The sequence below is a fragment of the Heloderma suspectum genome, chromosome 1 (assembly GCF_057233095.1).
Source record: "Heloderma suspectum isolate Gila_16-S chromosome 1, 16-S_ref, whole genome shotgun sequence".
NCBI lineage: Eukaryota > Metazoa > Chordata > Lepidosauria > Squamata > Helodermatidae > Heloderma > Heloderma suspectum.
The window spans coordinates 278,477,128-279,053,843 of NC_139458.1; the positions used below are offsets into that span (position 1 = coordinate 278,477,128).

The window sequence follows — 576,716 nt, forward strand, 5'->3', positions numbered from 1 at the left end:
AAAGCAGACTGTGGTTCAGAAAGGCTTTTCAGGTGGCTATAGAGAGGAGGAGGGGATCGGAAACTTTCCTCCCATGAACGTCCTCAAGTAAACTTGCCTTCTGCTGTTCTATGGATGCTTCCAGATGGGAGGACCCCTAGTGCCAGCAACCAGGAGGCATTGTGCAGCAATTACATCTGTTTTCCTTAATGGATTTTCTGCAGTAAGGAAAAAGGCGGAAGTGGTGGGAAAAGACGGGAGGGTTATGAGAAGACATCATCTGAACACCCAGGGAAATTCTGTAAATGAACCAGGGCAATGGCAACATAAAAGCCTCATCTGGATGCACCCTGCATCTTAACAGAGAGAGAAAGAGAGAGAGAGAGAGAGAGAGAGAAGATATGCAAAGGCCAGACTCTGTAGAAGAGATAAACTCCTAGGATTCCTCTTGACTTCTCTTAAAAGCCTACTGTTAAACTGCAAGGATTTCACGTTTTGCAGCAAAATGTTACTAGTTTAGGAGCAAGAGAAAAGCTCACAACAGATATCTTAGGATAAAACTGTCTATTTCCTTAAGCATAAAATGATGGAATAATTTCCAGTGGTGTCATACTTTATTTTTGAGAGCAAAGATGCTACAAACAAAACCCCTTGCTAGTTGGGTCACTATAAATTAGTTGTTCATTTGCATTTAATGTACTAGGAAGAAGCTTCTTTGAAATACATGTGTTCACCTTACCTTGTGCACTTTCACTATTTAAAAAGGAGGACTTGTGTAACATTATACTAATCATAGAAAAATCAAAAACACAACAGAATATGCATGTCCTCAAGTCCAACATTTAGGGAACTAAATCAAGGGTCAATTTCAAGTTAGAGATACTCACTCAGTTTTTATCATGGAGTGTTTCAGTATCAGAACACTTACATTATGGCTAATCCTGCACATGCTTATTTAGAAGTCCTGTTAAAATCAATGTAGGCAAGATTAGTGTTACAGCATGATCCAATATATATCTACTCAGAAGTTAAGTCCTACTTTCTTCAGTGGGACTTAGTACCAACTGAGCATGCATAGGACTGCAGCTGCCCGGGTGCATGAATGTATCCCCAGCTTATCATGGGGCACCATTCACTCTTTTGCTCATGCCCCACATTCACTGACTCACCCCAATTATTTCTGATGAACAGAACAGGACAAATCTCTAAGTTTAAAGCCACAAACCCCCATGGGGAAGGGCTTGAATCATAGATCATAGAATCATAGGGTTGGAAGGGGCCTAACAAGACCATTGAGTCCAACCCCCTGCTCAATTCAGGAAGCCTGATTCCCAGGCCGTCTCCCATCCAAGTACTAAGCAGGGCTGACCCTGCTTAGCTTCCGAGATCAGACAAGATCGGGCACATCCATGTGACTTTGTGACAGACAGTCAGCTAATGAATGTTATGTATGTATGTATGTATGTGTATTTCTATACCACCCAATAGCCGAAGCTCTCTGGGCAGTTCACAATAGCTCTGCATTGCACAGAACTTATAATATGCCAATAAGAAGAAACAGGTTTACAAAGATGCACTCTGACAACATTAAAGGGAGCCTAAAATGCTTCCATAATTGGTCATAGCAAATATGCAAATTGTTGATGCTTATTAATAAGTAAATAACATTTATACATAGATAAAATTTGAAACATATTACTTAAGTGAACTGCTGTCCTGTGCTGATCAAAAGGAACTATAAGCCAATGATCACACATCACAGCAACCTGTAAGCAAGCCAACGTGCTAGTGCAGCCAGCTCAATTGCTCCTGTGTGGCTTGGTTAGCATTATGTCTGAGCCAGGAACTCTGGCTTGCTCTCCCCCAACAAACCCTGGGTTAGGGCTCTGGCTTGTTGAGGGAGAGCAAGTGAGAGTTCCCGGTTCAGATGCACACCTAGCCAAGCCAGGAATGGATAGTCCCTGGTTTGTTTAGCCACTCCTGCTGGCAAGAGGAGCCAAGCAGAAGTCATTAAGCTGCATGCACCAGCCCACTGACTTGCTCACAATAACCTGTTATGTGCCAACCCTCCAAGTGTCTCTCTTTGTGGAGAAGAAAAGGATAGGGCTTGTCCCAAAACTCAAGCTGAGAGAGTTAACCAGTTTTAACTCCCGTTCATGTACTGGATACAATCTTGAAATTCACCCATATTAATAAACTTATCTCAGTTTAATTCCAGCACCAACAACCTTGAGAAGCCAGCTAAATTAATACCCAGAGCATAGGGCTGGGATTTTTAAATGACTTCAGGTGGATTTGTTTGTACAGATGAACTGGGAAATAAAATGCAAATTTAATTTCAATTTCAACCATTTCATGTGCACCCTCCTTGATTTGCAACCAGACTAGAAGGATATGCAATTGGATTGATCCTGTCATGGGATTAAGGCTTCAGTAATCATAATTAAAGCAACAGAACTTCACAAAGGGCCAACCTATAGCTGTAACCAGCCTCATTCTCAGGGGAAGTAAATTGATAACATTCATTAAGTTGATAGAGTCAACTTGCTGCCACTGAATACCTGTAGAGAAAATCTTCACTTCCGTTTATCCATATGCCTACATGCACAAACGTAAGGCTGAGATGAGTTTAAAAACATTTCTCAGACTGTGAATAGCAAAGATTTTGTGAATTGCATCAGAACATTTCCAGGCAGGTCTTTGTAAATTCCTTCAAACATCGTAATAACATGCAAACATATAAACAAAATCATGGCAGCTATCCTACACCTAACTGCATGCAAAATATCCTCCTGCTTTCCATGAACCTGATTCATGTGCAATTCAGAGTAGTACTGTGTCCAGTGAGATTGCTTTCAGCCAGAACAGGGCAGCAGCTGGAACCTGATTAACTTGGGTGAATTATTCTGGTCATCAAACCTCAATGCCAAAATCCAATCTAAACCTAAGAATATGCAAGAAAAATAGAATCTAGGTTCATGCTTTCTGTGAATAACCTTGCATTTCATTTCCTACTTCCAATTCTCAAGTTATAATGAATTAAACTCTACCCAAAACAATTGAACTAGATTAGCTCAGTGCAGTATAGCCACATTTGCAAATGGTTTGCTTTTAAAGTATAATGGAAGCCCTAAAGAACTAGTTTCCTGGTACCAAGAAACTGATTAAGACTCTTTGTAGACATTTTAAATATTTTTATTTATTTATTTATTTATTTTTATTTCATTTCTATACCGCCCAATAGCCAAAGCTCTCTGGGCGGTTCACAGAAAATATATGCCAGCCTTCCCCAATGTAGTGCTCTCCAGAACACCCCAGTTATAGCCCAACACATCTGGAGGGCACCAGGTTGGGGAAGGCTGATTGCATGCAATAGCACAAGACTTCATACTTCAAATGCAGGCACTGAATATTAACAATAACAGTTCTTTAAAAAACATAACCATAGCTAGTATATGTCTTCAAAAATAACATACTAAAATCTACATTTATGCTTTCCACTGTAGTTGTACATCTCCATTAATCTCAACACAGGATCCAGTGCATACTAAAGACCCATAGTTCGTAATCTACCACAGAACTAAGCAAGTTGAAGCCCCCTGAATTCAAGTGGTTTATGTATGCCTAGTCTATGTTCGATTATGACCATATTTCTTTACAGTAATGCAAACCATGTCTGTTAACTCTTCCCTTCTGAAGGGTAAATACTGATATTTGAAATACCTAGATTATATTTACAGCTGTACAATGCTAGTATCATATATTTCTTAAAATACCATTATAATACTTTATCAACAAAGAGTAATTCGGGTAGGCCTTAAAATAGATTGACAGACCAGTTACCCTTGTTACAGATCTTAGGTTGTATGAAATGTGTCATTCCACCAGCACAACATTTCTATCACTTCATCTTTGCGCAAGTATCAAATCCAGGACTTCAATTCCGCTTGCGCAAGGTCATTTCATTAGACTAGATGTGGCTCACACTAATTTTGCTAGTTCTGATAGCAGTTATGCAAGTGCTAGTGGAACCATGCTAGCTCTTGTAATCCTTCCACTAGCATAACATTGGATATAATCCTTAAAGTTTAAGTTTGTTCTTCATTGCTCATTAATTCCTCAGTGCTAATCTTAACGTAATTCATTTTCAGATGTGCCAAATCTTATCAATATCTTGGCCTATTCTTTTGGGGTCACAATCCACTGGGAAACTCTCCTGTGCAAGCCCTGTTGAAACAGACAAGAACCTTAATTATAATGGGACTTGCAAAAGAGAACTTCTCAATGGATTGTGCCAAGTCACTTAGCTGCAGATTATGGCTTTCTTCACATGGAGCTTTTAGCCTGTGATTGAGATTGCTCCTTCATGGAAGTTTGCAGGATCTTTACATGATGCCGTGACCCCCCCGGGTGTCTCCTGCACTAAACGCCCTTTGTTCCATTTGTAAATAGATCGCAGATAATGAGCTATCAAATTACCCCGTTGTGTTCCGCTTGAGTTCCCTCCGTGAAAAGAGGAAAAGCGGCAAGAAGAGGAGCGAGATCAATGAAAGAGAATGGAAGACTCAGATACGGGGAGAAGGGGAGGGGGGAAAGGAAGCGGGTGAAAAGGGAGTAATTGTGATCCTGCATTTAAAACGGAAGCAGAAAGCCCTGTTTTAAATGCAGGGTTTTAGGCTCATGTAGAGATGCCCTATAGGTGGTCCTTGGAGAGACTCCTCTTTGCCTGGTGGTGGAGTGGCCATGACAGAGGGGAGCAGAATGCTTCTGCTCCACCATGCAAAGAGGAGCACTGCCAAGATAACAAAAAGAGATGGTGCTTTAATTAAAACAACAACAACAGTAGCGCTGAATATGAGCCACATTATGGGCGCACAAAAGAGTTTGAGACGCGTTGTACCTAGATCTTGTAAGGTGTGTATGCATTTCTCTCTCACACACACTCATGCACACCCTATTCAGGTGTTCTGATTCTGTGCATAGTAAACACAGAATCGGAGGGAGGAGGGGGAGCGGACTAAGCCTGCCATCCTCTGTCACCCTCTACATGTAGAGGAAGACTTTCCGAATGGGAGAACCTGCTGTATCCATGGAGACTCTCTGCATGATTTCGAACCCTGATTTTCCAGGGTCCAAAAAGGTGTGGAGAGCCAAGGAGGCTCTCCCCATCAGAAAGTTGCTCTCCACATGTAGAGGGGGATGGAAACAGTGACAGAGGGGGGCAGCGGTTGCATGCTCCCCCTCCTTGCACATTTACTATACACAGAATCGGAATGCTGGAATAGGGCTACACACATACAGAAATCCAGAAACGGGGCAGGGATCAGGATATTTGGATTTCAGCAATTATTCATGGTAAGTTCATGTATGGAGGGGGATGGGAAAACAGGAATAGTTCTACACATTCTCTTTGTCAAATTCACAAACAAAATTCATTGTAATATGACAGGCAACATCATTCCACCCCCCTGAGGCTATCATTTCTACACAGTCCTCCTCATCATAAGCGTTATTTGGTTCGCCGGTACTCCATTTGTTGAAGGTCTGCATAGGAGACTGGTCAGAGTACACAAAATTGCCCTCCTTTTCTAGGTCGTTAATGCCAATGAAAACTCGGCTGAGGCCAGCTTGATTGATGTAAGAAGCAATTAGGCTATTGGTACTTTCATCCTTGGGCATGCTCAGTGTTCCTCCTCTTCCTTGGCAGTAGAGCTGGGCATCCATATACCTCTTCTCTTCTTTCACCAGCAGGTAGGTCTTATTATCGGTCTCACGCACACCAGCAACAGCTGCGGGGGAGGGCAGTGCTGAAAAGTGAGCACTTGCATTTCTATAAACCAACTTAATGCATACCACATAGGACAGACACAATAAACCGACTATAAAGCAAGCAAAGTTTGTTTAAACGCAATAGTTTATAAAGGAAGGGGGAATGCTTACATGGACATTCTTACCTTTTTTAATGAATTTCAATTCGGTTGTCAGCAGGGTCACTTGATTATCCATTTTGCCAATGGCTGTCCGTAGCGGGACACATTCACAAGGAACACCTGCAGAAATCCATGTATAAATAGACATGGGCATTTGCAAGGTAGTATGATATTGCTTGCTTACCACCCAGAAAGGTGCATGTTTCACAGCTTTGTGCCATAAACCTGCTCTCCTATCACTCCAAACCTCTAGAGAATATTCATGATAAGCTATAGTAACTAGTGAACTCCCAGATCTGAGTGAAGGCATGTATATACACAGGTGATCCAGCTGTTTACATTCTCCACACAGTCCCTCACACATATGGGATCACATGCATAAATCTTTCTGAACCTGGCTGCACTCACATTAAGCCCACATTGTCCAGCAACCATTCCTTGGTTGTGAACCGTGGGTTCTTCGTGGTTAACAAATGATGGTTTGTTAGCACAGCTGGCTTCCGACAACACGATAACCCACATTTCAACAACAAGCCACAAAGTCATCCCACATTCAACCTATACTCAATTCTCGAGTGTGGGTTATCGTGATGTCTGAACCCAGTCAATGTCAACATGTGTGTTAAACCACATACAAAGTTGCATAAAGGTTTATCTTGTGACACCTTCTTAGAGTGCTTATAAGAAACTTACACCATTTACATAATCTCACAGTTATAGCCTTTTAGACATTATTAAAGCCAGTGGTTATATGATTTACCTGGATCTCCATTAGGACCAGGTGGACCTACATCGCCATTATCTCCTTTTACTCCTAAGAAAGGCAAAAATTAATAAGCTTCTCAGTAAATAGACCAAATCTATTGTTTCTATTTGACCTTAACATACTGCCTCCAAAATGCTAGGATGGTACCTTAAGCCCTATGCTCAATGAAATCAATGTATCGTACTCCTGCATAAATGTGTTTTAAGATCAGAGTGCACCACATTTAGCTGTATAGCATGGAAATCCATCAATCACGAAGAAAATCAATATTTGCAAAATGAGGATGACACTTCGTGCATCTGAAGAGTGCTTATGCCAGATTTCCCAAACCTGGTGCCTTCAAGATGCCAGCATGGCCATGCTGGCTTGGGACGATGGGAGTTGTAGTCCAACACATCTGGAAGCTGTCAGGTTGGGGAAGGCTACTTTATGCCATAATGAATATGGTAGTCTTTATAGTACTATAAAATTCTTGGTTGTAATCACTAACATCGTTAACATTCATCTTTAATACTTCCATAAGCATGCCTTTGAGATACAATGGAGCATTTCAAATGCATTATGCAAACAAAGGGCTTTCCACAATATTTAAATATTAAATATTGTGGAATATTTAATATTTGTTGTCCCAGTTCTACCTGCAAGCTGCATAATTTGGATCCAGACCAAAATGCCACAGCTAATCTGTACCATTCCTAGAATAGTAATTGTTCTTGTTCGGAGAATGAATGTGCATGAATGGGTGTATAGCTTCATTTTAATTACTAGCCCAGCATTGACACTAACAGGATCGTCATATTGGGGAAATCAATCTATTCAGCTGCCTCAAAATCAAAGAACTTATTACTGCTTTTCTCTTTTTTCAAATGATCCAAAGTATGCAGTATCAGACAAACATTAGCAGGCCCAGCTCCAGATTTTGGGGGAGGGCCCTGGGCAGGCTGCCCTCAGTGGGCTCCTTCAGCGTTGACCCCCTCCCTCATGGCCACCACTGGCAACAGCACTTCTGTAGCTGCCAGCATCCCCTTCCCGGTCACTCACGAGTAAGAGGGACAGAGGGAGGCAGACAGCAGCCTCTCCCCCACCACCACCCCGCTCCCTTGCAGGCTTACTCAGCCAATCAGTGAGTGCTCTGGGGAGGCATGGGGCAGCCTTGCTCTTGAGCTATTCTCAGGCTTACCCAGCAGCATCACTGTAATGAGCTGGGAGTTGAGCAGCTGCTCAGCTCCCAGGGTTGGATTGGAGCCCATAGAGCCCCAAAGCAGTTCTGATTCTGAGGATTCTGTTCAGAGGTGCCGCCAGGGGGACAGCCCCTCCCTGATCCCATTCCTGAGAGTGGTTGTGACCCTGGCAGGCAGGGGGAGGGACAACTGGAGCTTCGGGATGCTAGGCGCCAGCGTAGGGACAAGCGGGAGATGGAGGGCGCTGAGAGGAGGCGCTCAGCCCACTTGGCACGACGTCAACAGCTGCGCCCCGATGCCCCATGGGAAAGGGGTGGACTTTAAGCTCCTAGCCCTTAAGTTCAGAGGCTTCCCGCCTTTACCTCCAAATGGAGATCAACTGATTCACTAAGGCTAGAAACCCCAAGTAGGCAGCTCTCTTAAGTTTCCCTCATTAGGCTCCTGCAATTAGCATCTGTAAGCATCATTAGCTTGAATGGAAATAAAGCCTTGGAAAAGAGCCCTATTGTCTGTGTGTTGATTCTGGCTACTTGAGGATTTCAGAAGGCAGCAAGGGCACTCCTGACACCAGCCCACTACAGCATGGGTGCTGCTAGGTCAGCTTGTGAGCGGGATGCTGGCTGCTATAGCAGCACTGCTGCTGGGGGACTAAGTGGGGTTGGGGGGGATATCTGGCAAAGCGTCAGCCTTCGTGGGCCCAGCTGGAGCGTGCAAGCCTCAGCAAATGCTCCAGTGTGCCAGGCACAGGAACCACACCTGCACATCAGAAGCTCTTGACAAACTCTTAAGCTTATGATGGCACCTGGACTTACGCCTTTACAACAGACAATCTCTTCCAAGTCCTATTTTAAGAAATAATGATTAAAAGAGTGTGCATGTCTTTTAATTTGTTACAGGCTGTTGCGTTCGCAAGTCTTCCTAACCCTGACATGTGTAAGGGAAACTCATATTCATGTATTTGTCCTTACACCGATGGCATGGGATATCAATAGTCATGTCTTTGCAGAATGAACCTTGCAAAAAACCCCTCCAATCAAATAACTTTTCATTACAAACAAATGAAACTTAACTGATTTAAAACTTAACGTACATTGGAAGAAAATATACCTTTTGAACCAATGGGTCCAATTTTTCCATGGCGTCCCATGCTGCCTTTCTGTCCTTTGTCCCCTGTTTCTCCTACAAAAAACAAAACATCAAAGACAAATTAAAAACATGAAATTATTTTTAATATACCAGCAGCACTTCCCCATCAAATATTTGTTGTTACATGACCCACAAATTCACACAAATTGTTAAAACAAACTAGGAAAGGATAGCTTATTAGGACATCTGAACCCAGAATCCTGCTTTGTTGCTCGCAAACAAGCCAGGACCATAAGACAGAAACAAACCAGATTTTGTTGCTAGCTTACAAATCATGGCTTGTTTGGGAGCAACAAATCAGGATCCTGGGTTTGGACATCACAATAAGATATCCCATCTCAGTTTTACCTGCTCACACAAACAGGAGATGGAATGGACTGCATGTGCTAGCATGCTGCTTGTTCACAGTAAACCAAGACAACCCAGGAATCGTGGCTTACTGTTATAGCTTCCTGCAAAACCTGGTTTGCAAAACCAGGAGCCAGCCTAAGCAATGTATATTCTCCTCCACTCTCTGATATGCATTTCCCCCCTCTCTTATCTTGTCAACTGGAACCATAGCTTAGTATTACATTTGCACCAATGTTAACCATTAAGGTTTAAGTAAGAGTTAATACCAGGTTCCCTCTTAATCCAAGTTAAACTGCATTTGCAAATCCTGGTTAAGATAAAACCTGATTAGCATTCATCATAGTTGGTGCTGGTGCAGATGTAACACTAAATCCACTTTCCTCAATCTGGTATCCGCCAGGTGTTTTAGACTACAATTTCCACCAGCTCCTGGCATCATGGCCAATGGTCAGGAATGATGGAAGTTGTAATGTAGGATTCTGGTTTATTGTTTGCAAACAAGCCAGGACTCATAAGCCAACAAAATCTGGTTTGTTGATGGCTTATGATCCGGGCATGTTTGGTAGCAACAAAGGAGGATCCTGGGTTCAGATGTCTTAATAAGCCATCATTTCCTGGTTTATTTTACCAGTTGTGTGTAGGTAGGAGCAAAGTGTGAGCAAACAGGCTTCATGCGCTGGTATGCCGCTCATTCACCCTAAGGCACCAAGCTGGGGGAAGGCTGTGCTAAACCACAGTTAAAGCTAAAATGGGCAGGGATGGAAGAATTCATACCATGAAGGAGAGGACAGAACAGGAGAGGGGCTGTGTTTTGAGGTGATGACTCCCAATTTGCATGCCAATTTGCAGGGAGGCAGTTTTACATCTGCACTGAATAGTACACATTAAAAATGAGAAAACTTTTAGGAAGGGGAAGAAATGGTAACCTAAGTAAGAAAATACACTATGGACATTTCTAAGAAATAAAAGGGCCCCAAACAAAAATCAAACAGTTTTTATCATAGGCTAACATCAGTTTAAACAAAGCTTAAGTAAGTCATTAAAGTTTGAGAAAGAACAAATTAGAGTAATGATAAGGTGATGTACTGGAAATGTAGTCGAAGAGCACAGTTGCCAAAGGTTAGAATTCACTAAGGCCCTATTGGAATGGATAGGTCATGCCCTCACAAAACATGTCTAGTTTATGGTATGCAGACTGTAAGCAGTACAGCTGAAAGGCTCATCTTTTTTCCTCCTCCCCATACATTTGAAGCCCGTATTAATGAGGAGTGCACAACAGCCTCAGATATGCACTCAGGAAGGTTTCACAGAATAACTATTGGAACCTCACAGCGGGAACCAAGATGTTTTTTCAGTTTTAATGGCAATGCTAGATAGCACTTACACCAGAACTGTGGCAAAATGAGCCACTTTAAAATTGGCTGCCTCAGCAATTTTTAATGAATAAGAGATAAATATGCACATTACAGCACAAATCAGATATAAATATTGTCAGCAACACTTCAGCATCTGGCTGTCTTTTTCATTATTTGCCCAGGCTTCCTATTATGTATGCACCCAAATTTGTTGAAGGAGGTTAGATTCACTCTCTGAACATGACTTTAGGAAATGTTATTCTATACTAAAGAATGTAGCATCTAAAATGAGCTGAAGAATGAAAACCACAAATTGTTATCTCTTATATGTAGGTTCTGTTCTGTGAAAGCACCCACTACTATGCAGGTAGCCAGAGACTAGGACCACTAGATAGCTAGGCCCAGTTTACACAAGAAGCCTAAGAAGAGTTTCCACATGGTCAAAAGCCTCCAGCTGGATGTCGTGATTATTGGTTCCTCTGACAAGTGCTACAGTCAGCTGATGAGCCACATTCCAGGAATTCCAGGTGTCGTGTTTTTCTCTGGTGCTCCGGGGAGAATCCTTGGGGAGGTGACCAAGCAAGTGGACAGTGGAATCAAAGGGCTGAAATGGGGCTTTCTGCTTGACTGTAACACCCAGAACCAATAGAACCAATAGCTGTTATAGCCATCAGGAGTCTTCTGGCCACATGGAAGCTCTTGTGCAGTTTCCAGATGTTTTATAGTACAATCCTATACACATCTACTCAGGAATAAGTCCTAGTAAACCTGGTAAATCTTTGTAAACTGCCCAGAGAGCTTTGACTATGGGAAAGTATAGAAATGTAAATAATAATAAGAACAACAACAACAACAATAGAAGTAATAGTAGTAATAATAATAGTGAGTTCAGTGGGACTCAATCCCAAATAAGTGTATATAGGATTCTGTTCTCAGGTCCAGGTTCAGTCTAGGCAAATAATGAAGAGGACATGAACAAATTTTTAAGTATTGTTGGCAATTTGTACCATGCTGTATGTATATCTTTTATTCCTTAAAAAAAATGACCAAGCTACCCAATTTTTAACTGGCTCACTTAGTCACAATTCTGCTGTAAACTACTGTACAACATTGTAATTAAAACAGAAAAACCTCCTTAGTGCCTGCTGTGAGATTCTAATATCCACTTGCAGTGATTTTTGGAGGACATATCTGAGGCTGTCATATACTCTTCATTAACCAAGGGATGACATACAACAAACGACTCTGACTAGGTAACAGAAGCAACAGACTCATCAGCTGACACCTTGGAACATAGTTTGCAACGCATAGCCATGCACAGTAAATCAGGTAGATGATAATCTACCATACTTGTGCACATATTACAGGATGAGTCACATGTAGGACGATGGGGCCTCTTATAACTAATGCAGTCCTATCATTACTACAGGGTTGCCTCCATACAATATTGGATTGCTGAAAGAGCTCACAGCTGAAAGAGCACACAGAAAGCATTTGGACGCTTTCTGCTATGCCAGTGGCTCAGGCACTTCTATTTTCTCCCTTTAAAAAGAAAAAAAAGGGAACATTTTGCCTGAAGATGTATGCTGTGCAACTTGAAAGTTTGCATCTTGCATTCTGAACTTTGATCAATCCTAATAAAGACATTATTCTGACCCTTGAAGTCTGATGAGTTCTTTGAGTTTCACCACAAGCACTTGAAAACCCTATCACTTTGTGATATATAAATTTAACCCTAGACAATTCTGCTGGCAGGCTGAAATAAGCAATGGAAATTCAAAGATATCTCCCATCCTTATATCTTATGTCTGTCAGAAGGCCCTGCTAACATCCTCTACGTTGGAAGTGCAAGAAAAACAATGTATGCTCCTGGCACCTAGCCAACAGACCCTGCCCCCCCAGCACCAAGACCAAAAGAGTTGAAGATGGTCCACTACAATAGGGTAGCAAACCTCCAGAGTGTCCTGATGGCAGGACATGGAACACTTCATTACAGTTGAACTTTCCTGCTATTCCATTATTGGACAGATCTCGGCAATTTTGTATTCTTCAAGAACCACTAAGGCATCCATCTTGCTGAACCAATAGGCTACACATAACTCTTCTTTCGTATGAAAGATCCCAAAATAAAGACTCAGAATATTCTTGTGTTATAAACATATGATGACTCTATAGCATTTTAACTACCATGGCTTCCCTCAAAGTATCCTGGGAATTGTAGTTTGGGGAAAGTGCTGAGAAATCCATTAGAGATCCCCATCCCACCCTCACAAAACCACAGTCTCCAGGGAGAAAGAATGCCTGAAAAACTACTTTTAGTCTTTAGATCAGACTTCTTCAACCTGGCACCCTCCAGATGTGTTGGACTGCAACTCCCATCAACCCCAACCAATGACTGTGCTGGCCAGACATGATAGGAGTTGTAGTCTAACTAGGGATGTATAGATTTTGTAAAATCCATTCTGTCTGCATTTCACAGATTGTCAGGTGCCTTTCATCCCATCGTCCCCTCATTGGCGGAATAGGATTTTTCCCAATTTCTCAAATTCACATAAATTTGCATTTGTGCAAATTCACACATGTGCAAATGCACAAATCTCCCTCCCCCAATGTGCAAATCCCACCCAAATGCACATTTTCATGCTTTGGCCTATGGGGGAAATGCACATTTTCATCTGGTATTTTTATTTTAAGCATTTTCCTATGACTAAATTTCCATACAATTCCAGAAAATTTTTGAAATGGTCCGAAAGTCCACGCGACTTGAGAAAAGCCAGTCCACTGTGGAATCTGTGGGTTGGATTCATGGCAATCCAAAATAATTGATTCTGTCGTGGATTTCTCCAACATCCCTAAGTCCCACACATCTGGAGATTGGGGAAGGCTGCTGAAGATACACATCTACAACTGCAGAAGGAGGCAAAAGACTAACTTCTAGAACCTCTGCCCAAGAGCCCACAAATTTTGGCTGGGCCTGGGCTTGCTTGTCAACTATTGTTTCTAGTAGCCAGCAAGGCCAGCCCTGGTTTTCTCACTTCCTCCTTCCTGACAAGGCTAGGAAGGGCTAGGAACAGCAGGGCTAGGAAACTCCAGGGACTGGCAGGGGGCCCTCTCAGCATGTGCCTGAGGATGCCAACCCTGACGCCAACCCTGTCTCCAGCCATGAAACTGATGCTGCATGTCCCAGCACAAGACGTAAGGCCATTTTAAAGGAGGTTCTCATTAAGTTGCAATCGAGTTTTAAAAAATTGTTACTTCTGTGGCAGAATATAATGGAAGCTTTCATTGCTGGTTGCCAGAATTAAATTTCTGGGCAACATTAGCAACCTGGAGGCTATATTTAAACACCCCTACTTCTAGCCCACACACTTCGGGAAGTATCTTAACACACACACACACACACACACACACTTAAAACACAACACACACACTTAACACCCACACTTAACACACACTTAATTTTCAAGTAACTTATGGTAGCCAAACTTTTAAAAAAGAAGCAAACTAGAACCCACTAATCTGCCCCCCTCATGTCTGACAAGAAATCAAGAAGATATTTAAAGCACATGAAAAATTCTGATCAGAGTCATATCAAATGGTCTACAATCCTCAATAAATGTAAATTGAGGACTACTTACTAGGCCTAGAAAAGACCATTTTGGGAACCTCGGTATTCCAAAAATAGGACTACCCATTATGAAAACATCTGAAATAGCTTGGTCTCTGCCCACTTTAACCTGGTGTGTTAGCTCTTCCATCACTAAAATATTCCAGACTACTGAATCCTATGAATCTTCTTGCCGGGGTGTGTGGGGGTGGGAGGGGAGTTACAATATATCTGGCTGCATTTTAGTTTGCATACACTTGAGTAGCAAGGGCACACTAATAGTTTTGATTGCGTAGGGGAGGCTTAACTAGTAGAAGAAGAAAACAGAAAAATGTGAAGCCATGTTGATTCAGAAATGTATTTGTTGTGGCATCACGTAGAAGGAATTGGAAGGAGAAGAGAGGAATAGGTTGCTGGATCAAAAACAGTATAAATTAAAGAGCAATTGGATATGGAGGAAAGAAATACATCAGAAGTATGAACCCCTGGACCTCTCCTAGCATTCTTTAATATGTTGTTTCAAGCAGCTGCATCTGAAATTAAACAGGCATATATCCCGACTATAAATACAACATTATATATATAAACACAATTAATTTTCTCCCTGTGACTTAATGCCCTTTTCTGTAAACATCATATGGCACAGAACATTTATAAATACTAGCAAGTACAAGGAAGTCTGTATGCCCTCCTCAAAAGTGGTCATTTCACTTATCTCAGAACCCAGGAAACACAAGTACTCATTGTCCCATGTTTGTTACAAGAACTCTTTAGCTTTGATTTTCTCACACACTAACCCTGACCCGCTCCAGCACACATCCCTATATTCCAGTCCTGACAAAAGCACCGAGTAACTCATGTCAGAGCAAAGAGACGTATTTCATAGGGCTTTCTATGTCTCTGTGTGATTTCATACACTATGAGACTACAGGCTACTTCTTCATCACACATTACAAAATTTCCCGCACAAAGGGCACTTCTGTATATGAAGTCACATGTAGCCCACGTGTAGATGGCCAAAGGAGAGAACTACACATCTGGGTTTCTTGCTGCTGGTACATCATATGGGTGGCCACAGTTGGCTATATCTTCCTAGTAGGTGCACAAGTATGTGAAGGAAAAGTCCATCAAGTGCATTCATCACATGCATCAGTCCACAGGAATGTTTTATTGTGTGAAGTGGCCCTGCTTCTGAACGTGCTCTAAGGTTTACTCCAGAACAACACTATTCCCTTTGATCCTGTTATTAGCAAAGGATATAACCAGTTTAAGGCCACCTAATGTGAAGAGGAAACTCCCTGGAAAAGACCCTGATGCTGGGAAAGATTGAAGGCAAAAGGAGAAGGGGACAGCAGAGGATGAGATGGCTAGATAGCATCACCGATGCAATGAATATGGACTTGAGCACACTCCGGGAGAGAGCGCAGGACAGGAAGGCCTGGCGTGCTATGGTCCACGGGGCCACGAAGAGTCGGACACGACTTAACGACTGAACAAGCAAGATAACCAGTTTAAACTGATCTTACTTTTGTTAGAATTCTTTACTTATTTTCCAAGGACTACAATTATACTCTCATACAAATGTATGGGGAGCACCAATCCCCCAAAAGTCAGATGTTCACAGGAGCAATCCTCACTACTACTAGCCAAAATGAACTAGTAGGGTTAGTAGAAGCAGCAGCACCTCCTGCTGCCAGCCCTCACCCCTGCGTTTCACCATATCCATTATGTGTAGATAAAGCTTTGGTGCCAGGCTGAGCCAGTAAGAGTACAGTGCCTTTTGGCCCCAAAACAACTTGCTATGCAGGCAGTTTGAAAGATCTGTAGGAAACTGAGGAAAACTCAACAAGGGAAGGAACTGAAGAAGCAAGGAAGGGCTCCATAGGTAATGAAATAGTACTTGTGTCCTCAGATTGTATGAACTTGCTCATATTACCTTCAGTGTGTTAATATGCCAGGTGTATGCTAAAGCACCCTATTATTTACACTGATATGACATTGGCTAGTATACATCCTGGGAAGGCACAGAATGCCCTCCTCATTCTTCTGCCTAGTACTGAGATGCGAGGCTCTCTCCCACTCTTCAATATTCTTACATGCCAAGCTAAAGAATGAACCACATCCTTCTAGTTTGGCCTCACTATGCAGTACTACTCATCCAGTGGTCCAGTGGCCAGAAATGGGGTGGCGCAAAGCACTGACTGTTCCAGCCTTCCCACTCTCTGGCCAGACCATACTGCAGCAATGAGCACACATTTTCTCCCCAGCCCTTTCTGCCTGTTCAGTGGACTACGCCAGTCGGTGGGTACTTGGGAAGTGTCATCTGCCTTCCACTCCAATCCTTACAGCAGAAAGCTATCACATGTCCACCAATTTCTTTCCAGTGCAAAGAGCACAGGTGCCCTGAAAGGCATTATAAACATGACATATACCCCCATCTCTAGCCACATCTCATTTTCCCAGATAATTCTTACAGCTAGAACATCCTACCCTTTTCCACATGGTCATGAAGCTGTAAGGTGGAGCTATGTGCATTTTTTTTCCTTCAGGAGGAAAGGAAGAGACATGGCAGGTGGCCTTGTGAATGGTCCAATATTTATTGAGATCAGGATTCACCAACTCATTGGGGGTGGGGGGCTGCACATAAGACCTAGCGAAGGGGCACATGCAAGCCACAGGTTGTGCACTCCTGTTCTAAGGAGATGGACTGAAAAATATAACACCACAGTATAAACCCATTTAACTAGGCAGATGACGGTGAAGTTTTTGTTTGATAAATTAATAAGTATTTGGATAGTGAAGTAAGGCATAACATCTTTAAGGGCTAGCACCTTTTTTGGGTATTGCAGAATCTCAGACTGATTGGAAGCTTTCAGGGCAGGGCAGGCATCAGCACCTGGCAACTGTGGGCAGCTGCCAGGACATGAGTGCCCTGGCACAGTCATCTGCTGGTACCTGTCCTGGGCCACGGCCACCCTTTTTTTTCTAGCCTGGCATGCCAAGCGGCTAGACCTAGCAACCCTTTAAATTCTAGACAATGCCCCCGCCTTGGCATTGTTCTAGGGCACGATGGTAAATTTAGAGGGTGGTTAGAACCAGCCGGCTGGTGCTACTTGGAGTACTGCTGCACCGAGGTAAGTTTGCGAGGGCCCCCTAACAGTGGAGCGGGGCCCAGAGGACACTTTGCCTAAGGCTCCTCAAACCTGGCGCTGGACCTGTTTCAGGGTTTTGTTCAACTGTTTCTCTCTCTCTCTGTTCCTGCAAAAATATTTGCTGTTGCCATGGTGAGCTACTTGTTTGTTAGTCTGTTTTTGGTGTGTGTGTATTTTTAAATCTCTCCTACTTCTCTGAAACCACAAATGCCATATTTAGTATTTCTTTTTTAAATGGCTCCTTCTAGGCCTCTCTCAAATAAGAGCTCCCAGTGCTCAAAGTAAATGAAAATGAGTCAAATAAATAGGTTTCTAGTGTACAATGATTTTCTCATAAGATTTTCTTCTCTTTGTTTACAATGTGAATAGTCTCTCTTATGTCTTAAAAAAAATACTTACAAAGAGTCGAAGTATTTTAGAATTTATACGCCTGGCACAAAAGGAATTACAGAAATGCTTGTAATCCCAAAATGTCTCTGTAAACATAAAACGTTGCCAGAACAGAGGAGGAATTACTTTTTACCTCTCACCTTGTCATACAGTAGTAGGAGACGTCACGTGTTCCAAACATTAGTGCCCCCAAATCCAGAGAATTAATTCTGACTGCTTCATGAATGTGAGAAACACCATTCCTTAGCTCAGCCTTTCCCAACCATTAGCCCCAGCCAGCATGGCCAAGGGCCAGTCATGGTGGGAGTTTAGTCAAAAATCTGGAGAACACCAGGGTGGGGAAGGCTGACTGTGACATGCAAGAAAGAACATATAAACAGGGTCCTGCTGGATCTGAGCAAGGGCCCATCTCATCCAGCATCCTATTGGCAACAGACAAATGTGGGGAACCTGGGGCCCTCCAGATGTTGTTGGGCTCCAACTCCCATCAGCGCCAGCCAGCATGGCCAACAGTCAGAGATGGTGGGAGTTGTCATCAATCATCTGGATGACCACAGGTTTCCCACACCTGGTCTGGGGAATCCACAATTTAAGGGGGGCAAGGAGATAATACATTATTTGGTTTTGAAAACAACACGCAAGCAGTGACCTGGTTCGCACAACATGACAGCTTAATTTACCTGCACGGCTGTTGCATCATGCTGGGTGTCTGCAGGCATCATTGTTGCATGGTGCCTGCAGGTGTGTGTTGCCATGTTGTGTGAACCCAGGTGGCAGGGGCTGTTTGAGGGTTAAACAACCCTGAAATAACCCATGGCTTGTTTTAGGGTTATTTGATGGTGGTCTGGGACGTGCGAACTGACCCAGTGTCTGTTACAGCTTAGAAATCTGAGAGTATCTGGGTAGAGGTTCATACAGTAAAGGGTTGGAACTTTCCCTCTATGCAGCCCATTCCTTTGTATGGTGCTCAGCCCTTCTCCTTCCTGATGCCCTTATGTTGCTATCTTTCTTCATTTCATTGTGGGCTTGGGGGGGTATCATTAGCAGGACACCCACCAAATTGTGCAACTCCAGCTTCCCTTCTCTGTTCTAAACCAAACTGGCTTTGCTCCAGCTTTGCACCTAGTCTCTTCCTTGGCTGATTTATTTTATTGATTTATTTAAAATATTTATTGGTCGCCTTTCAGGACAGGACCCTCCACAAAGTGGCTTGAACTCTTTGCCTCTGTGTGCAGCCTCATACTTCTTCGTACTACTACGTACAGCCTCATTCTTCCCTCATTCCCGAGCAGCCTCTACCTACTTGCTTTGAGTAGTAGTATCCGACATCAATCCTATTTAGAGTAGATCCATTCATTTCAATGGGTCTACTCTATGTAGGTGTAACATTAGATATCACCCTTTGTCTCCTGCTTTCTTCTCATTCTCCCCAAGCTTATTCTGCCCCAGTGTCCTTTCTCACTGTTTCCCCCTTCTTCCATACTTCTTTCACTGCTTATAGGCAGCACGGATTGGCTCCGTGCTCCGCGCTCATAAAAGCAGTGCAGAGTGGTGAAAATGGGGTGTTTCTGGGGGTGGGGCAGGGAGCTCAGAAATGCCACTACGACATTGTCCAGCCGCTGCTTCCTGTGCTCCGAGGTGTCACAGCTAGATAGCAAAAATCAGCTGTCTAGCCATGAAAACCGGGTGGGGGGAACGAGGAAGAGATCCGCTCCTCACCACTCCTCCCGCCCTGCACTGGATAGGCAGTCACCCCCAGGCTTGGAGGCGACCGTTGATCCACATAGGATTGCTCCCTTAATCATTTCAAATGAGTGTTATAAGTGAAGCAGTAGGAGAAAAAGGAAAGAGTAGTGGCAGAACAGATACTATGCTCTGAAGTTGCCTGCCAGAAACTCAAAAGGTAAGGAAAGGAGCATATAAGAGATTCAGGCCTATCTTTCTCTCCCTGAAGAGTTACCCCCTCCATTCCTCTCCTCTGCATATGTTTACAATACAACTTCCTACTCCTAGCCACTAAGAGAGCACTATATCAAAATGCTTCTGTATTCTAATATCCTCCACAGCGAATCTCAGATCGACACAAATAAGCTATACTCAAACTCTACAGCCAAGAACCAAGAACTTGAATTCGGTTGGACTTGATTGGCCTACAAACCGACTTTGGCAGCTATAGCATCAAGACATATGCAGTAAAGTACTACCCCAAAGTTTAAGAGATTAGCCTCCACTCATCACTAGAAAATACACAGCTTGGTAAAAAGTTATCTCCTTAACCTTAAAGAGACTTACCTTTTTCTCCTGGAGGTCCAACTCGCCCTGGGCGGCCTGGGACACCTTTCTCCCCCTTTTCTCCAGCTTCCCCTATATTATATGGCGAAAAAAGAAAAGAAAAAACATGCTGAATTCCAAGTGCAAGCAAGCATCTTGATTTGTAGTGAAAATTACCACAAACACCACCAAACTCATTAGCTGTGTCCTGTCAGAAGATATATGCATGTGTGTATGCATATATCTAAACGTAAGAACAGCCTCGATCACAGGTGTGTCTGTTTAGTTGTGTTTGTTCAGCAACCTCGGCTTTTGAGCTTCACCATCTTTAAAGTTTTCAGAAATAGGAAGAGATTTTCCACAGAAACAGATAAGTTAAAATGAGAAAAAGTAGGTCTCTGTCCTAAGGACCTTACACTAGGAAAATAGGAAGCTGCTTTAAGGCATTTCTACACCAGCGTAAAATCCTGCATTTAAAACTGGGCTTTCTGCTTCCATTTTAAATGCAGGATCACAACGACTCCCTTTTTCATGTGCTTCCTTTTTCCCCACCCCTTCCCCCTTCCTTCTCCCCATATCTGAGTCTTCCATTATGTTTCATTTATCTCACTCCTCTTCTTGCTGCTTCTACTCTTTTCAGGGAGGAAACTGAAGCGGAACACAATGGGGTAATTTGATAGCTCATTATCTGCGATCTATTTAAAAATGGAACCAAGGGCATTTAGTGCCCGCAAACTTCCGTGAAGGAGCAATCTCAATCGCAAGATAAAAGTTCCGTGTGAAGGAGCCCTTATACTGAATTCATCTAGCCTAGTATTGTCGACATTGACTGGCAGCTGCTCTCCAAGATTTCAGGCAGGATTCTTTCCTAACCCTACCTGGAGAAGTCAGAGATTGAACCTGAGACCTTCGGCATGCATAGCAGGGGCTCTGCCACTGAGCTGTTTTCCCTTTGATAGTGGAAAGGAAACAATGGTAACGGAATAACTAGAATGACAAGGCTAAAGGAAGAACAATAAGCATATGCAAAATACAAGTGGTTTGGGTTTGGCTCTCAAGACTTCAATATCATAAGAACTATGAGACCAGTGGTATAAGTGTATCAGCATCTTTAGGGAGATGTGAATGCCCATTTAGATGCATAAAAGTGTCACTTCTGCCTACTTGAATGGTACCTCTGCGCTATTGTCTTCTGTGGAAAATCTCACTCCTATTTCTAAAAATTTATAGATTGTGACGTTCAAAAGATGAGGAGGCTGAGCAAACACAGACAAAATACCTGCAATGCACATTGAAGAAGATAAGCATTGTCCCCCCCACCCCACATTGAGCTCATTGGCAATTAACTTGTAGTGTCTATTGTGCTGTTTACACTTCAGTTAGCAGGTGCAACCCTTACCCTCAAAAAGATCATGATCTGGGCATTCTAAAATGAGGGAGTCAATATATAATAGGAGGAAATGTCCTCCTATTATATAAATTATATATATTTATTTATTTATATATATATATATATATATATATATATATATAATTAAATATATAATTAATTTATATTTAAATTAATAAATTTATATTTAAATATAAATTAATGCCATTGGACACTATTAATATTTTATTTAAAACACATTTGTTGTTCCAGCTCATAACCCACAGCCCTCTGGAATGGCAGATGACCAATGAGAAGGACATGCCTGCCCAAGCAAGCAGCCTGTGTCACAACCTGATGAGCTGTACAGAAGGGCAGGTGACCATAGAAGAAGGGATGTAGAATGGTCAGTTTCAGAAAACAAGCCACTCTGTCCACCAAATGGGTCTTTCTGGAGATCAGCAACACTACTAAACCACATGGCCACAGAACATACTGACACTCAACTCACCCAGGCAAGGAGTCTGTAATTAGTAAAACTCAGATCAGAACTTCTCAATTTACTCTCAGTCTCCATTTTGTCATCATTCTTATTTTTTAAATCCACATGCTGCTAAGACCTCAGAGACACACACCGTAACTCAGCCTTCCTGAACCTGGTGCCCTCCAGATATTTTGGACTAAAACTCCCAGAATTCCTGACCTCTGACCATGCTTGTTGGGTCTGATGGGAGTTGAAGTCCAAATCTGGAGGACGCTAGGTTAGGGAAAGCTGCCTTAACCTAAAGCACTAACTATGAGACAAAGTTAATATGTACAGGGTACCACAGCTCACTAGAAAGCAGAGCAGTGGAGAACTCTGGGATGTCCTCAAATGCATTCATTGATCATAACCTTTTCCTTATGGGGGAAAATGTGAGGAAATGTACTGCTGTACAAAAAAGTGTATACAAACAGCACAGAAGTAAAACATGCCCTTGGCAACAGCCCCAACAGGCGCACCTAACACTGTTTGCCTTTGTGCAAATAAAGCCTCGGTCACAGGGCCATTCCAGATGTAAGGTGGCTCCTTTGTTAAACTTTGCGGTACTGTCAAAGACACCTCACTGACAGCCCCTCAGAAGAAGAAATATGACTGCTCCGAAGTACTAAGACTCAAGTCTGCACAGAAGCTGAGGACACAACCTGGATTCCAGCCAAGAGAGGAAAGGCTCCATATCTCATTAGCGCTCTTCTAAGCTAGCCAACTACCCCCTGACAGTTTAGATCAGGCACTGATGGCTTTTTAGAGATTTTACATTAGCTGCGGCCTTCGCAGGCCATTTTATGCTTCACTGAATTTCTTCATCAATCTCCCTCACCATTATGATTATAGCTTCTAATTAGATAGGATATGCGGAAGCACGAACAGATTTGGGATTTTTTTCCCCCCTTCAGGCTTCCATTTTTTTCTTTTATATCTTTGTGTTCCTGATTACTTGATAAAAAGGAGATTATTGTTGGAACTCATTAAACAGTAAAGGCTTGTACGTGGTAAAAACCATAATCCTTAGCATTTATACAGCATATTCTAATGAAGTTTTTTTCCTTAACAAATATACTCATGTTTTTTAACAAAACATCAGACGGATTGCATGAGGTTGTGTAGTTTATCTAGCTATTATGTTTCAATTTTACAAGCAGGGAAACTAAGGTAGAGAACTTAAGATGCTTCCCCAAGGTCAAAGAAAACATCACCAGAGCAAGATAAATGCCCTCATCTTTCCTTTACATAAGCATGCCCTGTATTAAATCTAGTTATAAAACACCGGCCCCCAATTTAACACTGCTTTTCATTTCTTCTTCCAAAGTGCCATTTTACCTGCTCGTCTAAAAGCATTCTACCATGTTCAGACACTTCTTCTGGAAGGTTTCATCCACAGGGAAGATTACTGCATATGAAATCACTACTTTGGCTTGGTAAGAGGCATTCCAGAATGGAAAGGCTGAATGGCCAAGGTCATATCAAACACACCACACTTTCCATACACAGCAGTGGATCTCAAGCAAAACTCTTAACAACTCAAACTATGATTCCCAAGATACTTTAGGGTGAGTCCATAATGGTGGCATCAAAGAAATATATGCTTAAGGTACAGATATGTCCAATAAAAGAGGTGGGCGGACTTCAGGCTTGTGGGATCTCTTTTATTTCTTTCCTTGAATCCCAAGATTCACCAGCTGGAGACAAGAGCAAAATAGTGGTTTAAAAAAAGGGATGGATGGACATATGCTTTAGAATTAAAGAACAGGGCAGGTCTCAGTGCATCTCAGTTCAAACATTTTTTTCTAGTTCCAGAACTGAGCTCACATTCCTTTCACACACAGATATCCATTCCTTGTTTCTCCCCAAGCTTTTGTTTGTTAGTTTCAGCAACTTAGGGTATAATCCTACACATGTTTAGTCAGAAAAGAGTACTACAACTCCCAGCATTCCCCAGTCAGCCAAGGAGATGTTGCTATCATTAAACAATTGAGAGACATAAATCCTTGGTGATGTACTGCAAATCACCCAGAGATCAACTAGTAGATTCAAAGCTTCCTTCTATCTGCCCAAAGATACATCAGGAACACTGGGGACACATCAGCAACACCATAAAGTTAAGCTGATTTACTGTGGCATGAGCTTATATTGACATTAACCTATTGTATCACATGCATTAGGGTGGATAGGAAAGGCAGTGGCTTTGCACTACAATGGATGACAAACAAACTTAACAAGGTGACAACTATTAAGAACAGTAATGCAAAAATTACATCCTGATAGTTTGAGAACAAAACACGAATACATTAAACAACCAAAATGTAATCTGCATTTGCTGGAATACCAAAGCATGAATATTTAACAATTACTCTAACACCAATTACAGCCAGTGACAAAACGACTCAGCCATAATCCTTATTCAGAGCATAAGACCTGTGTCAAATTTGTAAATTAATCACAGTTTATTACAGTTATCGCTTTAATATTTTTCTCTCTTTTAAATTTAATGCTCTCAAGGTCGGAGACAGAATTTTCAGACATGACAATTCCCATAACATGTTTCCGCATGAGGGGGTAGGGGCAAAGCAACCCATGGATGGTAGACCAGAACTAACCCTAGAAAGAATGAAGCAAAGAGACAGGCCAAGTCGTTTGTGTGTTTTTTAAAAAACATTCTGTGAGCGCACCAGGTCTGTAGATACAAGAAGATGTTTAATTTTTTGCTTTGTACCATCATAAAGTTTGCCAATTTTACAGCTGATTGTAGCTGTGCCTATAACAGCATTTTGATATACAAATATTGTGAACTTCATCTACTGATTTATGCACATCAAGCCACTGTTAAAGGCACAGAAGAGAGCCAGGTAAGGGGTTTCTATTTTTTCCTGGTCAGTGGGCAACTCTAAAACACCAGAGACCTAATCCAGGATCTGGTGAAACCTAAACCAGTGGCGGACAAAATAACAAATCTATTTCAAAGAGATAATTAAGTTCTAAAAAAAAAACCCCTCTAAAATTTTCATAACAAATGATCAGGTAATGCAATCACAAAATGGATTAAGTAGTAGGATTCTAGAACAGGCAGCAAATTAGCTAATATGAATATAAGAAAGAAAGGCCTCTGTGCAAACTGCCTCCAAATTCTGCATTCTGAATTATACAATTTTCAAAATACTTGTTAATTTTCTTGTTACAGTTCTGGGGGGTAGGGGCTTAGACTTTGAAATTTTGGCAGGTTTTAGGATCAGGGGAGCAAGGAACACTGGAGAATTGGGGCCAAGATGAACCAGGTTAGAGGGATAGATCTGAGAGCTAAGGAATGGGTGGGTGACTATGGGAACTGTAATGATGTATCGGCACCCCTCAAAGGCCTCCATGGTCCTGCCAACAGTTCCAGTTGTTTGTTGCCAGTGGTGCAGCTAGGAAATTTTAGCACATAGACTTAGGGCGCAATTCTATGGCTGCTAGTCAGCGGCTAGACGGCCATAGGATACATCGGTTTCTTGGAACCGACTTCAGAACCCGCACTCTGAGGTCGGTTCCCTGAGAACCAACCTCCACACCCTCCCGCGCCGCCTCGTAGGCAGCATGGAATGGCCTCGTGCTCCACGTTCGGAAGAGGAGCTCAGAGCAGCAAAACGGGGTGTTCTTGTGAGAATGCTGGGGAGGCGAAGTCAGAAATGCCAGTACAACACATCCTATGTTGTCCGGCTGCCACTTCCCACGTTCCGAGGTCCTGCGGCTAGACAGCTGAAATCAGCTGTCTAGTGGTGAAAGCCGGGTGGGGGGAACGAGGAGGCGATCCGCTCCTCACCACTCCTCCCACCCTGTACTGGATAGGTGGTCGCCCCTGGGCTCGGAGTAGACCATCGACCCAGATAGGATTGCTCCCTTCACTGTCTTACCGGGGTAGGGGACTGTAGATGGCCATGTGTATCACTTCCGTTATGAAGCGCACACCTAACATTTCTCATCCACCCCCTCCAACTGTCATTCAATGCTTTAAAACTGCTTCTATGTTCCTGCTGTGTTAGAATAACAACAACAAAATGTTTGCCCAATGGGATGATGATGATGATGATGATAAATACACTCAGCATGTGCAGTTTTGCATTTTAAATTCACTTAAATCAAACTGGTATCACTAAAGGAATGAAATGGAGTTTCCTTCTGCACCTGCCTCACCCTCTGGACTGCAGGGCCCTGGATTTTGGCTCCAAGGTCCAGCCACAGCTGTCCCACTGTTCACTGCTTCACCACCATGAGCCTAGAAACCTTTGCATCCTGACCCCCGGTCCCATTTTTAGTAGAAAGGCAGGGTACAAATCAAATAAATAAATAATACAAGCAAAGCTTTAGGGTGCACTCCTATGCATGCTTAGACAGAAAAATGTCTTACAACTCCCAGCATTTCCTAGCCAGCATGCATAGGAATGCGCCCTTAAAAAGACACATTTGCATATGCAATTTAGGGAATACAAAACAGCAGTTGCTAGAGAACCACCACAGTGAACAAGAATATGAATATACGGGTGGAGATGGGAGGACGTCATTGATCATAGGGAGAGATATACCATTACCTTTGAGGCCTGGAACCAGAATCTGAACAGAGCAGGATTCTTCTGCAATATGCTGAGCATATCCAGATCTTGGTAGAGACAGGAAGGCAAGGCTAATTACAGAGACAAAGAAAACCAGATCACTCTTCATAATGAGCTTGTCCCTTACTCCTAAAGGAAAGAATGAATAAACAGTTAAAAGGAATTCCAAAGGCTTTCAACAGTTCCAAAGAGTTTACAGAATTCTATGAATGCAACAGTCAAGTGCTTCCTACCTTTGCAGCATATAAAAATAACGTGTGCATTGTGTATGTGGAAAACATAATAATGAGAGTTCCATAGGATGTTGCTGCCATTTTGCAGGAAACCTAGTCCAGGGGTTCTCAAACTTCATCAGAGTGAGTCTTTGCAAGGCTATATATATATATATATATATTCTTCTAAAGCTGCCAACTGCTGCAACTAAGGAAACCAGGCTTTGCTTAGCAAAGCCCACTTTTGTCCTCAGCCCAGGAACAAGCTCACACTAGCAGATCAAAGGAAATGGAAGGGAAAGGTCAGATAGATGTAAAGGTCCCCAGGGAAGCAAAAAGGAAAAGAGGGGGGTTCACCACCACAAATAATCAACAAAAAACAGGCACACAGCCTTCTCTGCTGCACTGGCTGGGAGGCTGGCAGTCAGTCTCCAAGCCCAATGAATGCATATGGTGGGAGAGGTCAGTTCATGGTACCCCTAGGGAGGCCAAACTCGCATTTTCAAAACCACTGAGAGAGGTCAACTGAGGGGACAGTAAGAAGCTTAGGAAAAGATCCCAAATACAAACGCATGGGAGGGGGGGATATTGAAAAAACTAATAAGGCTACTTTTTCACTACTTTTCTTGTAGTGAAGAGGGAGAACTATCAAGATCTTCCTGATTTAAGACAGTAAAGTAAAAATCCATAATCTAAGGGGGTATGAGAAGGTATGCCAATATGCACGCATGCGTGCACACAAGCACATACACACACACATATATATAGTGTCTGTTTTGGGCTGACTTGATTCTGGGTGGCCTCCACTGAGTTCTATGGCTCAAAGGATTGCTCTGCCTTGATGGCACTGGCCTTCCCAGGAATGGCTGTGAAATATAAATGCAGTAGGAGTGGAGGGGAGAGGATTATAACTCTCCATTCTGCTCCTGTCAAAATCTAGACCATAGAATCATAGGGTTGGATTCTATGATTCTTAAAAGGTAAAGGTAAAGGTGTCCCCAACCAGTCATGTCCGACTCTAGGGTGCGGTGCTCATCCCCGTTTCTAAGCCAAAGAGCCAGCGCTGTCCAAAGATGCTTCCGTGGTCATGTGGCCGGCATGACTGAACACCAAGATGCACGGAACGCTGTTACCTTTCCCGCCGAGGGGGTACCTATTTATCTACTTGCAATTTCTTGCTTTCGAACTGCTAGGTTGGCAGGAGCTGGGACTGAAGACGGGAGCTCACTCCTTCACGCAGCACTCGGGTCTCGAACTGCTGACCTGCCGACCTTCCAGTCTGCAGTTCAGCGTCTTAACCACTAAGCCACCGCAGCCCCGTATGCTATGATTCTTAGTCTATGACTATTGACTCATCAGCATGGGTGCAAGACTCCATGTGCCCATTAACCATTGGTGCCTAAACTATTGGGCCTGGCAACAGACAACTGGGTGGCTGAAAAGGGCAAGAAGCAACTTCCTCCTCCTATGTGTATTACTGTTTATTGGACCCTGCCACTGCCTCCTTTTAGTCCCTACCTTATTCCTTTCCCAAGTCAATTAGTTCCACCAGCCACACTGCACTTGCAGTGCAACTTGGCTTACCATCTTCCCTGCATACTGACGCCGAGATGGCTTGCAGCAGAGATAGGGGCCTTTCCTGTGCAACTGTACAACTGGCCCTCAAGACGGGTTCATTTAAACCCTTCTTCCAACTGCACATGAAGTGCTCATGGATATGACTCCATGTGGCTGGGAAAGTGACCAAAGGGCACCTCAGGCCACCTGGGACAGAGACTGACTCTACTCCTCCAAGAGGGCATCTGATAAGTTGGGCACTGGCTTGAAAGGTTGGCAATGAAAGATAATGGAAGACTCAGATATGCGGAGCAGGAGGGGGAAAGGTGAAGCGGAGAAGGAATGGGTGAAAAAGGGAGTCGTTGTGATCCTGCATTTAAAACTGGAGCAGAAAGCCCTGTTTTACATGCAGGATTTTAGGCTGGTGTAGAGATGCCCTGTGACTTCCATTCTCTTTCATTGATCTCGCTCCTCTTCTTGCCGTTTTTCCTCTTTCCACGGAGGGAACTCAAGCGGAACACAACGGGGTAATTTGATAGCTCATTAACTGCAATCTATTTAAAAACGGAACAAAGGGCATTTAGTGCAGGAGACGCTCTGGAGGGTCATGGCGTCATGTAAATAGCCCATAAACTTCCATAAGGGAGCAATCTCAATCGCAGGATAAAAGCTCTGTGTAAAGAAAGCCCTAATCTACATGGAAACAGGTTTTGTGGTGGTTCCATTTAAATACAAATTTTCATGAAATTGGGTTAGCTCCCCCCAGAGTAAATGGTAGCCAGTATACATTTAAAAATGTGCATGGAGCAAATGAGTAGAACTGAACATCATCAAATGGGGAAGCGAGGAAGCTTGCTTTCAGCACCCCCGCCCCTCAGCGAAGCTTTTAAAATCAGTAAGGCTCTGCACATAACAGCATTATGCTCCCTCCCAACTCCTGCTTGGTGAATATTTAAAGGGACAGGCAGCAATTGAGCGCAGGGTCAGAACAGCATCCTTTCAAAGCAGCAGGGCTGACTCCTATCCCCAAGGCAACGAGTTACTTCTGGGTAGACATTAGCCCCCACCCCACACAACTCTTCCCTTCCGCAAATCAGTGCAGCTTTCACCAGCGTGCGCTGAAGCTAATTGAGGACACATGGACTCCCAAACTGCACTGAAGCTGCTGTGACTGGAAAACCCACTACAATAGAGTAAAAAAATATAGATTTAGGGCAAGAAGTGCCGTATCAGCTAGGGGGAGGCACATGTGTCTTCTGACATGATGGGAGTGGACCAGAACCAGAGTAAAAGCCTGGTGTAGATGAGCCCCAGGGTGGGGTGGGGTCCATTTGTATTTGTATATAATTTAAGGGGAAAACAGCCAATCTCCAAGGCCTGCAAAGACACGTTTTTCAAAATTCACCTTTCCCTTTGTTTTTCTTTCACTGTTCTTCCACCCTTTACCTTTTTAAAAATTTCACAACTTGTTCATTGTTCCCTATCCTTTCCCAATCAGCTTTTCTCTGAATATTTCCATCCTTTCTACATCTGGCATCTTTCTTTTTCCCATAGGTTTCTCCCTGCTCCTCCTCTCCTTCCAGGCTTTACCATTCTCCACAACATTTTGCATTTTTCTTCCTCCCTCTGCCAATAGCCCTCTTTCCACCCCTCAACATTTTCTTCCATCCTCTGTTTTTGCCCTTTTCAACTTGGCCTTTCTCTTCCTTTCTTTCTTTCCACCCCTTTTCTCCTTTTGCTTCAACAGGCTCTCTTAGAAGCAAGGCTTAATTTGAGGCAGGACTTTTCAGAAGGACACAACTCCAGAGCCTCATTCAAGGGTAGGACTCCACTCTGGGTAATGAGTAGGAGCAGTAGTAGTAAGAAACGTGGCTGTAAAAAAAAAAAAAAGGAAAAAAGCAGAGCACTTCTCCCTTGATACTGAATGTTTACAACCTGCAACCACTCATTGAGGGAAGGGTTTCCAAGACAGACTATATTTTCTAGGCAGGCCTGAGCCCTACCATTTCTCAATTAAGTACTACCTGAAATGAAGTGAAAGGAGGGGGACCAGAACACCCACTGGAACATGTTACTCTCGAGTTTCCATCTCTCTCTCCTCCTCCAATCTGGCTCCTAGAAACAGGACTGGGCCTTCCATGAGGCGGGGTGAATCCCCCGCCTCAGGCAGCAGATCCTGAAGAATGGCAGACTGAGCCACCAAGAGAAACGTGCACCAGCCTGGCGCACCAGAAAGCCATGCTAGCTGCTGTCTCGCTGAGGCAAGAGCAGCTGGCACAGCTCTGTGGTGCGCCATCCGCCCGATGCTTCGCTTTGAGGACCACTCCGAGCTGTGCAGACTCTCTGGAAAGCCCCGCTGGCCGCGCAGAAGAGACAGCAGCCAGCGCAGCTCTCCAGAGAGGCTGGCCCAAATGCCTCGCTCTGAAGGGTCCGTTGGTGGGGACATGGGCGACATGGCCCTAGAGATCACCTGTGCTGCTGCAGTACAAGCAGTCTCCAAGGCCACCTTCCTGCCAATGCCTTGCTCTAAGGAAGGACCCCTCAAGTGAGGCATCGAGGGAGGAGAAAGGCCTGCCGCCGCTGCCATCAGGGGGAGGAGGAGGAGGGCAGCAACCAGCAACCAGCACCCAGGAAAGGAGGAGGACTGGAGGAGGAGGGCTGTGCTGTGCTGTCATGGCCAGAGAAGGGAAGAAGGAACAGCAGCAGCAGGGGGAGGAGAACCTGGGCGGCCAGCTGACACCATCATTTCCATCACTGGGGGGAGAGGGGGCAGATGTCACTGCTACCATTATCATCACTGTCATCAAGGTGGGAAGCAGGAGGAGGATGGGCGGTGGCCAATGTAATTGTCATGGGAAGAAGGGAAGAGGAAGGGGGGTGACTGCTGCTGCCCCCGCCATCATGGTGGGAGCTGGGAGAGACGAGAGGGCAGCAATGTGGCCTCCCACCGCAGGCAGAGGGAGGTACTGAGCCAGCCCTGTCTAGAAAGCCTCACTGGCTCCAACGTTTTGCAGCCTTTTGCACCCATGGACATAACATTACTCCATCCCTTCCTCCAAGGCCTTGAACCCAATATCACTTAAATATTGCCAGCCTTTTCTCTTGACAAGACTTCAGTGTCTTTAACCACTGTATGATAAGCAGAAAGCAGCATAAAATAGTAGAATCATAGAATAGTAGGGTTGGAAGGGGCCTATAAGGCATATTTCATATCCTGTATTTCTACACACACACACCCAATCTAAACAATATTTTGTGTGTGTGAAACAGCAGTGTGTGGAACAGTCACCATGCTTGCAGTGCTAGAAGGCAGTTCTACGAGTCTGGAAGAATCCGTTTAGCATGTCTGTGTTATCGTGATATAATCGCTACAAAGAAGGACAGCCCACCTCAGCTCCCTTCCCACCCCTGCCCCACAGTCTGCTCACATTCTCTACAGCAGCTTTCCTCAACTTGGCACCGTCCAGGTATGTTGGACTACAACTCCCAGCATCCCCCAGCCAGCCAGTTTGGGGAAGGCTGCTCCACTGGATGCAGTAAAATATTCATTGGTAAAAACACACTGCGACATTGGTGCTACTTTAAAACCATTAAAACGAAAGCTGGAAAATACAGTCTTATACTGCCCTGGCAGGAGAAAAATAATAGTTTTAAGTCCATTTAATATTTAACTGTAAAGATACGAGTCATTCTTCTGCATTTGCTGACTTCTGATGACCTGAATTGCAACAACTTCAAACAGTATGAACCCCAGGCCTGTTCTGAACATAAAATGCTATTGATCCAACTTGCATTAAAAAAAACCCTCCTGCAGTTGCTACTCAGGGCGAAATGTCATTCAGTTCACACTGAACACACACAAGTGACCCCACCATCTATTTACCCATCTAAGGCTTTTGAAGCATCACCTACCTTACGACTGCTGAGAAAACAGATGCCGTAGCCCAGCCTCTGCTTGGAAGGACACTGCACAGAGGAACTTCATTGCTACTATTTACAAAAGCCCGATAGTTTTTAATTTGAAGCGGACTTGTCTCCTGCTCTCCGATGTTCAGCAAATCAGACCCAACAGTTGCAAGCGTTATCTATAAACAGCTTCCTGTTTGAAACAGCTCAGCTGTCCAGCCGGACAGTAATTAGGAGCAAAATGTGTGGGAACGCTACAGCAACCCATGATGTAAGCTGCTTCTTTTGGCAATGCACTTTTTTGGGAATGCAGAATGCCTCTCTGTTCACAACTCTCCTTCCCATGGAGAGAAACCCTCGGTTAACCGTTTTAGGCCTGGCCCATTGCAGTAATGTAAACAGGCTCCCACTAGAGCAAAGGTTCCACTGTCTTGCTTTAGTTTTCACTTTGAATATTCAGAATAACATTGTCGCCACAGTTCTCCTCAAATTCTAACACATGACTACGAGACATTCTGCACATTGCACAGAAAGAGGTGGTGAATTCTGGCCTGTACCACTTCAGGCTATAGGTCAGGGTCTTATACTCTCCTTAAAAAAAGTCCCAGGAGAAATTAACATAGTAGAGAAATATTTAACGTAGTCTTCTCCTCACTGTGTTAGTTTACTACATGTTTGTGTGGGATGGGGTGTTAATTTATTTCTTTTAAAATATGGCAGCAACACACATACCCTGAAGTGGTACAGTCCTGAATGCTATTACCTCATCTTGCATGAAATGTAGAATGGACTATGGAAAGAAAGAAAGAAAGAAAGAAAGAAAGAAAGAAAGAAAGAAAGAAAGAAAGAGAGATTGTGGGAAAACATGGGAGGAGTTCAAGTAGAAGATAACGTTATCTGGACCCCCTAAAATTCCATGAATGAGGCAGGGCGAGTGCATGATTAAGAGACATGCCTGGAAAGCACCCATACTCTCTTCTGCATGCTGTCTGGCCACCAGGAAAAGGCAGCCCTGATATGCCACGGTGCCCTTAGCACAAAGAGCTAGGGCAGGTAGCAATGGGGACAAATCCTAGCCAAGTGCCAGCACTGATCATCCCAGTTGTGTGGCTTGGCTGCTGGGAGAATAGCAATATCCAACTATGGTAGGAATATCTTCTATTAGTTCTGTGAAGAGCACATGCAAACACAACTGATGTAGAATTACAAGGTCATTCTTAGCCTTCTTCACGTTCCCTAGTCCCATCTGTCACCTCTTTTAACAGAGTGGAGAAGAGTACCACCATGATGGTGCCAGGCATATGTCTGGGGCCCAGGCTTTGTAGCCAATATGGTGCTATACTAATACACCTGCCTCCCAGCACCACCACTACCACCACCATAACCTATTACATTTCTATACCGCCCATTAGCCAAGGCTCTCTGGGCAGTTTAGATGACAAAATGTAAAACCATAAAATACATTGACATAGTAAGTTTAAAACAGAATAAAACCAAACAAGTAATCAAGATAAAAGCCAACAGCAATGCAAAGATTAAAAAATGCACTAACAATTTTTAAAACCAAAGGGCTAAAAACATCATGGAGGTCCTGCCACCACTAGAGGCGGCAGCACCTCCATGAACAGTGAGGAGGAAGCAGTGAAGTCAGGGTCCAGGGATGTAATATTTTGAACAATTATTAAACAAGGAGGGCATAGACAATAGGATAAGTAATATGGCATATTACTATCTTTCCATAACAGGGCCAAAGCAAGAGTTGTATCGTTCATGTTACAGATACAAAAATGAAAAATGCCAGAGATAAAAAGCTAGCATGGTTATCAAAAAGCAATATATGAAGGGGAAAATAATGATCAGTTAGATCCTTCACCCTGTTCTCTAAGCCTTATGCTAAGAGAAAAACTGCCTTTATCAGTTTAATAATCATGATTCTCAATGCAGCTAGCATGGGATGTAGACCCAGTAAGTAATCTAGGATCACCAGGTCTTCATGAGGATCTGAACTTTCTCTGTAGTATGGCTCAGAGCAACTAGAGCCCTTTTTATACTCCCAAGAAGGATGGAATGTCTATGCTACTACAGGGACCACTGTTGGGGGAAAATCCTAAGAAAATGCCCCCTGTGTGGCATTTTCCCTAGTCCCTAGATACACTAGTCTGCACTCCTTATTTTTCAGTTTCTATAATATCCCTTGTGTGAGCTGTAATATTATGTAATAATATTTTCAGTTTCTATAATATCCCTTGTGTGAGCTGTTCTGGGACCGCTAGACTGTAGCCTAAAGGCTTTTGCTGTGGCCATCTAAAAATAAAACATGAAGTATTTGGGGGAAACCATTCTTTGACACCATTATTAGAACCATGGATAAAGTTCAGAGTGTTAGGACAACCACCACCATGCCATTAAATACTGCCACACCTGTTTTGTCTCTCTCCTTATCTTAAACCAGTACAGCAAACTCCAGACACCAAGAAACTCCCTGCAGGAGCTGATTAAAGTATCTCCTAATAATTGTATCTCACTACGATAAACATAGCCACATTATTTATTTATTACATTTCTATACCGCCCAATAGCTGAATCTCTATTACATTAGGATTATTAAGACCTACTGTAGTCATTCAACAGATGCTGTTTGGAGACTCCGGCTGAACTGTGTTTGTTTATTTATTTATTTATTTATTTATTTATTTATTTATTTCTTCAAGTGACCCACACCTGAGAAATACACACGCAGTGAGGGGGTAGGCATGTTGTATATGAACAAGGTTTCTGTTAGCCCATCTGTGCTGAAGGGTAAACCAATTAATAGCAAGGTGTTTCTAAAAGGCTTTGAACTAAGGCTAAACCAGGGTGCCTTTTGTTCCAGGGACACAGCGTCCCCCAACCCCATGGAGCCCAAGGCACGCTCCGCCACATACTCAAGCCTCCCTCTGGTCTGCTGTTTGGGACCTGCACAGAAACAGCAACTTCAGAGAAAGCTGCTATTGGAGATGGGTTATACCTGGGGATGGATGGACTCACCTCTGTCTGGAGACACCAGTCACTTGCTGAGCCACCACCGCTGCCCACGCCTGCTTGTCGTTTTGCATGAGCCCCTAGATGGCTCAGCAAGTGCTGCGGGGCCACCCGCTCCTTCTCCGAGCCACCATTGTTACACAAAATAAATGGACCATTTACGCCTGTAATGTTGTATAGCAAATGGCCCCTGTACTGCCGCAATCTATGCAACGTTAGTTTTCTGGAAAGACCCAAGATGCCATTTTGTGTAACAATGGTGGCTTCAGGAAGAAGCAGGCAGCTGATGCCCATTCACAGACCTCATGCGGCTTAGCGAATGGGTCCGGTAAGTGCCACGTGGTCCATGAATGGGAGTCTGGGGGGCTGAATGGGGGGGGCATCAGACTCCACCCCCATACTGGGTGCTTGCGACATCCCTAGTTACACTAGTCTGTACTCCTTATTTTTCAGTGACCCATCGGAAGTCTTCGATTCAGATAATGGCAGATGCCCTAAGAAACTTCACACCTGCCTGCCCACATCCATCTAGATAGTACTGGTTTCACTGGAGGCACTGTTGAATCACATTTACAAGGCTTATGTGAATTAACAAAATGTCTGCTGTAATAAGCAGAAAGGCATCTGATGTGGCTAGAGCAGGGCTACGGAACCTCTTTCAGCCCAAGGGACGGATTGAATTTCAGAGAAGTTCTTGTGGGCTGCATTCCAGTGATGGGTGGGGCCAAAGTCCAAGAGGGCAGGGCAAAAAATATTTAAGCATATTGTCAATTAAAGCTCTTCCTGTTAGTAACTAAGCCTTAGGAGAGACATTTCAACCTTTTTGAATGGGGAAAAAACTGCACAAAAGCCGATCAAATGATCGGAGGTTGGAGGAAAGGGGGTGGGGCGTGGCATGGCCTTCTAGAGAACTCCAGAGGGCCAGACGGGGACCCGGGCCTGAGGTTCCCTAGCCCTGGGCTAGAGTTTCCTCTGCCTTAACAGAAAACATGTAAAAGCTCTTTCTCATACACTGTTTTGTAGCTGGTAGCCACAGGTTTGGTCAAAAGCATGGCTCTCTATTAGAAATGAAATGGTGTGAATATTTTTGTTAATCATTTGCATCAGAGTAATTAAGGATTAACTGTGAATCCATTGGAGGACACATGGATTTTCTGGAAATTAACAAGTTTCAAATACACAACTGCTCAAGCCAAACTGCAAGGCAAGTGTTTCCCTTTAGTCACATAAAGCAGTTCATACAGAATCATCAGGGGATACTCAGCACTGACCGGGAATGGATTCAGAAAAATGCTGATAGCCAAGAAATCTGTTTGATGTAAAGAAGATGGCAAGATTTCAGTCCTCAGCCTTTGAAGATCATGTAACACAACACCAGTGCACCATCTGCATAGACATCTCTGCCCATAAATGTACAGTGTTAACAGTAGAGGGCCAAAATCTTCAGAGAAAAATGGAGAATAACTCCTCTCCCACCTGGCCCATTGACTTTTTAGTGTAAATGGGAAATTATTAAGGTTTTAAGGAGTGTATTTTCCCAAGATATGTAAGGGGGGATTTAAATAAAACGTATATGGGGCGTGTTTAAGACAATTAAGGCACATCACTACATTTTGAAGAAAGAGATTTCCCTCTACATAACAGATTTATTGTGGATGTTCAAATTAGTGTTGAGACCTTGATGACTAAAGCCCAGCAAGTTGAAATAAAATTTTATCAGTTCAGAGGACCATTCAACACCACCACCTTCCTAAATATCATCAATAGAGGCTAGTAGGCCTACAGGTCAGAAAACTGGGGCAGCTGGGGATTGCATTCAACTTACCCCATCCACTCAGTCCATGGAAATCATCCTGAAATGTAGTTGAAGTATGAGACAGATGTGGCAAACATATACAGGATTGTTAAATACATATGGAAGCCTTAATCAGGTCTATTACAAGTCTCTAGAACATACTCTAATATTTAGTAGGCCAGTTTTAACTTTGCAGCTACAAGAATAGCATGATCTCTGAAGATTTTTGTTTCAGAATGGGCCAAATGAAAGCACAGGATCTCACTATAAAGTTACTCAAAACCTCCCATGTGCCAAAACTCTAATTACTTCCAACAGATTCTTGATTTTGTGCCTAGAGGTTTTAAAAGGGTAGGGTCAAGGGACAACTATGTAATGGACTCTAGGGTTCTGTAGAATAGCTGCATTCCCACTAGACTCATTAAAAACTTGGGCAGATAACAGACTTCCCACAATGCCATCATGAACTTTTCACGTTGGGTTCAAGACAATGAATATTCCAGGCAGGTACCACTAGAACAATCGAATGAAGAGATAACCCTTTGCCCCATTTTATAACCAGGGTGTCACAAAATGATAGGCTTCATGGATAGAGCCACTGCCCACAAGAGATTTGTATAACATTTTTTTTTTAACTGAAAAATGTCTCTTGACAGTTCCCACTGAAGAAACCTAAAAACACCCAGCCAGCTGGGTTTGAAGAGTTTCTTTTGGCAGTGGTTCTGGGAAAGATGACAAGTTCATCTTGCATGCATCTTTCCTTTTCCAGTTCAGAAACCCAAAAACTGAAGACCAACCAGTGTGAAGAGCGGAAGGAAAAAAAGGGACGAATAATCCTGTAACAATTAATAGAATCGAAGCTGAAGTTCAAAGTCCTTTTGTATATTTAGGAGAGAGAACATTCCTGGAAAGTATATAGCAAGGGCACAACAAAATATATGTAGTTGTGTGTTTTAACCAAGACCAATTTAGGAAAGAACTATGGTTGGTCCTGTGTATCCATTCCAAATCCAAAGCTAAGCAGAACTTTTTATAAAGGCCGGAGGAAAGTTTGAAATGATAATTCCAGATCCTGCAGCTTTGCAGTAAGATACTATACATAATAAAGCATTCATTAACTTGTGCATGGGATTTTTTACATACCGGTATGAGTAGTGCATCTAATGTTAGTGAATGCTGATAATCCCTCACAGATTTTGTGAATGGCCAAAGTATTTTCCCAACATGAAGTACACTAATGTATGGGGATGTCTGCACTGCGGGAACTATTAGAATTCACATTCCAGATCAATTTTGCAGAAGTCTGAAAAGCTAGGAGATGCGCTGGGGAGTGCTGACATTTCAGATGTACATCGTAACATCGATGCCAGGATCCAAAGAGCTATATTAGTAGTTCCATGTATCAAAGGGATATTTGTACTTGGGTTCCTTGAATAGTTATCCCCCTCCCCCAATTCCACATAGCCACATGCTTTTGAGCCTGAAGGGACTTTCAAAAGCAGCTTGCTTTTAGAAGCAGGGCCTGATGTTCAAAAAAAGGCAAGATAGATAGGCCTAGAATAGCCCTTTGGAAACTAGCCATTAAAAAAAAGAAAAAGAGCAAGCAGCATTTAAAAAAAAGAAAAAGAGCAAGCAGCATGTAGATTTCCCCTAATTACTTCAGGAACGTGCATATATAACAATAGATGAGCTCTGTGTTATTGTTTCACACATTTGTGAGATGCAGAATGTACTGTGAATTGGCTTTAAGCTTCATATTTTAAAAAAATACACTTTTCATTCTTATCAAAGACAGTCCTCTACAGAGGGGTACATCCATGGAAGCATCATCTTATATCTCTTACAGTGCAACCCAATGCAGGTCTACTCATAAGTAAATCTCATAGAGTTCAATGAGGCTCTCTCTCTCTCAGGTGAATGGACACAGGATCGCAGCCTTAACATTGTTAGGAGAATCAGTTCAGAAGTTACCACTGATTTTTAGAAAGTACTTAACATCCATAGTTATTTCACATCTCCAATAGTAAGAGTGGCACACAGATAAACATTCTCCTGTTTAGATTTCCGTAGCTCAAATGGCTTCTTAAGATACTGTAATTCAACACCTAAGTTTAACAGGAGCAATGTGATGCTTTGAGTAGAGTATGAGAAGGGCTCAAGCCCTCACGCAGTCTTGCAATTCAATAGACAGCCTTGGCAAACCCTCATCTCTTTGTCTAACCTACTTCACAGAGTTCTTCTGAAGGGATGTTGTTAAAACACTTTGTCTACTGAGATATACAAAGATATACAAATATCTGTGCAAACGGATATTCAGTTCACAGTTGGCCACTGTGTGAACAGAATGCTGGACTAGACAGACCCTTGGTCTGATCCAGCATGGCTCTTCTTATGTTCTTCTATAGAAAAGATAAAAATATTTTCTCCATTATCCAGTCCACCAAAGCAGCAGTCTTCTTGCTAGTTTGAAGAATTTATTTCCTGTTACACTGCTGAAACAACTAAATGCCAGTTATTAAAACTACATTGGCACCCTGCTGAATAATTACCAGTGGCTAAACGAAATTCACAACTACTGTTAGGTCATGCCTCATAGCTGCAGACAATGAGCATGCTCAACATGCTAAGTTCTATAGAAACAGTAAACCTAATGCTTTTTTGCTCCCAGGAGTTCCATTTGCAGGACTGCGACCCTTAAAGCATGTGTCAGTACTCTATAAACTCAAAAGTTCTTAATCCCTCTCTCTCATTCACTGAAATTGAAAAACAGGTTTTCAAGTTCCGTTAGCTTCTCCATCAATCAAGGGGAAAGAACCGCTACAAACTCAGAATGTTCTAACTCAGCTTTTCAGAAGATACTTATACCACACTATATTGCTGGTATGTATATGAGTTTTCAGTTTCGTACCTTGGGCAACTATAAACTGATTACCTGCAACCTTTACTTTCTCCAGTTAGCACTCAAATCTCTCAAATTATTTTAATTTAAAAAAGACATTTCTTTAAAGATATACGAACAATTAACTGTTTTATTCAGTCATTTTTTTGCACTTTACAGCTGAAATTCTGGAAACTCAAACACAACATCTTTGCCTGTGAGTTTCTTGTAGACACCAGAAAATGTTTCTACCTGCAAAGAAAAGGAACAGAAGTCAGCAAACTGGTAAATATGGTACTATAATTTTCTACAAGACACTAAGTTCTTCTAGTACAATTATTACACTGACATTTGACACTATGCCCTACATTATTTTGCTCCTCAGAAATTGTTTGCAGACTCTGAAATGATAGGAATGTAACGGGCTTTGGCGCATAAGCTTTTAGAAGTGAAAATGAAGGCTCTCTACAATACTGCAAAATGGAACAGTATGTAACTCCACTTTTATGGGAGCACATTTGACACTTGGGACAAATTTATGAGTGAAACCCGCACAACATCAAAGTTTATAAATGAAACAACCAATATCAATGTATGGAATTCGAGTTCTAGTAGTAATATTAATCATTAGAAACAGCTGTTTTGTTAGCTAGAGTTTACACACCAACACTAACAAAATTCTAGTTCTAATACTTAGGGTAACTGAACAGAGAAAAAAGGGATGGCGTTACCCTTCTCCTACCTTCAATGCATGCTTGTCATTGACCGGAGGTTGTTCTCTATTATCATAAATTAAGAGAGCAATTCTATGGTTCCTGGGCAAGCATCCCAGGAACCATAGGATGGCTTGGAAAACACATTCTGAGGCTAGAGACAGTGCTCTGACCTCAGAGTGGGAGGTGGAGATCCACACCCCCCCCCCCCCCCCCGCCGTGGAGAGAAGGAGCTGCCTCTCCAAGATGAGAAAATCAACATTGGAGAGAAGGGGGTATCCCAGTGGGGAGGGGAGGAACCTGGAGAAGCCAGGATACAATTTATCCCGAGCCTCCACCTCCAAATCACCCTCACTAGATGGGCTGAAAAGACCATCTAGCAAAAACATAGGAGATCGGAGGACGGGGAGGCAAAGATCACCTCCGCCACTCTTCCCACCCTGTCAACTTCAACCCTGCCAGCTTTAGGGATCTTGGAAGTCTCCAAGTTTGGAGGCTTCCAAGCAGTGAAGGTGCAGTCCACAGGCCTACAACCTAAGCAACTAAAAGGATCCAAGTTAGTGCTTTACTCAGTTAAGCACGAATGGACTTTGGCTTCCTACATTAGAAGACAATGGGAGAATAGACTGCTTCAGCCCTAAGATGCGAGCCACCATTCCAGAAAAGTGTACTGCTACTTGAGAACAGTTAGACCAGCAGATACTGATGCAGAGTCAGAAGCAGGCAACCATAAATCCAAGAGGTACTTTAAAAATCTGAAACATAGAGCACTGTGGTCCAGCTGTTCTTATAAGCTGAAATCAGAAGGACACTTGTTCGTCAGCATCAGGACTAGGGCTAACAAAGTATATAAACATGATTGTATTAGTATAATAGAAGGGTGTGAGAAGCCACAAAATGTATCTTTCACACCATTACTAACAGTTGTGGAACAAAATATTTAAGGACATTTCTAGAAATCCATTTTTCTAGGTATCACAGTGCTTTTGTGGGTGATTCGTAGTGCTGATATGCCAGCATGCCAGATACATGTATGCCAGTTGTTACTAGTCCTCATACCACTGGCTGCCAATCCACATGTACAACAGCTGGAATAGGGAATCTCAAGCCTACGAGCTGAATATGGCCTGCGAGGGGGCCAAATTTGGCCTGCAAGCTTCTCCCCGTCTCTGCTCCTATCTTCAGTCAAAACATGTTTTAGTTCTGACCTCTGCAGAGATCAGAGATTTCCCCTGCCCCGCCCACCCCCCATGCTACATTTAAGCTTTTCCTGAATGCAGCACAGGGAGGCATTTTCAGGGGAGGCTGCTGAGGGGGGCAAGGGCTAACCCTCCCCTGCTGCAATGTTTCTAAAAAGCTTCCATCAGTGCCAATGGAGACTTTTCAATAGCCTAACTGCAACAGGGGGTCAGCAGAGGGGAGCGTGAAAGTTGTAAGAGCACAGATAAGAGTATGTGAATGTGGTCTGGGTAAACACCTTGGGGGCCTATGGGTATAGACCCACCCAATGCTGGCACACAGCCCCCAGTATTGCTTGCCTGGAGCAAATTTGGCCCTCAGGCCAAAAAAGGTTCCCCACCTCTGTAGTACAAGATCAGCATGGAGACACTAATAGCAACTCCTATCTATGCAAACAGGTACCTCTGCCCATGTTTTTGATTCTGGTTTGTAGCTACTGTTGCTAGGAAAGCCGACTCCTTTAAGAGCCCAGAGGGCCAACTCTTAACAGTTTCAGCATAGATCAACCACTCTAGCCAGAAGGCACTAGTTCTTGTTAACCGCTCACCAAGATTTGATTGTCAAATTTGCCTGTTTAAGTGATGTATTAAAGCCTTTGCTGTACTGATCTCTAAAGCTTGTCTGAGCAAGAGTAAACTCCCCACCAACAACGAATTTCCTACCTTGTGTTCAACATTGTTCTGTTGCGCTTTGTCTAAGTGGACCTTTATGAGCCGGCTGCCATCCAGTTTTACGCGGATTCTCTTGCCCACAATTTCACTGGGGAAAACCAGGTCTTCGAGAATGGCATCATGCACCGCAGTAAGTGTACGGCTAGACAGAAATCGTGTAGAATTATTTTTATTAATGCCAACTTTCCTCAACTTCAACTGCAGAAAATCATTAGTCTAAAAGACAATGAGACTGGTCACTTTAACGGAACTGGCTTTAGGTTACACACTCTCTTTCCACATTGATAATGTACTATCCATCCCTCCTTTTCTCACTTAAAAATAAAATTTGAACTTGCTAAACCATTTTCATTTTGGAAATGCAACAGAATAATCAGAAGGAACATATTCTGAAGTGATTGGTATATATTTAAAGAGCTATATAATGCATTAGCAAAACAAATAGCTATTATTTTAGAGAATTCAAGACTACAGAAGCAAGACACTATGTGCCAATAAGCTACAGCTGGAAGTCACTCCAGCTATTCTTCCTACTCCTTAACAGGCACAGCACAGTATGTCAGGCTCACTTGAAGAATGGGAGATATGCTGTCCTTTCATCCACTACGAAGGCGCAAGCTAGGCTCTGGGATCATAATCCCATCGTCTGCAGCCAGTAAACTGGAAATCTATTGAATTCTGGCTTACTGTGAATGAGCGGTGTTCTGGTGGATGGTGCCTGTTTGCTCCCACTTGTTTCTTCCCACCAGTAAGAGTGGTTCAACATAACAGAAGTCAGAAGCTTAGGATATCATCTGAACCAGGGCTCCTGATTGTTGCTCCCAAACCACAAGGAACAAGCCAGGAGTCCCAGTTCCAATGACATGCTGCTGTTCTGATTTCTGGTAAGTTCAGATGCCCAAGGTGGGAAGAGCCAAGCAGGAGACACCCAGAGCTCATTAATGGTAAGCCAGGATTCCCCAGAATTCCAGCTTGCCCTTAGGTGCGAACGTGACAAGCACGTCCTCTTATTGTCACAAATAGGAAGTGCACAGGAACATTACTCTTCCAGTAATTCCATCACTTTTACCGCTATGCTAAAGGAGATGGGAGAATGAAACCTTGCACTGCTGTGCAAAACAGGTCAAGGTGGTATGGGTCCTAGGAGCAGGAGCAGGCAACCACGAGAAGCCAGTAGCAAGGTAGCAAGTGAAACCAGAAAGGTGGTATTGCATCTAGTGGTTTTTAGGTATATAATCATCATAGCAGCAGCAACTGATGGGTCAAATAACTTGAGTTATTTAAAACAAACGAACCAGGTTTGATCACATACACAGATTTACATAGAATAGTAGGGTTGGAAGCAAGAATCCAAGTCAGAGCATCCCTGACAGGTGGCTGTCCAGCTTCATCCTGAATGCCTCCAGTGTGGGACAGCCCATTACCTCCCTAGGTAATTGGTTCCATTGTTGCATTGCTCTAACAGTCAGGAAGTTTTTCCTGATATTCAGCCAGAATCTGGCTTCCTGTAACTTGAGCCCATTATTCCGTGTCCTGCACTCTGGGATGATGGAGAAGAGATCCTGGCCTTCCTCTCTGTGACAACCTTTCAAGTACTTGAAGAGCGCTAGCATATCTCCCCTCAATGTTCTCTTCTCAAGGCTAAACATGCCCAGTTCTTTCAGTCTCTCTTCATAGGGCTTTGTTTCCAGTCCCCTGATCATCTTTGTTGCCCTCCTCTGAACCCTCTCCAGCTTGTCTGCATCCTTCTTAAAGTGCAGTGCCCAGAACTGGACACAGTACTCGAGATTAGGCCTACCCAGTGCTGAGTAGAGGGGAACCAGTACTGCACATGATTTGGAAGCTATACTTCTATTAATGCAGCCCAAAACAGCATTTGCCTTTTTTGCAGCCACATCACATTGTTGGCTCATATTCAGCTTGTGATCGACAACAATTCCAAGATCCTTCTCACTTGTAGTATTGTTGAGCTAATTATCCCCCCTCCTTTCCATTCCCACAACCTCTGTTATGGCTCTTTTTAAATAATAATTCCTAATTTTGCAAGTTATTATTGGCTCGACTACATAAATGAGACTAAGTCACTCCTGAATAGTTTTAGGACCACAGGAACACAGGAGCTGCCTTATACTAAGGTAGACTATTGGTCCTCTTGCCCAGTATTGTCGACACGGATTGGCAACAGCTTTTCAAGGTCTCGTACGGATTCCTTTGCCAGCAATACTACCCAAAGATCCTTTCAACAGAAGATTTTGCAGATTAACCCTTGGACTTCTGCATGCAAAGCATGTGTTCTGTCTCCAAGCTGTGAATCCACCCATGATTTCTGCCGGCAAGCAGCCAGATAAAATTAGTACTGTTGCCAGGAATCTTCTCTTGAATCTCCAAGCTTTAAACTCTATATTCACGTCAATGGAATGGACAGATCAGTGTAGGGTTTTAGCATACATGTATTTACGCTCTTTTGTCTCATTTCAACAACAAAGCATATAAATTGAGATTACCTTCTGGGACGCTTTTGCTTGTTTTTTGTGCGGCTTTTTCTTGTTGGCTTTGGTAAAATTCTTCTCTGTTAAAATAAGAGGGTACGGTGCATTATCAGCACATTTAGAAAGGGGGCGCGGTGACACTTTTACAACAGACTGGGTTAGTTTCTTGTGGTCCCAAAACAGAGTTCCAGTGTGATGCTATAAAATGCATATGTCATTGGAAGTAGGACCCAGATCAACAGGACTTGTGAGCAAATAAGCATGTACAGGAGTGCAGCTGTAAGCCAACATCTGTACAGCTTTCATGGGCAAATGATTGCTCTACCTCTAGGAACAGGAAATCCCCTTTGTTTCCTCTATCCAATGCTTTGTAGAAATTTATGACAAGATGACACCTACCTGAGCAATGAACACCACATGCTTTCCACTGAATTTCTTCTCCAATTCACGAACTAGCCGCACCTGAATCTTCTGAAAAGATTTCAGCTGAGGGACTGGCACAAATATGATGATAGCTTTTCTACCGCCACCCACTTCAATTTCCTAAGCAAGAACAGAACTGGGGATGAACATGATTTGTTTTTAAATACAGCCTAGCATTTGCCGTAATATGACTTCCACGTGCAAAGCTTCCTTATCTGAAGTCAGCAGGTCTTCCCCAGTGCCTGCTACCTGACCATTTAGCTGAAGACTGAACCTTGGATTTTCTGCACATGACGCAGCACCTCTGCATCTAGGCTAAACTACAAGCTTCTATTTTCTAAATTAATTCTTCAGCTGCTATGGGAGTACTTAGAAAGAGCCTTTGAATACTACCCTTTAATTCAGGGCAATTTAATTTAATTTAATGCACCCCTACTTTGATTGATCAAATCTAGCTATTCTTAAGCACAGTATAGCAGGACAAACATCACTTAGGGCGCAATCCTATGGCCGCTAGTCAGCGGCTAGACGGCCATAGGATAGGTTGGTTCCCCGAGAACTGACCTCCACCCCCTCCTGTGCTGCCTCATAGGCAGTGCGGATCGGCCCCGTGCTCTTAGAGGAGCATGGAGCAGCGAAAACAGAGCATTCCTGGGGGCAGGCAGGCCTTTCCAATGCTTCCTATGCATCGCCTGGTGTCCAGCACCCCTGCTCTGACTTCCCACGGCTAGACAGCTGAAATAGACTGTCTAGCCGCGAATGCAGGGCGGCTGAAGTGCAGAAGGGAAGATCCCCTCCGCGTTGCTCCTGCCCTGCATTGGATAGGCAGCCACCTCTGAGTTCGGAGGCGGCCGCCTATCCTGATAGCATTGCGCCCTCTATTTATGGGAGAAGATCTCAAATTCATCATTAAGTTATTTATAATTGTATTATATTAAGTAATTAAATTAACAGCGTAATATTATATATATTTACAGCACAACCCTATGCATGTCTACTCAGCAGTAAGTCCCGCTGAACTCTATGTGGCTTACTCCCATGTAAGGGTTACAGGACCATAATCTCAAGTCTTTTAAATTATTTAAGTATGTGCATCAGGAAATGTCAGAGTCTGGCAAGGTGGACATATACAAACATTACTGGTTACCATATAATTAAATTAAAAGGGCATAAATATTTACCCTGAGCACAAAGTCATTTTGATTACATGTGTTCTGCATGGTTTGTCATCTCAGCAACCATAACTACTGAGAAGTTGTAGGAATATGCAAGATGCCTCCCACAACAGCCTTTCCAGCTTGGGGGGGGGGGACACTTTCTGTCCAACATTGTGGAATGGGACTCTACGTCATTGCCCCTAATAGAGCTAGGCTCCCATATGCCACTTGGGCAGAGCCATGCAAGAGCCACCTCACTGGATGCCCATGTTGGGTTCGGTTTCAGATGACAGCAATTTATGCAGCTGTCTGCTAATGTAAGTAATCAACCGAATTCCAGGGGAGGAACCCCCTATAAAATTTACGACACAAGCTATACAATGCTACGCGTTACATATCACATGCTAGAAGGTATCTAGCACTAGGTATCTTGTGAACTCAACTGCAACCCGCATCATTGGGAAGCACATTTTTGAACTACCTTTGCTGCTGTGATGTTCAATTCTCTCAGCTGAGCCTTCAGGTCGGAATTCATCTCCAACTCCAACAGAGCCTTGAGTCAGAAAAGTTAAGGGGAAAAACACGTATTACTTTAACAAACTATACTTGTTCCTGGCCACACAACTGCTTTAAGAGCCAAGTCACTGAATATCCACCTTTGTTAGCCACTATTGCATACTTAGAAGATGCAGTATTGTGGCCCTCCGAATGTTTTGGCCTACCAGTTTGTGGCCCTCCGAATGTTTTGGCCTACAGCTCCCCATCAGCCCCAGCCAACATTCCCAATACTGAAGGATAATGGGAGCCATGAGCCAAAACATCTGGAGGCCAAGTTGCCCACCCCTGGCCTAGAGAATCTGGAGCAATCATCCCAACCACATCTCAAATACACACAGACAGCTAAATGTCCCCATTTCAGTATAAACATTGTTCCAACAGTACAGCGGCTTATGACGCATTCTGGTTGCAGACCCCGAACTACTTGTTTGCACCGCAACTTTTGCCCGTCTATTACAAATGATATGATTATTACACAGAGACCAACTTTAGTGAACGTTAAACAGACAGAAACAACATTAAAATGTTGACCTGTTATTTCAGATCGGAACCTAAAGATTTCATTCCTCACGTTATCTGTATGCAATGCAGCCAATATTACCAGCTGGAAGGGGCACATACCTGAGAGATGCCAGACTCGAATTCATCTGGCTTTTCGCCATTGGGCTTCACAATCTTTGCGCTGGAACTGAACATGGCCTTTCTGCATTGCAAAGGAAACATATCTCAGTGAATTGTTACAAAGAATAATTCGTTCCTACCACAACAGAAACTAATTAGAGGAAGACTTCATAGGTGTGGAAAAAAGAACTTAACAGGCTGCACCAGTTACATTACTTGACAGTCCTACTGACTTTAGCTTTAAATGTACATAACAAATAGCAGGCAAGTCATTAACAGGAGTACCATAAATAGGAATGGGGCAGTTTTTAAGAATATACAATATGAGCTAGATGAAGCCCGTCTCAGCTCAGCCAAGACCTTAATATATGGCCATAGGCAGGCATCTTTGAACTGCAGCCCTTGCGTTTAAAATATGCAGACAGTAACAGTAGTCTACTTTACCAAGTTGCTGCAACAACTACCAAGATAATTGCGTAAAGCACTTTCAACGCCTAGGCAAAGTGCTAGAGTAGTACTGCACATTACTAGGAGTACAAGCTTCACAAGGGTTTATATTAACCCCAAACAACCCATACATACATGTAGGCCAAGCAGTAATTCGCATATTCAACACAGAATCTTTACACTCTAGAGGAAGCCATGAGGATCTCAGCCTGCAGCATCTTATGCAAACTTTCTGAAGACCCACAAGTGATTGGGAAGAAGAACTGTCATCTAAATTATTTTACAACAAAGGGTGCTATGGGCTATATCCAATGTTAGTCTTAACTTAAGTCCCATTCATTCCAATGGCTCTACTCCAAGTAGGCCTAATATTGGATACAACTGTATGACCATTTCAGATATGCTCTAGGCTCCCCTGCAGTACCAGAGTTCTGATCCCCTGTAGGGTGAGAAAGCCGGTACCATCATTCACCTCGAGCTAAACTTAAAGAGACCTGTGGCAAAAACTACCTACTTTGCATGCACATCTCAGCAGAGCACACACACTGAAGCTGGCAACTTTACGGACCATGTGCTACTCTGGGAAGGTTGCTAGGAAGAGACCGGGGGGACGGGCACGGCTGGTCTTCATCTCCTCTTAAAAAACTGATGAGCTACAGCACGCAGCCCTGCCTACTTGTTAATGCTGCGGGTGACCCAATGGGAGGTTTCACAGAACCCCAGCCAGAAAGAGGCGCTTAAGCGCTACTTGGTGCAGACTATGCAAGACCCAGACACGCGTGGGAGCCCCATGCCCAGAGAGGAAGACCAGCAATTGCCTCGCTCTTCTCTCCCTCCTCCCCGCTCCCCGGAGGCCTTTTCACAGCGGCCCCCGAAACCAGGATCCGGCCCCTTTCCCGCCCCGGGAAGCCATCGGGCACTGAGGGGCTGCCAATCGGGCGCATCCCGAGGCATTCGGCCCAGATGGGCAGATCTGCATCAGCTCGCCGCAGTATCACCGAAGCCCCCACGGAAAAACTCCCCGCGCCCTCCACCAGGCTCAGGCCAATCACACCTACCTCTTTCAGCGCCGGCCTAAGGAAGAGAAAGAGTTCTCGCGAGAACACCTCAGATTCCGGCCGGGGGGGGGGAACCCCGCGACTCCGCCCACTTCTCGTCTCGAAGCCACATCAGGAAGCCTGAAATGAGGAACATTTCCGCCCGACTGAAGCTCCCCTGGCGGGCGTGAACTGCTGGCAAAGGGCAGCCTGGCTTGGGATAAGTTTTCGAATGCGAAAGCCCGCTGAGGAAGATGCAGAAGAAAGGGCTTCCTGGTACCGGCACAAAACTGAGAGTGGAAGCCTTTTCGTTTGAAGCCGTATTTGTGTATACAGCTATTATATATTTCAACAAAAGGTTATTTCTTCTAGTTCATAGTGAGGATCTTGTGCCCTGAGCAGCTGCATCAACCCCCGCAAAGGAGGAAAGTGTACCCTCAAAAGGTAGAGACCAAACAAGGAAGCACAAGTAGAAATTGATGTAAAAACTCCTACGTTTATATGTGCAAGATACAACAGTACACACAAATGCAAAATAGGCTCATATCCATGCAAGTACATAATGCAATAACTGCTATAGCTCAGTGGCAGATGCTTGGCATGCACAAGGTCCCAGATTCTAGGGATGGCAGAGAATTCCGCCACGGATCTCGGTGAGGCCGAATGCCAGTGCATTCGGCTCCCCGAACTCCGTGGCGGAACGGCCTGCCACCCCCCCCCCCGTGGATCCCCCCCCAGGACGAGACTTACCTGGGGCGGATCTTCCGGGCCATGGCGGCTGCAGCGGCGGCGGCTGGTCTTCCAACCGTCTGCCACCGCCATTTGCAATCTTGTGTAAAAAAAAACAACGACGTGATAGGCTATGTAAAGATTTACGTAGCCTATCATGGCTGGGTTTAAAAAAACACACCTGCATACGCAAATGGCAGTGGCTACGGCCACTGCCATTTGCGTTCCTTATTTTTGGCCGTCTTAGTCTACGTAAATATTTACGTAGACTATGACGGTGAAATTAAAGGGGAACGCAAATAGTGTAGCGGGCGCTATTTGCGTCCCTTTTTGATTCGCCGTTTTAGCCTACGTAAATATTTACGTAGATGAAGATGGCCAAAAATAAGGAACACAAATGGCGGCGGCCATAGCCACCGCCATTTGCGTATGCGGGTTTTGTGTTTTTTTCCCCAGAGCCCTCCGCGGCCGGAAATCCGGCTGCGGACGGCTCTGGCCTGGCTGGGCCTGGCCGGCTGCTCCGCGGAGCTGCCGCGGAGCACAGCCAGCTGGGTGGGAGAAACGGAGCGCCTCCCCCCCCGTCGAGGATTCTGGGGGGAGGGACGGAACACCTCCCCCCCCCCATCAACATAATCCGTGGAAAGGTAAGTGACTTTCGTACATCCCTACCAGATTCGATCCTCCGCATCTTCACGTAGGGTAGGAAAAACTCCTGCTTAAAACCCTGGAGAGCTGCTGCCAGTCAGTGTTGACAATAGTGGGCAAAATTATATATATGGTAAAGTGTGATTGCTAGCTAGTATTAAAGACAGACACAATAGGCAGGATTCACAGAATACTGTGCTTCAAAATAGATACAATAGCTGCATTGGACATCACAAAATCCATTTTATAGCTTGAATGAGAATTTGTTTTAGCATCCTAGGTATAATATGTGGAACATAACATTAGCCACCTATGGGATAAGATGGCTAGTAAAATACCTATGGCATAAATAATTTCTGTACAGAAATACATGTGTCACATGTAATGATCCAATGTGCATATATTTCAGTCTCTGTACAGATCCTGGCAAGCAAGGGCCAATTATTATTTGAAGTGCACATTCACACAGCAAACTACACTTTTGTTGAAGTGATCTAACATGTTGGACCAGAAATAAAACACAATTGTAAATCAAAGGAAACAAATGCATAAACATAAAATGCTGTTTTTAAACAAATTACCCAGTTATTGTTTAGTCAGAAGTAGCTTACCTCTAACAATGTGCTTTTTGAGCCTTGAAAGTATATTAGTAGAAGCAGTGGTAGATGTACAAACAAAATATGCTAGTCCATGAGAAAAAAATGGAAAAGCAACAGAATACCTTTAATTAGGGTCAACTAAAGCATTACATAATTGTGACTAATCTTTTGTATTCTCCAGCCTAGAGGAAAAAGTGTACATAGTGCTTATAGCTAAATATTTTAAAGACCCAAAATAGGGGTGTGCACTGCTGGGAGAATCGCAGTGACTGAACCCAAGATATAGTCATGGTGAGACATAACTAAATAAATATTTATGGCACTCAAATATTCAGGCATTCAAGCTTCTTCTACAGCTTTTGCTCTCACATTAGTCCAAATGAGTTTGTGCAGCTCTGAAGTGACATTCTTTGACTGAAAAAGGAGTTGCAAAAAAAGTTTATGCAAAAACTTGGTACAAATTAGTTATCTTTTTCAAAGTGGAGAGGAAGAAGATGTGTGCATTAAATTAATTCACTTAAACATTAATTCACATTTTAAATGACTACCATGGCAAATAAATAAAAGATCAAAGTGGATGTGTGTGAGGGGAAGGGAGGAATGGAAAAAGTCCATGGCTTCAACGTCAACCAGCTCCCTCACCCCCTTTTGCTTTTATCATCTAGTCTGATGAAGAGTTCTGGAGAACTCGGAAGCTTGCGCACGATGTTGCGATCTTTGGGTTGCCCTAACAAAAGTATTGCTCTACTATGGATTTTGGAACATTCCATTCTGGTCACTCCTTGCTGTTTCCAAGCCAGTGGAACTAACGCTCGCAGTTTCCCCTTCCTTCTTTCCCTCTGTGGTCCTTCCCAATTGCCCCCGCGGAGAGTAGCGCCATTGTTGCCTTTCTACATAGGAGTCGGTGCGCGCTTATTGTAAGCTCCCGCACGAAGAAGGTGAGTGATCGACAGAGGATGAACTGAAAATGGTGAAGGAAGGTTTGAAATGAAAGGCAGAGATAGAGTGCATAAGCATAACTTGCTAGTAGTTCAGTCCTATGAATATTTGTTCGAAAGAAGAATCCCACCGAAAATAGGATTGTAACATTATTCTCCTTTTGCCATGCACTGGAGTAGGCCGTGATCCCTCCTCCACTTGGAAACGGGTTGCAATGGAGAGCCATGGAGTCGGTATTTCTTCTGGCTCCTTTGTTCTGATCCTGAGCTTGTTCACGTTTGATGTTACGTCGTAACTCGTATACACATTTACCTGGGAGTAAGTCCCACTGAACTTAATAGGATCTGTATCTCAGTAGACATGCGCAAGATCCCTCGCTGTCGGAGGTCTCTTAACCGAGTTCCTGCCCTCCTCTTCTTAAAAATAATAATCTGGAATTGCTATAGCAATACAACCAGCAATTCTTTCCGTGCATCTTAACCCCGTCTCCCAATCAAAGAGACGTCTTTTGAGAGCCCCGCATCGGAAAGTTGTACTTTAAAATATTCCCCGATGGGAGAGCTAAGGTCTCTGATTTTTGTCACTCATCCACACCCGCTCACGTATTACAGTGCAATGCTATACATGTCTACTTGAAAGTAAGCCCCATTGAGTTCAGTGGGACTTACTCCTACCTATGTAGGAGGACTGTATCCTAACTCAGCTTTCAAGGGCGTCGTGGGGGTTGGGATGGTGAGGTGTGGTTGTAACATCGTGTGTTAATTAAAGGGACTTTATTTCAAGCGTGTTCAGAGGTGGGATGAAGAAATAAAGGGTGCAGCCCGGCCTTTGTGCATGTTTATTCAGAAATAAGCCCCGCTAGGTTCGATGGAGCTTATTTTCGAGCAAGTGCGCCTGTAGTTTAAGCCGTGCATTTTGACCCTATACGCAGGTTTACTCAGAACTTAAGGCTGTACACCCTTCCTTGGTAATAAGCCCCACTAAACTCGGTGGGGCTTGCTTTTAAGTAGTCATGGGTAGGATTGCACTGGAAGTCGCGTCAGGACTTGCTCGCAAAGAAGCGTGCTCGGTGCAAGGAATAAATGGCATGAAAACGGCAAGGTGCTTTAGTCGCTGTGCAGTGTCCTGCACGCGTCTACTCGGAAGCCAGTCCCATGGAGCGCAATAAGTAAGCGGGTAGAGGATTGCAACGTGAAGCAAGGATTCGTTATGTTTGGTCCCCGTTTCTTCGTGTCCGCTGCGAAATAACTTTGGGATGAATTATTCACCCCAGGGAATTATTCATCCCCAAACTCCTTGCCCTAGTTTTCCCGCTTTCGAGGCAAACACGGGAGGAGTGCGCATGGGCGAGGCTCTGCAGCCGTCGAACCGCTCCCTTGCATAGGGCGGGAGAGCGAGATTAAGAAGAACGCTGCGTTACTGCGCCTGCGCAGAAGCGAGTTTCGTTCTTGGGCCGTCGTACGTTGTCTTTTCCGGGCCATAGAGATGCCGACTTCAACGCCTCTTTCACTTCCGGTTATCATGTTAACGCCGCCATACGAGGGGCAGGGTGGTCTAGCCCAGTAGGAGGGAATCGCTTAGTGCCTCTGATGCCGATAGCCCTATTCGCGGGGGCCGCCTCAGAACGTTTCGGTTGCGGGCCGGAAGTGTTTGAATTTGGCTCCACAAATCGCAACGCGATGGTACCTGCGCGCTTGCGCAGTGCCTCCATAAACGGCGCCTTATACTTCCGTTGACCGGAAACGGGCGAGGGGAGCGGGCAACCGACTATTATGTTGCGCCGGATCCTGGCTTTGCTCGCTCACCCCTTTTTTCTTCCTAGCAGTGGCCGCGGCACCGGCGTCGTCAAGGGAAGCGATATGTTCTATGCGGTGCGGAAGGGCAGGAGGACCGGAGTCTATCGCACCTGGTAAGTAGCCACACGGGAAGCAGGGGCAGCCTGCCTGCCTTCTCCCCTACCTCCGTTGGGGCATGCTGGGAATTCTAGGGGCATGCTGGGAATTCTAGGGGCATGCTGGGAATTCTAGGGGCATGCTGGGAATTGTAGGCCTTTTTTTCTGGCTAGGCATACATAGGATTGCCCCTTTAGTTACATCCCACCTTTCCTCCAAGGAGCGTAAGGCTGCTGCAGACATGGCTCTCTCCCCACTGGCCCCATGTTACCGTCCCAACAACCCCGTGAAGTAGGTTAGGCTGAAGGATGGTGAGTTTACTGGCTGGCTGGGGTTTGAGCCTCAGTGCTAATCTCAATGATATGAGGTGGGATGCAAGTGTTTTAAATAAAATGAATGAATCATCTGACACTCTTGAAACATCCTGGATCATAGTTTTTGACTCCCTTCACCAAAGTGGCTTACAATGTTCATAAAGTACCACAGCTACCTCCACCCCACCCCCCAAACCTTGGTATTGAAAAGATAAAACAAATGCATCCCTAAGGAAAGATGAAGAGGAGAGGTTATTAAACAGGTTTTGTTTTCCTTCTTCTTTTGGTGCTACAGAGCTTTAAAAAAAAGGAAAATGATATCTCTCTGTTCAAATATTCACTGAGTCATAGGTGACTTTGGGCCAGTCACTATTTATCAGCGAAATCTACCTTTTAAGGTTGTTGTGAACATAAGTTGGGAGGAGAGGACTATGTAACCCATTCTGAGCTCCTTAGAGGAAGGATTATAATTTATCATATAATTTATGATTATAATTGTCATAAATTAATGCAAATAAAGGTTTCCATGGAAGTTAGTTCAACAGCTTTCATGGGGACTTAATTCCAAAAAAGTTTCTTTAGGAGTGTGGCCTTAAAATGTCCTAGGCATGTCTGTTCATAACTCCCTCCCACTAATTAAATAACATTTACTCCCAGTGTGCGTTCATAGGATTGCAGCCTTAAAACTCAGACACACCAATAAGTATTTTTAATAAATGCTTTTAAGGCATTTAAACATGAGGAACAAAAGAGAGTTGTGGATGCCCATGTGCAACTTTAACAGCTGGGAGTTGTTCACCTGAGTTCTAGGTCTCCCCCTGCCACTGTCCCATTCTCTTTCCATTTAAAGAAGCAGGGATTGGGAGGTTGGCTCACACCTCCTTTCTTTTTGTGTTTGTGCCTTGAGGGTTCTGTGTGAAGGCTGTAGTGCTGTCAGGTGCAGGTAGTGGCTTGGCTCATAAGGTAAGTTAACTTAAGCGAGTTCCATGGAAGGAAAGTTTCCTTTCTCCCCTCTCTCCACCCTGCAGCTCTCACACTGTTAAGGAGGGAACCTTTAGTCTCTAGAAAGGCTTTTTGGGGATTGTATTTGGCTCTAGGGGGGAGGAGGGAATGGGGAACATTTGTTCCATAAACTTATTTAAATTAACTTACCTTAGGATCCAGGCTTGTTTTTCACTTGTGTCATGGAAATCTGGGGAGGCCAAGTTATTCCAACTGCATAATAGGCTATAAACAAGATGGTCTCTCATCTTACCACTTAATATTTTTATAGGGAGGAATGTAGAGAACAAGTTGACAGATATCAGTATGCCAGCTTCAAGAAATTTGCAACAGAGGAAGATGCTTGGGCCTTTATAAATGGTGGGTCAACAGAATCATCCTATCGCTCAGCAGGTAAGCACCTGGAAGAAGTGGTGCTTGACAGAAATAAGGAAGTAACTTTCTGGTTAGAAATGTGAGTGGCTGATCATATCTCCAGGAAGGAAAGTCACTTATATTTCCCCTCAAATGTGGTACAAGGTGAGCTATCAGTTCACTTATGTGTGTTGTATGTAAATTGGTTGCTACTCTGAAGGTTTAGTGTCTGACTTCTTAAAAAGTGAAATTGATGGACTCTTTCTAATAGTAAAACGTTACAGCTGAAAGAATAAAGCAAGGCTGGGCCTTTTGAAACTCATGACATACTTTGCTGTTGATAAAGTGGTCTTGTTAAAATATCTCACCCCCACCTCAGCTTTATGAAAATGCTTTAGCTTTTAAGATTCTTAGATACTGAGTAACTACTGAAAGTGATTACATCCAAATGGGCTAATCATATCTCTGGGAAGCTGAGCAACAAGGGCTGCATTATTGTGCACACTTCCCTTTGGGTAGGGCCAACTGAACTTGGTGGGACTTCTTTCTGAGGAAACATGGGATCAGACTGCAGTTCTGATAAACCTACACTTAGAAGCGCTTTGGTTTGGGTCTGTCACTTACTGTGAATGGTTCACTTGGCACAGAAGGATATTTTCCTGCTGAGGACCTCTCTGTTGTATAATACGGCATCTTCCCTTTGTATTAGGCACATTGGCAGGAGATGCAAGACATGCAGAGGCATTGCCACCTGATGACCCGGCGCTTGTTACTGGAGGTGATCCCCGCATTTGTTTTGATTCATAGTGTTGTAGCAGATGCATAATGTGCCAGGCTACACCCCACTGTGCTTTGGAATCTGTCTAGCCCTCAAGTTGTTTTGGTGGGTGAAAGATAACGTTATGGACTAGATGCTTGGAAAACGGGATGAAAGGAGCAAATGAAACTGGTCACTCTTCATTGTAGTATCTTCTCCATAGGTATTTGTATGTTGTGCGTGTGTGTGTGAAAGAAAGACAAATAATATTAAAGCACTTCCATTTTTTTTGCTAGAACTTACATTTATGCATTTTAATCAAATTTTTAATCTCCTAAACTTCTCAGATCAGTGTGGCTAGTGTTTCTGTAGTTGTGTAATATAAATTCCATCCAGCTCACTGAATGCTAAAAGTATTGTAACCATTACATAAGAAATGTTTGGTGTTAAGGAGAAGTGATTTCATCTTTGGGTGTGATTATATTTTTCACATGAGTAAGTTTCATTTACTTCAGTTATGTTACTGTGGGGAGACTATCATAGAAATACAAGGTTCTCAGACATGAATATTATACTTCTGTTTTGATATCTGTGTAACTTTTGTTTTTTCTCAAGGGATCAGTGGTGTGTCTGGTGAAAGACAGAGAAGTAATAGTTACTGGAGTAACAAAGCTACGTCTTGGTTAGATTATAAGTCATATAAGAGACCATATGAACAGCCCTCAGAAAGCCAACATACCAGAAAGCGTGTAAAATACACTGAAGTGCCTTCAGCAGAAAACAAAGATAAATTATCATATATGGGTAAGTGCCTTTATTTGCTGCAGGTGCCTCACCAATGTTGTATAGAATAGCTAAGTATATCTATCTAATGCCAGAATTAGATTTCTGATCTATGGGGGTGGGGTGGTGGTGGTCTGAGTTGTGTATTTGACTCCTTTTGGATATTCAGATGAATTGCTGTCACACTTTAAAAAAAAATACACATTTGCATTTATAGGAGATTATGCAGTTGTTTATACCGATGGATGTTGCTCAAGTAATGGCCGTCGTAAAGCACGTGCTGGAACAGGTGTATACTGGGGACCTGGTCATCCTCTGTAAGTAATGTGGTTCAGTAACATGCTGTCAAAATAATTTGTTCTGTCACCACTCAGTTCTCCAGATACTTGGAGCTCTCCTGTTTTTCTTCTAAGAGGCAGGATCTTTTCAGAAGGAAGACCTAGCTGTGGAATGGACTAGAAGCCACTACCCACTTCTTTAAAGCCAGTCTTTTTGTTGCTGCTGTAGTGAACAGTTGCAGGATTCCAGCCTCATCTGTTTGGTCAGTTCAATCCGGTCCAAACAAGGTTTCACTTGTTTGCAGGCTGGGCTGAAGGAGGGGAAAAAGTGTTGTGCCTGAAATCTGTCCAGCAGTTGTACCCTCTGTTCCTAAGCACCCAAGAGTGCTTGAATCGGCGTCATGCCTATGGCTCAATCCTCTTCTTCTGTATAGAAGAGAGAAGATATGGGAGAGATACCCTTTCCTTCTAGATTGCAAGGAGTCCATAGTTCCTCAGATAGATGAGGTGACTGTCTCCCTGGTCAGGGATGCTTGCTTGGCTACTGAAGGAGATGCTTCGCCCAGGAACCAAACTGGTGGGAGAAGTGAGATCATATTGTGGAGATCCATGGATGCTAACACAATGATGCCCAAGTAGCTGCTGCAGTGTCACTAGTCTCCAGAACTTCTCTTGTCTGGTTGAAGCTGTTACGCTGGGAACAGCAGTTGGAACTGGTTTCTCAGGCACTCAGCAATTGATATGATGCATCTTTCGTTTTGGCTGATGGCTTCCTAGATACGTTGAGATATGTGGAAAGATGCACAGCCCCCGTTGTACTGGCCTGGTAGTTAGTCAGAGTTAGGGAGAGTCTGGTTATTGAGTCAGTCCTTGCCTTGGTCATTATTGATGAAAATTGTCTCTTTGGAGAATAAATGAACCAGACCAGAATAGAGGCTAATGATAAGAACAGTTGTGAGGTCCTATCCTTCTCCATATAACAGGAAGAGCTCCAGTTGTTCTCGTACATCCACTGGCAGCCTTTCGAGCCTTCTGATGCTCCAGGGGAAAACACAGGATATGGTAAATTGCTCAGGTGGCTTCCCCCCTCCCCCCAATTGTACCAATAAGAAGTCTGCCTGACTCTGCCCAAGCAAATGGCCTCCCCATCCAGCCGCAGGTAAGTTACTGTATGCTGAAGGTTTTGGCCTCCATCTTTTCAGTAGTACCAGGAAAGTGAATGCACATGTGAGAAGCATTCTAGCATTTTCTAGAAGGGGACAGTTGAGCCTATGCCTCCACAACAGTGAAGGTAACAGCGTTTACTCTCTTGTCCTAAAGAAAACTGGAGAAGCAAGGGCGATACTGAACATAAGGAGTTAGCAAGTTCCTATATATGCTCTTTGTTTAAAAAAAGCAAAATTCTTCCCTCCATTCTTAGAGCAGTGACATCAGATAAGTTCCTGATGTCTCTAGATCTCAAAGCAGTATACCTTCATATCCTGGACAAGTCTGCTTACCACAGGTTTCTTCACTTTGCCTTCCAGGGCAAGCACTGTCAATATCGTGCTCTGCCCTTTAAACTTGTAACCTCACCCAGAACATTCACCAGGATCCTGGTGATTGTAATTGTGAACTTCAAGCTGGGGCAAGTGTGTCCATGGTCATCTGTATCTGAGCTGGAACACTGGAAGAGGCAGAGACTCATGAAGAGCTAATATTAACTCTGTAGGACCATGGATTCATAGTCAATAGGAACAAAAGTCGCCCTGTTCTTTTCTGCAGGGTGGAACGCCTGGGGGGGGGGGTACCATACTGTCCAGAGTGTTCATACCTGACAAGAGATCCAGAAACTTGATCTCATTCATAAGATACACAATGTCCAGACTTGCTAATTTCTCCTTGTTTAGTTCCCAAGGACAGTAGTCTCTTTCATCTGGATCTAGTGCAGTGGGGAACCACCACCCCAGTCAGCATGTATGAAATAAAGTGCAACTCTGTGCTAATCTCCTCTGTCTGTTGGAATGCATAGCATAGTCAAATCCATTTTTTAAAATAATTAAAATGCTAACAATTCAGGAAGAAGCTTAACATGGCAACTCACTAAATGTGGAAATCCTTAGGTTGAAGGTGGAATATGTTGATCTGATAAAAACTGAGATCCTGTCTTGTCTTTTACATCGTAGCTGGACATTTTATAACAATCTGGAAAGGTGTTTTATACGATCCCAAGGGTAGGCTACATGCAATATATGTTAAACTTACAGATTTCTTTGGTAGGGGATGCAAACTTTAGTGTGCCTAAATAATATCCAGCTCAGATAGGGTACTGATGTAATTTTTTGCCTTGTGATGAGTTTAGCTGTTTGTCATACAGTAGACATTGTTCAGTAGTTAAATTTTTACCAAATGGTGTTTTCAGTCATTTGCCTGTATTTCCTATTCCACAGAAATAGTAGTGAGAGACTTCCTGGACGGCAGACTAATCAAAGGGCTGAAATACATGTAAGTAAAAAAACAGAAGAAAAACCTGAATACAAAATTTGTGAGACTTGGCTGTTTGAGTGCCATAATATTAGTAGGAGTACACTCTTGCCATTGCTCATCTTTAAGGTGTTACACAGTAAAACTAGAAGACTTTAGCCGTCCAATGCTAGGAAAATTGACTATTTCAAGGAGTCCAAAGAGTCATTTTAAATTCATTTCATAAATCCATAGCAAGAGCATTCAAGATTGATAGACTTGTCACACCCAAGTATTAGGTAGCCAGTGACATTCATAATGGAAATTCATAAAATAGCATGTAAATGGTCAAATACTTTTTAACATCCTCTTCAAGGTAACTTGCACATACTTGTGGATTAACAGCACTTTGTGCTGGAACTGATTTATATTTATTTTACATGTTACAATTCTAAAACTAAAATCAGTGTTTGTTTAACTTCCTATCTTCTGAAGAGTGTTCTCTAAATGTTTTCTTCAGGCAGCTTGCAAAGCAATAGAACAAGCAAAGAGTCAAAATATCAAGAAACTGGCAATCTATACTGACAGCAAGTTCACCATTAATGGTAAGCAGTTGGTTGTGGGGAAGTAATAAGGCAAAAGACATGTGAAATTGCTCTCTAAAGGAGAATAAGTTGTGCAGCGCATCACAGTCTATTCTGATCTGTTAGTAAACACTTCTAACATAGCTTAATGGCTTTCTGTAACCTTGAGTGTCTGAAATTGGCTTCTTCCTTTTGGTATTTAAAAAAAAAGGAGTTTACACAAGCCTAGGGAATAGGAGCCGCACTTGATCTGATAGGTGAGAGGAGAGAGCTGGTGCTCTGTGTAAGACAAGCTGGTGACTGGCCAGATGAAACTTCCTGCATAACATCATCTCTTCTTGGTGGGTCTGGCTCACTGCTGGCCATGTGTATCTGGACAGAGATGTTGGTGCACATGTGAGAGATGTATCTGCGATCCATCCTTCCTGCTGCTGGGGGTCAGTTGTGCCTCAGGTGCTCTGATGATCTGCATTTTTTTTCAATGCTTTGAGCAGTTTCTGGTAATTCATGTCACATTTTTAAAACAAATTTATAACCCTTGTTGCTACAGAAAAGAATCTAGAAATGCACTGGCAGATTTTACTAAAATGTTAGGAAATGGAATTTATAGGGTTGTGAGAGTGAACAGTGAATCAGCCATTCCTTGCAGCAACAGCATTCTTGGCTGTTTGCAGTCCCCGCTGTGTTCCCCTGCTGCCAAAATCACGCTGCCAGCAAAACCCACGGCAATTTTGCATGGAAACAAGGCGCACGGGAAACACATGCCTCGTTTGCGAGCAGATTTTCACTTCCAGAAGCATGATTCTGCCTGGAAATAACGTGTGCTCCCTACATGGCTTGTTTCCCTGCAAAATCACAATTTTGGTTGGTGCAGACGCATGTTCCAGCGGTGTGTGTGTGTATGTATGGAGGTCCCCATGGGATCTGGAGAGGGGGGAGCAATGCAGCCCCCTGATCCCCGGAGGTTGCCCACACCTGTGCCTTTACAGATCAGTTCCCTTTCCTTAGCCTTTTCCCCTCCAGTGCCTTAGATCCAATGCAGTCATTCCATTGATGGAACTGGCAGCAGAGCAATTCCTCCTGGTCCCGTGTGCCCTTAAAATCTCTGGATGGCAAGGAAACCCTCTGGAGCAGATGTTTGGGTGGCATAGAGGGTTGCAGGGGGAAGAAAGGGGGGGAAGTCCCATTGTACTAGCAGACATCTGCTAGTGCGATGTCAGATTTAATTCAGTTACCTACATCCTAAAGACACAACCTCAAATGGTGCAGCTCCCTAAATGTGTAAAATGGTAAAAGAAATTTACGCACCTGCCAAATTTGTGTAATACGAACAAAAATAATTATGGACACTATTGTAGGAGTTGGGGATAATACATGCTTTTGATAAGCACAAGATGTGTCAGGAGTTGTTTTGAAACAGCACTTCAGTTGTTTACCTTTAAATTACCTGTATGGTAGGGAGGAATCTTGACAAGGTTTGTAATAAACAAGCTCATGTATACTATGGGTAATTGTTAAACAGGCTCAGTAGTTCACTAGCAGATCCTAGTGGTAAACAAGCATGCAAATATCTGTGTTCTTAGTGTTTCTGGTTAATTAAAACTAACAAATGCTATTTACCAGAGATTATGTTGCAAACAGAATTGGGACCAAGGGTGGATATACTCCAGCTATTGTTTCTCTCGCCCCCTGCCCCCCCCCCCCCACAAGTCACAAGACTTGGTGGCCACCATTGCCTGTCTGGCTTTATCTTTCAACTGGCTTGCTGTCAGTCCTGATCCATGGTCTTGACACTGGGTTGTAAACTCCGAAGCTGCCCAGATTAAAAACCATATTACTAGGGGTCCAGAAAACTGATTCACATCTAGTTATGCCTTAAGCTTTTCAAAAGCAAAGGTTAGAAACGGGTTTATAAGTAACTAAGGAATCTGTATCTGGGTTAATTTTTGCTTTGAGCCAGGACCAAACAACTGCAGAGGATGCCCACTTGCCTGATTGATGTGGGCCCCTGCCCATAAATGGTAATCGTCGGGTTCTTAAGCACAGCATTTGCTATGGCAGGCAAGGCCAGTTGTAAGATGACATGTACTTGTCATGGTAGACTGTAAGTTGAATAGAATATGCATGATTTCTCTGGGTTGCAAATATATACAGCAAAGCTTCAGTGTCTACATAGAGCAGTCTCCTCCAACCTGGTGCCTTCCAGATGTTTTGGATGACATCTCCCAGTATTCCTGACCATTGCCCATGTTGGCTGGCACTGATGGGAGTTGGAGTCCCAAACATCAGAAGGGCATCAGATTGGAGAAGACTGACAAAGATCATACAACCAGGATTACCCTAATTGCCTACACCACAAGTTGCCATTTGATCTGAACCCGGTGCGTGGCACAGGCATAGTGCATTTTCACCCACCCTACAACCCCTACTGCAAGCCTTGCGTTGTTTCCCCCGCTGATCATCCAAACCCCAGACAAAGAGACAGCTTAAGATTTGCCAAACTCTAAGCCTCTTCAAACAGCTCAGCTGGATAGCACTTTGCAGATGTGGACTCTGAGAAGGAGAATTTGAGCAGAATCTTTCAAAAACATTTTATGGCAGCAGTTAAAATTAGTCTTAAACTTACACTTTTTAAAAAAAAAAATAGGTATGACAAGTTGGGTTCCTAACTGGAAAACTAATGGTTGGAGAACCAGCACGGGAAAAGATGTAATAAACAAAGAGGACTTTGAAAGGCTTGCTAATCTCTCAGAAGACATGGACATCCAGTGGGTAAGTACAGTGGCTTGAAAAGGCTGACTAATTAAATAAATAGTATGTATTAAAACACGAATCTTTAAAATATCAATAGTTACGATTAATGGAGATATGCAAGTGGCCAATACTAATCCAAAGGAAGACTGGGTTTGCAGGAAAACCATGTATTTCTGGCACTTCTGTCTTCCTTCCCCTGACTTCTTGGGGATGGAAGGACAGTGTTGGGTTCTAACTGCTTGCAAAACGTATTACTAGCACCTGGTCTTACAATTTTTTGCATGTCAATTCCATAGTGTCTCAAATGTCATAAAATGGAGAAGTGACTAGCTTTTTGGCACTTTATCTGAAAGCCATCTCATAAAATGTAGTGGAGGTAAGGATTTGATACTGTAGGTAGAGCATCATAGAATGCAGCTTGTGTTGTAGAAATTAACTTGGACTTTTGTTACCAACAGATGCACGTTCCAGGTCATGCTGGGTTTACTGGAAATGAAGCAGCTGATCGACTAGCGAGAGAAGGAGCTGGAAAGTCCCCATCTTAGCATGTTATAACTAGAAGTTTCTGTTGAGTTTTGGAGCCATAAAGAGTAAAGGCCTGTCAATTAGGTTAACAATGAGTTTTGTTGAATTGCTACCCAGCTTCTATGGAATTCAGAAGACTCAGATGTGGATATTTATGCCTTTTATAAATAAGCGTTTTCAAAAGAGACTCAGATTTGATGTAAACAATGAAGAGTTCCAATTCTGTCAAGAGTTTGACATCTCACATTTTAATGCAATGTGTTGCTAAAGTCTCACATGTTTCATGGTTCTCTGAGTTGAGTGTGAGTTGTATAAACTTTGTTAAGCTAGCAAATTGAGAAGTACTAGAATGAACAAGGAAATACAATCTGGTTGCTTGGGCAACAGTGTGTTTCCTGTTGAGAGTTCTGAAATAAAGTTTCTTTTTTTGCATTTTAATCCTGATGTCTGTAAAATCAACCACAATAGATAAGGCAAAGAAATCAAATCATTAGGCCACAGCGGGCTTGCCCACTCATGCACCTCAAGAACCTAATATCAGTGTTAGCAACATACTCAAGTCCTCACATTCCCTTGATGTTAGTTTAGTAGCCTGTTCTTGTTCATGTCTTGATCAAAACAGCCAGAGGTGCTGAGAAGTGAGAGCTTTGGCTATTGGGTGGTATAGAAATGGAATGGAAGAAAGGAAAGGGAAAGGGGAGGGGAAGGGAAAGGGAAGGGGAAGGATGGAAAGGGGGGGGAAGGGGGGGGAAGGAAATGGAAAGAAGGGGGGGGAAGGAAATGGAAAGAAGGGGGGGGGAAGGAAATGGAAAGAAGGGGGGGGGAAGGAAATGGAAAGAAGGGGGGGGGAAGGAAATGGAAAGAAGGGGGGGGGGAAGGAAATGGAAAGAAGGGGGGGGGAAGGAAATGGAAAGAAGGGGGGGGGAAGGAAATGGAAAGAAGGGGGGGGGAAGGAAATGGAAAGAAGGGGGGGGGAAGGAAATGGAAAGAAGGGGGGGGGAAGGAAATGGAAAGAAGGGGGGGGGAAGGAAATGGAAAGAAGGGGGGGGGAAGGAAATGGAAAGAAGGGGGGGGGGAAGGAAATGGAAAGAAGGGGGGGGGAAGGAAATGGAAAGAAGGGGGGGGGAAGGAAATGGAAAGAAGGGGGGGGGAGGAAATGGAAAGAAGGGGGGGGGAGGAAATGGAAAGAAAGAAAGAGTGCTGGATGGTCATACTGTTTACCTAACATAGAATGCTCACCTATACAAATTGTCTTGGTAATTCATGTATTTCCTTTATATTCTGCCTTTCAAGGCCTATATAACTTCTCTTCACCAATTTTATTACATATATGACATATATAAGCAGATATAATCTGTGAGCAATGATCAACTAATGCAACCCGCGGAGCATGGATATGCATTTGAACACCACTGTACCTTCAAAGTAGATGTGTGATTGGTATGCTACATCTGGCAGCAAATTATGCCAGCAAGCAACCTTGCACTGCTCTAGAGGCATTTAAGCTGGTCACCCATTTGCAAATCACATTAGGTAGGCATGTTACAAAAAAGCATTGCAGTCATATAAACTCAGCTCTCACTGAGGATCATTGTATACCACCTCCTAGATCCAGGGCAAAAACATACCAGGTTTATACTGGGATGTGTAACCCATCTAATGCTCTGTGTAGCTCTACAAGGTATCCAGCAGTGATCGTTCCCAGCCCTTCTACCTCAGATCCTGTTTTTAAAATGAAGTTCTGGGGACAGACCAACGCATGTGCCCTGCCAGTAAGCTGGTAGAGTGCTTAAGCGCCATGAGATTTACCCTACGAAGTATTTTTAGGGATCCCAGCAAGCAATAGCTCACCCTATTAGGGCAGGAGTGTGACAAATGCATTCTATTATGTAGACCATGAGCTAGGACAACAATTCTTACATGTGAGATAAATAGTGCTGAACGTGATTTTTGGGACAGCCTATGCCTCCAGAGAGGGAAAATAAGTGGCAGGTTTGCATGTAGTTCTATGGCATATCTCAATTTATATTTCTTTTACCCAAGATCAACCTGCCTATACAACAAGGTGAAGCGGTCTGCTTAAGGTAGCACTCGGGGGTGGGGGGGATATAAGACTCAATACTTTATATGATCACCCATATGGCCTCTTCTGAGTTGCCACAGCTTTACATTTGGGCCAATGCTTTCTTTGGACATGTCAAGTGTACTGCCACCATGGCCAAAATACATATTAATGAATAAGGAACTGGAGTGTATACCCCAGCAAAGCTTTGCCCCCCCCCCCCCCCAATCACATACCCAAACCTTCAGGTCTGTACAAGATGGCACAACATTGCAACCAGTGTGGTGCTTTCATGAGGCGCAAGATATTTTCAAGCATGACACCTGCATGTAAATGATACCCAATGTACATAGAAGTGAATATGGAACCAGGGGTGCACACCTCTCAATCTGAGCGCTACCCCAAATCTATGGGGTAAATCAGATCCATAAGAGGACCTTTCCTCTTATTCCATGACTCCTAAATTTGTGCAGGAGTCTTTGGTGAAGGACTTTGTCCAAAACCTTTTGGAAGTCCAAGTAAACCCCGTCTACTGGATCACCCCTGTCTACATGTTTACTGACACTCCCAAACAACTCTAAATGGTTAGTGAGACTGGACTTGCCTTTGCAGAAGCCGTGTTGATTCTTTTTCAGCCCAGCTTGTCCTTCTATATGCTTACTAATTTTATCTTTAATAACGCCTTCAACCAATTTACCCAGAACAGACATTAAGCTAAGTGGCCTGTAATTTCCTGGATCCCCCTGGACCCCTTTTTGAAAATTGGTGTTTGCTTGATATTGTGCAACACTGAGTTCTATGCAGACAGCAAACTGCGTTATGAAAAGGTAAATCTTGACTAATGTGCAAGTTCATCCCAGTTTAAGTAGAGAATTAGCTAATTTAGTTTGTTACATCACACCTTCACTAAAAGGTCTTGTGCTTCATTATAAGACTATTTGTCAAGATTTGATTGAACATGGTGTTGCTTCTACTCCATCACTTTTCAAGCCTCTTTCTCTGTCTTGTTCTGAAAGACGGGATGTGGGGGATGTAAAATGACATGTCTTTACACTGTGGTTGTGATCACTTCCGCTGTATTCTGTGTCTATAATACAACTTGTTTTCTCAGATATTTTACTGGTGCACATTCCAGTTTCTGTCTGTGGCAGTAATTTAGCTACATAAAACAAATGCGGAGTAAATGGTAGGAGCAAAATTTATCTAAAGTTTTGTGTTCCACAAATCTAATTAGGCAATAGACACATCTCATATGGAAGTAACAATCATAGTGATGAGAAGTACTTTCAGATCTTATACTCTTGAATTTCCCTGCCTGGATGTCCCACGATTTAACTTTGACACTGTTCTGGTTCTCTTTATATTATTAATGACGTCTCATGACCAGTCCTCTATTCAGATTCCCCTTCATCCAGAAGAGTGCATGGTACCGGTTGATGGTTCTCACCTTGAACTTGCAAAGCAAAAGTCATTTGCTAATCTCCCTGGGAGATGATGGCTCAGAATACACAACAGATGTTTTCTTTTATGACTCTTCTCCCTCCTAGAGGTTCTCCCCTTATGCTGAGGTTATTGCTTATTTTACCAGAAGAAGACTTTGCCTTGGCATCTGCAAGAAAAAAAATTGGAACCATGAAAAATATTACAATTAATGGAATACTCTTGAGTGGGCTAGTTCTGACCTTCCAGTTGCAGGGTTTATTTTCTTTGGCCAATTCCAAAACAAAGAGTTTGTTTTTCCCTTTTCTTGGTACACTGGGTTTTTAAAACTTATGAAATAGGAAGGGGGTGAGTAGTTACAGTATTAGCCTGTAATTTGTAAGTTTCAGTTAATTTTACACATGGGTAGTATTTCAGAAAGTCAATTTCTTAATAAGAAATCTCTAGCAACCCTTAATTTCTACACTTGAGCCAAGACATCCTGATACTACCTAGGCTAGTGTTCAAGTGGCAGGAAGACAAGCAAGAAGGGGCACCCTTGAAGTTATGGAGGAAAGGCACCTGCACCATGCCACTTTCTCCTTAAGGAAGACTGCTTTTGAGGAGTCACAGGAGGTTAGAGCAGGCACATTTTCTTGCTACTTGTTTCAGCATAGGAGTCTTCCTTGGGCTGCTCCTCTCCCCTAGTGTTTCTCCTGTGCTGAAGGCAAATGTAGCTATAATCAGGGCTGGCCCTAACATTAGGCAGAGTGAGACATCTGCCTCCGGCTGTACATGCAGTGTGGGAGGCAGCAGCAAGGTGTTGGGAAGTCAGGTTTGTATATCCACACACAGCCTGACCAATGCCCCCTAAGCTAGCCTGCTGCCCTAAGGTGTTGATGTAAGATTTAAATGCCTGTGATTGGTTTCAAATGCTAAGATGCAAGATTCAAATGCCTGTAATTGGTTACGTGCAATAGGTGGCAGTGAGGGGCATCTTGTTTCTTCTCTCAGGCACCAAAATGACTGGGATAAAATCCCCCCCCCCCATCTCTTCTAACTTAATCCTATTCAACCACCATTCCTCTGTCCCTCTGGCAGTTTATAGAATCATAGAATAGTAGGGTTGGAAGGGGCCTTCTAGACCATTGAGTCCAACCCCCTGCTCAATGCAGGAATCCAAGTCAGAGCATCCCTGACAGATGGCTATCCAGCCTTGTCTTGAATGCCTCCAGTGTGGGAGAGCCCACCACCTCCCTAGGTCATTGGTTCCATTGTCGTATTGCTCTAACAGTCAGGAAGTTTTTCCTGATGTTCAGCCAGAATCTGGCTTTCTGCAACTTGAGCCCATTATTCCGTGTCCAGCAGTCTGGGATGATCGAGAAGAGATCCTGGCCTTCCTCTCTGTGACAACCTTTCAAGTACTTGAAGAGCACTATCATATCTCCCCTCAGCCTTCTCTTCTCAAGGCTAAACATCCCCAGTTCTTTCCGTCTCTCTTCATAGGGCCTTGTTTCCAATCCCCTGATCATCTTTGTTGCCCTCCTCTGAACCCTCTCCAGCCTGTCTGCATCCTTCTTAAAGTGTGGTGCCCAGAACTGGACACAGTACTCCAGATGAGGCCCAACCGATGCTGAGTAGAGGGGAACTAGTACTTCCTGGAATACGAAAGCTATGCTTTGATTAATGCAGCCCCAAATAGCATTTGCCTTTTTTGCAGCCACATCACATTGTTGGCTCATATTCAGCTTGTGATCTGCAACGATTCCAAGATCCTTCTCGCTTGTAGTGTGGTTGAGCCACGTATCCCCCATCTTGTAACTGTGCATTTGGTTTCTTTTTCCTAGATGCAGAACTTGACATTTATCCCTATTAAATGTAATTCTGTTGTTTTCTGCCCAGCGCTCCAGTCTATCGAGATCACTTTGAATTTTGTTTCTGTCTTCCAAAGTATTAGCTATCCCGCCCAATTTTGTGTCATCTGCAAATTTGATCAGCATTCCCTCTAAGTCATTAATAAAAATGTTGAAGAGCACTGGGCCCAGGACTGAGCCCTGTGGTACCCCTCATTACCTCTCCCCAGTTTGAGAAGATCCCATTGATAAGCACTCTTGAGTCCGATTCTGTAGCCAACTGTGCATCCACCGGGTCATTGTTTCATCTAGCCCACTTTGAGCTAGTTGAAATCCATCAGGATATCATGGGGCACTTTGTCAAAAGCTTTGCTGAAGTCGAGGTATATGATGTCTACAGCATTCCCATGGTCAACAAGGGAGGTGACCTGTTCCAAAAATGTGATCAGATTCGTTTGGCAGGATTTGTTCTTGACAAATCCATGTTGGCTTCGAGTAATCACTGTGTTGTTTTCAAGGTGCTTGCAGATGGCTTGCTTTATCATCTGCTCCAGAATTTTCCCAGGGGTTGATGTCAGACTGACTGGTCTGTAGTTCCCAGGTTCCTCCTTTTTACCCTTTTTGAAGATAGGGACAACATTAGCCTTCCTCCAGTCATCTGCCACTTCCCCCGTCCTCCATGATTTCTCAAAGAGAATAGACAGCGGTTCTGAGAGTTCTTCTGCCAGTTCCTTTATTACTGTAGGATGCAGTTCATCTGGCCCTGGATATTTGAACTCATTCAAAGTAATTAGGTGTTCCTTGACCATATGCCTATCAATCTCAAGCTGCAATCCTGCCCCATCAGCCTGTACTTTGCTTTTGCCAGTGGGCTCATAGACCCTCTTTTGGGAGAAGACTGAGCCAAAGTAGGAATTGAGTACTTCTGCCTTTTCTTTGTCATCTGTTATCATTTTGCCATCCTTATTTAATAGTTGAACCACCATTTATTTCCTCTTTCTTTTACTATGCACGTAGCTGAAGAAAGCCTTTTTGTTGCTTTTAGCATTCCTCACTAACCTCAGCTTGTTCTCAGCTTTAGCCTTCCTGACGCCATCCCTGCAATTCTGTGCTACCTGCCTGTACTCTTCTTTTGTTACTTGGCCTTCTTTCCACTTCCTATATGTGTCCTTTTTTGTTTCCAGGTCATCTCTAAGCTTTTTGTGAAGCCACATTGGCTTCTTCTGTTGTCTTCCACCTTTTTTTCTTGTTGGAATTGTTTGTGATTGTGCCTTGAGAATTTCCTTTTTTAAAAACTCCCACCCATCTTGGACTTTCTCATTAGAGTTGCTTGCCATGGGACCTTACTTGTCATTTTTCTGAGTTTATTAAAATCAGCTTTCCTAAAATCCAGGGTACGTGTTTGGCTACACTCGGCTTTTGCTTCCTTTAGAACCAAGAACTTAAGTATAACATGGTTATACTTAACATGGTTATGTTGTTGTTCAGTCGTTAAGTCATGTCTGACTCTTCGTGACCCCATGGACCATAGCACGCCAGGCCTTCCTGTCCTCCGCTCTGTACTAATATTATAAATCTTACGTTTGTTCCAGGGAAAGGCAAATGGTTCTACTCCCCCTGTTCAAAGGAAAACAGTCAGATCAGAACTATTATAGAACCAACACACTTTCCAGCTACATTGAACATCTCTACACCAGCCTAAAATCCCACATTTAAAATGGGGCTTTCTGCTTCTGTTTTAAATGCAGGATCACAAAGGCCTTCCTTTACACGTGCTTCCTTTCCCCCCTTCTTTTTCCCGAGTCTTCCATATGTGTCTCATTATACAGCTGCTAGATGGCGCTGTGGTCTAGCTCCTCATCGCAGATTTTCCTCTATTCACAGGGAACTCAAGCAGAACTCAAATGCTGTAATTTGATAGCTCATTATCTCCAATCTTTCTGAAAATGCAGTAAAGGCCATTTAGCGTGGGAGATGCCCTGGAGGTTGAGGACATAATCTGAAGGGCCCGCAAACTTCCGTGAGTAACCAATCTCAATAGCAGGATAAAAGCTCTGTGTGAAGAAGCACATTGTCTGCTTGAATTATTTTTTATGTGCTTAATACTTTTAGGGCTCAATCTTAGGCATGTTTAGACAGAAAAAAGTCCTACAACTCCCAGCATACCCCAGCTAGCGTGGCTGGCTGGGGGTACACTGGGGGTTGTAGGACTTTTTTCTGTCTAAACATGCATAGGATTTCACCCTTAATCAAGTTATAACCTGCTCTGGGAAGCCATCAGGAGTAGCCTGATAGTATGTAAGAGAGTCAAAGTGGTTAAAGAATGCTCCTTCTATGGAAGTGGTTAATGGCAACCTCTGCAGCTTGAGAAGATCACTGTTAGCCTTCCCCAACCTCACACCCTCTAGATGTATTGGATTACAGGCCCAATTAGCATGCTGGCTAGGGATGATAGGAGTTGTAGTCCAACACATCTCTAGGGTGCCATGTTAGGGAAGATGGATAATTGTCTTGCTTTTATTGTTTAGGGCCCATTGGTGGACCATTCCCTGGATTAAAGCTCGCCCCCTCCACTCATAGATAGAAGGCTGATTACGCTACATGCTCTACACAACAAAAGGATTTCACACAATCTAGAGATTTAGGGTACAATCCTATGCATGTTTAGACAGGAAAAAAGTCCTACAATTCCCAGCATGCTCCATCCAGCCATGCTGGGAGTTGTAGGACGTTTTTCTGTCTAAACATGTGTAGGATTGTGCTCCTAGTCAAGGCCTGAGGCGGCTCTCCTATCCATATTTACCACAATGAACATATTGGGATTATTTTGGCCACCTAACGCGAAGAGAAAACTCACTGGAAAAGACCTTGATGCTGGGAAAGATCGACGGCAAAAGGAGAAGGGGACGGCAGAGGATGAGATGGCTAGATAGCATCACCGATGCAATGAGTATGAACTTGAGCACACTCCAGGAGAGAGCGGAGGACAGGAAGGCCTGGCGTGCTATGGTCCATGGGGTCATGAAGAGTCGGACACGACTTAACGACTGAACAGCAACAAATGTGCATACCTGGATGCAGGATGCATCAGAAAGTGGGTGGTAAACAACAGCAGCACATAAAGCTTCCCAAAGTGCTTGGATTGTATGCTTGGCCCTAACAATCCATGTACATTTATAGCCTGAATCTTTATATAGGCATGCATCTGTAGAACTAAGCCTGCCAGTGTGTGTATGCATGTGTGTGTGGTAGTTTTTACTTTGCAAACTACAAACCTGGTGGACATGTTCGATCATACAAGATCTTTAGACACAAATGTGTGTGTTTTAAAGGTTGTAATGGGATTCCAAATGGATTTACCAGTGCTTACTGTCGTGTTTTGCTACATGAGGAAAATGCAAGTAATGGTAAAACGCCAAAACAGCATATTTTAATGTCAGCTTACATTTTGATTGTCCCATGATGGAAAGACACTAAACTACGTGATAAGGTAGGGAAGGTTTCATAGTATATGGTACTCAAAAGTTATCACAACAGATTTGAGTTAAATGGGAAAGACAGATGAATGTACCTTTATAGAAGGATGTTTCCAGATGGAGAGCTCCTATCACTAACAATCAAAAGACATTTTGCAGCTATTCTGTCTTTTCTTCCTTAACTAATCTTTTTTTTCTAATAAGAACAAAGTCAGAAGCAGTGGGAAAACATGGGGGACTACAAATTGAAGACAGCAGCTTGACCGCCATAAAATTCTGTGATTAGGCAGGATGATGGCACCATAAGTCTCTTCTGGACACACCCCCGGACTCATGGTCTTTGATAGACTACCTGGACAATGCTCAACCTAATCACATACATCTCTGTATTTAAAATATTATGGCTTGGATTCCAAGTGTGCCTTCTGCAAGTAGAGGGACTCCTTCCATTCACAGAAAGCTTCAGATCCAGTGGAGTATCCTGCTGGGAGGGGCTGGAGACTTTTGCTGATTCCCCATCTATTCCTGCCCACTGTTCCAAAGAATCTCTCAAGCCCCAAGAGCAGATTTTTGGGGGAAACAAGTGGCTGCAGTGGGAAAAGGGAATTAGTGAAAGCTGCTTCTGCTGGGGGGAGCGAACTCAGGATCCTCACCTCTATGCTTAATATATCTAGTTGTTGAAAAGATAATGGGTACACAGTAGATTTAACCAAGGAATGGAGGCAGGTAGGATTTAATACTGCAATGAAGGACTTGATTTATAGAATCATAGAATAGTAGGGTTGGAAGGGGCTTACAAGGCCATTGAGTCCAACCCCCTGCTCAATGCAGGAATCCAAGTCAGAGCATCCTTGACAAATGGCTGTCCAGCCTCGTCTTGAAGGCCTTCAGTGTGGGAGAGCCCACCACCTCCCCAGGTAATTGGTTCCATTGTCGTATTGCTCTAACAGTCAGGAAGTTTTTCCTGATGTTCAGCCGGAATCTGGCTTCCTGTAACTTGAGCCCATTATTCTGTGTCCTGCACTCTGGGATGATCAAGAAGAGATCCTGGCCTTCTTCTCTGTGACAACCTTTCAAGTACTTGAAGAGTGCTATCATATCTCCCCTCAGTCTTCTCTTCTCAAGGCTAAACATGCCCAGTTAATGTTTAATGTTATTTTTATATAACTCTAAAAAATGGTTCATGAAGTAAAACTTTAGAATGTGAAAAGACCTTTTGGAGATGGTTGCATTTTTTCCTGTGCATTCACTTGTGATTGAAAACAAAGTCTCTTTCAAAACTACCCCAACAGAAAGAATGCTGTATTGCAACTAAAGAATGTTGACTTGCTCCAGTTACGAATAAGCCCCTTAAATGAGAGTTGATCTGCAACCCAATGCAAAATTAGTTGGGAGTGAGCTCCATTGACCTCAGTGGGACTTACTTCTGAGTAAACACGTGTCTCTATGTCAGGAGTAGGCAACATGGTGCCTATGGGCACCAGTGTACCCTCAGACACCATTCTTGGCGCCCCCCTCCCCCCCAGCTTTAGGGGAGATGGGGAATCTGTTCTGCCAATAATATCCATTCTGTTGGTCGATGGACACCGTTGGATTTCACCCTATATACCAAGACAATTTAGAATAACACTTCAGGCATCTGATGAGGTAGACTCTAGTCCACAAAAGCTCATGCTATAATAAATGTGTTTGTCTTTAAGGTGCCACAAGACTCTGTCTTGCTTTTGCAAAAGCCAAAACTCCAACAACACTTTTAGGGGGGAAAACTTAGACTGAAAAAGACACTGTTTAACTTTCTGTACCTGACCTACGAGACCTGAAAAATTGGATGGCCTAATGCTGACCATCATTGCTCAGCTACCCCTGACTGGTCTTCTCGCCTGAGCTGAAAGATTTAAGAAAGTCTTCCATTACTCGCACCTTTAGAGCTCCTTTTCTCTCTGCCTATCTGTCTTTTTCAGACAGCCTTCTGGCCTGCTTAGCTTAGAAGAAATTCCTTCAGTTTTGCCTAGAGGGACTAAGGCGGGTTTTGTGAGGAGTATCTGACTCTGAATTGATTTGCCGGAGCGTTTCAGCATTTCGTGAGGTGCGTTTCCAGCAGTCCAGGGAGCTCGAGAAAATGCAGGCCTGGAGGCATCCACGGGAGCAGGCAGTTTAGAAAAATCCTGCTGATCGCTTCTGATCCTGCCCTGTGTCAGTTTTGGATACACCAGCAAAATAAAAATCATTTGATAACGCAGCAAGCTGTGCTCGGCATATGCTTGGAAATCCACAAGCGAGAGGGGAGCTGAATTAAAAATAATTGAGGAAAAGACAACAACCCCAAGATGCAACATTTGGTGTTTCCTTAGGCTCCTGCTGTGAGCAGGGCCTGTCTGGAATTTAATGTTCAAGGAGATATGTGTGCGTATATAGATTGAGCCTTAAGCACAATAAATTCTTGGGGTCCTGCACCAACTGGCAACCTGCCCTATTTCTCTCCTGCTAGATGAAAGGCAGTAACACTAGCTGACTTTCCTCTCTGCAAGCAGGCCCGAGATGATGACAGCTTTCCACTTGATTGCTTATGTGGCAGCAGAATCAAAGGAATAAGCCGCATGCGCGCGCGCACGCACACACATAGATATATACCCCTACACACCCCTGCAGTGAAGCTGTAATACCTGATCTTTGTCCTCTGGCATCAGAAATGCAAGGCCTGTCTCTCTCAGCCTGATTTCCAGTCTCACTTGTGCCTTCTAGCTATGTTCTAGAAGCTTGTAGCAGTACAGATTGAAAGGCTTAGTTCCATCTGTGTGTGTGTTTGTATGTATGTGGAGCAGGGGCGGGATATTTCCTATGTGTGTTTACTTGGAAGTAAACCCCGCGGATCAAAGTAGGGCTTACTTCCTGCTACACATCCACAGAATTGGCCTGCATCAGTGGTGCAGTTAGGACTAGACCTTAGGGCTAAAGTCCAGGGCTCCACAGCCCCCCCTCCACTGCCCCCACACACAAATGACCACCCAGAGAGCAGCAGGTGATGTGGGCATCAGAAGCAAACCCCATTTTAAACCTGTAGTCATGGTGGTGCTATGATTTTAGTGAATATAAAATGTAAAGCTGCACATGCTCGGGGTTTTGGGGTTTTTTTTAATCAGGATTGGCAAACAGTTCTAACATATCAAAAATGTAGAAGCAGCTGTTAAGCATGGAATGGTGGCTGTGGGGGGCGGGGGAAGACAAGAAATGTTGCGTGCTTCACAACGGACATAATACACATGGCTGTCTAAAGCCCCCCCCCCCCCCCCGATCACTAAGCCCAGGGTCTAAAATTACCTAGCTGCACCACTGGACTGCCTACAGAAATATTTAGCCTGGAAATTTGCAAAGTGACAGTGCCATAAGAACATTCAAGAGAAGATACGATAAAACAGAGTCGTAATAACGGCTGTTAGCCGAGCAGCTCCAAATGCATGGATTTTGCGCATTAATGTGCGCGTGCACAGGGCAGAAAGTGGAGCCGTTGCTTCCAGTCAGTGTGGACAATAGTCTGACTCAGTGCAGGGCAGCTTCCGGTGTTCCTGACCTCACAGAGCTTGAAGCGGGGGGTGTCCCTACCCCTCCTCTCAACTAACGTTTTTTATGCCGAGCACCCTAATCCAGGAGCACCATACCAGCTCAGTTTCTTCCAGCTGCAGGAGGTGTAGCCACAAAAAGTGGAGGAGGGCGAGTTGTGCGACTGCACAGAAAGCCACTTGAAGGATATCAGTTACCTGGAACGCCGTTGTCTTCACCCTCCACAGCCCAGTACTTGACCCAGGAGATATTCGGAAACCCTTCTCTATGCATAGTCATAATTCTTACATGTTACACTTCTGTCAGACATGGAGCACCTCCTGGGTTTAAGAGTACCTTCAGGTACAATACACAAATGTCTTGGAAAAAAATACTCGCCATGGTTCTATGGAATCAGGTCTTTAGGTGTATGACCCGACCTCACACTAGCAGTTTCAGTAGAGGGTGCCATGGTTATCTAGGCCGTACTAGGAATACTGGAATGCAATCCTTCACCATTCAGTCTTGGCTATCAACAGACTGGGGAGGAAAGCATCTGGTGGTGACTGTGACCAGTGGATCTGAAAGATGTCCTCCAATTAGTGGCTCCCTTTCTTCCCTGCGGCAAAACTGGATATGTTTTTTTCCGATAGCCTGTGTCCCCCAACGCTGAAGAGTCAACCTGCCACTGGCTGCTTCAGGGTCAATCTGTTCACTGTGGTATTTCCTAAGGGAGCAAATCTTTCTCAACATGTTGCCTGAAGGGGGAAAAAGGTAATTATCTAAAGGTACGCAGGCAGAGGCCATTAAATTAGCCAGCAGCAGATTAACACTGCCAAGCATATGAGAGAACAGTGGCTTCTACAGTTATTCTGTAAAGTCATCCGTGGTTCAGGTTGACCTGCCTTCCAGCCAAGACTAAAGTTAAGAGCAAGGAGCTGCCATTTGAAGATGACTTGTCTAACCAGAAAACAGATTGTTTTACGAGGATAAAACAAACCAAGGCAGCTGGCCACTTGCTGGTGGTGACCTGACCAAGCCAGTCTTCTTACAACAGACATGCCAAAGTAAAACTTACATGCCCTATCAGAAGTTATGGAGAGAGCGAGCGAGCTGTGGGACGGTATGTTCCATTGTCAGCCTTGCTGTGGTGGTGGGAATGGAATAGTCCGAGGCAGCCTTCCCCAACCTGGTGCCTGCAGATGCTTTGGACTGCAACTCCTAGAGTTCCTCCCATGGCTTTCCAGTGCTCAAAATCACATGGAGAGCCTCCACAGATATAGGAGGCTCTGCTCTTCAGAAAACAGAGATAGATGGAAATGCAAGAGGAGGGGGCAGATCTAGCACACCCCCCCTCCTCACACATTTAGGGCACAATCCTATGCATGTTTAGACAGAGAAAAGGCCTACAACTCCCAGCATGCCCCAGCCAGCAAGGCCTTTTATCTGTTTAAACATGCATAGGATTGTGCCCTAAGTCAGGTTTATAATGCCTGAATAGGGCTTGTTTATCCAGTAAAATATTAGCAGCCTTGCTTGGAAGTAAATACCACTGAAATCAGAGAGATATCCTTCCAAGTAAACATGGTTATGATCATGCTGTAACTCATGTGATGTGTCTGCTATAAATGAGCTAATGGTCTGGAAACATACCTCAGGAACTGAATAAGCCCTTATTCTTTCTTTCCTTTTTAAAGCCCGAGGTCATGCACCTAATCAATTTGTCTAGATTAGAATTGATTTTTTTATTTTAAAAATTGCCAGGTGTTTTAAAGCATAAGTCCACTGAAAAGGCCCCTTTCCTCATTCCATCAGTCAGCCCCCGCCCCCAGTTGGGATCAGTGGTGTAGTGGCAAATGTTGAAATGCTGGCACTCATCATGATAGTCACCATAGCCATGCTGCCAAGGAAGGTCCCAAATGCCTGTAGCTGGGTTGATCCATCTCTCTCTATTATATGTCTTATTAATAGGTCTTAATTGCTCATTCAACATCAAGTTACCCCAAAATACTTTGGATTACAACAGGGATAGCTCACAATACATCGTTGCTGGCAAAATCCATTTCCCTCCCAGCTACACTGCAGTTGAGCTCAGAGGGAACCGGGAAGCCGGAGGTGTGCGGTAGATGGTATCACCCCTGCTACTCAAAAAATCCTTGGGCGTTGACTCTGTGAGGCCTGGCTCCACTACACCACAGGGCCTCTCCACCAGATCTTAAGCAGGCTTGTATGAGAGGAGGTGGTCCCTATGGTGCCCTGGACCTAAGCTATGTAGGGTTTAAAGGTAATCAGAAACACTTTGAAATTGTGTCCAGAAACAAACTGGTAACCACCAGTGCATCTCCTGTAAGACAGGTATAATATGATCCTATAGACAAGTGCCCAGCAACATCCTCGCTGTTGTGTTCTGGATTAATGGCAGTTTCCGAAGATTCTTCAGAGACAACTCTGTGACGAGTGTGTTGCAATAACCCAGTCTAGATGTAACGAAGGCATGTGACTCCATCCAGGTGCAAAGGAGAGTTCAGAAGCACCCCAAACTGAACGCCTGATTCTTCAAGGGGGTCTCAGTAGAACTTATTTCGGAATAAACTCTTTTAGTGCGCAACCCTATGCATGTTTAGACGGCGAAAAGGCCTACAACTCCCAGCATTCCCCAGCCAGCAAGGCTGGCTGGGGAATGCTGGGAGTTGTAGGCCTTTTCTCGGCCTAAACATGATAGGATTGTGCCCTTGATGTACTATTTTATTCATTCGGTGGGAATTTTATACCACCGATTTCTAGAGGCGGGAAATCAAATGCGAAAAAACACGCATAGGGTGGAGCTGCCAGTCCCTACACGATCAAACGATGCTAGCTTTCAAATGCGTGGATGTCACACGCTACTGGCTCCTTGCGGTGTAAGAAATCCACAACGCGTGAAGCTGCCCGCACAGGTCGATACGCAAACTTAAGACCCACGGCTGCTTTCCAAGTGCCCCGAGACTTCCCACGGTCTAAACCCGCTTTAACTCGAAGGGCTTAACCGCGTTGTGTGTGGATCGGGTAGGAAATTTGCCCGAGGTGGCGGAGCGCGAAGGCTCCGGGCGTTTACCCAAGCGAAGAACGAACGCCCACAGTCTCACCCCAGATCACGCGCCGACACCTCCTCCGTTTTCTTGCGCGCTGCGCTGCCAAGAGGCGGAGTCGCGCCTCCTCCCGGCCCGGATTGGAGGCGGCGTGGCCACCCGCAGGCTGCTGGGAGAGAGACAGCGCTTTGCCGTAGCTCACGATGGTGGGAGCCTGGTATATGGATGAGTCCCGGGAGGATCAGCGGAAACCGCACCGCCTGCAGCCCAACGAGCCTGTCGGCCTGCAGCAGCTGAGTCAGCTCGGCGTCTTCTACTGGAAAGTAGGCAGGAGGGGAGCGGGGCGCCGCGGGAAAGGCGCCGCCGGTGCACCAGAGGGGCATCTGCGTCTAGCCGATCTCAGATGTAAAAAAAAAATCATTTTTGCTGTGCAGCAGGGCGCGGAGCCCCGACCTGGATCAGGGCCCTAGCGAGGGAGGCTTTCAAGATCCGGATCGGGTCCCCTGCGCCTACTGCAGAGTAAACACGAAGGTGCCCCTCAACCCCCGGTAATCGCTGGACACCGCTTTAAAGAAACGTTTGTTTTGGCGAAGTTGGGATCCGGCTTTTTCTCCAGATCGGGAAGCGCGCCAAGGCAAATCCGGAGCATTAGCCGCTCCCCTCGTAGTGCCCGCTGCTGGCGCTCCTCGCTGCCGCCTCTTCTCGGATGCAGTTTTGTCTCTAGTCATCCGAGCTGAGGAGCCCGCAGCAGCACGGTGCTGGAGGTTAGAGTGTTGGGGTGTGGCCGGGCAGATCCGAGTTCAAATCCCGCACTCAGTCCGGAATCTCATTGGGAGACATCAGTCCGGGGTTGCTTGCTGGGAACATAAAGGGGCCTCGTAGGTATCCAGGCCACCCTGAGCTCCTCATCGGAGGAAGGCTGAGATGCAGGTCTGATGGTCACTAATAAGACTGGTGGTATTTTTGCTAGGGTGATAACACCCGGAGGGATAGCTGTGTTAGTCTACGCGGGAGCCAAAGCAACATAGCACCTTAAAGCCTCACAGATTTATTATGGTATAGCTTTCCCGGACTATGTTGTTGTTCAGTCGTTCAGTCGTGTCCGACTCTTCGTGACCCCATGGACCATAGCACACCAGGCCTTCCTGTCCTGCACTCTCTCCCGGAGCGTGCTCAAGTTCATATTCATTGCATCCGTGATGCTATCTAGCCATCTCATCCTCTGCCGTCCCCTTCTCCTTTTGCCTTCAGTCTTTCCCAGCATCAGGGTCTTTTCCAGGGAGTTTTCTCTTCGCATTAGGTGGCCAAAATATTGGAGCTTCAGCTTCATTATCTGTCCTTCCAATGAGCAGTCAGGGTTGATTTCCTTTAGGATGGACTGATTTGACCTCCTTGCAGTCCAGGGGACTCGTAAGAGTCTTCTCCAGCACCACAGTTCGAAAGCATCAATTCTTCGGCGCTCAGCCTTCCTTACAGTCCAGCTCTCACAGCCATACATTACTACTGGGAAAACCATAGCTTTGATTAGACGGACCTTTGTCGGCAAGGTGATGTCTCTGCTTCTTACTATGCTGTCTAGGTTGGCCATAGCTTTCCTCCCAAGGAGCAAGCGTCTTTTAATTTCATGGCTACAGTCACCGTCTGCGGTGATCTTGGAGCCCAAGAAAGTAAAATCTGTCACTGCTTCCATTTCTTCCCCTTCTATATGCCAGGAAGTGATAGGGCCAGATGACATGATCTTAGTTTTTTTAATGTTGAGTTTCAAACCAGCTTTTGCACTCTCCTCTTTCACCCTCAACAAGAGGCTCTTGAGATCCTCTTCGCTTTCTGCCATTAGGGTGGTATCGTCTGCATATCGGAGGTTGTTGATAATTCTCCCGGCAATCTTAATTCCGACCTCTGATTCATCCAACCCGGCATTTCTCATGATGTACTCTGCATATAAGTTAAATAAGCAGGGTGACAATATGCAGCCTTGTCGTACTCCTTTCCCAATTTTGAACCAATCGGTTGTTCCATGTCTGGTTCTTACTGTTGCTTCTTGACCCTCGTACAGGTTTCTCAGGAGACAGGTAAGGTGGTCTGGTACTCCCATCACTTTAAGAATTTGCCACAGTTTGTTGTGATCCACACAATCAAAGGCTTTAGCGTAGTCAATGAAGCAGAAAGAGACGTTTTTCTGGAATTCTCTTGCTTTCTCCATGATGCAGCGAATGTTGGCGATTTGATCTCTAGTTCCTCTGCCTCTTCGAAACCCAGCTTGTACTTCCGGTAGTTCTCGGTTCGCATACTGCTGAAGCCTAGCTTGTAGGATTTTGAGCATCACCTTGCTGGCATGTGAAATGAGCGCAATTGTGCGGTAGTTTGAACACTCTTTGGCATTGCCCTTCTTTGGAATTGGAATGTAAACTGACCTTTTCCAGTCTTGTGGCCACTGTTGAGTGTTCCAGATTTGTTGGCATATTGAATGCAGCACTTTAACAGCATCATCTTTTAGGATTTTAAATAGCTCGGCTGGAATACTGTCATCTCCGCTAGCTTTGTTGTTAGTAATGCTTCCTAAGGCCCACTTGACTTCACTCTCTAGGATGTCTGGCTCAAGTTCAGTGACCGCACTATCATGGCTATCAGGGACATTCAGATCTTTCCTGTATAGTTCTTCTGTGTATTCTTGCCACCTCTTCTTAATCTCATCTGCTTCTGTTAGGTCCCTGCCTTCTTTGTCCTTTATCATGCCCGTCTTTGCACAAAACGTTCCCTTGAGATCTCCAATTTTCTTGAAGAGATCTCTAGTCTTTCCCATTCTGTTGTTTTCCTCGATTTCTTTGCATTGTTCATTTAAGAAGGCCTTCTTGTCTCTCCTTGCTATTCTCTGAAACTCTGCATTCAGTTGGATATATCTTCCCCTTTCTCCTTTGCTTTTCGCTTCCCTTCTTTCCTCAGCTACTTGTAAAGCCTCATCAGACAGCCACTTGGCTTTCTTGCATTTCTTTTTCTTTGGGATGGATTTCGTTGCTGCCTCCTGAACAATGTTACAGACCTCCGTCCATAGTTCCTCAGGCACTCTGTCTATCAGGTCTAATCCCTGAAATCTATTCCTCACCTCTACTGTATATTCATCAGGGATATGATTTAGGTCATACCTGAACGGTTTAGTGGTTTTCCCTACGTTCTTCAATTTAAGCCGAAATTTTGCAAGAAGCAGCTCATGATCTGAGCCACAGTCAGCTCCAGGTCTTGTTTTTACTGACTGTATGGAGCTTCTCCATCTTTGGCTGCAAAGGACATAATCAATCTGATTTCGATATTGACCATCTGGTGACGTCCATGTGTAGAGTCGCCTCTTGTGCTGTTGGAAAAGAGTGTTTGCTATGATCAGCCTGTTCTCTTGGCAAAACTCTATTAGCTTTTGTCCTGCTTCATTTTGTACACCAAGGCCATGCCTGCCTGTTATCCCGGTGATTTCTTGACTTCCTACTTTAGCATTCCAATCCCCTATGATGAAGAGGACATCTTTTTTTGGTGTTAGTTCTAGAAGGTGTTGTAGGTCTTCATAGAACCGATCAACCTCAGCTTCTTCGGCCTCAGTGGTTGGGGCATAGACTTGAATTACTGTGATGTTGAATGGTTTGCCTTGGATTCGTACTGAGATCATTCTATCATTTTTAAGATTGTACCCCAGTACTGCTTTTCCCACCCTTTTGTTGACTATGAGTGCTACTCCATTTCTTCTAAGGGATTCTTGCCCACAATAGTAGATATGATGGTCACCTGAATTAAATTCACCCATGCCTGTCCATTTTAGTTCGCTGATTCCCAAAATGTCGATGTTCAATCTTGCTATCTCATGTTTGACCACCTCCAGCTTACCTTGATTTTCCCGGACTATAGTCAGGTGCATAAAGTGTCATCCTGAGCTGACAACTGTACACATGAGTTTAGAGGAAAAAAGAGTTGTAAACAGTAGGGCCAAATGACCATGAATGCAAAGAGAAATCTATACATGCTCAGAGACCATTGATCTTCCTGCTAATTTCAGAATCCCCCATATGTCTGTTACGCATGCTCTGAACAGTGCACTTCAGTTACATTGGCCAGTGACTTTGTTTCCATTTCTGCTTAGCTTTAGTCATGTGGCTGCTTCACGTGGCCTTCAGACCTTTTCCAGTACACTGTATTTCATATTTCCAGACAGACACCAGAGAAGGTAGCGTGTATAAAAGTAGCCAGGTTTTTTTTTTCTGAAATACACAGGAATAGGGGCTGGAAATTTCAGCATTTGCTTTAATGGATCACAATTTGGTAAATTTGGTAATGGATCTTTTTAAATTTGCTTTAATGGATCTTTTAAAATTTGCTTTAATGGATCTTTTTAAATTTGCTTTAATGGATCACGATTTGGTAAACTTGGTAAATTGCAGGTGTGGAGGTCCTAAGCTGGGGACTACAGACAGGGAGGGGGGTGTTAATTCCCTGCTCCCCCCCCCCCATACTAGGGTCCTAATCCAGATTAGGGCTCCTGCACTTACTTTAGAGTACAAATAAAGATGTAGCTGTTTGCTATATCTTTTAAAGTCATGTGAGTTTTGGTCCTGAATAGGGGAAATGCACCTTTGCTTACCTGTAACTTCTCAGCTGAGGTGCTAGGAAGTATATTTTGTACTTGCTGTGTGGCACGAATGACTTGTACTGCTGGGTGTAGGCAGGTGGGCTTCTTACTTTTGGGATTTTATTTGCAAACTGGTGATCACTACATATTTTACACTGTGCATGTTCTCTCTGTTCTGCAGTTTACTCTTGGGGGAATTCAGAAGCAACAGTTGAGGTAATACCAATTAGGACAAACTAAAGCAGGGTGCACAACCATTTTGGATCTGAGGGCTGCATCCAGTGTCCGTTAGGTGGGATGGGGGCTGTACATGCATGTGCGTGCACACACACACTTCCCCCATGCACATCCCTCCTCCCTGTTCATCTGAGATATAGAGATTGCTGGGGTTGTGCTGAAAATCCCAGCCTCTACTTCTGTATATTTCAGAAAAAGAAACCTGTCCATTTTAATACACACTACCTTCTCTGATGTCTCTCCCATCCCCCAGCAATCACCATCAGGATTGCCGTTTCTCTGCTGCTACCAGCCAAGAAGCCAGGGAACAGGGAAAGTGGATGGGGCCTGACAGCTTCAGGGGCTACGCAGCAGGGAGCAGTCAAGGACCAGGGAGCAGTCAAGGACCGTATGTTGTGCATCCCTGAACTAAAGTGATGTAAAATAGCGAGTAAGCTTTTGATTCTCCAGAACTTGTCTTGAGACTGGAGATTTGATGTTTCTAAGTGTAGTGGGTGTTTTTGCAGACCAACAGTGCAATCTTAAGCACAGTTACCAGGGAGTAAGCCCTATTGAGCTCAGTGGGACTTTGTAAACATGCTTAGGCAGCGATCCTATACCCACTTACCTGGGAGCAAGCCCCATTGAGTTCAGTGGGGCTTACTCTTGAGTAGAAATGTATAACATTGTGCTGAAAATATTGCATTGTTAATTAAATAAGAACCAGCCTTTCATACCCTCTGTCCTTCCAGATGTTTTGGGCTACAGCTCCGTTATCTCTGACCATTAACTATGCTTGCTGGGGCTAATAGGAGCTGTACTCCAGAACATATGAAAGGCAACACACCAGGTTGAGAAAGGCCGGTTAGACCATGCTAGGTGCAAAACGTTTCAGGTTGCACCAAGCACTAATGAGGCAAAGAGAAACAGTGGCTGTTTCCCTCTTTTTAAAATGGAAATATAAAAACCAGCAGTTACTTGGTTCTGTTCTCAGCACTAAGTGGGACACACTGATACTTGGTGGGGCTGAGAGCAGAAGTTAAAACAAAAACATGATAGCCCTTACATTAGCAAAATAAGATTAATGTTAGGTGCTGTGCTTCTAGGAGGTAAAGAGTCAATAGAAGCCAAATTGGGTAGTATTTCCTAATGGTTGCAGGGCATGCAACGACCCCCCCCCCCTGTTGTTTGGTTGACATGCAGCCTGAAGAAGAGTTCTTGAGAACTCAAAAATCCTGGTCACTACTTGGAAGCTGGTCCCAGTTAAGGTATTATCCTACAGTGGTATTTGATTTGATTTTTTCCTAGTGGACCAACACAACTACCAACTATAGGTGTGTGGTTAGGAGTAATATGTTAGCTCAGCAAGACAGAGTTTTTAAAAACAAACCAACAAATCGTTGAGCCGTATTGGAGGGGGAAAGCACAATCCTTTGGGGTTACCAAAAATTAGCACATATCTGCAAAGGAGCTTCTAGGACTCTGTCTGGCCTGCTGGTGCAGCTTGCACCAGGACAGCCTTCCCCAATGCTGTGCTCTCCAGATGGACTACATCTCCCACCATCCACCTATGCTGGCTGGGGATGATGGGAGTTGTAGTTCAACACATCTGGAGGGCGCCGGGTTGGGGAAAGCTGCAGTAGAAGACCATCAGTACAAACCGCTGTATCCTAGACATGTGTGTATTGTGGGGGGAGGAGCGGATACCTGCGTTTGCAGCCCCTCCGAGCTCTCTGTACTGCTTCCTTGGAGATGGAACCGTTGCAATTATAAAGCAAACACAGTGAATCTGGATCTGGGTAGTGTATTAAATCAGCAAAATATTTGATGATGATCCCTTGATTCTTGTCAGTGTTTAAATTTAATCTCATTTGTTTTGCTGTGTTCCTGCTGCTTTCCCTTTCAAGGCTAATTTTGTTGTTTTGGAAAGCGGCCCTGCCAAGGATGGCAGGCTGCCTGGAGGGAAACCCAGGAAAGGAAACTTGTATCAAAGAGCTTAGAGCTCCTTGTGGACATGGACTGCTTGAGAGGTAGCATCCTCCTCTCTGGAAAACCTGTATTTGCAGTGGAAGACCAGCTTTAGCATAATCCCCTGCTGAAGAATCAAATTGATCCAGTAAATAAGAGTACTACTGCCAATTCCCAGAAGAGGTTTTATCCCCTAAGTGGACAATCCTGACCCCCCTTGAACATGCGCTTGCGTGGATAAATACGTCAACTGGGGATCATGGATATGGTTGGCAGCCATGCCCATGAGTGGGGGTGGGTGGAGGTGCTGCTATAGAGGAGGAAATTGGTGCTCCCCATAGTTGTGATCATCTTGTTCATGTGTTTGTTTTTTCATCATGAATACGTGCCTAGAGAAATCATGAATTGTAATGATTAAGGTGGTTTTATTCTTATTTAATTGGAATACATCTCGAGGTTTCCACAGCAGATGGCAACATCTCGGTTATCCAGGCTTTACTCCAGGGGTGCTGATCTTCTTCTAGACTGAGGCTGAATTTGGTTTCAGAGAAGCTTTCAGGGGCTGCATTCCAGTGGAGGGCAGGGCCAAAGGGGATCAGGACCAAAAATACCAGCGTATTTAAGCGTAAAGCTCTTACAGCCAGTAACTAAGCTTGAGGAGAGGCATCTCAACCTTTTAAAATGGGGGGAAATGTCCCAAGCCAACCATCAAATGATTGGCAGTTGGGGGAAACGGGGCGGGGGGGAGGAGGCATGGCCATTTGCAGAGCCCTAGAGGGCCAGATTTGGACCCCAGGTGGGCTGGATTTGGCCTGTAGGCCCAAGGCTCTGCACTTCTGCTTCACTCCCTCCTTGTTACTGGCCACTCAAATTCTATTTTGAATTAAAAAAAATACCTTGCATCACTTCTGAAAGCTGAGCAGGTGAGTCCCCAGCGGAAGAGAGTTCCACGTGAAACGTTTTGAAAACCAACAAGTGGTATAGAAATGTGAAGTATGATTATTGTGAAAACATGAAGCATTTTTATATAAGTGTATAATTATTACGTGGAAGTTATTATATTGTTATGGAAAGTTATATACATGTAAAGTGTTGTTGTTGCTGCTGCTGCTGTTGTGAGGACTGCCTCTTGGCACTGGGCCTGGGGAGGGTTGAGTCTAAACTGTTGAGCCATGGCTGGACATGAGCAGGTAATAACATCACAGCTGTATGTTCTCACCTCCACAGTGGGAATGCTGGCAACCTGCTTTGTCGAGCCGTTAAGCATTTTGTATGCAAGACATGTTTTAGAAATACCTGGTGACGATGGCCTTGTTTTGAACCTCTTGGTCAGGAAAACCCTTTTCTTCATTCCCTAGTTGGATGCGGACATCTATGAGACTGATCCAGAGCTGGAGAAGATTCGGAAGGAGAAGAACTACTCTTGGATGGATATTGTAACGATAGATAAAGATAAGCTGCCAAATTACGATGAGAAGGTAATAATTCTGTCTTTGTTTAAGCCTCGGAAGGGCTGTAGATGCTGGCATTCGCCACTAGAGTGTGTGCCAGTTTTAAAAGTTTCCGATTTTGTTGTTTGAGTAGTGGGTTCCTTTTCTCTCAGAATTAGTCGTGCAATTCCTGTCTTTTTCAAAGGGTGTTTTTTATCTTCTTTTCAAACAGGAAGGCGTGTGCTTTCCTTGTCATTTTGTTTGCTGCCATTTCTTTTTTTTCCTGACAGGGCTCTTGTACCTTTTAGCAGCTGTTGAATTCAGGAGGTGAATTCTGGCATGCAGGTTGACCAGTGGGATAACCTAAACCTGTTTAATTTCTGCCACTTATGCTGCTGTTTAAGGCAGGGCAATCCTACCAGAAAAAAACAAACATTGGCAAATCTAAGGACCAGTTTGCCCATCACGTAGGGTGCAATTCTATGCATGTTTAGACAGAAGAAAGTCCTACAACTCTAAAAAAAAGTCTAAACATTCATTGGATTGCACCTTTAAGCTCTCATCACGCAGTTAGTGAGTGCTTGAGGACTCTTAGCTGAACGCATAAGCTGTCTTGTTGAGAAGTATGGCGTTTGAGCTGACATTGGCCTAAGTGAAATCTTTTTCCGCGATGGCTCTCACATGCAGTCATCGTTTCATGCTATAGTAGATGAGAAAAGTACACCCAAATGCACATTGGCTCTCAGTTTCACATCCTCTGCTGCTTATGGGTGACCCCTAGACTATAATCCTCAATGGCACAGGCCCAGTGAAGTGAATGGGATTTCTCCCCAGAATGAATGAAGATGAAGCACATAAAATATTATATTTATATCCTACCTTTCTCCTGTGAGCTCAGGTTCACGTATACTTAGCATTACAGCAGTCCTGTGAGATAGATTAGGCTGAGATATGGTGACTGACCAAAGGTCACCTAGACAGCTTCATGGCTGAGTGGGGATAAGAACCTGGGCCTCCCCAGTTCTAGTCTAACCACTACATCACACTACCTGTAGGTTTGACTGTATTACTAACTGGACAAGCCTGGTTTCTTTGACTGTTTCAGGCTTTCAAATCAAACAGGAGTCTTCTACAGGCATAGATGTCCAGATCCAATGTAACATATGCCTGATATATTAATGTAATGTGTAGGAAGTGACATCTAGTGAGTGTGGTTTTGGGAAATGGATTTAGAAGGGGGAGGGCGGGAGGTTAAGACCAAGCATAGATCGATTAATAATATATAACTCTTATTATATACATTTTATTTGTTTTATTGTAACTACAAAATCCCATGTGTTTGGTTTGTCTTACTGCACCACCATTATAAAAACATATTTCCTTCTTAAGTCTCCTGTATTAGGTAGAGGGAACCAATTAGTCATATTGTGTGTCTCTTTGGCGCAGCAGAGGCAGACATCCTGAGGGGGTTTTCTTCTCAGTTTCATCAGGCGGAAGCTGGAGAAGGTAAAACCCAGGATGGGAACATCACACCCACCATAAAGTAAAATAAGTTTAATGCTGTTAAACCACTTGTCTAAAATAAACACTATATTTTCTGCTATTTTGTGTGTCATATTCTATGGTACCAACATGGATAGGCAATGATCAATAGTTCTGCTTTACCTGGCGTAAAGTTAAGCTTCTGAACAGTTAGTCGTTGCTCTTATGGGCTGTGATAAATGAAAATAACAAATAATCTGGTATTTCTAGAAGTCATTATTCAGACTTCTCAGAAAGAGGGAGCTCTTCTTCCTTCCTTTCTTTGGTTGTCAAGGTGATGCATTTTAAGCACTATGAATATTTTAGTTAATTCATTATTGGAGGGAACTAAGAATGCCTACTTAGTTAATTTCTGTAAGGTTTTGAGATTCCCTGGCCAGTAAAACATTTTGAGAGCATTATCACTTGGTAGCATTGACTGACGAACCATTCCAAAAGCTATAGTATCTTTTAGCTATTGTCACCTTGCCATTTTTTACCATTTAATTTAGATTCTCTTCCCTACCTGCCCCACTAAACTAAAGCTCACTAAATACTTGGAAGAATTTGGGAAGTTTTTGTGGCTTCCTCAGTTGAAAAATGTTTTAATTGAGGAAAGAGCTGGGAAAGAAAATAATACTTTGGATGGTTGAAAACTGATCAGAATGAACATGACCAAGTTTGTCTTTTTTTTTTTTTTAATGTATTGGAGGGGTTTTACTGGAATGCTTACTAGGTATGCTTCTTTGAGTAGATGCTATACAGATATGCAGATGATACCACCCTAATGACAGAAAGCAAAGAGGATCTAAAGAGCCTCTTGTTGAGGGTGAAAGTGGAGGGTGCAAAAGCTGGTTTGAAACTCAACATTAAAAAAACTAAGATCATGGCATCTGGCCCCATCACTTCCTGGCATATAGAAGGGGAAGAAATGGAAGTAGTGACAGATTTTATTTTCTTGGGCTCCAAGATCACCGCAGACAGTGACTGTAGCCATGAAATTAAAAGACGCTTGCTCCTTGGGAGGAAAGCTATGGCAAACCTAGACAGCATAGTAAGAAGCAGAGACATCACCTTGCTGACAAAGGCTCGTATAATCAAAGCTATGGTTTTCCCAGTAGCAACGTATGGCTGTGAGAGCTGGACTATAAGGAAGGCTGAGCACCGAAGAATTGATGCTTTCGAACTGTGGTGCTGGAGAAGACTCTTACGAGTCCCCTGGTCTGCAAGGAGGTCAAATCAGTCCATCCTAAAGGAAATCAACCCTGAGTGCTCATTGGAAGGACAGATACTGAAGCTGAAGCTCAAATATTTTGGCCACCTAACGCGAAGAGAAAAGTCACTGGAAAAGACCCTGATGCTGGGAAAGATTGAAGGCAAAAGGAGAAGGGGACGGCAGAGGATGAGATGGCTAGATAGCATCACCGATGCAATGAATATGAACTTGAGCACACTCTGGGAGAGAGCGGAAGACAGGAAGGCCTGGCGTGCTATGGTCCATGGGGTCATGAAGAGTCAGACATGACTTAACGACTGAACAACAACAACAGTACAGTCATGCAGAAACTGTAAACAAATAGCTGAATAGAGGATTTCTCCATACCCTCCATGAAATCTGTCTTACTAATGTCATGCCTTTCTCATGAAGTTTGATTTTTTTACTGTCACCAATCTTTACTACTATTGCGGCTGATGCCAATACTTGATACCAGTTGCGTGTCATGACTCTTACATAATACAGAAATGAGAAAACTCTTACCCTGGGAGCTTACAGTCTGTGTTATACGTATGAAACAAGATAGCAGGGCTGCCATTTCAGGTCTGGGTTGCAGAAGATTCTCTGTAAGGTTAAAGCCCTGCTCTTGGATACGTTTAAGATTAAAGGGCAGAAAAACTATATTTTACGAGTACTTCTTGGTACTCTTGGTAACTTCTTGATACTCTTGGTACTTCTTGATAACCTTACTATATTTGTTATGAGGTACAAAAGCCACTGAAGAAAACTTGTGCCTTTGACGCACATACCTAGAGTTGTATCCAACGTTAGTCCTACTTTGAGGAGACCCACTGAAATGAATGGGACTTAAGTTAGTCATGACTAACTTAAATCCCATTCATTTCAATGGGGTCAAAGTAGGACTGAAATGGGACATAACCCCTAGTACTTTAGCCTGTTTAATTGTTTATAATTATAGGCCTTCTCTGTGAAGAGTCAGAGGCCCCGCCAGCAACCTAGGCTGATCTTGAGGAGTGTCCTGAAACATGGCATTGGGAGTGGGGTCCTGACTCTTCCTAAATGGCGCCTCTGGCAGAAAGAGTAGTTTTGTGTGGTGGGGCTCCATTTTATGTATCTCTCCCTCATGCTATTTAACATCTACCTGAAACTGCAGAATGAGGTGCTCAGGAGATTTGAGGTGAGGTGTTGTCGATATACAGTTGCTACCCAGCTCTACTTCTCCTTTTCGTTAGATTCAGGTGAGGCTGTGGAGGTGCTAGGATGGGGCCTCGAGTCAGTAATGTGGTGGATGAGGGCTGATAAACTGAAGCTCAGTCTGAACAAGACTGAGGTGCTTTGTCTGAGTTGGGAATGGTGTTCAGCTGCCTCTGGATAGGGCTGCATTCCCCAAAAATATTAGGTTTGCAGGTGTTACTGTGGGGGGTTGCTGCTAGATCCAGCCTTGTCCTTAGGGGCCCAAATGGCTTCCAAGGCCTGTAGCGCTCTAATTAGCTACCACTGGTGTACCAAGTACATTCCCTCCTAGACAGAGATAGCCTGGCCATGGTTATTTTTTATTATTTAATCCATTTATATATCGCTTACCATATCTAAAAAATAGGGTTGTCCATGCTCTGGTAACATCCTGTTTGGACTGTTGTAATGTAGCGTACGTGGGGCTGCCCTTGAAGGCTACTTGGAAACTCCAGTTAGTACAAAAACAGCAGCTAGACTGCTAAGAGGAATTTGGTTGAATGGATCACATTACATCAGTCTTGAACAAGTGCACTGGCAAGGGTTACGTGCCTGGTGGAAACAGTTGTTTCAGGTATAGAGGTCCCTGAGGTGGCAGAGCTCCAAAGGGGAGAGGTATCCTGGAAGGGAGGGCTAAACATAAAAAGAGAAAATGCAAAGTGTGGCAGAGTCTGAGCTGCTCAGGAAGAGATGGAAAGGCAAGTGTAAAGGATGGTCTTCTCCTCAGTTGTCTTCTGATAGTTGTGGGGAATCCCTGACTGAGCCAGAAGTCCCCTGAGACCCTTGACAAATACCCAAGAGCAGCTGGGATGAACACGGTAACATCCTTGAGTTCAAGCAGAGTACACAGCTCTGTTCTTGGTGATGTTCTGCCCTATTTGAGTCCTGTGATGCTGATCCCCTAGATCAGGGTGGGCAACATGTAGCCCTCCAGAGTTTTTGGCCTACAAGCCCTATTAACCCTAGCCAGCCTGGTCCATGGTGAGGGATCATGGGAGTTGTAGGCCAAAACTTCTAGCAGCTTGAAACAGAGGAAGTATCGGTAAGATTTTCAAAATATACGCAGAGAAAGGTGAGTGGCTCCCGAGGAAGGAAATTTCTTTCCGAAACATGTTGAGCTTATTAGGCATTTTCAGGCATTTGAGAATATCTTCTCTCCTGTTTTTTGACAAAACCTGTGGAAGGCCACAAGCTGGATGCGCCTGATCTCGGAAGCTAAGCAGGGTCAGCCCTGGTTAGTACTTGGATGGGAGACTGCCGGGGAATCAGGCTTCCTGCATTGAGCAGGGGGTTGGACTCGATGGTCTTGTAGGCCCCTCCCAACCCTATGAGTCTCTGATTCTACCCACCCCTGCCCAAGATGGAGAAGGTGAATTGGCGGATAGGGAAAGCATAGATGAAGCCTGGCGGGACCGCTTGTTCCCAAGAGGAATTTCCCCAGAATTACTCCCTAAGGTTCTGTGGGTGTTCGAGTTGGCCCAGACGGAGGAAGAAGGGGATGCTGCCTCCTCTGAACCCTAGGGGTCCAGAGCAGCCTTCCCCCAGGGAGTTTAGGAATCTGCCACATTGCTTCTGCTGGAAGGCTTCCACAAGGCTGTTAAGGGAATTAAAACAGCCTGCGGTCCTCCATCAAAATGTTGCGCATTAATTTAAACCAGGAGGCAATGGAGAAGTTTGTGCTCACCCTACTGGATGCATCAGTAGCAGCAGTGCTGTCATTCCTTCAGGTGGCGATAGGTTCGCCTAGAGATCCATGCAACTAAACATAAAGTGCTCTCCCTGAGGAAAACGTTGAGGCCTCCTTAGCCGCTCTTGGAAAAGCCATAGCAAATGTCCTGTTTTCTAGGGCAATGTTTCCACACAACTGACAGTTTTGGCAGTGGCAAAGGGCTTGGATCCTAACGTAAGTTCACTTAAGTGGGGTGGGGGAAGAATTTTGTGGGGAGAAGAGTGTTTGCTGCTGTACCATCTAGTTCTTGATTAAGGCTGTTTTTGCTCCTCCCCACCAGGTAAATGAGAGCCAAACTACTCATAACCCTCATTGTGTAGCGTGTAGCTCAAAGTTATCTTTTTATTTATTCTACTGAAAGTGCGCATGGACTCAATTTGGATTAGGACTACGGCACAACAGGAGCGGAAGATTAAACCTCCGCACACCTGTTTTTTGACACCCCCCCCCCATGGGAACAAAGTGTCTATTGGTGTCACTGGAGGCTCCCCCCACCCTTCCGTGCCTGAGCTAAAGCAGTTGGGAAGGAGTTAACTTAAGGAAGCTCACAGAATTAATGTTTTCCATTCCCTGTCTCCACAATAGCTACCTTTCTCCCAAAAAGCCTCTCCAGCGGGCCTTCCTGATCTATGTCAAATGGGATACGGGGGCCGGGGAAGAGATAGGCAACTTTTCTTCTGTGAACTTCCTTAGGTTAACTTACTTTAGGATCCAAGCCTGATTTGGGTTAAGTACCCCTTCTTTCAGTAACTCTTCTACACCCCATCCCACATTGTACATGAGGGGCCCCTGATCGTCCAAAGGTTTTCTGGAGCTTGCAGAGGGAGGAGAAGATGGGAAACGCCTTTGGTTAACTTACTTTAGGATCCAAGCCAAGAGATGTGCCATGGATACTACTGGTTATGTGGAAAACTGTGAAGTTTTGAATTGGGTGCATATGTTTAATTTGCTTGTTGAATCTCTTTGTGCATCCTTAGCATGCTGTAATCCAGCAGTAGTTGGATGCCTCCTAAGTGCAGATATAGTGAAGCTGCTAGAGAAAGAAAGATTTGCCTTAAAGGTCTCAGCAGAAGTGCTGTACCAGGAAGGTGCTTTAACAACCTGAGCCAAAGCACACAAATTCTGCATGACGTTGGATGGGCCTCAGGGTGAAAGGCACAAAGCCAGCCTGGCAGAAACCTGGACAGAGGCCCAAGTACAGGTGTCTGGATTTCAGATATGAAGCAGAGATTAAGAACACAATCCTACACATGTCTCCTCAGAAGTAAGTTGGTCTACACAGGTGAATTGGCATAGGATTGCCGTCTACTTGAAAATTTTGTGTGTCAAAAAGATACAAGGCACTGAAGTACCTAGAGGGCAGCACCTGCTCTCTTTGAATGGGCGTGAGACTGAGAAGTCTCTAAGATCATATGGTGGTCATAATTGTGCTAATATCCGAGTTACAGAAAAATATAGGCTGTACTTGTAAATAAGCCCCTGAAATTACTAGCTTGTTGGGGGTGAAGAGCTATGTTTCTATGCTGTGCATGGTGGATGAGGAAGAGTCTTCCCTCCTCTAGCAGCCCACCTGGCTTCTATGCTGGGTGCAGAAGAGGGACTGAGTGCGCCTTCCCTCTTCCGGCAGCCTTCTCACTCACCTGCATGGAATTCCATGCACTTACTTGCATGCAGTTTCTAGTCGCCTATGGTGACCAGGCCAGTGTTTAAAAACAAGGCTAAAATAGGCCCAGCATGATCAGCATTGGTTTTCAAACTAAAGCTGGTGTTGTGTAAAGACTAAGAATGTGAGCTGGGAAGTTGTGAATTCACTGGAAGCATATTTGCTCCAATAGGAGGATAATAACGCTGGTCTACATTGCAGGGTTGCTGTATAGCTTACTAAGACAGATGCACTTGGAACACGCACAATGCACTATATAAATGCTAGAGGCTTTATTATTAACAGGGGCTTCAGTTTTTTCAATGTAACATCTTGCAGTCTTTGTAGGGAGCTGTGTGCTTACAGCTTGTAATTGACTTGCTAAATCAAAAGCTGCCTTCTGTCCCTCCGCCCTTCTAGTTAAAAATATTTTATGAAGAGCATTTACACATGGACGATGAGATTCGCTACATCTTGGAAGGAAGTGGGTATCTCGACGTCCGTGATAAAGACGACAAATGGATCCGGATTGCCATGGAAAAGGGGGACATGATCATGCTGCCCGCTGGCATCTATCACCGATTTACACTGGATGAATCTGTAAGAAATTACTTCATTCATATATAAAACGTGTCCACATATTGTTGAGACAGGATTGTGTGCAGGTGTAGAGCTGCATATAGAACCACTAAACTGGAAATGTGTGGATGGGATATTGAGGGAGGGAGAGGTAATGTATTCCAAATATCTGAACCTATGACCATGCTTCAGTTTTATATTAAAGCAGCCTCCCGCATCCTGGTGCCCTCCAGATGTGTTGGACTGCAACTCCCATCGTCCCCAGCCTGCACTGGCTGGGGATGATGGGAGTTGCCATCCCATGAATCTGGAGGGCACCAAGTTGGGGAACACTGCTTTAATATCAACTCGAAGCCACTCGTCAGGTTGGAGAAGGCTGTATTAAAGTTTAAGCATTTAGTAGTATACCACAAGACAAACAGCGAGTAGCAATATTTCCCTTTGCTGACCTTTCCACTCCAATGTTTCCAATATTTTCGCTTTATAATATACTGACTGGGAGCTGTCACTTGTATTGTGGTTGGCTGTGCAGCTTCCTTGAAATCCAAGCCCAATATCAACCCAGATTTGGACATAAATCATACCTGTCTTCCATGCTGCCGTTCCCAACTACCTGGCATTAGAAATCCATTCCTCAAGTTTCAGGGAGGGATCGTAATCGAGCGCATGTGCTTTCTCTGCTCTGTGCTGCCACTTCTCTAGATAAATGGGGTACTTGTGCCTCCAGCCTTGTCATAAAAGCCGTCTTTAGCAAGGGATTGGTGTTACCATGGCAACTGTCCAGTGGAGCCTTGGGAGAACCAATATGCCTTGGCTTGTTGTGGTGGGATAGAAAACATTCAGTACAGGAAATTGAGGATGTTCTGTTGCCATGGGCCCATCACACCAAGGCAGACTCCGACTTCTGACCAGCCTGTGGATGAGCTGGGAAATCTGTTGGCTTTCCTATGCATGGAGTAGCATCTGTGCACCCTTGCAGAATGAAAATGTTCCAGGACTCCAAGTCTTGTGGAGATAACTGTCTTGCACTAAATATGTTCTGTTTAACTGAGAAGTTGTTCCGTTTTGTTAAAATTGCTACAAGGATTGTTCTTTAAAACTGTAAGCCCCCACTACAAGAGAAAACGCCAAGTAAAACAAGCAAAATTAACTGCAGAGGTACTTTTGGGGAGCACGAAGTCAAACTGGACATCTTAGAGCTGGGATGTGACCGATAAAGGGTTCCTGTAAATTTTCAGCCCCCAACTCAAATCTGTATAATTGTAGATGCTAATTGTACTTTGGTCATGCAGGCTAGAATTGCAATAACATACATATCTACCCCAAACCTTATTTAGGCATTCAGGATTGGTTGCCAAAATGCTTTTTGTTGAATAGTGCTTAATTTTTAAAAAACATTATCTAGACTTCCTTACTCTCTGTTTTAATTATTTGTGAAATGTACGGGACAGTAGAATGTCTCAGTTTGGTTTAGCACTAGTCTTAATAAAACAGATTAGGCCCTGATTCTGTATGTTCAGCACTTGGGGGGCTGACTTCGTAAAATGAAAGGTGAACACACATGGGATTTAAATGTCTACAATGGAATGAAACGGCATTGTGACTTTCTCAACATCATGTGATATGATCTTAAGTTTTTTTTTAAGAAGACTTCAGTAAAATAATCTGGTATACAAAAAGCATGCATTTTTAAATAAAGAGCACTGTGGTACCTTAAAGACTAACCAACGGTTTTAGCATGAGTTGTCACAGGCAAAAGCTTCTTCCATCTCGTGCGTCTGATGAAGCAGGTTCTTTCCTGCTTGGCTGAAGCTAGAACAGACTTACGCCATGACTCTTCTGGAATTGGAAAAACTTCCATGACTTGGCTGGCTGCAGTTTAGTTGTTGTTAGAGGTTCTCCCATTTTGCAGAAGAGTTGGGGTGGTGGCAGTGGCACTGAAGGCTTGCTCATTCGTGCATACCAAGCTGTTGTTAAAAGGGCAAGAGCAGGCCGGGACAGGGACTTTTTTCTTTCTGACAAGTTGGCAACCCACCTCCAGATTGGTTTGATGATTCATAATCACTAAGATGTGTTGGAAATGCTGTTTAAATGCATTTAAAGTTTACTGCCTCCTATCTTCTCACTTTCAATTTACCCAGATATGAGAAGAACAGCTTTCCACAAGCTGGTGCCCTCCAGATGTTTCAGACTACAAATCCCAGCATTCTTGCCCATTGACCATGCTGGCTGTGGTGATGGGAGTTGAAGTCCAAAACATCTGGAAGGCACCAGGTTCGGGAAGGCTAGGACAGTATTGTGTTTGACGCTACAGCTAATGCAAATAACGTTGCGCTAGCATAAGCAGCCTCTAGTGCAATGGCAATAGCATTTGCCGGAGCAACAGGTTTTCTGGGGAAACCCATCCCACCTGCAAACGCTATTGGTGTTGCGCTAGAGGTCACTTACGCTAGTGCAAAGTAATTTACATTGGCGGTGGTGTGAAATAGGATCCTGCCCCTAGAGCTGCAGGATAGTGGTCTGATTCAAATGTAATAGGGCTGCTCAACAAACCATGGATTGTTTGAGATCTGGCTCTCCTCCAGTTGTGTGCAGGTTACAGAGGACACTTCCTGGTTTTGTTAAGCCAGTTTCCTTTAATATCTGAACCACAAAACTGTGGTTTAGAGGCTGTCTACTTGCAGACCTTTGAGAGGGCAAAGAAACCAGAGGGAGTGCTCAGTCTTGCCGCTCATGCAGGTTGCGTGATACAGATATATGGAATTTAAAAGGTGGAGTTTCTAGAAACCTGACTTCCGCCACCCTCCAAACCTTGAGTAAAATTAACTTTATTCTTAAATACTGTGTTTCAAGCTTACTCCTTTCAGTGCTTTGTACATTTGATCCACCCCTTTTACAAAAGTTAACCATACTGAGTGCAGATTTTTGTGTTTCTACCCTCCCTCCCAGAATTATGTGAAGGCAATGAGGCTGTTTTCCGGAAGCCCTGTGTGGACAGCTTATAACAGACCGGCTGATCACTTTCCTGTTCGAGCACAATACGTACAGTCTTTGACAAAAGCATTACAATAAACCAGTGGGAATGGAACATCCTGCAACTTCTGGAAAACAGAAAGGGTGCAACAGCTTTCTTAACACCAAGTGCTATTAATGAACCTTTGGTTTTCTGTAGTTCTAATATAGGGAAAATGAATAGAGAGTTTTGAGCTATTCTTCCTGAAGTTGTTTTATGTTTCCCTTCGCATTTTGTTGAATATTCAGTTACATCAGCAGGTTGATATAGTGCAGCCTTCCCCAACCTGGTGCCCTCCAACTATTTTGGACTTCAGTGCCAGTCAGCCCCAGCCAGCATGTCTAATGGTCAGGGATGGTGGGAGTTGCAGTCTTAAATATTTGGAGGGAACCAGATTGGAGAAGGCTGATATGGTGCAACAGAAATGTTGGCCACTCTCTGTTCTTGTTTTCAGCACTCTGCTGTCCAAATGAAAATTTCAGGTGATTTTAAATACTTTGGGTTGTATCCATTGCAGAGCTTATAGAAGGGCGGGGGGGAATTCTCCTTGCAAAAACATCCTTTCATGAGTACTGCACTGGATGCAATCCTCTGGGCAGAAACTATTAGTATCAATCTTTTAGTGCTGGGTAAATCAGGTTCTTATTACAACAGTGATTTCTGTAGTTTGCAGATATTGGCTCAGAATATCAACCCTTCCTTGTCCCACTGCAAATAATTGCTACCTAATTCATTGCACATAGGATATATCCTGCCTTAACTAGAATCATGGATATGTTTTGTTATTGCTGCTTTAAATGTTATTAAATTAATAAAGCAATGGTATGTCTTTAAGTTGCTCTCAGCTTTTTCCCAGTATGTTCCCTTCTGAGGGGTTCTTCCATTTAATGCTTTGCCTCTGCAACATGTATGCACTGGTGTTCACACTTACCATGTTTGCTGCAGGGGATGGGACGTAGGTGTCAAAGCCAGCAGCAAACAGTGTGGGAACAGACAAATCAGGCATCCGGCAAAAAAGAAAATAGCTATCCCAGTCCTCTTAGATCAGAAGTGTGAATTCTGCCCCTCCCCCATCACTGGTAGCGGTGCGTGGGGACAGTTATGGAAGCAAGATGTCACTGCGTTTATCGGCTGTGGAGCATGCAGTCCAATCCTGTACGTGTCATTCAGAAGTAAATTCAACAGAGTTCGGTAGGATTTCGTCCGCATAAATGTAGATAGGATTTCAACCTTAGGGCCAAACCGAGATGTGACAGAGGTGATAGGTTATCAGGATAGCCTATGCTATTTTACAAAGGTAATAGCAGCTAAAAAGTGAATAGGGACGCTAGTGCTGGGGAAGAGGAGCTTGAATCTTTTATTCCCACACTGATTTCCTGGTTAGAATTGCACACATCCCAAAGCTCAGAGGAGTTCACACACAGCTGCCCTTGCTTATTCAAAGGAGGCCTTCCAGTTGGGCTGACTGCAGCACCAGTTGGGCCTGTCTGTATAAGGAGGCAGGTTTGCAGGGGAGCCAGCTCTCTGAGCGCGAGGAGCCCCAGTGATGAAGCGTCTCGGTCCCAGTGGCAAAGCATCAGCAAGCAAGCAAGTTTAGCAGCAGGCCGAGGAAGCCAGGGCAGTCGACTCTCCGCTTCCTATGGATAGTAAGTAACTGTAAATAAGTAACTATAAATTCCCCACCTCCCAGTAACAACTTCGTTTTCCAGGTAAACAAACCCAATAATAACAATAACAGTTATGAAGGTAGAAAGCCAGCAGGGCTATGTGGGCTATCCAGTGTATTGCACAGAGTGTAGGGATGTTGGAGAATTTCTCCACGAATCTCCGGGAGGCTGAATGCCAACGCATTCGGCCCCCCGAAATTGGTGGGGAAATTCCCCGCCCCCCCCGGGATGGGACTTAACTCGTGCGAATGTCCCCCTCGGCGGCGGCCGGACTTCCGACCGGCTGCCACCGCCACCATTTCCAAGTAAAGTAAAAAAAAAAAAAACGTGATAGGCTACGTAACGATTTAGGTAGCCTATCACGGCTAGATTTTCAGAGTCAGCCGTGATAGGCTACATAAATCTTTACGTAGCCTATCACGGCTGACTTTGGGGGGGGGGAAAGCGCGTACGCAAATGGTGGCACCCATGGGCGCCGCCATTTGCGTTCCTTATGCTCTTCAAAATGCTTTTTTGCATCTCTTATTGTCTGCTTGCATCACCTTTGTGCAAGCTTGTGCTCCCTTTTCTTTTCCTCATTTGGGCAAGACTTCCATTTTCTGAAGGAAGACTTTTTTTCTCTAATAACATCCTTGACACTGCTCATTAACCATGCTGGTGACCTCTTGGACTTGGTGCTACCTTTCCTAACCTGTGGCATACATTTTAGCAGAGTTTCTATTATTGTGGTTTAAAGTAACCTCCATGTATTTTGAAGGGATTTAACCCTCGTGGCTCCCCCTTCCAACTTCCTTTTCACCAATTCCCTCATTTTAGAGAGGTTTCCTCTTTTGAAATCATATGTGGCTGTGCTGGATTTCCTAGGCAATTCTCCACTTAAATATATATGAAATCTGATAGCACTGTGGTTGCTGTTTCCAATTGGTTCAACAACATTTACATCTTGTACTAGGTCTTGGACAACACCAGTTAGGATTAAATTCAGGGTTGCCTCCCCTCTGGTGGGTTCCATGACCAACTGTTCTGGGGCACAGTCGTTTAGGGCATCAAGAAATTTAACCTCTTTGTTGTGACTAGAGCATGCATTTATCCAGTCAATGAAGTCACCCATTATAACACTTCCTCGTTTGGAGGCTTCCCTCATTTCATTTTCCATCTCAAGGTCACCCTGAGCATTCTGGTCTGGGGGGACAATAGCATATTTCAAGCACTAGTTTTGAAGCCCAGTATTGTCACCCACATAGGGATGGCGGAGAATTCCGCCACAGATTTCAGTGAGGCCGAATGCACTCATTGCTAATGCAATCTTAGTCTGCATTAACAGAAGCATAATGTTCAGATCATGGGAAATAATAGTTCTGCCCTATTCTCTGCTAATCTGGCTCTATTTGGAGTACTGTGTCCAATTTTGGGTGTTGCATTTTCAGAAGGACATTGACAAACTAGAGTGCATCCAGAGAAGGGTGACCATGATGTTGAAGGGTCTGGAAACCAAGTCCTATGAGGAACAGTTGCAAGGGTGGGTATATTTAGCCTGGGGGAGAGGAGATTGACAGGAGACGTGAAAGTAGACATCAGATATCTGAAAGGCTGTCATGCAGAAGAGGGTGCAAAGTGTTCTCTTGCTGCAGAGGGCAGGCTTACATTCTAGTGGAAATTGCAGGGAACAGATTTCAGCTAAACATTAGGAGAAGCATCTTAGGGTGCAATCCTATGCATGTTTAGACAGAAAAATGGCTGGCTGGGGCATGCTGGGAGTTGTAGGATTTTTTCTGCCTAAACATGCATAGGATTGTGCCCTTAATGACAGGAATTGTTGGACAGTGGAAGAGACTTCCTTGGGAGGTGGTGGGTTCTCCACCTGTATAGGTATTTAAGCAGAGGCTGGACAGCCAAGCATTGCGGATCCTGTAACTGCACAGCAGATGGTGATTTCAGCAGGAGATTCGACTAGATCGGGGGGTGTTGAATCTCTTTCAGCCCAAGGGCCAAATTCCACATTGGAGAAGCTGCCAGGAGCCACACACACTGGGCAGGGGAAAGGGCAAAGCAGGTGGTACATTTTTGCGTAAAGCTCTTAACCGGCAGTTACTGAGTGTTAGGAGAAGCAGCTCAACCTTTCAGGGTGGGGAAAAATGGCACCAAAGTTGGGGAACGATTGGAGGCTGGGGAAAATGGGATGGGCCAGGGGAAGGGGCCATCTGGGGAAACCCGGTGGGCAGATTTGGCTCACAGACCTGAGATTCTGCATCCCTGGACAAGTTGATCTCCAAGGTCTTTTTGGAGGTTCCCTCCGAAAGAGTGCAGGGAAAGGGTTAACCATTAGGTCACCTTCAGAGGCCCTCCTCCAGGTGCCCCTGCAAAGGAAGGAAGCTAGATGGGAGGCCACAAGAGACAGAACCTTCTCAGTGGTGGCACCCCACTTATGGAATGAACTCCCCAAAGAGGTTTGCCTGGCGCCTTCATTGTTACCTTTCCTGTGCCAGGCAAAGACCCTTCTTTTCTCTCAGGCATTTTTAGAGACATAGTTCTAGATTTTTATGGCTGTTTTATTGATTCCTGCTCTGTTTGTTGTTTTGCATTATATTGTATTCTGTTCTTTTAAACATTTGCATTTTAAAAATACTTTTGACTGTTCTATGGCATTTTAGGTTTTTGGCTGTTTGTAATCCACCCAGAGAACATTAATTATTGGGCGGATTAGAAATAATAAACAAGCAAGCAAGCAAACTCTCCTCCCCCGTCACAGTCCTGATCCGACCTCCCTTCCCTACTGTTCCTTCAAACAAACAACACCCCAGGAGCTCCTGATCACAGGCCTCCTGTGGTCGCATCCTGTAGCACTTTCAGATGCACTCTGTTCCCCTTGAAAACAGCTGACCTTGCTTCACCTAGCTGGTTGCCAGCTCACTTGCTCTGTGTCCAAGCATGTCAGCTGTACCTGACTTCCTCATCTGTAATATGTGGGCAAACAGAATTCTCCTTGTCCTTCAGTGAAATCCTGCCATTCTTGTTGTACACATCACCCCCTGAATGGAAATGAACTGGGTTACACCAGTAGCAGCCATTGATTTAGAGCAATTTCTGGTCAACAGGTTGTATCCAATGCCACAACAGTGCAAGGGTGCCTTTTCCTCTCCTCAGCCGCCTCCTATATCCACCCTGAGGTCTTTCATGGGGGGTGGAGGACCCCATGGGCAAGGACTGGGATCTGGGGCAGGAGGCTGCAGTGGTAGGGGGAGATCAGGGAAAATCAGATGGAGGCAGCTTAGCTTCCAGAAGCCTCTGCCCAGCAGGGAGGAGTGATCTTGACACGACACGTCTCCTTCCTCATGTCTGTATAGATTAGGTCATAGAAATAAGCAATCTTTGTATCCCAACAGTATTACAGAGGTAACCTCATTTTTTAATGCTTTACATTAAGTGAGGTTATTTCCAGAAAATGGGCATCTTCCACCCTGTTTAAGATTCATGCAGATGATAAAGAATCCCTTATAGCTGAAAACCTTCTCTTCTGGGTTGTAGTCCTCAACAACAAATTTGCTCCAAGATGTTCAGCAGATTGTAGCCCTCCTCCACTCCATGTTTAGCAATGGTTTATTCTGTCAAAAATTGCAGACCAACCAGGGCTCAAGCCTGAGAGCCCAATCCAATGCATGTTTACAGAGACGTAACTGCCGCTGAATTAAACGGGGCTATGCACAAACAAGTGTGCCCATGACTGGATCAATGGTCTCTTAATAGAGCAGTTTACCTGGTTGTGTATTTTCTGCTTATCTACCTTCCAGGTGGGGATCTCACAATGCTGATTCCTGCTATGCCTTCTATCCCCCTCCCATTTCATTCATTTTACTTCTCCTGATATTTCCAGTTACTCATCTGTGACAGGTGTGGGTTGAGGGCAGTGGTGTTGTAGGACCAAGGCTCTGTGGCCAGCCTGTCACGCAGTTTGCTCACTAGAGAAAGGTTTTACCTCTGAACTAATTAGCCATCTAGTTCAAGAGAGGTTAGGCCATCGTTGTGCATTTAGCATGGGACGTTCCCAGCAGAGCCCCGCGGGCCATTATGCTGGCAGAAAAAGCCATGGCCAGAGGCAGCAAGGGCCTGTGCTGGAGTGGAATGTTAACACCTAGACAAGCCTGTGCCGCAGCTAAAGACTGCAAGAAAAAGGGGAAGGATCAGACCATGGGCTTCTCTCAGGGGCAGGCAACCTTTGGGGCCCATGGGCACATTTGGAAATTTGAGAAACTGTCCTGGCTGCAAACATAAAGGCTGCTGTGAGTGGGTGTAACATCTGCCTGTTTTGTTATGTATATTTTTATATTGTTAAATTTAGCCCAGGTAAGGTAGGGTTAATAATAGTATGCCAGAGAGTGAGTGAAACGTGGAAGGGGCCTGAGTGTGTGTGAGGATTCTGAGGTTGTAAAAGGAATGAACTGACAGTTAATCAGATAGGGCCTCAGGGACTGTGGAAGCAACATCTAGTTAGTACAGGATTTTGGAAGGGATAGAATAGGTAGGGAAGTTAGGAACAAGCACTGATTAATAATAATAACTTACAACTTTCCATATTTTAAATACATCTTTGCTTTTAAGAATCCAAATTCCCACGTGTTGTTTGATTTTATGCTACCTTTATTATATCTATTTCCTGATTACTTCTCCTGTAGTGAGTTGAGAGAACCAATTGAGCATATTGAGTTTCTCAGGAACCCAGAGAGAGAGAAAGGGCTGAAGCTTGTGGGACAGTGGGTACAGCTGTCCCGAAGTGAAAGGCGATGCAAGCAGACAATGGGAGAAGCAAAAAAGCATTTTGAAGACCGTATTGCTAACAATATCAAGGCCAACAATAAAGAATTCTTTAAGGGGGTAATCCTATGGGGATAGGTGGCTGACTCCGAACTTGGAGGCCACCTCCTATCCAATGCAGGGCAGGAGAAGCGTGGAGGGGATCGTCCCCTCTGCGCTTCAGCTGCCCTGCATTTGTGGCTAGACAGCTGATTTCAGCTGTCTAGCTGCGGGAGTGTGGGAAGCAGTGGCCGGATGACACATTAGATGTGTCATACCGGATTTCCGACTTCCCTGCCCGGCACGCCCCCTGGAACGCCCTGTTTTTGCCGCTCTGCGCTCTTCTTCCAAGCACGGAGTGCGGGGCTGTTCCACGCTGCCTACAAGGCAGTGCAGGAGGGGGTGAAAGTCGGTTCTCAGGGAACTGACCTATCCTATGGCAGTCTAGCAGCTGACTAGCAGCCATATGATTGTGCCCATAATATATCAGAAGCAGGAAATCAGTTAGGGAGGCAACTGGATCTCTGGATGACAATAGAGCTAAAGGAGGACAAGAACACTGCAGAGAAGTTGAATGAATACTTCTCATCTGTCTTCACTGCAAAAGATATAGGACAGATGTCTGTGCCTGAATTGATGTTTTCAGGAAGGGAATCTGAGGAATTGAGGCAGATAGTGGTGACAAAAGACGTTCTCAACCTTATCGACAAATTGAAAGAAAACAAATCACTTGGTCCAGATGTTATCCATCCTGGAGTTCCTAAAGAACTCAAATATGAAACTGCTGATCTTCCAACCAAAATATGCAACATGTCCCTAAGATCAGCCTCTGTACCAGAGGAATGGAAGATGGCCAACGTAACATCAATTTTTAAAAGAGATCCAGGGAGGATCCAGAAAATTACAGGCCAGTTAGCTTAAAGTCTGTTCTGGGTAAATTCGTTGAAAGCATTATTAAAGATAAAATTAGTAATCATATAGAAGGACAAGCCCTGTTGAAAAAGCATCAACACGGCTTCCATAAAGGTAAGTTCTGTCTCATTAACCTTTTAGAGATCTTTGAGAGTGTCAATAAACATGTAGACAGGGGTGATTCAGTAAACACTGTTTATTTGGACTTCCAAAAGGCTTTTGACAAAGTCCCTCACCAAAGACTCCTGCACAAATTTAGGAGTCATGGAATAAGAGGAAAGGTAACTGGTTAAAGAACTGAAAGCAGAGAGTAGGAATAAATGGTAAATTCTCCCAACGGAGGGATGTAAATAGTGGGGTCCCACAGGAATCTATATTTGGACCAATGCTTTTCAATGTATTCATAAATGATTTGGAATTAGGAGTGAGCAGTGAAGTAGCCAAGTTTGTCAATGACACCAAATTATTTTTGGTGTCAAAACAAAAAGGGATTGTGAGGAGCTCCAAAAGGATCTCTTCAAACTGGGAGAATGGGTAACTGAATGGCAAATGCAGTCCAATGCAAGCAAGTGTAAATGATGCACGTTGGGGCAAAAAATCCCAACTTCAACTATAACTTGATAGGATCTGAGCTAGTGGCGACCAACTGAGAAAGAGATCTTAGGGTTGACGGTGGACAGCTTGATGAAAATGTCAACCCAGTGTGCAGCCACTGTAGAAAAGGCAAAATCCATGTTAGGCATAATTAGTAAGGGAATTGAGAATAAAACTGCCAATATCATACTTACAAATCTACAGTGTCACTACACTTAGGAAGCTGTGCACAGTTCTGGTCACCACACCTAAAACAAGATACTGTAGAGCTGGAAAAAGTGCAGAGGGGCAACTAAAATGATCAAGGGGTAGAGCAACTCCCTTATGAGGGAAGGTTACAACAGCTGAGATTGTTTAGCCTGGAAAAAAAGGTAAGGGGAGACGTGATGGAGGCGTACAAAATTATGCATTGCATGGAGAATGTGGATAAGGAGACATTTTTTCTCCTCGCGTAACACTAGAACCCAGGGTGATCCCATGAAGCTGATTGGTGGGAGCTTCAGGACAGATAAAAGAAAGTACTTCTTCACACAGCACATAGTTGAACTATGGAATTTGCTACCACAGGATGTAGTGATGGCCCCCAATTTAGGTGGCTTTAAAAGGGGGTTACACAAATTCCTGGAGAAGGCTATCAACGGCTACTAGTCCTGATGGCTATACATTACTTCCAGTATCAGAGGCAGTATGCCTATGTGCACCAGTTGCTGGGGAACATGGGAAGGAGGGTGCTGATGCATTCCTGTCCTGCTTTTGGGTTACCAGTGAACAGCTGTTGGCCACTGTGTGAACAGAATGCTGGACTAGATGGCCTCTTGATCTAATCCAGCAAGGCTCTTCTTATGTTCTTATGATAGCCATGCCTTATTTTCCTCTGTTTCTTTCAGACCTAGAAAAGTTTAGGGAAATCCTTGTCTATGGGCAGAGCTACCATCTGTCAACGCAGTGATCATGTTTTCACCTTAACCTCACCCCCCCAAAAAAAAACAAATCAGAAAGGGTGAAAGAAGGTGCAGCTATGACACCTCCCACTCAGGGCTGGTCCTACCATAAGGCAGGTTGAAGTGCCCACCTCAGGTAGCAGATTTGGGGAGTCATGAAAAGGCAGCAAATCGTTAGTTTATTGAATGTGTTGCAACTGTATTTTTACTGCTGGGGATGGAGAGAAGTGTTTTTGGGATTTTGCCTCATGTGCCAAAATAACTTGCCTGGATTTGGGTACTGTGCACCTTGACTTGGTTGGCAAGTGCCATTTGCCAGTCTGCCTCAGGCAGCAAAATGTCTTGGGCTGGTCCTGCTCCCACCACAAAGGGAAGGGTGCCACATTTTCCCTGGCAGGATTAATGTGCTTTTAACAACTCCACAACAGGCAAAAGTTCAACAGGAGGAGCTTACCACTATGCATCTTGAAGCTGTGAGCAAGCCTATTGAATTTGTGTCTGTCACATCAACAAGCTGTCAAAAGCCCATGCATAAGCCTTAGGAAACGAACTAACAAAAAGGCTCTTACTAATCCCAATGGACAAGGTTATCCCCTTCCTTAATCGGCTCTGTTCCCAAATACCTTGAAGAGAAGTCTGACACACTCAGATTACATCTCATTGATGGGGTGCAAATGAACACTGTCTAGACCTATGGGCTAAATTCAGGAGAGAATGGGCCACCTATGTTCTACTTCATCTAGCTCATGGACTATCAGCCTGGAAGATTGGCAACCCTGACAAGAACATTGCCCTTAACTTGGTTGATGCAGCTGGTGAGGTGGAAAAGGAGACAATACTTGCTGGTCACCACTGAGGGGAATCGGGGCCCTTGTCATTACAAGTAGGCGAGGGGAGACTTTGTCAGCCACCCTACACACTAAGCAGCTTGCAGGGAGCTGCTGGCCTGTCAGCAGCCATGCACTTGCAGGGTTCCGACCCCGTCTTGGAGTGCCCTTCCTCTTTTGGGGAAAACAGCAGTTTAAAAGGCTGCCTATACATGTATACAATTAAACATTCATCCAGTAATTCTTTTAAACTGGAAAAATGTCTCTGACGAGGGGGTGGGTAGATGGGTGGCAGGGACTGAGACATCACAGATGACAGCCAATCAGTTCAATTTCCCCCATGACTGCATCTCCACAGCAGGAAAACCTGCACCTGATGAATATCTGCCTGTCACTCACAGCTCTCAAAAGCTTACAGGAGCTCTGAGAGGGATGAGGTAGGCGAGGTGGGGGGGAGGCTGACAGGAAAAGAACAGTGACCGGGCTCCTCACCCCCATCTCACTGCTGATTCCACCACCTCCCTTTTGGAGTGCAGCTAAAGCACACTCCATCTTTTTGCCCTCTCCCTATTTCATTTGCTTCTGGAAAAAATAATAATACATGAACATGATGAATAGCCCTTTAGCAAAACTAAGAGCACTTGAGGACCTTGGGAAATCTAGACTGCTGACTGGCTTGAAGAGGTAATGATTTGTACTCTTAATTAGGAAAGGGGAGAGCACTGTTTACTTTTGTTTGACAGCCACTGTGTCTGCCCGCACTCAATCAAGGAGCAGCTTGAAACCCCTAGGACTTGCTCTTGTTCTTTTAAATTTCAGAATTAAAAATTTAGCATTCATGAAAGGACTGGTGCCTGCTAGGGCATGGAGCGGTGGTCTGGTGCCAGTTGTCTTCGGAGCCCATCTGCTAAGTTCCTGCTGTTCCAGCCCTTGGCACACCTAGCCTAGACCAGCATAAATTCCCCCTTGGATATTGTGCAGAGGCTTCTGCTACTGCTGCAACTCAAAGGCCTTACTCCCTCTCCTGAGACTGAAATCTGGCTACGAGTTCTTTGTGCTGAGGAGAGAATTCAGCCACTGCTCCATTGAGGATTGCCATGTTGTTTTGTTTTCTGTTTTAGTCCTGGGCCTTGCTCCTGTGGCTTGAACAGCTGCCTGCTGCATAGCATTTGAAGGGATGGTGGGGTGGCGGCGGGAGGGGCGGCGCTCCACTGTCTCTGTGTGAGGCAAAAGTCTGAAACCATATTCAATTACTTTTTTTTAACTGCTGCTTGTTTTATTTTTAATGATGTGTTTAAAGCTGCATTTAGAGCTACCTTTTTCCATGTTTTAGCTGCTTTGATACCTCTTATTTAAAATTATTGTTGTTGCTGCTTTTAGATTTTAAATTTTAAAAAAAATCTTTTTTTTTATTATCGGCTTTATCACTGGTTTTATTGGATTTGTTTTTAATAAATATGGTGCCCTGAGAGCTTTGACTATAAGGTGACTCATAAATTGAATGAACAAACAAACAGACCTATTTAGAGAGTGTTTTACATGATAAATCTTTCTCCTCAATCCAATAGCCACACTCACATGCTAAGGCTCCAAAAAGGAAGAACTCAACTGAAAGCAACAGCTCCTGGCTTAAACCCTACCAAATTCTATAAAACCATATGATTCTGAGGTGACTCATGGGGAAAATAGCCAGAGACTTAAGATGGTCAGATGACCTTCTTTTAAGGGCTAAGCCATTCACTGAATAGCTGAGGGGGGGAAATACTAAAGCATCAGTTAACTGGAATATGGGCTGCCTAATGTTAACTCTTTCTTTCTTTCTTTCTTTCTTTCTTTCTTTCTTTCTTTCTTTCTTTCTTTCTTTCTTTCTAGCAGCAAGACACTCTGGCCTAGCCATGCTGATCCTAAAATGCCCTTTTTCATCTGTCAGCTTGGCAAAAAGAAAAAAAAGTCCCTACTTGATGGCAGGAAAATAGATGATGGCTGCGACTGACAGTTTAGCAGGAGTGCTTGAAAATGAGTATTTTTCACTTATTGCTCCTTTTGACTTCATTGTGGGGTCCTGAACTCACTCCATTCAGAAACAGGCAGTCTAGTTTTAGGTCTGGGCACAAACATCCCACAGATGGGTTTGAATAGGCTCTCTTTCTTCTTCGTTAAATGAAGCTCATGTTAGTGTGATTCCTAAGCCTGGCAAGGATCTTACTTATTGTGCTTTCGGCCTATCTCATTAATTAATGGAGATATTGAAATATTAACTGCTATTTTGGCTGACAAACTGCAAGAAGTTATTACAGTGTTGGTTCAAGCAGATCAGGTGGGATTTATTAAACCTACAGACAGGGGGCTGATAATCTTAGATAGAATGGACCGGGCTATTATTGTTTTCTTGGATGCTGAAAAGGCCTTCGATAAAATTCATTGGAAATTTATTTTCACTATGTTGAATAAATTTGGTTTTCCTGTAGAATTTTTGAAATGTGTTAGAACTTTATACTCAACCCTAAGAGCCAGAGTCATGACTAATGGTCTTTTTTCAGCCTTCTTTTCACTTACGAGAGGTACCAGACAAGGATGTCCACTTTCTCCTTTAATATTTATGTTTGGAGCCTTTGGTCTGTGCCTTTAGACAAAATAGTAGTATTCATGGCTTTGTGCCTGATAGCTTAAAATTTAAAATTATTCTTTATGATGATCTTTTATTGTTTATCTTGGAACTCCAGTTGTCTGTTCCAGCTCTGATACAGTTGATTAATACTTTTGGTAATTTGACTGGCTAGTCAATTAATTGGTCAAAATCTGAACTGATGCTAATTGGACATACTATATCTCATTGTGTATTAGCTGATTGACAATTTCAATGGTGTTATTACCTATTTGGGAATACTTATTCCCAGAGACACATGTCAAATGATCAAACTTAATCTGAAAAAAATTATTAATGAGATCTCTAGGGATTGAGATAGATGGGCAGTTTTAAACCTGACTTTGTGGGGCATGGAAAATACACTCAGGATGAATACTATACCTCAGATTCCTTATGTTATATGTGGGATTCCTCTATCTATATACCTTGCAAATATTTTCAAAAAAATCAATGCTTTGATTCATAAATTGGGGGAGGGGGTTCCTCTCCACCACAACTATCATTGAAAAGGGTGCAACTTCCAGTTAAGGAAGGTGGGTTTGGTTTTCTTGATCTTGCTTTATATCACCAGGCTTATTTGTTGGCTTGTACTAAATTTTAGTCTTTTCCTTTTACATCAGATTTTCCACCTTGGTTAGTTTTGGAATCTTCTTGTCTGGACCCTCTCTCTAAATGGATGGCATTAAGTTCTAGGCATACTGGAATTGTCTAGGAAACTGGATTGTCCCATTTTTCCTAATCAATGGATCTCCACCTTGCCATATCTTTATCTGATGAGCCTATAGATCTCAGGTTGCATCTTATTCAGCAAAAACGTTTTGTTTTGTGATGATTGGATGCTACAACATCTTTCTAATAAGGGTTTGTTTAAGACAGCTAATTGTTGGAGGTATAACACAGCTAATGCTTCTTTTAAGGATATGTTTTGGCAATGCCCAGTAGTCGCCCCTTTTTGGGAGGAGCAAATATTTACTGAAGTACATGCTCTTTTAAATTATCTACCTGCATCCTGGAAGTTAATGCATAATCAGCACAAATGGATTCTCTGTGCCCATTTGACAGCTAAAAGATTGATATTACAACATTGGAAGGATAACACTCACCTCCTATAATGCAATGGATTGAAGACCTTATAGCACTTCCAACATTTGAAACGAGTGCTATATAGACACCACCTGTGAATGGATACTTACTTGGATATTTGGCCTGCTTTTGTTGAAGTTTATGTATAGTTCTTAGAAGCCTGTATTTTCATACACACACACACGTATGCATTGAAATTGATATATTCAAATATATGTAGCGACATTTGGGGGGGGGGGTTCTTTTCTTTTGAAGAAATTTTATAATAAAAATTAAAAAAAACCCCAAACATCCCACAGATAGGGTTGCCAACTAACCAGAAGAATCTTCCCAGTCTGCTCTTGGGCCTTTTGCAGCAACATGATATGCAGGAGGAAGCTACTGAAGATTTCCATGGCATGGAGACAAACATTTTCATCTGCTAATTCCTGCAGATCAAACAGCAGTTAAAGGCATAGCCATAGGGGCGAGTTAAAAAGTTGGCAAACTTATCCTTAGCTGAGATTTTGATGTCCGAGCTAATTATTCTTATGTCTGATTTTACACATTACATGAAGCTTTTCCTAAAACAGAGAGCTGATTGATTGAAGATTGATTGATTCACTTGCTATCTTTCTTTGTGTTTTGTTGCTATTTAAACAGCAAAAGCAACATAAAATTTGGTTACATTTCTCCACCCCACCCTGATTATGTGGTGTAAGAAGTGTTTCTGCACATCTGTGATTTTTTTAAACATTGCTTTGTTCCCCAATATGTATGGCTGGATAAACATCAATAAAGACAAAGGTACCTTTCATGATGCAGTTGAATATCCCATAGTAGCCTGTTTTGGATAGAAGTTCTGCCTTCCACCACTAGAGTGTGCCTGAGCTTTGGAAGTAAGCCTTCACAAGTGGCCTCTTTGAATAATTAATTAAAAACACAGCTTAAAAAAATAAAATTCTGCACATTCTGTGAACGTTCTGAAAATAAAAACACATACCTGGGAAAGCCATTTTTTTTACCTGTTCCCCAAATCATGCCTGCACAGTCCCCTCGCTCCTGCTTTCCTTTCTCCATCCCACTTAGCCTTCAAATCATGCTCCACATCTGATGATTTTAGTCCTACTGACAGCTGGTGTCATTTGTGAAACTTGAAGGATTTGCAAACAATCGCACAAAGGCCTGCCCAGATCAAGGGCTGATCCAGACTATCCAGGCTAATGCAGCAATCACACCCCTGTCTTCTTTCTCTCTTAATCCTACCCTAACACTACAGTTGTGCCCATTTCACCCTTTCCTTTTGAGATGTGAATCTCTCAAGCTTGTAATCCTTAAACTGACTTGGAGAGCTGACTAGGAAAGCTGCTTTTGGCCAGAATTACCTGAAAGTTAGCTAGCCTGGGAGCCTCATTTGCATTCACTGCTGTCGAATTGTCAAACATGCTTGAGTAAATGATGTCTTTTGCTACTGCAGCAGCACATGATGACATCCTCCCCCCACCCACTTGAGTGGCAGCTCTCTTGTTTTAATAGAGCTCTTGTTTTAATTTTGCTTTTCAAGCAGCAGGCTTTTAATGTGCAAGGAGAGGCGGTTTCCTCATTGTCACCTATAAAGCAGGTCAATTCTTAGCCTATTCATTCACCCATCACAGTAACCTTTGGAATTATCCTGGGCTCTCTTTAGAGCAGCATGTGAGTAGCATAGCAATAGGACAAGCACACCTGCTGACATGCTCTGCCAGCACTTTATGCATTATAGATACATCCAGCCAGACATATCTGTATAGTATAGCCTCCATCATCTTAAAGCAACAGCAGCCTCTTTTTCATGGAATACCATACTTGGGAATGTGTGCACATTCTCACCTGTGAGTAGTGCCTGGCAAATTGTGTAAATGAAACTTGCAACATGTTGAAGGCAAGTGGAATTCTCAGGTGACCGGAAGCAAAAAAGATCACGTGCCTGTACCTTCTCATGGTTGTTCAGCAGGGGGAATTTCTGCTGCCAAAAATCATTCATCTTTCTTTTTGTTTACAGACCATGGGCTGCCCCACTTCACCCTAACAAGGGATGGGGAACGTGTGGCCCTCCAGTTGTTGTTGGACTGCAGCTCCTGCCATCGCTCACTATTGGGTATACTGGCCAGGGCTGATGGGAGTTGCACTCCAACAACATCTGGAGGGCCACACATTTCCCACCCCTGCCACAAATCCTTGTGTTAGCTCCCTATTTGGTTCCTTATCCAGCAAAACATCCTCGTTTTTACCTTCAAAGCCTTCCAATGTCTTGTCCCATTGCTCATCTCTCTGCCCTCATCATGTCCAGTTTCATTCCTGCCTGTTACTTTTGTTCCTATCAGTCTCAGACAACCAAAGGTTTTCCGTAACCCTATACACCACTGCCCATTCTCCCTTGCTGCCCTTTATGCCTGCAGCCCCCTTGCCAAACACCTCCATGGTGCTGGTTTTTGGTCTTCCTTCAAATCCCTCTTCAAAACCCACCTTTTCCATAATCCCCAGCAGAAAGAGAATACATCCTATGAATTATCCTCTTCTCCTTAAAGGTAAAATGATTTTTTTCCCCTGGAAAGAAAGGGGATGCTCTTCCTTTCACTATCTTGGAGAAATGGGAAATATATTCTTCCCTTGAGCATTCCCAAGAAAACTCAGAAAAAGCAGATGGATTCCAGATTGAGCCAAAGAGAGTTCACTCATCCCTGATCCTAACTCTGACAAAGTTTGAGCAGTTCTGTATTGGGCAATAAATAGGCTCGAGCTTTAAATGGAAGAAACTCAGGTCATTTTAAATATTGCTATCCATAACTATGGGAACTTCCCTGTACGTCATATTTATTGAGGTCTTAGTTGTGCCTTATTTCTACAGAGGAGTAGGGATAGATGAATCTGTCAGTTTTGCTTTTTCCTGTGTTTGAATTTAAAAAAAAAAAAAATTTTACTTTCAAGGCTTTTCTTTTCCAATACGATCTTTGTGAATGTTGGTACATTCTAATAAAAAACAAACAAAAAAAATTCTTATCCCTCTGCACCAGCCAAATCCAACAGGTACAGCTATTCCCAGCATGGAGAGGACCATGAAGTATCTGCCTGCCATAGAGCTGATACTTGATCATACTCAAGATGAGGAGCCTGTCAGAGAAAAAGAGCTGGGAACCCTAAGTGAGGAAAAACATGATTAAGTACACAGAGATTCAAAGCCAGGCTTTTAAGAGCTAAGCAGTGAAAGCCCTGAATTGATGAATGAATCCCAGTTTCGGTTTCTCCTACATCTGATTTTTTTAAAAAAATCTCAAGTTCTCTTTGTCCTGAATATGGAGAACTTCGTGAATTTTGGTAAATTCTTATCAAAACCGAACTGAAACAAAATTCTCACCCATACCTACATAGGAGGAAACTAATGCAGCATTACTTGGTGGTATTTTTTTTACAAATAAACATCAACTAGAAGTGAAACAGGAAAGCTAGGCTACAGGAAAAACAACCCATTTTTGTATTTATAAATTCCACAAGCATATAGAATTGTATCGTACAAATCTAACATTTACAGCAGAAACAAGAATATGCATACATTGTGCAGGAAACCCATAACGAGATCCACTTTCCATATTTTTAAACCAGTTTATTCATTTGTCTAGGATGCCATGAGTTTAATGGCTCACTGAGCTCAATGCTCATGCAGCTGAAGCTTTCATGGCCATAGCATTGTTATGGTAGAAGCAGGACCTAGTATTTATTTATTACTTACTTACTTATTTACTATAGCAGAAGCTCTCTGGGCTGTAGTAAAAAGCCACAGCTGAGGCGTGGCCAGCAGCACAGAAACCACTGCAGTACTACCAGGATAACATGCACGTTGAAACAGATGGGATGTGTTACGGTCATGGGTGAAGCACCTGATGCATGTCCTATCACATATGAACATATCAGTCATATGCTTAAGTCCATTTATGTGCAGTTAGCATACCTGCTATTTGTGGCTTCGGTTGGTGCACCACTAGTGCGCTATCCTTACACACAAATAGATTCTCATGATGAGTGTTGTATAGTTGAAAGGACGGGTTGGAGAAGACCCAGAGCACGTTGACGGAGTGTACAGGGCAGCCCTCCTCCTCAGCAGTGCTAACTATTTCATCCTGTGTGGGCTGGGGCTTTTTGTGTTATCCTGGTGGTGCATGGAATGGTGCTACAGTGGCTCCCACACCACCTGGGGTAATTAAGAACCCAGCCCAAGAGGCCGAAGTAACAGCTGAACATATATGGCGCATCTCTGCTATGAACTGAGTATGAGTGTAAGGGAGTGACTGTGTACATACATTTCCTTGCAATAGTTGCTCATATCATTTTAAAATCTGGTGATAGTTTGCTTTCGAAAACAGATCACTACCACAAACACATAACTGCATTGGATCTCCCATAACCCTTTAAATCAGAGGCTGGAAATGGCTCTTGCTTTTGGTGGAATTGCATTGCTTATTCTTCCAGGACTTCAGATGTCAGAAAAACACTTCCCTTTTCTGCACTGCTGTACACAATGCTGTAATTTCCACTGACCAGACAATGCAGTGAAGACCGGAGGCTAGTTTCTGCAGTGCATCCTAATTTAGCAACACTTACACATTATGTGTCATTACAAAGTAACCGTTTAAGCATGACATGAGAAAACACCTTCATTGGAAGCAATTGTCTCTTTCTTGAGATTTTGGTGAGACAAACAATGAATGGATGCATGTTTTATAACCAAACTCACAACAGTTGCTATTTGAACATATGCTTGCATCAAACTGGAAGACAATGTTTTGCACTGCTCTTTATAGGATTCACAGGTCTCACATTTTTGAATGCCCAGCTAGAGAGATTTTAAAACAGTGTGTTTGGCAGAAACCCTATATCTCATACTGGCTAAAGAACAGACAGAATGAGACTGTATGAAATTACAGCATGCTCTAAAGTTCCAGCAGAAGGGCCTCTAAGCAATCAAACAGCTTGAAGAAAGGCCTTCTGCCTCATGGATGGAGAATCAATGGATAAGCAGGCTCCCCAGGAATGTCAAGAGGTGAGGCCAGCCTTACACTTTTGATATCCACTGGAAAAGAGAAATGAAATATTGCTGCTATTTAAAAATACTTGGGGATTTAATGCTGATTTTGTTAAAGCATGTACATGGTATATGAAAAGTACATGAAAAAAGGGGATAATAGAGGGGAAAACACCCAAAAACCAAAGAAGAAAAGTTATGGCTACTTAATACAGTTATGCAAATAAAAATGAATAGAAATACACTTCAGTATAAACAGTCTGTTACAAAATGCTATTATATATAAAATGCAGACACGAAGTGCCATTAATTTTCATTAATGTGACTGCTGAGGTAGCACTGGGCAGGGGGCGAGGAGTGTGAACTGTGACAAGCACTGTGGGATGACAATAGCCTAACCTTTTGGAGAAAAAAAGCCTACTTTGTAATAAAACATTACCTTCAAGGAATACCATAGGTTTGTGCAGGCTGAGAATGAGAGGTGGCACTGGCAAATGAAATGTGAGCAACTGTTTTCTTTCTTTGGGTTGGCGTATTCTGACCAAGGTTGAGAGTACAACCCGGCCCTTCTATTCTGATAAATCTGGGTACATTCTGATGCATTTTGGTCACACAAGCAAATGAAAGATAAGAGAGCTCATTCTGGGGCCTAGATAGCCCAAGAATTCAAATGCTAGTAACCATACATATTTCTTTTGCCCGAGTTGCCATGGGGAAAGCAGTGATAGCAACTTCATGTTTACACCTTGGACAGGCACTGCTGGTGCAGGGTGAATGTGACCATATCACGTAAGTATATGGATCTTCTTTGAATCACTTGCTGAGATTTTATGGGACATCACTAGTGAGTGCACTGCTTTAGGAAAAATTCAAAAAGGAGCCTGTCTTCATAATTCCCTATTTTATTGTAGTGTTCATTTCTCAACCGCCCACTATCCTCCAATTATACACATACAATGAGTTTAGCTGGTGTCATTTCATCACTAAGCCTCAAATGTGTTTAGAACCAAAGCCATCAAGACAAGTAAGCTCAAATCTGCTGCTATTTGCAGGGAGAAAACCCATCTGAATAATTGTGATTGTTTGTATATACTATAAACTGGCAATAACTGCAGGGATGAAGTTGGCTGTAGATCAACACAAAATCCCTAGGGTGATAGCCAGGATTTGTTGAAACAGACCAGCGTTATAAAGTCTTACATTGTAGCAATTTTACCATATGTTCATAATTAAAAAGCTTTTTATTGCACTTGCTAGAGGAACATTTACAGATTAGCAAGAGTATATACAACTTCTGAAATGAGCTTTTCCAAAATAGTAAAGGATGGGCTTATCCTAACTTGAGACACTGAGTGTTGAAGCTGTCGCCCTCTTTGACAGCCACAGCCTCAAGTAGAGCCTGTTTCTTCTGCATGCTGCGAGAGGACTCAAGTTCATACATAGTTGTCAAATTGAAAAGCACGCTCTCGTGGAGGTAGTGTTTAGGGTCCTGCTGAACCATTCCTTCCAGCTGCCGGAGGGAATCCTTCAGTTTCCCCAGATAAAGCAGACAAACAGCAGCATTGTTGTTAGCCTAGAGAAATGTTACATTCAATTTATCCAGGAAGCCAAAAGTTACACTTCAAGATAATTTGTACCATACTGTAATACACTTCTTTATGCCTTGGCATTATGCAGGGTCTTGGACATTCTCTTCCCTACAGGGCTTGCTAGGGTAACAGTCATTACAAGATTGCCAATGTGCCAAAATCAGGCAGATGGAGGCCAGGGACACTATTACCTAAGCAATACTGCTGTGTAGCCTTCATTCCTTTCAATTGGGTTTACACAGGAAACTACGACCATGCTTTAAGCACTGAATTATGTTACCTCAATGTCTATATCCTTCATTAGATGTAAATCTAATGTCACACTAGCAGTTGTCCACTAGTGCAACAGGACTTTCTCTTTGTCTCCTCCCTCTGCAGTCCTCTGCGCCACCCCAAAATCTGTCCCAGAGAGTTTCCCAGCCCTCCAGAGCAAATTTTGAGGGAGTGCAGGAGGGGGAGGGGGATACCCCCTCCTGGTTCTGCTGCCAGAAGCAGTTTCATCAGCAGAATAACACACAGGATCTAACCCTTGGTGTTTGCTCCTCTCCATGTATTTTTAATTTACTTATCCCCGGGAACAGTGTCTATGTCTTGTTGTTCTGTAAAGCATAGCTACATACTGGGTACTAGACTCTGAGGGATGACACACATTTGGAAACCTATGAGCCTTTGCTTTAACTACAAGATAGATTTCTTACCACAGCATTTGATGGGTCAACCTTCAAAACCTCTGTGAAGAATTTGTGAGCTTCTGCAAAGTTATTCTGACCAAGATGGAGAAATGCTCTGGAATAATAAAGGGGAGAGAGTGCCTTCAGAGGAGAACTACTACTTGACAAAAATTGAAGTCATAATTACGAAAGGGAAGTAGCATCCTTGTTTCCTTAAAGATGTGAGTGCTCTTGGCAACTGATCTTCATGAAGCTGACTTGAATCAACTCTGAGCTATGGCTTTACAAATGACGATTTAGGTTTCAGATTAAACAACGCAAAGTAAAGCTACACTCCGATCTTAAAAGTAGTTGTTGACTACTTGACACATTATGGGAGGTAAATATAGGCTTGCCACCAAGTGCAAATGCAAATAGGGAGCTGCAACGAATTCTAGCTCCTTCTGTAGAATACTTGTATGTGCTTGCAAAGATGTTTGCTGCATTCACAATTTTAAATATATGCTTAAAATATCTTAGGTGTACTGGAAACCTAAAAAAAATTATGGATGTGTGAACTGGCCTTTTCTAAATATTTTTTTCAGCCCAACCCTATACATGGCTGGATCCGGACTTACGCCTCCATGAACAGAAAGGTTCCTCTGCTGAGATAGCTGATTCTTGCTGATTGTTCCTCCACCTCTCCCCAGCATCACCACCATGCTTCCTAATAGTCCCCCAACTATGCGGAACAGCTTTTCCATGAGCACAGGGGGAGGAATGAATTGACTAAAGTCATTGCCCAGCTGCTTTTCTTAAGAATGAATAAACTCTGCTGAACGCAACTCTGGATCCAACTCATTTAGTCAACAATAAGTCCCATTGAACTGAATTCAAACATGGATAGAACTGCAAGAATAATCTGCAAAGTTTGCATTGAAAAGTGATTTGAAGAGACAAGTCTGTAGTGGACAAGAAACTTGTTTTTAAAGTCAGCTCTTGTAACAAAGGAAAGACAACTTCTTCAATCCAAGAGAACATGGCTATACCATGTCATCCAGATCTCATGGGCTGGTAGATGCCAATCAATCTTTTTTTCTGACAGTTGTAGTTACATAAAAGAGAAATGAAGAGAAAGGAATATTCTCTAGGGCCCCTTAATGTTCACAGTGCATTCTTTGCAAAATCATGTTTAAGATGAATTTAGCTTTTACATTTCCCACCTGTTCATTAAAACCATAATTTGGTTCTTCAGTCCATCCAATTTCTGAGTCACTTTCTCAACATCTTGAAAATACTTTTCAGCCATTTTTATGTCTCCAATCTGGGTAGTACAAAAATGTTAAGAAACAGTTACTGCAATTAACAAAACACACAAGAGACCCATCAGAAGGTACGTTTTCATACAAAAATACCTGCCAGCACTAGGAAAAAAGAGAAGAAACATAGTGTACAAGGAATATTAACACAAAAACCCAGTAAAAAATATGCATGGCTAAGATGAGTAATTTTGGAGCAAAGTCCATTCCATTAAAAATAAAATAAAATTCTAGCCCTTATGGTTGTGGTAGAAACAACACAGATAACATTAGCTAAATATCCTGAACCAAAAGAAGGCCATGAAAAACTTATCCTGCCTCTGTTCCAATTAGGTCAACTGATTACTTTCAGAAATGTTTTCTTACTGAAGAGAATTACAGCAGAATAAGTCCAGAAAGGATTAAAAAGGAGATATGCAGGATTCCAGAGGGTCACAATGATCATGAAAAGTAATGATACATACAGATACACCTACTTACAGGAGCAGTGCTTTATTGTCACTGCAGAGCAAGTTCTGCTCCTCTGTCTTTACTTTTGTAATGACACACATCCCTTGCCCCAAATATAGTGCTCATCAGGCAAGCTTTCAGTTTTCTTCCTCTTCCTCCACATCCCTTCCCTGCCCCCCACCCCCTGCAATCTATATCTATCTGGTTAAACATTTATTGGTGTCTTTTTTTATGTAAGCCAATTTGTGTATCTCCCCCGCCCCCCAACACACACACTTGAAACACTGCTCCATAAGTGGCTTTGAGACTGTCACAAGAGCCAGCCAATAAACAATCCTCATAGCCTTCTGCTAGAACAGGAATAATTTGTTGCTCCCCAGCTTAATATTCTGAGGGAGTTTGCAAACCTAACCAAAAGGGGGTGAATGCAGATTCACAGTGGGCTTTCTGCTCAAGCTTTGTACACAGCCTATGTTTCCTGTAGCTTAACTTAGGTAGTAGCATTCACTCCCATAATAGTCTATAAAGCACCTGGAGTTCATGAAATGTTTTTCTAAGATTGGCCAGCTTCTCTGAAGGGGGGAGAGGTAGGGATTTTGTGTGTGACTGAAAGCTCAGTGAACTATATAAATGGCTGGAAAGAAAGAAAAATAAAGCCAGTTTCCTGAACAAGTTATTGTGTGCAGTGAAGAAAGGAAATGAGAGAGGGAGTAGTGTTACTAGAGATATTTTGTGTGTGTAAAATACATGGTACAGTTCTTATTTTATCCTTGCTACAGGACAGGGCTGAAAGTTACAGAGTTGCTGCTCAACAGAATGAGCAGCAAAGGAATAATCAGCCATATATTGTGGGCTGCACGGTGTTTTTGGCAGTCCTAGAAAGGCAGCAAAACCAGGAGACTTTTCAAATCTCAAGCAGGCTGCCATACATGGCTGTTGGGCTGCATTTGGCATGAGAGATCATCCCTTAATAGGTCATACAGTAAGTCATACGCAGATATTTTACTGTTGATCTTCTAAGTCTAACTGCAAGATCTACCCCTCCAGCAGCTCTCAGAGTATTAGAAAACTTGACTGTGCAGTAGGTCGTCTGTCCCAATAAACCTCTGCAGCTGTTTTTTCTGTGTGCCCATGTTGACAGAACTTGTTTTCTCTGTAATTAAATCTTAAGAGCATAGAGGTCTGGGACAATGGCTTTGTTTAAATGTTCAGCAAATTATTTCTTTTTGATTTCCCATGCTACACACTTAATATTCTCCAGTAGGGCTTCACTGCCGCATTGAACTTCATTAAAAATGCTATTCTCTCCCATCTCTCACCTCAGGGCAATGCTGGGATTCCCCCACTCCCGCCCCTGCCCCAAATTTCATAAGACATGACTTGCCAACTCTTCTTTTGGATGTCTAAAAGTACAAGATAGTGGAACACTGACAAGCAGCACAAGGCAGTGTCTCTGGTGCTGCAGCTCCAAACCATTTTGAGAGGCAGCAGCGCCTTCAGCTGTTATTGTTCAAGGTTATGCAAGCAGGCCAATAGGTTTCTTGTGCTTTGTCTTCATTTCTGCTGCACTTGAAGGAAAAGGCCCCTTTCTGACAGTAAAACCACCAATTCAAGAATATCCAATAATCCCTCCTCCCTCAAGGTTCCCTATAACAGCTAACATTGAGGAAGACAAGATTCCCTTCAGAGCCTGTTAACATTGCTCTTTGAATTGCACAGACAGATTGCTCCTCTGAGACACAAGGCACTCTCCTTGCATTCTCCCCAAGGTTGGGAATGTTGCCTTTGCAGCAAACCCAGCCTGTGATGGACCTCAGAGCAAAAGAGCATAGTTAGGAAGTGAACTCTGCTGTATTGTGAACTCCACTGAGATCCAGAACAGTCAGTTAAAGGGACTTCTATTAAATTTATTGATGGTTTACAAGTCCTTTTGGCAACATAGGCAGGTGTACACTATTTTTCCTAGAATGTCTTTAAAATTCAGTATCAATATTTGATAAATTAAAATATTTTATTATTTTGTCAGTTGTTACACAGCCTTCAACATGAGCCACCGAATGATGAAAATAAAATATCTGAATCAAAAGAAGACTGGGTTATTATACTTCCTTAAAAACAACAACAACTACCGGTTAAGGCTTTCAACTGGAGCCAATTCACATTTACTCAGATTGGGTTCAACAGGACTTATTCCCAGGTAAGTATACATAGTATTGAAGAAATAATGTAGTGATAGGATAATTTGTCTCTTTAGCAATTCAGAAACAGCAGTACTAATATTCTAATTTAGTATTTAAAACTATAATAATAATAATAATATAATTCAAAACAGCCTGGAAAATGGTTAGTTCAAAATATAGCTGTGAGGCTGCTAACTGGGACTGGGTGATATGAGCACATTACACCAGGGCTGCACCATCTTCACTGGCTCCCAGGCCATTTCCAGCCCAATTCAAGGTGTTGTTTTTGGCTTTTAATGCCTTTCACGGCTTGGGACCAGGGTACCTGAAGGACAGCTTATCTCCACATGTACCTACCCAGACTTTGAGGGGCGCTTTTCTGAGTATCCCCGTCAAGTGAGGTGGCTAGCTGGTCATGAAAGAGACAGCCTTCTTGGTAGTGGTGCCCCAGCTGTGGAATGCCCTCCCCAGAGAAGCTTGCGTGGCACCTATACTGGAGTCATTCTGACACCAGGCAAAGACCTTTTTATTTCTCCAGGCCTTTTAACTGGTCTTAGTGTTCAGCTGTTTTTCCTCCCTGCAACGGTTTTTATGGTGTTTGATCCCTTTACTGCTTTTATTATTGAATTTTAAATGGTTTAATTTCTTGTTGTGAGCCATCCTACTAACTTTTATACGGCAGCCTAAATACTGTTAGTAAATAAATAAATAAATAAAAATGGTGCACTTTAATAAGACAGAGAGAAGCTCTGAAATAATAGGAAATGGGGAAAAGTATTTTAAAAAGACAAAGTACTCCTCTCTGGAGCTACTAGTGAGGGAAGTGGGTCATCCCATCATTTATGGATTTTATAAAGGGCTCAAACTTCGAACTACTCTGCTAGGAACTGAGGCATACAGTCTGACTCAGTGTCACTCTGTCAATGGCTGATGACTTCACAGAACTGTGGAACAGAAAACTAATCTTGGCTATTGGAAAAAGGGCACGTAGGCGTCCTCTGTCATCACTGTGGTGGCACATATCTCTTCTCTTGGTAGACAAGACACTGAAAGGTGGTGTGGGGGAAGTAAAGAACTAGAGAACAAACAGTGTTGGATTGGCACTGAGGGCCAATGCAGCACTAGTCTTTTGAAAAGGGCTATGCCAGGGCAGTGGCAGGAGGAAATCCAGGCCTGGGAACCAGAGATAAATTCTGCCCACTGAGAAAAGTTTGCAATTTCACATACAAACAACAACAAAATCATGGGGGAACGGGATACCCATACAGTTATATTCATCTTGACTAGAGAATTGCAACTTGCAGACTGGAAAATTAATCTGTCAGCATGTATTCTATAGGGAAGTGTGAATTATTTATTGCACCCCATACCTAAGTGACTGGACTAGGTGCACATTCAATGTATAGGAAAGTGCAAATTGTCAAGTGAGAAACAGCTCATACAAAGTGCAAGAACCGTTCCACTACAAAGCAGACCTCATAAAATATTATATATAATTTTAATGAGGCATAGGCATGGCCACTTAAACTGTAACTTTCTCTTTCAACACTGTTTGGCAGCACAGATCGTGCCTGTTGCCTACAAACTATGGTATTCTGCTTTGTACAGAATAGTAATCTGAATGCTCAAGGAAGGCAAGCAAGGAACAAGCCTGGTATATAAAAACGAGGTCATGTTCTCCACACACTTCCTTATATGTCTTATAGGCAAGTTTGGTACTCCCAAGTGCCACTCTATTCAGTTAACCATCTCCGTTTAAAACTATAAAGTGACAATTTGGTGGGCAATGACTTTGGCTGTTGGTTGCCATTATAAACTGGTACAGTCAATACATCCCAATAGATATGCAAGCAGGCAACTTTAAAATGCACAAATATTTGTTCTATTGTGGTAAGACAGGCTGTCACTTGGCTTTATTCAGTATTGAGTACATACCTGCAGGAAAATTCTCCCAATTCCACTCAACAGCTGTGGCTCTTGCTCTGGGTAATATTTGATGACTGTGTGATACGTCTCTACAGCAAGCACATAGTCCTAAGGGGTAAAAAGCACGTAAAAGAAGATGCAAGGTCAGCATTTATTCTTTATTTGTTGCTCTATGTGCACAGTTTAAAGTATATGAAGCTGCACGCATGCACAATAAACAGATGTGAACAAAAATATTTAAATGGGAAAGAATACAATCTTTGAAAACACAGTGCAAAGGTTTCCCCAGACTAGGACTACATTGTGCTCTGTTGGTCATGCATCTTCTTGTACATCCTCTCCCTCTGCTTAAACCATCTGGGAAGACATTTTCCTCTGTTCTCATTACATGGACATGGAAACAGCTTAAAGTACAAAGCAGCCTCAAAGTCGAATCAAATTGAGGGAGCCCCGAATATATACATGCACACATATAGCTTTCCTCACAACCATCTTGCACAGCAAATGGTGCCAAACGCGTCGGCCAGATTTCCAATATTCTAAAAATTACTCTTTCTGGGAAAATGGCCACTGCTTGTGTGTGTTTTGATGAGGGAACAGTCACAATAGCTAGATGAAGGGAATTTTAAATGAGCTCAGTGTAACTGGATGGGGATTTAGTGAATGAGGAGGGATTCCCCCCTCCCTACTCTTACTGTTAAATGTTCTTGAAGATAGGATTTTTAAAAAATTTATTAGGAATGTTTGTCTCTTGTGTTATGGCTTCCTGATTGATATATCTTGCCCCTGATTTAAATATGGATTTTAGAAAATGCACAATTAAAAAACTAACTTAAAAATTAGCTCACTGTAGAAAGGACAGTGCACAGAAGCATCTTCAGGTAGTTTTACTACCCAAAGAGAGACAATACACTTGGGGCCCTATTTCTTCTCTTTTCTTTAAAAAAACAATAACAAGCTTATTCATTTATGTTTCTAATCTGACACATTCCTAAATCTCAATGCATTACATTAAAACACAACAACAAAACCAATACAATACTCACAGACGAGGTATTAAAAGCATAACCCAGACCAAATAAAAAGTCGTCACCAAGGTTCTGAGCATTTATCACAAGGACTCACCCAGTTCCATACATAGGCTATAATCTAAGGAACCTGTGAGCATGCGCAAGGGATTCTACACATGTGCACGCACAACTTTGTGATTTCCAATAGCTATTCCTGGAGCTGCACCAAAGGTTGCTCCTGAAGGCCTGCATTTCAGAAGTGGCTTTTTGGCTGGCTGTGGTCATAATGGAGGAGTGGGGATGTTTGAAAGCCATCTTCCACACACAGAAGCTCCATATGTACCAATTTGGCTCTTGCCATCTGTTTCTCTCTCCACTTCTTTCCAACAAAGATGCTGCCATATTTTACCGGAGCCCCAGTAAACCCAGATGCGAAGCCCTAACTTTGCTTTCAGGTAGACTCGCCAAATATTCAACGCACGCATTTCATAAATGGGTGCTTCCCTTTTTGTATTGAATAGTATAGTAATTATGTCAAGCCAATGAATGAAAATTTAAAAAACTGAGTCAGAGTGGCAAATAATAACACTTTAATGGCAGGATCAAGTGCAAAATTTAAGCTGCACTTTAGAATTCAGCTACATGTGTTTAAGCCCATCGAAATCAGTGGGTGTTAGCACATAATACAGGGGCACAGGACTGCAGCCTTATGACCTGCTTTGTTTTTCTACTGACTTGGCCATCAGTGGAATGGTTCCAAACGACAAGGAATACTGTGATCCCAGCAGCTTCTTTCTGCTGCTATGTAGCAGTGGCAAGAGACATGCTGTAGCCAAGTGATATTACTGCAGCATAATTCAAGCAAGATTTATGCTGTCTCTCCTTTACATTAGAAGAGAGAATCTAAATCAAACGAGTCCTTAGGCATCAGTCGTATGCCTTACTAGGACAGACAACTATCCTTCTTGCTCTTCTGTTTTAGTTGTTTGAGACCCAGCTGCCCCTGTCCTCTCCAAAAAATTAGTTTCCCTCTTAGGCTCCATTCATAGCTAGTGCTATGAAACGGAAAATATATTTAAGTAAAAACTAAAGGACACACCTTTCCAAAAGAATTTGAACTCAGTTGTGTTTATATGTAAGGCAGTATTTTCCAAATGGGAAATTTGGCAGTGTACATGGGAAGAATAAAACACACGAGAGAGGAGGGAGGAAAACAAAAAGGATGAATGTGTGTTAAGGTGCACTTTTGCCATCGAGATTTCATCTTCCAGCACTTATAGCACACAATATTTGTTCATGCAAAAATGCAGTGATTTTCTAGTTAGACTTCACTGTCGTTATTGCTGTGGTGTGGAATGCGGTCATGCATGGATTATGGGCATGTACTGTTCATATGTGAAGTTAATGATAACCATCCCTTTGTCAGTTTTATCTAACCTTTGTAGAGTTGGGAGTTCCTTTGTAAAAATGAGGCATACATGACCTTCTCCAGATCCCTTTCCCCATTAACTGAGGGGCTGTAATCTGGTTCCCCCCACCCCCAACCCACTGTGAAAGCCACAGACTAGCCTGTGGCCTGCGCTCCTGAAGTGTATTTCAAAGGCTGTGTCCCACGCCCATGCTGGAGCTTACATCTAACGTTTTTTAAAAGGGGCAAACAACGATATAGTAATTCCCAAATGCCCAGTTAATAGCAAATGTTATTTTGATTCAGGAGTGCTGATAGTGCAGGTAGTTGTTCATGAGTCCAGCGTATTTTGTGTTTCCTACCATAATGGAAATGCATCTGTGGAGAATACAGACATAGGACACAATCCAGACAGCACCTTTATAATAATCTCAAGTGTGTTTGGTGTACCTAGCAGTCTGTTACATAAACTTCTCTGAAGTTCAAGAAATGGCTTCTTGTGAGCTATGGGAGGCTGTTTGAGGGCCCTAAATCAAACGCCCCAGTGGGGCACATATAAAGTAATGCAGCTCCCTGGACTGTGGCCACTGCCCTGAATTCCAATTTTCTTCTTTGAATTTAGTATACGAACATTTTCTCAGTGGAAGAATCTTTAACAGAAACTATGCCTGAGTTGGAAAATGTAGACAGCAATATCCAAGGGGAAAGTTGCAAGCACATTTTAACAAGGTCTTAAGACTTGAACACAACACCGCCAAGGCAGAGATCAAGATTATCAAATGGTCTTGGAAATCTGTATTTAGACATGGGTGTTTATTCAAAGCATGACTGCTTTTGGATCCAAGACTAAGTTGCAGTGCTTCAAAAGAATCATTATAAAGAAGGGGAAGAGTAAAACAAACAGATGGCCAGCCGTTACTAAAGAGAGATGCTACAAGATAGATTTAATAAAAAGGAGTCAGGGCTGAATGCAGAAACAAAGAAGACTACAGAAATCTGTGTATTTCAAATTAATCTACTTCAACACCTTAAAAGCCATAATTATCATGAAATTGCTCAACTGAGCCTTTTCTTGCTTTTTAAATGATTTTTTGCTATTATGGCCTTTGGATTACTGCAGTGTACTATTGCTATTTTAAGCATCTTTTCCTCTTTAGCAGTATTAATAATCTACACAGTACTACTGGCAGGGCTGGCCCAAGCCATTTTGCTGCCTGAGGCAATGGACAAGATGGCTCCTTTCCCCATTCCATGCATAAAAGCTGACCAGACTGGCAGTTGAATCTTACTTACTTCAAACTTGGAGACAGAAAAAACGTCCTTCACTGCACCCAAAGGGAACAGGATAGCGTAGAGGGCTCAGGATAGGCCATATAGCACATGTAGTTCTGTCCTCCATCACCTCACCGCTGCCTCAGCATCTGCCATCTGCAGCACCTGCATCATTTTGCCTAATTGTAGGGCCAAACCTTTTGGTCTGCCAAATGTTGTATAAGTTTAAGTTTGTCCTCACCAAAGCAGATCATTTTTATTACGCCCATTTAACAGATGGCATACTATAGATCTTACACAGCCTTCCCCATCCTGGTCCTCTCCAGATGTTTTGGATTACAACTCCCACCATTCCTGGCCATTGACCATACTGAGAATTGATGAGAATTGAAATCCAAGACATCTGGAGAACAACAGGTTGGGGAAAGCTGTGTTACACCCTACTTAAGGATTTGAACCCATGCTTTCAGTGGTCCAGGTTCAGTATTTGGGCTGCTAGAATATAGAAATCAGCACTTCAGACAGCTTCTTGGAGAGTGTTACAAATATAATCCCTTTGGATAAACAAATAAAATAAAAATAAAGTAAAATAAAATAAAAAGCCAAGGTATTGGTGTTTAATAAGGAGGATATATGACGACCTTAGTTTCGTGTAAAATGATAGATGATTTGAAATGCAGCTGCAAGGAGGTAACTCCCATGTGGCAAGCTGTTTGCAGAAAGAAGCTCTTTATGTTGTCCCACTCATTTCAACAATGGCAAGATAAGTCCTCTCTTCTGGAATTTTTAGTGGCATGGTTAGGAGTTGCCAGAACCATATACAGAGCTGCTTCACACAAATGGTTTGCTGCACAGTAGTACCACCAAGTCATAGTCACTTTATTTGTATACCATTTTTCAGTATGCCTTACACGCAAAGTCCAAGGGGCCTCCAAGGGACACACACAACTGGTTGCATGGTGCTAGTTCAAAGTAACTATACTTCATGTTGCAACCATGGCGCTGTTCGTGCATACAAACTGGGCTTAAAGGTTGTCAATTAAATGTATGTAGCAGGCCCCCAAAGTAATACGATTTATAAAAATCATTACATGCAAGACTCTAGACTTCTCTGATCATTGCTAAGCTTGGAATCTGCCTGCAGTGATATGTCAATCATAAAAAATTCTCACCCTCATGACTTTTAAAATGATCTTTCCATCATTTTATGATGTAGGAAATCTGCTAAAGCTGTATAAACAGGCAACCACAAAGTTAGCCACTGAATAAGAAACCAACCAACTTCTTAGGATTGGTTTAAATGCTCCAAAGCCCCCTATTCAGGGATCATGAATGCAGCTGAGAGAAGGAAGTAATATCTGACATGCCATGCTGACCAGCAGCACTTCCTGGAGGCAATTCAGAACAGATCACTTTTTTAAAAACTGAATTTGGCATGTGAATTGCTACTGGGAAGTGGAGCCTGTCAAAATGGTAGTACTGGTCAGGTGCTACGTCTTCCTTCAGCTGCTCCCACAAAAACATTCTGGGTGGAGGGTCTTAGAACCCATTCTTAGACTTGCATTAAAAGGACACTGATCCTACCTAGGCACCTGGACAAATCAAATCTATACACTTGGAGACTAATTTTAGCCCTGAAAAGGGAAACCAGAAAACCTGACTTGGCAAGTAAATTTACTCAGTCTCACTGAGATCTACATTCTGGAATGAGCTGGATTAGCTCAGGCCTGGAAGGGAGAGGTTAAGACGGAAAATAGCAATGCAGGACTTTAGGTGCCAACTGAATCATGAAGCAGCTTTATGTTCAGGGCTGTTGCCATTTGCTGCTCTTGCCATACACTTAGCAAAAGGACACCTCTATTCCCAGGACCACTGGAAAAATCAGAAGGTACTGGCTATTCTTTCCTAACTGTAGCAGGAAAAAATGGACGTACTGAACAAAATAAAGCAGACTGGGGGTAGAATTGCAGGGGGTGGAGGTGCAGAAGAAAAGCTCTTCTCTGGCTCCTCCTTTCTTTGTAGATAGCCATTGTAGCAGAAGGAGCTGAATACCACAGAGTTAGTGTGAACACAGTCAGGTAGTCATAAGGGAAGCAGAAGTATTTAAACACTTCAGACCTATACCATACACATCTGAAAATCAGTGACACTGCTCATGTATGCAACTAAAACAACAACTCTTAAGCTATGGTTTGAACAGGGGAGCAAGACTACATGAAACCAGTTCTAGTTGTCGTACATTGGAAATCCAGTATTAAAAATGCATGTCCTGGATTGTTATTACATGGTCTTTTAAATGATTTAACTGGAGGAATGTCCAGCTATGCTTCACATGCTTGCAAACTGTAATCTAACTCATCCTCAGACTTTCTTGACATTCTACTCGAGTATATATGGTAACGCCGCAGCAACTGCACCCACCTACCTTCATCATTAGCAGACAGTTTGCCGTGGAGTACATCACCCGGCCCAGACGTGACCTCCACAGCTGAACGGAGGCTGTAAAATGAGAGCAGCTTGTGAATGTGCACAAATAAATTAGAAGCTCTTTCCCTAGCCATCAATTATCGGTCATATGCATTCTGATTTAAACGATTTCCCCTCGTTAACATCACTGCATTCAAGCACAGTGTTCCTAACATTCTGCCATGCTGCACTGAAAATCCTGCACCCTTTCAATAGTAAGAGGCTTGATTGGTGAAAGGAACAGACTGCCTGAATAAATGAAGCAATAATACAAAGCTGGGAAATGACCTCTCAGCTTTTAGCTCAGGCAACTCTATAAGGAAGCATCCATTTTCCAATAGCAGAAAGAACAAAGGGTGGGGGGGAGAAAGAGCGAGTGAGCGCTAAGTAATTATTACCATTGGTGTGCAATCATGTAATTTAAATGATTAAATTTACACTATTCAGCCCCCTCAAACTGACCAGCAAAGTTAAAAATCTCATTTCAGAACCAGAGCATGAAGGTATAAGGGCTGCCTTGGTCTGGAGTCCTGCTGAGGTCCTGCACTCTTGCCTCTGGCTTATGAGATGGTAGAAAAACCTGCCAAGGTTGTCTGCCACCCCTATGCTACTGGAGCTCAGGGGGGTTTAAAAGCTGCTGCATATAGTAGCAGCCGATCTCTCACTCCCTTATTTGCAGACAGGCTCCTGATGTGAGAGAATGAATGGCTCATGCGGATCTTTCACTGCTTAAAGGGATCGAGATCGGCACAGCCAACTAAAGGAGTCTCTTGCATTAAATAATGAATGGCAGGGTAAAACTAGTTTGAAATATGTATTAAAATATGTCTAGGGCTGCAGTATTAGGCACACTTATGAGGAAGTAAGTCCCACTGTATTCAGTGAGACTCACGCCTGAATCAGTACATAGGATCGGGCTGTAAATTTAATTGCTTTAAGGTTTGTAGTGATGTCCCTATGCCTGCTGTTATCACTTTGAATGGATATTGCATGAAGAGCAGCCCCCAAAAGATAGGTGTAACAGAACTACTGGAACAGCAGTGAGATATGCATCACTTTTCTTGTCTGATACAACATGCTCTTTTTATGACTGCAGACATTTGCTTTATAATAGTATAAAATAGTATAATAGTCTTTGTAATAGCCCTATCCAGGACTCGCAGAGGATTATTTATTTAGATTGGCTTGTGTCAATATCCAGTATTTTTCAAAATACATTTCTCTGTGTGCATACAGAATTTAAGTTAAAAAAGAATTAATTTTCTTTAATTATCCTTGTCCCTGGCCCAAATAATATCAAGAAAGCAAGAGCAAAAATGAAGCCAAAATGGCTGTTATCAACTGTGCCCATTCCTCTACAGAAGTCTGATTCAAAACTGATTGAAATCAACCCATGTTTTTCTCCACTGCTTGATATTGGTGGGAGTCATGCAAGTGAAGCAGAGATCAGATACAAGATCAGATTCAGCAGAGCAAACCTGTAAGATGCATTATAACTATTTAAGAAGCTTTCACCCCACCAGAAGAAAATCAGTAACCAATACAATAAAAATGAATAAAGGAGTAGAGAATATGTTCATTTCTAATTGTAATCACTGCCACATTACATAACAATAGGTGTTATTTTGCAGCTCTTAATTTAGGCTGCATTTTTAGTGCATTTGTTCCAAGCTACTGTTTTTGTTTCTCTGGGAATTGTGTGTTGTGGAGCAGCTGCAGGACTTCATGCCTCGGGGAAAAAAAAGAAGAGGGGAAAGCGCTGCCAGGAAAATGGTGCAATGCTAAATCTCTTTCCTCCCACTGAACAAATGGAGACTGAAATGCCCTATCCCCTGTTTGGAAGAGAGGCAATGCAACAAGCTGGTTTGTGCAACACCTACTCAGACCAGCAGTAGGGAAATTATGCTGCAGATCTAATCCCATCAAGAACGGAGGCTGTTTCCAGCCACCAGTTCACAAGGCAAAAAACAAAGGTTTACCTCAGCTGGAGTTCACACAAAGACATATACAGAAAGTTCCTTGCAGCTCAAAAGTGTACTAGAGACCCTTGCAGGGAACAGATCTGATTGACCTACTCAGGAAGAGATGCCATCAGTCCCTACAAGTGTCCTTTGGGCAGCATTAGGCAGACAGGCAGCTGTAATGCTGCTGCACTCCAAGCACATAACAACCTCTCACAGATGCTCAAACGCAACCCCCTCCCCCTAAGATTCTGCTGGCTGCCTCTTATTCCTCTGCTGAGCTAAGCTTAGCTCTGAAAAGCAGCTGCGGTGAAGGAGAGAGCAGGCAGACAGAAACAATCATGCTGAAGGGTGAGGAGAGGGGACACAATGGGGTGGGTGGGTGCGGGAGAAGAACCATGGAATGCAACTAGGAGAGAAAAAGTCTTATGACTGTAACCATCAGGAAACAATCAGAAATCCTTGGACCACTTTGACCACAGATGATGAAAACAAAAGTGAACAAGAGAGACACCTATATTTTATGGTCCCCCTGCCCCACCTCAAGTAACTTTGGAAGTCTTGCTGCTATGGTTTGTATGTGTGGAATTTAGGAGTTATTTATCCCCCTAATGCTCCAGAGAGAAATATGCCATATCCATCAGCACTAGCATGCATTACCTGGCTGTCTGCTTCTATTTGACTCGGGGCTCTAGATCCCACAAGACTTCACCCTCTGACCTCGCAGCCCTACCCCCTAATCCCAGATGGGTACTCCATGAAGGAAAGGCAACATTCAGAATCACACTCTCTCTCCCTCGTATGTTCTATGAGTTGGGCACTGTCACTGAAAACAGGGCAATTTCTATATTAAGGCTCTTTAGCACTGCTGTGGCACTGCTGTTTTTGCAACCTGCTGGAAGTGGAAGCAAATGTATGGTTCCATGTAGTTCCCATTATAGAGTAATATTCTGTGTAACAATCCCACCTACCTATCCTCACAGGCAAGGTCGCAAATGTGTTTTCTCACAGGTAAGGCTGCAATACAATACACATTTACCTGGGAGTTCAATGGTAGTTACTTCTGACAAGGCGTGTACAGCATTGTGCTTTAAGTCTCAATCGGGTCAATGGGACCAACTCCCTAGTAAGTGTTTTTAGGATAGCAGTTTTGAATCAAAAAAGGTATCCCTGTTTGACGTTGCTTTCAGAACTCATTCCAAACATTATGTGCTTGTTCATTACTTTAATTTCCCCCCCTATTAGTGCTATTGAACTTTGGCGATAAAACAAAAGAAACGAATTCCCAACTCCTGCAAGTCTCTCCACTCCCCAGCATGATTCAAGGGTACCAGTGTTTAGGGTTGTTGTTCTTTTGCCAGGAGGCAAGGAGAAAGAGGGGAAGGTAGGCTGGCAGAGAGGTGGATGCTGACGGCAGTACAGTCCAACGAGAGTGGACAGCAAAGGCAGCCTGCTGCTAGGCTGGGGCGGGAGAAATGGGTAGCAGCTCTCCTCTTCCCCTCAACCCCTTTCTCCCAGCCTCTGCCATTATTGCTGCTCTGAGGAGGGGAGGGGGAGTTTCACAAAAGGCATGTGTACACATTAGTGCTTTTCTGGGAAATAATACTGAAAAATATGAGAGAATGGACAATTATTACTTATGGGAAAGAGGGAAGAGGGAGTGAAGGAAACGGGGCTTCACCAATCACCTCACACATCACTGCTTCAACCAGGGGAATCCAGCCCAATTACTTGAGGCACCAGGAGGAGGGCTCACCTATACTGGAAATTGCAGTGAGTGTGGCAAATTGCAACTTAGGTTGCCTGAACCCAGGTGGTTCTCTGGCAGCAAGAGGGCACCCAGAGAACTACAATAAACCTTGTTAAGTTCACAACACAACAGAAACTGGTTAAGAAGGCAATATTTTAAAGATTACCAAAAAAAATTAAAAAAATAACACACACCATCTTCTATTCGAGTGATCAGAAGGGTATCTAGCATCTGAATAATTTAGAAGTTCAGACAAATGAGGGCTATTTTCATACAGTTATTCTAGTATAGGACTACATAGGAAGGACACAAAATTAATTTAGATAATTGAAATTTCCATCATGGTGATCAAAAGTATATTCTATACTGTTATGTCCTCAGTTATATTTCTTTCACTCTTGGGGGAAAATGAGCAAAGTAAAAGCCTTGTAAAATATGCAATCAAAATATGGTAACATAGAGTAGACGATTCTTTAAACAAAATATCTAACAGGCTCTGACACCTCAAAGGGGTCTGGGTCTAAACAAGAAGCTCAAACATCAGGAAGAGAGGCATATGGAGACGAGATGAGTTTTAAGATTGAATGCTCCTTGGGTTTCTCTTCTGTGCTTTAGCATCACACTGCTATAATCATAAATCTGTCCTTCTAAAATGGCAGCCATTTTCTTTTTTAAACTGAAGACAAGATCTGATTTAATGCATCAGTATGATCAAAATAAAACGCAAATCTGTGAAATGATTTCCAGCAATCAAAGTACAAGGTGCATCACTTTAAAGGCTGAACAGGCTGTATAAACGACAATACTACTGTTATAACAGCTGCGGAGCAATCTTGTGAGAACTTCTGACAGTACCTGGGCAAGTGATAAAAATACACGGTCTGTGGAAAAAAAGGCTTTAGGGTATACCTACCATGTCTGTTCTCCTGGGTAATGTTAGTCATGCTTCCATCTTCTGTTAAGCCATATTCTAAGTTGTCTAATATCTGCAATGAATATTTTTAAACAACTTTTGTGAGTTTTAATACCATTTTTGAAGTTAGGAAAAATTTTGAATATTAAACACGAATCAGCCACAGTTGTCACATTCTGCATGCACTGAGAATTCAAACAGGAATCTTTCATGAAGGGACATTTCAAAATCACTGATCTGTCAGCATTAGTAGGATTAATTAGGAAGAAAACCTGAGAATGAATTTGGCTGGTAGCTTGGTAGAACTGTTTTATAGTATGACCTGAGAGTTAAAATGCTGAACATATTTGTGATGTACACATTAAGCAAGATATCAATTATTTCTTTAAGGGAAGGCTTAGTAGCTTGTGAAAAACCAGCCCAGTGTGCAATAGCTAAAGCAAACTAAAATAGCCTGTTCTGCTTGTGAGCCACAATGCCAAGCACTGCTCACTAGTGATGACAGCCCAGCAGGGGCTTCCTGTGTTTGCTGCCTGCCTGGCACAATATAACAAGGAGGTTGCAAAATATCTGGCAGGCCACAATATGTGGCTGATAAGCTGCATTCAGCTTGGTGGGTCACATGTTCTGCAGGCTAGAGTTAAAGTGCTGGATGTGGACCCGGGAAAGCTGGGTTCAAATAGCTACTCAGCTATAAAGCTCAATGAATGGTGTTAAGCCAGTCTCGGCCTAACCTACCTCCCGAGTTTTTGAGGATGGAATGGGATAATGCCCATATACACCATCCTGAACTCCTTGGAGGAAGGGAGGGATATATCTACATATGAAGCTCCTTAAGACTAGAGTCAGCTAAATTAGTCCATCCAGCCCACTATTGTGTATGACAGGCAGCAGCACTCTAGGTTGTCAGGCGGAGGGTTTTTTCCCCCCTACACCTGCTACATGAGATACTTTTAACTGCAGATGCCAGGGATTGAGCCCATGATCTTCTGCATGTAAAGTATGTGCTCTAACACTGAGCTCTGGCTCCTTCCTCAATGGGCTGGATACAGAGTTGCCCTTCTGCAAACAGAAGGGCTACTTCCATTCATGGAATTGACTGCAATCCAGTGGAGGTTCTTGCTGGTGGAAGCGGGGGAGGGGAGAGGCAGTTTTCGGCCATTCCCCCTTCCTCCTGAAGCTCTTGAATCAGGTCCCACGCTATTTCAGAAGATCCCCAAGTGCTCTGGAACAGTTTTCTGGGGAGGCACACAAAGAGCTGATGGGACAAAGGTGATCCGATAAAAATCCCCACCCCTCCACTTCCACCAGTGGGACCATCCCGTGAGCAGAGTTCCATTCATTATCCCAGCCAATGTGATTAAATACATGAAATGCTCACATTGATTCCAAAAAACTTTCTAAAAATGTTCTGTTTAGTAGTTCTGTGGCTTACAGCAGAACTTAGAGGAGTTTATTTTTAGTTAAAGAATAATTTTCTTCCTGTATCATGCATGTTTTATTTCAAACTGATTCCTGTGATTAAACTGAAGTCAAGGTAAGATAGAATAAAGATGGCTGTGACAACCTGAAGAACTGTTTGGGCTACTCTCTTTGAGTGGTTTTGTGCCTGAAATTATAACCCAAACCTCCTATCTGCACTAAAGAATACCTTTGGTTCTCTCCGCTCCACTGTGATGCCTCAAATACCCTCACTTCTGAAATCATGACTGTAGCATCCTTTGGCCAAAAACGACTGAATAAGATTAACCTTGAAGTCTGCTAAAACCACTTGTACTTCAATTAGCTATGAGTTTCTGCCGATCAGCACATATCAGGGATTCCCTCTCCTGGGGACCGAGTGCACTGTTTCTGCGTTGTTCACAGCTCCTGCCAGCTGAGAGAGGCTATTTATACTATAGTTTCCAACAAAGAGGTCCATGCAGTTCTTACTTTCTAGGCAAATTAATCCAGATTAAATATATTTATTAACTAATTATATATAGTGTCATCAATGAACATGGTACTTTAAAGTTAGTAACAAGAACACGATGATATGCCTGTGCCCAAAGGAGCGTATCATCTAAAGTTCAATAGTAGGAGGAGAAACAAAGAGTGGGGAGGAAGGAAAGGGAGAGTCAAGGATAATATGGGATGAAAACACGCAAATGAAACTATATGTACTGAGGCTTTATTTTAGATGGGGGTGAAAAGTAAGGGGTTTGAGAAAGGATTTGGAAGAAGAGAGAGAGAGAAGGATGTGGCATCATACAGCTGTTCTGGGAGAGTGTCCCCGAGAGAGGGGATAGGAAGCTGATTGAGGAAGTGGGAGTCTGGGGCAGTTGAGGATGGTAAAGTTGGAAGAGCAAAGGTCACAGGCAGGGACATGTCAGGAGAAAAGGACAGGAAGGGTGGAGCTCTGAAGGTAAGACCAAGGAGCTTGTGCTGCATGCATAAGGCAATGTGAAGCCAGTGAAGGGATTTGAGGAGGGGCACTACATGTCCAAATGGCAAGAGAGCTTAAGAATTTTGACAGCAGAGCTCTAGGCTGTTGCACAGGTGTGAAATATCATTAGCCAAAACCATAGAAGTACCTACACCTCATACTCTGGTCCATAAACTCTAGCCCCTGAAATTATGGAAATTTTCTCAACACTATCCAAAGGGTATACCTGCTTTTCTGTCTAGAAAAGAAAGAGTTCCGTTTCCAAAGGAAAGGGGGAACAGGGTAAAAAGACAAAAATAGCAATGTTCTAGCTTCTGAAAAGCAAGGATGAAACTCTGGTGCACTGGAATGCTGTTTCTTGGCCTGTTTTTTGAGGAGCCATATTTTATAGTGACTGGATTCATGTATTTGAGACCTATATCTACAGGGTTGGTTTTTTCCCCAGAGCTTCCATTCTCCGTTCACGAGCAGCAAGGTGTTTTCCATACTTGTTAGAAAAACAATGGGTGATAAAATGAGAAGAATTGTTCCCGTGCAGTGATACCACTGGGAGTAGTCTTGTTCATTTCCATGATGCAGTTACGTTATGTAACGAGATTAAGTCTTCCTACTAGAAACAGGAGAGCTACAGTGACACAGGCACCTTCTCTGGCTGCATGATGCTATCACATCATGCTGCGCTGTGGGCAGACTTTCCTATCAAAAGTGGGTGAGGCACCCCCTGGCAACACAGTCCTGTCCATTTTGGGCAGAAAGTCTTGCCACAAAACAGCATGGTACAACATGAATCACACAATGCTGGAACGTCTACAGATGCCCACTTTCCACTGCACTGATCGTATACTATTCAAAAAGGAGAAGTGGCCATAAATTCAAGTCATGAATTACACTTAATCTTTCAACAAGAAAGGGGGACAGTATTAAGACACAGAAGAGCAGAACGTGTTCATGCCTAAACTGATCCCAAACATCTTGTATCTATTGAAATGTGACCAATGCAAACAGCAAGTTATCTTTAGTTCAGGAGGGACCCAGGGGTGAAGCCTAAATTCAGCCCCTGGCACCCTCAGTTAAAAGGTTCTCAGGTCAGGTTAAAAGGACCAGGAAAGCTAGGCCTGAGATCATGGAAAGCTGTTCTCAGCTGGAGTATAGCAATCTCGATGGACCAAATATCAGACTCCATATAAACCAGTTCATATTAAATTGGCATGCGATTAAAGAAATCTTAGGCAATGAATCATATGAGATTTGGTGGTTTAATCAATAAATCAAAGCTGATGTAGTTTATTTATGAGAAACAAAAGTTCTAAATGAAAAAAGGATGCAGGTCACAGAAAGCATCATTTCAGAAGACGTATTTCCCTTCTCTCTCACAGAAGGGAATGCCTCTTCTAAGATGGTGCTTGTCAGCTGCAGTTTTTTAAAAAGTACCTTAATCTGTTGTCTGATTAAGCAGGGACACTTCTCAAATGTTTTAACATTAATCCGGGGTGACTCAGGAGTTCATGGCTGCCATGACAACCATGGGGATGTCCCAACATGTCATTGGCCCAACACATGTAAAAGGATACATGCTAGATTTGGTTTTCTCAACTGGGCAGGAGGATGGTGATCTGAAAGTGGGAAATTAACATCTGTCCCCTTGTCATGGTTGGACCACTTCCTACTAAGGTTTAGACTCTCGGCAGCCTTTCCCCTCTGCAAGGGTGGGGGACGTATTAAAATGGCCCACCCCCAGAGGCTAATGGATTCCGATGGATTCCAGAGATCTCTGGGGGATTTTCCTGCTGGTGTGGCTGGTGCTCCTATTGAAGCCCAGGTCGCTCTGTGAAATGCAGAGATGACTCAGATGGTTGACACGATCACACCCAAGTGCCCTCTCCCCTTTGGTGTACACCCGAGCTGAGGGCAATGAAACAAGAGGGCAGACGGCTAGAATGCAGGTGGAGGAAAACTCATGCTGAATCTGACTGAACACAGGTTAGAGCTCATTATCGAGCCTACTTTGTGGTGGTGAAGGTGGCAAAAAGACAGTTCTTTTCCACCAGCATTGCATCTTTTCAGTGTCGTCCAGTGGAGATTTTCCGAGTGGTTCGTGGCCTGTTACATTCTGGGCCAGGGAGAGAAATGATGGAACCTTCAGTAGCATGCTGTGACAAGTTTGCACAGCACTTTGAAGGTAAAGTCACTCACATTCATCATGAATTGGACACCACAATTAATGCAGTTCCATTAGTAGAGGCGTCCAGAGCACTGTCTGGTCCAGTTTTATTGGATGAGCTTCAGTTACTGAGGCCTGAGGAGGCTGACAAGGTGCTTGGCCAAGTCTGGTCGGCCACCTATGTGCTTGACCTTTGCTCTTCATGGCTTATTACATCAAGCAAGGAGGGGATGTCTGCTGGATCCAAGAGGTTGTGAATTCCTCCTTGAGAGAAGGAGTAGTGCTGGACTCTTTACAAGAGGCAGTAATCAGGCCACTCCTAAAAAAGCTTAACCTGGACCCAGAGGATGTTAACCAGTGGCCAACATCCCCTTCCTGGGCAAGGTGCTTGAGTGGGTGGTTGCAGGACAACTCCAGGCACTCTTGAATGAAATGGATTATCTAGATCCATTTCAATCAGGCTTCAGGCCTGGTTTTGGAATAGAAACTACCTTGGTCGCCCTGTGGGATGACCTTTGCCAGGAGAGGGACAGTGGGAGTGTGACCCTGTTGATTCTCCTGGACCTCTCAAAGGCTTTCGATACCATTGACCATGGTATCCTTCTGGATAGGTTGTCTGGGTTAGGAGTTGGAGGCAGTGCACTGCAGTGGTTCTGCTCCTACTTGGATGGCCGATTCCAGAAGGTGGCACTGGGGGATTATTGCTCTGTGCCTTAGCAATTATGCCACAGGGCTCTATTTTATCCTCCATGCTGTTCAACATCTACATGAAACTGCTGGGGGAGGTTATCTGGAGGCGTGGGCTGAGGTGCTATCAATATGAGGATGACACCCAGCTCTACCTCTCTTTTTCATCAAACTCAGGTGAGGCAGTGGCTATTCTGAATCAGTGCCTGGGCACGGTAATGGACTGTATCAGGGCAAGTAAACTGAAACTCAATCCAGACAAGACGGAGGTACTGTTAGTGGGTGGTTCATGTGCCCTGCTAAGTGATGTTCAACTTGTGCTGGAGGAGGTTGCACGCCCCTTGAAGGATCAGGTTCTTAGTTTGGGGGTGCTCTTGGATCCAGAACTGTCTCTTGAGGCACAGGTGAACTCAGTGGCATGGAGCACCTTTTATCAGCTTAGGCTGATATGCCAACTATGCCCTTATCTGGACAGAGATAGCCTAGCTACAGTTATTCATGGTCTGATAACCTCTCATCTGGATTACTGCAATGCGTTATACATGGGGTTGCCTTTGAAAACTCTCCGGAAACTTCAGCTAGTCCAAAATAAGGCAGCAAGACTGTTAACAGGGACAGGCCGATAAGATCACGTTACACCAGTACTTTTCCAGCTGCACTGGCTGCCAGTCCATTTCTGGGCCGATTTCAAAGTGCTGGTATTAACATTCAAAGGCCTAAACGGCTTGGGGCCAGGTTATCTGAAGGATTGTCTCTTCCCATATGTGCCTGCCAGGACCCTAAGATCATCCTCAGGGGTCCTTCTCTGGGACCCCCCGCCAAAGAAAGTGAGGTGGGAGGAGGATCTTTTCTGCTGTAGCCTCCTGGCTGTGGAATGAGCTCCATAGAGAGGTTCACCTGTGCCTACGTTGTTCTCCTTGTGGCTCCAGGTGAAGACCTTTTCATTCTCCCAATATTTTAGCATTTTAGCTTCTTAATCTTTTAGCTCTGGTGTTTTAAATCTTTATTTTAAAATCTCTGCATTACCGCTAAGTTTTATTCTGATTGTATTGTTATACTGTGGTTTTAAGCTTTTATATTTTATATTGTTTTATGTTGCACCCTGTGGTTTTAATCTTTGCGAACTTTCTGCGAAGCAGAAAGCTTCGGCTATTGGGCAATAGAGAAATTAATTAAATAAACAAACAAACAAATAATTCAACCAATTAATTGACTAAACATTGCGGCCCTAATTCAAGATGCATGGGATAAACTTTGCTGTGTGACATGACAGGCCTTACAGTGAGTACCAATTACTATGTAAGTTCAAGTGGTTCAGATTATTGCTTCCCTTCATTGAGGTGAGGAAAAACTAATCTGTTCTCAACAGCAGGAGTGAGCAGCAAAAAGATCAGGATCTATTGATAGATCTCTGGGTGGTTTGCAGTAGATCAGCAAGTCTTTCTAACTCCCAATAGTTTAACAATAGCAAGTAAAAAGAATTCCTTGCCTTGTGTCAGTCCCAGACTCCATATTCCTCAACTGTAAAGTAGCTCTGTTTAACTAGGTCTTTGTGCAGCTCTGCTGGCCAATTTTAGGGATCTTAGAATACCTGATCTACAGTAACTCAAATGTAGATTTGAGAATGCAGGTCATCCCAATCTACTGCTCATGTGTTGCAGGAGACAATTTGTTCTATTCCCTTGACCAGTATTTTGTGTCTAGTTCCTCTGCCCTTCCACTCTCCAGCCATTATTTTGCACTTGGATCTCGTTAGTGGATGCCAGGGTTCTAGTAAAAAACAAAGTAGACCCCACAAATGTGAAGTCTGCCCACCTCTGTTCAACAGCATATTTAAAAACAAGCCAATATCCAGGCTAAATTCTACCCTTTTGTATATTGCAAAAAATTGTGCCACAAATATCACTGGAGGGTTGGGAAGCTTAAATAAATACATACTTACATTGTCTCCTTTTACATTCCTCCCCTCCACCCTCCAACATATCTCCAGGTTAATGCCTGCTAGACTGTTCCTCTTACCAGTACCAGTCTTTAAGTGGTCCCAGCTAGGTTTCCGAAGGAATATTTCACAGAGATGAATGAGGAAAAAAATAAATGAATATCCATGCTGCAGCTTTTGTTTGCCTGAAGACAATCCCCTACTAGGCTGGCTCACCAGGACAAAGTACATTGATTTATGTAAGGAAGGCCAGTGGCCCAAATGAAAAACAAAACTAGAAGCTTAAAACCCTTCAGAAAAAGCAAGGAGCTCCATCGAGGCTCTTGAAGTTCGGAATACACCATTCTGATTTTCCTTTGAGTTTTTTTCTGGTAATGCCTATAGGCTACATATTTACTCAATGGAAAGAATCCACAATCTAACATTCCTCCTGAAAACAGAAACAAAGCTCTACATTTCATGAAATAAAAACTAGGAAAACGTCTAAGAAGCAACACAGAGAATACATTAAATGTCTGTAATAATCTATGCATGACTATAAAATATAAAAGGCTTCCTTCAGAAAATGAGTCTTGCCCAAACAGGAAGAATTCAATGGAGCCCAAATTCTGGCAAAACATTAAGTAGACAAGGCAAATGAAAAAAAAAAAAAAAAGAATTTGAAGGGAATATTGGTAAAAACATCAATTCCAGGTCTCTTAGATGACATTGGTTTTATTATCCATTTCAATCCAATTTTAGGTCGTGCTTTGGGGCAGAAACTGCCTTTGCAATTCTGTGAGATGACCTTTGCTGAGGGAGACACAGGAGTAGCGCAGCCCTCTTGGTTCTCTTGGACCTCTCAGCATCTTTCGATACTATCAACCACGGTATCCTTCTGGATTGGCTGTCTGAGTTGGGAGCACCATTTTACAGTGCTTCCATTCCTACCTGGATGGCCATTTCCAGAAGGTGGTGCTGGGGGATTATTGCTCTCTTCTGTGGCAATTCCAGGTTTAATTCTATCTGCCATACTTTTTAAGACCCACATGAAACCGCTGGGCAAGGTTATCTGGGAATGTAGGTGGAGATGTCACCAATATGCAGAAGACACCCAGCTTTACCTCTCCTTTTCATCTCACCCACGTGAGGCAGTGGATGTCCTGAGCAGGCTAATGGATTGGATGAGGCCCAATAAACTGAAGCTCTTGTCTGAAGATGGAGGTACTGTTAGTGGGTGGTCCATCTGCCCAGTTGAGTGGTGTTCAACATGTACTGGATGGGGTTGTACTGCCCCTGAAGGATCAAGTATACAGTTTGGGGATATTCCTGGATCCATCATTGTCACTTGAGGCACAAGTGGCCTCAGTGGCTAGGAGCATCTTTTATCAGTTTAGGCTGCTATACCAGCTGCAACCCTACCTGGAGAGATAGCTTGGCAATAGTTATCCATTCCTTGGTAACCTCCTGGTTGGATTAGTACAATGCATTGTTCATAGGGCTACCTTTGAAAATGATTTATAAATGTCAGTGAGTCTAAAATAGAGCTGCTTGGTTACTAACTGGGACTGGTCAACATGAACGTGTCATGCCAGTGCTTAGAAGTTGCACTGACTTTTTAGTCTGTTACTGGACAAAACTCAAAATGTTGGTGTTGACCTTTAAAGCCCTTAATGGCTTACGACCAGAGTATCTAAAGCAGGAGTCCCCAACCTTTTTGGATCCGTGGACACATCCGTGGACACATTTGGGAATTTGAGAAACTGCTGTGGGCTCCACCACAAAATGGCTCCCATGGAAGATGTGGCTTGTCACATAATGACTGCAGTGGGGGCCTGGCTAGTCAAGAGATGGTGGTGTGAGAAAAACAGTGAGGCTGGAAGGGAGGGGGAAATGGAAAGAGTTGCTTCCTGGCCCGCCCAGTCTTCTTCCGTCCACACAGACCTTTCCCCTTTGCGCGCTCTCTCTCTCCACTCCCAGCCTGTAGCCTTGATATTTCTCTCTCCCAACCCCTTTCCTTGCTCTTTCCCTTCCCTGTCCCTAGCCTTCATCTTTCTTTCCTTTCCTAGCCTTGCTCTTTCTCTCCCATTCACCCCCTTCATCTTGCTGTTTCTCTCCATTCCCAGCCTCCACCGTTGCTATTTTTCTCCCCCTCACCTCTTTGCCTCACTGTTTCTTCCCTGTCTTAGTCTCTAGCCTCGCTCTTTCTCTCCCCTCTACCCCTCTGCCTTGCTTTCTCTTCCTGCCTGCTGAACAGCTGATCAGCAGCAGGTTCAAGAACAGGAAAGAGACCCTGGTACCCTAACATTTTTCAAAATTTTATTGGATTTTTTTTGGAAGGGGGCCAGGAAACCCCTTTTGGAAGGGGTGCCAATGGGGGTGCCTGCAGGAGCCACATTGGGGACCTCCGATCTAAAGAAATGCCTCCTCCCATAAGTAGCTGCCTGGTCATCTATGGAGGCCTTCCTCCTGCTGAATTAAGTTAGGTGAGTGGCTACAACAAAGACAGCCTTCTCAGCTGTGGTGCCCTGCTTAGTTGCCTAGTACCCACACTGTTAAATGTTTAGCACCAGGCAAAGACATTCCTCTTCTCCCAGGCATTTTAGCTGCTTTTAGATAGTTTATATTGTATTTGTATTTCCTGTGCTGATATTATTTATTGTGTACTATGATTTTCTTTTTTTAGTATTATGTAATCAGCTGAGAGAACTTTTGTTATTGTGAGGACTACAAACATAAGAAATAAATAAATCAACAATAAATATTCCTATAAAGACTTCAGAAGAAGGAAACTGGCCAGGGAGATGGTTGGACCATTACAGACCAAAAAAGTAGAAGCAGTGCTAAAGGAGGATAGAGAAATTGCAGAGAAGTTGAATGAATTGAAATGAATACTTTGCATCTATATTTCTTGTGGAAGATGTAGGACTGATACCTTGCCTTAACTGATTTTTTTCAGGGTGCCTGAAGAATCAGATCAAATAGAAGTGACAAGAGATGAAGTTCTAGAACCTATAGACAAGTTAAAAAAATTAGCAAATCACCAGGTCCCAAAGGCATTCACCCAAGAATACGTCAACAAGAAACTTATTTTCAATTCTTACAATATTATGTCTAATATTGGCCTCTGCTCCAGAGGACTGCAAAGTAGACAATGTAATGTCAAATTTAAAAAAGGGATCCACAGGGAAACCCAGAAATTATAAGCCAGTTAGCTTTATATCTGATAGGGTAAACTGGCAGAAAGCATAATTAAAGCATACAGAAGAACAGGTTTTCTGGAGGAAGGATCAGTATGCCTTTTGCAAAAAAAGTCCTGCCTCACTAACTTTTTGGAGTTCTTTGATAGTGTCAATAACTATGTGGAAAGGGGTGACCTGGTTGATATTGTATGCTTGGACTTCCAATAAGCTTTGGACAAAGACTCTAACCAAAGGTTTCTGAGTTAACATAGCACTCATGGGATAAGAGAATGTAATTCATAATCCTTGTATTAGTGATGTTTTAAAACAGCAAGAAGCAGAGAGTAAATGGGCAGTTCTCACAACAGAGGATGTAAGGCTGGGCCTCCTAAGTATCTGTATTGGGATTAGTGTTATTTAACTTGTTCATTAACTGATGTGTAGTTAGAGGACAGTGAAGTGCACAAATGTTTAGGTAAATAATTATTTAGGATAGTGAATACCCAAGCAGCCTATGAAGAGCTCCAAAAGGATTTCTCTAAACAGGGTAAATGGTTGTCAAAATGGCAAATGAATTAAATGTAAGTAAGAATAAAGTATTGCATATTGCAAAAAAAAGAGAGAAGAAATCTTAACTTTACACAGATGGAATTTGAACTAGTGGTGACTAACCAGAATTGAGATTTGGGAGGTCTGGGGAGCTCAATGAAAACTTCAACTCAGTTTCAGTAATTGTGAAAAAAGGCAAATTCCATGTTAGGGATAGTTAGGAAACGGATAAAAAAAATAAAATGGCTAGAATTGTGATGCCCTTATACAAATCGATGGTGTGGCTACATGTGAAATGTGTGTATAGTTCTGGCTGCCTATTCCATAATAATGCAGAATGAAAGTGTAAGGTCAGGAAACAAGCATTCACATGGCTAACCTCTTTGGGCTGTATGTTACTGTAAAAAATTTAGGAACAAAAAGCACAACACAATCTCAGTTAGGCACGTTTAAATTTCACTGATTTCAGTAAATGAGCATTCCATGTGCTTAACTCTACCCAGCTGAAGTCAATGGAACTTAAAAGTACTTAACTTTGATTGAATTATCAAAATAAACCCTAACACTTTGTTTAGTTAGAGACAGAATGCTTTCAGGAAGCCAATGCAGTAGTCCTACTCCTTTTTCAAGTAACATGACAGCTGGCAATGAAGATGATTGTAAATCAGCATCAATTTGTAACGGGAGGGGGAGGTTTCCTGATTGCCAGTGAATACTGTATAACATACCTGTACATACCTGTGCCAGTAATCACAGCAGACTGCAGAGCTAGGCCTTGGACAGCCACTGAGTGAGAGCTAAGAGCCAGAAACTAGGAGTCTGCAGTCACAAGTCAGGTGTTAGACAAAGAGGATACTGCTGTTGCCTAGGCAACTTATCAATGGCCTGCCTGGACTGGAAGGGTCATTCTGGGTCCTAGTAACACGTCAGAGTTCAATGAGCACTGCAACCTGTAGCCCAGGTAATTCATCACACACAGCAGCAGCACAAAAATCCATAGCTTCCTAGTTCTAAAGCTGGTAGCTTTTGACACTGACTGTTAGTGATGCTGGGACTTGGCATCCGAGGCTGGGATCAAGTCAAGTGAGTTACCGCAGGATGATGTGTGCTCAGACCACAGAACCCTCTTCAAACACAGAAACAAACAGAGGCATGCAGCATCAGCCCCAGCAAGTGACCAGTTAGCATGATGCCTCTGGATTGGCCAAGCCATAAATATGAGGAGCCTGGACTTTCGGCTAACAGAATCTTCCATTCCCTTTAGGCATTCTAGCATTCCTCACTTCCAGTTCAAGCCACTGATTTCAAGGTCCCTGTGCTGGAAATTACACATGATCACTCAAGGTCCAGATTCAGATCCATTTAGTTATCCATGAGCCCAGCCTAGCTCAGACGCTGACGGTGCCTGAGTATCTTGTCATTGTTCTATTCCATCAAAAGTTTAACTAAAAACGAAGACCCTTTTGCCATTTCAAGCGTGATCTTGAAATCAGGAACTCATGTGAAAACAAGGGAGGATTATCCCCAATCATACTTTTGTCTCTGGATTTTAGTAAGTCTGCAGAGAAAGATGGTTAACCCAGCAAGACTGGACAAGAGGAGCTCCTTTTTAGGCCTACCTTCTGTGTTCTGGTATTATTGCATCATACCTGCATGTATTAACTGCTCAATAGATGGCTGAAGCTTGATGTTTGATCTAGCCACTCTGTATAAAGAGAGCAAAGCTACAGATGCTTAAGTGTTGAGTTGGCAGTCTAGAAAAACGTTTACCTTTGTGCAGATTGTTTTCATAGTATGCAGTCTATCAAGTGACTCCTGAGGATTTCCTAGGTACTGTTGAAGTTCAGCATGCAAAATCCGCATGGAAAAAGGAACCATGGATCCTAGAAAGATAATGGACACATATGGATTACTCTTACTGCAAATATGGGATCTGCATTTACCCAAGAGGCTGATCCAGATTTAAGCTGAATCAACAGGGCCGGTGGAAGTGGACTTCCCTGCCACCTCCTCCTTACTGCAAGCCCTCCAGACCCCTGAAAATGTTACATAAAGCCAGGAGACCCTGATGAATTGGGTGAGCTGTGGTGTGGGTGGGAGGGGGCACCCCCAAAAAATCAGGCAGAGGGACCTTCTGTGAGAAAAGCCCTTCCTCTTGTGGAAGACAGATCCTACATCCAACCTAAATTAAAATTTTATGTCTTCAGAGACAAATTAAATACAGGTATGATACACAACTTAGTGAGATCAAACTACAGATTTCTAGACAGCTCTCTCTCTCTCTCTCTCACTAATACACACACCACCACGTCATCGCCCCTGTTTATCACTGCAGTTAATTAATTATTTGCCTAAGATCTGTCCCCCAAATTTCAAAACAGATGATACAAAGAAGTGATGAGCAAGTGAAATCAGGCTAGTATGTAGCCATGATCTCCCTTTTATTGCAGAACTATAAGTGCAATACAAATCCTAATCAGGCTAGTGTTATGCACCTGTATTTCTTTTGTGTTTGAATGCATACCAACAACTGTTTTCAAGTTCTACCTATACGGAACTCTGGTTTCCAGCTCTTTTACTCAAAAACCTCACTTGCACAACATGGTGCAGCTTGTTGTAGGTTATTTACTTTGCATAATCAAGCCCCACTCGGGGGTTGTTGTGTCGAGCGAACATGGTGAGCATGGGCTACATGAGGCTGAAGCAATCCTCACATAACCCATGGTCTCGCAAACACCACAATCCCACTTTGGGTTAAATAACCATGATTCATTAACTGCTTTAAGTCTGCAAGAGTCATCAGAGGTCAGCAAATCTATTCCTTTGTGTGTGTGTGGAAACCATTGTTCCCTGTACTTCAAATACCATTGATAGAGATCTACACTTATTTTTAACGTGTTTTAATTATATTTTGCATAATTGTGTTGAGAAATATGTCAGATGTTAACATGCTGGGGGACTACCATATCCATAAATGCACACCTGAGATTGGCAAGGGAAAAGGTAGACTTGTATGACAGAAGCATATGTGCGACAGGGTCATTTCGTGATGAGACAGAGAAGGGCTGAACACACTCTGCATCATAGAGATAAACGTGATTCAAGACTACTATTTTCTGCAAAGGGTTACAGGTAACCCTTTAAATACACCTTACCATGGAAGATGGGGTGGGGAGCCTAGTTAATAACACAGAATTGCCTGTCAGCCCAGGGTTACTCTGAAATGACTTCTTAACCACTGGAAATTCAGAGTGTGAGGCTCTCTTCTGGATCTTTATAACTGTCCATTTTCCTGCCATTTGTGGCTTTGACTCCCAAACCACACTTTTTTTTGCCTTACTACATTCCTGCTACTCACGATCTCCCTTTCTCAGACAGCTACTGAATAAAAAAGCTTCACTCCACAGAAAGATGGGTATTCACCAAGCCACAGAGAAAAATATGACTTTGCTAGCTCCGAGTCTGGTTATTAAGCAAAGTTAATGATCCTACATGCTGCTGCATGGAAGGCCAACTCATTAGTACAGAGGTTAGCAAGCCATGGAAATCCATAACCTCGTGCAAAGACGTAATACCAGAGCTAACCCCATAGCTTCATTTTAAAATGGTGAATAAAGTTGCCAGCCAACCTGCACTGAAGTAAATTTCTTACAAAGTGGATTATTACGTGGCTCAATTCAGGGTTTTGGGGGGCGGGCGGGAGGGGGAGCTCCGTCTCTATTGCTCTATTACACCAGAACTCCTGGTTGGCAAAGAAATGGTAGAAACATATATTAAGGATAGCAGGCCAACATCTGAGCTCTGCTGGGTTCAGAGCTTGGGAGTTTGAAAGTGTTTTCAGAAGGCTAACAGTCACGGGTGCAACTTATTGGGAGGAAGACATGGCTTTGGAAGAGATGGGACTTCTCTCCCCCATTCCCCAACTGCATTCAAACTAAGCAAAATTACTACCAAGACTCTCAGTAGTTTTACAAAACACAGTTTAAGTTCAGAAAATGTTTCTTTGCCTTGTTTATCATAATTTTGCTCAAATATTTCATTTTGTTAGTTGCACTCTAGGAGAGAAAAAAAAGACTTCCATGTATATGAAAATACAGTACTAACAAGCGAGGACTCACTTAATGCTATGGCAGGGTATTTGAGCACAGATATGTAACTTGAGGTCAATCAGATCAGTAAATTTTCTTTTAGAATGAGAGAAACACACACAAAGATTGACATTAATAATGTATTTCTCCACTGGTGCCCTAGGACAGAAAGAGGCAACATGTATATCCCTGGCTGCATTTGGCCCTCCAATGCCCCCCTCCTCAGTTCTTATTAGCCATCGATGTAGCTTCCCCAAGAGCTCCACTTTCGAGACTGAGGAAGATAAGGAGGAGGAAAGGGCTTGAGTAAGAGTTAAATTGTTCTTATGGTATTTTGCTGCTGATGCTTTTGCCGTTTTTATTGGTTTTACTAATTCTATTCTTGTATGGATTTTAATCAGTTTTATTTCTTGTATGGATTTTAAAATTCTGTTGTAAGCTGCCTTGGGAACCAAGGTTCAGATGTGGGATAAACATACACCTAAAAACAAACAAACAAATGGACTGTGACCCATGGGATATAATGGTGCTTACTCTGAGCACCTAGCATAATCACCTCACTTTTGGCCAAGATTTGATATTCTTCTGACTGCCTTGCCAAATTTATCACTGATAAACAATTCTCTCAGTTGTCTCATTTTAATTAAAGTTATCAAAGCAGATATCATATAGTCACAGCTGTCCCTGTGCAAACACTTGATACTACTCTGCACAAAAGGAGTTATCTTGTAAGCTGAATTTCAATGGAAAGGTACAATATGTTATTTTTAAAAGAACCTATTTTATACTGAAAATCCAACCCTACCCAACATCAAAAACAAAATAAAGCAAACAAGCGCAAGATAAAGTTATTAAAATGTACGTTACAGAATACTGGCTAGTACCCAATTAACCACTTCCACTAACAGAATAGCTTCTGTCAGTTGATCTAGGATGGGACAATTCCCACTCTCCCTGCAGCCTGCTGCGCACCCTTAAATGTGCGCACCCTCCGAGGGGTTGAGGGATCTTCTGGAGCAGACTGGGGGGGGGGGGGTCAAGGGACTGCGGAAATCTCGTTACGTGAGTGGAAGTTGACTCATGCAAGGTCTGATTTCACCCACTAAAATTAAAATCACAAATCCCTGAAAGCATGCACTTAATGTCATACTACTTCTTGTTGAAGAATTGTGTATATTTCAATTTCATATTGAGAGAAGCCTGATATAATCTAATTTATATGCATAATAAAGGAACTAACTAGTCTACTGCACGTAGTTTTGTGATTCTGGAATAATTTTTTAAAACTCAAGAAACATTCTGTCTTTTCAAAAACAAAGTATCTAGCATTCAAAAACTGGCTCTTTCGGACTGAAAGAATCATCATCAACTTTGAACTGCTGCCTCAAAAATATATCAAAGTAGATCTTGGGAGCACAAAAGAGGTAATGACAAGTTGGTGAAAGTCTTTTGAGAAGGGAGATGGTTGTGAATCAAAGTTTGCAAAGTGACCATGTGTGCGCGTGCGCGTGCACGTGCGTATCTATGCACGCGCACACACATCAATCTTGATGGCCGAGAAGGTTTAGGGGTATAAAAGGCTCCTAGAGCTACTCAGTCAAGTTTTACAGAGTGCACTGAGGACTAAAAAGGCAGAAAGACACTTCTGAATTGTCAATGAATGCTCATCAGTTCTGGTGATAAAAAGCAAAAAACAATCAGATGACAGAAGCACAGGAAGTGTTGACTTTGAAGACTTATCAGACTTGAGAGAGTGCTCTATCAGAATTTCAGTTGAAACAATAACATTTGATTTGTTGCTCTATGACACCACCACATTGTTTTTCATCAAAGAATTTTCTTTTAAATTCCTCCTGCTGAGAATTAAGAAGCCAGGCCAAAAGGAGCTAACATGGTCTCCTGCTGAAAGGAAAAATCTACCAAAATGTAGTTTTTCACTGGACCCCAAATAGCAAAGAAATTGAGCCTCTGGACTAAAAAAAAACTGTTTGAGAGTCTTAATCTGAAAATATAAACAAAGGGAGGAAATGAATCCAGGCTACCAATGAGAAAATAAGTACATAAATAAATCATTCAGATAATTCATATGATACCGCCAAAATTTTCCATAAGTACTAGAGAAAGCAGACTAATCCCCCCCTAATAAAAACAAGGGGAAATACTGTATTGTAAACCTAGTTCACAGTCCTTCTATAGATTTCTGAATGTCCTAAGTAATGATAAAACTATGAAAATACAGATTAAAACATATATTTTGGGTTGGAGGCCCAAGTGGCCACAGTGGCTAACCTCTTTGGGCTGTATGTTACTGTAAAAAATTTAGGAACAAAAAGCACAACACAATCTCAGCTTCAGCTGGTTCACCAGCTACAGCCTCTCCTGGACAGGGATAGCTTGACCACTGTGGTATAGGCATTAGTAACCTTAAGACTGGATTACTGCAATGTACTCTATGTGGGGCTGCCCTTAAGGCTGCTTTGGAAGCTGGAGCTAGTGCAGAATATAGCAGCTTGGCTGTTGTTGGGAGCTGCCTCTTTTCAGCATGCAACTCCTTTGCTGAGGGAACTGCATTGGCTGCCTATTTGCTGCCGGGCCAGGTTTAAGGTATCAGTACTAGTGTACAAAGCCCTAAATAACTTTGGACCAGGATATGTGAGAGAGTGCCTCCTTCTTTTCCAAACTGCCTGGTCACTGAAGTCATCAGAGGGCATGTTCCTGGTGGTTCCACATGGACCCATGGCCCAGTTGGAGTCCACCAGGAAAAGAGCCTTCAGTGTGGTGGCCCCCTTCCTGTTGAACTCCCTGCCTTTGGAGGTCAGGCAGGTGCCAATGTTGTGTTCCTTCCGGTGCCTCCTGAAGACATTGTTATTTCGAGAGGCCTTCCTTGCGTGACCAGCCATGGTTTATTACATTCGACCTTACTGGAATTTCTCTTAAAAAAAAATGTTTTAACTGTTTTAACCTGGTGTTTTATTCTTTTACCTTTGTTGTTCATCACTACGAAATCTTCTGATGTGGAGTGGTATATAAATAGTATAAATAAATAAATAAATAAATAAATAAATTCAACCTTATTAAAAAAGCATTACTTTTTAAAAGCAATTAAAAGCTAAGCATGGTACAGAATAGGCAACAAAAGATGTTTGCAATCGTTGATAACTTGCATAAGGACAAATACATAAATATATATCTCTTTCTACAATGAAATATATATAATAAAACGGGCTGAAAATGTGTTCCTTGAGCAACTGCTTAAGTAGGAAGTTGAAACAAACAGGGAAAGAAGCTTGTAACATGAAAGCCTGAATAATGAAGGGTAAAGAGAGGTAAGTTTTACAGCACAGGTATCAAATACTAATAAGGAAAAATTAAAAAACTGGACAGAACCTGACAATTCACGTGAGGCACACCTATGAATCTCCTTCAGTGTGAGAAGCTCTGTCAGATCTAGGTTTATGAGCTATGAAATATCCTTATTGGAAAAAAATCACACTGAGGTTTACATAAACAAGGTGCATTGGTTAGTCACAGCGAACTAGAAAAATTATGCACATCTACCAGTATCTCACAGCAGTAATAACCTATTTTCAAAATAAATTTCTATAGTTCCAGAGGACTAAGCCAAGGAATAGGTTGTTTCTGCATCTTGTATTTAGAACCTTTTAAACACGCTTACTATGAGAAACACTGACAAACAATTGTTTTATGATTATATTATTTTAACTGTTGTAAGCCATCCTGAGTGATGCATATTCGTTGGAAGGGTGTGGCAGAAATTCTTATTTAAAATAAACAAATGCATAGAAGCCTCACTAACACTTCTGAATTGTGTGCTTCTAATGTAATGCTGAAAGGGAAATTTGAATGAGGGAGGTGTGTAGGCTTCAGACATGTAACAGATTATGCATCTTCCTGCACTTTCAGACATTAGAGTGAAAGCACAGAAAGCAGATTTTTTTCTCAAAATGTCTGAAACCAATCTTAATCAGACAGCAAAATATCAGCCATTAAGATGGGTAGGGTGTGTGAGGAAGGTGAGCTGTATACTACAAGGACTTTTAAGCGTTCTATGTAGAGAACCCTTTTGTACTCTCCCTCCCTTCCACTGATCCCTTTCGTGGGAACTGGGCCAACAGTTGATTCACTGCCATTGTATTCCCAAACACAGTACTTTCTTCTTCCTCTTCTCCAGAGGAGTGAGTTACAGAATGATATGAGGGAATGTAAACAAGTCCAAGTGGGGACACCAGTGGCATGGGGGTAAAACCCATTTCCTGCCAGTGATGACCTCAGTCATTAAGAATTATACCTGCTCCTCCCTACAAAGCACCATTCTGAGTGTATCCTCACCATGTTAGAGTGTGATGGAACCTCTTTATATTAGATATCAATTCCATATGTGTGTGTGTGCGCCTGTGCACGCATGTATGTATAGAAAATTCCTCTAATTATGACTGCATTGTTTTTCATCCCTTCCCCCACAACCATCAATTCCTCATTTATCAAAACATGGCAGGAAACTAGTATACTGCAACCCACTACCTTGTGTACCAGTCAGTTCCTCTCTATAGCAGGTAGGGCTCTTTAAGTTCTATCGCGAATAAAAATGTGCATTACTGTAGGTCAGATTTTAACAAAGGGAAAAGTGACAGAGGAGGGGGTTACAGTAAATTTAAAACAGCATCTTGGGAAAGAAATGGGGAAAATACAGCTATTTTTGATTTAAAAAATTGTTTGGCTCAAAAAAAAAAAAAGGATGGCCATCAACATGTATGAAAAACAAAAATGCTACAGTCAAGATGACAATATTTTGTAACTAAAATCCTATGCTTAGAAACAAAGACATGCAAACAAAATGAGATTTCCATGAGCTCAGAAAAAAAAAAGAAAGACTTTCATTTTCCAAATCCTTCTGTTACAGGCCAAGGTCCTACGTAACAGCCCCTGAATGGTCTGGGGAAACAAAACAGGTGCAGACCTGGCCAGTATTCTGGAGGGGACACAACTGGGAGTTCCATGTGTGAGTGTGATATACATATAAAATATTTAGTCTTTAAAAAGGTCCTATGCAAGTCCTACTTCGTATGGAAAATAAAACTCAAGGGACGAAGAGGTGGCAAAGAAACTGAAAATGAGCTGCAGGGAGTGGGGGTAGGGAATCAAGCTGCAAAAGTCCCCCTCTCCCCCTTGCTCCTGCTCTCCTTTGATCCCTATTAAGGGACCAAAGGAGAGCAGGAGCAATAGGGAGAGGGGGACATGAGAAGAAAATAAGAAGTTATCCTACTTAGCACTGATTACCCTGGCAGAGGAAATTGAGAGAAAAATAATCTTAGTAATTCTTTGGACACAGGAGTTTCCTGTGCTATGCCAACTATTGCCAACACTGATGATGCTATGCAGAGAACTAGTTGGGTAACACAAGAAATAGCTGCTGCCTTTTATTTGTTTAACAGAAAGAGAAAGGGGTTGAAAATATAGCCCCACCCCACCCTGGCAAGTCCTCATCATAGAATTCAGGGAGGTTCAACTATAAGGATCTCCAATGTGGAATTCTGAATTCTGAATAGAAGAATAACACTTTCAACAGCAGGTGTGAATGTAGGGTGTTACTGTTTGTGAGGCAGCCACTAGAGGGGGAACACAACACATTCTTCAAGTGTGCCCTGTGTCAACTTGCACACTAAAGGAAGAAGTTTCTGTTCTCTCAACCTTACCTTTCCTCTCCCCCTCATGTCATAATTACTTTACTAAAATACTGTAACACCTACCATTGTTTCAACGTTTTAGAAACATGCAATTTATATATAATAAAAATGGGCAAAAGTAGAAGGCGGTAAAAAAAAAAACTCTTCAAGCAAAAGGGAAACTTTCAAGACCTTGTAACAGATGGAACAGACATAAGACGGGGGATAGCTTTTTCTTTTTCTTTTTTTAAGTCAGGCTTTCTAATGCAACAACACCTGTACAATTTGACAGCTGCCACATCCTAAAAGTTGGCTGGTGCCAATGAGCAACATTTTAAAACAAGGTCCCCAATATATTTTTTTTAAATTGCAGCAAATTCCAACAGAGTAATGGAGGATCTCAGTGACCTGTAAATAGATGACACAATTTTCAGAGAATTTACCCTTTATTTTCTGATTTGCTTCCTAGATCCTGCATACAGGCACTTTCTGAAGCCAAGAAGGACCCCCACACACATCACACACACATTGTTCTCAACTATAGAAGCCCTTTCTTTGGTGAAATGGATTAACTTAACTCTCCTGAGTCAATCTTCTTTTCTTTTTAAGAAAAGAATCAGCCACTAATATATACATGATTTCCAGGTCCTAACCAAGAGATTCTTGCTTGTCAGAGTAACAGCTCAGAAAAAGATAATGCTTTTACCCCTCCCCCCCTTTCTCCCATCTGCTGTGCAACTAAAGCTTGTTTAAATGTGAGGATTCTGAAAAGCAAACTGATCTATGATTTTAAAGGGCCATGCTATATGTCACACCTTTAATGAGTGATCACATGGAAATGTGCCCTCTCTGTGCGTTTAAAATCCGGAAAGCATACTCTTGGCAAGAACAGCTCCTTGACAGAAGCAAAGGGGAACTGCTAGTAGGCTGTTCTCTTTTCCTTCGCTAAACTATTACACCAACTCAATGATGATTAGAGATTCCAAAGAATAAGGGATTACCATAGAACCAAAGAACTATAGGAAACTAAGTTCCTAAAACTTCACTTACTATCCAAACTAACCTTTGTTCTCTGCTGAAATTACCTTTCAATTACCTGCAGAGCATATGTTGGACAGCAGCTTTCTACTAGAACTCAACTTGAGAATTTCAAGCGGAATGAACAAAGCTTATATCTCGAAATAGTCACTTGAGGCAGCCAATAAAGAGGAATCTCGTGGTCTGCTGAGTGGAATGCAAAGCATAAGTAAACAAGACCCAACTGAGGTTTCCCAGCATGCATACCCATAATGAAGTAGACACCCATGCAATCATCACACAAGACAATCTACAACTGCTTGGAGTTTAAGTGAGTCTAAGGCACACTTGTGCTCCCTCCTCCCCATAGCAGGTAGAACAACACATTGAGAGGCGTGATGTATTTGCCACTGGATCTGGTAGGGTTCAAACACATTTGAACTGGAGCCTTGTTTCTGTGAATCTCCACACAGGATGAGAAATGTGACTGGGCACTAAGTTTTTGTATAGACATTGCTTACACATTTTGCAGCTGTAATCTGCAGCCAGGCAAGATTCCAAAGAGGACAGATCTATGGATTATACACATCATAGCATGTATACAGAATAAAGTCAGCTTATCCTAATTAACAAAAGGCGATGCAAGAGAATGAGCATTTCAAAATTCGAACTGAAGAGATAAGGAGAAGTAAAATATATTTGGTATGTCAGTAAAAATTGATAGTTTAAACTGGGCATCTGAGATTCACACAGAGAAGGTGAAAGAGGGGGAAAGTTATTTTGGAGTAGAAGGTACCATTTAATAGGTCTAGCTGCATAGATGCTAAGGATGATATAGTACCAGAAATGTTAGAGCCATCCTTGGAAATTCACAACATCTCTAGACTGAAATTCATAAGCTGTTCGAAAATTAAACACATTGTACTTAACTCAATGAATATTTTGAATTGATCCAAATTACACACATGAATTAAACGAAATGTATTTTACACTACTTTCATAATCATTATTTATTTGTATCTTGACACATTTGATTGCAAAGTGCATTTTAATTGCCAATTCGTTTAACTATTGTGAATCAAAATGAGATAAATTAATCAAAGATTTTACAGTTATGCTTGTTACACCAAAAAACGAAAAGAAATAATTAGCAGCCATCAGCATATTATCATGGATGACAGTTACTGCACAGTAGCTAAAATATATGTATGATTTATGTTTATTTTATCATTAAAATTAGCTGCTTAATGGCACAGATTCAGACTTCCTTTCCAGTATTTATTTCAAGGCAAACACAAGTATGCCCTTTCTTTCTCTTAGGCCATCAGGAATAATAATGTGGCCTTCAAACATGACAAAAATGTGACAATCTTCTCCAAGCTTTGATCTAGTACATCTGTACTCTTCAGCTGCAGAAAGATTAGCAGGATCCATGCATTATCTGACTTTTTGACCACACAAATGTTCAAGTTGGAAACTCATTGCCATTAAGGAATCAGAGTGGTAGGCAGTAAAAAAAAGGCTCTGTTTAAGTATGTTTATTCATTAATTATTCTGCAGATCTAAAGCTCTTAGATCACGCCTCCTGACAACTCTGTGATCTAGTGTAGACATAATGCTTAACCATAAAGGTAAAGGTGTCCCCAACCAGTCATGTCTGACTCTAGGGGGTGGTGCTCATCTCCATTTCTAAGCCGAAGAGCCAGCGCTGTCCAAAGACGCTTCCGTGGTCATGTGGCCGGCATGACTGAACACCAAGGTGCACGGAACGCTGTTACCTTTCCTGCCGAAGCGGTACCTATTTATCTACTTGCAATTTGCTTTCGAACTGCTAGGTTGGCAGGAGCTAGGACTGAAGACGGGAGCTCACTCTGTCACGCAGCACTCGGGTCTCGAACTGCTGTCCTGCTGACCTTCCCATCTGCAGTTCAGTGTCTTAACCACTAAGCCACCGCGGCCCCTTAATGCTTAACCATAGTTAATGCTAAACATTATTGACTTAGCACTGGTTAAGATCCCACACAGTGAAACCATGGTTAGGCTTGTATAAGAGGACATGTATAAGATGAAACCAGTAACATTTACTTGTTACTTTACAAGCGGAAGCTGGGCAACCCAAGAAGCTCCCTTAACCATGGAGAGAAGATGTAACACATAGCTATAGTTAATGCAAAACATGATTTGCAAACTCAATGCAAGCCATGCTTTCCCATCAGCCAATCCTTAACCACAGTTTACTCATTCAGATGCTGAACCATAGTTAAGAAAAGCAGACCATGGTTAATACTTATATCTGTACAGGATACGTAGTTCATCTCAAAACCTGCTTGAACTGTTTGTTGCTGCCAGCCTTTAAAAATCAGACCCAGCATTATTCTAATTATTTTAACAGCTATAATTTTCTAAGCGCTGTATAGAGATTGAAAGACAAGACAGTCCCTGCTCACAGATTCATAATCTGACAGACATAGTACCCAAAAAAATGGAGGGAGAGAAGAGGAAAGAACTGCCATCTTCTTCTCTGGTCAATGGAAGGGGCCAAAATGGTCTCCCCATTGCAAATAAGTTCTTGGGAGACAGTGGGTGTAGCCTCCCAGTGGTGGTCAAGGTCACAGTGTGTTTCCTTTCAGCTCTGCAGTCCTAAATTAAGATGTGCAAAGTATTGAAAACTAACCCTTCCTATAAGGATTCTTTGTCCATATTACTGGGACCATAATACACATAGTTTAAAACTTGGACCACTTATGGTTTACTTATTAAATGCTACTGAGTATTGCATGTTTTACTTAATAAACACCTTCTTTAAGGAGGGACCCAATCTACACTAGCCTTTTCCCACTACTGCAATGTGCCCATTCTCAGGGCACATGATGTCCTTGTCAACATGTGGTACTCCTCTGATTTCTGTTTCCGCAGTCCAGTATTTTGTAGACCTGATTTATGACACGTTTTTTTCTTCACTGCACCATCTCTGGAGTAGTGATTTCGTTGTGGACAAGCTGTGCAGTATAATAACTTGTATCACTGGGAGTGGCTTCATTCTGGAGACCTCAGCTTCACCTTAGGAGGGGGAAATGTCTCTGTAGGGAGGAAATAGGGATCTGTCTTCCATTTGCTGGCCGCTGTCAACAAGGCTGGATTGTCAGCCATTTAATTTTTGTAATGGCACTTTCCAGTGCACACCTACAGAGCTCTAAAGCTATGAATAACTGCACATTTTTCTATTAACTTATCTGAAAAAATGGTCCTGAGGAGCTGCGCACAATGAGATATCCACAAATGAAAGAAAAAATAGCAGTGGTTCTGAGGAGGAGAAGGAGAGGGACTATCAGCAGCAGCTTGTCCTTTTAGGGAGCCTCCAAGACATGTCTGAGGGGTGGAGGGCAGTGCTTGAGCAGACTTCCTTGTCAGCTTTACTGCCTCCGTCTGAAGGGCTTCCCACCTCCACTCTCTTCTTTCAATACTCAATCAAATGGACAGTGAAATCAATGTTATTTCCTCCACCCCCATTCCTCCTTTGAAGGAAATAAAACTTTGCAATGCCCTTTCAAGCCTTCCCAATTACTCCTTTCTTTCATTCCCTTCTCTCTACTAGAATGCTGACAATGTAATCATACACATTTCTACTCAGACGTAAGTCATATTGACTTCAATGGTGGTTATTCCCAGGTAAGTGGGTACAGAGGCTGCCCCTCAAGGGAAGAGAAAAAAGGTGTGCTTGAGACATGACCATTGGGGAAGCACAGGAAGAGGGGGTATTGGCTTTCATGTTGGTTTGGAGTGGGGACTGAATAATGGTTTTTGGTGGAGGGGGAGAGGGGAACTTAAGATGGACTTTGGGAGAAGGGGGAGGGGAAAAAAGCCTTTTGACATTAATAGTTTCTGCTGCTCCCAAACCTCAGCAGAGATGAGCAAGGAGTCTGGAAAGGCAAAATAGCTCTGAAACTCTGCATGGAAGACTGAAGAAAGAAACTGTGGTAGCCACAGCAAAATACAACAACTCCCTAGAGTTGTGGGACAAGGGAAGTATACCTTTGCAATTGGACACAGGACAATGGAAGAGACTGCAGTGGTGCCGCAAAAAAATCTCTTATCAAATAAAGCAATGCACATCAGCGCGCACACATTAAACAATGTTTTGAAAAAGGCTCTAAGGCAGCACAGGTTATCTTTCAACCAACTCCCACTTCTCTCTCTTTTAATATATTTGTATTTATTTTATCTTTATAAATGAAATAAACAATACCAAAATTACTAACAACCTGATCAATACTACAATTTCCCAACAACACAATATTCTGATGAGGACACTACAACAACAAAAAGAAAAGGAAAAAGAAAGAAAAAAAAAGGAAAAGGGAGGAGCAAAGGAAGTGAAGAAAAAAGAAGATTCTTTCCCCTTCCCTCCCGCTCCCCCTCCCCTTTAAAGAATTAAGTTTAAACTCCAATACCCCCTGGCCTCTGATGGCATTCTATTTTAAAAACTGTATCTATAACCTTAACAATCTTACAGTTTAATAAACAACCTTACATTTCAATATCATATCATCAATCTTATATCAAAGAAACAGGTCTACAGTTCATTCCCAGTAGCCTATATTAATAGTAATAATAATGAAAAGAAATACAGTGTTATATAATAAAACTTAAAATAAACCTTCAACAATCAGTATTATATTTTATATATAAATGCATGTGCACAATTACCCTCAAACAATATATTTAAATACAGCATACCATATCTATTTTGAAATAAAAAATATCAAGAAAAGCAAGAAAAAAAGAAAGATGAAAGAGAATAAACCAATATATGTATAATCATTTATCTTCTGACCTAGCCTGGATCATGTAGACTAAACACAAGCAGTTAACAAAGCTTGTTTAAAGATTCCAGTTCATGGAGTTGTAACAGAATTCTCACGCATTTTTAATTTCAGCCATGCCGCCACCATTTCATGATTTAGAAACTGCTTCAATCTGACCTTCAGACACAATACAAGGTGTAGCAGGATATTTTAAGTAATATTGTAAGTTCATTTGTTTTGCCATATTTTTTGCTTTGATAAATTGCCTTCTTTTATTCACCACCTCTTTGATGTAATCTGGAAATAACATAACTTTATCTTGTTTCCAGGAAAGGCTTCCACCCTCTCTTGTCAAACGCAGTATATAATTCTTTGTAGAGACTTTTGCAGATTGGACTATGATCGTGTAATCAGTCCCTTTAGCATTTGGCACACGAAATGCCTGCTCAATATCAAGTAAATAATCAGATGGGATAGGGAGTATCTCATGCAAAAGTTTATCCACAAAAATAGGCAATTTTACATCATTAGGCAGATTTTTAATCCCAATAATATATACATTGGATCTCCTTGTGAAGGCCTCCAGTTGAGAAATTCTATCAGAGGCATTTTTAAAACAAATTTGTGTCGTAGTTTCATTTCCTGCCAGTCTGTCTTCTAGCTCATTAATTTTCGTCTCCATTTTTTGCCATGATGCATTAATTAAATCTATAGCTCCTTGCAAGACGGTGATGGAATTTTGGATTAAATCCAGTCTTTTGGCTTGCTCCATAAATTGCGAAGATAAAGTCTTTATCAGAGTAAATAATTCCCCTATATCTTCTGTTCTCAAAACTTTTGACACAGGGGGTGCGGGGGGAGTTGATGCCAGCTCCTTTCTTTTCCTCGGCGCAGACATGTTTCAAACAGATCTTGCAGGTCCTCAGATGTTCTCAAATATTGTTAACATTTCTTAAATCATCCCTCAGAAGTTGTTGATATTTCTTAAAGCATATATTATGGAACATGTCAGCCCTGTTTTCTCCTATGAAATAGGAGTCTCAGTATAGCTTTTTGTGTTGGTAAAGCTCTGGAGAGATAATCCTGGAATCCAGTCCCCCCACTATCTCGAGTGGGGTACTTTTCTCCAAGATATTATCCAGATGTTGCCTTGCCCCCCCTTTTAATTCCAGGGGGGAATGAAAAGGTTTTTCAACCTTTTAAAAAGCTGTTTGAGAAAGCTCCCATGGAACGCCCATGGGATGCTACCAGAGTGACATTGGTTCCAACCAACTCCCACTTCTCATGCAATGAAAGCACCATACAGCAGCATTTGACATTAAATCACATTACAAACTGATAAAACTCCGCTCGTGTGGTCTTGAAAACATCACCCATTTCTTCCACAATTGCAGCACTACAAATTGGTGTGTGGTACAGAAAGACATCATAACTACAAAGGGTACTGCATTGTACACACATTTATTGATGTGTGCCTACAGAGAAGTGACCACATTGTCAAAAATACTACCATAGCAATGCCTCTAAAAAAAAAAAGGGCCTGCAGTGTAGATCCTAACATCTAAACTCCTTTGCACCTGTCACTATTCTGTAAAGTATAACTACTGTTGATCAACTGGAAGTGACTTTGAATAAAAAGAGAACTTCAAGAAGCTAGGACATTGTCTAGAAAGTTGTCTTACTTAAATGTTGAAAACCTGGGTTTCTTCTAACAGGATCTGTATACAGTTAAGGATCAAGATAATGGACACTACCCAGCCAACGTTCTTGCAAGTTTAATTAATGTCAATGAAAGATTTAAGCACATTCTTAATTCTTCCACTGAAATCAACTGGAGCTAAATGCTCTTAATACTGGCTGCATTATGCCCAACATTATTAATATTAACAGTACTAAAAATGGAATATAAACAGATTTACCTTTGCGTCCTGGGTATACATGGGGGTAATATTCATAATATAGATCAGGCTGGTCTAGGTTTCCAAATGGTTCAAATTCCATTTCAGCATTTTGGAAAAGGCCCAGTTTCACCAGGAGTGCTAGTCTTACAAACCACAGCTTGAAAGTAGAAAAAAAGTTTCAAAAGTGTCAGATCATTTGACAGCTTTAACTGTAAAAAATAAACTACACTATTGGTTTTCTAATCTTTTCAGGCATGACAGGTAAAAAGCTGACAAAGGCACATTCACAGACACCCATAAAACAGGTACCCGCGTAAAAGTTTCTGTGAACTGAGCAAATTGAAAAAGCCAACATTTCTAGAAGTAGTTGTGTCTTCAGGTAATTCTGACTTTATTTTCTGCTCCTTACCTGCAAACAGCAAACTGACTTACCGCACATAGTTGTACAGATCTCTGAACATATAATGAATTGCAAAAAAAAAAAAAAAAAAAGACCATTTGCCCCAATACTGTTAGGTATTATCATAAGAAATATATGTTTTGTTCATGTTTTCAGCTATTCACACTGACAAACACTTGGAAGAAATCCAGAACACAGACTCATTGTTGGGGTTTATGAATATTTAGTTTACTAGCCACACTATCACAAAAGATCTTTATATTCTTTGTATTGGTAATGCTTAAAATCAAAAGATTGCAATTGCTTTTAACGGAATACCTACATAAACATCTTACAGTGCTCCTGAAAAGCTATGTAACACAACTCTCCTTAAATTAAGCATCTAGGCACAAAACGATTTGTGCTGTTATTAATATCATGCTATGCTCTTCTGAGCTAGAACAAGGGCAGGTAATATATGTTCTTCTCCAGCATCATAGTGAAGTCTGCTTGCATTACGAATCTCAGATTTACTTTCGGAAAGATAAAGTTTTCCTTTCCTGCACTAGCATCAGCAGGATTAAACATGTATATACAAAGGTAATGCATCTGAAAAGATTATTAAAAAATGGAGGAGGGATAGAATCAGGACAATTTGGGAATAAGCAATTCGAACTAGTCAGAATGTTAAACTGGTGAGATAGGATCTATTTCTTATTGCTGGACTGTTGTCTACACTGCTGATGCAAGTTATGAGCAAAGTAGAATATGTGTGTGTGTATATATATGCATGCATGCTGCAGGCATCTAACTTCTGTTACATTTCCAACAGGATCCTTGAACTTAAACAAATTACCCATCCTGCTTTAAAGTGCAAGTTTCAGAACTCCAGGCAAACATAAATGTAATCAATGGATATCTGTCCCCAACTGCAAAACTGCACCCAAACTTTTGCCTGACTAAAAGGCAAGCATACCTGCAGAGAGTCTGTTGTATGACTTGTGAGTAGGCCACTTTTGCCATAGCCTTGACCATGGGCAGTCAGAAGTCGTCCACATAAATCAACTGCTGCTCTCCAGTTTTTGCTGCTCTGGTTGAAGAGGGGTGGGGCGAGAAGAAGAACAGGCTAAGAAACAAATATATTCAACTGCCTAAAATTTGGAGCTGCTTATTTTGCTTGAAGCAGCTACAGCTAACCATTAGTAATAATGACAAGGTCAATAAAGTTGGCCAGTAGGAAGTAGGATGTCATTTGTCAAAGCTGCTTGTATAATTAGACAAAAAGCAGAGCCAGGCATCACTCACAATTTACAATTAGAAGATGGCTAGTGTAAAAGGATACACAATTTATTATGAGGGGCCAGGGACGGTTCCATTCTGAAACAGTGATCAGTTCTTAACCCATCTGAAATATGCAACATTTTTGCCATTACAAAGAATCGTATCTATTCTTTCCAAAGAACATTACTATTTTATTCTTTCTGGAATCAAATTATGTTCCTATTAGTTTTGAATCAATGAATTCATGAAGGTCATTCAATACCGTTTACTTGAAAAATACAGCTGGGTCAAAATGAACATTTTAGGGAATATAAACACTTGAGATTTTAAACATCTAGCCATTCACCCGAATCTAGTACCAAATGAAAGAGAGGAATTATCCCCGCAAAGAGAAAGAGAGAGGTCAAACATACGCACAAATGCATTTCATTTTCTGAACCTCAACCTCACTGATGCATTCACTAGACATCTGACAGAAGTACAGAAATAACAGACAAAATTTGGTAACTGCTGCAATGGGTACCCCAAGTTCACAAATGTATCCAACAAAAGAGGAATTTCCTCAGAAAAAAGACAAGTTATGTCCATCCTGGTCTTTTGCTTCCTGTCAAAGTGACAAGAGGAAAGAGGACTGTCTGTGTGCCCAATACAGAGTGGAATCAAGACCAGTAACAGAGTTATCAGAGGGAAGAATGAACTCTATTTAGGTGTTCTAAAAACACTGGATTACATTTATCAATTATTGGAACAGGTTCCAGCCAGGTAATTTAGCAACTATAGATATACTATATATGTGTTAAGTTGACATAAATTGTCTTGAGTAATTGTAATGGGAAACAAAAATAAAAATGATATAATGAAAAAAAGAACAGTACCGGGGTCAGCCTACTAAAACACCACTGACTAATTCTCTGAAAACTGGCAGTAATCAGCAACACAACACATAAATAAAAGGATAATAATGAATGGTAATTTCTCTTTGCCAAACTATTTTCACCTTTGGTGTAGGAAAAGCATATTATCTGTACATTTATGCACTGTGCTATTCTTCCAGTCGCCTCTAGTCCATGAGGCTCCAGTCCAATCCTTTACGAACATCCCATAGTTGCACAGTTCATTCAGATGGGAAGCAGACAGACTCACACCATTCAATTATTGATCCATGATAATGGAAAGATGTATTTGTGGTCAAAGAGAAGAAATAAGCTTGTGCATTGTCCTCCATCATGGAGTACATTTTGCCCTAAGACAAAATGGCAAATTGTTTTTAAAATGTATTTTAAAATGTGTTTTTAATGTATACTGAAAGTCTCTCCATGTCCTTTTTCTCTCCTCTTTAAACAATCCTTATTTCGCCCCCTGTAGTGAACAGTTTCTGGCTCCTACTTTCTGAAGTCAAAGTTTTCTGTTTTTGCAAGCCACAAGTGATCCCTTTTTCCTGACTCCAACTCTTTGCCACTGAGGCGCAAATGACTGGCGATACCTACAGAAAACCATCCACCATTGTACCACTGGGCCTGGGCCCCTGAGTTCACCTTGCACAGCAATTGGAATGTGAGTACCTACTGTTGCAAAGCTCCTAGCTTGTATTAAGCCAGAGTTCCTTGCTTTGTCCAAACTGGGAATTTTGGCTTAATTTTGGTGAATAAACCAGGAAAAAAACCAGAATTACTTTCTGGTTCATTTTCTTAGTTTGTTAATTGACATTAAGCCAGAGTTCCCTGGTTGAGTCATAACAGAGAATTGCGGGTAAATATAAACCAGAATCTTTGTGCCAAAGCTGGTGTACAAGAGGAGGAGGGGAGGAAGGAGAATTTGGCCCAACATTAATTCCCATGGTTTACTATAACAAAGCTAAGAACACTAATCCAAACTGGGCCAGTCTTGTTAACTGCTTTAAAACATCCTTTATATTTCGAACTAGAGAACTGAAGAGTCCCGTGAATTATTGTACTTAGTGATATTAACTATTTCATTTCAGGTACTGTCACACATGAATAATTCTGAGGGAGCTTTTATGGGGACAAAAGTTAACAGTACACTACACCAATCAGAACTTCTCCTACCAAGAAAAAAATAGGAGAATCCGGAAAAAAATAAAATGTGGGAAGCTCTGAAGATGGAGTATTCTTAAATAAGATGAGGTATTCTTAAATAAGGGGTGGTAATTATGTTCTATCCAACTCTGATATTGTTAAATAAAGGTCCATTATTTATGAAAATGTACACCTGGCAACTATATAATAATCAGACCTATCCATAACATAATTCCTTTTGGACAGTTCGGACTGCTCTTTCAACAAGAGACAGAGGGGAAGTTTTAAATCATTATGGGTGAAGCCCCAGTTCTGCTGAGCTCGCTGGCTGAATGTATCTTACTACAGTGGAAGAAGAAAATTGTGCTATTCATTTGTTAAGAAGATAGTGTCGTGACATTTATTAAAGGTTACCAAGGTACTACTGCACTGGCTGTCTAATGAAATTTCTAGAGAAGGTGAAAGATACTTATGGAAAAGCAACTTGGGAAAAGAGGTCCAAAATCTACCTGAAACTTGGAAGAAATTTGGGAATGCAAAATCCAATCTCCTCTGCAGTGATCTGGCTATAACAGCAAGTTCAGAATGCTTGATTACCATAAAGTATATGATATCTTCTCAGACGTTGCTGGTGCCCAATGCGGCTGGTAGGGTGGAGGGCAGGATCAACAGAGGTGGAGGCAGCTACATCTAGTAGTTCCCAACAACACAGTAAAGCACTCCTTTGCACTCATATTTGTCTTGTACAGCAGCAACACATCACATATAAAAACAGCAATCCATTGCAAAATGGGAAATGAGTCACATCCACTGTAGGATAATGCCAGCATGTATGAACGCATGTGGGGTGTGTCAGTGCATGTGGTACGTGGGGAATCTGCACAATATAACACAGAAAAACAGGATTTGAAATTCAGCAGCAATCCATTGCATAAGGGGAAATCGAGATCATGATTGCAAGAGAGAGTTTGAGTCTGACACCAACAACATACTAAAGCATGCCTTTGTACTCCCATTTGTCTGGTACAGCAGCAATATAGAAAAGGGAAAGCCAGGCAAGGAACTTAACAGGCATGTAAAGCAGAGGGTTGATTGATATCTCTGACCCATAGAACACCATCAGAAAGCACTCCTTCAAGCCCACATTGTCCTGTTCCACCAGCAAGCCATTACATAGCATTCAAAATCCACCTCTTTACAGGAGCATTCCCACCACAGCCACCCCTCTCAATGCCTACTCAGAAGTAACAGTGAAAATCAGCATAGTACAAAAATCTGGCTTAGACATGTCTACTCACAAGTAAGAAGGACTGGATTACTCAAGAGTAAAGATGGGCAGCAAGGTCGGAGTAGCCAAAATCCACCTCTTTACATGCCCACAATATCCATCCCCAAAACCAACCCTAAAAGATAGCAAGGGTATCCTAGGGCCCCCACTCCCCCAAAATGAAAACGAAAAAACCATCGTATTGGCTGGCTATTGCTGTTTCTCATCCGGTCTCTGGATTTGTGTGGCATGAAGTCAAACTTCCTACTCTCTTGCTTGCACTTGTTCACATACACTTTCTTTCTTTCATTCTTTCTCACTCTCAAAAAAGAACATTACTAAAGCATAGTACTTCCACACTGCGGTCACTCAGAGTGAAAAAAGCAAAAATAAATTGCTTCATGCAGCTGCAGGAAGAACTGAAACAAAACTGAGAGAGAACAGCTGATTCCTTCTTGGAAATGTTTGTCATCTGTGAGAAACAGTGATTGGCTAATGGGTGCAGTTCTTACTACCCATTCCTTCCCTGTTTTCTTCTCAACCCTGATTGCTATGTGTGTGTGTGGGCTGTTTATGCCCATATAAGGCATCCAAGCAGATCGGTATGTATGGTGTCTTGTGCTGCCTCTAGATGGAGAGAAGGAGCAAGGAGCGTGGGCAAAACATCACTCCTTTTTGTGCACATGCAAAACAAACTTCGTAAAGACAACAGAGGTAGTGGTGTGTGGTGCTGGGAAAGCAATTTTTTTGTTAAGTTTTGGGGTTGGGCTGGGAGACTGCAGAAGGCATTTGGGGGCCAGACAAGCATTGCTCCATCCCCCACCATGAATGAATCACTGCTGTGTCTTCCATTGTTTAAACGTAAATGTGTGTGTGTGTGTGTGTGTGTGTGAAAGAGAGAGAGAGGGGGAGAGATTCCTGGGATTTAGTTAACAAGCTTCTTGTTTGACTGTTTTATTCCAATTGTCCCACAATTTTACCCATAATCTATTAAAGCAGGGATGGGGAACATGTGGCCCTTCAGATGTTGCTGGCCTTCAACTCCCATCATCCCTGACCATTGGCTATGCTAGCTAGGGCTGATGGGAGTTGCAGTCCAACAACATATGGAGGACTACACATTCTCAACTACTGCTTTAGAGGAATCCTGCAAGGTAGGTTAGCATTATTGTCCCCACATTGCAGGTGGGAAGCTGAGGCCGACAGAATAGTGGCTTGCCTACTGCTACTTAGTGACTCCATGACAGAGGTGAGATTTGAACCAGGATCTTCCTGCTTCACAGCTCTTAGCCACTAGACTAAGAAATGTATTATCATCCCATCTTCATAGCCCTTGTTCAGGTACAGACACAAAGCATCCTGCATTCTAATGGGATCACAGCCAGAGGACACAGAATCTCAGGAATGGGCACCATCTGTTCTTTGATGTATGACAGATGTACATATGCAATGAAGGTTAAACAGTTCAGGTGATACAGCAGAATAATGGACCAAGCATAATATATAAATGGATGTCTGATTTCAAATATAAATTCATATTTTTGTATTACTGATATTAAATTTCTGATGACCATCTGTTTACTCTTCTGAAGTGAGCTACTGAAGATTACTCATCTATCCCCCTAAGAGAAACAAAGATTAAGAAACTTATCTTTATGACATAAAAATATTACCATTAAACAGAAGGCTACCGTGAGTCAGTCTCACCATACCTTCTGAGCAACAGACAACTTAATAATCCCAGGGTAACTGACCCTGAAAAAGCAAAGGCATTGTTCAGGATGAAGATACCCACCAGAAGGAAAGATTATTTATCAAACGTGTAGATCATTTTGGTTTGATTTCGAAAAGTATCCAAACCATGGTTTCAAGTTGTTCTGTTTCACATAAACCATAGTTAACATTAACCATAGTTTGCCTATTCTGATGATATGACAAGCTGTAGTTAAGCAAAAACAGAACTCAAAGCTTCCAGAATCTTCCTCATGGCTGCACCAGAGGAGAAGAAGGGTGGGAGGCATGTGAACTTGAGGCTGTTGCTCATTAATGTCATGCTAAACAATGTTTCGTGTGATGTTCAAATGCGGCCAGTGAGAAACCCCAAATAAGATTCCAGCTAACTCCAGGCCTCCCCAGAGCACAGAATGACTACTGTCATAACCCAATTCAAAATTTTCTAGAATCAAGAGTAGAATGATGAGTCATAACTCCTTGACTTTGGTGGTAAAAAAAATACAACGTAAACTGGGAAGATTTTTTTTTAAAAATTGAAGTAAAACTTTGACTATATAAAGTAAATATACACAAGACCTAGAGCTTACTATATTTGACAACATATGGGAATTCAACATTAAATCAGAAGGACAACTAACAGAACATATATGATTTTTTCCAAATGGAGTCTCAAAAGGGAGTCATTAACTCTACATGGTACACCATTAAAATGATTAAAACGTCCTCGTCCATTTGCTATGACATTCTTCTCCAATGTAAATCACTCTGGCAGAACACTTTGGCATTACTTACAAAAACTCCGTTAGTAACCCCTCCCGAGGCTAGAGTTTGTCAAAGGTTATTACTAGCATAAAGCTCAATAATATGAAAATAAATATTGCAAATAAAAAGCCTATTTCTTGTATATTTTAAGTATTGAAGAGTATCAATTACCTTTTGCCTTACTAATGCTGCAACCCTATGCTCACTTACCTGAGAGTAAACCCCAAAGAACTGAATGGGGCTTACTTCTGAGTAGACATATATAGGATTGCACTGTTAAATTAGAAGAATGCTGTGATAGATATTCATTTCAGGAAGAGGTTAAAATGTAAACTCTTGATACAATAGAGGCTAATTATTATATATTTTATGTGTCTAATATAGGCATTTTATGAATATTTTCAACTTTAAAGCACAATATTACTCAGAGGAATTATTTATCTCAAATGCAACTGAATGTGCTACACACCAACATAAACATGAATACTTGTAGGACTTTTTTAAATATCTAAACATGCATAAGATTGTGCCCTTAGTGGTCTTTCCACCTCTGTGTTTAAGACTGAAAACTGAATTTCCAAGGAGCAAGGAAAGCAATCCGCTATATTGGTGAGTGACACTGCACCATTTTTTACAGCTTCCTCCTTAATGTATGGAGTAAATCACTCAAATCATTTGGGGTCATATTTGGGCAGAGACCATAGCTCAGCGGTACAGTACATGCTTTGTGTACAGAGGGTCTCAGGGTCAGATCTTCAGTTAAAAGGATCAGGATATGGGGAAGACCTTGGCAAGAAACCCTGGAGAGCTGCTACCAATCAGAATAGACAAACTAAATGGACAAACAGACTTCCTACATTCCTACTAAACACACTGCCCCAAACACACTTATGCCATTGCATACTCTATTTTTGTACACTTGTGGAAAATGACAAGTGAATAGCAGAGGCTAATCTACAGGTGGTGAATCTTTTGGCTCTCTGGCAACTCTTGAATGTTAGCAAAAAAGGCACTACTGTGCTAGAGAGGTATCTTCCTGCCCACCATCAGTCAGAACCTGGAACTCAGACAGCTCTGGATAAGAAGCATGTAGTGACAGCAGTAGATGACAAAGTACACTAGGAACTAAGTATTGTGCATCAAGCTGGAGGGAGGATCAACAGCACAGAGGCAGAAATGATAAAGAAAAGCTGCCAGTGTTGTTGGGGTGGGACTGAGTCAGAAGTAATGAGATAGGTTTGGGGCTCTGGACCATGTGAAGATTGTTAGGATGTAGCTGTTCAACTTTGGAATTCTGCCAGCTCTAGACTAATCACTGGCATAGCTGAATATGAAATGCAGGGCTTGAACCAGATGACTTTCAAGTCTTCATTTCTAAGACCAATGAATAAGATCATCAGCTCCTGACTATCTAGAGAAGAAGCCTAGTGTTCAATATGTACCAAGGACAGTAACACAGTGTTACTTACAATCAGCTGCTTCAAACCCACAAAGGACTGTTCCACAGAGTTGGCATTTAGAACCTGTCTTTTCACTGCAGCATGCTCACCAAGGAAGCGGATCATTAAGTCTTTTACTGCATCACCCTAATGGGGGGAAAATACCAGAATTTATCACTGAAATTTCCATCACTCAAAGTGCTTTGTAAAAACACAAATGCCTTGCATTAATGGAAAGCTACATACTTGAGATATTTCAACATCCCATCCTGCCACAAGGTGTTTTGTATATTTCTTATGTGCCTAGAACTCTACTGCAGAACAATGGCCTTGAATCTGAGAGTATTTGTACCACTTCCTGTATTCAGAAGGGAAAGCTTTTAATAATCATTATGGTGAAAATAGTTAGAAACTCCTATTATGTGGAAAAGAAAGTACTTACCATCTCCTTTTTCTCAGAAGTTCATCATGCCATATTTACAATCTGTACAGGAAGTCTCTTTAATTTCTATATGTTATTGTTGCTTAGATGAGATTTGGCCAATTTCACTGAAGGATGCAGACAAGGCATTTGGAGAACTCTGGCCCACCTGCTTACCCCTTACTCTTTATGGCTAGTAACAACTAGCCAGCCAGGGGAAGCTGGCTGGTCAGAATGGTGTTCAAAGACCTTTTGGAGCAGGATGCATTCTCTATTCCTTAAGGGAGGCAGTGGTGAGACCCCTGATTAAAAAAAATCTATTGCCCTCAGCAGGTCTTAATTTGCCTTTCATGGGGGTCAAACTGCACATGAACTAAATTGTGTGGTTCTACCATTGAGTGAATGGTTTCCCCTCCTCTACACACAAATTGCCAGTGGGAAAAGACTTGATCTGGATTGGGACCATTATCCTTAGCAAGTACGTGTGGGAATACATATATGTCTCTGAGTGAAATGGAACTAATAGTGACAGCAAAACTGAAGGTGCCCCAACAGCCTCTGTGGAAGAGAGTTGAACTCTACTGAAATAGATACGTAGTTGTCAGCACATCATGCATATTCCTTTGGGTTGTTTTGTCAACAGTTTTCAGTACTCCCCCCCCCCCTTAAATTTAATCAATGTAAGGGAAGTACATGCTATTCTCTTTACTTTTTTACAAGTATTCCAATAACAATGTCTACATAATATAACATTTAAATCACATTAAGTATGGTTTAATTTCCCCCCTCAAAATATTTTAGGTGAAATACATGTGGTATATTGGAACAAAAAAATACCATGGGGTATTTTTGTTTTTAGCTTTGTTTACTAAATAAAAGTACAATAAACATGCTAAATTAGATCACTCTAGGCAGAGGTGGGCAACTTGTGGCCGTTCAGATGTTCGGGCCTACGGCTCCCATCAGCTCTAGCTAGAATAGCCAATGGTGAGGGATGATGGGAGACGTAGCCCAAAACTTCTGGAGGGCCACAAGTTGCCCACCCCTGCTCTAGGGCCTCAGAACATTTTCTGATGTAAACTGATTTTTTTCCATGCAAATTAAACTAATCGCAAATTCAAAATTTTCTGGAAAACCCACATCACTGGATAGGGGTTAATTCTTTACCCCTACTGAGGCTGCAATCCAGACTGGACCGCTACACCTGCATTTTACAATGCAAAAAAAAGGTCTAATTGAAAACAAATTAGTCCTTTTTTGCATGCTGTGATCCTTTTCTGGATCACAGCATTGGGCAAAGGGTTAAAGCCCCCTACTACCCCCACCCTAGAGTGTTGATCTGGCTCACATTTTTGTGGCAATTTGTGTGCACATGTGTGTGTTTGGGGGGGGGGAACCTGCAATCAAGAGAAGAAGTGCATAATTAATGTCACATCTACTTTGGCCCTGAGCAAGGTACTTCAGCAGGTAGTGGCTGCACAATTCATTAGTCTAGTTTTCATCATAATTTTGGGACAGAAAGTGCCTTGGTTTCCTCGTTGACAAGTTATGGTGAGATAAAACCACGAGAAGCATGACTGTGTTGATTCTTCTGACCTTTCCAGTAGTATTTGATATCATTGCTCATCACATCCTAATGGACAGCCTCTGTGGATTGGGAGTTTCCAACTTTGCAGTGTTTCCATTCCTACCTTGGAGGGTGGTTCCAATAGGTGATGCTGGGAGATGCTTGCTCCTCCCTGTGGGATCCCATGAGGTTCAATTTGGTCTCCCAAGATATTTAAGTTCTACATGAAACCCTTGGTGGTGGCGGGGGGTGTCATCCAGAGTTATGGGGTTCAATGATTTCTGTATGCCGATGACACCCAGTCCTATCTCTCCTTTTCATCTAATCCAGTTGTGGTGGGACTGTCAGACAAGCTTCTGGATCAGTGGCAAACTGGCTGAGTATAAGTAACCTTAATCTGGCCAAAACAGAGATTATGACGGTGGAGGTTGACCAGCACTCTATTAAGAGTGCTGGATGGGGCAACAGTCTAGGTGAACTGTTGTCTAAAGGTGTTTCCAGTCATCTTTTTAGTATCATCTGCTGCTAAAGGTTGTGCAAGGAATGGTGAGGTTCCTCACCATTCCTTGCATTCTCACCATGTCTTGTGATTTGTCATTATTTAGTGCTACACTTTACTTCTTTATTTCAATACGAAATATGTGCCACATTAAAGAGCTGCCAACTTTTTTTTTAACTAATGTCTTGGACAGAGTTATCTCATGGTTCTTACTCCCATGTACTGGACCACCCCTATTCATCCATTGTTAATTTTTGTGTGTGCCTAATTCAGCCATTTATCATTTCTTTTAGCAGAAACTAAATCTTGCAACAATCTCAAGATTACTCTCATTTCTCCCCACTTTTTTTATTATTTAGGCATACCGCATTATATTTATTGAGGTATGCTTGGGTGCAACTACACAAAAAATGAAGTGAAATGCAATCCAGAAAGTTGGCCTGGATGTACCCACACGTAGATGGATGCAATCTCCAAACCACTTACAAGGCAGTTTCACCAAGCCCCATTTGAAAGCTCTAGAAATACGACAAGGCAACTGTAAGTTCTGCTAATATAAAAATGGTGATTGTTAACAATAGCTAGCAAATGGAACTAGAGAATGAAAATTAGCTGCCAACACCATATCAAGAGAGGACAATTTTAAAAAGAACTGTGCTAATAGGAAAGAGAAAATACAGGCCGAAGAATGACAATGACCAGGAGGATAACGAGGGTCTCAAATTAACAACAAAATATATATTTTTAAAATCTTAATAGCTAAAAGTAATTAATTTTATTTATTGTTCTTTTATTGTTCTTACTTGCATGCCATCGAAATAGGTCATGTGGCAGAACAGAGGTTAAAATAAAAAATAAATAAATAAAGACAATGGAAGTACAGACATCCAAGGCAACCTGCATGCCTGAAATTGTGTGGTGTTCTGAATTTATTTATTTAAAATGTTTCTTGGCTGCCTTTCAGGGCAGGAGCCCTCCCAAGGTGGCGTACGACAATAAAGCACATAATAAAAAACTGATACAGTATTAAAACAGATAAAAACAGCGAACTGCCCCCAGCAACAACAGCAGACATATTAGGGGAAGGTCAGGGTAAAATAGTATTTTTTCAGGGCCTTCTTAAAAGCCTGCAGTGATGGGACCTGGCAGATGAGGTTTCTAGATTTTTTTTTTTAAATCTCTGCACTCTTTCTAAAATAATAAAATGCAACCATACACCTTCTACCTTACAGAAAGCTCCAGAATATTTTAGCTTTCATAACTGTTGAACCATGAACTCAAAGTTAAAGCAGAAAGTATTTCAGGAGCACACAAGTATGGGTGGAACCGAGTCATGTAAGCTCTAGGGAATTCAGGTTCTGGGCCATTAAAATTTGACATTTCTCCTACTGCCCTTCAAATGACACCAAGGGAAATTCCATGCATACTTAGCAGAGTTTGTTTTCCCACCACAGTTTGTCCCTGAGAAACATTTCCGTGTTTTCCCAAGTTCTACACTCAGTTGTGTGTTTGGAGAGCATCTGAGCTAAGTGTTGACAGGTCTTGACAACATCAACTCTGGATCCATTTCCATATCTGTAACTCATGTCAATTTTCAGGGCTCCTCCAAGAACGGATGAACATTTTCCTCAACCTGATGCCTTACAAATTAGTGATCATTTCTTACTATTACAATCAAATTTTGATGCTATTATTCCCCACCCCTCCCACCAGAAAGTGAACAGTGTAAGGTGCAGCTCCAACTAGCTTCATATGAGGGCCAATCAGTTGCTCAGCAATGTTTTGATTTTGCTGTGTACAATCTACAGCAGCTGCTTTTTAGTGACTGGTTGTTCTAATTGTGCAAACAGGTGTGAGAAGAGGAAGAATGGTGCAAGAGCTACCAATATGACAACATTCCTATAAAAGAGACTACTGAAATTTCTGTGTTCATGTATTTCAGATACAAAATATCTGACAGGAAATTCCAATATATTTTAAAGAGGGATATTCAACTGAGCTGCTGAGCTTCATGGAGCTCTTCATCAGGCAGGAAGAAAAGGTAGCAGCAAATTCAGGTACACCTAGAGTGAGCTGATTATTACGTGAAAAACACCTGTATTGCTGTTAACAGCCTAAGAACAGAGATCTCTAACAAAATCTTGTGGTATATCGCCAAGCCTTAACAGGAATGCTTCTGTTCAGGGTTCTAGCCAGCCTGGAACAGGACCCATGAAGCACTATCTGGAGTTCATGGAGGACACTTTTTTCTTTCTCACTCTCCTGAAACCTTATTCTACTGTGCTATGTAGGCTAAAGGGCTCAGGTCTCAGGCTGTCTGTCCCCTCTGAAACTGAGCCCCTTGTTCTTATATAGCAGACATAGGGGATATTGTGTGTGGAGGAGAGGTATTGCCTGGCCATGGCTTTTGGAATTTTTCTTATGGACCAGTATAGCATCCTTTGTTTTAAAGCAATCAGAACATTGTACATGCCATTGAGTTTATTAGCCATACTATTGGAAGTAGTAAAAAGCAAACAAGTCTCTTACCTGAATGTTGTCAAATTTTAATCCAGGCATTGTAAGATTCTCTTTGTCTATGAAAACATTACTGTACTGCTGTGTGGCTACTGAAATCAACCCATTTCTAGTTCCATCACTAGGAAGCCAAGCATCATTTCTTCTGTCCATCTCACTCACATTCAGCACAGATGCAAAAAGATCGTCACTGCCTTGAAAAACAGCTTGTATCTGGGAAAATGGCTTTGGAGACTGTGATATTTCTGGAGAAGATGCAGATCTCCCAGCTTCAGATCTCCCATTTTTAACAGAGTACTTATGGTCAGCAGAGTTGTGAAACTCCCCAGTTGCTACAAGAGAAGACATTTGTTCTGGTACAGATGAACTTACATTAGGATTACTGACAGAAATAAAAGAGGATGTGGTAAACGAATCAAAAAAATCAGAAGCTAGTGTATTAGTATTAATGGCCTCGCCAAAAAACTTGCTTAGGCTTGGACTAGGTTGAACCACCTGCGGATGAGTTTTCACTGGAGTCTCGCTTATACCACCCAAGCTGGGTGACTTCACCATTTGAGGCTCGAAGCCATCATGCAGAAACTGTTGCTGACCATTCATGCGATTTCCCTGGCTGAAAATGGTACATACAGGAATAGGTTCAGAGTCAACAGGTGATTTGCTGGAAAGTGGTGACGATATAGTCTCTTCAGGTTTGCATTGACTGTTTGATGCAGAGTTAAGCAACTTGTCACTTCCTACTTCCAGTTTATCTTTTGCTGGTTCCTGCATCACCTCTTCTTTTAAAGAGGAGTGATCATCCATTCCAGTATCAGAAATACCTTTAGGGGCACCTTCAGGTTTAGTTTCACTCTCATTTCTAGTAGCTGCTTTTCCCATCTCTCCTTCTGCTACGTGAATATCTTTTGCTTCCATTTGCTTTACAATTTCTTGCAGACAACCAAGATCACCAGTATCATCTTCACTGTTATTTGGGGAATCTGATATAACAACACTCTCCATCATGTGCTCATTAAGTTTATCTATGAAATTATTGGACTCTTCTGTGATTGTCTCATTTTCTTCAGATTCAAACTCATCTCCTCCAAGATCAATAGTTTCTTCATGAAAGATAAGTTCTTCGTGAGCTTGCTTCTGGATAGTATACTCACTTTCTACTACATTTGAACCTCTTATCTTGGCACCTTCAACATTGCCTTCTTTGTTTTCCATAGTTGTTCTAAAGATAAATCCAAGAAAATGAGAATGCTAGTAAGCAATACGGAAACATACAATTATTTAAGCGTAAAGCAAGAACATGGAGTTCTACACAGCCATTTCAATAAATGAAATGCCCAGTAATTCAAAATACAAAACACCTTGAGAAAAACAAAAGTTCATGAACACATCTAATGGAGACCTTCACACTGCGTCTTCACCAATGTTATATATAGGCTGGGGTCAGATGGGACCTATGGTCACATTAGGTACTCCGTGTCCTACTTGAGAAGAGAGTGGTGTTGCCCTGCCTCTTCCTCCCCACCCAATGCAAACAACTGAGCTTCTCCTGACTTGCTCACTCATGGTGGCATAAGGGTTGGCCCAGGTGCTAAGGTCTCCAACCAACAGTGTCGGAGTTGGCCACTCATCCTAAAAGTGCAGCTAACTCCAATGCTGTGCATCGAAGACCCCACCTGGGTCAGCCCTCATTATGCTGTGAGTAATGCCAGAGCTTGTGTTGGGAGGACAGGAATGGCTATGCATAGGCCTGGGTGACCAGAAGGAGGAAAAGCTCTTGGGGAGAAGGAGACAGTGGCAAGAAGCCCAGGTAAGCCAAAGGAAGAAAAAACTGGAGGAAGAGGAGAGAAGCTGAGTAGATCAAGGAGGCAAATGCTGGCTGGCTGAGCTTGCTGTCTCAGCCAGTGTGATAGGTGTTGTGAGATTTCTCTTCCCCCAGGAATGGTCAGTAGGTCAGGGGAGGGTTATAACATTCAGATCCATTGGCTATGAGGTTTCATGAGAAATGGAGGGTATATTATACTTGCCTGTGCAAAACACTTGTAGGCCAGAGCAGCCAAGATAGGAAGGAATGAGGGAGGTGGCAGGAGGGTGAGAAGTGGCATTTGTACCACTAACACTGTTAGTCTCTTATCTTAAAAAGATTTATTTTTCTGTTGAAGATTTGTTGATTTGCTCTATAGGCTGGATGTTGCTTGCTCTCTCAATTTTGTGCAGACCCATACAGTTCTTGGTCACTCTATGCAGGCAGCTTGCGATCACTGGAATATTGTAGAATTCATGTCCCTCTGTCATGGACAGGTTGTTTTTTGTGTTTTTAAATAAAGCTTGGTTCTCAAGTATCTTTCTGCTCTGCTGCACAGTCCAAGGTCAGTGGGGGTGGTGGAGGTTAGTTCCTCCATAGATCAAGTTCATAGAAAAAGTACCCCGAGGACCTATCTACCACACAACCTGCACAAATGCATTTCCTCATCTATCTCAAACCCAAGGGACAGGGAGCAACGTTTTAATGGTAGTTAGTACAATGGGCACTCCTGGTTTTAGTACTCTGTTTCCAGTGATGTAGGTTTCTGCTACAAGGGATCTCTTATCTCTCTCAGTGGCTTTAATAACTGAAGATAGTTCTAGAAAACAAAACAGAATTTTCCATGCATTGCTTAACCAAATCTCACATTATAGTAATATGGGCATGGGAAGAACAGAAGCAGATGTCAGTAATGGGGAGAGATCCACAATCTATTAGTTACTGAGAAAATTCAGAAAAATAGCTATAACGTCATCAAAATAGTGAAATGCATAAAGCTCCTAGCAATATATGAACTGCTGTGGGGGGGAGGGGCGGCTATATTGATGAAGGCTCCATGTCACATCTTTAAGAAGCTGACAGTGGTGGATTGTTCACGGTCCATTTCCTTTATATGCCATAGCAAGATCCAAAAGTGAAAAGCTATAGTTAAAGGTATTCCTGCCAATGTGATGCTTCCCACAGGCAGCTGGTTGGCCACTGTGTGAACAGAATTCTGGATCTGCTCAAAGTTCTCTCTGACCAGAGGGCTTAGTTCTTTCACATTATTGTGCAGAGCTATGACGGTGCCAACATGATGTCAGAAGAATCTGGTGGGGTGCAAAGATAAATGCAAGAAAAAAATAGAGAAAACTATTCCCTACATTCACTGTTTTAGATCATCAGTTGCACCTTGTAATTGTACATGCTTGTTCCAAGGTATGTCTTGTTGGGGATTTCTTTAAGGTGTGCAATTGTTTGGGCATTTTTTCTAGAAAGCACTGTGTTACACAACTTTATTCAGGGAAGGTTACCTACATATTCACCTGAAATGTCTTTGGGAACAATAGTGGGGAAGACACTTAGCTACTGCAAACGCTATCTGTCAGAACATTAAGATAATGGATGTTCTCAATTGCTTTGCCAAACAATTTTGCCAAACCATGGTGCCAGTAGACCTCAACATGGAGGCAGCAGTATTACAAAGCCAAAGTGCCAACATAAAATTCATAGGTTTAACTCTTCTAATGAAAGATGTGTTGTCTATTAACAATGATAAGTAAGGTCCCATGGCAAGTGACTCTAACGAGAAAAGGAGTCCAAGATTGGAGGGGGGGGGGAGTTTTTAAAAAGAAATTCTAAAGGCACAATTACAAACAATTCCAACAAGAAAAAAAGGTGGAAGACAACAGAAGAAGCCAATGTGGCTTCACAAGACACTCAGAGATGACCTGAAGACAAAAAAGGACACATATGGGAAGGCCAAGCTTCAAAGGAAGAGTATAAGCAGGTAGCACAGAACTGCAGGGATGGAGTCAGGAAGGCTAAAGCTGAGAACGAGCTGAAGTTAGCAAGGGATGCTAAAAGCAACAAAAAGGCTTTCTTCAGATACGTGCATAGTAAAAGACAGAGGAAAGAAATGGTGGTTCAGCTATTAAATAAGGATGGCAAAATGATAACAGATGACAAAGAAAAGGCAAAGGTGCTCAATTCCTACTTTGGCTCAGTCTTCTCCCAAAAGAGGGTCTATGAGCCCACTGGCAAAAGCAAAGTACAGGCTGACGGGGCAGGATTGCAGCTTGAGATTGATAGGCATATGGTCAAGGAACACCTAATTACTTTGAATGAGTTCAAATCTCCAGGGCCAGATGAACTGCATCCTACAGTAATAAAGGAATAAATCCTGCCAGACAAATCTGATCTCATTTTTGGATCAAGTAACCCTTCTTGTGGACTGTGGGAATGCTGTAGACATAATATACCTCGCCTTCAGCAAAGCTTTTGACAAAGTGCCCCATGATATCCTGATGAGCAAACTAGCTCAAAGTGAGCTAGATGAAACAACGATCCGGTGGATCCATAGCTGGCTACAGAATCAGACTCAAAGAGTGCGTATTAATGGGATCTTCTCAAATTGGGCAGAGGTAACGAGCGGGGTACTGCAGGGCTCAGTCCTGGGCCCAGGGTTCCTAAACATTTTTATTAATGACTTGGAGGAGGAGGTGCCGGGAATGCTGATCGAATTTGCAGATGACACAAAATTGGGCAGGATAGCTAATACTTTGGAAGACAGAAACAAAATTCAAAGTGATCTTGATAGACTGGAGCGCTGGGCAGAAAACAATAGAATGACATTTAATAGGGATAAATGCCACGTTCTGCACCTAGGAAAAAGAAACCAAATGCACAGTTACAAGATGGGGGATACGTGGCTCAACAACACTACAAGTGAGAAGGATCTTGGAATTGTTGTAGATCACAAGCTGAATATGAGCCAACAATGTGATGTGGCTGCAAAAAAGGCAAAATGCTATTTGGGATGCATTAATAGAAGCATAGCTTCCAAATCCCGGGAAGTACTAGTTTCCCTTTACTCAGCACTGGTTAGGCCTCATCTGGAGTACCGTGTCCAGTTCTGGGCACCACATTTTAAGAAAGATGCAGACAAGCTGGAGAGGGTTCAGAGGAAGCAACAAAGATGATCAGGGGACTGGAAACAAAGCCCTATGAAGAGAGACTGAAGGAACTGGGCATGTTTAGCCTTGGGAAGAGAAGACTGAGGGGAGATATGATAGCGCTCTTGAAGTACTTGAAAGGTGGTCACAGAGAGGAAGGCCAGGATCTCTTCTCGATCATCCCAGAGTGCAGGACATGGCATAATGGGCTCAAGTGACAGGAAGCCAGATTCCGGCTGAACAGGAAAAAATTCCTGACTGTTAGAGCAATATGACAATGGAACATACATGGAAACTGACAAGGTGAGACTGCATATAGGCTAATTTGTGCACAGTTGCCAGGGACCAATTGCAGAGTTGTCAACTGAAAAGCACCAAAAAGGGGGAAAAGCGGCCAAAGTTGGTGCACTAAAAAGGGGGAGGCAATACCTCCCCCTTGGCAATGTGTTTCTTTTACTTTTAAGGGTGGGACTGACGCTTCTCAGTGTCCCCCACCTTTCCAACACTTCCCCGAGTATATTTCGCAGTCCAAAAATTTATGCAAATATTCCTGATAGTTGTTGCTGCTGTTTTTAACCCTTATGGAGATGGAAGAATGGGACAGAGAAAATGCAGCACCAGCATCAGTGGTACTTACACCTGCCTCCCCATGTCACCCTATTCACTCCGTCCCATTGAACCGCCTTCTCAGGTTTTTTTTTTAACTGTCAGGTTTTCTTGGGCTCCAAGATCACCGCAGACGGTGACTGTAGCCATGAAATTAAAAGACGCTTGCTCCTTGGGAGGAAAGCTATGGCAAACCTAGACAGCATAGTAAGAAGCAGAGATATCACCTTGCCGACAAAGGTCCGTCTAATCAAAGCTATGGTTTTCCCAGTAGTAATGTATGGCTGTGAGAGCTGGACTATAAGGAAGGCTGAGCGCCGAAGAATCGATGCTTTCGAACTGTGGTGCTGGAGAAGACTCTTACGAGTCCCCTGGACTGCAAGGAGGTCAAATCAGTCCATCCTAAAGGAAATCAACCCTGAGTGCTCATTGGAAGGACAGATACTGAAGCTGAAGCTCAAATATTTTGGCCACCTAATGCAAAGAGAAAACTCTCTGGAAAAGACCCTGATGCTGGGAAAGACTGAAGGCAAAAGGAGAAGGGGACGGCAGAGGATGAGATGGCTAGATAGCATCACCGATGCAATGAATGTGGACTTGAGTACACTCCGGGAGAGAGCGCAGGACAGGAAGGCCTGGCGTGCTATGGTCCATGAGGTCACGAAGAGTTGGACACGACTGAACAACAACAAACGTTAGTAACCACAGCAGTAAGTGCTCCGAAAAAAAGCTGCGAAAAGGGGGGAGTTACGATCTCCCCTTTCCCGAGTGTTGAAAAGGTGGGAGACACTGAGAAGCATCAGTCCAACACTTAAAAGTGACAGGATCACATTGCCAAGGGGGAGATATTGTCCCCCCACCCCTTTTGGTGCACTCACTTTTGCTGCTTTCCCCTCCTTTTCAGTGCTGTTCAATTGACAACTCGGCAATTGGTCCCTGGCAACGGTGTGTAAATTAGCCTATATGCAATCTCGCCTTGCTAATTTCCATATATGTTACCAACTCCAGTTCACTCTCTTTGACACCTGAAACATACAAGGAAAGTAACTAGGCAAGACTACACATATTGGACAGCCATAAGAGCGCAGTTGTGAAAGTCTGCAGCAATAATAATAATAATGTAAGAACTACAAACACAGTTCAGTAATTTTCTGGGACTGATTTTTTTTTTAAGGGTGGTGAACCAGTGATGAATGCTCCAAAGTGCAGTTTGTGGAAGGCCTATCACTGGAGGTAGCAAGGGTGAGATTGCAAAAAAAAGCAGGGGGTTTTGCTTCTCTTGCCGAACGGCTCTGTAGCTGATCCCCACAACCCATGATGAAATTGCTCTCCCGGGTTCAGACGACATGACAAGTCATTGTGGGATCAAACAACCTCTAAAACAAGCCATGGGTTGTCAGGGTGGCTTGTTGCTGAAAACTAAGTTATCCTGCAGGACGCAGTCTGGCTTCACACGACAGAACAACCCATTGTGACTAGTTACCCACAATGGGTTGCCGTGTCGTGCGAACCCAGTCATTCACAAAAGACATTTGCCCAATGTTACATAGACATCTATTTTATAAAAGGAAATGAGCTTTTCTCTAGAATTTAACACATGAGCTACCCTGTAAATGGAGAAAGATCCTACTCTTCTGTAGCATTACGATGTGAAATAAGAGGCAAATAGACCCACAAAAAGAGGAAATTCACCAACAGTCATACAACATTTCAAAGTATGTGAAGAATTTTATAGTTGTTTTAGCATTATAATAGGGGTATTGCTAGGCCTGGGCCAAGGGCCCCCAAATTTATTTCCCAGGACCCTGGATCTATGTCCACGGAGCACTGAGTGTCCATTGATGTCAATGAAAGTTTTTTTCTCAGCTTAACTGCTACATAGGGTGGAATTTTCAAGGGCAATGGAAAGGAAGGGTTAACTCTCCCCTTCCCACCCACATGCAGCAATCCCCCCCTCGCCCCCATACAAAAACTGCCTTTGCATGACAATTAAGCTTAGAAAAAAAAACCCTTTCCATTATTTTGGGATGACCTGGGATAGGATGCAAATTAAATGAAGAATTTATTTCATTTGAGATGACTTCGATGAGAAATAAATTGGCGTTGCCTCCTGTGAAATTTAAATAAATCCATGTAATTATTCCTATATTTGCCTCTGCTCTGACTAGTTCACCAGCTATGGCTGTTCCTGGGCCGTGATAGGTTGGCCAAGTTGGTTCAAGCATTGGTAACCTCAACACTGGATTATTGTAATGGGCTCTATGTGGGGCTACCCTTATGCCTGGTGTGGAAGCTGCAGCTGGTGCAGAATGCAACTGTAAGGCTACTAACAGGGGCTTCTTTTCATCAGCATGTTACACCTCTGTTAAAAGAACTGAACTGGCTGCCATTAAGCTACCTGGACACATTCAAGGTTCTATTGTTAACATATACAACCTTAAACACCTTGAGACCAAGTTAGCCTAGGGACAAGCTAGCCTTAGTCACCTCACCCTTTATGTCCCTTTATGTCCCTGCCTGGTCCTTGCAGTCCTCAGCTACCAGGAAGCAGCCCCATTGTTGAAGCTAGACACATATACTGGCTATGAGGCAGCTAGAAGAATGGGGAGGATTAATGAGAAATTGAGAGGATCTGCTGAGGGGAGATATGATAGTGCTCTTCAGATACCTGAAAGGCTGTCACAGAGAGAAAGGCCAGGATCTCTTCTCGATCATCCCAGAGTGCAGGACATGGAATAATGGGCTCAAGTGACAGGAAGCCAGATTCCGGCTGAACATCAGGAAAAACTTCCTGACTGTTAGAGCAATACAACAATGGAACCAGTGACCTAGGGAGGTGGTGGGCTCTCCCACACTGGATGCATTCAAGACGAAGCTGGACAGCTTTGTCCAGGGATGCTTTGACTTAGACTCCTGCACTGAGAAGGGGGTTGGACTCGATAGTCCTATAGGACCCTTCCAACCCTACTCTTCTATGATTCTAAGAAGGGCACTAGATGGGGAAAGCTGCCCTAAGGGTTCACTGGCTAAATGTACATGCAACCTGGTAGTGACACTTGCTGATCCCTCAATGATTTGGCTTCACAGGCACAAAATCCAGAGATCTACCACTGGTTACCTCTGCAAGTTGCTTCTATGGTAGTGATTCAAAGAAAGTTCTGCCAGTAGAATAAGTGGGAGGACAAAGGAAGGTTCAACACTTGGAAAGTATCCTTCCTCCCTCAACCACACCACAATTTATCACAAGTCTCTACTTGCTAAACTAGTTGTACAGATATGACAACCAATTACTAGACAAATAATGGAGTTAGGGGTTTGACCCTGGAACTACTATATTATTACTAATCCACAAGACTGTAGGTGGGATGGGGTGGAAGGGAAGGGAAGCTGGCTAGTGGATCTCAAATGAGAAACCTGGGTCTTGGGTCAGTACTAGCATCTCTTTCTTTTTATTTTGTTTGTTCCTTCTTGTCTGAACATTCTTGTCTGAACTAATGCCTGAACATGTCTCTACACACCCATTATTTTAAAACAACACTGAATAAACTCAATTACACCCATGCATCCAGTAATAATTTTGAAATGTTGTGCAAAAAGTGTGCACGTGTGTGTGTGTGTGTGTGTGTTGGGAAGGGAAAGTCTTTGAGGCAGTCTATATGGGATTGTAATTTAACTATAGTTGTGAAAGTTTAGAAACAACCTCTTTCTTTCTTTCTCCTATCCCCCAAGAAAAAACAAAGTTTCTATGCTCTTGTAGTTTAAAAAAATGGACAAAGACTCTGATAATGGAGAAAATCAACAAGGACTACAGTACAGGACATTTGTTCAAATAGGTTATATGAACATGACTGCCTCTTTGATGAGGTACTGATTTTCATATGATGAAACTAGGAGGCAGAGTATTATTCTAGGGCAGTGTCAAATTCCTTCGTCTTCTCTCTTTTCACAGTCAATGCACTCCAAGATACGCTACTTTATTAGTTAATGACCAGGTTCTTTACAGATTCAAATTCTAGGAAACTCTCAGGCTACAAAGGAAACACCTACTCTACACAATTACAAATACCAATAGAGGAGCCGAAGTGGAAGTTAGAGAAATTGCCAGCAGTTTGGACAAGAGCTTCCGGGCCAGACTATCTTAGGGGGGGAACGCCCCTCCCTTACAGTTGCTTCCCCCTACGTAGGCTATCACACATAGCCAACCTGGAGGAGCATCTGAGCTCTGCCTCTAACTTTTCCCGTTTCACTCTCCGAGGGACCCTAACATCCCTCAAGTCACGCCCCTCACTGTCCTCCTCCCCCAAGACCTGGGTTCTCATGGAGGAGGAAGGGGGCAGGGGCCTTCAGGTCAAGCCATCTGTGTGTCAAGGTCTTAAGAAGAACACCTTGCCATATCTGAGCTCACTAGGGAGGGAGCCTCCCCTGGTTCTGGCTGTTCCCATTCTGAGTCTGAGCTGCTAACTATCTCCACATGCTCAGATTCATTCCTGACAGGCAGACTGCCAGGTAACAAGATGAGGAACAGGTTACATCTGGTCTTTGCACTATTTTCAGTTTAATGAAAATGCAGACATACCTTTAATCTCTGCTCTGGCAAGGTCTCAGTATACTTGGGAAAGTCACTTCAGCTCAGCCAGTGTTCCATCTGTAAAATGGGAGCAATGATTACTTTCCTAATTATGGACAGGAGAAGTGAAAAGAAGACTCAAAGTTACTTTGCACCATGAAAATACTGTACATCAGTGGTGGGGAACACGTGGCCCTCCAGATGTTGATGAACTGCAATTCCCATCCACCCTAACCAGCAAAGCCAATGGTGAGGAATGGTGGGGGTTGCAGTCCAACAATATCTGGAGAGCAACACATTCCCCATTGCTGCTCTATTTGATAAACAGATCAGTCCTATGCATGTCCAATCAGAAGCAGGTCCCTTGAGTTACTCCCAGATAAGTGGGTATACAATTGCAGCCTAACAAGCATACCCACATAGAAATATCACAGTACATATTATTGCCTTCCCCAGATTTTTGTACGACCCGATTCCCTGAAACAGCGGATGAGTCAGTAAACCTGCTTCTTGACTGTACCAACTCAGACTGCAGGAGCTGGCATTTCACCTGACTGAATGCTATTTGATAAATCATTATTTTAAAAACCTTACGTACTGACAACTAGTTAGTTAGGCTACTGCCCTAGCTTTCTCCCTTTCATGTTAGCTTTCTACGCGCAGGCATTCGTTTTATTTCTGTTTTTGTGTACGAAGCAGCACACCTCCACTTTGCAGTCTGGCCTAGCACAGCCATCTCGACTGCTACTGGGGGGGACCTGATAAGAGCCACTGACGGAGAGGGGGGACTGTCGCTTGCTCTGGGAAGAACAAGCGGTAACTTCCTATTATCCAGAGTAGGCGCTCCTCGGCTGCAGGCTTCCCTTCCTTTCGAGAGGAAGGGAACCCCACGCGAAGGGCTTCCTCTCCTCCACCCTCACTCACCTGCCCCGCGCCTCACCTGCTTCCACTGACAGCAGCGACACCTCCACGACGCCGCCGCGACCGCGAAGAGGAGGGAACAAGAGCCACCCCGCCTCCACTGCGCCTGCGCATTCACGTTCCCGTCCCCTTCGCCGTCTCCTCCTCTACGTAAACGGACGTCTCACGCTTTCCCCGGAACTGGAAGAAAGACGGAAGCCGAAGTGGGACTTGGAAGGTTTGTTGTGCTTCGCCTCCTTCTACGCGAGTTTGAATGGGCAGGAGAGGAACAGGAACCGGAACCCCGGTAGGGCTTCCCTCCGCGACGGTGTCGGGAGGAGTGGCTGCGCTGAGCCGGCAGGAGGAGGGCCGGGGCAGCCGTTGGTGCCGCTGCAGCTATGGAGGATGATGCTCCCGTGATTTATGGGCTGGAGTTCCAGGTAACGCGGGGGAAGTGGTGGTGGTGGTGGTTTGGGGCTGGGGTTTGTGTGTATGCGAAAGGGATGGAAAACTTAGTCATGGTAATAACGCGAATTTATATGCCACTTTCCCGTAACTATGTTTAAAATGGCTCAGGCAAACAGTAAACAAAAAAACAGTAAAAACATATAGTGTCATAAATATGGCAGAACGATTAGGCACATTTCCTAAATGAACATGCATCTATGTTAGCTAGCTAGTAAAAGGATTCCAGTTACAATGTCCTTTATTTGCCTCATTTGGAAACGTACTGCCTAATTAACAATGGTCTGGTAGTGGTGCTGGGTAGGTGGGTGGAGTCAGTAATAAATGTAAGAACATTTCCTTTCATAGAAATGAAAAGCGTTCTGTGTACTTTTCTGCAGTTCTTTATCTAAAACAGGAGTGAGCAATTTGTTTGCCCCAAGGGCTGCATTTGGGGTGGGCCACACCTGTCAGTGTGCATGCCATGTGTGTGCACACATGCACATTTCTGCACACATACACTCTCACGCACACATGGAAGTGTGCTCGGATGCCCACCGCACATTGCCCCTCTCTGCACACATGCATTCATACATGCACACACACTCTTCTCACCCCACATCTCAGAGCACCCCATCTCAGAGCACAGGGATAGAGAAGTTTAAGCTTCCTCTCGTTGTGCACTGAGATCATGCCGGCTCCCTTCCCAGTTTTGCTGAGCTGTTTGGCAGGCTAGTGGAAGCTGATTCTCCAGGGAAAGAGGGTGCATGGGGATGACTTCTCCTGCGCATCCTCTTTCCCTGCATATTGGGTTGCATGTGGTTCCCTGCAGCAGCACGACAGAGCAGAAATTGGGGGAACAGGACATCCACGGTGGGCTGCACAGGTGGCGCTTGAGGGCCATATGTGGTCTGTGGACTGCATGTTGCCTACCCCTGCTCTAACACCACCTAAAAAAAGATCAGTCTCCTTTATTCTGTGCTAGTTAATTCAGAATAACTACTACTATAGTACTTGCTAGTGCTACTTTGAGTTAGGATGTATGCTTGTGTGTTTCCATTGCTAATCTCTCCTTTGGTTGACTAGGATGCTGCTGTGGTATCATGTTGGCCCCAGTATCCAATAGGCATGAGGTGGAGAAAATACTATCATGTATTGACTTCTCTAAGAGCATGCAAGTTGTTGAGTTGCCCAGTTTTTTGGAATTGTTCTTAGACAGATGAAGTGTTCTGCATGACTTCTGATAGAAGGTAGGCTTGGTGCTTTTGAGAGGGCTGTACATGGACTGCTTTCCATTATTGGCTTTTACTTTTTCTACTTCCTAAAAGAAAACAAAAGCAAATACGAGCTTTATCCTGGGACTCTTGGCAGGGATGGCCAAGTGGCTCTTCAGGGCTACTTGAAATCTGCTATAGTATTCTTCCAATGGGTTGTTAAAGAGATTTAATCTCTAAGAAAATAATGACTGGCAGTTTCTAGCATATTGGTAGGAAGCCTTTTTGAGCTTATTGCCCGGTGGAAGAGAACTATGTGTGCAATGCAAATTGCCTTTAACTGGGGCTAGCACTATCTTGGAGGAGCTTTTTGTTCTTCTGAGGCTGAAACTGTGACCTTGTAGAACTGAACAGGAATCTTGCTGTGATTTTACATCCTGGTTTAACAAAATGCAGAGCTGTAATTCATTCTGAGGTAAAAGTGGGTAGTTTCAATCTTCTCTTGCCCAGAGGGCGGATGAAGGGACAGGTGAGTGCACCCAAGGCTTTTTCCCAATCACCTAAACTGTGATTTAAGTTAACATTTGAACTGGGCATTGAGAGAGAGCTGCAAGCTTCTGCATCATAAGGCATCTAAGTATAGTTTAATTTTTGCCAGTTGGGGAAAAAAGAAAATAAATAAAACCGAAGTTGAAAATGGAAACTATCAACATTTATATTAAACAGAGTTTTATTATCTGGTCTTAAACAATATTTAGTGACATTAACAGAAGAAACTCATATTTTTAGGGTAGACTCAGAAAAGAAACAATCCCATAATGTACCAGTACTGATGTATTGTACCAGTAATGTACCAACACCATTACTGATAGTGTATGAAATTATGCATGGTGTGGAGAAAGCGGGTAGGGGGATATTTCTCTCCATCTGTCATAATACTAGAATCTGGGGTCATCCCGTGAAGCTGATTGGTGGGAACATGCTGGGGAACATGGGTGGAAGGGTGCTGTTGCACTCATGTCCTGATTGTGGGTTTTCCATGGGCAGCTGGCTGGCCACTGTGTGAACAGAATGCTGGACTAGATGGACCCTTGGTCTGATCCAGCATGGCTCTTCTTATGTTCTTAAGATACATTTGAAAATTGATATATCATTTATATGCAGTACGACTGTAGTCCTATGCACACTTAATTAGGAATAAGCCCCATTGAACTTGCATTTGCCTAAACATGTACAGGACTAGGTTGCAAGTGTCACAATAACTGCAGAAAAAAATTACCTCCATTTCAGTAAATAACATATCATTGAAAATAATAGCCCTGCTCAAGTTTAGTCCTCTCATCATTGTTTGAAAGACCCATAGTTCCTGATTCTGAATCTTCACTTCAAGTTCCATGGAATTCAGAAAATGAAAGATTTACATGAATTAAAGTATGCTTCTTAGCTCAAATTTATCAAGTTTGTTCCTTGATTGTGTGTGTTTTCAAGTACTCATCAGATGTTTTTCACTGGATGCAGAAGATAGAAGAGGTGACAACTGAGAAGCAAGAGGAGTCAGCCATGTTGTTCAAAGGCCTTGCCATCATGTTGCAGGAACAATATGCATGGCAGACTAATACTTTAGTCATAAGAATGTTGCTTCTTTAGTAAACCAGGCAAATGCAGTAGCGCTGTAATAGTAACTTTTGAATCTTGGACCTAGGAGTGTTTCCGCAGTGCAGTTCACTGCAACAACGCTTTAAAAAAAAATGCTAGTTTTAACAAAGTGTTTCACTCATTCTGAAATAGAAAATATTTAATAAGAGCTTTTAATCCCCCCCACCCCCCACACACCAAGCTTCACACTCCTAATTATTGTGCATTGTATTCTGGAGGTGAGATTCCTTGGGCTGTTGCTGGGCTCTCCAAGTACCTAGACTATAGGTATAGATATTAATAAGATTGGTTTAAGTTTTATCATGTATATATTGGGATAGAACTCAAATCAGAGGTATTAACGTCTACCTATATTACTGCATAGTTAAATTTTGGCATTTTCTGCTACTACTACTAATTTCCATAGTTTTTTTTTAAAGATCTCCCTTTAGGTAGGCTTTTAGGGGTTGCTGCTTAAATTTAGCCTTGGAGACCTAAAAGGTAAGCAGCAGGCTATATTATTCAGATTATTCCTTTTATTGGCTGTGTTAAAAGTGTTGTTCATAGATTTGTAAGCAGTGGGTTTCATTTTATCTTTCCTAGTTCAATGATACCCACAGCTGATTAACTGCTAGAGCCTGGTCTAGTGTGTGGAGAGGTCACTTCTGTGCAGGCAAGTGGAGCATTACTTCCATGCATGAGCTAGGGCTCTTCTCCCCCACCCCCAGCGAACGAACAGAGAAGCTCTAAAGGTAGAAGCATCCTCTAGAATTCCAGCATTTGCATCAGATTGCTGGATTAAGGCACCTTGAAGAAATCATGGCTTCAGGAGGAAGCACTTGTTACATGTAAGAAAAACTGGTGGAATTTTTTTGCCTGTTGGGTACAAAAACACAGATCTGCGTAAGTGGCCCGTAAGCTGCCATAGGCTACAATAATTGTTGTTGTGGTTGAGTTGACTTGTGAAAGATCATAGTACTTGGAGACCAGCATACTCTATAATCTATGTTTGATAGGCAACTTTGTTTTCTGATGTTGCCATTTCAGTATGCTCCAGCGTTCTTTTCCAATTTTTGTTTTGTTCTCCCATCTCACACACCCCCAGCTCTGACAGCTGATACCTGTGTAGTGGGCAGAGAGTACGAATATCCTGCATATTGATAGTCAATCAGGTATTGTTAACTGTAAACCCTGCCAACTTGACTGCAGACGGACTGGTGATTAGTGATGTAATCGCATCATATATCCTGCTGCTTCTGATTTTCAGAGCAAGAAAAGGCTGAATTAAATGTAAGGTTATTGTTTAACTTAAACCATGTTCAGGTGTTCACCGCACCATCTGCATGATTAGAATTGTGTGAGGGGGAGCGCGCTTTATTCATGTAGGCTCGCTGCACAATTTAGAACACTGATCAGGAAGCCTACATGAGTAGAGCAGGCTCCCCACTGCAGAAGTTTGCCCTCCAGCGGGTGGAGGACATTGGAGCTGAGTGATGGAGAGGCAGGGTCAACGAGCATGCTCCCATTGTTTCCCTTGCGCCTCTCTAATTGCATGGGGGGAGGGAGTGAACATCTGCCCTCATAAAGTGAGATCTTAAGAGGCTCAATTAACTAATTAACTCATTTAAAGGTTTTTAGCCTGCCTTTCAGGGTGCACTGCCCTCACAAGGCAACTTACGATATTACAAAAGCATGAACATGCAATTATAATTTCACTCAATTATATGCTATTGCATACTATTACGATTCTTCTATGGCTAACGGTATTTCACTCTGTGCTGTACACTCGTTGGCTGTTGTGGATTTTGCAGAGCATGTGTTCCATAGTATTTGGGAGTAGTCCTTTTTTATGTGTTTTTACCTTCACAAATTTTTGTGAACCGCCCAGAGAGCTTCAGCTATTGGGCAGTATAGAAATAAACAAATAAATAAATAACCAAAAGTGTGTTTCTTAAACAAAATAATTATTTATTATTTATTTATTTATTATTAAATTTATTAATCGCCCATCTGGCTGGTCACCCAGCCACTCTGGGCGATGTACAACATACAATAAAAACAGTTTAAAACAATAAAATTCTACAATAAAAACATTTTCTAAAATACCCTAACCCACCCCAAATGCCTGCCTGAACAACAAAGTTTTTAATGCACGATGGAAGCTCATTAAAGAGGGAGCATGACGGAGTTCCCTAGGGAGGGAGTTCCACAGAGTGGGGGCCACCACAGAAAAGGCCCTCTCCCTCATCCCCACCAGTCTAGCTGTCCTGGCTGATGGGACAGAGAGAAGGCCATCCAAGGCTGATCTTGTTAAGCGGCCTGTCTGGTGCTGCTGGAGGCGCTCCTTGAGATAGGCTGGGCCGGAACCATATAGGGTTTTAAAGGTCAAAACCAACACCTTGAATTTGGCCCGGAAAACAACTGGTATCCAGTGCAACTCCTTCAGCACTGGAGTGATATGATCTCGCCGGCGGCTGCCTTTAATCAGGCGAGCCGCCGCGTTCTGTACCAGCTGCAGCTTCCGAACCATCTTCAAGAGTAACCCCACATAGAGCGCATTACAGTAGTCTAAACGAGAGGAGACCAGGGCATGTACTACTGATGGGAGCAGATGGTTGGGAAGGAAGGGGCTTAGCCGCCGTATCAGATGGAGTTGATACAGCGCTGTCCAGCTCACAGCTGACACCTGAGCCTCCATGGACAGCTGGGAGTCCAAAATGACCCCCAGGCTGCAGACCTAGTCTTTCAAGGGTAGCCGTACCCCATTCAACACCAGGTCAACATCCCCCAGCCTCCTCTTGTCTCCCACCAAAAGTACCTCGGTCTTGTCAGGGTTCAGCTTCAGCCTATTCCTCCCCATCCAGCCACTCACCATCTCCAGACATTTGGACAGGGATTCTACGGCCAACCTTGGTGAAGATTTGAACGAGAGGTAGAGCTGCTTGTCATCCGCATATTTGAACAATTCCAAATTGTTGTGGAATTTGATTTGGTGGGGGCAGGAGAGAGAAGCTGTCTTGTTTTAGTTAACCATAGTTAAGATTAACCATAGTTTGTCTTGCTTCAGATGTCATGCTAAGCTATGGTTGGTCAAGACCTGAAGCAGAAACTTCCTAACTTGTTTGTGAACCCAAGGCTTGCACAGGTTAATCCTTATAATGCTAAAGAATGCTGCAAATGAGACCATTGGGACTAGGTGCTATGGTCACATCATGCCTGTCCTGTGTCAGACGCATTGGCTTCCATTCTGCTTCCTGGCTCAATTCAAACTGGCAGGTTTTCATGGCTCAGAACCAGAATATTTCTCTCTCTCTTTCTGTCTTGGATTTTAGGAAATAGCTGGCTTTGCTTTATTGCACATGCTGGGAAGACTATTGAAAAAAGTGCTAACCCAGCTCTCTTAAAACAATGTAAGATGTCTTATTATGAAATGCAAATGCTAAAGATTAATGTTAGATTATTAAGAATTTGAAAATGTAAATAAGAAGTATTGTATTAACTTGTGAACCTGTACCTTCTTTTTTATACAAGCAGGTTCATAATGAATTCTGAGTAACTGGCATAAAAATGATGGTCAAGTTGACCTGGATGGTATCCAAAGAGAAAATGCTAATTTAAAGCCCTATCACTTGGACCAAAAGTTTATTTTATTTACTTAGTTCTATACCGCCCAATAGCTGAAGCTCTCTGGGCAGTTCACATTATTTGAGTGATCAGCAGGTACAAGTCTGTATAATTCCAGGTCAAAAGTGTACTTAAGCGAAAACTTTATCAATTAATGAGCAAAAAATACTGTGTAAGGTATACATATCAAAAAGCTTGATGTACAGATGTCTAGAAAAGTTTATGTACTCAGGTTTAATTGGCAAATTTTGGGTAAAGAGTTATCTTCTCAAAGGTATAAGATTGTGCACCCTAATTTATGGGACAGTAGATAATAGTTATGAGGTAACTTCTATACAAAAAATGTATAACTATGTGCTGATTTTAGAATGCGGGAGCTTCTTCTTAGAAGCTCACAAGGCCTGTGTACTTGTGAGCTGAATAGCCTATTTAATATTGAATAGGGGACTTGGTACTTAGAATGAGATCTCTCCTTTTTAAGGTATTTAGACTAGAAGTCTAAGAAGAAGAAATAGTTAAGAAATTCTATTTCTTGTTAAGCTATTAAGATCTAAGGATTTTTAGCAATGCTCTGTTTAATAACAAAGTGTTTTTATAGGCAAGATATTCTTACGTGATGTTATAAGCATATTTGTAATAAAAAATAATAAATGGGTCAAAAAAGATATTTCTGTACAATTCTTGTTAGTACAAAACCTGGATTGCAGCCCATGAAACAATCCTAGGTGTACACTTTGTTTAGAAGTATTTAATCTGCTATTAGGGCATAAACAGGTAGCTAAATGCTTCCAAAGTGCTGAACTATAGACAGGTAGCTCAAACCAAGTTCCAACCATAACATCTCCGTCCCTCCCCTCTCATTCTGCCTCCCTGCACCTTAAAATCTTCCGTGGATGCCCCTGCCACCTGAGTGAGATAGGTAGCAGCCAGGGAACGTGCCTTCTCAGTGGGGCCCTAAGTGTGGAATGTTCTTCCCAGAGAAACTCTCCCGGCATCCACTTTGTTATCATTTGGGCGCCAGGCAAATAACTTTTTATTTTCTCAAGCCTTTTAACATTTTATGGGTTTAGTGACTATTTTATGCTGCTTGTGTTTTACTGCCTTATTGGGTGTTGTGTTTTAAAGTTAGTTTAGCTAAATTGTTTTTTTTTTCTTACTGAACTTTATTGTAAAATGCCCTGAAAATTTGATTAAATACAAATATAATCTGTGAACTATTTAGCATGTTTGGAACATGTGGTTATGAAGAATGTGACCTGGCTTGCATGACACGACAGCCCATCATGGGCTAATTTACCCATGGGGACTGTTGTGTTGTGCTGGGTGCCTGTGGGTGCCATTTTTGCATGGTTCCCAGCTTGCTGTGGCTTGTCATGTGGTGTGAACCCAGGCTGCAGGGTTGTTTAAAGGTCAGACAACCTTCAAATAACCCATAGCTTTTTTTAGGGTCTCTTGTTGGTATATACAACCCTCTCACCATCCATGAGTATGGCTATAGTCCTTAGCAGCCTTGCTGGGAAGGAAGTCCTACTGAAATAAATCTGTGGGGCTTCTGAATAAAGACAATCAGAGTCAGGCTGTTTATCTGTATGCCAAGCATGTCTTCATGTCTGTGTCTTTTGTTTGAAGGGGCAGGCTGATTTAATGAATAATTAGAAAACCGAAGGATCCACCTAGAAATCATCTTAGTTCTTGTTTCAAAGTTGGTGGACTGCACCGCACAGACTCAGACTGTGCCTTCCAAACAAACCTAAATTTTCTTTAAACAAAGCCTTTTCCACAGAGCTCTCTCAGGCTATGGCCTCTCTCTCCTCAGGCCAGAAGCAGTGGGTGTTGCCCTCAACCAGTTCCTGGCTCCTCCCAGGAAGCACACCCCATCCAGCCCAATTCCAGCAGTTCTTTCATACTGTTACGGGTTTGCGCATCCATGTAATACTGAGGAGCTATAAATCACTCTGTTTCCAACTGGAGCTGTTCCTAATATTTAAATTGGTGACCAAACTGTCCAGCAGTCTTAATGTAACTTGTTCACACCCTAGGTGGTGTTAATTATATACACCTATCCTCTGGGGGAAATAATGAGTTAACCTGAACTCTTTTAAACAAATACTTTAATAAATACTTTCTTACCTGCAGGACTGTGTCAGCATTTTATGGTTTGTTCACACTTCATAGTGAATGGTTCATAATGAGTGCAAACAAAGCAACTGAACTACCACGGAAATGGTTTTATTTTTTTATACAGAGTTTTTGATTGTTCATAATTCATGGCTGCCTCATATATTTTAGGATGCTTTCAGTAAAAATATACAGTCTTTATAGTCAGTTGGCTACATTTTTACTCCAGGGTTCACATGTGCACACATGCGCGCTCTCTCTCTCTCTCTCTCTCTCTGCTGGTTGGAGTTCAGTATCCTCCCCCCCCCCACACACACACACACACTTCAAAAAGAAATTGGTTTTATTTATTTCACTCTTATACTGCCCAGTAGCCGAAGCACTTTGGGCAGTTCACAAAATTAAAACCACAAAATACAACAGAAAATACAATATAAAATATAATAGATTAAAACTACAGAATAAAAATACAACCAGAGTAAAACCTAGCAGGAGTGCAGTTATTTAAAATGGAATAGCAGTTTTAAGACAGCAGAGCTGAAAAACTAGAATGCTAAAAATGTCTGGGAAAATAAAAAGCTCTTCACCTGGCCCTGGAAAGAGTACAACATAGGTACCAGGTGAACATCTCTAGGGAGTTTGTTCCATAACTGGGGTGCCACAGCAGAAAATGCCTTTTCCTGGTAGCCGCCTGCCTTACCTCTTCTGGCAGGGGCTCCTGGAGAAGGGCCCCTGAAGATGAACTTAGGGTCTGGGCAGGTGCATATGGGAGGAGGCAACCCTTCATATAACCTGGCCCCAAGCTGTTTAAGGCTTTGGATGTTAATAACCAGTACTTTATGTTGTGACAAATGTTTACCATTGATTTCAGTGGGACGTTAGGGTGAGTAACTTAGTTTGGATCCAAACCTTATATTTTGTTTAAATTTATGAAAATATCAAAAACTCACAAACACAAAACGTGGTGCTGTATGTGAGGATTTTACTTGTGCAAAAAAATTGTTTAAAATGTAGAATACACATTTTCAGTAACCTGTTCTAAGAGTTTCCTCAATTGCTTTTTCTACCAAATGTTCTGCCTTGAACATTTGTGCAGTTGCTCTCACATTCTGTGCATATTTCCCACAGATGATATGATTATCAGAAGTTAATTCTGGAAATGTCCCTTGAATCATGACAATTTTAGTTGTGGACCCACCACACTTTTGCACCAAACATGCTTTAGGAAAGTAGGGAGAAGAATAAAGATGCTGGATAAAGCCATTTAACAAAGAAGTTGCATTTAAAAAAAAGTCAAAATACAGATGGATTAAATGTCAAAAACACTGTTCTTGGTAACTGATGTCCTGTATTTTCCAAGATTCTAGAATGTGTTGGATATGATTGTATTTTTATCCTTCCCCCCCCCCCCTTAGGCACGAGCTTTAACACCCCAGACCGCAGAAACAGATGCAATACGATTTCTGGTTGGAACGCAGTCTCTTAAATATGATAATCAGGTAAACTGGTATAAAAGCTGTATGAAAATAGAATCGGAAATGTTTTTAAAGCCTTCAGTGGGATAATGACTTTTCCTTGCCAAATTGAATTTTTAAGTGTAGTGTCATTTTAAAAGTATTGGGTGTGATCTTGAGCAGTATTTGGCTGTGAAGTTCTTTCTAAGGAATTGGGCTGTGGGGGTGTAAGAGATAAACCTGTAGACATAAAATCTTGTTAATGCTAATGGCAAATAATATATACATGGTAATAGTAATATGACTTATACCTGTGAGAGTGGAAACTCCAGGGTTGAAGTATTTTTTTTTTTTACAGATTTAACAAAGTTATTTACAGTCATGTCTCTTACAATAGTATGACATTTTGAGAAATGTTTCTTAAAAAAATATCTTAGGGCAGTATCCTACGGTGTCATTCTAGTAACACAAATCATGCTGAGTTGGGGTAAATGACCCCTAGCACACTGCCAATTGCATTAACTGGTGCAGTGGGATTCCCCAGAAAACCCACTGTGTAAGCTAATGCTATTGTGCTTGCGATCCCTTATGCTAGCGCAACATAATTTGCATTAGTGGAATGATATCATTGGATATTGCTCTTAGATTGTATTAATGAACATCCTTTCATACCTTTCTCAAACACAATTTTTCTTTCAAAGAAATTAGTTAGAAAAATTACTTCCCTTCATGAAATTGTGTATGGTGCATATTTGAGATCCATATATCATGGTCTGAATACTCACAGCTTACTTTCAGTACTTCACTTCACTGAAACCTTTTGGTAGATGGCCTCAATAACTGTATAATGCACTCATCATGTTTTGTTGTTGTTCAGTTGTTTAGTCGTGTCCGACTCTTCATGACCCCATGGACCATAGCACGCCAGGCCTTCCTGTCCTGCACTCTCTCCCGGAGTGTGCTCAAGTCCATATTCATTGCATCAGTGATGCTATCTAGACATACCATCCTCTGTCGTCCCCTTCTCCTTTTGCCCTCAGTCTTTCCCAGCATCAGGGTCTTTTCCAGAGAGTTTTCTCTTTGCATTAGGTGGCCAAAATATTGGAGCTTCAGTATCTGTCCTTCCAATGAGCACTCAGGGTTGATTTCCTTTAGGATTGACTGATTTGACCTCCTTGCAGTCTAGGGGAGTCGTAAGAGTCTTTTCCAGAACCACAGTTCGAAAGCATCGATTCTTCGGCGCTCAGCCTTCCTTATAGTCCAGCTCTCACAGCCATACGTTGCTATTGGGAAAACCATAGCTTTGATTATACGGACCTTTGTCGGCAAGGTGATGTCTCTGCTTCTTACTATGCTGTCTAGGTTTGCCATAGCATTCCTCTCAAGGAGCAAGCGTCTTTTATTTCATGGCTACAGTCACTGTCTGCGGTGATCTTGGAGCCCAAGAAAGTAAAATCTGTCACTGCTTCCATTTCTTCCCCTTCTATATGCCAGGAAGTGATGGGGCCAGATGCCATGATCTTCGTTTTTTTAATGTTGAGTTTCAAACCAGCTTTTGCACTCTCCTTTTTCACCCTCAACAAGAGGCTCTTTAGATCTTCTTCACTTTCTGCCATTAGGGTGGTATCATCTGTGTATCTGAGGTTGTTGATAATTCTCCCAGCAATCTTAATTCCGACCTGTGATTCATCCAACCCGGCGTTTCTCATGATATACTCTGCATATAAGTTAAAAAAGCATGGCGACAATATGCAGCCTTGTCATACTCCTTTCCCAATTTTGAACCAATCGGTTGTTCCATGTGTGGTTCTTACTGTTGCTTCTTGACCCTCGTACAGGTTTCTCAGGAGACAGGTAAGGTGGTCTGGTACCCCATCTCTTTCAGAATTTGCCAGAGTTTGTTGTGATCCATACAATTAAAGGCTTTAGTGTAGTCAATGAAGCAGAAATAGCGTAGTCAATGAAGCTGGCCTGTGAAATGAGTGCAATTGTACGGTAGTTTGAACACTCTATGGCATTGCCCTTCTTTGGAATTGGAATGTAAACTGACCTTTTCCAGTCTTGTGGCCACTGTTGAGTGTTCCAAACTTGTTGGCATATTGAGTGCAGCACTTTAACAGCATCATCTTTTAGGATCTTAAATAGCTCAGCTGGAATACTGTCATCTCCGCTAGCTTTGTTGTTAGTCATGCTTCCTAAGGCCCACTTGACTTCACTCTCTAGGATGTCCGGCTCAAGTTCAGTGACCGCACTATCATGGCTATCAGGGACATTCAGATCTTTCCTGTATAGTTCTTCTGTGTATTCTTTCCACCTCTTCTTAATCTCATCTGCTTCTGTTAGGTCCCTGCCTTCTTTGCCCTTTATCATGCCCGTCTTTGCACAAAACGTTCCCTTGAGATCTCCAATTTTCTTGAAGAGATCTCTAGTCTTTCCCATTCTGTTTTCTTCGATTTTCTTTGCATTGTTCATTTAAAAAGGCCTTCTGGTCTCTCCTTGCTATTCTCTGGAACTCTGCATTCATTTGGATATATCTTCCCCTTTCTCCCTTGCTTTTCGCTTCCCTTCTTTCCTCAGCTACTTGTAAAGCCTCCTCAGACAGCCACTTTGCTTTCTTGCATTTCTTTTTCTTTGGGATGGATTTCGTTGCTGCCTCCTGAACAATGTTACGGACCTCCGTCCATAGTTCCTCAGGCACTCTGTCTATCAGGTCTAATCTCTGAAATCTATTCCTCACCTCCACTGTATATTCAGAAGGGATATAATTTAGGTCATACCAGAATGGTTTAGTGGTTTTCCCTACATTCTTCAATTTAAGCTGAAATTTTGCAACAAGAAGCTCATGATCTGAGCCACAGTCAGCTCCAGGTCTTGTTTTTACTGACTGTATAGAGCTTCTCCATCTTTGGCTGCAAAGGACATAATCAATCTGATTTCGATATTGACCATCTGGTGATGTCCATGTGTAGAGTTGCCTCTTGTGCTGTTGGAAAAGAGTGTTTGCTACGATCAGCATGTTCTCTTGGCAAAACTCTATTAGCCTTTGTCCTGCTTCAATTTGTACACCAAGGCCATGCTTGCCTGTTATCCCAGTGATTTCTTGACTTCCTACTTTAGCATTCCAATCCCCTATGATAAAGAGGACATCTTTTTTTGGTGTTAGTTCTAGAAGGTGTTGTAGGTCTTCATAGAACCGATCAACCTCAGCTTCTTCGGCCTTAGTGGTTGGGGCATAGACTTGAATTACTGTGATATTGAATGGTTTGCCTTGGATTTGTACTGAGATCATTCTATCGTTTTTGAGATTGTACCCCAGTACTGCTTTTCCCACCCTTTTGTTGACTATGAGTGCTACTCCATTTCTTCTAAGGGATTCTTGCCCACAGTAGTAGATACGATGGTCACCTGTATTAAATTCACCCATGCTTGTCCATTTGAGTTCGCTGATTCCCAAGATGTTGATGTTCAATCTTGCCATCTCATGTTTGACCACCTCCAGCTTACCTTGATTCATTGATCTGACATTCCAGGTTCCTAAACAATATTGTTCTTTACAGCATCGGATTTTCTTTTCACCACCAGACACATCCACAGCTGAGTGTCCTTTCGGGTTTGGCCCAGCCGCTTCACTCTTTCTGGCGCTACTTGGAAATTCCCTCTGCTCTTCCCCAGTAGTATAATGGACACCTTCTGACCTGAGGGTCTCATCTTCCGGCGTCATCTCTTTTAGCCTTGTGATACGTTCCATGGGGTTTTCTTGGCAAGAATACTGGAGTGGGTTGCCATTTCCTTCTCCCGTGGACCACATTTTGTCAGAACTCTCTGCCATGACCTGTCCATCTTGGGTGGCCCTGCACAGCATAGCTTATGGCTTCACTGAGTTATGCAAGCCTCTTCGCCACAACAAGGCAGTGATCCATGAAGGGATCACTCATCATTTTGCTTATACATAAATCACTGAATTTTGTCTAATATGGTTATAACTATTTTAGCCAACTGCAGGCCCTCTTGGAGGATGGATGACCTTTATCGAGAGAGAGACAAGGGGAGTGCAAGCCTGTTAATTCTGCTTGATCTCTCATTGGCCTTTGATACCATCAACCATGGTATCCTCCTGGATTGATACCCATGGGATGGGTATCAGAGGCACTGTGTTACAGTGGTTCTGGTCCTACCTGCGGGGCTGATTTCAGAGAGTAACATTGGGTGACCTTTCCTCAGCCCCTTGGCAATTGAGCTATGGGGTGCCACAGGGTACCATCCTGTCCCCAATGTTATTTAACATCTATATGAAGCCAGTGGCTTCATATAGATGTCATTAGGGGATTTGGAGCTAAGTGCCATCAGTATGCTGATGACACACAGCTCTGTCTCCTTGTGACATCTGAATCAGGAGAGACTGTGGAAGTACTGGACCAGTGCCTGAACTCAGGAATGGGCGAACTCAGTAAAGGGCAGGATGAGGGCCAATAAACTGAAACTGAATCCTGGTAAGATGGAAGCTCTGTAGGTGAGTGGTTCCTGAGTCTGGGAAATAGGCTTATTGCCTGTTCTGGATGGGGTTGCACTCTTTCTGAAAGATCAGGTCCGTAGTTTGGGGGTACTCCTATATCCAACACTGACACTGGAACCCCAAGTGCCCATGGCGGCTTGGAGTGCCTTTTACCAGCTTCGGCTGCTTCGCCAACTACAGCCTCTCCTGGACATGGATAGCTTGGCCACAGTGATACAGGCACTAGTAATCTCAAGACTGGATTACTGCAATGCGCCCTGTGGGGCTGCCCTTAAGGCTGCTCTGGAAGCTGGAGCTAGTGCAGAATGCAGCAGCTCAGCTGTTGTCGTGAGCTGCCCCTTTCCAGGATGTAACTGTTTTGTTGAGGGAACTGCACTGGCTGCCTACTCGTTGCTGGGCCAGGTTTGAGGTTTTAGTACTAGTGTACAAAGCCATAAACAACTTGGGACCAGGATACATGAGAGGGCGCCTTCTCCCTTACCAACCTGCCCGGTCACTGAGGTCATCGGGGGGCTCATTCCTGGTGGTTCCACATGGACCTATGGCCTGATTGGAGTCTACCAGGAGAAGAGCCTTCAGTGTGGCAGCCCCCTTTCTTTGGAATTTCCTGCCCTTGGAGGTCAGGCAGGCACCAACACTGCACTGTTTCTGGCGACTCCTGAAAACAGCATTGTTCCAGGAGGAATTCCATAATTGATGAGTCATGGTTTCCATTGGCACTGTTTTTTTAAAAAGTATAATTTTAATGTGGTGTTTTAATCTTTTATTGTTTTACTGTTTTATCTTTTATGTTCACCACTCTGAAATCTGTTCTAGATGTGGAGTGGTATATAAATATTGCAAATAAATAAATGAACAAGACTGGTGCGTCTACCATATTCTTTAAATCTGAAAAAATGGTGATAAAATAAAAACTAAAGGATTCATGTTAATTTTTAAACATGGCTTTGGTTTTCTTAAGTTATGCTAAAATTGGTGAAGAAAAGCTACCTACAATTAGATTTGGGGAGGAAGCCCACAAATATAATAAAACACACACTTATATAATATTTTAGGAAGAATCAGACATCCTTTGCCCATTGTTAGACATATTGGTATACTTTCCCCATTTATAAAATAAATGTTGCTGGGACCTGGTGCTGATGCTGAAAATAGAATCCCAGTGTTGGCTTCACCCACAACACCCCCTAGCTCGTCATAGCAGTCATTCTGTGAAGTAATATCTTTAAGGGTGCAATCCTATTGGGATAGGTGGCTGCCTCCAAACTTGGAGGCGACTGCCAATCCAATGCAGGGCAGGAGAAGTGCGGAGGAGACTGTGCCCTCTGCGCTTCAGCCGCCCTTCATTCACAGTTAGACAGCCTATTTCGGCTGTCTAGCCACGGGAAGTTGGAGTTTGGGGGGGGGGGCAGCGGACACCAGATGACTACAGTTATCCATGCTCTGATAACTTCTCGTCTGGATTACTGCAATGCGTTATACGTGGGGCTGCCTTTGAAAACGGTCCGGAAACTTCAGCTGGTCCAAAATAGGGCAGCAAGATTGGGACTTGGCCTGCGAGCTCATATTACGCCAGTACTGTTCCAGCTGCACTGGCTGCCAGTCCATTTCCGGGCCCGATTCAAAGTGCTGGTGTTAACATTCAAAGCCCTTAACGGCTTGGGGCCAGGTTACCTGAAGGATCGCCTCCTCCCATATGTGCCTGCCCAGACCTTAAGATCATGGTCAGCGGCCCTTCTCCGTGAGCTCCTGCCAAAGGAAGTGAGGCGGGTGGCTACTAGGAGGAGGGCTTTTTCAGCTGTGGCACCCCGGCTCTGGAATGAGCTCCCTAGTGAGGTTCGCCTGGCACCTACATTGTATTCCTTTCGGTGCCAGGTGAAGACCTTTTTATTTTCCCAGGCATTTTAGCATTTTAGCTTTCTCAATTTTTATCTTTGCTGTTTTAAATCTGTATTTTAAACTCCTGCACTTCTGCTAGGTTTTATTGTGGTTGTATTGTTATATTGTGATTTTAATGTTCTATATATTTTAATTGTTTTATTGTGTGTTGTTTGGTTTTAATTTTTGTGAACCGCCCAGAGAGCTTCGGCTCTTGGGCGGTATAGAAATGAAATAAAAAATAAAATAAAATAAATGACGCATAGGACGCGTCGGAATGGCACTTCCGCCCTCCCCGGGATGTCCCCAGGAATGCCCCGTTTTTGCCACTCCGCAGTCTTCTTCTGGTCACGGTGCCGTTCCACACTGCCTACGAGGGGGTGGAGGTTGGTTCTCAGGGAGCTGACCTATCCTATGGCTGTCTAGCTGCTGAGTAGCGGTCATAGGATTGCACTCTAAGTAGTGCAGGAGTGGGGAATCTGACCCCCCAGATGTTGTTGGACTACAGCTCTCATTATCCATGACCATTGCCTATGCTGGCTGGGGCTGATGGGAATTGGGGTCCAACACTGAGTTGGACCCGAACTCCTTGTTGGGGTCCAAGCCGCCTTGAGTGCCAATTTTTGATAGCCCCATTCCATGTCATTGACTAGCAGGGAAATGCATTGACTTCATGTTATGGGATGAGTGCCATTGCAAGGGAGAACTTGAGATGAGGTGCTGTTGGTTGTTGCTTCTTGGCTTTGGCAATCTGTAGTTCCATTCCAACAGCTGATGAATAAGTATAATAAATATACTTGAACAAACCATTTATCTTTGGTGTATCTGCAGATAGGTATATGCCTTTAAGGATTTTGAAATATGCCAAACTGTTACAGCTTTTAACAGTATGCCATGGTTCAGGCGTATTCTACCAATAACACTTAATGCCAGCTCTCCTTCCCCTCCCCTCCTCTCCCCCACTTCTCCATTATGCATACCAGCATTAATAATTGAGGTGCAGGGCACTTTCTCTGGGTATTAATGAGCAGATAGGGTTATGGCCTTTAGCAGTGCTTGAAGCCATCACCTCCTCAGTTGGTGATTAATCCGTAAGAAGTGTCATGAGCCTCTATTGCTACTGCTTAATTTAGCAGCACTGGTCTCTACGCAGGTCAGGTAATGGTGAAACACTTTCTCATGGTGGATTGACATCCAGGTTGTACTGCCTAACTAGGCTTCAGCTCCCAGGCAGGAAGCTATTGTGGGTGGAATCCCTTAAAGGAATCATAAGTCATAAAGAATGAGGGGGAGAAAATGAATTCATTCAGCTCATTAATATTCAGGTACCATAAGCAAGTCCATAGCCTAAGGCCTCCCATGTGCCCTCAAAGTCTGCTCCAGAGGGTTGGGAAACTCCGTGGAATAGATTTTTGAGAGGTGCAGGGCTCTGGGGAGGGGACGGGAGAGGGAGAATCTAGTCCTGACACGTGAGCCACACCCTGCTGTTCTTCCACCTTAACAGATGATGATGATGGAAAGAATATGACTTGTCCAAGGTCAGATAGAAAGTAGGTTGCCAAAAATCCTTTTATAGTCCATGATTTAATCTTGTTCCCAATCTGTATCAAGGATTTAAGCTAAAAAAAAAAAAGGATTTAGCCAAGGCTGGATGGTGGTGGTGGTGATGATGATAATAAGTATAATTGTGTTTTTCACATCAGAGCTTATATAGCATGAGAGGTGGTCATTATTTGCCTGAGCATCTCCTTCCAAAGCAAGTTTCTCAAAACATTTTTAACTTATCACTATCCTTTAAACATTATCTTTTGGCCTTCTCCAACTCATCTCCAAGATTTTAAATAAGTACAAATGAATACATCTCCAGGAAAGGAAGTCTCAAACCAGGAAGAATAAGAGAAGGGCAGAAATATCCTAGAACGACAGAGAGAAATATTAGAACGCATCCTTCTTCACAAATAAGGGTGGGAAGATAGGACTATGATGCTGTCTTCCACATATGTATTCTCACACCTCTTCTCCAACTCTCATTTTACTTCCTTTAGTTCACTACTTGTATTTTTTTTTCCTGGAAAGCTTGCCGCAGGAAGAGCATCAGGCAGCTCTCTTGTCCAAGCTCAGAGTTTTGCTTCAAGCACTAGAATTCAGTACCAAACAAAATATTAACTGTTTTGAGGGACTTATAAATGTGGTAAGGAAGCAAAACAAAAGGCCAAATATTTGAACACAATCTGTTAACTTTAAAAGCACGTGCCTCAAATAATGCCAATAGTAGCCACCTGGAGAAAGCTTTAGCCCTAGGAAATGGAATATTTGACTTCACTCCCACAGGATGCTGCTGATGAACCTGCGAGAGCTTTGTTGTGATATCCTGTCTTGTTTCACCTTTCATGCATTCCACACCTCCAACATCAAAAAGGTGCAGGAAATCATCATCGTCATCATCAACCTTTGGAAATAATAACATGTTATATTTAATAACACTTGTCCTTAGGGCCTGATGTGGTTCTGAATCATCTCACTACAGAGAAGAAAGAAAGCAGCTATGTCTGACTTTGAGAGACCTAAGATAGGGCAGAAGGCACTTCTAGTTTATGTGCTGAATGACCCTCTTTATATGGTTAGTAGGGGCATATAATACATGTGGGTAGAGCAAATTGAATTTTGATTTGTAGCTCACCTTTAGGGAATCAATTTCACTGCCAAGGAGACTACTTCATAATTTCAACATGAGCCTTCCTGTTTTAGAGGAGGCTGTGATAGCATATAGATGAAGCAGCCAGCCAGCCTGGTACAATCTGCTCTGCACTGTTTCAGCAAAGATTCTGTTAAAATTGAGCTCTGTTCAAGCTAAACGCTGAAAAGGGTTTTTGTATTGTAGACTTCCTGCTTAGGCAGACATTGTACAAAAATCTTGAGAGAACATCTGTCTCTGGATGCTCTTCTGGCTACCAGCTTGCCTCAGTCTCAAACTGGCTTTCTTATTATGTACACAAATTGGAGAGGGAAATGAATTAAGGGGTTTATCTCAGGACAATTGATTGCATGAATGAATCCCATGTGGCCTATCCAGAAAAGCGAGCAATTGTTAAGCATTTCAAGCCTTGTACTTGTTGAAAGGGTATTGGCCTGAAACATACTTCTTTCTGTTTTGTTCTTGGCTGGTACTTCTATAGGTTTTTTTTTCCCCTCAGGAGAAACCATGATAGAACAAACTATTTTTTTTTTCATAACCTGGTAGGTAAAGCCCTGATCTTTGGTATGGTGAAGAAATTGGGCATGCTAAGTACACATGAAAAAATAGTTAATCCTGGGAAATGTTGGGAGAGAGCTGTATAAGTACTCTGCTTCCTGCTCTGGTTCATCATCGCTCTATGCCAGCATTCCTTCCAAGCCTCTTAGGTGGTTCCCAGTAGGCTGAAGGGACTTTGGGGAGGGGCCGTAGTTCAGTGATAGGACACATGTTTTGCATGCAAAAAGCCCCAAGTCCAGTCACTAGAATATCCATTTAAGGGGTCTTTGGTAGCAAAGGTTGGGAAAGACTGCCAGTCATAGCAGACAATACTGGGCTAGATGGACATTATCCATCTAGACATATGATATCCTCTTCCCAGTGGTTATCTTCAATAGTAAAAGACTAGATGGGGATTGTGGTGCTGTGCTGTCTGACTGTGCCCATCATGTATAGAGTAGGATGGCTGCTAGTTGAACCTTTAGAGCCAGGCTCTAAATCAGTCATGAGGAACCACAGGCCAGATTTGTTCCACCAGGTAAGCGGTCCCCCCTCCCCCAAGCCCCATGGTCAGAAGAGGAATCTCCTCTGTTATCTCTGATCAGCGATAACAAGCAGTGCATAGGGGAATTCCCACAGTTTATCTCCAATCACTGATCGGAGATAACAGTGGTCATTCTCCTTAGCTAAAGCTAAGCTGTAGGTTAAATGCTTTGCCCATCCCACATCCTCCCTGCTGGAGGAAGGTACAGGACAGACAAAGCCACCCTGACTGAGGTGCTGGCTGGAGTAGTGCTAATTATATTGGTAGTGCCATTTGCCATTTTATGGAGTCTTTTACATGGAATCTAATTTGGTCTTTGCTACTTTGATAGGAATTGGTATGTTTTAATCGGAGTGGAGATCTTGAATAGAAATTCTCAACATGACATTCATATTTCTTTATAGATGCTTTCTCATTTCTTGTCATCTCCTTTTTTCCTGTTAAAGATAGATATTCAGTATAACAGAACAGGTGTTCTGGATTAGCATTCTGATTTACTGGTTCATTGACTTTTGTGCAGCTGTTATTATTAAATAAAACATTATGTTTCTCACAGTTATATATAATTAAGTCCCTCTAAAAATATATATGAAGCCCTAATGGTTCTTGTCTTGTATTTGCAGATTCACATCATAGATTTTGATGATGAAAATAACATTATAAACAAAAACGTTCTTCTGCATCAAGTTGGTGAAATCTGGCACATCAGTGCCAGTCCAGCAGATAAAGGTGTACTTGCGACCTGCTACAATAAAAGTAAGTGTAATTTGAATAGGTTTGTTTGCTGTTCTTCCCATAAGAAAGTGCTTATCTGACTGCATATATGTGATATCAAAATGCTCCTCCATATATGAATTCTTCAAAAGTTTGGAATTAAATAATCCTATTGAAGCATTAGTTTTGGGGGGAAAAGTTTAATTCAAATAACACTGTCACAAAACCATGGGGTACAATTTATCCCTTCCTGTTTCTGCAGATCACAGATATCTGTGGTGGAGTGTATCTCTGTAGGATTCAGTGTACCTTGAACGTTCTTCCTATGTTGAGCAATGGAGCACCGCCCATATCTGGAATAAGGGCATCCAGTTTCCCCACTCTGCACATGAAGATTGCTTGTGGCTTTCTATATGTGTGCCTGTTCAAAGGCCAGTAGGGCAGAGTAAATTAAAGGGCGCCATTGGTTCTGCCTGTTATATCTTCTCCAAAGCACTTACCCTTAGATACTGGTGCCATATGTTCTGGGTTGAATTGGGTAATAAGCTGCTGAATTTGGGTTTGTTGCAACAATTTGAGCAAACTGAGATTTGTTCTTAGTACCTATGAGTGCTGTAAAAAAAAGGTAAAATTTAATTTACCTGTAAGTGCTGTAGGCTATGTTTATGTGTGCGGTAAAAAAAATGTTAGTTAATAAAAAGTTGTTGCGAGAAGAGAGATAGCATACTATGGAAAAGCGTTTTGTCTCTTTCTCCTTCCTGCTGGGCTAGTTTTCTTCTTACAATGACTTTTATATAGATGAGCATGCAGAAATGTGATTCTTGCAATCTGAAGTGGTGCAGTTATTCTCTCCTCAAATCTACTGCACATTTACACAGGAGTAAATGAGTCCCATTGAACTAACTGGGATTTAATTCCAAGTAAGTATGCATAGGACTGCAGCCGTAGTCTCTATTAGCTGCTACTGCTCTTTAAAAAGTGTGTTCGGGGCTGGGCTGGGGGAATGTATTGTTAAACATAGACAAGGTATCTGCAGTATTTTGAAACCGAGATGGAGTTTGGTGTGTACCCCTTTGTATAACATGCTCTGTTGCCATGAAAAATCATATGTAGCAAATAAAAAACTGCATTTAAATTGTAGTCTCTTCGAAGTCTCATTCTCATGAGTATAGTTAAGTTTCAAAGATCATGTTTACCATAGCCATACCTGCTGGTTCACCCACTTAGCCTAGTTCTTTTGTGCACCTGACTCATTGGCAAAGACAACAGATTTGGATTTCCACCATGTTTATATTGCAGTCAATTCCCTAGAGTGTAATACTCCCCCAAATCCATACTGGTATGAAGGGGTATGTTCTAGCTGCCCACTTTTTAATGTATAAATACGTTTATTGCCTGTCTGAACATTTTACATTTGGTGATGTTGTGTGGGATGGGGATTCAGGGGAGGGGAATAAATTGTTGAGATGGATTAGACAAGATTGTTGTTGTTGTTGTTCAGTCGTTCAGTCGTGTCCGACTCTTCATGACCCCATGGACCATAGCACGCCAGGCCTTCCTGTCCTGCGCTCTCTCCCGGAGCGTGCTCAAGTTCATATTCATTGCATCCGTGATGCTATCTAGCCATCTCATCCTCTGCCGTCCCCTTCTCCTTTTGCCTTCAGTCTTTCCCAGCATCAGGGTCTTTTCCAGGGAGTTTTCTCTTCGCATTAGGTGGCCAAAATATTGGAGCTTCAGCTTCATTATCTGTCCTTCCAATGAGCACTCAGGGTTGATTTCCTTTAGGATGGACTGATTTGACCTCCTTGCAGTCCAGGGGACTCGTAAGAGTCTTCTCCAGCACCACAGTTCGAAAGCATCAATTCTTCGGCGCTCAGCCTTCCTTATAGTCCAGCTCTCACAGCCATACATTACTACTGGGAAAACCATAGCTTTGATTAGACGGACCTTTGTCGGCAAGGTGATGTCTCTGCTTCTTACTATGCTGTCTAGGTTGGCCATAGCTTTCCTCCCAAGGAGCAAGCGTCTTTTAATTTCATGGCTACAGTCACCGTCTGCGGTGATCTTGGAGCCCAAGAAAGTAAAATCTGTCACTGCTTCCATTTCTTCCCCTTCTATATGCCAGGAAGTGATGGGGCCAGATGCCATGATCTTAGTTTTTTTAATGTTGAGTTTCAAACCAGCTTTTGCACTCTCCTCTTTCACCCTCAACAAGAGGCTCTTTAGATCCTCTTCGCTTTCTGCCATTAGGGTGGTATCATCTGCATATCGGAGGTTGTTGATAATTCTCCCAGCAATCTTAATTCCGACCTCTGATTCATCCAACCCGGCATTTCTCATGATGTACTCTGCATATAAGTTAAATAAGCAGGGTGACAATATGCAGCCTTGTCGTACTCCTTTCCCAATTTTGAACCAATCGGTTGTTCCATGTCTGGTTCTTACTGTTGCTTCTTGACCTTCGTACAGGTTTCTCAGGAGACAGGTAAGGTGGTCTGGTACTCCCATCACTTTAAGAATTTGCCACAGTTTGTTGTGATCCACACAATCAAAGGCTTTAGCGTAGTCAATGAAGCATAAATAGACGTTTTTCTGGAATTCTCTTGCTTTCTCCATGATGCAGCGAATGTTGGCGATTTGATCTCTAGTTCCTCTTCCTCTTCGAAACCCAGCTTGTACTTCCGGTAGTTCTCGGTTCGCATACTGCTGAAGCCTAGCTTGTAGGATTTTGAGCATCACCTTGCTGGCATGTGAAATGAGTGCAATGGTGCGGTAGTTTGAACACTCTTTGGCGTTGCCCTTCTTTGGAATTGGAATGTAAACTGACCTTTTCCAGTCTTGTGGCCACTGTTGAGTGTTCCAGATTTGTTGGCATATTGAATGCAGCACTTTAACAGCATCATCTTTTAGGATTTTAAATAGCTCGGCTGGAATACTGTCATCTCCGCTAGCTTTGTTGTTACTAATGCTTCCTAAGGCCCACTTGACTTCACTCTCGAGGATGTCCGGCTCAAGTTCAGTGACCGCACTATCATGGCTATCAGGGCTATCAGGGACATTCAGATCTTTCCTGTATAGTTCTTCTGTGTATTCTTGCCACCTCTTCTTAATCTCATCTGCTTCTGTTAGGTCCCTGCCTTCTTTGTCCTTTATCATGCCCGTCTTTGCACAAAACGTTCCCTTGAGATCTCCAATTTTCTTGAAGAGATCTCTAGTCTTTCCCATTCTGTTGTTTTCCTCGATTTCTTTGCATTGTTCATTTAATAAGGCCTTCTTGTCTCTCCTTGCTATTCTCTGGAACTCTGCATTCAGTTGGGTATATCTTCCCCTTTCTCCCTTGCTTTTCGCTTCCCTTCTTTCGTGAGCTACTTGTAAAGCCTCATCAGACAGCCACTTTGCTTTCTTGCATTTCTTTTTCTTTGGGATGGATTTCGTTGCTGCCTCCTGAACAATGTTACGGACCTCCGTAACGTTCCTCAGGCACTCTGTCTATCAGGTCTAATCTCTGAAATCTATTCCTCACCTCCACTGTATATTCATCAGGGATATGATTTAGGTCATACCTGAACGGTTTAGTGGTTTTCCCGACGTTCTTCAATTTAAGCCGAAATTTTGCAAGAAGCAGCTCATGATCTGAGCCACAGTCAGCTCCAGGTCTTGTTTTTACTGACTGTATGGAGCTTCTCCATCTTTGGTTGCAAAGGACATAATCAATCTGATTTCGATATTGACCATCTGGTGACGTCCATGTGTAGAGTCGCCTCTTGTGCTGTTGGAAAAGAGTGTTTGCTATGATCAGCGTGTTCTCTTGGCAAAACTCTATTAGCTTTTGTCCTGCTTCATTTTGTACACCAAGGCCATGCCTGCCTGTTATCCCAGTGATTTCTTGACTTCCTACTTTAGCATTCCAATCCCCTATGATGAAGAGGACATCTTTTTTTGGTGTTAGTTCTAGAAGGTGTTGTAGGTCTTCATAGAACCGATCAACCTCAGCTTCTTCGGCCTCAGTGGTTGGGGCATAGACTTGAATTACTGTGATGTTGAATGGTTTGCCTTGGATTCGTACTGAGATCATTCTATCATTTTTAAGATTGTACCCCAGTACTGCTTTTCCCACCCTTTTGTTGACTATGAGTGCTACTCCATTTCTTCTAAGGGATTCTTGCCCACAATAGTAGATATGATGGTCACCTGAATTAAATTCGCCCATGCCTGTCCATTTGAGTTCGCTGATTCCCAAGATGTTGATGTTCAATCTTGCCATCTCATGTTTGACCACCTCCAGCTTACCTTGATTCATTGATCTGACATTCCAGGTTCCTAAACAATATTGTTCTTTACAGCATCGGATTTTCTTTTCACCACCAGACACATCCACAGCTGAGTGTCCTTTCGGGTTTGGCCCAGCCGCTTCACTCTTTCTGGCGCTACTTGGAAATACCCTCTGCTCTTCCCCAGTAGCATATTGGACACCTTCCGACCTGAGGGGCTCATCTTCCGGCGTCATCTCTTTTAGCCTTGTGATACGTTCCATGGGGTTTTCTTGGCAAGAATACTGGAGTGGGTTGCCATTTCCTTCTCCAGTGGACCACATTTTGTCAGAACTCTCTGTCATGACCTGTCCGTCTTGGGTGGCCCTGCACGGCATAGCTTATGGCTTCACTGAGTTACGCAAGCCCCTTCGCCACAACAAGGCAGTGATCCATGAAGGGGATTAGACAAGATACTTTTCTTTAATGCCAAAGTGACTAGTAAGGTAGAGAAACATTCTTTCATTTAAAGAATGAAAAATAGCTGAAACACATATTAAATGAGAACCTGAACAACAGTGACACAATCTTTTACAGGTGTGTAACTGAAAATATTCCCCTTCATGGATCACTGCCTTGTTGTGGCGAAGGGGCTTGTGTAATCTTGTGTAATCTTGTGTAATCTATGATCAGCATGTTATGATCAGAACATGCTGATCATAGCAAACACTCTTTTCCAACAGCACAAGAGGCGACTGTACACATGGACATCACCAGATGGTCAATATCGAAATCAGATTGATTCTGTCCTTTGCAGCCAAAGATGGAGAAGCTCTATACAGTCAGTAAAAACAAGACCCGGAGCTGACTGTGGCTCAGATCATGAGCTTCTTGTTGCAAAATTTCAGCTTAAATTGAAGAATGTAGGGAAAACCACTAAACCATTCTGGTATGACCTAAATCATATCCCTTCTGAATATACAGTGGAGGTGAGGAATAGATTTCAGGGATTAGACCTGATAGACAGAGTGCCTGAGGAACTATGGACGGAGGTCCGTAACATTGTTCAGGAGGCAGCAACGAAATCCATCCCAAAGAAAAAGAAATGCAAGAAAGCAAAGTGGCTGTCTGAGGAGGCTTTACAAGTAGCTGAGGAAAGAAGGGAAGCGAAAAGCAAGGGAGAAAGGGGAAGATATATCCAAATGAATGCAGAGTTCAGGAGAGACCAGAAGGCCTTCTTACGAGTGCCCTGGACTGCAAGGAGGTCAAATCAGTCAACCCTAAAGGAAATCAACCCTGAGTGCTCATTGGAAACAAGGCCCTATGAAGAGAGACTGAAAGAACTGGGTATGTTTACCCTTGAGAAGAAAAGACTGAGGGGAGATATGATAGTGCTCTTCAAGTACTTGAAAGGTTGTCACAGAGAGGAAGGCCAGGATCTCTTCTTGATCATCCCAGAGTGCAGGACATGGAATAATGGGCTCAAGTGACAGGAAGCCAGATTCCGGCTGAACATCAGGAAAATCTCCTGACTGTTAGAGCAATACGGCAATGGAACCAATGACCTAGGGAAGTGGTGTGCTCTCCCACACTGGAGGCATTCAAGACGAGGCTGGACAGCCATCTGTCAGGGATGCTCTGACTTGGATTCCTGCATTGAGCAGGGGGTTGGACTCGATGGCCTTGTTAGGCCTCTTCCATCCCTACTATTCTATGATTTTTTGAGAAGCTGAAAAGGCAAGCAGGATAGTAGATCACCCTGGTACCTGAGTAGCAGGCAAAATTAGAACAATGAAGAGCTGACAAAGCGCTGAGCTGAAATACAACCCATGGATTCTCTGCATTACTTAATTTTCACGGATCTCATTAAATTCTTGAGAACTCTTGAGAATGCGATACTTGGGGGTAAACCACAGATCTATAACCTTTACATTCCTCCTTTGTATGAAGAAAATGGAAATATGGAAAGACACAGGTTCTTCTGGATCTTCACGGCTAATGTTACTATATTTGGAGTTTGATAAGATGTAATCCTATGTCAAATCTCAGTGTATATAACCATTATTAAGAATATGGAGTTGTGGAAATGCTAAGAGGCTAGTTTCACTGTGAAGCAGACTGCATAGGCCGGTATCAGGGAAGGGAGTATAACTAATGCTGAATTCTTCTTGCCTTTGTTTGTTACCATCTGCTTGCTTGTCTTTCATCTGTTCTGCTGAACTCTCCATGCCATTGCCAGTATGACTTTGGCCATACAGAAATCCAAGCAGAAAAGGGGCATAGTGGCAGTAAATCAAGTAGGAAGCTTCAATGGTGTTTAAGGGGCTAAAATCTCTTTTCTAGAAAGGCAGAATCTGGTAGCTTCAGAATACTGCACATCTCAGTATTAAAGGCTCTTTAAAGACTCAATGCATGAGTGGAACAGTGAATGACTGGCCCCTGAATCCATTTATAGGCTATAGAGGGAAAGTTTCTCAGATGGCAAAATTCAGATGTATTTGTGAAGCCATTTCCCTCTTTCAGCAGCTTTAAGTAAGATGAACGTTGAGCTTCCCTGTGAGTATATTGGGAATGTGAAAACAAGATGAGAAATTTCATAATTACATCTTACCTATGTAGATTACTGGTCCAGTGAAGTAAGGCCTTTAGTTTAACTTGATGATTGGGTCTTCTGTTTGTAGGTTTTATCAGATCTTTTTTGTAACACAATAACTTGATTGAACTTTATATTGAGATCAGAATGACATTTGGCACACATGTTGAGGGCACAAATCTCAACCCCTGAACTTGTCTTCAGGAGGGAGAGAAAATATGTTAAACACATTTTTTATTATTATTATTTAAAATATTTCTTGGGCTTCTTTCAGAGCAGAAGCCCTCCCAAGGTGGCTTACAACAATAAAATACATAAAAACAATTAAAATATTAAAAGTGATAAAAATGTAAAAACAATAAACAATAAAAGCCAACAATAAGCAATTAAAACCGACAATAAAACCAACAATGATGTTAGCAGCAACAACAGTAGCAGTCATGTCAGTAGAAGGCCAAGGTAAAATAATATGTTTTCAAGGCCTTCTTAAAAGACTGCAATGAGGGAGCATGGTGGACCTGCGATGGCACCTTGTTCCAAAGATGTGGGGCCACTGCAGAGAAGGCCCCCTTATGTGTGTTCACCCACCTGACTGCTCTCACAGGTGGGCAAATGAGAAGGGCCTCTCTTTCTGATCTTAAAGTGTGGGCAGGCTGATATGGATGTAGACAGTCCTTCAAGTAACTTGATCCCAAACCCTTTAAGGCTTTAAAGGAACCAGCACTTTGAATTGGGTTTGGAAACTTGCCGGTAACCAGTGCAGCTGGCGCAGTATAGGCGTTATATGATCGAATCGGCTCGCCCCCACCAATACTTGGGCTGCTGCATTCTGCACAAGCTGGAGTTTCTGAACCATCTTCAAAGGTAGCCCCACATATAGCGCATTACAGTAGTCCAGCCTGGACGTGACTAGTGCATGGATAACTGAGGCAAGGTCTGTCCTCTCCAGATAGGGCCTCAGTTGGTGTATCAGCCTAAGCTGGTAAAAAGCATTCCTGGACACCACAGCCACCTGGGCTTCCCCAGTTAGCTCTGAGTCCAGGAGGACTCCCAAGCTGTGCACTTGGTCTTCCAGGGGGAGTGCAACCCCATCTAAGACCAGTTGTAAACCTCCATCTGAAGTAGTTGGTTTCCCAACCCACAGTACATCCATCTTGTCTGGATTAAATTTGAGCTTATTCACCCTCATCCATCCCAAAACCAAAGCCTCCAGACACTGGTTCAAGAGTTCCACAGCCTCCCTGTGATGTGCAGATGGAAATGAGAGGTTGGGAAGCATACTGATGACATTTCATCCCAAACCTCCTGATGACTTCCCCCAGCCATTTCATGTAGATGTTAAAAAGCATGGGGGACAAGATAGAACCTTGTGGCACCCCCCAGGCTAATGGCCATGGGGTGGAACCAAAGTCCCCCAGCACCACCTTCTGAGACCACTCCTCCAGAAAGGACCAGAACCACTTTAAAACTGTGCCTCCCAGGACCAGTCCAGATAAACGATCCAGAAGGATACCATGGTTGATGGTATCGAAAGCTGCTGAGAGGTCCAGAAGAACTAACAGGGTAGCACTCCCCCCATCCATTCCCCAGCGTAAGTCATCAACCAGGGCAACCAAGGCTGTTTCTGTTCCATAACCGGGCCTGAAACTTGATTGGAATGGATCTAAATCAGTTTCATCCAAAACAGCTTGGAGTTGTGAGCCACCACATGCTCTAGCACCTTGCCCCAAAACTGCAAATTTGACACAGGCAGTAATTATATGGCACCATGGGATCTAACTTTGGTTTCTTCAGCAAGGGCCTCACCACAGCTTCTTTCAAAGCTGCAGGGACCTTGCTGTCCCTCAAGGAGGTATTTACCACCTCCGAGGTCCAGATATCCAGCCCAGCTCTGGCAGATTTCATGAGCCAGGATGGGCAAGAATCTAAAGAACAAGTAGCAGGCCTCAGTCCGCCAAGCAGTTTGTCCACATCCTCAGGTTGCACAATCTGAAAGGTATCCATAACATGACTAGATGGTGCACCAGCCTTGTCCATATCAGACTCTGTCAAAACAATGTCATCCAAATCAGCACGAATGCAAGCGATTTTATCTGCAAAGTGCCTGGCAAATTGTTCACAGCGGGCCTTTGAGGGTTCAAGTTCTTGTATTTCAAGGCCTACACCCGAGAGGCCTTTAACCACATGAAAGAGCTCCGCAGGTTGATACTCAGCAAATGCAATGGTGGCAGAGAAGTAGGATTTCTTCACCGCCATCACCGCCACAGAATAAGATCGCAAGTGGATTCTTACCTGCGTTCGATCGTATTCGTACACAATGGGGTATCTGAAGCCAGGCCTCTATCTGTGCAGTGCTAATTAGTAATAAGAGTTTAAATGAGCATTTCACCTGTACAACTGGTACTATGTAATCTATTATGTTTCTACAGTAAACCTTGCCATGCATTCAGTAGTAGAAGATGGTTTCCAGAGATCTCTATACAGATCATTGGTAGAAAAGAGTCCCACAATACAGTAAAAAAACAGAGGGGTCTGGTAGGGTGGAGTTGCAGTGGAAGTGACATGTCACGTTTTTGGTAGGTGATGAGGGGAGGAGCTGGAAGAAAATCCTGTCAAGTATCAGGCTGCAGATGGCAGAAGTTATGCAAGGAAAACTGAATAGTTGGCAAGCACCTCTTGACAGAAATGTAGTTTCCCCCATTGTCGTCACCAATGTGAGATAAGACATTTGGACCCAATATTCTCAAAAAACTTTTGTCCCTTAACATACAGCAAGTATGGTAGCATACCAGATGAACTAAACTTTCTCTTGGTGGAGAAGGGGCAGGGAGACAGCTGGTAGCTGGTGGCTGTGATAATGGTAAATATTCTTAGGCCTCTGGTGCTGGTCTTTTCCCACCTAATGATTAGGATTCTTACAGTTACTTTGTTCTCGAGTATCCCCAGAATATTTTTTTTCAGTGTATCTCTGGCTAGAGGTGCTGCTATTTCCCTACAGAACAAAATGGAGTGGCTCAAAATACTGAAGAAAATATTCCACAAATAAGGCTGTACAGATCTACTCAACCTGTACTGTGAATGTATTACATGTCACAAAGAATTGCTTCCAGAAATCTGAACTATTGATCTAACTGTTGGAGATGAATGTGAAACAGGGAACATTTTATATACATTCTGGTATTGCATGATTATTTTAACCTTCTGGACAGAGTTGATTAAATATATAAACTCCACTTTAAATTTTGTGTGCTTTCCTTTTAAAAATCTGCTCATAGGATAGCTGCCTTCTATGTGGGATTCTGCATTTGAACTAGATGACTGATCTCTCATACAAGGAAAGAGAACTGCACCAGAAACAAAGCAAAAAAGTGTGTTTTGTTGAAATTTGGCCCCTGTTTTGGAGTTCTTTTATTGATAAAAAGGGTACATCAAGAAGCATCGCCTCCCTATCCCTTTTTCTTCTCTTCCTTTCCATGGCAAGTCTTGTCCCTGTTATTTATTTTTAATATTTTTATGCCACTTTTCCACAGATGTCACCAAGGTAGTGTACAATAAGTAACAATAAAATTAGAATAATACCATAAAAACAAAGATCTGCAATAAAACCATGCTAACTCATAAAGGCAACATTAAAACCACTAAAAACAACTTATAAACATTCAGTTTGACAATATGCTGCTATGTGTTGTCATTGTTATTTCTGTTGTTATTATTACCGTTATTATTACATTTATGCATTGCTTCCAACTGTATAAAGCAGTCCCAAAGCAACTTACACACACACAAACACAGAAAACCTTAATAAAACAGACCCCCATCAATATAAATTGATAATCAGCACAATAATACAAATATAAACATAACTTATATAATACAAAAAGTGTTCATCCACAATACACAACTCTTCCCTCCTTCCTCACAGCCTAGAATGAACACCACAAAGCAGCCCACAACAGTTGGGCCATAACTAATATCTAAATGCCTGGAAAAATAAGTATGTCTGCCTGGCACTGAAAAGATGACAGTGTTGGTGCCAGGCATGGTTCCTTGGAGAGAGCATTCCATAAATACGGGGCCATCACAGTATACCCCTATTCCCAAACTGCCCCCACACACACACACCTGTAAGCTTCTCTTGGCACACACACTAGCTCACCTCAGGGACCTAGTAGGTTCATATGGGCAGAAGTGGTCCTTAAAGAATTGGGGTCCTGAGTCATGTAGGGCTTTATAGGTTAAACCCAGCACTTTGAACTTGGCTCAGAAACAAATAGGCAACCAGTGCAGGCAAGCCAGGACCGGTCTTATATGTTCACATCACCTAGTCCAAGTCAGCAACTGATCACCAAATTCAGCACCAGCTGCAGTTTCCAAAGAGCCTTCACATGCATTGCAGTAATCTAGCCTGGAGGTTACCAGAACATAAAGCACTGGTATCAGGCTATCCCCATCCAGAGGGCTTCTTGAGGAGAGAAGTCATGGCAGCCTCCTTCAGGTGGCATGGAAACACTTCCTCTTGTAAGGAAGCATTTATCACCTCGCTGGCTGTCCCTTCCCTGCTAGATTGCATCAGCCGCGAAGGGCAAGGATTCAGCACACAAGTGGTTGCTTGTGCCTTTCCAAGCATCTTGTCCACGCCCTTGAGCCATACGAACTGAAACTCATCCAGTAATACTGGACAGTACTCTGAACATCTTGTGGACACTGCTAAAACGATGGAGTCAGGGTCCTGATAGATGCAAGTGATTTTATCCTCAAAATGCCAAGCAAATAAATAGATGATAATGGGCTGCTGAGGGTTCAACCACCTTCTTTGGGACACTGTGCAATAAGCCGCAAACTATCCGGAAGAGCTCTGCCTGTCAGCATAGGGAGGATATAATGGAGGTAGTGAAGTAACGCTTCTTTGCTGCCCTCACTGCCAGTAAGTAAGCTCAGTGTTGATCATGTACTAGTGTTTGATTGCATTTGTAGGATGCACTTTCTCCACTTGTGTTTTAGTTTGCTTCATCACCTTACAGTATACAAAAAGATGAACATATGAATTACAGTTAAATGCACAAAGACATACCAGTACCACCACCAGCTAATGGGTTTAAAGCACCAAATGTAGACTGGAATAAATGTGTCTTCAGAGGTTTGTTTGTTTTTAAGCCATCAGTAATGAGGCCATAGTATCTCCATGGGGAGGGAGTTCCAAGGTTACAGAGCTACCACTGAGAAAGCCCTATTCTTAGTGCCTTTCAGCCTAATGACGATGTGGTACATCAAGTCTTGTCAAGAGTAGGCATTGGAGTGCTTTGCAGATAATAAAAAATATATTCAACAATTTAAATAGACAAACGCAAAACCATTTTAAGTTTCACTTTTGAGCAGCCTTAAAAGAAGTAATTTTCCATAAGGCTTGTATGAATAGCAGATAATATAGGTCTTTATCATAGGGACAAGGTAGGTTCACTCATTGCCTCTTGTAGATTCCAACTTCTAATTTCCTACTTGAAACAATCATGATTGTAATGGTCAAATATTTGTGGACTCCTCTGAATATATTGCCTAGGCTTACATAACTTACTCCTAATGGACACCTTTTCTTGTAGCTGTGTGATTAAAAGCTTGACTTAAAATGTTCTATAGTACACCAGTTGATATCATACAAGCTGCTGCTGGGGTGTGGTGGGTTAGAGCAAGAGGAAGGGGCAATCAGGGAAATCGTTTGATTCCAAAGAGGCATAAATAGCACAATAAAGTCACTTTTAAAACAAATCAGGTATATGCCAAGATACTGTCACTTTTAAGACTAGGACAGTTTCATAAGGTCTGACATGGGTAGCTGTAGAGATGCTGATTTATCACATCAGCTTGACAGCTGTAGGAAATTAAATCTGCTCCCCTCCCCCTTTCACCTTCTACTTCTGTGGAAAATCCTTGGAGGGCAGAGAGACTGGCACTGCCACCTGCCCTCTCCTTCAGGGTGAAAGCCTTTGTCCCCGAGAGAGATCATCTGGCACAATAGATATGTAACTTATACCTCTCTGCTCCAGCATCACTGGCTCAATGTGTGATGTAGCAGAATTAATAATACTGTAGGGATCTCACATTTGCATTACCTGGCTTTATTGGAAGAGAGAAGAAGAAGAGATGTGCAGTCTAGCATTTCATTAAGGCTTAAGCGTATGCATTCTGTAACTTTAATATTGCAGAGAGAGAGAGAGAGAGAGAGCGCCTGCTTGCTCAGAGTCTTGTCTTATTTGGATTTAAAAGAGCAGCAGCATTGTTCTAATGGTTTATGGAAATGCAGCGAGAAGAGGGCAGTGTCATTCTTTGGCATTGACTGGGGTGGGTAGGTGGGGGTCATGAGTGAGGGTTCAGTTTGATTAAAGACTGGCTTATCTACAGTGGAGCTGCAGAGCACGCTTGCTCATACAAGTCAGGGTTCATTCTTTCTGAAAACTGGGGCTGTGGGAGGGGGAGAAGATGATTCAAAGGCATCTGTCATAAATATTTCAAATCCATGCCTGCAATAATAGCTCCGTTCACCGTTCTTCCCTTGTAAAAGTGAAGACTTGACTAGAAAGTGCTCTTGCAGTAATGTGCCTTCATGGGGGAGGGGGGAGTGTGTGTGTGTGTGTGTGTGTGTGTGTGAGAGAGAGAGAGAGAGAGAGAGAGAGAGACTGACTCCTTACACAATAGCATATATCGATGTAATGATGGAACGAGCCAGCAGAGGGCAAAGCCCTTTAATTGTTGGTGATGGTCTCTTTGTCTGCTTCCAAGAACAAGATACCTTGTCCTGCCATTCAGAGGATTTTGAAGATTGTGTGGTAAATAACCCTTTTTAAAGGGTTGAGAGTATGCGGCAGTTGTATGTCAAACATAGTCATCCAGTCTTCTCAGGGTTTCAAATTTTCTGGAAGAACGCGTTTTACCGTGTGTGTGTGTGTGTGTGTGTGTGTGTGTATATATATATATATATATATATATATATATATATTCTCGTACACAAAGGCCACTGCACATACAGCAGTTTCTTTTCTTTCTTTTGCAGTTTGCCTGAGGGGTGGAGGCGAGGGACTTCATGTTCTTTCCCATGTGTGTTGATCTTCTTTGCTATGTATATATTATAATGCAGTCCTTGCCAGAGCAACCCAGGTGCAGTCTTCTATTGACAATGACATTCTGAACTGGAAGAGCAGACATTCTTATCTCCTAGGGCGCAATCTTATGCGTGTTTAGAAATAAAAGACCTACAATTCCCAGAATTCTTCAACCAGCAGGGCTGGCTGGGGAATGCTAGGAGTTGTAGGAGTTTTTTATGTCTATGTATAAGATTGTGCTCTTAGCTAAGTACCATTAGAAGGCAGCAGTAGCAGCACAGATGTCCTTGACTTGGCAGAAAAATAGCTAATTCTAAACTGGCCAAGATTTTTTCGCTGCCACTGTCGCTCTTGCTTACAATGCAATAACATCTCAGAATGTTATTAATCCAAAATATTTTTGTGGTGGCATACTTACACTGAGAGATTTTATATTTGAGGGTGGGTTTATACCAGAATATTTATACTGGAATTTTTATCTTAAGCATGTTTATCCTGCTCGTCAGCTGGTAAGGCTCCCGAAGCGGCTTACAGTTCGTTAAAAAGCAAAACAGTGAGATTAGTTGAACCTTCCTTTTTAAGCAAAGTAATCCAATACCAAATAAATTGTTTAACTATCTTTATAAAGCCTTGATTTGATTTATCAGACTGAATTGAGTTTATACCTTAAACATGGAATATGGAGTTTATATCTGGAATGTGGAGTAGTAGTTAGGAATTGATCAGGGGTTCTTTATTTCTTACTACTTTGTAAACCATTTATATTTAAAAAATCATTTTATAGAAGTATTCTGCCCCACAACTCAAAGGTCGCCATATAAATATGTATTTAGCAATTTACTCACACCCTGAACCATGGCCTTACTCTGTATCACCATCGTCACCCTGGACCATCTGCAGCAACATGGAAAAATTATTGCGTTATACATTGATTGGGATCTGATTTGGCATGTTTGTTTGGCTTTTGCATTAGTGAACAAAACTAAAAAGCATCCCAGGTGAATTTTACATGTTGTATAAGTATCTCAAAAAGCTTTCCCAATAACCAGAAATATTTGATTAGGAAAAAAAATTCAATACTGCACCTTTAATTTGTGTTTGATGTTGTATTCAAACGAATTCAAAGCATTACTGATGGCACAGTCCTATGACTTCCGCCTTCGATGCTCGTAAGCCTCCGAACTCAGAGCATCCACTGCAGAGCGGGAGCAACGGTGGAGGCAATCTTCGCCTCTGCCACTCATCCCGGTCTGCATTTTTGCTAGACAGGCTTTTTTGTCTGTCTAGCTGGGGGGTTCTCAAGAGAGAGGGAAGGAGGCTGGAGGGGCCTCAGGATAGCTCGTATCCTAGCCTCTCCAGTCTTGTCCCCACCCTCTGGGATGCCCCCTTTACCTCCTCTCTGAGGTCAAGTTCCCAACCTCAGAGGGGCAACTGGCACTGTTCTTTCCGTGGTGGTTGCGAGGGGGAGGGGGGGAGAGCATGGATTCCTGGATCCGAAGTCGGAGCGCTCTCTCTGACCTTGGATCCAGGAATCTGAAGTATCCTGTGACACCCCGGACACTGACTAGGGGCTGTAGGATTGCTCCCTTCATAATTTAGCTTTATTAGAATATCTATACATAATTTTAAGCACAATGACTCAGTAGCATGCACTCCCCTTACCGGAGGTGCTCCTTGATGAGGCCCTGCCTCATTCACATATTTTTACAGGGGGTTCTATTTGTAACTCTCATGTATTTTCTTTTCGCTGCTGCCATCTTTTTTCTTTCCACAAAAAATGTGTTGAGAGAGAGAGAGAGACAGAGTAAAAGAATAGCTGCACAATGTCTTCTGGTAGCACTAGGAGCTTTCTGTCTGGAAGCACCCCAGCTGCAATGCCACTTGCAGTGATGAATGTGGCACTGGCCTCTGGTAAGCATGTTGAGCCTTCCCACCAGTTCTGAAGGGAGGGAAGTGCGTGCGTGCGTGTGTATCTCCTCTAAACTCTCATGAAATACACATGTTCATTCAAAGCATGGAGTAGGGCAGTACCTGCTGGTCCTTCCTCCAACTTCTGCCTCCAACTGCTGGGAAAGGTGAGAATCGGCTTTATATGCACGCCCTTGTATGTGCAAACAGAAACACTGATTGTACCACGGTTCCCAATCATGAGTACACCCCCACCCCACCCCAGCACACACATACACACCCCGCCCGTTTTCACTTTCCACTGAATGCGTGGTGCTGTGGTGGGGCAGCAAATCCTCAGCGATTTGTGGTGGGGGCCAGTAGTCTCAATCCTGTTCTTCAATACACGTTTACCCTATTCAGTGTTCTTCTTTAGGGTAGAGTGAACAGAAGAGGGGGATTAAGAGAGGACGAGCATGCTGGCTCTGCCTTTCTTCTGTTGTCCTCCACATATTGAGGGTGAACATCTGCAGCAGGGAGCCTTTTGTATGCCTGTAGGCTCCCTGCATGATTTTACTGGGTTCTAATTGTGTGGGGAGCTTACATGGATACAAAAGGCTCCCTGCTGCAGAGGTTTCCTTAACACGTGAAGAGTAGTGACAATGGAGGGGCTGAGCCAGTGTGTTCATCCTTGCTCTCATTCTACCCTAAAAAAGGACACTTAAACAGAGCTATAGAGGGACTATGTGGATGAAACATAGGGAATGAATTATAACTTTGAAACTGGAGAGTTTACTGGTACTAATTCATTTTTCTAATGTTACTAAGCTGGTGGTTGCAATCTGAAAGGAGGGTAGGTCAATCTAACTGAAGAAGCTGTGGTGAAAGTGAAGGTATACTAAAAAGGCAGCCTAAAAAAAGCCCTTTTGAGGACTCCCTCACTTGCAGAGGCCTGCTACTTGGGCACACAGGAAAGGGCTTTCTCCTTTGTTGCTCCCAAACTCTGGAACACAGTCCACTTGCAGTTGTGACTGGTCCCCACTTTCTCTCCATTTAGGAAGACACATCTTTTTAACTTGGCTTTCAAAATAATTGATATGTTTTTTAGTGTGTTTAATATTCTACTATGTTTTTTATTTGGCTATGGTTTTTATGTTCTGAACTTTTTGTAAACCACCTTGGTTGGCTTCAGAAAGGCAGTGTAGAAATACAATAAATAATAAAATGCTATAATGGAATCATGCAGTTTTGGAAAAACAAAGCAGTAGAAAATTTTCTGGAAAATTTTCCATCCCACATTGCTGCTTTTCATTCATCTCTCCCAGACTCTGGAACTCTCTGTTGCTATTTGGCTTTTGGTGTAGTATAAAAAGACATTGCTGTTTGTGGGGGCTGTTAGAACCTGAGTTTACCCTGAATTATGTGTCTTTCTGTGTGTCTAAAGTCTTTCTGCTGGATTTTCTGAACTCATGTTTTTAATAATATAGTGGTCTTATTGTGGTGGCTTCCTGTATATTGTGAGCTGCCTTGGATGTCCAGGTGAGAAAAGGGTAGGATATAAATGTTTTAAAATAATGATATTTCAAGGTTGAAGTGCAATTTTCTGTTATAACCTAGTTTTTTAAAAAAGGGAAATATAAATGCTTTTCCTTCACATCAGCTGCAGAATAGGGATGATGTCTCTACACTGGAATGTAATGATTATTTTAAAAGAATTCTACAGGCTCTGGACTGGCACATTTATTAATCATCAGCAACCTAGGACTGGTCAGAAGCTTTTTGTTTTCGAAGAATGCTTGGTACTTAGCATTTTGCTTTAATTTTATATATATTTTCTTTATTACATATTTATACTGCCCAATAAAGCCAGGCTTAATTTGTGCCTGGGATCTGTCTTGACATCTCTTTTTCACTGCCAGTGCTCAAACCTGAAACATATGAGTGAATAGATGAACATATTCCTGAGTATGTGAAGAGTGCATTTCACACCACTGAGTAACTAGGGAATGAATGCCTATGCCTCAGAAGCTTCCATATAACAAAGTATGTACTGAGCTACTGGGTTATACTGACCTACAAGGACACCTATGAACTACTTCATATTAATTATGAAAAGTGCTAATAAACACTAAGAATTGTTACTGTGCACAAGTTCTGCTTCCTGTCAACCAAGCAATGCCATCTTTTAAAATTTAGCCCTCCAATTCTACACGCCTTATGTAGCAGGATGTGCACGTGGACTTCTAAGTTAATTTTTGGGTTAGAAAAATGATGCATTTTGCACCTTAACGATGGCAAGCCGAACCAAAAGCTACTGAGACTGTAAAACCATACTTAAAATCACCAGTCCTTTTGAGCTGTCTGCTGTTCAAACAGGCGAAGTATGTTTCATCTCCATTAATAAGAGTGATAAATCCTTCTGTTTTGTCAGTGGCAAGAATGAGGCATCTAAGACTAGCTGCTTGCTCCTGTCATACAGGGAACATTAATGGGCACCAGCTGGGCTGTAGCTATAGCTGCTACGCGACTTTAACTTTGCACAGCGAGAGCTGCTGTGGCAATGGTGCAGAAGCACCTCCTGTGCAGATTTAGAAGTACACTTCAATTGTGGTTCCCAGGGCAACAGAGTAATGGCAGCCAGCTGGCTTTGTACCACCTGAGCGCATCAAAGAGCAAGTCCTGTCAGCCACTGAAGCCTCGGCTCAGCTAGCTCCAGCATGGATTTCTGCAGACAGCAGCTTTGGTTGGTGTTAAAACACTTGGGAATGCAATGAAATGATGGGCAGCACTTGTTTTGGTTCATTTTACTCACAGGTACGCAGGCCTCTCTCCAAGAAATAGTAGCAATCTTCCATTCTCACACAGATGTGAGAGATACCTGATGCATTCCCCTTCTGGACTGTGTGTTTTCCTCTTCCTATTAAAAACATTACGGAAGAGCACAATGCATGAAGTCTTTTAACAAAACTTGAAATCTGTAATTTCAAACATAACAAAATACTGTGGTAAAAATTACTTTCAATAAGTTGACCTTCCCATGAATGTAAATTATATGTAACTAATTTCCATTGATAACCAAATGGCCCTATAGAACCATTCCTCAAAAAGGGAGTCCATCTCCTATTTATTGGAAAAAAGAAATCATGTTTTGGGGCTGTAGGAAGTAAATTCATTATCTGCTCTAAATGTTTTTTCTCAACAATATTCAGATAACCTAACAAAACCTAGGAAGGTTCTACTGGCACACAAATATGTGTTGTGTTTTATATTCCAAGGTACCAAACCTGTTCTCTTTATCATAAGTCCAAAAGGTCAGTGTGAAATCTGCATGAGAAGATCTGTATCTGCAGCACTTACGATCTAAACTATAACTATCTGTTCCGTCCTCCATGGAGTTGAGTGCAGTTGCTATAAAACATTTGGACTGTGTTTTATAAATTGTATTATAAACTAAGGGCTAAAAAGAGGCAGCTGTAATACATAAAAACTAAAATTATTTTGAATGCCTTTACATGGGCACATACAGTCTAAGGCAGGGATGGCCAGCTTGTGGCTCTCCAGATGTTTTGGCCTACAGCTCCCATCATCCCTCACTATTGGCTGATGGGAGTTGTAGGCCCAAATATTTGGAGGACCAGAAGTTGCCCAACCCAGTCTAAAGTGTAACTCATCCTTCCCCAACCCGACGCCCTCCAGATGGGGGAGTTGTAATCTAACACTATCCCTGTGCTGGCTGGGGATGATGGGAGTTGTAGTCTCAAGACTTCTGGAGTGCACTAGGTTGGGGAAGGTTGGTATAAATCTATTAAATAATAAATAATAGATGCAGAGACACGCTGCATTTAATTATGGCATGCTTACTGCTAATCATTGCTAAAAGGAAAGTTTCTCTTAACATAATAAGCAATTGCCAGTGTTCTCTTTGTCATGCATAGAACTGTCATGCTTCTTCAGAATTAGCTGTTGGGCTAGAGAAATGTAATCTGCTCATGTTTCTTGGCTTCTTCCTCCACTCCCCCTTCAGAATTCATTGCTAGCTTGAAGGGCCTGAATGATCTCTTCCACCTAGTCCCTACTTTCCTGTTGCCACTGATGTAACCCAAAGCTACCTGTTCTCTACTTTACTGTCCTAGATCTCGATCTATCAACCTTCCTCTGTCTACCTTGCTGGGGCAGAATCATATTGAAGATGGCTCTGGATGCTTAGAGTAGTTATTTAGTTTGCTTTTTCAAAGCGGCTTTACTCTAGATTAAACCAAACTGTCGTTCTAGGCAACTTCTGGGGTTGGGGAGACATATTACTTCCCTGAAACCCAGTGGAGACGACATCTCAACCCACTGAATTTGATGCCACGGTGACAGCAGCAAAGGTCACAGCAATTTTGCACGTATGCGGGGAGCACACACCTTGCTTCCAAGCAAAATCATGCATCCTGGCAGCTTCCAGGAGCACAGTTCTGCTTGCAAACAATGCACATGCTCCCTGCTCACCTTCTTCTCCTGCAAAATCTCCACAGTGTTTTGCAGCAAATTTGGCAGTGGCAGTAGAGGAGCACAAGGGGGACGGTGTGCAAAAACCTGTGGGCTGTGTGTTGCGCACCTCTGTTCTAGGCAATCAGAACCTTTTGCAGTAGTTTTCAGGTGAGAGATTGGCAGTTTTAGCAACAATATGGGCTGTGGCAGAGAAGTGAAGTGTATGGGGAGGGGGGGAGAAGGGAAGGAAACAAAGGAAGGGCTATTTTATGCCTCTGTGGAGACAGACCCTTGTCTTGTGGTTCTACACTTAGACCTTCCTTCCCCAATAAGTCTGCTTGGTGCTTGCATTGTCTGTTTTTAAATGTGGTGCAGCTAGGTAATTTTAGATCCTGGACTGAATGGTCTGATGCTTCCACTCCTTTAAATGGCCATGTTGTGTTTCTTCAGTTGTGAAGCACACAACTAATATTTCGCTTCCCCACCCTTCCACTATCATTCCATGGTTTACAGCTGCTTCTACATTCCTGTCATGTTAGCAAAATACTCTGAGCACGTGCAGTTTCGCATTTTAAACTCACTTATATCATAGCACCATCATGACAACAGGAATAAAATGGAGTTTGCTTCTGCTGCCCTGGTGCTAAACACATTTATTTGGGAATAAGCACCATTTTGCTGAGGAGAAGGATAATATCTTTTAAAGTAAAAATAATAAAATGAGCATCTGTAACCATGTACATGCTCGGCCAGCTGCCTCCGACTATGAAAATTAAAAAAAAATAAGGAGAGAAAGGAGGATGTGGTGAGGAGCATCAGCCCCAGAAGTTCCCAGCATGCCCTTGTCAGCCCAGGTGCTTTCACTGGAACTGTCTGTTGCTGGCTCCTTCCCCTGCCCCCCCCCCCCGGGCTGTGGAGGCCCTGGGTGTGTGCCCTGAAGTCCAGTCCTAGCTGCAGCACTGGATGCCAAATAAATGTCTGTTGGTTTCTGTGTGCCTTTGGCTTTATTTATTATTTATTTAAGCTGTGTTTATCCCCTCCTCTCTTTCTGATAAAAATGTTCCAGGTGGTATGCAACACAAAAAAATCAAAATACAGTAAAAGCAACAGCTAATCAGACATAAGAGGCAGACACAGAAGATAAAACCAGTTTCAAAGCTAACCTGGTAGAGAGATTAAAAGGACAGCTCAACAGGCCCAATGCCTGTTGGAGGACAAAAAGCAGTGGAAGGGCTATCTGAGAGAGGGTGCAGTGGGCTTCCTAGGTAGGGCGTTCCAGAGCTTAGATCAGCCTTGCATTTAAGCTCTAGTCTCCTAGCCATAGGCTTCCATAGGTCACCCATGTGCAGGGCTGGCATAGGAGGGATAGAGCACTCTGTCCCTCTGCTATGTCCAGCACAGAAACCAAGCAAGCTGCTTGAGGAGGGAAGCCCCCACTTCAACACCCAGCATAGAAATACAGCAGGCTGCCTCAAGAGGAACAGAGCTCCCCATAGGGCCAGCTCTGGATTTGAAGGGGCCCTGGGAAAATTGCTGTCTGGGCCGTCTGTTCTGTCAGTGGGCCTCGGTGGGCTTATTTGCTAGCTGTGGAGGAAGGAAATACCATGTGCAAGGCAGCAGCAGAGTTGAGTGGCTGTGGACTGTCATTTTAATTTCCCACAATGCCCCAGAGTGACACTGTGTGATGGTGTCACACACAGGATGGAGCTGGCTGGATCTATCCACTGTTTTGCTGGATTATTTAGAAAATATCCACTCAGCTTTTTTCACATAGGCTGCACTTTGTAGACCCTGGCCCCCAAGATGCTGAGACAATGTTGATCGCATGTTAGAGCAGGGAGAGAGGCATCTGGAGTGTCAAGTGCTTGCCTTCCCTGCCTTTCCTCACAAATGATCAGTGCTGTCAAAGTAGAGCAGGAGTGAGCAACTTGTGTCCCTCCAGTTGGTTTGACCTACAACTCCTGTCATCCCTCACCATTGGCTATGTTGGCTAGGGATTATGGGAATTTTAGGCCAAAACATCCGAGGTCCATAAGTTGCCTGGCCCTGGAGTAGCATTTCTTTCATCTGTTAAGTAACCTGTGTATTGTGCAGGAGCACCTTAAGTTGTGGGCGGCTGTGTGGTTTCCACCAGCAGCAGACTTTTGCACTGGGGTAGGAGCAGATAGTTTCCCCCACCCATTACCTAACTTCTGCAGATCATGAAGGCAAAGTAACTATTGATGCAAGTTGTCTACTGATAATTTTAGCCTGAAAGTCTTGAGCAATTAGATCACTTCCATAATGTCATGAATTCTGGAAAGTTCACCATGAAGGTGATTCTTTTTAAAAGAATTGTATGCTGTTGGCTAAGCAAGTTGCACAGTTTAAAGTAGTTGTAGTTCTGTTGACTTGACCAGATTGGTTGACTGATTGCTGTCCACTTTGCATTAATTGTTACAGTTCTGTCTACTTACCTACAAAGGATTCATTTGGATGAAGGAAGTACCATGTGCAAGGATTTAATAGCCACCTTAAGTTCAGATTTGTAAGTGACAAAGATGAAAGAGTTCATCTCTGTAACCTCTGTTACTGATATGAAAATAAATATGCTAGGAGCTTTTCAGGAGTCACAGTGCTGGCTGGCTTCTATAACTGTAAGAAGTAATAGGCAACTCCTTCAGGGGGTATATTATAGTATGCATGAGAGAGCATTCAGTAATGTATGTTGCCAACAAGATGTCGGTGTGTTTAATCATTTGGTTTGGAGAATATACCAGATGGCACCAAAGTCATGGCTACATCAGAGTTCCATCTTTGTATGTATAAGTAAGAATTAGTTAATGATTTTATAAAACTTGGATTCGTTTCCTACCCTATAGCGAAGGCTCAGGACCAGTTATATTGTACATAAAATACTATAATGTAAGCGGCCAGCAAGAATGAAATCTCTCTCTTGACTTCTCGTTGATTAAAGGCTGCCCAGCTACACTATCAACTCTTCTGGAAGATGCTGTAGAGAGGACTACTTCAAAATAAAATAACTGTAGCCAGTTTTAATTTAAGCATTATTGGCAATGTTTTAAGCATTAATTTAAGAAGAGTGTGGCAAAGCTAACATTCTGGCTTGGGAAATCCATAGGCCTGATCAAGCCAAAGTTAGTTCTTTGAAGTAGCTTCACCAAAAGTATTAGAACAAATTTAGTCTTGACTTACTGAAATTCCATTGTTTTCAGTGGGGATGAGTCTTGATGAATTTTAGTTGAACTCAGACCTATGCTAATGGCATTCTGTCTTGGAGTATGTGTATATGTAAGGAAAAGGTTCTTGTAGAAAGAGTGGTTCCTGAATTTCATCTAACAACAATTGTGGGGCTAAAGGTATATGGGCATGCCCAGGGACTTAGCCGTGCCCACCTCAACTTTTTGGATGGTTTTTCTTTTCAAAAAATAAAGTGGGACCTGCAATATAATGTTGCAGTATGAAGTGCTCCTGTTCAGGGTTGCAGCCAGTCATGCTATTTTCCACAATACTCTATCCCCTGCACCCTAATTTTCCACCAGCATTCTGTGGTGTTGGATTCCAGCTCCCATCAGCCCCAGCTGGCATGATGAATGGCTGGGGATGATGGGGTTGTCATCCAATGACACTTGGTGAGGCAAAGGTTCCCTACCACTGGATTAGACTAGGACTAGATAGACCCAAGTACAAATCCCTGCTCAACTCCGTCATGCCCCCTCTTTAATGAGCTTCCATCGTGAATTAAAAACGTTGTTGTTCAGGCAGGCATTTGGGGTGGGTTAGTTATTTTAGAAAATGTTTTTATTGTAGAATTTTATTGTTTTAAACTGTTTTTATTGTATGTTGTACATCGCCCAGAGTGGCTGGGTGACCAGCCAGATGGGCGATTAATAAATTTAATAATAAATAAATAAAAATAAAACTATGACGCGCACTCGATGACTTTGAGCCAGCTGTGCTCTCCCAGCCTAGCCTAACTCACAGGGTGGTTGTGAGGATAAAAAGTGGGGGGAGACCTATGTATGCCACCCTGATCTTCTTGGAAGAGGGGGACAATATCAGTGTAATAAATACATAAGAATAGATAATAAATAAATTAGTGTGACTCTGAATCGTCTGTACTTGTTTTTTTATTCTGTAAGGAGCACAACGTGCTCGCGCAGGCATTGCCTACCCTGTGCCCTCAGTATTTCCTTTCTCGTCGAAGACAGTGAAAGCCTCTGCATGCACGGGGTTGAGACTCGGTGGCCTTATTGTAACATCTCACAAGACAATTTCTGAGCATCCTTGAAGATGGAAATTCAGGAAAAAGTGAACAATATGCCAAAGAGGTACTGAAGAAAAAAATCCAAAGCAGGTTGGGACCAAAAGATGAACTCTTCATGTATTTTGGGCAAACAGACAGGAAAGAGATACGTCATATCACAGCCTCTCAGTGGAGAAGGAGGACTGTTTGCTAGACTCCAACAAATGTCAGCCAGGTTTGCAAGATGTGAAAACCTAATACCTTCCTACTCAACAGACTGTCTTGTGCTTGCAAATATGCACGATCTTGATATAATTAGCAGTTATTGTACTTTGAAAGTGAGAGATCTGTCTAGCCAGTATCCAATTAGGCTTTTTTTAATGGGCATTCTTCAGTGTTTCCAGACCTTAGGTCGGGCTTTCCAGTGTTGGTAGTGGTTGGCACAGAAACAAAATTGGTCAGTTCTGCTGTGTTGTACTGACTCTTTTATTACCAATACAGTGGCTATTACTGGGCAAAGTACAGTGAGAATTTCTTTGTAGAAGGAACGCACAACAATGTGCTTACAACGTCTACCTGTGAATATTATCAATCAGTGCATAATAGTCAAAAGGATATCTCTTCAAGGCAGGGGTGGAGAACCTCTTTCAGTCCAGCAGCCTAATTCAATTTCAGAGAAGTTCTTGGGCGACGTATTCCAGTGGCAGGTGGGGCCAAAGGCAAAAGGAGCCCAAACCACCAAAAATACCTGCATTTTTTAGCTGGATGTTCGTACTGCCAGTAACAAAACCTTAAGTTCAACCCTTTCGAATGGGTGGGGAAACTCCACAAAAGTCGGAAAACCACCAAAGAAATTGATGGTCAGGGAAAGGGGGCAGAGGCAGGAAAAGGGGGCATGGCCATCTGAGGACTCCTGGAGGGCCAGATTGGGCCCCCCAGGAAGACCATATTTGGCCCATTGGCCTGAGGTTCCCTACCCCTGCTTTACGGTAACATATAAGTTTGGTAGTATGTTTGTACCATATAATAGTTAAATATTCTCAATTCATGTTTTCTCTTGAGCTTGTTAATATGGAAATGTTTGGCCAAAACTTAAGTCATTCATTTTGTATGAGAGGAGCAGGCACACTACTGAATTTTAGTATTGCTTTACTAGGTTTTTAGTTGAATAGCTATATTATGGTTCATGCTCCGCAAAATTAAATGGCAGTTGTCCATCTTCTATGTTCCTCCTCCCCCCATGAGTTTTCCATATATGATATAGTGAGTGCCTTTATTCTCTATCTTATGGAGATCTAGTACAACGGATTATTGTTTGTTGTAATGTGTTTGACTTGATTGGTCTAATTTTATATGACTTAGCTGTATTTAGAGAGCCAGTATGGTGTAGTGGCAAGAGTGTTGGACTGGGAGCTGGGAGATCCGGGTTCTAGTGCCCACTCGGCCATGGAAGCTCACTGGGTGACTTTGGGCCAGTCACACACTCTCAGCCCAACCTACCTCACAGGGTTGTTGTTGTGAGGATAAAATGGAGAGGAGGAGGATAATGTAAGCCGCCTTGGGTTCCTTGCAAGAGGAATAAAGGCGGGATATAAATGCAATAATAATAATAATAATAGTGTAGTTCAGCATTCTCCAACCTTGGTTGCCATCCAGATGTTTTGGATCATCTCCCATCATACGCAGTGAGCCTGGCCAGTGAAGGCTGGTGTAGGTCAACAGGTATGATAGGACTCAAGTTCACATCCTGTGGCAACTATAGCTCATTGCCAACCTTGGGCAAGTCTATAGTCTCTCTGCCACGACCTACCTTGTAGGGTTGTTGAAAGAATGAATGTGATAAAGCACTAGTATATAAGGGCACGATCCTATGTGTGTTTAGACAACCATGCTGCCTGGAGAATGCTGGGAGTTTTAGGACTTCTTTCTGTCTAAACATGCATAGGATTTCACCCTAATACTACTGTTAGTTCAGGTATCTAATACAGTAACTGTATTTAAATAGAGTTCTTACTCAATATCCACACCCCATGCTCATGTTGTAATCTAAAAAGTATGTTCGAAAACACCACACACATAGTTTGCTGGCTTTATCACCAGTTTAAAATCAGTTTTGTATTTGTTTTTTTCCTGCCTTGCAAGTCATTATAAGTAATTGCCAAACTACTGGGTTAAGCCTAATGGATCAGACCATTTATATCTGGAGCGTTTATTTTCTCTCTTCACTAATGACAACGAGCTTTTTACATCATTCACAAAAGGCAGGTTTTTGTTTGTTGACCTGCTCAATACACAAGCTTTCAGGTCTCCCACCTTATACAGCTTTTCTCAGTACTGCAGAGTGAGTGTTTAAAACATGACTAAATCAAGATAGTAATGATTTTTCCAGCCCGAAAGAGCATAAATGTTATGTGAAAGATATATAAGTATTTGGAGACTCAGACCTAGAGATACTTATGTTCATGTCACTGTACTGCTTTTGCAGGTTGTCATTTTTATTTTTTAAATTGTGTATCGAACCTTAAAACCATGCTTGTTTAAATACCCAAATATCTCTGGTAGTTTTTTTGCTCTTTCCTTCCCCTTACCTCCCCAGTATCTCTCATTGTTTCCCAGAATCAATGAACCAGTACCCTTTTGGGGAATTCTCTCTCTCTCTCTCTCTCTCTCTCTCTCACACACACACACACACACACACACTCTCTCTCTCTCTCTCTCTCTCTCTCTCTCTCTCTGTCTGTCTCTCTCTCTCTCACTCACACAGCACCTGCAGTATATTTGGCCTTCTGTTTTATATACATGTAGTTCATGGAAAGTCAGTAGCTAGTAGTGGCCTTGGGTTTGAAAAGTTTGGGAGCCAGAAAAATTAGGGGGCATTATCATGGATCTTCTTTATTTTATGCTGAAAATTCAAACTGGGGTAGGCTCTTAAGGTTCAAGCTTAAAAAATATAATTCTCTACAGAAGAGGTGATTTAGTATCACACCTGCAAATTAAAGATGACCCAGCAAAGCCAGAGATGGAGACCTTAAAATTATGCCTGTGTTATTACTATTAAGGTAAAAAATGGTACCTAAGCAAGAGATCACTGTAATTTCCAATATTAATTGAAATGGACATATGGGAAGTAACATTTGGTAAAGTACTTCCAGTGGAATTGCATTTCCCTCTAAATGTTTGCTTTAGAATTTTAGAAATGTGAATTCAACCTATGCTAATAATGGGCTCTGAATTAAACTGCTTGCTTACTAGTAACCTATAATTCTGCCTGTGTGCTATATTGTCAGGATAAAGCTCAATAGGATTATTTAAATATTTTAAATGGCAGATGTGCTGTGCCTTGCCTATGGTTGCAAAAATATGGATGCACTGTATTCCAGAATGTTTCCCCACCTCCCCATACTGTGATCTGTTGACATTATCCTCTGTTCCATAGCTTCAGACAGTAAAGTCATGACATGTGCGGCTGTTTGGAGGATGCCGAAGGAATTGGAATCAGGCAGTCATGAATCCCCTGATGATTCATCAAGCAACGCTCAAACCCTGGAGCTACTCTGTCACCTTGACAACACAGCCCATGGCAATATGGCCGGGTAGGACTCTGCATATTTTATACTCACCGAGGGGCGGGGGGGAGTGAAGGATAGACCTGTGCTGCTCAGTGCAGCTTTATATTAAAATGTGGACTTTGCAGATTTGAATATATGCATACACATATATGTTTTTAATTATTCCAGATGATTAAAAGCATTACTCCTGCAAACATATACTGGTGTAATTATCTTTCTGTAGTTCTGCTGTGTCTTTGTGTGTGTGTGCATGTGCGCGCGCGCATACATGTGCATTTTGTGTCGCACACAACTCATACTGTACTTAATAGGTCAATCATTGTATAGAATGTAATTTGAAAATCTTGTTTTGATCTTTGTTTTGGCTCCTGAGGGCCCCTCCCCTGCTCCAAACTTTATTGTGCCCACATTGTGGTCTTTTCGGTGCCAGGTGAAGACATTTTTATTCCCCCTAGGCTTTTCAGTCCTTCAGTTTTTAAAAATGGTGTTCATGCTTTTTAGGTCTTAGTGTAGCTGTTGATTTTACTTTGGTTTTATTCTGCAGCTATTTTTTTGTTTCTTAGGTTTTTATGCTATGTTTTGTTTTATATTTTATGGGTTTAGCTCCATTTTGTGAACCGCCCAGTGAGTTTCAGTTATTGGGCAGCATAGAAATGCAATGAATGAATGAATGAATGCTCTACTTGTAACTAAAATTCCTTTAAATGAGGTTTTACTTTATGTTGTTCTTTATAGCCCAAAATAGATGCTTTCCTATCAAGAAATGATAACAATGCAAACCTGAGCCTCATCAAATAAGGCTTTTCATATTTCCATTTAATTGTTGCCAATGAAGCAGGTTTTTTTTATGTACTATTTGTGTACTGCTATAGATAAGCAGCAGTCCTGCAAACCATGGGGTTGAGCTAATTTCAATCTTCCGTAGTCCTCTTACGTTTTATTGAAACAAAGGGCACTCTGTCCCCACCCAGGTACAGCTTGTCTGAACCCAGGTGGCATGGCTTGTTGGAAGGTTAAATACCCCACAAATAACCCATGGGCTGTTGTTGGGTTATTTGAGGGTTGTTTCCCCCTCCACCAAGCCATGCTGCCTGTGTTCGGCTGACATGACAAGATGCGCCTGGGTGAGTGATTAGGCAAATGAACACCCGGCATGTGCCATGGCTTAAACAAGCCACTGTGGCTTGTTCAACCCACTGTGATTGTGTGAATCAGGTCACTGAGTACTTATTGGCTGAGCCCTTTCCCTCTAGATTTAGAAGGGCATATTTAATCTAACATAATACTAATAACTACTCCACTCTGCCTCACTTGACTTTTTAACTAGGCTCAATGTTATGTAAATGATTTCCTACATATTGATTGCTCCCTTTCTATTCCTCATTTTGCTTGATGGATTTTTTTATTAAACTTTTAAAAAACCCTTTCTGTGGAGCTCAGTGATCAAATAAGAGTGTTATCTTATATCCAACTCATATTTATGTTTTATTTTTTGTAGTTGAAAATACATTTCAGTGAAGTTCATAGATTTTTCTTTTAAAAAGAAACAATATCAATAGTACTGTGGCACCTTAAAGATGGGCAAGCATATTGTGACATAAGGTTCATGGTTCACAGCCCACTTTGTCAGATGCCCGCTTCATGGGCCATGAAACTGTATGCTGTAATAAGACCCAAACTACACATTAGTTTGGGTCTTATTACCCATGGGTTATTTGTGGGGTATTTAACCTTCCAACAAGCCATGCCACCTGGGTTCAGACAAGCTGTACCTGGGTGGGGACAGACTGCCCTTTGTTTCAATAAAACGTAAGAGGACTACGGAAGATTGAAATTAGCTCAACCCCATGGTTTGCAGGACTGCTGCTTATCTATAGCAGCACACAAATAGTTTGAAACATTAGCTAGTGGCTATGTCTTTCTTTCTGTCTTTCTCTAAACTAAGCACAGGGACCCCAGACCAAATCAGGATCCAAGCATGGGTGATGGGGGGCTTTAACTCTTTGCCCCCACTGTGGTCCCAATCTGGATCACCCCCCAGCCCCTGCACCTGTAATTTTCATTGGCAAAAAGTGATCCATTTGTTTTAATTCTCTCCTTTTCCTCTATTTCTCATGTGTTGAATTATAGATTGTAAGCTCCTTGGGGCAGGGACCTGTCTTCTTGGTACTCTGTATAGTGCTATGCACACTGATGGCACTATACAAATGAATAATAATAATAATAATAATAACAACCATAATTTTACTAGAATCATCATGGTCCTGCGGTGTGTGTTTAAATTTTCTAATAAAAAGAGTACATAAACTGGATCTTTTAAGGCCTAACTAATTAAACTTAGGTGATCCTGACTATGCGCTGTTCCTGAGGAACATAAGAAGTTTTGCTTGATCTTTCCAAGGTTCACCTAGTCCATCGTCCATTGTAAGAAGCCTAGCTAGGTAGTCTACCAGAAATTTGCAAGCAGTTTGTTTTCTGCTCACCCTCACTGTAAACACCAAAGTGGTGTATAACCCTTTAGTTAATAATCTAAAAGGTAGCATTAACTAGTATTGGAAGGAAGGCACCAACTCATTTTCCAATAGCGTATTAACAGTCATGGGACTGCTGTGTTCCTTGTTCTGTCTGATACGTCTTGGATATATGGGAGGGGACAAACACAAAGAAATCATCTATTGCCAGATCTTTTACAGCACCTTTAGAAAGATCCTTTAGAAAGGATCACTTTGAGAGAGAGAGAGAGAGAGAGAGATACTAATGTAACAATGATAATGGAGATCAGACAATATGATGTTGCATTCTAACAGCAAACTCATTCTCTTGAGTGTGGATCCTTATATAGCCAAACTGGCACTATCCACACAGAAGAGGAAGTATCAGAAGGCTCAGGGAAACCACAAGATCTGCAAAAGTGCATAATATCTTCAGAAAGAAGCTGAAAGTGCTGGGAACCTTCAAAACAGCCCAGTGAGGACTAAAAAATACTTATGGCCATGGAATGCTTACGTACAGTGGTAGTGGTGATAGAATGGGCTGTCCTGGAAGACGGAATGGCTGGCTGGAACGCTGAATGGTTCATGTTCTTTGCATGCAATCTAAAGTACTTTACATGGCCAAGTTTTCTCATTCCCTGATTATTTGATGCAATGTAGAGGAAACTGCTAGATCCTCATGTTGATACCTTTTTTATTTAGGATAATTTGAAACCCTCTCACTTCTGTACTCTGAACAATCAGAAGCTGCCTCCTGACTTGTTCAGACTTGTTAAAACAACAACGAAATTGTGTGTGTGTGTGTGTGTGTGTGTGTGTGTGTTTGCACACATTCTCTCACTCACTCTCACTCAATCTCAGTGTATTTTGAAACATTTTAGTAGTCATGTGACAAAACAGATAATGTAAAGTCTGTCTTACATGCCAAGTGTGAACCTGAAGCCAGCTTAGAACCTGACTGGTTCTAGCCAGGCAGTTCCTGAGTAACTTAAGATACATCCATTAAGCTGTCACTCTTTTCTCCTCCGCCCTCCAACTCTCTCTGTGTGTATTATATATATATATCCTCCCATGCCATATCAAACTGTGACATTTCTCTAAGTTTCAAAAGCAGCTTACCATAGAATAGGGGAAATAGTTATAAACACAACAACAAAAAATAGCCCTCAAAGGCCCAGCTGGCCATGAGCAAGTTATCTGGTTTTCTGAATAGTGGTTCTACCAACTCAGTGCGAAAGAAGACAAGATGTCAGGATATTGGGGATTGGATCTCCTGCGGATTTAGTTTTACATTGGTAAATGCACCTGGGAAGAGCCACAATTTGGATCGAGACTGTGGTGCTGGGCAAGGGTTTAAAAACAACAACAACAAAACACCACCACAACAATGCCCCCCCGGGGGAGAGGCATTTTCCCTGCTCAAAATCCTAACACCGGTGCGCGCGCCCAAAGCTACTACTTGTCCTGTGGGGAAAAACATAGAGGTGTGATGTAACTAGGAGTATAGTGTAACTATGTTCAGGGCTGCCAACGTAGGAACTTACATGAATGCTTTGTTGCTATAGTAGCTACTTCTGTTAACATTCCCAATTCTCAGGCTGAGAGGAATTTCCAGGAAACATTCAGCCTTTGTAGATATTTTAGTCATCTCGGTCAGTAATGTTCCCCGACACCAACCCCACCATCCATCCCCCTGCAAATTCTCAGTTCCTTTCAGTACATGGCATACATTGTGGCTGTTCTTTTCTGGTTATTTAGCCTTTTATCATATTTGCTCTTGCTGCCTTCAAACAGTATGTCCCTGCCAAATTCTTTTGCCAATCTCTTTTCATGTCATGTTTAAAGGTCTGTCACTTTCAGAACTTGGTATAAGCCGTCCGTCTTGGACTTATTTAACTCTGCATTCCCCTTGTACTCTTTCCTTTCCCCCATTCCTCATCTTCAACTTATTCTCTACTAAGCCTTGTGTGGTGTTTTTAAGTAATGCATCACACAGATCCATCCTTCCCTTTTCTCTCTCTCTCTCTTTTTTTTTTTTTTTTTTTTTGAGTTCTGAGTTTTGAAGAAAAATCAAATAGTTTTCTTGGCTAACTGTCTTGCTTCCAAAACATAACACCATAATCCAGTAGAAATCCATTTAATCTCAATAGAGAGAGGGCAGTGAGAACTTCCATCAGAGTCTGTAGCCCATTGCCTTAAGGAGGAACCTTGATACGGTACAAGTTCAAGAGCAATGGAAGGACTTGGTTATATATTTTTGTTTTCTCTATGAATATGTTTTTTCCGCCTCAAAAATAGAAAAAAAATATTATGCTCAAACAGACTGAAAATCCTTCTCGTTCAGGGCTGGTTTATGGTCCTGTTTGGCTGTCACAGTGGTGTCCAGCAGCAAATAATGGGTTAATTAATTTTTGAGTTGTGGGGACATGTGCTGTGTCCAAGCAGCTTCCTTTTTGCATTAACAACCCCCAAATGCTGCCTTCGAGGATTATTTCCATAACATCTGATCAGGGGCACTTGGGGTTGTTCATGGGTTAAACAAACCCAAGTTAACCTAAGAACAAGCAGTGGGTTAACTTGGGGTGGTTTAACCCATGAACAACCCCAAGTGACCCTGTTAATTAACCCACAATTTGCTGCTGGACTCCACCGTGACATCTGAACAGGATCTGTATGTTCATATATAGTATGTGGTAGAGACAGACCCGGAAGAGGAAACAGAACGCCACTTGTTGTCACCTACAATTCTCAGTGAAAACCACTCATAGGTATAGTGAATGATCTACAGTCCATTCTGGATGAGGACACATCCCTCCCACAGTCCTTGTGTGGGAGGTGTGTACTTGCTTACAGATAATCCTGCAACCTAAAATAGCTACTCACTAGCAACAACAGACCACATATCAATTATATAAACACAGGGACCAGATGCCAAATCTGTTCCCATATGTACTCTGGAAACACTGTTAGAGGACCTAATAATGTCACCCACAACATTAGAGGTTTATTCACTTGCTGCTCTTCTAATGTGATACATACCATCTTCTGTCAGCGACGCCCTTCTGCATTCTGTCTAGGGCAAACAGGCCAGTCTCTGCAGAAAAGAATAAATGGATACAAATCTGACATCAAAAATATTCATCAGGCAATTATTCAAAAACTTCAGCCTCCCAGAACACTCTGACCTGATTTGCATGACACGGCCGGGTTCTAGTCCCCACTCAGCCATGGAAGCTCACTGGGTGACTTTGAGCCAGTCACAGACTCTCAGCCCAGCCTACACCACAGGGTTGTTGTTGTGAGGATAAAAATGGAGAGGAGGAAGATTCTGTATGCTGCCTTGGGTTCCTTAAGGAGGAAAAAAGGCGATATATAAATGTAATAAATAAATAAATTGTGGGTTATTTAACCTGCAATGTGCTGTGGTGTGTGCTGAGCGTTTGCAGCTGCCATTTTGAATATGCAACTTGTGATAAGGGTTGCACTGTGTCATGCAAGCCCAGCCAACGTGGGTTATTTGAGGGTTAACCAACCCTTGCCTAACCTTCTATTAGTAGTAGGGTTATGTGAGGGCTGTTTAACCCTCGAATAACCCACAATGGCTGGGTTCGCATGACACAGTGCAGCTCTTGGTCACCCCAGTCAGGGGTTGCGTATTCAAAATGGTGGCTGCACACATCTGGCATGCACTGCGGCTCATCATGGGTTAAATAACCCACAATAAGCCAGCTGTGATCAGCGAACTGGCCCTCTATAACTGACTTTAAAGTGGCCATTGCATAGTAAAGAAACTTCAAAGCAAGGTAAGACTGAGAGACTGCTGAAATAGAATTCATCAGCAGATTCAATTCTATTGCGAGAGGATTGAATCAGGAAGAAGGATTTTTATCACATTTAATAATGTGATTGTCACTTTCTGCATTTAGTTTCCTTCAGAGGTCACCCCACCCCGATAGGTATGGTATAAAAACCTGAAACTCTCCATAATACTCCATGCATCTGATGAAGTGGGCTATAGTCCATGAAAGCGTATGCCAGAATAAATAGGTTAGTTTTTAATGTGGCACAAGTTATTATTTAATTTATTTTATTTATTAAACACCTAAGGGAAAAAAATCTCTAAACATTTTACAGTAATGCTACAAATAAAATCACAATAAAATCAACAATATCAAACTACTGAACATCTCAACACTGCATAAAATACAATATCAGGTATAGGAGGTAAAACTGGGCTAGATCAAGGGTGCTGAACCTTCAGACTGCAGTCCATATCCATTCCTCGAAATCTCAGAATCCAGAGCATGGGGGTTTCCCCAGGCCACTTCCCACAATAATCTTGCAGGGACTAGAATAATAAACACAAATACAGGAAAGGTGCAGTCCTATGTTTGTTTAGATAGGAAAAAATCCTACAATTCCCAGTATTCCCCTGCGTGTTGTGTCCTTTTTAGAATGTAAGCTTGAGGGCAGGAATAATCTTGTTTAACTGATTGTTTGTAAACTGCTCCTGGGAGCCTTTTTGGCTGAAGAACAGGCAAAAATTCTCTCTGTCTCTCTCTCTCTCTCTCTCTCTGTCTGTCTGTCTGTCTGTCTCTCTCTGTCTGTCTCTCTCTCTCTCTCTCTCTCTCTCTCTCTCTATATATATATATATATATATATATATATGATTGTTGATATAATTTATGGCATTGTTGTTCTTGATTGATCAGTTTGTTTCTGAATGTACATATGAAGCTGCTGTTTACTAACTTGGTTCCCCTCCACTGAGCTAGATGGTCCTTCCTCTCCCCCCTGTCCCCGAAGTCTGTGTTTCTTCACAGGACAGTGGTTGAGGTCCTCATAGTAGCAGTGGGCAGGGAAAAGTCCAACGTGAGCAAATACAGACACACTCCTCATTCACACAGACAAAGCACACGCATGTATATATACACCCACACAGATGTTCCCATTTCCTTGCTGCACACTGAGAAAGGAAGCCCCCTTTTCAGCACACAGCTCGCTTTGGTTCCCAAGGAAGATGGCATTTCTGTTTTCTTTCCTGGGCAGTTCACTTTACTTCCCTGCTGCATGCTGAAAGAGAGGCTCCCTTTCTCAATGTGCAGCAAGGAAATGAAGCCTGCCTGTCTGCTTCCTGGTCAGCATCTGTTTCTCACTCATTTTCCCAGTAGAGACAGAGATGCTGAACAGGAGGCAGGCACATGGGTGACTTTAGCAGTGTCTTTAGATGTGTTCCATGGTCTGGGAAAAGAGCGAGACAGTGATGCTGAACAGGATGCAGGCAGGCAAATGTGGGAAAGCCAATCTTGTGGGGATGCGGCGTGGGGAAACCCCATGCTCTGGATTCTTAGATTTCGAGGAATGGATATAGACTGTGGTCTGAAGGTTCATCACCCTTGATCTAGCCCAGTGCTGTCCATTCTGATTACTGGAGGCTCTCCAAGGTCTTGGGTAGAAATCTTTCTCATCCTACCTACCTGGGATACTTTAAACTGGAGGTGCTATGAATTGAACTTCCTTTTTGGCTGCTGGACTTAACTCTTGATTTTGTGAAGTATCAGAACACATCTCACCAACGATGGCACTCGATGGGCATGCAAACTATGTATTTAATAGGTGAGGGGAAGAGATATTTTAATAATCCCTTCTGATAAAAGGTTCATATTGTATACCAAGATGTCATGTAATCATAAGCAACTGGAAGGATGATAAAAAAAAATCGAGTAAGAGTAGGAAGTTGGCATTTCTTTAAACCTGTCAAGGTTAAAATGTTTAACTCAATGCAAGCTCTTATATTTTTGAAACATCCACCTTTTCAAGAAATTTGCTGAACATTAAAATTCTTGCCGAAATAGAAGTTTGCTGAAAATTAAAACAAGAACTGCCCATGATAAGATTTAAAAAATTAGCCAGTTGGGACACTCCCCTTTTAGAATACAATTCTCACTTGCCTAGCACCAAGTTGATGGTTGTATCGCAGGCTTTGGTCTTCTCCATTATGCTACCATAATTTACAAGTACAGGCTACCGTACTGTATAAGGGAATTATTTTATAAGAAAAAAGAACAGTAACCTTCATTTTCACCATAAATCCTGAAGGATTGCTACAATCGCATCTATAAAAGAGTGAACTATGAGATCCAATAAAATAAATTAGTAATGCAATAAAATGTCCATCTTGCAAGGACAGATAGTCTTAGATCTTTTCAAGGTGTATTGGTTGAGTTATACTTCTTTCTAATTAGCACTCCTTCTGTCAGGTTAGTAACACCTTCTCCTTACAGTTCAGTGAAAATTTAAAAATGCAGTAATGTTCACTTTTTGACAACTTTAAGGGTAATACTACTATCCTCTTTGTATAGCCTAATGTAAGTGGAAAGCAGTGGAATTTGTACCCGTACAAATGGCTTTTGAAAATGTATTCCAATATTAATAAATCAAACACTGCAGACTCTTTAGTAGTTTGTTTTATGTTGCTTAACATAGTTTGATGCTGAATTTCAATGTTTTTGTAACTGTGTTGCCAGATTTTGGGGGTATGTTCCCCCCCCCATGTGGTGATTCCAAACAAATCATGTCTTAGGGTGCTTTTAGGCCAGCCTTCCCTCACCTGGTGCCCTCCAGATGTTTTATACTTCCAGCCAGCATAGCCAACTGTCAGGAATGCTGGGAGATATTCAAAACATCTGGAGGACACCAGGTTGGGGAAGGCTGGTGTAGATGAAGGACTCCTGGCACTACCAGTCAAAATACATTGTGCAGCCATTCCACCTTTTCCTCCTTAACAATTTTTTTCTGCTAAGAAAAAAGACGGAAGAAACAGTGGGAAAACATGGAAAGGCTACAAGTGGAAGACTGTCATCTGGACCCCCTGTAAAAGCTCATAAATTAGGCAGAACAATGGCACTATGAAAATCTTGTCTGAAGGCCTCCTTGGACTGGAAACCTAATATATGTAATCTTCTTGAGCAATGCATCTCGCTTCAATAATATCTGTTAAACAGTTATGAATTCCAACATAGCTTTCTAAAGTGCTTACCCTATTACTCAGAGTGAAGGTTGACCATTTCAAGTGCCTAAATTAGTCATTCCTTCCTTCCCTTTTTCTTCTTCATCTTTACTTTTTCTTTCTGGTTTGGGTGCTGCTTATCTCATTGAACTTTGTTTTTCCCATTACCAGTATATGGTAGTGAAGATAATTCAGCATGCCTTAAAACAACAAAACTACCATCACCATAGACCAGGAATCAAATGAGCAATAGTAACCTCTTGAGTGGATTTTGTTACTATGCGTTACTGATGAGTACATAAGTCAGTTTTGTTGACATGAAGCCAAGGCAGTGAGCCCTTAATCAGAGGGTCTTGCCCCTGATTCCAGTTTCCTCCAACTTCTGTTTGCAATTGGTCATAAAGACAAATCAAATGTATAGTAGTTAAGGACTCACTTCAGATAACGCAATAAAGACAAACTGGAGATCAATAGATGGGAGAACGATAGGAGTGGAAAATAACTTTGAAACTAGTGGGTAGGCTTGCTTTACCTTTTTTATATGGCATAGTGGTCCCTAAGCTCATTGAGCCTCTACCCAAAGCCATTTCTTCATAGGATGGAAATAATGTGTTAGTACGTTACAGGTTCCACACATTTTAATAGTGTCTTCTTTTTATTTTATTCTGATGCATATTTGTAAGCTGCTAAGAATTCTTGCTGTAAAGATTTTGCTATATAGATTTGGAAATAAAAGATTTGATCTATTATTACATCATTAGTGTGTATAGGACTGTACAAAAAAACAGCAAAGGCTTGGATCGACTTGAGAACAGTGTCTCCTGAAGATGATAGTTATGCACAGGGGTGTTGCTAGGTTCTTAAAAGATCTGGAGCACAGGCCCATAACACAAATTTGCATATATATCCGAGTCTAAGCACACCTGTAAAAGAGATATAATGTGTGTATGTGTGTAGTGTGCTTGCATGTGTGAATATAGATTACATACATACATAAGAAGTGTGCACTGCTCCCCCCTTCAACTCAGACCCCAATTCAGCATTTTGGAAAACATCCCTCTTCTGCTCAGGCCAATTTGGAGTTGGTCCACTTCAGCTCAGCACCAAACCTGAGTCAAGGTTTGGAAGAATAAGTCTTTATGCTTCCTGTTGACTACCATTGGAAATTCGGAAAAAACTATAACTTTTTTCTCTTGGTTAGAACTGGATGATAATTTCAGGCATAGTAGCCCCCTAGAAGGGGATTACACCTGACCAATGTCGGAAAAATAGGTGCAGGGATTATATTTTGATTTCTTTTAAAGGGAAATGCCAATAACATTTTTATTCCTTGGAAGAATCGGATAAAAATTTCAGGGTTCATTGCCCTATCAGAGGACATCATGTCTGCCAAATTGCGGAATGATTGCCAAAGGGGTTTTGTGCAAGAGTAGCCTTGACTTTTTGAGGTCGCCAAAAGAGGACATACTTATCTCCCTATTTTTATTTTATTTTTTAAAAATCTTGGCTACCTTTCAGGGCAGAAGCCCTCCCAAGGCAGCTCACAGCAATAAAATACATAAAAACAGTTAAAATATTAAAAGTGATAAAACAAACACAATAAAATACTGATAAAAACACCAAAAAAAGCCAACAATAAAACCACCAACAACAGCAATCATATTAAGAGAAGGCCACGGGAAAATAATACTTTTTCAAGGCCTTCTTAAAAGCCTGCAATGACAGAGCATGGTGGACTTCCAATGGCAACTTGTTCCAGAGGTGTGGGGCCACTGCAGAGAAGGTCCCTATGTTCCTTGTGGATCATTCTGAAAATTACGGACAGCCTAGAGGTGTCCCTACGTAAGAAACCAGCAAAGTTTCAGAAGAATAGGTGGAGCAGTTCATGTGGAAGGGGAGTTCTCCAATGTGGGGGAGGGAGTGATTTGCTTTCCCTTCACCACCCCCAATAGTTTTTGGGTAAATTCATATGAAAATGCACAGGTCATTAGAGGTGTCCCCCAGGCAAGAAACCTGCCAAGTTTCTGAAAGATATAAATGCATGCAAATTTAGAATTACTAGAATTTATTTACATTTCACCAATGTTAGCAGCAGGGGAACATGGGTGGGAAAGTGCTATTGCAGTCATGTCCTGCTTGTGGGTCTCCTGCGGGCATCTGGTTAGCCACTGTGTGAACAGAATGCTGGACTAGATGGACCTTGATCTGATGCAGCGTGGCTCTTCTTATGTTCTTAAATATAGAGTGCCTCTGAACATATGCAGAATGCTTTTCTTTCACCACGGAGAACTTACATTCTCCCCCTATCAATTTGGTTCCCCTCCACACAACCATCCCTCCTCATCCTACCATCTTCCAGCAACTCTTTCTTCCCTTTCTTCTTCCTCTTCAAAATTTCATTGCAAGCAAGCTCCCAACAGTAGGCATGTAAGAGCAGAAAAGTAGGCAGAGGGAGAAAAAACAATGAGCAGACTGCAGAAGGAACGGTGGCAGTCTTCCCTCTAGTTTAAAAGGCTGGTGCATTCACACTAGAATCCCTATTGGTCTGCCAAGGGAGCAAGTCCTAAGGCCTCCTAGGAACAGCAAAGCTATTGAGCTCAGAGGGAAGAAGCAGGCTTGTATTAAGTAGGGCTGTGCACTGCTTCGGATCTGAACCGAAGCAGGATGATTTGGACCAAATTGGTCCGGATCCACAGTGGGTCCAGACTGGTCCAAAGTGGGTTGGATCTGTCCGAATTGCTTCAGATTGCGTTGGACAATTCTGAAGCCCAGAAATCTGTTTGGGAAATTTAACAATTTCCTTAAGATTAGGGAGGGGGAGAGGAGCAGTTGGGGGCGGGGGGGGGAAACTTATCCTTGGCAAGTGACATCTAGCTGCCAATAGGGCTGGACTTTTAACCCACCAGTCTCCAATCACAGTGGGGTGATCGAGAGTAGGGTGCAATCACTATAAGGAAAGGCTTCAATGTTTGGGCTATTTAATTTAGAGAAAGGCAAATAAGGTGGGGGAGGTTTATAAAATTATATGGAATAGTGAAAGTGGAGCAGTACAATAAATAAGTTGAGTTCAGTGTAACTTTTTCCCAGGTAAGGAGATGTTTAACTTTCTTCTTCCTTTAATGAGGAATTTAATTTACAACCAAAGAGATGTTTAACTTTCTTCTTCCTTTAATGAGGAGCCTCAGATCATCCAGTGAAGCTGAATAGTGGCAGATTCAGGACAGACCAAAAGTACTACTTGCACTTCAAAAAAAAAACAACCCTACACCAGGGATTCAGGATAGTGCTCGCCTAATGGTCACCTTAAACACCTTCTGATTAGTATCTCTAATCCTCTGTGTGGTGTGACAGTTTATTCTTTTTGTTTTAGTCTTTGAGAAAAGGAAACTTTATGCATAGCTAGCACAAAAGCCACTGGACCTAACTGTCTGAAATTTGGCAGGTTCAGTCAGCTCCATAGGGGCTTCCAGGTCCCCAAATTCCATGGACGTACATATGTGGAAGCACACACACACACACAAAGTATAGCTCTTTCCTTTGACAGATTTTCTTGAAAGAAATATATATATTACCTGTGGCTAGCACAAAAGCCACTGGACCTAACTGTCTGAAATTTGGCAGGTTCAGTCAGCTCCATAGGAGCTGCCATTTCCCCAAATTCCATGCTCTTATGTAGAAGCACAAAAATATAGCTCTTTGGTTTGACAGATTTTCTTGGGAAAAAAGTATATTTTACCTGTGACTAGCACAAAGCTACTGGACCTAACTGTCTGCGATTTGGCAGGTTCAGTCATCTCCGCGGGGGCAAGTAGGTCTCCCAATTTCATGTATTCACCATACAAACTAAAAAGTTACGGCCTTTTCTGTTTTCCAGTGCAGGTCAATGGGAAAATGTAAAAAAAATGGCAATTAGGTCAGCCCCCAAAAGATCCAGGGCCCATGCCCAGGTAGGCGTTGCTTAAACAACGCCCCTGGTTATGCACAAGGTATAAATGAGCCCCAGTCAAAATGACTTGCACATGTTTTTTGGATTTCTCACATTTACATTGTTGCTTTTTGTGTTTACAGTGTTGCATGGGAACCAATGGGAGATGGCAAAAAGCTGATTTCTCTGGCTGATAATCACTTGCTTATGTGGGATTTACAAGAAAGTTCAAGCCAGGCTGTGGTAAGGAGTGCAACAAATTGTAATGAGGCATACTATTGTGGGTAACTACACACTGTTATTGTTTTGATTTAAAATAGATTGTTAACCCTTTTCTGAGCAGCAGCACATGTTGTTTCAACTTCGCTGGGAAATTAACTGTTTTCAAAATGCATAGGGCAAATCTTCTTTTGACAACCATAAAATAGGTTCAAAAACTGTGCGTTATTCATGGCAGCAGTAGAATAGTCCTAGTCCTTCCTGTGTAAAACCTTTGTTCATTCTTCCTGGCCTACTTCTCTCACTCTCCCCTGTGTTGGCCAACCAGCCAGCTCCAAAGAAAGAGGAGCTCTTTCTTTGCTCCTTTCTAGCTATTGCCAATGTTACATGGAATTGTCCAATCTACTACTCCCTCTCTCCCTTGCCAACTGTTGGCCAACTCTTTTTCTAGAGTAAAGTCTGTTTGCATGCTGTGATCAACATTCTTGTCTGATTGAAGTGTCAGGTTTTTACAGACATGCTTAGCATTTCCGCCATTCCTCTCGCTCCCCCTGGGCTGCTCTGCCTTGCCTTGCTTTAAAGTTCTTTTGAATGTTAATTAGGCTTTCACTGTCCTAGGCAGTCTCTTTCACTCATAATCTCAAAGTTACCATATTTCTCCTTAATTCCAATCTGTATCAAATGTAAGCATTTCCTTTGGGATGTTCTCCAGCCTGTCACAAGTCATACTACTTAATAGAAAGAGAATTTTCTGCTGAACGTCAAGTTCTTGGGTTTTCTCATTTACTTTGCTAGAATTTAGTTACAGAAATTCATCAGTGTCGCATGCCTTTCATTAGCTGTGCTATTCCTCCAAAGAAACATTATCCAAATTAACCCTTCACTTAACTGCATTTACACAAGTCTAGGCAATCATTTTCTCTATAAATAAAGTTGTGTGCACTATGTAGTGGGTGGCGGAATTTGCTCCTTAGTAACCCAAGTTCATGATATGGAAAGCTGATTTCTGTGACCTAAACTAATTATGGACATTGAGCTGATTTGAATATTTCAAAGAATATTTATATATTCTTTTATCCTCCCAATAATGACTGTTCTCTGGACGGATTACAAACAGAGTAAAATATAGTACAAAATGACAAACAGCGCAGGAATACATAAATATAAAGATATATAAGAACAGCCATAAAAGTCTAAAAACTAAGTCCCTCAAATGCCTGGAAAAAAAGAAAGGTCTTTGGTGGCTAACAATATAGATAGCAATGTGGGCACCAAGTGAGCCTCCCCGGGAAGGGCATTCCATAAACCAGGTGCCACAACTGAGAAGGCCCCCTCTCTTGTAGTAACCTGCTTAGCTTGCTTCAGTAGGGGCACCAGAGTAGGGCCTCCAAAGATGACCTAAGGGTCTGAGCAAATACATAGGGGAGGAGATGTTCCTTATTTAGATTCTCTGGTCCCAAGCCATTTAGGGGTTTAAAGGTCAGCACCAGCTTTTTGAATTGAGCCCAGAACTGACGGAAGCCAGGGCCAAACAATCCCTGTTTTGCTAATTGTGAAGATGGATGAAAAGCTCTGTAGGGATGCCCTCTAGTTACTGGGAATTCTGTTGAGTCCTCTCAAGTTATGATGTGTCACATCTGGCATTGCCCACACATTTTCAAACCTATCTTCACAATCAAGAGAGAGAAACTTGTTTCTTTGAAGGGGTAGGGGGGAGATCACATTCAGACAACACATCGTGGCTCATCATGGATTATTTCACCCACGATGAACATCAGTGCCCATAGGTGCCAAATTACATACGCAACCCCCATTCAGGGGTTGCTGTGTTGTGTGAATCTGGCGAGTGCAGGTTATGCAAGGGTTAAACAACTGTCACATAACCCTAAAACAGACTGTAGTTTACACAAGGGTTGTTTAACCATCGCATAACCCATGCTCGCCAGGTTTGCATGACACGACAACCACAGAGTGGGGGCTGTATATTCAAAGTGGCAGCTGCACGTGCCCCACATGCACTACATACTCACTGTGGGTTAAGTAACCATGGCAGGCTGTTGTGTCATGCAAGCAGCCCCAGATTCACAGAATGTTGAATATAGATTTGGATGTGAACATCCATGACGAGAGATCAACTCGCACAATGGGGTTTTCCGGACTCCCCGTTGAGCCCCCTGACTAGCCCTTCATGAAGGTTTGAGGAGCCTCCAAAATCCTCTGGGGTGTGGTGTGAGGGCTGCAGTAGAAAGAGGGAATCAACGATAATCAGGGACTTCCCACGTGCATGAGGGAAAGTGCTTTCTGCTCACATAATGGCACCACTGTGTCCAGCACCAAAATCAGTAGTGCTATAGAATCCCAGAGTGTGAATAGCCCTGACTGCATTTTGTGACCTGAAATGTGCTTGCCATTATATTATTGTTTCACAGAAAAACTTAAAGTAAAGCACAACATTTTAAAAGCACTATTTTGATTTTTGAAAATAAGTGTTTGAATTGTTGCTTGTTTATATATTTAAACTGTGTGGACCAGCTGATCTTACAAACCTGAACTTTTCAGGTTCTTCTGGACTAAAATAGATTTCTGAGTCTTGCAGAAGCTGGATATCTCCCCTTTCTAAAAGGGGTAGATTTTTTTATTGCTCTCATTTTAAATAATTAATTTAACTTGTTGGCTGTTCTATCTGATACAAAAGATAACAGTGTTCTTCAAGCATGCATATACTGCGCAGTATCCAAGCGTACTTCTCCACAAGTAGGTCCCACTCCTGATTCAAGTCAACACTGCAGTTGTATTTACTTGCATTGTGTATATGAAATAAAGTAAAGGGATGAACATTTTTTACATAGTGGGGAGAAAAAATAACAAGGGAGGGAGATCAGCTAATTGTTTTTAAAGTACTTCCATAAGTTTGGGGATATTTATGGTGGCATCGTGACCTCTGTAGCTTACGGGCAACTTCGTTTGATAGCTAAGAGTGTTAAAACAAACATGCTGATCTGCAGACAGTTAGTGATTCTGTCCCTAATAGGCGTATCACCGATGGCTCCCTAGATTCTCCTGCATCCCCTTCTATTTCTGCACCAGCTCAACTCGTATTTTTGTTCTGTCCCTAAAACCATTATTCTCTCCCCCAGCCCCCTTAAAACAACAAATATTAAAAAAATAGCAAATGGTTAATGTATTTAAGTATAAGGGCATATACGCAAGGATCTGATGGTAGGCACTGATGACACATTAGCCAAGGCTCAAAGTTCTGTGGCCAGAGGGGTCCCATCCCCCTGCACAACCCATAAAGAAAAATGCTCTGTACATATTCCCTGTTGTGCATCCCCCTCCTTATAGGAGAGAACAATAAATGACCTTCAGATATGGAGTTCTGAATGCTCTACCATGTCACTGTGTTCAATTGTGGTATGTCCTGACCACTGTAGTCCTTGAATACAAAGACATCATAGCCACGATTTCCATTTATTTTTATTGGGTACATATACTTACCTACATACTCATACACACTCTCTTTCCCTCTCTCTTGGAGATAAATTCCGAATTTAACACAATGTTCAGAAGATGTACAGTGAACAATAAAATTTCTTTCCCAGTTTGACGAAAGGCAAGGACAGAATACAGTTCTTACAAAAACTCTTAAGAGAGCAAGAGTGGGGAAAATTTAAAGTCGGTACTAATTAATAGGCTATCTTTAAAGGTACCTGTTGTGAGAGTCTAAAAACACTTGTAACAAAATAAAGTAGACATCTGTTTTATTGTACGGATGTGTAAGGAGATTACCTTGAAGGAAAAATGCCATAGACCAAGTCTATTAGAAGATGTGATTATAGAAGGTCATGAAAGCTACGTGTTGTACAACAGCCTCATATCCTGTAAAGGATCACCAGCATTTCAAATATGGATATGTATTGGAGTGAATGTAGTGCAGTGATCAGCTCACTGCATTTCCCTCCATTTGTAAGTCAGGGATTTTGCTTGAAGCATCTAGCCTAATATGCTTGGGACTTGGTTAATGGCATTCATGTTTCTTGGCCTGTTCAGAGATTCCATAGTCTCTGAAACACTATATGATCGAGGGAGAAGGGGAAGATTGGGAGTAGGCCTTGGGCTTGTGTATTCCCTCAGCTTGTAGAAAGAAGATGCAGAGTGCATTGAGAAATCATCCCATTTATTTCAGGGAACCTGTTTGTTCCCAAAGGCCGCATTCTGTGATGGGCCGCACCGCACTCAGGCACATACACTCAAGCACAGGCACATAGGCACATGCACATCCCTCCCCCACAGATTTATTTATTTATTTATTATTTACTTTATTTATGTCATTTCTATACCGCCCAATAGCCAAAGCTCTCTGGGCGGTTCACAAAAATTAAAACCAAAAAGCACACAGTAAAACAATATAAAATATAAAAGCATTAAAACCACAATATAACAATGCAACCAGAATAAAACCTAGCAGCAAAGCAGAGATTTAAGATACAGATTTAAAACAGCAAAGCTGAAAGACTAGAAAACTAAATGCTAAAATGCCTGGGAAAATAAAAAGGTCTTCAGCTGGCGCCGGAAGGAATACAATGTAGGTGCCAGGCAAATCTCAGCACTCAGGGGTGCGGAGGTTTAAACCTGCACTGAGAGCATGCTGTCTTCCCTGTTTAAATCGCCCTCCTGCCAGCCTGGCAAACAGCTATTTGGTGGACTTTGGGGAGTGAAATTTTGCCAGAGAGGAGGACATGCACAAAGGTTCCTTCTCATTTGCCTTTTTCCCCAGCACAATCACACTCCTGACTGCCTGTTGATCAGGTGTTTGGTGGGCTGTTGGGGGCACGATTGTGCTGAGAAAGAAGGCTTGTAAGGAGAGTCATTTCCACACTGAATTGTGGTGGTGGCAGTGGTATGTGAAAGAAATTGTGGGGGTAGCAGTGGCAACAGACATCCACGGCAGACTGAACAGGAGGCCTCCAAGACCAAATGTGGCCCACAAACCACTGGTTTCCCCATGTTTGATTTATTTGATTGTGGGATCTTCAGAAGCCTACAAGATGGATCCTGCTCAAAAGTGGTGTAAGTGTACCTGTTACCTTCTCCTCATGGTCAGGGGAGCACATGGGCCCAAGGCCTGTCCCAGGCTCACCCCAGCTTGCATGTATTGTCTGAATAGGTTTAAAGTGTTGAGAAATACCACCACAGTCTGATTATAGGTGTGCCTTTCTCTTTTCCCTCTCCCTTTTTAATGTGATGCAATAGTGGACTAATTATTTAAAAAAGAGAGTAATATTTTTTTTTTAGTGTTAAGCCTCAATGGGCAATATCCTAGCATGCTGCTCTGCACTTGAGGCCCACCACTTGCTCTGTTCCGAAAGCAGCGCCCACCACTTGTGCAATGGAGATTTAATGCTTCCTCCAGGAACTGTAAATGAGTGGAAACACTCTTTTCTGGAATGGGGTAGGTGATCCAAGCTCACGTAAAGGAGCTCTGCCGACCAGTCTTGATCCAGAAATGAGTGTTTCCACTCATTTTGGGGCTTCCTAAAGGAACTGCTAAATTCCTGTTGTGCAAGCAGTGGGTACCACTTGCAAAACGGAATCAGGAGTGGGACCTACTTATGGAGAAGTACGCTTGGATACTGCACAGTATATGCACGCTTGAAGAACACTGTTATCTTTTGTATCAGATAGAACAGCCAACAAGTCAGCAATGTATGTTATATAATGATACTGTTATTATCTGACATATTACTAATTCCACGTTTTAAGTTTCAAGCTGTTCTGCTTGTTACTTCTTAAGTAATTTATGCTGTATAGACAGAAAAACATCATTCAGGGTTTCAGCTCACATTGGTTTCCTAACAGAGTCACTCATTGTGGGGTTGTGTTTTAATGTACAGCTGTCGAATTCAGTTGCATTGGAAGGAAAAGGGCAGTTAAAGTTTACCTCTGGACGATGGAGTCCCCACCATAATTGCACTCAGGTCGCCACAGCAAATGACACTGCCGTTCGAGGATGGGATATACGAACTATGAAGTAAGAAGTGTGGTTCTTTCTTTATAAGAAAACAAAACACAAATGAAACTATGTCTCTCTTGGAAGTTACTTTTCTGGCTGGGATTTTTCTCCTTTAAAATGGACAGCAGAAATGGTTACCTCATTAGCTGTTCTGGCTTGCATGTCTGCCATACATTTATTACAAAAGCCCAACAGTTTTTTTTCCCCTCCTAGTCTTCACATCTAACATGATGGGTGCTGTCCTGATCTTACTGACGTTAATGGTAAAACTCCCATTAGTTTAAATGGAGCTAGATTACACTGTGTAAATATTTTTATATTTTGTCATTGAACTCTGCAGTGTAGTCCAGAGTGGAGTGACTCAACTTCCCATCCTGGATTAATATTGTAAATCTGACTGGCCCTGGTGTACTAATGACATCCTTTAACAAAATGTTAAGTTTTTTAGTTAGGGGTGTGTGTGTGTGTGTGTAGAATGGACTCTCCATTTCCATTTGATTTTGATAGTATCTTTAAGATAATACACCAAGAGTTTCCAATTTATTAAGAGCCAGTTAGTTAGCACAAATTTATTTAGTGTTGGGGTTGCAACATATCAACATTTTGAATGCCAACAAACCTAATGCTTCAATATAAGAAATATAGGACTGCTTTCCTGCTCTAGTTGTGATTTTGATAAGCAAAGGAGTGATGTTGTGCACATCTGTTGCCATGACAACAGAAGTCTGTGCAAGCTTTTTTAAGATACAGCTTATCCCCTTAGCACACAGTAATTTATCACTAACCTCGGAAGACGGATGTCTTGTAATAACTTCTGCTGCCTTAAAGGGGGAGATGACTTTAAATTTAGTTTTATGTCTCCTGCGTGCTTATGGGTGCATTATATTTCCGTTGTTTCCAATTATGTTTCTTGATACCAGAAAAACTGATCAATTCAATTAGGAAATTACATATATATAATATATGTGTGTGTGTGTGTGCTTATTGTTCTGTCATGTTCCCCATCTATATTCTATAAGAATATGTGTAAAAACCTACCTCACACCTCTGTACAAGGTCATTATTAATAAATTGGTAGTGGAACCGTGACATCTTACAGAAGAAATCAAGTGAGCAACACACACACAGTTCACACTTAATGCTCAACCATAATTTAGGAGTATGTCCATGAGCAGAAACGAGTCTGTGTGAAGTGCTGAGCTCCTTCCTCCCCTCCCCTCTTCCCACATGACCAGGAGAAGGAATCAACCAGAATTCAATTTTGCTTTAGCAGATTCCTGGTGTGCAAACCAGGAATTGTGGCTTAAAATAAACTTTTTTTTAAACTCAGCAAAACAAGCTAGAGAGTGTAATTGGTTTATTTAGCAACTGACTAAAGTAAGCATACCCAACCTAGTGCCCTCCAGGTGTTTTGGACTGCAACTCCCATCATCCCTCACCATTGGCCATTCTGGCTGAGGCTGATGGGAGTCATAACCTAAGAGTTCTAGAGGGCACCAGGTTGGGGAAAGCTGGATTAAAGTTTCTTTTAAACCATCATTCCTTGTTTGCACATCACCAGGAATATGCTAAAGTGAAATGGAATTCTGATTGATTCTTCTTCTTGGCCATGCAGCAGGAGGGGTGGGAGGCACCTTTCTGCTTATGCATGTACTGCTAAACCATGGTTTAGCATTACATGTGAAGGCTCCCACATGCTCATCTTCTCCATTCCCATGGACTAGAGAGCTAGAATAGTAATTTATTGGGCCGGGTGTGTGTGTGTGGCTTCAGTAAACTGCGCTGCTCTCCATTATGGGTGGTTGCCATGGAAGCTTTGGCTTATGACCAAATAAATAGTATTTCCTCTACCCTCGCCACCAGTTCTTTACTCTGCTAACATAGGATCTAGTCATTCGTTCCTCCCTGAACAAAGGCAGCTCATCCAGTGTTGCTCCCCTCACTGACTGTTGCTTCACATGCCAAATTCTCAGTTCTGTGCTAAACCACTATGGTGGCTTACTGAGGACATCCTGAGTTTGTTTTACCCACCATAGGCATTAAACCACTGTTTGTTTGTTAATTGCTGCTGCCCCAGGGAGAAGGGTACAGCCCTAGGGGGCCTGGGGGGAGGGACCACCTGAGGTTGCCCACCCATGGTGTAGCCCAAACAAAAAGCCAAACTAGACATGATGTGAATTATGTGAATGAAGTTAACTTGCACATTGTGTTGTTACATAAATAGTGGCCAAGCAGAAGCCTTGGTGCCAATGGAGGCTTCCCTTGAAATGCAAATAATCAGCTTCATGAGGAAGTTTTTGTCATGACTGTGGCAGGGGGAGAGTTAAACATCCCCTCCTTCCTCCCACAGTTCCAAAGCTGACCAGGTTTCCCCTTGGCTGCTACTTACAATAACAGTATTTTCTCTATGGAGAAGAAAGCAGATGCTTTTGTAGCGTGGGGCATTAAGTGCTTCCTCAGATTGAAGGTCACTAGAGGCAGGAGGCTCATGAGGAAAGAGGGGATCAATGCCTATGTTCCTACAGTGCTGTTGCAGCCTTACAAACTCCCCTTGGCTTGAATGCAAGCTGCTGTGAACTGGCTTTATGCCCATACCTATATCTGTAATGGGGAAGAAAAGACACGCATCCCTTGAGTTTAATGCCCTGCTTCTGCAATACTGTACAAGCTGTTAGGGGCTCAGTTAAGCCAATCTCCCCTCCGCACAACTGATGTTCAGCTGTCTCAACATTCTGTGGATTCTGGAGGGCAATGAATATGCTCACCCTTGTTTCAGCTGTTTTGTCTGCGAGTGGCCCCACTTCAACCTCTCACTGAGAAGCTTAGGAACACAGAGTTGATGTTTAGTCTCTGCAAGTTGGGGCCCTACAAGGAATCGCAAACAGGGATGTGGATAGGTAATCACCCTAGTGTGATAGCTTGAGGATGTTGAGCTCTGGGACTAGATTCACTTAGCCCTGAACCTGAGTGGTATCGTGTGGGGATGGGGGTATTTTGAACACCCCTCTCTCTATATACTGTATTTCAGCATTTGGAGGGGTCCTATGCATCTCAGTTATACTGTCAGTTCCAGTTACAGGATCATTTAAGCTGTTAGAGCCCCTGTGCTCTTCCCAGCTGAAAAGCCTAGTGGTGGTGATGATGGTGGTGGTGGGATTAATTAGAGTCTGAGAGAGCACTTCTCCACTGTTCCTAGCTAATCTTCCTACTGTTTTAGTGACACAGTGGGGCAAGTCCTTCAAAGATTATAGCATCATGAACTAGTCACAGGGTGGGGGAAGACACTGAGGACAAATTGAGCTTGTGTTAGGGACTGGGTCATGCCTCCCGCACACACTCAAAATTCTGTGTTGCCTAGAGAGCAACGAAGTATGCTCATTGGGTTGGGTTGTGGGGGACTTTCCCAATGTTAATTTGGAAATAAATACAGTCAGAGCCAGAAATATTGGAACAAGGCCAACTGCTGGTGTACAGAAATATTGGAACAAGGCCAGCTGGTGTACACAAGGCATTTTTATGATGTAAGCCACCACAAAGGAATTTCTCCTTTGGGCAGTATATACAGTCAAGGCCAGAAATATTGGAACAAGGATAACTGTTTTGGCAGTTGGCTTCCGTACACCACCACATTGAAGTTGAAAGGAAACACACCCAGATGGGAGCGAAGTCAGGACTTCCAGCTGTAATTCAAGGGGTTTGACAAAAGTGGGGCACTAACCGTTCAGGAAGGGCAGCCAGTGCTGCACACACACACCCCATCATTGGTGGCTCATAAGTAATGGAACAAATGGCTGACAAGCAGCTGCATGGCCAGGTATGGCCTGTTTCCTGGGTACCCCATGACCAATCAAGCACATAAAAGGCCTGGAGGTGGTTCTGAGTGTTACATGTGCATTTGGTAGCTGTTCACTGGAACCCCCAAAATGAGGTCCAAAGAGGTGTCCATGTGAGTGAAGGAGGCCATCATTAGGCTGAGGAAACAAAATAAACCCATCAGAGAGATAGCGAAAACAGTGGGAGTGGCCAACACAACAGTTTGGAACATCCTGAAAAAGAAGGGATTAACTGGCAAGCTCAGCAACAGCAAAAGGCCTGGAAGACCACGGAAGACAACTAAAGTGGATGACCACAGAATTCTGCTCATGGCAAAGAGGAATCCTTTCACAACATCTAGCTGCGTCAAGAACGCTCTTGAGGAGTTAGGCATGTCATTGTCAACATCTGCAGTCAAGAGACAGCTTTATGAATGTAAATACAGAGGCCTAACTCATAACAAAGTGCAAACCACTGGTAATGCTCAAGAACAGACAGGCCAGATTAGCCTTTGCCAGCAAACACCTAAAAAAGCCTGCCCAATTCTGGAATAAGATTGTTTGGACTAATGAAACCAAGATTAACTTGTACCAGAATGATGGGAAGAGAAAAGTATGGAGAAGGAAAGGAACAGCTCCTGATCCAAAGCATACCACATCATCTGTCAAACATGGTGGAGGCAGTGTTATGTCATGGGCATATATGGCTGCCAATGGAACCGGGTCACTGGTGTTTATGGATGACCTGACTGCTGATAAAAGCAGCAGGATGAATTCTGAAGTGTATAGGGCTATACCTTCTGCTCAGATTCAGCCGAATGCTGCCAAACTGATAGGATGCCACTTCATATTGCAGATGGATAATGACCCAAAACATACAGCAAAAGCTACCTAAGAGTTTCTGAAGGTAAAGAAGTGGGATGTTCTTCAATGGCCAAGTCAGTCACCTGATCTCCACCCAATAGAGCATGCTTTTCACTTCCTGAAGACAAGACTGAAGGCAGAAAGACCCACAAACAAGCAGCAGCTGAAGGCAGCTGCAGTAAAGGCCTGGCAGAGCATCTCGAGGGAGGAAACTCAGCATTTGGTCATGTCCATGGGTTCCAGACTTCAGGCAGTCATTGACTGCACAGGATTTTCATCCAGGTATTAAAGGCAATCCTTAAGTTTGAAATGATGTTGGTTTGTTCCATTACTTATGAGCCACCAATGATGGGTATGTGTGCATGCCACTGGCTGGCCTTCCTGAATGTTTAGTGCCCCACTTTTGTCACATCCCTTGAATTACAGCTGAAAGTCCTGACTTCGCTCCCATCTGGGTGTGTTTCCTTTCAACTTCAATGTGGTAGTGTACAGAGGCCAACTGCCAAAACAGTTATCCTTGTTCCATTATTTCTGGCCCTGACTGTATGTTGCATATCTGGGGAGACCTCTGGATATGGAGGAACTATTACCTTGTCTATGGATGGCCCTATTTCTCTGCCCAGCCAATAGCAGAGAACCATCAAATTTGGGAGGCTGTTGCTGCTGATATTGCAGTGAAAAGATGGTGTCCCTCTCTGATCTCACTTCTTGCGGCAAAAAAGTAATTGGAGCAGATGCTAATTAAAGAAATTATTGCACATGTACCTAAGCTGCATAACTGTGATCACAGATTTTTGGCTGTTGTGGTTGCATATTTTGTGTGTTTTCTTGCTGGAGAATACTGAAACTGTGTCTTTGCATAGACTGGAGATGCCAACAGGAGATAAGGGACAATGTTCAAAGAATAGGTCTGCAGATTAATCAACTGTAAATAGACAGCACTTATAAAAAACATAAAAAGTTGACACAGGTAACTAATCTTACATCTCTGAAGGGTATAAAGGCTCTTCCTCAAAAAGCTCAATCTCTTCTTTTTTTCTTACCATAAGAAATGGTAAATCATTCGAATCATCATGGCAATATATATATATATATATATATATATATATATATATATATATATATATATATATATATATATTTAAAGATACGGTTTGTCCAGATGTCTTTGTTCTAGTGCCATTTTAATGGTTCCAGGTGATTCTATTTTAAGCAAATGTTCTCAAGGCCAGGTGATAGCAGTATTGCAGATTGCATTTTTTTCATGTCCACTTGAAATTATGTTACCTGTAAAACTGTAACACAGCAATTGGTTGTGTTTCTGGCCACATGCTGTTTAAAAGTACATATTCCCAAAACTGACAATAGCTTCAGCATGATCCTGAAAAGAATAGTAAGTTGGTAGTAAAGCAAGAATTAAATGGTATGTTCACTTTGAGTCAGTGCCAATTAGAGGTATCTGTAAACCAGAATCTGACTTGCCTCGAATCCACTATAGCACACATCTGCATTTTATCATCTGCACTGTGACAAGTACACATGGTGGTCTGTGAACTTATTAGCTCATCCCTTACATGTTAGGTGGGCTTTAGCATTGATACAACCACTCAGCGATGCTAGCAATATAGTAATAAAGATGCAGGCCTGACTAATGAACAAGGGTAGATATTTCCCATCAGTGGAGGTGTGTGTGTGTGTGTGTGTGTGTGTGAGAGAGAGAGAGAGAGTGAGAGAGAGACTGAAACAGCATTACAGCTCTGCATTCATATATTTTGATGCCCCAGATCCAGTCTATTTGTCCAGAATAATCCAGCTGTACGCACACATTCCATTTGAACACAGAAGTAGTTTTAAAGGAGCCAAGCAAATACGCAAGCACTTGGCACCAAAGCAAAGGCAGCGTTATCATTGCCTTAAATTGAAGCAAAATAATTTGCAGTGTGAACATGCCCCTTCCTTTCTATTAGCGCTGTGGCTAGGTTTCATTATATATGTATTTATTCTTGATGTGTCTGCAGCCAAATATATTGTATAGAAAATGCACACGGACAGCTGGTTCGGGACCTAGATTTTAATCCCAACAAACAGTATTATCTGGCTAGTTGCGGAGACGACTGCAAGGTGAAATTCTGGGACACCAGAAACATCAGTGAGCCAGTGAAGACACTAGAAGAGCATTCCCACTGGTAAAGTGAATTTCTTTGAATGTAGGATTTCTCAGATTGAATCGAATTGTCCTGTTCTCTAAACCACACAAACAAATTCAGCTGGTGCTGCAGATATTTTTTTCTTTTTCTTTTGCAGAATACATATATTTTTATACAGCATGTACATTTTAAAAGGTAGCTAGTGTTTGTTTTCTAGGAAGGTATTGACCATACTGTAAAATAGTTTTTAAATGTTTTTACAGCAGAGATTAACGATTCCCTTTTGTTGAAGATTAATGTAGAAAGCTTGCCGTATAGCCAAGAGATAGAATGTTGTTTAGATTTCATAGATTTTTAGGGCAGCAGCAGGATCTGTGGCGAAATTATTTTAAACCCTGAAGCTACTTCAGCACTAGTATTGAAGATGCAACTTCATAGAAACATCTTTAATTACTGAGAAGATATTAAGCTATTGGAGCAACCAAAAATCTAGAGACATTTTGTATTAACATGATACATAAATTTGAAAACACAGTTAATAGCATTAATCCCCCCTTTGTTTTATGGACTATTTTAACCATTCACAGTAAGAATTTGGGGTAAATTTGGGTTTAATTTCTCAAGTTAATGGAAGTAATTCATGTTTTGCTTTGGGGGTAATGTTTTGTATTCAGAATTTCTGCATGATGTGTAATAAAAAGCAAACACTGCAGGATTAACATCACTTTTTGTCTCCCTTTCCTTCCAACCTATGGGTTGGTCCCGTAAAGAACTGGCCTTACGGAACTAAAAACAAGAGAAAAGTTTAAGGCTGCTGTTAAGGGAGGATGAGTAGGAGAGAGCTTTTTTGTTAATCCCCCACAGACTCAGTCTAGGTTTTGTCTTGAATTAGTTTTGGTGTTTACCTCCAGAGCAAATGTAGTACGTCCATGCAGAAAAAGGTTGATGAGGGCCACTTGTCCTATCCCAGATGGAAAGAATATTGTAACACTATCGTGGTGCTTAGCCAAGCTGTCAGGAAAGGCAGCTGAGGTAAGCCCAGGAAAAGATAATACTCCAGCCCAGAAAAAGGACAATGTAATATTATTTTTCTGGGGTTGGATCCAGATTTAGGGGAATTGACGAAAATCCCCCCTTCTGCCAATGGGGAGCATTCCTTTAGTGGGACCCTGCTCACATATCTGGATCTTACCCATTGAGTTGCATCACTCTTCCCTTTAGGTGGAAAAAATGCAATGGGATTGTGTCTCTTTAATGTTAGTACAGCTGTAATTTTCAGCTTGTTAAAGCTGTGGTACTTTTTTACTCTAGGTAAAAATACTGTGGTGGCAGCAGAAGAGAGAGGGTATTGGAGGGGGACAGCCAGATGTTGTCACTGGTCTGTTTTCCTGAAGAGCACTTGCTGCATGCCCGTAGTGTGCGGGAGAATGGCAAAATGTGCCTCTATCAGACCATTTCCTAAAAATCCACCTACACTTTTCATCCTGTGACAGGAAATTCACATATGCTTTTAATTTGCATTGGGCAGTCTCCAGCCTTTTTATACTGTGAGTGCAACTTGAATTCATGGAGTAAAAATGTTGGATACTGCCTAATGGAGTGGATCCAGACTTGCCTTTCCATGTTCTGAAGGGTTCCTTCCATTTACAGAAGGGACCAAGCTCTGCTGGGATGGGGGAGAAAAATTTGCTGATCTTCCCCTGCAGCCCCCAGTGCCACCTTGCATGGTGTTTCAGAGGTTCCCCAATCCTCTGGAACAGCTGGGGGGGGGGAACCAGGATGGTGGTGGGGAGATGCAGGGGGAAGGAGGACAGTCAAATTGCTTCCTCCAGTGAGTGTCTCATGACTGGAGCTCCACTCACAGATAGTCTGAATCCAACCAATTCTGTGCAGTACCTAGACTTAATTGATCCCAGGCAACTGGTCCATAAGGATTTAGCATTGCACCAATAGAAAGTCACTTGACATTTTGAAATCTCTGTAACATGATCATTTGCAGCCTATAATGGCTCCAGGGCTGATTTTGTGGTTGTGTTGATGTTTTTAGGGTTTGGAATGTCCGTTACAATCATTCCCATGACCAGTTAGTGCTGACTGGCAGCAGTGACAGCAGAGTCATTCTTTCCAATATGGTATCCATTTCTTCTGAACCGTTTGGGCACTTGGTAGATGATGATGAACTTAGTGACCAGGAAGACCATCCTCAAGAGGACAAGTAAGAAACTTGTTTGTTTGTAATTAGCTTCCAAAGTATTTTGTGTGAGTTCCAGTTGTAGCTTAGTTAACCAGGTGCTCTCTATTGACTTTACGGTTTTTGTATATACACCTTATAGGTAAGTAACTCAACTTACTTGAATTTATTATACCTTCTAAGGCTGTGGAACTGGCACTTCTCATAATTTTAATGATTGCTCTTTTACTTCACATATACTGAAGTCACATGGTTTCACTGACTTGGATCCAAATCTCATGGAAGTCAAAAGGAGGCCATTGACTTCCATGGGGTGCACATTGCACCAGAGGTGGAAAGTTTTTCATTTCCCATATAACATAATGGTATGTCCTGGATGGCCTTTGTGGATGGAAATACAAATTAGATTTTTATACCACTGAAATCCTGATGGTCTCTTGAAAAATTGCCACCAAAATATATCAGTTATCATCCAAAGATTCCTGTACTTGCACCAAAATACTTTGTCATGCATACTGGAGCTTCTGATACTTCCTTTTGCACTCCTTTGAGGACTCTCTGAACTATTAGGAACAGCTTTTCATCTGGCCTGGGGGCTAGGATTGGAATTGGAAAAGAGCCTAGTGTGCCTATGGAAGTTCTCTTTGTAGTCCTTTGGACTCCATCCATTAACTCTCTAATACAGAGAGCCTCCAGATGTTGTTGGAGTACAATGACCATAATCCCTGACCATTTGCCATGCTGATGGGAGTTGAAATCAAAAGCATCTGGAGGGCACCAGGTTGGGGAAGGCTGTTCTAAGCTATGTGTTGAGTAGCATTCATGGAATTGGGAGGAGACTATGCCTCTTCTCAAACCAGTTTGATTGTGTGAACTTTTTATAATATGGGAAATTGTTTTTCATCTTTGTGAAATCTAAAATCGGGGGGGGGTGTTGAAATGCATTTCTTCTTTCCTGTTCCCTAGTGGGTATGGCAAAGAAATGTTCTCCTCTTCTTTCCTGTAAGCTTTTAAATAACTATGATCTACTACAACATCCACTCCCATTACTTGTTCTCTCTCTAAACTTGCCCAGTTCCTTTAGCCTTTCCTCATATACCTTGTCTTCCTTAGACCCTTTATAATTCTTATAACTTTTCTCTAAATCCTTTCCAAATTGTCAACAACCTTTTTGAGTTGCCATTCTATTCTGAACTACAGTACTTCAAATGATGTTTTACTAGTGCTGAGTAGGGGAGTATTACCTGTACTTCGGTCTTGGGAAACAATGCTTCTAACATAGAAAGGAAAATAAAATGGCATTGGCTTTTTGTGCTGCAGCATCACAACGCAACATGTTCACTCCATTATCCACTGCAAGCAGTCTTTCTTGGAACTGCCACTGCTTAGGCATCTTTTCCTCTTGTGCTCATGTACATCTTTGCTATTGTGACATTTAACATCTTTTCATATTGAATACCTTATTATATTGCCATTCCAGCTACTTGGCCATTTGAGACAGTTTTGATTTTTTTAAAGACTATCCTCTAGGGCATTTACAGCTCCTCTCCCTCATTTTGGGCTCGCTCCACACCACATATGTAGTACGTAGCATGTGACATGGAGCACACATGCATCTGCCCGCACCATTTCAGTGAATGAGATACAAGAGCACACATGTATGAGCCCTGTCACATGGGCTGTGTGTGAAGAAAGGTCAGGGCAAGCTGAAGTCATGCTTGGGAGCCTCACTGCCAGGGCTGGCCTCAGAATCTGGTATCATTTGCCCAGGGCCCCCATCAAACCTGGAGCCAGCCCTTCGTACAGAACGTAGTATGTCTGTGAACCAATCTATAGAGTCTACATAGTTCTGGTATCCATTGTGCCCATAATGAACCTAGAATGCAGCCAGCAATGTAAGAATCAAGGAATACTTCACTTAAAGCAGTCATGTGAAGACTGCTTAAAAACTACATCCACATAGCAGCTGTTTTTTTTGTGGATCCATTCATGCATCCACAACAAAACATTTTCTTTGATTTGTGGGAATACGGAGAAACAACTTGGTTAGTCCACATGGTAAGTCTCTGTACACAAATGGCTTGATGTATGGAGAGCGATCATATGGATGCAGTTGTAGGTGGGCTTCACAGAGTATGTGTGAGGTGGATCTTAGCCACAGAACTGTATGCTGTAGCTACATGTTTTGACTTAGTGCTCAGTTCAGCCATATCAAAGTTCCCCTGCAGCTGCCCAGCACTGAAACTTTTGTCACATGAATACTCATTTGTTAAACGTAGATCCCACCTTTTTACCAAATGATGCTCAAGGCAGCTAATAACAGTAAAATATAAAGTAAAATACATGGTATTAAAAACATAGAAATAAGGCAGGTAAAAACATACCTGCAAATAAATAAATAAATCAGCTTATGAGGCCAAAGGTCTGGCTTGAATAAAAATGTCTTATTCCCTGGAACTGCCAAATTCTGAACTATCAACAACCCTTCATCTGCGAAAAAAATCATAGCAAGCAAGAAGGAATGTTGTTTCTCATGGAATATAGAACTGTAAACATACCTTTACCTTTTGATTCTAATTTGACATCAGGGTTTGCACAAACTGTATTTTCTTCAATTCAGACAAAATGGGAAAGTATGTCTGTTACAATACATGAATGAAGCTTCACATTTCTTCCCTTTATGCACAAAGGAGGAGGGGAAAGAAAGGGAAGCATGCAATCCCAAGGCTCCCCGGAATTCATTCTCACAACAGCAAATCATGGTTTATGGTTATGTTTGAATGTTACCAGTGCTGACACTGGAGGAAATACATATACACCATTAATCCTCAGCTGGTCTGTCAAAGCCTTAGATATTTTTCTTTTTTCTGGGATAGGAGAGTTCAAAGAGATTTTTGATAATTTGCTTTTCCATCATTACATTGGTCCACTTCCCAGACGTGTTCACCTTTCAAAACTTTAGAATCCTTTAAGAAGGAAGATTATTTGGATCACAAAAGTACTTGTCACAGAGTTATTTATTTATTTATTTATTTCATTTCTATACCGCCCAATAGCCGAAGCTCTCTGGGCGGTTCACAAAAACTAAAACCAAACAACACACAATAAAACAATTTAAAATATATAGAACATTAAAACCACAATATAACAATACAACCACAATAAAACCTAGCAGCAGTACAGGAGTTTAAAATACAGATTTAAAACAGCAAAGATAAAAATTTAGAAAGCTAAAATGCCTGGGAAAATAAAAAGGTCTTCACCTGGCGCCGAAAGGAGTACAATGTAGGCGCCAGGCGAACCTCACTAGGGAGCTCATTCCAGAGCCGGGGTGCCACAGCAGAAAAAGCCCTCCTCCTAGTAGCCACCCACCTCACTTCCTTTGGCAGGGGCTCACAGAGAAGGGCTGCTGCTGATGATCTTAAGGTCCGGGCAGGCACATATGGGAGGAAGCGATCCTTCAGGTAACCTGGCCCCAAGCCGTTAAGGGCTTTGAATGTTAACACCAGCACTTTGAATCGGGCCCGGAAATGGACTGGCAGCCAGTGCAGCTGGAAAAGTACTGGCGTAATATGAGCTCGCAGGCCAGTCCCTGTTAACAATCTTGCTGCCCTATTTTGGACCAGCTGAAGTTTCCGGACCGTTTTCAAAGGCAGCCCCACGTATAACGCATTGCAGTAATCCAGACGAGAAGTTATCAGAGCATGGATAACTGTAGCTAGGCTATCTCTGTCCAGATAAGGGCGTAGTTGGTATACCAGCCTAAGCTGATAAAAAGTGCTCCGTGCCACTGAGTTCACCTGTGCCTCAAGTGACAGTTCTGGATCCAAGAGCACCCCCAAACTACGAACCTGATCCTTTAGGGGGAGTGCAACCCCCTCCAGAACAGGTTGAATATCACCTAGCCGGGCAGACGAACCACCCACTAACAGTACCTCCGTCTTGTCTGGATTGAGTTGCAGTTTATTAGCCCTCATCCAGTCCATTACCATGCCCAGGCACTGGTTCAGAACAGCCACATGTAATGAAATACATGTGAGGACCCAAGTATAGAGATCTAAAATTTCTGGAAATGTTGAAGCCACAGAGAAAAGCCATCCTCTCCTCCCCCCCCCCCCCCCCGGGACAGGGGTGGGGTGGTTTGGAAAAAATGGAAATCTGGAGAGAAAATGAAAAATATACAGTACTCTCTTTTTAGCATTCTTTACAGATCTAAAGTCACTTTGTTACTTTAGGAACATAAATGTATTGTTTAAAACTAGGTTTATAATAAAATTATCATTAAAATCATTTAACAATAAACTCAGTAAATGTGTTGTTTGAATAAATAAATTTTGAACTTAATATACCAAGCATGATGATTTCATGAGCAAACCAAGTTGTACATAATGCATCTTAGATTCCTATTTTATGGCTGACCAGAGGAAACTTCAGCAAGTAATCCCTGAAAGATCTGAGTCATAAGATTTAGAAGCCATAAGAAGCATGAGGAGCTGGAGGCAGAGAAAGACTGGTATATAGCATCTCTTTCTGCTTGTGAGGAATTAGTGGGGAAATCTTATCTAAAGGAAAAGCTACTGAGAGTTTATTTAGCTGGGAAGACTCTCTTCTATATTAGGAATGTTAACCAAATGTATTTAATTTAAATATCTTTAAGAAATCTGAAGATAATTATTTGAAGAATGACATTGACCCTATTCAGATGCACATTGGGACAGGGTGGTTAGTGCTAACCACTGCGAGAGCCCCTGCCATACGTGCAGCTAACCGTGGCTCACAGCATGCTTAGCCTAACCCCTCTCTAACCATCCTCCTTCCTGCAGTCCTCCTCACGCATCCCAGTGGCCTCAGCGGCTCACACAGATATTACAGGGGCGGGGCTGCTGATGGCAGCCATTTTCTTCCTCCTTTATGATTCTGTTGCAAAAATAAGTAAAAAATAAATAAGAAGGTTGAAACATTGTGCAAAAATCGCCATATTGCTAAAATGTGCATTTGTGCATATGCACACTGGTCAAAATCTCCATATATTGCAAAAGCACTCATCCCATATATCGCTCAAATGTGCGTGTGCACAAAATTGCTATATCAATATAGTGATTATGCTCAAAGCACGTTTTAGTGCTATACAGGGATAATGCACATTTTAGCAACACATGGGGATAATGTCAATTTTAGCGCTATACGGAAATAAGGCATGTTTTAGCAATATGTGGCAATTTTGCGGAAATGCGCGTTTTGTCGCAAGGGTGATTTTTGCACAATTTTTCAGTGTTTTTAATTTTTCTGAACTTAGTTTTGTAACGGAATCAGAAGAAGGAAGAAAATGGCCACTATCAGCAGCCCTGCTCCTTTAATGGCCATTTTTGGCTGCTCTTGCCACGGAGCTCTATGGAAGTGCTCTGTTAACCACGGGGCCTGTTCAGGCATCACGCTAAGCCGTGGTTAGTGCCGTTAAGCATCTTGCAGCAAGTGGTTAGTGAGCATGGTTTGTGTGTGGTTAATAAACCACCATGGTTGGGTCTGATCCCCATTCAGACATCATGCTAAGCCACCATGGTTAGCTCAAAAACGCTAACCATCATGGCTTAGCATGATGTCTGAACAGGCTCATTTTATTCCATTTTGTAAATAAGGTTGTCTCTAGTGGTGGTATTAATCCCATCACTATACCACCAGACTACTGAGTTTCTTCTAAGTGTGGAGGGTTCACTTTGGTGGCTGCAGTTACAGGTTTTATAGCTGAAGCAGCATTTCCTAACAGTGAGGTATATTTGGGAACTTTTTAAAAAAACTGGGGCAGTGAGGCAGAGGCTACACATAGGAGTGTTATCATACCGTTATCATAACTATTGGTCCACATGACACCAATGGGCACCAATAATTATGATAACGGTATGATAATGGTGTAACTGCTTTGTGTAGATTCAGCCTGAGTTCCATAGACCCAAAGTGTAAAAAAACAGAACAAAAACCCCAAATGTGGGATAATCCACACATTACTCTGACACATATGGTTATAGTGGTGAGATAACCTACAGAGTTTCCCACACCTGAGTGTTTTAGAACTACATTCATTGACTGCTTCAGCATTTAACCAGAACAACCCCAGAAACACAGGCCTTTATAGAAAAAAACAAACTGTCAAGAATGTAGATGTTCTGAACATATCACAGGTGACTCTAGTCACATGTTGGGAAACTGAACATGACTTGGTATATCCCTAAATGTCTGTCTGTAAAAGATGTATTAGATCAATAACCTTAGTAAGAATGGAAGAAATAACTGTGTTGGGAATCTTACCCAGAGGATTAAAAAACATTTCTTCTCAGGGCTTCAAAATTTCCAGAAATTTTATATCTCTAGAATTACATCATGTAATTTTTAGAAATCATTTTGGGGGAGTAAAGGCCAGGTAGCAATTTTGAACTCATTGTCTTAAACATTTTATTCACCATTCTAAAAGACAGTATTTCATAATCCAAACATTTTCAATTTGTTGGGAAAAAAACAAAATAATTTCCATTTTTTAAAAAACAAAATGGAACACCCCCCCCCCCATTTTCCATTTTTTTCTTCACCTATCTACCCAGGTGACACTCAAGAGTATTTTCTGTTAATCACTCCTAATCGCAAGCTCAGTGGTGAGTTCTGACAGGATTGTAGCCAAAATGGAGCCGCTAAGAAACAAAAGGGAATTATCAGTGTGCTCAGGAGGACTCCAAGGTTTGCAGAAGTCCAAAAAAAAAACTGGTTGCGGGGAACCTGATGGAGGGGGGCACATCCTAAAACAGCTCAATTATGACTGAGCATGTTTACTGCCCACAGAATGCTGAGTGTCTCTTGGGGAGGAGGCAAAGTGGAGGAGAGTATCCCGGAAGAGGCCATAGCTGGCTGGAACCCTTAATGGTAGCACTCTACCGTGCAACATTTCATTGTAGGTCCCCACTTGTGTTGTCTGAAAGAAAAAAAGGTATTTCCAGACTTTAACCCAAGAAAAGATTAAAATGAAAGCATCAGCATATAGTAAAATATATTTTAGTGCCGAGATTAAAAGCTTAGCACCGGAATCTGAATCAGCATGTCTTTAATTTGAATATTTTGATCATATTGTTAGGAATCTTTTAAAATTTCTTTTAATTTCTTCAGAAGTTAGGAGATTATTCTTTGGGTTGATGTCAAAAGACTTTGTTTGTTCTAGCTTTTTGGAGTTACATGGGCATTCTGAATAGGAAGGAAACTCTTGCTAAATTATCCGGTTAAAATAATGGCTCTACAAATGCAAGAGACATATGTGCAATTCTATAGTGTAGCCAAGCTGCCAGATTATAGTCACTTTCTAGGCAACACAAAAAAGTATTTTAGTACCTTTCTAGTACTGATAAGAGCATTTATTGTTTTGCATTTTATCCTTGTAACAATTCTGTGAGGGGAGGTTAGGCAGAGCGAGAATATGGCTGTGACTGACCCAAGATCACCCAGTGAGTTTCATGGCTGAGAAAGGGTTTGAACCAGCTCTTCTCAGTACAGTTCTTAATTCACTCTGCCATAATGGCTCTCCATACCAACACACTAGCATTTTATATATTCACATGACTAATGTTAACTATGGCTAAGTCTCTCTCCCAATTGAAACAATTATCTGGTTTAAACTACTGGCTGTCAAGGGAGGAGTACTGCTGTCCTTACCAGAAACCAGAAGGAGATGGCAGTGAAGGCAGGAGGTGTGTCAGTCAGCATCTTGCCAGTGCATGGTTGCTGCCTGGCTCGTAGAAGTCGTTGACATCAGCAGCCTATATAGGGGGCAGCTACCCAGTTGGCAACTGTACACTTGGACAATACTGACTGAGACGCCTCCCGCATTTGCTGCTATATCTTGTAGGTTTCTGGTAACAACAGGCATTCCCCTTCCTCCACAGTTTCCCACAGTAGCAGCCAGTAGTTCTTAGTAGTGAACTGCTTCATCAACTGCTGCTGTAATCTGGGCTTTGCTCGGGCATAGCTCTTAAACATCATCTGAATTGAGCATGAAATGCAGCTCTTTTTCTGCAGTAAAGATTAAATTGCAATCAAGAGACTGAATTGCAATCAAGGAATCTGAACAGGAACATTTAAAAAACGTTCCTGTTCAGGCTCATGGATATCTTGGAAGGTTTTTTTATAGAAAAATTATATCCTGCCCTTCTCATGATTACAGACTATTCTGAACAGCTAACAGCAAGTAAAAACAACCATACAATTCATTCATTTTCTCTTTCTCTTTCTCTCTCTCTCTCTCTCTCACGGAGGGAGGGAGGCAAGTGCAGCAGATAAAACAGGCAGCAGATAAAAACACATCTATCAGATAAAACAAATGCCTGCCTAAACAGGAAGCTTTTTGCCATCCTGCAAAACACCATAACAAAGGGGGCCAACTGAGCCTCCTGGGACAGAGTGTTTCACAATTTAGGTTCAGTTCAGATTTGATGCCAGGCTTTTTTAATCGTTCATGAACTAGTTCAGCCATTCTTTTTAATATACACTGATGTTACCAGCTCTTTGAGTAGCATTGTAACACCTATAAAATAGATATGATAAATATTTAACTTGAATATTTTAATATGTTATTTGCATGTAGTCATACCACATTCTTCAGGACCCTGTCCATCATTTTTCGTCCATTGAGAGGACAGGATGAATGTCAGTCCTCACATATTCTTTCTACATCGACTTGTATAGCAGGAACAGCAAACACAATTTATTCATTTCAAGATTATTAAAAAAAATCCTCTTCTAGCAGTGAAAATAGCAAGCAAGCATAATAATATTATAGAAATCTCTGGCATGGGCTCATACAGTGCACAGAATACATTGCTGGTCACTCATCTAAAAACAAAATTGAGAAAACTGAAGAACATATAGAAAGACAATGACCCAGATCACGCAGTCACAACAACTTAAAAAAGCCACAGTGGCTTGTTTAAGCTGTGGCGTGTGCTGGGAGCCATTTGCCTGATTACCTGCCCAGCCACAGCATGTCATGTCATCTGAACCCAGGTGGCATGGCTTATTGGAGGTGGAAACAACCCTCAAATAACCCGTGTCCTGTTTAAACTGCGGTGATTGTGCAAACCAGGCCAATTTAAATTATCAAGGGCTCAGTGCGTAGTCTTTTAGAGAAATGCTAAACAGTTTCTTATTTTGAGGGGTGGGATGGAGGAAAAAAAAGTAGGTTGGGATATGACAAGAAAAAAAGCTCACTTTTTGGCTGGTTTTATTAAAACACATAGCAAATTAATAGCAGAATATATATAATCCCACCTGGGTGGTTCTAGACTGATGGCTTGTACCACTACCAATCAAAAGACATTGTACTGCTATTCCATATTTCCCTCATTAATAGACTTTTTGTGGTAAGAAAAAAGATGGAGAAGTAGAGGCAAAACACAGGAGGATTGCAAATGGAAGATGAAAACGTCATCTAGACCTGCCCCCACTCCATAAATGAGGCAGGATGATTGCATAATAAAAGCTTTGTCTGGAAACACTGTCTGAGTTGGTAGTAAATTATCTGGATTATCTGATTATGTTCTGGTTATCGCTGAACACCAAGGGTGGGCAAATTCCAGGGGCTGGGGGCAGCATTGCCCCCCTGGACTCCGCCGGGTACCACCCCGCATTCTTTTGCTTTAAATAGCCCCTTTTTGCCACTGCTGCCAATGGCAAATTGCTGCTTTTGGCTTTTGAAAAGAGGCTATTTTTCTTGGGTGCCACCAGTAAGCCACCAAATTTCAGCAGCAAATTTGGTGGTGAAGCTGGGACAGTGGGGGCCACAAAGCTAGAGGACCCACATCCAGCCTGGGGGCTGCATGTTCTGTAGACACACACACACACACACCAATTGATTGACAGAGATACATAAAATTACAGATGTTTGGATGTGAGTGGATAGAAATATTTCTTCCCCCTGGCCCTATCAATATTAGATCTCAGGGACACCAGTTGAAGTTTCTTGAAAATAAGTTTCAGGTCTGACCAAAGGAAGAAGAACTTCATATAATCTTAATATGTTTCTTATGATTGACTGTTAGTCTTATTGGGAGTCATCATGGATGAAAACTCAAGGTAAAAATACTTTAAATATTTGACCAGTGCCATAAATGGCTTTAATAAAGAAGAAAATAATTAGACAAAGCCTTTGATAATTCCATCCTCCAATGAACATTAGCCATGATGTCTAAAGGGTAGCTTGATTTTCTGAGGAGGTATGTTTACTTAGGGATACACTATCTCTAAATTCAGAGATTCCGTTAACTATCATAGCTAATAGCCTTTGTAAAAGCAGCCCTCCATGATTTTGCCTAATCTTTTTTAATGGGGACACAAGAGCAGAACTGGCTTTTGCTTTCATATGCTGCTTGTGTGCAGAGGTATCTGGATGTCTTCTGATGGTAACAGAATGCCTTACTTAATGGACCTTGGTGTGATTGAACGCAGTTTAACAAGACTATGCTACTTGTCATTAAAATTGGTGTCCTTGGCAGAGGACTGGAAGGTAGTTCATATAGCACCACTTTTTATTGGCGGGGAGGGGGATCTAGTAAATGATAGGCCTGCTAGCTTGCCCTGGATAAATTGGTAGAATTATTAAAATTATTAAACATAATACGAGAAAAACAAGCCTTTCTGAAAGAATCAGCTTAGCTACTAGTCCACCAAGCACTTGCTGGTAGATGTCTGCCCTACATCTTCCACCATGAAAGCAGATACAAAGAATTCATTCAGTTTTCTGCAATCTCCTTGTCTCCATTTAGTATTCCCTTCACTTCCTTCTTATCTAACAGTCTAACCACTTCCCTAGCCAATTTCTTCTGTATTTAAATATTTGTTAAGTGTTCATAGAATCATAGAATAGTAGGGTTGGAAGGGGCCTACAAGGCCATCGAGTCCAACCCCCTGCTCAATGCAGGAATCCAAGTCAGAGCATCCCTGACAGATGGCTGTCCAGCCTCGTCTTGAATGCCTCCACCACCTCCCTCGGTAATTGGTTCCATTGTTGTATTGCTCTAACAGTCAGGACGTTTTTCCTAATGTTCAGCCGGAATCTGGTTTCCTGTCACTTGAGCCCATTATTCCGTGTCCTGCACTCTGTGATGATGGAGAAGAGATCCTGGCCTTCCTCTCTGTGACAACCTTTCAAGTACTTGAAGAGTGCTATCATATCTCCCCTCAGTCTTCTCTTCTCAAGATTAAACATGCCCAGTTCCTTCAGTCTCTCTTCATAGGGCTTTGTTTCCAGTCCCCTGATCATCTTTGTTGCCCTCCTCTGAACCCTCTCCAGTTTGTCTGCATCCTTCTCAAAATGTGGTGCCCGGAACTGGACACAGTACTCCAGATGAGGCCTAACCAGTGCTGAGTAGAGGGGAACTAGTACTTCCCAGGATTTGGAAGCTATGCTTCTATTAATGCAGCCCAAAACAGCATTTGCCTTTTTTGCAGCCTCATTACATTGTTGGCTCATATTCAGCTTGTGACCAACAACAATTCCAAGATCCTTCTCGCTTGTAGTGTTGAGCTACGTATCGCCCATCTTGTAACTGTGCATTTGGTTTCTTTTTCCTAGGTGCAGAACGTGGCATTTATCCCTATTAAATGTCATTCTGTTGTTTTCTGTCCAGTGCTCCAGGCTATCAAGATCACTTTGAATTTTGTTTCTGTCTTCCAGTGTATTAGCTATCCTGCCCAATTTGGTGTCATCTGCAAATTTGATCAGCGTTCCCTGCACCTCCTCCTCCAAGTCATTAATAAAAATGTTGAAGAGCACTGGGCCCAGGACCGAGCCCTGCGGTACCCCACTCGTTACCTCTCTCCAGTTGGAGAAGGTCCCATTGATAAGCACACTTTGAGTCTGATTGTGTAGCCAACTGTGGATCCACCGGGTCATTGTTTCATCTAGCCCACTTTGAGCTAGTTTGCTCATCAGGATATCATGGGGCACTTTGTCGAAAGCTTTGCTGAAGTCAAGGTATATTATGTCTACAGCATTCCCACAGTCCACAAGGGAGGTTACTTGATCCAAAAATGAGATCAGATTCATCTGGCAGGATTTGTTCTTGACAAATCCATGTTGGCTTCGAGTAATCACTGTGTTGTTTTCAAGGTGCTTGCAGATGGCTTGCTTTATCATCTGCTCCAGAATTTTCCCAGGGATTGATGTCAGACTGACTGGTCTGTAGTTCCCAGGTTCCTCCTTTTTACCCTTTTTGAAGATAGGGACAACGTTAGCCCTCCTCCAGTCATCTGGCACTTCCCCCGTCCTCCATGATTTCTCAAAGAGAATAGACAGCGGTTCTGAGAGTTCTTCTGCCAGTTCCTTTATTACTGTAGGATGCAGTTCATCTGGCCCTGGAGATTTGAACTCATTCAAAGTAATTAGGTGTTCCTTGACCATCCATCTCAAGCTGCAATCCTGCCCCTTCAGCCTCTACTTCGCCTCTTAATGTTTTTAGCAATATATTCCTCGAATTCTTCTTTATCTTCTTTTTGCAACCTTTATTGTCTCCTTTCATTTCAAATTCATCTTTATCTTCTTTTTGCAACCCTTACTGTCTGCTTTCATTTCTTTTGCAAAATTTGTGTTCTTTTTTTTGTTCTCATAGGAACATAGGGAGCTGACTTATACGGAGTCAGACCCTTGGTCCATCTAGCCCAGTATTGTTGACACTTACTGGCAGTGACTCTCCAGGGTTTCAGGCAGGAGTTTTTCCTCCCCTACCTGGAGATGCCAGGTATTGAACCTGGGACCTTCTGCATTTGAGGCATGTGCTCTACCACTGAGCTGCCTACCTCACTGGAGCAAGACTTCCACTTCCTGAAGGAAGCCTCCTTGTTTCAGATAGTTTCCTTGACTGTTAATGACGCTGGCATCCTCTTGGACCTGGTTATACCTTCCCTGTGGTATGCATTCTAGCAGAATAATCGCCAAGTGCTCTGGAGAGATTTGACCCTCTTAACTTTCCCTTTAATTTCTTTTTTACCAGTCCCCTCATTTTTGAGACGTTTCCTCTTTTGAAGTCAAATGTGCTAGACTTTCCTGGCATTTGTCTTGTATATATGTTGAATCTGATGGTGCTATGGTCACTATTTCCAGTTGGTTCAACAACATTATGTTCTCACATGATATCCTGGGTGCTAATTAGGATTTAATCCAGGGTTGCTGACCTGCTGGTTGGTTCCATGACAACTGTTCTAGGGCATAGTTGTTTTGGGTATCTGAAATTTTACTTTTTTGTTGTAAGTGGAATGTGTATTTACCCAGTCTATGTGAGGGTGTCAGGGTTCCCCTTATGGACCCCCTGAGCAACTCCTTAAGAATCTCTTGCCTCCTTAAGAGTCCTACCTTCCTTCTTTTTTACTTCCCCTTTCCAATAACATGAGGTTTAGCCTGTAGACGTGTCGTGACTGACACTAGACACAGGGTTTAACCACAACAGTTTACTGGTAAATTAAAGCAAGCCATTTACAACTAAAGGTATTTACACAATAGAGCTGATACAAAAGGCATTTCGAGAAAATAAAAGTTGCAAAATGCAAGTTCCTTTACCCTAGCTGTACTTAAACTTCTCTAGGCTGCTTCTTCCTGCTTCCTCTTCAGGCTCTGGTCTCCCTGGCTGTGCTTTTACTGGCTCTCTCACTCTTTCTATATACCCTCCTTCCTCAAAGCGGAAAGTACTGCTTCAAACCTGAAGAAATGAAACTTAACTGGGGAAATGAAACTACTCTTAGGGATACCCCCTCCCAACAAAACCTCAAGGCCTCTAAGCCTGAACTCTTCCCCCTTTGCCTCTGTAGGCCTCACATCTTCACAGAAGGTAATTAAAGTCACCCAGTAGTATCACACTGTTTCCTTTACATGCCTCCCTCATTTTTCTATCTCAAACCTACTAAATTGCTTTTGGGGCCTCATGAGGCTCTAAGTTAGGGTTACCCAGGTAAGCTAATTGGCAGTGGAGTATGGACGAACAAAAGAGACGTGCATATTCAGTTTAGGGAACACACTGCCAGTGATTGCCACTGCCTACCAATGGCTATTAGCCATGGTAGCTAAACAGGCCTCTCTCCCCACTTCCCCTGACTGCTCATTGGAAGGACAGATACTGAAGCTGAAGCTCAAATATTTTGGCCACCAAATGCAAAGAGAAAAGTCACTGGAAAAGACCCTGATGCTGGGAAGGATTGAAGGCAAAAGGAGAAGGGGACGGCAGAGGATGAGATGGCCAGATAGCATCACTGATGCAATGAATATGAACTTGAGCACAGTCCGGGAGAGAGAGGAGGATAGGAAGGCCTGGCGTGCCATGGTCCATGGGGTCACGAAGAGTCGGACATGACTTAACGACTGAACAACAACAATGCTTTGAATAATCTCTTGGGGAGTGAACAGCAGAGGAGGGCTGTGGCCTTTATACCCTGCTTGGTGGCCAGCATTTGCCTTAAGGAGAATACTTGATTAGGCATTTGTAATGTCACTTGGCCTCATCCAGCAATGCTCTTGAATTCTTCTTGGAAGACAAATGCAAAAATATGCCCAACAAATTCAGGTTTTGAAGACATCTTGGTATGTTGCTCTGAGTGAAATGAATAGTGGAACTGAGATATTAAATAAAGGTAGGAAGGACTGATCCAGCATGCATCAGGATAATTGTTAAGTAACTGCATGGGTGGTGTCAGGAGCGCCCTAGCTGCCTCTTGTAGCCCCCACCAATAGCCAACTCAGGACAGAGACGACGAGGATTCTTTCTGAGACCTTATTCCTTTATTAGTTTATGACTCTTTCAGATACTAATCACTAGCGACTAAGCAAGGAACAGCACTGGAGAAAGATAGCAGAGTAGCCTAAGCTCCAGGTAAGGCAGTTGGTCCCCATTTGAAGGAGAACCACGGGAAGACCCTGAACTTATGGGCTAGGGAGAGATCCTCCCTCTTTCCCTTAGGTCCTCGGGACGCGACCGTTGTTTGAGCGCCAAACGAGCGGTACGCCTCTTTTCTGCCCCCTCCATCTGTCGTCGCTCCCTGTGTCTGCGCCAAGCATCCAGCAAGCCCCCCTCCAGCGCTCTCTCACTGCCAGGGTCGCTGTCTATCCCAGGAATGCTGGCAGGAGGAATCTCTGCCAGCTGCTGTGCTTGTGAGAGATGAGCGAGCTCTTCTCCCACGGACTGCTGTTCCTCCTCAGAATCAGAACTGCTCTGGGGCTCTATTGGCTCAGTTTCCACCCTGACAGGTGGTAGCTTCTCATTGTAAAAGTACATTACATTAGTAATAATTTTTCTGTTGCTTGAGTGAATTAATATGACTTCCTAATTAATAATATTTTGGAAACTATATTCTTATTTATTTATTTATTTATTAAATTTATTAATCGCTCATCTGACTGGTCACCCAGCCACTCTGGGCGATGTACAACCCCCATAAAACAATTTAAAACAATAAAATTTTACCATAATTTTTTTTTTTTTAATACCCTAACCCACCCCAAATGAATTACATTATTCTGTAATGAGAGGTCATTCTTTTTTTCAAGGCTGAAAAAGGAAAGGCTGATACTTGTTGATGAGATCATTTTAAAATAACAAGGAATTAAGCTACATTATTGGATCACATTTGCACGTTTGCAGATGAGAGGGATTCAACTTTGCTGGCTTTATTTAAAAATGCTGGTGTTTATCAATTGTTGCTTGTGGCTACTGGGACAGTGCATCTGCAGGGTGCATTTTATAGCTCTGTTTGTTCCTCAGGCTGCCATCTGAGTACCCCTGTATATGTTGTTGCTACCTCACTGGAACAGTTTATTTTCATTTAACTTTAAGGTTGAATAGTTTGATGGCAGTTAGAAGCTTGGTAATTTCTAGTGGTCTTAAAAATCATACTTTGAAAAGTTGAATTTGATGATAACTGCATGGAGTCAAAGGTGCTATGAAGCCCTAAAGTCTGCTAGCATGAACAATGATTAGACATGGGAGAACTCTACACTGGAGCGATTATTGAGAGTGAAGCCCGCTTCGGTCACCAGGCTACAGTGCCATTTGCCTTCAAGCTATGCATTAGAATTAAACTTTTATTGTGCATGAGAAACTTTTGGTCAAGTTGTTATATATTTAGAAAGTGACTCATGCTGTTAACACAGGAGACAAAGAAAGGAAATACAAACCAGCTGTCTGTCACAGGTCTTAAACCACACAGAACTAATCATGTGATTCCCTCACCCATCCATGTCCAGTAATCTGCTACGCTATTTACTTTTACTTTAAAATTTGTCATAAAAATTCTCAGGGCGGATTGCACAATTAGATATATTAAGTACAAATGATAGCTTGATGTATAGCTCAAGATCTCTCTTTTATTCACGCACGCATGTTTGTGCACACATGCGTGGACACCAGCTTTTTTTGGCCTGGAAATACTATTCTCTATCCAGGTAAATCATTGTTCAATAGACCAAAGACCTAAACATCTAGTCACGCATCTAAACATCTACAGTGTCACAGTAACTCCTCTGTATATTACAAATAAGTTTTTAAAAAGGAATTCATTAACAGTTTATGAAGTAGTTGTTAAGATGGCCAAAATGAATAAAAAATAAGACCACATCAAACATAATTTTGCCTACTGGAGGTATAAAATCTTGGGTCTTTAGTTGTCTCCTTCTTTGCTATAGTTGTGTGTGAGCAAATGGAGAGTGCAGTCCAGATACCATTCCAAACTATGCTAGTGCAGCCTCCCCAGGCTTGTTATTCAAGTAGCACTGTCTTAGACATCTGGATCAGTTTAATGGGCAGCTAAGAAGTTCCATTGCAAGCCAGAAGGGGAAGCCCTTCCTGTACTGGCCCAAATTTGTTTTTAACTTTTGTTAAGGGTATTTGTTTGCCATCAGATTTGCACAGAGAAAATCATAGATTGTTGTACTATTGAACTTGTCCATCATTGGAGAACCTTAGACAACATTTGGTAGGAAAGGAGCCCTTTGTATCTTCCTGAAGTGCAATCATGTACTGTGTAATTTAAAAAAAAAAAAAAATGGGGTGAGGAAAGAGGTTTCTCCATTCTGCTACCAGCTTACTTTAATCCCCAAAGGAAGATTCAGAAAAAGACAAAACAATTTAAGAGGACAAAAAATAGCAGAGGGGAGCAAAAACGCGCAATAGTGGTTTCTGTGTGAATGCAATGTATCTTTCCTTGCATACATCTCCCCTATGACTTAAGTTTAATTGTTACACAAAATATTAGGATATTCTATTGTATATAGCAGCAGGCACAAAGGAAGTGGTGGAAGCTAGCAGTTTGTTCATACTTGTTTATCGAACTCCTTGTTAACCCGGACTCCTGGTAAACTGAAAGTCGGCCAGGTCCCCTGACAGTGGCGTGTGCTATACATTCATTGCTCCCTTGCTTATTCAGAGACATCTGAAATCTTCAGGATAATGGAGGCTCAGATAAGTGGGTGAGCATGGCATGAGGCACACTGCTATCTGGGGACTTGACCAACTTTCACATAAGCTGGGTGTGTCAGTTTAAGAGGAAATTTGAAAAGAGAGTGTGGGAGGCTAAATAGATGCAGACTCCAGAAAAAAGTACAGATAACCATAACTGATTTCTCTCTCGTACTTACACTCACACCACACTTTATTCTGTTGCACAGCTACTATACTAGGATTATTTTAATGGATGGTTCCTGATGTTGAACATAGGCAGCCTCAGCGAGGCATTACTGTTGCAGCTTTAGTGTTCACTAATAGGGATGTAATTTTAATTATAATTTCCAGTTTGCAGCATGCTCTTCTGGAAGGCTGAACAGCCATCGCACCTCATACCTCCCTTCGGAAATGCAAATAGGTTAGGAACCTGTTCGTCTTCAAAAGTGCTTTACTGACAGAAATCCTGTTGTTTTTTAAATGATTGGAGGATACAGGAGTGGCAGGGAGAGAAGCCCCATTTTAGAATCCTGTTTTCTCATTGACATTGTTCACGTGTAATTCTGAACTGTGGCTTAGAGTTACGAGCAGAAATCTCCGAGCTTGTGGATTCACCACTCCTGCTCCAACGGTGCTGCAAGGAGGACAGCTGAAGCTTTCATTTCCATTTTCAACTCCGCACGGCTACTTGTTTTGTCTGAAACCGAACAAACTGTGACCAGGTTAACCATAGTTTAGAGAAACAAGCCAACTTCAAACCTTGATTTATAATCCTGCCTTTCCCCCCTAAACTATAGTTAACATAAACCATAGGTCTTGGTTTGGATGAAACAAGTAACTGTGGTTAGTTGAAAAGAGGTGAAAAAGTCCAACCTCCTCCTCATAGCTTCACTGGACAACGAGAGGGGACAGGGAGTGTTTAAGCCTGAGGTTTTCCCAGGCTGGTCCTCCTACCACCAAACCAGGGGAAGGACAACTTGTGGCACTCCAAATGTTTTGGCCTGCAACTCCTATGATCCCTCACCATTGGTTACACTGACTAGAGCTGATGGGAGCTGTAGGCCAAAACATCTGGAGGGCCATAAGTTGCCCACCCCTATACTAAACTGTGATTTAGTAATATGTCCAAACACAGCCATTGTGTTTGCTCAGAAAGTTAAAGCTTTGCTAACTTCGCATTCCATTTCTCTGAGAACAGAGCCTGTGGAATTACTGACTAGCATTCACTGGATTCTTGAAGGATCTTGCTGGTTATATCTTGCTTGCTGGAAGGTGACTGCTGTAATAACACCTACAAGGATGATAAAATCCGGGGGAGGAAAATGTAGTAGTATGATTCCCAGTAGATTAATGTAAGATGGCCCATTAACAGGCAGGTGGTGGAATGAGCACGCAACAGCTAATCAGCAGTGTATAAGGACATTGATAAGTAGTTTAAACATTTTTTCCCTTTCTTTCCTTATTAATCTGTTCCAACCTTCCAACATTGGAAGCCCATGTAAAGTCTGCTGGTATATTTCTTCTTCTTCCCCTTTCTCATTCCCTTGCATTCCTGTACCCCCATCTTCATGCAAGTGGAGTGAAATCCACACTTTACTTTCTACAGTCTCATACATCTGCAGTGCTGCAAATTATGAATGGCTGGGTTTCACCCCACAGTGTATTGTGATCCTTGCTTTTGTGACGTATTGGGGCACAGGCTTCTGAGTTTATATTGAAGACGCTTGACCATCTAAAAATGCATGTGCCATTCATAGTTCATGTTACTAAGTATATCTTTTCCTATTTAAACTTTGGTGTTTTACTAGCATTCAGTGTAAAGTGTGAAGCGGCTGTACATCTCCAGCAGACATGACACCGAAGCAGCTTCTGAAGGGTTAGAAATTGCCTGCATAGTCCCAATTTCTTTTCGTTTCCCAGCCTACCTGTTGTGTGGACCCAAACGTATCCCATCCATTAACAGCCTTGTTGATTAATATCACCACTGCTTAAACTTCTGGTAAACTCTTATCTAGGGCTCTGTATGTGGAACTTCGTTGGGTCTTGCCAACACCCATCCAGCTGTGCTGTAGCATCCCCAAACACAAGAGCTGGGTTTTTTTTTTTTCATTTATTATATTTTTTATCCCACCCTTCCTCCAAGTAGCTCTGGGTGATGTACATGTGTGAAGGTTTGAGGCCTACAGAGGCAAAGGGAAAAAATGGTCAGGCTCAAAGGCCTGGGTTTTGTTTTTTGTTTTGGTGGGAGGTGCTATCCCTGAGAGGAGTAGTTTCATTTCCCCAGTTAAGTTTCATTTCTTCTGGTTTGGAACAGTACTTCTGGTTTTGAGGAAGGAGGATATATAAAGAGTGAGAGAGCCAGTAGAGGCAGAGCTGGGAAGACCAGAGCCTGAAGAGGGAGCAGGAAGAAGCAGCCTGGAGAAGTCTAAGTACAGCTAGGTTAAAGGAACTTGCATTTTGCAACTTTTATTTTCTCCTAATGCCTTTTGTAACACTCACCTCAATTGTGTAAATACCTTTAGTTGTGATTTGCTTGCTTTAATTTACCAGTAAACTGTTGTGGTTAAACCCTGTGTCTAGAGTGTCAATCACCCCACACCTACAGCCTAAACCCCACGTTATTGGAAAGAGGAAGGTAAAAGAAAGAAGGTGGGACTCCTAAGGAGACAAGAAATCCTTAAGGAGTTGTTCAGGGGGTCCAAGTCAATAGTGGAATCCTGACAACATGTTTCCTCCCTTTTTATCCTCACAACAACCTTGAAGTAGGCTAGGCTGAGAGAAGGTGACTGACCAAAGGAGATTCATGACTGAGTAGGGATCTGATCCTGAGTCTCCGAAGTTGTACTCTGACACTTTAACCACCACACCACACTAGGTGGAGAAGTGAGGCACATTTGGTTCAGGCTTTGGAAATAAACACCCAGTCTGGCTCAAATCAGATTATTTGCAACAGATTGCTACCGTGCAACATGCCATTGGATTCTCTGTGCAAAGGATCCATATATTTAATCTGTTGCCACACGTTTTTGCCTGGGAGGGCATTTCCATAATACTCTGGTAAGTCACGGGTGGGGAACCTGTGGCCACTCAGCTGTTGTTGGATTAAAACTCCCATCATCCCTGAACATTGGCCATGCTGTCTAGGGCTGATGGGAATTGTAGTCCAAGACATCTGGAGGGCTACAAGTTCCAAAATGCCAGTATCTACTTCTTAGAATATGTGACACTGCTGGCTTCCTGAGTCTATCTTTCACTGATACCTTGTTCTTATTTTCTGAATATCATAATGAAAATCCCTATATTCAGTCCTTAGCATATTGTCTATTAGATACAAGGAACTAATGTCATGCTTGTGGGGAAGCCAATGCACATAGGATGCTATTCCCACCTAGTTTATCTCTGGGCTATACATGTAGGACAGATGCACTTTACATCTTCCAGTACTGATCCACCCTCCCTGGTGGCCTCTGCATCTCTCTCTATAAACATCTCCTGTGGAAGGAAGGAGTACTGAGCATGTACCTGGTTTTTTGACCTGTTGAGAGCCACAGCCTCCCTTTAAAAAGAACAAATTTACTTTTCTTTTAAGAAAATTCTGATTGCTACAAGCACTAGTTCTTAGCTATAGTGGGTGCATCCATCATATTGTAGCTTTAAGAGATGCTAGTTGCACTTCTTTGATGCTTGCTTTTGGTGTGTGCTTAGCCCTGTAGAAGTGATCCAGATACCGAAATACCTATTCAGGAAAATGTGCTTGATAATGTCTGTAGGAAACCCCATGAGCCTGTAGGCACAGAACTTAGAGGACCTATCTGATATCTTTTGTAAATACAGTCAGGGCCAGAAATATTGGAACAAGGATAACTGTTTTGACAGTTGGCCTCTGTACACCACCACATTGAAGTTGAAAGGAAACACACCCAGATGGGAGCGAAGTCAGGACTTTCAGCTGTAATTCAAGGGATGTGACAAAAGTGGGGCACTAAACATTCAGGAAGGCCAGCCAGTGGCATGCACACACACCCATCGTTGGTGGCTCATAAGTAATGGAATAAATGGCTGACAAGCAGCTGCATGGCCAGGTGTGGCCTGTTTCCTGGACACCGCATGACCAATCAAGTAGATAAAAGGCCTGGAGGTGGTTCTGAGTGTTATATTTGCATTTGGTAGCTGTTCACTGGAACTCCCAACATGAGGTCCAAAGAGGTGTCCATGCGAGTGAAGGAGGCCATCATTAGGCTGAGGAAACAAAATAAACCCATCAGAGAGATAGCAAAAACATTGGGAGTGGCCAACACAACAGTTTGGAACATCCTGAAAAAGAAGGAATTAACTGGCAAGCTCAGCAACAGCAAAAGGCCTGGCAGACCACGGAAGACAACTAAAGTGGATGACCACAGAATTCTGCTCATGGTGAAGAGGAAGTCTTTCACAACATCTAGCTAGGTCAAGAACGCTCTTGAGGAGTTAGGCATGTCATTGTCAACATCTACAGTCAAGAGACGGCTTTATGAATGTAAATACAGAGGCTTCACAACAAGGTGCAAACCACTGGTGACACTCAAGAACAGACAGGCCAGATTAGCCTTTGCCAGCAAACACCTAAAAAAGCATGCCCAATTCTGGAATAAGATTCTTTGGACTGATGAAACCAAGATTAACTTGTACCTTAATGGTGGGAAGAGAAAAGTATGGAGAAGAAAAGGAAAGGAACAGCTCCTGATCCAAAGCATACCACATCATCTGTCAAACATGGTGGAGGCAGTGTTATGGCATGGGCATGTATGGCTGCCAATGGAACCGGGTCACTGGTGTTTATGGATGACCTGACTGCTGATAAAAGCAGCAGGATGAATTCTGAAGTGTATAGGGCTATACCTTCTGCTCAGATTCAGCCGAATGCTGCCAAACTGATAGGATGCCGCTTCATATTGCATATGGATCATGACCCAAAACATACAGCAAAAGCTACTCCAGAGTTTCTCCAGGTAAAGGAGTGGGATGTTCTTCAATGGCCAAGTCAGTCACCTGATCTCCACCCAATAGGGCATGCTTTTCACTTCCTGAAGACAAGACTGAAGGCAGAAAGACCCACAAACAAGCAGCAGCTGAAGGCAGCTGCAGTAAAGGCCTGGCAGAGCATCTCGAGGGAGGAAACTCAGCATTTGGTCATGTCCATGGGTTCCAGACTTCAGGCAGTCATTGACTGCAAAGGATTTTCATCCAGGTATTAAAGGCGATCCTTCAGTTTCAAATGATGTTGGTTTGTTCCATTACTTAGGAGCCACCAATGATGGGGGGGGCGTGTATGCCACTGGCTGTCCTTCCTGAATGGTTAGTGCCCCGCTTTTGCCAAAGCCCTTGAATTACAGCTGAAAGTCCTGACTTCGCTCCCATCTGGGTGTGTTTCCTTTCAACTTCAATGTGGTGGTGTACAGAGGCCAACTGCCAAAAGAGTTATCCTTGTTCCAATATTTCTGTCCCTGACTGTACCTCATGAATACAGCATTATTTCAGATAAGCATTTTTCTCTGGACTCCCTTGCACACCAATCCAGTGCATTTGAGGAGGAATGATATTTTCAGCGCTTTCTAAATCAGAGCTTCTTCAATCCCTTTCTCCCCCCGCCCTTCTTTTCTTCTTCTTTTAAATTCTAGGATTAAGGAGCCACTTCAGGACAGCATAATAGCTACCTACGAAGAACATGAAGACAGTGTATATGCAGTGGAATGGTCCTCAGCCGACCCATGGCTATTTGCCTCGTTAAGTTATGATGGACGGCTTGTCATTAACAGAGTTCCCAGAGCTCTTAAATACCACATACTGTTATAAATCTGTTCAGATTTCTTGAACATCATTATCTCAATATTGGCTGATAATTGGAAATATTCTGTTTGTCAAATGTGTCATAAATAGAATATCAGCCTTTTTCCCTGTAGCGTAAATACTTGGGAATTAAACAACTTCTACGAAAATTAAATTTTAATGTTTTTTGTTGTTGTGCAGCAGGTATATATTGAGAGAGTTTTAAAATCCACATAATCAAGGAGACTGACGGTCCAGCTTCCTTGTATGATATGTTTTGTGCTAAATGAATTACTTTAATTCTGAGGGTGAAATTGAACATTGCTCAAGCAGTAAGCAGTTTGCACAACTGATCCTTCCCTTCCCATCCTCCTCCTGCAGCTGCTGTGCCCCCATCCCCAAGTCTGTCCACAAGTTTGGGTGGACCTACAGACATTGTGAGCAGTGTCTTTCTGGGCTGCAGTGGTGGGGAATTGCCCCAAAGCACGTAATCTTGCAGTGCTCCTGCAAAGTTCCCCAATTTTTTGGCAATTCCTTTTTCCCACTACAGCCCTGAAAGACACAGTCCACAGTGTTCTATAGGTCCACCCGACCCTTTGGAGAAGTTGTGTGTGGGGGGGGGGGAGGAGAAGGGAAAGAGTGGTTGTGCAGGCTTGCCTTCCATTTGCACAATTGTGTATTTCACCCTGAGATAGCATCCACCTGTAAATGTAAAATATAAGTGGAGATAAAGGACTTCTATTACCAATACACTCTTACACCAGAGTAATGCATGTCAGTTTCACTTAAATGTGTCCATAGTATATACACACTAAGGTGTATGGTTGCACCAAATAGTGTTTTAAAACCTTTAAAATCTTCAAAACAAATAGACATTGTTGCTAACCACAGGGGGGTGTTCTATTACGTATTCTTGCTTTGACATCATGGATTAGGGATTAGATGATGTACGTGGTGTTTTACAAAGCACAAGAGTACAGTTTCATGCTCTGAGGAGCTTACAACCCAAAATCTGCCTTAGGAGATATAAGAGGATGGGAAGGGAGATGGAGGCAGAAGTAAAAAAGAAGGGCATGTATGTATTTCAGTCACACATCCCTGAACATAGATATAGTAGCATATGGAGACGGAATGCAATCCTACATGTCTTTTCAGAAGTAAGCCTCATTGAGCTTAGTGGGACTTTCTCCCAGGTAAGTGGATATAAGATTGCTGCCCAAGGGATTGTGTATGGGAAAGTGTTTCATGCAAAAGGTGGGTAATTTGTCTATTTTAAGCCATTTCTCTACAAATATTAGCATGCATTTTAAGAGTGGAAATAAACTAATTGTCAGAGCTGCTATCTACAGTTATTTGTACAATCCCACCAGAGATGAGAAATGTGTGTGTGTCAAAACAAGGTCTTATAGGAATTAAGTAAAAATCAGAAATCTACTATTGCCTCTCCCTGTTCCTTGGTATACCGGACTATCTCTTTTGCCTATGTTACCCCGTGAAGTGCCATGTACATTTCTTGCTCTGTGTTGTTGTTGTTCAGTCGTTCAGTTGTATCCGACTCTTCGTGACCCCATGGACCATAGCACGCCAGGCCTTCCTGTCCTGCGCTCTCTCCCGGAGCATGCTCAAGTTCATATTCATTGCATCCGTGATGCTATCTAGCCATCTCATCCTCTGCCGTCCCCTTCTCCTTTTGCCTTCAATCTTTCCCAGCATCAGGGTCTTTTCCAGAGAGTTTTCTCTTCGCATTAGGTGGCCAAAATATTGGAGCTTCAGCTTCATTATCTGTCCTTCCAATGAGCACTCAGGGTTGATTTCCTTTAGGATGGACTGATTTGACCTCCTTGCAGTCCAGGGGACTCGTAAGAGTCTTCTCCAGCACCACAGTTCGAAAGCATCAATTCTTTGGCGCTCAGCCTTCCTTATAGTCCAGCTCTCACAGCCATACATTACTACTGGGAAAACCATAGCTTTGATTAGACGGACCTTTGTCGGCAAGGTGATGTCTCTGCTTCTTACTATGCTGTCTAGGTTGGCCATAGCTTTCCTCCCAAGGAGCAAGCGTCTTTGAATTTCATGGCTACAGTCACTGTCTGCGGTGATCTTGGAGCCCAAGAAAGTAAAATCTGTCACTGCTTCCATTTCTTCCCCTTCTATATGCCAGGAAGTGATGGGGCCAGATGCCATGATCTTCATTTTTTTAATGTTGAGTTTCAAACCAGCTTTTGCACTCTCCTCTTTCACCCTCAACAAGAGGCTCTTGAGATCCTCTTCGCTTTCTGCCATTAGGGTGGTATCATCTGTATATCGGAGGTTGTTGATAATTCTCCCAGCAATCTTAATTCTGACCTCTGATTCATCCAACCAGGCATTTCTCATGATGTACTCTGCATATAAGTTAAATAAGCAGGGTGACAATATGTAGCCTTGTCGTACTCCTTTCCCAATTTTGAACCAATCGGTTGTTCCATGTCTGGTTCTTACTGTTGCTTCTTGACCCTCGTACAGGTTTCTCAGGAGACAGGTAAGGTGGTCTGGTACTCCCATCACTTTAAGAATTTGCCACAGTTTGTTGTGATCCACACAATCAAAGGCTTTAGCGTAGTCAATGAAGCAGAAATAGACGTTTTTCTGGAATTCTCTTGCTTTCTCCATGATGCAGCGAATGTTGGCGATCTGATCTCTAGTTCCTCTGCCTCTTCTAAACCCAGCTTGTACTTCTGGTAGTTCTCGGTTCACATACTGCTGAAGCCTAGCTTGTAGGATTTTGAGCATCACCTTGCTGGCATGTGAAATGAGCGCAATTGTGCGGTAGTTTGAACACTCTTTGGCGTTGCCCTTCTTTGGAATTGGAATGTAAACTGACCTTTTCCAGTCTTGTGGCCACTGTTGAGTGTTCCAGATTTGTTGGCATATTGAATGCAGCACTTTAACAGCATCATCTTTTAGGATTTTAAATAGCTCGGCTGGAATACTGTCATCTCCGCTAGCTTTGTTGTTACTAATGCTTCCTAAGGCCCACTTGACTTCACTCTCGAGGATGTCCGGCTCAAGTTCAGTGACCGCACTATCATGGCTATCAGGGACATTCAGATCTTTCCTGTATAGTTCTTCTGTGTATTCTTTCCACCTCTTCTTAATCTCATCTGCTTCTGTTAGGTCCCTGCCTTCTTTGTTCTTTATCATGCCCGTCTTTGCACAAAACGTTCCCTTGAGATCTCCAATTTTCTTGAAGAGATCTCTAGTCTTTCCCATTCTGTTGTTTTCCTCGATTTCTTTGCATTGTTCATTTAAGAAGGCCTTCTTGTCTCTCCTTGCTATTCTCTGGAACTCTGCATTCAGTTGGGTATATCTTCCCCTTTCTCTCTTGCTTTTCGCTTCCCTTCTTTCGTGAGCTACTTGTAAAGCCTCATCAGACAGCCACTTTGCTTTCTTGCATTTCTTTTTCTTTGGGATGGATTTCGTTGCTGCCTCCTGAACAATGTTACGGACCTCCGTCCATAGTTCCTCAGGCACTCTGTCTATCAGGTCTAATCCCTGAAATCTATTCCTCACCTCCACTGTATATTCATCAGGGATATGATTTAGGTCATACCTGAATGGTTTAGTGGTTTTCCCGACGTTCTTCAATTTAAGCCGAAATTTTGCAAGAAGCAGCTCATGATCTGAGCCACAGTCAGCTCCAGGTCTTGTTTTTACTGACTGTATGGAGCTTCTCCATCTTTGGTTGCAAAGGACATAATCAATCTGATTTCGATATTGACCATCTGGTGACGTCCATGTGTAGAGTCGCCTCTTGTGCTGTTGGAAAAGAGTGTTTGCTATGATCAGCATGTTCTCTTGGCAAAACTCTATTAGCTTTTGTCCTGCTTCATTTTGTACACCAAGGCCATGCCTGCCTGTTATCCCGGTGATTTCTTGACTTCCTACTTTAGCATTCCAATTCCCTATGATGAAGAGGACATCTTTTTTTGGTGTTAGTTGTAGAAGGTGTTGTAGGTCTTCATAGAACCGATCAACCTCAGCTTCTTTGGCCTCAGTGGTTGGGGCATAGACTTGAATTAATGTGATGTTGAATGGTTTGCCTTGGATTCGTACTGAGATCATTCTATCGTTTTTAAGATTGTACCCCAGTACTGCTTTTCCCACCCTTTTGTTGACTATGAGTGCTACTCCATTTCTTCTAAGGGATTCTTGCCCACAGTAGTAGATATAATGGTCACCTGAATTAAATTCGCCCATGCCTGTCCATTTTAGTTCGCTGATTCCCAAGATGTCGATGTTCAATCTTGCCATCTCATGTTTGACCACCTCCAGCTTACCTTGATTCATTGATCTGACATTCCAGGTTCCTAAACAATATTGTTCTTTACAGCATTGGACTTCCTTTTCACCACCAGACACATCCACAGCTGAGTGTCCTTTCGACTTTGGCCCAGCCGCTTCACTCTTTCTTGCATTACTTGGAAATTCCCTCTGCTCTTCCCCAGTAGTATATTGGACACCTTCTGACCTGAGGGGCTCATCTTCCGGCGTCATATCTTTTAGCCTTTTGATACGTTCCATGGGGTTTTCTTGGCAAGAGTACTGGAGTGGGTTGCCATTTCCTTCTCCAGTGGACCACATTTTGTCAGAACTCTCTGCCATGACCTGTCCGTCTTGGGTGGCCCTGCACGGCATAGCTTATGGCTTCACTGAGTTACGCAAGCCCCTTCGCCACAATAAGGCAGTGATCCATGAAGGGGTTCTTGCTCTGTATACAGTTATAAATAGCTGCAACTCCAGATTACGTGTATGTATAGTCTAAGTGAATGAATGAATGCATTTCTCAAGCTAGTGATTTCCAGGAGGTGTAGTTTAGGAAAAGTATGATATCAAATTAAATGTATATGATTATGGGATATTAAGGACTCCATACTCCAAACAAGGTCAAAATGCTACCAGGGAGGAACAGAGGATAAGTTCAACTAGTCCCAGTTGTGATAACGCAGCTAGCTCAAAGCCGAAAGGACGGCTAGCGGCCGACGGTGCTGGTGGTGAATGACGAATTCGATGTTTTAAAGATCAACACACCATAGGAACCTGGAGTGTACGATCTATGAGCCAGGGCAAATTGGATATGGTTATTGGGGAGATGTCAAGATTAAATATAGACATTTTGGGTGTCAGTGAACTGAAATGGACTGGAATGGGCCACTTCACATCAGATGACCACCAGATCTACTACTGTGGACAAGAGGAGCACAGAAGAAATGGAGTAGCCTTCATAATAATAAAGTGGCTAAAGCAGTGCTTGGATACTGAATTCGAACTGAATGATGTCAGTTCGAATTCAGGGTAAGTCATTTAACATCACAGTGATCCAAATACATGCCCCAAACACAGATGCTGAAGAAGCAGAAGTAGATCAGTTCTATGAGGATCTGCAGCACCTACTGGATAGTACGCCAAAAAAAGATGTTATTTTCATTACAGGAGACTGGAATGCTAAGGTGGGTAGTCAAACGACACCTGGAATTACAGGCAAGCATGGTCTGGGAGAACAAAATGAAGCGGGACATAGGCTGATAGAATTTTGTCAAGACAACTCACTGTGCATAACAAACACTCTCTTCCAACAACCTAAGATGACTATACATGGATTTCACCAGATGGTCAACACCGAAATCAGATTGACTACATCCTTTGTAGCCAAAGGTGGCGGACATCTATACAGTCGGTAAAAACAATACCTGGAGCTGACTGTAGTTCAGATCATGAACTTCTTATTGCACAATTTAGAATCAGACTAAAGAGAATAGGGAAGACCCAAGAGCAGTTAGATATGAGCTCACTAATATTCCTAATGAATATGCAGTGGAGGTGAAGAATAGATTTAAGGGACTAGATTTAGTAGATAGGGTCCCGGAAGAACTATGGACAGAAGTTCGCAACATTGTTCAGGAGGCGGCAACAAAAAACGTCCCAAAGAAAAAGAAAACCAAGAAGGCAAGATGGCTGTCTGCTGAGACACTGGAAGTAGCCCAAGAAAGAAGGAAAGCAAAAGGCAACAGTGATAGGGGGAGATATGCCCAATTAAATGCAAAATTCCAGAGGTTAGCCAGAAGAGATAAGGAATTATTTGTAAACAAGCAATGCGCAGAAGCGGAAGAAGATTATAGAATAGTAAGGACAAGGGACCTCTTCCAGAAAATTAGAAACATCAGAGGTAAATTCCAGGCAAAAATGGGTATGATCAAAAACAAAGATGGCAAGGACCTACCAGAAGCAGAAGAGATCAAGAAAAGGTGGCAAGAATATATAGAAGGTCTGTATAGGAAGGATAATATCGGTGATAGATTTGATGGTGTGGTCAGTGAGTTAGAGCCAGATGCACTGAAGAGTGAGGTTGAATGGGCCTTAAGAAGCATTGCTAATAACAAGGCAGCAGGAGACGACGGTATCCCAGCTGAACTGTTTAAAATCTTGCAAGATGATGCTGTCAACGTGATGCATGCCATATGCCAGCAAATTTGGAAAACACAAGAATGGCCATCAGATTGGGAAAAAAACGTATATCCCCATACCAAAACGGGAAACACTAAAGAATGTTCAAACTATCGAACAGTGGCACTTATTTCACATGCCAGTAAGGTAATGCTCAAGATCTTGCAAGGTAGACTTCAGCAATTCATGGAACGAGAATTGCCAGATGTACAAGCTGGGTTTAGAAAAGGCAGAGGAACTAGAGACCAAATTGCCAATATCCGCTGGATAATGGAGAAAGCCAGGAAGTTTCAGAAAAACATCTATTTCTGTTTTACTGACTATTCTAAAGCCCTTGACTGTGTGGATCATAACAAACTGTGGCAAGTTCTTGGTGGTATGGGGATACCAAATCATCTTGTCTGCCTCCTGAGGAATCTGTATAACAACCAAGTAGCAACGGTAAAAACAGACCACGGAACAATTGACTGGTTTAAGATTGGGAAAGGAGTACGGCAGGGTTGTATACTCTCACCCCACCTATTCAACCTGTACGCAGAACACATCATGCGACGTGCTGGGCTTGATGAAGCCAAGGCTGGAGTTAAAATCGCTGGAAGAAACATTAAGAATCTCAGATGTGCAGATGATACCACTTTGATGGCTGAAAGCAAGGCGGAGCTGAGGAACCTTATGATGAAGGAGAAAGAAGAAAGTGCAAAAGCTGGGTTGCAGTTAAACCTCAAAAAAAACAAGATTATGGCAACCAGCTTGACTGATAACTGGCAAGTAGAGGGAGAAAACGTGGAGGCAGTGACAGACTTTGTCCTTCTAGGCACAAAGATTACTGCAGACGCTGACTGCAGCCAGGAAATCAGAAGATGTTTACTTCTTGGGAGGAGAGCAATGACAAATCTTGATAAAATAGTGAAGAGCAGAGACATCACACTGACAACAAAGGTCCGCATAGTTAAAGCAATGGTATTCCCCATAGTTACCTATGGCTGTGAGAGCTGGACCATAAGGGAGGCTGAGCGAAGGAAGATAGATGCTTTCGAACTGTGGTGCTGGAGGAAAATTCTGAGAGTGCTTTGGACTGCAAGAAGATCAAACCAGTCCATACTCCAGGAAATAAAGCCAGACTGCTCACTTGAGGGAATGATATGAAAGGCAAAACTGAAGTACTTTGGCCACATAATGAGAAGACAGGACACCCTGGAGAAGATGCTGATGCTAGGGAAAGTGGAAGGCAAAAGGAAGAGGGGCCGACCAAGGGCAAGATGGATGGATGATATTCTGGAGGTGACGGACTCGAGCTGGGGGTGGCGACGATCGACAGGAAGCTCTGGCGTGGGCTGGTCCATGAACTCATGAAGAGTCGGAAGCGACTGAACGAATAAACAACAAACTCCAAACAACAATTAAGTACAATCCACTCTTACTGAAAATTATCTTTCTAATGTTGTAGGAAAATATTACTTCAAAAGAACTAGAAAATAAAACGTTAACAAAGTTCAGCAAATGACATATTTGTTCCTTTAACCCCTCCCCCTAAATTCCATTAATTATTTTCTATAGGAATCAGTGCCTTTGTAGCACAGATGTGAGAATGAATCTTATACTGCAATGCAAACATTTTCTCTTGAAGACATATTAATCTCAGAGAAGCATACTGGATGAAAAGAAAAGAATCTATAGCCTTCTACACTGCTTCTCCTGGATTTTTTAGGTTGAAAAACAGTGACTAGACCAAAGCTGGTTGAGTTTGGAGCTGAGTAGGAGTTTGGACCTTGGTCATTGCATGGTAGACTCCAACCCTTTCCAGTGCACGGTAATGACTTCCCAGGATGCCACGTAGCAAAGTCTGGCCCTGTGATATGTGTGTGCAAAAAACCCCTAATGTTGAATTGGTCAGAAAATGCTATTCTCCCCCATTTATTTTTTAGACTGTGCTGAATTTGTGGGAATCCCATGGGCACAGATTGGCCAGTACTCCATCATCATCATTTATATCCCACCTTTCTTCCACAGTGAAGGCCGCATGCATTGGGGTTTCCAGATTGTCCCCCACCCCCTGAGAGGACTCAGATCTCCTTGGCTTCAGAAAGGTTGTTCCACCAAGTGACTTCACACCATCCCTGGGACCCACTGACAAGCTATGTGCACATAAACATCCCCAATGCTGCTCTGTCATCTCATTTTTATTCTCTCGTTATTGCGCTCTGACTCTGTCCTGAACTGGAGCGTGCAGGTATGCCCTTTCCCCAACCAAATGCTGCCTCAGCCTCTCCTTCCCAACACTTTATGGTTCTTGCCTCCACTGCGCAGAGCAGGAGCTAAAGTTACAGGCAGCAGCAGTGAGGCTTTCCCAGAACAGCTATCCATCCCTACCCCGAGAGAATCACATGCATTTGCAAGGCAACTGGATTTTGTTTTATTAGAACTTTAACAGGGCTAACAGTAAGCAAAATATTTGTGTGTGGGCTGGAAACCTATATTTAGCAGACCTAAACTGGTTGTTTTTATGCACCTTCTTGGTTCATGTGAATGTGCTTCAGTGATTGTACAACAGGCAGCGTTAGGGTCTAAATAACTTGGGGGGAAAATGCTGATAGCCTAAGGAAGGGAAGATCAATACGGTCATTCTCCTATAATTCCTGCTGTTGCTATAGTGACTATTTGTGTTCCTGTTTAAAGGGTCAGACTATTCCTAACCTCTGCTTGTCTTTACCCAGCAGCTGGATCGAAACACATCTAAACGTGATTTTTCATGTGTGTACGGAGCTGCCAGTACGGTATGAAATTGTAATATTGTGACACTCTGTAGGGCTGGGGAAAAGGAGCAGGGGGAGGTGCATTAAAAGAAAAAGCGAGATTTTACTCTTGGCTGACAAATAACCCTGTGCAAACGAACCACAGATTTAAATTTATAATGCCCATTATGCTTTTCCTTTTGCCTGTATTTCAACATTTCCCACGTTTCTTCAATAATTAGCATCACCCTGAGGGCTTTTCCTCCAAGGTTGAGTATCTCATCCATTTCAGACACGCTCAAGTTGACACCCTGCGTGAGCAAACTGTGGGAGGTGCTCTTGGGTTCAGCAATATAGCTTTGCTAATGAATAATATGTTTTGAAATAGCATTGTTGTTCTTTAAAAGTAGGTGAGTTGTATTCTTACTTAAGGACCAAAGCTTTACATAATGTATTAGATTTTCCTTATGGAAGTGATTGGTAGCAGCTTATTTCACTGGACTCTTCACATACTGAAAGTTCTATAGATAGATATGTAAGTAGGATTATGGAACCAATATCAGTTTTCTAGCACTAACATCTTGAGCGCAGGGAAGACGTTGACCCTAGGATACTCCAGTGAACGTAACATCCCATGAAGCCTCGACTCCCAAGCTTTAGATTATCACTAGACTCTCAGCCATCCACTTGGATGATAGGCTGTAGTAGCAGGTGATGTGAATTGCCAATTGAAGTTGACAACAGTGGGCTAGATAGACAAATATACTTGCTTAGTATAACCATGTGACTTGAGTGGAATGGTAGTATGCTGAAATTGATGGCATGGTGCTGGTTCAGATACAATACCAAATCACGGTTTGTGCTAACCATAGTTTAGTCTCTAAACCATAATTTGTGGTCCAGATTTATAGGCAAACCATGTTTTTTTTGGTGGTTTCTCTCTTATCCCAGAATCTGGATACTATTCCACATAATGGCCTCTTGAACAACTGCCATGTTGTTTCAGTTCAGATGTAATACCAAACTGCATTTTGGCCCAGTTGTGATTTTCAAGCCAGCTCCAAATCATGGGCTGCATTCTCACTTCATGGTAAGCGATAGATCCTGCTTAATAGACATGTGCATGAGCAGCATGCTGGTGCACACAGCCCAATTTCCCGTTCACTCAAGTGCCTAAATAAGCCAGGAAGCCACAAAATAAACATAGCTTCCTGTTACATCCAAATCGTTAACTAAGCTTAATTTCTTCCAAATGAGTCAGGATTTGTGAGCCAACTGTAAAGCCAAGTTTAAACCTGGCTTCTTATCCTGGCTTGTTCTTATGCAATCAAGCATAGTCCCTGGTTTGGACATAATAGGAAGCTATGCTTAATTGCAGCCTCCTGGTTTGTGAACCGGCTCACACAGAGGGAGGAATGAAGTGGGAGTGTTTGGATTGTGAGCCTGACCATGCTGCTTATACATATGGTTTATTAAGCCAGAATTGATGGCTTATAATGATGCGCAAATAGGGCCATGGTTTCAAACCCTGGCTTGTTGGCCACTCACAAACCACGGTTTTGCTTTGCAAATCATGGTTTAGGGTTATTTCTGAATATCTCATGCTCTTTTCTATACTTTCTCCTTTATGGCCTAATTATCCAGTTCATTTCTTTTCCCGTCCCATGTGTGTTTGTATTGGTTTACATCATTTATATCCTGTCTTGTGCAGTCTCAGATTAGCAAATACAAGCATATTAAAGCTGAGCTAACCATTTAAAAATAATTTGTGTTGCCTGTGAGTTATGTCCAGTGAGGCAATACTATTCACATTTTAAAATGTCCTTCAGTTTGTTTTAAAGCTTTTCCTTTTTGGCAATTATTTTGGTATTCCTCACAAGCATTTTGATAAGCATTCGAAACCATGTTTTGAATGGCACTATCTATTCTCTACTAGTCTATAGGGAGCTTTCAAATGGTTTCCTAAAGTCCATGCTATAGGCACCACCATTTGGGGTCACGTGCATCTATATACTCAAATTATGAGGGATTTCAGGCACACCTAGCCAGACACTGACCGTTCCCAGACCTGTTTTAGTTACAGCAGTGTTGCTGCATTATGTATCCCTTGGGGGCGTTATCTTTAACATACAAGTTGTGAAAGCAAAGCATTCTTGTAAATATTGGACACTGATGCAGATGTATAAATATCCAAGGAACAGTCCTTTCCTATCAAAGGACGTGATAGGAAAGAATTGTGTTCACATAATCTGTGTGTTTTCTTTCTTTCTTTTTTTCATAAACCACTTCTAATATTTTCATATGGCTTTTGAGATTTAGTTATTTAATAAAAAATTAAAAGCAGAGCATTAGATTGGCACCATTGAGGGAATTCAGCTGTAGCAGTGGTGAGGTGGGTTTTCCACCCCTGCAACATTAACAAGCCTATTACATATAATTACAAAATGCTTGAAAGCATAGTGTGATGTTTGCATTCTGTGCTAACATATAATGAAATAGAAAGGAAAGGAACTGTGATTTTTTTTTTATATTTAGCACTTGATGCAAAGCCTGCTGCAATCAATGGGAATGTTTATGTGATGGTTTTAAAAAGAGAAGAAGAATTTAAAACTGTAATGGTCTTTAAAATGAATGCTAAGTTTGAATGCTGAAGATAAGTACCATGCCCCAGCAAATGTGTTGCATGGAGAGAAATAATTGATACATGCACACAAGCCCAAATTGCCTATTCCTTGTATTCCATTTATTATATTTCTATACCGCCTAAGGGCCAAAGTTCTCTGGGCGGTTTACAAAGATTAAAACCCTAAAAATACAGTAACATAATATAACACCAGTGTACAAGAATAGAACAATTTTTAACAATCAACAGTAAATCCCAGGAGTCATTAAAAACTTATATGCTATCAAATGCCTGGGAATAGAGGACAGTCTTAACTTGGCACCGTAAAGACACTAGGTGCTGCAGAGACACTGGATTTTGCCCTTGAGTCCAAGCCTGAAAATGACCAGCTTTGTAAGGCACTGGGATGTCTTAAATCAGGTCCTCCAGCCACCAGCGCTTTACCTTCTGTCCTGTGCCACTTTACCTTCTGGTCCCTCAGCCAGCCCAGGTGGACCAGGCTGTGTGTCGAGGGAGCAATACTGGCCTGACGGCTGTTGGCTAGCAGCGCAGCCTGAATATGATCAGCTGATGTCGCAAGCCAATGGAAACACACCCGCCCCTATAGAACTTTCCTCCCACCCCCCACCGAAGCCAACTGCTCAGTCTGAGTAGTTTGTTGCACTGAGTAACAGTACTGACTCTATGCACTGCTGATCGTGTCTGATCTCCATCTGTGATCATGTCTCCTGCCTGCAGTCCCTGGTACTTGCTCACCTTTTCTGGTGCCTAACCTGCAGCCCGTCCTGGAACAAAACACCTGCCTCTGGACTGTTAGTCCCTTGCCTACCTGTGTCAGGATTGGACCCCAGCTGCCACCTATCACACTACTAGGCCCTCCAGGCTCAGTTTCCCTTTTGTCTACTCCAGGCAACTACTGGTTCCAGCCAACTGATGGTACAGGAGACCCTGACTGGGTTCAGACAATGGTTGAGTGTGGGTTGTTGTTGAATTGTGGGTTATTGTTAGGGATGTACAAAAGTCACTTACCTTTTCGCAGCTTGGCTTCACGGTGGGGGGGAGGCACTTCGCTTCTCCCCCCGAAGTTCAGGCGAGGGGGGGGAGGTGTCCCGCCTTGCCTGGCCAAAATTCAGGCCGGGGGGGAGGCGCCCTGCCTCGCCCGGCCGAAATTCAGGCCGGGGAGAAGTGCTCCGTCTCCCTGGCCGCAAAACAAAAAGTGAAAAAAAAAAACACCCCGTGATAGGCTACGTAACGATTAACGTAGCCTATCATGGCTAGATTTCCAAAGTCAGCCGTGATAGGCTACGTAAATCGTCACGTAGCCTATCACGGGTGACTTTGGGGGGGGGAAAGCACGTACGCAAATGGCGGCGGCCCATGGGCGCCGCCATTTGCGTTCCTTATTTTGGCACGTCTAGTCTACATAAAGATTTACATAGACTACGGCGAAAATAAGGGCAAGCAAATAGCTGGGCTTGTTTAGCTTGAAAAAAAGGGGGCAAGAGGAGACATGATAGAGGTCTAAAAAATTATGCATGGTATGGAGAATGTGGATAGGAAGACATTTTTCTCCCTCTCTCAAAATGCTAGAACCTGGGGTCATCCCATGAAGCTGATTGGTGGGATATTCAGGACAGATAAAGGAAGTACTTCACACAGCGTGTAGTTAAACTGTGGAACTGGCTACCACAGGATGTAGTGATGGCCACCAATTTGGATGGCTTTAAAAGGGGGTTGGACAAATTCCTGGAGGAAAAGGCTATCGATGGCTACTAGTTTTGATGGCTATGTGCTACCTCCAGTACCAGAGGCAGTGAGCCTATGTACACCAGTTGCTGAGGGTGGAAGGATGCATTGTGGAAGGATCCACAATGCCCTGCTTGTGGGTTCCTGGGCGACAGCTGGTTGGCCACTGTGTGAACAGAATGCTGGACTAGATGGACCTTGGTCTGATCCAGTATGTCTCTTATGTTCTTAACTGAGGGTTGTTTGTGGTTAACAAACCATGGTTTGTTATCGTGGGTGGTTCAGACTACACGACAACCCACATTTCAACAACAACCCATGGTTCGACGACAATCCACATTCAATCCTTGAGTGTGGCTTATCGTGTTGTCTCAACCCAGCCCCTGAGTAATGGGGCTTCTGGTCTTGCTGGAGCAGATTGCTGCCTTGAGCGCTGAGAATCAGCAATAGAGCCCCAGCTGACTGAAGTAGCTTCTGCTCATGATGCATAGCCCTAGATGTCACCACTATAACATTTTGATGGGGTTCAAAGTGGATTTAGAAGCTCCATCACTTAGTACAAGCTCCTGCTTTTGAGGCAGCCACAGAATTATTATTCTAATGACTTTCTCAAGGTAGGCCAGGTCCTCAGCCTCCTGAGTAGGGAAGCCCTGACTTGGGGGATATGTCCCTATTAGGAAAATAAGTTGTCACAGAAACTTAGGGATGCAACAGGTTAAATTTGGCGAAATTACAACCTGTTTCTGAGTGACCCAATCTGCCTGCCTTCCTAAGAGGAAAGGGTACATGTTGCTATAATGGGTTGGACTTCTGTGCTAAAGCAGACTGCCATTCTGTCAGTTTTGCAGGCAAGGTCCTATAAACATAAAACCAAACCTTCAGTTAAGTGTCTTTGATTAGCAGAAGAGACACTCCCTAGATTCTATATTGCATCTTCTGCCAGGAGAGCAGGTTCTTGTAGTGCCACACAAGATGTGATGTGCCTGATACATCAGCTAGGGCAAATATTAAAAGCAAGAACTAGCATCCCTGTTGCTTTTCAAGGACTTCGTGTCAGTGTTCTTTGTGTTTTATTAATAAACCTATTTTTTTGGTTAATTAAAATGAGTGTGTCTTATCTGAGGGAGTGGGGCAGCGGATCTGACTAATCTGATCTCACCCCATGTTATTGCCTTGGCCGTCTTAGAAAATTTCTGGAAAAGAGTATGTTACTCCTCTAGGTGGTTAGGGATTCAAAGGTGGTAGAGTTATAACTGAGGAACCTACTTGATATCTCTTCCCTTAATCCACAACTGTCTTGCTACTCTAACTCAGGTGGTGGGAGTTAGGAGTTTATTTGGGATACTGTAGGGTGGGTTTAATTCCAGTGATAAGCTGGAGCACCTAGTCACCCATCTAATTTGGCTTACCAAGTTGACCCTCTGAGTCCAGAGGAAGGAGAGAAGCAAGCGGACCCGAAAGGACCCTACAGTATTCCAAACTTGTGCATCAGTTTTGCCCAGCCTGGCACCCTCCATATGCCAGGTTGTTTTAGACTACAGCTCCCATCAGCCCCAGCCAGCACTGCCAATGGTGACAGATGTAGTCTAAAATATCTAGAGGGCGTCCGGTTGGGGAATGCAATTGTACACTTTCTGTTGTGTGCGTGCGTGCGTGTAGATGGCAATACAAGCTAAATGGAGTGGGACAAACACTTGAAAGTGCTATACAAACGTTATTTCCAGAATGCATATGAGATAGCAATACAATAGCACGTAATCCATCCTTGGATTTATTGCTCCTTTTTTCCTTACTAGTAACACTTTGAACCTTTTAAAAAAAATGCATATTGATTGAAATTTACTAGGGCCAGGGGTGTGGTGCAGGAGACACAGTTGCTTTGATCTGGATCTGTTCCATCGATGGCCAGCTGGCCAGCCCTGTCCTACCAGAAGAACAGAATGACAGCATTTCTTTTTTGTTTCAGGTGAGCAGTGTTTTCTGTATACCTTACTCTAGGGACTGATAGGCCAGTATAGAAGCTTTGCTGGATGATTTGATGACACTTCCAAGATGGGGTTCAGATCTGTTCCTTTTGTGAAGTGCTCCGATTTATTTATTTTTAAGTGGACGTGAAGGGATGGGCATAGGTATTGATTAGCAGAAAAGCCACGACCCATCACCTGAGGGCAGTGCTGAACGGTAAGCCATGGATACTTTCCATATCAATTTGCACACTGATCCTGCGCATTCCACCTGCCGCTTTAGTCAGGGAGAGAACCACTGAAGTGAGAAGAAAATGACACAGAGGAGTTCTGGAAAATGAGAAAAAGACAAAGGTAAAAGGGAGACTGACAAATACAGAATGAGAAGTGAATTGGAAATGACAAGATCTGGGAAAGCTCAGCTTAGGCAATGGAAACAGGAACCACAAAAAAATAGTCGGAAAATGGAGCTTAAAGAAGCAAAGGGGAAGGCAGGCAGTGGACAAAATCCTGTGAGAAGGGAAGTGTGAAATGTGATCGAGGACTGTCTAGCAGAAGGACTAACCAGATAAAGTTGGGCTTCTAGAAGTGATTTCATTCATGAGATTTAAATTAACAACTATTCTCAAATTGCTATGTTACTTTGTTCACGTCTTGAAACAATTTTCCATATTTATATTTGATTTGAAAATATCAATAATGGATGTTTTCTGAACCTTGGGGGCAGGTTCTAAGTGTGGTGTTTTTATAGTTATCTCTGGTAATTCTGGCTTTTGAGCCACCATTTTGGATTTGACACAGATTTGATTCAGGGGGAAAAGGAGAGTTGTATTATGTACCCTTCATAGCATCCATTTGTGCTTCTGCAGAGCTGAGCAGTCTGCTGGAGGAAGAAACCCGCAGCTCTGCTGGTGTGCTTATTCTGTGCCTAAGAAAGCACCACTAATGTGTGGACTATTAGCAGCTCTGAAACTTTAGTAGAAGTTAGCAAGCCCTTTAACTGGATGTTCTGTTTCAGCAAACAGCCCTCTTTAATATAAACGCCTTCCCTCAATAAAGACGTGAATTGCTCTGATATTAAGAGAAGCATCTAGAGCTGCCCAAGGTATTCAGAGAAGCAGCCTAAGGTATTAAGAGAAGCATCTAGAGCTGCTTGACGTGGGCAGCCTGTTTGCTCCTGAGAGCGGCAATGTGGCAGCGGGTGGTGGCGCATCAAGGGGCACATGCACAGCTCTCCTCCTCCCCTCCCCCTCTCTCAAACACACACCCATACACACTTCCTCAACACACACTTCCCCCACACCCAATTTTGGGATGGGGGGAGATTTGAGGCACCCCTCCCTGCGAGTTGAGTTCCCCTTGAAAGCAGAGATTGCCATGGTGACGGGTGGTGCAATCCTGGCTTTCAAAGGCTGTCCCTGCTGGGGTGGAAGAGGACAACTCCTGGGAGAGCTGGAAGGCGTGATCTACCCGGGGAGAGTGACACTTCCCACACACCCTCCTCCCCATTAGCAGTGCTGGGGCACTTGGGAGTGGCACTGGGAAAGGGTGACATGAGCAACTGCAAGGGCAACCTGGAAAACCTGTGAAGTCTGCATGCAGCCCACAAGCTGCAGGTTGCCCATATGTGATTTGAAGGAACGGGGTGTGTGGGTGTGTGTGTGTGTGTTTCCACCAGCAATTTACTCTGAGCTGACCACGTGTTGAGGTTGTTAGGGATACATGATGTTGTGGCCATCCAGCAGCCACCCTGGAGCTTATCAGGGAAAAAACGGATTTCCTGAGACTGCTTAAAGTCCAGTTCTTTTCCATAAGTCGGGTTCTCTGCAGTATTGTTGCTGTGAGCCCCAACCCCCACATTGACCTCGGGTATGCTAGCCCTGCCCAGGGGTGTGCCTTTCACCGTGACCCAGTCAAGGGTGTTTCCTGTGTGTTCCCCATCCCTGCACAAACCAACTAATGTCTCCTCAGAAGTAACTCCCGTTGTGCTGAATGAGGCGTGCCCTCTGAATGCCCACATCAGAACTTACAAGGATCCCCCTCAATTGACATGGTACAGTTTAAAGCCCAATTCCCTAAGTGCAGTAAGGCACCACCTCAAGGCTTTGATTCTCCTTTGTTTGGTTTATTGCCTTAGGAAGCAACTACTTCAACTCTTCGTTATAAAGATCCTGCGGGTTAAAATGGGGGCTGGTTTCCCATCTTTGTGTCCTTACCCCCCCTTTCCTAGCACAAGCATATGTGTGTCTACTCAGAAGTAACTCCCATTGTGCTCAATGAGGCTTGCTCCTGAAATGCAGATGCATCTGGACTTTCAGGGGAAAGGAGAAGTGGGGAGGGAGAGGGGGAGAAGCCTCTCTTGTGGACTGAGCAGCCCCTGCCAGTCAGATGATGTTCACTCCAACCCCCATCCCCACCAAGAAGTATGTTCTGTGAAGCGATTTTTACTGGTGCAGAGAACCTGCTCGTGGAGCCCTGCATGGACCAAAGCACAGCAAAGCTGATTCCTTTTAAAAAATCTGGTATTCCTCCATTCGCTTCTCCTTCCATTGTTGTGGAAACACCATCCAGGAAGCTGCCTTATACTGAGTCAGACTATTGGTCCATCTATTGTCAACACTGGCTGGCAATGGCTCTCCAGAGAGCCTTTTCCAGCCCTACCTGGAGATGGCGGGGATTTAAACTGGAACCTTCTACCTGTAAAATATGTGCTCTAACCCTATGTTATGCCCTTCCCTAAGGGAAGAATAAGTTATCGTATGGCACATCAAAGGATTCCATTATCAGGGCACTGGATCGAAGGTTCTCCCTCATGGCCTTTGGACCCAGCCTCCATGCATCTAGGACTTGGTGGCAGCAGATTTCGACATGTCATGGGGTAGTGATAGGTGGTTATTTGCTTATGGTCTGAATTGTGTAGGCAACTGTTTGCGGCTGTTGGCGCATTTGGCCATTTGAGAAACTGTCCTGGGCACCACAACAAAATGGCTGCCGTGGGGTGCATAGTAAAGGACAAGTGACCTGGGCAAAAGACTGAGTACAAGGCTGAGGTGATGTCTGAGCCCTGACACACAAAACAACTCATTTGAAGCTATAGTTTTCAGCACCAACAGAAACTTATTTCACAGCATTCATTCATTTATTTATTTGTTTATTTATAACATTTCTATCCCGCCCTATATCATTAAGATCTCAGAGCGGCATACAGATAAAATCAATTTAAACAGTACAAAACAATAAATAATTTAAACACCTAAAACATATTAAACTATTAAACAAACCAATACTAGTTAAAATCTAAAACAATAAAACAGTTAAAACAATGTGCTAGGGAATGCATTTAGCCCTCAAAGCCTTTGGTAAAAAGCCATGTTTTTACTTGGCGTTGAAACGAGACCAATGTCTGCACCAATTGGCCCTCCAAGGGGAGGGCATTCCACAACCAGGGTGCCACAGCAGAGAAGACCCTCTCCTATGTCCCACCATAGTGTATGTTTCGTAGTTGCCAGTAAGTAAATGTGTTAATGTTTTTTTAAAAAAAGTGGGAAGTGTAGGGCACCTTGGTGGGCACCAAGAAAGGTGTCCAGAGGTGCATTGGTCCCCATGGGCACCTCCCTTGCCTACTTCTGATTTGAAGCACTGGACTGCTGACAAAGCACTAGATTTCTTACTTCTGAAAGAGCAAACATGCGGACCAGAGACAAAACATGAGATGTTATAAATAAGTCTTGGTCTGTTTTAGTTACATGACTTCATTTTAGAATAGAAAAGTGAAGTAAATATTGGCCACGTCTTACAAATCCATAACCCACAATATCCTATGGCGCAATTCAGTTTTTTCTTCTTCTTCAAGTTACACAATAGTTTGCTCCATGGGTCATAAAAGGAGGAGCCAGAGGTCTTATTCATTTGGGGCAGGGGCAGGCAAACTGTGGACCTCTGGATGTTGTTGGACTACAACTACCAGCATCCCTGGCCTTGCTGGCTAGGACTGATGGGACTGGGGAGTGCTACAGCATCTGGAGGGCCCCAGATCAGGGGTAACCTTAGAACAGAGCATGCAGACCCAGTGATTCCTACTCCAAATGCTTAAAGGGAGATCTCAACTGTTTACATCTGCTCTAGCAGCTCCAAGCATGTGCATTTGGAGCTGCCAAGTTGAGATTAACTCTTCCTGCATCTGATGAAGTGAACAGTGTCCACGGAAGCTTTTGCCAGAATAAATGTGTTAGTCTTTAAGTTGCCACAAGACTCTTAATTGTTGTTATTGTTGTTGTTTTATTACTGTTTATTTTACGTTCTTGTTATTATAGAGCCATCTTTGTACATGGTGCTTTCCAAAAACCAGATATGATAGGTCTCTACCCTCAAGGGGCTTACAATCTAAAATAGACACAGGGAAACACCAAGCTGGAAGCAATGGAAGAGTATGTGATTACTTCAATCACATGTATTTGGGCTTAGTTACAATCAGGTATAGGGACCAAAGGGATAATCCTATGGTTTCTCAGAAAAGACGCATTTTGAGGAGGGACTTAAAGGAAATAATTAATTTTGAAATTAACATCAACATCTTATCAGAGTGATCTTATTGCAGCTCATTAGCAGGAACACAACGATGCTTTTTCAGAAGACGTTGTTTCCAGAGTGCCCAAAATACTGTGAATGCATGCCTCAAAAGGGCAGTGAACACTACACTCACATGGCGTGATGGGATTTTTGTTAGCTTCAATTGAGTCTCCCTGAACATGGCCTCCTGCCTTTGTGCAAGTGCAGGGCTCTCCTTCCCTCCTCCACAGCTAATCTTAAGCAGGGTCTTGGCCACTGCTGATAATTCTTCAAGCACTGCGTCTGAATGGCATATAGTGCAAATGGCTTTCTTGAAAGGGGGCCCTTTGGAACATATAGGAAAGCTGAACAAAAGCGTTCTCCTTGCGCCATTCTAAAATCTGCATTTTCTCTGGAGCCAAAGCCCTTTCATGTGAACAGCCGTGTGTATGCACGAGTCAGGTCTTGCTGCTGCTGCTGCTTAACATCAGTTTCAAAACATGCCAGATCACATCTTTATCCTGTTTTGATGTTTTTGGACCCGGTGCACTTTGTAAATAGGACGTTTGTCCCTGCAGCACATATTCTCATAAGATGCAGGCCAGCTGAAAAGAGAGATGCACATTTGAACAGACCCACTGCAAAGAGCTCTTTGGGTCCTGCAGCCCTGGTATGACTATGCACAACCTCCGTGGATGCCACATATAATCAAGGTTGAGCATCCATCCATTCATTCATTAAATGTACAGTCAGGGCCAGAAATATTGGAACAAGGATAACTGTTTTGGCAGTTGGCCTCTGTACACCACCACATTGAAGTTGAAAGGAAACACACCCAGATGGGAGCGAAGTCAGGACTTTCAGCTGTAATTCAAGGGGTTTGACAAAAGTGGGGCACTAACCATTTAGGAAGGACAGCCAGTGGCATGCACCCCCCCATCATTGGTGGCTCATAAGTAATGGAACGAATGGCTGACAAGCAGCTGCATGGCCAGGTGTGGCCTGTTTCCTGGGTACCCCATGACCAATCAAGCACATAAAAGGCCTGGAGGTGGTTCTGAGTGTTACATTTGTATTGGGTAGCTGTTCACTGGAACTCCCAACATGAGGTCCAAAGAGGTGTCCATGCGAGTGAAGGAGGAAACAAAATAAACCCATCAGAGAGATAGCAAAAACAGTGGGAGATGCCAATACAATGTTCAGTCTGGAACATCCTGAAAAAGAAGGAATTAACTGGCAAGCTCAGCAACAGCAAAAGGCCTGGCAGACCACAGAAGACAACTAAAGTGGATGACCGCAGAATGCTGCTCATGGTGAAGAGGAACCCTTTCACAACATCTAGCCAGGTCAAGAACGCCCTTGTGGAGGTAGGCATGTCATTGTCAACATCTACAGTCAAGAGACGGCTTTATGAATGTAAATACAGAGGCTTCACAACAAGGTGCAAACCACTGGTAATGCTCAAGAACAGACAGGCCAGATTAGCCTTTGCCAGCAAACACCTAAAAAAGCATGCCCAGTTCTGGAATAAGATTCTTTGGACTGATGAAACCAAGATTAACTTGTACCTTAATGGTGGGAAGAGAAAAGTATGGAGAAGAAAAGGAAAGGAACAGCTCCTGATCCAAAGCATACCACATCATCTGTCAAACATGGTGGAGGCAGTGTTATGGCATGGGCATGTATGGCTGCCAATGGAACCGGGTCACTGGTGTTTATGGATGACCTGACTGCTGATAAAAGCAGCAGGATGAATTCTGAAGTGTATAGGGCTATACTTTCTGCTCAGATTCAGCTCAATCCTGCAAAGCAGGACACTGCTTCATATTGCAGATGGATCATGACCCAAAACATACAGCAAAAGCTACCCCAGAGTTTCTCCAGGCAAAGAAGTGGGATGTTCTTCAATGGCCAAGTCAGTCACCTGATCTCCACCCAATAGAGTATGCTTTTCACTTCCTGAAGACAAGACTGAAGGCAGAAAGACCCACCAACAAGCAGCAGCTGAAGGCAGCTGCAGTAAAGGCCTGGCAAAGCATCTCGAGGGAGGAAACGCAGCATTTGGTCATGTCCATGGGTTCCAGACTTCAGGCAGTCATTGACTGCAAAGGATTTTCATCCAGGTATTAAAGGCGATCCTTAAGTTTCAAATGATGTTGGTTTGTTCCATTACTTACGAGCCACCAACGATGGGTGTGTGTGTATGCCACTGGCTGTCCTTCCTGAATGGTTAGTGTCCCACTTTTGTCAAACCCCTTGAATTACAGCTGAAAGTGCTGACTTCGCTCCCATCTGGTGTGTTTCCTTTCAATTTCGATGTGGTGGTGTACGGAAGCCAACTGCCAAAACAGTTATCCTTGTTCCAATATTTCTGGCCTTGACTGTATATACTGCCCAAAGGAGAAATTCCTTTGTGGTGGCTTACATCATAAAAATGCCAAAACTAAAATCAAACAATAACTGAAACAACAAATGCAACTAATGATTTTTTTTTTAAACATAGTCAAGATAGTAAAGAGCCAACAGTAAAGTTAATAATCAGAGCAACAGATTAATGATTAAGTGGCTGCTGGGAGAAGAAGGTATTAACTTGGCATCTAAATGTATATAGAGTTTGTCCTGCAGGATCATGCTCTCACAGTGTGTAGGGGCATTATCTTGTTTCTGGTAGCCCTGAGGCTACTATCTGGGGGGGGGGGGGTGAAGTATTCTGAAGGACTGGGTATTGTATTCTTTAGAGAGCCTGATATACTGTAGTGTAACCTTCCCTAACCTGGTGCCCTTCAGATGGTTTGGACTACAATACCCGTCAGCCACAACCAGCATGGCCAATGGCCAGGGATGGTGGGAGCTGTGGCCCAAATCATCCCAAGAACACCAGGTTAGGTAAGGCTGGTGTAATGGCTAAGAAACTCAGCTATAAATCAAGAAATAGCTGAATCTTGCATCCACCACATACTCATTAAAAGGCCATAGGCAAATAATGTTCTCCAAACTGCAAAGGATTTTCATCCTTTGCTCACCCGCCCCCCCCCCCGCATCTGCAATATAGAAATGATGATAATGCTCTGCCTTCCAGGGTTGTTGTAAGAATTCAAACAAGATAATATATGTGACATGCTTTGAACACTCTAATAATGTTACTATAGAAATGTGAAGCTGCTGTCATTTTGTTTGGCAAGGCTACACTGGCAGGGTCAAAGGAAGACAGGAAACTGACTTGTACCAAGTCAGACCTTAGTCTGGCCTTCCCCAACCTGGTGCACCCCAGATATTTGGACTACAACTTCCATCAGCCCTATTCAGGATGGCCAGCTGTCAGGGATGATGGTGTTTGTAGTCCAAACACATCTGGAGGGTGCCAAGTTGGGGAACCCTGCCTTAGGGTGCAATCTTATCAGTTGTGCCCTTACCGCTTGGAAGCCCCTGAATTCGGAGGCTTCTGAGTTTCCTATGCCTTGCTGGGCTGAAGCCAGCATGGCAGAAGCAGTGGTGTGGATCTTCACCTCCCCATCCTCCAATCTCCAGTATTTGTGCTAGACAGGCTTTTCAATCCTTCTAGTGATGGAGCTTTAAAGGGGGAGGAGAGGAGGCTGGAGGAGCCTCAGGATAACTCACATCCTGGCCTCTGCAGTCTCTTCCCCTTCCTGTCCACCAGAATGCCCCCTCCCCCCCAACCCCGAGGTTGGGTTTCTGACTTCAGAGAGGCAGCCAGTGTGGTTCTCTCTGCACTGGCTGTGAGGGGGTGGGGTCTGGGGTCAGATCTCCAACCCGCCCTTCTGAGGTCGGAGTGCTGAGGTCGGAGTGCAACCCCTTGGAGGGGTTTACGAGCCACCCTGTGGTTCCTGGGATGCTTGGCCCAGAAACCATAGGATTCCTCCCTTAGTCCATCTAGCTCAGCATCATCTGTGCTGACTGACAGCAGCTCTCTAGAACTTTTCCCACTTGAACCTGGGATCTTTTGCATGCAAACAATGTAGCCTGCTCCTGAACTATCCCCCCCCCCCATGCATTTGTTTTTGTTTTTTTAATGCTAGGGCATTCTTTCTTTATATATGTATTTGTACCCCACCTTTCCACCAAGAAAATGGCACTTACAGTGGCTAACAACCATGGGAACTAAGAAATGTAAAATAAATCTTGGTTAAAACAATAATAAAGCAAATACATTAAAGGCACAGTTAAAGACACACACACACCAATAACAGAATTAAATCAACCAACCCAACAGACCAGCTTCCATGCCACAAGCCTGCTTGAATAAAGCATCTTTGCCTGCTGGCAGAAGGACAGCAGAGAGGGAGCCAACCTAGCTGCCCTTGGCAGGGAGTTCCACAGCCTGGGAGCGGCCACCAAGAAGACCCTTTCTCACGTCACCACCAAACATGCCTCTGAAGGGGCAGTACTGGAGAACAGCCTCACCTGAAGATCTTAAAACCCAATCAGGCCTGTTTTGGAGAAGGCAGTCTTTTAGGTAGCCTGGTCCTGAGCCATATAAAATATAACCATATAAAACTTTATAGGTCATAACTAGCACGTTGAATTCTGCCTGGAAACAGCCAGTAAAGCTGTTGCAACAAAGGAGTCATGTGCTCCCTGTAACACGCCCTGGTCAACAGTCTGGCTGCAGCATTCTGGACCAGCTGAAGTTTCTGAACAGATTTGGAGGCAGCCCCATGTAGAGTGCATTTCAGTAGTCCAAACATTATGCAACTAAGGTATGCGTGATCGTGGTCAGATCAGACATCTGTAGGAAGGGATGCAGTTGGTGCACTAGCCTCAGCTGTGCAAACACACTCCTGACTACTGCCAAACCCTGGGCATCCAGATTTAAGCGTGAATCCCAAACTGTGAGCCTGAGTCTTCTGGGGGAGTGTAACCCCATCCAGCACAGGTTGAGTCCCTGTTCCCTGATCATAATGCTAGAATACACAAAAGTGCCCTTGAGAAGGTGCAGGGTGAATCTCCTTTACCACTAAATAACTAGAGAGGGTCCCATACGCTAGGAATTAAAAGGGATGGGCTTCCAGACAGATGTGAACTTCACATCTCTTTTGCTAGAAACTAAGTTTTAAATAACCCCCCATTTTATATAGGAAGCTTGCTTCTGCATACTGTAGTCAGACCCTTGGTCCATCTAGCCCAGTCTTGTCAACACTGACTGGCAGTGACTCTCCAGGGTTTCAGGAAGGAATTTTCCAGCCCTACCTGAAGATGCTGGGGATCGAACTTGGGACCGTCTGCATGCAAAGCAAGTGCTCTACCACTGAGCCACAATCCAATTCCTGCACACAAGCCTGTTGCATCTGGTTGGCTCCAGATTTCAAGTAAGAAACCTCAGTTACCTTCTAGGCATAATTATGGTCTGAGTGAACAGGCATAGGGTCAGGCTGTCATCCCAAGCGTAATTACCTGACAAGAAGGCTCACTGAAATCAGTGGGGAGCGATCTTTTCAGAGAACATATTTGGCACTGTGGTGTAAAGACACCCAAGCCAGGCGTGCAGTAGGTTTCACAGCCAAGGAGAACAATGCTTTGACCTTATTTGCTGCTGCTCATGCCTCATGCAGAGGAATGCTTGTCACAACTCTAATGATTTAAGATCAGGCCAAGCTAATATATCTTAGTTCTTCCTGCATAGACTCGGCAGTTTCCTTTATAATGCAATATGGAGAAACCGATGGTGTAATTGGAAGAATGGCAGCGCCTGAGAGGTGCCCTTTGCTACAATTCAGAGCTTCTGCAATTCATTTGTCAGAGGTCTGGCTCTGTGACGCTTTTAGCTCTGGGACACACGCGGTGCAGAAGATGATAGGTTTTTATTGGACTAAGCTCTGCGGGTAACAAGACTGCAGACTTTTGACACTCGCAGGACTCTTGGGCAGGCAGCAAAGCTCAGAAGCTGCCCCGTGTGTTGAACTATTATGAAGTTGCATTCTCTCTCATTTGCTCCAAAGGGTCCTTGGATCGAAACGGTAATGGAATGCCTCACAGCAGCATGAGAGATTTTATTCCACAATACTGGGTGAGGAGGAGCTGTAGTATAGCACAGTCTTTCCCAATGTGGTGCCCTCCAGATGTTTTGGATGGCAATTCCTAGCATTCCTCATCATGGGCTATGCTGGCTGGGGCTGATGGGAGTTGAAGTCCACAACATCTGGAGGGCATCAAGTTGGGGAAGGCTGGTTTAGCATCTCCATCCTCATTTTGTGGGCTGAAACCATTTGCACCCTTATAAAAACTGTAGTCAACACTGCATTGTTATGCCCCTATTGATTAGTGCTGCTTTTCACAGAATGAAACCCCTCTGTAGAAGTCACTTTTGCATAGGGAATTTGGGTTAACTTGCTGGTATGTTGTCCCATTGGACAAATGCACATGCATGTATGGGGCTGTATTTTCATGCACTCTACTGTGTGTGCAGATTCGCTACCCTTCAATGTGGCAATATACAAATAGGATCCCAGATTTTCCATGAGGAAGTAACTTCTAATTTAGGAGCTGCATCATGTTCAATGGGACTCTCACAGCACAATCTTATGCATGTTTACTCGAAGTAAATGACACTGAGTTCAATAGGGCTTACTCTCAAGTAAGTGTGTATAGAAAGGATGAGCAACCTGTGGCCCTGAGCCTAATTTCAAAAGCCCTCTACAAGTGATCAATTTACACCTCTGGCAAGAGCAATCTATACCTCCCCCTGCCATCCAGCTGGGTGTAGAGGAAATGAGAGAGAGGAGTGGCAGAGAGAAAGAAAGAAAGAAAGAAAAAAGAAAGGGGAGAAGCAGAATGAGAAAGAAAAGCCCCCCCACACTTTCAGCCCTGTTCACTGCTGGGTTTGGCACTGCCTGCCACTGGTATGTGATCCCCAACAGATGACCCCACAGGGAATATGACCCTCAACAACAACAACAACAAAGTCCCCCACTCCTGGTGTATAGGATTGTACTCAGAGACAGCTACAGTTCTGGGCTGTATGGCTGGTTCCCAATAAGAACATAAGATGAGCCCTGCTGGATCAGACTAAGGGTCCATCTAGTCCAGAATTCTGTTCACACAGTGGCCAACCAGCTGTCGACCAGGAACCCCAAGCAGGACATGAGCACAACAGTGCCCTCCCAGCCCTGTCCCCCAGCAACTGGTGTACATAGGCTCACTGCCTCTGGTACTGGAGGTAGCACATAGCCATCAGGACTATCTCTAGAACATGAATTCATGTCCTAGAGATAGTAATGAATTACTTGATTTTGGCACTAAGCTTGAGGGAATCAGGACATTCCTTTTCTCAAGGCAATAAAGCAGGGGTGTTGAACCTCAGGCATGCAGGCCAAATCTGGCTCTGTGAGTTCCCCAGACAGCCATGCCCCATTTTCCATGACCCACAAATTGTTTGGTGGTTTCCTGGCTTTTATGCAGGCTTTTTCCCATTGGCCATGCCCCTTTCACCTTTGGTCCCACCCACCACTGGAATGCAGCCCCCCCCCCACCAGTGCTATTCTGAAATGGGATTCAGCCCTCGGGCTGAAAGAGTTTCAACACCCTTTCAAGTGTAGCTGAACAAGCTATGACTTTCTCTCAGGTTAGAACAAACTTTTGAAGAAACACCGGGCTGCCGCCAAAAAAGGCAGCCCCATGTCGAGTTCTCGCCCTTTGCTCCCTGTAATATCTAGTACAATGCACACTGAATTGTGACATCACATAGTGTGTGTTTCCTTGCCCTTGCCTTGCATCATTGGCTGACAGAGGTAGCGGAAACCTACAACACAATAACAACAGGATATATTGTATTACATGTTCTGGAGGGGAGGGTTGAAAGAGGACTGCCATATTCAGCAGCAGCTCTATGTTTCTTGTAATGTTTTAGATCAGCCTAAAGAGATGGCAGCATTCTTGTTTTGGTGCTGATAAATATGACTGTGGATTCTTAAGGGTCCTTAATTCAAGGCAGTTTGACATCTCTTTGGGATGGGGACTGCTACTTAAAGAAAGATAGTTTGTATAGAGGTAAAAAAGTGGCAAATTGTGTGAGCATAGATAGTCAGTTTGGCAGTGAACATGCCCCCCGCCCCCCAATAGGCTCTTTGTGAGATCTGCAGATGCAAAGTTGCTTCCATTTGTCAGTGGCCCTCCATGGAAACTGTGGCTTAAATGTTGCTCATTAAGCAGAGCGGTTCAGCAAAGACTCAAAGAAACTACTCCTATATTTTTGACAGTGAAAGGTACAATTTGAGTAGAGCAGTGAAAAGAGTTTGTGCTCCAATATCTCCTGCTAAAAAGTGACTTAAAATCTAGGCGATCCCTGTCATAATGTTATATATTTTCAAACCAGAGAAAAACACTGGAACATCCTTCCTAATAAGTGGAGGTAATGGTCAGACAAAACTTTGTGTGGTGGTGGAGAACCAATGTCTTTTATCCCCACCCCTGTCAGCAGTTAAATCCATTCCATCTGTGTTTTATGGATTGTCAGGTGTCTTTCATTCCGTTGTCCACTCATTGACAGAAATGGATTTTTTTTTTTTAGGAATGTAAAAGAATTTTGTAATGCAACCCCCCCCCAAGTAAAAACAAAAACAAAACAACCCCAAAATGGTCCACAAGCCTGCGATATCCACACAACTCAGAAAATGTCAGTTCACAGTGGAATCCACAGATTGGATTCATAGAAATCTGAACTCATTTGAATGTGTTGCGCATTTCTCAGACATCCCTAGGTGTAGCTCATAGAACCCTTTTCTGTAGCCTGATTAGGATCTCAGTTGTGTCAGTTTGTTTCTTCCACCCTGGCTAAAGAAGATGGGGAAGAGAGGAGCTGCAAAATCTTACAACAATCAATACCCCACTTCCAACCTGTAGTTTTCTGTGCACAATATTTGAAAAGGTGTGGCTGATCTTGTAACACTGTGTGGAATTATCAGCGTCTAACGGTTATATGTCTGTTCCCCCCCAACACAAAAAATAAATGGTTGTTTTTTATTCCCCCCTCAGCAATATTGTGCACCTGGCAGTGTGTGTGTGTGTGTGTGTGTGTGTGTGTGTGAACATTAATTTAATTTAATTTTTAATCAGAGAACCTGAGACAACCACCGAGCACCACTTGACAGCCGGAATGCTAATGACTGGCAGACGGTGATTGCTTTGCCTTGAAAGGGCAGTGAACAATCCGCTCACACAGAGTCGTGGGATTCTAGTTAGCTGCAGTCAAGATTCCCGGCACTTTGCGCTCCTGCCTTCTGAAAACACAGGTGTTGCTTCCTTCCCCAGCAGCTAATTTTAAGCACAGGGCTGGCCACTGCTGATTAACACCCCCCCTCCCCAGTGTTTTACCTCAGCTGTTTGTGGTGCAAATGTTTTTCTGGAAAAACTCCCTTTAAACATTTCAGAAAGCTAAACCATGGCACTTACCTGCGGTGCCTCCAGGTTTGGGAGGTTGTTTGGGCAAGACACCCACAGTGGGCCCCCTCCCTCAGCAAGCCTACCATTTCATCACCATTGCCACCTGCTGCAATTGCTCTTCATCCTCTTTCCCATCATTGCTGCCACTTGCTTGCTTGACAGCCAGAAAGCCAGTGAGCAAGCAGGTAGGGGCATCTCCTGCTCCTCACCACCGCCATTGTCTGGGCCGGAGCGAGAGGCAGGTGGACGAGCAGGTTGCAATGGCGAGGAGGACCAAGTCCAGGAAGGCTTGTCAGTGGGCCCTTGTTGGGGCATGGGCCCTTCTCAGCTGCCCAACCATGCCTACCCTTGACACTGGCCCTGGCATTCACTGTGCCTTACAAAAGTTCTGAATTCTCCCAGGATCATCTTTCATATTGAAAGGTGTGTGTGTGTGCATGTGCGCTACCTGCTGCTTAGCAGTAACTTTAATGCAAGCTGGGCGCTGCTTCTCTTTAAGTACATGAACCTCGTGCATTTTGTAAATGAGATATTTGTCATCCTGGTGCCATAGTATGTATTCTCTTTGGACATTAACCATTGAATCAAGGCCCTCGTTTGCCAATGCCTTGGAAATGTATGTATTTCATAACGATTTATAAGCAGCTGCCTGTTAAAACTGCAGTAGAAATGTCCAAGGAATTCAAATGAGATCTGAAACATAAATTAGGTATCCTAATCACCCACAGTTGCCATACTATCTTGGCTTCCCAGTCAAGTGGGTATTTTATTGTCCTCTTTTTATGTCACATTATCTAACAGAACTGATATAATTATACTCTAGCCAAGGTGAAGGGCTTTCACTGGAATGTAATAGAAGATCTCTTCCAGCTCATGCATAAATCTGGTTCAGTAAAACCTGGGGCCTTGGACAGCAAATAGATTTGGTGATGGATAGGAGGAGAGCAATTTTTAGAAGGCAATGAGGAATGGAGCCACCCCCTCTCCCCACATTCTCCTCCCTACTATATTTCCCCTCACGTTTCCTATATCTTCCTCTCTTCCCCACCACCCCAACTTCTTCCAATCCTGCTGCCTCAAATATTTATAAGAGTTCAAAGGTTGCCAGATGTTCTTGAATGTTTAAAGGGCTATCCTGGAATCCAAAACTAGGACCTAAAGCAGAGGTGGAGAACCTCAGGCCTGGGAGCCAAATCTGGCTCTCCAGGGAACACTCTCCCTTCTCTGGATCTGCCCCCTTCCCTGGCTCCGCCCCCTTTCCCTACTACCAATTGTTTGGTGGTTTCCCAGCTTTTGTACAGTTGTTCTAAAAGGTTGAAATACCTCTCCTAAGGCTTTGTTATTGTTATTAAGAGCTTTAAGCTAAAATATGCTGGGGTTTTGCCCCACCCCTTTTGCCTTTGGCTCCCCCCACCACTGTAATGCAGCCCCTGAGAGCTTCTTGATAATGGGAATCAGCCCTCAGACTAAAAGAGATTCAACAGCCCTAAATGATATTGAAGTTGTTGTTTTTTTTCCAGATCTCCATAGAATGCAATGGATGCCTTGTGTTTTGGATAACACTCCAGGAAAATCTTCCTTATTTGTACAATTCCAGTCTATTGATCCCAGTTCTTCCTTATGAAATGGGGCAGGTGGTGGTGGTTTTAGGAATGTACATTGTGCATTTTGGTGACTGTGATCAGAGACAATCACTAACTTTGGTTTAGAATGTGAAGCTACTGCAATGTTAATGTGTAAAAACACTTTTGCATGTGTATGTTATAAGCTCAGTTTTCTTTTCAACAGGGGGAAAATTTCAAATTAAGAAGGGAGGCATCCAGGGATTATAATATTAAGATAACAACTGACATTCTACTTAAACTGCCACCACCAGTAAATTAAGCCCATTATACTTTTAAAATAATTGAATCATGTTTTTACTTTTGTGACATTCAGGATCACTGAAGGAAAATGACTTCTGCATTAGCTTAATTATTAATATAGCCTCATAACACTGTCAAAGTTTGACTCTTAACAAAACATGAATTAATTGGTTTCACCATATCATTTATTTCTTTGTTAATTGGATGGCTAAAACATTGAAGATCATTTATTGATCTGATAATGTCATGCGTTGTGTGACTATACTGTCTTGTATGTTAAGAAACTACAGAATTATTTCTGTTCATACAAGATCTAGATAAAAATGGCAAGATTGTGCCACTGTCTCTGTAAATACATCTTGAAGAGTTCACAGATGAAATATACTTCATGAGTGGTCCACTTTGTGTACGAATTGAATGAGATGTGATGTGCATGGCTGAATGTGAGGTGTTGTTGTGAGGTGTTCAAATAGCAACACAGATGAGAAGCAATCTGTGGAAAACAAAAGTGTAAAACTAATGTTTTGTGGGGATTCAGCTCTAATAAATACTAAAGCTGAAATGGAAGCCATGGACTACTACTATGTTTTGATTCAGCAGAGCTAACATATACTCATTTCCCTCAGCCATTGATTCCTTCCTTGCATGCATAAGCTGCTTTCAGCTTGTCATTACATGAGCCTACAAAGTGCTAATATTTCATTAATCTCTACTGCTAGTAAAATGTTAAACTCTGAAAAAAGAGAAACAAAGCTAGGTAAGAACCCACGTTTGGAAATAGTTGCAGTAAAGATGGTCTTTGCAATAAATCTTTTATTCATGGGATGGAAAGTAAAAGATCATATTCAACAATAGGAAAGGGGCATATCATAGTTTTGGTTTTTCCCTGTATTTAGAGATGCTTAAGACCTAATGAAAAAGTCATGTTGAGAGGTATCAGCACCACGGACAGTTCACCCTTGGTGAGTCTATTAAACGGTACAGACTGTTATCTAAGCTGGATAAACAAATCTGCTCTATCAAGCAGCACACTTCTAAGCATTAAACTCAGCAATGCTCCTGGAGGTCATGTATATCCAGCAAGGTAATGAAAAGCTAGCAACATCTGTCTGCCAGAGAGCAACAGGACTTCAAGGGTACTTGCTCATGGCAAGAACTAAGAAAAACAACTAAAAATGTTAGCTTTACTTTTTTAGCTGTATTGATACATTTGCTGTACCAGATCATTGTAACAGTTGAATTACCACCCTGATTTGCCCCCAAAGTCAGTCTATAAGTTCCTGGCTTTATAGAAATTATTAACTGTCTTGCTAGAACATAATGGTACTGTTGAGTGAACAATAACAAGATGGACTCTCTTGTTCCATCTTCTGTAGGTAAATTAAGAACATAAGAAGAGTCCTGCTGGATTAGACCAATGGTCTATTGAGTCCAGTATTGTGTTCCCATAGTGGCCAACCAGATGCCCATGGGAAGCCCACAAGCAGGACATAAGAGCAATAGCAACTTCCTGTTCAAGTTCCCTGGCAAGTGAAATTGAGAAGCATACTTTCTCCGATACTGGAGGTAATAAATAGCCACCATGACTAGTAGTCATTGACAGCCTTACCCTCCATGAATCTGTCTAATCCTCTTTTAAAGCCTTCCAAATTTTTGGCCATCACTCCATCTTGTGTAAGCTAATTCTATAGTTTAACTATGTGACATGTGAAAGTACTTCCTTTTGTCCCAAATCTCTCATCATTTAGCTTCATGGCATGACCCTGGGATCTAGCATCATGAGAAAGAGAGAACATCTCCCTACCGACTTTCTCCATATCATGTATAATTGTATATGCCTCTGCCACATCCCACCTTTCTTGCCATTTTTCTAAGCTAAAAAGCCCAAGTGTTGTAAACTTTCCCCACAGAGGAGTTCCTCCTGCCCCATGATCATTTTGGTTGCCCTTTTCTGCATCTTTTCCAGCTCTACTGTGCTAACTAGATTCTTCAGCATCCAGTTAGCAAGTTATTATGAAGCATGGTTTCAGCAAATTAATATAATACATCCCAGAAGGAGGCAGAGAGATCTTGAAAGTTGAGGAGATTAAACAAGTCTACTAATTTGCCTGTTGCATTGTTTTATAAATGCTGTAGTGACTTGGTTTACATCCATTCACCCTGAAAGTCTATGTTGCATTGTATTACGGGGTGGGGATGGGGGTTATTCCTTGTACACTATGGGCATCTTGCAATGGCACATGCATTGATGTGAGAAATGAACCCATTCCATTGGGCATCATTCTAAAAGCTAAGGGATCTGGTGTTCTGGTGTTTAAAATGGCTTTGTTGGAGAGTCAGTGTTGATGTTTCCACAGAGGAAAATATGTGTGAAACTACATTCGAATGAACCATCTACACAGATCTTTCCAAAAAGAATACAGTACCCTGGTTGCAGTTCTGTCCGTATCCCTACTCATACTCATGTGAACAGGGAAACCATGGTGAAAGGGGCAGTGCGTTTAGCCCCACCCCCAGTCATGCCACTCCTCCCGCCCCCACTGACACTGTCACCATGTTGAGCATAATGTCTGAAGCAGGGAGCCTCCTGTACTCACAGAGCTCCTCTTGCAGCATAGAACCCTTATTCTAAATCATCCAAAAGCTTCCACAAATGCAGGAGCTCTCCCCATCCCTTATTTCAGAAGTTATGCAGAACATGGCAATGGTGGGGGTGAGAACAGTGGCGTGACTTTGGGGGCACAGTCCGGCTTTCACTTTATTTCCAGAGACCATCCTTCTATGAGTCCTGTGAGACCTTGGCCCTGTTCCTCTGCCTGGCTCTCTTCCACCTGGCCTGGGAGGAGGGGCCCCCAACTGACTTCAACTGAAGGTGCATCAGGGTAGGGTCTTGTTTAGGCTGGGCAGCTGAGCTAACCTTTAGCTTTAGATGAGATAAATTATTTTTATTCCTGTTGACATTGTTTTGTATTTCACTTTTGCTGTTAGTGGGTTGTTTAAGTCTAGTGTATATTTACTGTGAGATCATAGACTCATAGGGTTGGAAGGGGCCTACAAGATCATCGAGTCCAACCTCCTGCTCAATACAGGAAGCCTGATTCCCAGACGGTCTCCCATCCAAGTACTAACCAGGGCTGACCCTGCTTAGCTTCTGAGATCAGACAAGATCAGGCACATCCAGATCTTTAGCCCATTTGATTATGTTGTTCTGATTTGTAATTGTTAGTTATCTGGAAATGTTGCTGTATATGTATTTTCATGATGTTGCTGTAAGCTGCTTTGAGCATGGTTTTACTGTGGAAAAGCAGCATACAAATGATGATGATCTCTATTCACATGAGTAACACATGAATAGGGCTAAGGTGGGGGTTGGCAACATCTTTGGGCCTGGGCACATTTGGCACTTCCATTCTTAAACCGATGTTTAAAACAAAGAAAGAAAAACTTTAATGGTAGAGAGCAGAATGAAGTCCCTTGTTGGCATGTGTTTATTTTAAACAGGTCCTCATATGTTTGCAAACCCAGTCTGATGTTCATTAACATAGGCTGAGCTAATTTTGCTTTGCCACACTGCTGCAGAGGAATGGAGCATTTGCATAGGCAACTTTGCTACCAGGTTAGAAGCAGCTGTCTAAGAATATCCAGATGTTTCACTTTATTTCAAAATTAATTCTTCAAATATATGTAATTCTTATTCAAATGCAAGTCTGACTGAGGAATCTTTTCATAAGTTGCTCTTTCAGCAATTATAGTCTTGTGTTGTTTGTTGTTGCTTTTAAAATAACAATAATAGCCACAATTAATAATGCATTGGTCAGGCACACATCAGGTGTTCAAAGCACTACCATCCAGTCTCGGTAATTCTGATAACGGTTTGTAAATCCAATATTATAATCCCCACATTGGAGAGGGGGTGAACGAGAAAGAGTAAGAAACAGTTGCTTGTCTAGTTCCACATTCTGAGCTGGTTTGCATGACATGAGAGCCGATCGTGGTTAATCTACCTGCAGGTGCTGTTGCTGGGTGCCTGTGGGCACCATGTTTGCCATGGCTTGTTGTGTCATGTGAGCCCAGGAGGCAGGGGTGGTTGGAAGGTTAGACAACCCTCAAATAACCTTGAGGGTTTGCATGACACTACAACCCATGGCAAGCTGAATGGCCGCAGGCAGCTGGCGTGATGCAACAGTCCCCGCAGATAAATTAAACCATGGTAGACCGTTCTGTCATGTGAACCAGGTCAATGAATTTTTATAGCTTCAGGAACATTTGAACATTTGTACGGAGTCTTCCTGGCTCCATGTTTGCCAAACAATCCCATGCATGCTTACTTGGACGTTAGTTCTACTGCTTTCAATGGGGCTTACTCCCAGTTCAGTGGGCACAGAATTGCATCCTCAAACATTATGCTGCACCAGGGGTAGGTGATGTCTTGGACTACAACGTTCACAATCTCTGACCATTGACCATGCTGGCTGGGGCTTATGGGGGTTGTAGTCCAAAATTGCTGGTGGGGGCACCAGGCTGCCTATCCCTGTGCTGCACCATCTCTTTCTGGTTGTTTGTTTGATGTTTTCTGTGTGTTACATAGCAAGTGAGCGGGGCAATCTGCAAACTGTCCTAAAGAGCATGACTGAGTCTGCAGTAGGTGCCTTTGCCAAAGAGATGACAGCAGAGTGTATGTGTCATAAAATCAGGGGCCACTTCTGCAGCTCCATGCCTTGAATGTGTCTGCAAACTTTTCCCTCTGTCAGAGATAGCAATGCTAATAGGTTTCAGACACAGGGAAGCTTAATCTGCTCCAAGATAGAGAGCAGTAATTGGTAACAATTAAGGAAGTACATCCCAGATACAAATTCTTCTTAGTAACAGGGATCTGGGACTTTTTGGAGAATGGAATTTTGCTCAAGGTAGGGGAACAGGCAGCTGATCTAATTCTCCTCACTTAGATCCTCCTCCTCGCCTGCCCCATTACGAATCTACTCTGCCCATAATGCGGAAGCTCTTAAAGCAGGAGTGGGGAAACTGTGGCCCATGGAGGTTCCCCATCAGGCCTGCAGAGCCTCCTTGGATTCCTCCAATGGGCATGACTTGGACTCCAAGCCCTGCCCCCTGGAGGAATCCCATGGTTATCACTGCTCTGTGGTCCCAACTGGGAGGGCAAGCAGGGAAACCCCTCTGTTATTTCTGATCACAGATCGGAGACAACAAAAGGCACGCTTGTGAGCGTGAGGTTGGGCGCTGGGACAGCACTGGGAGGAGGGGCTGAGGTCTTCCTTCATGCAGCTCTTGCTACTCCCTCACAGACTAATGTGCGGGCTGGAATTTAGCTATGCACCAGCTTTTGCTGTTTTTGGAATACTGTTATGTAGTATCAAAAACACACATTTTAATATCTATTTTGAGAGGATTGAAAAACCTGCAGTTTAAGGTGGTAATGGAAAACAATTATGGGTATATAAACATGTGAATATGACCAGTGGTGTAGTTGTAAATTTTGAAGTGCAGGTGCTCATTAAGTGCAGGTGCTCATCATCAAGTGCAGGTGCTCATCATGACAGTGCCCATAGCCACGCCCCCAAAGAAAAGCCAAAAATACAAGTGGCTGAGTCGATCCACATCAGCAAACCAGTTCTAGAAGTTTTATCTCCATCAGGACCAGTTGTGTTTTTTTGGTAAAGTTAGTGGGTCTTAATTGCCCATTCAAGACTAAACTACCCCAAAGTACTTTTTGTTACAACAGGGATAGCTCACAACGATGTGCTACTGCTGGGAAAACCTCTCCCCCCACCCTCGCCCCAGCCACTGCGAGGATTGCAGCTAAGCTCAGAGGGAATGGAGAAGCTTGAGGGAGGTGGCAATTACATCATCATCTCTGGTAAACAAAAAGTGTTGGTGCTTTGGCCCTGTGAGCCCTGGTGCTGCTACTACCCTGAATGTCGCACCTTCTGGAAATAGGTTTGTCCATCCCTAGGAGGATGGTTTGAAGGCCCACAATGCTGTTCTACTGCTGAAGTGAAATGGCTGTGTACATTGCTGGGGCGGGGGAACCATCTGAGAACCATATGTAACCTTCTCTGAGCTTCTCAGAAGGAAGAGAGAGCTAGAAATACAATAAACAAATGGGAGTATGCTGAAGACAATAGTGGTTAGGCAATGAGCTTTAAGGTTCTGAACTGTAGGGATGTACAGATTTTGTTAAATCCATTCTGTTTGTGTTTCATGGATAGTCAAGCACCTTTCGTTCTGTCATCCACTCGTTGATGGAATTAGATTTTTTAAAACAAATTTTCATTCTACTTGTGCTAATTCACATTGGTGATAATTCACAGTGCAAATGCACATTTGTACTAGTGCACTAATGTGCACTAGCACTTAAGTGAATTAGCACAAATCCCAAAAGTGAAAACTGGTTTGCAAGTCCACAGAATCCACATGACTCATAAAAAGCTGGTCTGCTGCAGAATCTGCAGGTTGGATTCATAGCAATCCAAATTCATTGCAGATTTCTCTGACATTGCTACTGAATTGTGAAATCCAAAACAGAGAAGGAGTAAGGAACTGGTGTCCCTTCAGATGTTGTCCGACTACTAATTCTAATGAGTGCAGAAGTGGTAAACATTTTCCAAGGGATGGACAAAACTACCTGTTATGGATCCTGTGTCATTGATTAAGAAAAAGAGTGCAATTAAATCTTTAAAGAAGTGATTGAATAATTAAGTTGATTAAGGAGGGAAAGACTCTAGGTTTGGCTGACTGTATCATATGTGCGGATGTATCTTGCCATGAAAGACCTGTAATAAAAATGGTGCTTTTGGACTTAGTGGATTACATTCCGCCCACAACTTCTCCATATGGAGATGTACCAACAATCTTTTGTTTCATCTTTGTGGAAACAAATCTCTTGTCATTTTTACAAATGAGGCTTAAAGCTGGCTTTGTTCTTAATCCACTTAAAGCAAACCTGCATTGGTTGAATCATAGAATAGTACGGTTGGAAGGGGCCTACAAGACCATTGAGTCCAATCTCCTGTTCAATGCAGGAATCCAAGTTTGGCTGTCCAGCCTCATGGGGATGTTGGGATGTAGATTCCATTTTTCTTCTGAACTATTTCCTCCCTTAGCAGTGTACATGGCACACAGCACTGGGGTTGGGGTGGGTGGGAGGCTTCTTGGTGTCATGTATGTATGTATGTATTTATGAGATTTTTAGGCTGCCTTTTAGGGCATATCCCTCACAAGGCGGCTTCCACAACATATGTAAGCACAGCACAAACATCAAAATTCAAAAACTGTCATTATGAAGAAGAGTGAAATCCAGTAGTCATAAAATAAGAATAACAGTAAAATATCAAAGCAGTATAAGACTATTAAAAACAACACTGAAACACCAAAACTAAGCTGATAGCCCCACAGTATCTTCTAAGAAAAAGCAACTACACACATTTCTGGGAAGAAGCGGGAGACATGCGCTTTGTTCCTGTCATGTCCAGTTCTGCTAGAGAGGCTCAGAGTGTTTTCATATGCATGGAATGGAAGAATGGCCCAGGCCATAGATGCAATCACTCCCAAATGTACACAGCCCCTTCACTACAGGCCTTCAAGCAGGCCTGCTTGAAGGCCTGTAGTGAAGGGGCTGTGTACATTTGGGAGTGATTGCATCTATGGCCTGGGCCATTCTTCCATTCCATGCATATGAAAACACTCTGAGCCTCTCTAGCAGAACTGGACATGACAGGAACAAAGCGCATGTCTCCCGCTTCTTCCCAGAAATGTGTGTAGTATAACACAACACATGACATAATCTCATCTCTGAACTTCACTGTTCTCACCTCAACATTATTTTGAGGACTGAAACTGGTGTTCAAATCTGCACTCAGTTATGAAATTCATTGGCTAATCTTGGGCCAGTCACACACACACACACACACACACACACACACACACGCACACAGTCCTCTCAGCCTATGATGCTACTTCAGAGAGTCATTCTGATGTTAAAAAGGGTCGGGAAGAACCTCTGGATTTGTCAGCCACACTAAGAGCATGTGTGCTTAAGAGTGGGATAAAACTGTTTAAATAATGGCTACATAAATTAAATATTGGATGCCAGTGTTTATGACAGGGAAATGTGCGGTGCAGTAATGTCATGTCATGCCTTGTGTTTACATTACCAGGAAGAGGGAAGAGACAGTATGAACTGATGCCACCTTTTTCTTGATTATTTCCTCATTAGCCTCTCTTCCAAAATGGCAACAATTCCAAGCAAAGCTGTTTTCAAATCCAGAAGTACTCTGAAGGATACTTTTCATTTCTAAACTGCCCAAAGCACCATGTGTGTAGCGTGATTTTTTTTTTAAGTGTACATTTGCAATTGCCCATTTCCTAGATTCTGGAGAGGCTTGCAGGCCATGCTGGTTCCAGGTTTTGGAAGGCCTTGGGCGAGACACCCTCAATGACCCCTCCCTCAGTGATTCTACCTTCTCACCACCATTGTGACCAGCTGCTATTGCTTCTTATCCTCTTTTTCATCTCAAGTGCTACCACTTAGTTCCTCGACAGGTAGTAGGCTGCTCCACCACCATTGTCTGGGCCACAGTGAGGGGCAGGTGAACAAGCAAGTTGCAATGGTGAAGAGGAGGGGCAAGTCCAGGGGGCTGTTATCAGTGGGCTCCTGCCAGTGTGTGGGCCCTCAGCAGGTGCCCAGTCATGTCTACCCTTGATGCTTGCCCTCCTTGCAAATATACACCTGACAGCTGGCTGGCCATGAACAGAGCTTGGCACTTGCCAAAGAGACCCAAGGGAGGAGTTGCTTCAGCAGTGGCCTTCACTGAATGTGGCACCTGAAGGATAGAATCTTTTCTCAAAAGAAGCTCAACCAAAGGTTCTCCATGGCAAAGGTGAAGACTCATGTCAAGCTGTTATTGGTTAATTGTTATGATTTTGTGTGTGTCCTCAGTAACTGTTGTCATGGTATATAACATTACAGGCATGCCTTTTCTATGAGCTAGCTCTTTCCAACGGTCACCTGGTATTCCAGGTGACTGAAGTTGGAGTTGCACCAAGTCTGTCTGGGTGGTGGCTGAAAAGCAAAGTTTGGAATCTGGACTGGGGGCAGGAAAAGTTTGTGCTAAGAGACCTGAAAAGACAAGTTTGTATTTGGGTTTTGACTGGGAAAGCCAATCCAACTTTTGGAACAAGGTAATAATTTCTTATCCTGCTTGCTGTGTGCTTGCTTCTGTAATATCTTGTAACTATATTACATAAACAGTGTTGAATTCCTAGTGTTGTTATCCTCCTCCAAAGCAAACTGACCTTGTGACAAGCTCCCTGGAATTTCCCACTGTTTGGGGTGGAGGCGGGGAAGATAGCATAAATTATTATCTTGGCTTGATGGAAGTTAGCTATTTTTGCTTTGATTGCCACTTGAATCTATAGAACAGGAAGGGAAAGCAGGACATGCATCATTTGGGATCTACTGTTTGGGGATATTATTTATCAAAAAGAGGAAGTGTATCTATGTGGCTAACTCATGATCTTGAGGAGCACAGCTGGAGAACTATCACTCTGAGACTACCCAAAAAAGGAGAGGGCACCATCTGTCCCTTTGCTTGGCAATCTGAGGTCTTTACCCTTTGGAAAAAGCAAAGCACTATAAAGAGAGCAAAGTCAGTAACTAGCTAGATCTCCCAGACAGGCTTCGGACCAGAGATCTCTGTAGCCTACAGCTGCATGGACTGGAGCTCTTGCTATTCTTTTGCTTCCTCCTGCTGTCCCTTCCTATCTGGCAAGAAAGGGAGACCAGTGGCAGCTGCAGCAGCAGGCCCTCTGTTAGGCTTTGCTATTACAGTCTCATCTGTTAGGCAGATCTTGTTGCTGCCTGATAGCTTTTTCTGTTTTCTGTTGCTCAGCTTCTCCCTTGGCTCCCCTGACTTTGCTGTTACTGTCATTTTGTACAGGGTCATCCCCTATCAGAACCTCTGCCTCATTCTCTTAGTCCCATATCTGTGCATTTTGCCATATCCCTCCCTTTACTTGGAAGAGCCTCAAAGGCAGCCCAACATGTTTTGATAGAAAGCAAATCCAAATGACGTCCCGCCCCCTGGATGATAAGAAGCCTACTACTAGGGAGGCTGGGATGGCTCCACTCCATTGGCTGATTTGGGGATACTATTAAAGGGCAGCCAATTGTTGATTGTTTGGTTATAATCAACAGTTGGCTGCCCTTTCATGGTATTTCCCAATCTGCCAATTGAGGTGAGTCATCCCAGCCTGTCTAATGGTAGGGCTGGTCTTACTCTTCGTTACTGTTGGAAGGGACTTAATGGATAGTAACCCATCAAACCACATGCCCGTTTGCCTTCAACTCCCTCCTCCATTGGTAGCAAGCAGGAGGAACCAGCACTTCTGATTATTTGCCTGCCCTCTCCCTCTGGGTGACGGTGATGCTTCGGCCTCACTGGGCGGGTGGATGACCAAGCAGTGACAGGAGATACCACAGCGATAGGCAGCACTGTGGTGGCACAAAGGAGGGGATCTTGCTGAGGGACCGCAGCTCAATGGTGGAGCGCATGCTTTGCATGCAGAAGGGCCCCAAGTTCAATTCCCGGTAGGGCTCCTGAAGCACTGGACCCCCTGCAACTGCCCGAGAATGATATCTGATGCTGGCCCACCTGCCATCTCTAGTTCTTTTTGTTTAAGATCCCTGTCCTGATCAAACAGATCAACCCACAATATTGGTGCAAGATATATGTTAGTAATGGTAGGCAAAGACAGCCACTAAATCTGGGGCCCCTAACGTTTTGGGTCAGTAGGCACATTTGGAATGTTGGGAGACTGCCATGGGTGCTCTCACAAAATGGCTGTCATGAGAGGGGGGGCTGTATTTTCTTCTCAGTAAGGAGGATCCAGAAACAAGGTTTGGATGTAAACATAACTTCACTTTATTTCTAAACCTTAAATTTCTATCAGTCTTTTCCCCCCTCACATCCTCCCTCCCCCACTTTCTCTCTCTTCCCTCCTCCTTTCTCCCTCCTCCTGGGACCCTCTAGGGACAAACTTCTTAATAACTCAAAACAAGGAAGTGCATACAACTATTACAATACAACAGGGGGCCCTGCTTATTCATAAAATGGCTGCCACAATGAGTGTGGCTGGTTACAAAACACTAAAAGAAAAGTTAGACTAAAAGAAAAGGAACTTGCCCAAGAACATAAGAACAAGGCAGAGGTGGGGCCTGCGTTCCAAACCCCAAAAGCACTCCTTTGAACCTAAATAAAGATGGCACCGGAGGGCGGAACTTCACTTTGCGGCATGCCAGACTCCCAGGTTTCTTTTAAATCTTAAGGAATGAAATAAAGACTGGGAAGGGCAAGGAGGCTGGTGGGCACCAAGACAGATGCCTGCAGGCACATTGGTGCCCATGGGCACCATGTTGGAAACCCCAGATCTCAGACATTCCAGAATGATTTAAATCTCCAGGGCTGTATTTTTGCAAAAACCCAACTCCTATCAGGCTTTGACAACATAGATAATGGGCTGGGATGATGGGAGCTGCAGCCTAACAACATCTGGGGGGGCACAGGTTCCCCACCCCTGCTGTAGTGGTTGCATCTGGAACTGCTCAGGGTAGGGCAGGGGAAAGGTCTTGTGCAATTGTCCCTTCAAAAAAAACATGATCATATTAATCTAATTTAAAAGACTAGTTAATTATTTAATTATCCAGATCCCTTCTGAGACGCTTTCAGTATTCAGTATGACTGTACGGCTATTTTCTTTTATAGTGTGGCTTTTGGAGGGTGGGGTCTTGGTTACTACTGGTTCTAGGTAAATGTCCACAAAAATGAAAACTAAACCATGGAATTTGATTATAGCTACTTTTCTTGTTTCCTCTACAGAATAAATCTTTGATAGACCCTGGGTAAATGGCATTCTGGCTTGAATCATCTTTCAAGAATTTTTCAGGAGCTGGTAAGGGATGCTGGAGGATAATCAGTGAGACTCATAAAATTGAGGATTTTCTGATAGCATTTCGGAGTGTTGTATCTTGGAGCAGGTCTGTGTTTTAAAACCCCTGAATTGCAAGGAATCTAATATCTGCCAGAAGCTGTGAAAGGGAGAATCGTTGGGGGCAGAAGGTCCGTTTTAACAAGCTTAAATTAGGCCAAATGATCATTTTAATGTAATATAGATGTCTGGTATTTTGTAGGTAAGAAACTCTCGCATATTGCTCCTAGACTTTACATATATATGTGCAGGAATTACATTCTTCAGGTGCTGCTTAATTGGCAGGAGATACAGTAATAATGAATTATTTGTAGCACAGCCAGGGGCAAATAGCAACAAAAATAAATCCACAGCTAGTTGGTATGGCAGTTGGCAATAGCTATTTGGGTCAGAAAGTACACTAAGAGGATGATGGTGTCAGGAGCGATGTCGCAGCCATTTGTCTTTTTTTATGTTTTAGGCAGGTCCTCCTTTGTCACTGAGGAATTCTAAGATAAAGACGTTTTATCCTAATCCGTTGCACTTTCAAGTTTAGACTTTAATATTTGGCTAGCCGTCCCTCTTTATGAGATTGGCTACCATGGTTCTGAGCAAACATTTCCACTGATTAAAACCCCGCGTAAAACATTGTGTCTATCTAGTTCCAATTTATCAGCACTAAGAGGTTATGAACTTCTTTTCATTAGTTCTGTATTAATAGTGCAGTACTGCTTCCTAGAGATTTGCTGTAAGTGGTTGACTCCCATAGCAACATGTCATCATCGGGAAACTTCTGGTGGGAAAAACCCATTGATGATTCCATTATGAGGACAGCAGAAATTCTGAACGTTTTGGAAACCTGAGTTTAAAAAGTAGGCAGAGATCAAAACCTGGGGTGGGGTGGGGTGGGGTGGGGGGTGGTGGGGGTGGAAGAGAAGAGTGGAGAATTACTGATCACAGGAAAGGGTTTGCAATTATCAGGTCAGAGTGTGTAGTTCTCATTGTTGTCTAACATTTTGGAATTTGGGTTTTAAAGAGGGAATGTCTAGTTTGGTTGATTCAGCAAGAATGCATAAAATGTGTAGTCTCATTTTGCTGTATGCATTTTTTTTTTTAATGGAAAATGCGAACTTCCTTAGGAAGAAAAGATATTCACATGGATTCATCCAGAAGAAATGGGCATGTAAATAGGTGTTGCATGTGCACATCCCTGAACTGGGAATCAGGATCTTGAAGCCGTGATAGCCAATCCATGGGCAGGCATCCTCCTTGCGGCTGTGGGATGTCCCAGCCTCCTGGTGTCTCATTTCCCCTTTGCTCTGTTAGTCAGGGCTTAGGAGGGGGGCTGTGCTCTCTGGGCAATGATGATGATTCCGGGATTCACCCCATACTTGTCCAGGCTGCATCAGGGAATCCCCATGCATCCTTACTTAATCTGATGGACTCCCCCCTTCCCCAAATCCAGCCTCCTGGACCCCGCTCGCCAAGCTATGGGGCGCTGATGGACCTGGCTGCTGAGCACCCCGGAACCTGGCGAGCAGATGGGAGCAGCGCTGAGGACGCACCCTGCCTCTGCCAGCTGTCAAGAAAGCCCGGTGTGTGTGTGTGTGTGTGTGTGTGTGCCGCACTGAGGACTCTGGCAATCAAGCACTTGACTGCTGGAGTCCTTGGTGCAGAGGGGAGGGGTGGCTTGGCGAGCAGGGAGGCTCGCGGAGTTGGTCTGGGCCATCTGAGCAGGGGGCGCTGGGCAGCTCCTCGAGACCCGCCTCACCACGGACAGAGATGAGTCCATCCATTCTATCCTTACTCCATCCATAACCATGTTAATGTATCAACAGAGAGATGGGAAATTGGGAAGTGATGCTGTGTGGGGACTCGCTGCTCTGAATGGTGAATGGATCCCATGAGGTGGCTTAAATTGGGTCCCTTGACACCCAGATCCCTGAAGGAGCACCTGCTCCTGCATCCAGCTACGTGTGCACTAAGGTCATCTTGTTTGTTTGTTTATTTATTTATTTTCTTAATTGCCCATCTGGCGGGTCACCCGGCCGCTCTGGGCGATGTAGAACAGTACAACAGTTTTAAACAATAAAATTCCACATTAAAACATCGTATTTCTACAAATATCCTAACCCACCCCAAATGCCTGCCTGAACAACCACATTTTCAATGCGTGGCAGAAGCTCATTAAAGAGGGGTCATGGCGGAGTTCCCTAGGGAGGGGCTTCCACAGAGTGGGGGCCACCACAGAGAAGGCCCTCTCCCTTGTCCTCACCAGCCTAGCTGTCCTGGCTGATTGGACAGAGAGAAAGCCATCCGAGGCTGATCTTGTTGAGTGGCCTGTCTGTTGTTGCTGGAGGCGCTCCTCATCTGCCAATGCTCTCCTCGAAATGACCTCACAATCCAAGGTGAGGCAGGTGGCAACTAGGAGAGGGCATTCTTGGTCGAGGTGCTCCGTTTGTAGAACTCTCTCTCCAGGGAGCTTCAGCAGACACTCCCATGCAAAAGACTTTAAAAAAATCTCTCTGCCTTTTAAAACTGTTTTATCCATTTTATGCTGATTTGTATTGCTGTTTTATGATTGTATGTCAGCTTTTGATGTTATCATCTATTTATTGCTGTTTGTTATTTCCTCCTCCTCCTCCTCCTCCAGTACTTCTCCTCTTCATGAACTGCCCAGGAAATATCTGTTGAAGGGCAGTACAAAAATCTATTAAATTGAATATTTTTCTTGCAGCATAGTGGTGTATCCCACCACACAGTTTGGAATCTTTGTGATAATGATTAAGTAGCAGACAGTGTTATCTGTTTCTTGGTCATGCCATGTCTCTTTATATGCTTGGGCTTTTTAAAAGTTGCCTTTGATTTGGTTAATAAACTTAAACTTAAGTAAATTTTTGGCAAAAGTTAGTTTCCAACACAAGATATTGGTGTGTGTGTGTGTGAGAGTTTTTTGTTTTGAAAAAACACACAACTACCTCCTACATGGACTTTTTTCATAATGCTGGGGGGGGGGGGGATCAGAGCTCAGTGGTAGAATACATCCTTTGCATGCAGGAAGCCCCAGGTTCAATCCCTCGCTCTCCATTTAAAAGCGTTGGGTAACGGATGATGGGAAGGACATCTGCCAGAGATCCTGTAGATGAGCTGGTAGACAGAACAGATCACATTGGGCTGGATGGACTTAGTTTAAGGCATCTTCCTATGTTCTTATGGTTGCTCCTGACCATTCAACTGATTTTATAATCAGGCCCTCTAAGGCTGCAGTCTTGTGCACATTTATCTGGGAGTAAGCCCCACTGGATGCAGTGGGACTGGCTTCTGTGTAAAGAGACATAGAATTGTGCTGTAAAAGTATTAGTATTTTATTGATTGATTTATTACTACATTTCTAGCCCACCTTTTTTTCCTCATGCAAGGAACCCAAGGCTGCTCACATGATCCTCCTCCTCTCCATTTTATCCTCACAACAAGCCTGTGAGGTAGGTCAGGCTGAGAGTCAGTGCCTGGCCCAAAGTCACCCAGGGAGCTTCATGGCCGAGTGGGGACTAGAACCCAGATCTCCTGCGTCCCAGTCCAACACTCTAACCACTACACCACACTGGTCCTATTAGTGGTGACTGTCCTCTGCATCAGCTGCATGTCTAGCTCTGAAGTGCAAAAGAAAAATATAGAGCCATAAAACCCACTGTTCAGACTGATGGAATCTGATGGACAACCTAGATGAGGTGGGGCATTACCAGGAATTTTCTTCTGTTTCTGTTCAAGAGTATATATCTTCAGCAAATCTTTTTTCATCTTATGCTAAAAGCCTGGGGGTTTGTTTTCCTGAGCAATTAAGGTGCTTGTTCCCTCTAGGAAACCCTACTGTATATCATGTCCAAAGATGGATGCATTAAAATCTCCCTGGGTGTTCAAGCTTCTGATAACCCTAGTGGGGCCAAAACCCAGATGTCTGAATGAGTGCAAAGTATGGCGTCTGCTGTGTGCACCTGGCTAAATTAATTAATCCCGTAATGTGGTTTTGTTTGTGCTGCAGTTAATAGCAGTGTGGCAGATGTCACACACTGAAGTGGCCATTTTACTATAGTACTTTGTTGTGGTGACAACGAAGCAAAGTGGTCCAACAGCTGTCAGCAGATGCACATTTTAGGATCACAGAAACACATTTGGAAGAACATTGCCTCTTAAAAGCCAGACAAATAACTCAAAGGCATATTTGTTCTCTTTCAGCTCAAGTCTAGAGGTGTTCAAATGTCCAGGTATAATAAAGAGCATGAAACATAACAAAACAGACTGGTGACACAATGCATTTGTTCACAAAGCCTTATCAATCTTTGATCCTGAGGGGGCACAGAAAATCTTTTGTTTTCATTGGGACACCAAAACATCAAGTGGGACAGGGTTAAAGACATTTGTATGGCTGCTACTTGGTAGCAGCCCAGAATGTAAGGTGCAATATTACCTCAGCTATAAACTCACTAGGTTGCCTTAGGTAAGCCATTGTCTGTTAGCCTGAGTTCTTCTGTCCAAGTTATATGGACAAGACAAGTGTGATTTCCTCTACTAGAAAGAGTCCTCAATACTAGCATACCCCTTAGTGTGGCAGGGTGTCCTTCTTTAAAAAGGATAGTCCTCTATTTTGGAGACCTGACAGAGGACAGTCCTCTGTTTGAAGATGCCCTCTATTTGATAGGTAGCCCAGTCCAAGTCTGGTTTGAAGTCCAAGAACCATGACAGGGGAGAGCAGGGTGGGGGCTTGAAGTTGCCATCAACAATTAGTATCTCCTGGACAATAGACTGAGCAGGCCCACGGACCATCTAGTGGTCACAGCCTTCCCCACTATGGTAAGATGTATTCTGATTCTATTTTAATTATAGTTATTATTTCTAAATGTGCAATGACACATATATATTAGCATGTACAAATGTTATACAAGTTGGTGTCCTCTTTTGTCTATTATTATTATTCAATGCATTTCCTCTTTTTTGGCAATGTGAAAGTGGCTACCGTAATGCCCCTTCCTCTACGGCCTAGAATTTAGGCCTTTCCACAGACTGGGATATCAAGCCTCTCCCACTGGGGATTCTCTCCCTTCCTTAGCCTCTCTATGAGAAGGGAGCTTGTCTGGCACTTTGAAAGATAGCCCCCATGCTGCAAAGATTAGTGTACTGGGTACCCTACCCTTCAGATTAGTTTTTAAGGGTACCCTTAAAAACACAGCCACTTGAACCACACTAAATAGCTACAGAAGCAATTGGACCGTTTGGGAATTTTCAACAAAGTCTAAAACTTGTCCCTGACTAAACATGTTTATAGAAAATGATGGAATGTACCCCCTCACCTAAAATCCCCAAGCACACAAACACAAAACTACTTCCCACCATTTTGTACTTTTAAAGAAAGCCCTCTGAAATACTTTAAACTAGGGTGGTCATGTGTCTACTTTACAGAGGACACTCCTCTATTTCAGGGGTAGGCAATCTGGTGCCCCCCAGATATTTTGGACTACAACTCCCATAAACACTTACCATTGGCCATGCTGTTTGGGACTGATAGAGTTGTAGTCCAAAACATGGAGGTTATTTGCCCCTGTTTCATTTGATGGGCTGCCCGGTCCAAGCCTGATTTAAAGAGAAAGACCCATAAGAAGGGAGAGCAGTGAGCCCCTTGAAGTGGGCCCATCCACAGTTATCACCTGAACAGCAGACTGAGCAGGGCCCACAGGTCACCTAGTCAAAGTCTTTCCCACTATGGTGAAATGTATTGTAGTTCTAATTAAATTATACCATTTATTTCAAAATTTGCATCTACACATATAAATTAGAATATGTACATTTATGCAAATTGTGTCCTCTTTTAAATTCTCTTTTCTTGTGATTCATTTCCTCTCTTTTGGAAATGTGTAAATGGCCATCCTACTTAAAAACATAGATCATAGTATCTTCAACACAAAAGCCATGCTAATGTGATGGCAGCTGCAGCATATTTATTCAGACACCAGCATGTTTGAATAACATGGGATCTTCCAGATTCTTTCTGTAATATAGAATCAACTTTTTATCCTGAGCTAGTGACTGTCAGTCATTCAAACCCATCTCTCCTACATTCCTCATAGCATCATTTTCTTTGAATATAAAGATTTTTGTCAGTGTTTGTAAAAGCCAAAATAACAGTGATGATTATGATCTTTCCAAAGCCTGCGTTATTAGCCTATAAACTGCAGAGAATGAAGAAATCATTTTTTGACAAAGTCAAAAAAATGATAGACCTGTTATACACAGAAACCTATGTCTACTTTCATTTTGCTGTAGCCATCATACTTTGGGGATGTCTCCATGAGTAATTTACTCTGAGGTGGCTATATTTGAAGTTCATTAGGGATACATGATATTGTGGCCATCCCGCAGCCACCCTGGAGCTTATTGTGGAAAAAGCAGTTCTTCTGAGACTACTTTTACTCTGATTGTTTTCCTTAATCCGGCTTGTCTGCGCTTCTGTTGTGGTGTGCACCACCCTCTGCATTTACTCCAGCATGATAGCCCTGCCCAGGGGTGTGTCTTTCACCTCACTGACCCCGGTTAAGTGGTGTTTCCCCAATGTTTTCCCCACCTGTGTTTCCCTGATGTTTCCACCATTTCAGGGCTGGCTGTCAGAGTTCTGAGCATATCTCATGGCATTTACTTCTCCTTGCCAACCACTATGGTGGCTATCCCTACAAAGTATAGGTGTGCTCCGAGCAGCCTGTAACTTTTTTTTTTTAAGTAAAGCATTAAAGCAAAATAGCATTTTTGTCTGCAATATGCACATCATAGAATAGTAGGGTTGGAAGGGGCCTACAAGGCCATCGAGTCCAACCCCCTGCTCAACCCCCTATCTCACTCTTGCACATTTGTCCAATAATACCTGTACCCCCTATCTCACTATTGCACAATAGTGAGATGGAGGGTATAGGAATAGCTGGCAAATGTGAGATAGTGACTTAGTGAAATAGGGGGTATAAGTATTGCTGGACAAATGCATAATAGTGACACATTGACATTCAAAACCCCTTTGTAGGTGTGATTTATTTAACAACTTCCTTTCAGGATAGGTGATTTCTTCCATCTCACTATGCCTGTATCATGCAAGTGCTCTATTATGGAATTGCACAATTGCGCAATTGGGTGATAGAGCAATTTCCTGATAGAGTAATTCCATGATAATGACATAGCGAGATAGGGGGTATGGGTGTTGCTGGACAAATGCGTGCTAGTGACAAAGTGAAATATCACTTTTAAAGGGGAAGGGCAAAAAAAAAAGAAATTGGCGGAATCAGGCATAGCTTGGGGATGCAGATGTATCAGAAGTAACTCAGAAGTAACTCCCATTGTGGTCAATGAGGCTTGTTCCAGAAATATCCATGCTACCTGTCTTTATGTGGGTGGGGGGAAGAGAGAGAAATAGATTGATTTTTGGCAAAGGGAGGAAACCTCCCAGGATTTTATCAAGTAATGAAGGATCTGCTACTGTGTTTCTTTACTGTTTGCTTTGTTGGTGCAAGGAAGTAATTAGTGCTAAACTTTGATCCATTGCATTATGGGAGTATCAGTGGAAGGAGAAAGGAGAGCTTGGGGGGGGGAGCCTCTCTTGTTGGTTGAGCAGCACCCACCAGTCTGATGACATTTACTCCAATCCCCCCATTCCACCTGGAACGACGTTCTGTGAAGTGATGTATACTAGTGTGGTGAACTTGCTTGTGGAGCCCTGCATGGACCAAAGCGCACCAAAGCCGATCCCTTGAAAAAATCTGGGTAATCCTCCATTCACTTCTCCTTCTGTTGTTCTTGAGAAACCCCCTTTGACTGCTGAATTAGACAACAGGAGACAAGAAGGTAAGGCCTTATGAATGGAGAGAAGAGTCCAAGAGACCACAAACAGTTGTATGTGAGAAAATGATACAGCATGATCACCCACACCATACATAGGGGTGTATGGATTGTACTCACCCTCGTCTGCCCGTGGGTCCGTGGTGGGGGAGGTAATCTGATCCTCCCCCTGGAATCCTCCCTGGCTGGCTCCGCTCCACGGCAAGTCTGTGGAGCCACCGGCTGGCTCCGGACGCTGCCGGACTTCCAGCCGCGGCCAGACTGCGGACGAAAATGGCGTCTAGTGTAGCGGACGCCATTTGCATCCCAGCCTTTTGCCATGATAGGCTACGTAAATCTTTACGTACCCTATCACAGCAAAGAGCAGGGACGCAAATGGCATAGCGGATGCTATTTGCATCCCCGCTCTTTGCCATGATAGGCTACGTAAATCTTTACTCAGCCTATCATGGCAAAAGGCAGGGATGCAAATGGCGTCCACTATGCCGGACGCCAATTACGTCAGAAAACAGGCAGCAGCAGATGGCAGCAGACGGACAGCTGCAGGTAGGATCTGGCTGGCGTGGATTCCCCCGGGTGGCGGAGATGAGTCTTTCATCCAGCCTCATTGGAGTCTGTGGCGGAATTCTCCGCCATCCCTAACCATACATTGAAAATTACTAAAACTTTTCATGAATGTGGCCACATGCATGTGCATGTCCTTAGCTATGACTTGTGAGCCTCCTGTCGCCATTGGCTGAGTTGTTGTGGTGTCACTGAATGTTTACAGACATTCTAACTTTTTAAGGAAAGCTATTAGGAATTGAATGATTAAAACAGATTCTGTAAGTCAGGTTTAGCTGTGGAAAATGCCCTAAAAGGGGGGGGGGCTAAAAGGGAGGGGCCATTGCGGGCAGGTGGGGTGACATGACGTAGGGGCCTTTGATTGGTGCACCCCAGTGGCAACACCATGCAAGGAGGGACAGACTGAGTTGCCTTAAACTCAGCCCCCTTCTCAAACTCAGCTCTCTGGCTCAACGCAGCTAGAGAGAACTACAGCTCCTCTCCTTTCTCCTCGGTCAGGAGACTTTGGCCTGCTGGAGAACGGCTCCGTCCTCGTTCCAGCCGCCTGGACCCACGTGCTTCTGCGCGCCAAAATCTTCGCTTGGTGATATTGTTTGCCTCCCTCCCTCCTTCGCCGGCTCCTTTCCTCTCGCCCGCCCGTCCGCTCGGTCTCCTCGTGTACTCGCTCTCCTGCCCGCCCGCCCGCTCGCTCGCCCTGCCCGCCCGCGCGCTCGCTCAATCCTCCAGCCCGCCCGCTTGCTCGCTCACCCTGCCCGCACACCCGCCCGCTTGCCTGACGGGCCCGCCGGCCGCTGGGCCGGCTCACGGCCCGCCTGCCAGCCTGTCTACCCGGCCGCCGGCCTTGCCGGCCTCTTCCTCCTCGCCTTGCCAGCCTCCCTGAGGTGTGGCTCCCGGCGGGGGGCGTCGGCGGGTGGGTGAGCGCGGCGCCGGTGTTTGCCAGCGGTAGCGCTCCAAGCGACGGTCTGACTGCCCCCCCCCCCCCCGTCAACCGAGCCTGCCTGTTGAAGGGGCGCCTGGCTGCTGAGCCGAGTCGGGGCGTGTATATCACAGCCCGATTGGTCACCTCCCATGGGCTTGCGACGTCTCCCCCTCCCACCCAATAAATAAATAAATAAATAAATAAATAAATAAATAGGAGGAGCTGCGGCTAAGTGGTAGAGCACATGCTTGGCATGCGGAAGGCCCCAGGTTTAATCCCCAGCGTCTCCAAGTAGGGCTACGAAAGAATCCTGCCTGAAACTTTGGAGATCTGCTGCTGCCAATCAGTGTCAACAATTCTGTGCTAGATGGACCCAGGGTCTGACTCAGTATAAGGCAGCTTCCAATGTTTGTATGAAAAGAAAGCTTTAATTAAATAAATAATAATATTAATATTAATAATAATAAAAATAAAAATAATAAAAAATCATTAAATTACGATTATTAAATATTTAATTAATAAAATTGCGTAACAGCGGCGACTGCCTGTTTGGCGCCTCCCGTGACAGGGTGCCCTCGGCTGTGGGCGCCCACGCTCAAACGCAGCTCCCATCACCTTTGGCCCCTGGCTGCGCCTCTTGAAAATCTGATTTTCTATCTAAACGGTAGTGCAGTGCTCCCATCTTCATCCCCAGGCCTCTCTGTCTCGGTCTGGAACTCATACCAGAGTGGCTGGGTGACCAGTCAGATGGGCGATTAATAAATTTAATAAAATAAATAAATAAATATCCGCAGATCTTAAGACTGTGGGCTGGCTGCCTATTGTCTGGGGTGCCCAGCGGCTTTATTAACTCTTTGATGGTGTCAAGAGCTCCTTAGAGGGCTCTCTTAGTCTAATTCAGTAGACATAGACAAAGGGATTCTTTTCAAAGATTTATTCTTCCTTTGCAACTTAACTCTACAGGTATCAACTAGATCTGAGCAGCAGCATCCCTATGCCCTAAGTTGGAACAGTTGGTCCCCGTTTGAAAAGCAATTACTGGCAGACCCCCGAATATAAGGACTAGGGAGAATCCCTCCCCTTTTCCCTTGGATCCTCGGGGCGCAGCCGTTGAGTGCGCGCCTTCACTAAGTCTGCTATCTGTGCTCGGTCACTCCCTTGACTGCTAACTAAAACTAGGAATGTGGGGGGGAGGAAACTCCGTCAGCTGTTGGTCCTGGGAAAGAGGAGCGCGCTCCTCTCCCAGGAGCGACTGCTCTTCCTCAGCATTAGAACTACTCTGGGATTCTATGGGCTCAGTGTCCACCCTGACAGATAGCTTGCTTAAATCACCTCCTGCATCATGCCTCCTAAGAAGGGCCAGGGTGGTAAGAAAGGGAATGGGAGGGCCCCGCCCCCCCCTCCCCAAAGTCTGCTGCCAAGGCCCGATTCTGACTCTGATGTGGACGCAGACCCGGTACTGGCATCATTTTTTTTTTCTCGTTTGGAAGCTGCTGAGCGTTCCTCGGGGATCCCTCTTCCTCCCCTGGCCAGGCACAAAAAATCCTCAGTGGTCCAGCACAAGCGAACACGACAGCAGACCCAACGCTCGTTGCTCCTTTCTATTTCAGATCGCCTGGACGCTATTGAGGCACCCACCTCCTCTTCATCGGCTCTTCCAGAAGGCTCACCGCCTTCAGCAGAGCTCCTCCCTTCTGCTGCCTCATCTTTCCTGGGTGCACAAGCAACAACCTCGGTTTTTTCCAGCTGGGGATCAGAGTGTGCCCACGATTGGTACAGCTCGTCTCTGGGTTCAGGGCACCCGGACGCCATTGAGGCCTCCATCTCGCCTTCGCAGGTTCACCATGGCAGCACCCCACCACTGTAGGCAGTCCACCTTCCTGCGGCATCTCTGTCAGCAGTGATCCAAGCAACATCCTCCTCCTTGGGGTTTCGCCCAGGCGACACAGCACACCTGAAGGCGGTCCGCCCTCATGAGGCATCTCCATCAGGAGCAATGCAAGTGGTATCGCCTCCCTTGCTCCCGGGGACCCAGACACAGCTGCCCTGGATATAGGTGAGATGACTGCACCTCACCCCAGTTGTTCAGACGGGTGACCCTTAGGGCTGTGGGGTTGCTGCCTTAGCTTACCTACCTGGGGGCGGCTGTCCCTCCCAATGTCATCTCCCTATATGACGCTCAGGCCGCCTGCAGCTCTGTCAGTCACACCCCAGTAACCCCAGCCGCTTAATGCATCATCTTACAGGGTTTTTTCCTGGATTAATTAGGATCCCTCGCCTGCCCCCGCCCGTTTTGGACATCCATGTAAGGGGCATATCAGATCCCTACGCTAATCTGGTGAGTTGTATTGTCACCAGGGCTATTCCTTCTCGTAATGTCTTTCGCCCGAGGAGGTGTGCAAATGGCTTGTTTAGGCCTCTTGCAGGAGGGCCGCCATTGCCCTTCTCTGCGTAAGGACCTGTTTGACCAGGACCTTTCACCCCTATTTGACTCCTTCCCAGCTGGGGTCGGCAACAGATCTGGCAGTGGCCACATTCACCAGGTGGTCTCCCGCACTGGCCCTCGGCCTATGGCAGGTCCGCTGCTTCAGCACTGCTATCTGTGCTGGGAGTAAAGCCCCAATGGGCACATGCTCCCAGGACATGTGCAGTTTTCATCGTGAATGCTCCCTTGTAGCAGCAGTCAGCACTCTTGCACCTTTTGTCCAATGCTTGGGGAGGGGAGGGTCCCCTTGGAAAAGCCGAGGCAGTAGGAATCTCTGGATGGCCAATGCCTAGTAAGGTTGGCGCTGATACTCCAGCTTTAAGACACTACCCAACCGGGGGAACGCATCTTAACTTGGAACACTGTTTATGCTAGGTTCTAGGGCCCCCCTAGCATTTTTTCTTTAGGTCAACATAGACCATCCCTACCTCGTAAGCAACATTTCTCCTCGCTAGGCGTCGACAGGTTCAGGAGAGGTTAACAATGCAGTACTGGCAGAAGGGTTTTAGTCTCCCCCCCTTTTTTCCACACCCCGTTAGCTATTCTAGGGATCTCCCTTCTCGAAATGGTGCCCAGGAAATCCTCTAGGGAGTTTATCCTGATTCGTAACCTCTCTTTCCTGAGGGCCAGTCAATTATCACGAGATCCCTGATCATCTCTGCTCAGTGTGTCACACCTCTTCGATGAAGCAGCTGTCTTTGTCTGGGATCCCGGCCACGGGTCCCTGATGGGCACGTGCTACATGGAGTCCAAAGATGGTGGTCATTGTTCTGACCTAACGCAAGTACTGCTTCCCCTTTTCTGTTACTTCGGTGCCCCTTAGCTCACAAAGGCTGAGGGCCTGTCTCCCACAGCAACATTCGGTGAAGCCAATCCGATACTCTTAGGTGTTATTCTCACCTCCCTCAGGACAATTTTCAGGTCCGTTAGGCACAGCTGCAATTAGTTATACATCAGGCATGGCTTCAACTTAGTAGGGCTTTAATGGCACCTTCTTTCGGAAGCATGAGCCTCTCCTCAAAGCTGGACTGCGGACTCACATGGTTCCGCCCCTACCCCAAGGGGTTTCAGATTCTTAGGGCAGGTCCAATCGTGCAGTGGGTAAAGGCCTGTAGAGTGGAGGCTGCCGCCCCCGCCAAGCACATTGAGGGATAACCTTATAGCCAAGTCAGTAACCCCCCCCCCTTCGCTATGACAACATGACCACATTATTCATTCTCCGTCCTCCCGAAATTGGAAGGTCATGTCATGTGTCAGTGTGTTCGCGCTCCAGAGTCAGTATTACAACATCTGGTTCTGGGTACACCGTGTGCTGGGTTAGGCAAACCCAATTGTCGATGCCTTGTCATCAAATTAGGTCAACATCTTCTGGGCCTTAGCCCCGTGGGTGCTCCATTCCCAGATCCCATCCTTGCAGTACTATGGAGATCGGGATACTGAAGCCAGGCATGCCAGCCTGCATTGCATGGCTCTCCGTACAGGAGCCGCCTGCGACAGAGCAGGGTGTGTGTGCCGCGCATTAGGCAAAACCTCAGCGATAGGATTCATGGACCTTATCTATAGATCATTGGCCACAATTTCACGCCTCCGTAAGGAATAACAGACTATTTGGGACCATAAGTCGCAAGCTGGCCATTTAGCCTTCCAGCCCACAAAGGTGGGTTTCACTGACTCCATGTCAGAATTTAGGTTTCGGCGTGCAAGATAGTGTTGGGCACAGATGTTTGCCTGCATTAGTAAATTAGCCACCCTCTCTCTCCAGATACCCCTTTCGGGCTCTGGGGGTAATGGCCCTCCATTTGAGCTTTCCAATAAGACGTTTCCCTGTTCCACGTAGCAGCCCTAACCGAATGCAGGGTTGGTCTGGGCTCACAAGGCCGACTTGTCCTGGAGGGCCTTGATTTGCTGCAAGTTACAGGTCTGGCCCAAAGTAATCCATTTACATATTTGGTGATCAAATTGATCAGCATGGCAAGGGCACGGCAGTGGCCCACGGCCAAACGCAAGTCAACAGATTATGCTCTGGTGGCACCTTATGGGTTTTATGGCATGCCACGGGTCTGAGGAGGGGCCTCCATTTTTATCACTTCAACGGTTTGCTGTTGACTTAAGGGCAATTGTGTAGTTTCCCTTAATGTGCTTATTCCTGAGACCAGCAGACTCGTTGTACGCCAGTACGGGTGCTCTTACATGGGCACGTTTTGATGTCTGGAGCTTCATGAAGAGCTTGTATGTCTTCAGAATTCAGCTTCTGTCACCCTGTCACATGAAGATCCAGTGGCTCCATAGACATGGCATACGGTGGGAGTCCCCTCCTCACTCTGTCCCACCAAGTTTGTCAGTCTTCCTCCGCAGGTCCAGGTGCTGCACATTGGAGGGAATGACTTTGGCTGTAAGCCAGGCGAAGACCTGATGGAACAGGCCTGGGTTGAGATACAGGTGGTCTGGCATACCTGGCCGGAAGTAGCCTATTGCAGCCCTCACTGCTCCCATGGATCAATGGGAAGGAATGGAATGACGTTGCCAGTGGCAGGGCATGTTGGAAAGTGCACAGAGAAATGGCTTATTGCCAGGTGAGTGAGGTGATGGATGCACCACCCGCCAGGGAATTCTGTGGACATGGAGGGAGCGTTACAGGTAGGACGGTGTCCGCCTGTCTCATTTAGTATAACATGTCTGTCTGATCTGCAAAGGGGCCTGCGGGAAGTTCTTCTGCGCAGGTGGGGGAAGTTTCACAAGCTCTAGGCTTGTGACTCCTGTGGCGGCTAGGACGGGCAAAACAGGAAAGTAGGGATGGTGTGCATGCAGAGGCACCTTATGGTGACAGGTGACGCCTGAGGGCCCCCCGAACGGGTTGTGCGGCTCGGCGGGGGGATAAGGGTTGCCTGGGAGACCAACCCTACTCACTCACCCAGGTGTTTCGCGGCACCGGGTTGGGGGTGACACCGGAAGGTCTACCTCCCCCAGAAGGGGCAGTCCGGAGGGATGGCGAGATCACCGCCACCCCTCAGGCTGGGTATGTTTTCGCCCAAGAAGTGCCAGCTAGCCGCTGACACAGTTAGATGCCCGTCCTAGTTACCCCTTTGCAGCTATTTCAATAAATGTGGCCCAATTTTCAACCCAAGCTTGTTTGCATCTTCTTTAACCCATCTCTGCTCACAAGCCTCACACAAGACCTAGTGTAAGGGGTGAAATGATATAGGAGGAAAGAGAGCTAAGACAGATCCAGTTGTAAAAATTAATTGTCATATCAGAGTAGAGATGGACCAAAAAAAATGGATGTAGGAGTTAAAGAAAGATGGAGCCAAGGAGAAAGTATGGCTGAGAAAAATCTCATGCAAGGCAATAAGTGTTGTGTGCTGTTGGCCCAAAGAAAAATGGTAGGAAATACATCTTCCAGAAGCTCGTGCTGTGACAGGTTGAGAGCTAAGGAAGGCAAGAGAGACACTGGGCAGCTGGTGAATTTCATATTGATTTGAGCTGGCCAGCCAAAGCTTTGCTTGCAGGCTCTATTACTGATTTAGGTTTTGGTATCAAGCTGACTGTTGACATGGTATGCCTTTACAATACAAAGGAAAATAAAAAAAACACCATGACCCAACAGGCAAAATAAAAACCTAACAATTTTACAGATACATAGCATCCTTAAGATCTATCATATTAGCAAAGATTAGTTTTCATTAGCATTAGTTTTCAAATTTTTTTAGTTCTAATATTACTTGCTAAATGTACAAACACAGCTACATTACTCATAATGTCCCTTCCACTAAGCATATATTCTATTTTCCTCCAAATAGCCCAGAATCTTACTTTAGGAAAGAGACCATCCAGTCATTTCAACAGAATTTCTTTGAATTGTGGCCCCTGTCAGCAGAATCTAGCCATCATTAAAGCTCTTGTGAGCTTGGCAGACTTAAGCCCTGTTTGCCACTACACCTCACTGCCTCTCCTTGAAGCTGAAATGGGTAAGCTAGATGACTGAAAAGTTTTGCAATCTTATTCTTTTGAGAAGGCAGCCGTTAGCTTACAGCAAGCCTGGGAAGAGTTCAGGCTTGCGAGATGTACTTTAACTAGAACCCTGAGATTCACCAGCCAGAGCCTGGCACAAAAAATAGACACTTGGGATTGCAGAATTCTGAGCTCAGGAGTTTCTCTTGAGAATTTGTTCTGAGTACGAGAACTGAATCAAGCTCACTGTCATTCCATACAAAAATCTACTGCTGCTTACTCCAAGCTCTCTTCCTTTCAAGGAAACACTAATTTAGGAGGGCAGGGAGGAAGCCATTTTGTTGCTACTGCTGTTAAACAGTTGGGAGCCAGAAATCCTTGCTGATCTACTCCAGTTCACCCAGACATCTACCAGTAGATTCAGATCTACCTTCTGCCCAACCCTGGCTTAGATGGCTTTAAAAGGGGATTAGACAAATTCATGGGGGATGGGTGTATCAGTGGCTATCCATCATGATATCTGTCTGGAACCTACAGATTTAGAGCAGTTTATCACTGAATACTAAGATGATGGGAAGAAACCATGGGAAAGGGCTCTCATGTCCTGTTTGCAGTCTTCCCAGGGTCATCTGGTTGGCCACAGTGAGAAACAGGAAGAGTACATAGACTACTCTTAGGGCAGCTTTCCTCCACTTGGTGCCTTCCAGATGTTTTGGACCACACACATCAGCATTCCTGACCATTGGCCATGCTGACTAGGGCTGATGGGAATGGAAGTCTGAAACAACTGGAGGGCACCAAGTTGGGGAAGGCTGATTTAAGGTAATGTACCATAGGCAGATTGAAAGAGGGATCTGCCTCTGCTTCTGCCATGTTGAGAAGTGTGTGCATTTTGCCTGTTTCTCCATCTGAGCAATCTGTTCTTCCAGGCATGTTTCTTACCCTGTCCAACTTTCCCTTATGTGTGTAGCTTCCTAATGTTGCGGCAGCAGCATCCAGTAACCAAAACTGTGACCTGTGGTTATGTGATCTGTTGGCTTTCTGTATAAAAGGTAATATTCTATATGTCTGCATATAGTCAGTATAAAGAGTGCCATCTGCTGCTGACATACAGGAAAATATATGTTGTTTGAAACATTTTTAAATGTGATCAAGGTTGATTTAAGATTAATCTTTTCCATATGTCTTTTTTCAATAACACTTAAATTGTTTGGAGAGGCATCTTGGGCAGTAAGATTTGGGTTGAATTCAAGGAGTGGATGGCTCAGTTCTGATGCAGGTTTTCGAAGTTCGTGTCAACCCAGGAGGCATGAGAGAGGCTCACGCCTGCTGCTTTTGACAGTTATGGAGGGCTGAATATATCTGACAGATCAGATCAAAGATCCTGATTTAGTGGTAGCAATGATTCCTCCTCCTGACACCTAGGATTACATTGGCAGACCTTAAAACCTTACCATCGTTAGATCCCTGGATAACCCAGTTTGCATGGATATCTTGTGAAACACTGTGGAGTATCTGTGAGGGGAAGAATCTTCAGGTGTATCCCTGGTGCAACCAGCATTCCAAAACAATTATAAATCTGCACTCAGATATACAGTTGGAGTGGGAAATAGGAAAACAGCATATACAATGTTAGATTGGTACTGGAAGTGAATGGCTATTAATGCTTTTGCAGTCAGGCCTGAGCATTTTTGTTTTCATCTCTCTCTTGGGCTCTATTTTGGACTGTAGTTTTTGCTTAAACCAAGAATGGCCAACTTCTTGAGCCTGCAGTAGGGTGGCCTTTTCCTGGCTGTGAACTTGACGTGATCACAAAGTATTTTTGACTGTGTAAATGTCATGAAGGTGGATTGTAATGGTGATTGCATTTACTCAGTGCTGAATGAATTTTGTGTGTGAGTGCATTGTACACTAATGTAAGCCAAACGATGCACAAAGAAAATCAGAATTCTGTTATCCGTAAATCATGCAAGAAAACTGAACTTAATTTGCATGATTCCGCTTCTGCTTGTTGTGAAGATGGTGAAAGAACTGAGCAGGCTTTTATCCCCACTCTGTCCACTAAGAGTTCTGGTCACTCACCACTCTGGCTTCTAATGTTCTGTTCTCCCAAACATTGCCACAGAAATCTCAGGTCAAGATTATACAATCATAAGTTATAGTCATAACCAGTCATTTGATCTGGGTCCTTCCTGAATGGCTTGATATGTGTCACACACACCACCTCAAATTTATCATTGTATGGTAGACACCTTTGCAGAGACAGGCCAAACATTTTGGTGCATCAGAGAGAAAACCCAGTTAGCAGCACTAGATGTAAAAAACATAACAATCTAAATCAGCCACCCCCAAGCTGGTGCTCTCCAGATGTTTTGGACTGCAGTTCCAAGCATTTCTGACCATTGCCCATGTGAGTTGGGGCTGATGGGAGTTGTAGCCCAACACATCTGGAGGGCACCAGGTTGGGGAAGGTTGATCTAGCCCCTTAATAGGAACTCCACATCCTCCACCTGAGGTGGGCCTCTTCACCCTGCATAATGGATGGAAGGCCTGCACTCTAGGGATTGTATCTTTGCTATCTACTTGGACAACACTATTATCATGGCAAGAAATCAATAAAAGTGAATTATGTATTGGGTTAATGGTTGAGCTGATCACTTTAGTGTCAGGCCACAGTTCCATTTTTTTAAAAAAACACACATTACACAAACCCACACCTTGCCACATGCACATGCCAGACCTGCCTGACACACACACAGTTTGTTATTTGCCCCTTTTATCATTGCTGTTCTGTGGAAACATGAACAAGCAGCCTTCCTTCTGAGAGAATGGCATTATGGGCATTTGGGAGGACAGTGTAGTCTTCTAGTACTGCTGCAATGAAACTTGAACTTACCTGTTTTGCCACCATGCCTGACAAGCTCACTGCCTGTGCATTCCTTTGAGTTATAAACACTGTCAGCTTCAATTTACAGCAGCCTGGTTTAATGCAGAGCTTACCAATAATTTGTAGTGATCACTGGATCAATCGAGATTTAGTGCCTGCGGTTGAATGAACGCAACTAAAGGGCCAGCCGGTTTGGGGGAAGGTTTTCCTTTTCCTTCACCTCTATGAACAAGGTCTTTTGAATTTAAGCTGAAATCTACACATCTGATTTTTTTTTAAAATAACCTATATCTATATCTATATATTATTTGTGTGGTTTGTCCACTACTGCCCTAATTTTGAATGTTAACTTTTTGTGAATTCTGGATCCTTCCTTCCTTCCTTCCTTCCTTCCTTCCTTTGCAAATGCCACTGGACCATGGCTAATGGCAACTGGAGTGAACAGCAGTCTGCTCTGATACAGCAGCGTGTGGGTCATCATGAAGGAATTTTCCTTCAGGGTTTTCTCCCCCCAACCATGAGTTGACCTCTATGAGACACTTTAAAGAAATTTCTTTAGATTCTTAATCTGATCAGATGGAGGTGGGCTATACATTGAAGTTGGTTCTTACAGTGGTACACTTTACACAAATGCCACCTTAAGCAGTGCATGCTGTGCTTTACTAAGATTGCTCTGGCATTTGCACAGCCATTGCAGACTGCCTTCCAATCATATTTTCTCAAGATATTTATTTAGAGATGATGCAGTTATAGATGTGCATTAACACATACAACAAAGCAACAAGTACAAACAACTGTGAAAGCTGCATTATCTCACACCCTCTTTCAAATGCACAGATGGTTTCTCAAAAGTTAATGCAAGCATATCCTGGGGCAGGGGAGAGATGGAATCTCTGTGGTGCTAAGAAAGACATCCTCCAAACTGTAAAATGTAGCTATTTACTCAGAAAGAAAATCTAAGGGTTTCTCTCATAAGCTTCAAGAGTTGACTAACCTTGTTTTTGGAGGTGGTGTAACATTGTGCTTCAAAGTGAGCTGAGCAGTGCCAGTTCTAATGTCTTTTCTGCCATGTTAAATATAAGCCATTAGCTCATATGACTCAGTCTATCTTTCCTCTATGATAGGGTAATAATAATATCGGCTTATCCGACAGAGTTATTTGAAGGGTTACTGAGTGAATGTAGGTATAAAATCACAATAGATCTCTGTCTCAGGTGTGGACACTTGTTTTTCCTTCATCTCCAACCTCTTCTATTCAGTGACCCAGTTCCTTCCATAGCCAGAATCCATCAAGAACACGTCTATTATCTGCAGAAAGCCATCCTTGCCTCCATGACACATGCTTTGGTTACGTCTGGCCCATCTTGTGCTCCCTTCCAGCTTGCTGGGGAAACCAGTACCACCTGAAAGCAACCAGAAGACCAGAAACAGAATCTTGGATAGCTCCGAGGGGGTTCAGCTGGCTTGAACTCCCTTCTACTACAACAATAGGAGGATGTCATCTCAGCAGGGAGCTAAAGCCATCTGAAGCCTTATGTCAGCTGAGAAGACTACATTGTAGTGTGGAAGCTATAACACTTGTAGTTAAGAGGTGATCAGACCACATTACACCAATTCTGCCTGAATTACATTAGCTGCATATTCATTTCCTGGCACAAATTAACATGCTGGTTTTGGCCTTTAAAGCCCTAAATCACTGGGCCCAGGCTATCTAAAGGAGCACCTGCATGCATATGAGCCTGCCTGATCTTTAAGTTCTGGATCAGATACCCTACTCTCTGGCCTGCCAATGAGAGCTGTTAGTTTGATGGGTACCAGGGACAGGGCCTTTGGTGGTGGCCCAAACGTTGGAACTCCCTTCCTAGGGAAATATACATGGCCCCACCATTGCCAGTCTTCAAGAAGTCCAGAAAGACATTTTTTATTCCAGTCTGCATTTGGGTAATTCTGATGTGTTGTGCTTTTAAAACATGTAATCAAATCCATAATGTTTCTTTATTTCTGATGGTTACCACTGTGTCCTCACCTACACATGTTTAATCAAGCGCATGTATTGGATGACACAGGTTAAGGATCTTTGGCTGAAAGCAATGATGCACCACGGCAGGAATTCAGACGTCCAGGTGGGGAATGAAGGCAAACATGCTAATGAGTGTTAATGTTTAGTGGTGGTAGCAGTGCCTTGGCATGGAGCTTTCCTCACTAGGGCACTAGGATGGCCAGTTCAAATGGGTGTGCCCTGATTACTTAATTGACATAGGAGGCTTGAAAAGAGTTGCAGATTTGCAGATTTCCAGAGGTCCTAGACCAATTGCACAAAAGGCAGGATCTCTTCCTGTTGTACATGCTAAAAGGGACCACCCTGGTACATCAGGTTTGTTGCCTTGTTTGCCTATGCTTTTGGTTTGCATACTTTTCCTGGACAAAATGGAGATTCTGGGAGGCAAGGGGCAGGGAGATAATAAAAAATGGCAGCGAGGCTGAGCCTCTTGGTAACATGGTCACTCCAGTAATTGGGCTGGCAGTTGTTTTTGTTCCCCAGGCACCAGGAGGTGCACTCATTGGCCAGGGCCCACCAAAGAAAACCAGGCTCCTCCTCCTTTTGGATGTCTCTCTTCTTGCACATTTTAATAACTCATAATTTCATACCCAGCAAGTATGTTCATAATCCCAGTCTCTCATATGTTCTTGTTGGCCTTTGTAGCCAGCCTGATGAAAGGTCCCCTGCCATTCTTGCGCAACCTATATCCTTGAATGCTCTCCCATTATGCACATAATTCTCATTGTTCTCCTCCCCTGCAGCATCCAGGAATGAATGCCTGGAACACTTTTCATTTAGAAAACATCAGACAGCTACCTGAACTCCTCTCAGTCATTTGGTTGTTATTTTGTTTATTGTTTAAAACCTTTTTTAACCCTGTTCTTTAGCCGAAAAGGCTCCCAGAGTGTCTTACATGTAACCCATAAAACAAGACAGACAGCCCTTAACTGCAGGCTTGCAATGTAAAAGACATAGCACAAAAGGAAAAAGGGATAGGGGAGGACAGGGGAGGGGGAGGGGGGAAGCAAACCTAGACACCACTTCTTAAAGTTGAATAGTAGTTCTTACAATGCCAAGCTGGGATGGAAACAATTCAGGGGGAGGAGGAACCCAATGAAGTTGGTCTTCCAAAAGAGCTGATGGAATGGCTCTGCTTACCATCCCCTTCTGCTGATGCTTGATGGAATGGCTGCTGCCTTGTGATAGCTGAGAGAGGAGCCCAATACACATTGCCAAAAAAAGAGCCGGAATGCAGCACCAAAAAAGTGGACAAAGGAGGACACCAACTTGCATAATATTTGCATATGCTAATATATATTATAAATGCAGAATAATCTCACCATAGTGGGGAAGGCTGTGACCACTAGGTGCCTTGTGTGCCTGCTCAGTCTGCTGTCTAGGAGATACTAACTATTGATGGGCATCTTCAAGGCCCCTCTCTGCTCTTCCTTGTTGTGGTTCTTAGACTTTAAACCAGACTTGGACTGGCAGCCCATCAAATAGAGAGTATCTTCAAATAGAGGAGGGTCCTCTGTAAAGTAGGACACCTGGTCACCCTATGAACCTGTCTTTTAACAGAGCAGGTTAAATGGTCCTGCTTCCCATCTCCCTCTATTGCAGCCTGATGTAAATTACACATTGTTCAAAAACACATTCAGTGAATGCACATGGTGGCCGCAGGGGGGGGGGGGGAGTGGCAAGCTATTGCCCTCAGATTGGTCAATCTGGAAAATGGGAGGGGGGAGTTTAATCATCTCCTCCCAGGGTTCAGTGGTCCCAATCCAAATTGGGGCCATGTGAGCTTACACTACAGTAAATATAAAGGTACCTGATCCTTTTAGTTTCCAGCTAGTCCAACTCTATTGTATTGTATGGGACAGATCCATGGACTGCAACCCTTTCTTTGTATTTGCCAAGAATACCCCCCCTTTGTTGTCGTCATGGCCATAGTCAATTTATTTGTATACTGCATTTCCCACAATACACTGTGCTCAGAGCAGTTCACAAAACAAACATGATTTCCATAATCATAATACCTCACAATACAACATTAACTCAATTACAGTTCATTTACAACACATCAAAGGTGAAAGAAGCACAAGATATACCAGTAGCTTGGTTGCTCTCATAAGCCGGTGTTGCTTTCCTCTCTGGTGCAGGAAGGAAGTTCCTACTTTGCATGATAGCTGTCATCTGCCCATTAAGCTTGGTTTCCTTAAAATGCTGCCAAGGAGTGGATGGTCCCTCCACAGGGCCATGGACTTTTATCGATATTCTGAACAGCATGATGTATGGGCATTAATATTTGACGGTGTGCTGCAGTTTTCCTCAAGTTGTTTAATATAAATACCATAAAATAAAATAAAATTAAAATGACTCCAGCTCTGTCTCGCTTTCCCCATGGGAGAGGCAGATGGCATGCTAATTCCTGTGCTTGCTTTTCCAGTTATTTAGATTAATCTGAGTCTGATTTCCATCCATACACATTTTTTGGCCTAAAATAATTATCTACGCAGTTCAGAATCTCCTTTTATTTTCTGTTTCATCCCTTCAGGTGGTAAGGATAATACTACAACATTTCCCTCGCCATGCTGTGTATTTATTTCCAAACTTCATTTCAAAAAGTTGTAGTTAAGATGAGAGATGTAAACTTCACTAGGTTTATCTTCCATGTATTTAAAACACATTGTTAGTCAGCACAGGACTCCTGGGTTTTGTCTTTGTCGCTGCATTTTTCAGGGCTCAAGTGCATAACTGCTCCGGGTAGAACCTAATTGCAAGGTCAGCCTGAGGTGAACCTGGGCCATGTTTACAGCATGACATGAATAGTCTACCTTGGCCATATAGCCGTTCACTTGTCATTTTCTTGGATCCTCAGGATAGCTCGTTTTATATCTAATGAGTGGGGTCTTCAAAGCACACTCTCTGCTTGCTTGGACTATTTCCACCTCAGTATAATTGCTAGCAGGCACAGATCTTCTCTTGTTTGAGTTTTGATTTGTGGCGTGCAAGGCAGTGGGAGGAAATGCTATGACTCTCATGTTGATATGTGAGTGAGATGGTGGCTCCATTTTTCTTTTTTTGCAGCGAGGGAGGGGGGTTGTTTACCACAACCTTAGCTATCTTACAGAACTTTGGTTCAGCTTTACACTGTGGTTTATGTTGTAGAGATAAATTGGCCAGTAGTTGGTACCATGTGCCGGTGTGGTGTAGTGGTTAGAGTGTTGAACTGGGATTCGGGAGATCCGAGTTCTCGTCCCCACTTGGCCATGAAGCTCACTGGGTGGCTTTGGGCCAGTCACTGACTCCCAGCCTAACCCACCTCATAGGATTGTTGTGAGGATAAAATGCAGAGGAGGAGGAACATGTATGGGGCCTTGGGCTTCTTGGAGGAAAAGGTGGGCTATAAACACAACAAACAAACATATGTAAATTAATGAGGAAATGGGCTTTAATCCAGGCATGAGCAACTTATGACCCTTCAGATGTTTTGGCCTACAAGTTCCATCAGCTATAGCCAGTATAGCCAAAACATCTGGAGGACTCAAATTTGCCCACCCCTGGCCTGTTTTCTAGAAAGCCACCCATCCATTTAAAAAAAAAGGCCCAAGTGCCCTTTTCTATAATCGTCCCTTTTTATAAATAGATGATGGGAGTTGTAGGCCAAAACATATGGAGGGCCACGAGTTGCCCTCTCCACTGCTTTAGTCCTTAAGAATTTCTCAGTTTCTAGTGCACGAGGCACATCGAGAAGACTTCTGCTTTTGTGACCTCAAAAGGGGATGGGCAAATCTTTGGTTCCTCTTTCTCCCAGATTTGATTTTGGCCCGGCTAATGCCTGCTCTTTTTTAATATTTTTTTTCTTGGGCCAGCACGCTGTGCCTCACCATGCAGCTGGATCTAGCCATACTTTTAATTTCCCACAATGCCCCTGATCTAGTCATGCTCTGGGGAATTGTGGGAAATGAAAAGGGTGGCTAGACCCTGCCACTGCAGTCAGATAAGGCTACCAGGGTCTGCTGATGGAGGAGGGGGCCCACCAGAAGACACATTGCAGAGGGCCTCCTCAAACCTGGAGCCAGCCCTGGCTGTTGGATTAAGCCAGCCTTCCCCAATCTGATGCTTTCCAGTTGTGCCAGAGCGGTGTAGTGGGGGCAGGTCTTGCAGGGTCAAAATGCCAGAATGTTTTGATTAACAGGGACACTGATGTCATCTGCTATGCCTCACCACTCAGACTTCCGTGCTCCCTCTGAGCTTAGCTGTGATCCTCACAGTAGCAGGGTGGGGTGGGGGATGAATTTTCCTAGCAACAAATATTGTTCCCCATTGTAATGCACAGTATTTTGGAGTGGCCTGGTCTTGAATGGGCAATTCAGACCCATTAGTTTTACAAGATACTTGCTCCAGATTGGTGACTAAAACGGCTAGAACTGGTTTGTTGATATGGATCAACACAGCTGCCTGAACTTTTGGACACTCCCTGGGGGCATGACTATGGGGACATCATGATGAACACTGGCACTTCAGAATTTACTGCTCCACCACTGACTACAGCTCCCATCTTCCCCAGCCAGCATGGCTGATGAAAGGTCTCTAGCAGAGCGTTAAGATGATGCTTTGTCCTGTTGCTTGTTTGTACCCTGGATTTTAACAGCACTGATTGGGAAGATAAGTGTTCCTCACTGTTGCTTCTATATGAACATTAAGCAGTAGTACAAGGAGAGAGAGGGATATCTAAAAGGGCTCATAGCAAACAGAAAGCAATTGCTATAGCAATAAAAATAGTTACATTTGGTGATCTATGGGCCATTTAAAATGAAGTACTCAAATTGCCACTGGGGTCAAGGGAATAGGGAGGAGGTCAAATTATATATATATTTTCCAAGTATGCAAATCAGCTGTTTCTGCAGCTAAGAGTGTTATGAATTAGTTAAAATTGAAGTGACACTTCCATGACCTGAACCATAAAAAAGAAAGAAAGAAAGAAAAAGAGAGCAAGCAAGCAAGCAAGCAAGCATACTCTTGTTTCCCTCACTGATGAGGGTGATGTGGAGTTTTTTTGTGCGCTGTTCTGAGAACATGTTAGCTGCCGATGAAGACACACTCAGACAACAACCTTGAGAGGGCAGAGTCCCTAAAACACTTCTTTGTCATATGAAATAAACATTTGAGCCCACAGTGCTCAATGAGCCCAGAAGTCACTTAGGATGGGGATGCTGGTTGAGAGTGGTGGCATTTGCCTGATTTTCAAAACAAATGTTGATGTCCCTTGCCTCCTGCTGTGGCGGTGCTAAGCCTGACCAGCACATCTAATCCCGGGGAAGAGGAGCCCTGTTGCAGAGTGGGCTTGGTGGGGCAACAGCCTCTTTTACATCTAAAAGCAAGATTGCTGTGGACCAGTGGAAGTTGCCTTCCCCTGTGTCAGACTTCTCCATCTAGCCCAGTCCTGTTTACTCTGACTGGCAGAGGCTCCACAGGGTTTAAGTCAGAGAAGAGACTTTCCTATCACCTGCAACAGGAGATGCTTTTAACTGTAGAAACCAAGAGAACCCTTTAAAAGGACTCTTAACCAGGAGCACCATGTGCTAGGGGGTCCATTCATCCCAGACCATAAGGACCTAACCATAACTCCACAATTAAACCTACCTGTATGTAATTGAATTCATAAAACTAAGGTGGCCAGGACAGTTCTCTATTTGAAGAGAAGTCAGAGGACAGTCCTCTATTTGAAGAAGTCCTCTTGATGGGCTGTCAAGTCCAAGTAAACAATAGAACAGTCAATATAGCAAGCAAATGGTCAAACACAGTTTTCCCAGGCACACAGGTTCCCCCCCCCCATCTGAGGCATAGCCAAGATCAAAAGCCAGGAGTTCTATCAAGAAAAATTGCAGTACAAAAGCAGAGTCAGGTAGAAGTCCAGAGGTCAGTAGCACAGAGGTCCAAGCCTACTAGGTCAGGGAGAAAACAGGATACAGAAACTAGAGCTGAAGATCAGAGGTTGTTTCCAGCAGCTCTCAGATTATTTTATTTATCTATTTTTTATTTGTGATATTTATATACTGCTGGATATGAATATAATAAAACCCCTAAGCTACAAGTGGGAGCTGCTTTAGCTAGAGCTGCTAGAGCCCCACCCAGTGCTCAGCTGCATCATGTTAGAGGCTTGTCAGATGCCCAACTCATGAGTAGTTCTCTTCAGTAAATGAGCACTCTGCCTGGCCACCATCCTATTGTGGATCTTGAGGCCCCAGCATTCTCAGTGGTGGCCCAGCATTCCCTCTGCCTCAGAAGCTGAACTCTCAGCCTCTCTAGAAAGCACATTCAAAGGCTTCACCCCTGAGGGTCCCGGACCATCTTGCTCTAATGCCAGGGACTTCTGAGGGGCCAACTGGCTCTGAAGGTTCTGGCTCCTCCTCTGAAGATGACTCCAGTGGCAATATGACACCTTGGGACCATGACACCCATAATCCGTTAGCACCTGAACAACATACGGGTCACTTGGTCACAGTATTCGCCACATGGTGAGATGTATTGTATTTCTATTTAAATTATGGTTATATTTTTTACCTTTGCATCTGTACTTTAATGTATGGATATGTTGGGCAAATTAGAGTACTCATTCAACCTCTTGTTTGGTGATTTATTTCCCTATATTGAACAGGTACAGGGAGTACAATCAGTGCAGGTGTGAGAGATCAATATATTGATATTTAACAAAGTTTGGCTTAACCAAAGTTGGGGGCCTTTATAAATGAAGTTTATAAAGTTTCAAATAAAAACAGGCTAATTAAAAAGACAATGTAGTGATTCTGAAGACAAGAAGCATAGAAGAGAGGAATCTAGGAGAATACAGTTGCGAACTTCTTTAGAAGGCTATTCATCTTGTAGTCAAGATTGTAGAACAGAAACACAGGGTACAATTCTCCTGGTGTGGAAATTTTGGGTGTTTTTCAGTGAACAAAGGTCCCTAGAAGAAAGTGATAGACAAATGATGTAAAACTGGAGATATGAATAAATGGGAAGAGGCAGGAATAAAAGTACAGTAACCTATCACATTCATATTCATGTGTAAAACACCAAATTATTTAGGGCGGATAAAACAAAAAGGGATTATGAGGAGCTCTAAAAGGATCTCTCCAAGCTGGGAGAATGGGCATCTAAATGGCAAACACAGTTCAATGTAAACAAGTGTAAAGTGATGCACATTGGGGCTAAAAATCCCAACTTGAAGTATAACCTGATGGGATCTGAGCTAGTGGTGACCAATCAAGAAAGAGATCTGGGGTTGTGGTGGACAGCTTGATGAAAATGACAACCCCAAGAGAAATTCCTGGAGGAGAAGGTATCAGAGGCAGTATGTCTATGTACACCATAATAACATAAGAAGAGCCATGCTTGATCAGGTAAAGGGTCCATCTAGTCCAGCAGTCTGTTCACACAGTGGCCAACCAGCTGTTGAGCAGGAAACTACAAGCAGGACACAAGTGCAAAAGCATTCTTCCACCCATGTTCCACAGCAACTGGACATTGCCTCTGGTTCTGGAGGTAGCACATAGCCATCACGCCTAGTAGCCATTGACAGACTTCTCTTCCAAGAATGTGTCTAACCCTCTTTTAAAGCTATCCAAGTTGGTGGCCATCACTACATCTTTTGGTAGCAAATTCCATAGTTTAACTATGTGCTGTGTCAAGAAGTACTTTCTTTTATCTGTCCTGAATCTCTCACCAATCAGCTTCATGGGATGGCCCTGGGTTCTAATATTATGAGAGAGGGAGAAAAATGTTGCCCTATCCACATTCTCCACTCCATGCATAATTTGTACACCTTTATCATGACTCCCTCCTCCTTCACCTAGTCCCTCCCTGTTTCCCAGCTGCCTTTACGCACTGAAGTATTTGCATATAAAGAGGCTTGGTTTTTTAACCACTCTTGCCCACTACCTCTGTAGCCTTGCAAAACAACCCATGTACAACCCATGATTCCGGGTTCGCACATAATGATATAAAAACTGAGGGGTTGCTGTGCATGAGCAGGTGTGCTGCCTTCCACATGCCTGCCTCTTCTGCTTTATCGCATAAACCATGATTGGCTCCTTCGTAGGCCGTGCAGGGTGACATCTGGACCCAGACCGCTGGGTTGTTTAGGGGCTAAATTTCAACTGCAGTAATGATACAAATCACATGTAAAACACGCTATTAAGAACAATTCAAACTACGATAGCAATACAAAACAATACAAAACAAGGAGCAGTAAGATGGATCATAGAAGCATAGAATCATAGAATAGTAGGGTTGGAAGGGGCCTACAAGGCCATCGAGTCCAACCCCCTGCTCAATGCAGGAATCCAAGTCAGAGCATCCCTGACAGGTGGCTGTCCAGCCTCATCTTGAACGCCTCCAGTGTGGGAGAGCCCACCACCTCCCTAGGTCATTCGTTCCATTGTTATATTGCTCTAACAGTCAGGAAGTTTCTCCTGATGTTCAGCCGGAATCTGGCTTCCTGTCACTTGAGCCCATTATTCTGTGTCCTGCACACTGGGATGATCGAGAAGAGATCCTGGCCTTCCTCTCTGTGACAACCTTTCAAGTACTTGAAGAGTGCTATCATATCTCCCCTCAGTCTCCTCTTCTCAAGGCTAAACATGCCCGGTTCTTTCAGTCTCTCTTCATAGGGCTTTGTTTCCAGTCCCCTGATCATCTTTGTTGCCCTCCTCTGAACCCTCTCCAGTTTGTCTGCATCCTTCTCAAAATGTGGTGCCCAGAACCGGACACAGTACTCCAGATGAGGCCTAACCAGTGCTGAGTAGAGGGGAACTAGTACTTCCCGGGATTTGGAAGTTATGCTTCTATTAATGCAGCCCAAAACAGCAGTTGCCTTTTTTGCAGCCACATCAGATTGTTGGCTCATATTCAGCTTGTGATTGACAACAATTCCAAGATCCTTCTCGCTTGTAGTGTTGTTGAGCCACGTATCCCTCATCTTGTAACTGTGCATTTGGTTTCTTTTTCCCAGGTGCAGAACTTGGCATTTATCCCTATTAAATGCCAAGGATCAGCATGATCTCTTGCTCTCCTTCACTCTGTATATCCAGTTTATATCCTTTAGCCTAGAATAAAGGAACATCTCCTCCTGCATGTACCTGCTTGGACCCTTAGGTTATCTTTGGAGGCCTTCCATGGAGTGCCCCTGCCAAAGGAAACTAGGCAGTTGGCTACAAGAGAGGGTCTTCTCAGCTGTGGCTCCCCACTTACGGAATGCCCTTCCCAAGGAGGCTTGCCTGATGCCTACATTGTTATCTTGGGGGGCGGGGCAACAGGCAAAGACCTTTCTTTTCTCCCAGGCATTTTGGAGAATTAATATTTAGATTTTCATAGCTGTTTTTATACATCATTATATTTCTCTACTCCTGTGCTGTTTGCTGTTTTGCATTGTATTTTATTCATTTTAACTGTTTGAAATCCACCCAGAGGATGCTTGTTATTGGGAAGGTTTAAACTAAAATAAATAAATAAATAAATAAATAAATGTGCAGGTGTTGAAATGGGGGCAGGCTGGAACCAACAGGAAGTAGTGCAACATGGAGGACAATTATAGTTACATGTCACTGAAAATGTCTGTACAAATTCTAATTTTCTGGTGCATCTCTCTCTCTCTCTCTCTCTCTCTCTAAATGTGGGTCTGTTAGTTTAGTGCAGATGTATATACCCCTTGTCATATCTACCATGATTGCCATGGGAGAAGCTGAGATGTGACAGAAGCCGGTCTTCAAAGGGGTTCACTTTCTTTTCTTGGGTAGGAAGCCAAACAGAACAAAGGCACACGCCTGTGCTGGATGCAGTTCCGATTGCCTGTCTGAACGTCAAGAGCAACCATGATTTTATAATTGCAGAAAAGCACAAGCTGAGCTGTCTGTTAAAAATGTGGCTCATTTGAATTTCGAGGCACATCGGAGCAAAATGTTTTGCAACAATAAACTTCGGCAAGCTCTTGAAGCCATTCGTCATGCTCAGCAGGAAGGAAAAAAAGCCAAATGGAAGGAAGTGCGTGCACGGGGGTGGGGGCTCTCTGCTTGCTCAGATTTGGATTTGGTTGAACTTTATTCTTCAGTTCACGGACTTCTGTGACACTAAGGAGACAAGAAAAGTCAGTCAAATTACTTTAGAGGGGTAGGGGCACAACCAAGAACCCTTTTCCTATGCTATGGGTAGGCAAGCTGTTGTTTCACTGCTCCTGTTGATTGGAGTCAAGATGGTGCTGGAATTCTCAGCCTTTGCCTGTAAAATGGATTATTACACACACACACGCGTGCACACACACACACACACGGGAGAGAGTGTCAAACAACACTTTTGTAAATTAGGATTTTAAAAAATACATGTTTAGCCCACTTTTCCTCTACCAAGCTCAAGGCTTGATTTTCATCCCCTTTATTTTAATCTCACAAGAACCCTGTGAGGTTGTATAGCATGAAAGAGAGTGACTTGCCCAAGACCACCCAGTGAGCTGCATGGCAGAGTGGGGATTTGAACTGGGGCATTCCCTATTCTAGACCAATACTCTAACCACTACACCACAATGGATATAAATCCCATTCAGCAAAGTGTGGGTTTGGGAGGTCATAAGGCCTGGACACACCTGTTGTTTCCTTTCATTCAATTCATCTACATAACAAATTTCAAACCTGTCTGAAGTGGCTACAGCAAAGGTAGGCAACCCAGTGCTGTCCAAATGTTTTGGACTACAGTTCCCATAATCCCTGACCACTGGCCATGTGGCTTGAGGCTCGTGGGAGTTGTAGTTCAAAACATCTGGAGAGCACCAGGTTGCTTACCCCTCAGCTTCCTCTGAAGGATCGCAGAAACTAGTTTGGAATGGTGTTGAGAATTTTATATTTGAGATCTCCAGGTCTCACTTTTTTGTCTAGCCAACCTGCAGCACACAAGCCTCCCCCCCCCCTGCCCCCAGCATGGCCAAATTTAGACTGGCTCATAACGAACAGGCATCTGAATCCCTCCAAGTCAGTTTTAATGTTAAACCCCAAGCTTGATACCCCACTGCACGAAGGAAAAGAGTCTTTGGAGAGACAACAATTCATTTGCAGTGAATTCCTGAATGACTCTTCTTAAATTGGTTCTTCCTCAGAAGTAGTTTAAATGTAGTTTATTCATTTAAGTAGCTTTTCCATGGGGAAAACAAAGCTCCGCATCATGCAAGATCTCATTTGCAAAGGGGTTCTGGAGATCAGGAGAGGACACATGTATGCCATATGCTCAAGCTTCCATCCTGTGATTTTCCTGCTGTTATGAGAAAATTTGAAAATTGTCTAAAATTAGAATATACGGGTGCATCCAACCATGTGCCATTTGAGCAGTGGAACTGCTGTGGATGTGGAAGCACAGCACACTGGCTGCCTTTTGTTAATATGTACAATCTTTTGCCTTGGATTGAGCTTTGGAAAAAACAGGGTCTGCATATTTTGGTTAGTATCTGCCTGTTCAATGTGCTGGTTTGCAGGTGGGTTCTGACATCATGAACCTTCATCCTCACCTGGAGCAATTTTCAACATTTTTTTTAAGTGAGCATGTGGGTGTTTGTTTAAAAAGGTGCCAAACATTACATTGGATAAACTTGCAGTTGGCACTTTAAAAAAATAAAAAAGGTAGGCAGCCCATCTGAATCAGTGGGAGAGGCCCAAGTCAGTCAGTGTTGGATTCACTGGGAAGAACATCTGTCAAAAACATTCTGAAGGCCAGGGGTAACTAGGCTTTGCTCCACAGGAGGAAACCCCCCCACAGAGATGCATCTTTGTCAAGTTTTCCTGTACATGCTAGACTGTTTACTAGTCTAGACTAGTCTGTTTACACTAGACTAGTCTGTTTACACTAGACTAAACTAGACTAGTCTGTTTACACAGACTCAGAATTGTAGTGTTTGATGATTCTTGGCGCTTTGTGTTTTCTTGGGGTTACTTATTACTTGTGTGTTTACATGATTTATTTTCTGTATCCTTCCTGTGTACTTTCCTAAGGTGACTTGAAAGCAAGAATGGCCAATTATGGCCCTAACCAAGCACTGAATGACCCTTATCAACTACCTGGCTCTTCCAAAGCCTACAGTGATTCCATGTCTTTTATTTTTACAACAGCATGTCTCATGAGTAGGGATGTCCGGATTTGGTGAAATCCATCACGTGTGTTTTGTGGATTGTGCGGTGTCATTCGTTCTGGTGTCCAGTCACAGACAGATTCAATTTTTTTTGTTATGTGGAAAAATACGCAAATAATTCCATAAGAGGGTTTGCAACGATTTACATAATTTATGTTAGTATGTAACATTTAGCATATTGTCTGCTATGGATCACTGCCTTGTTGTGGCGAAGGGGCTTGCGTAACTCAGTGAAGCCATAAGCTATGCCGTGCAGGGCCACCCAAGACGGACAGGTCATGGCAGAGAGTTCTGACAAAATGTGGTCCACTGGAGAAGGAAATGGCAACCCACTCCAGTATTCTTGCCAAGAAAACCCCATGGAACGTATCACAAGGCTAAAAGAGATGACGCCGGAAGATGAGCCCCTCAGGTCGGAAGGTGTCCAATATGCTACTGGGGAAGAGCAGAGGGTATTTCCAAGTAGCGCCAGAAAGAGTGAAGCGGCTGGGCCAAACCCGAAAGGACACTCAGCTGTGGATGTGTCTGGTGGTGAAAAGAAAATCCGATGCTGTAAAGAACAATATTGTTTAGGAACCTGGAATGTCAGATCAATGAATCAAGGTAAGCTGGAGGTGGTCAAACATGAGATGGCAAGATTGAACATCGACATCTTGGGAATCAGCGAACTAAAATGGACAGGCATGGGCGAATTTAATTCAGGTGACCATCATATCTACTATTGTGGGCAAGAATCCCTTAGAAGAAATGGAGTAGCACTCATAGTCAACAAAAGGGTGGGAAAAGCAGTACTGGGGTACAATCTTAAAAATGATAGAATGATCTCAGTACGAATCCAAGGCAAACCATTCAATATCACAGTAATTCAAGTCTATGCCCCAACCACTGAGGCCGAAGAAGCTGAGGTTGATCGGTTCTATGAAGACCTACAACACCTTCTAGAACTAACACCAAAAAAAGACGTCCTCTTCATCATAGGGGATTGGAATGCTAAAGTAGGAAGTCAAGAAATCACTGGGATAACAGGCAGGCATGGCCTTGGTGTACAAAATGAAGCAGGACAAAAGCTAATAGAGTTTTGCCAAGAGAACATGCTGATCATAGCAAACACTCTTTTCCAACAGCACAAGAGGCGACTCTACACATGGACGTCACCAGATGGTCAATATCGAAATCAGATTGATTATGTCCTTTGCAGCCAAAGATGGAGAAGCTCCATACAGTCAGTAAAAACAAGACCTGGAGCTGACTGTGGCTCAGATCATGAGCTGCTTCTTGCAAAATTTCGTCTTAAATTGAAGAACGTCGGGAAAACCACTAAACCATTCAGGTATGACCTAAATCATATCCCTGATGAATATACAGTGGAGGTGAGGAATAGATTTCAGGGATTAGACCTGATAGACAGAGTGCCTGAGGAACTATGGACGGAGGTCGGTAACATTGTTCAGGAGGCAGCAACGAAATCCATCCCAAAGAAAAAGAAATGCAAGAAAGCAAAGTGGCTGTCTGATGAGGCTTTACAAGTAGCTCACGAAAGAAGGGAAGCGAAAAGCAAGGGAGAAAGGGGAAGATATACCCAACTGAATGCAGAGTTCCAGAGAATAGCAAGGAGAGACAAGAAGGCCTTCTTAAGAGAACAATGCAAAGAAATCGAGGAAAACAACAGAATGGGAAAGACTAGAGATCTCTTCAAGAAAATTGGAGATCTCAAGGGAACGTTTTGTGCAAAGATGGGCATGATCAAGGACAAAGAAGGCAGGGACCTAACAGAAGCAGATGAGATTAAGAAGAGGTGGCAAGAATACACAGAAGAACTATACAGGAAAGATCTGAATGTCCCTGATAGCCATGATAGTGCGGTCACTGAACTTGAGCCGGACATCCTAGAGAGTGAAGTCAAGTGGGCCTTAGGAAGCATTAGTAACAATAAAGCTAGCGGAGATGACAGTATTCCAGCTGAGCTATTTAAAATCCTAAAAGATGATGCTGTTAAAGTGCTGCATTCAATATGCCAACAAATCTGGAACACTCAACAGTGGCCACAAGACTGGAAAAGGTCAGTTTACATTCCAGTTCCAAAGAAGGGCAACGCCAAAGAGTGTTCAAACTACCGCACCATTGCGCTCATTTCACATGCCAGCAAGGTGATGCTCAAAATCCTACAAGCTAGGCTTCAGCAGTATGCGAACCGAGAACTACCGGAAGTACAAGCTGGGTTTAGAAGAGGCAGAGGAACTAGAGATCAAATCGCCAACGTTCGCTGGATCATGGAGAAAGCAAGAGAATTCCAGAAAAACGTCTATTTCTGCTTCATTGACTACGCTAAAGCCTTTGATTGTGTGGATCACAACAAACTGTGGCAAATTCTTAAAGTGATGGGAGTACCAGACCACCTTACCTGTCTCCTGAGAAACCTGTACGAGGGTCAAGAAGCAACAGTAAGAACCAGACATGGAACAACCGATTGGTTCAAAATTGGGAAAGGAGTACGACAAGGCTGCATATTGTCACCCTGCTTATTTAACTTCTATGCAGAGTACATCATGAGAAATGCCGGGTTGGATGAATCAGAGGTCGGAATTAAGATTGCTGGGAGAATTATCAACAACCTCCGATATGCAGACGATACCACCCTAATGGCAGAAAGCGAAGAGGATCTCAAGAGCCTCTTGTTGAGGGTGAAAGAGGAGAGTGCAAAAGCTGGTTTGAAACTCAACATTAAAAAAAACTAAGATCATGGCATCTGGCCCCATCACTTCCTGGCATATAGAAGGGGAAGAAATGGAAGCAGTGACAGATTTTACTTTCTTGGGCTCCAAGATCACCGCAGACGGTGACTGTAGCCATGAAATTAAAAGACGCTTGCTCCTTGGGAGGAAAGCTATGGCCAACCTAGACAGCATAGTAAGAAGCAGAGACATCACCTTGCCGACAAAGGTCCGTCTAATCAAAGCTATGGTTTTCCCAGTAGTAATGTATGGCTGTGAGAGCTGGACTGTAAGGAAGGCTGAGCACCGAAGAATTGATGCTTTCGAACTGTGGTGCTGGAGAAGACTCTTACGAGTCCCCTGGACTGCAAGGAGGTCAAATCAGTCCATCCTAAAGGAAATCAACCCTGAGTGCTCATTGGAAGGACAGATACTGAAGCTGAAGCTCCAATATTTTGGCCACCTAATGCGAAGAGAAAACTCCCTGGAAAAGACCCTGATGCTGGGAAAGACTGAAGGCAAAAGGAGAAGGGGATGGGCTAGATAGCATCATGGATGCAATGAATATGAACTTGAGCACGCTCCGGGAGAGAGCGCAGGACAGGAAGGCCTGGCGTGCTATGGTCCATGGGGTCACGAAGAGTCGGACACGACTGAACAACAACAACTGCTATTCCATTCAACTTTCCCCTGCATAAATTTACCAGTCTCAGCAGAAACGTGCGTATTTTCTTATGAATAAATTTGTGTAAATTTCAAGAAAGTTAAAAAAAAAAATACTAATCCCAAAGTCCAGCCCACAGTGGATTCTGCAGGTTGGATTTTTAGAAATCTGAACTCATTTTGGTCCATCTCAAATTTCTCCAGTATCCCTACTCATGACTGGAGATGTTGAAGGCCCTGCTTGCCTTAATCCTGTTGAAGGGTGGCCAGGCATCCTCTTTTACAGAGGACAGTCCAAAGCCTTGAGCTTAGTGGAGGAAAGTGGGCTAAACATGTAATTTAAAAAAAAAATCCTAATTTAGAAAAGGGTTGCTTGTCACTCTCCCCCTTCCATATGTGTGTGTGTAATAATCCAGTTTATAGGCTAAGGCTGAGAACAAAGGACTGTTCTCTACTTGAAAGGCTGTTCCGTCCACTTCTGACTTGAAGATAAAAACCCGCAAGAACTGTTTCCCATCAACATTTAGCACCTGGATGGCAGACTGAGGAGGCAGGCACACAGGTCCCCTGGCCAGAGTCTTCCACGTTATGTACTGTGTTTCTATTTAAATGCTAGCAATTAATTTGATATCTGCATCTATACATAGCATACGCAAAATGTATGCACATCGCAGTCATACTTTGTCCTCCTTGGGGGTAGTGCATTTCCTCTGTTTTGGCGATTTATCAGTGGCCACCCTAACCCAGCGAGTGCCACTGCTGCCTTTCCTGCCCCAGGGGCTCAATGACTTACCTTGGGACACAGGGAGGAGACGTCTGGCTGCAGGTGCTCTTCACATCTCAGTGGAGTGACTTTTCCTCCCAGAGAAAATCCTGATTACCTTCCCCCTTTTCAAGATGTTCTGCATGACCCTAACCCAATCAGAGAGCATATAGAAATCTACTCACATGCAAGTCACAGGCTTTTCTTGTGCACCACCCTGCCTCTTCCACAGAATTTTATGGGAGCTCCAGATGTCGCCATCTTCCACTGGTATCCCTCCTGTGTTTTCCCACTGCTACGTCTGTCTTTTTTTGCACCAGAAAAAAATCTTCTAAGGAAGAAAGAGTAGATGAGGTGCACAATGTCCTTTGATTGGTAATGTTAGGAGCCCACAGTCCGGAAGCACTCACAGTCTTCTATTTAATGAATGGCTGCTCCCAAGGTGATCTTGCTATCTCCATCACAGTGAAGTGTGCACTTGAGTTTACCTTAGTTCAGGGGTGGGAACCTCAGCTTTGGGGGCCAAATCCAGTCCTTCTAGGGTCTCAATCCAGCCCACTAGGGTTCCCCAGATGCCCACACCCCTGATCCTTGGTCCCCCCTTCCCCCCCATCACTAATTGTTTGGTGGTTTTCCTGCTTTTGTGCAGTTTTTCCCTGTTCTAAAAGGTTGAAATGCCTCTCCTAAGGCTTAGTTCCTGGCAGGAAGAGCTTTACGCTGCATTTTTTTGTATTTTGGCCCCACCCTTTTATACCTTTGAACCCACACCCTTTGCCTCTGGCCCCGCCCACCACTGGAATGCGGCCCCCAAGAGCTTTCCTGAAATTGAATTTGGCCCTCCGGTTGAAAGAGGTTCCCCACTCCTGCCTTAGTTTCCTGGCTCGTTTTTGGAGGCATATTAGCTGTTGGACAACTTTGGCTTGTGGAAGAGCTGTGGCTCATGGTCTTGGCCATGCAACACTCCTCAAGAGGCTACTGCCTTTAGAAAGCTCACACACTTGCATGCCCACGCATCCCAAGGTTGTTCATCCAGGCTAATTGTGTTGACCTAAATCATGTTGAACTGCAATACCTCAGTTTAATAGGGGTAGGTATGATAAGGTAAGATATGCAGCCATGACTGCTCATCTAGTGTTGTGCACTTTTGTGACTTGACCTTGTGTTGTCTAGTGCAACAGAAGACTGTTTCTTCCCATGCCACTGAGGGATGCAAAAATGGTGTGTGATATAGGAGGGCATTGTTCAAAGAAAAAAGTAAAACAAGAACAACAAATCAACCTGGGCATGCCAAAGACCTTTGTAGCTCTCTGGAGTTGTTATAGGAAGGTGCACTGATGAACGACTATTTCCCCACCAGCACAGCAGACCAAGGCTGCTTCCTCCGTAGCAAGGCAATCCCTCCCTCAATAGTTTTTGAGTTGAATGGAAAGGTAAGTCCGTGGGTTGTATCCAATGGTGCCCTGCCCCTGCTGGCAGCAATTCCGTCAGGGAAACCAGGGGGAGGGGCAATTCACCCTCCCCCCTGCAGTCCACCATGTGCCCTCAGAATCTGCACCAGAGGGTTGGGAGCCCCTCTGGAGCAGATTTTCAGGCAGTGTGGAGGGCTGCAGCAGGAAGGAGAGAGAGGGAGAGAGTTATCTGATATCTGCTAGCATGACATTGGGTTCAACCCCATATTTCTATTATTTATTTATTTGTTAACAGATTTCTAATCTGCCTTTTGGGACTTAAAAGCCCTTACAAGGCAGTGTACAAACAATAAATACTCTAATACAATTGTATAAAATCACCAAAGCCAGCAATGAAAAGCTGCTAGTTCTTTATTTATTTGGGGTGTATATTCTGTCTTTTTTTTTTTTTTAGGTCACGATCAATGCCACTGGTCATAGTGATGGCCACTAACTTGGATGGCTTTACAAAGGGGGTTAGACAAATTCCTGGAGGAGAAGGCTATCAGTGGATACGAGTCCTGATGGTGGCTATGTGCTACGTCCAGTAGCAGAGGCAGTGAGCCTATGTACACCAGTTGCTGGGGAACATGGGAGGGAGGGCGCTGTTGCACTCATGTCCTGCTTGTGGGTTCCCGGTCGATGGCTGGCTGGCCACTGTGTGAACAGAATGCTGGACTAGGTGGACCCTTGGTCTGATCCAGCAGGGCTCATCTTATGTTCTTATGTTCTTAAGGTGGCTAACAAAATCAAAAGAATGTAAAACCAAACTATAACAAAAGCAGCAACAGCAGATACAGCAGATTAAGTAAAGACAGCAACGGGGAGAATCCAACAGCCCCCGCTGATTCCCTTCTGGAAGTGGTGGGTCCTGCCGACTGCACTGCGCAAGCAGGACCCCCTGTTTATGCAAGGGAGATTTAGCACTTCCTAGGGGAAGCCCCGAAACAAGTGGAAATGCTGATTACTGGAAGGACGCAGGCTGGCAGAGCTCCCTTATGTCGGCTCTTCCAGCCTGCCTTCATCCAGAAACGAGCATTTCTGCTCATTTCAGGTTGATCCGGAAGCACTAAATTGCCGTATTCAGCCACAGACTTCTGACTGAATACATGCAAAACTGACATGAACCAGAAATAGACTGATATGTCCATCCCTATTCTGGAGTCTATTATGAGAGTCATGGGCCCTCTCCGTAAATTATTTAGCAGTTTGATTAGTGGATTTTCAGTTTCCCTTTTATAAAAAGTATATGTGCCTCTCTCTGTCTCTGTCTCTGTCTCTGACTGTCTCTGTCTCTGTCTCTTTCTCTTTCACACACACACACACACACACACACACATGACTATCTGTGTCCCAACTGAGCCACAGCTTTCTGTGTCACCCCGTTTCCTTGGCTTCTACTACCTCATCAATATTTCTCATTATGGGGTGTCAGTTTTTTTGCTCACACGTGCCTGTTGCTGGTGTTGCTTTCTGTGTCCCATCCTCGAGCTGCCCCACCCCCCAGTTGCTACTGAACCTTTTCATGTCGGAATGACCAAGAGAAGAACACAGGATCTGGCATGGGAAGACAGAAGAAGCAAAGGCGGTCGAGGAGGAATCTGTGAAAACACGCTCAAGAAACGAAGCGCAGCGTGGAAGGTGATGATTCACGTCTCTGCAGTGAACCTTCAGTAAAAGGTAGCAGAGCAGAACCAAAAACCATTTTCAGTCTTCCTGGAGTCATTTCACCTGATCTTTACAGAATTTTGTTGCTCCCTGCTGGAGCTTTTGAAATGGGGGACAGACTTCTAAAAGACTTGAATGGAGTGATCCTGTTGAAAAGAAATTAGCTCAGAGAACGGGGTTCAAACAAAGCAACGCAAAATGTGGTCTGGCTGGCTGTAAATTCCTTCAGCCGGCTACTACCATACATCTACCTTAGTGAGATTTATGGTCTCACGTAAACTCTCAGCCAGCCCACCCCATCTGATCAAGCCCGCTGCTCAGTCGCCAATTATTATTTGCATTGTGCCAATAAAGTTGGGTCATTCTTATGACAAGCATTCTCTCCTCTAAAAATAAATGTGCATCATGTAAACCTGAGGGCTTTTCGACTTGGTCTATTTTTGAGGGGTGGGAGATGTTGATAATGTCATTTCAAGTTTAAAAGAGGATATTTTCAGGTCCACAGCGAAGGAATGTATGCATACAAGACAGAAATGATATCACATTGACAAGTGAGTGACAGACAGTATTTATTTATTTGTATCCCATCTTTCCTTCAAGAAGTGCAAGACACTGTTCATCAGGAGCGGGGAGTTTCTTTTGCCCTGAGGGTTGAATTCAGGTTTGGAGCTCTCGAGGGCTGCATTTCAGTGGTGAACAGGCTGAAGGCAAATGGGGTGGGGCCAAAAATAGAAAAAAAATCCCAGCATAATTATAGCTTAAAGTTCTTACTGTCAATAACTAAGCCTTCGGAGAGGCATTTGAACCTTTTAGAATGGGGAAACCTGGAGGGCCAGATTGGGAGGGTCAGATTTGGCCCCTCGGCCTGTGGTTGCCCACCCCGGCATACATGATCCCCCTTCTCTGCCTTTTATCCTCACAACAACCCTGTGAGGTAGGCTAGGCAGAGAGTCAGTGACTGGCCCAACGTCACCCAGAGAGCTTCATGGTCAAGTGGGGACTAGAACCTGGATCTCCCAAGCCCCAGTCCAACACTCTGATCATTATGCCATGGCTATTTATTTATATATATATATTTAAAACATTTCTTGGCCTCCTTTCAGGGCAGAAGCCCTCCCAAGGTGGCTTACAGCAGTAAAATACATAAAAACATAAGTTAAATAGTAAAAGTGATAAAAACATAAAAGCAATAAAATATATACCTTACGGACAGATGGACAGATAGACAGATGTGAATATGTGTGCAAGTGCATGCATGCACGTGCGCACATATGCTCACAGAAAATTCCTGAACCATGGGCCAAGCCCAGCTTCTTCTGGGATTAACAAATGAAATGCCAGACAAGCATACTAACTAACTGAATACTGGCTCAGCTGTCAGTGTTGCCCCTATCCTGGTTCTTTAGGTGGGCTGCTGTCTTTTTTAATTTTAAAGAACACCAGAGAGAGAGAGGAGAGAGATGTATTTATTTTCATTCCTCACCTTATACACATTTACAACTATTTTTTAGAAGTGCGAACCTGCTCCAGGGATTGTGTGTGTGAAGGGAAGGTTTCTTGTTGATGCCATGTTGTGCGCACGTACACACGCTAACCAATTGGCTGCATTTGCAGGTGGCTTCACATTCAAAGGTGTAGAACCAGTTTTTTTCCCAGAGCTCACGCAGGAGGGGAATAAGCATGCTTGAGTATACTGAGGGCACCTTGAGAGCAGCTTCATGAGTCTAAAATGTAGCAGCTGTCTTCCACCTGGTGGCAGGGATAGGAAATCTATGGGCATATGTTCTTAGTGGTATCCACAGTAATGCATTCTATGCTACTATGGAGTCATCTGATGATTCACCTATTTTGGAAAGGCAGAAGATAATATTGCTTTTGTACCACACAGACCTCCCCCTTGAATCAACAGAGCTATTTGGTTGCATGGGCAGCTCCTTCATGTTCCCTCCATCCTGTGGTAACTCTCTCCACACTGTGATGATGAAGTTGTCATTACATTTATATCTCACCTTTTTTCTCTGTCAAGGAACCCAAGATGGCTTATGTGGTCTTTCTCCTCTTCATTTTATCCTCACAACAACCCTGTGAGGTAGGTTAGGTGGAGAGTCAGTGACTGGCCCAAAGCCACCTAGTGAGCTTCATGGCAGAGTGGGGACTAGAACCCAGATCTCCCAAGTCCCAGTCCAATACTCTAGCCACTACGCCACCCTGGCTCTATTATAATTGTAACCTGTATCCCATGAGTCTTGACTGACATTCCATTTTCTTCAATGGAACTACACTGGAAGCTGACAGGACCTCGGGTTCCCCGTCCCCTCCAGGATGACTTGGGGAAGATACGAGTTGTAACTTTCTCCATATGCTGCAGCCAAGCTTGGGGAACCATCAAACTCCTACAGGGCAGGTTTACCAATGTTTGGACAGTTGTCTGGAACTACACTACCAAGAGTTCTTGCCTTCTCCAGCCCACACAACAGAGCATTGGTACAGGCAGTCTATGGACCACCATGAATATCAGCTTCCTCATGGTGAATTTCCCAACCTCTTGGCCTTATATTTATTTACTTATCCCTCCTTTTTATTTAAAATCCCCAAAGGCCACATATTGAGAACAACATACCATGGGACCAACATATCATTGGGACTATCACACGGTAAGTTTCCCTGCTTGCACATGGAGGTTCCAACTTGCATGGTGAGATTTAATAAGAGATAAAGTGGCATTGGGGAATTCTATTTGGGGAAATGGTTTTTGCTTTGATGTATGGAGTTGTATCCAATCGTGTTGTTCTGCTAACACAAAGCTTTTACTGCATGGGGAAACCCCATTTTCATTCTTGAGCAAGTGTCACATCCAATATTTTGATTTTGCTGGAGCAAGTGCTTGTGCAAGCTATTGCACATGTGGTTTCACAACACATCCCAACTTCATCACATTAAGTCAGAGTTAGGTAACTTTTTTGTCCTGGGCACCACCACAAAATGGTTGCCATGGGAGGCATGGCAAAGGAGAAGTAAGCTGCCCAAAAGACTAGGCAGAGCTGGGGTCTGAGCTCCAACACAATAAACAACTCCTTTGAACCCATAGTTTTCAGCACGAGCACAAACCTATTTCACAGCAAAATGTGAGGAGGGGTAAGTAGGGATGGATGGACTCCCCTGCGCACAGCTTTGTCAGGCGCTCGCCAAGCTGCTGCCGCCGCCTGCCCCAGCTTGCAGTGCTGCCTGAGCTTCATCACAGCCTGGAGAGCACCCGAGGAAGCTGCAGGGCTAGCCACCTGACTTCCCTAGTGAGCCGCCATGGTGCACAACAATGGCGTCTCGGGCGCTTCTGGCTAGGTAATGTTGCACTTTTGGTGGCCATAAAGGCCCCTTGTATGCAACATTACAGGCGTCAGTGCTCCATTCACCCCTGTAATGTTGCATAAATGGACCCTGAACCGCTGCCAAGTACGCAACTTTACCTACCTGGAAGCACCTGAGCTGTCGTTTTTGCACACAATGATGGCTGCTAAGGAGAACAGGCAGCTGCCGGGCGCTCGCCAAGCTGTGGGGTGCTCACTGAGCAGATCCGCCAGCGCGGATCCGCCAGAGGGGAGTCCATCGAACTCCACACACCCCTGCGGACTCTTGTGACATCCTTAGGGGTAAGGCACCTTGGTGGGCACCAACACAGATGTCGGGTGGCATATTGGTGACTGAGGGCACCACGTTGTCTAACCCTGCGCTCGGTGTTTATTCATCCTAGTTGTCTCACTAGTGCTTGTGCTAGTGCTAGCAGAGCATGCAACCACTAGTGGAGCAATGCCAGCTCTTGCACTGCTTTGGCTGGAATTATGCTGCAGACGACTCATACATTTTTCCTGCTTTTCTGTCTGTGGACACAAAGTGGCTCACAAAATTAAAAACGGGAAGATGGACCATTAAAACATAGTCCATCCATGTTAAGTAATACGAGATTGTAAATATATTTACAAATTGATATTAGGAGTGACAAATCAAAAAAGGGTAGAAGGGAATAAGGTGTCCAACTTGGGGGGCATGACTATGCCTTGGGAAAGTGAATTCCACAGTTCAACTATGCGCTGTGTGAAGAACTTCTTCCTTTTATCTGTCCTGAATCTTCCACCCTTCAGCTTCATAGGATGACTCCAGGTTCTAGTATTAGAAGACAGGGAGAAGTTTTTCTGCCTATCTACTTCCTCTACACCATACATAACTGTATACATCTCTATCATGCCCACCCTTACTTACCCAGTATGTAAGCTAAAAAGCCCCAAACAATGTAACCTGTCTTCAGAGGGGCCTCTTGATAATTTTGGCTACCCTTCTTTTGTACCTTTTCCAACTCTGCAATATCTTTTTGAGGTGGTACACTGTGTTCCAAGTATGGGTATTGGCAGCTTTATTTTCAGTTTCTTTCCAAATGATCCCCAAGATGAAATCTGCCCTTTTTTCAGCAGCCACACATCAGCTTGATGTTTTCATTGAGCTATCCATTACAACCCCAACAGGTCCTTTTGCTGGTCAGTCACCACCAGCTCTGACCTCATCCGTGTGTGTGGTGTGTGTGTGCGTGTATGATATATATATGATTTTCCCCACAATGTGCATCACTTTACAATTGCTTAGATCAAACTGCATTTTCCATTTTAATACCAGTTCATCCAGTTTGGAGATATCCTTTTGCACTTCTTCACAACGCCTTTTGTTTAACCATCCTAAGTAAATAATATGTGTCGTCAGCAAACATGGCCAACCTCACTGGTCACTCCTAACTCCAGACCATTTATGAACAATTTAAACAGCATTGTTCCAAATACAGATAAATAAGAACTAAAGAATTAGAAATGGCTGTAGATAAAACCAAATCTTAAATAGTAGGTTAGGAGCTGAGAACAGCATGGTGATCCCTGCAGCACAAACAATGTCTAGACCATCCCAGTCTACCTGGTTTCCCCTTAATCTCATCTTTCTGGCCTCTAGAAAGGATAGGAAAGGACAGAGGCTATGGTAAGACTCAGAGGGTTTGGTTGTACTCTATGGGAAACTGATTGCCTACCCTTGTTCTGGGAGAATATGAGACAAATGCTTTTTCTTGGAGCACTTAGGTGTGCCAGGTACTACAGCAGTTGAAAACAGAATGTGCAGCATACTGCTGATCTCGCTCCTGGAAATATGGTGTCGGATTTTATATATCAGGAGATAAATGGGGTGCTGGTGGAAAGAAATGCTAGGTTAATTTGATGCACAGTGATACATCGCATTGCACCATGTAGTGGATGGTTCCGTATAGTGGAGGGCTCAAAGGCACACAGTTTGCCTGCTAAATGTGCCCTGACAGATTTGCAGTCTGCAGAGTCCTGCAGAGAACTGAGGACGTGCATTACAATGCATGGTCTCCTGCAAAAATGTACCATGGTTTCATGCGCTCTTCACTGTGCAGGCATATTCAGTTTTGAAGAGCCAGCTGTAGTGGCAGAGGGATGAATTTACAGGAGGGAAACGATGCCACAGTTGCAGAGAATGTTACACTCTTTAAAGCAAGACTCAGCCTGAATCAGGGAATGTACTGATTTGTGGATTTGAAGCCAGCAGAGATGCCTCAAATCAAAATAATAACACTGGCGATCCAACAGAAAAAGAATCACCAGGTTCCTCTCAGGGTGATTTTCTGATTCTGTTTTTATTGTTAGGTTTCTTCTCATCATTTGAGGGCCAGGGGTCCCTTTGAAGTTTTTCTCCATGAACTGGGAAGAGACTGAAATTTCAGCCTAGCTGCAAAACTCATGATAGTATATTTGAAGACTTTCCAGCCCTCAACAAATCACTATTTGTGCAATAATAATACAAAATGTGGCAATGATAAAAAAAATAATTCCAGGTGTTATGCTCTGTATTCCTCATCACAGCCTTTCCTAACCTAGTGTCCTTCAGATGTACTGGACTATGACTCCCATAATACAGGAATAACACTTTTATACAGGAATAATCATAACACTTTTTCTCTATGATTTGGGCACCAGTTTCTCTGACTGATTGATCAATTTATATTTATTACATTTCTGTACCTCCCAATAACCAAAGATCTCTGAGCGGTTCACAGCAATAGATTTGGACCTATTACAGAATTTGATACATTATTTTAACGTTGTTAATTGTTTCTTAAGATTAATCATGCCAATGCTGGGAAGTGATGATGTTAATGGGTATGGTTAAAGGATGAAGGGTAGGGCTACAAGGCGAACTATACTCCCCCCCCCCCCTAGTTTCTTGTTAATCGTTTTATTAAATGGTCAGAGAACGTGCAATTATACAATATGTACAAAGAGCATCAGCAATGCATTCTCCTTCTATTATGCCTAACACCTCTACCCTTATGGAACAATAATGCTATATTAAATATAAATATAAATGCTAGGAGATAATAAACTGAAAGACAGCCAGATATCTTAATTTGCATGTAACGCCAGAAACAATAGCTGCCAGCTGAATCAAAAGAGCTCTTCCTATTATAAATGATTCTATCCTTGTTAGCCAGATCCTTCAATTATTAAATAAAAACAACAATTAAAAGATCAAAACATGTTAATTGGCACAGTGACATCTTTTGAGAAGGAAGTAAGGAGTGGACAACAAGGATTTTTTCTCCTCTACTTGTATCAATTAATTTTGGGCTATGTGAATGATAAGTGAGTACTGGAAGAGGAGGGCAAAAAGTGTATCTTGTATTATTTATTTTATTTCTTTAAAGGGTATATATACCACCCCTCATTATCAAATCACAGGGCAGTGTACAAAATACATTAAAACAACAATAAAATGTGAAGACTCCCATGATCTTTGCAGATAAAACAAAGTGAGCCTCTATTAACTATACTAATTTTGTAGGGCTTGAGGCAGCGCAATGTCTTTTATTTTTCCTGTACCCTTATAGCTCCTTCAGTCAGAGTAGATTCTGAGAGGAAGCAAATTTTTGGTATGGGAATACCTGTCTCTGTTACCCAACAACTTTACCCATTTATCCATTTGAAAAAAATGGAGGCCGGATTACCACTTAGGCTGCAATCTTATACACACTCACCTGGGAGTAAATCCCTTTTCACTCAATGGGGCTAGAAAGAGGACCTAGTTCTGGGGCAAGGTTTGTTTGTTTGTTTGTTTCTTGAGCAAGTGTTGGGCTGTTGCAATTCTGACAGTGTCTTTGTGACTCATGGCCGGCTTTATCATTAGGCAGAGTGAGGCGGCTGCCTCAGGTGGTGGATGCTGGGGGACGTGACGCAATAGCAGTGTGTTGGAGGACAGAGGTCTGTGCACCATGTTCTGTTCCCCCTTAGCTAGCTTGCTGCCCTCAGGGGCATTGGGAGACTTTGTTCCATTGCCAGTGTACTGGGTAACATGCACATAGCCATTTACTCATTTATTTTTCTGTATTTTTAAGTGGCCTAGTAACCAAAGTTCTCTGGGCAATCTACAATACATTAAAACCATACAGTACAAGCATTCAAACAAAAAAATTAAAACTGTGCAGAATAAAACCAAGATAAAACCAGCAGCAAAGAATAAAACCATTATAACATCATAAAACCAGATTAAAACCAGCAGCAGTATAGAGCACTAAAAGCCATTCTTAAAATGCCTGGGAGAATAAAAATGTTTTGCCCTGGTGCCAAAAAGACCATAACATAGGCACCTGGTGAGCCTCTGTGGGGAGAACATTCTACAAATGGGGTGCCACCACTGAAAAGGCCCTCTCTCTTGTAGCTACCCTTCTCACCTCATTTGATGGGGGCACCTGAAGGAGGGCCTCAGATGATAGGTAGATAAATACAGGAGGTCAGGTTCCACTAAGAGTGCAATCCTATGGGATTGATGCTCTTTAGATGGGATGCATCTTGGCAAGAACATTCGTATATGTAGACTTCCCGAGCAGGAGAGACGACTGGCAGTGCCATCCCATGCACTTTTGCTCAGAATTAAGTCCCACTGTGTTCAATAAGGCTTACTCCCTTGTCAGTACATTTAGAACTGCAATCTAGTTCACTTCAAAATGCCACCTTAACCTGAGCAGCAGTCAAAAGATTGGAGATGCGCAAGAACAGATAACACCTTCCATCTCAGCAGCAGTTCACAAGTCTGACACGGGGCACCGCCATCACACGAGGCTTTTATGGTATACTTGTGGTGGGTCACTCACAGAAGTTTGTGGATCCTTTTCACGACATCATCTGCCTGCAGGGCTCACCCAGTGGTCTTTCCTGGTTATTCCACAATTAAAAGATCTGGAGATAATGAGGTATTTGAATATCCTGGATTTCCCTTGCTGTGTACATTCGTTGTTGCACTGTTAAACAGCCACTAGATGGCACTGTTTCATTGAGATCTATGAAACATTGAAAATTAAGACTTTCCCTCTCAGCAATCACATGGTGGCCATCTGGGAGCCTGTGGTAAACACGAAAAGGCTCCACAACAGTAGGACTGTGGGTTGTTGGGTGTTTTTTTTAACGTAGAGATGCCCATGGTGTGCTTTGATGGACCCCTGTACTCAACATTCTGGAGACCCTGAGTGGAGGACAATAAGAGAGGGCGTGTTTTCACACCCAGCAGGTCTGAGTATTTATTTATTTATTTATTTATTTATTATTGCATTTATATCCCGCCTTTTTTCCTCTTGCAAGGAACCCAAGGCGGCTTACATTATCCTCCTCCTCTCCGTTGTATCCTCACAACAACCCTGTGAGGTAGGTTGGGCTGAGAGTCTGTGACTGGCCCAAAGTCACCCAGTGAGCTTCCATGGCCAAGTGGGGACTAGAACCCGGATCTCCCAGCTCCCAGTCCGTCACGCTCACCACCGTGAGTTAAAGCAATGACTGCAAGATGGATTGATTGCAACCTTCACCACCCAAAATAAGTTCAAGGTGGTTGGGAAAGACTGTGTGTATGTATTGGTATAACTGTGCAATAGCCAAGAACATTACTTTAATCTCAAAGTTTATAACTTTTCCAATAACGGATTGTCACGCTGAATGTGGAGAACAATGAACAATCCTCTTCTCACTTTCTCTTGAATACCAAGTCACCTCATCCTTCATTGCAGAAGGCAAATAATTGCCTCAGTGTATGGTGGGTCCTTTTGTTTAAAGGGTTACTCTAAAATTGATTTATGAAACAATTTCCCCTGTTTATTTCAGAGCAGGCCTTTCTCCAGTAATTAATTAGATATGCCTCTCTTCCCTGTAGTGGCAAATAAATCTGTACCTATCAGATACTAGGTTCTCCTGTCTGAGAAAGCTCAACTTCAACCTACTTATTAAATTATGGTTTAAGTTGAGCATTTGCAAGCTTTACTTTTGACTGGTGTATTAACAATTTGATGATGAAATGGAATCACGACACACTTGAAATAGGCCAGAATGAAACAACTGATATTACCACCATCAACATATGTTTCCTTTCCTTTTCCTTTGAAAAGAAATGCAGGGATAATCCTTGTGGAAGGACAGCATAATGTTTCTTTAAATTTTCTTGCTGCTCGAGGCCTGATATTTCCTACATCAATGCATAGTCCTTATTTTGAATAAAATGTATCAGTCTTAATGGCCAAAGGATTCAAAGGTGTTTAGCCATACTTTTATTTACTTGCTGTGTGGAGTTACTAATTATGTGCCATTTCATGGGTGGCCACCCATTCACATTTACCTGCAAAATTGCTTTTCCATTATCACTTCTAGCGGGTTTAGATAAGGAGAGCAAGTCTAAACATTATACTCACAGTTACATTGGTATTCTTATGATGGGTTTTCTATCATCTGAGTTTCTATGCTCTTTCCAGCACATACTACTGGCATGGATCATGGTGAGAAAACACATGGCACAAGGATGATAACTCACATAGTGCATTGTACTAACGGAAACAGCCAGCTCACTACCAGGATTCCAATTCCCATGCAAATGTAGCAGCTAGAATAGCTTGACTTTGGATTCAAAATGAAAACAATGCAACAGCCTCCTGATGACCCTGGCTACCTTTTCATCACTTTCAACATGCTTCAGCCTCCAACTAATCTCAGGTAAAGAATTCCTATATTGTTTAAGAGTTGTAGATTTGACCTACATTTGTAGATCTGACCTACATAGTAGTGGGGGACTTCAATTTCCCCAATATTTGTTGGGAAACAAATGCTGCAAAACATGGCCCCTCCAGGAAATTCCTGACTTGTGTGGCAGATAACTTCCTCCTACAGAAAGTAGAGGAAGGAACTAGAGGATCAGCTATCCTTGACTTGAGTCTAACCAACGGAGATGACTTAGGGGGTAAAGTAGCAGTTACAGGAACTCTGGGGGAAAGTGACCATGTTGCACTTAAGTTCTTGGTTCTAAAGGAAGCAAAAGTTGAGTGTAGCCAAACACGTACCCTGGATTTTAGGAAAGCTGATTTTAATAAACTCAGAACAATGACAAGTAAGGTCTCATAGTAAGTGACTCTAATGAGAAAAGGAGTCCAAGATGGGTGGGAGTTTTTAAAAATGGAAATTCTCAAGGCACAATTACAAACAATTCCAACAAGAAAAAAAGGTGGAAGACAACAGAAGAAGCCAATGTGGCTTCACAAAAAGCTTAGAGATGACCTGAAAACAAAAAAGGACACATATAGGTAGTGGAGAGAAGGCCAAGCAACAAAAGAGGCGTACAGGCAGGTAGCACAAAATTGCAGGGATGGTATTAGGAAGGCTAAAGCTGAGAACGAGCTGAGGTTAGTGAGGGATGTTAAAAGCAACAAAAAGGCTTTCTTCAGCTATGTGCATAGTAAAAGACAGAGAAAAGAAATGGTGGTTCAGCTATTAAATAAGAATGGCAAAATGATAACAGATGACAAAGAAAAGGCAGAAGTGCTCAATTCCTACTTTGGCTTGGTCTTCTCCCAAAAGAGGGTCTATGAGCCCCCTGGCAAAAGCGAAGTACAGGCTGAAGGGGCAGGATTGCAGCTTGAGATTGATAGGAATATGGTCAAGGAATACCTAATTACTTCAAATGAGTTCAAATCTCCAGGGCCAGATGAACTGCATCCTAGAGTAATAAAGGAACTGGCAGAAGAACTCTCAGAGCCACTGTCTATTCTCTTTGAGAAATCATGGAGGATGGGTAAAGTGCCAGATGACTGGAGGAGGGCTAATTTTGTCCCTATCTTCAAAAAGGGTAAAAAGGAGGAACCTGGGAACTACAGACCACTCAGTCCGACATCAATCCCTGGGAAAATTCTGGAGCAGATGATAAAGCAATCCATCTGGAAGCACCTTGAAAACAATGCAGTGATTACTCGAAGCCAACATGGATTTGTCAAAAACAAGTCCTGCCAGACAAATCTGATCTCATTTTTGGATCAGGTAACCTCCCTTGTGGACTGTTGGAATGCTGTGGACATAATATACCTCAACTTCAGCAAAGCTTTTGACAAAGTGCCCCATGATATCCTGATGAGCAAACTAGCTCAAAGTGGGCTAGATGAAACAACGACCCGGTGGATCCACAGTGGGCTACAGACTCGGACTCAAAGAGTGCTTCTCAATGGGATCTTCTCAAACTGGGGAGAGGTAATGAGCAGGGTACCGCAGGGCTCAGTCCTGGGCCCAGGGTTCTTAAACATTTTTATTAATGACTTGGAGGGGGAGGTTCAGGGAATGCTGATCAGATTTGCAGATGACACAAAATTGGGTGGGATAGCTAATACTTTGGAAGACAGAAACAAAATTCAAAGTGATCTTAATAGACTGGAGCACTGTGCAGAAAACAACAGAATGACATTTAATAGGGATAAATGCCAAGTTCTGCACCTAGGAAAAAGAAACCAAATGTGCAGTTACAAGATGGGGGATACGTGGCTCAACAACACTACAAGCGAGAAGGATCTTGGAATTGTTGTAGATCACAATCTCAACATGAACCAACAATGTGATGTGATGTGACTGCAAAAAAGGCAAATGCTATTTTGGGCTGCATTAATAGAAGCATAACTTCCAGATCCCAGGAAGTACTAGTTCCCCTCTACTCAGCACTGGTTAGGCCTCATCTGGAGTACTGTGTCCAGTTTTGGGCACCACACTTTAAGAAGGATGCAGACAAGCTGGAGAGGGTTCAGAGGAGGGCAACAAAGATGATCAGGGGACTGGAAACAAAGCCCTATGAAGAGAGACTGAAAGAACTGGGCATGTTTATCCTTGAGAAGAGAAGACTGAGGGGAGATACAATACCGCTCTTCAAGTACTTGAAAGGTTGTCACAGAGAGGAAGGCCGGGATCTCTTCTCGATCATCCCAGAATGCAGGACATGAAATAATGGGCTCAAGTGACAGGAAGCCAGATTCTGGCTGAACATCAGGAAAAACTTCCTGTTAGAGCAATATGACAACGGAACCAATGACCTAGGGAGGTATTGGCTCTCCCACGGTGGAGGCATTCAAGATGAGGCTGGACAGCCACCTGTCAGGGATGCTCTGACTTGGATTCCTGCATTGAGCAGGGGGTTGGCCTCGATAGTCTTGTAGGCTCCTTCCAACCCTACTATTCTATGATTCTATGGTCCAAGGTCAGCCACGGAGCTTCATGGCTTGAGTGGGAATTTCAACCCAGGTCTCCCCAGACCTATACTGACAAATTAGTCACTACACTATACTGTGTTTTACATGGTATTTATATAAGAGGCTTAGAGAGCAATCTATGGCCTCTAGACAATGCAGTGGCTAGACAGCCATAGGATATGCAATTTTCTGGGAACTGACCTTGGAGCCTGTGTTCTGAGGTCGGTTCCTGGAAAACTGACCTCCCCCTACTTCCGTGCTGCCTCAGAGGCAGCGCAGAACAGCCCCATCCTCCGCGCTCTCAAGACAAGCGCGGAGTGGCTGAAAAGGGGTGTGGCTGGTGGGGTTCTGGTGCGGGGAGGGAGTAGCTGTGTGTATGACACATCCAATGTGTCGTACAGCAGCTTCCTGGTTTTGTAGGCCCCTTCCAACCCTACTCTTCTATGATTCTATGATTTGCAAGACACTTTGAGGTGAAATTGCCCATATTCACCATGACCTGGGCTCCACAATGGATGCAGTATCATTACTGGAGCTGACTGTAGCACTGTCTGGTACAGTTTTATCATATGATTTTCAGTTATTGGAGCCTGTGGATGTGAGCTTGGTCCATACCGGTGGCTGACCACTGGTATGGTCAAACCTTGTCCTTTGTGGCTTATTACATCTAGCAGGGAGGAGCTATCTGTCTGGGTCCAGGAGATTGCAAATGCTTTACTGAGGGGGGTTGGCAGTTTCAGGTTCTTTAAAAGAAGCCATAATTCAACTAAAAGAATCTATCCTGGACCTGAACTATGGTAACAATTATAGACCATTGGCTAACATTCCTATCTTGAACAAAGTAATTGAGAAAGTGGTGGCAGGACATCTCCAATCAGTCTTGGAGGAAATGGATGATCTAGATTCATGTCAATCAGGTTTCAGGAGTGGTTTTGGGACAGTGGGATTATTTTTGTCAGCAGGAGTGCAACCCTGTAGTTTCTCTTGGACCTCTCAGCAGCTTTCCATACCATCAACCATGATATTCTTCTGGATAAGCTATCCAAGTTGGGTGTGGAAGGCACCATTTGGTAGTTGTTCCACTCCTACTTGGATGGCCATTTCTAAAAGGTGATGCTCAACGCCTTGACTGTCGTGGTTTGTGGTTCCACAGGGTTGTATTTCTCCCATTCACTTTAACGTCTACATGAAACCGCTGGGATAGGTCATTCAGATAGTTGGTCTGAGGTGTCACCAGTACCACTCAGCATTATCTCTCTTTTTAAATTAGACATAGGGGAGGAGCTGTGGATGTCCTGAATCAGTGCTTGGGCACAGTAATGGACTGGATGAGGGTGAATAAACTGAGACTCAATCCTGACAGGACAGAGGTAGTGTTGGTTGGGGCTTCATTCACCCAGGTGAATAGCGTTTGGCCTGTTTTAGACGGGGTTGCATTCCCCATAAATCAGGGGTGGGGAACCTCTTTTAGCCTGAGGGCCAAATATTATGCCTGTGTTTGTTGGGTGCACTGGTTCCTGGTCCATTTCTAGGCCCAATTTAAAGGGCTGTTTTTAACCTTTAAAGCTCTAAGTGGCTTGGGACCAGGCTGCCTGACAGACCACCTTTTCCCCTATGTAGCCACCCAAACCATAGAATTTTCTTTGGAGGCCCTACTCTGACTGTCCCCATAAAGTGAAGTGAGATGGGTAACCACTAGGGAGTTGCACCCTAGTTATGGAACAGCTTCTCCAGACATGTCAGCCTGGTGCTATCCTTGTGGTCTTCTGGGCACCTTTCTGTTCATCCAGACCTTTAAAATAATTCGTTTAGTCTAGGCCTCTCATTTTGGAGTTGCTGTGAGTTTTGTTTTTGTTGCATTGACGCTGTTTTTGAGTTTATGGACTTATGCTTTATTTTGTATTTAAATAGTTTTTATGTTTGTTTATTGTAAGCCACCCAGAGAACTTTATGTTTTGGCGTGGTGTACAAATGTTGTAAATTTTTTTAAAAATAAGCATGCATACTCATTACATGATATCTCATAACTTATTAGTTGCAGCTGAATGTGCAAACTAGGGGTGTCAGAGAATTCAGCCATGGATCCCAGGGAGGCCGAATTCCAGTGAAGTCGCCCCCCCGGAATCTGTGGTGGAACGAAGTAACACCCCCCCCCCCGCAAAATGGGCCCGGAACGGAGCCCAGCTTGTGCCGGCCATCCGGTGCTCTGCGAATGGTGGCCACATCTGTGTCCCTGCGGAGGCCGTGATAGGCTACATAAATATATACATAGCCTATCACGGCAATAGGCAGGAACACAAATGGCAGCCTCCATAGCTGCTGCCATTTGCGCCCCGTCTTTTGCCGTGATAGGCTACGTAAATATATATGTAGCCTATCATGGCAAAAGACAGGGACGCAAATGGCAGCGGCTACAGCGGCCGCCATTTGCGTCCCTGTGCAGCCCAGCTGCCAGATGTCCAGCTGCGGGCAGCCCCAGCCGGCGGCTCTGTGGAGTCGCTGCGGAGCAGAGGCGGCCGGGGAGAATTTCGGGAGGAGGAACGGAGCGCCTCCCCCCCACCGCGAATGACCCCACACGGAATGAGGTAAGGGATTCATACATCCCTAGTACAAACAGCTTCCATTGAAAAGCATTGTGTTTGAGATAATGGGGAAATTCTGCATTTATTAGCTCTGTGACGGCTGTTTTACATGTTATGCACTCACTGAGTAATGAGCACGCATGAATTGGTCCTTTGAATATGAATAAAGCCAGGCATAAGCTGTTGCCAGGAAAAACTTTCTTGCCTCTCAGTATTTATTTTGATAATAATATTGATAAGACCTATTGAAGGACAATATAAATGACATTAAATAGTACTTTTAGACAAAGTGCTTCACATATATTGTCTTGACGTAACCCTTACCTGTAAGATAGATCAATATTATTATCCCCATATTACAGATGAGAGAGGGAGAGAGTGAGGCTGAGAAAGTATATCTCTCAAGGCTATATCCCAAGGCTACCTAGTGAGTTCATGGCAGAGATGAGTTTCAAATCAGAGACTTCCTGATTTGTAGCTCAGTCTCTTAGCTGCTGTGCTACACCATTTCTCATTTTGAAGGAAGGTGTAGAGATATTGCATTAGAGAAGAACAGGAATATGGGAACACAAATTATAACGTTCCTAGGACTGCAGGCACTTTGGAGAGATTTCTAGAATCAGGCAGCAGCAGATCAAGACAAATTAAACATTTCTCTTTTAGGCAACATAAAGCATGTTTAATCGGTGAGGCTGAATTGAAACTGGCATGGCCTTTTCTAACATTCGTTCTAACACAGACAGATTAGAAATAATGCTTAATAAGGGTATTTTAAACATCATCTCTAACCAGATTCAGATCTTTCTGAAAATAAGAGTTTTATTACCTTCTTGGGAGGATCAGTGTTTAAGATTAATAGAGCATTTACTGCATATGCATAAAAGGTGATTTTAAACTTGGGAGGGAGGAATTTATAAACCAGGTGAGCTATGAGAGGTACAGAGAACGGATGGAAAGGCTGTGTCTATAATCTCAGAGGAGGTAATTATAATACACCAGGGATTGGGGAAGAGAATCACCCCCTTGATATGCCTATTGCTAAGAGACCAGCGGATTCCCACAGGCTCTGGAGAGTGGAAGCTAGACAGAAATAGAACCCTAATATTATTGATCTTTGTAATAAAAAATTTAAGGAGTGTGAGAGAGGTCTTCTTTGCAGAAGCAAAGACGAGACAGAGCACTGATTGTAGCACAGTATGGTAGCGTATTGATCACTTGCAGATCAGCTGGAAAGAAATCCTAAAGATAGGAGAGGAAGACTAATGACCTCTGCAGAAAAATACACCAAGGCTTGACTTTACAGACACATTCAAGGAACAAAGTTGGTTTGAAGTTAACATACAGGAGCCTTCTGAAAATTATGTCTCAAGTAATTTGTATTATTTTCTTTTTAATGTCTAAAGGCTCACACATCTATATTTGTGTCGGGGAAAAATATTTATAAAGCTGCAATAACTGATCATAAACCATTGTATTTTACATCATTTACTTTCTTTGCAAGAACTGGGTTTTGTACTTATGGAACGGGGCCCTAGAAGGCAGATGAGCTACAGGAAACTGGCAACGTTCCCCCTTCTCCTAATGAGAAAGCCCTGTTTGGGTGTTTTCCCTCACATGGTTACAACTGTATGAGGGGAGGGACCAGGTCCTTCCCGCCCCTTATTGGGGAATGGTCTCAAGCAGGATATACTGATAATACAAGTTCTAAATTATGTGAGGAGCATATACATGTAGAGCAGGGTGCCTGCTTCTGGCCTTCTCCCTCTAATGCATAGGAGATGGTGATAGAGATGCAATGGGGGCCAGCAGGTGTGGTCCCCCCCCCCACAGAGTTTGTAATCACATGAGGGAGAATCATCTGAGGCCTGTCTCTGCATCCTGTTGTCTTCAGGGGGCTCATCTGGCTGGGATGCAGGTTAGGACCTTCTCAGTTGTGGCACTGAGATCATGAAACTTTCTTTCCCGATTGGCTCATTCTTTAATGGACTTTTGGTGAGCTGTAACGGACATGAACCTTTAGAAAGGCAGGACATACAAAACCAAATAAAAATATGTGTTGTCAGGTCTTTACTATGGGGCAAGCATTTGTTCACCTGCTGTGAAGTCTTTTAGAAGTTTTAGTCTGAGCTTTTTGCTTGTGGTTTTTATTTTATTGTGTTTTTTGTATTTTGTATGTCATTCTTAATGGCACTAAGCTATCTGAGACAAAAGATGGGGTAAAAATATTTAAATAAATACAATAAGAAAGAAAATAATACAGGAGAACTCTGGTCAGGCCCTTTTTGTCTTCTCCGCCATTAGCAAATCTTTCCTCCAAATCTTCCTGTACACTCTAAGGCAAAACGCCCAGTGATTTTGTTGCAAAACAAGGCATCTGGGGAGCTGTTAAGCTTTTAAGAATTCAGTCCTAACCACACTTACTTAGAAGTAAGTCCCACTATGTTCAATGGTTTTTAGTCCCAGTATGCAGGCATTGCTTTTATGAACTATTTTAACATAAAGGTTGAAGTGTTTTGACAATGTTGCTATGATAAAAAAATCATACTATGCATTAAAGCTCCTGTTGCTTGCACAAAATTCACACTGTGAACTAGCACTGCTGGATGTTAGTTTTTCATATAATGTCTGAATGACGCAGGGCAGTTATCCAGATGATGGCCCTTACAGGGCACACAGCTAAGTTACACTCCAGTTAAAATTCCATTGAGTTTTATTTACACGGTGAAAGAAAGTAGTCAGTCTAATCAGGGAAAGCTCTAGTTTTGAGGAGAGCCTGAGCAAAATGCTCTCTGGTGGTCATCCTGGTGGATAAGGATGTGGCCAGCTTACCTGTTAACAGAGGGAAGATAGTAGCAGCCCTACAAGCAGGCCTGGAAGGCTGGCTCTAGCCACTTGTTTAATTTCCCACAGTGCTCCAGAGTGATGGGCAAATCTGTCAGTTTCACTTTCTCCCACATTCAATTTTTGTGTGTGGAAAATCTCAAGTTTTTTCTCTCTTTGAAATGAAGAACTTTGCGAATTTTGGTAATTTTTAAAAATAAAAAATGAACTGGGGAAAAAAATCTCACTCATCTGTACCAGCCAAATTCAATAGATCCAGCTGGTCCCAGCACGGAGAGGAGAAGGATGTACTTGCCTGCCACGCAGCTGTTAAAGATGTCAGGGAAAAAGAGGAGGCAACCCCAAGGAAGCACTATCAACATGGCTGAATGCACAAGGATTCAGATACAGACTTTTAAGACCAAAGCACTCAAAGCCCTGGGCCTGGATGGAAGAATCTGTCCATTTCCATTTTCCCTACATTAGAATGGTTAAAGGTTCTTTGGAGATATGGAGAACTTTGCAAATTTGGAAACTTCTTATCACAATGGAACAGAAACAAAATTCTCACCCATCCCTACATGGAGGGCATTCAAGCTAAAATGGCTGGTTGGTGCTGCTCGGAGCTCTGGGCCAGAAGAAACAAAAAGAAAAGGAAGGGGCCAAGCGTCAGTGTTGGCAGCCGTGAGTGGCGGGCCCTGCTGGAGTTTGGAGCTCCAGATGCTGCCCATGGATGCCAGCTGCTGATGCCAGCTTGGAGTCTAATTTTATTAGCTGGACCTCAGAAAATATCCCGAATTTGTCACCGCTGACCAGTGGAGGCTGGTGGCTCTGATTTCCATGGGGCTGTGCATCCATTCCGGGTTTCAGTCACAACGCTACAGGATCTATCCAACATGCGGAACCTATTTGGGAATAGGGTTCAGCACCTTGGATAGCTCCTTTAGATAGCTCTGGCTGGTTCTGACCTAAACCTGGAATGCATTCACAGCCCAACCAAAATCAGAGCCACCAGCCTCCACTGCCACTGACAGTTGAATAGTCTTTTACACAAATGCAACCATGCAAATCTCTACAGTAAGGAATCACAGGGCACAATTATACTTTACATGCAACCTGAAGTCATGGTGAGCTAAAAGGGAAATGTCCTGAATGGATTTTGTTGAAGGGTATCACTAGTATTAAGGATTGTATATCCAAGCTTGTGTGAAAGTAAGGCAGCTTGCATGACTTTTCTTTCTCTTCTCCTCCTTCTCTGCCCTGCCGCCCCTTGTACCGCCTCCAAAAGCCCATGCCAGAGTGTTGCGGACCCTTCCTGAACAGTGGGAGGGGGCTGTATCATATGAAGCAGCGGCATGAGGGAGGAATTGCCCTGAACTCACGTGGAAATGGGGGGCGGGGTTGCCAGCAAAGCTTCTGCTGGAACATGAGATCTCTGCCTGCTTTCAGATTGGTTCTTTCCTTGTATTGCAGCCCTGAATTACATAGTCACCAGGAGAGCTCTCCCGCCCCAAGTCCCTGGAGAGGTGTTTTTACCACCCAAACCTTTTATTTCTTCATTTAAACCATCTTCTGTAGATGGCTTTCCAGAAAGACATCTTTTATTGCTGAACTATCTGGACTACACAAAACCAATGCACAGAACTGTATCTTAGTTCAATATTTATTTTGCAATACACCAAGGATAAATGTTTGACTATGATCTGTCATTTTTTATAAGTCTATTTTTTATAAGCCTCCTGAAATGTACTGTAATGTTAAATGTACGAAATTACAATGGACATTGCCTGTTTTGTAAATTAAAAAAAGCACACACACTTTAATAAAATCACCCTTCAACTATGCTCCAGGGTGGTTTTCATAAAATCTCCTAGGATATGTGGGATAAATATCTAGATTTAAGGTTGTGATTTCTGTTTAGAAGCATTCCTGAAGGAACTAACTCTGTTTCAGGAAAAGCTCTCCCCTTCCCACTCTGGAAAGAGAAAAAAAGAGAGGAAACATTGGATTAAAGAGAGCCACAACTTGGAACTCCAGAAGGAACATGCTTTAACCTATTAATTGACCTAATAGCCCTGGTTTCACCATGCAATATAACAGCAACATGTGCCAGAATACAGACTGGCATGATGTTTGTTTGAAACATTGACAGTTTTAAGACAGACTCTGGAAATGTTAGCATTTCAACTCTAATTGTGATTATGGTGATTTGAGTGGGTAAGAATCCCTTCTTAAGCATGGTATTCTTGCTATGCTCCTTGTATGTGAACCATTCCAAGAGACAAGCCGTTCTTCCTGGTAGTGCCACTGAAAGATCTTGCGACAATGGGAAGCCCATTTTAGAGTGTGATTAGATTCTGCCTTTTCTGGAAGGATTCAACTAGTGATGTTGGAGAAATCTGCAATGGATTCAAACGAGTCCTGATTTCCATGAAACTGATCTACAGATTCTGCAGTGGACTGGCTTTTTCTGAGTTGTGCAGATTCAGCAGACTTGTGGACTTTAAAAAAAAAACAAAACTTTGGGGGGATTTGCACAAATGCATAATAACTCAACTGTGCATTTGCAAACAGGAACAAAATTCTCGTACATCCCTAAAAATATCAGATTACATCCAAGAGCAGACGCTGTAACAATCCCTGGACACCTGACAATCCGCAAAACACAGATGGAACAAATTTAACGAGATCCGTACATCCCTAGATTCAACCCAGGCTACTTTTCTAGGTAGCATACTACAAATTAGCTGGGCAAATGTTCCCTTGGTTGCTGATTTAGAGATTAGATATAGATGAAGACAGATGGACATTGTTGGTCTCATTTGATATGACAAATGATAGGGCCAGAAATATTGGAACAAGGATAACTGTTTTGGCAGTTGGCCTCTGTACACCACCACATTGAAGTTGAAAGGAAACACACCCAGATAGGAGTGAAGTCAGGACTTTCAGCTGTAATTCAAGGGATGTGACAAAAGTGGGGCACTAACCATTCAGGAAGGACAGCCAGTGGCACACACACACACCCATCGTTGGTGGCTCATAAGTAATGGAACAAATGGCTGACAAGCAGCTGCATGGCCAGGTGTGGCCTGTTTCCTGGGTAACCCATGACCAATCAAGCAGATAAAAGGCCTGCAGGGGGTTCTGAGTGGTACATTTGAATTTGGTAGCTGTTCACTGGAACTCCCAACATGAGGTCCAAAGAAGTGTCCATGTGAGTGAAGGAGGCCATCATTAGGCTGAGGAAACAAAATAAACCCATCAGAGAGATAGCAAAAACAGTGAGAGTGGCCAACACAACAGTATGGAACATCTTGGAAAAGAAGGAATTAACTGGCAAGCTCAACAGCAAAAGGCTTGGAAGACCACGGAAGACAACTAAAGTGAATGACTGCAGAATTCTGCTCATGGCAAAGAGGAATCCTTTCACAACATCTAGCCAGGGCAAGAAAGCTCTTGAGGAGGTAGGCATGTCATTGTCAACATCTACAGTCAAGAGACAGCTTTATGAATGTAAATACAGAGGCTTCACAACAAGGTGCAAACCACCCCTCAAGAACAGACAAGCCAGATTAGCCTTTGCCAGCAAACACCTAAAAAAGCCTTCCCAGTTCTGGAATAAGATTCTTTGGGCTGATGAAACCAAGATTAACTTGTACCAGAATGATGGTAGGAGAAAAGTATGGAGAAGGAAAGGAACAGCTCCTGATCCAAAGCATACCACATCATCTGTCAAACATGGTGGAGGCAGTGTTATGGCATGGGCATGTATGGCTGCCAAAGGAACTGGGTCACTGGTGTTTATTGATGACCTGACTGCTGATAAAAGCAGCAGGATGAATTCTGAAGTGTATTGGGCTATACTTTCTGCTCAGATTCAGTTGAATGCTGCCAAACTGATAGGACGCCGTTTCATATTGCAGATAGATAGTGACCCAAAACATACAGCAAAAGCTACCCCAGAGTTTCTCCAAGCAAAGAAGTGGGATGTTCTTCAATGGCCAAGTCAGTCACCTGATCTCAGCCCAATAGAGCATGCTTTTCACTTCCTGAAGACAAGACTGAAGGCAGAAAGACCCACAAACAAGCAGCAGCTGAAGGCAGCTGCAGTAAAGGCCTGGCAGAGCATCTCGAGGGAGGAAACTCAGCATTTGGTCATGTCCATGGGTTCCAGACTTCAGGCAGTCATTGACTGCAAAGGATTTTCATCCAGGTATTAAAGGCGATCCTTCAGTTTCAAATGATGTTGGTTTGTTCTATTACTTACGAGCCACCAACGATGGGTGTGTGTGTATGCCACTGGCTGTCCTTCCTGAATGGTTAGCACCCCACTTTTGTCAAACCCCTTGAATTACAGCTGAAAGTCCTGACTTCGCTCCCATCTGGTGTGTTTTCTTTCAACTTCAATGTGGTGGTATACAGAGGCCAAGTGCCAAAACAGTTATCCTTGTTCCAGTATTTCTGGCCCTGACTGTACATTCCTTTTACAAATACATTCTTGACAGAGAGAAAAAAAATCCATGATTCCCTTACCAAGCAAGAGCTGTGATCAGCCTGAAATTTGGACACTTGATGTCTGCTTCATTATAGTAGCACAATCCATTTTATATCGGTACCACTGCCCTGGTATAATTGAAGGTGAATCAGGTCTAATTGGTCCATTTTCTATGGAATTCACATTATAGTGAAGTACTTTGTACCTTGAAGATAAAATTTTCTTGATTTGTGATAGTTGTTTTGCTGTTGTTCTGAAATTAGCCTCCCCTTTTTTGTATTCCTTTATTTTCTTTCTATATACTGCCTATGTTTAAGGTTGTTTTTTTTTTAATGGGAGATTGGAATTCTCTTTTAGTAAATGTGTAACTGGGAACTGTGAATAGCCTGTGTATAAGAGTGCAGAAAGCATGGTTGATTGGTGTATGAATGGGCAATGAATATTAGAAACAAAAAATATGGGCTGGACCTAGAAGTAGAAGGCCTTTTCTGCGTGGAAAAAGAATGTTTGCAGACTTAGCCCAAGATCCTTGTGTGAGGAAAGAGAACTGAAATCCATATGTGTGCACACTCTCTTGCAAAACATATCAAGATGCATGCTGGCACAAGGTGTTGTTACTCAAGGTGTTGCACAATCTCTTGCACAACATCATGCAATGTCTTCTGCTGATTGTGCACTACAGTTCACAGAACAGTGCAGGGCCACCCCAAGACATTTTGCTGCCCTGGCTGGGGCTGGGCCCCAAGGCAAGCAACTGGTCACCGCGGTGCTCAAGGAGGCTCTGGCAGAAGGAAGGACAACTGGCAAGGCAAAGAGCACAGCAAGGCAGAGACTCATAGCACCTCGGACAGCACTCTGCAGGAGCTGCTAGGCTGGGGTAATTCCTCATGAAGAGGGTTGTTGTTCCAGCAAGGGACTAGCAGCAACTGAGGACTTAAGTAGGTTGGTCCGCAAAGGTCCCTCAGAAGCTCCACCTCCCACTGGGAACTGACTGCAGCCTTAAAGGGCCCATGCTCATTTCTATAACCTTAAGCTCCTATGTGGTGGAGGGACCTGAAAGATTTTGGAAGAGTTATTCTTGGAGGCTGAGGTTGATGGGAGGGCTGAGTCCTTGGTTCTGGGGGATGCGGAAATGGCAGAGGGTCCTTCCTGGAGTGAGGTGATCAGTGTCTCGCTGGGCTCAGAGTCTTCTTTGGGGTGATGCTGAGCCTCTAGACCTGGGGCCATGACACCTACTACCTGAGGCAAAGGACAAGAGGGAACCTCCATTCCATGTACAAAAGCTGTCTGGACAGGTAGTTGAATCTTACTTCAACATCAGTGATGGCACAGCATCTTCCCCATCCCCCGAATGCAGAAGGGTAGCTTTTGCAGGGCAGAACAAGCCACATGGAACACACCGATCTGTCCTCCAACAGAGACTAATAGCCAAGGGGCAACTACTGCTGTACCCTCCATATCACCCATCATCTGCCATCTGAGGTGATTGCCTCATTCTGCCTAATGGTAGGGCTGGCCCTGGAACAGTGCCACTGCCAGAATTTCTTCTGCTGCAACATCTCCGGATTCAAATCTATGTCTTTAGCCATATTTTCTATGTACCATTTATTTGCATTAGGCCCTGGGAGAATTCACACATTACCACACATTCTCCACTAAGTACAGCATACAGTGGTGACTTTCATGTGTGATGTAACCAGCAGAGGCTATGCATCCTAGACACAGCTTTGCTCACCTCAAACATACTTTTGAGAGCTTGTCAACATTTTACAGATACTACAGGTACAGATACACACACAAAATAACATCCTGCCGCTGTGGTAAGATCTCCTGTGGAGTGCTGAAGAAAGAAGGACTGTTCGGGATGATTGAGAGAAACCGTGAAATGCATGTTGCAAGCCATTACAGGAAATTTGCCTATAAAGGCCTATTGGGGAAATACAGCATCATAGCAAAGGACACAAATTAATCTTGGCAGCCAGATAAGAAGGTTGATGATGCAAGAGGAAGTTCTTGCATCTTGTTTTGCTGAGGTTGTTAATTCAAATCAGTTTCTGAATGAACCATGATCACTTTAAAGCCCTTTAAAGCATCATGGGACCCGGATGTCATGTTTGCCTTCTCCCATACAAGCCTGCCTGCTTATAAATAGGATCATCAACAGTCCCTCTTGTATGTCCCAGCAACACCTGAAATAATCTGGTTGGGATGAAGGAGAGAGCTTTCTCAGTTGCTGTGCCCTGTGTTTGGCTTTTTGCTGCATTTTAAAAGCCTTCCCTTTGGGAGAAGGCTTTTGGATTTCACTGCTTTAGAGTGCAATCCTAAATGGATAGGCGGCCGCCTCTGACCTCAGAGGCGACTGCCTATCCAAAACAAGGCAGGAGAGGCACAGGGGTATCTTTCCCTCCGCACCTATCCTACATTACTGTTTTTCGCTAGACAGCCGTTTTCGGCTGTCTAGCGGCGGGGGGGCCGGCCAGGAGAGGAAGCTGCCGTACGGCACGTACAATATGTTGTATGCGCAGCTCCGCTCTCCCTGCCCCGGAACACCTCCAGCCCCCCTTTCAACTGCTCCGTGCTCCTCTTCCCAGCTTGGAGGATGGGGCTTCTCCATGTTGCCTCTGAGACAGCCCAGACAAGGGGGGAGGTCGGATTTCTGGGAACCGACCTCAGAGCACGGGCTCCGAGGTCGGTTCCTGGAATAGAGCATATCCTATGGCCCTCTAGGAAGTGTCTAGCGGCCATAGGATTGCTCTCTTAAGGCTGCAATCTTATAGACACATTTATGTGGGAGTAAGACCCATTGAACTCAATGGGGCTTACTTTTGAATAGACACATATAGGATTGCACTGATACTCTATTATACAATGTTTTAATTGGGCACTCTAGACGGTTATTTTTACTCTGCTGTTTTTAATTTTTGTAGTTTGATTTTTAGATGGCCTTGTAGTTTTCCAACAATCACTGGCCACCTTTCAGTCTTTGAGTGAAGGTGGGATAAAAATGTTTTAAATAAACAAATGAAGGGTGTTGTCTGGTTTTTAACTTTTGCTTTTTAATGGCATGTTGAGAGTATAGAATGTGCATTTTTGTTTTCTACCAGACTGGGATAACTAGAGTTTAAGGATGAAATAGACATAGTTCAAGATTCAGGAGGTCTATTATTAGAACACAGCGAATATCTTTATATATTTTTGAACAGCATTTTTACTTAAACATTTCCACCCCTCCCCCTTTCCACCCAAATACCTATGACTCCGCTATGTGGGCTGAGCTACTGTTCTGACAACTACACAGGCTTGTTTCTGTGAGTGAAATGCCCTTTGGGCAAAGCAAATTTTACAAACAAGGTATTTTGGTGACCTTGTATGTATGAGCCAGACAGGCGTCATTAGCAAGTGATTTGGCTGGAGAGACTCCTGTAGAGGCAGGGAGATTGTCTGTTGTTCCTATTACAAAAGCTCAGTTGACATTTGTAAAAGATGAAGGTTGGAGCAAATGGCACAAATATTCCCCACAGCTTAAAGGCTCACATTTCACTTAAATATAGAAAGAGGTAGAGGCTTCTGTGGCTTAGCAGATAAAATGTAAGGAGACCAGCCAAGCAAGGCACTTGAGTGTGTTTAACATCAGGGACTCTAATAGTGCTGTTGAACTGGATGGGTTTTCCCTCACATGATTTAGATTTAATAAATAAGCTATTTCAGATGTTCAGGATGGCACATGGTACAGTCCCCTTTTGGGACCGAACCACCTCAGAATACACAGAGACACCACATGTTTGAAACAGAGACCATGCTAAACATTTCTGTACATGTGGAAAGCAAGAGTCCACCTCTGCTCTGATGTGGAGTTCTGCCAATGTACATGGCTAATAAGAATGGGAGGGTGCTTTTAAGCAAGCGATTCTCGGCCCCTACATGTATTCTGAGGTAGTACAGTCCCATGAGAAGGCTGTACTACCTGCCACCCTGAACACTGGGATCTGCTCTGTTAACATGCTTCAGGTGAAGGAGACTTTAGCTACAGCAAAGTTTTTCAAATGCGGACCAGGATTCCAAAACAAAGCTACCACCCTTTGCCAGTCACACACATGCCTGCTTGGAACCTGAGAGTTCATGAAGGAACTGGTGGGGCTGGGGAGACAATTTTCACCAATTCCTCTTTTCCCCAGAGGGCTGGGGGACCCTCTGGAATAGTATGGGAGGTAGTGTGGGGAGGGGGCACTTCAGAGCAAAGGCAGAATCAGTGAAAATGGCCTTCCCTCCTTCTGCCAAGGGAAGCCTCCGAGGGATCCATGGCCTTTCTGTGAATGGAAGGAGCCCTTCCATTTGTGGAAGGGCAACTCAGGATCTAAGCTAGGGTGGCCAGGTGTCCTACTTTACAGAAGACAGTACTCTATTTGAAGACATCCTCTGTTTGAAGGGCTGTCCAGTCCAAGTCCAGTTTAAAGTTGAAGAAGAATAAGGAGGAAGAGCAGGTGCGATGAAGTTGCCCAGTAACGTTTAGCATCTGGATGGTAGACTGAGCAGGCACAGAGGTCAGTTGGTCACAGTCTCCCCACCCCGCCCTGCTCCATCCTACCCCATGGTGAAATGTGTTATATTTCTATTTAAATTACAGCTTTTTTCTTCTTCTTCTAAATTCGCATCTATACATATAAATTAGCATATGGAAATGTTATGCAGATTAGTATCACCTTTGGTCCTCTTTTTTTGGCGATGTGTAAGAGACCACCCTGTTAACCTATGAAGATTTGTCAGAGGACATGTTTTCTGCCTGGAAGCTGTCTTCAGTTCTGGGCACCTTGTAGCTGCTTCAACTCATCACCAGTCCAAGGAAGAGAGACTACCTTCACTTGCAACCTCCCGCTGCCTCCAACTTGCTTCTGCAAGTCTCCATGGCCAGACCCTCTATCCCATGCAGGTTTCGACTGGCTTTCGACTAAGGGCTTCGTCCTGTAGGGAAGTATTGGGCTTCTTCCAAAGTATGTAGCTGGGGCAATTCCCTGGATATCTCATGGAGTCATTGGAGTAGGGATTCTGTGCATTATGGGGTTTGATTTTCAGAATGGACTTCATTCCTCTTGATTGGCTTTTAGACATAACATAAAGGGGGCAATTTACAAATGAAGGTGGTGTGTGTGTGTTTGTCTGTTACAATGTATACATAATGAATGGTTTATTTGCTCCTTGCGTATGCAACGATTTCCTTTCAGTACATCTCAGTGTCATTTTAGGCTGTGTAATTTTTAAAAATTAACTTTCTGCATGTGGAAAAAACTTCAACATAGAATGATTTGTTTGCAATCATTATGAGCCTTAATTACAGTATATGTGCTTATGATGGAATTGGATTGAATACATGCAATTATATAATTAAAACATGTAGTCACATAATTTAATAAATGTGTATTTAACTAAAAGAGCTTTGCTATAGTGGCATAAACAGATGCCTAAAACTGCTTGGCTCTACATCATTCAGGTTTGTATGTGTGTCTGTTTTAAAGTTCAGTGTTTGTGTTGTTTCGAAGTGTAATTTTATTCCTGTCAAATATACAAAAATAGATTAAGCTATTTGTGAAGTCAATTCATTTAGCTCTTTTGTTGTGCTAGGTGCATTACAGAATACTTCTAGATTCTATTCATTTGTTGTTGTTGTTGTTTATCTGAGGTAATTTGCTAAGCCCTTTCATATTTTTGTTAACCTACATTTGAAGGAATCAGTTTATTTCAACACTGACAACCTTCTTGGTATTATATACATTTAAGGATGCAATCCTTTGCATGTTTAGGCAGAAAAAAGTCCTACACCTCCCAGCATGCTGGCTGGGGCATGCTGGGGGCTGTAGGATGTGCCCTAAGTTTAATTTTTTCCAGTGGCAGATTTAAGCATACACTTTGTTCCCACTGTGTTCTCATGAGGCAGAGGAACCATGCAAACCCATCCCTGACCACCCAACAGATAACATAATGTATGGCGTAAACATTTCATGTGCATGCCCAGTTGCATGGTTACCTAAGACTGGGCTGAACTTTGAAATGGGAGAAGGGAAGTTGAACTGTGAATTCTTGTAGTTTAACCTTGAGCACATTTTAAATTGAGCCCAGATCCCTTTGAAGGTTGATCCAGTCTACATATAGGAACATAGGAAGCTGCCCTATACTGAGTCAGAGCATCGGTCCATCTAGCTCAGTATTGTCGACACTGACTGGCAGCAGCTCTCAGGGTTTCAGGCAGATTTTTTTCCAGTCCCCTACCTGGAGATGCTGGGGATTGAACCTGGGACCTCCTGCATGCAAAGCAGGGGCTCTACCACTGAGCCATGGCCCCTCCCTTAATTTCATGTCCTCTTTGCCCCCAGTTCCTCTTTTCCCCAAACTTACCCATGCAAGAAGCAGTGGTAAAGGCTTGTGAGCAGGTGTGGAGGGATCCATTGACACTAGAAAGCAAGGGAACTACATTTCCAGTCCTTAAGCCTGCATGTTTTCTGCCACTGTGAGGTTGCCTGCATGCCTTGCCCATGTGCAGCTGCCCCTTTCCACAAACCTAGCCAGGTATAGAAAGGGGCAGCTGAGGTAATGAAAGCTGGTGGTAGGGATTAAGGACTTGTCATGTTCCCTTTGCATTGCCAAAAAAGAGGAAATGCATCACCAAAAAAGAGGACAAATGAGGATATCAATTTGCATAACATTTGCACACACACACACACACACACACACACACACTTTGGGACTACAATAACTACAGTTAAAATAAAAATACAGTACATCTCACCATAGTGAGATGCTTTGACTTGGATTCCTGCATTAAGCAGGGGGTTGGACTCGATGGCCTTGTAGGCCCCTTCCAACCCTACTATTCTATGATGCTATGATAGTGGGGAAGGTTGTGACCAGGAGATCTGTGTGCCTGCTCACTCTGTTCTCCAGGTGCTGACCCTTGTTGGAAAAGTTCAAGGCTCCTGCTGCTCTCCCAGTGGTTATCTTTAAACTGGAGTTGGACTGGGCAGCCCATCAAATAGAGGGCAACTTCAAATAGAGGACTGTCTTCTGAGAGTGCTTAAAACAGAGGACTGTCCTCTGTAAAGTGGGTTACCCAGCCACCCTATATGATCATCAACTGGGTTTGATTGAGATTGGAGTCAAGTTCAAATGAACAAAGAATCTTGGGGCATCTTAAAGACTAGCAACTCTATTCTGCCCTAAGCTGTCGTGGACACAGTTTATGCCATAATAAATCTTATGCCAGAATAAATTTGTTAGTCTTTAAGGTACCACAAGACTCTTCACTGCTTTTGTTGCACCAGACTACCATGGCTACCCCTCTGGAAATCATCATATGTTAAAATGAATTATTTTAAAACAAGAATTAGCTTGTCTGGAAAATAATTAATTTTACTTGAGGTCAGTCTGAACTGGGTCAGGGGATTGCACACGTCATTCATGGACACACGATTTGCACAATTTTTCTCATATTTCTTGAGAGATGAATTAAGTGACTCAGGCATCCATGCAATTGGGAATCCACATGGAACAACCACTTTACACATAATGTTATCTGCTTGGTAGAAGTGGAAATGATGCCTATTCTTGCACCATACCAAGACCGTGGCCTGGAGATGTATGAAATGGGCTTAAGTAATGGCAACCATATGTCTTCAGAACACATTAAGTTTCCATCCCAGTGTTCCTCTGGATGACCTGGATTACATCAGATTACATTTCCTTTGGTGAGTGAAGAGGCCAATCCTAGATTAGTCCACAACTACCACTTCAATAAATATTAGTGAATATATGATCTTGGAGTGGGGTTAATGAGTGCTTGTTCTGGAACTCTTGTAACAATTTTATGTTCTGCCAGCTCGAAGTGATGGAGTTGATCCTGCCTGCAGCCACACACCTTGGATGACATCAGCAGGTTCCAGCTTTGAGAACTATTTTGAGAACTTCCCCTTTGTTCTTTTTGACTGAGGCTGAATCTACACATAGCAGTTATACTGTTACCATACCATTATCATAACTATTGGTGCCCATTGGTGTCATGTGTACACTATAGTTATGATAACGGTATGATAATGATATAATTGCTATGTGTAGATTCAGCCCAAGAAGCTTGTGACTGCACAAATATTCCTATGAGTGGATAGTATCTTGGAAAAACTTACTAGGAACTCCATGAGTGGATGACATTGCTATGAAATAATATAAAAGCGACCCTGAGGTCAGCCTTCCCCAACCTGGTACCCTCCAGATGTTTTGGACTACAACTCCCAACATTCCTGAGTGTTGGCCATGCCAGCTTCTGATGGGAATTGGTCCCAAACATCTGGAGGCCACCACATTGGGGAAGGCTGGATCTAGTCCAGAGTCCTGTTTCCCACTGTGGCAAGCCAGATGTCTCATAGGAGGCCACAAGTGGGGCATGAAAACTAGTGCTTTAATAAGCCAAAAGCAATTGCATGAAAGAAAAAAATCAATATTCAAAGAGGGATCAATCATTATGAAAAACTTCGTAATTATCTGTTTATGCTGGCCTTTCCCGATCTGATGCCTTCCAGATGAGGATGATGGGAGGGCACTGCGCTGGCTGTGGATGATGGGAGTTGCAGTCCAGAACATCTGGAAGGCACCATGCTGGGCAAGGCTGGTTTACATATTGTAAAATGGATATGAATGCATATGCTTCAACCATTTTTAATTATTTTGTAACATGGAGACTGTAGATGAAACCTGCATCAGTAGGTGATAAGGATCCTGCAATTTCTCTAAATAGTTTTTTTCACTGGCCAGTGTTGGAGACTGACTGCCTATGTTGGAGACCAGAAGTCTTTTTTCTTTTTTATCAGTGGCAGTCTTATGTCCATATAAGAATACATTAAAGCTACCTCTCCCTCCTCCCTCCAATACTTCTATTTAAAGCTTCCAAAGGAGGGATAAATGACAGACTCACACTCAATTTGGAAAAAAAACCTGGTGATTATGATGACATGAAAATTAATTCACAGAGAAATGTGTTCCCTAAGCAGTTCACTTCAGCAAAGTCTGACAAATCTGAAATTGTATCTGAATAGTTGAGGCTATCTAAAAGGCAGAACAGCAGTTTAAACATCCAAGACATGCAATTGTTAGTTGTCCATTACAGAGGAGGTGCTGGGGAGGAAATGAAGGAGAAGCACTCAAACAAGGTGGGCAGGGTGTCCATGATAATCTCATTTGTGACAAAGCAAGAGACAACCTGCCTGACCAGGCAAAGAAAATTTGTGCTCACCTGATACTAGAGAATGCAATACATAGTTTATTGTTATTACCATTTTTTACCAGTAAGTAGAATTCAGGATTTGAGGCCCATAAAGCTATTTCACAAATGTTGCTGGGGAATCAGTGTGATGGTTTGTGCCAGGAATACTACCATCACTCAGAGTTGGCGAGGGCAAGGAGTTTGCAGCTTCCTGGAGGCTCCTTGAAAATGTATGAGAATTTCTTCAGTGGAATGATCAGGGAAGATGGATGGGCTTGTCAAGAAGACAGCTTGCCCACCATGACCAATCTTCTCCAGCAATGCAGAATCACAGGTGTGTTCTAGGGCCCCATTCTCAATTGATGTAGAGTGACAGGCCCCTTGAATCTGGCTGGTGCCCTACATGTACCATGCATGCAATCCTAGAAATGTGAAGTGTTAATGTAATAACACATGCTTGCCATGGAGCTATGGATGACTACAACTTCATGGTTGGGTGTTTGGTAGCAAATCAAGTTTTACTGTTGTATGATGTGTGAAATGGTCTTTATAAATTCATCACATGGCATCTGCATGGAGAACCAGTCACTTATAATGATGAGGAGAGTGATGAGATGGAAGCCTTATTACCTCACCACCTGATGGGGTCACAATGATGTTTGCTTCACTATATAGTTTGATGCTATGAGTGACAGACTGTGTAGAAGCCATGCTGTGATTTTGTAAGACCTGACATAATATAATAAACACCCTCTAAACATGAGGATTCAAGTTTATGATAGTGCTTTTCCAATGTGATCATAGAGTTGAAGGTCATCTAGTCCAACCTCCTGCTCATGCATTGACAGCATTCCTGACAGATGTCCATCCAACCTCTACTTAAAGATCTCCAGTGAAGGAGAGCCCACCAACTCCGGAGGTAGTCTGTTCTGCCGTAGACCAGGTTTTATCATTAGGAAATTTTTCCCACTGTGCTTACCTGCAACTTCTAGCCCTCTGGAGCAACAGGGAATAACTCTGCTTAATCTTTTGCATGTTAGCCCTTCAGATATTTGAAGTCCGCTATCATGCCTCCCCTTAACCTTCTTTTCTCTAGGTTAAACATACCTAGCTCTTTCAACCGTTCCTCACAGGACTTGGTTTGTGTTAGAACTGTTCTTGACTCTTGTCATCACAGTTTGTTTGTAAAAGAAATACTTATTTCCCTGCAACGATCATTGATATGACAATGTATCTCTTGCTCCCCTGATGACACATCTATATGAAGAGTTGTGATGATACATAAAATAAGGGCATCAACTACAAGAACTTTATTTTCTCCATGTTTTCTGTTTCATGTGTTCCAGTCTCAACTTTAATATCTCATTAATAATGTAGTGCTTTGGACTGAACAATTATGAAATTTAATATGCTCCCTGGAGGAAGTTGCTATATCATTTGAACATGAACAAATGCTGGCTTGTATCAAATATTGATTGTGGTGGCATGTCTATACCACTCAGTGGTTTTGAATTGTAATACTGAGATGGGAAAATGCAATAGCAAACTCTACAGAGTGTTAGTGAATTTGCTGTCAGAGATGTTAGCTAATGTTGCTGAACATGGGGGAATATTGTTGAAAGTGGATAGGAACAATGGATATAATCATTCTCTTAATTAAGTCAGTGACAAAACACATCAATTTAATAGGGCTGGATTGTACCCCATACACACACACACACACACACACACACATACACACTCTGTGATGAATTTCTCAATGTCCTAGAGGGGGACTAGTAATATGCTGTATTCGCCATTAAGGCTATACACACTTACTTGTATAAGGAAGCAATCCTACCGGGCTAGGCGGCCGCCTTCAAACTCAGAGGCGACCACCTATCCAATGCAGGCCAGGAGAAGCATGGAGGGGATCATTCCCTCCGTGCTTCAGCCACCCTGCATTTGCAGCTAGACAGCCGATTTCAGCTGTCTAGCCTTGGGAAGGCGGAGTGGGAGAAGCATCTGCTGGATGACACATGATGTGCCAGAACTGCATTTCCACCTTCCCTGCCCTGGAAGCCCCCCAGAATGCCCCAATTTGGCTGCTCTGTGCTCCTCTTCCAAGTGCAGAGCACGGGGCCATTCTGAGCTTCCTGTGAGGCAGCATGGGAGGGACGGAAGGTCAGTTCTCAGGGAACCTACCTCGGAGCATGGGCTCTGAGGTCGGTTCCTGGAAACTGATGTATCCTATGGCCATCTAGCCACTGACTAGCAGCCATAGGATTCCTCCCTAAGTGTAGGTCTGTATTTCTCTGTATGCAAATGCTACCATTGTCAGAGTGAAGGGTGTTGCATACCTTAATCTTCATTTCTAATAGATCTGTCACTGACATTGTGAGTTTCAATAAACCAATTAGTTTATTTCCCTGGTAAACAGGATATCAGGTACAAAACCAAAATATTTGTTCCTAACAGAAATGACATTCCAAACTTTCTCTTTGTTTCAGAAGGTTCTTCAAGGAATCCACCGTCACTTCCAGATTTACAAGGTCTCTTCCAAGACTCTATCCATAATACAAAACCGCAACGGTCTCCTTGGATGAACTGGTTTTTTATTGTGTTTGTTGGTTTGTTTAATTTAATTTAGCTATATTTGTATGGATGTCCAACAACATACAGTATTAAAATACAATACCCAAAGAGTAAAAAGCAGCATAAAATGATTCTTTCCAGCAGAGGAGGAAATAAAACAATTAATAATGCAAATAACAATAAAAACACAAACCATAAATTAAGACACCCAAACTGTAAAATCACAAGTTGTTTCCTCCTACCCTTTTATGCACTTGTTTATGGAGACAATCCATCACAGAACAACTGTGTTATCTGACAAAATTCATTGTTTTACTTACCTGCATGGTTTAATTAAATCTTGATTCCACTGGAAACTGTGAACACCAAATTATGTTTTGCTGGCTGGACAAAAGTTTACATTACATGGCCAGTCTGAATTTGAAGCTAACCCTCTAGTCTTCAGTCCTCATTTCCTAAGTGGCCACAATACTGTAATCACATCCTGCCTGTCTGACAGGACTTAGATTTGAGTTCAAGATTACTCTGAACATGGTATTTGAATTGTGATAACTATGGGTTGTATCCAATGTTAGTCTAACTTAAGTCCCATTCATTTCAGTGGGTTGATTCTAAGTAGGACTAACAGTGGATACAGCCTATGGATTTTGTACACCCTGCACTTAGCTTAACAATTTAGTGTAAGTAAGAGGATAAAACTCCATGCTCCATGGTAAGGTATAGAATAGTACCTCAAAACTTTTTTTTTTTTTTTTAAAGCAAGGCAGCTTCAGGACGGGAAAATGTAAGGCAGAGAAGCAGCAAGGTAGGGAGAGATGCTTAAAGCTTTTTCTATCTACCATTTTCCTGCTCCAATTGCCTTCCTAACAGCTTAATTTTTAAAAAAGTAGTGTTCAGGCATCGTTATGGCACTGTTACATGCATTAGTGTAATGAGCAGTTTGCCCTGATGTATTTTATTTGTTTCTTCTCCAGAGCAAATTTCTTTGTCTTGTGACTTAAAAATAAATGCTTCTTATTTAAAGTTACAAAGTTCTCCTCTGGGATTATTCAGACAAATTGTTTGCCTCACAATTAGATCTCTGCTTCAGTTAAACGAATGGAGGGTTAAACTAGGAATAAGAAAGGCAGTTTAGGAAACTGGTCTAACATAAGTTAGAATGAGGTTCTGATTGAAGAATCCAGCCTATTTTTGATAAACAGCAGCTAAGGTGGTGAACTTGTGTTTGGACTGTACCACTTCAGGCTGTAGGTGTGTGTATCATAATGTAATGCTACTCTATGAATAAACACTCCTGTGCATAGAAAACTAACACGTCAGAGAGAAGGGTAGGCTACAATCCTTCTCACTGACATCTAGTCTTCCAAGTGGAATGTGTGTGTGTAAGGACCAGCATTTAATCATGTGAGCCCCCAGTCTGAAGTGGTACAGTCCAGACAAAGGCTGAGAACTACACCTCATGAAGGTGAATACTTTGGCTGGAAAGTAATTGCAAATAAGGAAGCCTGTGATAACATTGGGCTCTATCCAAAATTACATGAGTGGATTTCCTCTCCTGTCCCCTGCACCTCCTGTGTGCCCCCCCCTGCTCTGGGGGGGGATGGGGGTCCATTCTGCCAGTGGTGTCCATTCTGCTGGCAGATGGATGGACACCTTTGAATACAACCCATTGTATTAATGGTTTTCCACCTATGTGGAAACTGATTTGTTTTCTGAGTTTCTTTTGGGTATAGAAAGGCATTATCCTGGCATTCTGGAATCCTAATTGCTTCTACGCAGCTGGGGGTTGGTCAGAGCGGATGAGCTCTATATTTTGGCTCTGTGTTCCCTGGAACTGAACAAACAGGGTGTACAAACCAGGGTGTTTCGTGTGGCACTGCTCTAAATGGAAGTGTGGTTTTTGAACTGAGCTTGTGGCTCATTCGAAGTTTTTTTTTTCTTTTTCTCTGTGTCTCTTTTGTTCTCTTTCTCTCTTTACTTAGGCTGCTGGGTCACCTGACTCAGACTCCTATATTATGCTTAGTTTCTGCCTGCCCCATTTCAACATTTTAAAAAAAATCTTGGAGTGAATCTTTGGGTGGCCAGGTGTCCTGGGCCAGATCTACACCTCGTGTCATATCAATACGATCCCATCATGGTAATGCTACATCCCTCTTGGGCATTTGTAGCTCGTAGCACACACAATGACATCTGTTACAATATTTTGGATAATACAGAACAAAAAGTGGGAAATAATGCTAGAAAAGCAGTATATGAAAAACATTAGTGTAGATCTTCTCCTAATTTACTGAGAACAGTCCTCTATTTTGAAGGTGTCCTCTATTTGAAGGACTGTCCTGTCTGAGTTAAAGATGAAGAACCATCCGAAGGAAGAGCTGGGCCTTGAATTTGCCTATCCACTGCGCCTGGATAGCAGACTGAGCAGGCACACAGGTCACCTGATCACAGTTTGTGAACTTTAATGTATTTCTATTTAAAGTATAGTTACCATTTCTAAATTTGCATCTCTCCTCTCTCTCTTAATTAGCATATGCAAATGTTATGGGAATTGGTATCCTCTTGTCATCTGTTTTTGATGATGCACTTTCTCTTTTTCGGCAAAATGTAAGTGGCCAACCTACTCATGAGTCACCTGACTCAGCCTGCCACTCTGAAAGACTGTGGCTTATGGATGGGGCCACATTCCACAACTGAGGGTGATCAAAGCAGGCGAGCTCTGTTGCTGGGCTCCAGGTTTCCTGGATGTGAGCGACTAGAGCAAGCAAATGGGGTGGGGTCAGTGGAGGCTGGTGGCTCCGATGTCAGTGGGGTGGTGAATCCACTCCAGTTTTCAATCAGAACTAGTCAGAGCTCTAAAGGAGCTATCACTGGGTAGGGTAGTTTGAGGTTATGTGGGAATTTAGTGGGGAAGGTTGAGGGCAGTCCAGGGAATGGCAGAGCCATCTAGAGATCCTAGCACCACGAGCACATGGGGAGCTGTTCTAGCCCCCTGCGGGGCATGTGCTATACCTGCCTTTTGGCCTGAGGACACCATGAGTGACACCTTCAAGCAAGCACAGGCTAGTAGCTCTGCTGGAAAAGGTGGTGATGGGCTTCGAGGCACACTTCTCTGCAAAGCTCTCTGCACTCTTGCTAATCTGGGAGGATTTGGGGATGAGAGGCAGGCAGCCCTCCTGAAAGAGCACCAGAAGGGTGCCTGCAAGGAAGAAGTCATGATGGCAGTCTTCCGATAACTGAAAGCCATGCAGAAGATGGAGCAGAGTTGTTCTTTATTGCTCCAGAGGGCAGGACTAGAACCAATAATTGAAAGTTGCAGGTAAGCAGGTTTTGGCTAAACATTAGGAGAAACTTCCTAACAGTGAGGGCTGTTGGTCATGGATTTGACTTCCTTGGGAGGTGGGGGATTCTCTCTTCTTCAAGCTGGATGGCCTTCTGTCAGGGATGCTGTAGCTGGATGGCCCTCTGGATGGCCTTCTGTCAGGGATGCTGTAGCTGGATGGCCTTCTGGATGGCCTTCTGTCAGGGATGCTGTAGCTGGATGGCCTTCTGGATGGCCTTCTGTCAGGGATGCTGTAGCTGGATGGCCTTCTGGATGGCCTTCTGTCAGGGATGCCATAGTTCGATGGCCTTCTGTCAGGGATGCCGTAGCTGGATGGCCTTCTGGATGGCCTTCTGTCAGGGATGCCATAGTTCGATGGCCTTCTGTCAGGGATGCTGTAGCTTCATCCCGCATTGCAGAGCCTGCACTGAGCAGGGAGTTGGACGACATGATCTCCAAGGTCACTTCCGACTCTATGATTCTATATTTTGGCAGCTGATGAGTTTGCTGTGGGATGCTATGTAAAAGAAACCTTTGTAACAATGAATTGTTTCTGGGATGAGAATCACTCCCAGTTTTAAACCAGGCTTGTCTTCTGTAGAGGGAAATGGGAGTATTCCTCTGTGTACTTCACATCAAGTTTCTGAAATGAGTTACATTTTGTGATAGGCGTAATTACATTTCCATAATCAGGCAGTTCTCTTCTGAAACTTTATGCTTTTTAAGGGAATACCTGTTTGGAGACGCTTAAGCAATCATAGTGAAACAATTCACATTAATCAGTTGTGACTGATTTAAATGGAGCTTAATTGGCTACATTGCTGGCATTTATTTGTCTAACAAACCGAAATGAAAGGAATTGAAAAGAGGGGGAAATCCCTTATTTAATGTTTTACACCTTGTTGGTTATTCAGCTATAATTGGCTGTTTTAGATTGTAGATAGCCAGTCCAGTGTATCTTGTCTTTTATTGGCTTCTGATGCTTAAAGGGAAAAATAATGAGAATATACTTCTGGGCTGGTGGTGATATCCACAAGTCTCCTTTTAAATATGTACAACAAAATGGGTTGTTAAAAAATAATCCCCCAAGTCCAGGGCAGCTTTTGTCAGTTTTCTACCAGAGTGCACTCTGTACTCTGACAGAAAATTGCTCATTAATCTCTGAAGAATGACCAATTTTCCAATAGTCACTCAACTGTGCTGCTGCTGTTAATTTTTTTTAAGGTGCTGGGGGTGCCATTAATTGCTTGCTGTGAGTTGTAACTGCAGCAGTAAGCCTCTTTGGATGGGACATTAACTCCCAAACTAGCCATTATCTCCCATCCATATATTGTATTTACCTTCTAGTAGGTATGTGTCACTGCCATAGGCTAACTGAGAGATGCCAAAATTAGGATGAAAAAGAAGAATTGAGTCTTTGGAGTGGAATGTGAATTTTTTTCAGCCTGTAAATGGGGGCTTACTTCTGATATTTATATATTTATAGTACTGCATATTTAGATATTTATAGTACTGTACTGCTAGAGACACCCATAGAACAGAGTGTTCTGATGTCAGAATGCTCTGAGCATCCAATGCCCTGCTAGCAAGAGCCCAGCAGGTTGGGAGGAATGGCAGAGGTTTTTTTTAAGCTTCTTTGTTCTCTGAAAACTCTTTTTGCGTTAGATGGGCATCTGAGCCTGTTTAGCTCACTCACCTTGCTGTGGGTGAGGTTGGTGGCTGAGAGACCTTTTGACCTGGCAGATCCATGCCCTCTTCTTTCCTTGCCCACCAGCACACCTTCTCCCCTCCTTCTTCTTCCATTCCCCATGGTTGGAAAGCCCCATGGAGCTTTCCATGGTGTCTCAGACGGGCTGTGTGTGTGTATATGTGTGTGTGTGTGTGTGTGTGTGTGTAGGGGAGAATCCCCACTCAGGTCTTTCCCTCTGAGGTAATCTACAGCTCTGGAAGGGGAGGGGGCTTCCTCAGCATCCTATGGCCCCTTAGGCACTGTCTACAGGTCCCAGGATTGCTCTCTTAGCTGTTTACATCTTCTGATGTGATTGGTGCTGTGCCAAAAATTTATCCCACATTTTTTTTTACCATTCTCATGCAATTGTACATAAAAAGAAATTGCTTTCGAAAAGAAATTCAAAGGAGAAGACATTTCTGAGAAATTCTCATGGGTTGGGTTTGGGATTCTTGCGCTCACTTTACTTATGAGGTGGCGACAGAGCTTAATTTATTTATCAGGTGGCCATGGAGTGTACAGAGATTCATTGTTCAACAGTCTCTGTGGCAGCCTGTAGCCTCCTCAGCTTCCCACACTTCAATTAAAGTTATCATGAGAAAACATCTTGAGGTAATTCCTCCCATAGAGTTTTTTCAGTTCAGGAAGTGCAGGTGGCCTGGGAGGCTGCAGAGCGATGGAAAGATGTGTAATAGAGAGAGGAAACACACACGGCACCCCTGGCCACCTTGCAGTGATTAGGTAAGCTCAAAAATACCACCAAAAAGACATTCAAAATTCTGCCTCAGAAGAGTGGAAGCCTCAACATGGTTGATGCTGTTGCCACTTGCAAAAGCAGTGCAATAAAGCAAACCCCCTTAGGAAAAACCTGTAGAACCTGTGCTACAACCCCTGCCGATAGTGAACCCTATATGTGAGAAACTGTTGGGGGATTTCTCCTTCCCTAGGAGCCACTGGGTGAAATTGTCCCCCCAATTTCTCTGCCCACAAATAGGCTGGAGAATTTGGAGAGGCAATTTGTGCACAGCTGTAGATGTGATATTTGGACCCTAGAAGATTATGGAATGTGTAGGTGTCCCCCCACCCCAATCACAGCTGATATAATTTCACCAATTTCTTTTTTGGCAATTTATTAGACCTCTTCTTCTTCAACCCCCCACCCCACCCCCAGTAATTCAGACATTTGTTTTCTACTAGGGCATAACAGAAACCTAATAGTTATTCCTGGATAAGATTTATCTTCCACCACTCCAATACAGACTGCTAAGAGTTGTTCATGTAAGTAATGGGATATGCCCTTTGCAATGAACTTTACATTCCAGTCAAAGTGCTGTTGTAACACATGGTCTGTCAGCGTGGTGACTTTATATCTTTGCTAATAGTAAAATGTAATATGCTTGTTACGACCTCCAAATATAAAAATAAGTAAATAAAGGTTTAATATAACAGTAGGTACTACCTATTGTAAAATGGTTGTTGTGAATGAAGTAGGTGAAAATTACTGGGTCTGCGCCTGTCGGCTATGCCAGTCCTGAAGCTAACACAGCTAATAACCGCACAAACACCCCACTATGGTCAAGGGGGGGGGGGGGACTGCAAATACCTGGACCTGCCAGGTTGAACAGCAAAACGAAACCAAACCCTACCTTCTGCCCTGGCTGGCATGAGCTAGTAGGACTGGGGATGAAGAGATGGATCTGCCTCCCGACCGGTTCAGCTTAGCGTTGCTCTGCCCATCATGACTAACTCAGTCCCATTGCATTCAGTGCATGTTTTGCATTCAGTGCATTGCATTCAGTCCCATTGCATTCAGTGCATGTTTTGCATTCAGTCCCATTGCATTCAGTGCATGTTTTGCATTTAGTGCATTGCATTCAGTCCCATTGCATTTAGTGCATGCTTTGCATTCAGTGCATTGCATTCAGTCCCATTGCATTCAGTGCATGTTTTTCATTCAGTGCATTGCATTCAGTTGCATTGCATTCAGTGCATGTTTTTCATTTAGTGCATTGCATTCAGTCCCATTGCATTCAGTGCATGTTTTGCATTCAGTGCATTGCATTCAGTGCATGTTTTGCATTCAGTGCATTGCATTCAGTCCCATTGCATTCAGTGCATGTTTTGCATTCAGTGCATTGCATTCAGTTCCATTGCATTCAGTGCATGTTTTGCATCCAGTGCATTGCATTCAGTCCCATTGCATTCAGTGCATGTTTTGCATTCAGTGCATTGCATTCAGTCCCATTGCATTCAGTGCATGTTTTGCATTCAGTGCATTGCATTCAGTTCCATTGCATTCAGTGCATGTTTTGCATCCAGTGCATTGCATTCAGTCCCATTGCATTCAGTGCATGTTTTGCATTCAGTGCATTGCATTCAGTCCCATTGCATTCAGTGCATGTTTTGCATCCAGTGCATTGCATTCAGTCCCATTGCATTCAGTGCATGTTTTGCATCCAGTGCATTGCATTCAGTCCCATTGCATTCAGTGCATGTTTTGCATTCAGTGCATTGCATTCAGTTCCATTGCATTCAGTGCATGTTTTGCATCCAGTGCATTGCATTCAGTCCCATTGCATTCAGTGCATGTTTTGCATTCAGTGCATTGCATTCAGTCCCATTGCATTCAGTGCATGTTTTGCATTCAGTGCATTGCATTCAGTCCCATTGCATTCAGTGCATGTTTTGCATTCAGTGCATTGCATTCAGTCCCATTGCATTCAGTGCATTCATTGCATGGCTTAGTCTGGATCAAACCCAATGTTTATCTTTGGTTATATGTGTTTTGTATTTTGGGGTCTTATTTGGATGTATGTTTTAGTTTTGTTTAACTGTATTTGTTTAATTATATTATTTCTTTGAAAAAATACAATCAAATGCTTTTTTAAAAAAAGAAAAGAGGAAAAGATCTGGAGGCTCCATAACTCTGCCGCAGGGCAGATGCTTTGAGTGCATCAGATCCGTGGCATCTCCAGTTAAAGGGTCTTGGCTAGCAGAGCTGGGAAGGTCAAATCTCTTCCTGATATCTTACGTTCCTGCTTCCAATTGTAGCGAACAATACAGGGCTGGATGGGCGCAATGAGGCAGCTTCGTGTTCATGTATTTCATGCATGCTGCAGCAAACTGTTGAAATGTGGGGCTGTCTCCTTTTCTGGAGGAGAGGTGTGTGTGCTTCTTGCACACAGCTTGTGCACTTTCCATGCAGGAAAGTGCACAAGCATTTGTCCCTTTGCACTTTGGGGGAAAGGGAACGATGTGCAAGTCAGCATAGCCAATAGTTATTGACAGACCTATCCTCTATGTTTGAGTCTGAGCTGTAATCCCACTTTAAAGGTCTGTAAGCACTGTCCTTGCCTGCCACATTCATTTCCGCATGTTACATATTTCCATGTGGGCTGTAACAAAACCAGGAGCCTTGCAAATCTTGAGTGCTTTCCCTAAATGTAAGTGAATATGGACAAATTAGGGGTGGAGGGAGTCAGTGCACTGATACTGTCCATGCCTGATACTTTCTGAAACGTACAGACAGCTGCAACAACACTGTGTTTAGGGCCAGCAAGAATGTCAGGAAGTCATGTTTTCCAATCTGAGTAAGTCACACACTACAATCCTCATACACATTTACTTGCAAGTAAGTCTTGTGGATCTCAGAAACTCAGCCCTGGTGGCTTTTATGTATGTTTTTCATTGGAATCACCTTAGCATCTTGTCTAATAAGTCTTTTGTTCTGAAAGGCTGCATGGGCATGGGACTTATGCACTAGCTACCCACCTTCAATGTAACTGAGGTTCATGACCTGTGTGGCCTCTGCAGTGACATAATCAATAGGAGTTGTCCTCATGCGAGTAGGAATATTTAGAATCATAGAATCATAGAATAGTAGGGTTGGGAGGGGCCTACAAGGCCATCAAGTCCAACTCCCTGCTCAATGCAGGAATCCAAGTCAGAGCATCCCTGACAGATGGATATCCAGCCGTGTCTTGAACGCCTCCACTGTGGGAGAGCCCACCACCTCCCTAGGTCATTGGTTCCCTATTGTCGTATTGCTCTAACAGTCAGGAAGTTTTTCCTGATGTTCAGCTGGAATCTGGCTTCCTGTCACTTGAGCCCATTATTCTGTGTCCTGCACTCTGGGATGATCAAGAAGAGATCCTGGCCTTCCTCTCTGTGACAACCTTTCAAGTACTTGAAGAGTGCTATCATATCTCCCCTCAGTCTTCTCTTCTCAAGGCTAAACATGCCCAGTTCTTTCAGTCTCTCTTCATAGGGCTTTGTTTCCAGTCCCCTGATCATCTTTGTTGCCCTCCTCTGAATCCTCTCCAGTTTGTCTGCATCCTTCTTAAAGTGTGGTGCCCAGAACTGGACACAGTACTCCAGATGAGGCCTAACCAGTGCTGAGTACAGGGGAACTAGTACTTCCCAGGATTCGGAAGCTATGCTTCTATTAATGCAGTCCAAAATAGCATTTTGCCTTTTTTTGCAGCCACATCACATTGTTGGCTCATATTCAGCTTGTGATCGACAACAATTCCAAGTTCCTTCTCGCTTGTAGTGTTGTTGAGCCACGTATCCCTCATCTTGTAACTGTGCATTTGGTTTCTTTTTCCTAGGTGCAGAACTTGGCATTTATCCCTATTAAATGTCATTCTGTTGTTTTCTGCCCAGCCCTCCAGTCTATCCAGATCACTTTGAATTTTGTTTCTGTCTTCCAAAGTATTAGCTATCCCACCCAATTTGGTGTCATCTGCAAATTTGATCAGCATTCCCTGCACCTCCTCCTCCAAGTCATTAATAAAAATGATGAAGAGCACTGGGCCCAGGACTGAGCCCTGCGGTACCCCACTCGTTACCTCTCCCCAGTTGGAGAAGGTCCCATTGAGAAGCACACTTTGAGTCCGATTCTGTAGCCAACTGTGGATCCACCGGATCGTTGTTTCATCTAGCCCACTTTTTGCTAGTTTGTGCATCAGGATATCATGGGGCACTTTGTCGAAAGCTTTGCTGAAGTCGAGGTATATGATGTCTACAGCATTCCCATGGTCAACAAGGGAGGTTACTTGATCAAAAAATGAGATCAGATTTGTCTGGCAGGACTTGTTTTTGACAAATCCATGTTGGCTTCGAGTAATCACGGCATTGGTTTCAAGGTGCTTCCAGATGGATTGCTTTATCATCTGCTCCAGAATTTTCCCGGGGATTGATGTCAGACTGACTGGTCTGTAGTTCCCAGGTTCCTCCTTTTTACCCTTTTTGAAGATAGGGACAACATTAGCCCTCCTCCAGTCATCTGGCACTTCCCCCGTCCTCCATGATTTCTCAAAGAGAATAGACAGCGGTTCTGAGAGTTATTCTGCCAGTTCCTTTATTACTCTAGGATGCAGTTCATCTGGCCCTGGAGATTTGAACTCATTCAAAGTAAGAAGGTGTTCCTTGACCATATGCCTGTCGATCTCAAGCTGCAATCCTGCCCCTTCAGCCTGTACTTCGCCTTTGCCAGGGGGGTCATAGACCCTCTTTTGGGAGACGACTGAGCCAAAGTAGGAATTGAGCACCTCTGCCTTTTCTTTGTCATCTGTTATCGTTTTGCCATCCTTATTTAATAGCTGAACAACCATTTCTTTCCTCTGCCTTTTACTATGCACGTAGCTGAAGAAAGCCTTTTTGTTGTTTTTAGCATCCCTCGCTAACTTCAGCTCATTCTCAGCTTTAGCCTTCCTAACACCATCCCTGCAATTCTGTGCTACCTGCCTGTACTCTTCCTTTGTTACTTGGCCTTCTTTCCACTTCCTATATGTGTCCTTTTTTGTTTTCAGGTCATCCCTAAGCTTTTTGTGAAGCCACATTGGCTTCTTCTGTTGTCTTCCACCTTTTCTTCTTGTTGGAATTGTTTGTAATTGTGCCCTGAGAATTTCCTTTTTTAAAAGCTCCCACCCATCTTGGACTCCTTTTCTCGTTAGTGTCGCTTGCCATGGGACCTTACTGATCATGGTTCTGAGTTTATTAAAATCAGCTTTCCTAAAATCCAGGGTACGCGTTTGGCTACACTCAGCTTTTGCTTCCCTTAGAACCAAGAACTCAAGTACAACATGGTCGCTTTCCCCCAGAGTTCCTGTAACTGCTACTTTATCCACTAAGTCATCTCTGTTGGTTAGGATCAAGTCAAGGACAGCCGATCCTCTAGTTCCTTCCTCTACTTTCTGTAGGAGGAAGTTATCCACCACACAAGTCAGGAATTTCCTGGAGGGGCCATGTTTTGCAGCATTTGTCTCCCAACAAATATTGGGGAAATTGAAGTCCCCCATTACTACTACATCATGCTTCCTTAAAACATTGGCTATTTGCTTTTCAAGAGTTTCATCCTCGTGTTCTCTTTGATTGGGTGGCCGGTAGTAGACTCTGACTACCAGGTTCCTTTTATTCTTTGCTCCATTTATTTTGATCCAGATGCTCTCGATAGGGCTACCAAGCTCATCCTCCTGTATTTCTCTGCAAAGATACGTATTTTTCACATACAGTGCAACCTCACCCCCCTTTCTGTTCCTCCTGTTCTTTTTGAACAAGTTATATCCTTCAATGGCTGTATTCCAGTCATGAGAGTCATCCCACCAAGTCTCAGTTATACCTATCAAGTCATAATTTCCCTCCTGTATTAAGAGTTGAAGTTCGTTCTGTTCGTTTCCCATACTCTGGGCATTAGTATATAGACATCGAAGACCATGTGCTTCATAGTCAGGCTTTCTTCCTACATGTGTCTGAAGACTATTATTGAGTGCTATCAGAGCTGTTCTCTCTGTTGCAGTGCATGTGCCTACATCCATTGTTACCCCCAACATTACATCTCCCTTCCCCGTAGGATTCAGTTTAAAGCCCTCCTGATGAAGTTCTTCATGCTGTGGCCAAACACATTCTTCCCATCCTTTGTGGGAAATTTATTTATTTATTACATTTATATCCCACCTTTCTTCCTCCTAAGGAACCCAAGGCGTACATCCTCCTCCTCCTCTCCATTTTGTCCTCACAACAAGAACCCTGTGAGGTGGGTTGGGCTGAGAGTCTGTGACTGGCCCAAAGTCACCCAGTGAGCTTCCATGGCTGAGTGGGGACTAGAACCCAGATCTCCTGACTCCCAGTCCAACACTCTAGCCACTACGCCACACTAGGAAAACAGTGGGAACTCGGGACAAATGCAAATGCCCTGTTTATCCTGTGGAAGTCACACTTTTGCCATGCTTCATCAGCTGCCTTATATAACCAGACAGAGCTTCACCCCCGTGAAGCACTCATTCTTGTCCATTCCAGTGGTGCTGTTCAACTGCATTGGGAGCCAGGTCCACTGCCTAGGACACCTCGGGGACCCCCACACTGCACGTGTGAGTGCAAGCTTGGAGCCACAGACATATTGCGTGTCACCGAAAGCCCCAGGAATCCCATGCCCCACAGTGCTGTGACTATTAGGGGTTGCTGGTTTTAAGCTTAATGGTTTATCATTCCTGTAGCCAACCTGAAAGCCAAGGATGCTGTGCTAGGCTTTTGCAGGATCCTGTGCCAAGTGTGTCCAACACCTAGCCAGCTTCCCACCCTTGCCACCTTCTCCCATTTTCCTTTCCTCACTCTACGTTTGTTATTTTCATCAAAACAGTCAGGGCTCAAGGAGAAACACTGCTTCAGTGTCCTCCATTCAAAATGGAGTTTTCATTCCATTCAGTGCCCTCCATTCAAAATTTGATTTTTGCAGCCTGCAATCTATACTGCGTAGGACTCATGAGTCCCTACACACAGCTCAGTCTGCCACCAGTCCCCCATAGTCTGCCACTGCCTATATTTGCCTTTGTCTGTATGGAAATGAAGGTCACTGTACATAGGATGGTGGCTTTATATTCTATGAAGACTATGGTGATTACCCCATTAGTGAGCAGAAGCCCTCAGGAACCAGGGAGCCAGTGCCCTCTATGAATTCCCAACTGATTGTAACCAACCAGGAAGTTAAACCGTTTGTGTTCCTCCGCCTCCTCCATAGGTAAATATACGCACTCTGAATTTATTTATTTTTCTTTCTCGTGTTCTCTCTCTAAATCTATCCACATTGTGCCACTGGAATTCTATTTTTCCCCATTGTGTTTAGGTCTCCCAGTACCACTTCACTATATTCCAAGTGTCCCCCTACTCCATATTTGGCCAGCTCTAACTCCCTGCCTCCATCTTCTCTTTCTCTATCGAGAAATAGCCTGCCTGGACAGTACTTGGGGTGGTATACTAATAAGTGCTTCCTTTATGTAAACATCCGTGGGGAAATAAATCTTATACGTTTCAAGTTTAATCTTTGTCTGATTTAGCACAGTCCATAATACACCTTGTGGACACCACAGCTGTACCTAAGATCTTGGTATTTCAGCATCTGTTGAGTAGACGTGTAGAGATGTGAGTTCATGTGATTGAGGATACATAGTAATGTACTCCTGAATAGGTGTGGTTAAGGCTGAGGTTTAAGAAATTGTATACCTACTTACCTTGGAGTAAGCCTGTTGAACTCACTGGGATTTACTTCTAAGTAAGGATTGTACTGACCACGGTGGCTTAGCGGTTAAGACGCTGAACTGCAGACTGGAAGGTCGGCAGGTCAGCAGTTCGAGACCTGAGTGCTGCGTGACGGAGTGAGCTCCCGTCTTCAGTCCCAGCTCCTGCCAACCTAGCAGTTCGAAAGCAAGAAATTGCAAGTAGATAAATAGGTACCGCCTCGGCGGGAAAGGTAACAGCGTTCCGTGCACCTCGGTGTTCAGTCATGCCGGCCACATGACCCCGGAAGCGTCTTCGGACAGCGCTGGCTCTTCGGCTTAGAAACGGGGATGAGCACCGCACCCTAGAGTCGGACACGACTGGTTGGGGACACCTTTACCTTTTTTAAGGATTGTACAATAAGGGAGCAATCCTATCGAGATAGGTAGCCGCCTCTGAGTTCGGAGGCGACTGCCTCTGAGTTCGGAGGCGACCACCTAGCCTAAGCAGGGCAGGAGAAGCATGGAGAGGATCGTTCCCTCCATGCTTCTCCTGCTCTGCTTTTTTTGGCTAGACAGCCGATTGCTGTCTTGCCTTGGGACCTTACTTGTCATTGTTCTGAGTTTATTAAAATCAGCTTTCCTAAAATCCAGGGTACGCCTTTGGCTACACTCGGCTTTTGCTTCCTTTAGAACCATGAACTCAAATACAACATGGTCGCTTTCCCCCAGAGTTCCTGTAACTGCTACTTTACCCACTAAGTCATCTCTGTTGGTTAGGATCAAGTCAAGGATAGCCGATCCTCTAGTTCCTTCCTCTACTTTCTGTAGGAGGAAGTTATCTGCCACACAAGTCAGGAATTTCCTGGAGGGGCCATGTTTTGCAGCATTTGTCTCCCAACGAATATCGGGGAAATTGAAGTCCCCCATTACTACTACATCATGCTTCCTTGAAACATTGGCTATTTGCTTTTCAAGAGTTTCATCCTCGTGTTCTCTTTGATTGGGTGGCTGGTAGTAGACTCTGACTACCATGTTCCTTTTATTCTTTGCTCCATTTATTTTAACCCAGATGCTCTCGATGGGGCTACCAAGCTCATCCTCCTGTATTTCTGTGCAGAGATATGTATTTTTCATATACAGTGCAACCTAGGGGTGGACGAAAGTCACTTACCTGTCGTCGAAGGCCGTTCGCGGTGGGGGGGAGCGCTTCGCTGCTCCCCCCGCGAAGTTCAGGCCGGGGGGGGAGGCTTCCCGCCTCGCCCGGCCGAAATTCAGGCCGGGGGGGAGGCTTCCCGCCTCGCCCGGCCGCGAACGCGAAAGTAAAAAAAAAAAAAATTCCCCTGATAGGCTACGTGACGATTCACGTAGCCTATCACGGCTAGATCTGCAAAGTCAGCCATGATAGGCTACGTGAATCGTCACGTAGCCTATCACGGGTGACTTAAAAAAAAAAAAAAAAGCGCGTACGCGAATGGTGGCCCCCATAGGGAGCCGCCATTCCCTTTCCTTATTTGGTGGCTGTAGTCTACGTAAATGTTTACGTAGACTACAGCCACCAAATAAGGAATGGGAATGGCGGCTCCCTATGGGGGCCGCCATTCGCGTACGCGCTTTTTTTTTTTTTTTAAAGTCACCCGTGATAGGCTACGTGACGATTCACGTAGCCTATCACGGCTGACTTTGCAGATCTAGCCGTGATAGGCTACGTGAATCGTCACGTAGCCTATCAGGGGAAGTTTTTTTTTTTTTTCTTTCATTACAATGGCGGCGGTGGCAGCCGGTCGAAAGACCGGCTGCCGCTCCCGCCTCGCTCGAAAACCCGCCGAACCGCCGGCCGCACCAGCCACCGGGAGGGACATTCGCAAAAGGTAAGTCCCGTCCCGGGGGGGTGCGGGGTGCGGAGGATTTCTCCTCGAAACTTGTTCGGGGGGCCGAACACGTTGGCGCTCGGCCCCCCGAAGTTTCGGGGAGAAATTCTCCGCCATCCCTAGTGCAACCCCACCTCCCTTTCTGTTTCTCCTGTTCTTTTTGAACAAGTTATATCCTTCAATGGCTGTATTCCAGTCATGAGAGTCATCCCACCAAGTCTCAGTTATACCTATCAAGTCATAATTTCCCTCCTGTATTAAGAGTTGAAGTTCATTCTATTTGTTTCCCATACTTGAAGACTATGTGCTTCATGATCTGGCTTTCTTCCTACATGTTTGTAAAGACTATTATTCATAGAATAGTAGAGTTGGAAGGGGCCTACAAGGCCATCGAGTCCAACCCCTCGGGCACTATTAGAGCTGTTCTCTCTGTTGCGGTGCATGAGCCTTCGTCCACTGTTACCCCCAACTTTACGTCTCCCTTCCCTGTAGGATTCAGTTTAAAGCCCTCCTGATAAAGTTCTTCATGCTGTGGCCAAACACATTCTTCCCAGCCTTTGTGAGGTGCAACCTGTCCCTTGCCAACAGTCCATCTTCCAGGAAGTATAGCCCGTGGTCCCAGAATCCAAATCTCTCTCGTTGGCACCACCTTCATAGCCAGTCATTCATCCAGAGTATTTTTCTTTCCCTTTCTTTCCCTCTTTTAACTACTGGAAGAATGGATGAGAAAACTATCTGGGCCCCAAAGTTCTTGAGTTTCCTTCCTAAAGCTTCAAAGTCTGACATGATTTCTTCATAGCTCTGCTTGGTGGTATCATTTGTTCCCACATGGATGAGAAGAAAGGGATACCTGTCAGTGGGCTTTATGAGTGCAGGCAACCCTTCAGTCACGTCTCTAATCCATCCTCCCAGGAGACAGCATACCTGGCGAGTCCACGGGTCTTCACAACGTATTTGGGTTTCAATCCCATGCAGCAAGGAGTCTCCCACTACTATCACTACTCTTCTTGTTGTTGTAAACCTTGGTTTCATTGCCTCTGCTTGGCTGACCTTCAGCCTCTTGCTCGCTCTCATGCAGGTTCCTCTGTAATTCTTCCTCTGTGGGCTGTCCTCCAGTCCTCCAGTCCAGTTGCTCTCTCTCAGCCTAACCTATCTCACGGGGTGGTTGTGATGATAAAATGAAGGGACAGGACCATATATGCAGTCTTGAATGTTTTCAGGGAAAATAGTGGGATATAAATGTAATAAATAAATATGAGAAGAAGCTGTTACTTCACATGCTTAGTTACTTCATTAAAATTTTGCCATGAGTTTGCCTCAGAAACAGAAAAAGAAGGTAACTGAAAAGTTTTGAAAGTTTAAAATTAAATCTTGGTGTAGGTAATGTAGCTAGAATTGGTTTTGGAAACAGTAATGCATGTGTGTTCTTTAACTCTCAAAGAAAAACAAAATCATTGCAATATACTTGTGGCACAGTAAAATGCAGGGGTAAAATGAGCAAGGGGACAGTTTGTTCTTTGCTAACCTCTTTGTTATATTATTGGGGTGATATTGTTATTTCAGAGTAATGATATTTCAGGTAATGGCAGTGCTGGTAGCCAGCAGAGACCTCATAGCATTGCCTCATGACATGAGTGAGGCTGTAATGATGTGTCATACAGTTGCAATGGCAAAAGGAACTCCATGTTAATCTGTGACCCTCTTGATGATATCAAAGATGAGAAGTTACTCTGGAAAAAATGTACTTCTCAGCAGGCATATAAGAACCTTCAAATGATGCCATTATCAAGCCATTACAGTGTCAAAATTCTGATGGAGGAATGGTTTCAATGAGTCTGCCCCCCATTATGGTTTAAATACAGAATTAAAGAGCTTCAATTAAATTATTAAAGATCACATTTTTTAAACAATTCAATTCAATTCAATTTTATTGCATTGACAACCAGTCATTTGCAAAACAATGAACCAGGCCATACAGCTAAAACATATTTAATTAAAACACAGCCACTGCTTACCTCCAGAAATTCAACAACCCTTAAAATTTAATGTTTAATACCTATGACCAAACCATTTCGGCTTGTCTTTTACCTTGAACTAAGTAAAATGTGGGGGTTTGAATTCAAAGCCCCTTGTCTCACTTTCAGAGCAGAGTTAATACATGTTGCCTTTCTAAAAGCAACATAATAGTCCGATCCGTTTAATAACATAAGCACCTTATCCCTTGATGTTTCCAACCTCTTTTTCTTTAGGAGTGGAAAATATATTTGAATCTCAAGTTATCGTATTTAGCACACTCTAGCAGAAAGTGAATTTGATCTTCTATTGCCTTGCAATCGAACAGACATAGCCAACATGGCCTGGGTACGTTATGAAATCTCCCCTCTACCTCCTTCAAGGGAATACTATTCAGCTGACATTTTGTCATAAGAACCCGTAATGAATAAGGACTTGGGTGTGCCAGATATTGTGCCGCCTCGTTGAACGTAGCTGGCAACCCAGCATATAATTCTTTAGACCTACAATTAGCCACCTTGGCTGTGTCCATTTGCCATGATGTATCTGCTATCCTCTGCTTTATGAGCGATTTGGCCACACCAAAACCCTTTGATAAAAGGAATTCATATGAGAAACCAATCTGGGTCATATACTCTCTCATTGTACCTGACCATGACCTGGTCACATGGGTCATCTCTTCAAAAACAGACTGAAGCAATGGTGAGGTTAGCTGGAAAGTCAATCTGAGCCAGAGACGAGCCACTGCGTTCATTACCAGGCCCGAGATGGGTAAGACCCCCATTTCAGTTCTTATTATGCCCCTTGGAGTGCTTCTTGCTACATTTAGAGCTCTTGTGAAAAACCCATGTTGAACTGATTCCAGCTCAGCCAGGTTTGAATTTGCCCATAGCGCAGCCCCATAAAGCATTTGTGGCAATAGTTTACAGTGATAAAGTTCCAAAAGTGGGGAAATTAAGTACCCTCCCCTTTAGGGGTGTATGAACCCCACTCACCAGTCTGCCTGGGGGGCTGTAGGGGGGGAGACGATCCGTTCCTCCTCCCAGAATCCTCCCTGGCTGGCTCTGCTCCACAACAAGTCCACGGAGCCGCCGGCTGGGTCAGTCTGCAGCTGGACTTCTGCCCGCTGCCGGTCTGTGGATGCAAATGGCATCTGGCGTAGCAGACACCATTTGCGTCCCTGCTCTTTTTGTGATAGGCTACGTAAAGATTTATGTAGCCTATCACGAAAAGAGCAGGGACACAAATGGCGTCTGCTACACCGGACGCCATTTGCATCTGCGGACTGGCAGGGGATGGCTGCGGACTCAGCAGATGGACCCAGACCCAGCTGGCAGCAGGTAGGGTCCATCCGGGCAAACTTCGCAGGGCGGCAGATGGGGGTTGGTCTGTTCCACCATGGACTCCGGGAGGCCAGATTCTTTAGAATTGGATTCCAATTCTCATTGGATTCCATGGTGGAATTCTCCGCCATCCCTACTCCCCTCCCAGCTGAAAACTGGGATTGCTCCACTTGTAATCTTAGCTTAGTGATCCATCCCTCCCCCCAGAATCCTCCCCGGCCGGTTCCGCTCTGCGGCGAGTCCGCGGAGCCGCTGGCCGAGCCCGTCCATAACTGGACTTGCATCCCTGCGCTTTTTGGTGATAGGCTTAGGGATGTACGAAAGTCACTTACCTTTTCGATGGGGTGATTCGCAGTGGGGGGGAGGCGCTCCACACCTCCCCCCGAAATCCTAATCCGGCTGGCTCCACTCTGCGGATAGTTATGTAAGCTATTACGGCGGGGGAAAAAAGCGCCCAGTACGCTATTTGTGTTCCCCTTTTTTGCCATAATAGCTTACGTAAATATTTACATAGGCTAAAACAGCCACAAAAAAAAAAGGGAACGCAAATGGCAGCCGCCGTAGCCACCACCATTTGTGTACCCTGTTTTTTTTTTTTAGCTTGCCGTGATAGGCTACGTAAATACTTACATAGCCTATCACGGCAGCCTGGCCGGACGCAAATGGCAGCCGCTACGGCGGCCGCCATTTGAGTCCGCAGCAGCCGGCCGAGAGACCAGCTGCCACAGCCGCCACTAGAGCAGCCATTGCTGGATCATCCGCCCCAGGTAAGCTTAGTCCCGGAGGGATTCCGTGGGGGGGGCGAGGGGGAGGCCGTTCTGCCACGGGTTTTGGGGGGCCGAATGCCAGTGCATTTGGCATCACTGAAATCTGTGGCGGAATTCTCCGCCATCCCTAGATAGGCTATGTAAATAGTTATGTAGCCTATCACAGCAAAGAGCAGGGACGCAAATGGCATAGCTAATGCCATTTATTTTTGTAAAACTGCCCAGAGAGCTTCGGCTATTGGGCGGTATAGAAATGAAATAAATAAATAAAATAAATTTGCATCCCTGCTCTTTTCGTGATAGGCTACATAAATTACGTAGCTTATCACGAAAAGAGCAGGGACGCAAATGGTGTTGGCTACACCGGACGCCATTTGCATCCGCAGTCAGGGGCAGTGGATGGATGGCAGCGGACGGACCCGGCTGGACCGGCCGGCAGCAGGTAAGGTCCATCCTGAGGGGATTTGGGTGGTGGTGGCGGGAGGGTAGTCCGTTCCGCCACGGACTCTGGGGGGCTGAATTCTAAAGAATCCGGCCTCACTGGAGTCTGTGGTGGATTTCTCCACCATCCCTATTTATATTTAGTTACTGACTTTAGGTTATGGCCATCCAGCAACCAGTGATGGATCTTTCTAGATCTACCAAATTCCATAACCTTTGTTTCCTTATAGTTCACAGTCAACATTTCTTGCTGGCAAAACTTGGAAATAGCCACCAACAACCGTCTCATCCCTATCGAGGTGTAAGGCAGGATGACAGCATTATCTGCATATAATAATACAGAAACCGGACAGTGCCCCAGAGATGGTGGAAAGAACTGTGGATCAGACAGGGCATTTACCATGTCATTCAGATATATATTAAATAATGTTGGGGCCAGCAGGCATCCCTGTCTTACCCCCCCTATTGACAGGGATGACTTTGGATAATGTTCTGCTGGTGTCCAGTCTGACTCGCATGATGGAATTTGTATATAGTCCCTGGATTCTCGCTCCCAACCGGGGGACAATCTGAAGATCTCTGAGTTTCTGCCATAGGCACACCCTTGAGATTGAATCGAATGTGGCTTTTAGATCCACAAATGTTGCAAATAGCACTTTGTATGGCAGAGAAGTATATTTCCCAATCAGATGGTGTAGGAGGAAAGAATGATCTATAGTAGAGCATTCCCTCCAAAAGCCCGCTTGTTCCTCAGGCAGGATTCCAGACTCTTCTAACCAGGGCTCTAATTTCTGTAAAAGGTATTTACTATAGAGCTTGCCAATCACGTCCAGGAGACTAATTGGTCTATAATTTCTCGGGTCAGATCTAGAACCACCCTTATGGATTGGGATGACAATTGCCACAGCCCACGCCTTTGGGAATACTCCTGAGACATCAATAGTTGTAAACAAGGATGCAAGCAATGGGGCCTACCAATTAATTTGATCTTTAAAAAAGTCAGCAGTTACACCATTTAAGCCTGGGGCTTTACCTTTCTTTATGCCTGTAATTAAATTAATAACTGTTTCTGGGGTTACGGGGGCCACGCTTACTGATTTACCTTGGACCCACACCTATCTCTGTCCCTACCACATAAAACAGCTTTCGAAAGTGATCATCCCATCTAGATGCACTGATGGTGGATAAACTTTGCGGATGACTTGGCTTGTGATGTTGATTTATCAGCCTCCAGAATGTTGTTTTATCCTTAGACTTTAGAGCTGACCCCAGCTGTACCCACTGGGAAAGGAAGTACTCCCTTTTTTTCTTTTTAATTAGAGTTTTAAACAATCGGCGTTGCTCAAGCTACCAATTGGAAGGGGGGTAGTTGCCCTTTGTTTAAGTATATTATGAGGTTTGTTTAGTTTTTTCTTTTGTAGCTTACACTCAGAATCAAACCATGGTTTTGAAGAGGTTTTAGGGCCTAATAACAGTCGTGGGGTGCAGAATAACAAGGGTTCCAGCAATGTAGTCATATCCTGGAATAGGTCGATTTTAGCTTCTCCAATATGATCATCCGTTATTAGATCATATAGATATCTCATTTTATTGGAAGTATTTGTCCTAATTCCCGTTGATCCACATTTTGCCATTGAAACCTTATTCTGGCACTCCTGAATGGGCCTCTGATTCTAGTCCTGGCTTCCCCTCTCCTCATAGAGTTATGAATGTCTATTGCTAACCTCACTGGTTGATAGTCCTGCTCTGGATAAGAACCAGCTGAGAAATGTCTAACCTTGTCTAGGCAACTCCCTGAAATCAGAATGTAATCGATCACACTTGCCCCCTGGTGACTGAAGAAGGTAAAATCACCCCCAAGATCTTTAGAGCTTAAACAATTTAACGGGATTAAACCTGTCTCCCTTATCAATGAGCAAAGATAATGACCATGACTATTTACTGAGCAGTCTTTGGACTGTCTTGTGGGTAATCCCAAGTTGGACTCCACTTGTCCAACCCCTCCTCATTATTTTGGACCAGATCCCAAGATGACCCAATGTGGGCATTGAAGTCACCAGTCAAGATGATCATGGATCTGGGAAACTTCAGTTGGATGGCCCCAATTGATTCATCCAGCAATTGCCACATTTGGGTGGAATAATGAGGCAAGCCCCTCGGAGGAATGTAAATGTTAATCAGTATCAAATGTAGTCCTCTAAATTGAAGACTAATAGCTTGAAACCAAAGGGGTGGTGGTGGTGGATAATCAGCTCATCCAGGAGTACCTCAAGGGATGTTGCAATTCCACAAGCAACACCACCCCATGGGTGGCCTTTAGAAATTAGAGCCTTGGCATCTGTTGTTATAAATAAATAATCATCTAATAATAATTCTTTCAAAAGCCAGGTCTCTTGAAATAAAATGATCTTAAATGAAGTAATTGGCTCAAAAAAAGAAGGGTCATTCAGCTTGTTAGACCATCCTGTTATATTCCAAGAAATTAAAGACAGCACCGAAGAAGTTAATGGGGCTCTATTTCCTGCTAGTCAAGGGGAGGGTATAGCAGTAATTTAGTTGAGTCTAACATCGCAACAAATGGCCCCATTCTTTAGCTGTGATGTAGGAATGAAGATTTGTGAAGAGGGGGCTTTTTCTGTGGATGCCAGAAAATTTACTTCTGCTGTTATCTCTCTTAGGTTTGGACATATATGTTGAGCAGGCTGAGCATTGCTCTTGCAACAGAGAGTCATCAGAGAAGTTTACAATTATAGGATCAAAGTTCAACACTGCCTTAGAGGAACTAGTGGGTACAGGATCTTTGGTTGGTAATTTACTTTGTACTGGATCTAGAGTTAAATCAATCAATGGTGCCCCATTAGATAGATCTTGTGTTTTTGGAAGCAAAGGTCTAGCTTGGCCCAAAGCTGGAAATAAAGGTTGTACTTCCCTGTTTTGGAATACCTGCCTGGCTTTGATGTCACATTTTTGAAGAATACCCTCTGACGCCATTATTTTGCTCACCATCCAAGGTGAAGAAAGGGTCAGCACCAAACTTTTCTGGTATCGTAACGTCGGGAGTATCTGAAAAGATTTCAGATCTCCAATTGTTAGGCCCAGCTTCAGCAAATTATTTAGATTTGACAGAATTCTAGATTTTCCTTGCCAACTAGGGAGGGAGCCATTTTGTAAAGGGAAGACATCAAGGGCCACGTGATGCGAAGAGATTGCTAGCTTGTAATCTATAGGACTCAGATCAGTCCTTGAGGTAGTAACAGGCATTACTAGATCCTGGGATGCAGGTTTTCCTCTGCTTCGGGGTCGCTCCTGTTTCTTTAAGCTGAGATCTGCTTAAACCGCCCAGAGAGCTTCGGCTATTGGGCGGTATAGAAATGAAATAAATAAATAAATAAATAAAATCTGCTCAGATCAGAAATGAAGCCTAGATTTCATTTCTGGAATTAATGCAGTTTCTGCTTCAAGTTGCTTGAGAGCTTTGAAGACTGCCTCCAGTGTAGAGGACACCAACATGCAAAGCTCTGCAACTTGCTTAATATCAAATATTTCCTTTTGCTGGGGTATGAGCTGGGAGGGGGTGACAGCCTGGGTTGCTACTGGGAGGGGGTGACAGCTTGGGTTGCTACTTTGAATGAGTTCAAATCTCCAGGGTCAGATGAACTGCACCCTAGAGTAATAAAGGAACTGGCAGAAGAACTCTCAGAACCACTGTCTATTATCTTTGAGCAATCACGGAGGACGGGTGAAGTGCCAGATGACTGGAGGAGGGCTAATGTTGTTCCTATCTTCAAAAAGGAGGAACCTGAGAACTACAGACCAGTCAGTCTGACATCAATCCCTGTGAAAATTCTGGAGCAGATTATACAGCAATCCATCTATAAGTACCTTGAAAACAATGCAGTGATTACTCGAAGCCAACATGGATTTGTCAAGAAGAAATCCTGCCAGACAAATCTGATCTCATTTTTGGATCAGGTAACCTCCCTTGTGGACTGTGGGAATGCTGTGGACATAATATATTTCGACTTCAGCAAAGCTTTCAACAAAGGGCCCCGTGATATCCTGATGAGCAAACTAGCTCAAAGTGGGCTAGATGAAACAACGACCCGGTGGATCCACAGTTGGCTACAGACTTGGACTCAAAGAGTGCTTAACAGTGGGATCTTCTCAAATTGGGGAGAGGTAACGAGTGGGGTACCGCAGGGCTCAATCCTGGACCCAGTGCTCTTCAACATTTTTATTAATGACTTGGAGGAGGAGGTGCAGGGAATGCTGATCAAATTTGCAGATGACACCAAATTGGGCGGATAGCTAATACTTTGGAAGACAGAAACAAAATTCAAAGTGATCTGGATAGACTGGAGGGCTGGGCAGAAAACAACAGAATGACATTTAATAGGGATAAACGCCAAGTTCTGCACCTAGGAAAAAGAAACCAAATGCACAGTTACAAGATGGTGGATCTTGGAATTGTTGTCAATCACAAGCTGAATATGAGCCAACAATGTGATATGGCTGCAAAAAAGGCAAATGCTATTTTGGGCTGCATTAATAGAAGCATAGCTTCCAAATCCTGGGAAGTACTAGTCCCCCTCTATTCAGCACTGGTTAGGCCTCATCTGGAGTACTATGTCCAGTTCTGGGCACCACACTTTAAGAAGGATGCAGACAAAATGGAGAGGATTCAGAGGAGGGCAACAAAGATGATCAGGGGTCTGGAAACAAAGCCCTATGAAGAGAGACTGAAAGAACTGGGCATGTTTAGCCTTGGGAAGAGAAGACTGAAGGGAGATATGATAGTGCTCTTCAAGTACTTGAAAGGTTGTCACAGAGAGGAAGGCCAGGAACTTTTCTCAATCATCCCAGAGTGCAGGACACGGCATAATGGGCTCAAGTGACAGGAAGCCAGATTCCAGCTGAACATCAGGAAAAACTTTCTGACTGTAAGAGCAGTACAACAATGGAACCAATGACCTAGGGAGGTGGTGGGCTCTCCCACACTGGAGGCATTCAAGACGAGGCTGGACAGCCATCTGTCAGGGATGCTCTGACTTGGATTCCTGCATTGAGCAGGGGGTTGGACTCGATGGTCTTGTAGGCTCCTTCCAACCCTACTATTCTATGATTCTTTAAACAGCTCCATGACCATTTGGACTATCAGGAGGGTCCTCCTGGGTGAGTAAGGTATAGCAATTTTGTAATGGGGTGGAGCATATTTCTATCTATCTAAGATTTCTATCTATGTACCAGTCAATTTTAGACTGTTTGGCTTTTGGAATTAAAGAGGGGGATGAAGGGCGCCTTGTTCTTTTTTTACTTGACCCCTCCATATAAGGTGGTCTGCCTTTACCTTACCCCCTTACCACCTCCCAAAACTGTGACATGTAAAAGCCCCAGTGCTGTATAAACCCAGAATTGAATGTATAAACATGACTATGGATTACAGTATTTTTTACAGTACAATACTAAGATCTAAACTGTTTGGACTTAGCCCTAATCCTTACTGCAGAGCCCCCCCCCCCCCCGGAGGCCCTCCCAGTTTCTCCTCAGGTGGAATTCGCTCCTACCATATTAGCCAAGTCAGTTGCACAGACTCCCCGGCACTGCTACTTGTGCAACGTAAATAGTTATCATAGACCCTTCTTAAGTCTCTTAAAGTAAAACATCACTTATAGAGTTTCATTAAAACAGAAATGGCAACAGGCCAGTGTTGAACTCTCAGCCTCCACAAAGCAAAGCTGGTCAAATGTCCAAACTCTTCTCCAATATGCCGGGGAACCCATAACCTTCCGTGGAAATTAGAAGCTGTAAAAACGACAGGACACAATGCCCCCCAACTCTGGCTGACTTGGACCGATTGCGTGATAGCGAAGACTTTGGGAATGGCAGGAGTTTGTCATCTCTGGATGATTAAATGATACCAAACATGCCCCAGACCTGTTTTTTTTTTTTAAACCCTCCATTATCTTGATGCCACCCTGGGGAAAATATCACAATAAATTTTGTCTGTCAGTGATTTACATTGCTCCCAGTCTATTGAAATGAGAAAACATATTGGCCACAATTTCCTGTGTGGCCTGAGTTTTTGAGCAGATGCTTGAAGTGGACTCCGAAGGTGTAGAACATAAAAAGAGCTGTGCTGGATCATGCCAGAAGTCCATCTAGTCTAGCATTGTGTCTACTATGGTGGCAAACCAGATGCCTATGTGAAACCCACAAGGAGAACATGAATGCAACAGCCCTCTCCCATTGTTTGTCCACAGCAGCCGGTAAACAGAGGCATACAGCTTCTGATCCTGGACGTAACATATAACCAGCAGGAGCAGGAGCCATTGATAGCTGCATCCACCATGAATTTGTCTAATCCCTTTTAAAGCCGACCAGGTTGGTGATCATCACCACATCTTGTAGTAGTGAATTCCATAGTTTGACCAAGAGCTGTGTGTGAAATACTTTCTTTTGTCTGTCCTGAATCTCCCACAATTTATCTTCATTGGATGATCCTGGGTTCTAGTATTATGAGAGAGGGAGAAAAACGTCTCTTTACCCACTTTCTCTGTGCCATGAATAATTTTATAAACCATTATAGTTTGTAAACTGAAAAGCCCAAAACATCGTAAACTTTCACAGGGGAGCTGCTCCAGTCCCCTGATCTTTTTGGCTGCCTGTATCATGTTGGCTGCCCCTTCCTGCAATGCTACAATATCCTGTTTAAGATGTGGCAAGCAGATCTATACATAGTATTCTGAGTATGGCTGAACCAACGGTTTGTACAAGAACATTAGGACAGTGACAGTTTGACTTCAATCCCTTTCCTGATAATCCCTAGCAAGGCTGAGTGTGTATATGTGATGATTAATGCAAGTTCAATGAAAAATGTCACAAACATTGGTTGTTGTCACTCACATGAAAGCATGGAGAATGGGCACAAATTGATGCCATCAAGAGAGGACATGGCACATTAATGTATAGTCTCCAAGAGATGTTGGACAATGTGGCTATGTGGACAATATCACTGGGTAGTATATGCAATTGGCTAGCTAATGTACATACTCTTCACTTGGACACTACTGAGATTGCCTGGACTTTGCACAAAACATACATGTAGGCTATCTATATGAAATGCGCTGTGTTGGAAGCATCTCCAGTTGATGACAGTGGATTTTGGAGAATGTGCAGTTATCTATATTGGCCAGGTAATATGCAAATTCTCTTGCTGAAATGGTGAGTTGTGCTCATTCTCCAGGAGCCAATCTGCATGAGTGATTTAGTCCAGAGGGAGAACAGTTTGAGGTCTTTTGTGACACATGATGTTGTTTCCAATGTGCAGCCAACCAGCAGCTTCCCTCTTGAAAATCTGCATTTTCTGGAAGTCCGTTACTCCATATTTTTTACTTAAAGTGGGTCCCAGGTGGTTCCGCAGCAGTGTGCCCCGTCCCTCTGCATTAAACCCTGGGCATGCCTCTGTGATGCGGCTGTGACCTGGCAGTGATGTGGTCAAGGGGTGGGGTTGCCGTTCCCCCCCATTTACCCCCCCATTAGTATCTAGCTTGTGCAGTTGCTGCTTTTGCCAGTGAGAGTAACTAGCCTGCCTGTCTCATTCATAAAAACTGCTACAGCGCTCTTTCCAGCCTCCGGAATTGCACAGTTGTTGCTGAGAGTAACTAGCCTGCCTGTCTCATTCTGAAAATCGCTACAGTGCTCTTTCTAGCCTCGGAGTAGTTGCTATTGGCGGTCACAGTATGAATCCTAATTTCCCCATTCATAGGAGTGCAGTAGCAGGACAGAGTCTGGACAGGGGCAGTAAACAAGTGCCTCCCATTCGCTGAGCAGCACCTCCAGGCTTGATGACATTCATCTCTCTTCCCTGACTCCACCCACCCAACCCCGAAGTTTCAAGTCCTGTGTGACTGGAAAAGCAAGTTTTAGGTGCTGCATACTCCACTTTCTTGCTCCATGTGCCACTGATGGACCAAAGCGACTTCAAGAAAATCCAGATATAAACAGGAAATGCATTTGATTCCGTTGCCATGTAGATCCCTCCCAGGTCTTCATGTGGATGTGTGTAGAGAAAGCATAAGGCAGCCATACCATTTGTTAAAAGTGCATGTCCAAACAACACTGTAACGAAAGATCATATGGAAGGTCTACAAACTGTGATTTACTGTATTAGTTTTTTTGGCAACATTTCCTTGGAATGCCCATTTTTTCTTTTAATTCCTTCAAAAAGATCAAATCCCTGTAGAATGCTTGCACAGTTTATTTTAGTTAAACATTTCAAAAAACTTATTTTGGGTTTAGAACCTATTCTAACAACAGTGACCAAGCAGAACTACAGTTCACTCTACAACCCCTCAATTAAAATGTATACCAAAAGGAACACAGATAGGGTGGGGTGGGGATGGACCGTTTATTTGTTTGTTTGTTTATTTCTATACTGCCCAATAACTGAAGCTCTCTGGGCAGTTCACAAAAATTCAAACCAAAGAGCACACAATAAAACAATATAAAATATATAAAACATTAAAACCACAGTATAACAATACAACCAGAATAAAACCAGAATAAAACCTAGCAGCAATGCAGAGATTTAAAATACAGATTTAAAACAGCAAAGCTAAAAGTATAATGAAGCTACTAACAAGAAGGGTTGCGACTGATATTGGGTCAACTATATGTACTCTGCATGGTGTAAGGAAGATTAAAGCATCTCACAGAAAATGTTATTCTTTGCATAGAGTTAAGTTTTTCCCATTCTGCATGTTGCTAATGTGATATTAATTGCATAAGTGCTGGGATCTGAGATGCAAGGAAGCCTAGAGACCTGCTTTCTCCACATATATTTTAGTTTCTGCATGTGCATTCTAATTGTCTTATTTACAATTGCAATTTATAATGAAATTAGGAGCAAATCTCCAGCTAAGTTAATGTTTGTACCATCTCCTCTTTCTGCACTTAGGAAGAAAGTGCACTTTAGCACTTTCTTAGGAAGCTTTTCTATTCCCAGAGGAAAGAAACCTTTACCTTCTGTCAATCAGAAGCACCATTATTTATAATGTATCACATGTTTGACTGCAGTCTGCACCTTTTACAAGTATTTTCTGTTTTGCGGAATTTACAATTAATCTAATAAGAACCTAAGAGGACTGCCTCGGGAAAAAAAATTACATCAAAAGGTGACAGTTTGGCTGTTTTTGTTGGGGAAAATCAGATGACATGAACTGCCTGTGACCCTATTTTTAAGATTCCTTATGTGTACCATTCAGAAGTTTTTACACAACACCATTGCCATATTCCTGTTCTGTAAGTCAGGGGAGCCTAATTTGCCTATTATGCAATTAGATCGCTAATAATTCACATTTTACTCTGATTTTGTGTGGGAAATGAATAATAATAATTTATTTCATTTCTATACCACCCAATAGCCAAAGCTCTCTGGGCAGTTCACAAAATTAAAACCACAGAGTGCAGCATAATATCTTAGTAAGAACATAATACTGGCAGCCTGCCTCTTGTCCGCCCCATATATCTGTATCTGTAAGAACTAGAGACTTGCTTTTTAAAGAAGGTGGCAATCTGAGCCTGCTAATGGGCCAGATGGGCAGTGAGTAGCATGGCTAGATTCTAGGGAATAGCTGACCGACTGAGCCATAGGGCAGTGCTAGAGCACAAGGACAACGAAGGAATGATTAAGGATCTGGGGAAACATTCTTAATGTTATGAAAAAAGGGTGGGGACCATTCCCCTTACAGCTCTCCTCATCTAAGTCAGGGGTCCTGCTCAAAGCGTGGACCCCTGGGTTCAAACCACACCTAAGTAAAACTGGAATGCCCAGTGCCCTGGGCTATAACTGTCTTAAAGGCCGCATCAAGGACTGCGATTGGTGAGACCATGACTACTTCAGCACCACAACAGAGAAGAACCATAAGCAGGAAAAGTACTACCGCCTCTGTGTCCAAATAGTTCTTATTTGGATCAATGATACCATGTTCCACTGTCATGTTTTCAGTCGAAGGAACATAGGAAGCTGCCTTGTACCAAATCAGACCATCTAGCCCAGGATTGTTGACACTGACTGGCAGCAATGGCTCTCCAGGGTTTCGGACAGGAATTTTTCCAATCCTACCTGGAGATGCTGGGGACTGAACTTGTGATCTTTTTCATGCAAAGTGTGTGCTCCATCATGGAGCCATGACCTTTTCCCTCAATGAAGGGAGAGGAAGAGAGCAGTGGAGGATGCTTGTGAGATCAAGGGCTACACCGAGTTTTCTCCTTGGAGAATTCTGGAAGCAAAATGAGACAGAGCCACAGCTCCTCCCATACTGCACACATGAGAGGGATGCTATTTGACCAATAAGATAGGCCTCATGTCTTAGTAAGTGGGTCTGAAGTGGGACCAGCGACAATTGTATGATCTGCACAGCTGACTTGTCATAATAAGCACACAGGTATCCCAGGAGCAAAGATACATGTTTCACTCCCCATGCACCAATCATGCAACACATTGGGCCAACAAGGCCATTGGAAGCTGCCTTTGGGACACACATGCCCATAGGGCAACAGTCTGTAACCCATCAGGATGTATCTCTTCAGTGAATGCAATGCCTTTCCTCAGATTTTGGTTTGAAAGGGATGTTGCTATGAAATAATGTGCTAATTTAGTCTTCTGTAATAGTTCAGCTGCCTGATGGGAATATGTGGGAAGAGGAGATTGCCAGTAGTGTGGAAAGAGATTTGAAAAATGACCTAGTATTACCAAGCCCAGGGTGCATGTTGTCAGGAGTGCTGGCATTATAATAAATCAACCTGTCTGACATCAAGGGTCAGTTGCTTAGACGTTGGGAGCATTTTGCCCAATGTAATCTGCTATAGCAAGGCCCATTCATGGTGGGACAGTTAGACTCAGGATTATTTTACTCAGTTTATATCCTGCCTTTCCATAAAAATACCCAAGGTGGATATCAACGATACAATCCAAAATTAAACAGCACACACAATACAACAAACAATATGAACCCATCTAAAAGCCAAATAAGTGTCAGGAGCGCCCTAGCGGCCTCTTTCAGTAGACTCCAATAGCCAACTCAAGACACAGACAAAAGGATTCTTTTCAAGACTTTAATCCTTTTACAACTTAATGACTCTTTCAGATGCTAATCACCAGCGACTAAGCAAGGAACAGCAGAGTAGCCTATGCTCCGAGTAGGCAGTTGATCCCCGTTTGAAGGAGAGTCACTTGAAGACCCTGAACTTATGGGCTAGTTCATGGGTTGAGCTACGGGCTGAACTTATGGGCCTACACCTCCTTTCCACGCCCTCCATCGCTCGTCGCTCCCTGCATCTGCGTCGAGCATCTAGCAAGCCCTGTTCCCGCACTTTCTCACTGCTAGGATCACTATCTATCTCGGGAATGCCGGCAGGAGGAATCTCTGCCAGCTGCTGTGCCTGTAAGGGATGAGCTGGCTCCTCTCCCACGGATTGCTGATCCTCCTCAGAATCAGAACTGCTCTGGGGTTCTATCAGCTCAGTTTCCACCCTGACAATAAGAGCACATCAAAAATATATTACAAAAACATGTTATTGAATTAGAATACAGGGTAAAACACAGCAGCAAAGAAAAATCAGCTCTGTTGGCCAAACACCTGTTTAAACAAAAGGGTTTAGTTGGATTTGTTTTCAGAGAGGAAGAGATGTGCTGTGTAGAAAGGTTGTCAATGCATTTGTTGAAGAAATTGCAGGTTATGTTCCCTGCAATACAGAGGGTGCTTCCAGACTGATGCTTCCTAGCGCTACCAAACAAAAAGACATAATGCTGTTATTCTATCTTTCCTCTCTTAGCAGACTTTTTGTGGAAAGAAAAAAGGCAGAAGAAGCAATAGGACAACATGGGAGGCTTATAAACTGACATCTGGACTCCCTTTAAAATTCCGTAAGTGAGGCAGGGCAAATGAACAATAAAAACCTCACTTGGAGGCATCCATAATAACTTAGCCACTACATTTGCATCTGAATTACTTCTATTGACAGTTTCATCAGCCTCATCTACAGTTTCTTGATGAATTCTTAGCTCCTTTCCTTGACACTAGGTATACATTCAGCTTTCTTTTTAAATAATAAAATAAAACCTAACTCCATCATAGTAACCAAAATTCTGTGCCAAGAAAAACTGATTTCTGTATAAACCATGCACAAACTGCCTAATATTAGTAAGCAGAAGTGTAATTTAGGCAATAGGCAAAAGTATAATTTTCATTCGAACAACTCGGTTAAAGATGTTCACATTGCTGTGACTGAAACATGAGAAACTAGAATATCATAATAAGTGCTTTTTCTTAAATGTTACAAGCCTTATAATGTTAAGGGAACAATATTGTTTCTCTCCAATGACCTTGGAAGGTAGGTCCTTCTTTATTCACACTTCAGAATAAATGAACAGAGTACCAGATATATTTGCATGGCCATCTACACCAAATGTATAGCGAAGAGTGACGAAGTCTTGTATGAAGGGTGAGTATGGATAGCAAGGCCTTGTTTTTTACGTAATGTTTTGTTTTAATGCTTTTAGCACATGTTCCTGGGCCCTAGTGTTTTGTGCCTCCCTTTTCCCCAAATTGTAATCCCTCCCCGCCAACATCTCAGATATCCATCAGCCTTAATTTGGCTCTGATGGGAATCTACAGCTGTAAGGCTTGAGGGATTTTGTTTTGAGCTACTCCTTTTCTTGTATGAATTCTGAATTGGTGGACAAATCCAGCAACACATGGGACATCAGATTCCCCTTTGAGTTTGGTGTGACCTGTGCAATTTATAGTTACGTGAAGCTGCAAATTGTTTACGTGTAGTTCACGAAAGAGGCAGCATGAGAGATGGGAGGAGAGAGATATCCCTAATCTTCCTTCTGTGTTCTCACTGCTCTATCAGCTTCTCCAAATCAATTCTTCCCCCTCAAACAACACCAATTAATTTTGCAATCCAATCAGTAATTCTATCACCTCAAAATAGAGACTCAATTATCTTCCCTCAACACAGACAATCCCCAGCAGACCCTCATCATTAATCATGTTCATGTTCCCCAGAGTCACTCCAAGCAATAGCTATTTACAAGGTTTGGTGTTTGTACCTCTTCTTTCCTAGTCTCCAGCCCCCCAACCTCTGCCAAGTTTCCCTTTCTTTCTCAATACCTGCTCTCTTCTGGTCCTAAGAGAAGATGGCACAGGTGGGAAGATTTCTCTAGAAATTGGTAACTTAGTTCTGTCATCATATATATTGGTATTCCCTTGACTGCATGAAAAAGCATGTCCCTGATTTGTTGCTCCCCAGGCTTCAACTCAGTTCCTGTGCTAATTTCACCTGTTAGCAAATGGAGGATAAGGCCATCAGCGGCTACCAGTCATGATGGCTGTATATGACCTCCAGCATTGGAGACAGTATGCCTCTCAAGACAAGTTGCTGCGAACCCAAACAAGAGGGTGCTATTGCATTTATGTCATGCTTGTGGGCTTCCCATTCGGGGCATCTAGTTGGTGACTGTGTGAACAGAACGCTGAACTAAATAGGCCCTTGGTCTGATCCAGCATGGCCACCGGAGGCTGCTGGCTCTGATTTCAGTGGGGCTGTGAATCCATTCTGGGTTTCAGTCAGAACCAGCCAGAACTCCAAAGGAGCTATCCAAGGTGTGCCAAGAACCCCACCCCCCAAGTAGGCTTAGCACCTTGGATAGCTCCTTTAGAGTTCCAGCTGATTCTGACTAAAACCCAGAATGGATTTACAGCCCCACTAAAATGAGAGCCACCAGCCTCCACTGAACACAGCTGTTTTTAAGTCCAAATGCTTAAATGCTGACTGCTTCAGAATCTTAGAATTCCACTGTTTCCCAGTCTCACATCTACTTCCCATGACCTGGTTTGTATGTAATGACAACCCATGGTTAAACAACCCATGGATTGTTATGCAAGACTGTGGGAGAGAGAGCACACTGCTCTCCCAGGTGCCACTTCTGCTTTTACTCAACAACCTGCGATCGGCTTGTTTGAAGGTTGTTGAGCATGTGAACCCATAGCAATGAGTTGTTTAGGGGGTAAACGATCCAGCAGTTAACTCATGGTTTGTTGTTGTTGGGTTAACCACTGCTTAGGGATGTGCAAATTCCCAATGTCTGGTCTGGGGGATATCTGTTGAAGGGAAATCCGCTCCTCTTGGGGCTCGATGGATTTCCTTGGAACCCTTAGCCTGGCTTGCAGATTTCAGCATAATTCTTTCTTTGTAAGAATGGCAAGATATGCAAATTGTAACCACTGTTTGCATAACTTGGGCAAATTACAGACATAGTCAGCGTATTTTGTGCAATTTGAGGCCATAAAGTGCGTAGTTATGTGTAAACTGCAGCCATAGTTTATGCAGAACTATGCACCTTACGGCCGCAAATTGTGTAAAATATACCAATTATGGCAGTCATTTACCCAAGGTACACAAGCTGAGGCTGCAATTTGCGTATCTTGCCGCTTTTACAGAGAAAAAATTACGCCGAAATCTGCAAGCCGCACCAGCAGGGAGGATTCCACAGGTTGGATTCTCAGGAAACTGATTATTTTATGTATTTCTTTATTTTATTTAATTTCTATACTGCCCAATAGCCGAAGCTCTCTGATGTCATTCAGGTCCGTCGGGGATTTCTACAGCGCCCTACCACTGCTAAACAAGCCATTGTCTTGGTTTGCATGTCACACGCAACAAGCTATTAGCAGGTTGATCATAGGCTGTTGATTAAAAGCCGAAGTGGTTAGCATGCTGTGGGCAGCACTCCTCCTCTCTCCCGCTTGCCTCCAGCAGCTCATGAGTTGTTTAACCCATGAGCTGTCATGTGCGAACACCCCCACCAAGGGGCATTATGTTTCTGTGGATCTCCAGAAAAGGAAAAACACCAAGCCTGCAAATCCAGTAGGAAGACCTGCATGTGGATAGGAAATGCATCATTCTGGGCAGTGAGGGTCCAAAGTGAAATCAAATTAGGATTTTCTTTCACATACTTAGGCATAAGTCTCCCCTGAGCTCAGTGGAGCTTACTTCTGAGTAAACATGCATTAGGCTGAGTGGCTTGGAGGCTAGGCTATGGAGAGCTCAATGAAAACATCAACCCAGCGTGCAGCCTCTGTGAAAAAGGCAAATTCTATGTTGGGGATCATTAGGAAAGGAATTGAAATTAAAACTGCTAATATCACAATGCCCTTCTACAAATCTATGGTGTGTAAACACACTTGGAATACTGTCTGTTTACAGTTCTGGTCACCATACCTCAAAAAAGGATATCATAAGCACCAGAAGGTGCAGAAAAGGGCAACTGAAATGATCAATGGGCTGGATCAACTTCCCTATGAGGCCTAACCTTGGAAGATAGGCCATTATTTATTCACATTTCAGAATAAATGAACAAACAGAGCTCCACATACATTTGCATGGCTTTCTGCGGCACCTTACAGTGAAGAGGAAGTACTGTACGAAGGTTATTAGAACTTTCGTGAAGGCTATTGGCATCCAGTGAAGCTGAATGGTGAGAGATTCAGGACAGATCTGTTCTTCTTCATATGGCACATAGTTAAACAATGGAATTTATTACCAAAATATGTAGTGATGACCACCAACTTCGATGGCTTAAAAGGGGGATTAGACAAATTCATGGAGGATGAGGCCATCAATGGCTACTAGTCATGATGACTATATACGTATTATCTCCAGTATCAGAGGCAGTATGTGAGGGGTGGGGTTGGGGAGGTGCTATTGCATTTATGTCCTGCTTGTGGGCTTCCTATAGGTATCTGGTTGGCCACTGTGTGAACAGAATGCTGGATCTGGTAAGGCTTTGTCCAGCATGGCTGTTCTTATGTTCTTGTATGCAACAGTGCTGGCCCAGAAACCGTCTACTGTCTGCTGTTCCATTCTCCAATTGCACACAGACATAATTTAAACCATTGGTTTATTAACCTGTTTCCTGTTCATTGCTACAAGGTAATAAGCAGTGAACCTGCCATTTAAATGTTATGTTAAGTTTCTATCACACTCATTCATGGAGTAGCTCAGGGCCAGAACAGGTGCGACATGGGATATCTGTGTTTGGATCTCCAGACATTTATTTCTTTGTTTCAAAGCAGTTGTGGTGGGGGAGGGCAAGTGCTAATTTATTCAGGGGAATGGCAGTGTGGAGTGTGTTTAACCTTCCCCTCATTTCCTCTTATTCCCCCCTCATTTTCCTGATCTAAATTACACACATCCCAAAGCTGCTATTTAACCCTACTGGGGAGAAAATGCAGGCTGACATATGTATTTTTCCCAAGTGGGGCTAATAGCAGCTTTGGGGATGATTGAGATCTGGGAAATGTATGTGGGAAAGGATTAAACATTTCCCAGCATCAGTTTCCCTATTAAATTTGCAGCCCCCTGGCTGCTATGAGGCAAAGACAGAAATGGCAACAGCTCCAATCATGGACACCCCACATGACATCTGAGGGGTGTGTGTGCATTCTTTTCAGGGCAAATTAAAATCTGAACCGAGAAGGCCCTATTCAATTCAATTTTCTTTTTTCTTGAAACAAATTCAGAGTGGAACGAAGGAGCACAAATGGGAATATTTGTCTCCTTCATGACATACGGGGGTGCAAGGGCATACCTGTTTCAGACGGCAGCAAAAACTAAAGTGGTGGCAACAAGAAGAGACATTGAGGGATAGTTGTTCTGGGCAGCCACCATTTTGTTTTTCTCAGAATGCCTTAATGCAGCCTTTGTTGCTGTTCAGTCATTAAGTCGTGTCCGACTCTTCGTGACCCCATGAACCATAGCACGCCAGGCCTTCCTGTCCTCCGCTCTCTCCTGGAGTGTGCTCAAGTTCATATTCATTGCATCGGTGATGCAATCCAGCCATCTCATCCTCTGCTGTCCCCTTCTCCTTTTGCCTTCAATCTTTCCCAGCATCAGGGTCTTTTCCAGGGAGTTTTCTCTTCGCATTAGGTGGCCAAAATATTTGAGCTTCAGCTTCAGTATCTGTCCTTCCAATGAGCAGTCAGGGTTGATTTCCTTTAGGACTGACTGATTTGACCTCCTTGCAGTCCAGGGGACTCGTAAGAGTCTTCTCCAGCATCACAGTTCGAAAGCATCAATTCTTCGGCATTCAGCCTTCCTTATAGTCTAGCTCTCACAGCCATACGTTACTACTGGGAAAAAGATAGCTTTGATTATACAAACCTTTGTCGGCAAGATGATGTCTCTGCTTCTTACTATGCTGTCTAGGTTTGCCATAGCTTTCCTCCCAAGGAGCAAGCGTCTTTTAATTTCATGGCTACAGTCACCATCTGCAGTGATCTTGGAGCCCAAGAAAATAAAATCTGTCACTGCTTCCATTTCTTCCCCTTCCATATGCCAGGAAGTGATGGGGCCAGATGCCATGATCTTAGTTTTTTTAATGTTGAGTTTCAAACCAGCTTTTGCACTCTCCTCTTTCACCCTCAACAAGAGGCTCTTGAGATCCTCTTCACTTTCTGCCATTAGGTCGTATCGTCTGCGTATCTGAGGTTGTTGATAATTCTCCTGGCAATCTTAATTCAGACCTGTGATTCATCCAACCCGGCATTTCTCATGATGTACTCTGCATATAAGTTAAATAAGCAGGGCGACAATATACAGCCTTGTCTTACTCCTTTCCCAATTTTGAACCAGTCGGTTGTTCCATGTCCAGTTCTTACTGTTGCTTCTTGTCCCTCGTACAGGTTTCTCAGGAGACAGGTAAGGTGGTCTGGTACTCCCATCTCTTTCAGAATTTGCCACAGTTTGTTGTGATCCACACAATCAAAGGCTGTCGTGTAGTCAATGAAGCAGAAATAGACGTTTTTCTGGAATTCTCTTGCTTTCTCCATGATCCAGCGAATGTTGGCGATTTGATCTCTAGTTCCTCTGCCTCTTCGAAACCCCGCTTGTACTTCCAGTAGTTCTGAGTTCACATACTGCTGAAGCCTAGCTTGTAGGATTTTGAGCATAACCTTGCTGGCATGTGAAATGAGCGATTTGTGCGGTAGTTTGAACACTCTTTGGCATTGCCCTTCTTTGGAATTGGAATGTAAACTGACCTTTTCCAGTCTTGTGGCCATTGTTGAGTGTTCCAAATTTGTTGGCATATTGAGTGCAGCACTTTAATAGCATCATCTTTTAGGATTTTAAATAGCTCAGCTGGAATACTGTCACCTCCACTAGCTTTGTTGTTAGTCATGCTTCTTAAGGCCCGCTTGACTTCACTCTCTAGGATGTCCGGCTCAAGTTCAGTGACCGCATTATCATGGCTATCAGGGACATTCAGATCTTTCCTGTATAGTTCTTCTGTGTATTCTTTCCACCTCTTCTTAATCTCATCTGCTTCTGTTAGGTCCCTGCCTTCTTTGTCCTTTATCATGACTGTCTTTGCACAAAACGTTCCCTTGAGATCTCTGATTTTCTTGAAATGATCTCTAGTCTTTCCCATTCTGTTGTTTTCCTCGATTTCTTTGCATTGTTCATTTAAGAAGGCCTTCTTGTCTCTCCTTGCTCTTCTCTGGAAATCTGCATTCAGTTGGATATATCTTCCCCTTTCTCCCTTGCTTTTTGCTTCCCTTCTTTCCTCAGCTACTTGTAAAGCCTCATCAGACAGCCACTTTGCTTTCTTGCATTTCTTTTTCTTTGGGATGGATTGAGTTGCTGCCTCCTGAACAATGTTACGGACCTCCGTCCATAGTTCCTCAGGCACCCTTAAATCTATTCCTCACCTCCACTGTATATTCATAAGGGATATGATTGAGGTCATACCTGAATGGTTTAGTGGTTTTCCCTATGTTCTTCAGTTTAAGCCGAAATTTTGCAATAAGAAGCTCATGATCTGAGCCACAGTCAGCTCCAGGTCTTGTTTTTACTGACTGTATAGAGCTTCTCCATCTTTGGCTGCAAAGCACATAATCAATATGGTTTCGATATTGACCATCTGGTGATGTCCATGTGCTCTTGGCAAAACTCGCCTCTTGTGCTGTTGGAGAAGAGTGTTTGCTGTGATCAGTGTGTTCTCTTGGCAAAACTCTATTAGCCTTTGTCCTGCTTCATTTTGTACACCAAGGCCATGCTTGCCTGTTATCCTGGTGATTTCTTGACTTCCTACTTTAGCATTCCAATCCCCTATGATGAAAAGGACATTTTTTTTATGGTGTTAGTTCTAGAAGGTGTTGTAGGTCTTCATAGAGCCAATTAACCTCAGCTTCTTCAGCATCAGTGGTTGGGGCATAGACTTGAATTACTGTGATGTTGAATGGTTTGCCTTGGATTCGTACTGAGATCATTCTATCGTTTTTGAGATTGTACCCCAGTACTGCTTTTCCCACCCTTTTGTTGACTATGAGTGCTACTCCATTTCTTCTAAGGGATTCTTGCCCACAGTAGTAGATATAATGGTCACCTGAATTAAATTCGCCCATGCTTGTCCATTTTAGTTCGCTGATTCCCAAGATGTCGATGTTCAATTTTGCCATCTCATGCTTGACAACCTCCAGCTTACCTTGATTCATTGATCTTACATTCCAGGTTCCTAAACAATATTGTTCTTTACAGCATTGGACTTTCCTTTCAAAAATGGTCCAGAATGACATTGCACTGGAGATTTCTGGAAAACCCAGCTGTGGCTGGTTCTCTAGCTGCAGCCTTTTCTGGACAGGGATAGCCTGGCCATGGTGATCCATGCTCTGGTAACATTCAAGTTGGATTACTATAATACATTATATGTGGAGCTGCCCTTGAAAACAGTTTGGAAGCTTCAACTGGTACATTATGTCAGGTTCCCGGCTGTCATGCCTGACCCAAACCTGGATTACTCATTGGATGATGATGATTCTGAGACCGTGGAATCCAGTGACTCTGTGCATCAGCCTGACACTGGCACTCCTAGCACCTCCAGGGAAGCTGCACCAGGTCCTCCAGTATGGTGGATACTGAGGAACCCCTGGACAAAGCCCCTGAGGGCCATACCCCCCCCCCTTAGGATCTGAGGACAAGTGTAGTGTAGTGGTGAGAGTGACGGACTGGGAGCTGGGAGATCCGGGTTCTAGTCCCCACTTGGCCATGGAAGCTTACTGGGTGACTTTGGGCCAGTCACAGACTCTCAGCCCAACCTACCTCACAGGGTTGTTGTTGTGAGGATACAACGGTGAGGAGGAGGATAATGTAAGCCGCCTTCAGTTCCTTGCGAAAGGGAGAAAGGCGGGGTATAAATGCAATAAATAAATAAATAAAATAAATAAGGCTGAGCATCCACTTAGAACACACCAGTGGTGAGGGTCTTCTTTGTCATGGCGCACCTGCTCTGGAATATCCTCCCAAAGGAGGTAACAACTGATGCTGACCCTGCATTCTTTTTGGTGCCTGGTCAAGGCATTTTCATTTGCCTATGTATTTTAAATTAACTGCATTATTTGCTGGAACAGTAAATATGAGTGTACACCAACCACAGGATTTGGTTCAGACCCAGTTCAGTGATTTTGAAAATTCACTTCAAGCTGATTTGTAGGTTGCTTGATGGGGCTGAATCTAAAGCAAGCTTTGGAAATCCAGAGCTTTATGCCTTCCATTGACTATAATTAGAAATAAATAAACTGCTATAACTTTTTTACTTTTTAACAGAATTGGATGACATTTTCTGAGGAGATGAAGTCTACAAAATATCAGATAGTGAGGTGCAGGGCCTTTTGTGTAGGCTCAGGCTCCTTTAAATTTTTATTATTTTTTTTAAAAAGGAAAGCCAATAACATTTATGAGGGTTGGATTTTATTTTATTTTATTTTTTGGCAGAACTGGATGAAACTTGCAGGCATAGTTTCTGCTTTTGTGGGGATAAAACCTGATGAATTTTAGACATAGGTACAGGGGGGTTCATGCAAGGTGAGTCTTTACAGTTTGGGGGTGGGTTTTAAAAAATAGTTCACTAATGGCTGTATTGTTTTGGCAATTTCTATGAAAACATCAGACATTGTAGAGGTGTCCCTTGGTAATAAAGCTACAGAATTACAGAGGCATATGTACACAGGCTTTTGTGCTAGGTGCAAGTTGATTTTGGGGTGAGAAGGGAATATACAAGATTTGCTTCACACACACACACACACCATAACCCTGTGGCTGTGTGTATGCAATGAATGGCATATATCCAAGTAGCTTGACAGCATCGGAGGTGGAGACAGACTAACAGACCACAGCAATAATAACGGAAGTTCTCTTCTAGAGGAAGGAACGGGACTATGAATGAATGGATTGGATGAGGCTGAGTTTGGATAACAAATGGAAACCGGAAGGATTATGTGGTACAAAAAACAGAACTTTTCTCTCCCCTCACCCCAGGCTCCTCAAAACTTTCTTGCTCAGTGGTCAGAACTAACAAAAGAACTAACAAGGAGCACAGAGCAGACTAGAGGAAGACATTGTAAAAGACACAAGATTCCTTCCTGCTGTCAGTCACTTATGGCGCAATCCTATGCATGTTTAGACAGAGAAAAGGCCTACAACTCCCAGCATGCCCCAGCCAGTTGTAGGCCTTTTCTCTGTCTAAACATGCATAGGATTGTGCCCTTAGCTCCTTTCATTCCCCTCCCCACCTCCTGGCATTTCTGTATGTGGAAAAGTGAAAGTAAAGACGCAAATACTTGCAGGAACAATGTCTGACTTCTTGAAGTTCTCTAAAATGCCCAGTTGCACACAATGCTTCAGGAAGGTCCAGTTTTGGTTTTGGTCACTTAGTTATGTCTCTTGTCATGGCTGCAATGGGCATTTAGCTTTGGCCAAAGAGACTCCATTTTAAGTTAGTAGCCATAATAAGATTAGGGCAAGAATGCAAGGCAGAATACTTATTGAAAGGCTTTTGCTTGGAGAGAAGGTAGACAATAACCAGATGTAGTTTGTGTGTTTCTGCTGTTTCCTATAGAGCTTGTGGTCAAGCTAGCATTTTCCTGTCTGTCATCGTGACCTTTATGGATTTATGTCTAGGCTTCCAGTAGAGAAGCGTAACACATTATTGCTTTCTATGAGAAACCACAATGATGAATGGCAGATACAGGTGGGGGGGAGGAGCACGAAATAATGTAGTTTGGCATAAGTTATTTACCACTGCCTATATTGGGGAGCTGGGAGCTCTACTCAGGATCACTCAGTTGTAGAGGAGTGACCCATCGCGATGTCAATAATTAGTCTTGAATAAAGCTTTTGCGAGCACAGACCATGTCGGTATGGTCCTTGAAAGTCCAGCTGAGCTGCTGCCATGACACTCTCAATTTTATTTTATTGATTTAATTCTTGTTTTTAAATGTTTATGCACCCTGCCCTGGGATCCCTTGTGAATGAAGGGTGCTTCAGTTTTTTAATAAATAAACAAGCCAGCAAAATGGCTGCCACCAGGTACAGCTGCAGATGGCTGCTTTCCTACCACAGCCAGTGGCAAAAAAGTTTGAAAAAGAACACCCCCCCCAAACACAAACATATTGAAACAAAAGAAATGCAAAGGAACTAGGTCTGCAACAATGAAAACAAATGGAATCCTGAAATGAAAAGTTTCTGTTTTGACCCTCAGAATGGCATTTCATGGTAATTTAAAAATAAAGCAATTTCAGCCCCAGAGCAAGCCATGAGGATAGGTGGAGGAAAAAAGAGGAAATGTAGCAACAAAGAAGAGGACAAGAGAGCACACCAATTTGCATATGTTAATTAATATGTATAGATGCAAATTTAGAAATACTTGTTGCAATTTAAATATAAATACAGTACATCTCAGCATAGTGTGGAAGGCTGTATATTACATTTTATATGTACATGTAAACCATTTTACAATTACACCTTTAAAAATTTAGGCTGCAATCCTATACACAGTTTCTGGGGTGTAAGTGCTATTGAACTCAATGGAACTAACTTCCGAGTAAATATGCATAGGGCTGCACTGTTAGGCTGTAATCCTTTACCTACCTACCTGGGAGTAAGCACAATTGAAGTCAATGGTACTTACTTCTGAGTAGAGAAGGACAATATTGGACTGTTACTGTATGAAATGGCCCTTTTGTATTTGACTAAATAATCTGACCTTTGATTATGACCGAAGCATGTCCAGTGTTTTCAGTAGCTGCCATCAGTCCATGAACTTTGGGATTAATTATCTTAAGCATTGTCTTTGAAGAATCTTTTGAAAGACACAATGATCCTTAGAACATGTACTAAGTGTTCATTTTCTCATCGTTATATAGTGCTTCTGACGTGACAAATCAATCACATGGAGCTGAAGGGTTAACAGAGCCTATGCAAGGCCAGCTAGGCTGATTAATTGCTTAATGAGGTGCAGGTAGCTGAAGAGCTGATTCTGGAGACTAGACTTTTTTTTTTTTTTTTTTAAGGGAGAAGCTGAAGAGATGAAGAAGGAGAGAAAAGGCTTTTTTCCACTGGCTAAGAATGTTCCCTGGGAAGAACGGGCTGGCACAAATGTCTTGGACAATAAGGAAGAAGAGTATATGGAAAGCAGGTGCAGTAGGACAGTGACACAGGGCAGTTGCCTGGGAATTGGTGTTATGCTCCTCCCATTCAGTTGTATGGATGCTATGCAGGAGAACTTCTGATGGATTGTATTCTAAAAGGGCAAGCTAAGTAATGTGTTTCCATATATGTGAATCCTGAAATGAAATGAAATGAAAAAGAAATGCAAGAAAGCAAAGTGGCTGTCTGATGAGGCTTCACAAGTAGCTGCGGAAAGAAGGGAAGCGAAAAGCAAGGGAGAAAGGGGAAGATATATCCAACTGAATGCAGAATTCCAGAGAAAGAAAGGAGAGACAAGAAGGCCTTCTTAAATGAACAATGCAAAGAAATCGAGGAAAACAACAGAATGGGAAAGACTAGAGATCTCTTCAAGAAAATTGGAGATCTCAAGGGAATGGTTTGTGCAAAGATGGGCATGATAAAGGACAAAGAAGGCAGGGACCTAACAGAAGCAGATGAGATTAAGAAGAGGTGGAAAGAATACACAGAAGAACTATACAGGAAAGATCTGAATGTCCGTGATAGCCATGATAGTGCGGTCACTGAACTTGAGCCGGACATCCTTGAGAGTGAAGTCAAGTGGGCCTTAGGAAGCATTACTAACAACAAAGCTAGCAGAGATGACAGTATTCCAGCTGAGCTATTTAAGATCCTAAAAGATGATGCTGTTGAAGTGCTGCACTCAATATGCCAACAAATTTGGAACACTCAACAGTGGCCACAAGACTGGAAAAGGTCAGTTTACATTCCAGTTCCAAAGAAGGGCAATGCCAAAGAGTATTCAAACTACTGTACAATTGCACTCATTTCACATGCCAGCAAGGTTGTGCTCAAAATCCTACAAGCTAGGCTTCAGCAGTATGCGAACCGAGAACTACCGGAAGTACAAGCTGGGTTTCGAAGAGGCAGAGGAACTAGAGATCAAATCGCCAGCATTCGCTGCATCATGGAGAAAGCAAGAGAATTCCAGAAAAACATCTATTTCTGCTTCATTGACTACGCGACAGCCTTTGATTGTGTGGATCGCAACAAACTGTGGCAAATTCTGAAAGAGATGGGGGTACCAGACCACCTTACCTGTCTCCTGAGAAACCTGTACGAGGGTCAAGAAGCAACAGTAAGAACCAGACATAGAACAACCGAGTGGTTCCAAATTGGGAAAGGAGTATGACAAGGCTGCATACTGTCCCCCTGCTTATTTAACTTATATGCAGAGTACATCATGAGAAATGCCGGGTTGGATGAATCACAGGTCGGAATTAAGATTGCTGGGAGAATTATCAACAACCTCCGATATGCAGATGATACCACCTAATGGCAGAAAGCGAAGAGGATCTCAAGAGCCTCTTGTTGAGGGTGAAAGAGGAGAGTGCAAAAGCTGGTTTGAAACTCAACATTAAAAAAACTAAGATCATGGCATCTGGCCCCATCACTTCCTGGCATATGGAAGGGGAAGAAATGGAAGCAGTGACAGATTTTATTTTCTTGGGCTCCAAGATCACCGCAGACGGTGACTGTAGCCATGAAATTAAAAGATGCTTGCTCCTTGGGAGGAAAGCTATGGCAAACCTAGACAGCATAGTAAGAAGCAGAGACATCATCTTGCCGATAAAGGTCCGTCTAATCAAAGCTATGGTTTTCCCAGTAGTAATGTATGGCTGTGAGAGCTGGACTATAAGGAAGGCTGAGTGCTGAAGAAGTAATGCTTTCGAACTGTGGTGCTGGAGAAGACTCTTAGGAGTCCCCTGGACTGCAAGGAGGTCAAATCATTCCATCCTAAAGGAAATCAACCCTGAGTGCTCATTGGAAGGTCAGATACTGAAGTGGAGCTCAAATATTTTGGCCACCTAATGTGAAGAGAAAACTCTCTGGAAAAGTCCCTGATGCTGAAAAGACTGAAGGCAAAAGGAGAAGGGGATGGCAGAGGATGAGATGGCTAGATAGCATCACTGATGCAATGAATATGGACTTGAGCATGCTCCGGGAGAGAGCACAGGACAGGAAGGCCTGGTGTGCTTTTGTCCATGGGGTCATGAAGAGTCAGACACGACTGAACGAATGAACAAAGAAAAAATATGTGAATCCTGCCATTCGGATTGGTGTTATAGTCCAAAGCATCTAGAAGGCACCAGGTTTGGGAAGGCTGCTTTTGAGTCTAAAGGCTGTTTTCAGGGTGAAACACAGAATCCTCCAGGTGGCAAAAGAATCTTGATTTCCTTGGCTTTGTCATACATTTAATAGTAGAAAATGGAGGAAGAAGGGGAAAGTGTTGAGCAGCTGAACAGGGACAGGTTCTGCTACAGGGCCCAGTGAAAGAGGCTATAGATGCTTAATTGCTCATCAGGGCAAAGGTCATAAAGGCCCACCGTAGTGGTTAACTAAATTTAATGCTTGCTTGCAAACATGAGCCAAAGTGTGTTTTGGGGCCAAGAAGTAGAAAAGCTGTCTCAAGTCAAGAGTTGTTTATGACTTAGAAGTGCTAGTGTACAAGGTCATGTTATGAACAGGAAGCAGCTGCGGGATTTTCTTTCTATGAGGAAAGAAATAGCCAATAACTCAAAAACTGCAGGGTAAGATTAAGAAATTTGGGGAGCTCTTAAAGACTAAAACCAGGACATGGATCAGAAGTGGTATCATCCTAAAAATTGAGGACGAGTCCCCAACAGAGATAGATCACCACAGAGGAACCAACCAGCTAGTTTAAAATATTAAGGTTTCTGTATAGATCTTAGAATATTTGGCAGAGAAAGAGGGTATAAAACAGAATCTTGCATTAGCTTCCAAAACTGAAGGGACTAGTGGTTTTCACAGTCCTTGATTAGGACTGCCTAGTAATCCTTTGCTGGAAAATATTTGTAAGTGGTGTACTTTTTTGTATCTTTGTAATAAGGTTATATTGTAATGTGAGATTATCTTTTGCATTAATAAAGCAAACTGTACTTCTGTTCAGTTGTTTGATGGTGACTCAGTACTTTCCAGCACCAGAGACCAGCAACACCCTAGAATCTTAAGTCAAATATAGCAGGCAGGACCCACCGTAACTCCAAGGTAGCTTTTTGATTGAGCAAGGGTATTGTAGGTATCTTTTAAATTGAGGGCACAATCTTATGAATATTTAGACAGGAAAAAAGCCCTACAACTCCCAGCATTCCCCAGCCAGCATGCTGTCTAAAGAATTCTGGGAGTTGTAGGGCTTTTTTTCTGTCTAAACATGCATAGGATTGCACCCTCTTTAGCCTTATAAGTGGGCAAGGGTAATTTAATTACCTTTTCAATTTGTTGAACAACATATTGGGCAAAGGATCTTTCCAAGTTCCCTTTAAATTAGGTGACAGTATCAACTGGGCAAGGATCTAAGTGTTCTTTAAGGATTTCTCTGTCTCTTCCTACCTTGGAATTTCTTCCTACACTGGGATGAAGGAGGGTTGGGGGAGTATCTGTCTCATGAGTCAGTAGAAGGCAAGAAGAACGATATGGAATTGGACTGGGGTGGGAAAGAGGAAGGAGGTCGTGGCAGTAATTTTCCAGTCATGGCAGATCTAGGCAGAGAGAGGAAGTACTGATCAGAGGAGAAAGATGAGTGGTAAGAAAAGCGAGATGGCATCTGCTGCAGCTGTGAAGGAAGATGGTGGTTGACTGGGAATGCCAGATCAAACCTTTCACAAAGTCTTAAGAGGCTCCATGGTCTCTTCATCAAATGTGGAACAGCCACAAACATTTCAAAGTTGAAAACAGGGGCATTCTTAGGACACCCCTGTTTCAATCACAAGAATCACTACCTCAGTCGGTTCCCTTGGTTATACCACATTCCTGAGGGCTCTTGCTTGGCTGCCACCTGTGTGCTGTGTCCCTCCACAACAGTCTTCTACTGGCTTGAAAACCAAGGCAGTGGTGTGATCTTCTGGCTAAAGATTTAGTAGGGAAAAACACAAATAATCCTACAGTGTCCAGAACACTCCTCAACAGCTGCAGTGTGTGAAACAGAAGGCTGAGCAATGCATGGTGCTTGGCGTTCACGTAGGTGCATTTACATGCATGTAGAAGAGGGAGGGGGGAAATACATCTCTCAGGGTGAGATTTAACTTCTAGGAACCTTGGGGAGGGAGCGGAACCCTGGTGAACCACAAGTGTGGTATTTTGCAGCAGGCTGATGCCTATTCTAGGCACCACACACTGGTCAGCTATGAACCTCCAATAATAAAATTCCTGCAGTGTCTTGGAGCACCCAACCTAGCACACTTTTTTTACATGAGGGATTTATTATGCATTTGTCATTCCCTACTCACACTTGTTTACAGGTTCTTTAGATGATGCTGTGAGCCTCCAGTTTTGCTTCTGTTTGTAAACAGCACTTTCGGTGAGGTTCTCAGGGCAGGGAAAATGGAGTATTACTTCTGAAAGCAAAAGAAAATGCTGTTTCCACTTGTGTATTTGCACTATTCTGCTGTACCACAGTGCCACCTATAGATTATGTAGAAGAAAGCAGGAAAAGGAAATGCTCCTCGTGTAGCACTCGTATCTCAATTCTCTGACAAAACTGAAAGTAGATGCAGTAGATTAAGAGCCTCATGTAGAGAATCCCAGCATTGCTCCAGGACAGTGTGGGAAGTTTTAATTGGCAGCTTCTCAGCTGACTTCTGCTGCCACCAGGTAAGCCTGCATCATGGGTGGGGGGTGGGAGGAACCAAAAAAGGTCTGCCAGATGATACTTTGCCAAGGGTCCCCTAAGCTGGCCCTGCATTTTACATGAACCCTTTTTTTTGTTTTTTTGAAAGGCAAACAAGAGAGAACAGGAATCAGCAGGAATTTGTACTAGAAAATAAGGTTGGTCCCTTACAGATAGGTATTGCTGGAACAGTTGCAGAAGATAAAGATTGTTCATAAGATGCCTTGCTATTTCTCACTTTCTTTCCAGGCAAAGCTCTGGCTTTGTGGCAGTCCATTCAGCTGATACCTTGCTCTTGTTTTAGCCAGGATTCTTAAAATTATATTGTAACAGTATATGTGTATGTGCATTGGATATGATGGTGGTTTGCATCCTGTTCCCTACATGGAAATGCTCTAGGCTTTATCCAACACCATACGAGTGGGCTTCTGCTAGTGCAACAGGACTTCACATTGCTCTCCTCTAAATCTCCAGAACAGATCTGGGGCACGCATGGGGGGGCTGCAGGGAGGAGGAATTCATTCTATCAGCAGTGTCTGTTCCACTGGCAGACAAACGCCATTGCATGCAACCCTCCATCTAGGGATTTGGTGGCATTTCAGTTGGTCAATAAGGGCACAATCCTATGCATGTTTAGACAGGAAGAAGCCCTACAATTTCAAGCATTCCCCAGCCACCCATGCTTTTTTCTGTCTAAACATGCATAGCCTTGCACCTTTAATGAAGAAAATGAAGTTTAGCCTGATGTCATTATTCCAGTCCTCCCTTTTCCCTGCTCCGCTTTACTTGCAAGTTGTTTCAGATTCTCAGCAGGCCTTTAAATCAAATCAAGCACATTAAGGAGTGGTTACCTCAAGATAAATGATAATGTAAACAAGCTCTTAGATGTGAATTGACTGATTAAATCCAGTAAAGACAGAAGACTTGCTAAAAGTAATTACACTTTATTTAGTCCCTTAATGAACATTCAAAACTTCATTTGGAAATATCTGATACTGGACACAAAGTAGGAAACGGTTGGTCTTGGTGCTGAGTTTATCACTGGTTTTATTGCATTTGTTTTTATTATGTATTTTGTCCTGAGAGCTTTGGCTATAGGACAACTCATAAATTGCATGAATGAATGAGTTTTGCATTCTGCCCACTGATGATTCTGTTTTGGTTAGTTTCTGGATTTGAGTTTACAGATAGTATGGGAAGCACCTCTCGGTGCAACTTTCCTGCTTCTGAACCTGCAGGATTCTGGATCACTCCATGTTGTATCATTCTCCAGGGAGAGTGTAGGGAAGAGAAGGTGCAGGATCAGACCCTCAGCACAATAAGTGTTGTTGTGTCCTGAGGCCTGAGCTCTTATGATGAGGTGGGTTAGAGTCTTTTCTCAAAGAAGTAGAAAAGATAACAAAGCTAAGATTTTCAAATGCTGACTTTTGCAAATATTTTGTAAATATATTTTTTTTTTCCTGTTGTCATGCATTGTCTGTGAGCCAGGAAGCCCCTGATTTAAATTCCATCTCAAGCCATGGTTTTCTCAGCCTTAGCAATATTTTATATATATATGTTTGTATGTATGTCCTTTCTATACCGCCACCCAATAGCCAAAGCAGTCTGGGCAATTAAAACCATAAAGTTTTAATTTTACAAAAAACAACCATTAAAACCATAAAATACAAGGCGATAATATAAAAAGTTCAAAAGTTTAAAACTACAGCATGAATTAAAAATAATAACCAAATAGAACCTAGCACCAGTGCAAAGATTTAAAATGCAGTAAAAAATATAAAACAGAAACTGAAAAACTAAAATTCCTGGTAAAACAAAAAAACTCTTCACCTGGCACTAAAAAGAGCACCATGTAGGCGTCAGGTGAGCCTTTCCAGAAAACTCATTTCACAACCGGGTGCCACAGCAGAAAAGGCCCTCTTCTTAGTAGCATATCCACCCACCTTACTTCCTTTGGCAGGGGCTCCCGGAGAATGACAGCTGAAGATGATCTTAGGGTCCGGGCAGGTTATACGGGAACAGACCTGGAAATATGGAGATAATGATGCTGACATCTTACAGGATGTCAGCGTTACAGTGAAATGCTTTGAACATGCTAACTATAAGTACAAAATAATCCACAAGCCACCACATTTATTCAGCACAGTGGAGCTACAATACTTCATTCTATGCTTTTAAATATGTTTTTGAATGTTTATCATGTGCCATTGCTTGGCTTTCCATGTGAATTGGAAAATGGTAGATGTTTTGCATATGTAAAATATGTTGCTGTGGCTAGAATGCTGGACTTGGATTTATAAAGCTCATAGATTTGCTGTATAACTTTGGGCAAATCACACCTTCAGACTCAGTTCCTCATCTTTAAAATAAGAATCATAGGGCTGATCCAATGGTGGCCATCCGCCAGCAGAATGGAAACCGCTGGCAGAATGGATTTCCCCTCTCCTCTATACTCCCCCACTTGCCCCCAGATCTGCTCTGGATGGTTGAGGGACACTCTGGAGCAGATTTGGGGGACATGGGGGGAAGGTCATGAGAAAGTCCCATTGCACTGGATTTGACAATTTTAGCTCATAAGCACGTTATCCTGTTCTATGTTCTTTGTGCAATCTTTAAGATTAGTATTATGTGGCTAGAGATCTGTCTCTGCTTGTGTAAGCAACAGAAATAATAAGTGGGACCTGCAACAAAATATTGCAGCGTGCACTGCTTCTGACCAGGGTTCCAGCAGCCAGCCATGCCCTTTTTCAGAGTACTCCATTCTTTTCCCAAGCCTTCTGATACCTCTCTTTTTGTGTGTGGATGGTGCCATTTTGGCCACATAAGGATCCTCACGCAGAGAATGAGTTTCTTATTAGTATCATCCCAGAGTGCAGGACACGGAATAATGGGCTCAAGTTACAGGAAGCCAGATTCCAGCTGAACATCAGGAAAAAGTTCCTGACTGTTAGAGCAATCCAACAATGGAACTAATGACCTAGGGAGGTGGTGGGCTCTCCCACACTGGAGGCATTCAAGATGAGGCTGGACAGCCAACTGTCAGGGGTGCGTTGACTTAGATTCCTGCATTGAGCAGGGCGTTGGACTCAATGGTCTTATAGGCTCCTTCCAACCCTACTATTCTATGATTCTGTGATATAGGATTAACAGAACATTACATTCTAAGAAAAGTGTCAATTTAGGCAGGCATGAACTGAAGTGCTTTGTAAACACACTGATAAATATCCCATCAATTCCTAATCACACCAGTCTAGGACAGTACTTCATCCTCCAATCCACTCCTCCAGATGATTCAGTAAATGCCACAGATCTACTGTACTGAAAAAGCAGATCTATCTAGTAGATACATAGGGATTTTGCTTGAATCGGTCTCTAGTAATAATAAATCACTCCTGTCTTTATGTGATCTCAATACTGTGGTACTCCCTGAAGTCAGACTGAAAGCTCTCCTATCATCCATTCTGAGGTTTAATAGCTTGCAGTAAAGGGCATCTACCCTCTCCAGTTTCTTTCCTTCTCCGTATCAAGAAAAGGGGCATCCATGCACTAATGGTAGATAAGTCAGAAATGAGCAGGCCAAGATGAAAGCTTTGCTCACAGATGAAAAGCTGCAAATATCAGCAGCTCAGGAACATTCACTGGAAGGGGAAGGAATCACAAACTGGCTGAGCCTTCCTTAATGGAGCAATATGCTGCAAAAGCAGTCTGCAAAGACCTGGAAGGACCAAGAGTGGGTGGGAAATGACATAATTGATTATGACTGCTTTCTCAGCTCTCATCACAGCAAGGAGCAAACAAAGGCTATATTAAGTTTGTTGATTCAAGTTACAGTAGGATTATTAAGAGTGGGGGTAGTGCCAAGCAAGTGCCTGGTGATTAGAAATTCATCCTGCACTTATTGAATTCTTTGTAGGGAGGCAGTTGAAGGATTTGTGTAGGACGAGTTGATTTGTGGTTCCAGATGTGATCAATGGCATGAAATAAGGCTTCAGGCCTGGTGTCTCATTGGTAATGAACTAAGGAAAAGCAGACACGGCTGAAATGAAAGCAATAAGAACAAAAGGACTCTTGTGGCTACTTGGTGCAACAGGAGGCTAGTTTTAGGACCAGACAGTCTGTGAAGCTATTCCACATCAACGCCTGCCATCTTTATTCTCGTGAGGCCCTATATGATTTCCGGAGTGAGTATGTCTTCATTCAGCAATTACAGGAAGTGATCATTAATTGCCTAGAGAAGCAGGAAAATGCTGAGGGAAATATGGAAAAAATAGATGCCTCTTTGAATGACCACCACATCACAAAACAGATATTATCAGCAAGCCATCTTAAGTAGCAAGTAGCTGTAGAGAGGTCAAGAGGAATAGAAAATGTCCATGCACATGTATAATATTGACTAAGAAAACAATCGCACACTGGATCTAATACACCCAGTATAACACACGCTCATTGCATTCCATGCCAGAATAAAAAATAAATGAATTTCCCCTTTACCCCATCTATTGTTCTAACATTCTTAGACATGACTAAAAGTGAAATAGCTTTATGGCAAAATGTTTTTTAAAAGGGAAAGGTATGAGCCAAATCCTAAAAGGTACCTCTTTCCCTCCTTCCCATTCTGTTGCCTGGCAAGCTGCTATGGCTGCAAACGAGGAGCATAGAAGCTGGGAAATGAATTTTTTTACACTGCTGTAGTCATGTTGGGAAAAATACATTTCCCAGAGCTTCTGGTCTCTGGCTTGAGGCCTCAGTAGCACATTAATAATCAGAGTGGAGGGGAGGGAAAACCTTCCTCCTACCACTTCTGTCGATGGAGTTACAAGCAAAGAAAGTGGGTGGATGAGAAGGAGACAGAACAAAGAGTTTACTTCTTTTCACATTAAAATCTGAGCCTGAGAAGAACTTTCAGGGCTGTAATGCTTGCCTTGCGTTGAGGCAAGCATCACAATCACTGGGATATATATTTCCAAACCAAGTATTGTGAAACCCAGTGGCGTCACGACCTCTATCTGCATACTTGTTAAAATATCACACTGCTTCATCCTGAGTAAGGCTTATTCTATATATATTTAAGTATTCTGGCTTTAGTAATGTTTCCTACTAGTTTGTCTGGGAAAGATATTAGGGTGGCTAATGAATCAGTAATTTCCTGGCTTCCCTTTTAAAGATTGTTGTTATCCACCTTCCAGTCCTCTAGTGTGGATGTTTATTTTACTACACGTTTTGCATGTTTTGTTAAAGAATCAATAACTTCACACTGTAGAACTCTTCAGCATATACTGGGTGAATTCTCATGACATGACAACCCAGCTTGGCAAACAAGCTACGCAGTGTGGGTTGTTCTGTGAACACCGTTCCACGAATGGTGAACCCAGTAGATGATTGGGCGTACTGTGGGTTGTTTTCTCCCTCCTTCCCCCTCAGTCCTCCAGACGGCTCTGGCACGTATCCCAGGGGACTTTGCAGTAGAACCCTTCTTGTCTGCCTGTTTCATCCCCCTCCCTGCTTCGGTCGCAACCTCGTTTTCGTTCCCCGGCTTTTAATTTTTTTTTTTTAAAATATTTTTTCAGCCCCCAACATTTGTGCAAATGGGGACGGAATGTATCTATATCTATCTATTGGCGTCAGGTATTTGCATAAATGTCTTTGTTGTTGTATTTAAATATTATTTTTGTCTTATTTTTGCAGTTACATGCGCGTGCACTTCTGGCTGTCGAAAATATATATTGCCTTGCCTTGCCTATTGCCTTGTATGTTTCAGCTGTCAAAGGGAATGAACTGCACTATGAAACATACAAGGTAATTAATAAGATGGGACTGCGTATAGGCTCATTTGGTTTTAAGTGTTGAACTGAAACATGGGGGTGCTCTGCTTCTATTCCACACTTCCCCGAGTCTCCAGCAAGTCATTTTAAGGGGGATCTACACTCCCCGCTTTTCACGGCTCCCATTCACCGTAACCAGAGCCACAAAAAGGGGAGGGGGGAGCGTAGATCTCCCTTAAAACAACTTGCTGGAGACTTGTATTTCATATTGCCTTGTATGTTTCATATTGCAGTTCATTTTCTTTGTCAGTTGAAACACAGAAGGTAATATGCAAGGCTATACATATTTTTGACAGCCGCAGGTGCACACCTGCACAATTGTGAAAAGCTGACAAATAATAATAATAATAATAATAATAATAATAATAATAAATGATGACATTTGTGCAAATTCTTGGGGGCCCAAAACAAATATTCTGGCTCCATTTGTGCAAATGTTGCCCCCCCCCCCCAATAATTTAAGAGAGAGATTGGTGAATGAGTGACAGCGCCTCCAAAGTGGTGTTTGGGCATCGGTAGAGGGGCTGTGATAGGCGAGATCACTCAGGAAGACCAGCAGGTTTTTTTTTTTCCATTCTTGCCTAGTGGCTCACTGTCCAATCACCACAACCCATGATGGATTGGCTCTGCTGGGTTCGGATGACATGCCAACCCATCATGGGTTAAATAATCCCTAGAACAAGCCATGGGTTGTCAGGGTGGCTTGTTGGTGAAAATAAGCCACCCTGTGGGTACTGGTCTGGATTCAGATGTCATGACAGCCTACTGTGGCTTGTTCCACACAACAACCCACAATGGGTTGTCGTGTTGTGCAAACCCATTCACTGTCTGGAAGTGATGATTTGTTAATGTTAAATTTGGCAATGTGACCTTGAACTTTGCCTCTCCTCATTTCTGACTTAATTCTTTCAACACTCTCATAGGGGGAAAATGGTTTGAGTATGGGCATCAGTCTCATATTCATTCTGTGAAGATCAGTCGAAAGCTTTTTTTTTTCCTTTGCAATTTCCTTCAGTAATCCCATCATGTCACCCAATGATTCAACAGCATCCATTCTGGGTATTTTTCTTCCAATACAGTTAAAGGAATGTTTATTGTTTGTCTTAGTGTTGCTAGCAATATGCTCCTCAAAATAGCTCTCTTTTTTGTTGCTTGCCTTACTCTTGTTTTATGTGTTGTGCCAGAATTCATATTTTACTCATTTTGGTAGGACTTCCATTTTTGAAAGAAAGCTTTCTTCCTATGCTCATTAACCATGCTGACATCCTCTTGGATCCTTTTTAATTCCAGAAAAAGTCTATTTCTGCTTCATTGACTACGCTAAAGCCTTTGATTGTGTGGATCACAACAAACTATGGCAAATTCTTAAAGAGATGGGAGTACCAGACCACCTTATCTGTCTCCTGAGAAACCTGTACGAGGGTCAAGAAGCAACAGTAAGAACCGGTCATGGAACAACCGACTGGTTCAAAATTGGGAAAGGAGTAAGACAAGGCTGTATATTGTCGCCCTGCTTATTTAACTTATATGCAGAGTACATCATGAGAAATGCCGGGTTGGATGAATCACAGGTAGGAATTAAGATTGCTGGGAGAATTATCAACAACCTCCGATACGCAGACGATACCACCCTAATGGCAGAAAGCGAAGAGGATCTCAAGAGCCTCTTGTTGAGGGTGAAAGTGCAGAGTGCAAAAGCTGGTTTGAAACTCAACATTAAAAAAACTAAGATCATGGCATCTGGCCCCATCACTTCCTGGCATATAGAAGGGGAAGAAATGGAAGCAGTGACAGATTTTATTTTCTTGGGCTCCAAGATCACCGCAGATGGTGACTGTAGCCATGAAATTAAAAGACGCTTGCTCCTTGGGAGGAAAGCTATGGCAAACCTAGACAGCATAGTAAGAAGCAGAGACATCACCTTGCCGATAAAGGTCCGTATAATCAAAGCAATGGTTTTCCCAGTAGTAATGTATGGCTGTGAGAGCTGGAATATAAGGAAGGCTGAGCGCCGAAGAACTGATGCTTTCGAACTGTGGTGCTGGAGAAGACTCTTACGAGTCCCCTGGACTGGAGGTCAAATCAGTCAATCCTAAAGGAAATCAACCCTGAGTGCTCATTGGAAGGACAGATACTGAAGCTGAAGCTCAAATATTTTGGCCACCTAATGCGAAGAAAAAAGTCACTGGAAAAGACCCTGATGCTGGGAAAGATGGAAGACAAAAGGAGAAAGGGACGGCAGAGGATGAGATGGCTAGATAACGTCACTGATGCAATGAATATGAATTTGAGCACACTCTGGGAGAGAGCGGAGGGCAGGAAGGCCTGGCGTGCTATGGTCCATGGGGTCACAAAGAGTCGGACACAACTTAACGACTGAACAACAACAAATACACATCTATTTTAGCTTCTATTATTGTGGTTTTAAATAACTTCCAAGCATCCTGAAGAGTCTGGGAATGTCTTCACTTTCCCTTTCTTTTTGACATCTTCCAGAAGTTACCTCTTTCAAAGCAAAACGTCTTTACGTTGGACCTCCTGGGCAACCCATCACTCGTATACATATCTGACAACACCGTGGTAACTGTTTCTGCACTGTTCACTAACAGGGACATTGTGTATCAGATCCTATGCACCACTCAGGATTAAGTCTAGGTTTGCAACTAACTGTTTTAGAAAACAGATATTTAGCACTTCTAAAATTTTATGTCTTTTTGTCATGATTTGAATGTACATTTATCTTATCTATGTGAGTATTGCTTATTACAACATTTCTTCTTTCTGTGATTCCTTTCATCCTCAGAGTTTAGTCAGAGGGATGATAGCGTTTCCACCCACTATGGTTCTATAAAGGAATTTGCTACCATGTATACTTTCACACGATAAAGAGTAATTATTCTTATCTGTCGCAGACACAAATTCTATAGCATTAATTTATTAGCTGCTCTAATAATACTTGTTGCGGTTTTAGTGTTTGTGTTAAACTCATTTTCCTAAGTTCATGGCTCACCTCTGCCATTATGCACTTGGGTTCCTTCCTTTTACATCTGTACAATCTCCTTCCTTAAAATCACTCTTTCCTATATTATTTATTTTTGCTGGTGTAATATCTTATAGCTGGATGACATATTCTCTTTCAAGGACTCTTATGGCTGATAAATCATGATGTCGTTCTGAGCTAAGGAAAGTGTCTGATCATCCCTTTTCAGTGAAGCCTTGGGTAAGCATGACGGTGCTTAATTACAAAAACAAGCCCATAAAAATTCAAAGGTTATCTGGATTAACAGGATGCTGATGAGACAACAAAACAAAGGAGGGAGGGGAGACCATTAAAACAACCTTTCATTTAGGGAGTTCTCTTTTTACCTAATGAATTGCAAGCAACGATGAGGGAGAAGTATTGTCAATCTGTCCTTTTCTAATGGTGTGATCTGTGACGCATTGCCTGATAGAAGAAAATGAATCCTTCTTTTGTTTGACAAGAGATGAGAGCAATACTAGACAGATGCGGTTCTCTTTTCTACATGCTGTATGGATTTGAGTTCAGAGGACACAAAGCCCAGCTCTGCAGGAGGTCTTTGGAAAATAGATGCTCAGATTCAAGTTTGGAAGCAATCTAATGCCAAGAAGAAATGTAGCTCTCTCTCCTTGTGCTCTCTGTTTTCCTCCTCCCCATCCCAACCTCTATTTTCCAGACATGCTCAGGCAAATAACTCAAAGGGGAAGTACTGTCTTTTTTCCCTAAAAAAAGAAAAAAGAAAAAAAACAGCTAGCTTACTTTAAAACAAATTTTGGTGGTGGTGGTGGGGTCAAAAGTAATTCTTTTTCAAGGATTTTGCAAGATTTCATGGTAGATTCCTTGGACCCAAAGAATTGATAAAGATAGTCTATGGATTTTTTTAAATTTAGAGTAGGCCCCCACTCCAATCCCCCTTCGTCTATTTCTGCTTCATTGACTACGCTAAAGCCTTTGATTGTGTGGATCACAACAAACTGTGGCAAATTCTTAAAGTGATGGGAGTACCAGACCACCTTACCTGTCTCCTGAGAAACCTGTACGAGGGTCAAGAAGCAACAGTAAGAACCAGACATGGAACAACTGAGTGGTTCCAAATTGGGAAAGGAGTACGACAAGGCTGCATATTGTCACCCTGCTTATCTAACTTATATGCAGAGTACAGCATGAGAAATGCTGGGTTGGATGAATCAGAGGTCGGAATTAAGATTGCTGGGAGAATTATCAACAACCTCCGATATGCAGACGATACCACCCTAAAAAGCAGAAAGCAAAGAGGATCTCAAGAGCCTCTTGTTGAGGGTGAAAGTGGAGAGTGCAAAAGCTGGTTTGAAACTCAACATTAAAAAAACGAAGATCATGGCATCTGGCCCTATCACTTCCTGGCATATAGAAGGGGAAGAAATGGAAGCAGTGACAGATTTTACTTTCTTGGGCTCCAAGATCACCGCAGACGGTGACTGTAGCCATGAAATTAAAAGACGCTTGCTCCTTGGGAGGAAAGCTATGGCAAACCTAGACAGCATAGTAAGAAGTAGAGACATCACCTTGCCAACAAAGGTCCGTCTAATCAAAGCTATGGTTTTCCCAGTAGTAATGTATGGCTGTGAGAGCTGGACTATAAGGAAGGCTGAGCGCCGAAGAATTGATGCTTTCAAACTGTGGTGCTGGAGACGACTCTTACGAGTTCCCTGGACTGCAAGGAGGCCAAATCAGTCAATCCTAAAGGAAATCAACCCTGACTGCTCATTGGAAGGACAGATACTGAAGCTGAAGCTCAAATATTTTTGCCACCGAATGCGAAGAGAAAACTCTCTGGAAAAGACCCTGATGCTGGGAAAGACTGAAGGCACAAGGAGAAGGGGACGGCAGAGGATGAGATGGCTAGATAGCATCACCGATGCAATGAATATGAATTTGAGCACGCTCCGGGAGAGAGCGCAGGACAGGAAGGCCTGGCATGCTATGGTCCATGGGGTCACGAAGAGTCGGACACAACTGAACGACTGAACAACAACAACAAAACCCACTCCAATCAACATTGAATCAGATCAGAAATCCAGGCTGCAATCCTATACACACTTAGTTGAAAATAAGCCCTGTTGAAGTCAATGGCGCTTACATCTGAATAGACAGTGAAGGCATGCTAGCCCCCTCCCCCCAACCTAGAGACCTCCACAACCAACCTATAATTTTAATTGGTACAAAGATCCTAAACTATCAACTTCCCAATGAAAGTAAATTGGATAAAACCATTTTATTCATATTAACCTTAGGTATTTATTTTTTAGGCTGCACATTGACAGCACAGTCCACTTAAATGTATTTTTCTGTGAAAGGAAGGAGGCTATTGTATGGAGACACAAATATGCTCCCCCCCAACACACAAATGATATACACTTCCACAAGGATAAACTAGAATCTAAAGATTTTCTTACAAGCTTTGAATGCGGGTTGACCCTTGAACAGGCAATAACATGAGTTTCGCAAAACATGAAGCAGGAGGATTGCAAAGGTCCTTACTTGAAAAAGAAAGAATGGCTTTGTTTGTGGTTAACTACTCTAATTTTTAATCTCTTGCCCATTGTCTAGTACACTTCTGAGTGGTGGGAAACTGCAATATCCTAATCCCCTCCCCTCCTTTCCCTTTTAAGTAACATATTGATATGATAACCTGACCCTCACACAATTCACCCTAACCACATTGTGGAGATTTTGCACATTACTGAAGTGGTGTGGAAGCTACCACATAGGTGAATGACAACCATACCATGCAGGTAAACACAAAGCAGGCCTTAATTTGCATAATCATAATAAGCATGAGTTTATGAATGTGAATATAAAAAATAACAATTTTCATTACGTTTTATTAAACTGATTACATTTTAAACCAATATTTCCCTCAAGAGGGAGTTTTAGATAAAATAACCTTGATTTTCTTCACAAATAGCAGGCAAAGAAAGTCACCAGTATAAATGGTTAAAGTCAGTTTTGACAGAGGGAGGGTTTTGTTTTTTGCTTTTTGTCTTTGAACTTCTCTTTCTCCTTCAGTAGTTCACTAATTGTCCAGAATTTTTCAGGGTATGTAAAACCAATGGTTCTTTCTGGCCCATGTAAATTTCAGAAAGATTCGTGTAACCATTCCAATTTTAAGAGGCTTAGAACACCCCTCCTGCCCAATTATTTTAAATAGTAGAATCCTTTTAAAAAAAACTCATGGGCCTTAACAAAGGACACACTATCATGTGTCATTTCATACAGCTGTGGACACCTTAATATACTGAGGCCCTGCTTTAGGTTGGTCTTAGAATCCCATCGTAGAGGAGAAAAATAGGTTCTTGACTACCAGCCACTCTAAAAATATACATTCACTATTCATTGAATTTTGAGTTTTTACTGACAAAAGCAATTAAAATCAAGACCATTACAGAAAGAAGATGGTACTATGGTACTTGTTAACTAAGTTTAAAACATGAGAGGAAGACGCAACTTATAAGTTTAGAAGAACATAGATTACCCGTAGCCCGTTGTTACAGCTTTCTGCTAGTGGAGGGGACTCCCTGCCAGTAGTAACTGCTCCCAGTATCTTCCCTTCTCTTCCTATAAAACGTTTATAGTTTTGCACTTAAACATGTTATGTGATGTGGTTGGTTACTGTATCCTTAGACTTCTGCCTCCTCACATGTATCCATACCCCTTTCACATCACTTACTGGGCTTTTCTACACGAAGCGGTTAATTCACGGTATCTACTTTCAGTTTCACTGCAGAATTGAGATCCGAGCACTACATGAAGAGCATTTCCTTTCCTGCTTTTCCATTATATAACTTCTAGGTGGCACTATGGTATAGTGGAATAGTGCAAATACATATGTGAAAAAAGCATTTTCTTTCACTTTCACAAATAATGCAGCATTTTCCCTGCACTAAATTCGCCAAAAGTCCTCTTTAGACACAGAAGTGAAACTGGAATGGTCACAACATTGTCTAAAGAACTTGTAAACAACTGTGAGTAGGGAATGATAAGCACACAATAAATGCCTCATGTAGAAATGCACACTATCACCCCTTTCTCCTAGTGACATTTGTCCACTGAAAATCTCCAAATTTCCACACCAAGATGATTAAATTCTTACCATGTTCATGTGTTAACCATAAGATGACCATGTTTGTACTGTCTGGCATAGCCTGACCACAAGCCTCAATCTCTTCTAATCCCTTGGTTTTTACTGACTTCATGTACCTTTGTCTTTGTTTTAGCTCCCCTTTTCTAGATGTCTTGTCTTCAGAGTCACTTCTTCCTCTTTTTATATGCCTGCACTTCCAAAAGCCTCACTGCTTTGCTGAAGCTAAACTGTGTTCTAGTTTTATTTTATGGGCATTCCCATAAATTCCCTACCTAGTCACCTAAACATGCTTATTAAGATTTACTAATACATGTTTGAGAGTATATTACTCTTGAACATCTGTTTTTGGACAGCAGTTAAATTAATCTGAGATTTGTCAGCATTCACATTTAATATCTGTTGTCTAGATAAGCCTTGTATTTCAGAAAAGAAAATGGGTTGGGCCAGACTAAATCAGGCTACAACCGTATTGACTCTGGGAGGGCATCCCAGCATTCACATATGAAAGTTCAACATCCACCAGATTTTCAAAAACCATTGTGACATAAAACATTGTGCTGTTTCAGACCACATTACTGGCACTTAGGTCCCACTGAAATCAATGGCATTTAAATTAGTCATGACTAACTTTTCACATTGATTTCAATAAGACTCAAGTCCAACAGGCAGAGAAGTCCTACCAGTGGTGGCAAGATGATCTAAAGCCAGAGGAATCACCTTATCCAACACCCCCTTCCCTTTTTTGGCTTTTCCCCTTCTTTGGATGATTTCCCTTTCATTGGAACCACTGGGAGGGACATTATGCATGTCAGCTCCAGGGCTAGAGTACATTTCACCCTGTGTTGGGAGGGGGTGTCTAGGGACCATAAGGGCTTTCAATCCAGAGGCTCCAAAACCTCCCTTGCGCATTACACACCTCCCAATCCACACACCCCTTTGCCTCTACTAACATACAGTGTTGAAGAGACAAGAGCTTCGGAAGTTACTATTTGTCAGGGTGGGGGGGATCCAATATCAGATCTCCCCATGGTGTGCAGAATCTCTTTCAAACCAAGGGCCAAATTCAGCTCTGGAGAACCTCTTGGGGGCTGCATTTGAATTCTGGGTGGGGCCAAATGCAAAATTGCCCCCCCCCCCTAAATACCAGCATATTGTAGCTTAAAGCTCTTACTGCCAGTAAATAAACCTTAAGAGAGGCATTTCAGCTTTTTAGAAGGGGGGGAATGTGTACAAGCTGGCAAATCATCCAACTATCAGTCATTGGTAGCCAGGGGTGAGGCCAGGGGAAGGGGGTGTGACATAAGGAAGCCCAGAGGGCCAAATTTGGCCTTGGGGGCCTGTGGTTATGCATCCCTGCTCTACACTCTTAGAGGGGGAGATCCAATCTTACAGAGCCTTGGATGCCCTCCCAGAGTCAATACGGTTGCAGCCTGATTTAGTCTGGCCCACCCCATTTTCTTTTCTGAAATACAAGGCTTATCTAGACAACAAATATTAAATGTCCTAGTGATATATATATATAAAGTAATCTAAGTCATGGATGAGATAACTTCTTATTCTTTTAATTTATTCTTTTTATAAGTCTGTCTTTTTTTTAATTGGCAGCATTAATAGTAAAGACAGTAATGTTTCTTTCCTGTCCCCAACCCTCATGCTTCCAAAACTATAATCTCCTGTTGAATTCAGGTTTGCTCCAATGTTGCTAATGTGACGTAATTACTCAGTGTTAGCTGCAAATATCCATGCAGCACATCATCCTGAGTGGGGAACAAATTTTGTTTGTATTCCTATTTCTCTGAAATGCAACAGTCTCTATAATTTTACTTTATATTACTTGACCCCCATAGAATAGCAAAACGAAAACCAAATGGAACAGGTTATCAGCATGAGTTAAACCATCAGGTTTAGAAAACCTTTGACAGCAAGCCCCATGAGAAGGGTTTTTTGGGGTGGGTGGGTGGATTAAGAACTTGTGCTTGCATGGCAGGTAAATGGATTACCTCAACTTAATCTACCATAGTGTAATCAATTTTGAAAGTTTGTATCTAAAATGTTGTAACTTTCTCAAATACTAGAAACAACTCTCTTTCCCTTTTGCCTGAGCAAAAAGAGTGATTTTTTTTTAATTCTTGCTTTAAACATATCATTCTTCTTCCATCATGGGATAAATCTGTGGCCATCCAATTAGGTAGGGATGGGGAATATTTTTTCTGTTGAGCGCTGCATTCCTTCAGGGGTAATCTGTCTGTGGAAGCAAGCCAGTGGTGGGTGAGCCAGACTGAATTAGCCAGAGGCCCCCCCCCCCGTGCCATCCATTTTCTTTCTCTCTCTGCCACCCCTTCTGTGTGTGTGTGTGTGTGTGTGTGCGCGCACGTGCGCCACCCCTTTTCTCTCTCTCTCTCTGCCACCCCTTTTCTCTCTCTCTCTCTGCCACCCCTTCTCTTTCTCTCTTAGCCACCACTTTTCTTTCTTTCTTTCTTTCTTTCTTTCTTTCTTTCTTTCTCTCTCTCTCTCTCTCTCTCTCTCTCTCTCTCTCTCTCCCCTCTCTCTGCCACCCCTTTTCTCTTTCATTCTTCCTCTCCACAAAGCACTTCCTCTGCCTGAGGAGCGACAGATTGTTCTTGCCAGAAGCCCGAATTCATCATTTGCAGAGCACTTCTTCCATCCATCCATCCATTTCCACTTCCCCCCATTTCCCCTCCTCCTTCTCCCCTTCTGGGCTCCCTCCACCTGCATGAAATTAGGCCAAGGGTTGTGTGCAGGGCTGGCCCGATACATTTTGCTGCCTGTGGCAAAGAACAAGATGGATGGTGCTCCTTCCCATTCAATGTACAAAAGCCATCTGGTTCTTACTTCAGTATTGGGGATGGGATAGCATCCTTCACTACACCTGAAGGCAGCAGGCTGCACAGCACACAGCTCTCTCCTCCAACACCTTGTTGCTGCCTCCCAGGGCCGGTCCTAGCCTCATGTGATACTTGGGCTGCAAGTTGCCCATGCTGCATTAAGGAAGGTGCATGGGTGGTCATCTTTTTTTAAAAAAAAATCTGCACTTAAAAAAACTGTACTGTGAGATATCGATGCACCTCAAAAGAGTTGACAGGGGAGGGTGTTGAGGTTCAACATTCACATTATGTTTCCTGCTATATGACAATCACAATAGTTATCCCACAATAGCATAAGGGTTCTTTGAAAACATACCCATATTCTATTGTATTTATGTTGGGTTTGAGGTGCTATTGCAGTTCTTCAGTACCAATGATGCGCTGTTTAAAACAATAAAACAAAAGCTTATTCATAATACTCTATTTGAATACCCATCATTCTTTTAATTTTCACATTTTCAATATATCCTCTGATGCGCCTCTAATCAGTTCTCTATCTGTTTCAGGCATCACATGAAATAAGCTGGTGGACATGAAAGTTCACACAATGATAAACTAGTTGGCCTATCATTAAGTTCTCACCTTTTTGCCACATACAGCATTTCACATAGAGATGCTGCCCGAAATGGTGTCCACATAGTCACTGATCTCCCTCTTTGGTATAAAGCTTGAGACTGTTCACTTTGTAGGTGAGGAGTCACCATGTTATGCATCACTAAACATGCCCCCACTCTGTGGTCCTGGCAGCTGGCTGGAATGGGTTGGAGAAGAAAGCCTAAGGCAAGAGGGATTAGACTGTAATCCTTAGAGCAGCCTTCCCCAGCCTGATGCTCTCCAAATGTTTGGGATTTCAATTTCTAACAGCCCCAGCCATCATAGCCATGGTCAGGAAGGATGGGAGTTGTAGTACAAAACGGAGGGCACCAGTTGGGGGAAGGCTGCCTTGGAGGGACATTAAAAATGATGGGGACATGAGAACAGCAGAAAGGGAAGATGGAACAGAGTACTCAAACAGGAGGTCATTTGAAAAGAGGAGGAGCCAAGGGAATGTACCTATTAGCACTAACATGCTAAATGATTGTGCTGGAGAAGCTAACACATGCATGTGACAACACAGTTCAACCAACCTTCCCCTTTCCAAAAATGGTCACAACTTTGCTTGCTATCCCTCCCTCCCCCTTGATGCAACCCCTCACCCATGTAATACATGGCGCTCTCAATAGTAACGGATATAGTAGTTGAAGGAAGAATCCTATTTCCCTCAGCAACAAAACATTGCAGTTTAGGCACTAGGAAAATGTGATTTTCTTACAACAGAAATGCTGTTTTCAGGGGGAGTACAGCCTGATTTCCCACAACTCTGGTAAATTTGTTGCAGTTTGGGTTGGGCAACAAATAGAATAAAGTTACTCCTAGTGTAATATTGGCCCTAATTGCTGTTAGAAATTCAATCCATGCCCGTTAGGTGAATTATTAGTAAACCTCATGTCAAGGGATGTTTTGTATTTGTTTAGTATTTGACAGGTTTAAAAGGAAAAAATCTCTTATAGCAATCTGTAGTCCTTTCTCATTTAGACTTCCTGCTGGGCCTCCTTCTCAGCTATCTTGAACTTCATTTAGTCACACATGCAAGTGCAAAGTGGATGTAAAGTTTCTAATCTAGGAGCATTTCACACTCATTTTGCATATGCATAAATGACTCCACAAAGTGCAAGACTATGGAGAATACTGTTGACTTCAGTGGGGGGGCTTATTCCTAAAGCTCCTTTAACACAATTCTACAGTTTGAATTCAGACTATAGGTATAAACTGAAACCATGTCTTACTTATGCCCAAAAAGACCACAGTACATAAAATAGTACCAATTTTTCACTGGCTGCTTGTTATTGTTTCTGGCTGCCATTTTAAGTAATGGATGCGTCCATTCAGACATAACAGCCTACTAATTTGCTGTGTAGCGTTGAGATGTTTGATTGGGAAATTCATTTCTCCTTCCATTCTAGGATTTGGCTGTGATCTTTCATGAATTAAAATGAACTTAATACAGGGTTCCTTATGCCAAGCTCTCTGCTGTTCCCAGCTGACTCCTCACAGACAAATTTGTGATGGCTCAGGGGACCAGTAATGGAGGAAGGAGCTTTCCAATGCTTCAGTTGGCCAATTCAGATAGGGGTCAGTTCAATAATATCTGGAAGTTATTATCACCAAATGTCTGTTTCATGACCTAAATCAAGTCCGTGGGAATTCCTAACCATACTTCTTCTAAAATAGGTCTAATATATACTATGTATATATAGCATATATTGGCTAGTGGCCGATAGTAGAAAATATTAGATTTTCTGGAATGCAAGTAGCCTTAGATAATAGTTAATAAAATATGTATATCATTAGGACATTACATACAGTGACATATTTGCATAGATGAGGTTATTTCTTACTCTTTGGGTACCTATGAGTTCGAAGAGAAAATATCGTATAAGTGTCTATTTCCTTGAGATCATTGGGAAAACTGGATTGGCAACTAGAAGGTATATTCCTGATGTTCACCGTGTATATGGAAATTGCTTTGCCTGACGTGGTTTGGGTAGCTTGACTAGGTCAGTCCTGTGGAAGCTGGTGCCCACTGAGATTGGTGGGGTGAAGGGCAGGGTCAGCAGAGGCAGAACCAAGGGGGTAACTGGAGATGGAGCAATCTTTTGAATCCCCAACAGCCAGCAGCCCATACTACAGAAAGGGAAAACTGAGGACAAGAACTTTCAGATCATACATGCAAAGGAGGGAGTGGGGAAATCACACTGCCACACAAAGCACTCCTTTGGACTCACATTCTCCCATTCCACAGAGAATCAAGTGACTTTAAGTTCATGTGTGCATGAGGATGGGGGAGGGAGAATTCACACAACTGTACAAAATCATGATGTCGCCGCTGCTGATATTCTGTAGTGATATACTGAGGCCCAGATCAAAAGTCATGATGGGCCCTGGGGCTAGCTGTCTGTAGTGGACCCCCTACTTTGCCTCCAATATTGAACTCACACATGACATTTGTGCATATGCACATTATGTGCAATAATAATGCAGAGACATTTTTTCACTGCAAATTTTATTGGAAATCTTCTTCATGCTTTCCTGGAAGTGAAAGGCAAATATCTCCTCCATGGTAGAGAACTCAAATACAAACACAAGCTTCCCCTTTACAGCATATAGCACACAGACACAGAAAATATCATAGAATCATAGAATAGTAGGGTTGGAAGGGGCCTACAAGACCATCAAGTCCAACCCCCCGCTCAATCAACACACATTGAAGCACTCGCTCATACTCACTCTCTCAAAAAAGAGACATAGACTGACCCACTGCCTCATTCAGACATAACAGCCAAACAGGACACACAGATGTACACAGCCAGTGCTGCGCCAGGACATTTTGCTGCCTGAGGAGGAAACAGTGAGGTCAGAAGGAAATTAAATGCAAAAGTATTTAATGAAGGAGTATCATTTTTTTCATTAAATATTTCACAGCCTCCCCACCAATGATAACATTACAATGATAAAATTACCAAATAATATGCATAAAATCTATTCAACCAGCAAAGAAACAAACGAATCAACCAATTAAAATAGATACAATTTAAAATGTATGGGCAAAAAAATTTTTTTTTTTTAAATTGGTGCTGAAGCAGAGCAAGGTCAGCACCAATCTCATCGCCCTTGGGAGGCTGTCCCAAAGTTGGGGTGCCACCACGCAGAAGGCCCTCTCTTTTGTACATGTATAATGTATTTTCCCACTCATGGTACTCAAAGAAAGGCCTCCTCTGAAGAACTAAATGTGTGTGTGTGTGTGTGTGTGTGTGGCGGGGGGGATGATACAGGAGGTGGTACTCCTTCCATCATATGGGGCCCAAGCCATTTAGGGCTTTAAAGACAGTTTGAAAATGAAATTAAAATTAGCAATGAGAGAAAATTCCTGTGTCTTTTCTTATTCATGTGAATCATCCAACTCTCTAGATTTTTCTTTGAAACTGGAAGTTTAGATGGAGCATGCTTTAAGTGTGGTGCTCCCCTATTTCTAGACTTTCTAAAATTACTGTGAAATGTTGGATGATAAGTTGCCATTTCTAAATGAAAAGAAGAATTCACTGGCACGCTTATGACATTTTGCTAGTAGCCTTATCTTTCCTCTTTAAGTCAAGAAAGACCAGTAAGACCTCTAAGTATTCAGAGGCTCTGAGCTTCCTATCAGGCTGCTGTAGAAATTATTAATAGCTGACTTTAAGCATTTTTTTTTTTAAAATAGATCTTGGTATAGTACCATTAAATCTAGCTGGCTGAGTTCTGCGTACTTCTATTCGTGTCTGATTCTCCGGATGTGACAGAGGATATTGACGTCCCTGGCATTCAGAGTTACCCGCTATGATCCGTTTATGAAACCGGAAACACACGGTAAGGCTCCCACCCTTGCCAGCACATTGTAGAAGGACCAGTAGAGGCTGCCACTTCTGGTAAAGTTGATTTCCACTGTAATGAACAAAAATTGCCATTCAGACATGAGCATGAGCTTCTGACGTGTTCCAGAAGGGAGTTGGTAGTTCCTAGTCCAGAAATATTTTCATCCATTATAATTCAGTTTTAGATAGTATTTATATAATGAAACACCTGAGCTGCTGTTTTCTTTATAGATGTTCCTTTTATGGTGCCTGAAGGGCAGGAGGGGAGTGAGTGTGAAGGACATATGTATGTGTGAAGGGCAGGGGTGCTATTTCAGGTTTTGCTGTGGGGGCAGGGGAAAAAAGAGGGATTTTTGTGTGTGGCAGGCGTTGGGACAATTTGTCATGGCAGGATTCAAAGGCCTGGTCTTGAATGTATCCAAGATTAAATGAGAAAAAAGAGCAATGTATTTTAAGAGCATTTCTTGAGATTATTATTTTTATATCCCATAATACTCAGAGACATCGGTGCTCCTGAGTAATCATCCCATGTTGTTTAAAACACAGCTCAGGGTGACGATGATGACGATGATTAAAGGTGCCTTCGCACTGAGCTTTTATCCTGCGATTGAGATGGCTCCTTCATGGAAGTTTGCGGGCTCTTTACATGACACCGTGATCATTCAAGGCGTCTCTTGCACTAAATGCCCTTTGTTCCATTTTTAAATAGATTGCAGATAATGAGCTATCAAATTACCCTGTTGTGTCAAATTACCCCGCTTCAGTTTCCTCTGTGAAAGGAGAGGCAAGTAGAGGAGCGAGATCAATGAAAGATAATGGAAGACTCAGATACGGGGAGAAAGAGGGGGAAAGGGAAGGGGGGAAAAGGAAGCACGTGAAAAAGGGAGTCGTGATCCTGCATTTAAAACAGAAGCAGAAACCCCCATTTTAAATGCAGGATTTTAGGCTGGTGTAGAGATGCCCTTTTAGGGTACACCACCCTTACAAAGGTGGCTTACAATATGCAAAACATGAACATGCAGTTACGATTACACACAAACACACACACACACACACACACACACGCAGCAGCAGATAATGACGTTTTAGCACCAAATGCAGACTAGAATAAATGTGTCTTCAGGGTTTTTTGGTGTGCTTTTTTTTTAAAGCCAGCAGTGATGAGGCTACATATATCTCCCTGGGGAGGGAGTTCCAAATGTGTGGGGCCACCACAGAGAAAGCTGTGACTGTAGTGTCCATTAGCCTAATGGCTTTTGCTGCTGGGCCAGAGAGTAGGGTCTCTGATGCAGATCTTAACACTTGGCCAGGCTCATCCAGGTGTAGGCAGCCCTTCAGATAATGTGGTCCCAAACCTTTTAGGGCTTTAAAGGCCCAAAGCATTACTTTGACTTTGGCCCAGAAACTCACAGGCACACAGTGTCAACAATACAGGATATGTGTAATTAGGAATGGGTGATCTCAGCCCTGTCTGCAACACTTGCTGGACTCCCGCTGGCCGCTTGACCCTCTTGCAACCTGCTCCGCCACCGAGCCACCATTCTGCACAAAGTGGCAGCTTGGCCTTTCAATAAAGGCCAATTTCATGTAAATGGCGGCCTGTAATGTTGCATAAATGGGCCTCTTTATGGCTGCCATTTACATAAAATTGGCCATTTTGTGCAGAGTAGCGCTCGGCAGAAGGGCCCACCGAGCTTGCCTGACTCAGTGTGCACTGAGTCAGGCAAGCACAGCAGTCCACAGACTCCAGTCTGGGGAGCCAAGCTGGCAGTAATCCACTGAGCTGGAGCCTCCAACTGGACTCTGCCGCCATCCCTAGGTGTAATATGATCTGAGTGCCAAGCAGCCACATTCTGTACTGGCTATAATTTCTGAATCATCTTCAAGGGCCACCTCACGACTGATGATTACCCTACCCTTTACATATGGCACCCCTTGTTCAGGGACAAGGGGTCCTAAATATCCCCTTTTCCTTACCCCATCTTGTATCTTGGACTACCTTGGATAGTCCTTCAAATAGAAGATAGTCCTTTGGCAGCCCTTCAAACAGAGGACTGCCTCTGTAAAAGAGGACACATGGCCACCCTAAGTTACATAACCTGTACTGTGAATGACATTGAGCATGCAAATGGTCACTGACTGCAGTCACAGAGTCATAAAATCATAGAATAGTAGGGTTGGAAGGGGCCTATAAATCCATCGAGTCTAACCCCCTGCTCAGTGCAGGAATCCAAGTCAGAGCATCCCTGACAGATGGCTGTCTAGCCTCGTCTTGAACGCCTCCAGTGTGGGAGAGCCTACCACCTCCCTAGGTAATTGGTTCCCTTGGTGTATTGCTCTGACAGTCAGGAAGTTTTTCCTGATGTTCAGCCAGAATCTGGCTTCCTGTAACTTGAGCCCATTATTCCGTGTCCTGCACTCTGGGATGATCGAGAAGAGATCTTGGCCTTCTGCTCTGTGACAGCTTATGATCCCCTTTCTGTTTTGCACAGCTCCATACATGAGCTATGTTTTTTATGATTCAGCAGTGCTGTTGTGTATGCTGCTCTCATTTGTCTCTCCCACTGTTTCTTTCTAAGCACCATCTTCACCTGCCCTGTCTTCATTTTTGACTGTTTTGGATGAACTCATTCTTCAAGTTCCATGGCTGTCTGATAGTTGTTTGGCTCTTCCAGGGCCATATTGTTCTGAACCTCAAGTAGCTCAAATACTTTGCATTTATGGTAAACCCATCAAATTACCTAAGAGACACTTTAATGCATGACTTATCACCCGTGTCTTCTTTTGCTATGCACGAATCAGAGCAGACTGGATTCTTCTTTAATGTCAGAGTAATTTTTTTGCGGAGATAAGTGACAGCAAAATTAGCTACAATGTGGCTGTAGGAGTTTCTCTACTGCCAAACTCATCATATGTGTGTTAGGATGGGGAGGGAACAACATCCTTTCCTGGTTTATTTCTGATCTTGTGGTATTCCCTTGAGACATGCAAAGTACATTCAGATTAGTCTCTTGCTGCAGTGGGATGTACTGTGTGTTCTTTACGGGCTCTTTAATGAACTCCTGATCCTTGACCCATGTTACCAGGGATTCAGGTTCAAAGGTTCATCTTGGAGCTAGCAGGCTGACAGCAGCTTTCATAGAACAACATAGCCTACACCTTCTGTCACAAGATGATTATGGAGAATAATTTTTATCTCAAGAACCCAGCAGTAGAAGTGGATCTTAAAACTGTGCATTTATATAACTTATTTCAATCTGCAAGGAAACCAAACAACTTTGTGAACTGTATGTATCTTAAAATTCAGAAGAGTTTGTCTTGGGGTGGGAGGGGGGGAGAATACCCAGCAGATGTTTAAGAACAAAAAGGCTACACTGCATATGTTTTGAACCAAGAGACAAGAGAGATGCTGTATCCAACCGAATTTTGCATATAATTCCAGCTTCATGATATAAATTTGCAGCTTTGGTTAAGACAACATCGGAAAACTCAGAAGAGGCTAAAACCTGGTTGTTGCCCATTTGCCATCTGAAAGACGTGGCTGCTCCTCTGATTGGACAAGCTTCTCTGATGTCATGCTGTTTTCACAAACATTCTGACTTGTCAGGTGAAGGTGTCAGCAATACAATATAGAAGTGGTGCACCTTCTGTGAGGGGAAGGAAAAGGTCAGTTTACCTTGGAGAAAAAAATTCACATAATGGGTGCCATCACATAGGGCTTTTATCGTGCACTCATGGTGGGTCACTCATGGAAGTTTGTGTGTCCTTTTCACGACACTGTCATCCTCTGGGGCACATCCAGCAGTATTTCCTGGCTATCCATGTTAAAAAGATCTGGAAATAATGAAGTATTTAAGTATCCCGGATTTTTCCTACTTTGTACATTCGTCATTGTACTGTTAAACAGCCACTAGATGGCACTGTTTCATTGAGATCTATGGGACATTGAAAATTAATAACTTCCCCTCTCAGTGATTACATGGGCACCATCTGGGAACCCATGGTAAGCACAGAAAGAGTCCACAATGGTAGGACTGCGGGGGCGTTTCTTTAATGTAGACACACCCAATGTCTAGTGACAGGAACAGCTGTCAGAAAAGCATAAACTGGCAGGGGTGATGTGGGAAACTGAAGGCAGAAATGTTGGCTAGGCAGAAGGGATAAGTAATGGAGTGGGACGAGGACACATGAAGTAGAGAAGCAAAATGAATCCAGAAGTAGGGTACTGAGAAGCAGGATACTGAAAAAAGGATGGGTGAAGGAGCAGAAAGAGGAGCAGAGTTTTAACCCAGCAACAAACCATGGACTATAGCACTGGGTTGTTCCGCCTTCAATAACCAGAATTCTGGGTTTGGACATCATGGACCACAATCCAGTTACAGGGCATCCCTGGGGTGTTTTGCAAAGTGGAAACAAAACAGAAGCAGCAAGTGGTTGGGGGGAGGGACCCTCCCATGTTTTCTCGCTGTTTCTTCTGTCTTTTTCCTCAATGCAGACAATCTGTTAAGGAGAAAAAGATAGCTGCACAATGCCTTCCAATTACAACTGCTAGGAGCCCTCTATCTGGAAGCACCCTGGGATAGTTAGGTGTCCCACGGCCTCTCATCGCTTCCTTCAACTGATTGTACAAGCCACAATGCCCACACAGCCATGGAGAGCAAAAATTGCCTCCGGGCACATTGGTTAAACTGGACGAGCTTGCCTCCAGGCTAAGTTCTACAGTCAACTTTTTTAAATGATGGATTCACAAGGCTAGGAAAAGAGCATGATTAACAAGTTCTATATTTCCTGATCCTACCCTCAGTTCCCACTCTTCCTGACTATGTTCACAGTTCCCTTTCCTGGGTGGTGGTGAGGGTGGGGGGAGGCTTGTGTTGAAATAAGAAGAGGAGGAAGAAGATGGAATAAAACCTTCTACCTTAAGTGGTGAAGTGGGAGGGAGGGATCAGGTGGAAAGTAGTAGGTTTTGAAATTCTTGATCAGAAGAAACTCCTGCAAGATTCCCAGAATTTGTTTACTGTAATTTATCTTGGGAAGGCTGGAGGTGGATGTCTGCCTTGAGCCCTGGTCCAGTATATCTCTCACCCACTGTTTTCTGCCTTGATGGTGGATTTTCAGCACTGGAGAATAATATGTTTGTCCACCAGTGTGATCCTCTAAAACCAGGCCTTTGGGTTAAGTGTTTTTCCAGGCTGCTGATGTATCATACATAACTTGTATTGCTATTTGTGGAAGATGGACTGGGGGGTGGGGGTAGCTGGTCAGTATCTTTTGTGGAGTGAGCAAGGCTACAGTTGAAGCCCCTTCTGCTAGCTCTATTCACATATGACCGGAAAAGGTGCTACAAGGAAATTTTGTGAAGGGGGAACACAGTTCCTCACATACCCAGGCTGTCACTCCCAGCAAGGTGAAGAGTGGTGGCAGCAAAATTAATTGCTACCTAGGCCAAGAATACAGCTTGAGCTACCCCTACACCTTAGACACGCTCAGGTAAACTCTTATTCTCTATGCAATGTAACATTGGCCTTGTTTTAAGGTTCTTGCCTTAATTCCAAAGCAACCATTGAAAAAAATTATGTCAATGGACTTGGATCAGTGACTACGGCTGCAATCCTGTGCATACACATATAATAAGGAAACCTGAATAAGTGTCTCTGTGCACACCTGGAATCTGCTACTTGAGATGTGACTTGGGGGGCCAAACGAATTGCAGAAATGCAATGAGCATGTCTAACTTTTCCAGTGTAAACAGTAGCGGGGGCGGGGCAGGGGCAGGGTGTGAGCAGGATTGCCACATATAGTGAGTTTAAAAACAAAAACAAACACTCCCCCTCTATGCCATGATCCTGTTGAAAATTGGTTTCCCATCTGGGGCTAATAGTAGCTCCAGGTATGGAATGACTTTCATTGGGACTGTGGTGTGGCAGGAAAAAATTAAACCCTCCCCCATGCCCTTCACTATCCCAATTCTGCCCCCCCCCCGCACTACCTATTTGCATTATAAAAGACAAGAATGTTGATTGCTTTCACGCCATTATTTAGTAAGGATGCCTCCTGGTAGAAAGGCAATTAGCAGAGAAAAATAAAAAGGCAAAACAGAATTAGTGTTTACCATTCCCACATGCACACAGGCTATCTTACAATAAAAAGAGACCACACCCTTCTTTGCTGAAGTAAAGTTAGAATAGTTTTACTCACAAATGTTCTTGTATTGAAAATGCAGATACAGTGTAGAGTTTCATAAAAGAGTGTGTTTAGTCCATTTTCTGTTCTATTACACCGGCAGGAGCGAAAGAGCAAACACATATGTCCCCAACAATGGTGGAGATTGGGGGGGGGAGGGGGGGAGCAAAAGAAGAAATCACAGGAAATGACATTGTAGGCTATAGAGATCTTAAGGCTAGCTTTGGTCATAATTCCCATGAACTAACTAAGCGCAACACTGCTCCCTTTCAGTAACTTGCAGATGAGGTTACAATATTCCCAACAGTTACCATTACATCTAGTTTAGCCTTCAGTTGCTTACTTGAAACTGTTGCATGGCTCTTGCTACTCGATAGCAGTGTTTTTTCTTGTTCCTGGCAGGTTAGCGTTTACAGAAGCTGGATTTGCTTAGGTTAGCAATGAATGTCTTATTGAGCAAATGCTGCTAATTTGTACAACCGTCTGGTCAGCTGACAATTCTATTTCCACAGTTCATTTTAAGAAAATATGAACACACATCTCTGTGATGACGTATGCCCTTCCTTACCCACATGCCCTACAGATGTGTTGTACTTCAGCTCCCATCATCCCCAGCCCTTGGCTGGCTTGGGTGATGGGAGTTTTTGTCGAGATTGGGGAAGGCTAGTGGAAGCATATAAGTATCATACTGAAGTTCATAACAAAGCAGAAGATGAAAGTTAACCACTGCAACTTGTGAATTTCATTTGAGTTTTTATGGAAAGGCAGGATATAACTCAAACAAATAAATAAAATTTCAGATGAACTTTGCTACTGAAGTTCAACTGGAAGCCAGGAAACATAACGAGTTTGAATCCAAAGCAGGTTAGTATGTTCTTTGTGGAGCAGTAGGATCTGGGTAAAGCCAAACTATGTGTGCACAGTAGGATAAAGGCTGTTGATTACAGGTGTAATATATTGATATTATTGCTTTGCTGATTATCTGTAATTTTTATTTGTAGTCTTTACATACCCATCTCTCCTCAGCTGCCCTAAAATCTCTCTCATAGTAAATATGAATCTCAGTAGATAATTACACTAATTTATTTTCAATAATTTCCAAATTAAAATAATGTACTGCAGAGACGCCTGATTGAAAATCATGCTGTTCTGTTGCTTGGCTGAAAATTTGTGTTGCAATCCATCAGGCTGCTCAGTTACTTGGGGAAATGTATAGTCTTCCCCTGATTACTGGGAAAGGACTGCTTGAGGTTGTTCTGTTTTCTACAGGACTCCCCCACCCCCGCAACCCCATGATCATTCTAAATGGTGTTGGTAATCCAAAGGTGACTAGGTTCTTTTCATATGTCCACATTTAATGCATGGACATTGTGCATGTGTGTGTGCAGTGCTAGGCTAGCTGCACAACACTGGGGAGACGGACAGTGTGCAGCTTTGCTCCTTGATCTATGCATGACTGTCTGAGTAGCGTTCTAAAGGGTGTTGGGCATCCAAAGTTGAGAAATGCAGGGCAGAAGTGCATGTGAGAAATGCACATGCATGAAAAGATTTTGTGCATAGGCAATTATTTGATCTTTTTGCTATACTTGTACTCACTGTCAAATAGATACACCATTGTTCTGTTTAAATGTGGCTTGTCTCCTTGGTGGTGAGATCTGCTGTGTCTGAAACAACATACAAAGTTCCAGCTGTGTGTATAGTTCTCTAACCCATGCAGATGGGCCTCGACAGACTCACCAGCTCTGTTCACTGGGAAGTCTCCCCAGAGCATCCAGGAATCAATTAGATTCCATTAGTTTACAGTGGTGGACCATCTAAAACTAGTGTCATGAGTATAAGCCTCACGGGGAAATGGTATGACCATGACAACAAGTTCATTGGGACACCCCCCCATACACACACACATTTTCAGACCATCCATCTCAAAACTTGGTGCAAAGACTATGTTGAAGGTATATCCTTCTCTGTGAGTTGGGCTGGTGACAACTTGAGGCAGACCCATGGTTGCTATGGAGGCCATGAAGTCCTGAGCTGATCCACTAGAAGTGGCCTCAGCATGAACATTAAAGACACTAGCCCCACCAGGATCACTGTTCTGGGTTCCTCCAACATCAGGCCAGAGACCACCACCTCGAGCAGCCAGAGGCAGCCAGAGGTGAGCCACCATTTGAGGCAGGGAGGGCAGAGCCCCTCTTCTGTACTATCACCTCTACAGCTGCAGTGAGTACAGACTCCAGCCCCTGTCAGCTCTTCTGATCTCTCTCTCAGTACACCTTCACCTTCAGCCAGGCAGTACAAGTGCAGAGAGGCAAGGAAGGCCCCAGGCAGCAGGGCAGGCTATCCTGTGGGCCGGTTTGCACATCATGCTAAGCCATCCTGGAGAAAAAGCTGCGGTGGGTTCATTGCTCGCCGAACAACCCACATTACTCCAGACAGACTATTGGGCGTGTGGTGGCTTGGCGCGGCTCCTTTCCTGCTCAGTCCTCCAGCCGGCTCCCTGCACATATCCCAGTGTCCTTTGTGTAGCAACCTCTCTCATATCCTCATCCCTATGGTGAAAAACTTTCCTAGCCCCCTCCCCACTCTGATCCCTATCCCTTTTTGGTAACTCTTGGTTCATTTGCCATCTTCTTAAATTTATTTTTTCGGTGCTTTGGAAGTATGCAGATGAATTCATTATTGTTTGTTTGTTATTTTTCCCAGTCTTTTGCAAGTGCACAACCCTGCAGGTTCGCCTGTCCATTATGTGTAGTCCTGTCTTGTCCATTTCCTTGTAAGTTACAGCTGCCAAGGGAAGCACCAAAGTAGAGTAGATAATAAACTAAGGAAGTCGACAAGGCAAGACTGCACGTAGGCTAATCCGTGCACACTTGTGAAGGACTGGGAAAAAATAATACTAAGAGAAAGAAGGAACCCATTTGCGCAATTCAGAAGCACTGAAAAAGAAAAAGAAATGCGAGCAAAGTAATTCCTCCAACAAGGAGTACCAAAAGGGGAGGGCAATAACTCCAACTTGGCAAATGTTTTTTTTAATCAATAGACTGTATAAGTAGGGTTTCCAGTTAACCAGAAAATAACTGCTTGGCCTGCTCCTGTGCCTTAATCATGGCTTGATCTGAAGATATCAGCAGATGAACTTTTTCAGACATAGTGATACACACATTACCATCTGCTAATATCTGAAGTTCAAGCAGCTGTAAAAGGCACTGGCTGGTTGAGTTGGCAACCTTATGTGGAAATGCATGAATTTGTTAAAAGGCATTTTCTTTACCATTTAACACAAAGTAAAAGTAAACAGAAATGTAAGGGTCTGCCATTTTTATCCATGATGAATAGATAATTATTTCACAAAAAGTCTCCTTGTTTCCAATAGGTATTTTTAAATAATCGTGTCTGCCTTCTTTCTGCATTCTGTATCATGTTAAAGGTCTGCCACCATATGCCAGTGTTTGAAGAGTACATCAGAATTCAGGTGCATGCCCCTGATAAGGAAATAAACAAGTGAAGAAGATTATAATTAACCAGAAGCCAAATACCTCCAAAGGGTTGGGAATTTTATCTCACTATTCTGAGCGGCTAGAGAAATCAAGAAATCAGATTGGCTCACAGCCAAGTGGTTATTATAACTGCTGTGGTCTGTATTTTCTTGCCTAATCACTTAACACAGATATTAGTGTGTTGAATATGCAAAACAGGAGAATATACAGTGTTTCTTAAAATGAGTCGAGCCTTATACAGCTTGGGACTGCAATACCTATTAGAGCGCCTCTACTATAAACCTATCCATACACTATGATCTTTATCTGAGGCCATCTAAGTGCCACCTCTGAAGGAGGTTCAGAGGATGGCAAGAAGGGCAAGGGCCTTCTTGGTGATGCCCCCCCTCCATCACAGAATGTTCTCCCCAGTGAGGTCCTCCCAGAGCCAAGTTTGACATCTTTCCAGCACCAGGTTAAGACTTCCCTCTACTCCCACAAATTTGACAGCATATGTTAAGATTGTTTTAATGGATCCTGGTATTTTTATTGTTAATTGTGCAAAAAATATGTACTTCTTTATGCAAATAGTTTTATATTACATTATTATATTGATTTTTTAGCGTTTTAATTTTTGTACACTGCCCAGAGTGCTTTGGCTATTGGGCAGTATAGAAATGTAATAAATGAATGAATGAATGCCGTGATTAGGGTGGCCACTTACGCATTGCCAAAGAAGAGGAAATGCATCACCAGAAAAAAGAGAACAAGAGAGGACATCAATTTGCATAACATTTGAACAGACAAATTTGTATGTATAGGTGCAAATTGAAAAATATTACTTAAATAGAAATACAAGACTGAGCTAGGATGCATTTTTGCAAAAACTGAAAATAAATCACAGTGATACTTGCACAATTTGCAGCCTGATCCTAAGCATGATTGCAGGGAAGCCTGTTCCATTGAATTTAGTGAGCTCTCACTGATGCATTTTGCCTTTACACATCGCAGGAAAAAGTGTGAACACACTGACCTGAAAAATGCACACAAATGGAAACTCCCAACATTGGTGTGCTCTTGGCCTAAAACGCCATCTTCTCTGCCCCATAAAAAGTGTGAGTAAACTTCTAGAATGATGATGACATGGCTTGTTTTGCACACCTGTAGCTTGTACTTGTTAGAAGCATCCCCTCACTGGGCTCTGAAAAATCTGCAGCTGTGATAGGCACGTGGAAAAATAACGTGTTAAAACAACTCCTTTTGGAATCCTTATGAGGATATTTAAATCTATGGGGTGTTATTGCTCCATCCAAACCACAAATGTATTAGGTAATGGTACTTGATGCTGCATTTTAGACAGATTTTTCTCCAGAGGTGGGATTCATTTCAAAACAATCTACTTGCTGCTGAAATCTCCATAGGTCAACTTCAGGGAACATAAATGTTCCCAAAGTGCCTGTCCAAAGGAAAAAAAACAGTTTTGAGACCAGAGTACCATCTGTTTATATTACATGGTATTACAGGTGTTGTGTGAGTCATCCTTGAGTCTGGAAAACACTGGGTGATATAGATGACTGTTTATCAAATGCTATCTTGCTGTAGTGTGCAAATAAGCACTTACAGTCAAACTACCCATTACTTTAAAGATGTAGCTAGTATCGACATCTTTTTTCTCTTTGTTACTCAAAAGTTAGCATAGGGGGCCCCATTCAGATCAGGACCATAGCACAGGGGAAGGGAGACTTTAACTCTTCTCCCCCTGCTGTAGTCTCAGTCCAGAATGCCTCCCTGCACCTGTAATTAATATTGACAAAAAAGAGATCCATCCATGCAAATCGGCCACTTTTTGGTGATGTACATAGCAGGTGCTGGCCCTCCAGTCCAGACTGGGTCTATAGTGGGGGGCAAAAGATTAAATTCCGCTACCTCCACACTAGGGTTCTAGTCCAGGTCATTGGACACGTTCCCCTGTACTTAGTCCTTTAAAAAAAAAAAAAAAGATGTACTTGCTAGTTACATCTTTAAAGTGTCATTTTACTACAAGTAAGCCAATCGTCTGCAGGTCAAGGGAAGGGATATTAAAAAAACATACATGTGAGTGGTGGTGTCGCTGGCACTACTTATGAGGAATATAGACAAAGGATGCCTTGCAGCCTGTCCTACCTTACAAGGTTGGAAGTGTAGACATACTGGTTGATCACAGAAGGTCAACAGGAATCAAGGGCGCAACCCTATGCATGTTTAGATGGAAGAAAAGGCCTACAACCCCCAGCATGCCTCAGCCAGTTTGGTATTTTTTGTGTGCCAGTTAAAATTATAGGTTGGGGAGGCTGCTAGGTGTGGCAGCCTAAAGTGTGTTATCACAAGACATGCTAGGAACAGCTGTTAGCCATGAAAGCTAAAATGGAGCCTCCATACTGAGTGGCAGAGTACCTTTCAGAGTACCAGATGCTTAGAATGCATGAAAGGGACGGGCAACCACCTTGTGAGCTTCCCAGGAAATTCTATCTTGCTCCTGTTGTTAGAGGCCGAGTGCTGAACTGGATGCACTCTTGGCCTAGTTTAATAAGACAGCTCTTGGGTGTGCAATACTTACATTTTAATCATATGCATCCCATCTTTATCTTTAAGGACAGGACGCCTGTCAACAATGGGTCCAGAGTAGTGCTCAGCAGAGTTCCATTTGTGTTGGAAGGACAGGGTGAGGAGGCATTCTTTGCCAATTCCTCCTTCCCACTGCAGCCCCATGCCTCCTGAAAAGTGGCAGAGGTTCAGGGACCCTCTGAAGCAGCAAGAGAGGCAATGTAGAGGGCTGAAGGAGGAAGGAAGAATGGGCAAAGATCAGGTTCCCAATACCTTCCTCCAGTGGGTATCCTCTGCTGGATTCCAGTGCCTTCTGGGAATGGAAGGAGTCCTTCCATTTGCAAAATGGCCAGTGTGGATCCAGTCCAATCTCTCTCTCTCTCTACACACACACACGGGATGTATCACCCAGGCATGTAGTACAGAAAGGGTAGGAGAGCCATTTTTAAAACCAAAAGTACATTCTAGCCAAACATGCTAGTTTTTCCAATTTTAGGTCTAGAGAACAGCCCTCACATTTTCTTCAAATTGTAGTTTAGGGCCTGCAGCTGTAACACCTCAGATGATTTACTAAGACTGCAATCACTCCCAGGTAAGTGATTACAGGAAGAAGTTCCACTGAACTTAACGGGACTTAGTTCTGAGGAGACATGTATAAGATTGCACTGGAAGCCTCTCAAAGCTAGAAGCTATGGAATGAGTTCTGTCTCTTCTCACCACCAACAGTCTAGGGGGATGCTTCCACCAGCAATTTACTCTGAGCCAGCTGTGTGTTGAGGTCGTTAGGGATACATGACGTTGTGGCCATCCAGCAGCCACCCCGGAGCTTATCAGGGAAAAACCGGATTTCCCGAGACTGCTTAAAGTCCAATTATTTTCCTGAAGTCGAGTTCTCCCCAGTATAGTTGTGTGCCCCAACTCGCACATTTAGCTCAGGCACGCTTGCCCTGCCCAGGGATGTGCCTTTCACTGTGTGACTTGATCAAGGGGTGTTTGCTCCCATTGTGCTGAATGAGACTTGCCCTCTCAATGACCACAGAAATAACAGAGAAGCTCCTCAATTGACACGGCACATATCAAAGCCCGGTTCCTTAAATGCGATTAACGATTAAGCATGATCTCAGGACTTCGATCCATTGCCTTAGGACGCATCTCCTTTACAGCTTCCTTATAAAGATCCTGTGAATTAAAATGGGGGCTGGTTTGGTCTCTTTCCCACAAAAAAACCATTAGTCTCTCCTCAGAAGTAACTCCTATTGCAGTCAATGAGTCTTTGAATGCTCACATCAGAACTTACAGAGATTCCCCCTCAATTGAAATGGCACACTTTAAAGCCCAATTCCTTAAGTGCGATTAAGCGATCAAGTGCAGTGTCGATCAAGCGTGATCTTAAGGATCGGATCCATTGCCTTAGGACATAACTCCTTCACAGCTTCCTTATAGAGATCCTGTGGGTTACAATGGGAGCTAGTTTCTGTCTTTGTGTTTACTGGCCTCTTTCCCACAACAAACCCATTGCTGCCTCCTCAGAAGTAAGTGGTCAATGAGGTCCTGTGGGTTAAAATGGGGGATGATTTCCATCTTTGTGTCCCCCGCCCTTATACCAGCACAAGCATATGTGTCTCCTTGGAAGTAACTCCCATTGTGCTTAGTGAGGCTTGCTCCTGAAATGCAGGTGCATCTGGACTTTTAGGGGAAACGACAAAGGGGGGGAGGAAGAGTAGGGGTGTACAAAACCCCACTTACCTGCATCCGTGGGGGCTCTGCCGCAGGGGAGGCGATCCGTTCCTCCCCCTGGCATCCTCCCCGGCCAGCTCCGCTCCACGGTGAGTCTGCGGAGCCGCCGCCTGGGTCTGCCCACCACAGTCTGATGTCTGGCTGCGGCCGGACTGCTGCCACAAATGGCATCCTGCGTAGGGGATGCCATTTGCATCCCTGCTTTGCCATGATAGGCTATGTAAGGATTTACATAGCCTATCACGGCAAAAAGGGAGGCATGCAAATGGCATAGCAGACACCATTTGCATCCTTCCCTTTGGCTGTGATAGGCTACGTAAATCTTTACGTAGCCTATCACGGCCAAAGGGAGGCATGCAAATGGCGTAGCGGACGCCATTGGCGTGCCTCCCTTTGGCCGTGATAGGCTACGTAAAGATTTATGTAGCCTATCACGGCCAAAGGGAAGGACACAAATGGCATCCACTACACCATTCGTGTGCCTCCCTTTTTGCCATGATAGGCTACGGAAATCTTTACGTAACCTATCACGGCCAAGGGGAGGCACGCCAATGGTGTCCGCTACGCAGGACGCCATTTGCGGCCGCATCCCAGACGGTGGCCAGCAGCGGCCGGATCCGGACCCACCAGAGGCAGGTAGGATCTGGTCTGTGCAGACTTCATGGGGTGACGGGGGGGATTGCTCCGTTCCGCCATGGACTCTGGAGGGCTGGATTCCAAAGAATCCGGCCTCACTGGAGTCTGGTGGAATTCTCTGCTATCCATAGGGAAGAGGGGGAAAGAGGGGGAAGCCTCTCTTACTGGTTGAGCAGCCCCTGCCGGTTAGATGATGTTCACTCCACCCACCCCCTCACCCCCACCCCCACCAGGAAGTATGTCCTGTGAAGCAATTCTTACTGCTGTGGAGAATCTGCTTGTGGAACCCTGCTCACAGCAAAGCCGATTCCTTTTTAACAATCCGGTACTCCTCCACTAGCTTCTCCTTCCATTGTCGTAGAAACATGGACTCAGTCCTAATCTTCACAGCGCTGCAAAATAATCTGAAGACAATTAATAATGTATCTCTTTACTTTTTGCCTCTTGCCTGAATGATGCTTAGCTTAAAGGGCTGAATATATAAATGTCCTAAAGAGATCCTGAGAAGCCACCATGCTTCTAGAATTCAGTTGAAGAAAATGAACAGGGAGGAATCCACCTTAGCAGTATGAAGGGAGTTCCAAAGCGATAAGAGAGAAATTCATCCTTGCACACACACATTAGGTAGTTGTTTTTAATATTCATGGCTCTTGCAAAGAGTATTTGCGCTGTGATGTTTGCTTCATAACTACAATCATCATCTGACCACCTGAATTTATTCAATTGATAATATGGTCAGGATGCACTGTTGTCATATGAGGCAGTTAGCCAATGATAAGGATGGCTTATATGTTCAGTCCGATATGTGGCTCATATGTCAAATGGAAAAAGAAGAAGCTGGAACAGCTCACACTTTTATTTATTGTGGCATAAGCTTTTGTGGACTACAGCCCACTTCCTCAGAGGCATGAACTGTAAACAGAGGGGCCAAGTGGCCATGAAATTCAAATAGTACCACCTGTGTCAATTCTGTGGAAATATTACATGTAAGCCCAGTGACCATTTAAAGCAGTAGTATCTGATAATATAATTTTCCTAGCTTTGCTGTACTAATTTAACAACAGTAGTGAGATATGAAACCATTCTCTTGACCAAGGAGTAAACAAATAAAATCTCTGATAATTCTAGTTCATCAGTCTCATGCTAGAATTTGACTTCCACTTCATCAGGGGAGGGCAGCCATAATTGGGTGGGAGGCTGGATGACCCTCCTCCACAGTCTTCTCTGGACCAAATGACATCAAGGAGAGTGGCCACACACCCTGACTTAATTTGGGTCCCAGTGGGAAGATGATTCTCCTGACCAATCCATTGGGAACCAGCTTCACATGCCCTGTGCCATAAGAACACAAAAAGAGCCATGATGGATCAGACCAGGGGGCCATTTAGGCCAGCATTCTGTTCACACAATGGCCAACCAGGTGCCCATGGGAAACCCACAAGCAGGACATGAGTGTAACAGCCATCTCCCATTGGGGAGAGGATGCTGGGCAGGAGAAGTGTTGGGGACTGAGCTGGCAGTTTGAGGAATGCTCCTCCAGTCACCAGCTCAGTCAGGTGGCTTCACCCATGAGGCAGCTTCCCCATTGGCTTAGGGGAGTTGCCTGACTGATGTGGTGGCTGGAGTAGTGCTCCTCCTCCAAGTGGCTCACTTGGGCCACTTTGCCTGGCCTGTATCCTCTCCCCAGTGGCTGAGGACCTGGGGCAGGGGCAGCATCACTGACCCGCATCCCCCATGGCTATCTCCAATCTGCTTGTGTGTAGGGGAATCCCCACTGTCATCTCTGATCTGGGGTTCCTCCAGGGGCAGAGCATGGAGGCTCTGGGTGGAAACTGGAAGCATATAAATATGTGTAGTAGTCAGTGGGTTTCTGGCAGAAGACAGTGCTTATGTCCAATGTGCAGTTCCACACTAGTGCTCAGAAAGTGGACCTACTGCATAGATTGGTCTAGGCTCAAGTGGACGGTGTGGGTTGTTGAAATCCTGGTGCGATTTCTCAAGGGTCTTTTGCTATCGGTCCTGATGAAGATGCCATCATCAGTGTCTTTCCATGGGGGAGAAGCTTTGGGGAACAGGAGGTGAGGAAGCGTTGTTCCAAGTTAGCTGTGAATATGTTGGCCATTCTGTGGAGCCATGCAAGAACTCAAGGCAGACTGCTGTAGACCTGAAGATACAAGCTGTCCTCAAATGTGAAATAATTATTTGTGGCAACAAATTGGCAAATCTTTTCTGGGGATATTGGTGCACAGAGCTTCTACTTGCGTGGTTGCTAGTATGGTATTCTCTGGGCGAATGTCAATGGATGGTGGTTTTCACAACTAGAGGTACTGAGGATAGCATCCACAGGGGTGCAGCTAGATAACTTTAGGTCCTGGACTTCATGGTCTTATGGGGTTCCCCATTGGACAACTAATATTTCTCCCCCCCACACACACACACTATCATTCCATGCTCTATGACTGCTCCTACATTCCTTATGTGTTAAAATGTTAGCTCACCCTGATTAAAAGAAATACTCTGTCTGAGCATGTATAATTCTGCATTTTAAACTTACTTAAATCATAGCACCATCATGACTACAGGAATAAACTGGAGCTTGCGTCTACTGCCCTCATCACCTGCTACCCTCTGGGTGATTATTTGGGCTTTGGCCGCAAAGTCCAACCCTAGCTACCCCACTGGGCACCGGTAGAGGCTCAGGCCTAGACCCTGAGAATGGCATCCATACAGCCAGACTCTGACAGCGCCAGTGCCCAAAACAATATGGTGCTCAAAGTTGCCTGGTTTGTGTATTTTGAGGTGATATGTAGAAACCCTCTGATAGAGGCTCCTGGGGTATGTCTGTGCAGGTGGGCTCCAGCACATCAGTAGGAAATCATTTCATCAGGTTATGTAATTCTTTCTGGTATTCATCAGTTGTGGGTAGGGATGTCAGAGAAATCCACAACAGAACCAGATGAATTTGGATTTTCATGTATCAGACCTATGGATTCTGCAGCGGACCAGCATTACCCCTGTCAGATGGATTCCACAGACCTGTGGACCAATTGTCTAATTTTCCTGAATTTTGCACAAATTTAGTCATAGAAAAATATGCGAAATAAAAAATCTGGCCAAAAATACATATTTCCCCTATAGGCCAAAGCATGAAAATGTGCTTTGGGGGGAATTTGCGCCTTTTGCCATATGCGCAATTTCACATTTACACAAGCATGGATTTTTGCACATTCACCCCCCCCCCCCAACACCATCGATGGGTGGATGTTGAGAAAGAAAGTGTCTGACAATCAGCAAAACACAGACAGAATGGATTTTACACAATCCCTACATCCCTAGTTGTGGGTTTGGGGAGTTCTGAGGACAGTGGACTGTAAAATGCAGTGCTGGAGAGCTGCCTTTCTGCTTCCTATATGTACCCTGATTTGTTTGCCATGACAACAGCTTTGTCAATCTCTTTAAGGTCAGGATTGTTTCTGAGGCTGTGGATGGCATCATGATCTGCACAGCTGATATTATGTGGCAGGCGATGCTGTTTACTGATGACCTCAGCCTGCTCATGGGGACAGAAGGACTTCATATTTATTTTATGTACTTTATTTACTTTATTTCTGTTCTGCCTTTCCACCCCAAAAATGATGCCCAAGGCAGCTCACAATCATAAAAACCAAGAATTAAAGCAAAAACTTAATTTGAACAATCATAACAACAAATAAATTAAAAGCACAATTAAAAACACAACAATAAAAAGGAATAACACCCAACCGAACAGACACCCCCGCCCCGGCCACTGCCAAGCAATAGATAATAGATGTAAACAGTCTAAATATATATAAACCATCCTGGGAACTTTTTAATTAAAAGGCAGCATAAAACTATCTGCAATAAATAAATAATGTAAAAGTCCAGTCCAGTAGAGGCTGGGAGCTCCGATGTCAGTGGGGCAATACATACGCTCTGGGTGTTAGAACTTCAAAGGAGCTCTCCAAAGTGCTTCCACATCTTGGATAGCTCCTTTAGAGTTCTGATTGAAACCTGGAGCGGATCCACAGCCCCATTGACATCGGAGCCACCAGACTCCACAGGTCCAGCATTGCGACCATCAGGATGGGTTGATATAGAGGAGGAGGGTCCACTTTTCAGTGGTATGGTGGAAATATTTGTTGAGTGGAAATATGCCTCCAGTCACCACGGAACTCTGTCATATATGGAAGAGAAGGAGAGTCCACATGAAAGAACAGACCGGGGACATAGGAAGTGTTCTTATTCTAAGTTAGTCCACTGGTCCATCAAGCTCAATATTGTCTGCATTGATTGGCAGCAGCCCTCCAGGATTTCAGACTGGAGTCTTTATCGGCCCAACCTGCAGGCACCAGGGATGGAGCCTGGAATCTTTTGCATGCAAAGCCTGTCCGCCCACCCTTCAGATACAGCCCTTCCCTATCTGCTTGGCTCAGTACTCTCCATTGCAATATGCAAAGTGGGTCCTGCAGATCTTGCATGTCTTATACATGACTCCCAGATCACCTCTGTTCACTCACCTCATCACAACTAAGGTACGCAAAATATCACTTTAAAATTTTTCTGTTTGGTTAGCGAGGATCAGGACAAAATTTGTTGTTGTTTATTTGGTCAGTTGCTTCCGACGCTTCGTGACTTCATGGACCAGCCCACGCCAGAGCTTCCTGTCGGCCGTCACCACCCCCAGCTCCCCCAAGGTCGAGTCCGTCACCCAGGACAAAATATCCTTATGGAATGGTTCATTTATAGATCTCATACATTAGTGTATGGACTCTCATTGATGTGAATACCATGTAAGTATTTACTGCCTAGTTACTCACCAATAACTGCACCACTAAATACTATTACAAGTAGTAGTAGTAGTAATAAGACAGGTTCCTTGGCTGGTGGAAAAACCAATCAAGAAACCTGTCCTTCCAGGCTCGCCCTGGAAGGAGACAGTTTTGAGTTAACAGCTAGATTTTATATTTTTAAAAAATGGGGGATTACAATTGTTTGCTACTTTCTCCTTCCCAGTGGTCTCCAGGGCACTGAAACCTGCAAACAGCACATCACCTGGCAAAACCTAATTTGAATGCCTGCAGACCCTCATCCTCCATATCATCTTATGACTCTCACTATGCAGATCTTCTGACTACAACATCCACTCAGGCTGTTATCCCCTCCTGTCCTCCCCGCTCCCAGCTGCATTCTGTAAATCTTGCCTGATGAAGAGATCTGGACAGCTCAAAAGCTTGCATATTTCTTGCGATCTTTGAGTTGGCCTAATAAAGGCATTACATTATAAGGATTTTGGGTTTTTTTTTCTTATGGCCAGCACGGCTGCCTTTGTTTTAAGTATATTTCAGATGTTCAAAGAACTTCACACATATTGGACCAGTGCATATATTAAGGGATGTGCGCTGTGCGCTTGACACTTTCACTTTCTGTTAACTACCTCCAAGTGGTAGTTAACAGAAACCCAGGGTGCTGCGTTCTTTAAGGGCTAAACAACCTAGTAGTTAACTCAGTAACAAACCATGGGTTAACTGCTGGGTTATTTAGCCCTGAAACAACCCAGTGGTCTGGTTTCAAACGTCATGCTCATACTCTCTGATTGGGCCCAGCAGAGGTTGTTGGCAGTGCCTCATACCCTTGCAAATAGTGGGTTAATTAAGTTGCGATTTGCCACTGTGACATGCAAACTGGGTCATTATCTCAATAGTTCTTACAACTAGGGATGGACAGACCCATCTCCGTCTGGGACGGGGGAGCTCAACAAGCTGCCCCCCCCCAGCTCGCGTGGCCCGGACCCACTCGGCGAGCCTCTCTGCTCACCCTACCGAGCCATGCGAGCTGCGTCTCCTCTCCACGCTAACGACTCTGGCAGTCAAGCCCTTGTGCTTTATGTGCACGAGGGCTTGACTGCCAACTCCTCAGCACAGCTAGCCCCCAGTGCTCTCGCCCTGAACCTTCGTCTCAGAAGGCCAGGGTGAGAGCGCTGATGTGCTGCTGAGGCCCTTCCTCCCTGTGTCAGCTGCTAAGGAAGTCTTTGACAGCTGGTGGAGGCAGGCCGGTCCCGATGCAGTCAGCCCCCAGCGCTCCTGCCCTGGCCTCCGCTTGAGGCCTCCTCTTCCTCCCTGCACCAGCTGTCAAGGGCTTGACAGCTGGCGGGGGCAGGACAGGCCCTGGCACAGCCAGCCCTCAGCGCTCTCACCTCGGCCTCCTCCTTAGGAGGCCAGGGCAAGGGTGCTGGGGTGCTGCAGCACTCCTAGCCACTTGCCAAGCACAGGGGCGCTTCGCAACGGGGTCCGTCAGCACCCCAGGGCTTGGCGAGTGGGGCCTGGGAGGCCAGATGGGGGGGGGGAGTCTGTCAGACTCCACCCCCTTTTCGGAATCCTGCACTATCTCTACTTACAGCAGTCCTTCAAAGTAGGCCAGTATTCCTGCTACTTATATATTAGTGCTACTAATTACGCTTCAGTACAAACTGCTCTTGCTAGCTTGGTACTAAATTGGAAGGGGTTGACGGATTGTGCTTGATGTGGCCCTTACAATGCCAGCCATTCCCTTCGGGAACGCCCAGCACCAGTGATGGCCCCTACAGTCACTCCCTTTTTAGCATTTCCTACCTTGCTATGAAACCCTTCACTTTTGAGAGGAGGGGAAATCCGAATCCCAGCAGAAAGGCAAATAGAATTCTGTTTTGTTCCCTGTGTCTACAGAGCCACAGCATCCATTGGCTGTGGAGTGGTACAAAATTGGGGAAAGCATAGGAATGCAACACATTTTTGACACAAATCCTTTGCTGTGCTAATCCCTTCGGGAGCACGTTTCTTTCTTTCTTTCTTTCGTTCTCTTTTTTAAATGCCTTTCTCTGATGTTTGTGGTGCATAGCCTAAAACCCCTGCAGGAATAAGTGGGTAACTATTGATATACTGGTTAAAAAAATGCTGCATGTGTTGGCAGGATAGACCTCTGCCCTCAAGTTTATGGCTACCTGTCACTTCTAATAGCTTCTCGCTCCCTTTTGGAGCTATGGTGTGCAGATGATTGGGATGTCCTGCAGGGGGCCTAGTAGCTAACTGTCTTTGAAAGGGCTGGGAAGCTGCTTATGTGTGACCTGAATAACAGCACTTTGCATCCAGCCCATCTGCTTTACATGCAGCCGGCGTAAGCAAGAGGGACCCAGCCGCCCTGCTGATATGGCTGTTGTATAGCACTTATTGCTTCAACACATTTAGACATAGCACCTCTGTAATTTGTCTCGACATGATATCATCTTTTGTCTTACCAAACTGACCCTTTTATCTGTCTTAGTTCTGCTTCCTTCCATTCTCCCAGGTTGCATTGACAGGGGACAGTGGCAATGAATAGGGGCAGGGGAATAAAATGGTATAGCAGAGGGCTGGTGGCAGGTTGGGGTGGGGGAGAGACAATGTTAACTGTTTTTTTTTTTCTTTAAAAAATACTTCTTAAAGTAGCCATGTGCTATGTTTATGTACTAGATAGATAAAGAAACAACACCAGAGACAGGGAAGGGCTTTTGCGTGTGTTTTATGCAATGTACGATGCTCGCAGTATTTTGCTAATTTGAATCTATCTCGAACTGAATTGTACAAGCTATGTGCCAATGATGGCATTACAATTTGAAAGCATGGTTATTAAGCATTTCTCTTTAAGTATCTGCAACACTCTAGATAATTTTGAAAAATCCTGTGCGTGTGACATTAGGTGACATTTTGGTTCGTGTGACACCAGAATAAAATGTTGCCCCCACACGGCTGTTTCCTTAACCCAATTGCTTTGTAAGGGCAGCTCATTCTGACCATACGAGTGGATGTCAGGTGAAGTATTTTGGCTCTTCTGGTGTGGGAGGTTGATTGATTCTCTGACCAAGGCCCCATCTGCATGGCACCGCTTTCACACCCCACCCTGTCGCAACTGTGCAGTATTTCAGCTTCAACATAGCTTCTGGTGGTATACGCTCGCGGTTTACTGCGTGCTTCCCTAACAGACTCCACCGTGCCCTTTTTGTTGCCATTATACTTAAATATGCAGCTCTGCAGTCCCGTTGAGTGTGAGAGTGTGACACTTCAGTGGCTTTTTTGTATTTGAGGGGCTCTGCTGTGTCTTTCCGTCCCTCGTTAGGTAAAAAGTGAATGTTTTGTGCTCCTTCATTTCCACACCATCTGTTTGTCAGTTCCCCAGCCTGAGACTCTCATGATGGTTCGCACCTGCAAGTGTGAGCATTACATGCCTACCCATTGCTCCGAAATGGTGGCCGGAGCGATGTTGGTCCTCCCCCAAGACCCCCCTGGCCCTTGGGCACTGAGTCCAAAAGCAACCATTGCGAAGATACGAAGCTGCAAAAATGTGCGGAAGTGTGATTAAATAGATGAAAATGCGTCTCTGTGCCTCTGTAACTGTGCGGCTGTGAAGGGATGGGGGAAGTAAAGGGGTGTCACAGAGCGACTCAAGCACTATGCATGCCTGCAACACGTCCACCGCAAAATGCAAAATTGGTTTGGGGAAGGGACAGACAGCTTGCAACTGCGGGAAACCTGCAGCAAACCAAAAAAATTGCAGCAAAATGCCTCCTTGGAAATCCGCATTTTCCAGGAGAAAACCATGGATGGCTGCGAAATGGCGACTGTGTCGCCTAATCAAAAGGACCTCGACTCACCCCCGCCCTGGAGTAAAAGGCTCATGTAGATAGCCCCAAGTTCAAAGTTGCCACATTTCTTGAAGCTTAGAAAGTGAGATTTAGGAGGTGAAGCCTGAAAGCTCAAGTGTGGTTTCTGTTGGAACAGGGGGCAGAGCCTGTTGAAAACGTGGGTTTATTTTTTATTTTTAAAAAAGAGGTCTCAAGATTCTCTTTCTAAGGGCTTTTATACATGAAGCATTTATCATGCGCTCATCATTCCCCACTCACGGTTGTGTATGGGGGGTTTTAGATGATGTCATGACTCTCCAGTAGGAAAGGAACATTCCTTGTATAGTGCTTGGATCTCAATTCTGCAATGAAACTGAAAGGAGTTACAGCAGATTAACAGCCTCATGTGGAAAAGCTCTAAATGTTCCCCAGAACAGATTTATTTTTCTCTTTCCCAAGTGTTTTCAAAATAGATAATGCCTTTATTGGTGCTTGCTTCTCTGTTGTTCTGTCCTGCAGAATGAAAGAGAGAGAGAGAGCGCTTCTGACACTGAGAGAACATTCTGGGAAAAAGGAAGCCATTTAGAATGGGGGAGAAAGCTCTGGAGCAGCCTCCCCCAACCTGGTGCCTTCCAGATGTTTTGGACTACGACTTCCAGAATTCCTCACCATTGGCCATGCTGGCTGGGACTGATGGGAGCTGAAGTTAAAATAGCTTCCCTACATGGTTATTCATGCTGAGATTTGTCCATCCCCTGGAGATTCTGAGGGAAGGCTAAAACACTGACCCCCGTGGGTCAAAACCTGAAACCTGGTGATCCAATGCAAAAGAAACAAAGTCAGATAATTGCCCTGCTTCAAGAAGTGAAAGAAACGGAGGGTGGGTTCACACACTTAGGTGAATGGACCCTCCATTTGTGTGTGAGAGAAATGTGAATCCTTTGCTCAATACTTATCGGGAGGTCGCCCCTGCTGCCTTCTGAAATCCTCAGGTAGCCAGAATCAACACGCAGACAACAGGGCTCTTTTCCAAGGCTTTATTCCCATTCAACCTAATGACACTTACAGATGCTAATTGCTTGATCCTACGAGTGAGACTTAAGAGAGCTGCCTACTCAGGAGTTCTAACCTTAGGAATCAGTTGATCTCCATTTGGAGGGGAAGGTGGGAAACCTCTGTACTTATGCGCTAGCATTGGGGCGCCGCTGTTGCCGTCACGCCAAGCGGGCTGAGCGCTTCCCTCTCCCTGCCAGGGTCACTATCACTCTCAGGTATGTGTACCAGGAGGAGCTCTCCACCTGGCTGCTCCTCTGAACAGCACGCAGGTTCCTCTCCCGCAGTTTCTATCTCTTCCTCAGAATCAGAACTGTTTTGGGGCTCTCTGGGCTCCGATCCAACCCTGACAATACTCCAGTCAACCCTCATGCTTACCATACTATAGAACAGTGTGAATAGATTCTAAAAGGAATTCAACACCTCTCAGTACAAATCAGTGCCCATCTGAGATGTAATTTGCACAAACAGTCGATCCTCGGCTGTATTACTTCAGATTGCTGGGTGACTGGAAGGTATAGCTTGGCGAGGAGCAGGAGTAAGAGCGTGCTTCAACCGACTGCACTTGCTCTGCCAGTGACACTGCCAGCCAAACAGAGGTCTAATGTCTGACTGGGGCATATATGCATATACCTGAATGCACATAGGCACAAATTGCATATTGATTTCCAAGATAAACTCTGGAAACTGACAGCACAATTTGAGCCTACATACATTGGATTGTCCGTGAGCAGGCCCCAGCCAGAACATGGGCCTTCATGTGACCAGCTGGCAGTGCCAGAAGTGGGGAAGTGTTCCGGGTAGGTGTAGAAGTAAGGCATGCTCTTACTCCTGCCACATGCAGGAGAGACTTTTTTTAGCCCCCCCCCCGGCTAATCTTCAATGTTCAAGGGGTTCTAAGCACTCAGTGATACTGTCTCCAGTTCTCCATACTTGCAGCCCAGGGTGGTGTAGTCCAAGGGTGCTTCCAGGCTAGCAACACAGGAAGCTGCCTTATACTGAGTCAGAACACTGGTCTATCTAGCCCAGCATGGCAGCGGCTCTCCGGGGTTTGTGGCAGGAGTTTCTCCCGCCCTGCCTGGAGATGCCGGGGATTGAGCCTGGGACCTTCTGCCTGCCAAGCAGGGGCTCTACCACTGGCCAGGTGACCTACTTTATACAGGACAGTCCTCTGTTTTGGACATCAGGCAGAGGACGTCCTCCATTTGATGGGCTGTCAATTCCAGATCTTTTTTTAAAGATAAAGAACTATCAGAAGAGAAAGCAGAGGCCTTGACGTTGGCCATCCAGAACCTGCACCTGGACAGCAGACCTAGTCAGTCTTCTCCACTATGATGGATGGATGGCCTGCATTTCTATTTAAATCATAGTTGTTACTTTTAAATTTGCACCTTATACACATAAATTTGCAAATGCAAACGTTATGCAGATCGGTGTCTTTTTTGGTGACGCGTTTCCTCTGTTTTGGTGAAGCATAAGTGATCGCTCTATTCCGAACCGAGGGCTCAGAGTGGTCAAAAGGCATTGTGCAGCTATTCTGTTAAGGAAGATGACTAATGGGTTTTTTAAATAAGAAAAAGGACAGAAGAAGGTGTCAGGAAACATGGGAAGGTTACAAATAGAAGTCAGTGACAACTGGCAGATTCCCCCCCACCCCGTAAAATTCCATGAATGTGGCAGTAGCGTGATTGCACAACAGCCTTGTCTGGAAGAACCCAAAGGGCAGTTTTACCACAACATCTGTTGTTTGTGTGAATGAGTCCTTGAGCATCTCTCCTGTGCACCTGCCCTCTTTATTCATGTATGGTGCAAGATGCTTGCAACATATAGTGATGACTATATATATATATGACTACATATAGTGATGCATGTGTGAAACAGCCGTTACAGATGAAACACCTCAAGCAGCTTTTTCATGTCATTGGTTCTTTTCTCAAACACAGCACTTGCCAATGATGGTAGTTCACATGTTCAGCTGACAGCAGCATGATGATATATCATGTGATATATCGTCTGATGCAAATGTACTGTGAATCAGCCATATCTATACTTTTGTGTAAACCACAGATTATGCTGATATCTGTGGAGCTGTCGAAGCGTAAGAGGTTATGAAAATCTCCTCAAAATTTTTTTTGGGGGGAGATTTCAATATTTTGTTTCCTGGCTATAAATGGTAGGTTACAAATAGACTTTAAAGCTGGCAGTGGGTTCTTAAGGGGTAAAATCTTCATTTTAATAGAAGGCTTTATAAGATAGCGTAGAATGGTTGCCCCCCCCCCCCAGTTATTGTTCTGCATTCAAATTTCCAGCAAAAGGGAAGAAACATATTTAAAGCATAAGCAAATATCTGCAAAGACTACAAGGTTCACTGATATAAGCAAGGGACATATAAATAATATGTGCCACACTGAAGCTTCTCCAGTGGGATAAACTTCCTCAGCCCTGTTGAACTTTATTTGTTTCTTAATATTATATTTCTGTTTCTAGTCTACAGCTAGTAGTAGGTAGATTTTACAGGGCATTTTACCATCTGGGGATTAATTTCCAACCATAAAATGTTGACTCTAGGTTGAAATATGGCAGATAAATGTGGCTGTCAGAGTGTAAGGTTGAATTATTTTAGGAAACTTGAATAAAGTCAGTTTGACCAGTTGAGAGGAATCAAACCTGTCTTAAAAAGTTATAGGTTCGCAGAGAACCAGTTCCTGAGAATAACATTTTAACTTGACTTAATTTCATGCACTGTCACTCTGTGATCAGTCAGAGAAACACAGGCTGTGGAAGGATGAGGAAAATCCAGAAATATTTGGAGTTCAGAGAACTTCTCTGAAAGCCAGAAGGCAAGAAACCCCAAGGTGTTTCTTCATTTCTTCAGTTCAAGAAATTCTTAGAAACACAGAACCAAAGCCTCTTCTGTCAAACTTTTACTCATATACGTGCAAATACATCTCTAAAATTGAATCGCTATACTTCTATGAATAAGTTGTGATCTAGGTTCCAGGTTCCAAGAAAACAAAATAAGAGTAGAACTTTGGGGTAACAAAATCTTCCAATAGAAAACTGGGAGTAAGGGATGGAGGATTCTGGGGGGTGGGAGGAAGAATGGATGATCTGGGGAGACAGAAATGGGGAAATGATTAGCTGTGCCTTTTAAATTGGACTCGTAGGCCTAGCTCTCTCTCAGGTACAAAGCCTATGCCTAAACTGCACCATTTCAGACTTCAGGTGGGGGTTTGCAGGATTGAAGGCTCCTCTAAACAAAAAATCCACCACATTAAAAAGCCCTAGATGGCAAAGACAAAAGTCTTTACCTCAACATGCTTTCTATGTGCAAGGAATTTGTTAATGTATGGAGGGGCATGCAATAAGCCCACACCTGCAATTTGAAGTAATTTAGCCCAGTACTACCTCAGTGAGAACTAGGCCTGAGACAGATGATAGATAAATAGATTATTAGGGTGGCCACTTGTGAATTGCCAAAAAGAGAACACACAACACCAAAAAGAAGATAAGACAAGACACCAGTTTGCATAACATTTGCATATGCTAATTTATATGCATAGATGCAAGTTTAGAAATAGTCATTATAATTTAAATAGAAATACAGTACATCCATGACCAGGTGACCTGTGTGTCTTGCTTAGTCTGCTCTCCAGGTGCTGTCCAGGTGCTTCAAGGCCCAGCTCTTCCCTTGTGAGTTTGTTATCTTTAAGGCAGACTCGAACTAGACAGCCCTTCAAACAGAGAATGCCTTCAAAACAGTGGATGGTCCTCTGGGAGTCCTTCAAATAGAAGACTGTCATCTGTAAAAGAGGACACATGGCCAAGTTAGATAGATTATAGTCAATTAACTTTATATCTCACCTTATTTCAAGGTGGCACACATGGAGTCCTAAGCCAGTCTCCCGTCCAGGCATTGACTAGACTGTGAGTTGGTAGACAGGGACTACCTTTTGTTTTAAGTGCGATACTATATCTAGATTTTGTGGGCATACATTAAAGTTGTGCAATTCTCAGTCCTGCTTCCTATGGTATAGTTTATTTATCCTAAGAAGGGTGTATGAAACACCCTCCATGTGGTGCTTTATCATCCATGTGTGCTATAATGTGAAATTCCCTCCACCACACGCTTCTTCTACCTGGCCTGTTCCATTCATGCCATCATGGGCAGCCTGTTTCGGGAAACTCTCAGGTGAAAGAGAAATCAGTTACTGTGGCAGTGGAAGTAGGTGACACTACACTGAAGTTATTTCAAGTATAAAGACTAGCCCGCAGTGGTACAGCATTTCTGCCAGTGACTCAAACTGGCTTGTTAACTAAATTCTTCCTCATAGGCTCAGTTATTCAAGACACTGGCATTACTGTTTGCAGATCTGGGATGGAATGAGTGTTCGTACATCCACAAATTCCATTCTGCACTCTAAAACTATTGGTACCGCTGAAGTGCTAAAACAATCTTCTGTGCTGGGCCCATCGTGCTTCTATTTCTTCTCCCTCTACACCTCCCCCCTCCCCCACAATCTCAGCATAAAACCAGAGAATGTAAAAGCTCATTCGCTGTGGCCATTATCTCACTAGTCTAGCCACCTGGATAACTGAGGCCATAGAAATATACCCTTAAGTTTTAACCTGTCCTCATCTCCTGTCATATCCCTTCCTGCTCAGATGGATCCTGTTTCACTTTTGGAGTTTTGGCTTGGTGAAGATAAGAGCTTTCCTTTTAATGAGACTCAGGTTTTAATTTCTACCTTTATGTTGCCTCTGCCAGTGTCACTCTGCCAAGCTAGCTGCGGCATTATACTAGGCTGGCTTTTTGCCACCCAGCGCTTGGCCTCAGTGATTGACAGAATGAGCAGCATGTGGCAGACAGCAGAGTCTGTTCAATGTACTGGTGGGACAAACAGAGTGTTTCCCTTAGGGGGTAGCACAGTGGTCCAGGCAGGGAGAAAAACACCACACCTGTGTTTAAAATCAAATTTTCTTTTCCTCAGATCAGAGGATACGGCGAAGCCAGAAAGAAGGAAAGAGGATAGCAAGCTTTCCATTGTCTTAAATTTACGATAGAATGCATACACTACAGACGTACGAAGCTGCTAAGGGTTTTTTCTGTAAACAAACAATCTGCCTATAGTATAGTGTTGCTCCACATCAACGGATCATAAGGCTTTCTTTCTTCCTGTGACAGAGACTGTTTGTAGATGGTTTAAAGGAAATTTGTAGCACAATGGGCCTGTTTGCACATCATGAGAGCCCATTGTATCTTAATTTACCCATGGGAGCTGTTGCTTCGGGCCGGGTACCTACAGGCATGATTTTTTATTATTATTACTATTTTGTGCTGGGCTTGCCATGGATTGTCATGTTGTGTGAACCCAGGTGGCAGGGGTTGTTTGAGGGTTAGATAACCCTCAGATAACCCTAAAACATGCCAAGGGTTATTTGAGGGTTGTCTAACTCTCAAACAACCTGTCGCCTGGGTTTGCATGCAATGGCAAGCCACAGCAAGCCGGGTGGCTATGTTGTTCAGTCGTTCAGTCATGTCCAACTCTTCGTGACCCCATGGACCATAGCACGCCAGGCCTTCCTGTCCTGCGCTCTCTCCCGGAGTGTGCTCAAGTTCATATTCATTGCATCGGTGATGCTATCTAGCCATCTCATCCTCTGCCGTCCCCTTCTCCTTTTGCCTTCAGTCTTTCCCAGCATCAGGGTCTTTTCCAGAGAGTTTTCTCTTCGCATTAGGTGGCCAAAATATTGGAGCTTCAGCTTCAGTATCTGTCCTTCCAATGAGCACTCAGGGTTGATTTCCTTTAGGATGGACTGATTTGACCTCCTTGCAGTCCAGGGGACTCGTAAGAGTCTTCTCCAGCACCACAGTTCGAAAGCATCGATTCTTCGGCGCTCAGCCTTCCTTATAGTCCAGCTCTCACAGCCATACATTACTACTGGGAAAACCATAGCTTTGATTAGACAGACCTTTGTCGGCAAGGTGATGTCTCTGCTTCTTACTATGCTGTCTAGGTTTGCCATAGCTTTCCTCCCAAGGAGCAAGCGTCTTTTAATTTCATGGCTACAGTCATCGTCTGCGGTGATCTTGGAGCCCAAGAAAGTAAAATCTGTCACTGCTTCCATTTCTTCCCCTTCTATATGCCAGGAAGTGATGGGGCCAGATGCCATGATCTTAGTTTTTTTAATGTTGAGTTTCAAACCAGCTTTTGCACTCTCCTCTTTCACCCTCAACAAGAGGCTCTTGAGATCCTCTTCACTTTCTGCCATTAGGGTGGTATCGTCTGCATATCGGAGGTTGTTGATAATTCTCCCAGCAATCTTAATTCCGACCTGTGATTCATCCAACCCGGCGTTTCTCATGATGTACTCTGCATATAAGTTAAATAAGCAGGGTGACAATATGCAGCCTTGTCGTACTCCTTTCCCAATTTTGAACCACTCAGTTGTTCCATGTCTGGTTCTTACTGTTGCTTCTTGACCCTCGTACAGGTTTCTCAGGAGACAGGTAAGGTGGTCTGGTACTCCCATCACTTTAAGAATTTGCCACAGTTTGTTGTGATCCACACAATCAAAGGCTTTAGTGTAGTCAATGAAGCAGAAATAGACATTTTTCTGGAATTCTCTTGCTTTCTCCATGATCCAGCGAACGTTGGCGATTTGATCTCTAGTTCCTCTGCCTCTTCAGCTTGTACTTCCGGTAGTTCTCGGTTCACATACTGCTGAAGCCTAGCTTGTAGGATTTTGAGCATCACCTTGCTGGCATATGAAATGAGCGCAATTGTGCGGTAGTTTGAACACTCTTTGGCATTGCCCTTCTTTGGAACTGGAATGTAAACTGACCTTTTCCAGTCTTGTGGCCACTGTTGAGTGTTCCAGATTTGTTGGCATATTGAATGCAGCACTTTAACAGCATCATCTTTTAGGATTTTAAATAGCTCAGATGGAATACTGTCACCTCCACTAGCTTTGTTGTTACTAATGCTTCCTAAGGCCCACTTGACTTCACTCTCGAGGATGTCCGGCTCAAGTTCAGTGACCGCACTATCATGGCTATCAGGGACATTAAGATCTTTCCTGTATAGTTCTTCTGTGTGTTCTTTCCACTTCTTCTTAATCTCATCTGCTTCTGTTAGGTCCCTGCCTTCTTTGTCCTTTATCATGCCTGTCTTTGCACAAAATGTTCCCTTGAGATCTCCGATTTTCTTGAAGAGATCTCTAGTCTTTCCCATTCTGTTGTTTTCCTCGATGTCTTTGCATTGTTCATTTAAGAAGGCCTTCTTGTCTCTCCTTGCTATTCTCTGGAACTCTGCATTCAGTTGGATATATCTTCCCCTTTCTCCCTTGCTTTTCGCTGCCCTTCTTTCTTCAGCCACTTGTAAAGCCTCATCAGACAGTCACTTGGCTTTCTTGCATTTCTTTTTCTTTGGGATGGATTGAGTTGCTGCCTCCTGAACAATGTTACGGACCTCCGTCCATAGTTCCTCAGGCACTCTGTCTATCAGGTCTAATCCCTGAAATCTATTCCTCACCTCCACTGTATATTCATCAGGGATATGATTTAGGTCATACCTGAATGGTTTAGTGATTTTCCCGACGTTCTTCAATTTAAGCTGAAATTTTGCAACAAGAAGCTCATAATCTGAGCCACAGTCAGCTCCAGGTCTTGTTTTTACTGACTGTATAGAGCTTCTCCATCTTTGGCTGCAAAGGACATAATCAATCTGATTTCGATATTGACCATCTGGTGATGTCCATGTGTAGAGTCGCCTCTTGTGCTGTTGGAAAAGAGTGTTTGCTATGATCAGCATGTTCTCTTGGCAAAACTCTATTAGCTTTTGTCCTGCTTCATTTTGTACACCAAGGCCATACCTGCCTGTTATCCCGGTGATTTCTTGACTTCCTACTTTAGCATTCTAATCCCCTATGATGAAGAGGACATCTTTTTTTGGTGTTAGTTCTAGAAGGTGTTGTAGGTCTTCATAGAACCGATCAACCTCAGCTTCTTCGGCATCAGTGGTTGGGGCATAGACTTGAATTACTGTGATGTTGAATGGTTTGGTTTGGATTCGTACTGAGATCATTCTATCGTTTTTAAGATTGTACCCCAGTACTGCTTTTCCCACCCTTTTGTTGACTATGAGTGCTACTCCATTTCTTCTAAGGGATTCTTGCCCACAGTAGTAGATATGATAGTCACCTGAATTAAATTCGCCCATGCCTGTCCATTTTAGTTCACTGATTCCCAAGATGTCTATGTTCAATCTTGCCATCTCATGTTTGACCACCTCCAGCTTACCTTGATTCATTGATCTGACATTACAGGTACAGGTACAGGTGTCCCCAACCAGTCGTGTCCGACTCTAGGGTGCGGTGCTCATCCCCGTTTCTAAGCCGAAGAGCCAGCGCTGTCCGAAGACGCTTCCGTGGTCATGTGGCCGGCATGACTGAACACCGAGGTGCACGGAACGCTGTTACCTTTCCCGCCGAGGCGGTACCTATTTATCTACTTGCAATTTCTTGCTTTCGAACTGCTAGGTTGGCACAAGCTGGGACTGAAGACGGGAGCTCACTCCGTCACGCAGCACTCAGGTCTCGAACTGCTGACCTGCCGACCTTCCAGTATGCAGTTCAGCGTCTTAACCACTAAGCCACCACGGTCCCTAACATTCCAGATTCCTAAACAATATTGTTCTTTACAGCATCGGATTTTCTTTTAGCCTTGTGATACGTTCCATGGGGTTTTCTTGGCAAGAATACTGGAGTGGGTTGCCATTTCCTTCTCCAGTGGACTATGGGCTCCATGCAAAAATGCTACAGATTCATGGCACAATGCAACAGCCCCCACAGGTAAATTAAGCCACAGTGTGCTGTTGTGTTGTATGAACCAGGTCAGCGAGAGTAAACATTCATATTCTGCTCTTTCTCCAAGGAGCTGAGTGGCATATATGGATCTATACCATTCTGTGCTTACAACAGTCCTGTGAAGTTGGTTAGTATGAAAGACGAGGGGTGTTCAGACACCCCTAAATGTCTAGTGAATGATAACGGGGAGCAAGATCGGCTCCCTGTGTGCTGAATGCCTATGTGTGAACATGGGAGTGGGAACTCTGGCTAGTCATTGGCACTTGGAGTGTGACTAACAGATACAATCCTGGTCTTCCCTCACATGTTCACTGAATGCTTGGGGAAGAAGTTATCCTTTTGGTTATGGTGACTGATAGGTCCACAAGGTCTGTTTCCCCAGCTCATGAGCTCTTAGGGAGCTGTTACTTCAGTGATGTTTGATCTCAGTTCTCAGACTGAAGCTCCAGCCTTTCCTAGCCCTCAGCCAGGATCTGATCTAGGCAAGTGGTTACAAACATTTCTCAGGTAGTCTCATGTGCTGCTGGCAGCCCTCAAGCTCCTGCCTGGCTTGTTGTCTTCTCTTCACCTGTGTAGGCTGGCTACTTAAGAATGGCCAAAAACAGAGGAGCAAAGATGACTCAAATTTGCAAAAAATATTCATATGCTCATCAGGGGTAGCCATAAAGTAGATCTCCAGATCTTCAACTCCCGGCATTCCTAACTATTGGCCATGCTGGCAGGGGCTTCTGGAAGCTAAAATCCAAAACATCTGGAGATCTACCTTCTGCCCACCCCTGTGCTAGTGTATATGTATAAATGCAGATTTAGAAATAATTATTATAATTTAAATAGAAATACAGTAAATCTCACCATAGTGGGGAAGAATGTGACCAGGTGATTTGTGTGACTCCATGTTCAGTCTGCTGTCCAGAGGCTAACTGTTGTGGGCCACACATCTTACATTTCTTTATCTTTAAACTGGAATCGGACTGGACAGCTCTTCAAATGGAGGATGCCTTCAAGTAGAGGATACATGGCCACCCTACGCTAGAGGATGTGGGAGATAAGGGGGCTCAAAAGTCAGCCAGAAACCCAGCAATTGGTGTGTAGGCCTCCAGTCCTGCGGCAAAGAGATCAGTCTCCAATGGCTCCTCAAGGTTGCCAGCCATGTGGGGATCTACTGTGGGATCCCACTCCTGGGTAGGGGTGGACGAAAGTCACTTACCTGTCCTCGAAGGACGTTTGCGGTGGGGGGGAGGCGCTTCGCTGGTCCCCCCGCGAAGTTCAGGCCGGGGGGGGAGGCTTCCCGCCTCGGCCCGGCCGAAATTCAGGCCGGGGGGGAGGCTTTCCGCCTCGGCCCGGCCGAAATTCAGGCCGGGGAGGAGGCTTCCCGCCTCGCCCGGCCGCAAACGCGAAAGTTTAAAAAAAAAGAAAAAGCCCCCTGATAGGCTACGTGACGATTCACGTAGCCTATCACGGCTAGATCTGCAAAGTCAGCCATGATAGGCTACGTCAATCGTCACGTAGCCTATCATGGGTGACTTTAAAAAAAAAAAGCGCGTACGCTAATGGCGGCCCCCATAGGGAGCCGCCATTCGCCTTCCTTATTTAGTCGCTGTAGTCTACGTAAATGTTTATGTAGACTACAGCGACCAAATAACGAATGGGAATGGCAGCTCCCTATGGGGGCTGCCATTATCCGTACACACTTTTTTTTTTTTTAAAGTCACCCGTGATAGGCTACGTGACGATTCATGTAGCCTATCACGGCTGACTTTGCAAATCTAGCCGTGATAGGCTACGTGAATCGTCACGTAGCCTATCAGGGGGCGTTTTTTTTTTCTTCTTTCATTGCAATGGCGGCGGCGGCAGCCAGTCAAAAGACCGGCTGCCGCTCCCACCCCGCTCGAACACCCGCCGAACCGCCGGCCGGACCCGCCGCCGGGAGGGACATTCAGCGAAGGTAAGTCCCATCCCGGGGGGGGGGTGCGGGGTGTGGGGGGGGTGCGGAGGATTTCTCCCCGAAACGTGTTCGGGGGGCCGAACACGTTGGCCCTCGGCCCCCCGAAGTTTCAGGGAGAAATTCTCCGCCAACCCTACTCCTGGGTAAAACCTCACAACAAATGAGATACAACTGCAGCTTTGTAACAAAGAAAATTTGACAGAAAGCAATTCTGGCCACCAACACACCTAAGAATACCGATGGATTCAGTAATACCCAAAGATGCTGGTCTGAGTGACCCTATTTCCCCAAAATTTCAATAAGCCTGCTGTTTAGGATTACGTCAGTTTGGCTCAATTCATTCAAGGGTGGCTCCAGGCCTACGGAGACATTCAGCATAGTATCCTCTGGTGGGCCCCCTCCTATGACAGTGAGTTGCCACTGCTGCTCTTCCAACTACTACCATTTTTACTTCTCATGGTCCCCTGGAGCAATGCCACATCAAGGGCAATTAAAATGGTGACCCCATGGTGTTGACTGGAGAAACTCCAGAATATGTTTTTTTTAAAATACCAGCTGTCAGGGTGGAAACTGAGCCCAAAGAGCCTCAGAGCAGTTTGAATTCTGAGGAGGAACAGCTATCCATGGGAGAGATTCCTCCTGCCAGCATTCCTAAGATAGATAGTGACCCTGGCAGTGAGGGAATGCGGGAGGTGGGCTTCTTAGATGCTCGACGCAGATGCAAAGAGCGACGAGCGATGGAGGGCGCGGAAAGGAGGTGTAGCGCCCGTTTGGTGCGCAAGCAATGGCAGCCTCCCATGGACCCAAGGGAAAGAGGGAGGATCTCTCCCTAGCCCATAAGTTCTGGGTATTCAAGTGACTCTCTTTCAAACAGGGATCAACTGACTACTTGAAGCTTAGGCAACTCTGCTGTCCCTTGCTTTAGTCGCTGGTGATTAGCATCTGAAAGAGTCATTAAGTTGTAAAAGGATTAAAGCTTTGAAAATAAATCCTTTCGTCTGTGTCTTGAGTTGGCTATTGGAATCTACTGAAAGAGGCCGCCAGGGAGCTCCTGACACCAGCCCAGGGCAGGTGGTGGGTTCTGATGGGGTGCTGGCTCCCCGGCAGTTGTCCAAGATTGCTGCATCATGATGCCAGGCCTGGATTCATTTTGAATTGGCTCATCTGCATCCAGGACCTAGCCATAACCAATCACTGGCAAAGCATAACGAGATCAGGGTCTGGGCTGAATGAAAAGTTAGAGCTGAATATCATCAGTGTACTAATTACACCAAATGCTGAATTTCTGCATGATGTTCCCGAGCTATTTTTCATACATGGCGAACAGGACGGGAGACCAAATTCCTTTAGACACCCTTCCTTATTGCTGGCCTACACATTCTGAATAATCACATGATACAACCATGGTTGTAAGTTGCCTTGGGAGGGCTCCTGTCCTGAAAGGCAGCCCAGAAATATTATAAATAAATAAACAAACAAACAAACAAACAAACCATATCAAGACTGAGTCACTTCAAACTGTGGGTGGGGAACTAAATGTGTGGTTGCTATCAATGAACTATTTCACTTTGGTTGATTCTGCTTTGCCAACACGTAAACACTTCTGCCTCTCTTTGTTGGGCCATTGTTACACAGATATGTCCGTCCATAACAGTAACAACACACCAAGGTCAATAGTGGTTCTGAGAAAACTACCACATGAGGAAGAGAGGTTCTAATCTAGCCCTCTCCTTGATGCCCTCTTTTTCTATGTGCAGAGAGTTTTGAAAATGTGGAGGATCCATCAAGCACATAATTCCCCCACTTGCACAGGTACAGGCTTAACTGAGCCATCCCATGTGTGATCATTTTGAATCAGCTCTATTACATGTTTGTAAGATGTGACCTTCTCTAATACTAATATAAAACGGTCACCCTTTTGGCAATCTAATGCTTCACCATCAAAAAGATAAAGGGAAGTGTATTTAGTTCTTACAGACAAGATGTCTTGGGATTAGGACAGTTTCTCCTATTAAGTACTAATTCAGTTGTGATATTTCTAAAAGTGAATAATGGCATCAGTTACTGGAATAGGGTCTTTGTACAGCTGTCCTTCCTGTCTTGTATGAAACAATCCTTATGACAGTTACAGCTCGCCGATAGACTGTGGAGAAGCCAGATGTCTGATAGTCCTTCTGTACTGCTTTTGTCAGATGGTTACCACTGAGTGCATAAAACATGAGACCACAAAATATGGGGGCTTCACTTGTCTGCATAAATCTGGACCATGTGATTCCACAGGGGAGATGCATGAATTCTAGACTTTTGGAGTATGAACTAAAGTAACATCTGGAAAAAAAATTGTAATGGGATGTTGTTTATTTGCAAAAGGGTATTTCAGCCATGCTGCTTTAAAAAATGGAGCAACCTGTGCCATCCTGTATAGCAAAGCTAAATGTTTATAATCAGTGCAATTTATTTTGTGCTTGAAAATGTTTTTATGTTGGACAAAGATGGCAAAGTTTGATGTTCAAACCTTTATGTATAAATTCCTGATTTTTTAAAAATTACATTCAAATACATTCCCCTGACATAGCTACTTCCTTTGAATATCTTTTCATAACCATAGCCAGAATCTATGGCCTTTTCTACAAAATGTAAGGATAAAATGAGACTCTGTAAATGGACTAAGGGGTCAAAGAGGGTGCATTTGGGTTGATACTATCACATCTGCAGCCTTAAAGACAACAGAGTATATATAAGCTTCTTTGTTTTGGGAAGAGGTGGCATTTTACTGAAAAGTTCTATTGTTGCACCAGGGATAACACGGCTACTCTATGAGGGCAAATTAAAGCTTGCAGCATTATCACCCGAAGATGAGTGACTTCATTCTATGTTAGAATCAATGAGACGTGTAACTATGCATTCCTACCAGATGGTATACTAGACTTGATCAACAGCATATAATAAATTATGATACTATGGCTGCATTTAGGTCCAAAGTATTCCTCTCCCTCCACCCCCATTGCGCTTGATGTACAGTTGTCCTAGGCACTGGCCTTGTGTACTGGTGAGCTCTTGAAAATCCAGGCCCTTGGTGTTGTCAGTGGCTGCACTAAACGTCATTTTGCATTGTTTCAAGCTTCCCCTTTTGATACCTTTTCATGTCCTTGTGACTCCTGTACTTAGTATTTTTTCTGATACTTACACCATTCACATTCTGCTATGTCTGAAATGCAAACATCATCATCCAAGTTAAGGTTACGGTCAGGTTCTTAGGTCAATCCATCCACCAACTTTTTCTTGTGCAACAGTAACTTGCCTAAAATGTCTTAAAAATGCAATGTCTACATTAAATATCCATGCTATAACATTTATACTTGCCAAATGCATTTTATCATGCTCAAAATAGCTCTGTAAACATATACTTTAAAAGGAAAAAGTGATAATTGTATTCTACAAAAGCACTCAGGCAAATGGAATATAATGAAAATGTTGACATTTAGGTTTTGGGTTTTTTGTTTTGTTTTTTAATATAAAAGGAATATTTCTAGGGCAAAAATTTCCTTTAATATTTCCTTTGATGCAACGATGAGAATATGGTAAAATATTCAGACATATTTTATGCCTTGGCTTCATTGAATTCAGAATATAATATTGACATGACATTTATTTATTTTTTAAATAATAAATTGTTATCGATCTTGGTGCCATATGACCAGTTGTGTGCATGTTAGACTTGAAAATGGCAAAGCGTGCCATTACAAATACAGATAATTCATTTTTAATTTAACAGTGTTGGTTATCTAGGAGGCTATGATCTCAATATGAATATGAACCTGAGCACACTCCGGGAGAGTGCGCAGGACAGGAAGGCCTGGCGTGCTATGGTCCATGGGGTCAAGAAGAGTCGGACACGACTGAACGACTGAACAAAGACAAAAAATGATCTCAATGTTGCTCATTCACCATACAAATGTGTTCCAGTGAGACTGGTGACCCTTGTTTCTAAATTATGCATTTAAGAAGGGTGTTCAGGACATCATAATAGAGCTTTTGATCCAGTGGAGGCTCCCACTAGAAGAAGGAGAAGGAGAGGTGCCGATTTCCCATTCCCCCTGCAGCCTCCCGTATCATCTCCCATGCTGTTCGAGAGTGTTCCCCACTCCCCTAAAGCAATTTTTCAAGGGGCTGCAGAGGGAAGGAGAAATCAGTGAAAATCGCATTCACCCATCCCTCCAGTGGAACATCCCATTATCAGAACACCACTTATGGGAAGTTTGGATCCAACTCAATTTAAAACAAACGTTCTGAATTTGAGAGCCAGTGTTTTGTAGTGATAGCAGTGTCAGACTAAAACCAGGGAGACCTGGGCCCCATCTTACATGGGGGATTTACTCCACTTCTTCTGCGCCTCACAGACGAGCATGGCAGATAACGTAACCCTCACTCTGCATCAACTGTGCATTTTTCTCCCTGAAAAGCCGCTTCTTTGCAAAGTTGTGTTTTGTGCCGGATTTTCCCGTCGCGGCAGTCTTGGTGTGGTTTGGGAGTCTATGTGGCCTCAATTGACTTCAGTGCGGTCTGGGGTGAGCAGCACTGATAGCTGGAAGGGAAAGTTGCATCATGAAAGGGTGGACACAAGGAGAGGTGTTGGCTAAATGTGTCTACTTGGAAGTAACTTATTCTCTTCCATTGCACTTCACGCAAGCAGGGAGAGGGGCAGGGAGTAAGCCTGTTGTTTTAAATCTTCACTCTTATGGAAGAGCGAAGGTATGCAGGACTGTAATGATTTTAAAAGCTGATCACCCCCAAATGACCCTTATTCCTACTGAGAAAGGGAGGACACAAGGAGAGGTGTTGGCTAAACAGGTCTGCTCAGGAGTAACTCATTGTCGTCCATTGCACTTCACTGCGAGCGGGGAGAGGGATGGGGAACAAGCCTCCACTCATTCGCTGCCTCACACCTACGGAGTTGATGATGTTCAGTTCTACGTGTGAAACTCCACCCACCCAACCCCCAACTAATGCAGTTTCAGCTGCTGTTTGCCCCATGAAAAAGGTTTTTTTAAAAAAGTATGCTCCTCTTTACTGGCTCCGTTTGCTGCCAGACGGGCAAACCTGATTTCATGAAAATCTGGATTAAAATGGAATCACCTCAGAAAGTGTCTCCGTGTAGATGGGCCCCCAGATAAGAATCCCCACTCAGCCACAAAGCTCACTGGGTGACTTTGTGCAAGTCACAGTCTCCTGGGCTAACCGACTTCACAGTAGAGAATAATATCGCAAGGGGATAAGAAGCATGTATGGCACCCTGACCTCCTTCGAAGAAGGATGGGTTAGAAATATTATATATATAAAAATTCTAATCAACATTTGGCCTCTTCATGAATTATGCTTTTGTTCACATTCATTTTAGTCATGTTAATCTATGAAATGTTTAGAATATTAGTGGTTGCAGGTTATTAGGTGCTCAGCACTAAAACCCAGTCAGAACTTTGGCAGTTAGGCTGCCTCTGAAGTCTGATTTTACATGGCATATTTTCGGTTTTAAAGCAATCTCCCGTAACTAGTGCTTTCCAGATGCAACCTAGTGAAACTCCCATCATCCCCAGGCAGCATGGTCATATATATGTTCAGAACACAGCTCTACATTTCAAGCTAGAATAGCATCTTGACTCTCCTCTGCACCCATTTTCAGGAGAGGGGAAGGAAGTGCAGGGTATACTGTAAGACAATATCTGCCCTGAAGATTGATATGGGGGGGGGGGATTTGCATACATTTTCAGAAAGTTTTCAAGGGGCCAGGAAAAATGTAAAACACACTGTAAGCCAGCTTTCCCCAACCTGATGTCATCCATGTTTTGGACTACAACTCCAATAATCCACAACCATAGGCCATGCTGCTTGGGGATGATGGGAGCTGTATTTCCATTTGGAGGGTGCTATATTGGGGAAGGCTGCTGAAAGCAATAACTCCCTTGAGAACTGAGATGCCATGAAATGTGGCATGTATGTTTATGGAGTAATCTTTCTGTTTGAAGTTTGAACACATGCTTGACCCAATATATACACACACCTGTTTGCAAAGGTAGGGGAGAAGATGAAAAAAACATACACCGTAATATGATATCTGCTTTGAAATGGACATATCAGAAATGAAACACAGTGTACACGTTCAGGACTTATTCTTACATTTCAAGTTCATATACTAGCTCGACTTTTTAATCCATTTTAATGGGGGAAGGAAAAATGTAAAATAGACTGTAATACAGGGGTGGGAAAATTGTGGCCCTCCTGATATTTTGGCCTACAACTCCCATAATCCCTCACCATTGGCTATGCTGGCTAGGGATGATGGGAGTTGTAGTTCAAAACATCTGGAGGGCCACCCACAAGTTTCCCATCCCTGCTGTGATGTAATATCTAAAGGCCTTTTAAATATTGTGCTTTATTAGTGTAAAATTTTGCTGTTGTTTTGGATTGATGGAAGAATCTGCTTATTTCCAGGCCCTGTCACTTTTTACCATAATTCTCTTCCGTGTTGTTTCCACATTCTAAAAAAACCCTCTGAAAATGTATTTTTAATGCATGCTTTTATACATTTCAAGTGCCAAGAACTATGTCACGCTATTCAGAAACATGCAAAATTTGGTGGATAGCTAGATTCTCAGATATTAATCTGAGAGATGCTGATTGGCTCACATCTTAAAGCAATCTGCAAAGATCAAATTCCTCAAGACTCCCTATGTGGTGAATGGGTTAAAGTTTAAACCCCTGTAGTATTATTCCCTCTTAAATGCTGCTACACTATGTTGAGAAGAAGAGCACGTTTAAAGACACAATTCTGTCAAGAACTACAGGAACTGAGAGCTGCCCTTGAGCATCCAAAGCCCTTGGCTATAGCCTGGGGCAAGGAAAAGCTACTGGAAGCAAGGTGTGGGGTCACACCATTATTTGGAAGGAATAATCTTCTTTCTTTTTTTAAACACATCTGCTGTTAGGAAATTCCAGTCATGCAGTAAAAGGGAGCAATGGCGGCTTTAGATTCAAGCCACTAAAGGCACAGTCCTATGGCTGCTAGACAGTGTCTAGATGGCCATAGGATTTTTTAAGGGCTCCGAGGTCAGTTCCCAGAAACCTGACTCCCTGCTCCCTCCCTGCTGCCTTGTAGGCGGTGTGGTTCATCCCTGGCTCTGCGTTCATAAGAGCAGCATGGAGCGGGTGAAAAGGGGGCATTCATGGAGGCGGGAGGGGAGGAGACCACAAAAACACCATTACGATGCTTCCTTTGCATTGTCCGGCCTCCCCCCACCACTCCGAGGCACCCTGGCTAGACAGCTGAAATTGGCCATCTAGCCACAAATGCAGGTCGACTGGACCATGGAGGAGAGGATCCCCTCTGCGCTCCACCCTCCCTTCATTAGATAGTCAGCTGCCTCCGAGTTTGGAGACGGCCAACCATCCCCATAGGATTGTGCCCTTAGCTGCCCATCCCTTCTTTCGCAAACCTCAACTAATATCTGCACAAACAAACGTGACGATCCCTGAGGCAGTGCTTTTTTGGTTTTAAAAAGAAGCATAGCAATGTTTGAGGAACATGGAAGTTTAAGCACTGTATTTTTGTACCTTATTTACACTCAAGCTGTCACTACTGTACCCTCCCATATCCCCCAAACTAAACTCACCATTTGTCTACACATTCTGCCTTGCCTTGATGTTCCTGCAGGCACAATTCTGAAAAATTGTAAGTTGCGTGTCTGTTTTAAACGTCTCTGCAACAACACAATGATGAGGTATATGACAGACTGTATCTGGGAGCATTTTATCTCTTCTGTTTTTATGTGAAAGATTACAAGAGTTGTGGCTAAAGGCAGGGACATTACTGGATATCTTTAAAAGTCAACATCAGGGCCTTTAGTGAGCTGTGATGTGTATAGGATCTCATTGAATGTTATTTACTTTGGCAGCACATACAGCTTCGAATAGGGTCAGAAACTGGCCAATTTGTCCATGGATGTTCTCTGTCTACTGCCACCCCTGACTGTATCCAGGCACATCCTCCCATCCCTGTCCTTATCTATCTTTCTCAGATATGGTTGCTGGCCACCACATCTGTTCTTGCTTGTTGTTGTTCAGTCGTTCAGTCGTGTCCGACTCTTCGTGACCCCATGGACCATAGCACGCCAGGCCTTCCTGTCCTGCGCTCTCTCCCGGAGCGTGCTCAAGTTCATATTCATTGCATCCGTGATGCTATCTAGCCATCTCATCCTCTGCCGTCCCCTTCTCCTTTTGCCTTCAGTCTTTCCCAGCATCAGGGTCTTTTCCAGGGAGTTTTCTCTTCGCATTAGGTGGCCAAAATATTGGAGCTTCAGCTTCAGTATCTGTCCTTCCAATGAGCACTCAGGGTTGATTTCCTTTAGGATGGACTGATTTGACCTCCTTGCAGTCCAGGGGACTCGTAAGAGTCTTCTCCAGCACCACAGTTCGAAAGCATCAATTCTTCGGCGCTCAGCCTTCCTTATAGTCCAGCTCTCACAGCCATACATTACTACTGGGAAAACCATAGCTTTGATTAGACGGACCTTTGTCGGCAAGGTGATGTCTCTGCTTCTTACTATGCTGTCTAGGTTTGCCATAGCTTTCCTGCCAAGGAGCAAGCGTCTTTTAATTTCATGGCTACAGTCACCGTCTGCGGTGATCTTGGAGCCCAAGAAAGTAAAATCTGTCACTGCTTCCATTTCTTCCCCTTCTATATGCCAGGAAGTGATGGGGCCAGATGCCATGATCTTAGTTTTTTTAATGTTGAGTTTCAAACCAGCTTTTGCACTCTCCTCTTTCACCCTCAACAAGAGGCTCTTGAGATCCTCTTCGCTTTCTGCCATTAGGGTGGTATCGTCTGCATATCGGAGGTTGTTGATAATTCCCCCGGCAATCTTAATTCCGACCTCTGATTCATCCAACCCGGCATTTCTCATGCTGTACTCTGCATATAAGTTAAATAAGCAGGGTGACAATATGCAGCCTTGTCGTACTCCTTTCCCAATTTTGAACCAATTGGTTGTTCCATCTCTGGTTCTTACTGTTGCTTCTTGACCCTCGTACAGGTTTCTCAGGAGACAGGTAAGGTGGTCTGGTACTCCCATCACTTTAAGAATTTGCCACAGTTTGTTGTGATCCACACAATCAAAGGCTTTAGCGTAGTCAATGAAGCAGAAATAGACGTTTTTCTGGAATTCTCTTGCTTTCTCCATGATGCAGCGAATGTTGGCGATTTGATCTCTAGTTCCTCTGCCTCTTCGAAACCCAGCTTGTACTTCCGGTAGTTCTCGGTTCGCATACTGCTGAAGCCTAGCTTGTAGGATTTTGAGCATCACCTTGCTGTTCTTGCTACTTGCCACCAATCACCTTTTAAAAAAATGTATGTATCAAGAGTGCCATCATGTTTATAAATGCATGGCAGCCCAGTGACAGTAGAAATAGTGGGACCTCACAGTGGCAGAAATGGTGGCACATGCAAGTAATATGGGGCAGCGCCAAGGGGAAGTGGCTAAGGGGGTGGAGAGAAGCTGGTGAATCTAAAGCTGAATGCTGTCCCCATGCACTGTTTTCATTTCCCTTTAGAACACCACATATTTGACTTTCAAGGACATTGATGTTCCAGTTAGGAGCAACCTATAAACTAGTGTTGTGCCGAATCCTGCCCCCTATTTTTGGGAGCTTTTTCTCTCCCTGCAAAAGAGGCTTTGTTTTTTCTGCCTCTTTCACAGGGAGGAGAATTTCAGAGAATTTTCTCCTTGGGGAGGGGGACAGGGTTTCCACATACCTTTTTAACTGTAGGCAGTTCTTGAGGGGTCTTCTTTCTATTTTTTTTTTTTTAAACACCCCCTGCACTTGCAGGGGCTCAGGCATCTTCTGCAGCCTGGCAGTTCTTTATGAACACCCAGGAGACCATGTGACCTCTCCTTCTCCAATAGGCATTCAGGAAGAACTCCCAGCTGGAGAAGAGTCCTGGGTTCCTGCAGGTGCAGGGTGTGTGTGGTTTTTTTTAAAAAAAAGAAATAGAAAGAAGACCCCTCAACAACTGCCTACACTTAAAAAGGTATGTGGAAACCCCACCCTTCTGCCCAAGGAGAAAATTCTCCAGAATTCTCACCTCTCCCAGCCTCTTTCGCCAGAGTTTTCATCCCCCCGCGCCATACCAAAAATGGAAGAATTGAATTTTTTGGCACAGCACTACTATAAACACACTTAATTGGGTTCCCCCACCCCCACTCAAGTTATCCATCCCTTATACTTGTATGTCTGTCTTGCCATCAAAGGGGATATGATTGTTTTTCAGACACATTCTTATTTTTCTGTCATGTGAAGCGACCTTCGATATAAGGCTGTAGAAAATGTGGCTCCTTTCAGTGAGATGTAAGTAACCAGGGATAAACAAATACCTTCCTTGCCAATTGTTGGTAAAAACAACAACAACAATACAGTATATCGATTTGGAAAACATAATGTCACCTTCTTTGAAAAACAAAATTTCAGAAGAAAATTCTCATTTGCCACCATCACAGGAGTTGAGTTTGCAGATGACAGATTTAGAGCTTTTCTGCACAAGGCTGCTAATTGCTGTTTACGTTCAGTTTCGTCACAGAATTGCAATCCAAGCTCTACACAAAGGGCTTTTCCTTTCCTGCTTTTCCACTACATAACCTCTAGGTGGCAGTGTGCTATAGCAGAATATCACAATTACACAAGTAGGAAACTATATTTTCTTTTGCTTTCAGAAATAATACCCAATTTCCCCCTCTCTAAAAATACCTGGGAAAGTGCTCTTAAAAAACAGAAGCAAAACTGGAGGATCACAACATCAGCTAAAGAACCCATAAACAACTGTGAGTAAGGAATCACAAGTGCACAATAAACGCCTCATGTAGAAAAGCTCACAGTTCAAGATTCTTCACTGAAAGATGCCCTCTACAATGAGGATTTATTCATATAAATAATTCAGAGCAAAGAAAAAATACACGAAACTTCTCCCCACATCACTGAACTCATTTTTTTTGGTCTCTTTTGTCTTTTCTTTTCTACAAAATTCTATCTAAGAAATCCCTGCTTCTGGAATACTTTGAAATGCACTCAAATTCATTAATTGAAATAGCTTCAATGTGATTATCCTTTATTCATTAGCTAATTATAGAGTTCTATTAATTTTAATATTGAAAATTAATAAGATATGTCTTGCCAATTACACTTTTGATAAAGTTAAACAGTTCCTCTAGAGCAATTTAACCAAATATATGAGCATAAGAATGTTATAGCAGAAGCACTAGTTTAACTTGGTGTATGTCTTATATTTAGGATTTGTCTTTTCTGCAATGATTTTATACATAATGGGTTAGAACCAGAGTTCTTGTGAGTGGTACTGTACTCGCAGCAGGAGGAAGCGGGGGAGCAGCTATTTTTGCTCATTCTTCCTCCCCTTGCAAACCCCTGAATCCCCTGAAAAGCTGTTCATGAGGGTTGAGGGACCCTCCATAATAGTGAGGGAGGTGGTACAAGTGCTGCAGGGGGAATGAGGAATGGATGAAAAATAGTCTCCCTGTTTCCTCCTGTGGCAGCATCCCCTGGCTCTCAGTTCCTTCCACAAATGGAAGAAGTCCTTCCATTTGCAGAAGGGACACTCTGGATTCAACCCTATGCATATTTTATATGTATGTGTATTAGCTCCAGTCTCTCAAACAAGAAGTTAAGACTGCACGGAAGCAACATAAATAGTCTATTATACACATGGGTCTTGGGCTCACACTCTCACTGGAAGTTTCTGAGCTTGGACTGTGGGGTGAGGAATTGCATGACAAAATTTACCCCACATAGGGAGATCAAAATACAACCACAGGAGATTCTATTGCAGAAGGCAAATGCATTTCTGTGGTTACATACTGTAGGGATACCATTATAATTAACAGGAAAGGACTGCAGGTTAATGTCACTTCATGGTGTCATTTCCCAGTAAAAACTGATTGCATAAACCTGCCTAGAGGTGTCAGTGTTGGAACAGCTGACACTTCGACCACTCCAACATAGTGGCAGCTAGGCTACTAACTGGTGCACAGTTTCGGTACAGCTGCCCTGAAAGACTTGCACTGGTTGCCAACTACTTTCCGGGCTCAATTCAAGGTGCCGGTTTTAACCTTTAAAGCTCTAAACAGGTTTGGAACTGGCTGTCTAAGAGATCGTCTGTCTTGTTATGAGCCTGACCAGTTATTAAGTTCTGCAGGAGAGGCCCTCTTGAGGGCAGCATTATCTTCAAAGGCCCATTTTTTTGTGTATGTATGTGTGAAAGGGCTTCCTCCTCAGTCGCTCCCAAAATGTGGGATGTGCTCTCTTAGGATCTACAGTTGGCCCCCACACCTTTAGCTTCACACAAGGGTGTGAAGATGTATCTTTTTAATTTATCCTTTTAAATTATATAGTTGTAATATTTGTAAGGCATTACTGTTTGTTATGTTCTTTTTAAAAATTGTTCTGAGTTTATATTGCTTTACAATTTTGTGTACCACCTTGCTGGCTTTTTAGCAAATAAGGCAGTATATAAATGTTTAAAATAAATACATGCATACATACTTAAAGAATGAATGTATGAATGAATGAATGCAAGATGCTTCCAGACAGGGGGTTCCAAGTGCTACCACTGAGAAGGCACTGTACAGCTATTCTGTCCTTCCCTTCTTAACAGATTTTCTTCAGTAAAGAATAACATGATAACATCTGGACTACCAATACCCCCAGTAAAATTTCACAAATAAGGCAGGGCCATGGCATGATACAAACCTCATCTGGAAGCACTCTTCCTTCCCAGGTGATCCTCTTTACAATTGTGTGTGTGTGTGCACGCGCGCACACACACACACACACACACACACTTCAGCTTGCTTACAATTGGGCTTCTCTCTCTTAATAATATCACTTGTATCTTTACAAACTGAAAGTTTACATACAATATTAAAATAGGCAAATAAGCATGCATAGCAGTAATACCGATAATACCATCAGAATTTAGCCAGAGAAAATGAAAGAGGAGAATGTAATCTAGAGGTGTCTGAGGAAAAATAAACGATCTGCTGGCTTCCTATATTTTTTGATATGTATATCCAGCCTGTTTCCATAATGGAACTCAGGGCTGTACACATAGGGTTCCCAGACAGCCTCCCATCTAAGAATTACTTGAAATCTAGATTTCTGCAATTAATTTAAAGAATAATATCTTAACTTTGCATTAGTGCGTTCAGTTTTTTTCTGTACAGCAATGATTACAAATGAGTAACAGGGCTGTCAACAGAATAAAGAGTTTTAGGCTGCAATTCTATACACACTTGCCTGGGAATAAGTCCTGTTATACTCAATATAGGATCACACTGTTAATTGGTTAGTCATTCCTTATTTAACTTATTAATTAAATTTAAATGTGTACTCAGCATAGATGCCTTTTTGAGATCAATATCTCAAAAGGAAGGGGAATGCACACATCGGAAGCTACCGTATAGTGAGTCTGACCATTGGCCCATCTAGCCCAGTATTGTCAACTCTGACCGGCAGCAGCTCTCCAGGGATTCAGGCAGGATTCCTTCCTAGCCCTACCTTGAGATGCCAGGGATTGAACCTGGGGCCTTCAAAGCATGTGTTCTATCACTGTATAGAAATTTCCAAAGTTGAGGGGTAGCCACCTAAAATGTCTCTTTTGTGCCCTTAAGGACCTTATGTAGCTTGTGTTGCATTGCGTGTTCTCCTGTTTTGATTTCTGAGCCAAAGGGAGTAGTTTTGTGAAGGGGAGGAAAGATAACTATTTCCTGGGGATGGGGGACACCCATGCAACTACATTGTAAGAATGCTTATCTTTTTTTCAACCTTCTTTGCTACTCGTATTTCCCTTATCTCCTACTTCTTTTGTATGTTGTGTTGTTGTTATTGTTCTCATTACTACATTGTGTTTTTCTCCACCATATGGGCAATCCCAGCAAGTAAGAGATCAAATCGCGAATGGGATAATTTGGTGAAACTACAGAGCCAATTGGATTCGGTTGCATGATGGCGTCACTAAACTCAAAACAAAGCCAGCCAGCAGAGAGTGAGGAAAGTGTTTCCTAAATAGACAAACAATTTCGAACCTTTCCAGTCATTAAACAATTGCTAAAAGATGGGCAAAAATATTCTCACAAACTGCTCCCCCCACCACTCACCCACACATACAATTCAAATCCGCTGTAGATTTGGTGAATAGATGGTGTATTTAGAAAAATGTTCCTAGATGATCTATGTGGTGGAACATAAGAAATGGAGGCAGGCAGGCTGTGGCTAATCTTAATATATCTTGTAAATTTGACATAGCATATTTTGTGGCTAGCAAAGAGATTTTTAAAAATCCAACTCAAGCTCAAAAGGAGATCTTCATCTCAAAGCATCTTCACCTCTAGATTTGAACTCAGTTCACAGTGAAGTTACTCTTTGAGTTCATCCTATACATATTGTCACTGTGTGAAGTTTTTGCTTCGACAGTATCATTCTGAGGTTGGCAGTTCATACCATGCAAGGAACACAATAATGTTACTAATATCTGAACCCTTACAGACAGCAGGGTTGTCAGTGTTTCCCTTATGATCTGGACCCCCTGAGCAACTCCTTAAGGATCTCTTGACTACTTAAGAGCCCCACCTTCCCTTTTTTAAACTTCCGCTTCCCAATAACATGAGGCTGTAGACATGGGGTGATTGACACACCGGACACTTGGGGGTTTAACCACAACAGTTTACTGGTTAATTTAGAGCAAGCAAATCACAACTAAAGGTATTTGCACAATAGAGTGATACAAAAGGGCATAAAGGAAAATAAAAGTTGCAAAATGCAAGTTACTTTACCCCAGCTGTACTTGGACTTCTCTAGGCTGCTTCTTCCTGCTTCCTCTTCAGGCTCTGGTCTCCTGACTCTGCTTTTACTGCCCTGGTCTTTCTGATTTTCCCTTTTTATACCCTCCTCCCCCAAAACCGAAAGTACTGCTTCAAACCTGAAGAAATGAAACTTAACTGGGGAAATGAAACTGAAACTTAACCAGGGAAATGAAACTACTCCTCTCAGGGATACCCTATCCCAACAACAACAACAGAAAGCCAGGCCTCTAAGTCTGACCTTTTTTCCCTTTGCCTCTGCAGGCTTCAAAACTTCACAGTTTGTATACAAGCCCCCCCCCCTTTTTTTTTTTTTAAACACAGAAGCCCTATTCAGGCATTATCCTCTCACATAATTAGCATCACATGAAATGCAGAGCGGGGCCGGGGCCTGACCTGCTGGCTGTGCCCTTATTGCCCACATATTAGTGGCTTCAGGGGGAGGCCTGAAGTGAGGATCCTGCTCTACTTGCATGGGCTTCCCCATTGATTTAGAACCCTGCATGAACAGGGTTCCAAAGGACAGCGGGAATCTATGTGCATTGAGCAGGCTCCCATCTTACTCCGAGCTGGCTGCATGTTGTTGGGGTCATTAGGGATACATGACGTTGTGGCCATCTAGCAGTCACCAAGGAGCTTATCAGGGAAAAAACCAGATTTCCTGAGACTGCTTAAAGTCCGATTCTTTTGCTGAAGTCAGGTTCTCCCTGGTATAGTTGCTGTGTGCCCCAACACCCACATTTAGCTCGGGTATGCTAGCCCTGCCCAGGGGTGTGCCTTTCACCATGACCCCAGTCATGGGGTGTGCCCAGGGGTGTGCCTTTCCCATCCTTCCAAGGCCACATTTGTGTCCCCGGGAAGCAGCCAGCGCAGTTCTTTCCACTGTGGCTGCAAGGGGGCAGGAGACCAGAGTCCCTCCCCCAAGGTCACAGCAGCATCTACATGTTCAGGAGGCTCTGAACAGCCCTATGGTACCCAGGATGCTCTCTCAGGAACCAAAGGATTGCCATCTAAGTAGATTTAGGATCTTTTAGAATATTAAAACAAGTTTCCAAAGTATTCTTGAGGGTGTTAAAAAAAGAGAGGAAAGGTTCAAAACAGAAATCCAAAAATGTACCCCACCACAGAAACTGAAATCCATGGCTGCACTGTAGCTCTAGGCCTAACCACACAACCACTGGGGCCAAACTTTAGAAAACCTACCCACACGTTTCACAGTGAGATTAATTTAACATAGATGGTGGAGCAGCTTGCTGCCTTGTTCCATACAATTTGAGGTGAGCCTCACCCCAGCAATATGTGATGGAACCATATTGTCCAATGTGGACAGGGTTTCTCTGGCATCCCCTATTCCAAGAAAAAAAACCACTCTTGTTCCTCAGTGGGGTTATATCACATATCCATAGTGGCAGGTTTTTGCATGTACTTTATCCCTGTTCTTTTTCATTTCATCACTGTTAAAATCAGAGGTAGTATTTGTTATCATTCTGTTTTGGCGGATGGATGGATGGAGATAGATAGATAGATAGATAGATAGATAGATAGACAGATAGATACACAGAGAGAGAGAGAGAGAGAGAGAGAGTTTAGATTTTGGTTATACCCAGTGAATGGACCATAGGTAAGAAGAAAGTGTTTTGGTTTAGCTCTGCCCATAGTGGCTTGAATTTGTTGCGGCATCAGCCAAATCTACATGGAGACGGTTTTTGAGGTGATTCTGTTTAAATATAGATTTTCATGAAATCGGGTTAGCTCCTCCCATGGCAAATGGTAACCAGTAATGTGGAGTATACATTTTTTTAAAATCCACTTGCATGGGGCAAACAGCACCTGAAAGAGTATTAGTTTGGGGTTGGGCGGGCAGAGTCTTGCAAGTAGAGCTGAACATCATCACCTGCGTAGGTGCAGGGCAGCGAATGAGTGGAGGCTTGCTCCCAGCACCTCTCCCCTTCCCTCCCATGTTCAGTGAGTTCAATGGAGGACGAGTTGCTTCCAGGTAAGCATGTGTAGCAGACAGCTCTGCTCCAGGTCTATCCGTTCTCAAAGGGATTAGGAGTCATTTGGGGGTCATCAGCTCTTGAAATCAGTAAAGCTCTGTATACCTGCACAACTCCATAAGGGCATACCTTCACACTCTTGGCATGGTTTTAAAACAGCAGGCATGAGGCTTGTTCTTTGCTCATCCCCCTCACCCCCTGCCCCTGGTCAATGCAGTACAATTGGAGAGCATCGCTCCTGAGTAAGCATGTTCCTCCAGCGCACATTCGCAACAGCACCATTTCAAAGGAACAGGGCTGGCTGCCCGCCCGCCCCCTCACCTCTCCCAAGGTCATTGAATATGTAATACAAAAGGCAAAGGAATTCTCCCACCTCCTTGTGCTGTATTCAGCAAAGTGCAATTGAAGTTACTTCCTAAACAAGTTTAGTCCTCTGCTCTCCCCACACACCCCAGCCCACACAACTCTCCCTCCCGCCAGTCAGCACTGCTCCCAGCAACCCACACCAAGAGCGGTGCATGTCACACAGGCTCCTAAAGCGCGCTGAAGCTGCCGCGACAGGAACATCCATCAGAAAAGCAGTTTCAAAAACACTGGATTTTACAACTACAAACAGTGCACTGGCTACGGAGAAGGGTATGCATCATCTGACGTGATCAACTTGGGGGTGCAGAACCAGTGTAAAAGACCTGGGTACATACCCCCAATCCTCTCAGCAATGAGAAAGTTGCACACCATTATTTCCAAACCCAAAGTTCCCAAACTGTATTTACCTTACCACTTTTTTCCTGTTCAACCCCAGTGCCACCTAGTTTCAGTGTGTACTGCTGATATGTTGTTTCTTGCCAACAGCCAGGTGCTGTTCCAACCTCTGTTCTGAATATTCTGCTAGTTAGCTCTTACAGAACAGTTAGCAGTTGGTCTAGTTTAAGTCCACAGATTTAAAACTGTGAATGAGAACTGAATGAGAATCTGGGGTTCAAATTCATATTTAGGTGGCCAGTTGTTATTAGCTTTGGGGAAGGCCAGAGGCTGTAGTATTTTATTTTAACTGGTTTTATTTAACATATATATTTAATTTTTTTACCATATTGTTTATATTCTATATGATTTTATTAATGTTTGTTGAATTGTATTGTTTTTTGTGCTGTCAGCTGCCTTGTTAAGACTATAGCCCTGAAAGGAGGCTAAGAAATGGATTAAGTAAATAAAAAAATAGAAATATTGCTGTATTGCTAAGTTCAGAACCCTCCCCATATTACAATGGTATTTGAAATACTTTCCTGCAAAATATAACTCTGATTCACTCCTTTGTGGTCCTTTTCTCACAGAGTTGACTATGGTCTTGAATGCCCAAGTCCATTCACAAGAAATTGCACCTCCCTAAACCAATCCTTTAAAGTGGATTGTGAGATTGCTCTTGCTACAGCGACAACAGCTACTTACTGAGCTAAAGAATAGTCTGTTAAATAAAAGGTATGTTTAGAAAGTATGAATAAAGTTTAGAGAACCACTTGGTGGTGGTGGTGGGGAAATCCTAACAGCAATCTTTGGGTAGAAATGACACTGTTTTGGTTCAAGGAAGACAATTATCCCAAAGGGTAGAAGATGAAAGGTTCAGCATTTTTAGGCTTTTGATAACCAGGTGCAAACAGACCCATTCCCTGTAGGCTGAAAATGAAAACTTACATTTAAAGACATAGTTCCTGAACAAATAGCAGAGCTAGTTAAAAAGACTGGGGCAGCAGGAGATGGCGGAGAAAATACAGTGATACAAGAAGTACTGGGGAAGAGAGGTATCCTGTGAAATACTTCTCCAGATCTATCTCTCCCTCAAACGCATTTAGACAATGCAGTCTTTGTATCCCATTGTGCAGGAAACATCAAATGTGCTTAGCAAACATGCCATTACTGAGAATACAGTGGCAAGAGATAATGGTGCTTTATAGAGGCAGAGGTTTGTAAAGGAAGAATGGGGGTGGGATGGGGGACAGGTTTCTCCCTCTCACAAAGAGACGGGCCAGCACTGCTAGAGAATAACATCCACAGTTCAAATATTTTGTCAAATTGGACAAACATTTTTGGCGTCACAATCAATCTGCTGGTTTCTGAACACTAATAGTGAAGAACCCATAATTGTGCTCAGCTCTTTCTCTCTTCTGGAGATGCCCTGACATCTAATGAGCTGCGGCTGCATCACAAAGCGCATTCATTTGGACAGACAAAGTTGTGGTACTGGATTAACAAGGACTAAACTGCACTGATAGGATTAAAGGTCACTGTAGCAGGCAATGAGTTAAAAAATAAATAAACCCTGCACCCTAAACTAAAATGTAAAAAAGAAATATCCAAGCCCATTTTCTGAAAAGGAAGTCCCCGTAATAATCAATGTAACTTCCAAACAGAGATGTCACTGAGCTTCATGATTCCTTGGCTCAGAATATCAACCTTGTTGACTCGTAATACTCACCTTAAAAATGAGGCAGGTATTATAGGCCCCCTAAACTCTTCCCTTTCTCAGTTTAATCCACTTACCCCCCTGCTGTTCCACTGTTAGTAGTTGCTCCTCTTGTACCACCACTGACTGGGGGCAGAAAGAGACAGAGAAATGGCAGGCCACTGCTCTTTTCCTTTCCCCCTTCTCTTCCTCCATGTCCCTGCTCTCCATCATTTGGGATGCTGGGAAGTTGAACATGTAAGGAAACTACATTTCCCTACATATGTTGTGTCCTTTGGATTCATGGATGATGAGGGTTCAGACAGTGCCTTTGTATCCCTCCCCCATTGTAAAGCATCTATATAAATAATAAATAACAATACATAGTTATTACAAAAGGCTCCTGAGAAATATTAGGTAAGCAAGGTGTCTCCATGGTGGGCCAAATACTTTTAGGTGGTCTACCACCAAATCCATTCTGCACCTCCTCTTTCTGTAGTTCTGTGCTATGTTTGGAGTAGGGTGACTGGCTAGAGTATAAACTATGATTAGGCAACCTGGTACCGTCCAGATGTTTTGGACCACAACTCCCATACTCCTTGACCACTGGCCGTGCTGGCTGGGGCTTATGGCAGTTGTAGCCCAAAATATTGGGGTGGGGGGACCAGGTTGCCAACTCCTGGTGTAAACTGTAACCCTTTAAGTTGCAGGAAAGTGAAAGGAGCACTCTGCAGCTGCACATGCTCAGTGTGGTTTTCTTTGCTCGGATGGCTTCATGGTTTTACTCTGCTTTGTTGGTGGAGCTGCAGACCTGGGCTAGATCTACACTAGTGCTTTTTTGGTATTGAAGTGCCCTTAGTGATGCTGGAGAAATCTTCTGCAGACCCAAATGAGGCTGAATTCCCAGGAATCTGACCTCCAGATTCCACAGTGGTCCGGCACCTCCTTACCTGGCATGTCAGCTGTAGTTCTTGGGGAGGCTCTCTGGCTGTCTAAAAGGTGCAATAGGTTAATGTCAGCTGCCAATAGCCTATTGCAGCAAAATTACTGCCATAAAGTATGGCATTTGTGGCCGTAAAGCACTTCCTTCTATGTAAATTGCGGTGTAAAATAACCGCTCCCCGGACCGGACATCAGGGGGTCACTCATCCCTAAGTGCACTGATAAATGTTGGGGCACATTACGCATTCTGTATACCGCTTTTCTGGTGTTATTTCCTGCTTTTTATTCCATATGACCCAAAATACCACAACACATGTCATTGTGTGTGCTACAAGGTATAAATGTGCAAGAGGGATATAGCATCACCATGATGGGATTGTGTCGATATGACACGAGGTACAGATCTGGCCCAGGTTTGGAGGAACTCCCTGAGAGATTTTTTAAACCTGGAACAGCTTGGCTCAGGGCTTCCTCTTTCATCTTATATCTTCTTGGTCCATTGTCTTGAAGATGACTGTGAACTGTGTCTCTACAACTTGGTCCATGAAGATACAGATGGAGATGTTCTCCTGGATAGTGAGCTACAAGAAATATGTTGTTGGTGCTTGTATCTATAGAATTGTATTGATTAAAGACTGAAATTATTGGGAGTTGCAAATATTTATATTTATGTATTTATTTATTCAAAGTATGTATAGGTTGCCTTTTAAAGCCACATTCTCTCAAGGTGCCTTAACTAAACAGAATAAAAACAGTTTTTAAAAATCATATATGGAGATCAGTGTAATCACAGTATCATTCTAAGGGAGAATTTCAGTGACCATGAGTTGATGCCAATGGGTGTCAGTGGTTGTCACTTTTTTTTTTTTTTTAACTAAAAATTCCCAGCAACAGATCCATTATGAAAAAATGGTGGCCATATTTCATTTTTGGAAAGAGGAACTTTGAGGCAAACTAAGAATTATAAAACCATATGTTTGCATTAAGCAAATTTGTACTTATCTTTCCTGTTTCAGGAATGAGTGACGGGGAGGAGGGGCTGGATTCCTTATAGGTATTTTGAGTGGTAAATGTTGTATGATTTTAAATGTTTGATGTTCAGTTGTCATGTAAAGCTCTAATAAAAATCTAATTTACCCCCCCCCCCCAAAAAAAGGATAAACAAAGAGTCTTGTGACACCCTAAAGAGTAACAAATTTATTACGGCATAAGCCTTTGTGGACTAGAGTCCACTGTATCAGATGCATGGACTGTAGTCCACAAAAGCCCATGCCATAATAGATTTGTTAGTCTTTGGGGTGCCCGCAAGCCTCTCTGTTGGTTTTGCTGCAACAGACTTGACATGGCTACTGCCTAGGGGGTGGAGGGAGAATAAGAGCACAATGCCAGTTTTATTGTCACAACAGTCCCTAACCTTCCTAGCCGTATCAACACGTGGTGGTAGTGTCTACTATATAATGTGACGTCTCCCTCCTTCTGTCATAACCAGTTTGGGACAAGGGAGATACAGAGCAGTGGAGAGCCCTCCCTGCAACGGGTCCATTAGACTCTTTCTGGATTTAATCCTATATGGATATAGGGGGGGGAAGACCCCTAACATTCAGTATCTTAACTGCTCAGTCAGGCTGTATTGTGTAAATAAGAATAACAGGATGGCCAGATGTCTTCCAAAAACTCAGCAATTTATTATTACAATGTGGATTGGAAGGGGTAAAAACCCAAGTGCAACTTTAGTGAAAACTTAACTATCCAAGGTTGTAGCCCCTTAACAGACCTAGAATTGTTCTGACCACAGAGAAGATTCTACAGGCTTCTGCTGCAAAAGTGAGGTGGTTTATTCCAGAGTACCTACTTGTGTTGGGCCTTCTGGCTTGCCTTTTAAAGAGACAGAACACCACCAGTTCACCCCATCACCTGTTCTCTGGGGAGGGAGAATGGTTGGAATACAAATCTGATTCTGGCTCTTATAGCTGGTGGTGAAAATCCTGTCCAGGGTATGCCTAGACAGAAGAGGGTATGCTTACTTCCACTAATGGAAAGTGGCTACTATTCTGTCTAGGTGAAGAATCTTTTGTCCACAGAAAACATACACTGTAGAAGTAGAATGCATTAACTTTACCAGTATAAAAATATGCAACCACTTCCCTGAAGAGGATTTTCCCCTTCTTTTGAGATAGGTTGGCTTTGCAATTGTGTATTTTAAAAGAGAATTAGCCTATATTAATATAATGAAGATTATTATTGAGTCTATGCCTCAGCCTCTTTTCAATATTTTTTTTAAAGGATTATGAATGTTTCTTATCAAACTGTCTAGGATCTTGCAACCGTTTCTGTGAGCTTTTGGGACAAAATAAAAATCCTGGAACTACTAGACCATGAAGCAGTTCACTATGACACAAACAAGTAGAAGATAGATCTAGCAAGCCATTGGAGTGTAGAATAGTATTACTCCATGACATATCTGGCTATGTAAGACGTACCTGCAGCACTTTACACGACATTGGAGCAGTTCTTTTTTGACGTTAAGAGGGAATATGGAAGAATAGCGTCTTGCCTTACATTTCTGTACAATAGGGACCTGGTATTTAAATGTAGACACATCTGCTAAGAGGAGTGGCTGTGCAACTTCATTTACTAAATAGTTTGGGTTGTTTATTTTATACATGGTAAGAAGCATTGGTCTTTAGATAGTGGTCACAGTTGAATATGATGAATTTTCGTATATGAATTCTGTATCCATGGACTTTCTGCATGGCTTTCACCCAAGTCAGATTGTCTCAGCCTAATTTAAGATAAATTACAATTTCTGTGTTTTATATTTATTATCAGCCCTTTCTTTTCATTACATGCTTTAACATTCAAAGCATCCTTCTATCCTACGGAACAGATCCTAACCTTTCATGTGCCAGTGTTCAGGGGAAACCAAGAAGGCAGAAGCAAGTTAGCAAATTCATTGGGCTATCACTGGGAAAGATTGAAGGCAAAAGGAGAAGGGGACGGCAGAGGATGAGATGGCTAGATAGCATCACCGATGCAATGAATATGAATTTGAGCATATTCCGGGAAAGAGCGGAGGACAGGAAGGCTTGGCATGCTATGGTCCATGGGGTCAGGAAGAGTCGGACACGAGTTAACGACTGAACAGCAACAATCACTAGGGCTATGATTTGGTAGGCAGAAAAATAAATTTGAAAAGAACTCCCAGGTTTTTGCACAGCTGCACTTTCTTATTTCTGAAGAGCACATTGCTTTCAGATGTGAGCAGTTCCAGCATAATAATCCCCTTAACAGAGGTTTGGAGTCTCAGGGCTGGCTGTGATGTTGACAGCTCTGCCTTGCAATTCATCACCTGACATGATGCAAACATGAGTGTAGGGTCTCTTGGCTCCCCTGTGTGCACAGCTAACTGACAGTGACAGGATGATATCTGTGCCCTCTAAGAAGGTGCTCAGCATCTTTGTTTCAGAAGGGCAGAGGTTGCAGCAAGGTCTGGATGGCTTGGGTGTGTTGCTTTATAATCTGCTTCTTCTTCAAGATACACTTCCCAAACAGCATGACTTCACTGACGGTGCATAATTCTTATTTCTCAAAACCGAAGAAAAAGACCGCAGTAAAAAGCTGAAATGTGGCTAAATGGAGCCGTGGGTGCTCAAATATATGTGGGTACCTGAAATGAAAGATAATGGTGTTGTCTCATGTAAACCCTCTAGGAGTTTAAATCCAGCATATACTCCTCCACAGATTTACCCTGGATCAACTGCGCTGGCAGAAGTGGATTTCCCCCTCCCCCTCCTCCCCACAGCAGCCCCTCCAGCCCCCTGAAAATGCTACACAGAGAGCCAGGAGACCCTGCTGCATGAAGTGAGCTCTGATGTGGAGGGGAGTGAATTAATTGTGCAACTTGACCAGGCCAAAATTTTAATTAGCAGCTGGACTTTCGACAGATTTTCTTCAGAAGGTTTCTCACAGCTCCTGTTAACATTCAACAAGATTGCTGAAAATGAATGGTTGTCCATTATGACATTGTTCAGAGATTATTTGTTCAAAGTTATCATGCTTGTGTGTTCACCTTAATCTGAAATGTATCTGTATATTTAAACTAAGAGATCTTTATATGCTTGAATGTGAAAGTACCATACAGGCTCAGGAGATGATCTGCACTTTTATTGCTAATCAGTTCAGTGAGATTTCATTGTTTTTCCATGAATATTTCCCACTTTTTCAAGATTATATTTTGGGAAGTGGGCACAGTGACAGGGGGTAAGAGGCAGTGATACCTCCTGCAAAACGTGTTCCACACTTTTAAAAATCCGTTCTCAATAAGAAATGTGTAAGACCGTTTGTTTCAATTGACATTTAGGACTACATGTGAATTAACTTCTGCAAGAAAGTCAAGCACTTAACCTGACTTTAGAATGTGTAGCCCTGAGCAAATTATGGCCTGGTTTCTGGTGATCTCTCCAGCTTTATCTGATCCTTCAATTTGGAATTTTTGTTTTATTCTATTCCCCCCCCCCCGACTCTCTTGTATGTCTGTGTCTGTGTGTATGTCATCCTACACAAGAATTCATTCACGCTCAGAGGAAATTATTCACCCCCGAGTGGAATTTCAGCTGCTTCCTAGCTTGTCAGGGAAGGAACAGCTGACAAATCCTTCTCCAGCCACAGTGTTTGCCTTAGGGAATCTGCGTTGGCAGTTCAATATGGATCTCTCTCCAGCATGGTCTGGAATTATCATGGAAGTTTCCATTGTTCAGACCTAATGCTGGGGACACGTAGAAACTGCCAATGCTGTGATTGGAGAAGTTTCCTTGTTAGATCCCACAATGAACTGCTAGTGGGGACACTGGCCTGATAACAGAAGAAGAGGGCAATTTAAGGTTGGAAAAGTAATCTGTCAAATGGGCAGTGAAGACACCGAGCTATGCTGATGTATGCCAAGAGAGGATCTCGCTTAGTCTAATTATATGGTGCTTGGGCAAATTCACCACAGGAGAAAGGGGAGCATTCCAGGATTTTTGAGTCTCTCCTATAATAAATTTCTTGTTAAAATTCTGCCATTGCAATAGGATTATTTTTGTGCTGATTGCACAGTTCATCATATCTCTGGATACTGCTCATCAGTCCTACCAGCGACAGTTTACCCAAGACCTGGGGGCAGGAAAGAGAAGGAGGTGTAGTTTTAAAGTGAGTTCTAAAATACATAAAGTCTACACTAATTTTTATTTTGGTGTTTAGTCATATTTGGAATTAAAAAAAACCCTTGCAATTGATGTGAATGACAGAATCACAGTAATGCACATTTTCATTTAAAAAGTTTGAATCACCAGAATGCAATATTGGAAAACTGTTCCTCTTCCCTCGCCCCTCCACCCCGGCCTTAAATATTATCATCCATGAAACAAAGATAGGTGTTTATGTTTACACTACTATTTATACCAGGGGTGAGAAACACGTGGTCCATGGGCCACATGTGGCTTTTTCTGGGCTTTTTTTTTTTTTGGCACCCCTACCCCCCAGTTACTGCCAACGGATTTCTGGAGTGCAGTGGCAGCAAACCCCCTGCTTTTTCACTTTAAAACAAGGTGTGGGGAGCGCACTCCCAGTATGAAAAACAAAAATCCAATTTCTTCCTCTTGGTCAGTCTTGGATGATATTTTTGGGCATAGCAGCCTCTCAGGAGGAGATTATGCCTGCCACATTTAAGATAAATAGGTGCAGGAGTCATTCTGCTACCTGCCTTTATATTTTGATTTTTTAAAATAAGGAACTGCCAATAACATTTTTATTTCAGGGCAGAATTGGATAACAATGGCAGAGACAGTTGCCCCTTCTGAGGGCATCAAGCCTGCCAAATTGCAGAATGGTAGCTGCAGGATTTTCATCTGCAAGAGTGGCCTTGACATTTAGGGGGCATCCAAAAGAGGACACCCTATGTTCTTAGGGTGCTTATGTGCTTAACCCCCTATGTTCTTTATGGGCCAGTATTCTGAAAATGACAGACAACTTAGAGGTGTCCCCAGGCAAGAACCTTGAAAAGCTTCAGAAGGACCAAACGGACACTGCTCAATGTGAACATTTTTTTATAGGATGAAAACCTGAGAAACTGGAGAAAGGTGTACTCTGAATACTGCTACAAAGATCGTTCTATGAATACAATTCTAAGAATGTTTACTTTACATTAAGAGAACCAGCATGGTGTAACGGTTAGAGTGTCAGGGACTGGGAGGATTTGGCTTCAAATCCCCACTCAGCCATGTAACTTACTGGATGATCTGGACCAGTCACTATCTCTCAGGTAGATAAAAATATGGAGAGAACAACATACACCAGACTTCCTTGGAGGAAAATGTTGACTATGTGAGCTTTTCTCCATGAGGCTTTTAATCCACTGATTCTACTTTCAGTTTTGTCATAGAATTAAGATCTTAGCACTACACGAAGAGTGTTTCCTGCTTCTCTGCTACATAACCTCTAGGTGGCACTGTAGTATAGTGAAATAACACAAACAGGCAAGAGGAAATCATGCTTTCTTTCACTTTCACAATTAAATGCCACATTTTCCCTCCTCTAAAAAAATCGCTTCTGTGTCTAAAATTCTGGTTACACACAGAACTGAAACCAGGAGGTCACAACTGGGGGTGTACGGATCCCCTACCTTTCTGGTTTGGGGGTGGTTCACGGGGTGGGGAGGTGATCTGTCTCACCCCCCTGGAATCTGTCCGGGCTCCACTCCATGGGGATCCTGTGGAGCCAGCCGCCAGGTCCATATCACTGGCGATACGGCTGGCCACCATTGCTGTGCCGTATCGCTTCGCTGGGCTAAGTCCGGATGCAAATGGTGTCCACTACGCCATTTGCGGCCGTAAAGCTGTTAGGTTAACCTCAGTGCAGCCATTTACGGCTGCATTTAGGTAAATCTAACAGCTTTATGGATGCAAATGGCGTAGTGGACACCATTTACGTCCCTATTTTTTCACGCAATGGGCTATGCAAATATTTGCATAGCCTATTGCGTGAAAAAACAGGGACACAAATGGCATAGTGGACGCCATTTGCCTCCCTGTTTTTTCACGCGATAGGCTACACAAATATTCAGGACATTTCCCCAGATTTACAAATTTGAAAAGGGTTTACAAATACTTTAATTTTCTTCCTAAGATTTTAAAAACAATCATTTCAGTTTCTGTAATAAATGGGGTTTTTTTTAACCTAGGAGACATGCAGAATACTTGTATGATAAAGAGAATTCAAGTAAAAGCAAATGCCTGCTCCTTTTAAAAGGGAATGCTGACAGCTCCTCCTTCACTACAGCACTGTGTGAGACACCACTATAATTAACTTAGGTGGCAAGAATTCTGCAAGGTGCAGCAGCTATTCATATGAATGAGCAGTCATCTGTTAGCTTGTGTGATCCAAATCACACAAAGAATGTTTTTCAGAAGCAACTGGAGGCAACTGGTGAATGATAGACTGTTCTGCCATGTCCCTAACAAAGCTGCCTCAAAAGGAAGATTGTCCCATGTAGGTTCTGGCACCTAAATATTTTCTTAAAAGGAGGATGAAAGCTAATGAAGGGTAACATCGATCAAATAAAGGGTGCTAGAGAATGTGGAGCTTGCTTTGCCATGGGAAATAATGCTGAATTTGTCACTATAAGAACTGTAGAACCTACAGTATATTGATAGAACACATGCAGGCTGGGTGTACTCCTCGACTTGGCCCTGAACCTGGATGCCCAGGTTTTGTTTTGGCGGTGGCCAGGGGTGCATTTGCCCAGCTGAGGCTAGTGCACCAACTGCACCCATTCGTAGAGATGCTGATCTGGCTACAGTCACACATGCCATAGCTACATCCCATTTGGACTACAGTAATGTTCTCTACGCTCATTGGAAGGACAGATAAAGAAGCTGAAGCTCAGATATTTTGGCCACCTAATGCGAAGAGAAAACTCTCTGGAAAAGACCCTGATGCTGGGAAATATTGAAGGCAAAAGGAGAAGGGGACGGCAGAGGATGAGATGGCTAGATAGCATCACCGATGCAATGAGTATGAACTTGAGCACGCTCCAGGAGAGAGCGGAGGGCAGGAAGGCCTGGCGTGCTATGGTCCATGGAGTCACAAAGAGTCGGACATGACTTAACGACTGAACAACAACAACAAGTGCTCTCTACATGGGGCTACCTTCAAAAACTTTTCAGAAACTTCTGCTGGTCCAGAATGCTGCAGCGAAGTTACAGGAAGCATGCATAACTCCCTGTTACGTCCCTTGTTACAACACTGCCCTGGCTACTGGTCTGTTTCTGGGCAAAGTTCAAAGTGCTGGTAATGACATATGTGGCTTGGGATCAGGCTACCTGAAAGACCACTTTGTCCCGTAGGGGCTTGTCCAGATCTTCAGATCTTCGAGGCCCTTCTCTTTGCACCACTGCCTTCCGAGGTGTGTTTGGTGGTGACATGAGAGAGGAGGTTCTCAGCGGCTGCATCCTATGTATGTTTGTACCATGCCTCTCTTGGTAGAAGGGCGGGGTACAAATCAAACCACATCAATAAATAAAATGGAGTTCGGCTCCAAATATCAGAACTCTGCCCTGGATTTTTTGTTTTTTTAAGGAAATGCAACTGCAGGCAGTGCTCAAATTATGCGGGGAAAATGTGTGCGGGGACGTAATGAAATCTACAAGCTCCCCTTCAGCTGCCACCATTCCATAGTTAGATGAATACCATTGGATTTCACTGATTTGATTAATCTTATGATTCCAGCTGCTTGATATGGAAGTAGGACATCCATGCATTCATTCATAGAATTGTAAACTGTTCTTCATCCTAACAGATACCAGGATAGTATACAGGAAGGAAAAAGTAAAACATGCTAGAGATATAATTCAGAAAACAACATCACAATAAAAACAAATCAGACACATAAAAATATCAGAGAAGACCAAGCATAAACCAGCTTAAAGAGGCCTGGGCAAATAAGTTTTAACCTGGCACTAATATGATGGTAATGTCCATGCCAGTCGAGCTTCTATGGGAAGAGCATTCCAAAGATGGGGCACCATCACTGAGAAGCCCCTCTCCCTACACAATGAACATCCGCTTGCAAACTAACCTGGAGAAGAGCCTCCTCCGAAGATCTTAAGGCATGGGCAGGTTGCTATAGGCAGAGAAAATCCTTCATGTATTTGGGTCCCAAGAAATTTACAGCTGTAAAGCAGGGGTGGGCAACTTGTGTCCCTCCAGATGTTTTGGCCTTCAGCTCCCAGCAGCCCTAGCCAGCATAGCCAATGGTGAATGAAGATGGGAAGTGCCAAAACACCTGGTGGGCCACAAGATGCACACCCCTGATTTAAAGGTAAGCACCAGCTCAGCTGCTCCTTCATATTGGCTTCGTATATATGAGTAGCCTCTAGACCCTGCTCCCTGTCCTGAGATCTAGGTCAGCTCTTCTATGCACTCTGGAGACAAGAGGCAAAACCCATTTCCTGGGAAATGGTCCTCTCAGTAGCACTGGTTCCCACTGCTCCTGGGAGCAAAGTGTCTTCATTATTATGGTGCTAGCTTGTTTCTCCCTCCTATTGCCAGTCACACCCTGTTGCTTCCTCCTGTCTGGGAAGTGCCAGCAAGATCTAAGGGAGTATGAGACTTGGTTCTTCAGAGAGCATGTCATATAGAGGGGCACACATATCTCTGCCTTTCAGGCTACAAGTCTTTGACTGTTGTGCCCAAATACTCCTAGCCCTCTTTATGGGGGCATTTAGGCATAGAAGAAAGAGCAAGGCCACACCACCAGTAGCCTTGTTCCTGATGTCAGACCTGCTCATGCGTAGGGACTCAACGTGATCAAGACCATGGTAGCTGTCGCTGTATGCAGAGATTTTGCTGAATGTGTCTTTAAGAAAGGCAGTGTGCATTTATACTAGCATCCAGAGGTTTTTGTGACTGGAAATACCTTGATTTTCATGACGGGATAGGTAACAATAACGGTGAGTCCTTTAGTGATGTGTAATAAATGCTTTTTGGATTCTAGGTTGTTATTTGGCTTTACATTAGTTAGGGGGGTTTCCTGTGGCTTAATCGCTTTTGTCATGTGTATACAGCACACCAGGAAGGAGCTGAAGTTTCAAAACGGAATGGATGGGTCATCAGGCTATTAAATTAAAGGAGTAAGTGGTGCTGGCCAAGATGATAATGGTTCCTGTGGAGCCCTGCCTCGTTCATTGCACACCTGACAAGAGATACACATTCCCTCGATGTTGCAGCAAGTCATGCGTGCATGCGTAGCACAGCTGCCTTCACTCCAAATATTGGTAGAAAGTGCTAAATAGTCATAGCAAATTAAGCCTCTGATCCAGCCAGAAGCACAGTCAGGAAAGATCCAACAGGTCTCCTGTTATGTTCACAGAATCCAAGGACCAGAATTTTCATAAGAGGAAAATGAATCTGGAGGCCCAATCTACAACTAGGTTTGGGATGGGGGTGGGGGGGGAAACACTTACGTCTGCAAAGTGCTGGAACTGCATGAGTTTTGGAAATCGATAGCAGCCTTGAATAGCTTTTTTCAGATAGCAAGCAGAAACCTATATTGCCAAATGCAAGTGCAAAGTAGTGGCTTTGAGTTGTTTTATAAGACAGGACTTTCTTCATTCAGACTATATCTATGGCCACATTTGGCAACTGGAGAAACTGTCCTGGGCACCACCACAAAATGGCTGCCATGGGAGGCATGGCTAGTCACGAAGGACAAGTAACCTGCCCCAAATACTGAGGACAAAGTGAAGGTGGGGTTTGAGCCTCAACATACTAGAATCATAGAATAGTAGGGTTGGAAGGGGCCTATAAGACCATCAAGTCCAACCCCCTGCTTAATGCAGGAATCTAAGTCAAAGCATCCCTGACAGGTGGCTTTCCAGCTTCATCTTGAATGCCTCCAGTGTGGGAGAGCCCACTATCTCCCTAGGTCATTGGTTCCATTGTCGTATCGCTCTAACAGTCAGGAAGTTTTTCCTGATGTTCAGCCGGAATCTGGCTTCCTGTCACTTGAGCCCATTATTCCATGTCTTGCACTCTGGATGATGAAGAAGAGATCCTGGCCTTCCTCTTTGTGACAACCTTTCAAGTACTTGAAGAGTGCTACCATATCTCCGCTCAGTCTTCTCTTCTCAAGGCTAAACATGCCCAGTTCTTTCAGTCTCTCCTCATAGGGCTTTGTTTCCAGTCCCCTGATCATCTTTGTTGCCCTCCTCTGAACCCTCTCCAGTTTATCTGCATCCTTCTTAAAGTGCGGTGCCCAGAACTGGACACAGTACTCCAGATGAGGCCTAACCAGTGCTGAGTAGAGGGGAACTAGTACTTCCTGGGATTTGGAAGCTATACTTCTATTAATGCAGCCCCAAATAGCATTTGCCTTTTTTTGCAGCCACATCACATTGTTGGCTCATATTCAGCTTGTGATCTACAACAGTTCCAAGATCCTTCTCGCTCGGAGTATTGTTGAGCCAAGTAGCCTCCATCTTGTAACTGCGCATTTGGTTTCTTTTTCCTAGGTGCAGAACTTGGCATTTATCCCTATTAAATTTCATTCTGTTGTTTTCAGCCCAGCACTCCAGCCTATCAAGATCACTTTGAATTCTGTTTCCGCCTTCCAGGGTATTAGCTATCCCACCCAATTTTGTGTCATCTGCAAATTTGATAAGCATTCCCTGCGCCTTCCCTGCATCTCTAGGTAGGGCTGGAAAAATTCCTGCCTGAAACCCTGCTGGAGAGCCCCTGCCAGTCACTGTCAACAATACTGGGCTAGATGGACAATTGGTCTGACTCAGTATAATACAGCTCCCTATGTTCCCAGACATTCTGTGACAGACACCACAGCCATAAGACGACCACTACATGTCCCCTGAAAAGGGCATACAATTGAACAGGCCCACTGTGGGAGATCATGCCATTGATTGGTGAAGCAAAGAGATCCCTTTTAAATAGCAATTGTAGAGGGTAACTCAGGGGTCAGAGCAAGGCTGCACTGAGACTGGCATTGATTTGGTTGTCAAGCAGTAGTACAGCAGTTTAACGAGATGCTTCGCATAGCCACCTTACTCAAGGTGGAAAGAACAAGATGTGTCTAGTGGACTTGTGATTCCTAGTGACAGGCAACCAGAAGCAAAGTGTTTGCTTCTTTGCCAGGCCAACAAGAAAGAGAGGAAGGAAGGAAGGAAGGAAGGAAGGAAGGAAGGAAGGAAGGAAGGACTTCTGCCAAAGGATTTGGCCAGTGCATGTGTTAACACCTTCTTTTATTTTAATACATTTTATTTTGAGAAATAAAATAGGCAGAAGTAGAAATGAAAAACTGTGAGGTGTATACAACAAAACAAATGCAAAAATTATCTATAACAGCCTTCCCCAATCTGGCGCTGTCCAGATGTGTTAGATTACAACTCCCATCCCCATGGGCTTCCACAGTCCTGGCCTTAGCATCATTACAAGAATTGGTCATTTGAGAACCCAACAGAGCTGGATGATCTATTAACCAGAGTTGAGACTGGTGGGCCTTCAAGCTGGAGGATCAAATGAACCACGGCCTAGAGCAATGTAGCAACCAAGGCAGGAGGAGCAAAGACACACACTTGTCTTTGCTCCTTCTGCCAGGTCCAGGTGATCCAGAACCATACCTGAGGAAGATTTATATTAGCTCCTGGATCGGATATCAGATGCTCTGGGCTCTACCCTCGGAGGCTATTACAATAGCACTGGGGTTGGTCTGGGTAGATGGAGGCATCACCTCTAATGTGATTAATGCCCTTATCCAGAGCAGCATGTAGCCTGAAGCCCGAGCTTGACAAGCTTGGCTGAGAAGACGGAAGCAGTACAGGCAGACTAATGTTATGAAGCCTAGCAGAGCAGAGCAACTTGAAGAAGTGAGGTAAAGGCAGGTCGAAACTGAAGTAAATATCTTGTGAGGAACACACACAAGAGAAAAATGTCTCCAACTCAACCCGCCTATGGGTATTTTTTCCTTCCCTTTTTTGCACTATGAAGTAGAAAGAAAAAAAAGAGAGGTGAAACCATCTGAGGCAAAATATCTTTTAACTAGTGATTACAAGAAGAAATCTTCCTGAGGCTCTAAACAGAGTTCCCTATTGTTCTATTCAGGCGACGGTTGAAAAGAGAGCCTTGGCCCTGAGCCATGCAGGCGCATGGGGTTTCCCTGCTAGGGGGCAGGGGCCGCAGGATCTGCTGTGCTCTAGACGTTTCTGAAAAGCTGCTCTGTGCAGGCATAGATCACATATGTGGGACTGTAGAAAGACGACCAAGAGCAATGAGATTTAGAAACTGGTGTGTTTTAAAAAACAAAACAAAACTCCACAATTTAACAAAATTATTGGGCCACTTAATACTACTATGTAGGATTGCATTGGCAATCCTTATGTGGGTAACACAGAAAGTGAGGTATAAGAAACCAAATATATATCAACACGTTATTCAGCATCCATTTAAGTTCTTGCTCCATCTGCACAAAATTAGATCTAGAAAAACCTTTTTATAGTTTATGCGGCAGTCAGATTTGGTGAGATAGGTTTTCTGTAAACCTACATATCAACAGTGACTTGAATGCAGTGTGTCCAAGGAAAATATAAATCTGAGAATTTGACTGTCCTCTGGGTTTAATTCTGATGTGTTCTGAACAGATCATCTATTTTATTTATTTAAAAAACTACTACCTCATGGGTAGTATCCAATGTTAGTCCTACATAGAGTAGACCCAATGAAATGAATGGGATTTAAATTAGTTGTGACGAACTAATGTCTCATTCCTTTCAATTGGTCTATTCTAAGTAGGACTAACATTGGATACTACCTCTTCCCTCTATACCCAAGATGGCTACATTTATTACAGCTACCAATGCAATAAAACTCCTAAAATCCAGTAACACAAAACACACCACTGATTCAGGAACACTGGCAAAAGAATTGCTTGATGAAATAAAAACAGCTTATATCTCTGCTGAATCATCATCAGGCAAAGTTAGTAGTGGATGTCATTTGTTTCTGTCTTCCAGGGTATTAGCTATCCTGCCAAATTTTGTGTCATCTGCAAATTTGATAAGCATTCTCTGCACAACCTCCTCCAAGCCATTAATAAAAATGTTGAAGAGCACTGGGCCCAGGACTGAGTCCTGTGGTACCCCACTCATTACCTCTCCCCAGTTTGAGAAGATCCCATTGATAAGCACTCTTTGAGTCCAGTTCTGTAGCCAACTGTGGATCGACCTGATCGTTGTTTCATCTAACCCACTTTGAGCTAGTTTGCCAATCAGGATATCATGGGGCACTTTGTCAAAAGCTTTGCTGAAGTCGAGGTATATTATGTCCACAGCATTCCCACAGTCCACAAGGGAGGTTACTTGATCAAAAAATGAGATCAGATTCGTCTGGCAGGATTTGTTCTTGAGAAATCCATGTTGGCTTTGAGTAATCACTGCATTGTTTTCAAGGTGCTTCCAGATGGATTGCTTTATAATCTGCTCCAGAATTTTCCTAGGGATTGATGCCAGACTGACTGGTCTGTAGTTCCCAGGTTCCTCCTTTTTGCCCTTTTTGAAGATAAGGACAACATTAGCCCTCCTCCAATCATCTGGCACTTCACCTGTTATCCATGATTTCTCAAAGATAACAGACGGTGGTTCTGAGAGCTCTTCTACCAGTTCCTTTATTACTGTAGGATGCAGTTCATCTGGCCCTGGAAATTTGAACTCATTCAAAATATTTAGGTGTTCCTTGACCATATGCCTATCGATCTCAAGCTGCAATCCTGCCCCTTCAGCCTGTACTTCGCCTTTGCTAGGGGGCTCATAGACCCTCTTTTGGGAGAAGACTGAGCCAAAGTAGGAATTGAGCACTTCTGCCTTTTCTTTGTCATCTGTTATTTTGCCATCCTTATTTAGTAGTTGAACCACCATTTCTGTTCCTCTGGCTTTTACTATGCACATATATGAAGAAAGCCTTTTTGTTGCTTTTAGCATCCCTCGCTAGCCTCAGCTCATTCTCAGCTTTAGCCTTCCTGACACCATCCCTGCAGTTCTGTGCTACCTGCCTGTATGCTTCCTTTGTAGCTTGGCCTTCCTTCCACTTCCTATTTGTGTCCTTTTTTGTTTTCAGGTCATTTCTAAGCTTTTTGGGAAGCCGCATTGGCTTCTTCCGTTGTCTTCTGCCTTTTTTTCTTGTTGGAATTGTTTGGAATTGTGGCTTGAGAATTTCCTTTTTTAAAAACTCCCACCCATCTTGGACTCCTTTTCTCATTAGCAAGAACAGGTTTTAATCTTTTTTTTAAAAAAATTAAAAGTGGGAGAGGGCACCAGGAAATATGTCCGGGGTGCAGTGGTTCCCACAGGCACCATGTTGCCCACTCCTGGACTATATAGTCCTTTATAATGCCCAGGCCTGGACTGTATAGTGCTTCATAAACTCCATAATTCAGGGGTGGGGAACCAGTGGCCCTTCAGAAGTTTTGGGACTGCAACCTCCACCATCCCAAACTACTGGCCATGCTGGATGTGAATGATGGGAGCTGTAGTCCAGCAACTTCCAGAGGGCTGCAGGTTCCCAACCCCTTGCCATAGCTGCCCAGAACAAGCACTGGACAGAGATGAGGAGGTAGAGAATTTGATTTCTAGTCTAATTAACAATGAAGCTCTCGGTGAGGATTTTATACCTCATGAAATACTGACAATCAGTCTGTGCCATGGGTGCTGGCTGCTTTGTTCACCGCTGCTCTGACAGATTCCTATCTGCATGGCCACCCAGTTAGTTTAACAGATGGAGCAGCAAATCACTAGGCGTAACATCTTCTGTATACATTGGAGACTTGGGCTGTTGAGCATTCTATGGAGGAGCTGGTTGGACTTTGAGAAGGCCCATCTACAGACAGATCTCTCTTACAGATAAAACTGCCTCACCTATACATATGCTAGTGGTAAGAAGCAATGCTTGTTCAGAACATCTGTCACCTCACTTTTGTGAACTTTGTTTCTTTTCCTTTATTCTTTGGAGGGTGTGTGTTCGCCCTCATTGGTGCGCAAGTAAATGCCTCATACCATAAGTAAAATGGCCTCTCCTTGCAGCATAGCTGGTCCTGCTCTATGTTGCTTGACATGGGTAGTCCTAAAGCAAAGAGAAATCAATATTAAACCCCCCCCCCATGGGGAACTAATCTTATCCAGCAAAGCTGTTAGCATTATCTTAAACCAGGAGTAGTCAACCTGGTGTCCTCCAGATGTACTGGAGGGACTACAACTCCCATAAACCATGACCATTGGCCATGCTGGTGGGGGCTTATGGGAATTGTAGTCCAAAACATCTGAAGCACACCAGCTTGTAAACCAATTGAAGTCTTTGTTCAAATAATCATTTTGTGGCTAGTGATGAACAAGGTTTTCCTTTGGTGGCTGCATTTTTGCAAATATATTTTGATCTTTCCATATTTTTGTATTACTAACCTTGAGCCATGAGGGAGAGGGTGGACTAAGAGCATCTCTACACCAGCCTTAAAATCCTGCATTTAAAAGGGGGCTTTCCGCTTCCATTTTAAATGCAGGATCACAACAGACTCCCTTGACATGAGCTTCCTCCCCCTCCCCATTTCCTCCTCCTTTTCCCCCTTATCTGAGTCTTGGATATGTTTCATTATACAGCTGCTAGATGGTGCTATGGTCTAACTACTCTTATTGCGACTTTTCCTCTTTTCAGGGAGGGAACTCAAGCGGAACTCAAGTGCTTTAATTTGATAGCTCATTATCTCCAATCTTTTAAAAAACTGAAATAAAAGTCATTTAGTGCTGGAGATGTCCTGGAGGTTGACACCGTCATCTAAAGGGCCTGCAAATTTCCAGGAGTAGCCAATCTCAATAGCAGGATAAAAGCTCTGTTTGAAGAAGCCCTAACAAACTAAATGCAACCAGCCTTTTAACCATTAAGTAATATTACAGTTTGATTTCTTCTGTAGTACAAAATTATTGTTCAGCTTTCTGATAATTTTGCTTTACTTCTGTTCTCTGCCTTATCAGGGTCCAGTGTGTTCTGACTAGAGCAACAGATAAGTGTTATGACTGGTTGTTTTTAATTTCTAAGGGGAGTTTCTCCATTTGCTTCTGTGTTCCAGTGTGACTTTGTATAACCTGAGATCTGGCACCACCCAATTAGCCTCTATAAGCCTTCTCCATTATGAGCTTAACACTGAAAGAAACTGCAGGCAGAGTCTAACACTGTATCTACCCCCAGAAATACCCCGCTCCCATATCCAACCAAAGGAAGGATTCTCTAACATGCAAAAGCTTACAGAATATTATTTTACTTCCCCTCCAAATAAAATCAATCAAACAGATGTGGCAATAATCCACCAGGGTTGCAAGAGACAGAGGGCATTGTGGGACTGATTTGCCTCCATTTGCTTCTTGTGGGATAACACTGTTGATAAGTTGCTGCAAGCAGTTCACCATTGCAACTATGCATATATTTAGGATCAGTTTTTAATATTCTCCCCAGAGCCTCCTAGTACAAAGCCTACTGCTGGTGTTTATTTATACAGAAATCCCAGTAAGACAGTCTGCAATTCTGATCAAGTGAAAATCCCCCAAATCTTAGACTGATATATACTTTCATGCTTTGGATATTCATGGCTCACTCCCTGGAGAGAACCTGTAGCAAAAAGTAGTTTAAAAAACAATCCCTAAAAATAAATGATTTAATCCAAAAAACTGGCACATGTTCATCACCGGTGTATTAGAAAGAGCAAAATATCTGTGTAACATGCACTTCTCCGTTAATATTTATCATCCCCCCCCCCCGAAGTCAATAACATCCTACAGTATGTGATTATAATATCATAGTGGAAGAAAGTTTTATTTTTAAACCCACTCACATTAAAATACAGAAAAAACAAGCATAGGAGCAAATAAAATATCTATGGAAAGAAACCTAAAGATCTGCAATGTCCCTAAAGTGCTGGTGTCTACAGAATATGGAACCTTTCCACCACTGCTCTTTCGAGAGAAAAACTAGGCATTTTAAATACACAAAACATGGGACCACAGCTACTATGTAGAGTGTTGGGGCCTTTCCTGATATGGCCACAATCCAGGACAGGATAAAGTGGACTTATCCCCTTAGTTTAAATGAGTTTATGGGCACAATCCTATGCATGTTTAGATAGAAAATTGTCCTACAACTCCCAGCCTCGCATGCCCATGGGGCATGCTGGGAGTTATAGAACGGACATACACAGGATTGCATTCCAAGTAACTTCACTCTGCCTTGGATTTGGGCTGATCAGTTTCCCCTAAACAAAAAAGAAGTCTCAATTGTTATTCCATTTTTACTGTAGAAACCAAATACCTTCCCTCAAAGAAATGCTTATGTTTGATGGATTTTACCTTTCCCCAGCACTCAGCATGCTGTGGAAGAGAAAATGTGGTTCTTTCCTGAGCTACGGAGGCCATTGTGATTTGGACAGCTTTCTGGAATGTGACAGAGGCTCTAGTGTTACAGGAACTATTGAAAACTAAGTGCTTTAGATGTTTCTGATGGCAGCTCCTCCTTTCCCACCACAATACAGCGACCTTAACAACCACATTCAGTGATTTACAGGGCAGCTGAAATTGAATCTGTGTGAGATTAGTCAATTTCAGCTCCTTCAGAGTCACTCCTGAATCTCCCCTTCATTTTAATAATAATCCTCCTCCTCCTTGTCTCCTCATTTTTTGTTTAATAGGCTACAATCATGGATCTTTTGAAAGCAAGTACACTTGGTATATAACAACATGAGTATCATAACATCTCTGTGTCTTTCATTTTCATTTCCTCATCCCTTCTCAAGATTTAGCTTGGCAGATTACAACTTCAAGATGTCTTCATAAAATAACAAGCAGTCACATTGGGTAGAAATGTCTGGGCACAGAGAGGGAAGAGGTGAATCTGTCCCTTTTTCCTTCCCTTTTCAAATTGGTCTCCCAATTGGATCCACATGTATTCCATCCCCTGGGGAAAGAGAGCAGCTTGGGAGGATGACTTTTAGTTCGAAATTGGCCTGGGGAGTAAAGGAAAGCGACCTCCGTGCAAGGTGACTTGTGATTTTCACTTCAAAGAAAAAGAAAGAGGTCAGGGAACTCTAACCACAAGTAATAATAATAATAACAACAACAATAATAACAAATATATATAACCTAATTTCATTTCTATACCATCCAATAGCTGTTCCCTGGGCTCCCTGGGCTGTTCACAACAATTCACAAAACCCAACATGATACAACATTACATGATACAACGTTATAATAAAACATAGTATAAAAGTTTAATGTACAAAATTTAAAACAATTTAGACAGCTAAAAACAATGTCAATAAACAATTTCAGTACTAGATCTGTTCAAGACAGCTGACGTAAATGGCCCTTCATATCCCATTAAATGCCTCAGAGTAGAGGCCACTCTACTTAATTGTGTCATTTGGCCCTGAAGTGTGGAGCAGCTTTCTCCAACTTGGTGCCCTTTGGACTACTGCTCCCATCATCCCCAGCCAACACGATCATTGGCCAATTATGGGAGTTGCAGTCCAACACATCTGGAGGGCCCCAGATTGAGGCAGGCTGTTGTAGAGGGTTTGCCTCTCTCCCACACTTTCCCATGTAGTTCGCTTTGTGCACCAACTCCATGGCAACTTCTTTTATCATCAACAGCTCACTCAAATCCCGCTTGGGCACATACAATCAGGGTTCCTAATCAGGGATCCAAGCCCAGTACATGGCCTTGGATCCAGAAAACCACTGACAGAAAGGTGTTGGCAGAGGTGCATTTTCCACCACCTCCTCCCTACAGTGGCCCTTCCCCCTTCATGGAAAATGCCTCTGCTTGATTTTTACCCTCAGCCCCCATTCCACAGCTCATTCCTTCAGGAGGCTCCCAGACCTTCAGGTGAGGCTTTCAGGGAGGCCCTGGGGACTGCTGGAGGGAGGACGGAAAGTCACCTTCCCCCATTCCCCTTTTGCCAGCTGTTCTCTGGATCCAAGCCATGGTGTTTAAAGATATATATATGACCCCCACATTGCATATGTTTGGTGTAAAGTAACAGTTGTGGTTGCCATGTAATGTATAGATCCACCCTAACAGAACCGTTACTAACCCTTGATTCTGCTAAATATTTCACAGCCAGTATAATGGCAAGAAGTGCCCCAAATGGGTTCATCTTTCAAGGTTTGTCACTGTTGTTATTTAATGCATCCAAACCATGTGAAAATTATGCAAATCCTTTTCATTATAATTCATATCTAGCCTCAACATGCAGCATATGCTCTGCCCTGAACAAATGCATGCAGGACAACGTTTGGCGTGCAATTTTTTCCCACCCATTTTTATTCCACCTTTCTGTGGCAGCTGCGTGCTCTGTGAAGTTATAGAGATTGCTGACCCTAACACCACAGGCCAGCTTTGAAAGGCAAGCTCCCAGTAGCTCTTGAGTCCAAGGTTACCAAGGATGCAAAACAACACATTTAACATTCAGTCCCTGCTTCTGTCTGGCTTTGCCCAGCATAGGGTCAGTTCTGGACCCAGATGTATTCAAGGAATAATACCTTTCTGGTCATGATTATGGGACCAATACAAAGATGTTTTGATCATGCTGGTTTTTTCTATTTTCAAGGGATGTCAGAGAATTCCACCATGGACTCCAGTGAGGCCAGATTCTTTAGAATCCGGCCCCCCAGAGTCCGTGGCGGAACGGCCTCCCCCCTGCCACCCCACGGAATCCTCCCGGGACGGACATACCCAGTGGCAGATGCGGCAGCGGTGGCTCCGGCGGCGGCTCTGGTGGCAGTGGCGGAGGTGGCGGCTCCGGCTGCTGCTGGACTGCTGTGGCTACGAATGGCGGCCGTCGTAGCGGTCGCCATTTGCGTCCCTACACTTGCCCGTGCTAGGCTAAGTATATATTTACATAGCCTATCACGGGCTAGCATAGGGACGCAAATGGCATGCCCTACGCAGGACGCCATTTGCATCCGCAGCAGCCTGGTGCAGGTGGAGGCCCTGCTGCAGATCGGCCCGGCCGGCGGTTCCACAGACTGGCCGCAGAGCAGAGCCGGCCAGACAGGATTCCGGGGGGGGGGGGGAGGAACAGATCACCTCCCCCCACCTGCAGACCCCAGCGGAGCTAGGTAAGTGGGGTTTCGTACACCCGTATTTATTTTCTTGAAGAATCAACTCATTTTAATCAGAATTATTAGACTGTACAGTTTGTCTAAAGCAACTCCATCCCAAATATGAACCTGTTCAACCACTGAGCCCATCATCTCATCTGAGGCCTTGTTTTGTTATCCCAAAAACACTTGTATTAAGTGCTTCTGAAGCCGGAGGTTCCATTTAGCTGTCATGACCAAAAGTCATTGATGAAATCATTCTATATGAATTTACCTAATTCCCTTTTCAGTGCTGGCTCCAGGTTTTTGAGGGCCCTTGGGCAAGACACCCTCCATGGGCCCTCTCTCTTGGTGAGTCTACCTTCTCACTGCCATTATCATCAGCTTTTATTACTCCTCACCATCTTTCTCATCATTACAGCTACTTGCTTGCTTGACAGACAGGGATCTAGTGAGGGAGTAGGCAGTGGCATCCACTGCTTCTCCTTCTCACCACTGCCTTTGTCTGGGCCAGAGCAGGAGGCAGGTAAACAAACAGGTTGCAGTGGTGAAGAGGAGGAGCAACTCTAGGGGGCTTTTGCCAGTGGACCCCTGCTGGAGAGCACGTCCCTGGCAGAGGACCGACCATGTCTACCCTTGATGACAACTCTGCTCCCTTTAAAGCGATTTCAGCCAATGGCAGTCACCTCGGCTTGTGGCAGCAAATGCTGTACATTAATGACACATGGTGAGAAAAAAGTCCTTTCCTTTGTCCTTCCTGAATCTCCTGCCAATCTGTTTCCTTTGATGGTCCCCCAGTTCCAGCATGATGCTGTATGAGGTTCATAAAAGGCTTAGTTGCAGAAGTGTGTCTGAACTAATACTCGGTACCAGAACCTGGAGGCCTGGCCGCATCTTGCCAATTCCATAACAGAACAAGGGCAACAGCTGCCTTGAGCAGCGTTCTTGCAGTCATCTCTTATTATCAGTATTGCTATGATTTTTGAGGTAAATATCAAGCTCTCCAGGTGCAGAAGGTCCCGTCTTTGCCATTGGCTAAGCTTTACCTTCATGGCTATCTAGTGCACTCCCTTTGCAACAACTGCGCTTCCCACATCTCCAGAGGAAATGCCAGGAGATGATAAGCATATCATATTTATAGTTCTCTTTCAATACCTTTGTACTCTTACAGGTACTCTCAATGTAAAGAAGCCTCAATTCATAATTTTTCCTCATTAAAAAAAATCTCTTTGGGGATTTTGACAGATGTAACAAGGCCAACAGCAGGTGTGGCATAATAAAAGCAAAGCACTTTGAACTGTCAGCCACTCTCTTGAACCCCTCTTTGTACTGCTCTCACAGAAGCATGCCGGTTCCACTTCAAAACAGCTGTTCTCTCACAACTATCCCCTTGGCTCCCATTCATTCACAATGCAATGAAGAAAAGCAATGCTTAGACCAAAAAGGCCCAATCCCACCCTCCTGGCAAAAATATATCCCTGTAGGAATCTGAACAGGTTTACATGGGACATCTGGGCAAAACTCTGATGGATACAGATGTTTTTAAAATAAAATATCCATTCCTGCCTCTCTCCCCACCCCCTTTTGAAAGAAAGACATCCATCAAAATCAAGGTTTACTAAAGCCGTGATTTGGGGCAGGAGGGGCGGGGGGGGGGAATACAATTATGTTACATTATTGTGTACATACATGCAAAAATGCGTATTTTAGGGGAAAGTACACACAAAGTTGCATATATTCATGAAAATAACACTCAAATGCATTATTTTAGGAAACTCGCTCACAGAAAATGTGTGTATTAGGCAAAAACACACACACAAATGCATGTATTAGGAGAAATGTGCAGTAAAATTGAGTACATTTTAAAAATGTGAACTCGAAAAAGAACTCTCACAGTTCAGCATGAACCAAATATCAGATTGCAAAAATTCTCAAAAAGTTTTCAGGAAAAACTGAACTTAAGATTGGAAAAACGAGAAACTGGGAGAAAACAAAATTGACAGATTCGTTCATCCCTAATTCCCAGGACTGCAACCGAAGTAAAATTATTTGGATCCTTTATCCAAACTTACTACTGTCTTCATAGAAAACAGGGATGACGATATCAAAACACTTTGAACTGAATGTCCACAGAACTTAGTGTAGGCCTTGAAAAATATATAAACAGAAGCTGTTCCTCTTCATAGGTCCAGTCCAGTCTTTCTTCTCTGCAGAAGACACAGAGTGAGGCCTTTAGGATTCCATTTAACACCTCTTCCTCAGCTTGCTGTCGCAAATACTATTGCAGCACAATGGTAGGAGGGTGTCAACATGCAGATGTGATAATTGGGAGCTTTTAAAGGAATAGTCAAAATCTCCAGTTCATGAGATGCTTGTGCAACATGACAGCCCACGGTGGGTTGTCAGCCTTATTTGTTTCAAGGTGGCTTGTCTTGATGTCCAAACCTGATGTAGTTTCCTCAGTGTGGTTTGTTAACCATGCACAAGCCACCCTGAGAACCCATGGCTTGTTGTTGGGTTGTTTAGGGTGACTTGTTTTAAGAGTGGCTTGTCATGATGTATGAACCCAGCATGATGGCTTCTGCATAGCTTGTTGGAAAAGGCTACAGAGCTGCCTTGCAAAAAGCCCTGGCCCCTCCTCATGACCTTGCTAATGACATCCCCTCTCTATTACATTGAAATGATAATAGTTAATTTACTCCTTCATTTCGATGGCTCCCTGGACAGCAACACATTTTTTTCTCAAACCTTTGGGGAGATTTCTGAAAATTTAATGTTATTTTTTGCCACCTTTAAAGAAAAACTTTCAGGGAGATTTGTGCAAATTTGCAGTAACTACTCCATAATTTGCATACTTTGCACAGTAGTTACCATGCTTTAGTGAATTTGCGTAAATCTCCCAGAATGTTTAAAAAGAAGAGGAAAAAAAGTTAAATTTGCACACATACACCCCCAAGGTGGGGAAAATTACATGAAATATGCACAAATTTCACTGAAGGTGGGAAAGAATTCTGCAAAATAAACTCTAGTCTGCATTTGCACTCATTAATGGAGTAGCAGAGTAGGCTCCTGAAGTTTTTCCACAAAGGCCCATGGCATACATGCCAGGAGTGGATGGGAAGACTAAGGGGGAAACTTGCCATGGCAAGCCACAGAGCATCTGATTGTCTGTCGGGACTAACGTGGCTTAGAGCGCAATCCTATGGCTGCTAGTCAGTGGCTAGATGGCCATAGGAATAGGAATGGTCAGTTCCCAGAGAACCCCCTCCCATGCTGCCTCATAGGAGTTCCCTGAAGTGGGCCAGGGCAGGATGTTCGGAAGTGCTGGCATGACACTTCCTATGTTCATCCGGCCTCCCCACCCCGCGCTCCGAGGTTCCGCGGCTAGACAGCTGAAATCAGCTGTCTAGCCGCAAAAGCAGGGTGGCGGGATCACAGAGGAGATGTGCTCCTCACCACTCCTCCCACCCTGCAGTGGAAAGGCAGTCGCCCCCGGGTTTGGAGGTTGCTGTCGATCCCCATAGGATTGCTCTCTTAGCGAGTGAACAACTAGTGCACTGTAGCTTATTTTCAGGGTGGCTTATTGTGATGTGTGAACTACCTGCCTCCCCTTTCTTTCCTCTCTGCTTCCTCCCATTCTAACTGCAAAACTACTTTTGCTGCTGTGCATTTACCCCCAATCTTCAGCTAGTCAGAGGGCCTCACCTGCTCCAAACTGCAATGGGCATCTCATTCAAAAGCATCAAGAGATTTCCTGCTATCAGGAAACTATCTTATAGTTTGCTGTCTTGTATGAAACATCAAGAGACCATCCTCAACTATTAACCAGCAACCCACCTAAGAAAAGAATGGTAAGGCAGTAGTCATAGGAGTATTATTATCACCACTTCCTGGAATTAAAAAACAATTCCTAATTTCTGCCAAAATCCTTTCGGAAACAAGTATAGAGGATATAAAATAAAGGCATTTTATGAGAAATGTCATTCCTTATGTGAGCTTGGTCAGACCAGCAAGCATTCTGTCCTTTCTCCCCACCTTCAAGGACTGAAATTGAAGGAAACTACAGTTCGTGACAAAAATTGTTGCAGACTCTCATTCACAAGCCTGAAAATCTGTGCTTGGAAACATTGTTAAAAATAAAAATGCTCAGCTGGCTGGTTAATATTTCATTCTCTTTTGATATGTACATTTACATAAAAAAAGTTTTCTTATGGTTTCCCTGAAGGAGGAAGCTGTTATTTGCATGCTAACGATATAAATGCTTAATCCCTTATAAATTAAAAGGGATATAAAGTACCCTTTTAAAAGAAAAAGAAAGGGAGGGAAAAAATCTAAGATGTGGAGGTAAATGCATGATATCTAGTCAGAAGCAATAAAATAGTTTAAATGGGGGTAAATCTTCACATGATGTGCATACAGTGGGGCAAAACTGATAGGACAAGCACTTTTCTTAATGCTTGACTTTGCAGTAAGGTTCAGCAGCACTGGAGGCACAAATCAGAAAGATGTTCTCCAGGGGCAGCCCACTGTAATTAAAGGGAGCCATGCTGCTGGGATCTTCCACAGCTCCCATGTCAGGAACTGTCAGGGCTCAAACTAGAACCCTTCAGATCTCTGTCCGGCTGTCCCATGTGGTGAAACACAGATCTACAGGTTGGAACACTCCCCCTCCCCCAGGCCAATGGAAGCTGGTGGCTCTGATGTCAATGGGATGCTGAATCCGCTCCAGGTTTTGGTCAGAACCAGCACCTTGGATAACCCCTTCAGAGTTCTGACTGGTTCACTGACATTGGAGCCACCAGCCTCCACTGCCCCTGGCAATTAAGCAACTTCAGTCCCTGGACAGTCCCACCCACCCAAGGTGGTGATTGGACCCTCCTGGACAGGAAGCTGAAAGGAAAAGTCAAGAGAATCAAATCTCTCCAGAAAGCTTGGGGACTATTAAAAGGAGGAGGAGGAGGAGGAGGAGGAGAAAACATGCAGACCATAAGAGATGGAAAACACACACAAAAATAAACAAACAAAAAATTGAGGAGCATATCGCTAAAAACATTAAGACTGACAATAAAAAAGTATGTAAATATGCCAGAAGTAGGGAACTGGCTTATCATAGAACCTTTGTACAATAAAAAGAAGACAAGGAGATTGCAGAGAAGCTGGATGGAATCTTTGCATCTGCCTTCATGGTGAAAGATGTAGGGCAGATACCTGTGCATGAACTGAGCTTTTTAGGAAGGGAGCCTGAAGAACTGAGGCAAATAGTCTAGGTCTTATTGACAAATTAAAAATTAACAAATGGCCAAATCTGGATTTTTCTTTAACACAATGCATGTGCAGGCCTTAGCTTAGAGATCAGGTCTTTTATTCAATTCTAAATGTGCTCACACAAATCTGCTCTTAGCAAGCTGCAGAAAAGGAGAGGCTCCTCAGGCTTCATATCCCAGCACTTCTGTTCCCTTTCCCAGCTGTTTCCCCTTCTAGATCCTGAGTCTTTCCACTTGGACTGTGTCTCCACGACAACAAAAGGAGAAGCGAATGGAGGAGTACCGGATTTTTTTTTTAAGCAATCAGCTCTGCTGAGCTTTGGTCCATGCAGGGCTCCATGAGCAAATGCTCTGCACCAGTAAAAATCACTTCACAGAACATACTTCCTGGTGGGGGTGCGGTGAATGTCATCTGACTGGCAGGGGCTGCTCAACCAATAAGAGAGGCTCCCCCCTCTCCCCCCCTTTCTCCTTTCCCCTGAAAGTCCAGATGCACCTGCATTTCAGGAGTAAGCCTCATTGAGCACTATGGGAGTTACTTCTGAGTAGACACACATAAGCTTGTGCTAAGAAATGCAGGCGGGACACAGGGATGGGAAAGCAGCCCCCTTTTTAACCACAGGATCTCTATATGGAAGCTGTGAAGTAGTTACTTCCTAAGGCAATAAACCAAGCCACGGAGAATCGCAGGTTTGGTAAACCGCTTTACAGGCTTCAGGGAATCAATTCTTTAAAATCTGTATTTAAATTCAGGGGGATCTCTGTAAATTCTGATGTGCGCAAGCCTCATTGAGCACAATGGGAGTTACTACTTGGTTTGTACTGGGAAACACAGGGGTGGGAGACAGGAAACACTCCTTGACCGGGGTCATGGTGAAAGGCACACCCCTGGGCAGGGCTAGCATACCCGCCCAACTTAAGGAAAAGAATTTAAGTAGTCTCAGGAAATCTGTTTTTTCCCTGATAAGCCTCGAGGTGGCTGCTGGGTGTCCACAACATCATGTATGCCTACCAACCTCAACACACAGCCAGCTCAGAGTAAATTGCTGATGAAGACACCCCCTTAGTTCCATTACTCATGATACATGGATGGTATGTACCAGAAAGTTTCTTAAGGGACTCAAAGGTAAAATTGCCAAATGTCCACTGAAAACATGAAACCAGTGGAGGTTGGTGGCTCTGATTCCAGTGGGAATCCATTCTGGGTTTCAGTCAGAACCAGCCAGAACTATAAAGGAGCTATCCAAGGTGCTGAACCCTATCCCCAAATGTGATCCTTGAAGTGCAGCAAGACAAGTGCTAACAGTGAAGGGTTTTTTGGCTTGTTAATTTGGATTACCAGTTGTTATGTATTAAATCTTGATTATTTCATTATAATATTGAAGCTATCCTACATGCTTATTGTTTTTGTCTCATTTGAATTTATTGATCTGTTTTGTAAAATGCTTTTTTCAAATATGATGTAGTTTGATAAGTTGATGTTCATTGAGTAAGCCACTTTGGACACAGTCCACTATTGGAAAACAGCACATAAACAAAAATACTAAAAGACTGGAAGGGTAAATTCTCTTATGGATTGGTAACTGGTTAAAGAACAGGGAGCAGCAGGGAATAGGAACACATGGACAGTTTTCATGGTGGAGGGATGTCAGATGTGGGGTCTCCCAAACATCTGTACTGGGATTGGTGCTTTTGTTCATACATGACCTAGTGTTAAGGGTGACCAATGAGGTGACCAAGTTTGCTGATGACACCACATTATTCAGAGTGGTAAAAGCAAAATGGGATTGCAAAGAGCTCCAAAATAATTTTTCCAAAATGAGTGAATGGATAATAAAAGGGAAAATGCAGTTCATTGTAAGGAAATATAAAGTGATGCACCTTGGGGCAAAAAATCCTTAACTTTCCATATATGCTGATGGGAACTGAGCTGGCAGTGAAAGAGATCATGGAGTGTAGTGGATAGCTCAATGAAATCAACCCAGTGTGCAGTAATTGCCAATATCAACACAGCTTTATGTAAATTTGTAGTACAGCCACACTTTAAATTCTGTGTACAGTTCTGGCTTCTGCATCTCAAAAAGGATATTGTAGGGTTGGGGAAAGTGCAGAAAAGGGCAACTGGAGCAACTCCCCCATGAGGAAAAGTTACATTGTTTTGGCTTAGAAAATAGGCAAGTAAAGTGGAACAGGATAGATGTTCATAACATGCATGAGGTGGAGAAAATGGATAGAGAACTCTCTCACTTTCTCTTTCTCACACACACTCTCTCATATAATAAAAAAAAACTGAGGGTCATTCAATGAAGCTGGGAGATATATGAGTGACAAGTACTTCCCTACACAGTGCAAAGCTGAACTGTGGAATTTGCTACTACAAGATGCCATAATGGCCACCAAATTCAATGGGTTGAAAGGTGGACTAGATAAAATAATGGAGGATATGGCTGGCAAGGGGTACTAGTCATAAAGTCTATATATTACCTCCAGGATCAGAGGCAGCATGTCTTTGAATACCATTTGCTAGGAAGCAACCGTTTCCTCTGTTACTGCCCAGATTTTCTGCTTCTGGATTTCCTAAGACAACTGGTTGGCCGCTGTGGGAAACAGGATGCTGGTCTAGATATGGATTTGGTCTCATCCATCAGAGGTCCTTTTGTGTTCTTCTGAGGGAGTATAAAAGGGCTTCCTGTTTGCATTAGGTCTTGCCTGCACAACAAGATCTTCCTTGTTCTGGTGTGTTTCTTAGCTTGTTCTTTGGTCCTGACTTCTGGGTTGCTCCTTGGCTCTGATACCTTTTTGTTTCCCATCTTTGGCTGTCTAGTTTCCAGCTCCTGACTCAGCTTGGACAGATGTCTGTGGCCCAGCCCTGAAACACTCATCCATTCCTATGAGGCTAGCTAGGGAGAATGTGGCTGTAGGATGGGCCTTAGTTTTGTTTTGTTTTTAAACCATTATGCTGCATCCCATGGTGGGCATCTCTACATCAGCCTAAAATCCTGCATTTAAAACAGGGCTTTCTGCTTCCATTCGACTCCCTTTTGCACGTGGTTCCTTTTCCCACACCCCTTTCCCCCTCCTTCTCCCTGTATCTGAGTCTTCCATTATGTTTCATTATCTCGCTCCTCTTCTTGCTGCTTCTACTCTTTTCAGGGAGGAAATTGAAGCGGAACACAATGGGGTAATTTGATAGCTCATTATCTATGATCTATTTAAAAATGGAACAAAGGGCATTTAGTGCAGGAAACGCCTTGAATGATCACGGCATCATGTAAAGAGCCTGCAAACTTCTATGAAAGTGCCATCTCAAACGCAGGATAAAAGCTCAGTGTGAAGGAGCCCACAGACTGACTGAATCTTAATAACAGGTTTTCCTTCTCTGGCCTTCAGCTAGATCTCAGGGATGTGATGTCTGCAGGAGAGTTTTGGGAAATTACCCCCATCTGGCCTTCCCTAGTCTCATGAATTTGGTGGTCAATGTGCAATTACCAATGTCTGGAGCATCTAAAGGAGATAGCGGTAAAGCATATTTGCTCACAGGAATGAACTTGTTTTAATTGTCATGGCTGCCTCCCAAGGAAATTGTACTTTCCTGGGGATTGTACTTCCTCTTCAACAAGAGAACTGGCCCCTGAGACAACTAAATTTAATAGCCATATCGAATAATAGTTTTGGAAAACCTTTACACAATCCATTAAGTTCCTGGGGGCACAAATCTGTACTCTCTGGATTTGTTCGTGACCCACCTTTGCTTCCCTATCCCATTTATACAGAACAATTTTATTATTTGTTGACAAACAGTGAGCACATCAGAGCAGCAGACCCAAAAATCTACAAAACCAGTTTTTCAAGTAGCTAGGAAGGCTCTCCATGGATGAGAAGCAGTGTGTATGCTTCAGATTTCAGGTCAAAGATGGATCATTAAGAGCTCCCAGCCATTATTCTTTTAACACATAATATCAATAACAATAATGAAAATCCCTCTTGCAATAAATTGTGGAGATTACTCCCTCAGTCTGTGGAATCTTAATGCACTCACTCCCTGCCTTCTAAGGAATACTCTTGTTGTAGACATCAGTTGAGGTGGAAAATGAATAAAGAATAACCTGCTGAAATGGAGAGGTTAGTGACTGCAGAGACCTTGGCTTCTTCTCATAGGTCAACAGTCAGGTCCATTCAGACTAGCAGGAAAGAAAGCTACGTTCCCATGGAAGACTTGCTTGAATGAAGAAGAGGTACATACCATGTTGTACTAGACTTATGCAGATAATAAGGCTTTTGCTTATTTTTTCCCAATTGCACCTTACTTGACGTTTTGTCAAAATTCTGAAATGTTTTGACATCTTCATCTGTCTTATTTATTTGTTTGCTTGCTTGTTTGCTTGTTTTCTATGCCACTCTTTGGGTAAAACCTCTTACAGGGCAATTCTGCTTACCCTGGGGAAGTGGGGGGACACTGGGAGAGCATCCACCACATCCAAAGCTCTGCTGGCTCACTGTGGCTAGGGTGGCAGGCAGGGAATGATTTTGACTGGGTTTTCATCTGGCAGGGGTATGTTTTTAAATGTTTTCTTCACGTGGAAATCAATGGGAGATAATGAACTATGGCAGCTCCAGGGCTGGCATAGGTAAGGGGCATGGATTGGGAACAAGAAAGGATCAGGGGAACAAGAAAGGCTATGATCCGACAGATCCATGACCTGTGCAGGCATGCCCCCCAGAAAGGCCTCTTCTGGTCTTTGCTGCCCATGGAACACCACAGGCAGGTCAGCCATGGCAGTGGAGTTTTCTGCTACTGTACTGAGAAGACCCATGGACCTGCCTCTCTGCCCATAGCATCCTAGGTCCCCTTCAGCAGCACTCCCTGGGAGCTTAGAAATGCAAGAATAGCAACTAACAATAAATACATAAACAATATAAAAGCATTTTTAAAATCCGGTAGCAACAGAGATAGGAACAAAGCACCAGATTAAAGCTATATTAAGCTCACCATGTTTAAAAGCATTGGCAAATAAAACGATTTCTCCTGATACTGAAAAGTAATCAGATTCGATGCCAGCTTCCCTTGCGAGAGCATTCCAGAGCTGGGTCCCACCACTGAAAAGGCCCTGTGGTGAGCCACCACTTGTCCCATCTCAGTAACCACAGGAACCCAAAGAAGGGCCTCTGGGGACCAGGAGCAGCCCTATCATTAGGCAGAGAGCAGTGCAGCCTCGGGCAGCTGATTTTAGATGTCATGAAGGGGCAGCAAATTGTTATTAATTTAATTTATTATCAATATTATTTTTACTGACAGCAGAAGAGGTGGCAGTGGAGGGAGGGGGGACCATTTGCGGTTCTTCATCAGGATGTCTTGGGCTGGGCCTCCTAGGGACGATCTGCGGGCCAAAACAGACATTACTTTAAATGTGTGTCTAGCAGGTACGTGGTCATTTCATTTTTACTCTAGAGTAGGTGTGGGAGCCCTTGATCCAGATTTTCAAAGCCCCTCTACCTCTCCCCCCCCCACACATACACTAGGCTCCAGATCCAGATTGGGGGACCTGCGCCTTCTTTACTAAAATGCGGGGTGGGCAAGAGATGTAACTGCTAGACACACATTTAAAGTAAAATCTGTTTTTGGTCCTCAGTAATCAGGCTGGTTTGGGGGTGGGGTGGAGTATTAAGTTCACATTGCTGCCTTACATAGAACCGAGTGTCCAAATAAATATAATTTGCACAGTGCTATTATTAGCATTGGTGGTATATTTCAAGGTGTGTGTGTGTTTTAAACAAAGCAGCCATATATTTCAAATGCAAAGTAAATATAATATTAGGAAGTAGAATATAGTTCATTCAGCCGCTCCTATCAATGTATCACTTGGTTTGCAAGCTATTGATGGTGAAATGCACAGAGGTCTGCACCTGCTCCCTTTTCAGAAATGCATTTGTTAAAAATGATGCACATTTTAAATTGTCCAGTGTCTGTCACTGAGAGCATCTCTACACCAGCCTAAAATCCCTGATTTAAAATGGGGCTTTCCACTTCTGTTTAAATGCAGGATCATGACGGACTCCCTTGACATGCTCTTCCTTCCCCCCCTTCCCCCTCCTTCTCTCCCTTATCTGAGGCTTCCATATGTGTCATTGGCCTTGCTCCTCTTCTTGTGGCTTTTCTTTTTTCCCGGAGGGAACTCAAGTGGAACACAAGCAGGGTAATTTGATAGCTCATTATGTCCGATCAATTTTAAAAAGGAATAAAGGTCATTTAGTGCAGAAGGCGCCCTGGAGGTTCACAACATTATCTAAAGGGCCTGCAAACTTCCATGAGTAAGCAATTTGAATAGCAGGATAAAAGCTCTGTGTGAAGGAGCCCTCAGGCTGACCCGCCCCCACCCCTCAAAGGAGTGAGTAGCAAACAATAATTGTGTTAGGGCACAATCCTATGCATGTTCAGACAGAAAAAGGGCCTATAGGTCCCAGCATTCCCCAGCCAGTGCCCTAAGCCCGATTAAAAACTTGGGCATGTAGCAACGTTTTTCACTATTGAGTCTGGATGGCCTCCACTCTCTGGAGATCCTTATTATTCAGGATTATGTATATTCTGTACTTAAAAACCAAAAAGTAATCAGAGCCCATGCCAAGGCAAGCAAACATCTGCACCAAGAAAAGGTAAATTAAGCCCATCTGTTTTCCCCATCTGCTATTCCTGAGCAGTGGCAAGGAGCTAGCTAGCTAAGGCACAGAAGTCCCACTTACTGTATATGCAGGTTTCTCCATCTCAATAAGAAATGAGCTCCACACATGCATCTTTTGTGCATGTGGAGCTTCATCCTTCACTGAAGTGAATAGGGTTGCCCCTGTGAACATCAGAGAGTCCCCACTAGGGCTGTGCATGGACCTTCCGATCTGACTCAGAAGCTGCTTCGGGACTTCGGAGGTGGGCCCGATTTGGCTTAGGCTGATTCAGTGGTCCCCAACCCACCTTGGTCCTCCCAACATGCTGCCTAGCCCCCAGCAACTTACCTGGGCCCTTGTTCTGTGCTGCTGGTGCCACCGGAGAAGCCGCTGCCAGTGCTGCTGAGGAAGGCACTGTTGGGGAAAACGCCACCTGTCGCAGCCTGCCCACTGCCGACAGGCATGAGGGCAGGAGTCGCCCACCAACTGTGCTTTCTCCCTTCCTTGGAAGGAGGGCAGGGCGCCCATTTGGAGGATTACTCCTGCCTCTGCTCAAACCTTCACAGGTTCCTTGCTTGCACAGAGGCCATGGAGGCTTGAGTCAGGCCAGTGTGGTGTCAGGAGTCACCTTCCAATTGCGTTCTCTCCCTTCCTTGAAATGAGGGGAGGGTGCCTGGTTGGAGGCCAACTCCTGCCAATGAGGGTGGGCTGCTGCCACCGCCAGCAGCCAACTTGTTCCAGGGAACGGGGAGAGCCATTTTCCCTGTTTTTGTGCCATGGCTGGCTATGCCCATGAGTGGCAGATCCGTGATTTTTCTGGTCCAGTCCACAGAGGCAGATGTGCTCTTTGATTGGATGGTAGTTTTGTGGGTCTCCTCTTTAAATATCATATGAAATCATGAAGATCCCTCTTTGATTTTATGGATCCTTGTTTTACCCAGTCCCCATAGCACACGCTTTCTTCTTGGCTTCATTCTGCCAAAGGAGAGTGGGAAGGGTTAAGGCTCCCTCTGCCATGCCTAGCAGAGACTCGGGCAGTTGCTCCCAGTGACCGCAGCAGAGGCAGGATAGGACTAGAGCAGAGAGAGAAATGCCATGCAGCTTCCCTGTCAGCTCCTGTCCCATCCTGCTGCCGCCGCCACCACCACTACACGCAATGGCAGCTTGTCGGGGCAGCAGGACGCTGCTCAATTATCAGGCAGCTCACACACCCCAATGGATTGTCTTGTGCCCCCTCCCCTGGGTGCATGCACCCCGCTTCAGAGACCACTGCTCTAGCCAAATAATGTTCAGCCAGTCCTCTCCTCTCCAGTAACACCACCTCTCTCACAATGAGGAAATGGAGGCTCACAGCAAAGCTTCCTCCTTCCCTCCTCCTCCCTCTCCTCTCCCCTTCCCCTGCCTCTCCCCGTGGCCAGATCTCTCTCAAATTGATACATTTGGTGCCTCTGCATCCTCCCGCTTTCTCCCCCCCCCTTTCAGAAATTGATACATTTTGGAGATAGCCTGTCTAGGCTGCTCATAAGAAGAGCTCTGAATATAGAAGGTAGATGAGGTGCTTTTTGGAGGAGCCACTTTGCTTTGGGGTGCCTTGGTGCTGGTCTGATCCACTTCATATCATGTCAAGGCACCTCCGAATCAGCCTGCTTTGCCTCATTATTCAGGCTTCGTATCGAGGCAGTGCACAGTCCTATTCCACACCCACAGGGAGTGGCATTCCTAAGTTTAACAGATGGTAACCATTGAGATTTTAATTCTCCCCCTATCAAGTATAATATCATATTTAAACAACAGAAGTAGCTTTACCTCTTGTGTTCTTAACATCGTGGCCTCTTTTCATCCCCTGATAGTGTATATTCATGTGCTTTCTCCGTTTTTTATGCATAAGTTTCATCTAGTTTAGTTATCCTGAGTCCCCAAAGTGCTGTTACCTGAACTTCAGCATTGCATGACATGTGTAAGTGTCAGCTGGACCGAAGGAGCCATTTTTAAAAGGAAGCAGAGCTGATCTGACATTCTCCAAAGAGGAGCCAGGGAAAGCCCTCTTTCTGCACATGGGTTTGTTAGACACACTAAGAAACGCAGAGAGGGCTCTGAATCCTGTCACTGGAGCTGCAGAAAGGATCAGGCGGACATGTCAAAATGACGCCTCTTTTGCTAGTCTTGCAAAAAAAGAGAAAAAGATGTCTGCTGTATTGTGACTGCAGCTGACATCAAACAACATAAGTGGCTGCTTTCTGCAGTAGACTGAAATCCATCTGCTACCCCGTGTTCATTGCCATGACTTCTAATGCTCTCAGTGAGTGAGTGAGGCATGAAATGTATTCACAGCCCATATAAAGTCAGGACATGTTGAAGTTGTTTCAGGTGTGCATGAAGAAAACATCAGTGCCCCTCCACACCCACACCCCTTTTGTTCATTTTTTCCCTCTGCATTATAATTATGCAGTTTAACATGGAGGAAAAGAGACGAACAACTTTGCTAATCTAATTGCTTTTTTATATATAACAGGGATGAGCACTTCTTATGGAGGGAAATGTAGAAGTTCAGTGCAAACTTGCATTGTGTTTGAATTGTTTGAATCTCCAGGGTATTAGATAGCAGTTTTTCCAGGCCCTCCGTGAAGATGCCAGGGATTGAACCTGGGACCTTTTGCATGCAAGGCATGTGCTCTACCACCATACTGCAGTCCTTGAGGAATGCTCAGTGATGGGAGGCTTTTGAGGAAAGATTTATAGCATTGCACTGCTGAGTGCAATGAAGACCACTTCTGCCCTCAGAAGTGATTGCTTACATACCTGTGCTATCTGATACACAATTCTGACAAAGGACGTACCTTCTTCTCTGACCCACACAGGGAAAACTCTAGGCAAAAATCACCATAGTATAATTAGAGATTTGAATTAAAAAAAAAAAAAAAAAACGGGGAAAACCCCAGATATTTTTTTTAAAGTTTTCCCCATATTTGTTCTAGGGATTTTTGTGAAATTTGGAGGGAAACAGTCCCCCCTGAAGGCAGCAGGCTAACTTGGATGGCACAAAGTAGTACACATGGGCTACAGCTCTCTCCCCCAACACCTTTCTGCCATCTCCCAGCATCTGCTGCCTGAGGTGACTGCCTCGCTTTGCCTAATGGTAGGGCTGGACCTGTTTTCAAACATGCCACCCTTTCCTCTTCATACCACTCTTTTTTCCTATGCTCTAAAAAAGTAATCTGGAAAGCAAGTGGAAAGGCAAGATTTTTTTTAAATAATAAGTTTTAAAAGTCCCTGTTGATACTCAACAATCCCTTTCTTGCAACACTGAGGTGGGAGCTTGTTCCTCTGCACTACCACCATCATGCCCAGTTTTACTACCTGTTTGATACATTTTTGTAAATCTGAACTCTTTCTCATGGGACCTGCTCTCTGAAAACATTTGCAGAAACACCTCATTATAATCTCACCAATCCCTCTAGAGAACATTTCGCCTTCTGCCATGGTGCCTACCAAATAATTGGGATAGAGAATTGTTGCTGTTTGGGGTCTGGATAAATACTACTTCCTGTGCCAGACTTTAGCATTTGAATGGTAAATTTATTTCAAACGATTACAGCGTAATAAATTAACTACAGTGGTGGTGGAACCCAGACATATAGTTCCTAAAAGTAACACATTCATTACTGAGTAGTTGCAGTAGATCTTCCTCCCTTTCCTCTCTACAAGCATTTCTATCACCCTCTCAGCAATGGATAGTAATATTTGGTTGCTATTTTTATAAAAATAAGTTTTCTTCCTCAGGAATGTGCAAATAAACAGTTTCAAATTTAACGAAAAATACTAATTCGATGGCCTTGTAGGCCCCTTCCAACCCTACTATTCTACTATTCTATGATTAATTTTGAAGAGAATTGCCATCTAGAGTTGATATTTTCTGTTGAAGCCAAGCTGTAATAATAATAATACCTCAGAGGACTCTTTTACCAAAGTGTTTTTAGTGACAAATTAAATCGAAACTGAACAGGTCAACCATTAATCATGTGGTCCAATTCCTGCCAAACAGTTTTTTGAATTAACCTCTTCAGACTGTTACCATAAAATTTAACCATGATGGCCTAAGGAGACAAAGAGCACGGTCCTATACATTTCCACTCAGAAGTAATTCCCTTCGAGTTCTACAGGACTTGCTCCTACTGCAGCTTTACATTGCTATCCTAACCCCAGATCCACTGACTAGAGGGGGTTAGGATGCCATAGAGCTCCTTCTCTGCTGGGGATGTTCAAGTATTTCATTTCTGTTTGCAAATCATGTGAACATGGTCTGTTCTCAATTGTAACCATGAGCAGGAGAGCTTTTTTCACCTGAGAAGTGTTAGCAAATTCCCTAATTTGGAATCATGTTAAAGCATTTTCAAATGCACATTTTTCAAAAAGCAAAACAAAAAAAAATTCAATGTTTTAATCGGGGGCGGGGGGAGTGCACACTTTTGAAAAATACGCATAGATATGCACACTTTTCCTGTTTGAACGAGCCAAAACATAAGAACAAAAACGGGAGCAAACTTGATACAAGCTTTGAAGTGATTTTTGGAGTATTTAGGCAAGGTCGAAAATCTAGGGGTGTACGGATTACTTACCCTGTTCCACTGGGGCTGTCTGCTGGGGTGGGGAGGCGATCCATCCCTCCCCCCCGGAATCCTCCCCGGCCAGCTCCGCTCCACGGAGGCATATATATTTACGTAGCCTATCATGGCAAAAGGCAGGAATGCAAATGGCATCCCTGCATTAGCCATGATAGGCTAGGTAAATACTTACGTAGCCTATCACGGCTAAAGTACAGAGGAAATGGCGGCCACAGACCGGGGCAGCCATTCGCGGGGCAGCGGATGGCCGACAAAGGTAGGCTCTGTCCTGGGGGGATTCTGCGGGATGGTGGTGGGGGGATTGCTCCGTTCTGCCATGGACTTCTAAAGAATCCGGCCTCACTGGAGTCCGTGGCGGAATTCTCTAACATCCCTACGAAAATCACTGGTTCTCCAATTCTCTGCTGGCATGCAGGGGACACTGTCTGTCCTGAGACCCCAACTAAGCCTGCATAAAGCTACTGCTGGTGTTCCAGGGGCGGGATGGCATTGAAACAGCTTTGGATACACTAGATCCAAAGGCCTTCCATTGCCCAGTGGGGCCTCAACATCAAGCTCCTAATGCATGCCAGCCTGCATGGCATAGGTACTTTCCTTCCCAGTGAAATTAATGGGGGGAGGGAAGGACTGAGAACTTTCATTGCAAAGGAATCACACCTCTTTCAGCTCAAGGGGTGAATTCAGCTTCAGGTTGCATTGCAATAGTGCAGTGGTGGGGCTGAAGGTAAAAGGGGTGGGGCCCAAGACAAAAGGGGCTGAGACAGAAATATCAACATATTTTAGTAGGGATGTCAGAGAATTCTGCCACGGATCTCGGTGAGGCTGAATGCCAGTGCATTTGGCCCTCCGAACTCCGTGGTGGAACGGCCTGCCACCCCCCTGCCCCTCCGCGGATCCCCCCTGGGACGAGACTTACCTGGGGCAGATGTTCCGGACGGCGGCGGCTTCGGCGGTGGCGGCTGGTCTTCCGACTGGCTGCCACCACCGCCGCCGCCATTTGCAGTCCTCCCCCCCCCACATTCGTGATAGGCTACGTAAAGACTTACGTAGCCTATCACGTCTGGGTTAAAAAAACAACCAAAACCGTGTACGCAAATGGCAGCAGCTACGGCTGCCGCCATTTGCGTTCCCTATTTTTGGTTGTCTTAGTCTACGTAAATATTTACGTAGACTAAGACAGTGAAACTAAGGGGAACGCAAATAGCGTAGCGGACGCTATTTGCGTTCCCCCTTATTTTCGCCATCTTAGTCTACATAAATATTTACGTAGACTAAGATGGTGAAAATAAAGTGGAACGCAAATAGCGTCCACTACGCTATTTGCGTTCCCCCTTAGTTTCGCCATCTTAGTCTACGTAAATATTTACGTAGACTAAGACAAAAAGGAAAAGGAAAGGAAAGGTTCCTCCTGTGCAAGCACCGAGTCATTACTGACCCCTAGAGGGACGCCACTTTCACTGGCATTTTCATGGCAGACTATAGTGGGGTGGTTTGCCATTGCCTTCCCCAGTCGTGACTACCTTTCCCCAGCAAGCTGGGTACTCATTTTACCCACCTCGGAAGGATGGAAGGCTGAGTAGGGTTGGCGGAGAATTTCTCCCCGAAACTTCGGGGGGCCGAGCGCCAACGTGTTCGGCCCCCCGAACAAGTTCCGGGGAGAAATCCTCCGCACCCCCCCCACCCCCCGCACCTCCCCCGGGACGGGACTTACCTTCACCGAATGTCCCTCCCGGTGGCTGGTCCGGCCGGCGGTTTGGCAGGTGTTCGAGCGAGGCGGGAGCGGCAGCCGGTCTTTCGACCGGCTGCCGCCGCCGCCATTGCAATGAAAGAAAAAAAAAAACGCCCCCTGATAGGCTACGTGACGATTCACGTAGCCTATCACGGCTAGATTTGCAAAGTCAGCCGTGATAGGCTACGTGAATCGTCACGTAGCCTATCACGGGTGACTTAAAAAAAAAAAAAAAAGTGTGTACGGATAATGGCGGCCCCCATAGGGAGCCGCCATTCCCCTTCCTTATTTGGTCGCTGTAGTCTACGTAAAGATTTACGTAGACTACGGCGAAAATAAGGGCAACGCTATTTGCGTTGCCCTTATTTTCGCCGTAGTCTACGTAAACATTTACGTAGACTACAGCGACTAAATAAGGAACGCGAATGGCGGCTCCCTATGGGGGCCGCCATTAGCGTACGCGCTTTTTTTTTTTTAAGTCACCCTTTGATAGGCTACGTGAGGATTGATGTAGCCTATCACGGCTGACTTTGCAGAACTAGCCGTGATAGGCTACGTGAATCGTCACGTAGCCTATCGGGGGCGTTTTTTTTTTTTTTTTTAACTTTCGCGTTCGCGGCCGGGCGAGGCGAGAAGCCTCCTCCCCGGCCTGAATTTCAGCTGGGGCGAGGCGGGAAGCCTCCCCCCCGGCCTGAATTTCGGCCGGGGCGAGGCGGGAAGCCTCCCCCCCCCGGCCTGAACTTCGCGGGGGGACCAGCGAAGCACCTCCCCACCACCGCAAACGTCCTTCGAGGACAGGTAAGTGACTTTCGTCCACCCCTAAGGCTGAGTCGACCTGAGCCAGCTACCTGGGACCCAGCTTCCGCTGGGATCGAACTCAGGTCATGGGGAGAGTTTCGGTTGCAATACTGCCACCTAAGCTCCAATGAATGCGAATCTCCCAAATAAGGGCAACGCTGCGTTGCCCTTATTTTCGCCGTAGTCTACGTAAATCTTTATGTAGACTACCCCTGCCCAAATAAGGAACGCAAATGGCGGCACCCATGGGCACCGCCATTTGCGTATGCGCTTCCCCCCCCCAAAGTCAGCTGTGATAGGCTACGTAAAGATTTACTTAGCCTATCACGGCTGACTTTGAAAATCTAGCCGTGATAGGCTACGTAAATCGTTACATAGCCTATCACTTTTTTTTTTCCAATTTACTTTTTTATTTCGCGGCCGGGGAGACGGGGCGCTCCCCCCCAGCCTCAATTTCGGCTGGGAGGGGTGGGGTGCCTCCCCCCCCAGCCTGAATTTCGGGTGGAGAAACGGAGCGCCTTCCCCCCCCCCCCCACCGAACACAGCTGCGGGACCAGGTAAGGGACTTTCGTCCATCCTTATTCTGAATAGGGAAAAGCCTTCAGTACCAGGGGAGTGTCCACTCCCCCTTCAGATGTGGACCAATCAATACCTTACAAATAATTAGAGATAGAAAGAGTACTTGTGAAAAGCCAGGTAGGGAATCTCATTCTGGGAGGAGGTTTTTGTTCTCCATGCAAATGGAGGTGGCTTTGAATTAAGCACCCTGAGTGTTCAGACATTCATTTCTATTGAAGCACTAACAATGCTTATGATAAGTCATCAGAACCCGGGGGGAGGGAGGATAGATGAAAGGGAACTTGTTTTCTTCTGCCACTAGTTTCTTCTTGTAAATACTCTATGATGTAGACTGCAACTCTCAGGCTTTTCTTCTTCCTTCTTCATTTGTACTAAGTGTTCCTTTGAACAGTGCAACCATAATGGCTGCACTCGACCTTTACTACAGAAACTATTTGTTTTCCCAGGAGCTATGAACTCCCAGTACAATGCTGTTTGCTTTTGAAGTAACAATGTGTGTATGTTTCTTTCTATAGCATTTGCCTTCCACCAGTTGCATGCTGAAACTATACAGCTATAAGTTATTGAACAACTATAAGTCTAAAATAGGTGACCATAGATGACTATCCGTAAGCTACCGTATAATTCCTGGTCACCATAGGTGACCAGGAATTGAAGGGAGGCAAGTAAGCAGCATGACAGAGCAAGTCTGGAGTACTTCATCCTTTCAATACACCCCAGCATAGAAACCAGGAGGGTTGCTAGAAGAAAGAAGCCCCCTCCTCCTTGCCCAGCATAGAAATGTAGTTCTCAATCCTCCTATGCAAGCCTCAGCAGGCTAGTAAAGCATTTTGCAGGCTCATAAGTTTGGGGGTTTATTTTATTGTATTATTTAATACAAGGCTGCATTAGTTGCACAAGGTAGGATATAATTAACAGCACATATTTAAACTATGGAATTTGTTAACTCAAGATATAGAAATGTCAACCAACTTGGAATCTTGGATGGCTTTAAAAGGGGGTTAGAAAAATTCCCAACCACTGAGGCCGAAGAAGCTGAGGTTGATTGGTTCTGTGAAGACCTACAACGCCTTCTAGAACTAACAGCAAAAAAAAAGATGCCCTTTTCATCATAGGGGATTGGAATGCTAAAGTAGGACGTCAAGAAATCACCAGGATAACAGGCAAGCATGGCCTTGGTGTACAAAATGAAGCAGGACAAAGGCTAATAGAGTTTTGTCAAGAGAACACGCTGATCACCGCAAACACTCTTTTCCAACAGCACAAGAGGTGACTCTACACATGGACATCACCAGATGGTCAATATCGAAATCAGATTGATTATGTACTTTGCAGCTAAAGATGGAGAAGCTCTATACAGTCAGTAAAAACAAGACCTGGAGCTGACTGTGGCTCAGATCATGAGCTTCTTGTTGCAAAATTTCGACTTGAATTGAAGAATGTAGGGAAAACCACTAAACCATTCAGGTATGACCTAAATCATATCCCTTATGAATATACAGTGGAGGTGAGGAATAGATTTCAGAGATTAGACCTGATAGACAGAGTGCCTGAGGAACTATGGACGGAGGTCCATAACATTGTTCAGGAGGCAGCAACTCAATCCATCCCAAAGAAAAAGAAATGCAAGAAAGCAAAGTGGCTGTCTGATGAGGCTTCTGAGGAAAGAAGGAAAGTGAAAAGCAAGGGAGAAAGGGGAAGATATATCCAACTGAATGCAGAGTTGATTCTTTACATCAGTCTTACTTGCAGAAAATGTTTGACATATATCCACTCCAGAACCACTTTTTTGGGTGGGGGGAAAGAGTTTCTGGAGAACTAATAGAGGAGACAAATAATTTCTAAGACCAAATGGCAAAAAAATAACAAGTCCTGTCCTGACGATGAGCAGGAGCCCATGAAATGTGATGGATGCTGGAATGTGGTTGAGTGTGGCAGGGAGCAGGATCTTGCATAGCTCTAAATAGACAACTTGCTCAGATCCCCAGGGGCCAGTCTACGCCTCCCAGGCTCCACCCCCTGCCTGAAGACTGGGGAGTTTTAATGCAGTGATCCTGGAACCCAGAACTCCATCAGCTCCTGCCTTGCATGTTGTCTGTGTGATAAGCGAGCACTGTTGTCTGCCTTGCATGTTGTCTGTGTGATAAGCGAGCACTGAGGAGTGTGAGGCCCTTGGTGTAAAGGGAGATCTGCTTCAGGAGTTGCTGTTTCTGGGGCCCACAGTTTTGGAGGGGAGCTCTGACTCAGGGCTAGCATTAGGCAGAGTGAGGCAACGGCCTCAGGCAGCAGATGCTGGGGGCAGCAGTGGCAGCCCCCCAGCCATTCCTTCTCAGTGCCCCCCCCAGCATTCCACTCTCTAAACTGTATTTCCCCCCCCCCCCTCAACTAGCCTGCAGCCCTCAGGTGTGATGGAGGGCCCTGTCCTGTTGCCAGTGTTGAAGTAAGATTCAGCTGCCAGTCCAGTTGGCTTCTGTACGTGGAATGGAATGGATACTTGTCCTTTGCCTGAGGCAGCAAATCATCTTGGGTCATCCTTGCTCTGGCACAAGGGGCTCCTGGCTTGGGCTTGATGTCAGGGTTTGGGTCTTGGGAAAAGTGCCATGGCTCAGTGGAAGAGCACCTGTTTTGTATACAGAAGGTCCCAGTTTCAATCCCCGGCATCTCCAGGTAAGGCCGGGGGAAAAATCCTGCCTGAAACCCTGAAGAGCTGCTGCCAATCAGTGTTGACAATATTGGGCTAGGTGGACCAAGTGTCTGACTCAGTATAAGGCAGATTCCTATGTTCCTATGCTCCACTGGCCTTCGTAATGCAGGCGGCTCCTCCCCCTCTGTGTTAGAGCCCCAGCTGCTGCTCAGGACAACAGAACACACCCAGCCAAGAGTTCTTCGAAAACTCAAAGAGGAAATTGTGGATTTTCTAATTAAATGTATAACTTTCCACTAAAATCGGCATCCTTGCTGACGACTGGAAGATGAGAATGTAATACCAGTTTTTTTGTGGGGGGGGGGTCAAAGGGAAGACCATAAATCATGGGAACTCTTTCCTTATGTGGAAAGGTTAAAACACCTTGGGCTTTCTAGTTTTGTTTTGTTTTGTTTTTAAAGAGACAACCTATGGTGGTGGATGGGGGACAATGGTGCTTTATAAAATTAGGGATCCGGGTTCGGAGAAAATGAATGAAGCAGAACTTCACTCACAGGATTGGATTGAATGGTGTCATTTTGCTGACGGAACCAGAGGCCTTCAGGGGAGAAGAGAGAGGGAAAAAGTCCCATTGTGCTAGTGGACTTAGAATCATAGAATCATAGAATAGTAGGGTTGGAAGGGGCCTACAAGACCATCGAGTCCAACCCCCTGCTCAATGCAGGGATCCAAGTCAAAGCATCCCTGACAGATGGCTGTCCAGCTTCACCTTGAATGCCTCCGGTGTGGGGGAGCCCACTACCTCCGTAGGCAATTGATTCCATTGTCGTATTGCTGTAACAGTCAGGACGTTTTTCCTGATGTTCAGCCGGAATCTGGCTTCCTGTAACTTGAACCC

At 43.4% G+C, this 576,716-nt stretch overlaps 6 protein-coding genes, 1 long non-coding RNA gene and 1 other non-coding gene across 32 annotated transcripts; 4 read left to right on the plus strand and 4 right to left on the minus strand.

Moving 5' to 3' along the window:
* Positions 1 to 3,202: 3,202 nt before the first annotated feature.
* On the minus strand, positions 3,203 to 32,499 carry COLEC11 (collectin subfamily member 11). Of its 4 annotated transcripts, XR_014786560.1 has the most exons (8): positions 32,303 to 32,396; positions 26,601 to 26,750; positions 20,150 to 20,221; positions 8,964 to 9,035; positions 6,670 to 6,723; positions 5,934 to 6,029; positions 3,359 to 5,768; positions 3,203 to 3,263 (listed from the first exon to the last, which is right to left on the minus strand). XR_014786560.1 is itself a non-coding variant. In XM_084826710.1 (7 exons), the coding sequence occupies exons 2-7, from the start codon at positions 26,728 to 26,730 to the stop codon at positions 5,377 to 5,379; spliced, it is 816 nt and encodes a 271-aa protein (XP_084682836.1). In that variant the 5' UTR covers positions 26,731 to 26,750; positions 32,303 to 32,499; the 3' UTR covers positions 3,203 to 5,376. The 4 variants fall into 4 exon arrangements, 3 of the variants coding, with proteins under 3 accessions (XP_084682836.1, XP_084682835.1, XP_084682834.1); XM_084826710.1 differs by having other exon boundaries at positions 3,203 to 5,768; positions 32,303 to 32,499; XM_084826709.1 differs by having other exon boundaries at positions 3,203 to 5,786; positions 32,303 to 32,382.
* A 7,624-nt stretch (positions 32,500 to 40,123) lies between these two features.
* On the minus strand, positions 40,124 to 49,393 carry RPS7 (ribosomal protein S7). The gene is made up of 7 exons (XM_084826711.1): positions 49,367 to 49,393; positions 47,862 to 47,943; positions 47,164 to 47,235; positions 45,502 to 45,645; positions 45,118 to 45,182; positions 42,605 to 42,755; positions 40,124 to 40,242 (listed from the first exon to the last, which is right to left on the minus strand). The coding sequence occupies exons 2-7, from the start codon at positions 47,934 to 47,936 to the stop codon at positions 40,165 to 40,167; spliced, it is 585 nt and encodes a 194-aa protein (XP_084682837.1). The 5' UTR covers positions 47,937 to 47,943; positions 49,367 to 49,393; the 3' UTR covers positions 40,124 to 40,164.
* Positions 46,731 to 46,956, minus strand: LOC146359151 (small nucleolar RNA SNORA73 family). The gene has a single exon (XR_014787043.1). It is a non-coding gene; the product is annotated as a small nucleolar RNA SNORA73 family (small nucleolar RNA).
* A 2,803-nt stretch (positions 49,394 to 52,196) lies between the features above and the next one.
* RNASEH1 (ribonuclease H1) lies at positions 52,197 to 64,379 on the plus strand. 8 transcript variants are annotated; one of them, XM_084826701.1, is made up of 10 exons: positions 52,197 to 52,256; positions 54,080 to 54,166; positions 55,737 to 55,858; positions 56,529 to 56,597; positions 57,192 to 57,380; positions 57,577 to 57,676; positions 60,067 to 60,121; positions 60,600 to 60,684; positions 63,311 to 63,435; positions 63,876 to 64,379. In XM_084826701.1, exons 2-10 carry the CDS (start codon positions 54,117 to 54,119, stop codon positions 63,960 to 63,962), a joined length of 882 nt encoding a protein of 293 aa, XP_084682827.1. In that variant the 5' UTR covers positions 52,197 to 52,256; positions 54,080 to 54,116; the 3' UTR covers positions 63,963 to 64,379. The 8 variants fall into 8 exon arrangements, with proteins under 8 accessions (XP_084682827.1, XP_084682828.1, XP_084682830.1 ...); XM_084826702.1 differs by having other exon boundaries at positions 54,083 to 54,166; XM_084826703.1 differs by lacking the exon at positions 52,197 to 52,256 and adding an exon at positions 53,766 to 53,939.
* Positions 64,380 to 79,542: 15,163 nt separating this feature from the next.
* Positions 79,543 to 100,513, plus strand: ADI1 (acireductone dioxygenase 1). Its single transcript, XM_084826725.1, has 4 exons — positions 79,543 to 79,680; positions 87,509 to 87,628; positions 95,363 to 95,542; positions 98,471 to 100,513. The coding sequence occupies exons 1-4, from the start codon at positions 79,561 to 79,563 to the stop codon at positions 98,591 to 98,593; spliced, it is 543 nt and encodes a 180-aa protein (XP_084682851.1). The 5' UTR covers positions 79,543 to 79,560; the 3' UTR covers positions 98,594 to 100,513.
* Positions 100,514 to 115,448: 14,935 nt separating this feature from the next.
* On the minus strand, positions 115,449 to 189,395 carry TRAPPC12 (trafficking protein particle complex subunit 12). 7 transcript variants are annotated; one of them, XM_084826718.1, is made up of 14 exons: positions 189,311 to 189,395; positions 188,380 to 188,448; positions 184,682 to 184,828; positions 178,254 to 179,460; positions 173,268 to 173,384; positions 165,695 to 165,808; positions 164,358 to 164,496; positions 148,615 to 148,727; positions 135,923 to 135,995; positions 131,258 to 131,331; positions 125,152 to 125,250; positions 120,491 to 120,591; positions 119,316 to 119,403; positions 115,449 to 117,076 (listed from the first exon to the last, which is right to left on the minus strand). In XM_084826718.1, exons 4-14 carry the CDS (start codon positions 179,451 to 179,453, stop codon positions 117,059 to 117,061), a joined length of 2,136 nt encoding a protein of 711 aa, XP_084682844.1. In that variant the 5' UTR covers positions 179,454 to 179,460; positions 184,682 to 184,828; positions 188,380 to 188,448; positions 189,311 to 189,395; the 3' UTR covers positions 115,449 to 117,058. The 7 variants fall into 7 exon arrangements, with proteins under 7 accessions (XP_084682844.1, XP_084682842.1, XP_084682843.1 ...); XM_084826714.1 differs by lacking the exon at positions 115,449 to 117,076 and adding an exon at positions 118,251 to 118,601; XM_084826715.1 differs by lacking the exon at positions 115,449 to 117,076 and adding an exon at positions 118,251 to 118,601 and having other exon boundaries at positions 189,295 to 189,395.
* Positions 123,063 to 168,084, plus strand: LOC146359155 (uncharacterized). Its single transcript, XR_014786565.1, has 3 exons — positions 123,063 to 123,233; positions 167,365 to 167,553; positions 167,981 to 168,084. It is a non-coding gene; the product is annotated as an uncharacterized LOC146359155 (long non-coding RNA).
* Positions 189,396 to 189,592: 197 nt separating the features above from the next.
* EIPR1 (EARP complex and GARP complex interacting protein 1) lies at positions 189,593 to 409,465 on the plus strand. Of its 9 annotated transcripts, none has more exons than XR_014786564.1 (10): positions 189,593 to 189,710; positions 208,645 to 208,770; positions 210,550 to 210,682; positions 238,620 to 238,776; positions 252,322 to 252,421; positions 258,292 to 258,428; positions 265,105 to 265,272; positions 267,281 to 267,448; positions 333,928 to 334,000; positions 408,355 to 409,465. XR_014786564.1 is itself a non-coding variant. In XM_084826721.1 (10 exons), the coding sequence occupies exons 3-10, from the start codon at positions 208,696 to 208,698 to the stop codon at positions 290,701 to 290,703; spliced, it is 1,113 nt and encodes a 370-aa protein (XP_084682847.1). In that variant the 5' UTR covers positions 189,593 to 189,710; positions 199,721 to 199,804; positions 208,645 to 208,695; the 3' UTR covers positions 290,704 to 292,002. The 9 variants fall into 9 exon arrangements, 5 of the variants coding, with proteins under 5 accessions (XP_084682847.1, XP_084682850.1, XP_084682846.1 ...); XR_014786562.1 differs by lacking the exon at positions 208,645 to 208,770 and adding an exon at positions 199,721 to 199,804 and having other exon boundaries at positions 408,355 to 409,464; XR_014786563.1 differs by lacking the exons at positions 208,645 to 208,770; positions 408,355 to 409,465 and adding exons at positions 199,721 to 199,804; positions 344,978 to 344,996.
* The last annotated feature ends 167,251 nt before the right edge of the window (positions 409,466 to 576,716 follow it).

What these genes read in the sequence shown, in the direction of transcription:
- COLEC11 (XM_084826709.1), bottom strand. Translation starts at nt 26,730, where the DNA reads ATGAAGAGTGATCTGGTTTTCTTTGTCTCTGTAATTAGCCTTGCCTTC. An exon ending in TCTGGTTCCAGGCCTCAAAG is followed by an intron (nt 20,222 to 26,600) that starts GTAATGGTATAT and finishes CATATAATATAG; the next exon opens with GGGAAGCTGGAGAAAAGGGG. An exon ending in TGGACCTCCAGGAGAAAAAG is followed by an intron (nt 9,036 to 20,149) that starts GTAAGTCTCTTT and finishes TGTTTTTTGTAG; the next exon opens with GAGAAACAGGGGACAAAGGA.
- RPS7 (XM_084826711.1), bottom strand. Translation starts at nt 47,936, where the DNA reads ATGTTCAGTTCCAGCGCAAAGATTGTGAAGCCCAATGGCGAAAAGCCA. An exon ending in TCGAGTCTGGCATCTCTCAG is followed by an intron (nt 47,236 to 47,861) that starts GTATGTGCCCCT and finishes TTCTGACTCAAG; the next exon opens with GCTCTGTTGGAGTTGGAGAT. An exon ending in TGAACATCACAGCAGCAAAG is followed by an intron (nt 45,646 to 47,163) that starts GTAGTTCAAAAA and finishes GTTCTTGCTTAG; the next exon opens with GAAATTGAAGTGGGTGGCGG.
- RNASEH1 (XM_084826699.1), top strand. Translation starts at nt 54,030, where the DNA reads ATGTTGCGCCGGATCCTGGCTTTGCTCGCTCACCCCTTTTTTCTTCCT. An exon ending in ATCATCCTATCGCTCAGCAG is followed by an intron (nt 55,859 to 56,528) that starts GTAAGCACCTGG and finishes CCTTTGTATTAG; the next exon opens with GCACATTGGCAGGAGATGCA. An exon ending in TGGGGACCTGGTCATCCTCT is followed by an intron (nt 57,677 to 60,066) that starts GTAAGTAATGTG and finishes CCTATTCCACAG; the next exon opens with AAATAGTAGTGAGAGACTTC.
- ADI1 (XM_084826725.1), top strand. Translation starts at nt 79,561, where the DNA reads ATGGTGGGAGCCTGGTATATGGATGAGTCCCGGGAGGATCAGCGGAAA. An exon ending in TCGGCGTCTTCTACTGGAAA is followed by an intron (nt 79,681 to 87,508) that starts GTAGGCAGGAGG and finishes TTCATTCCCTAG; the next exon opens with TTGGATGCGGACATCTATGA. An exon ending in GATTTACACTGGATGAATCT is followed by an intron (nt 95,543 to 98,470) that starts GTAAGAAATTAC and finishes CCTCCCTCCCAG; the next exon opens with AATTATGTGAAGGCAATGAG.
- TRAPPC12 (XM_084826712.1), bottom strand. Translation starts at nt 179,453, where the DNA reads ATGGAAAACAAAGAAGGCAATGTTGAAGGTGCCAAGATAAGAGGTTCA. An exon ending in TGAAAACAATCTGCACAAAG is followed by an intron (nt 135,996 to 148,614) that starts GTAAACGTTTTT and finishes TATTCATTGCAG; the next exon opens with ATATTAGACAACTTAGAATA. An exon ending in ATTATGGTTTTAATGAACAG is followed by an intron (nt 119,404 to 120,490) that starts GTGGGAAATGTA and finishes TTATTATTCCAG; the next exon opens with AGCATTTCTCCATCTTGGTC.
- EIPR1 (XM_084826720.1), top strand. Translation starts at nt 189,669, where the DNA reads ATGGAGGATGATGCTCCCGTGATTTATGGGCTGGAGTTCCAG. An exon ending in TGCGACCTGCTACAATAAAA is followed by an intron (nt 210,683 to 238,619) that starts GTAAGTGTAATT and finishes TCTGTTCCATAG; the next exon opens with CTTCAGACAGTAAAGTCATG. An exon ending in TGGGATATACGAACTATGAA is followed by an intron (nt 258,429 to 265,104) that starts GTAAGAAGTGTG and finishes ATGTGTCTGCAG; the next exon opens with CCAAATATATTGTATAGAAA.